This window comes from Idiotropiscis lumnitzeri, chromosome 14 (assembly GCF_059441095.1).
Source record: "Idiotropiscis lumnitzeri isolate Australia: NSW breed Sydney's pygmy pipehorse chromosome 14, RoL_Ilum_1.0, whole genome shotgun sequence".
Lineage (NCBI taxonomy): Eukaryota > Metazoa > Chordata > Actinopteri > Syngnathiformes > Syngnathidae > Idiotropiscis > Idiotropiscis lumnitzeri.
The window spans coordinates 7662592-8207138 of record NC_142404.1 but is presented as its reverse complement, the minus strand read 5'-3'; the positions used below and the strand labels follow the sequence as shown (position 1 = coordinate 8207138).

Genomic DNA, 544547 nt, shown 5'->3' with positions numbered 1-544547 from the left:
CCAAAGCTATCATTGTGAATGTTGTAGACTCAAATGATTTGACTCAGGGTCAGAAATTAGCTAATTTATCGCAGACATTAATGATTGGAAGTAATGATGCACGGATGAGTGAATCTGGGTCAGAACGGTGATTGATGACTGACACTTGGCGCATAAACATGTAGAACGGTAAACAGAACACTGGGCACACTTCTCTTAGAAATTATCAGACGTGACAAAAGAATGACTGGCAAGTTGACCAAATTAAGTGCGTTTTTGTGGGATTGTTGGTTCGCTTTTCCCTCTTCTTCTTCAGATCCACATTGACAAGAGAGTAATTAGTGGATTTTCATGGTTTTAAAAAGGGGATTGGAGTGACAGATGCGCCTGTAAGGGCTTTAACCTCCATCCTTTGTAGTTAAGACTATAAACAATAAACTTTCCAAAGCACATGTCCTTGGCTTCAATCTCAGCACCAAATGAAATAGTGGAACTTTGCATGCCGAATAAGGCTAGCAGCTGCCAGACCCCAACGCAGACACTCGCAAAGGGGGAAGCCCTGGATTTGAAAAATACCCCGTTAGCGTTTCCAGCTATGTGTTCCCGATGAAAACCTCAATCAAAAGCATTTATTTTTGCTTCTCCCACCAATAATCTCCAAAAAAGCACATGTGAGATTGGCTCAGTGAGTAGGAAACATCAGGAAACTTCTGGCCACGTGTTTTTTTTTTTGTTTTTTTTTATATATTCAAATACAGGCAAAGACTGGCTCGGACCCCCGACCCTTCCACACTTTTACCATTTGGCCTGGAAATCACATTAAAACTGTTTAGTCTTATCAATATTTCCTCAGCACAGTGATTAGATCTTGATGATCTTACTAAACCACAGGCCTGATCGCCAATCCATCACTCGGCTCCAGTCCTCACATTGTTGCTGTTTGCCTCGACCCTTGTGGCTCTCTGAACCCCCTACTGGCTGGAGACCAAATTGCTTTGGGAAATCATTTTACTGTTTTCCACACAATGTTCCCTGCCAATCTTTCAGACTAAACAGTTTTATAGGCCAGAATTTCAACAAATCCTATTGTTGTTTGCTTTAATGTACATGGTTGACTGCCTAAGTAGTAAGTCAGTCTATTAAAATTTTATTTGTCTTAGTGGAACATTTGCAGCTCCGAAAACATGTTTGGACTGAAAATAAATACATGTTTTTACGATGTTTGTGTATATATATATATATATATATATATATATATATATATATATATATATATATATGTACACACACACACAAACGGGTGTACCTATGAGAGTAAAATGAAAATAATATTAATACTATAGGGTAAATGTCATGAAATAATCTGAAAACAAGATCAAATATCATTAAAAAAAAGTCTAATTTGAAGAGAAAAAAGTGATGCGAGTATAAAAGCATGATATTGCGATTATGAACTGTAATTTTAAGAAATAAATAAAAAATAATCATAAACGTGATGTGATATGAAGCAAGTCGTAACGATGCAGGGAGAAACATGTAATGTTTAATGTGGAAAAAAAATGTTTTGAAAAAATAAACTGGTAATGAAGTCATAATTTTGCATGCATTATGTTGTGATATACTGAGGAAAAAATTGGCAGTTTCAAATGAATTCGGTGTTGATGGGCAGAGGAAGAAATCACAATGAAAAAGTTACAAATTTAAAAAAATAAAAACATTGAAAAAACGTATTATGAGGTGAAAGCAGCACTTTTTCAAAAAATTGTAACATTTCCAGATTACAGTCACGATCCAGTGCGTGAAAAAATGTTGCCTTTGTTCGTAAATTTACAAAATTTACACTCTGAAAAGTCAGTGCTTATATGTTATATGGACAACAACCAATTGGTCGTGCAATCGCGTCTTCATTCCCAGAATATTGAAACTATTTTCCTTCCATTTTTTTCAATATCTTCATTAAGGACCATCGACATCGAGCTTGCATTTTTAATAGCAACAAAAGCGCTTGCTGACCTACTTTTATTTTTCTGGCCACATCAAATTCTCTCCAGACTATCCCAGATGATCACTTAGCGTACTCATTCTAACAAAAACAAACATGGTTTGTGTTGTATGATGCTAATTAAGATGAGTCCCTTTGGTTACAATATTATGACTCTGGCAGTCTCGCTCCAAATGTTCAACCGGCTAATTCCCACTGGCTGCACTTGCAAACATCGAAATGCAATGAAGTCACCAATCAGCATGTGGCATTACCCAATAAATAAAGGCCCCCAATCTGATAAACATTGAATAATTGTCCTCTCCATCTTGTGTTTTGGTGAGTAAGCAGAGGAGGTCATTCTGTTGGCTTGAAAAAACAGCAACACCCTCAAATTGGAGACTGGAGCTTGGCTCCGAAGAGGACGTTATCGCCTGGTGATGCGTAATCCTCTGGGAAAGGGAGTCGCATAATAATGGTGAAGAAAACACACACTTACGTCAGCTTTGACCACAGATTGCCGTGATACCTTGAAGCCTCGATGCACCATAATTGCACGATTTGAGGAGTTTTTACCAAAATTTTGTTCAAAACAATGATTGTTGGTTGGAAAGGAAGAAAGACCAAATAAGTTTCTGCTGGAATTTCTACTGTTTCTTACTTATTAATTTTTTTTGTCTGTTTTCTTCATTGTTGTTGAAGTTGTTTGTTCACTTTTTGTTGTTACTTTACTGCTACTTATTTATCATCAAAGTAATACAATAAACAAGCATAATCGGTGAATGGTTGGATGGATGTTTAAGAAGGTCTATGTAAAGATGCGGAATGCTCTTGTAGCTTTTCACGCTAGCCGCCTGCTAGCTTGCTGCTGTTTGTCGTGCAGGGTTATTATTATAGTTTTGAAGTTATTTTTCATTTCGTTTTGTGTTTTACTTTATTCATTTAGTTACTTTTACTCCATTTTCAGGGTGGCTTTCTTACTTTTTACTCTTCCAAAAACAGTTTTAGCTTAGTTTTAGTATTAGTTGTAATTGTTAAAGAAATTGGTATTTTACTTGAGCGCAAGATGGGGAAAAACACCATGGTAAGTGTTCCATTGTAAAAAATTCTAATTTTTAAAACATTTTGATAACACAGGATACAGTTCAACAGTCCTCAGACTTTAAATTACAATAAGTGCAGTACTTGATACCGCTTCTAAAGTTAGACGCATGCGTGCATGCACCCTAATTAAATAAAGCTTAGATGCCTTGTTTGTCATGTTGCCAACTTCTACAGAAGATTTGTGGATTGAATTCTTGCTGAGAAATATTCATCCCAGTTGTACAGTGTACTATTTTTTTCATATATGAAACAAAATAGACAGTTAATGAATGTTTAATGATGAAAATAGTTTGAACTCGGTTAATTCAGAACTAATCAATCTCAAAGAATTGTGGTTATGCTTTGAGATACTATTGCATTTCTTGAACTTTCCTGTGTGGATTTACTCTCTTTATATTACCAAACCACCAATTAGCATCGGTGTATTTGCATCACTTGTTGCTGTATAAATTCTTCCCCACTGATTTTTATCGTGACATGGAGAAATGTAGCACAAAAAGTGTCTTTGTTGGAGTCGGTGTAGTTGTTTTAGTGGGTCACACAGGACATCTGCTATCATCCTCCAAACTAAATGAGGGTGTATAAACTTTATACCCGTGTAGTATGCTGCCCAACAAAAAAATAAATCCCCTCACATGCGTGATCGTTTAAATCAATTAAACTGAGTGAAGTTGGTAAAATCCCCCAAACCCCTCCCCCATCCACTTTTTGCCACACACACGAGGTGATGTCAAGCTAGAGTCCTCGAAGATGGGAGGTAGATAGAAGAGCCGAAACAGATGTTTTATGACCTACTCCATTTTGGGCAATGGAGTGTGAAAAACCTGCCGAGCCTTGTGCCAGCCGCAGCACAGACAGTTGAAAATAATTTAGATAGCGACGAGGCAATGACAGCTCCAGTGACCTATATTAGTTAAAACGGGACTGAGGGAATATCGGCTATAAATCCGTGGGAGTCTATTATGGAACAATCCTTGATCCAGCGGGAGATAGTCATGCCAGGGATCGCGCTCCGCAAATTTCTCTTGGCGGCCTCTGTGCTCCTTTCACACTACAAATGGCTTTGGGTATATTTTTAACAGAGCCACAGCTGCTTTCTCTCCCCCTTGTGGCGCTGCCCCATCCCTCTTGTCCTATATGTGGAAGTGGCCATATTTCCATCATCTTGACACCTTGGGATTCCAAGTTCATCCGGTAACCCTTTCCTCTCTTTTCTGTCTTCATATTTCCATCGCCATCATTTAACCGCGCTTGATCTGCGGTTTTGTTCTAGCTGCCTCAATGCTCTCTCCAAGCCATTTATCGTCTAAATGTGGGTCAGTCGTAAATAATTTCTTTGTTGTGATCGCGAACAGAGTGAAGTCATACATTGTGTTCTCGGATACTGTTTTATTTGGTTTCAGTTTTTATGTTCCTTGGGATTTATAGGATACCAGGGGACTTCAATCCTGTTCTTCAAGTGCTGCTGTCCTACCTGTTTTCCATCTCTCCCTGCATCAACACACCTGATTCAAATGATCAGGATAATCAGCAAGGTCAGTAGAGCATGGATACCTATCCTGATCATTTGAATCAGGTGTGTTGCAGCAGGAGGGAAAGACGAAGCAACCCTCAAGGAACAGGATTGAAGACCCCTAGACCATACAGTGAACTACTGCTCATTATGAGGGATATGTTCCAGACTGCTAAAGGTGAAAATCATGGTGCGCAGCGACCATTATTATTTTTATTTATTAATTAATTAATTTATTTGATAGTTTTTTCCCCCCCTCCCACAACATCCATCCATTATCTGATGCATATATTTTTTTTAAAAGAGGGTATTCTAAAATGTGGGTTACCTTGAATTAAACATGCAATGGTGTTCAGGAATGATAATTACACATTTATATTGTTTTCACCTTATTTTCCCAAATTTCTCATTTACCCTCGTAGGGTACATGGGTGCGTCAACACCACCAAGAGTTTATAGGGGGTGCATAGTTTTATAATTTTGGGAAGATCTTGTTGTTAACCTGGGATTTCCAATTTGTGTTGGGCCCTGACAGGTGTGCATGAAATTGCCATCAGATATGGTAATTAGGAGAGAGGTTGTGCCAGATCCATCAGGTATGTGGGTGTGTGGCTTATAAAGTTGTGTTTCAAAGCAAGTAGTGAGCACAGCAATACATCTTAAGGCAATGACAAGACTTTTTTTCTGGTGTCATTTTTCCATATCCTCCAGTCACTTTCATATTAAACTGAAAATGCTCAATTTTAATCAATGTAGCCTAACTATGTGCGCACCAAGCTTGTGGGAGATGCAAAAACTAGCTGGCAATGGGGAAGGGGGGGTGCACAGACGCTCTCTGAATTTTGAAGTGAATGTGCGCCTTAAAAACTTGAGAAAGGCTGTCTTTAACCAGGGATTCCCAAACTGCGGTGCACCCTCAAGTGGGCGTGTGTGATTCCAAGTTTAAGCGTTTTCACGTCTGAATAAATTGGAGAGTGGGTGAGCCAACACTTCTAAGAGGTTTAAAGAGATGTATTACCAAGGAAGCTTGGGAAATCGGCGTGTTCCAAAATGTGTGGGGGGTGAAATTAAATTAAATTAATTAATTAATTAATAAAAATTAAAAAATATTATGGCAGTCAGGTTAATAAAAAGATATTAACTGTAGCAATTAATCAATAAATTTGATATATACTCAAAGTATACATTTGAAAAGAAACATCAATTTGTGGATCGTGAGTATTTATTTTTCGGTCACGTTTTGAATACATATGCAGGATGAAACATGACGTCTTGCCTAAAAAGAGGTGCATTGCTTAAAAGTTTGGCAAAGGCTTTCGTAACATAAGACGCCCCCATCAGGTCAACCAACATTCGTTCGAGGCACTACCTGACCATTCTGACATCAGAGTTCCCCGTCTCTCTCGAAGCACAACTCCCTCATATTCAACAAATGAGTCGTTCACGGTACATATTTATTGACTGAGCTCAGCATAAGCCCTTCATATCTTCAAATCATTGCTTTAAAAAAAAAACAAACACTTCACTGCATAATGTGTTTGACTCTCAAATCAGGAGCTTGAGCCAAGAAACACACACAAAAAAACTGCCTTTCCCCACAGAGAAGAACTAGAAAAACAAGCACCAAGCTGCACACCGTGACTTGTGAGCAGGCCAACTTCTGCCAGCAAGCATTACCCGAGCCGAGCTGGGCTGCTGGCTGCTCACCTCACATCATTTTTACAACCATCAAAGTCTTCAAAGGGGCTTGAACACACAAATACAGCACGACTGCGGCGGCCCAGTACGTGGCGGAGAAAAACAGATCTGGAGTTTGTTTGTGCAACGTGAGACAGGAAAATATTCTGTTTACCATGATTGCCAATCTGCGACTCAATTATCTAATCTCCCAAGACTATGTTACGGCTTCTTTCTTTTTTCCTGCTGCAAAGACGGAGAAAAAATAAACTCCTGCAAGGAGCTCAAGCTCAAGTTTTGTTCAAACTCCCAAAAGGGAGGTAAAATGTATGTAACATTTGTGTGCCATAAAACACCGTCGTGATAATCTCCCGTGTGTGCTGTTAAAACTACAGAAGACATTTCAGTGTGTGGTCCTTATGCTTCAGCACCATATTTGACCGCACAGCTGTTGTGTCCGCAAGTGCTTTTATTAGAGTGAATCCCGTGCAACTCTGATTTTACGCGCCACCACAGAAAGTCGACGCCTCCTGTTGTGAAACTTGCAGGAACTTCATCTTGTGAGCTTGCCTTGCGAGATTAACCTTTGAACTCGCTAACCCGAGGGCGCCGCCAAGTAAAACCCGTGACGGTGACCAGCTGTGCTCATTGTTTTAGGAAAACGTGTCTCGTAAAAAAAGAAGTCTGACAGGTGAGACGCACTTCTGCAGGGATGATGCTCTTTTGACGTTTGGCAGGAGCAAATCAGAAGAATTTACAGGAGAGAGGTTTATAAATGGTAAAACATTACGATTTTTTTGGACAACAGAATCTTTCCCAGGGCAGAAACACATTTAATAATCTGAAACTCCGGAACACCAGGCTTGTACCACATGAGGCGCAAACCAAGAGATGATGACCAAAGCTTTAATCAGAGACCCCTCAAGTGATTTTCAGGTGTCACAGACAATTTGAAGCCGAACCCGGATGACTTTTGGAGAGAGGCGGGACATACACTCGAAGCAGGTTCCCGGTTCATCATCATCAGACGCAAAACATGGGCATGTCCTACCTCTACTCCTGCGTGGCGCCGAGGGACCAGACAAAACTATCCCAGCGATGAGGACCACCAGGAAGAGGACCAGAAAGCCGGGCGAGCGCTGCTGCATCCTTGTCATGTCGGTGGTGTGGAATCTTGAGACGAGCGGACCCGCGCTGGTGTCTGGAGGTTTGGATGAGGTTCTCAAGTCACGTGTGGGAGCAGGTACAGGTAACAGGTTTCTTGCTTGGATGGTCTCTGGAAAAAGGCTGGGCGACTTCTCTGAGCTGTGCAGGACTTGTGCAGCACACTTGACTGCAGGTTGGGATGCTGCTGCACCTTCTATACCTCCCTGATGGAGGGGAGGGGTCACACGGAGACAGACGCACTGGCTTACGCTCGAAAAGGAATTGTCGCCAAACCTCCCGCCCTTCTTTTCTCTTCTCTGTGTGTGTGTGTGTTTTTTTTTACTTTCCCTCCCTGCTTCGTCTGGTGAGTCCACACCAATTCTGCTTTCCATCTGCAGCAGAGGTTCTCTGACACAAGTCATTGTTTTCATTCTTCTTCCCTTGAGCTTCTCTCTGGGAATGTTTGGATGCACAGCAACGGTCACATTCACCACAGGTTAATGACAAGCGCATCTAAGATGGTATTCATATGCTTGACGTATTGATAATCTGGATGTATGCACAAAACGTGACATCTGAAACTAAAAAATTCTTGTTTTAGGTCATCTTAAGTAACCTTCTTCTGCCGCATGTCGACTTTTTCTTACTCCGCTGTGCCATTAGAAACCTCATATGTCTGGACCTTCATCAGCTCGAGGCGCCATGTACTTCATATTGTATCCTTCTCCAAGGACTTCAAGATAAAGCATCACACAACAGCCGAAAATAATTCTTTACAACAATATGTTCTATGCAGCCCAACTAATCGAAACGCAATATTCTGATTAATATTTCATTTGTGGAATATGAATTTAGCCGCAACTCTACCCTATTGTTGTTTATTCGCACGGGGCGGCCATATTGCCACTTGCTGTTGACCTCACAGCTGCTCAGGGCTCATCGAGTGACGAATGACGGCTCAGCTTGTGAATGTCACATGACCGAACTCAGAAACCAGAGGATTGGTCGTTACCCGAGCCCTGAGCAACAGTGATGTTATTTTTAGTCACGACCAAGAGGCAAAATGGCCGCCCCCACAGATGGATAAAAAATGGGTGGATTTTGCTGCTGAATTCATACTCCACAAACGCAATATAATAATAATCACAATGTTGTGTTTAGACTAGCAGGGGTGCGTAGAACATATTACTGAAAAGAATATTTGGATCTCGACTCCACCTTTTTCTCCGAGTGTCATGACAAACTGTTCGGACAAACACGTCGGGTGACTCTTAGGCCGTGCAAACGCCGCGCAGAACCTCTTAACCAACCAATCAAGACACCAACGTGCATGTGCGTGCACCCGCGCAGCTGCCAAACCAATTTGGAAGCATCCTTGTGATCCCCTTAAAAAGAGTCTGATCGTGCTTCGGCTTCCTGGTTTGGCTGCCCACGTTACCAAATAAACACACACACACACGCGCACACACACACACACACACTGAGTCAGCTTTTGGGAGTCCAGAATCGTTAAGGGCTACCATTATATTCCATGGAAACATTGTCTCTCATCATGCAGTCTATAAATATATTCTCCGGCGATGCCATGGAGACGCACCAAGGTCAAATGTAGCACAAACGTGCTTTGTGTCAGCATTACATCTTGATCTTTCTTTCAAGTACGAACCGTACAATATATCATTGTTTACAGCGACTCAGTTTACTTCTTTTTTTTTTTTTTCTTAAACATGTGTTTCTCGAAAGTTTTCATGTGCACGTTCCTTCCCCTTTTTAATGGTGGCCGGCCAAGACTTTTTTGGTGGGCCTCAAGGACACGATGTGTGTAGTAAGTGTGTGTGCATGGCGCACACATGGTCGGTAAGCACGTGCGTGTACGCGTAGTGCAGCGTCCCCGCCCTCCCAAAGTAGTTGATTATCCCACATGTCATTGCACGAGACAGGAAACGCAAGGCGTGCGCCAGCGGGGGCGTGTCCCCCGAGGAAGCAGGACTTTGCAATGGAAGCGCGCCTTTCATCACAACCAGAGAGCCCATTAAATAGAATAATGACAACAATAATAATAACGGTCTGCTTCAATGATGGACGAGCGCAGGGAGTAATCAACCTGACCTGGCCCGCTTGCTGACTGGACCTGTCGATTGAGAGGCAGTTCATGACATCACGTTATATAACAAACCCGTTTTTTTTTTTTTTTAGATCTATGACTGTTCCAACCTTGAACTACAGTGGACAAGCATTGACATTGTTTATTTTTTTTAAAGATGATATTCTAGCATTTTCTTGGAAGCGATAGAAAGCAAAACGACAGTTCTTGGACAGCTTTAGCGCCACAAACGTAAATGTTTTTGCAGCCACGGGTACATTTGATGTTTTCCAGCGTTTAAGCGGATGTTTGTTGGCAGGTGTCGGTTGCATGCGTTCAACCTGTGGAAAACAAATCAAGAGGGGGGGGTTCTGTACTTGGGGGACTTTGAATGCTAATGTTGAACAAACAAAATAGAAATGATATGACGCTTTTCTTTAAACGTGTCTTCAACTGAAAGAAACGATACTCAAAAAAGAAAGGAATATTTGGCTTTTGGTTGAAATTTTGAGATGAGCCTAAAATAGAGGAATTACGGCATTGAGAAAAAAGCTCTTGGAAAAATGTGATTTAATTAGGTTTGTTTTTTTGTAACTCATTAATGAATCAAAAAGTAATCTGATAATAATGTCCTCACTCGTGTGATGGTGTCCATCTTGTTTGCTTTCATGACAGATTAACTTTTCTTTTGCTCAGACAGTTTTTTTTCCCAGAAACAAAAGAAAACTAACATTGTCTGGAATTCTGAGCAAAAGAATCTTAAAACCAATCAAAAGCATACTTACAAGATGTAAATCTGCTCCGTCTTCTCATTTCCTCACAATGTCTCACCCAGTAAAATGTCATGTTTCAAGAAAAATAATCCGTGTCCTCAAAGTGTTGTGTTTATATTTTACATGGAAATGGAAACTAATTTGTTTAATTGCGAACCCAGTCCACCCTATTTTGTGTTTCTGTGAAAATAAGCCATGACTGCGATCCACATTTCGTCCATTATCCCAAATTATCAGCATTGAAACAACATACGGACAATCAGTTCTTGTTTTGAGCGTGTTTGCTTTTCATCAGGGGGTTCTGCGATCCAAAATGGAAGTATGTGTTAGAAGGACTGCGAGACGGATGTCAAAACAGCAATGTTGTTGAGCTACTCACGTTTTGCACTACATGCCAATTTGCAAGTCGATTTTTGTGTTAAAAGTCAAACTTGTCATAAGCGGCCGTACGAGAACAGCCACGTTTGCTTCCCTTTGCATCTCGCATTGTAAACTTGTCTTGACAATTGTTCCACGTGGTTCTTTTTTTTTTTTTTTTTTTTATATCCTCTCGGCTATTACCTTATTCCAGAAAGAGGCCCTCCGAGCTCGTGCTGCGGAATTCTGTCTGGTTTGTATCAACATGCGGAACAATCGACCTATACCATGCTCCCTCTAAATCGCTGGATCCAGTCGTAAGTCAGCCTCAAACGCTCAGATAGTTTTGATTACCATGTGTTGCGGTTCACTCATCACTGTCTTTCGCTGTAATGTTTACGCAATTTTTTTTTTTTTTAACTCTCAGTTGGACGGACTGCGCATGAAAACAAATCCAGAGTTCATGTAAAAGTTTCGATGATTATTTCTCGTCACGGCCCAAATTAAAATCCTACTTTGCTGCGTAAAACATCACATGAGGGACTTAATTTAGCATCTGGTTCGTTGTTGTTATTGTCAGGCTTGTCATACTCGAGGAATAACATTTGCTTTGGATTCACGTGGTCGGCTAATAATTTCAAAAGTTGCGGCAATTGCTTTGACAACATCACCTCTCCTTGTTTCACACCCCCCTCTCCTCTCCGCTGTTTGTCATGGCTGTAGCAAGCTAGCTCTCAGAAGCTTTTTTTTTTCCATTATGTGTCTAAACAAACATTTTTTTTCTTTCCCGTTTGACTTAACCCTCTTCACGGGTTGCCACGGTGAATCATCCTAATCCATCTCTCCCTGTCCTCGGCCTCTTCTTCTCTAACTCCAGCTGTCCGCTAGTCTTCCCTCATCACATCCATAAATCTCCTTCCTTTTTTTTTTTTATCCTCTTTGCCTCCTACCTGACGGCTCCATTTTCAGCATCCAGTTGGCAATGTATCGTCCGCAAACCCAAACCATCTCAATCTGGCCTCTCCAAACCTTTCCGTCTGTGCTGTCCCTCTGATGAGCTCATTCTTGATCCAGTCCATCTTTGTCGGTCCCCAAGTGAATGTCTGCTATCTTTTTTCATTTTAGCTCGAGCTAGTCGGTCAAAGATCACATCTCGAGTATGCGATTGGCATATTTGATTTCAATATTGTTTTATTGGTAACCACTATTGGCTGTTTTTTGTGGGTTGGTTTATGTCTGAACATGGAGGTGACCAAAATAATTGCTTCCATTTTTTTATTGTTTAAAAATAAAAGATGGTCCGTTTCATTTGTTGTGATTGGACATAATTAACTGCAGTCATTTGTTTTATTTATTAAGCTCTTTAGTGCTTTTTGTTAACGTCATCAGCTGCAGCTGTTGTCATTTTACAAGATCGCCTCTCATTGCACATTTCACTCATGAGAACTTTCAGACGACTGCGGTGCATTTGAATTCCGGGAACTTTGACGTACGTTTATTTTGTGGGTTCAAAATAAGAGGGCTTCTACTTTCAAGAGGTCCAGGAATTTGGGGGTTGGAGGTCAAACAAGTTGGATAGTCCCAAATACAACTGGATGTTACAAAATGGTTACTTATCAGTTTTACTGTTTGTCACGTTTTTCTCTGTGTGTTTGATACAATGTGTCATACTTTTTTTTTTCTTGCAGCGGCTTAGGTGCCAGTTATCATACGTGAACTCAGAAATTCCTCACCTATGCATCCAACAGTACTGGAGCCCCGCTCATAGCGTATGATAGTGGTTCCTTGGAGCATGGCCAAGAGAATTCCATCTTTTTTTTTTATATATATATATAAATGTAGCAGTTTCACTCCTTTTTACAGTGACAATTTAACCAAACTGAATTGTACTGCTTGGCGCAATGCGGGCGTATCGAATGAAGTGTCTGGGGATCTTTTAAGTGTCTTTTGCAGCCCCTGTATATGACGCGGAGGATGGAGGACAATGGGTCCTCGTTCTGCTTTTGTCATCATTCTTTTCCATCCTTTTATTGCTTTTCAGCACATCGTCAGCGTCACCCGCCTACTCGCGCCCGCCACGCAAGCACAAATCTGTGTCATGGGGAGACAAAAAAAAAAAAACTTGACAAGGTCTCGTAAAAGTAAGATGGAACAGACTCAATGAAGAAAACCTCCAGGATTTTTGTCCCCTCTCAACCGGCCACCAAAATCCCTGAAGAAAAAAAAAATCACCACTGAGTGGAAAACCATTTGCCAAAAATCCCTCCCAGTGTGACACTGCCATGTTCGGACGTGAAGCTCGTGACTTTGGAAAGGTCCGCTTGTGGGCCAAGAGCAAGAAGGTTTTTTCACAACTCAGCTTTTAAGCCTGCACTTTTTCCCTCGCTTGAACTGCTTGTGATGCAGATGATGGAAAAAAAACAAAACAAAAAAAAAGCTAATTGAGATGATTTTTCCACTCACGGATGTCTTGAACGAAGCGGCTTATTGAGTTGTCGCGTTCCAAGTTGACACAGTAAAAATGCTGGTAGCATTGAAAGTTAAATTTCAATTTGATAACCTCGCTGCTGATTGCTTGATTTTATGGATTTCCTCCATTTTTTTTTTCAACACAGTTGTGGCATGTCAAATGACAAATTTCAGCATTCAGTAGCAAGAGGAAAATATGACTGCATTGATTTTTAAACTAAACAGTGGGTTTTGTGCGTGCATGTGGTTCGGAGATCGCCGCCAAGTGTTCCCATCATTTGTGTTTCAGTACCAGAGGATATTGTTCAGAGCAAAAGTTTAATAATCTTCTTTCAAAGCCTTGGCGGAGGCAAAATTGTTACTTTTTACCTCTTATAAATACAATTAAATCCCCCAATTCACATTTCTGCGTGGAATTTATCCTCAGCTATTGTCTGAAAATCTCATCTATAAGCAAAGGTTAGAAAACAAACAAACAATCCCTGCCTAGATAAAAAAAAAAATGGTGTCTAGGAAGTATGTTAAAATATTACATCTCGACTGAGAGAAAAGTTTTGTATGTCAGGGATGAGTTCAGTTTAACCTGGGTTGTTAGTGGAGAGTTTGTTGCTGCATGTGTATGTTCACATGTTTGTGCAAGTTTTTCAAAATGAAATTGTCTTTTTTATCCGAAATGCAGCTCTCGTTTGTCTTCTTTCCCATGATTTGACATTTTTCCATTTCTGAAGAAGCTGTCCAAAGAAATTTGTTTTTTTTAATTAATTTTTCCAGCTTGTGGGTTGACCGTTTTACTACCAAATGACACGACTGAGTCTGTTCTTCCTTAATGAAATGAGATTTGATGTGTACAGAGAGACACAGGACAGAGAGGACCTCTCTGATTCTCAAATACACTCGTGATCATTAAAATATGTTTTGTTCAGTCTCTTTGGTGTCACGTGACACCCAATGGCTAAAGGACCAGCACCATGGAGAAGGCGGCTTACAGTCCTTTTCGTGCTGCACTTCACGTGCTGGGGGCGGGCACCACAGAATGAACTCTTGCTGGGCGGTCTGTCGCGACTACCAGACTAGAAAATTGACTTTTGGGTATTTTCCGATTTTTATTTTTATTTTTTTTAAATTTCATTTTTTTTTTTTCCAGGAATTAATTTCCACATTACACTCCAACCCAATATGAAATATATATTTAGTTTTTATTAGTGTTTTCTGAAGAATTATTTGTCTTGGTAAAAAAAATTCATTAAAAAATGAAATTGATGAGCGGACCCCCAAGATATCCTTGGCCCACCCAAGGAAAAAAAATCCTAGCTCCACCAGTGCTTGTAGGCAGCTCCGTCAGCCCTTCTAAATACAGGCACGATGGCAATCGGGCCGCCGTCGTCTTTCCGACCCTTTTATACTGAGCAAGTGAAGTGTGGAAAAGCGCTTTGGACAGCAAACGAGTTGAGAGTACTCAATGGGGTCGCTGCTGGCATCAAGTAAGACTTCTGCTAATTGACACTAATTTCCATAAGATTATTTAGGTGATCATTATGCCCATGTTTATTTTGCAAAACATTTTTTCGGAGTTATGAGTAAAGTAAATTGAGTTGTAAGCTTGGTCACAGAACAAATTCAACTCCAAAATCCTGGTATCAATCCAACTCTGTACGTACGCGCCCACCGCACTCTCGGTTCATCTGCAGTAATGATTAGGTTCTTTTATATTTGCATTACAGTATGATGACATGGTTCCTGGTTGTGTCCAAGTTTGTGTTGAGCGGCCTCGACAGTTGATGGAACATCGAGGCGGTACCTGGACTCTCTCTCCTCGCCAATGACGTCAACGCTGATGACTTGAACACTTGTTGCGGTTGCTGCTCTATGACTCAAGCGGCAAGCACCACTAAAGATTTTCAGGTGAACAGCATGTTCATGCATGGAATCTTTTTTTTTTGTTTTGTTTTAATTCCCTGCAAACCTTGAGTCAAAACCATCATTTCCTTGCAAACAAATCCAAATGTTTATTACCTGGGAGAAGACGTGCAGGGATGACATCGCATTGAGCCTCGATGTGGTTTTCATTTGCGTGCGCTCGTGTGGTCTTATATATCTTCCTTGTGAAAGATGGATAGCCACATTACAAGGAGGAAGATCATGGCTGACAGCAGATAGCACGCAAGGCAAATCCGCTGGCAAGAAAATGAAGTTTGGCAGTGATGTAGCTCCTCTCAAAAAGTACTTTTTACATTTAGAGCATTCACAAATCTCTAGTTAATGCTTAATTAAGCTGTTTTCCAGCAGGCAATGGAACACACCGTTTCAGTTACTTCTCTACGGAGAATATATGGCATGTCTCAAGGGAAGGCTTGTGTTTGTCAAAAAGGGCTGTAATTCATGCACACCCCAAAAAAAGGGTGTTTTTATAATTATCTCGGTTTGATTGATTGAACAACAAGGAGATGGAAAATTGAATGACTGCATACAGGAACAAACATTTAAATGACAATTATGTGTTTATCCACAAACTATAATCCCTAAACTCGTTTAAAACATTAGCATTTAAAGTAATACACAAAACTGTATAGATTTCTGCACCACAGAACTGCATCCGTTCACAGAACACAAAAGAGCTGAACAATTTTATCCATCAATAACTATTCAGCCTGCTCATCGAAAAAGACAAATGACGTACATTTTGAAATATTTTTATTTTACAGTAAATGTTTTATTTATTTATTTTTTTGGTCTTCAAGGAAACTAATGTGGTGATCATTCTGCATGACTGGGCAGCAACCCAGTGCCCTCTATTGACATTGTGGTAATATGAGAAAAGAAATGTCGCTAAATGTGGAGACTAAATTTATAATACGATGAGGGGGAAAAAAAAGTGACATTTGATGGAAAAGATAAAAATGAATGGTTGAAATAAAAAATGGCTTGATGAAGGTGGCTATTCAAAAAAACTTTGACCGTTTTATGAAAATAAAGTTAAGAGCCTAAAAAAGGAAACAAACAAAGTTGTCATATTGCATGAAATAATTTTAAATTATAACAATGAAATAAAAAACAATGGAAAAATTCTGAGAAAAGCTTGAAATTTTCCTGAAGTTGTAATATTCTTAAAATGAGAAGAAAAAAAACATTTTAGGAGGAAAAAACAAAAAACAAACAAGAGTTAATACTACAGGTGTTTACTTATGAAACATATTTGTCAAGGACTGTTTGCTTAAATTCCAGTTGCACGACCCTCAGCATTTTTTGTGTATTCATGCTATAAACTAAGCTAACTGATATCAACTCGCAGTAAAATCTCAACTATCCAATTATTGAACTGTGCCTTCTGCTAAAGCAATCACAGAAAGATTTTTGTGCACTCTGACTTTGTGGAAAGGAATTTATGATAAAAATAAATAAGTGCAACCCAATGAGGTGTGTTATTAAACAGTCGGCCATTTTGTTTTACAGTATCAAGTGCATTCTTCCTGGATTTCCAGCATTCCACCACCCCATTTAGCATCCAAATTGAAAATGCAGATGAGCATCTTTATTATACTCGCTCAATTCACATCGCAGATGTCATTTTCAGTTGGCGACACCCTGAAAAGGACTTATCTCCTGTTTGCTTTCAGATTGAATACACTTTTCGGTGAGGTTTACTAGCGGAAAGTTGGCCGGTTGGGGGGTGGTGGTGGTGAGAAAGGAGACAGCGTGGAGAGAAAACACAGCAGCCTTTCAGCGCATAAACTATTTATATGTGTTTGTAAACAGTGACCACACCGCCGCACGCTTAGCGTCTTCCCTCTCCTTGTGTCATGCTCCAAGTTGCTGTCGTACGGCCGAGAGACCGCACGTGATGACATAGTTTGTCAAAGCGCCTATGCTAAGCTCATATTTCCAAACTAAAGTTGAGTATTTAAAATAGCTCATCAATAAATGGCTAAGGCTCCACCCTGCCACCTTCAATAAGAAAAAAAAAATTCTATAATGCACATTAAAAATACGTTGATCTATTTTTAGATGATGCAGTTTGAATTTGGAAGTCTACAAAAAACACTTTGTCTAGCAAGTTAGAGAACATGCTTCCAAACAAAACAGGAGATGATTGATCATGCCATAAGACAATGACCAAAACATACTGCAACACAACAAAAACATTCTTCAAGGAGAAAGGTGGAAGGTTTTAGACTGACCAAGAACCGAAAGAGGCTGCAGTAGAAGCCTGGAAAATCTGGTGACGTCAATCGGTGGCAAGCGTGATGCAACTTTTGCAAGGGTTCTGCCAGCAAATAATAAATGTTATTCACCAGTTAATTTAATGTTGTCTGTTTCAATACTTTTGCTCACTTGAAAAATGTGTGGCTTGAAAAAAATGGTGCTCTGTTCAGAGATGCTTAACACATCTCGAGGGAAATAGGATGAAATAAAAGATGGACTTTTGACTCGTTCATCTTTTGATCTCAAATGAAATGTCTTCAGTATACAACAAAAAAAAATAATAATACTTTTGGAGTGGACAAGATACAGAGAGACAAAATACAAAGAAGACGTGTCGTCTGATTGAAGTGATTTTTTTTTCTTGGTTTTATAATGTGATTGAACTCCCCCGAAAAAAAAAAAAAAAAAGAAATCTGGTCTATGTCCGATTTCTCCGGTTGATTAACATAAATAAACGTGAAGGCTCTGACCGAGACAGAACGTTGGAGGACGGGAGAGTTTTGGACACATTTAGGACAGCCAGCTCACTAGGTGAGATGGAAAATAATCAACGGCCGCATAATTGCACACTTACAGGATGACACACTTTATCGAAAGTTATGCAACAGATGTAAAACAAAAAAAAAAAACAACAAAAAAAAATCATGCGTTTGACACAAAGAACTACTAAGGGCCACACTGGATGGGGAATGAGAGGTTTTTTTTTCAAGCCAAAAACCCATACAAGAATAAAAAACATGGACTTGCTAAAAATTGTGTGACGATAAAGTGATGCAATTAAGAAAGAAACATCGCAATCATGTGGAAGGATAATGAAAAATGAAAAGATTAAAAAAATAAATAAATAAAAAAAAAGATTGAAATTAGACAAGAATTTAGCTGGAAAAGATATTGTTAATGAAGAAAATTGGAAAAATTGGGCGGGGAAAAAAAAATAAAAATATATATATATATATAATTTTTTTTAATTAATTTCTTTTTTAAATTGGCATTTTATGAGAATTAAGTGGAAATTTCAATTTGCTTGTTAACGTCCCAACGTATTCTCGTAATTTCATGACTCCTTTCTGACTTAGCAATACAACTGCTTTTCCGTCGACGCAGCACGTGTGAGGCATTCTTCGTGGCAACGAGCGAGGCCAGGGCTGTAAGCAGCATGTTAGGCCTTGATTGTGTTTAATTGGATGCAAATGATTGCATAATTCCAACAATAGGAGTCATAACTGCTGCGTCACTTGCTCGACGTGGAGAAATGTGCTGCAGGTGTGAGAAACTGTCACTGCCTGCCTGAGACGATGGGCCAGCGTCTAATTAGGCCTGGAGAAGCGGGAAGCTTTTTTCTTTTTTTTCTATTTTTTTTTTTTTTTTTTTTTTTATGATTCCACCTCGCTGTGTTTCCCATTAAAATAGTTTCCAGTGAAAAAGCCTCAGGTAATACCAACCAGAGACTGTGCCAGAAGGTCGGCCTGAACTCCAAGCACCTCTTCTGCTATTGTATGCTCAAGCTTAAAAGAGGCATTTCATTCCTGCTTTCATCCAAAATGAAAAAAAAAAAAAAAGATCCGTTTGCACTCGGGGTCTCTTGTGGTCAAAATCAGATGAAAAAAAAAAAAGGGGGGGGACAAAGGACACTCGCTCACGTGTATCGCAATCCATACAATATGTCGAATATTCAAGCACATCTCATGCAAGTTTGAAGTCACGGAAAAGAAATGATTTGAAGGCGAGTCGAAACGTATCAACATGAACCTAGTGAAGGCGCAGAAGATGGCGATCCTCAATAACGAAACGATTGTGACACTTGCTGAGAATGGAAAAAAGCGATTTTCTGCATTTTCAATTTGAATTTATTTAGTTAGTAACTTCTGGTGGACCTTCCACCAATTCCGATCAAGGTCTGCAAAGGCTCGATTATCAAATTTGTTGAAAAAATTATCCTGAGTGGTTATCCTGCGGGGGGGCTATATGTTAAGTAGTGGAAATAAATACTACATATAATATTGCCATGCATTGACTGGGCTTCGTTAACACACCCACCAACAGCAACTGCAATCTGTTTGCGTAGAGTACGGAATGTGTGGGTTGGATAGAAAAAAAAAATTAAAAACTGCAGATTTCAGATTTCATTGCTAACAAAAGCAGCATGCTAACGATAGTTTCTGTGCAGAGGATCTTGCGTTATGTGGATACGTGCGTGTGTGTGCGTGTGTGTGCGCGTGTGCGTCTTCGAGGCACCTCTTAAATCAGCGCAGTAATAAAGATGATCGAGTTTTAATTGGAGAAGGCATTCTAATTCCTTTTCCAGTCGAGCCTGACGTGTGGCCGTGTTTTGATGTTCCACAACTAAGACGCTGAGTCGCTACTTGACATATTAGTGGAATTAAAGGTGATCTTACATTTTGTGGAGATGGTCGTTATGTACCGGGGAGTTATGCAACTCAAGAGTTATGCCGAGTGTTCAAGATGAATCTCTTGTTGAGACATCTATCGTGTTCTGGTAGATTTCGAGATGTTGTCGCTCCACGGTGCTGTGATTGGTCATTTAGTTGATTCTTTTCCAATGTATCCTTGAGGTGAATCGGGTGGGAGGTCTGCGCTCATTGGTGTCAAGTTGACATGACCACTGGTGATTATGTGATCAGCAAGAGGGAAAGGGAACAAAAACAGGAAGTAAGCCTAAAATCAGAAGCAGCGCTAAAGTTGGCTTCATGGCGACATATTGCGGAAATGTCATTGGTTATACACAAATAGTTGGGTCAGGAGCTGCAATTAACATTTATAACAACCGATTAAACAGATTTGGGGAATTGTTATAAATTCAGATTTTTTTTTTTCCTTTAACAAAAGCAACACTTTCGCTCAGTCATTCACAGATTACTGGCAGTCGTCTCATGAGCAGCGGTGGTTAACTTATTGTTTCACTTGAAGAAGAGAGTCAACATTACCGCTTAGTTACTGGAGTAAATATCATGGGTTTTAGTGATTGTTGCTTTCACATCTTCTGTTCAGCAATCTTTTTACACTTCTGAGACATTTCAAAAAGATTTCAACCTGGAATTTGTGGGGCGGGTCTGCAAATCTGCAAATCACTTTTGCAGCTCAGTTTAAATTTGCTGAGTCAAAGATCAAGTTCTTTTGCATTCCGTAAAGTTGTGAAGCTTGTCGGAGCGGTGTGACCATTTTTGTGTGTGCGTGTGCTTCTGGTCCTTGACATGATTGAGAGGCGCCGGTCTGGACGTGATTAGGCGGGCCAAAGTGCTGAAGACATGCAGGTCTAATTGTAAGCAGCTGACCGCCCGGCTCGCAGTGGACACGCTGGAAAAAATGGAATGCGTCTTTCAAATGCCACAAACTGGCTTTTCTCCATCTGGGGCCTTTTCTAATTTTCCACAACATTCCACAATCCACCTGCACACACGCGCATCCGTACTTGTATATGTATTCCCAAAAGATGGCAAGAGTCTTTGCTACATGCAAACTTTGATGCATCGTGTTCACAAAAGCTCGAATTGTTTATTGTCATTTGACAGGTTAGTGTGTACACCGCGGCCTCCTGATTACATTGACTTTGTTTGGGCAAAAGACCATCTGGTTCCCATACGACTGTCAGGAGTAACTTACCGCTGGCCGTCAGCCACAACATATCAGCGAGGAAGCCGAAGGGCCCACTCACTAATCTGTGAGATTCCCCACGCAACAATGAAGGTCTTCGTCATACACGTAAAAATCAGGACAGCTCGCGTTTTGCACCACTTAGCTTTCTACCAAGTGCATCCAATACACTGGATGGCTTTCCAGAGACGGATTCCACTTTGGAAAAAAAAAAAAAAAAAAGCTTTGTACAGCAGAATGTCCAAGTTAGTTCCATGATGCTAGTCCAATTTTATTTGGTAGATTTACAATTCAACATTTGCCATTGAGATCAATTAAATTTGCATCAATTCCGAGACTCCTAACTGTCACTAACTTCAGAACTTTTATTGACTCTTTTTATTGATTGGTGACAAAAATAAAGCCGTAAAAACAAAGTGAAAACAAAATTGATTGACAATAAAATCATACTACTGTAAACCCGCAGGGACTATTAATATTCAGTTTTCCCGGTGTCATTACAGTTGCTACTCTACTTTTTACACTGTTTGTACAATATTTGTTTTATCCGTTGCCCTTGCTCTCTCTCAATATATTTGCTTAAATATGTTTATTTTGTTCTAAAATTAAATAAAAGTTTAATTACAAAAAATAAATAAAATAAATACTACAAAAGCATGCCTTTTTATATCAGTTTCACTTATTGAGTCCTAAAATTATGAAGAACCTGAAATTATATTACAGGAATGATTGAAAATAATGAAAGTAAGAATACTGTCACAAAATTAAGAGAAAAAAAAATCAAAATATTCTTCTTGTTCCTTCTTCTTCTCTCATTCTGGTCACTCACGGCTGACTTGCAGCCTCTTCCAGCTGACTTTTGGTCGTGGCGAGGTACATCTTGGACTGATGTCCAGCAAATCACAGGACACAAAATTGTTCACAATTTAGAATTTAGAAGTTTTTGGAGGGAGGAATTCGAAGTACACAAAAAAAAAAAAAAACTCCACGAAGGAATGCCTGCAGCGAGATTTGAACCCAGAACCTCTCAGCACTGAGCCAGACCACCAAAACCATTAACACAACCAAAAATCTTTCAATTTCAACTTTTCTCTCGAACATTTCTAAAGAAAGAATTTTCTGTTTAACGACATTCCACTGGTCACTGAGCAGTGGAAATTGTCCAGCAGAGAACCCTTCAAAAACGTTACACCTTTGCAAGCTCATTATGTCCACTTTGGGCAGAAGTCTTCCCGGATTCCCACAGACGTGCTACGTCAAACTCCCAATACAGCACGTTCTGCGGATGCTTCGTGTGACTGCTGAACGTCAGCCGTTGGCTCCAAATGAAACATCACGCAGTTTGAAATGACATCCAAACAAATGAATGAAAAATGGAGGAGCTCTCATTTCAGGCTCCCTCCGGCTTTTGAGGTCACATCTCAACCAGCGTGACTGCGTCGTATGCCTCCAAATCAAATATACCACTGAAAACAATGGGAAATTTCAAATTAAAAAGTCTGCGTCTCAAACACGACTGCTATCCAAATCAAACCAACAAAGAAGCTCCGTCCAACAGTCAGTTTTCTTTAGGAAAGTGTTAAAATGGAATTCTTCCCATCCCATTTCTCTTTATAATCCTGGACGGAATCTGACTCACATCGAAATGGGAACTGGAACACTTTTTTTTTTAATCGATGATTCACCAAGAAGATCAAAGACAATTTATTTTTATGTTTGTATGAGATGAATGAAGCCAGGACATTGGTCGGGTCCTGTCTCACTGGTGAGGCATCAAACGACCGTACTTGAGCCAGTTGCTCCGAGAAAGGCTTCATCTGTCGAAACTTTACGTGCACACAAAACCACCTGCTGGCCAAGTGGATAATTACAGACAGCTGTGTCGTAATTTTTTATTTCTTTTGGCTCTTGCACTGTGAATTATGAAAAATATATGAGCAAATAATCTCTCAACAAATGATCACAAATGGGTATAGTAAAATAGCCGAGCTGGGAGAATTCTAATCGGAATAAATGGCTCCATGGAAACACGGCGATTGTTTCATGTTTTGTCTTGTTTTGCCCGAGTCCCTTTTCATGTCTTGCTCGTGAGTTGTATTTTTTCCACCCGTTCCCATCAACCCAGTCCCTTGTGTACACCAATCAACACCGTTCAGCCACTCGTGTCACGTCCAGGTGTTCCTCGTTGTCTCGTCAGTTCTCAGCTTGACCTCACCTCAAAGTGATGTGAATGCGAGTGTGAACGGTTGTTAAGTCTGAACTCTGCAACCAGTCCAGGACGTGACCCGCCTATCGACCAAAGTCAGATGAGAAATCCAGTTCCAGAAGTAAAAACTCTTCCAGAAAGTTAAACAAGCTCATTTACCGGCATCTGTGTCGAAAGCCAAACTGCAGCAGGGTTTTTACTTTCTGGACCTGGATTTTTCATCTCTGCCTGCAACCCCGATGAGGACAAGTCGTACTGTATAAGAACATACATTAAATGTCGAGAAATGCCCATCCCTAACTCTTCTCTACCTCCATGCGCTGGTTGAAATACGGCCACCTCCATTTGTAAAATCCCCCTCGGTTGAGAATTCCAACTGGACGCCAAACCGCACAAATGAGTAAGCGATGTCACAGTGGCTGCGTCCCCTCGCCAATGCTTCTCAGATGCTCTTTTATGACTTCAGGGACGAGAGGAGGAAGCACGATGTGTGTCTGACTTGCCGGATCCTCACACGTTACATAAGAGCCTCGCACACAAGGTAACACGTCGATGTGCGCGGCAGCCTCTGAACAAAATTCCCCACTTATTTTCACATGCGAAAACTGCCGACCTACCGCAGTCATGCAAATCGTGCCTGCAACACCTTGCAACAACAAAACATGTACACACACACACACACACACTGGATGGTTTGCAGATGAGCTCCCGTGAAGTTGTGCACTTTGGAATGACACCAAGGTCTCTATTTTCGTAGGAAGGCGCACGTGCGTTTGCCGTGTAAACATCTTCATGTTTGTGGGCAAGTCTAGTTTTACTTTGTTTGAACGTTTGGCACACCGTGGTACGTCTTTCTGGGCATTTCGGCGGATCCAGGGTGTTTTCTATCACACGCCTCAGGTGCAACTGACAATTTGGTAACAATAAGTAGACCACAATCTAGACGGGAGGCCTCTTTGAAGTCTCGTTTTTGACTTGGGAATTTCCTTCCCTATCCTATCTGAGTGAGCTGACCCCCGGAAGAATTTAGATAGAATCGTTCAAATTCTACACATGTGCCTGGATGCCTGACCAACCTTTATGAAAGGATATTACCCACAATACGGCTCTCGTAGTCCTAGGGGTAAGTGTTTGATCAAGAAAGCTCAATGTCACACAACACTTCTGTTGAAATGCCAAATTTAGCAGTACAATACACATGTTCTTACAGAGTTTGAGCTAAACTCTTTTTGTGAGTCTCAAAAGTGGCAAAATACCTCACATTTTGAACCTTATTTTTGGGGGGGGGAATATGCCCAAGTCAAAATACTAAAGTTGCTCAATAGTTTGCGAAAAGATTATTTTGGGGGTGGAGGTGGTAATGCATCTGAAGTCAAAAAGGCCTCAGCATTCAAATTAAGCATTGAAGGGAAAAAAATGAAGAGAAGTACATTGTTCAGACCAAATTATTTTGTTTCAAAATATGCCTTTTATGTCATGCAAAACCTGGGGGGGGGGGCCAAACAAACAAAAAAAAATTTCAGACTAAATTCTTTTGCAAAAACTCAAACCATATTGTCTTGAAAAATATACAAAAATCTCAGAAAAATTCTCAGTTCAACAACCACCCCAATTTGTTTAGATGGGGTAATTAAGAGTTGCACAAAATCTCAAGAGTTCAAATTAATCCTTTTTTAAAATTACGGATCAAATATTTTGAATGCTCCATTATTTGGTACTGGTTATTCTGTATTGTTTCATAGCTAATAAAGTTTTTTCTGAAGACATCCCTGGAATGTACCAAATGTGCTCAACGTTAGACGTTCCGCTGTAACGTGAACCCAAACCGCAAACGTTCAGGTGCAGCCTGAAGATCGCTGGAGACGTTTCGGGAATGATAATTACCGAGCGGTGTTATTCCCGGAGCGAAGAAAAAACAGGCTGACTTCCATTCATGTTAGTCTGGGATGTAGTCTCGTCCTCTGGGATCCCGAACACTGTTCTTATTACCGGCCGATGCTGAGCAGACTATTATGCAACTGCGGCGAAACGCTCACATTGCAGAAGAAACCATTTTGGCAATGACATCACTCCACGAGCTTCTTGAGAAGGAATGGCCGGCAGAAGTGAGAGAGTACAACAATGTTAGTTTATCAGCGTTTGTTTTGTTTACTGTTCACGCTGACCCTCGTGTCGTTCCGTGCCGGCAGTTTGCGGAACATAACAACAATCGCTAAGACACGGTGCCAAAGATATCGCTGATGCTTGTTGAAAAATCACCATCTGTTCTGAGCCGCTGCCAAACAAGCTGCTCCGAATCGAACCCTGATTACTCAGAGAAGCCATGTGCTTCAATGTCTGCCTCCCTGATAAAGCCCAAACCGCAACAACCTCACGGAGGGTATCACGTGTTCTGTCTCAGCACATTGCATCATTCATGTATGATTGTATGAAACCGCACATTTTTCGAGGGAAATATGTTGAAGATGCTTGAGTGAGCCAAATCACGGCTAAGAATGTTAAGTCGAGCCATTTTCAAAGTCATCGGTTATTGATCACCATGCAGAACGTAAAAAGCAAAATAATGAAACGTGACCAAACATAAAGATAAATGACAAAGAAAGTAAAGTAGACCTCACGTAAAACGAAGTTGCCCAGCAAGGTTGCATAAGTAACATCACATAACATGTCATGTATTGTAACATCTTGCAACAAAAACTCATTGAACAAACATAGAACGTAAAGTAACTAATATTTCCAGAGGAATCGAACAATGTGATGTGAGGAAACAAAATAAGGCAACTTCACGTGAACGAATGCAAAACTACAAATTAAAATAACAATAAATGCAACACAGCCGAAAGTCATGCAAAGTAGCTTTATGTAACGTAAACATTTTTAATTTTAATTAAAATTCACCCTAAAAAGTTGCATAATCTGCCAATCAAATTCATCTTCTGTAATGTAAACCAATTTAATGAAATGTATGATAAGGTAAACTAACGTGACGAACTTACTGAAAGCAAATGCACTGCTATGAAAACTGACATCACGAAGCAATTTAACGTGCATCGTAATGCATAATAACAAAAGTGAGCCAAAGAATTATGTTTAGCGTGGTGAAAACTACGGTAAGGTGATATACGATGAGATTAACAATCACGTCATTTTTGGTGTATTTTCTATGTTCCCAGCTTCTTATTACAGCTCTTTTTGAGGCTCCTCCTTCTTTTGGAATGCGCAAATAGAATCCTCTCCAAAAAAGTCAAACCAACTCCGGTTAGTTGTTTGATGATCAGTCTCGTGTCAGCCAATCTGATAAAGAAGAAATCATAACAACCTCCTGCTGGGTGTCACATGTTCATAGTTGTGCGTCTGCAGATTCTGATGGAGTTACGTTATGAAATGTGGTTGATTCCTGGAGAGCAGCGAGCCAAAGACGCCAGCACCCGATATGATTGAACCCTCCAACAAAATCATTGTTGCTTTAGCTGCGGTGTCTCGTCAAATGTCAGCACTTTCGACCCCCTTCAGGTTTTAGCTGCTTACTCGCGACGTTATTCCCGTGATTGCTCTTCGTTCAACTTTCCTTTGGTGCCAACTTTTGTAAGAATCAAAACTCCGTGAGGGCTTTTTAACTGGCCTCTGCGGGAATTCCACTTGGAAGCAGCACATTTTTGGCGCAATTGTCCTGGGAGGGATGGAAGATTCAAATTTTCAACAGCTTCTCTTTGGCCTGTTGCTGCAGACTACTGTAGTTTAAAAAACAGTGGAAATTTGCAGAAAAATGAAGAGGATTCCGCTTACTCGACACCAACGTAACCTTCTGAGATTGAAGCTGTTGTTTTGTTGTTATTTTGTACTAAGTATGAAAGTAACAATAATGTAAACTATCCAGCTATCTACTGTAAGGTCAAGTTAACTGTTGTAAACAGACCCGGATTGAGTAATATGGACCAGCGATTTCCCGGTGGGCCAGGCTGCATAATACTCTGCATGGGGGTCGCTACTCCCCTCTGTACTTTAGCTTTCTGAGCCCACAAATCCATATTTAAATCAGCAAAAATAGTGCCTCCACAATATTTGAATTCAACTATCACAAATGTAGTACATACTCCATACAAACATAGAGGCAAGCCATTATATTTACGACTGTCGGCACCACCTTGCAGGGATGGGAATTCAGTCCTAGGAGCGGAATGATTCGTCTGGCCCTAGGAAGGAGGACAGAGAAGGAGAAGTTTTTTAAAAAGTACGGCCTAGGCAAGAACGGAAATGGGTTTTGTTCGTCCCTGTAATCATCCCTAACCGGATGAAGTACCGCTTGTATAGATTTCAAATATTTGCACTCAGAGCACAATCGAATCTTGTAATGCAGTTGCATGTACTGACCCTGTAACTGAGGGTTCAACTGAGCGAAAGCGAGCCAGTGATGGCGAGCGAGAGCGCGAGACTCGAAGTCGGCAAAAACACGGAAGCGATATGTGCGGCTGCGTGAAGAAGCAAGTGAGAGCCAAAATAACCATTTAATTTGAGCATGGGATGAAGTGCGATGAATACAGTGCAACCTGCGATCAGTGAATTTGGTGAAACGCAAGATCGGAAGTGCTTTAAAAGGCAGAGAATGGACGAGGACGGAGAACAATTATTATATGAATAAGAACGGAGGGAGGGATCCGCAAAATGGGGTAAAGTACTGATCTCTGCCTATGTTACTAAAGGTGTTATACTAAGTTGGAATAATTTAATATCAAAAGTAGCAATAATTAACACATGATTAGAAACAACAGCACTAAATATATTGCAAATGATATTGACATTTTTGTAACGTCTTTGTGATACTTGATTTGAATCACAGTTTGAAAGATGAGAAAGAAAAATCCTGTAAGTTATCTCCAAATAGCAAGGTCACAGCAGGACAATCATAATTCAATTAATCTCCATTGACAGCACCGATGATCACAGTTTTGCGTGGAGACTCCTCAGTCTTCATCATGATCTTTTTACGAGGCTCCTAAACGGAAAGGCACTTTGTCATCCGTTGGACCTTTGAGTGTTTCCCTTGACCAATATGCTGGAAAGCTCCCTCATCACAGCTATTTGTTCTACAGTCTTCGCTCACTTGAGTCGTCCCAACGGCCCGGCACATCTGCGTCATATAAATCAAACTTGTCGCGACAAAGAAAACCCCTCGACTTAGCACCGCTAAAAGATAAAAGTATCACGAGCCGAAATACATCATTTGGAATTGCCAAATTTATACAAAGTGGAATCCGAGGGGGATGCACCTGGAAAAGCATCGAATTGTGTTTCAGGAAGAACTACTTGGGAGCCACTTGACAAATGAATTCCGATCTTTGGCTCTCCGCTGAACATCTGAATGGTTGCCATCGTTGTAAAACTACATTCTTCGGAATCATTCTCTCAGTGGCTGCAAAGTGAGGCCATCTGCACTTTAGCACGTGTCAGGTGACTTGTGAGAACGCTTGTGGTGGGGATATTGTTGTTTTTTTTTTTGTTTTTGTTTTTAAACACAAACATCTGCTTGACACGATGACGACAGAAACGCAAACCCAATTTAAGCATCTTGAAAGCAAAAAGAGGTTGAAAATGCTTGACGGAGGCAAAATGAACTGTAGAATTCTCTTAAAAGAGATAAGATCAATTTTCAATGATTGTCAAAGGTTTAAAAAAAAAAAAGCATTGGGCTCTTCAAGTTGTGTTCAAAAACGAATTTCCCGGTAGGAAATAATTGCAATTAAAATCAACTGTTCCAATGTCAGCCTGTAACAATTTCTTAATAATAATAATAATAATAATCTTTTTTGTGTTATGTACATATTAAAAATGTTCTAAAAATATATAAATCCCCCTCATAATCCCATCATTTATGAGAGCACAGCTGTACAAATTATATTCAGAAAAGCACTAACACACCACTAAGTGAGTGTTGGACGACCAAGCTTCTCTTGAAAGGTCCCTCTTGAAACTGGCCTCGCAAGTGTATCTGCAATTAAATCCACACTTTTCCCTCCTTTAGCCATTGTGGTGTAAAAAAAGCAAAAATATATTTTAGATTTTCGAACGGGTGCCAGTTATGACTTCTGGGTGTGTTGATTCTGCATAGCGCTGCCCCCTCGCAAGTGAGTATCCAATCACAAAACGTGTTCATCACCTTCAGCGTAAGGCCAGCAAGAGGGGCTCACTGTAACCAACTCGCGATCTGATTGGCTGTCGCAACTGTCTATCAATTCTGAAAGCCCAATGACTTTGACAGAACAGATGCCCGCACGATTGTATCAGAAGGCCTCGGAAAAAATAGTGCGCACTACTGGCATGGTGAAATCTGCCTGGCAACACAAGCTAGCGGAATTCCGATTGGATAAAAACTCTCACCAAAAATACAACACTAGAATATAATATGACATCAATGTGAAGAATATGATCATTTTTTTCGTGATTATGTTAGGCCAGCAGAGAAGGCCTTGAAGGCCTTGACCACCCACTATCCTTATAGTCAGTCAAACCAGCATTCAAACCCCAAACTAACTTGCGGTGTTTGAGGCATTTGCTGATTGTGACGAATTAAATAACTTGTGATATCACTTAAATAATAGAGATAAGAAGATAATTTTAAAATCCAGCAATTTGTAAAGTAATGAAGTTACTTTTGAAATCAAGTAATCTGTAAAATAACCAAATTACTTTTTCAATGTAACTGTGGCAACACTGAGTTTATACCAGACATTTGTAGTTCCCGTATTTCCCACCGTTAATATTTTTATAGATTTGGCTAATCAGTCTCTTCAGTCATACACATGTGCATTCTGTTTTTATCTACACTACACTCTCATAAATCACGCACGCTTTAGATGACACTTAACGAGAGCGTGCAAGAGGACGCGAGGCAGAGAGCGTCTGCATGCAGACTCATTGAGACGTCCACTGTATCCCCTGCAGGCTATCATTACTGTCAAGCGACGCGCGACCGCAAAGCCAAACCATCCCCAACCGATTCTTTATGATGCCGCATATTTTATTTCGCCCCGGTTGCCACGGATACCCGCTCTCGCATTTCAAACACGGGTGCCCTTTAAAAGCTTTTCGATGTCGAATTAAAAATGGATGGCAGGAGATTGATGAGGCCTTCAGTCAAGTTGATGCATGGGCCTCTCTTGCGGTCTCATTTTCCTCAGCCACCACCCGAGCGCCAGGAGGATTTTGGAGTATTAGCTCATTCAGTTAGCAAACAGAAAAAACAGCGCTCGCAAATGCTGATTATGCAGGTTTCAAGTGAACTTGCTTCACCTAAAAGGACTCCTCAGGGCAACATGTAGTGGACGAGTCCCTCAGGGCCCAATAGGAGAACCGCTGCAGATCTTTTCATTTGGAAGCCTCCAAGGCCTCGCTTTCATTGTGATTGCCTACCTCTCGCTCTGCGTTCCATTCCGCCCCTTTGCGGCGGAACTGCTTGTTGAAATCAATTCCTTTTCGGGACCTGTTGATTTTTGAGCGCAGGAACAAGCTCCAGATATCTTATCTGGATTATTCCTTTGCACCTGGGGGACTTTTGACCACCACTAATCAGTGCAAATCCGGATAACGGTGCGGATTACCACTCTGCCGATGGTGTGGAATTGATCGTTGGTGAATTGCGGCGACACATAATTGAGTCAAAAGGTAGTGCATTACACAGCTCCTTGCTGGCTTTGGGCATGAGGCAGGGTACTGCCTGGACTGGTATGCCTGATTGTGAAACAATACAGCTGTGGAGTGATGGGTTGATGAGGCTTTGGGGAACCTTGCGGCATAATGGGCATACTGTATTGATACTGTTGGTACTGCAGGATCTGACACTAATTACATAGAACACATTTTTTTTTATACATATTATTTGGGTTATTGTGTGTAATATTGTGTTATTGCTCTTAATTTAAATTCTAAATTTGAAATATTAACATTATTATTATTATTATTATTGTTATATTTGAAATATACAGTCCATACCTCAAGTGAAAATGTGTCATAACATGAAAAGTTTGAGTGAAAATGTTGTCTTAAAAGTTTTGTAGATAGATTTTTATTTTTAAAAAAAGTTTTCCGGTGTTTTGGCGGTCAGGTGATTCCATTTTCTCTTTGGAAAACACATTCACTCCTATGGACGCTGTCAGTTTAAATGTAATTGTTAGAATATGCAGCCAGCCAGTTAAAAAAATATAAATTCAGGCAAATGGGCGTGAGACAAACTTTAGAGACCCCAACTATAGATACAAAAATGGTTTTGAAACACGAATGTGCCATTCATTTGCCATTGTGCACACTATTTCCTGGTTGTATGATTATTATTCTGAGGCATTTGCGCTTGTTTGTCCCTCGCAACATCAACACACACGCACGCTTGAACCACATTGTCACTCATTGTATGTAGTCAACAGCGTACGCGCGTGCATACGTGCATGCGTGTGACGTAGGCCGATTTACCGGCAGCGCACACTTTTAGACACTGTCACGGCCACAGGCTTGGGCTGCTAATCCACACCCCTGACTCTAATCCGTTCTCTGGGATTAGCTGCTAATTCCTCAAGCCGGCAGAGTGCACCAAGACAAATGTCACATAGAAAGTCTGATCAGTTACAAAGCATTTTATTTTACACACATGGCTTTGGTTTGTACATGGCAATGAAGCAGCTGCACAGTATGGAAACACATGGATAGATAAAGAGTAGAAAAAGTACATAGTTACTTTATGAAACATTTGGGATAGGATATGCATCCTTAATTATAATTTCACACACACACACACATATATATATATATATATATATAAAAAATGTAGACAAGACAATGTGCTCGACTGTGCAGGAGTGAATGTTTGTCTATGGTGGCCTTTCCTTGAGATGACACATGCCCTTACAACGGAACCTCTAAAGTTGAACACAGTCCATTCATTGGCCAAAATTATGTTTGGAACCCATTGTAAAAGGAACTAGTGAATCAAATTGACGCGATAATAAATACAAAGGCGGGATCAACATTCTTAGACAACCGTTTGACTCCATTCCCTTGGTTGATTTTGGGTGAAATTAACGATTGTCCTTTGCATGATATTTTGAATGTGATGCAATGAATGGCGGGCTATCATTCAAGGCTGCACCCCATTTCTTACTCAAAGTCAGCTGGGGTAGGCTCCAGCTGAGCTGCAGGACTAATGAGAACATGCACTAAAGAAATGGAATGGGATGAGACGGTTCAATCACTAAAATGAATCAATAATTAATTCCTCACAATCATCAGAAGTTTCAATGTTTAGTGAATTGATTATTCTGCCCATCACAAGCAAAAGTGACAATAAAAAAAAAAAACTCCGCCTTAACTTTCATGACAATGCTATTAATTATTAATTATTAACACCTTGTATTCACTGGTAGCAAAATGTGAAAAACAGGAATGGCCGTTTGATTGATGGCTCATTGGTAAAAATTAAAGTAAAAATTAAGAGATTTAGAAATTGATCATCAATCAATTCCATCCAATCACCAGAATTCTCCAATAAACACAATAAATTGTCATTTAAGTGGAAAAATACATAAGAACAAAGTAAGTAGATGAAATTAAAAGGACCGTTTTTTAAAAAAATAAAATAAATTTACCACTAATAAAAAAAAAAAAAAGTAAAACAAATGTCCTTGATGGATTATAGAGGGGATTCTGGGGGGGGGGTAAAAAAATATATATTAGAACATTTTTATGCCCATACTCACTTTCAAAATATTATTCTCCAAAAGGTCAACGAATAAGCAGTCATTTCTTTTGTCCTTTTGTGAAATGCGCCGTCTCCAGTTGACGTGCTGAATTGAAATTGGGTCAAGGTCTGCATTGGACAACCTGGTTGGACTTTAGAGGTTCCACTGTAGTAAGCAAATGAGCGATTGCAAAAGGCATAGTGTTCATCAAGTCTGTGTGCGTATGCGTGCGTGCGTGTGTGCGTGTGTGTGTGTGTGTGTGTGTGTGTAGTTTTCTCAAGCGAGCTAAACATTGTAACGAAGTGGGACAGCTCCGATTTACTGCTCAGCAGGAGAACACTGATGGGGTATAACGCGTCCAAGGGTGGAATGTGAGCGAAAAACCAAAGAAAACACAATGACAGGGCCAAACTGGTAGTCGCATTAAAAAGGAATTGCTGCAAAAGTGTTTTTGTCGCGTTCCTCGTTCTTTAGCAGTGACATATGAAAGTCCACCATTTATTCAAAACATTCACCCTCGGCAAAATGTGGTTTCACTCATATCTGGATGCCGCCGCTAAACAGGATTTGCGCCCTCATCTGCCTCGCTGCGATCAAACATGTCCAAGCATCTGATTCGGGAGCTTTGAAACGTCGGGAAAAGCCTTCCACAAGAGAGAATATTTGGCTGCCTTGTCGCAAAGTACTGCATTAGACAAGAGTTTATCCCAACGTGTCGCTTTCAATGCTAGATGACTACATTTAAAACATTGATAAAACATCAACGAGCATAGCACCATCAACTAAATCGCAGCTAAGTCAGCATCACTCGACTCATTTTAAGAGTCACGAAAGGAGAAAACTGTCACCATGGTCTTCTATTAGCTACACAATGTTACCGTGGAAACATGAGCAATACTTGTTGTTCATTTTCATCCGCTTGACAATATTTGAAGTGGAAGTCCATTTTTCCATGGTGGGACATGTCCAGCAGAAGGCACCGAGGAAGGACGAGGGAGAAAGGAGAGTCTGCAAGCGCTTCTCATGCAGTGACGGATGCAGACATGGAAAGAGGTGAAGGTCTCCTGGGTGACAGTCCATGTGTACGCAGACCAGGCCTTACGGAATAAAGACGTGTTTGTTCTGTGTACAAGAAAATGCACGTCAAATTGGTTGCGTTATCCCTAGTCGGTCAGGATGATTGGTGGGTCACTCAATATTTGGTTGGGTGGTTGGTTGCTTCATCTTAGTGACTCGCTTGATTATAATTGGTTGGTTGGTGAGTTGGCTGGCTTGTTGGTTGGTTAGTTGAATAATTTTAATCACGGTTGGTTGATTAGTCATCCAGTGTGTTAGTTACTTAGAGTTAGTTGATCGGTAGGTTTGATTCATTTTCTTGGTTTCTTGGCTAATTTTGGTAAGTTGTTTAATTGCAGTTGGTTGACTGGTTCCTTAGTTAGTCGATTAGCTTTGGTTGGCTGGTTGCTTAATAATTGTTGGTTGGTTAGTTGGTTGGTTGCTTGAATAGCTTTAGTTGGGAGGTTGCTTAATTACGGTTGTTTGATCCGTCGGCCAGTTTGTTGGTTAGTTTTATTTAGTTGGTTAATTTGATTGTTTGTGTTGATTGTTGCTCACTTTGTTGTTTTGTTGGTTCGTTGGTATGATTGCTTGCTTAATTTCTTTTTGTTGGTTGGCGGTTAGCTTGTTTTAGTTGGTTGTTAGTTACTGTAGGTAGTTTGCTGGTTGGATTATGTCAGTTGATTGCTTCTTTTTGTTTGATCAGTTTTGTAGGTTAGTTTAGTTCTGTCAGATGGTTGATTTTGTTTTGTTGGTTGTGAGTCAACTTGGCAGTTTTCTGGTTGGAGTAGGTTGGTTGTTTGTTTTACTTTGATTCTTTTTTAGTTGATTAGTTTGGTTGGTTAATTAGTATTGGTTTGTTAGTATTTTTTTGTCAGTTGGTTTGTTTTGCTGGGTTGCTAGTGAGGTAGTTGGCTGGTTGGTTTTAGTTGGTTGGTTAGGTTTGTTTGGGTTAGCTGACTGTTTTAAGAACATAAGGGACATGGAAAATGGATGAATAGTTGTTTGTTAATTTACTCAAGTCTACATGCTTTTTTTGAAAGAGATTTATTTGTATGAAGCAGTCAAACGCTTTGGCAAATAAGTCAGATTGTTCCCTGGAAAAAGAAACATAATTCTTACCTATTTTTAGCAAAGTGTCTACTGTATTTGAGGAAGGGGTTTATTTGTGATCGACTCACCTGGCAAACTAATAGCAGCTATTATATGAACGGGCCACGATCTGCAGAAGTATATTTTATTAGTTTTTTTTTCTTGCGTAAGTCTGTTTTCATTGAGTCCAAATAGGGCAGTTGCTCCGTGAAGCAGTTGACATTCGTTTAAAAAAAAAGAATAGAATGTACACTGCTGGCGTGGAAGAGTATCTCCCAGAATGCCATCATTTTTCCAATCAAACGAGCCAGACCAACTTGGGATCTTTCGGCCTTGGGGAAGGTCGAATTGAGTTGTATTCACAAGAATGCAATCCGCCCGGGGGCCACAATTATTCCATTTTGTAGAGAGTCAAGAGGCACATTAATTGTCCTCGAAATGCAAAGTTGCAGCCAGAAGGCGACTAACCTTGGCACAGTTGGAGCTACAAAATCCCTTTCAGAACCGCAATCAAAACACTAGTTGACTGTCTCACAGCCAAGTGGTGGCCTGGCACATTACACCCTCTTCATTCGACAACACCACTTTCTGGCTGAGCAAACTAGATGGAGGGCATTATGTGGTGACAATACATGCTTTTCAGTGGTCCACCACCCTTTGCTTTCATATTTTCCTGTGTTTTGGTACCTTCTTCCATTCAGAGTTAGTCAGATATTTATTTTGAACTGTTTTCAGGCGAGGCACATTTACTAGGAATACCTTCTTTTTTCATGTCTGCGCAGAAGAACTTTCTCTCCGGGTATCCAGAACACTGCAGAAAAATGCACACGACTTAAACATGTGGATGCATTTGCAAGGCTTCTATAGGGAGGATGTTTGTTTACGCTTGATGTTGCCGCACGAAATCTGCAAATTGACGGTCCTTTGCGTAGAGCTCGATAATGCGTATCCTGTCTTGAATTTCCTGTCGGAAAGGAACATGACATCACATGCAGATAAAAGTGTTCAGGAGTCAGAGGCGCCATTCTGCACAGTGACTCACCTCTTTGGTCAGTTCGCTGTTCTCGTAGATGTGTCGGATCTCCTCGCTGCTGAAGTCTGTGGAGGCCTCTGCGCTGGCACTGCTGTACACAGGAGCCTCTGGGTAGCGGCGGTAATAGTGGCTGTAGCCGGTGGTGGCCTCGCTCTCGTACATGGGGTTGTACTTGGTCGCTCTCTCTAGCGACGGAATGCTCTCTGCGCGTCTGCGGAGAATCGTGACGCAGGGATTTGAATGTGGTTCTTTCAATTTGTGAATTGTTATTCATTTTCCACCCGTGATGTGGTAATAGTGCATTTGCTTGGGTCGAGCTTGGTTGTGACAGTTCAGTACTTTGGCCCAGGTACGAGCGTAATGGTTCAATTTCGTGGCCCTAGCACAGTTCAGTTGTGATGGTACACTTCCTGGTGGGACACCTCCAAGGCCCTTGCACTGTTGGAATATTACACTTTCTAGCACGGGTATAGTGATACACTTTTGATACCATTGCACGGTTGTAATGGTACACCTTCTTGACCGTAGAATTTTTGCACGGTTAAAATCGTACGGTTCTTTGACCGTTACTACATTGTTGGAACATTTACTTTGTTTGGTTTTTGGTAATCGAACTTGGTGTGGAACAATCGGTTACAAATTAAACCTAGTTTGGCTGTCTTGAGAAAAGGAAATTCAATCCAACTAGCAAATGATTGGGTTTCATTGGTCAGCTTTGACATGAACAAAATAAACTGTATTACGAACTCAATAGGCCTTGATCAGATCCTGTGACTAAATTATTTGATTTATCTTTTGTTTTTTTGTTGTTTTTATTTTTAAACAGGTGTCAACACCCCTTGGGCAAGCTATGGATGTGAAAATACCCCAAGACAAAAATAGCCCGGGAAGCAAGAGGTGAACAGAATAACCTGGAATGCATGTAGCTTTTATTCCCCTTGATAATGCAAAATAATTCCTCTAAGCCTAAAGCACCCTCCAGACTATCACAAGGACAATTGTCTTAATACTGCAAATCAACGTCGAATCCGAGCAGTAAATCGGCTGAGATTAGCAGTTTTTCTCCACAGGCAGCAACACCACACACATCACTTGTAGTTAGACGACAAAGAATGTGTCCTTTTTTTGTGGTCGTGCCAAAAAAGGATAATGAAAAAATAGTGAAGGATTGTCTGGTAGCTAAAGTTGACCAACTGCCAGTTCAGACATGAGCGCCTCCACTCATTTTGATCCCGTGAACAAAATAACCAGGCTGAGTCGCTATGAAACAAATCATGTTGTGAAAATTCTTCAATTTTTAAGCATTTCATGCACACCCACACTAGGCAAGCTGAACTCGCGCATGTTCAACCTCTAAAATGTAGGTTGTTGGACTAGTGTGTGTATATTCTACCGTACTCAAGCACGGAACATTTCCTTGGACGTAGCATGATGGCAATGTTACAATTCCCTGTCCAAAGTACAAGCGGAACAGTAAACTTCCCTTTCAAGGAACCTGCACAGTTGAAACAGAACGAGCGGCGGCCGAGATGAACAAAGATTGATCTCATCTAATTAAATGCGTCTCTGGCCATAACATTTCTTCTTCTGATCTCTTTCTTGCCTCTGTTGGCTGCTGTCATTGTGGTTCAAAGTTATGTAAAGCAAAAACCTTGCTCCACAATTTCAATGGCCGATGTAAGGTATCATCCTGAGACCTTGTAGAACTGAGCAGATGGTAATGTGGTTGAAAATGTTCCCTTACCGTATCGGGTCCTCTGACTCATCCTTATCGTACTGATCCCGCAAGGTCCTGGCGAGGAAGAAAATCACTCCAGATGCCACCAAGAGGAATCCGGCCACTGAGGCCACTGCGATGCCAACCACCAGAGGTTCTGATACATATTCCTCGCAGTGCTCTCCTCGGTACCACCAGTTTTCTCCAACACGACACCTGAGAAGGGCGGTGTACATCCATTTTGGTTTTAGACAATCAAAAATGTTTGGGAACCAAGGACTTTGATTTATAGCTTGTGTGGGCAGTTTCATGAATTTTGAGTCTGATAAGAAGCAGCACTGTGTGGGGAATATAAAACTACTCGCATGCTAGCTTCTCAGGCTAGCCACTGACTGGTTACATGCCTTTTGCTTCGTACATAAAAAAGAAAAAAAGTGTTTTATGTGTGTCAATTTACGGTATCCACCTTGGGGTTGATTTATGTTTTACTGGTGTGGCAGTAAATGTTAAAAACATGATTTGTGCCATCATTTGTTTACTTTATGGAGTACTCAAGACAACACAAAGTACATTATTTGGTGTGAAACAAAAGGTTGTGTTTGGCTTAGAGCCTCAAGCGTGTCTGCTGATAATTATTTGGGTAAAACCGCATTGAGCACAACAACATGTTCCAAATGCCCCTTTTATCAGGTTCACCTCCTGCATGGGCCTAATAAAACGACAAGAAAGCCTTGATCTAGAATGTTTTAAACATTTAGGGTTAAAAACAGACCTTAGCCACAATAGTCTTTTAAAATGTAATTATAACCCCTACAAAGAATGCTTACCAGATATTTAGATGCTACTCGTCACACTGGAAGGTAGTAAAACCATGTACAGGATGCAGGTCACACTGCAAAAACTAAACTCTATATATCTTGCATCAAGTCAAAATATGCTTGTTCTTTGCAAAGAAGGCCGTTTAGGGGTAAGAACATTTCAGCTACTTTAAGCATATTTCTTTTTAAAGGGGAACTCAAGTCAACCATTTTCTTTACAAAAATATGTTCCCATTAACACTGTATCCTGATTAATATTGCGGACTATTAATTCCACTGCAAAACGCACCTGTTTTTATCCATCTCAGGGAGATTTTGCCACTTACTGTCGACTGAAAGTGCCAAAGTGCTCACCTTTGCAATGGTCACATGACCCAATCCAGAAAAGGTGATCCGTGATTGGTCATTACCTGAGCCCTGAGCAACTGTGATGTCATTTTCAATCGACGGAAAGTGACAAAATGGCCACCTCCTGAGATGGATAAACACATTTTCCTATTCTATGTTTTTGAGTAACATTTTTCTCATTTTATTACTCTTTCTTGTTTTTTAAAGCCCAGATTTTGAAACATAATTATTTGATGTCCATGTAGGAATTTACTTACTAACTAAGGCTATTTTTTTATATGAAAGAAGCTCCACTTCATGGCATGCATGGTGTCTATTCAAGAGGTAACCACTACTTGGTGGAAAAATGGCAACTGGCTTATATTTTTTTTATTATTATTTTATTTCTAAGTATAGTCTGTATAATAAGTGTTCTATGATGGTTTAAAGCGAGTCCACAATTGTATATGTTGTCATAGCGTGTGGAAAAAGTAACACAATGTTCTGGGAACTCAAATATATTATGTTGGATATAATTTTGATACTTTCTCAGTATGAGTTGGAATATTTGGACGGAGGGACATTGGATTCGTGAGCAAATATAAAATCAGCAGGAGGTGTTCTGCTTTCCTTCCGCACGTTTCAATGCAAAAGACGAGACGTGCCTGCTGTGATTTAAGCCTCGAAATCCTGCAGACGTGCACGCCTGACCCACAGACACATGGATCATTTCCTCCTAATCTCCACCCACCTGCAGATGGCTCCTTGGCCAGGGATGATGTCACACTTGCCGTCATTGAGGCAAAAGTCGCCGCGTAGCTCGCAGATGCTCTGACAAGGCAGACCGTCCACGCTAAAGTAGCCAGCGTTGCACACGCACTCGGCCTCGCCCGACCACTTGTTCACCTTGCACTTGGCGTACTCGTTACATGCCTGGAACTTGCACGGGTCAGCCCGGTCGCCTGCAAGTCGAAGAACCGCAGGAATGTTATTGTGCAGTAAGTGTCAAAGCAGATCCAAAACACATTTAGTACACGCGGTATAAAGCAGCAACACCGTCATGTTGGAACACCTTTTGTAACGAGCTCATGTTTCTTGGTTGATCCTTGTAACGGAGCTTGCACCAAATCAGAGTTTACCAATCCAAGCCATACTGTTCATGGTGAACCAAAGTGCCACAATAGCTCGGCTTTGGGTGTCATCTATGGAAACCGCACCACCCGTAGCTCTGTTTCTGTGTTCAAGGATCCCAAAATACAGGACACTTTAGCATGCCACTTCTGAACATGCTCGTACTGCGGCAGACCAAACTGAACTGTACTGGTTGTTGGCAATGTGGCTTTCGGTGTCATAGCCATGAGGCTCACATAATGTCCAGCCAGTACAGTTCTTTGTGATTGCTCACCATAAATCACCATGAGAAATGTAGAAATATGGGCCTGATCACAGTTCACCGATATGAACCGTATCTCTTGGTGGGGATATGACTACCACACCAAGCAGAAAAGTTTGCTTCAGTTTGTTATGCTGCCCCTTGCTCTGCCTTTTAATTGTAAAAGCTCCCATAATATCTGAGCTGTACACTTCCTGTTTTTTGGAGTAGTGCAGTATGAAAATGCTAGTTGATACTAAGTCCGTACCAGCAGCAGAAACAGCAAGTTTGCATTCTTGCAATAGCTGCAACAAAACTATCAAAACTATTCTTAAGAGTTTTCATCTGTTTCAACGAGAAATGGACACATGGTCTCATATTACATAAAGACTTTTCCAGGGTGACTTCATGGGCGTGACGTTGGCCTTTGATGTTCAGTGGTGACTTAGTCGACCCACTCATGCTGATGTCATGTTTGATGTCATTACCGGAGCCCTTTGCCAAACGTTTTCAAGCCACAATACAGTTGGGGTGCCTAGCACCACAGTGTGGGAATTCCTGCTGTGGTCAAGTCTAGTTTATTTGGATAGCGCTTACTCACAAAAGGGCTTCACAAACTCATAGTTGGCAAACATGAGTGACATTTCCTAATGTAAACCAACACACTGGGAAAAAGAATTAAAAAAAACTTGGGGCGGGGATAAGACACCTCAATCTGGGACCACAGTGGAGAGAATCCTCCTTGTGTGGAGTTTGCACCTTCTCACGGTGCTTACTCCCACAAAGTGTTCATTTTAGGTTCAGTGAAGTCTCTAAAACTGTCCTTAGGTGTGAATGTGAATGCTTGTTTGTTTGGGCTGCTTGATGAATGGTAGGCAAGTCTAGCAGGTGTATCCTGCCTCGTGCTCAAAGTCAGATGGGATTCCAGCTCACACGTGAGCAAAATGAAAACAAGAGGTTTAGAAAATGGATGGATGGAGGTTGATCAATTCATTACAGTTTTAATGTCACGCACCTTATGGACAGTGCCCGAACAGCAGTTTGCGACTGACAGCACTAACACAATAAAATAACCAACCTCGTTTGCATCGCTCTTGCAGTTGAAAAAAATAACAGGTTAACATCAATGATTCCACAACCCCCAGTTTGGGAATACTTGCACAAAAACAATCTGACAGAGTTGGTACACCGCCAGACCCTGAGGAAATACCCATATTTAACCTTTCACACTAAATGTGTTGCCACACAGCCATTACACGTTCAATCGCACATGCTCCCAAAACCATGTCGCAGTAAAACACTCACCAGACTCAACATCCAGGGAGTATTTATCGATGGCCAGATTCATGGTCTGGTATGCCGTGTTGCAGAAGTCCTCCAGGATCAGATAGACGGTGGTGGTGACACCCTGAGCCACAGGCTTGCCAAACTTCATCCGACTGTTAACCACAATGCTCCCATTGCGGAAGTTTAGGATCTCCAAGTTTTCAAAGTTACTCAGGTTGGACTGGAGGTAGGGCACAAGCTGAATGACAAAATTGTACACGTGTTAGTGAAACTATAGATTATCATCAGTGATTTTTCTTTTTAAGTTTACCAGTTCTAAGAAGCGCTGCTCCAATGCTTTGTACTCCGGGGAGCTCTTGTTGAAGAGATCCTCAGAGAAAATCATGTTGGTCACCCTCAGGCTAAAGAACACCATGAGCGCTCGACCAGGGTTGGCCGGCATGGCAATGCTGGCCGGATCGGTGCCGTGTGATATGCTGAAGGGGAATCCCGTGCTGCCTTCTTCCGTGTGGTTGACCAAACCGTAATGGAAGACATCGTAAGCAAGGTCGTCGATGGGAGAATCGTTTTCATCACTGTTTTGGATCTAAGGAACAATTGTAGTTTCTTGTGAGTCAGTGTCAACCAGCGTCAACTTTCTTACCTCTTGCGCCACATTCAGGCTTACCTCCACGAGTGAAGGCATTATGATGTCAGGTTGGCCCTCGACAGCTGTGTTGACATCTGCTACACGGGTGAACGGTGACTCCTTCTCGGCGGACATTGTAGTCGGTTGGGCGGGGCTCAAAGGAATGCTGACCGATGGTTCAGGTGCATCTTTGTTGACCAGAAAAAGGTCCTCTTCTGCGATATCGTCACTTGCAATTTCGTAAGCTTCTGGAGCTTCTTCAAGAGACACCGGAGCTGAGGCTAGTGCTTCCTCAGGAGTTTGCGCTTCACTCTCTGTTGCTTCGTCAATGCCAGCTTCTTCAACATCCACAGGTTGTTTAGAATCTCCTTCCTCAGCTGCCTCACTCACTACATCAAGAACAAAGTCATTGTCTGCGGTTTCACTGGTGAAGAGGTCTTCAGTGTCGACGCCATTGTCCAGATGTTCCTCTTCCAGAACAACCACATCTTGCGCCACCGCAGTTGGATCTGGCCACAGCAGGTTGTCCAGGTCACCTGTGCCTGAGGCCTCCACCACGACTGGTGGCTCAGGCAGCGTGACACCATCTTGATCCTCGGAGGGGGGCGTCTCCTGCTGGTCTTCCTCTGCTGGTTTTTCTGCAGCGGTGGTCTGTACGGTGTTCTCCAGAAGCAGATCCTCTTCCCTGATGCCTGGAAAAAAAGAGAACTAGGTTTTAGCAGGGCCACAGATGAGGGACCAATTTAAAGAAGCCCGTTGTGATCTGTATCATACTTAACCCTTTCATGACAGACTTGCTCACGAAATTCATAACCAATGGTAAAAAAGGGGCGCTCATAAGTAAATTTGGACATTTGATGAGTTGGATATGCGACACCAGTTTGGTTCAGTTTTGTTTGCAGAGTCTGATCATCAACAGTGGAGTGATGACAGTTTGACAGTTAATGGCAAAGACCAATCTTTAATTACATGCTCCGCCCACATTTTTTAGAATAATACACAAAAGCAATGCAATTAAGCTTGCCTGACAGTCTCATAATTTTCTGGTTCAGGATAAGGCTCACTTGGGTGAATTCCTTAGTACAGCAGTTTGCTTTTTGCAGCACAGACCGACAGACATGGGCAAAGCACGGCCCAGGGGCCACATCTGGCCCGCCCACAGTCTCTGACGGGCCCTCAAAGTGACCATCAAGATAAAATAAAATAATGCAATGCTTCTGCTGACAAAGTTGTGCACATGTGGACGCTAGTACAAGCCAGGTAGCAAGCAAGTCGTCGCTTTTGTCTGCAGAGTTGCCAACATACAACGTTGTGGCTATTTCTAGCCACATTTACGACCTCTAGCAACTCCTTTTCCAAAAAGGAGAGACTAGCTAAAGGACTCACTGCCAGCTTCAGGTACATCTGTCGGAAACACAGCAGGGGAGGTTATCTCAGTACTCTCCTCCAGTACAACAATGCCGCTTTCAGATGTCTCCACCATGTCTCTTTCAGCGCTTTCAGGCAGCAATTGGTCTCTTTTGACGTCATCCATGACGTCATCAGGGATAAGAACCTCCGCTGGTTCATTCTGCATCACAAACATGATTGGTTGTTTAAATCCAACAGCCCATTGAAGGTTGTCGTCAACATTTGAAATCTGTTTTGCATTAACAAGACGTATACGTGCATCAGGTTACAAACCATTTTCAGGAAGCTGATGGAACTTCCCGGGAAAGGTCAAATTAAAAGCAATTAATGTAGCATGAAAGTTGCTGTGCGTATGAGTGTGCTCCAGTAATCCAAACCAGTGAGTTTCAACACAACGCGTCATGACAAAATGGCTTCAAAATGCTCGCTCAAGGCTTGACTGGAATTAACCACTGCAGCTTTCGTTATAATTTATTTGCAAACACATTAATAAGCGTGCAATATGTTGGCAATGTTTTAATTGGTTGTATTAAGCAAAAGTGAATGCTGACACAATTGTGGCCTCAGACGCATGAGAGTCAAAGATTTTGCCATTAATTGAAATTAATGATGATGAGCCACACCAAAACAGTTGAGAGCATGTGCCAAACACACAAGTACTCAGAAGTACAGTATTAGAAACATTGAAAAGGGGAAAAAATAGAGAGAGAGAAAAAAAGTAGATTCATTTTGAGGAAATGGGCTGTATTCTTGAAAAAATAATTCTGGGCTGGAAAAAAAGAAAAAAGAACTCTTACCAGGATCATATCAAAGAAAAAGTGCAGTTTGTCGTGTATCTATGTTTCCATCAGGGCGCCTTTTAGCGTCCCACAAAGTGAATCTGTTTTTGTGCCCTGGCCAAAGTTTATGGAACATGATGCTGGCATCAATATTGTCATGAAATGATATTTTCCAAAGAATGTCTGAAAAAGCACTGCAATCAGCTAAATCAAGGATTTGCTTTCAGCTTTTATTTACTTCCCGACATTTTTTTTTCACTTCACGGAATGATGGGTTTCAATTAAGTCAACCACCAGACGTTATTTGGAGCAGCCTGAAGGGCTCCACCGCGCCAGTAAAGTCAGACGTTAGATGCTATCACTTGACCTGAGAATAGCAGCAGATTATTACAACAATAAACAAACTAATCCGCTTCATCCCTTGCCTTGGTGCGCTCATCCTGGAGCTACAGGTTTATATGTCGCACATATTCACAAAACACAAATCACATACAGCACTTTTTTTTTTTTTATTGGGTGCATTGACATGCAAGTTGAATACGTCCCTTGACCATACTTGGAATGTAAATGAATTTAATCAATTTAAATCCACCTTCATGGTGACAGCTGCCTAAGGCGAGGTACAGACCATTGTGGGTGTATGGGAGGCTAGGTCAGGAGTTTCTCCAAAAATAAATTGATGCAGAACTCCTCTGAAGTTGGCAGCCGATGCAAAGTTACCATCAGCTATTTTTCCTGAGTTGAGTGGCCGCGCAGCAAACACAATGTAGGCACGTCGTTGAATACTGAGTGTTGCCTCTCGCAGGCCTTTTCATTTCAAAGGCAATTAGTATATGCAAAAAAATTAAAATAAAATAAAATCCCATACTTAAAGACTTAAACAATAGCACAAACTAATTATAGCCTATGCTATGCATAATACAGCAGGGGTGAAATGGAGTTTGATAGCATGGGACCTTTTAACCAGAATAAGTGATAGCAGAAATGGGCGGACCCAATAAGTGTGTAATGGGCAACGCTGACACTCTTATTGCGCTTGCGCCCACTCACCGAGGTTTCTTCTGTAGAGTGGATGGTCTCGGGGGTCTCGGGCACTAGGGAAGCAGGAGAGAACGCATCGTTGATACAAGACGAAACTTGAACTCACATCAGCGTTTACCTTCCTGACTAAACACCCGCAAATATTTGAAAAGAATATCAGCTGCTGTGCACAACGGCCGCGACAGCATCAGCACCTGTAGCTCTTGTCATCCGGGTGGGGGCGCGGGAATTGGTCACCAATCAACCGCGGGGCATGTGTGAATGGGACAAGTCCCAATCACATGTACGCGAGTCTGGTAAAAAGCGGAGCGTATTGATGCTGACTTTTGGCGAACAGCAAATTACACCTTTGATTAATCGCCAATCAATCACAAATTGTTACATTTCAGGTGCAGCAGTGGAGACTGTAACCCACTTAGTGAGCAGATGTGTACGACATCTCCACATCTTCACAAAGCCAACACAAAAGCCTGGAGCGAGTTGAGTAAAAATCTCCAGCGTCTCTCATTTCTTGCCCTCCTGGCTTTGCGGCACAGTCGGTGACAAGGACCCAAACCGCAGCGCAGTCGGGTTACACCGTCCCAAAAACCCGCCACTGTTATTTGTTCATTAAATATGGCCCACTTTTTTTTTTTTTTTTTTGCTTCTGTCCTCTCTGACGACGACAGCAGACAAATAAGAAACAGATGAGCGCTTCAGAATGTTTTCTCAAGTGGCAAAAGCATCATGTCGTCATGTCGCTGCAGCGTCTGCCGAGTGTCTCGGGTGACACGCAAATGTTTGCGTTGGACGGCGGAGCAAGCGCCTTCACAAGTAGCTGTTTGTGCCGCGAGAGTGTAGGCGCGTCTCACCACTCTCGAGGGCGCCCTTCAGGAGGTCCTCTGTCACGAAGGTCTTGAGCTCACTAATGGCGTAGACCAATGTCGGGTGCTCCTTGACCTCGCGGTATGAGTTCTCCACCTGGTTGGACTGCAGGGTAAGGTAGTCCAGTTGGTCACTGCTGATGCCCGCGTCGTCCACCACAAGGGTGACGGCGTAGTCCACCACGAGGCCGTCCAGCCTGGGAGAACAACAGCAGTTAGTAGTACCCGTAAATTCTATTTACACATCGATTCTTGTTGACATGCAGGCGGTTGCGCTCTGAGCAAGTGAAGGGAATGCCTTGTCGACAGAATTGAAGCGACATCTTTCTAGCTAGTTATTATAGTAATTGAAAACGGACGAAATAACTCAAATTAAAAGAAAAAAAAAAACTTTTTATCAAGGAAATAAGATACTAAAGTACTTTAAATTCATATCGTCATCAATCGATTTCATACATGAGCTTTTAGGTTTGATTTTAACTCATTTACTGCCATTGACGATTAAAGACGTCCCAAAAAATTACTTTTTTTTTTTTTTTCCTCGGCTGGTAGTGAATGAGTTAAATGTTTAGAACTTGGTATTACTAAAAAACTGGAACTAAAACAAATACAACTACTAAAATGAAGTACATTCTAAAAACCAATTAAAACGAACAAAATTTTAAAAAAACAAAAGAAAAATAAACCCGAAAGAAAAATCCTGAGCAACTATAACCTTGATACCCGCTTACGCCAGGTATTCCACTTCTTGGTCAAAGGTCATCCTACAGCCATTTATAAGCAACCACGTCAACATCTCAACTCAAAATAGCCCTTCCCACATTTTTTAAACCCCCTTTAACATCTTACAAGAGTTGGCACGCTACCACACCCCCGCACCCCCCACTAAAAATCCCTTCCGATTTTGCGCACCTTTTTAAGCCACATACTCCCTTCAACATTCCAAAAGAATTGATTCACCCCTTTAACACTCTAAAAAAGGCAAAATAGAAAAATTCCTTAAGTCCATGCACCACCATCAAAAGTCCAAAAGAGCTGGCGAATACTGCCCCCCCACTAAAAAATTAAATACAACAACTCCCAAACACTTGAAGCCACACACACACACCCCCTTCAACATCCCACGTGAGTTGGCACAGCACCCTGTCAGAGAAATATGCAGAAAAATCAATAGGGTTACTACAAAAACAAAGTTTGTAGTGCGTGGAATCGTAAGTTCTCTCATCTAGTGATTGAAAACGCTAAAGGCTGTTAAAAGAGTTGTTCCTTGCTCAGGCGTGACGGATGACTCGACCAATTGACTCCCGCTCGGGAGGCGCTAAAGGCCGAGTCAGCACAACGATCAATATCGTGTTAATGGCGCGGGACACGTCCAAAGAGGCCTTGGAGAGGAAAAAGTCATCTATCAGCTGAAGATGACTACTGGGAGTTGTCCACTCTGACCTACTTTGCACACAGCTGAGACGCTGGTTTACTCTTTTCAACTGCTTCTCTACAAGTCACACTGTCTTGGTGACATTGCAGTGCCGTGTAAATGTTTTCGTGTTTGATTCAAAGAAGACAACACGCTAATGGTGGTTAAAGGTGGTTGTTGCGCAAACATACGTTTGACTGAATTCACCTAATCAACATGCAATCACATTCTTTTTTTTTTTATACTCATTTCACTGGGTGAAAATTTACGGAGTCTGTGGAACCGCCGTTCACAATCTTAATTCAATATTGAAATTGCAAACGGAAACGTTGACAAAATGAAGCGGTTTTACATTGAAATGAATAGAAATGAATCCATTCCAGCCCCAGTATTAAAGGGATCATCCAACCCGGGTGGTCCGTTTTATAATGACAAGCTCAGTTTATGCATTTGTTTTAATCAGGAAAATGAATTTTATCAATTTGTTTTAGAGAAATCAATTCAAAACTAATTACCTTAAAACCACCCATAAGAAATGAGGAATATGGTCGCAGACCCTCCCATCCATGCCTTTTGTGTGTAGTTAAAAAATAAATACAGTACAATATATGAATGAGTGGAAACGCCCTTTATGGTTGAAGCAATAACACAAACGCCTACTACATATGGAAGGTGTTTTTTGTTTACCCACACCAACAATCATTTTCTTTGAGGTCTCGCTTGGCAGAATATACCAAACCAAACTGCCCTGCGAGGTCACAAACGCAACCACCATTCTCATACGGTATTAAGTTATTGTTTCCTCCTTTTTTCCAAGTAAAATGTTATGCCTTCTAATAACACTATTGCGAGCAGTTTTCAGTTTCTTTTTGCAAGCAAGCAAAATAAATAAATAAATCAATTCACCAGCAATGTGTGGAACGCAAAACAAATTCTGTTTATGCGGCAAGAGAAAAAGTACAACTAAGCCTTGCACAGCCATGCCAAGATTGTTCGTGAACCGAAGCATAGCACGTGAAAAAGGCAATAATTCGTCTGGGAAAATTTTGTGGCATTCACGCACCAAGGTTCCTCTTTATGTCAGTGCTAACATTAGCTGCTAGAACTGCTAGAACTAAGCTGCTGATCCACCTTAACAGGTGACTGAACCCTGCTAAGATCATTAGCACAAACAGAGCGCGAGACACAGGAAACACGTGCACAATCTCCCAGCTACACACACATCTACAGACGCACATTCACACGTACGCAAAGACACACACTCACACACACTCAGGAGGCTCCAGGCTTAAAGAACTATGTGTTTTTTTTTAGGCGCAGTTCAAGGTGAAAGCAGGCCTACTCACCCTTGCAGATCCTTGTAAGGCCTCCATGAAAACAAGGAAAAAGCCGTTTGAAAGGAGCATCACTTGTGTGCAGGATATATGTCAGGAAACATGAATTTGATCTGACCCAAAATGGGATGAGTTGGGATTAAGCCACGTGAGAGAAAACTCACCTGAAGTCCATCACAGACACGCTCTTGAAACCAGGAAGTTCTGACAGGGCGTCCTCAATCTATGCAAACGCATTTTGTTTATACACTGGACACTTCATTTGGTACACCACGATTAATATTATTTTGTTACGTGATACAAAATAAAATAAATGTGGGTAATACAAAGGGTTAATATGTCTAAATTGTTATTATTTACATGTACATATTGCACCTGTGTTTCCAAACAAGAAAAATCTTGAAAAAAATATCAATGCTGAAATAATGCGCTCATCTCAACTCACTTGCAAATATATTTACTTAAATCTGGACTTGATTAATTGAACTCGAAGCTGACTCATTCTGCTCTAGCTTTTGCCAGTAATGCAAGCGCATTTAATTGTTTGCACACACCTGCAGCCAAATACCTACACGGAGCCCCCCAGGGGACATCGGGAAAATATTTAAGATTGCGTTATAATGCAATACTTTGCAATATATTGCAATAGTCAAGGCAAAAAAAAAAACCGCAATACTATTGCATTATAATCTACGGAGCCCGCCAGGGGACATCGGGAAAATATTTAAGATTGCGTTATAATGCATTACTTTGCAATAATACCTCTCATTAACAGCAAATAAATGTTAGCTGTTCTAATACGCTTTTCCTCTCGATTCTATAACTCATGGTACGTGTATATGAGCGTGCACGAACGTGTATGTCTAAGACCTTTTCAGCCAGCTGTCTGCTGAGCGTCTGATAGTGTAGCGAGTAGGGGTCGCCCAAGTCATCGTGGTACATGACTCCCGTGAGGAGGATGCTCAGCTCCACCACCTGCTCCAACACGGCCGCGGGTACGGGCTCCACAGGAATGTCGTTGTCCAGCTGTGGGAAGGAAAATCAAACACATTAGCAGAAGAGGAGTCACTTGCATTTTTAGAGGGGGCGGGGAGGTCATCAGGCTTGGGCAGTGGGCTTGGTATTGGTGAACTGACCGAGAATCGAAATCACACTGTTAAATGTTAATAAGTAATAAGGTAAAATATTATGAACTCACCACCATTTCTGGCACAATGACAGCTGCTTCCTCCACTTTTTCTGTCTCACCCACATCTTCTGAATAGGTGAGATGTTCAGGAATATTAATAATATCAACACGATCATTTCAATAATAACTATAAAATGTGCATCTTTGTGGTAAGTGAACATACCTTCTTTGGCAGGCGCCTTAGTGGTGATCGTCACATCAGGAGCCGGCGTGCTATAAAAACAAAAAAATGTAAAAATACCTCAGGTATGGAAAAAATGATGAAAAAGTACTGTAGCAGTAATAGGAGCAATAATAAATATACTATATGTTATAAAGACTCTGGATTTTGTTGATGTTTTTTTAGAATAAAGTAGCTAAAGAAGCATTTATTTACTAAACTGCAACGAGTAGCTATTCAAGATGAGAGGTTTATTCCAGTGGATTTAATAACAGTTAAATCATCCATCCATCTATTTTCTGAAATGCTTATCCTCACAAGTGTGTTGGAGCCTATCCCAGCTGTAACGGGCGAGCAGTCGTGTATACACTGAAATCCCCGCCAGCTAATCACACTCAAAGGGGTCTTCAATCCTCTTCCTCGAGGGCCGCTGTCCTGCCTTGTTTTCCATCTCTCCTTGCTGCAACACACCTGATTCAAATGATCAGGATCGTTATCTAGCTTGCGATCATCTGAATTTGGTGTGACAGGTGGATAACGATTTTATTGTATTGTTTAAATGGGCCGTAAGGGGGAGCTTGGTAATGGATGGATGGATGTAATACGTATTTGCATAATGATAATTGACCTGTAACATAAAATAATTATTTATAGAGATAGGTAACCAGGTACATTTAATTATATAATGTGTTTATTTAAGGTGAGTTGTTTATTTATTCAAATGGCGATTGACTGAGGTACGGCGACTTCAATTTGAAGAACTACTGTAATGCTATAAAGTCAGGAATGGCCTTACCTGCATGTATGGTGTCCGGACCTAGTGGGTTCACTACACATTATTGGAGGGGGAGGTAATTAAAAAAATCAATTGAGTACACAAACACAATGTTTTGATGCAGATGAATAATTGAGAGGAATTACCTTTTCAAACCAGGCACTGACATTTTCTGCAAGTGTGGAGAAGAAGCAAAGGTTAGAATGGGAATTAGCCTCCTGCTGTGTTTGTTGTTGTTGCTCTTGGTTAACCTGAAGCACCGAAAGGATTGACGGAGGTCAAGGGGACCTCCAAGGAGACGTACGGTGGATGCTAATGTGCTTACGCTCGCTGCTGCTCATTTCTGCACACTCCGCCTGGATCAGTCCACTTGGGACTATTGTGTATACTCTATATTTTGTGGGAAGGAAAAAACTTTTTTTCTGAGAAAAAACGCTTATTGACAGAATAGCGGGACATTATATCCCCACTTATTGATTGCTTTAGGTTCATCTTTATTTTAAATGGAATTATGATGTCATCAATTACTCAGGTATTTTGACAACTCGTCTCTGTTTTCGTGAATAACTATTTACCACCTTATAATCACCCGCAAAGGAATTTCCTATTATGTGGTAACAGCAAACTAGTGGTCACTAAAGCAAAATGATGTGATTGTTTCAACTTCCCCATATGTAATTCTCTTTTTGCAAGTTATTCTTCAATAATGAAGTTCCATCGCATGAAAGCTACCCAGGAAAATGAAATGTAGAAAGGTTGATTATAATAAAATGAATAAATTGGCTAAACTACATGAAAACGCTTTTTTAACATCAAAACAAGTTTTGTATTTTTATTGGTGTAAAAAAAGTAACTCGAAATTCTGTCTTTGTACATTGAGTGAAAGACTCTTCTTCATGGATGATGTGACTCTTATGCCTAAAAGATCCAACAATCCAACCTGGTAGTTAAATGAATTTATATTTATCAAGTGAAGTCAAAACATCACAGTTCTTTAAATTATCATGAGCTTATTTAGGCAAATAGGTAACGTGAGATCCAAGCTAATTTGTGCTCACGAACACGCAACTTAGCTGCACCGCTGAAGTTAATTAAATACTTTGCAAATGCAAAAAAAATTAAGTTAAAATAAAACAATCAAAACTCTTGCTCATGTTTAAAATATTTGTATTTTACATGCATTTAATTTGAGAAAACTCCTTTTGATACTTAAAGCCTCAAACCCGTTTTCACACAACATTTTTGACTCTTGACGAGGGTAGAAAAATGCGCGTTCATCTCAGGGTTTGTTGAATGTCGCAAATGTTCGCCAAACGGTCGTCAGATGTTCAGCAGTTGTTCACACGTACTAATAATAATAATAATAATAATAATAATAATTTCTTGTCACAAGGACATTTGGAACATATTTAGAATTTCCTTACGACATGAAAAATCCCTAAAACCGATGTCGAACGTCTGGTGAACGTTTTGCAAACATTTGTGACATTGAACATACTCAGACGTGAACGCAACATTTGCTGCCTTCAAAAACACTGGCAATTGTCCACCGCTCAGTTCGATAGGAGCTTTAGTTAGTTCTAGAACTCTATTCGCGTTGACAGCAGAGGTGTCAAATCCAGGTCCAGAAAGTAAAACCCCTGCAACCGTTTGGCTTTAGCCACAGGTGGTTGTACTCAGGTGGCAGGTAAATGAGCTCCCTGAGAGCTTGTTAACTTGCCAGTCCAGACCTGGATTTGACAGCTCCATTTGACAGTAACAGCTGACTTTCAAATGGAATTAAATGTTTCCAAAGAAATACATCACAGAGAGACCAATGAAAAATCCAATTTGATCAAATGCTAAAAAGTTAATTGTGTCCACTTATATAGCACAATATCCACACCATAAGGTTCTAAAAGCCTCACTTTCACTTACTTAAGAACTGTCAATTGACTTGGAAAGTTTGTCTTTTTACTTAAAAACGGCATATTTTAACGAGGATCCCTCGCCGTACCATGACGAAAGGTTTTACGCAGTTTGGTCCCATGAATCTGTTCTAGTTTGCTGTGATCTGCTTCATCCTTTAAAGCTATAGCTAAGCTAGCTGGAGAGATCTTTCGGGAGCCTGAGTTGGCAAAGTCGATGTTTGCTGCTATGACGAAGCGAGAGGCTAACAGCAAAGTAACGACACAGATGGTGATACACTGATGAGATGGGCTTTATTGACGGAGTGCTTATCAGTTGAATTTAATGCTCATTAGCTGGCTTGAGGAAGCATGCTTCATCATATGAGTACACTTCCCACATACCGACGTCGCACATATTGAGCACACCAATATTCAAAGCTTATTGCTGATTTACACCTGAAAATTCAGATTTACTGATGGCTTTTCCACGCCCACTCGAATCTCAATTTAGATCACCACCGATTTGCGTAAAGCCCCAACTAGCTCATTCCTTCTTACTTAGTTGGGCCAGACTCTTCATTTGGTCAGTTAGTTTGCATCTTCTTCGTTCACTTGTTAGTTTACTCATTCTTTGCAAGTTTATTGATTTCTTTTTTGGTTCATTGGGAAGTTTGTTAGTGTTTCCATTTATTAGTTAATTTCTTAACACAACTGCACAAATGACAAAAGATTTCCCCAAAACCACTGAGAGGAGTGCACAAACCACTAAAGTTCTTAGTTGGTTAGTTCACACATTAGTTAGTTTATTCGATTCTCTGTCATTTGTTACTTAGTTTGTAATTCAATTGTAATTTAGTTATTTTATTTGTGAGGTTGTTTGTTAACACCTTCATTACTTAGTAGATTCCTCATTATTTATGATTATTCCTTCATTCTTTGTTAGACAATTTTCTATGATCGACTTGTCCACGCACCTTTTTGACCACCGCCTGATGCTCCTCTGATTGGCTGAAGTAGATGCCAATGTCTCGCGCCGTCACCTCCCCTTCCTGGCACTGGCTCATCCAGCCCTGGTACTCCTCCTGCTCGGGGAGGCGGTCCCAGAAGATTTTGAAAGCCTCCCACACCGTCTCCTGGCACACTGGAGACACATGGTGAACTCAGGAGAACCACCAAATCAAGACATAAGATTGTACAAGGAGAGCATTTGTAAAAGCTCCTTAAAGCTCGGTTTCTGCCGCCTTAGCTACCAAAACTAAAACTCCTCCTGCTCCTAAAAATCCCACATTGGGGATCGTTTGCATGCAAGAGTGGAAAATCTAGTTGCGCCTGAGAATGCACAGTTCGAAATTTGACCAATCAGGTTGAGAATTCAATTCAATTGACCACAATGCTTGATGTCAAACAAGACGTCTGCAAATCTTGCCAGATTTTTCTGCAAATCTCCAAAGAATTTGCATTACCTCAACAGGCCCGTTTTTGGTGCATCCGTGCTCTTTGGGAGGAATACCGCCCAAGACAGGATACTTTGGGATATTTTTCCACCTAAAAATTGGAACAGTTTAGCGCAAATAGAACAAGGTATGGACTTACCTCTGAGATGGAAGAAACTGAGGTGGTTTGCGACCACCTGCTTGGCACTCTCCTGCGCGCACAGTTTGACTCCGCTCGGGAACAGGATGTTGCGTTTACGTCTGGACAGAGCCACACGACTTCCCCGGGACACCGTTACTTCGGATACACGAACGACACGCTGGAAGGACGTTGCTTCTTGGCCAAGTGGCACCTCAAGTGGACCCATGGAGGATCCTTCCAGAGTGGCATCTAGTGGAAGCACAAAGAATACCTCAGGCTTGACTTTTGGAGCAAATCCGACAATAAAGCCATACATACCTGTCCTTAGATCCAAAAACACCAACACTAAAGTAAATAAAAGACATTTCCCCAAAATGGACATTTTAAATCCTTATTTTAGATCCCGAAACCAGCACTTCCCCTTGGGTATTGCAGTGATATCCGACAAGTTGGCATAGTTCAGAAGTCTCCCCGAGCAGAAGAAGGTCACAACCCTTGGAGCAAGCGACCACTTATTGTTCTCCTGTAAAGACAACAGCAATGCGGTGGCATCGTGCTCACAAGACACTTCCTGGCTCAAGGTAGGTGGGCAGATGGCCCCGGGAGAGATCTTTGAACGCACTAATCCTGTTTAATCTAAGCCTTTTAGCGGAGTTACTGGAGCAACTGGGGGAAAGGAGAAGGTGCTTAGTCCTGCTCGACGAAACGTGGACAGAGAAAACAGTTTTAGATTGAAAGGCCTCCATGCAGGAAAGGCCTGATTAGAACTAAAAAAACAGTCAGTAGAACATCTGCCTCAAAGACTAAATATTCTGTGTTTGAATCTTTGCATACGTGCACCGTACTTTTTGTAGGTTTACTCCGGTTTCATTACACATTACGATTACATGTGTGGTTTATTGAAGACTCTACCAGAGGTGTGAATGTGACTGAATGCTTGTATGGCTATGTAGGCCCTGGGATTTGCCAGCGACCAGTTCAGGATGTACTCTGCCTCTCACCTATCGTCAGAGATTGAACAAAGGCAACCTGTTACCCTAACGAGGATAAGCGCAAGAGAAAATTGATTGACGGAAAACTACGTATTCTCCCATTTTATACACACAACTTTTTTCTTGTAATATTTTCTCGTAACTTCACAGAAATTTGGTACTTTCCCACCCACTGTTTGGAACGTTTTATACCAAATAAAAATTTTAATTAAATTGGAAAAATATTCCCGTGAAATTGTGTTATTTACCTTACTTACAAAATAAAGCCTTTTCTAGTAAATTACAATTATATTCTCCCTTAACCTCACTATATGCACTTTTTTCAGTGGAAATCCACCAAATTTCTCGAAATATATATATTTTCCCCTATGATATTAGGGATTTGTTCTCGCAACACTTTCTTTTATTTCACTCTAATCTCAATACTCTTTTTCAAAACAGAAAGTGTTGTGTGTCATCATCCACACTGCTTATCCTGTAAAGAGTCACGGGGTGCTGGAGTCTATCCCAGCTGACCATGGGCGAAAGGCGCACTACACCCTGAACTGGTCGCCAGTCAGTCACAGGGCACATGCCAACACCATCACTGAGCGGGAACTGATCGCACGCTGCCCACACACAAGTCAGGTGATTGTACCACTACACCATCAGTGACCACAGAGAAAGTAGCATATTTATTTTTGATCAAACACCTTCCAAAAACAAAATAGCTTCCAGTAGCACACCACAGGTGAGTTTTGCGAGTGTTGTTGTTTCAGGAGTCAGTGTCTAAACTGGTGGAGCTAGAGTGCATGTTGTGCTCGCACATGCAAATTTTATTCAATGTAAAAATGGATGTTGATTGTTCATAAAGGAGCGTCGCAGTGGACGACTGGTTGCAACGATGGCCACACAGTGCAGCGATCATGGGTTCGTCCCGGCTCCGCCCTTCCTGTGTGGCGTTTGCATGTCCTCCCCCGTGCCTGCGTGGGTTTCCTCCGGGTACTCCGGTTTCCTCACACATTCCAAAAACATGCATGGCACATTGATTGGACACTCTAAATTGCCCCTAGGTATGGGTGTGAGTGCGGATGGTTGTTCGTCTACGTGTGCCCTGCGATTGGCTGGCAACCAGTTCAGGGTGTCCCCAGCCTACTGCCCGAATACAGCTGGGATAGGCTCCAACACCCCCTGAGACCCTTGTGAGGACAAGCGGTACAGATAATGGATGGATGGATGGATGGATTGATTGTTTATAACATGTTTCCAAGTTTCTGTTTTGCCGTTCTCCTGAGATAGCTTTGCTCCCCCCCCCACACCTCCAAGGATAAAAGTCTAGCTTCGCCACTGATTTTAGCTGTGATCCATCAGGCTTTCTTTGTCCAAGAAGGTCTGGCAACTACGTGCAGATTCCTGCGTAACTATGATTCAGCTGTTTCTAATTGTAATCTTTGATTAAGCGCAAAGACGGGAACCGTGACTCGCGCAACTTCTGCCACGTGGGCCACGGTGGCTACGTGGCACCACGCCAAAATGGGAATTACTTCGAGTCACATCGAGACGTTGGGACAGACAATAAATAAACACCTAAAGCTGACGGTGTAAACCTCTGAAAAGATTAGAATGGCTGGCATTGTAATGTAAACAAACTAGGAAGAATCAACACTATTTTGTTTATATATAGCAGACAACTGCAACCAACGCTCTTCACTTTATTACAAGAACCTTATTTTAGGATCTATTAAAGGGGGAAAAACGAGAAATGATGAGGATGCCGTCAACTCTACCAAGTTGCAATAATACAGCGGTAATATCACTAGAAGACTTGAGTGTTTTCTTTTTTTTTGTTCATTTGGGAAAAATATGTCAATGTGGCAATTATGAGAAGAAAGGTTGTACCCCTACTAATACTACCAAGTATAAACATATGCTAGTGGTAAATAATCAATATATAGTACTGCCCAGTCAGATTTTAGTTGTACATATTTCAAGAACGGGGCGAACGGTGGGACGACTGGATGGCCTCACAGTGCAGAAGTCGTGGGTTCGATTCCGGCTCCGCCCTATCTGTGTAGAGTTTGCATGTTCTCCCCGTGCCTGTGTGGGAATCCTCCGGTTTCCTTCCACATTCCAAAAACATGCATGGCAGCTTGACCGAACACTCTGAATTGCCTCAAGGTACGAACGAGAATGGGTGGATGGTTGTTCGCCTTCGTGTGTCCTGCGATTGTTCTTTTCTACCCCGCCTGGTGCCCGAAGACAGCTAGGATAGGCTCCGGCACACCTTGTGCAGAGAAGCGGAACAGATAATGGACGGATATTTCAAGAGGCTATTTGATAGTTAAGTTGAAATATCAGTGTAGTAAAACCACTCAATTATTACATTACATCCACACACACAAACACGCCCACAAAAAAATGCCATTTTATAGGCGAAAAACATACCCAACGTTTCTGCAAAAATTGGGAGTTTTCAAAGGCAGAGAATGTTGCAATCAAGTCAAGAGTTCGTTTAATGTTAATGCACGCAAAATACACTCCAACAGAGTTTGTGTTTCTTTTTTCCTTGTTGAGAAGGAATTTTGAACAGAATTTTATTTGCGACAAGAAAAAAATGCCCAGGCGAATGTCTGCAGAACGTCTGATGACCATTTGGCTAACATTGGCGCCTATGAACGCGACCTGACAAACTGTGCGTGTACGTGAGCGCAACATTCGGACTGACCAATGTTTTCGGTTTGGGAATACTGTATACATACTGCTTTAGTACTCAAATGTTTTCATTGTCATATTTTTCTAACATAAGCATTCCATGATTTCAACACCAGCACACAACGTTCATTTTTTTACAACTGTCATTGAAAGTGAAAAACGAATTATTTTTGTTGAAATATCGCAATCCTATTAATTTTTCTGTGAAACAACACAACGCAACCCTTTTTTTTAAAAAAATAAATAAATAAAACTGTAAAATTTCAGTTATGAACCTCATAAAAAGCACTTTGTCCTGTTTTGCCCAATTTTCTTTTCAGTCTGGCTTTGTGTTGTAGTGAAGAATGAGGTCAAAATAAATGACAATCTTAAATTAAGTCCTATCAGAAAAACCTAAATGTTGCACAAACCACATTTGGAAATTGTTAACAATTCTGGACACACTTTTTGTTTGACTGGTGAATTTGTGTACAAGTTAAATAAAGAGCATCATAGTTATCAAAAATAACTTGCAAATTATAGTAAAACAGTCTATAAAAAATCTCTAAGGTGAACAAAACAAAATGTACATTTCATTTAAGAAGTAGCTGGCCATCAGCTACGCCATCACTTTGGTCGAGCCAGCGAGGGTGCATGATTCAGAAGAGTTCGAGTTCAGGCTGAAATGGTTCACTCAGTATGAGCGATGCTTATTCCTGGGTGGGCCGTGTCCTTGTTGCATGACCATCACTTTTAGCTCATCTGTTGTCTGTACAGCCGCAGCACCAGCTCGCGAATTTCATCTCGCTTCCTGCGCACCAGTCGCCGTGGAAACCAGCGCCGTAGGTGGAGAGGCAGATCAAAATGCACCACGGGGTCCTGGAAGCACAAGCAAAATAATAGATCAGCTATCCCGTCCATCCACCCACCCATCTTGGGGCTGTCACAAATGATTCTTTTTACTCGATTACCCTATTGATTATGCTTATCGATTACTTGAGTCAGAGAACTGCTTTCTCAGATATCATTGTTGTTCATTTTTACATTTTGGAAATCAGTAAAGTGGACTTGGTTTTAAAATAAAATGCAATGAAAAAAACTATTTTGTTTCTCTAGTTACCTTTAATTTGTACATGTTTATTTACAGGAAAGCCATTGTTACAGTATCATTATTTCGTATCGAAATATAGTATCAAAATGGCATTTATCGCATCACGTTATATCATTCAAAAAAAGCAATAGTTGTGTTGAATCATTAGACCGTATATCGATACGTATCAAATCAGTCAAAAAAACGCATCCTCGGACCCCTAGATGATAAGGTATAAAAATGAAGGTGTTTAGTACCTTGAGGAAACTCTCCACATACTGCAGTAAGTAGAGACCACAGTCGCTGCTGTTGTCCTGAAGAGGAACCTGACAGTGGGAACTTGTCATTTGGTCGGGACCAAAGTCGCGTGTCGAGCCACGTCGTGCTTCCCATTCCGACTGGAGGTACCTGACAGGACGAAACAGTCGCGGCGTGAGTGCCTTCCGAAAACACAGGCACCCAACTACAAAGGCGGCTTACTCACTCTCGCAACACTTTAAAGATGCGTTCGTGAAGAGACAATTTGAGGGAATCCATGATGAGAATGCAAGGCCTAAAGAAATAAAAAATAAGGAGTCTGTTCAATTGCAGTAGGAAGTGTTCAAATGGCATAAGATGGCCATTTTGTGTCCACTCACCTCTTTGAAACAAGCTTTCTATGGCAGGTTTTCTCTGTGCAGTTCTATTAGGGAAGCCAAAAAAAATATTTAGGGTGAGACAAGTTCAAGTGACGTCCGCTGTAATAGACGCTTGTGCCACTATATGAGGAAGCATGGTCAAAATAAATAAATGATTGATTTTGACTCACCACTCGACTAGAAGAGGGTTTACTTGCCTCTTTTCCTACAACACATTAAATTAACTTGTTGATTTGCATTTATTCGGTTGAAATGGTTGAAACACTTCATGTAACAGACCAGATGCCGTGTCTACACTGTCGCTGTGGTTCAACTTCAGTGGCGCCGCAGTCGCATCATTTGAGTTTTCTGAGCCTTCAGGTTCCTCTTGCTCGGGTGACTCATCCGTCCCGCCGTGGTTACTTTCTGTCCAGGGCTCCAATCTGGACTCCTCCAGACCAGGAAAGCAGATGACCACCAGATACCAGTGAGCCCTATTAAAAAATAAAACAAAATTAAAAAAATCATGAATATTACCAAGTTTATTAGTATTCCAAAACAACATTCTCTTCCGCCTTGTTGTGTCGAAAATTGGAATTTTTTAAAAACTTTTTTTTCTCGTGATTAATTCAAATGTTATCTTTGCAAAATTATTTTTTCCTCAAAATATGGTGATTTTATTCTTGTAATATTTATAAAGAATTCTCAAAATGTTACTACATTATAAAAATAAAAAACGTCATCACATTATCAGTGATCTTTTATATATAATTTTATTCCGGTAGTTTGTGAATTAATTCATGCAACGTTTCTCCACTACTTTGTGCATGCATGTTAACTTACTCCTGATTGACGGGAACAAATAGGAAGTCCTTTTTGAAGATGTCCACGTGGCGCGTCCACGTCTTCACTCTCTGGTGTCGCTTCTGCCTCTGACAGCTAAATGTAGAAAAAAAAAAGAAAAGATAAACAGTAGTCCTGACAAATCCTTTTTCTTGTTGGGGTAAAAAGACTCACGATTCAGTGGCATTGCCTTCTCTGGCATTGTCTCTGCGAGTGAGCTGCTTGTAAAAGAAGCTGCTGAAAATGTGCGAGCGCTCGGCAACGTCCTGCAGCGAGTTCTGGAGGAGGTATCTGAGACGACACACGTTAACGCCAAGTGAGCAAAGCACACCAACTGAAGGCCATGGTTTATAGTCGTCGTTACACTCACTTGAGGTAAAAGTCGATGATGACGTCATTGAGGTACTGGCCGCTGTCAAGACACTGCAAGTCTTCCATTGTCACTGTGATTCCCCCTTTGAGGGGCGGTGGAGGAAACTGGATCAACCTAAACACAAGGTGAAGAAATTAAACTCGCTGGTTCCTTTATCTCAGACAGGTTGTTTATCTGACACGTTTTAGCTGAAGTCTTTTGCTTTCTTCAGAGTGTCACAGGATGGTGTGCGACTCATCATTATCAGCTGATTTACAATAGATTTATAATAAACATGACAGGTATTTAGTACAACAGAAAATATTCCTTCACATTATTTCATCCTCATTTAGACATTCCTAAGATTTACCGGCGAGCCAGACCCTGATGTTTGTATTTCACCCAAGTGGAGTCAGGTTGACACATGGTCACTGTGTATGCTCCTGTAGTTCTACGCCGACACAATGTGTAGAGCGGGGTGCCTGCCATTATGTCCTCCTGCAACACAACAGGAATACATTATTTTTCAATGCAAATTTCTTTACTAGTCCACAGGAGAATTGTTGACACTACTGGACTAGTGGCCAGTAGCACTCCACACTTTAATTCATTTTTTTGTGACTTGACAGGTGTTGCTTTTTTTGCTGAGTAATTTATGTTTGAGAATATTAGCATCAATGAACTGAGCAAGCAACTGCTGATTGTAATTGGATGTAGTGTATCAGTCATATTATTTCAAGCAATGATGGTTACGACTGTCGCTATTTTCCATGAGAGGAAAAAAATTGCCTGCCCATTTGGAGAAAGGTGCGCATATCTTTAAACGTGTCAAGAAAAATACCAACATACGCCCAAGAACAAACGTGCTGGTGTATTGTACCTCTTCATTCTCCTGATCTTCATCTAGGCTGTGTCGCGTTCCAAGATCCACCTCTGCATCCTGCTCTTGTGTGGGCGTTGTCGTATACTCAAGCTCAAGGAAAGTCTGCAGCATGGAGTGTTCCGTCTCCAGTGTCGTCTCCGTCAGTGTATCTACGTCCAAATCGGAGCATGAACTGCGTCGGTCCAGTTCGGATGTAGGGTCAGCCGTGTCCATGCCGAGCATCTGCAGTAAGAGGGGGTCTCGGCCGCTCAATTTTATCAGCGCCAAGCTTTCGTCCAAAGAAAGACCTGGACTTATGAAGTTCTTTAGCTCAAGCATATCTGCATAGCTTTCATCATTTGACAGACTGCTGAGACAGTCCAATTCCAGGAGAGAGTGCAACAGAGCCCCCTCCATGCCCTGCAGAGGGTCCTTGAGAGTCAGCACAAGGAAGGGGCTTGGGTTTCCTATGGGAACAAGAACCATCACAAACACTGAGTTGTTCTAGACAGCCAGGAATTGTTTTAATACTTTCCGATGTATTACCAGTGCTGGGTGGTACACCGTGGAGGGTATAAAGGCGGAGAAGATCCCTCTGCAAAGTCACTGCGGCACTTTGTGTCACACAAAACAAAAGCATAGTACAAGGCTGAGCAGTGGATGCCCAGCAGAGCCCTCTGGATTCCAGTTCCTCCGGCTCCCAAACGCTGTACCTCCGCAGCTCCGTACATTCCAAGGTCAACGTCACATCGAGATGGTGGCTTGAGTCTGAGGATGACATCAAAGCAGAGTCGTCTTAGCAGAACTGCCTTATATTGTTGAACGATACCCTTAATTAACCCGCCCCTCCCAAGAACTTGTAAACAATGAATTATTAAAAATTATTTTAACAGAGAACAGACATCACTGCAGTTTTAGCAATACTGTATTATTCCAAATATTGGGGCAAAGATTGTTTTTTTTTCATACAAATACACTTTTGTAGGTAATTTCTATTTCTTTTTAAGATATATTTCAATTATATGTATTACACCATTTATTTTGTGTGTATTTTTTTCAAAAATATTAAAACTGCATTACCTAAAAAGCATATTACAGTACAGTATTAGCCTAATAACTCTACAAACGTGTAAGTCATGATATACAGTATTCTAATCACAAGTGGTATGAAGGGACAACATTACCTTTCAATGGTATGACAAATTTTTGGTTGACTACCTGACGAAGGGAAAAAAAATCATTATATTACATTCCGGTCATTTCCTTAAAAAAGTGATGATAAAGTGTGTGCGTGTGTGTGTGTATCATTTACCATAAGGTGTCCATTTGCATCCCCTTGGTAACCTCCACAGAACACGGAGGTGAAGGCCACACCAAGGAATGAGGGGTCGATTTTGGGGGCGGGTGAACCTAACCCTGACTCGCCTACCACCACATGCATCACCTGCATAGAAAATGTAAACATGCCTAATTAGTTACATACACAGGACAGTACAAATATTTCATATCGCAATCACATGGCCTATGAGTGCCCAGCAGGGCAATTTCAAAAGCATGGCCAAAATCAATTGTAATTTTTTTCACACCGCAAACCCAATGTACGGGCCATTAGGCATTACATTACACATTCAATACCCTGTTGAGTTCAAAATACAGTAACGTATTTCTAATCTGTTATATGCACTGTTACGAAAGCTCCCCCTGCTGGACACCTCTAAAATAAAAACATACAAAACATACAGTATATTTCTGGCCTTTTCAGTTAAAAAGGTACCACTCTTGTTCAAGATTTTACCTTCATAGATTTCACAACAACAATGGATGACAAATGAATTGAAATTTATGTCAAGCAGAGGTATAGACCTCAATTTATTGAGGTTGTGTGGCATTTAAAATGTTTTACACTTTATTTCTCAGCGATTTGTAGATCTAGTCAGCACTTGTGCAGCAGTATTCGGGACCAGAAATATTTTGAGCAACTGTATTTTATGTCAAATCTCTCTTTTGTGGTCTTCAGTGGAGGCATCAGCACAGTTAGGGGAATAAAAGCAGGAGACTGAGGCACTCAAACGTAGTTCTGGGGGAAAAAAAGGCCTTTTATATCATGAGCAGGCGATTAGAAAAATAAATACAGAAAAAAAATTAAAAAAAATCGACCATGCGTTTCGGCCTAGCCATTTCAAAATAAAGGCTTTTTCTTCAGAACTACCTGAGTCGCCCTGTTTTTTTATTTCATGACTTGTGCTCACACAAGTGACCTTTCCATACTTGAATGGACTACACAGTGACATATTGAGCCCACCTCCACTTTTTGCAAGTCAGGGCCATCAGGTTGTTTGGACACAATTTCCGGTGTCGAATGCTGCTCACAATGCCCGGTTCCTCCATCTCCTCCCGAGAACAGCGTACGAACACATCTGACTCGACGTTGAATAACATCGCCGCTCTCTTCATCGTCACTGGACAGCACAACTGAAAACAGAGATCGAAAAGTTGATAAACCTCAAATTAAAATAAATGAATAAATAAATAAGAAAAAAGTTCAGAGCCCCTAGGGTGATGCGGAAGAAAAAAAAAAAAACCTTTGCATTCCCTCGCAATGATAGCATTTCCTTGCAGCGCAGTTTTTGCGAGGAAATGCACCTTTGGGGCTCGGGACTGAATACTCATGTCCTAAATTGTTATTAAACAAATAAAATCTACAAATGTCCATATTTTCTCAGGTCAAATTCAAAACTGAGTGAATGTCTGAATCTTGAGGTCAATTATAAAAATAGTTATCTCAATCGAGGGTCAGTGTTCGCAGGCCCAGTATTTCACGTTTTTTCTGTTGTTAAGTGATATTCATTTTGTATTTTTATAGCAGCTTCATATCAATGTCGTCACAGTTATATTGTGTTAAATGTGAAATATGCTTGTATCGTTTTCAAAATGTGTTGTCAGAACAGTTGTCGTGCGTGCACCCTGAAATGGTCGTGAAATTTTATAGTTTCCTGTTAAAATAAATGAAGCATGGTGGGAAGAAATTCACCACAGCTGGCATTTTAGTTATTATAAAGTTGTCAGAGGCCAAACCAAATTTGTGGAAACATTGTGTAATATTAGCAATGTCCCGTCAAATGCTTTCTCTGCTTGTAGACTGTCTGCCGCGGAAAGAAGCATCATTCATGCTGTGGGTACTCACTCGGCTCACTCGATTCTGGGGCAGAATCGTCCCGTGCGGCCAACCGACTGCAACCGGGAGCTCCGATGACGTCCGTCAACTCTGAATTGGGATTGCCGACTGCTAGGTCAACGGCCCTCAGAGCGAACGGGACTATGATGCGCTCCGAGCTGTCCGCATCACAGTCTTCTCCGAGTTCGACCAGACTAACCGGGACCAGTTCTGCATCTTGTCCACCTTCCCCAGTAAGGCGAAGCACGCTTTCTCGTTGGCGTTTCGGGTTGCTTTTCCCGTTGCACCTGGACAGTCTGCCTGTACATCTTTTCCTCTTCTGTTCACAGATAACAAGGAAAACCGTTGAGTGTCTTAATATTACCATCACTTGGCAATGATTAATTTATGTCAATTTTGCACACAGTTTTCTTGACACAAAAGAAACAAATTGCACTACTTGTTTGCAACCAACAGGGGCACTTTTCATTATTTTTCAAGTATCATATTTGCACTGTAAAAGGTCTTTTCACACTGCACTTGCTTTTCTTGGTGTTTGTGGCAAAGCAACATCAAAGGGTGACAGTGCTCAGGTGCAAGCTTGCCCATATTTGGAAGCGCTTGCGTAGCCACCAACCAGGAATTAACAGGGAGGCTTTTCCCACTGGATGATCTGTTATTAGCACTCTGACATCACACCAGCTTCTCTCCTATTGCATGCGCCTTCGGATGTCAAAAACGCTCACTGTGCTTTGTGCCGCTAAGTGACACAGCGTTCCGTCTTAGCACCCTCACAGCACAAACAAAATGAATGGGTTCGTCGATGGAGCACTGCAAGTGCAGCGCGAAAAGGCCTTAATAGGTCAAGCGTCTCAATTCGTTGCAGGGTGCTCCATCCACTTGAAAAACACCTCTCCTTGAATAATACGCTCACCTTTCCACCCTCAGGAGGGAAAAATGTAGTAAGTGTAATCATATCATATGATATCATATCATATCCAAGAGCAGATATATTCAGTATTTGTGACCCTCAAAGTGTTACGGCCCTTCGCAAGATCAGACAAGCTTGTGCATTCTCAGAGTTGTGTTCATAGTAACTAAGCCAATTTTTATACGGTACAAACATACAAGCCAGCTGTCACTACGCAAACAAATGTTGCAGCTGACCAAACCATTTATTGTGTCTGCGAGTCTTGCAGTTAACAGGGGGCCGGCGGCCGCACGGCAGGTTCCTCGTACTGAAAAAGGTTTTCCTTCATCATGTGTTTTGGTCAGCACAAGCAGAGAGGGACTTCTACAGATCTACCGATCAATAGAATTTCACTTCCATAATTTGACCAAATTTTCCGTATTATTTACTTGCACCGTGCAGCCATTGAATACAGTCTATACATGACAAATATTGTTTCAAAACAATATAAAACCCTACTTATAATTCCGCGCGTACCAATGCCGTCCAACTGAATGAGAGCGAAGACAGCTTTCAATATGTCACCACTTTCCTTTACTGTGATTACCGCCCACGTCCTATTTCTGTAGCAACATGTGTCTTCCTTGACTGCCACTATTAAAAAAAATCTATACAAGGCAACACATCGTATGTGAATCCTCAAAATGTGATCCAAACTGGGACAATTCACACTTCTGGAAGTCCGCACATTGTGAATGGCTAACTTGTATTTTTTTCCAGTCCAAGTTGGGCCTGAGCACTAGAGCTTCGTTATGCCACAAGCCACAACACACACATGGTCAAATTGATAACGAACACCATACATGTTGATGGAGTTAATACGCATGTGCTTGAGTTAGATAAGGCCCATTTGGCACATCTAACTAGAGTGCAGGGCTGGGGGAGAACTTGTCGACCAAGCCGACTTAAAAAAATTGGGGATGGATAATCCATTGTGCACTCAATCATGACCTTTTTCACAGTCTTTTAGCACCCTCTTTTGGTGGAAAGTTGACACTGGATTGAGTTTTTTTTTTTTTTAGGGGCATGTCTAGTAATTTCGCCAGAGTAATTATCTGTCTGTGTTTGACAGTTTTGACGCAGGATGCCCTTCTTGGTGCATCCCACTCATTTCGACATAGGCAGTGGCTTTGAATTAGGGTCTAATAAGTGAATCAGATAACAGATAGATGGATATACCTATTTGGATGTTAGTCTCATGACTGGAATTAGAGCCATCCTGTATCTTTTATTGTATTTAATTGTATTGCACTGTATTTTTTTTTAAGTCCTCGCATCTATCACTTGACCCAGTGAGAAAGAGAGCACGACGCCATTCCTTATTGTACAGTTTGTAATATGAAAATATAGTTTACATTTGACTGCTAATAGTGTGGATCTACAGAGTCTTGGTGGGCGACCAAGCGAGTATAAAGAACAGAATGAACCATTTCGGACCGATTCAAAATGTTTCCGGATCTGCAGAATAAGGCTCCACGGCTGTGTCACAATCTTCCTGGCATTCATTAAATTGTCCAACTGAGAATACGCAGTAGTTAGTTATTATATAGTGAGCATTAAAGTTCTCCCAGAATGTTTCACATGCACACATACAAACACTTCTGTTGTAACATAAAATGATTTAGCATTAAAGCACGGTTGTAGATGTGAATTTTATCGCTATTTTTTTTAATTGACAATTTTATAAATGTTAGTGGTTGTATATATTATATTTTCTTATGCTTCATTTCCACTAAACCCATAGTAATATCATTATCGAGATTTGCTGGCAAGAATGTCGACATGTGAAATACTGTTCATGTCGCTCAGCCCACATTTAAAGTGTCTCTGTTTAACCTTAAATAAAGTCCAGCTAGTTTTGTTTTGCTTTTTAGCAGAAACCTCAAAGATTTGTGCCAACACTGACTGCTATTACAAACGTTTAATGATAGTCTCTACATTGACTAGGTATTGTTTTTGTGTTTTATTGCACCATGCCATCAAGCATTTGGGAGATTTCATGTTAATTTCGCAGAATCATGCAGCAGGGCATATGTACGAAACAGCAAGTACATGCCAGAAATGCCTGCTGCGCCTTCAATGTTGCTGTTGGCCTCTTGGAAGCTTGCCTGACGATTTTTTTTTTTTGTCTTTTCATCAATTTTAGAGGGACAACCAGTTCTTGGTAATGCCACGCTTTTGTAATATTGTCTCCACTTGATGAGGAATGTCTTCACTTTGTTCCATGGAATATTTAACACCTTGGAAATTCTTTTGCACTCTCTCCTGACTGATACCTCTGAACAATGAGATTCTTCTGATGCTGTGGAAGTTTTCTGCGGACCGTGGCGTTTAGGTTTTTGTAGGCCCACAATTAAATGACTGAGACAGATCAGAGCTGGCTGGATATGTGTTGGTTTTAGCGCAGTCAGTTTCAAAAGTGATTCGAAGGGAATGGATGGTGACTGTTTTGGATCATATTCACTGCAGGACTTGCAGGTATTCATTTGTAATAACATTTACAAAGAAACAGGTGAACTGGCAAAATCAGCTGTACTGCTGGTTATCATGGACGAGCGCTAAAAGCTAGCATGCTAGCTCTACGCCTGCAACTTTTAAAGACCAAGAGTGAAGTAATTTCAGGAAATGCTAAATGAAATTAAAGTCAAGTATTTAGATATCATACAAGAAATAAAGCTCTATTATGAAGTTGATTGGTTTCTCTACCACAAAGGCTTTTAAGATTTCTGTGGGAAACTGTGGGGTCAAATGATTGGAAATGCTGTCAAAGGCGCACTATCCATAATGGGTACCATCATTATGTTGGAATGTTTGGCGGCCACTCACCGGACAATGTTTCTTTTGAGTCCCAATGTCCTTGATGGTAGTTGGGGAAAACTCATCAGCGTCTCCGGCATCCTCTGCCGGCTTCCAGCTCACTGACAAGCCGCAGTCTACAGACATAACACCACAACTACTGACAACTTGACTGCCGCAAAGAACACTGCGTTGTCAAGAAAGTAGAAAAGGAAAAATGTGCTACGTCATTGCAGATGTTTTTTGCCCAGGAAAAATAAGGTTTTGGAGCATCGTTAAACCTGCCCTGAATTTGTGATGGACGTTTGCTACCAGCTCATCCAAGTGTTATTTGAAAACAAATTAAGAATGATGCAATGAGGCGGTCATAATGTTTTTGGGACTGCTGTTGCTTTGAGGATTTATTTCAGTGAGCTGAATCACTCTTCATGTTTTGATAGCACTGTACCTAAACCAGTGAGCCTCGATTGGTGGGTCAGCCGTACAATTTGTGAGTGAACAGATTGTGGGTGGTTCACGGTGCAGCCATAAAGTATTCGCAGCACTTCACGTTTCCCACATTTTGTTACGTTACAGCCTCATCCCAAAATCCAATAAATGTTTTTTTTCATTTATGCAAGGTGACCCCTTCTTTCGGCGTGTTGAGACACCAAGCCTCAATGCATCTGTAAGGCATATTTTGTTAAATGTCCAAATTTCATACAAAAATACATAGACAAAGCAAGCTGGTGAACAAAAGTAAAATGCTGCCATCACCCCATCACAGACGGAGCAGGCCGATGTGTCTATCAAGCAGTTCCCGTTCACAACAAGAATTTTTCAGGGAGTGAATTTTAGTGCTGATGAGATCTTTACAGACAGACATACATATTACATGCGTGACAAGTGTTCAGCCCAAATCAAGATTCCTTTTTAAATACTTTCTGACAATATAAATATTGTGGATGTTTTCCCCCTCAATATCTGGCTCAGCACAAAATCACTCATCTATTGAGAATAGTGTTTTGTAATACCTACCGACAACTCTGTAATCCTCCCCATTTGAACTGACAAGGACCGTCTGCTCCACATCTTTGTTTTCTTCTCCATTGTCAATGTGATGTAACCTCTCCCTGAAGCTCGAACTGCAAAGACATAAAAGTGATTAGAATTGCCCATATTGGGAATTTGGGAGTTTAAAGTAAACCATAAATGTGCTTCAAACTATAATAGCAAAACACTGACAGCATTTGAAATGCTGACAAAATCTCGCACTATTGCCGTCCACTTAGCAATACCGTCTTACCGTGAGGCATGCAATTATACCACAGCATAAATGCAATCCCTTTGCAAAGCAAAATTCATTTCAAACCAAACTATGGTGCAACTCTCAAATCTTTGCAGTCCAGGGTTCAAAATAGACAAAAAACAAACGCAAATATGTAATACATACTTAATATATTACTACAAGTACCTTTGACCTTAAAAGCGCCTTGTCCTGGCTGACCTAACTGATTGATTGCCGGTTTTGAGGGCATGTGCTTACTCTATCGCTGGTTGTACTATTATTTTCACTCAAGACACCTATTAATAGACCTGCTAATTTGTTGCTCGGCGCTTTAACGCAGTTGCAGACAGAATTGTATCTGTGCCGTACACCAAAACACTTTTCCTGTGTTCAGCAACACAATATTAGCTTAACGATTACCATTAGCTTCTTGCGCTCTGTCAGTGTTTTAGTGACAATGATGGTTATTAGAAGTGTATTTTATTAGCAGCCATAGAGGTGAGAATTTGTGTAAAGGATTGCTCCTAGTTTGCGAGCAACAGCTTAGAGCCGATTGGTTTGCCTTTTACTGTCACAAGCAGAATGCCGCTTCTGATTGGTAAACTTGGTGGGAGAGGAGGGAGACACCGTGTGTGTGAGATTAGAGTTGATATGACAGGTTTTGCGTCATTCGGAGCTCTGTTAAAAAATAAATAAATAAATAACTTCGACAATCGTGTGATTGCATTGACTGGAATCATAATTTTGATTAAAAAAAAAAACGGTGAATGGTTCACCAGTTGCAGTGACAACACAAAGTGACGGTGGTAGGAAATTTTAGCAATGATCCACTGAACTGTTGTTACAAATTCACTGGTTTTCATTCCATGTTTGGTGCTAGTTTGGTTTCAGCTTTAATTTGAGTTTCAGTGTTATGATTTTGTACTTTAAAAACTACAAATGTGTTATCATTGGCCAGTCACTTATCCGGACTTCAGGATCATATTTACTCGATTAAAATGTCATGCTACCTTTGTGGGGATGGATGGGTGTGCTGGTGGACACATTTTGGCATTGCACTCTTGTTCGTGCCATTGCTGGGTGCCTTCTGGCCACGACTTCTGACGGATTCTTTCTTGTTTGGACGTCTCTCGCTCTGCGTTGGTGCTTTTTTGTCACAGGTGGGACCCAGTTGCTTGTCCAAAAAAGACTTGCCGATCTCCGTCTTAAACACATCGGTTAGGACCAGGCAAAGCCTCTTTCTGCGGGACAAATGGGGGGTATTAATCACAGACATTTTTTTTTATCTTGCAGTTCAGGCAGTCGCTGAAATACCATTGCAGAAGTCAAAAGAGGATTCTAAGGGAAGAGGGGAAGGCCAACAGTTGACATAGATAAATCATTTGGCTGCACCTGATAAGTTTGGTTAAAAGCAAGTTAATAAGACTGACAAAGTGCTGCTTGAGTGCTGACTAGAACAATATAAGACCAAATGATTGTTTTTATACGATTTTTAAATTATAACATTTAGAATTGAATAATCAGTTTCCTCTTAGAAAATGTGACTACCACAGTTTCAGCTTGACTAAAAAAAAAATTAATTATGTCCTATTACTAAAGTGAAAATAAACCTAAGATATATTTGACTGTTTTTGTCCTTGTATTATGTTTCCTCGTTTGCAAAGGATAATGAGATCGTAACATCTTTAATACGGGACTTGGAATAAGGTTCCATCATAACTGAAATGTCAAAATGAGAGGATAAGTTCTTCCAATAAAAGTGAAAATGATTTATGTTGGCCTGTCAGTGAGCCGTCAGGCAATGTTTTGCTTAATTTCTGGCCATGTATCCACAACTGTTACAATGACAAATTTGCTCAACTAATGAGGTTTATATCACACAATTGGTATAGCCCAAGTTGTATAAGTATATACTTTATATAAGTATAAGAAATAATGAATGCTAAAAACATTCAATTCTTTGCTTTTCCAGTGGAATGAGTTGCAAAGAAAAATGTCTGATAGTTGTTGACTTACCTGGCCATCCCCCATTTGACCATTGCGGCATGATTGTGATCAAATGCCTTGGATCCCTTTTTGAGCTTTAAATCCGATTTTTGGAGTTTACGGGCGGGAATTGCAGCCCAGGACACCTATTCACAAAAAAAAAACAAAAAAAAAAGAAAACTCAATGGGCTTTCTGGAATGAACAAGATTTGTCATCACACAACCATAGGCCATTTGCTCCTATATAATAAGCCTGGTCGCTGTCTTTCTAACATTCCATACTCTGATGAGTAACTTAACATGGGGATTCTGAGAGGCTATCCATCTGAAATTGACAGGATTTTTCTGTTACCATGATTGCATGTACAGGTGGTGTACTGATATAGTGTAAAAGTTTGGCTGACGAAATTCGTGTTTGGCTTGCAGTGTGGTCGATTTGTGGTACAGTATTGCATGCTTCAAAATGCACATGCTTCGAACTTAGGTCATTGCATTGTATTAGTTCACCACGAGATGGCATTAAATTCTATACACTGTCCCTTCGCTCTTCCGCTTAGCCAAGGTCGGGTGTCGGGAGCAGCAGCTTGAGCAGGGAAGCCCAGACTTCCCTCTCCCCAGCCACATCGTGCAGCTCCTCGTGGGGTATCCCCAGGCTGTCCAAAGCAAGCTGGGAGACATCGTCTCTCCAGCATGTCCTGGGTCGTCCTTGGGGCCTCCTCCCAGTGGAACATGCCCGGAACACTTCACCAGGGAGGCGTCTGGAAGGCATCCTAACCAGATGCGCGAGTAGCTCATCTGGCTCCTCTCAATGCGGAGGAGCAGCGGCTCGAGTCTGAGTCCCTCTCGGATGACTGAGCTTTGCACCTTATCTTTAAGGGAGAGCCCAGACACCCTGCGGAGGAAACTCATTTTGGCTGCTCGTATCTGGGATCGTATTCTTTCAGTCACGACCCACGGATCGTGACCATAGGTGAGAGTAGAAATGTAGATCGACTAGTAAATTGAAAGCTTCATATTCCGGCTAGGCGCCCACTAAACCACGACAGACCGATACAGATTCCGCATCACTGCAGACTCTGCACTGATTCGCCTGTCGGTCTCCTGCACCATTGTCCCCTCACTCATGAACAAGACCCCAAGATACTTGAACTCCTCCACCCCACCCTTTTCCAACTGAGGACCATACTTGGCCAATAAAGATGAATTTAAAATCTAGTGACAACCAGCCCAGATAAAGGTAAATAAAAAAGCTAGATAAAAAAAACGGACTTCAAAAACGAAATGTGCTCTGCAGAATAGGACAGACCAAACTTCAGGGAAAAGGCTGATGATGTCCACAGCTAAGTCCCACTTACCGGCTTATTCCTGTCATCTGTAAACTGGGTGTCCATCATGACTGCCACGTGAGTAAGGCACAGCAGCAACACTAGGATACACAACACAACATATCAGAGATGACAAGGTTGAAGCGAAAATTGACCCAGGAGCAATTTGGGCTGCCAAGCGCAACTTTTGGGAAACCATGCAGCAAATTTCTTAAGGCAACACTAATTTATTTCCTAACTGGTCGTATTACAAAGAAAGAAAGAACGCATTATTGCCACACACGAAAAGACACAAGCATGAAAACACACTGCCGGATTTTTACTTATTTTTTATTAAAAACAAGAAATGTTTTGAAAAGACTGACCTCGCGCGGACTTGACTGCATCTTGAGCGGCTCATGAGATGTCTTTGAAGTCATCGCGTTACACCAATACAAATACGTGTATCGCTTTAATATTTGTTTAGTTTTACCAAGCAATTAAAACTGAGGCTATTTTAATGTGTTCATTCGGGTTTGCGCAAACGTGACATTGTTTTTGTCTTTGCGCCTCGGCAGCGACTCTCAAAGAAAAATAAAAACCGCAGTTAGCCACTCTAACACATAAGGCTAACAGTTCCGCTAGCTCAGTCAAACAAAGATGCACAGGAACGGACACAACGAAATCTTACCATGTTCCACAGTTTGGCTTTCGCTTTACGTGAAGATATTGGAAACGTGCAAATAGCTTTATGAGAGCGAGCACTTCACTCCAAAGGCAACGAGCAAAAATGATATATGGACGTTAGTAACAACGAACTGGACGGCGATTCAAGAGTAGGACGCACACACATAAACGGTTCTCCAACGGAACATGTCCACATCCGGGTCACACCGGAAGCTACGCCATGAATAAAAAAACCGTTTTCTTTAAACTGTAGTTGTTATCTTAAAGGGGATGTCAAGTCACAAAAGTGTGGGCACTCCTGCTGAACATCATGAAATGACACAGTGGCTTAGTTTCACACATTTATTGATATCATCATTGCAAAACACATCAGACCTGCTCAGCCTCTTTGGAGCGGTTTGTGAGTTGAGTCTTCACATACTGCAGTAGACATTATCAACAATTTAGAACAGGATGCTTGAACAAGAGAACAGCGTGGTCATTACAGAATATTCACTTAAGAATATGACATATTAGCATTATATTGATGTTAGCAGCATCTGTCGCTATCATCCATCCATACATTATCTGTACTGCTTCTCCTCACAAGGGTCACGGTACACACCCTGAACTGGTTGCCAGGGCACACATAGACAACAACCATCCGCGCTTAGACTCATACCTAGCGACAATTTAGAGTGTCCAATCAACCTGCCATGCAGGTTTTTGAAAGGTGGGAGGAAACCACAGTACCCGGAGGAAACCCACGCAAGGCACAGGGAGAAGATGCAAATTCCACACAGGAAGGCCAGAGCCGGAGTTGAACACACAACCTCTGCACTGTGAGCCATTGTGCTAACCAGTCGTCCACCGTGCTGCCCTGTTTTTATCATACAAATAAAAACTAATTCATATATAGGTTATTCATGAATGACCAGTGTCGCGTTTTAGCATCAAGATCCATATTTCTGCACGGTCAAAGTCTTCTCGGAGGTCGGTTCCCCACTGATGATGTCACCGTTTTCAGACTTCATTGCAGCTTCTGGTGGCTCTCGAAGCGCTCGTGCGGCTCTCTTTTCAGCTGAATAGAACAGTAGAAAATAGAAACTCAAACAATGCATGGAAACACTTCCATTTTGTGTCTGATGGACATGTTTCGCAGCAAACGTTTACATTTACCAAGAGCACTACATGGCGTCACAATGGGCTCTTCCAGTTGCTCTCTCCTAGCAATGGCCGCCCTGATCTTCCTGACCACGTAGATGCTCGCTGTAATGCAAAACACTATTATCAGTCGTAATAGTATTATATTTCACATATAAAGTACCCGTGTTCTCGTTACACCAGACCTGACCTTCAAGTCAAATGTTTTAGTTTCTGATTAGGTAAGAATTGTGTCATAACTTCATAGTTAACACTGAAATTAGTCATTAGCAACGTTGATGGAAAACATAAAACAAGTTCTACAATTTTATCATAGTATGTACAATACTAATTAAACTGCCAAACACGTCTTGAGCGTTAAAAATTATACTTTAAAACTATTAAACTATAAACGGTAATGGTCAAGCCGTAGATTGGTTTGTACATAAAACAACTTCAAACAACAACTTCGTAAAATGTTAGGCTAAGCTAATGACACTTATGATCAAAACAACTCAAATGTACCTTTTATAATCAGTCAGACCATATTTGCAGCTTGCGTTATTCGCTGAGTTTTCCGCTTTTACGCTCTTCACAAAGCGTATACAAACAACACTCCCGGAAGCGTTGCAGAAATTTACAACCAATTAATTACGCCGAAAGACGATAAAGGCGGGACTTTAAGTGCCCAGTTCCGCTCTAACTGGCTCAGAGTGGACGCAACGTGATTACGTATTCAATCCGGAAAGAGTCCATAAATGGCGAGCTAGCGCGTCTAACTCGTCATTTATAGCGTCTTGACGAAAGCTAACGCTTGTCCGCGAATGAAGCTTGATAAAAGCGAATTGTTTTATGCTGCGAGCTTGTTTACTTCCGTTAAACCGTTTTCATATCAGTCATCTATAAACTATATAAGGTTGACTTTCGTTACGACTGACCGTCAAACATTCATCCAAACTTCCATGATTTCTAAATTACGGCGTGGTTTGATTTTGTTCATCAGCTAGGATATGACAAAAGGTGGGCAGCTCCCACCACAATAAGCGTTTTCATTCGTTCGATATTCATGGTCTGGAAGTTCATTTTCAGACAAATATCAACTATAAATGTGACATTGCTGCTATTACAGTAGATTAGTGGTGGGGGAAACAATTCAGCCACCGTATGAAGAGAAGTGTCATAAACTCACTCAAAGCAGACCTGTGCCAATATAAAACGCACTGACATCCCATAAATATTGAGAGAAATGCTGTCAATAGTTAAAACACTAAATTAAACAGTTTCAGATGGACGATTGTGTGATCAATAATTTATTCATTATTTTTCAAGTGTGCACTTCACTTTCTTATTCTTGCACAATGCATACAACTAATGGTCAAGTTATTTGAAGCAAAAACCACATTTCCAAACAAACTTTTCACATCGACTACAGTAGGTTTGTCATAGAGTTGCATTTGTATTTTCAATATATACACACATTTAACTTAAAACATTTTCACGACAAATTCAGGCATTCATTCAAAACATCACCATACATTACAAAAACTTTGTGAGACGCTTTACTAATAAGGAATGATGTGTTGTAATGTTGATATTCGCTTCCAACTACCACAGCAGCGTTGTAAACCAATTGCTGACTCACTGTTTACTTAAATGTCACAAGCACAAAGCACAAAACAAGACTAGCGGGTTCCAAGGGGATGCTGGATGGATGGATGGAGTCATTGAGGTTCAGGTTTTTAGTCCATCCTGATCTTCTGGTTCGTCATCCTGTAGATGATGCTGTCGTAGCCTGGGTCCATGTTCCACAGGTTGTAACCGACAGCAATTACTGCAAGTGCCAGCGCAATCATCAGCCACAGTATGATGTTGAAGACCACGGCGTAGTTGAAGTTGTACTTGTAAGCCAAGTTGTAAGGGCTGCCTGGGTTGCTCTGCAAAAAAAATATTTCCTTTTTAATCAATGTTTTCGGCATGTTTGCGCTTAATGGCAGAGAACTACAGCCCACGTCCTCAAAAAGCAGCCTACACTCCGTAGGTACTATTGGGGGCATTCTGATGAGGGTTGTAGCTTGCTGATTCTGAGGAACATGGACGAGCTGCACATTTTCAAATTTGAGAGCTGCTCATTAATGATTATTTTAATACACAATCTGTCAATATTTTTTTTAATGGATGAATTTGATTTAAAAAAAAAACAAGGTATATATATATATATTTTTTATTTTTTATTTTATTTATTTATTTATTTTTTTTTTTACAGCTTTTAGCTATTTCCAATTTCAAGCTATCCGTCACCAAAAACACAACACCTACAAATTGGTGTTTTCCTCCATTTACCCATCTCTGAATATTCCTGCTCTCTAAGTACCAGCTCTGCCCAATCCAAGAAAACGACATATACATATATATACACATATATATACATATACATATATAAACATACATACATATATATATATATATAAATATATATATATATACATATATAAACATACATACATATATATATATAAATATATATATATATATATATATATATATATATATATACATACACATACATACACATGTATATATACATACACATACATACATACACATACATACATACACACATATATATATGTATATATATATATATATATATATATATATATATTTATTTTTTACCAACTACAAAGATCAATGATTTTAAGTCTAAAAATGAAATTGTATGAATAAAGGCCTCTCCCACAATAAAGGCCTGATACATAACAGATGCCTGGCACTCTCTGTCGAGTAGGTAAAGGTGTTTTGCACACGATAAGGACTTACAATCTGTTTTGATTCCAAAATGGAGCGGGATTTCCTGGTGAGAGGAGCCTCAAAGTTTTTCACGGTCACGACTTCCACCACAGCACTGTTTCCATAGAGACCGTACACATCCTCTCCAAACTAGAAAATGAAAAAAAAAAAAAGTTGGGGATCCCAAAGCAATGATTGGGAAGTCTCCTCCACCTCCCCCTCTTTACCTTCTGCAAGACAGAGGAGAGAATGGCAATGGCATCGCGGTACTGAGGAGAGTCCAGTCCGTATACGCGGCTCAGTTCCTCCAGGCCCGACAGCTCCAGGGAGTAAAGGTCTGGAGAGTGGTCCTTGGCCAGATGCTTGTGCCTCTGCAACTGTAACATAAAGACGCATCGTGAAGACAGAGGAACGTTTGGAGGAGATAAAAATGATTGTAGAATTATGAATTGCATTTGCAATACAATTGCGATTTGATAAAACAATTTTTTAGGGGGAAATTACAAAAGTCTGCGATTTGTCGGGTCATTACTGTATTGAAAAGCAGAGGGGTGGGGGTGGATGGAATGTTTCAGGGAGGTTTCCGCCTCACGAGACAATGAGGCCAAGACTATGACATGCTTAATCTTTTTCACTTTGTAAGGTTTATGAAAATGAATAAAAAAAAGTTGCATCATTAGCCTTTACCTTATATATGTGTAAACATTTGTTTTTATAATAATAATAGTAATGTGTTTTTGGGTTGGTTTTTTTTTTAGATAATTTTAACAGAAACCCCCCAAAAAATAAATAGCAATTGCATTATTCTTTCAAAATCATTCAGCCCTAGAAAAACAAGTGCAGAAGTGACAACTCACCAGAGCTGTGATATCATGCAGGACTTGGAGCTCAGAGAGGAACAGCAAATCAGCCTGCGTACACGACAGGAGCGCGGTTAGACAAGATGCTCGGTGCGTGTTGTAGTAGAACAGCGGTGCTAATGGCAAGTGACCTCTGCGTTCCTGCTGAGGGAGTTGAGGGGCAGGGTGGCCAGCACGGAGCCATCTTGGGACAGGCGGCCTCGGATCTGCTGCAAGGTAACCGGCAGATCCTCAAACACGGCGTTGGCTTTGCCCAGCATGTACAGCCTCTAACGGAAGACACAAAAGGACACACAATGAGCAGCCTGGCACGTCACAACTACATCAGTGATTCTCAAACCTTTTATACCAAGTAACACCACCAAAATATTATTGGCTTTCCAAGCACCTCTACTGTGACCAACATTAAATATAGTAGTCGTGTAGTAGGTCTAAGTGTTCGTCCAATTCAAAACATTTTTTTAAATTCTTAAAAACTAAAATTAAAGTCTCCATAAAGCAGCCGTCTTCAACTTTGTACCTCTTCACTTGGTGCGAGCTGCAGCACGACAGGTGTGTCCTCAGCGAACAGGGAGTGCACCGTCTCTGCGACACTATCCAGAGTGAAGGGCACCGGCTGGGAAGGAACAAGGAAAACCTCACTATAACTTGCCAGAGATCAATTTTGTTTTGTAATCCAGGTGCAGGATGACTCACATTCTCCAATGGATATGAGGCTACACTCTGAGGCAAGGCGAGGCCATCGGCTCCTCGGACCACTACCAGAACATTAGCGCGCGGACGTTGGAACAGAGGACCAGCCTGCAGGCCGGGCCAAGACAGATCCTGAATGGATTCAAGACACACTGTAACCAAAAGGCTCATTTGACAATGCCTATGGAAAATACAGTACAACCTTCAAGTGCTTTAGTCTCATGGCGTTTGGAAATGATGACCAGCGGTCAACGAAGGAGTCATGTTCCCATTAAGCCATGTTTAGTAGTGTTAGTATTGTTTGGTTGGCCTATTTTATTCCCACTGATTTAATGAGACTATCAGCCGGAGTATTTATTGACCAGCATTTCACAATTCATTGGCATCTGATTTCGTTTTAATTTCTATGCTTACGCTTGTAGCAGTATGGTCACATACTGCTTTAGGAGATCTGACTCACAGCTATGAGATGCGGGGTTCTAACATCAGACAAAACAAAAACATTGCACTGTAGAGCAATTAGGTTTTAAAATGGTGGCATAGATTTGACTGTTTGAAGCACCTCTTGCACAGAGAAGCCCATGGTTAGGGCCACCAGGTCGGGAATCTTCTCCCCAGAGACAGGCCACTCTCCTTTCTGGAAGGAGACAAACTCTGGAGCCTGCAGCACTGTCAAACTGTCTCCACGGACATCTGCACGACAGAGGAGGTTGGAAGCAAGAAATATAAGAGACTAAATGACAGAAAAGATCACGTTATGAGCCCCATCTTAAAGGGCGAACAGAAAATTAACTTTTTAATTCATTGAACACAAATATTTGGAAAAAATGGAGTGTTAAATAATAAACCTAATTGACATGATAACCCTTCTACATTAAGTTTCTCCGCATGATCTTCTTGGCTGGGCAAAGATTCAGAGCTACTTTCAAGTGTCAACGAGACAAGTCTGTCTGAAACATTATCATACAGAAACACCCATATACCGAACGAGCCTAATGGTGCCTACACCAAAAGTTAAGTTGTTCCACATACAAACTGTGACGTGGATGAAGTGATGTCGTTCATGAGTGAAAATCCTTTTAATTACATTTTCTAACTTATTGTACTCATTATAATCAGAAGGGGACATTAGACTTTTTACTATCTTTATGAGCACTTTTTACATTAACATCAATAACCAGGCAGCCAGCTCTGCTCATGCAAATAGGAATTATTGTAATTAACGAAAGCTGAATTTGGCGCTGGTGCAGCAATATGGGTGATGTGTACAATGCTTCATTTGCATGAGCTTCTTAAAACGGGCTCATTTCAAGATAAGCAAGACGATGTGTAAAGTATGATATAATTCTTGATCCTTTTGTGGTATGTTTGACGAATGCATCTCAGACATATTAAGAAATGAAATATGAAGAAAATGCATAATGTGTCATTTGAATCAAAATGACGCAACATGTAATTTGTATTAAACGTTCAATAAAAAAAATAACATTTTCGGTAATCACACAAGCCAGAAACCCGTGACGGAAAGACTGCGGGGAACTTCCCCGTTCCGTGACCTGTCACATGACTCCCGATCTAAATAACTACTGCAAAGTATAATATATATAATAAACTTTTCCCAACCATGGTGTATTATTGCCAATTAAAACAACTATGAGACGCACTTAGGAAGGGTGAATTGTTCTTTTACTGAATACTAAGGTGATACACTTCTCGTAATAATGGAATATGGTATGTTCCATTTAGCCGATTAAGCGAGTAAAAACCAGCCAGATAAATATAATATATATACACACACATACAACATATAAAGATGGGAAACATCGCCGAGATGAATCACATAAATTTAAATAGAAAGTAGAATGAAATGAATGAGCACATCGATGACGCTATCGTCACGAGCACGGTTAGCCAAATGAGATCTGCTAACACATTGACGGCACGATTTAGTAACATTGCACTAAACCAAGAGCAAATCCGTTTAAAGTAAACAACTGATTGCTTCTGTCATCTTATAATTAGTACCGGTCATGCAGAGGACGAGGACGAACACGGCGGGGAACAAAGCCTGCATCCTCGGCCAGCTAGTTGGCGACATCTTTCCTTCTCTTTGCTTCCAGCAGAGATCACATGATCAAAAACGTCACATCTGACACGTGGTACCGAAAATCCAACGGCGCATGCGTACCAACAGCGTTTTTGGTTTGGGACGAATTTAAAATACGATAGGCCTAGTTGTTTATTCTATTTAGTCTAATATTTTCGATTATATCATATCGTGATATGTTATTAAACTCTGTATAATTAAGTAAATAAGCCTTCTGCAAATGAAGCATCAGTGTTCCTTGTTTCTCCCTCATGGAGGCTCATCAATGCACAAGAATTGTGAGAAATTTGGGCGTGTGAAATAATTTTCGGGTTACAGTCGAAGTATTCATGTTACTAACAGACTTGTCTTTGGCCCTCTTTTGTTTTGCACGTTAATATTATACTGTATGTCATACGTATTATGTACTTTCCAATTTCCTTGGATTGTTGTAGGAAGTTATAATTTTTAATGTAAATCTTGCAAAGATAGAGAAATAAAAGTGTTGCATAGTAATACTTATTTCCTACCTTCTTTAATAATTGTCGATAATTATTGCACGAAATCACTGATCAGTGTTTTCACGTATATTATTAATAATTACTTATTATTCAAACCGGTTCAGGGTGTACCCAGCCTACTGCCGGAAGATAGCTAGGATAGGCTCCAGCACCCCCCGCGACCCTTGTGAGGAGAAGCAGTACAGATAATGGATGGATAGTTATTATTCATAAACAATTGAAGAGAATTTGAGCAAATTTGTCAGCCAAGAAGTAGCTGTCAGTTTCAAAAAGGTTGGTGACCCCCTGATCTAGAAAATGCTGGTCTTAAGATATTTTGACGATAGCATGTCACAGACATATTAAGACACCAAGGTCACTTACTTGCTGTATTTTCTGTACAATGAAACTTAGGTGGCATAGCTCTAACACAATGTTGCTGTGTTAACTTTGTAAACAAACCGAAATACATTCGCACTAAATTATATATTGCTGCTATATTAAGTCAATTTCTACCCTGTGTGCTAAATTACGTTAAGTCTTATCTAGTTAATCCTCTAAATTGTGAAACGTAAAATTATCCTTGAAAAATGCTAATGCGAAGGTCGAGGCACGTTTCCATGTGTCATTAAAATCAATAAAAAGAAGTGAAGTAATCAAGAAAATAGAAGAAAACCAATTCCATTTGATTAAAAAGTGCATTGATAGAGGCGTTTTTGACACGATGCAACCGTGCGAATAGGGTGAGTCGTAACGAGTGTATCTGTATCGTGCAATTACCAGTTTTGACATTTGGCGGCGCTGCAGGTCTGCTCTAAATCGCTTGCTGTCGGCTGGGGTGGGTGCCAAGACAAAGTGCAGCTGGCGACAATACAAACGTATTCCTAAAGATGGCAATGTAGGATTGTGTCGTCGCGGACAATTTGGCTAAACGGTTTAATTTGACATTGACACCCAATTCATTTTGTTCCATTTAGTCCCTCCAACGCTAAACATAACCTCACAATTAAAGGAGCAGCACGCACATTTCATCTTGCAGTTTGTATATTTATTTTTTTAAAGCAACTTCTTTTTGTAAAATATAAATACAAATTAGGAGATATTTTAATTACAAAGTTAAAACAAAACAAAATGAACACCCAAAAAAAAGTTTGATTTACTGCAGTAGCCTCACTGTTAGATATATACACAAGCTCTTTGCCAAAGGGTGAAGATCAGTATTACAATAAAACTTTATTATACAATCAACGCTGTAGCTCCGCGTGTTAAATTACAGACTGGACAGGAAGCACAATTTCAACATTACAAAACGAAAAACAAAAAGATACAACAAAAATAATTTTACATAATGTGCTCCCTGTGAACTCAAATAGCACATTCAATAGCACACATGCACAATGTGCTGCGCTCACGTGCCGTCCGGTGATCAGAAAGAAGACAAACTTTTATGTACACACACGCACACACACCCCCCCCCCCACACACACATATGTATATGTACATACATATATTTATTTATATTTATTTGTACATATATTAATTTATAAAAAATACAACCGTCAGTTATTGAAAGTCAAGCGTATGGCTAAGCTAACACAGGCCGGGTCAGCCAGCAGGTCCAAAAGTTTCTATGTACAGTGCCAGGAGGGGAACTCCAGGCATCATACCAACTCCCAACGGACCGGAAAGCCAACCGCAGGCCGAGAGGGTGAAGAAGGTCAGTGCTTGTTGTGAGCCGGGTTAAGGATGAGGCCCACCTGGCCTGCTGCCTTGATCCTGTCCTTTAGTTTGTCCCTGGCCTGCTCCCAGCTGTCGTCCAGGCACTCCAGTGTGGAGCCCAGAAGAGCGGCCAGTTCGGCGCTGTCCTCCACCAGGTCTAACAGTTCCTTACTGTCCGGCTGGAAGCCCTCCAGCTCCTCGGGACAAGAGAAGAGCTGCGACAGTGAGGCCTGCCGGTAGAACTCAGCCTCGGACACCGTCACCACCTCCATGTGGGGGAAGGTCTGTCGGAAGCCGCGAGCTGACATGCGCAAACGGTGGAGCACATCGGACAGGAGTAACCAGTTCCTAGGCCTGAGAGGGAGGAAAGAAAGAGAACATTTATCACGGATGAGAAATGACAACTTGTAGCTATTTGTTTGACTAGTCCATATCATTTGAAAGTCATTTAATATGCAACATTTTGCATTACACTACTTCTGCACTATTTGGATTTACTTCCAACAAACAGCAGAAGGTGGCCTTCATGACCTGTGACCAAACAATAACAAATCATCATCATGATAACACTAACTATAATTTTTAAAAAATAAATTCAAACATAATTTACATTTAAAATGTATTAAACTGTGAGTTCAAATAAAAAATTTTTACTTTCTAACAATATTTGTAATGATCTTTTTTAATTTTAAAGTTAACTTAAAATTAGCATAGTTATTTTAACTTATTGCATTTAATTTTATTTATGCAAATTACATTTATAATTTACAACTTTATACAATGAAATAATTCTATTCTTAAATTCAAAATTTTTAATTGTTTTTTTCAAAGTCTGAAAATATGTTGTGATTTAAGGATTATTTTAAAAATGAAGGTCATCTTTTATTTGTGAAAAATCAATGTTTGGTCCAAAAAAGAAACAAACTTAATTTTAATGGTCACAGATTAAAATCAAAATAAAAAGTCAGTTGTGAAAAAGATCAGACTTTCAATCTTACAGCAGATGCACATAAACAGACTAATCACTGGTTATGCGTGTAATGATAAACACAATCAGAGTGACATCACAACCAATCCAAGTGCTGCGTATAATGATTGACAAGTAAACGACCCAATGTCTGCATGAACAGTGACTCATCAGCTGACCAGTGACTGTATACTCGTGCAGAACATCCCAACCGCACAAAGAATGAGCCAATTCCTGGTTGGAAACTTTTTAAAGATGTCCAAAAAGTGGAGATGTCCAACAATAAGACATCTGCTCACGACGAGATGAAATTGCATTGTAACGTGCGTTCCAAATTGTGTTTCTGCGTTACGGCAAAAAGTACTGCATTATTCCCAACACTTGGGAATGGCGGGACGCTCACCCATGAGAGACGGACACCTGGATGTTGTAGCACGGCAGCAGGGGCCGGTCGGAGAACTCAAACTCAAACACCTCCTTCTTATTATCCTCGTCATCGTCGTCAGGGCCCGGCGGGTCGGCCAGGATGTCATAGGCTCCGCCCTCCTCAACAGACTCTGAAAGTCGCAAAACGGACGTGAGCGGATGTCTTGGCGCACTTTTCCATAGAAAAGCTTCGGTGAAGGGCAGCATCACAGGCGACTCGCCTTCACATTTTACACAAAACTCAGCCAAGCAAGATATCACACACACACACGTCACAACACATGTAGATGAAAAAAAAAACAATGAAAAAAGATAAGGCCGACTTTTACAGGGATTGCGACAGGGGCTTCGGTTACAACTGTGATACTACTACAAAAGACGGGAACATGTCAGATCGACTGTGTGAGTTCAATAATAGGGAGCCAGGCCTTCTGCAGACAGCAAAAGATTAGAGGAACTGACACCCTCCCACCCATATAAAATTACCAAAAAATTCCACAAGAGGGCACTAACGCACTACCTTTTTTAGGGACGTTCATACCACTCTTTTTTCAGACCGCTACTCATTTGCGTAGTCACTGAGTATGCTGCAATAACGAGTACTGATTCCAATACCTCTCATACTTTTGATAAATAAAATTTCATTGAACACAATGACAAAAAATGTGAGCAAAGAACTTCCTTTGTGACGCAACAGATAGTTTGCTGATGTGTCAAACTGCCGCAATACTATTACCGAGGAGAACTTTATTGAATTTTTTTTGCCTTATATCGGCAGCCTTCACGAGTACCAAATACGTTAAAATAAGGCCTGGTATAGACGTGATATGATATGTGGTATCTTTACTCACTCATGCCTGACTTTTTTGGGGGGGGCTTCTGCCTGTCGAAAATAAACTCAAGTCCCTTGACATCAATCTGCCACAAGATGGCACCAAAGCAATGCTTTTCTGTTAGACAGGGTTTTAGCTATCTTGTGGCAACTTAGGGCATTTCATAAAGAGCACAAAAATAGTGAATAAAGGATGTATATAGAAAAGCAACGGTTGAAAAATGTTGGCTTTGAAGGCAACATAAATATGGCTGATGCTACAACTCTGATACTGTTCACGAAACCAGAAAATCTTTAAATTGAATTAGTCGCCCAAATTGCATGTGTGCGCTGTCTAAGAACCTCATCAGATATATACAAGCTTTGACAGCCAGTGTGAAAGGGGCTTCTGTTACTGCTGTCATTTAAGTTCCGAAGGCAGAAAATTGCCGGATCTACTCGGTCGCCCCATTTCCGCGTCAGTACAGAACAGCAGCATTAGGAAAAAGAGAGGGGGGAAATGGTCTTCCACAGGCAGCTATAAAGGGATCGTTGTGATCAGTACTCACCACACACCGCGCTGCCGTAGAATTCCCAATAAACTCCGGGGTCGTCATCTGCGCGGCCCTGAAGGTCAGCAAAATAATCTATGGAGAGAGGAGCGAAGCATGTGACTCACCAGCCGGAGCCCAGAGGGACAGGCAACGAGGCAAACAATTGCCCTTGGAGACAAGAGCGGCGAATGGATAAACGGCAGTAAAAGAGGAGGAGGGAAGAGAGGACGTGTTAGGGGAGTGTGGAGTGGTGGAGCAGAGGCGGGCGGGGAGGGGGAGGGGGGGCTAATGGTCAGGGGCCAGCAGCTTCACCACGGGGGAGGGAGCGACTGTCTCTGCTGGGTTAAAGCTGGCTCAGTTCAGAGCGGGGCTGCAGACGGCTGCCAGGAACAAGAACCACACACAGTTTTGCTGGCGCGCACACACACACACACAAACGGCGAGAGCGCTGGATAAGCACACGCGGCGAGAGCAAAGTGTGTGTTCAGCACATACACACAAACACACGCACGCACACACATTCGGCGAATCAGAGCCGGGCTTTGTGCCAGCGCTGAGGCGTGGGGCGTCTGGCGTGTGTTTGGAGGGATTAACGGCCTCCAGATGAGTGGGACCAGGTGGAGGGAGGGCGGCCATCGCTCGCTCTCCCCCTCGCTCGCTCGCTCGCTCGCTCTCACTCGCTCTACCGTGAGGCATCGATCTACGTGTCCACGCTCTTATCAAAGTTCAACACCACCTTTTTGTAGCCGCCTCTATATAAAGAGGGGTGACGAACCCGTGGCCTGCGGACCATATTTGGCCCAGAGAGAGCATTTTGATCCATTTATAAAAAGCGCCAAAACATTTAGCACACGAATGCTCAAAACAAATAAATGATGAACTTATGTTCCATTTTAACATTTATTTCTTTTGAAAGCTGATAGGAAAAAGGTTCCCTTCACCTTGATATATCGCTTCAAGTACGTACCAGCCACAGCTTCACGTTTTCTCTTGCGTTCGCCCCAATTAAATCAATTTTAATGAGTCCAACCTGACATTATGCAGCTGAGTCCCATTCTCCACATCTCAAGTTACCTGGGAGAGGCACACACGGGCCCGAACACGCACTACAAAAGCAAAGTCTCCGGGCCGGAGCGAAGCCCATTTCCTCACGTACGCTGAGCAAACACAGTTGCCGTTGCTAAGTAACCAGATAGAGGAGCTCAGAGGCAACAGCACGCACTCCTGCGGGCTCAAACTCCCTTGTCTAACAGGTGGTCGAGGGAGGGGAGAAGAGGGGGCCGCCGGAGGGGAGAGATGGGCTGACAGCGGCTGACACGTCTGCTGACGGCCGGAGGCGAGCGCGGGGTGGAAAATGTGGAGCGGGGGAGCAGCGGGTGAGGATTTGCGAAGCGGGACACGGAGCAACAGGTTGCGCAGAGGTCGAGGCGCTGAAAGAGCCGCAAACAGGAACGGGGCCTTCGGCGACTGACTGCTGCTCAACGGCTGCTTTAACTCTTGAACCCACATCACCTGCATGTACCACCCAAAACCACCCATTAACCACTCCTTACCCATTTTCTCTCCTGTCCTACCTTGACTACTATTTCACAACCAAAACTAAAATGTGTCTATAGAATTGGCTGCTTACATCGTTAGACTACTTCAATGCAAAATGGGAGTCCACATTCACCTAGTGATGATGCAGCATGTGGAAAAACTTAAGTTTCAGAATCTTGCTTATGGGGGCTCTGGATCAAACCCACAGCTTTTGGACCACTGGACCACCTGAGCCATGCCGCCCACCCTCTGTTTATGTAAATGGAGCAGATGTTACCATCCCACCTCCACACCCAGCAACGGAAACTCAAGACAGATCAGAGTTAATTGTTCCGAACTGTACTGTGGCGATCTGAAATTAACTGTACCACTTGGTAGAAATGAACATCCTGTAATATAAGTCACACGCTTCAGTGATGACGAGGGAAGAACAGCCAGGAAAAAAATAGCTTACCGGTGAGGAAGCGTTCCATGATGTCACTGTGGGTCATTTTGAGGAGGCCTCGGCCAGAGTACGTTGCCAAGGTGGGGTCGGCGCCGTAGGACAGCAGGACGCGCACCACGTCAAGGTGGTCATTCTCCACTGCGTCGTGGATGGGTCTGCAAATGCATACGCAATCATTTTAAGTAACTTGTGTATGCATCTCATTTTGGTAAAAGCAGATTAAAGTGTAGTCGCGCTGCCTAGTGGGGAAGTTGCCAAATTAAAGTTGCATCACCTCTGACAAAAGAAAATATGTTAGATTAAAATACACCATCTTTTGCCCATGATGAGATTGGAAGAAGGATCTTTTAGAAAAAAAAACAAAAAAGGGACTGGCGTTCACAGGGGAACACAGAGGAACTTCGGTTCACAACTAAAATTTCCAGATAAATATCGCTACATGAACTATGGCTTCGGGTCATTAACAAGCAGCATTCAAGTAGAACACTCAGGTTTCTCGCTTTTCCTGTATGTGAAGGGAAGTTGGTTCTGGGGCTGAAACAGATTTATTGCATTTTCGACTGATTTTTAAAACGCCGCTTCGCTTCACTAACATTTCGGATAGCGAACAAAGTCACTGAGGGAATATCATATTGCCAGCTTCAAGTTGCAACCTGCGGAGCTGGTGTGTCACAATGACGCTCTTGGCAAGAAGTGATCAAATCCATCATGCAAGTGACGCGTTAGGTGACCTGAGTAAGCCTCGACAGCCCACTGGCGCATGCTAAGGAGGCCACATGTTCGTATTGCACATTTGTTTGAGCCAGCGTCATGGGTCAGGTTTCTGCTGACGTACCTGGTGCCATCCTGCGCGCTGCAATTAATGTCGGCGCCGTAGTCCAGCAGGTGCTGGACGATGTTGAGCCAGCCGCGGGCGCAGGCCTCGTGAAGGGCGCAGTAGCCGGCGTAGTCTCGGTGGTTCACCTCGCACACTCGGTTCTCCAGGCAGTAGAGCACCACCTCCTGTAGGGAGCCAACACAAGCGCGATGGCTCAGTACGGGAGGGAAAAACAACAGAGGCGTACAAAGACAGACGGCTTCTAGCATATAAAGTTTCCTGTGGCGGCCAAATTAGGGGAAGAGGGAGGAGGGGGAAGGGGAAATGAGCGTGTTCCTGCGCCGGACTAACATAAAACTCGCACACAAACGCTCCATAATGCTGCAGCTGGCGGCGAACGAGGCCAGGAGACCGCGTATGACTCAACGACGTGTCGCCTGCCAGATTCCGAAGGCGTGCGCGCGTGCGGAGACAGTCGCAGCGGGCCCGGGCAGCGAGCGTGGCGTAATGGAAGCGGAACAAAGAGATTTGATGGAAGCACTCGAGAGCTGGAAATGTTTTCTCTGGTCTTGAGGCCGCGACAGCCGGCATCCAGCAGAAAAATAGACGGGGCTGGTTTTTATTGGACCGCCGCGGTGTCTGCTGCTACTAAACGGAGGAAATGGCGAGAAAGGGTGGGGAAGGAGGGAGAGCGTTCTGTTCTGATAAGAATGTCAGCGTCGAAATGCAAAACAACTGACGCATTTATCTGGATTTTTCTAAATGAGGGTTTTAATTATGTCACCCAGGTGCATGCATATATGCGCCTAAAAGCCGGCATTTAGGCGCTGTCCCTCTAACAGCCCGCCGCTGAGACCTCCCTCCTGTGAACCTGGGGAATGACTCCAAACTTCCATTTCTATGCTAATTCTCGCCCTCCAGCTGCTCCAAGTGTTTATCTCGCTCGCTCCCCATTTGCGCGAAAGGGCGGCTGGAGGGACGGAAGGAGAAGGGGAGGCGGAGGAGGGGGGCAGACTTGACTGGCGGGGGAATGGAGCGGGCGGAAGGAGGGCCGCGGCGGCGAAGGCAACACCCCGACAGATGACAGATTAATGAGTCTGCGGATGAGATCTGCCGGGGCCGTCCGCTGGGCCGCAGCTGACAATAACAAGAGATGAAAGGGTGGGCTTGTCGTGGGTGGCGGTCCAAAATGTGTGCGTGTGTGTGTGTGTGTGTCTGTGCTGCGATAAGAGTGATTTAAAGGACGATCCGGGCCGTGGAAGGGGGGAGGGAGAGCGATACCGAGAAAAGTGGAGAAGTGAACAAGTGTGTGCAAGAAAAAGTGTGAGAGTAAAGGGGGGAAGGTGGGGGTTTGGGGGGGGGTGCATTTGTGCGTTCGTGAGCGAGGCGGGAGTGACGCGCCAACTGGTTTTCACCCGCTGCCAGAATTCCGTTTGCCTGCTGGAGAGAGATTCAGGAGCGCTGTGCCGAAGCTCCCCTCTGGGGATTCCACGTGTGTGTGCGTGTGTGCACGTGTATACGCGCAAGTTTGACGACGACAGCGCTGATATGCAGCTTGCTTGTGTGTGTGTGTGTGTGTGTGTGTTTACGTGCTGCTGATGAGCGTGCGTTGCATGTATGTGTGGCTGTGGAGGAGGTGTAGCGCTAAACCTCTGGAGCCGTGTTTAATATCGCTGGGAGAGAGCGAGGAGCTTAGCACGAGAGCCCCGGCTTCCCGCCAGATACACGCACACACACGTCTCCGCAGTATAATGAGGCGCGCACACACACACATCCCTTCCCAGCAGCCCCCCTTCCTCCTCCACCGCCGCTTTCCCTCCGTCCTCTAATCTCCCTCTCTAGAATGCTTCCCTGCGCTCGCCTGCAATCAATGCATCACTCAGACATTTAACCCCTTGCAGCGCGGCCCTGCTACGCGCCACGCATACAAGCAGATGTTTGTGTGTGCGCGCTCTTTCGGCGACGCTAGGGTAGCTGATATTCGGTCTAAGGGAGCATGGCCACATGCCCGGAACGCTTGAATGTTTTTGCTAATAAAGTCAGAGATGGTTAATCACCTCTCCCGAGTATAATACAGATTTGCAAAAAAATACACCCCCTCTGAAAAACAACTATAATAAACAATAGAGAAACAAACTATAAAAAAATGAAGTAAAAAAAGCCTGAGGTTTGCGTATCGTTAATGTGACGATACTTGAGCAGCCAGGCTAGCAAGCTAGCGGCTAATGCGCGACAATCCCAACTGCATAAAGCTCATTAATTCAAGAGACGGTTAGCGTCATCTGTGCCCACCTCTGCATATAACATCCTCTTACATCAGCGGCCAAGGCTGCATTCCGAGTTTGCTCGGAAGAAGGACTTTGGCGCTTGCGAGTCATAGACTACTATGAAGATGGGAAAAAAATTCAACGAAGAACTGCAGCATATAAATTGAGAGGCAGCAGGTCTGGCAACAAAGCTAATCCTTTATTGGCAGCCTCGGTATTCTTTCGTATGACATTTCGAAGTTAGAATACGCGGCATAAGAAGGCACACTCAATTAATGCCTTTCATATGGTTTTCCATTTCATTACTTCATATTTATGGCCAAGTGTTTTTCAAAAAATATTTACTTTAATTATACCTTTACTATTTAATTAGTTTTGGTTAGTTATAGACGACGGTGAGTTCCGAGTTGAAAACAAATTTAGGTTACGTTGCTGCAGTAGAAACGCTACTCTATACAGAACCAAAGAACGCCTATTGATATAATTTTTTTATATGGAAAAAATTGTTTTAAATGGTCAGCACAGCTAATAAATCCCGATACATTTCTGACATGTGTACACGTCAAGCTAGCGAATCCAAACTGTAAGGGAAAAACTTTGTTTCTTTTATGTTTTTGGTATGTTTTGTTTATAGACAATGTCAATAACGAGGACCGTAAAAAATTACGTAATATGCATGTCTGGCCAGTAGTTGGCTAAGTTTCATGTTTTCATTGGATAAATGCAATAATGCTTTTCATTTTTCCGAAACTTGTCTTAGTTTTGTGTTTTTAGACTTGTGTTAAACAAAGACCTAAAGACAAAGTTCAGGCCAGTAGTTGCAAACTTTAATTCTTTTTTTTCTCTTTGACAAACGTACGTATCCATTTTTTATCATTTTTAATTTAAGTAAACGAAACGTCCCAATAGTTAACGCTTATTGCAGCATAGTATTACGCAACATGACACATCCTGCTGCGAGCGTCCTGGAAGGCTACCGCTACCGTTTAATACATCTGTGACAATTTGAGGATGGGTTAGAGAGGCCGACAACTTTGCATGAAAACTTGGTGTATTTATCTCCTCAGGCAAACAGTCCAAATCACCGCAATTCCCCAGTTTTGCCGATTATAAATGCACCGGGTACTTAAAATGCAATCCAGCTTCGCTCGTACGTCGGCTTGAGGAGAGAAAATCAGACATGATTTATGTGAGCGGAATAAATGACAGATTGCACCTTTATCTCGACTTTCAATGGGCTGACGCGAGGGGGCCTGTTGGAGGACCCGGCACGGGCAGAGATTGGGGGGGTGGGGGGGTCGGGGGGGGGGTGTTGGTCGTTGAGTTGGTTGGTGGGTTGGTTGGTTGAGGAGAGGGATGAAGACATCCGCAGCATCTCTGCTCATTACCATTTCAAATGCTCCGCCAGCGAGCGAGTGAGGCAGACGAGGGGAGAGCGAGCGAATAGAAAGGGGAGTGAGGGAGGGAAGAAGCGAGCGAGTGGGCTTTCATGTGCGCCGGCACGGAGCGCGAAACTAAACGAACATGAATATATGCGCGGTGTCGCCCGGGCATCGGGAGCGTGTGCACGCGTCTTAAATTATGTGCGTGCGTGCGTGTGCGTGTGTGCGCGTGCGCGCGTGAAAAGGTCTGCACATGCGGCTGCTTCTGTGTGTGTTTAAATGCGGGGTGTGCGTGTGTGTGTGTGTGTGTGTGTATGCGCCTAAGATGATTAGGAATTTGCATGTGCAGGTGTGTGTGGGTGTGCGATAGCGTGTTTTTTTTCCCTTCTCATTTATTTTTATAACATCAGTCATTCCGTGCGGCCTGTTCAAAAGAGCACGCCGGCGTGACTGTACGTGTGCTTATTAGGTCATAACTAGAGTCGCTCCGTGTGTCACACTAATCAGCAAATGTGAGTTGTGTGCGTGTGGGTGTGCACGCGTTTGTGTCACTGTCTCCCAGGCCCTTCTATCTCGCTGCCTGCGTGTGATAAGCCTGGAGCTTGCGGCACTAAAACACCAGTACGGGACAAGCGCTGTGCATCTACAGGCTTGTACGCTTGTGTGTTTGTGTGTGCGTGAGGAACTATGCAAAAAATGGTGTGTGCGTGTGCGTCCCTGTACGCGAGTGTGCGCGCGCGCATGCGTGTTAGTGTGTGCGTGTGTGTGTGAGTGTGGGAGCCCCAGGGGTCTGCCCCAGGCTTATCACACGCAGGCAGTGAGAGACGCGCTTCCTGAGAGGCAGCGAGAGAAAGAAAGGGAGGGAGGGATGGAGGGAAGGAGGGGAAGGCGGGGGTGTTGTTTGCGCAGCGGCCAGTGCCTTGTTTGTGTAGTCTCAGGTTTTCTCCTCCCCCCTCTCGGCACGCAGGAAGGGGAAAAAAATGCTAAAAGGGGCTGGGGGGGCGGTTGCGAGGGATGGTGGGGGTGTGGGGCATGGGGGGGGGGAGTGGAAAAAAAAAGAAAGAAGCGGGAGGGGAATAAAACGTTTGAGAGAGACACATAAATCACAGAGACGAGCCAGCTTCTCTCCCGCACGGCTGACTGCGCCCCGCTGCCGTTCACCGCCGCCGCTCGTGTTTGTGTGCGAGCGAGGAAGGAAGGAAGAACAGCCGCCGCTGCTGCTGCCACCGCCGCCGCTAACCGCAGTCACCACGGCACATTAGAGGGCCATTAGAACGCGATTATACTCCCAGCGCTTACCTCTCATTCACACTCTCGCCGCCCGCTCCCCCACTCTGACTCACACACATCATGACGCACACACTGCTAATCATCATAAATGTGTGTCTGAATGTGCGTGTGACCATAAAGCAACCGGTTAATGAGCAACGCACACACCTACTTACAGTTTGGCGAAGATGCCTCTGCTGGTGATTAAAGATATTACACACGCGAGAGTACGCATGGAAAGCGCAGAGGCAGCGGAGCGAGCGAGTGAGCGAGCGGACACGCGGCGCAGCTGAGGAGGCATTAAACTGCGCCGATCAATAAATCAATTTGGAAAATCTGTCAAGAGGAGAGGCGCACAAAGGACGGAGGAGGAGGGGAGAAGGAGAGAGACAAAGGGCCATCCGGCTTTAATTAAAAGGCAACGTGCGGACGGCACCTTCGCTCTATTTACGTCAAGTAACCGTGAAGCCACCGAGCGGTTTCGTTCAGCAAATATTTTTCCATGATCAAAATAAAAATGCAATTTGTTAAACTCCCTAATGATGCTACCTGTGTCAGCTAAGTAAAGACGGTTTAAGTGGCCAATTCAGTCAATGAAAAAGGCTACACGTAAACAAAGAGTTCATTCCATTCCCACACAATTTATTTTTCATAAGAGATTATTATTTTTTCCCTAAAGACAAGCCATCAATCGATTTATTGATTCTTTAGTGTTTGGACGATTGTGTAGCAAAATGGAGTGTAGTTCTAGGCTACAACCACCTGAGGCACTGTTGAGACACGCAATGAAATGTCATTCTTCAGCTACGGCAAGTTGAGCTACAGTACATTTGCGCTCCCGACTTTAGGTATTATACTACACAGCAATAGGCTAGAACTCAGCTATTTTGGAACCCTTCACAAAATGTGTTTGCGATAAATTGTAAAATCCTGAACTGAGCTGTACCGCTTGGTGGAAACCGGGCTCATGATCTTTTTCAGGGCCCGATTAATCAAGTAACCAGACTTCACTCACATGGTGACATGATTTAGCCCCGACCCGCAGAATCCAAGCTGCTACGTGTCAACATGTGATCGCTAAACAGCTGAATGTTGACTTCTTTTTCTGTGTTCTAGTTCCTCTACCTTGTTGTTGGTTCTGGCAAGCTCGGAATTTGCGTCACGAGCACAGCGAAAGCCGCATCGCAGCGGAGACGGCAAGCCTGCCAAAGCTGATGAGGGCGCCTCTGCGTTAAACACCACCTGGCGCCAAGCTCTTAGGTGGGAAAACCGGTCTATCTAAAAGCTTTGGAACGATGGGAGATTCTTGTCGTGCGCTGCGCTGTGGGGCGACTGCCAGAAAGCGGCGCGGTAGGGAAGAGAAGAGGTCCGGATGCACGAGAGAAAGAGAGAGAGGCAGCAAGCATCTCCGCTCTTCTCCGTATAATGATTCCGCCGGTGCCGCCTGCGCGTGAGTGCGCGCGCGAGTGTCTGTGTATGTGCGCCAGCCTCTGTGTGTGTGTGTCACACTTCGCCTCACGGAAAATTAATGAGATGTGAGAGCGGAGCGAGGCGAGAGAAGGGGGGTGGGGGGGGAGAGGAAGAGGAGGGGGGTGCTTTAGCGTGTGTGTGCGCTCGCGGGGTGCCAACGACAATCTGAGTCACAAAGAGAGGAAGAGAAAGAGCGCCGAAAGGAAAGAAGGGGGAGGGAGCGAGCGGAAACCTGAGAGAGAGAGCGAGAGAGAGAGTGAGAGAGAGAGAGAGCGAGAGAGAGAGAGAGAAAGGCAGGCAACGAGAGGAGGCAGCAAGAGGAGGGTGAAAAAAAAAAGATGGAGAGAAGAAAGCCTGCACTCTGGTGAAAAAGATGGAAGATAAATAGAGGGATGAAGATAGGAAAAGGAGGACAGACACAAGGAGAGAGACAATTTTGAAAATAGGCGTGGAGCCGCGTAGCAGACGGGAACAAAGCGGGGAGAGAAAATGAGCTCAATTTAAGCAGAGAGGAAGTGAAGACGGGAAACGAGGCGAAGTGTAAAATGCGCCGAGAGGCGCGTGGAGCCGAGCGAGAGCCCCCCCATTACCTCGTAGCCCAGACGCGCCGCTCTCTGGAGGAGCGTCTCGCCGGCATTCTTGTTCACGATCAGCCGTCGGGCTTCAGGCGGGATGGGCCGCACCACCGGGGCGTCGGCGGCGGGCATCCGGTGCGCCCCGATGACCTCTGGCGGGACGCCGCCCGCTCTGCCGTTGGCCTGGGGCTGCGGCGGGGGCGGACAGAGCGCGGCGGGGGAGCAAGGCTTGACTGGAGAGCAGGGATAATGATTAGGAGAGGCAGCTCGCTTCCTCGGAGCCTCTCGCTGCTCACTCAGCTGTGGAGAGAGAGGACGAGAGTGAGAAAGAGAGAGAAAGTGTTAATGACGGTGACACATAGACGCACACGAAACTGAAGGACACATGCAGGTGGACATGAACACACACACACACACACACACACACCCACACACACATGTAAACAATCCATTGAGAAACAAACGGATTATGCTCAAAAGTGCTGTTCATTACGTATGTCCCACGCACAATGGCGCTGTTGTGAATGTGCGTGTGTGTGCGAGGCCTTAATGTGCAACATCTGTGTTGTTTTTATGTCAGGAAGACACGCAATGTGTCACACGTGCACGCGGCGCCTCTGCACTGACGCTACAGGCTGGCACGCCACTTTTCCTTGAACCACTAAACCAACAGGCCTGCGAGCGCCTGGCGAGAGCGGCAGTTGCCTGCCTCCGTTTGTGTGCGTGTGTGTGTGTGTGTGTGTGTGTGTGTGTGCCCTCTCTGTGGAATTCCATGTCGGAGCAGCTGTCAGGCTGAGGAGGAGCAGGGGAAGAGAGCGGCGCGGACGGAAAACAACTCGCCTTTTTTTCCCTCCGCAATTTTCCCCATGCTCGTTTTTTTTCTTCCTCCCCCCGCTTTTGAAGTTCATGCGCTCGACCGTGGCTGCCACATTCCTCGCCGCACAAGCGAGGGAGGGGGGGGGGGGGGGGGAGGGAACGCAAGCGGGCCTCGTGTTCAGCGCCGCTGTATAATTGCTCCGGGGTTTTGTTGTTATGTCAGGAATGCTCACCGACACGCACCCTTTGCACACGCCGACGCGCCACAAAGGGGTGGACGAGGCGCGCTTGACAATTAAGCGCCGAGACGAGTCGGCACGCACGCAGACGCTCCGCAGGGAGGCGCCGAGGTCACGGGCGGGGAGGGGGGGGTCAAAGCGCCGGCCGCCCTCTAAACATTGTAAACACGCTTCCTTCCTCTCCCGCCCCACAAGCCGAGGTGCAGACGGGCTCGTGCGTCGCAAACAAGAGCGCTCACCTTGTCGTCCTCGGCTGTTCCCAGATCAGCCGGAAAAAGCTGGCCGGGGCTGTTCGGCGCAGCCTCTTTTCTCCTCTCACGCTCTCGCTGGCTGGTGTGTTTGGTCTTGCATGGCCGCTTGCCCTTGGGCTTGTCCGCGTCGCTATGACGACGCAGCTTGAGGGGAGGGGCGCCTCCCAGTGAGGGCTCCGTGCCCGGGGAGGGAGGGCCGCGCCGGGGCTCCTTGAGGCCACGGTCACCTGAGAAGGGGCCCAGCGGGTGCACTCTGTCCTTCAGCTGGCCGCCGGGGTGAAGGGGAGGTACAGCGACTCCTGTGGGAGAGGAAGAGGAAGAGAGGTGGGGGGGGAGAGACGGCATTAGTGTGTGGAAAGGCGGGAAGGTATTGCAAGGCCATCTCTCACCCTCTGCTGGTTTATTAATGAGCGCTGAGAGCTGTCTGCGAGCGCCGCACGCCTGCTCGATCAGGAAGAAAATACCCCCCCCTCCACACACACACCCCCACACACGCACACACACACGCAGGCACGCGCACTGCAGCAAGGACCATCTTAAACGCAGAGCGTCTTCAAGTCGCGCAAATATGCCGCTTTCCGAGAAGAAAAACGCAGGGTCCTCGAAAACCACAAGGTCAAAATGGTATTTAAGGGCTTAATGGAAACCCGTTTCCTCTGGAGGATCTTCGTGAAGCATTTTGCATAAGGCGAAGGGAACGCCGCTTGTGGTTTGATTTGTATTACGTTACAATTTTCAGAATAAACAAGCCATTAAATCATATGGCTCGGCCGGGGGCCAGTGAGGAGGAATGCGAAATTCTATGGCCTTGTGCTGCACTCCTGCATTCAGATGAACCCTGGCTGCTTGACAGTACACCAAACAAGGCAGCTTTTTCTGCTGCAACCGTCGTCACGTGACTGCTGTAACATCACTCGGTGCCAGCTTAACGGCCAGTTGAGTTCCAATTGGGGCTGGCTTGGCTAGCCGAACCCCAAACAACATTTGGTCGAACGAAAGCAATTCAGCGCGATAATCGTCACCATTTATTTGTCCGTTTTTTGTCAAATAGAAACGTAATAGGAGCCGAGGGTTTCTCTCAACTGACGCCACTGCCAACACACCAAGTTACGCATTCTTGAACTTTCAAATTTAAAACGTAGGCTTTGAAGCTGAAATTAGGAAGTATCCGCATCCCGTCGACATGCTTTGTAAAACAGATGAGCCATGTTAGACACGCAGCAGAAATGGCAGAAATATGGAGTTGGATTCCCCCTTTGAAAGCTTTCCACCTGCTTTGCGGAATGCCACTGACAGAATTGTGGTGGCGATGTCAGAGTTCTACCAGAGATGGGACAGAACCTGCGTGTAAGGGTATTTTCTGCTAAGCAATGCTGCAATCACATGGTGTGAAGTTTAACACCACCAAATAGTCGCTGACGCATTTAATGATCTCATTGTGGGATGCAGTGTCACGGTGCGAAAGCGCACACGTTTACGACAACAAACCGTAGAGCTACTGTCAGAGCGCAGACGTGAGAATATTTGCGGGATCTCTCAGCCAAAGAGGTTTCAAACACCCAATTTTTTTGTCCATAGGGCACTGGAGGTGTATTATAGTTCCTACCAAAGCTTGGCAAATTTAGGTGTTCCAAACAAAATTCATGCTAGCATGTTTTTCATGGAACTTGCTCGTATACGCCATCAGAAAAGAGCCTTTCCCAAACTGTTCCCGTTATAAGTTGTAAGCATGCAATTGTGGAAAGTGTCCGATGGTTAAGAATTAAGATTCACTCAGGACTCGCCGACTACTGATTAATTGATTGATTTGAGTGCTGTCCCAATACTTTTGTTCACATATGGCACGTTGGAGAACAAAGGACAAACTGCAGCCCTGACAGACGCAAGCTAACTGAGTGGAGGGGGGAAAAAAAAAATAATCGTTGCAGGGCTGTTGCCAAGGTGACGTTATCTGAAAAGGTGAAAGCAGGGAAGAAAAAAAAAAAATAATGAAAAGAAATCAGCGGCCAATCAAGGCCTGTGGTTTCTGCAGGGAACATAAAACCCAAATCTTCTCTGATTTATTCACTTTCTTTCATCTCCTGCCTGCTCTTTTATTTTCCTCTTCGCCATGCTCGTCCCTCCGCTTCAGTCCGGGCACGCGAAGAAGGGAGTGCATGGTTTTAATAAGTTAGCCCCCCACTCCAGTCCCCCCCCCCCCGACACACACACACTCACACACACACGCTCGCTTGCTCGCCTTTTTCCCTCTGACTGGTCTGTTGGGGGTGGGGGGGAGAATTATCACACATTAGTCACACTACACCTGCCCACGCATATCTCCACCAGCCACTTCTCTCGTGCGCGCTTTCATCGCTGTCACAGAGCACGCTGTAGGCCGGCGGAACAAAAAAAAAAAAAAGCTCAAATCACAAGGGGAGGGCGGCATTTTAGATTTGTGTCCCCCAGCTCCCATCTCTGATTCGCAGCCTTTCCCCCTTGGCAGAAGGAAGTACCCTCTACCTCATTTCCTCCGCCTGCTTCCAAAAAGGCTCCTGGGAAATCCCCCTCTAGACAGGCGGCTCAACAAGAAAGCGAAAGCCAAAGATAGATTTCCGTTACCCTGGCTGAACTCGCACGACGTGTCGCGGCGCACACTCACCGTTGAGCAGCCTTTCGCAGCCCCACTTCCTGTTGATGTCGGCTCTGTGCGCCAATGCTCGCTCGTCACGCTCTCGCTGGGTCTGTGCCGGGCCGAGCAAGCGGGGCCACGGCTGCTCTTGTTTGATCTGGGGGCAGTCGGGCGAGGCGCCCCCCTGCGCGGGCTTGCTAAGCCGCAGCCCCTTCAGCTCGATGCAGACTTTGAGCTTGCGCACCTCGTCGTCATCCTCGTCTTCTGCGTCATCGTCAGCACTGGTCTGCTCGTGCTCATCTGTGAACAAAATGTCTTGTCAAGAGCCGGAGACAAACATGTACAAAGTAGGGATGAAATGGTTTATAGTTTAAAATGGAGAATTTACAGAGTTTACAGATGGTATTCATTATTACGACAGTTTTTTGCATGGCTGGACAAACAAAAGAACGGCAATAACCGGAACCACCAAGTGAGGGCATTCTTGCAATGCTTCCGCTGCTAGTATCCCGATTTTTTTATTTTTGATTTGTTTTACAAACTTTGCGACAAGACTGACAACCAAAATTATTTTGTTCACAACAATAAGATATTTTCTTACAACTTCATCTCTTAAGAAGTCATTCATTAATCCCCTATAAAAATTTGCCGTTTACAGATTGAGAAAAGCTGTCACTAGTGAATACTTTAAGAATTCATCGATTATTCAATCGATTAATCGGACATTTGAGTAAAAAATTATTTTTGATTTTCCAAAGTCAAAGTAGATTTATGCAAATATATTATTTTGACCAAAAATAACAATCGGTCTGCTTTCATGGAGGACTACAGAAATCTGAGAATATTTTCTGATGAGCGGAAATCAGAGGATTTGGATAATTTTATGTCAAACAATGGCTCAAAATAATTAATCGATTATCGAATTAGTTGACGATTAAATTGATTATCGATTCATTGTCGAGTTATCAATTAATATTGACACACCCAATTAAGACACGGGGCAGACTTATTGATGATTGAAGAAAAAAAATCTTAGTGTCCAAGTTTATCGGGGAAAAATGAAACACTAAAAGACGAAAATTCACATGGGACCCACATTTGACTCGTCAGCTTTTGCCGAGGGAGAGTGTGGTGCCGCATGCCGGAGGGGGAGACGAAAAGGAGTAGAACCAAACAGATGAGAGGAGATGAAAAGAGAAGAAAAGAGCAGCTTTGAAAAGGGAGGTGGTGGTGGGTAAGCGGCGCAGAGGAACGGTGTTGAAAGAAGAGCGAGAATGACTGGCCCCTCTTCCTCACTCGGCGCTCAGGCTCGGCCTCAAAGACGGGATTAAACACTTGGCGTTGCTGGCTGCCGCACAGAGCGAACGACGGGACGGGACGGGGAGGGTGGGGGGAGTGTTATGAAGGCTGAGCGCAGCAGGGGGCGGGGGTTGTTTCCGAGTAATGTCGTTTAATTTTACGGCGGAATTGATTTTGGGAACTTCCGTTAATAAAGCAAGAAGAGGGGGACGCCAGCAGACATGCGGGGAAGATTTGAAGCGCGTGTGTGGGTGGCGCCGCAGAATTAAAAATTCTCACCGGCAGACATCCTGGCTCTTTTCTGAGTGTGGAACATCGTCTCGTCTTCCTCCTGCTCAGAGTCCTGCTCCACCTTGAGAACGCGCAGGCGCTTCCTCCCCGCGCCAAAGTCATGACCGAGTGCCTGCTCGGGAGACTCCCTCGCCGCCGAGGCGGGGGGAACCCCTTCGGCGTCCAACCCCAGCCTGACCAGGCTGGCGGATTCTCTCTGGGCACCACATCTCTGAAGGACTGGGACGCGGTTATTAGTGTACGCCAGCAGGACACCTGAGCATGGATGGAAAATGGGGAGCGGGGAGTTAGCGAGGGAAGATGAAAGGAAGGCGTGAAACAACGGGTGGTGGAGGTGAGAGGCGGCGTCAGCGGGAAGACGCTAGTTAAGAAGCAGGCAGCTTTTATTCCGCTTTAAAGACGGGCAGTAAAACTTTGATGGGGTAAAGACTTTTTAATCTGAAGTCAGCCGAGCCAGCGGCTTGATGGTTCACTGCCGACGCAGACACTTCCGCGGAGGCAAGACAACATCCTGTGTACTTTCGCCACTTGCCCCCCCCCACCCCCCACCCCCCAGCCTTCCTTCCTCCTTTCCGCCGCCGTGTCCTCTGTCCTCCCCCACGGCATGACCGCACCACGCCCTTCTCACATAGAGCGTGACTCTAAACCCCCTCCCTTTCCCTCGCTCCCAGATTCCCTCTCCATGCCATAATTAGGCTCACACGTCAGCCCCGGCCTCGCTCCAACACGCAGCTGGGCTCCACGCCAACCTAACTAACCCCCCAGCCCCTCCTCCTCCGCTTTCCGTCCCTCTCTCTGTTGCGCTCTCCCATCCGCTTTCACCCCCCCCCTACACTCCTCGCACACTGCTTTCACTCTCGCACAATCTCTCCCTCCTCACCCTCCCTCTCGATCATATCCCTGCATGCAGATAAGCACAAAAGGCTTCTTGAAAATAAAACTCCCGCCTTGCATCCCTCCGGCTCGCTCGCGCTTGTGCAAGAGCGTCTGCGCCGACAGAGGAAGAGCGTGTCTTTTTTTAGAGTGACCCGGTCTCGCTCGCCACAGCGTTTGCCGCATGTGCACGCCAGCGCACTTATTGTTTGTGTGTCACTCCCAAGTCCTCATTTATAGCATGCTGATGTAGGTGTGTGTGCGCATACATGATGAGCGTGCGTGCGTGCGCTCACCCTCCCTCTCCCCATGCCGGGTGGCGTATTGGCTGAGTTCCAGCGCTCGTTCTCTGCGTTGGCCGTCCGCCAGCTCCCGTCCCGCTGTTGGGGCAGACACGCACACATTGCCGCCGCCGCCGCCACCACAGCCGCCGCCCTCCTTCTCCTTCAGCTCCAGCTCCGAGAACCGCATCATCGCCCGCTGTGCACGCACATACACACACAAACAAGAAGAAATGCAGAGAAATCCCATGAAAACCACTCGTCGTCTGGCCGAGCCACACGCACTCTCCACTCTTAAGCCTCAATCTGGCCTCAAAAGCGATAAAGGCAAAACATTGAAATGTACATTACAAAAAGAAAATAAATAAATAAATAAGGAAATCACTTTTTTTTTTTTAAAGAAAATTAAAATGTTTAAATTCAAAGAAAACGGCAAGAAATTAAACCGACACACAAGACAAAAAAGGGGGTGGGGGTGGGGGGAACAAGCATCAAGACACAGGTTAGACTACTGCAGCCGCTGTGAGTCCATGCGCGCTGGGCCGAAAAAGTCCTGGCACATCTTCGCTTCCTGGAATACAAACATGGCTAGGAAACATACATCTAAGCCCCGAGGCGGATGGGAAGAGGAGGGGGGGGGGGGAGTAGGCAGTGCGAAAAAGGAGGAGTGTGCAGCGACACAAAGTATACAACAAGGAGACAGAGGCCATCAGAGGCAGATGTGATAAGAAATGTAAAGAACTGACCTCCCAGTTAGCTGCAGGTTGACTTATATTACTCCCCTCTCGTGATATGAGTTCCATCTAAGCAATTAGAATGGGGGGGTGGGCTCAATATAACTGTCCATCAATTCATTCTTGACTTTATTGTAAAGGTTTCTCCACTGTTTCTTGACACATTCACAAGGCAGTCCCACAAAATGACAAAAAGAAAAAAAAAAAAGACTCAACAGGTCAGCACAAAACTATCAAATCATTTCTGAGCAAGTTGCTGGTTCATTACGGGAAAAATTGATAGGAACTAGGCATTAGCCTTTTGTTTCCGCTAAACAAATTCAATTATCACACGTCCAGAAATTGAGTGTTTGATAGCTTTGTGCCACAGCTGCGCATTGACAAGCATGACACAGACAAAACCACAGTTCACGAGGATGCCTTCAACAACACAGACAGACATTTGGGACAAATTAACAAATCTGCCTCTGCGCCAGTGGATAACAAAGCATAGGGTTTGTTGTCTTTTTATTTCACGGAATGTTGGCTCATGGATGCAAACCGCATGACAAGTGAAGGGAAAAAATTTGAAAAAACAGTGGCTGAAATGTCTGGATGTGAGTGACAAATGTCAAGTGTGCTAATCAGGGGTGCGGAAAACCTACAGGTTGTGGATCCGCAAGAACATTTGATTCGGCCAGTCATGCAATTCTAAAAACAAATTAAAACCATGAACAGAGATAAACGGGCGCTTCAAAGACCACATGCACATGAAGCGCACACAATTTGAGAGCACCAGACGGAGGAAAATCGGACCGTCAGGACCGGCGTGATTGCTACGATACATTTGGTCCAGTCGGGCGCCAATTAATCTGTCCTTCATCACACACGAGCGCGACAAGGTCGGTCATGCGCTGACCTTTTGCGTTTGACTTCCTAGAGCTGTTTTGCGGCAAGAAACGTTTTCGCCCACACACAATGGCAAAACCTCCAAATGTTTTCAAATTTAACATTGTCCATCTGTTTGCTTCAAATTTGCCAGCAATTCAGACAAAATATCTAGAGCGGTTTTGATTGTGACGAATTCTTGAAAATTGACAAAGAACACTAAAATGGCCGTTCAAATCAAAATGGCTTCCATGGATGTTTTGTGAGTTTTGACTGATGATAGAAAATGCCTACCAACCACACGGTTTCAACAATTTGGTGAGTTTTTGTGCACCGGAGAATGGCGAGAAATGGCCCACCGGGGACTTTGTACGTGATCGGGAAAACGGTTCCCACCCCTGGTGTAATTTATGTGGACGTAATTTGATGTGTGCCAAGTGAGAGAAAGAAGGGGTGAGTTCTGTTTAGCCAAAAGGGGCACAGGAGAATTATGATCTTGGACAGCAACCAGGCAAGCAGGGCAGCACAGCGGGTTGGCGGGTAGCAACTAGGTGGAGAGGGGGAGGGAACAGCCAAACAGGAAAGCCCGGCTAGGGCAGCTGCTCCCTCTTAAGCACGCACGACAAGCCCTCCACTGCCCCTCACCTTGGGGTTAAGCATAGCCGGCGGCAGTTATGCGCCGCGAGGCCCGGCTGCAGTCGTGCTCGGGAAAAACGACGCAGCGCCAAACACGCGTTGTCGCCCTGGGGCACTCGCACAAGGACAAGCGCGTCAGGACGCACGGAGAATAACCTTTAGCAAACGCCTGCTCGCTAATCAACATACAGACATGGCAGGCCTGGTTAACCTTTGAACCGCCATCCCTGATAGAGGGCGTCGACTGGCCTTGCACGCGCTGACTAAGATGGTGATAAACTAAAAAGGAGGGGGAAGGTCAAGCCTGTTGCCAGGACAGTAGCATGACAGCAAGGGGATTAGTCTTGTGCTGTGCTGAAAAAGCAGTCTGCCAGTCACATGCAAGATGTGTTCCAGAGGGAGTACTGGGAATTTTGGCATGGGAATAAAGAGCTTGCCGGGCTTATTCCGGTGTTTTGAAGTACAGCGGAACCTCTAAAGTCCAACATACAATTGTGGATAAATACGCTGCTCAAGTTGCGCAAAAATTTGGAGTTCAAAAGAACGTGAGGAGAGAAAAAGAATATACAATGTGGAAGTTAGGCCGACTTCAAAGCAGTAAGAGTCCACGGATTCCACACATCCTCGTTAGTTATTATCAATGTGAGGCAGCCGGGAGTGTTTTATTATTAACAGAGGTTAACTTCTTTTTACACTTGTTACAAATATGAAATCCACATTTATTGAACCAATTACCTTGGCATGAAATAATCGTTGAATCTAAGTATTCTTGGGTTGGTGGTTAAAATATATATTTTTTTTATGATGCGGACAGTTTGACCTTGAAATAGATAAACGCCATTGCCTCATGAGAGGAAACCGGTTCCAAAATCCGAGTGTTGCGTTCAACCTTAGGGGTTCCACTGTATGATGGAAATGTTTGTACTGCACATATTGATTTGCACAACATATGCTGCACTGCACATACACATACACGAGCACACACACAAATGCTAATTGGCCTTACCTGCAGAGCTCTCTGCTCGCGGCTCAGCTTGCTGGAGTCAGCATACAGCTCCGTGGTGACGCACTTAAAGCGGTCGCCGACGAAGCCCGACGAGTTGGCAATTCTCTTGGCCAGACTGGAACGGCGAGAGCCTTTGGAGTTCTGGCAATCTTCGTCGTCCTCATCGTCACCCTCTCCTTGAGACTCCCCGAGGTCCACAACACTGTCTTCATTTTCAGTGTCTCGACACGTCAGCATATCCTGGTTCACCTCTTTGGCCATAAGCGTGCAATTTGGAGTGAAGTGAGCAGCTCTGCCGACTTGTGCCCCTTTGTCCTTACCGGAGCTGCGCTCACCGGACGTGCGGGCGCAACGCAAGGTGCTCTGGTCGTCGTCTGCAGGGTCCGGGCTGGGGCACTGTTCCTCCGAGGAATCTTCCTCTTCTTCTCGACAGAGCTTTCCAGGATTATTTGGGGATGTGCTCGAGGTCGCTGTAGGACAGCCGGCGTCCTGAACAGCCTTTGGCTTTCCATATGTCGTTTCCTGCTGCCTGTCTGTGGGATGGGGCTTTTGTGTGGGGCTGTGTCCAGACAGGATAGGATAAGGATGGGAAAGATGAAATTTTGGCTCATACTCCACCCTCGTTGTGTTTTGGTTGCTATGATAGCGTTCATTTTGGTCGAAAGCTAAGGATTCGCCCGAGGGTTGTTTCTGGACTGTTGAAGTCGACTCTGCGTCAGTGTCCGAGTGGACAAGGTCGATGCATTCAATCTTTTCTCGGTGCGCTACAGACGGAGATGAGGTTTTAGTTTGACTGCTATTTTGTCCTTGTGCTATTGCTTCTTTATCGGACTTTATTTGGCTCCCTTCTCTCATCTCCTTGATCATGTTCTTGTCTCTTTCTTCAAAAGAACACCTGGATTTCTCGTGTCCCCGCGGTTTCAAGCTGCCATCCCCTCTTTCTGACAGCTTGGTATCGGAGTGAGGCTGCATTAGCGGGTGGGACATCTCCTGTGAGTTATAAGCAAGGTATTCCGCTCCTGACGCAGGCGGCAGGTTGTGGTAGGGTAAAGGGGGTTTCGCTGCCAAGTGGGACGGGTAAAGGCTATTGCTGCCCAGCAACACCGGATGAGGGTAGACTGGACCTTTCCCTGCAATTGGAAGGGAGTGAAGTGCCATGCTATCAGGAATTGGGTAGTGCAGATATCTATTGGCGTAGGCCAAACTGTGGGTTAGGTAAGCGTCACTTTGAGGAAGGTAAAGGGGAGCACCTGGGTGACCGTTCTCCAACATGGGCCTTTTGTACGATGACGCCTCTGGAATAGTTTCTGCTCTCTTAACATTCTGGGAGGACTTCTCCACGCCGTCTCTGTGGAGGCCCATGACTGGTACATGTTCTGATTGAAGAGGGCTGTGTTTGGGCCAATCACCATTTGATTTGGGAGAAAGAACCCTGGATGTGATGAGAGAAGAATCCGACGAAACAGAGTTGGGCTCACTTATCCTCGGACAGGACGAGCTACGCGGCTGAGGGAGCACTCTTTCCAGATTCTTGTGTTTGATGACAGAGGGGGAGGAGCCTTTGGCTTGTGAAGATCCCAGATCTGCATTAGGTCTGGGAGATGGGGATAAGCCTGGGGTGTGCTGAGTTTGAGAGGGAGACCGGCTGGGTACTACCCAGGAGGAGTGTAAAGTGCTGATCATCTCTGGTCTCTCCGAGACCTTTGCAGAAGTGCTGTTTACCACAGAGTGAGGATGGGAGGAGGGGGAGAGGGATAGATTCTCTTTTAAGAGTTCTCCACTAGGGGGAAGCCCATAACGTGCGCCTGGAGGAATAGTGTCCATCTTAATCTGGAAACCATTAGGAAGTCCGAACTCCAGTATTCGTCCAGACAAATCCAACGGTTTCTCTGCCGATTCTTTGGTTGTTTGGGGTTGGTGAGCGGTCCTGTCAAAATTGGACTTTGAGGGTGACCGGCTGGGTCTCCTTTCAGAACCTGGCGCCCCATCCCTTGGCCGTGGCCTGGCAGGAGAGGCCTGTTCTGACGCCATGCTGCCGACAGATAAGAGATGAGAAACGGGCTGCGTGGCAGACGAAGATATCGAAGCCGAAGAGACTGGCGGTTGACCCATCCTTGCGACTGGCCTTTGCAAATCCAGTGAACTGTCCATGAGAGTTTGGGAGAGGCGAGAGGATGCATGAGGTGAGGAGTCAGTAGGTAAGCTATTATTTCCACCACTGGCAGCACTCGTGCTTGTACTACTGGTGTTATTGCTGACACTGCAGCCAGTCCTAGAGGGGGGTCTGCTTGGTCGACTGCTCCTGTTTGGTGATCGATCCCTGTCAATAGCAGACGGATGGTGCTGAGGATGCGGTGAAGGCTGGTGAAGCTGCTGCACGAATGGCGGAGCAACACCGAGGCCCTTGTCCTGGCAGTGCACAAGTGATGTGGGAGCCACTGAAACAGGAGGCATCCTCATTTGGGGAGCCACCATGGGAGAGGACATAGTAGGAGGTGGATAAGTGGGCATATAGTAGAGCCTTTCAGCAGCAGAGGTGACTGCAACGGGGTTGACATTTCCACCTTGGGGTGCACAAAGAGATGGGTAAGCCAGATGCTGGGGGAGGTAGGGGTTGGGTTGGCTAAGCAGCGACGCTTTATACAGAGCGGCATACTTGGATGAGTCCATGAAGGGATACATGCTCGCTTCTGGGTAAGGGTTGAGCCACGGCAGACGGAGGTAGCTACTGCCAGTGCTCCCTAAGCTCATTTCTGGTGCTTTTTCCCCAGGTGCCAGCCGTCGTTCCAAGCTTAAAGTCTCCGCTCCAGGAATTAGCACCGGTTTGTGGAGATTAGGAGGGATGCCCTTATAGAGGCCCAGATATCCATTAGTGAGTTTACGACTGTCCAGAGGGCCCTCCGGCTTGTAGACAAGCTCCGGTAGTCCATCCCGGTTGTAACCGAATGGGAGAACAGCCGCCTCTCTTGTCTTCTCTGTCTGTAGCGTTCTGATCCCTGGATACACAACGCCACCATGGAGGCGAAGACCATCGTGGATCAGGGCGCCTCGGTCCAGCCCCATAGCCGCCAGGGGTGTCAGCCTTGCATCCACCTGCAATAAAAACGGTGAACAGAAAATAAGATTGCTTGCTGAAAGACAAAAATGTCTCTGCCCCCCCCCCAAAGGAAATTGGGAAAATCTGTGGAAAGAATAAGCTCAGAGACTTACCATGTTTTGTGTGATGTGTTTCCCTTGTCTTAGTTCCAGATTGGTTTGTGTCTCAGCATCGACATCACGAACAGAAGTAACCCTGTGGAGACGAGCAAGTATTTAGCACTAAGTGTCTTGGCTGGGCCACAAAAACCCTGTTGTACTCCAGCTTCCCATGTTCTCGAACATATCCGCTTATGGAATTTCCAACGTCAAAGCACCATTATTCTTTACTCACTGGGGCATGAGAACCAGTCACACATATTCGGGCATTTATCCTTTGGTTCTCGCTGGTCTCGATCGCAGTAGCATTCATCACCACCTTTCTTTTTTGGAAACACGCTCAGCACAGTTGAGAGCCATGAGTTAAGCTCCTCTCCCATCCGTCAGGAACACTCAGCACCATCCAAACACATCCACCCTGCTCCCCCTGCCACTGACCCCCACCCTGACCACCCCTGTAGGCTGGACGCGCATTGCGGAGCTGCCGCCATTCAGTCACGTTCCCCACACACTGGTTTTTGCTGGCCCCTCTGACCCACGCTCTGGGCTGCCTCAGCCCACCGAGCGGGGCCAGATTATACATCAGAGACCGCTTCGGCAGGGGACCATTTACCGCCCGTCGACACTGAAACACAGATTGGCCAACGCGCACGTGTAAAAGCAGAGCATGCAAACAGAACTCTGTGCTCAAGCCATAGCAAACGAAAGCTATTTGTTGTGAAAAAAACAGAGGAAAAAAATGAATATGGATGGTGCAAACAGATTGTTTAAGCTCAAGTACATGCGAAAAAAAGGGAATTTGATTGTGTGTGAAATGACCTTTTAACCCATTATTAATTGGTCTGTTAAATTGATAAATTGCAATTATTCATTTGAATGGTTCGGGAAATTACAACTGGCTTTTCATACTAAATCCATGCATTTTATGATGATCGTTTAGACAAAAGACTTTAAGCAAGACAAATTTCAACCATTCAATTTTGTTTGCTACCAATGTCTTTCTGATAACCCCAGAACCAGAAATGTCATTTACCGCAACAAATGTGGTACCTGGGTCTTTGTCTAGATTATGGCCCAATGTTGACGGATCCAGAAATGCTGGGTTGCCCTTGTTGCTTTTAGGCAATGCTCTAATGCAATACCCAGTTTGATCGTGACGCCTTGGCAAATCGAAACAACACTAGCTTGAAACGATGCATGCTTTTAAAAGAAAACAACAAGCAAGCCGAATTTAATCCATTCTATTTCCATGGTCGCAAAATTACACCAATTTTGTTCGATGTTGCAATACAGCATTATGGAAAATAACACCTTTTGTTGATTTGGACCATAATTTCCCAAAACAAAAGTTTTTTTTTTTCTTTGGCGTGGAATGCTAAAATTGAAATAACATAATGAGGCAACATTAATTCAAGATGGCAAAATGGGGAAAATGGCAACTTACAATCACTAGGCTAGGTGCTTGTCCGCATTTACGTACACGGTGTCTCCTTATGAGGACTTTTTTTTGCAAGGCGGCCCTAATAAGGGGAGCAGGCGCAGGAAGGAGGTGGGAGGCCGAGGTGTGGGGGAAGCAAAGAGCCTTTAAATAGTAAAGAGCGAAGCCTTGCCGTGCTCAGCAGTGCTGAGAGCAGCAGAGAAAGCGCTCTCCTCTATCATCCCAGAGGAACGACGCCGAGCCTCGCTGGCACGCCACTTTTATTGCCGTGACCCGAGGCCCATTAATCAGGCTGCTGCGGGCCCCTCATCACGGTTCCTCCCTGTCCCAGTGCGCCCCCCCGACACACACACACACAACCACCCACCACCTCCCGACCGAGGCGAGCAGGCCTGCCTCGACAACATCCGCATATGACAGAATTGAAACGGCGTGCGTGCAGAGGCGCAGCGAGCGCATGCACGTGCAAGTGCGTCACTCCCGCTTCCTGTCTCACACACGCACACACGCGCACACAGCACCGCCACAGCAGCTCATCTGGCATTGAAAAAGCAATCTGCGCTCAATGAGACTGAACAAGATAACAAAAAATAAGCCTCTTATAGGAATGTAGACATTTGACGGCATGCTGCCTTGACAGACAAACGCGTAACTTAAGACGACAACGTGGTGAAATGTGGGGGATGGGAGCATGAACAGGTTTTGGCTATTGTGCAAATACACGCAAACACTCAACTAGAAATAAAAAAAGAAATAAAGAAATACAAATTGAGAAGCGCAACAATTTGCCCGTAAGGTTGTAAATTTTCTAAAAAAAATTTTTAAAAAAAAGATCATTTTTGGGAAAAAAAATGTCGCGGGGGCCATGCCGTCACACAAGATGGCCAAAAGTGTTGCGAGACTAAAGCTCAGGGAACTTCCATTGAGCAGCCTAATCGTTTTCTTTCGTCCCCACCGATGATAACCTTAGAATCAGAAATTGAATTCATCGCAACCAAAGTGTAACGTACTGGACAATGGGTCTCCGCTAAGGATGCTCGGAATGATATGGCCAAGTCCATAATAGGTTCATATAATGAGGCAACTGCACCCTTCTTTGGCTCTCTTGTGCAATTTGGCCACATGGCCGGATGTTTGCCACTAACATCTCCGCCCCTGGTACTCAGCACAATATCGCTTCATAAAAAAAAAACAATACAATCAGAATGTACATCACAAGTGGGTTGCGTGTTGTCTTTATGGAGTGGAGGGACGTGCATCCTCAAGATTAGGGTCAGAACAAAGGTTATTTTTTAATGTGTTATTTTTAATAGTGTTTAACTTCCTGCACTTGTGTAACAGTTGCAAATGTTAAAAGGTTGCTTTTAAATCACCTGAGCAACTAATAATTGCTGCTATGTGCTTAGTACACATTTTATTCATACATATTCAAAGATTTTTACACTCGTGTGGCAGTTGAGATGGTTAAATTGTTCCATTACTGCTTTCGAGGGAAGAACGTTTTGACCGACCAAGGAAGAGGTTTTTGCTTCGTCTTGTTTCCTATAGAAAAAACGGTTTCGACACAACAGCTCAAAAGGTTCCGCCGTTCCGTCTCTCCCCCGCCGCCTGCGCGCCTCCTGATTGAGTAAGCAGCCACATACACAACAACAACATGTCTACTGCCATGACACATAGCGTCTAATGAGGAGCGAGCGCGGCTGTGCATCTTTATTAATTGCCTGGCAAATGCAGGTGTGTTGACTTTGACCCGAAAAAGACAGCCTGGGTCAGACATGAGCGTTCTCTAGTACATAGTCAGGTGTTTACGTTGAAAGTTTTTCACGGGGCAAACACTGGCATTGTATAAAAAAAAATAAAAAATCATTAACAACAATAATTTGTTGCAGACTGTGACTACACCGCCAATTATCTCGCATGCACACACACACACACACACACACGCACCCACTTCCCAAACGTGCTCGTGACCGACGCGTTTCCGCCAATCCCTCATTGCAGCCTCATTGCGTGCACAAATTGCGCACAGTGGGATGAAGCGCCGCTCCATTATCCGTCGTCATTATGGGCTGAGCCGACAGCTCAGGAAAATGGGCGCATCATACTTTGCTAACATTAGAATAATTAGTCGGCATTTATACGATGCTAAATGTCCATCTAATGCTCGCACCGCTTGACGCTTCGACGATACTTGGAAGATGAATCTTGTCTTAAATATGTTTAAGAGTTAAGGACCCTATTTATTGTTGTTGGATCTACACATCGCTGGCATTGGGGGGAATTCTTGTACTTCGGAAATCTTCACTTTTCAGAAGACCCCAAAAACGCCTTGTTCAGTCATTAGCATTAGCATTGCGTCATCAAAGGGAGCAAGCTGTTTTCAACACTTTGATTGGTCAACCAATTGTAGAGGATTGTATGAGGATTGACCTGTAGTATAGATTTGTGAAAAATACTAAATTTGCCAAATTGTGACATAGGAGGCAGCGACATGCATTCTTGTATCACTAGCATAATAAACAATTAATTACAGAGTTCTTCAGCTGTCATGTGTTCTTACGCTTTCGCACAAATTAGTGCAATACACATTAAACCGCAAATGTCAGAATTGTGTAAACTGAGTACCTTTTGTCTACCAAAGTTGACATTCAAATATAAAATCGACAAAGGCTATTCAAAAGAAAGATTCGATTGGTGAAAACAAGCAGTTGCATAATTATGCATGATGCCTCATTTACAAAATGACATCGCCAACTAGTGATCTGGCATGCATATTGCACCATTTTCAAAATCCGTTTTTTTAGCTAGACTAAACAAATAATTTCATTTTTCCCAACGCCATGTTGACATAGCGCACGTGGAATGATTCGGGATGAGGAGGGAGTAGGTGGCGGTGGGACGGGGTAGAGCAGTGTGTCGACGCACGTCCCTGGCAACAAACAACTCCCGACGGCCGCCCAATCCATCACGCAAGCCGGCCGGCAGCAGGCAAGCAGACAGACAGGCAGGCTGGAGGAGGGGGGGGGGGGGGGGGGGTAGAGGAAGTGGGCGGCGGGGGGTGCAGCGGTCGTGCTGCGTTTATAAAACAGACCGCAGCAGCGGAGCCCCGACGCGCGCCATTAAACAGAAAAACCACCGGGTGTTTTTTAGCCGAGTCGCTCTGGAGTTCAGTATTGACCGCTTTTTGAAAAGAACAGGTCATATATTTAAAAAAAAAAAGAAAAAAGAAAAAAAGAAAATGGGGGAGAGGAGGGGGGCAGAGCGGACGAACGCTTGCGCCTGCCTCGTCCCGCTGATTTCCTGCCTGTGACAGCAGCGACTTGAACTCGCCGTGACCTCCATCACCGGAACAAACAACGGCGCCGCTCATCATTTCCTCCTGGGCGGAGGCCTCCTAATTCCCCGCGTTGTGGTCGCCGGGGCACAGACGGGTGGAGGGCAGCAGCCGTAGTGTGTGCGGCGCACAACAACTTGGCCAGAGTGCTTTTTATGGTCACTCGGGGGAAATTATGCACAAAAAGTCAACGACAGATTTGATGTATCTGCTGGTCTGCAGGTGCGTGGAAGGGGAAATGTGGGTCTGGTGCGCTTAGATGGTGACGGCGCCCTCCCGCTTTTTTTTTTTTGTCCCTGGAGCCCTGCCAAGCGTGCTGGAGCGCAGAGCCGCGATCAGCTCTGGGGGAGGAAGGGGGGCGCAGTGTGACGCAGGATAATCTCCACAGCGACGGGGGTGGGCGGCTCGGAGGGGAGAAGGGTGTGCGGAGGGGGGGATAAACAGGGATTAAACGGTGTGCACGCACACACACAAATCAGAGGCTTCGTCTCGCCGTCGCCGTGTGTGTGTGACAGGATTTTCAGCGCACACGCACGCGCACACGCAGACACACACGTTACACTAAAACGCTCAAATGAGCGCACGGAGGAGAAAAGCACACTTAGCGTGCACGCTCCTGTCGACAACATTAACACCTTGGCGCCATAAAAGGACGCGTGGCCGCCTTTAATTGTTATTGATCATCAAGCTGACGTGTGCCAAATGGTCCGATTGATCACCCCCTCCGCCTCCAACTCCCCCCTCCTCCGCTCTCTGTCCCTTGTCTATCCTGCTGCAAAGGCTGCGCAAAAAAGGTACACATCCACCTTGCTATTTATGTACAGTGTTTCCCTGCTAGGTTATGGTTCGTCATTAACACCTCACCTATAGCACAGATTTTGTGATCTTTTTTATGGGTTTTTACAATTAATCCAGTATTTTGCCACTGAGTATTTTCATGCGCTCTATTTGTATGAGTTGCTGATTCATAAGCGGTAAAGTAGCAGTTGTTTGAATTTTTTTTTATTACCATAACAGAGTATATGCAAATGACCTTTACCAAAAGTGTCAAAATCATTTTTGTCGCAGATAAAAGGGGACATAAAATGATGCGGCGGGCTAGATCTGGCCCCCAGCCTTCAGTTTGACACCTTACGCTTTTGACCATCTTGGGCATTAGATGTTTTTGTCTATTATACTTTGGTTTAATGAAATCATATGGTTTGATTGGACATTTTGGTGTTTAAATCCACAAGATGTTAATTGACTCTAAACTTCAACTGGGAGAGACAGCTTCAAGCAAGTGTGCTTATCTTTAAAAGAAGAGGCACCTCCGGTCATTTTCATGGTAGACATTTTCGGATATATGCTGTTTAGATTAGCATCTGATTGGTAAATATGGTTACTAAATGAGATTCAGATTTTATTATTTTTATTATTTAGCGCACATCAACATGCCGGTCATTTGGATTTCCAAATTTGGGGTTGTACGGTTAACATCATCACACTTTGACGTCACAACTAAGGCTGTTTTGTATTTTACATGCTCACTGAGCTGAACAATGCGAGATTTCACATGCGACGCTAGTTTGACCTCCATGTTTTGTTTGACTTTTGAGGAATATTTTTCCAGAAATTGGACCACTTTTGGACCTTCTGACTTCGGAGCTTCCGCTGTACATGGGGGGGGGGGACGAGGCTGGAAGCGAGACAGATCCGCGCACAGCCGAAAGGGAGCCGGCGGCGCCTCCTCAGCTGTCACATTATTAGCGAGCACGCTGTAAACAAGGGGCCCCCGCGTCCTCCAGGCCCGCTGCACAGACGCATTCAAGTCTCTGCACGGTTCAGTACCGCCACCTCCCTCCCTCGCCTCTTCTCTGCCGTCAACAACGGCGACATTGTGATTCTGCCGCCCCCTCCCTTCACTCCCCTTCCCTCCCGTGCTGACACTGGGGCCTGGGCGGCGGCCGCTGAACTGGCTCTATTCATCGCGGGCCAAATGGGAACTAAATGGCTCTTTATGTCACCAAAGAGTCCGATTGTAATGGGGATGCGCTAGGCAAGAGTCGGGCAGCATTTTACCGGAGCTTTCTTGACTTTGCTTTGAATACGCCGCCGCTGCTTTCATGCTGGATGGTCTTAATTAAAGCGCGAGTACTAAAAGGACCATCCCACCACCACCCTCCTCTAGCGCTCACTCCACCCCCTTCGGGATGAATGGTTTTGTTTAAATCGGAGCCTTAATTATTGGGAGCCTATAAAGGTAAATTGGGCTCTATGAATGTCAGTGAAGCGTTCACACCTATGACGTCACCCAGCCTAAGGGGGGGGGTGGAAATGGTGTGACATATGAGATGTTTGTGAGACATAACGCATAGTTCAGTAGCATCTCTATGGTGTAAAAGCAGTGTTGATCAACCAATAGGAAGGCTCTGTCTGTTTTATTAACCACAAAGCTGATAGGGCTGAACAATTTTAGGAAAAGATTGAATTGTGATTTTTCTGGCAGATAATTTGACTCAATGCACAATTTCAATGCAATATTCACCGATGTATAGTAACATTTTCAAAAAAGACAGACAATGACATCAAAACCTTAAAACACTCTCACTCAATACACGGACACTAAAAAGGCTGTTGGGAGGGAGGCGTTGTTTTTTTCCAAGTCTCTTTTAAAATGGTTGAATAAAGCTAGACCCTACTGCTTGCCGTCATGCATCTATAACTATGTTATTATGTGTAATAGTGTACGTAAAAACAAATAAAACTTGAGTGTAAAAATGTTAACATGCACGTGGATGACAAAGAAGTTTCCATTAGCTGCTAACAATCCGCAAAATCTGCAATGCTTTATCCGTTTACAGTTAGAAATGGTCTCGTTTTAGACGACCCCATCGAGACCCAAACGCAATGGGTGTCGTAGTAGCAATCCTACTTGTTTTTGAAGACGACAACGACGAATCACCTTTATTTGTCATGTACACACACACACACACACACAAACATATGAAATTTGACCTCTGCATTTGACCCATCGCAGTAGTGGACACTGTTAGTGGCACAAACTGGAGCAGGGGGCTACTTAAGCGCCCAGCGAGCTGTTTGTGGAATCTGAGTCTTGCTCAAGCCGTGGGGAATGTTGTGGGCGGATGGTCGTTTGTTAACGTAGGTAAGACGGTGTTGGAACGCAACATGAAATTGTTTTCTAATTGTAACCATTCTCTTATATGGCGGAGAGTCGGATTTTGTACACTACAGATCAGAGTTGTTTCCGTATTTTGAAAACAAAAAGTGTCGAACTGAACCGAACCGTACTGCGTGGTGGAAAGAAGGCTCATGCTGTTAAGTCGGCAGGAGCTTTGCACGCCGGCCAAGTCAGGTGGAAATATTCAACGAGGCGATGCACATTCCTGCTGTGCGCAGACTGCGGGCTAGTGGCCAACGCTCCGTTGTGCACAGGCAGGATTACGTCAGGAATACGGATGCCCGAGGCTCCTGCTGCTAAAATTAAAACTGGGCTCGACCAAGACAAGCCTGCAGAGAGACCGAGAGGCTCGACGGTATGTCCAATCAATGGTCCGACTATCCGGAGCAAGGACGCTTAAGACAAGCGCGCGTAATTACGGGATGTGATCTCGTAAAGCCATCCATGTGCTTGAGAGAAATCGTCTCAGAGTGAACCGCGTGCAAGCCAAGACCACAGGAACACGTGCCATCACGTGAGAGGCCCGTCTGGATCTCGGGGGGCCGCACTGGTCTCGCTCCATCCCCTGGAGGAGGGGGGGGGGGGGGTAGTGGGGGTTGGCGAGGGGGGAGGTGCGGCGGCCGTCACATCTCTGCAGGGAAGCGCTCCGAGCGCTCCAGACCGCGTCGAAACAAAAAGCTTTGTGGAGCGAGGCGAGAAAAGAGCGGGCGAGTGAGGGAGGGAGCGAGGGAGGGAGCGGGGAGGAGGAGGAGGAGGGGGAGGGCGTCCGCTCTCCCGTTTCATGGCGAGGTCCCGGGAGGCCGGCACGGAGCATAGCTTCAATCAAACCGTGACGTCTCCTCTGGGAGCTGCGCAGCGGCGCCTGGAAAACCGATCTCTCCTCGGCTTTTGTTCACACGCAGGCCGCCTCGGCTGCGGCGAGCCTGTTGTCTTCCATCCAGGCGTGACAACGGAAAAAAAAAAAGAAAAAAAGAGCCCGCGTCTCTGACTAGAGACATGAAACACAACACCGTCCTTTTCGGATTTTATTAATTTCGCCCCCCTCCGCTTCGCCTCGCTTTTCTTGCGGAGCGCTGCCAAAGCGCCCGCGTGCTTTTATTGATGTGCTCAATCAGGGGGAGCTATTCCGTGCGTGGCCCTTATTGATTCCAGATTAGAAAAGCGGACAAACAGAAGGTTAATTGCTTTAAAATGGGGGGTGAGCATGGTTGTCGCTAAACGGCGGCGCGGCAATTCCGCGCATGCACTTGACGCGCCAGAGATAATAGAATTACGCTTTTTTAAATTTTGATGACGTCATAGCCCCGCCTACAGAATTACGCTTTTGTCTCGTTGTCCCCGCCTACAGAATTACGCTTTTGTCCAAAATGGCCGCTATCCCCGCCCCTGTGTTAAAACTATCCAATCTCCAGCCACCTATTTCAAAATATTTACATATTCCCTGCCCGTTGAAGGTTTAATACCACTCCTACAGAATTACGCTTTTGTCGAAGTGGGCCCCGCCTACAGAATTACGCTTTTTGTCTCGTTGTGATGACGTTGTATGTGTGTGTGTGTGTGTGTGTGTGGGCCAAGGGCCCCGCCTACAGAATTACGCTTTTTGTCTCGTTGTGATGACGTTGTGTGTGTGATTGGGAGGGGGGCTTGGCCCCCCTCCCAAACTGTATGCTTCTTATGTTAAAAACAATGTGTTCCCTGCGTGCGTGCGTCCCCAACCCAAACTGTACTTATGTTATTCATATTTAAATATCTGAAGTATATAAAGCATCCAATGAAATGAGCTATATCTAATTAAATAATGTAGATGTATAAAATTAAATTAAACGAGTGAAATAATTCGAGTTGAGAAGAGCAGGCGTTGTTATTACCTTTGAATAATATGTTTATTTGGTTGATATTTGCCCTTTTTGCAAACATGTCTGGACATATTCCCAGCGACATAAGTTTAAACATGGTATTGTGCAGGCTTGGGGGGTTGTCCGGGCAAGACGCCGGCCATAGACACCCTCCAAGCCTGCAGCAGCCTCAAGGTGTTTCAAAAGATAGTGAGTGGCGACATCCTGTCGATCGGTGGGCAACTGTCGACATCCGGGGGACCACCCTCCTCCTTCTTACCTTTTTTGTAAAATCTGCCTAGTCATGTTTGCATGTCTGGACATGTATTTGTTGGCTACATTTGGACAGTCAAACGCCGTCATTTATCCCGCTACGGACGAGAAAAATGAAGGGTGATGTCTCCACCGCTCCCGCCCCTCGCACCCTCCTATTTCCCTGTACGTCACATCCTTCCTACTGCCGGCAGCCCCCATGTTTGTAGTCCTTTTTTGTAGTCCATACGCTGAGTAAAATAGCAACCAGCCTGGTTAAGAAATAGAATACAGCTAGGTTAAGAATATTGCACACAGCTAGGCAACCCCCATGTTTGTAGTTTATACAGGTAAGCATAGAAATATTAGATATTAGAATATTATATATTATTATAGATATATATATTATAGTATAAATATATATATATATATATATATATAGTTATATATATATATATTTATATATATAATAAATAGCATGCTGCTAAGAAACAGCTTACAGCTAAGAAATAGTATGTAGCTAGGTTAAGAAACAATATACATTTAGGTTAAGAAAATAGCATACAGCTAAGAAACAACATGCGTTTAGGTTAAGAAATAGCAGCTAAGCTAAGATATCATTAAGGTCGTTTTACCAATTATTTTACCTTTCAAGGAGGAGCATCATCTTGTCTGTAGACATCCCCAAGTCATCTTTGCAACAAGCTTTGACATGTTTTCACGTATTTCTTATCTATAGTTGGACAGACAGACGACCACCAAGTTGCGGTCGTGTGTAAGCATAAACAACACCGCCCGCCCCCCCCAGAATCACGCTTCTGTCAAAAATAAGCACATCCCCTACTATCATATCCCGACCCCAGTCTCAATACAGCCAAATCCCAAGTCACGCTCTGCACAGACAAACCAATTTTTCCGGCTGAAGAGCCAGACCTACTCTAAAAATGAAGACGCTCAGAACAAGACGCCGCATGGTCATGGACATCACACCGAGAAGGGTGACAACCATCGTTGCACCTGATCAGGTTTCTAATAACATTGCAGAGCACTCGTCAGGTAAACGATGCAACTAATCCTTAACTATATTCCTATAATCAATAGCTATATATTTAATCAAAGTATCTTTGTACTGCAGATAGCGGTGTGGATGAACCTACATGCGACCATGACATGACTATGGTTGAAAACGTTGTTGGTGTAGAAACCCTGACAACTGCAAACATGGAACAGGTTGACGCCTGTACAAATGTAGACCAGGATGGAACCCCTACAAAAACAGACGAGGACCAGGCAGGACCATCATACTCTTTATGGGTGGGCGGTACGGGAATCTTACCAACCTCTGTTGTAGCCTCGTACAACACTGGCGAGCCATCATATTCAGGGTGGAGCCGTCCCGTTTCAACAACGCCGCCGTCGACACCTCCGATGACCCCCACCTCGTCGGCAGAATCTTCACAAAACGAGAAGGCACAACAGCCCAGTTGGTCCGACCAGGCTGAATCTCCACAAATCAAGGAGGTACGAGTACCTAGTTGGTCCGAACAAGAGTTCTCAAACCGTTCGCTTGAGCCCTCTAAGGTTCAGACCGTCAACGACCCTGACCCCGGACCTGCACCTATTTCCAAGGATGATGTACAACATATGTCATGGGTTGATCCTCCTAAGGGATGGGTTGATATGGATGTCGTAATAGTTGTTAAAGCGGCGATTCTTTACATGGTCAGACGTTTTTTGATAAAGTATCACAAAAAAAGGGGTTGTTTGCATAGCTATAAATACTTAGGGCATAATTATTATCTAAGACTGCACTATGAACGCATCATGCCGATCCTTTGCGGTAAAAGGTTTTTACCCTGTATTCACTACTTGTTGGATTTGTGTTCTGTAAAAACGGATAAAGAAACAGTCAAGCGAGTTGCAGAGATCTTAATGGTGGACTTAGCACTCGTAAAGGACTTACCGGACCGCCTTAAAGTGGATGAGAGCGTATGTTGTATGATATATCGTGATCAACTTGATATTTTCGAAGAATATCTTATAGAAAATATTAACTTTGACTAAAAATGGGTAATGTGTTGAGAAAATTATCGCTTTTTGGCTATAGAAGCTACTTTGAGTCGCTCGGGTTCGATCGACACGTTTCAAAATATTTTGGAAAATTGGGAAAATGAGATAAGTGACTTAGCATACTCACGTTGTTTAACGATGTGATAAGATACCGTCTCCGTCATCAACAACCTGTGGATCTCGCGCACGAATTGAAGATGTTTGAAGACCTGTTAGAATCAAAAGTTAATCCATCTGTTTTAACCCTGACCTACAGACTTTTTACGTCTTAGAGAATCCTTATCATGTGTAACCAGACTTAACCTTGTCATATTTTTGTATTTCATTCAATTAAAAATGGATGTTTTTAAAAATATGCTTTTGCGTCTGTGTGTTTAGACAAATAACAATGTGACGTTTGTCACTCAATCATAAACCGTCATGAGCGTTAAGCGTTGGTTGAAAAAATTGTACTACGATCCCATTCAACCAGCCAGTTTTGGAGGTGCAGATCGCCTTCATTTAGCTGCGAGGGAGAAAATGGGTCAAAAAGTGACGCGTCATAAAGTCAAGGATTTTTTTATCATCGCAAGATGCATACACCTACGAAAATAGGAGCACAGAAAGGTTTAAAGGGAAGTCTCTGCTTTGAAGCTTGCCCCACAGAGTAATAAAATTGCACTTGGTAACAAATAAATTACCGCAAAAGTCGGCCAGCCAGGATGAAATAGTGAAAGACAGAGAGTTTCCAGAGTTAACAAGTATCATTAAGCGTTCACTGTATCGCGTACCATCGCTATTTAGAATTTATTGTCATTGTGCCCGCAGGTGGTCAAAAGTAAAGACGGCTGCCGCCAGCACAAACGACCCTAAAACCTTAAAATAATATTGAAGAGAGATAGAAAAAGAAATCTGCCAATATGCAAATCCACTGGTGCCGGACTACGAGTCCATCATAAAACAGAAGCATTATTCGGTAAATAAATTAAGGTTGAATGATTTAGAATAATAACATAAATTAAGCTGCTTTATATTTTGATGTAAAATCATAAGAGCTCCTTTCAGAGCGCATTCTCGCATTTAGTAAGAAGGATTGTGTACATTATTTAAGAAATGAGACATTAAGTGATAAAGACTGCGTAAACATCATTTAAGAAATAATAAAAGCCTCGTTCTTCTGAACTGTCAGTAAAACACCGGCCTTAATAGCTCTCGGGTGGTGCTTTATGTTTAGTGGAAAATACCAAAATTTGTTTCATACCATTTATGCTTGCATACTCTTACGCTGATATATTGTGTTTTCAGTAAGTCGATGTCAGATATACAGAATGGAATGGTGTTTATCTACTTCTTTGAAAAGGTAAATATTTTACGAATCCGATAAGAAATGTAGCAATTTTTGTAATGTTAGCAAAGTCGAGTAAGTTTTGCTGCAGATATGACTTGACACCGATTTGACAGTCTTTTTCATCCTTAATTTACTTTTCTTTTTTTTTAAATCTGACTTGATGATTTATTATCCTGACAAAATTCTGACTAATAGCTACTGTTAACATCTTTGGCAGCGAGACTTCAGCAAACTATTAAAACAATAACAATAATATGCTTATTCTCTTCCTTTGTTTTTTGTTTCTTTTGTAGGAGACATGACTGTGATATATTAACAAAAAAGATGGCAGGAATTTGTTCATATTCATTTTTGTTTGTCTTGGCGTGTTTAATTCTTTTTTAAAAGGAAAACAGGTAACATAAAAGATAGCCGCATTTTCGCAAATAAACCTCATTCTCATTTTCTGTATTTTGATTATTTGAAAAATATCTCTCGGGTTGTTGGGTGCGTGTCTTGAATTTCACAATGTATTATTTACCAGTGATGCACGATAATATTACCATTGTTTTTAACACGCTGGCCATCGATCATGTGGTATTGGCATTAATTTCACAGTTTGCGCCGTGACTTTTGACCGTAGGTCAGTCAAATGGTCCAGGCTGACTTTCTAGAAACTCAGCATGAACTGTAAAATAGTCCCACTTTTTCCATGCATTGTAAATGATTCACTTTGTGACTAGTGACATGTCAGAAAATAGTCAGAAATGTTTATCATTGTTTTCCAAAGTAAATGCCGGTGTTTGCCCGTCTTATTCTGAGTCACAAAGCAGAGAAAATTAACTTTCAAGAATCAAAATACTTCATATTTGATTCCAGATTAATTATAGCGGTCACTGAAGGTGTAATGGTACACTCGACCGAGTTGTGTGTTGTGCGGGCAGCGTGGGTTCAGTTTCCACTCAGTGACTTTGTCTATGTCCGTCCTGTGACTGGCCGGCAAACAGCTTAGGGTGTTGTGCGCTTTTCGCCCGTAGTCAGCTGGGATAGGCTCCAGCACCCTCCCGCGACCCTGTACAGGATAAGCGGTGTGGATAATGACATGACATTAATGATAGCCTAATCATTCAATTGTTGCACCTTTTCTTGCCTGATGACGACCGTTTTATTGCGTGCTACTTTTCAAACTTGTAACGATGCACTCTTGTATTTATTCTTCCACCTTCCCCCTGTGTTTTCCAACAGGTAAGCTGTGACCTTTCCTGTCTTTGTCACTCCATGCACTGGCAAGTACCGTGGGCAGTCCTGGCCAGGCGGAAAGGGGCAGTACTCGTAAACTGTGCTGCTTCTGGAGACCCCATGGCTGCGGGCCTACCATCTCCCTCTGCGAGCAATCGAAAGCTCACACTGGTGGAGTTGATTTTATACTACCTGTTGATCTTGCTGGTTTCTGGGCTGCAACCAACAACGGGTCAGAGGGTCTACACCAACACATGAGCTGTCCACATACCAGGAGGTCGGGAGGAAGCAGAACAAATTGCCATTAAACAACTACGGACATGTAAGTTCAACAACTCTGCTCTTAGTGTTCAGGTTTGCACAGGTGAAGGGTAAAAAACACAAAATGGAGACTTCTGCTCAATTATGCTGCTGCACAAACCAAATCAAAAACAGTTTCCATTAGTGCGTCTGCGTCTGCCTATTCAGAAAGCCCGACTTGACTTTCAAAGCAACATATTGTAAATCTGAACATATGGCCAAGGAATGACACTGTCTTCGTGCTTCAGTAATGTCTGTGTTAGATTTGAGCTTGATTTCATGTAAGAAAACGCATCACTTTTAGTTTTACCCCGTGGTTTTCAACCGCACAACCATTTTTTTTTCACTTTTTATGCATGTAGCAATGCGTTGTTCTTGACTGAATGTCAATTTTTAATTCTTAAAATGATGTAGCATTAGAGTGTATGTTAACATCAGTTAGAGATGCCTAGAATGACACATTTAATTAGTGAAGGGGGGAAAAAATCAATTGCGTTGTCTGAAAGTAGGATCTAAGTCGACTCAGGGGTGAAACACTGAGCACTGGCGAAAATGCATCAGCTATGGTCAAAAGTACAACAAAGGTTTTTCTCATCTGCTGATATTGACTTCTCGTTAAAAACCTCACATTTTTGGGATATTTGAGGCTACTCGTCTTCCTGATACTGCCCTGAGGCTTTCATTTTTTCTTTTAATTTCATTTTTTTTTTACATTGCATTTTACGAATCTTTTGTGATCAAGGGAGTGTCACTATTTAACATGCTGCATAGCAGCATTTACCTCTGGTTATACCTCATCATGGACGTTTGACAGGACATTTGACAGCCAATGTTTTTTTTCCATTAAACTACCCAAGATGTTCAGATTGACGCTTAGTTTTCGAGTTCATACTTATTGGTTGAGTCTGCAACTAGTTGGTGACACATGAATACTGGTGTACGATGCAACCCTTCATGAAAATGATCAAAGCGTTTCGGAACCTATTTTCTGTTCTGCTTGAATCCTACTTTTAATTAACTGGAGACCTTAAAAAAGGCAAACAAATGTTGCTGATGAATGATAGAAAAAAATCAAAATACAATGAAATAATAATAATAATAGTCTAATTGCCACTATTCTGCTTTGGTAACCTGTTCTGACATTTCCAGTAAAACGGTGCGGCAGCTTCCTGGGATGTTCTCTAGAGGAAAAATGACTAAATTCTTTAAATGCATGTTAACCTGGGTTTGTGTCAGATGTTTACTCAATATTTTGAAGCTGGTGCTTTTCAAGGTGGAAATATCGTAAGAAGCTGTGTCTTTTTACCGTTGGAGTAGACAACTCTGTGGTGTGTTATTTTCAGCGATTCAACTCCGCTTTTTATGAACATGTTTGCCGGTTGTGCTGAAAAGTTTAGACTTTTGGCGAAACAATTTCACGATGGAAACAACAACTGCGGCAATCGTAGTCTGTTCATTTCTCCCCATTTGGCTCTCTGGCGAGCGAGATGCAGTTTCGATTGCAACGCTGCTGTCTTTCCTTCAAACCGAAAGTCGTACTATACATTCCAAGAAGTCTCCAGAGATTAAATTCGACCTAGAGGATGCAAAAATACTGTACATCACCATTGCTAAGCAAAGCATCTATTAGTGCTTACAGCTGATATTGAGCAGAAGTCTCCATTTTGTGTTTTTTACCCTTCACCTGTGCAAACCTGAACACTAAGAGCAGAGTTGTTGAACTTACATGTCCGTAGTTGTTTAATGGCAATTTGTTCTGCTTCCTCCCGACCTCCTGGTATGTGGACAGCTCATGTGTTGGTGTAGACCCTCTGACCCGTTGTTGGTTGCAGCCCAGAAACCAGCAAGATCAACAGGTAGTATAAAATCAACTCCACCAGTGTGAGCTTTCGATTGCTCGCAGAGGGAGATGGTAGGCCCGCAGCCATGGGGTCTCCAGAAGCAGCACAGTTTACGAGTACTGCCCCTTTCCGCCTGGCCAGGACTGCCCACGGTACTTGCCAGTGCATGGAGTGACAAAGACAGGAAAGGTCACAGCTTACCTGTTGGAAAACACAGGGGGAAGGTGGAAGAATAAATACAAGAGTGCATCGTTACAAGTTTGAAAAGTAGCACGCAATAAAACGGTCGTCATCAGGCAAGAAAAGGTGCAACAATTGAATGATTAGGCTATCATTAATGTCATGTCATTATCCACACCGCTTATCCTGTACAGGGTCGCGGGAGGGTGCTGGAGCCTATCCCAGCTGACTACGGGCGAAAAGCGCACAACACCCTAAGCTGTTTGCCGGCCAGTCACAGGACGGACATAGACAAAGTCACTGAGTGGAAACTGAACCCACGCTGCCCGCACAACACACAACTCGGTCGAGTGTACCATTACACCTTCAGTGACCGCTATAATTAATCTGGAATCAAATATGAAGTATTTTGATTCTTGAAAGTTAATTTTCTCTGCTTTGTGACTCAGAATAAGACGGGCAAACACCGGCATTTACTTTGGAAAACAATGATAAACATTTCTGACTATTTTCTGACATGTCACTAGTCACAAAGTGAATCATTTACAATGCATGGAAAAAGTGGGACTATTTTACAGTTCATGCTGAGTTTCTAGAAAGTCAGCCTGGACCATTTGACTGACCTACGGTCAAAAGTCACGGCGCAAACTGTGAAATTAATGCCAATACCACATGATCGATGGCCAGCGTGTTAAAAACAATGGTAATATTATCGTGCATCACTGGTAAATAATACATTGTGAAATTCAAGACACGCACCCAACAACCCGAGAGATATTTTTCAAATAATCAAAATACAGAAAATGAGAATGAGGTTTATTTGCGAAAATGCGGCTATCTTTTATGTTACCTGTTTTCCTTTTAAAAAAGAATTAAACACGCCAAGACAAACAAAAATGAATATGAACAAATTCCTGCCATCTTTTTTGTTAATATATCACAGTCATGTCTCCTACAAAAGAAACAAAAAACAAAGGAAGAGAATAAGCATATTATTGTTATTGTTTTAATAGTTTGCTGAAGTCTCGCTGCCAAAGATGTTAACAGTAGCTATTAGTCAGAATTTTGTCAGGATAATAAATCATCAAGTCAGATTTAAAAAAAAAGAAAAGTAAATTAAGGATGAAAAAGACTGTCAAATCGGTGTCAAGTCATATCTGCAGCAAAACTTACTCGACTTTGCTAACATTACAAAAATTGCTACATTTCTTATCGGATTCGTAAAATATTTACCTTTTCAAAGAAGTAGATAAACACCATTCCATTCTGTATATCTGACATCGACTTACTGAAAACACAATATATCAGCGTAAGAGTATGCAAGCATAAATGGTATGAAACAAATTTTGGTATTTTCCACTAAACATAAAGCACCACCCGAGAGCTATTAAGGCCGGTGTTTTACTGACAGTTCAGAAGAACGAGGCTTTTATTATTTCTTAAATGATGTTTACGCAGTCTTTATCACTTAATGTCTCATTTCTTAAATAATGTACACAATCCTTCTTACTAAATGCGAGAATGCGCTCTGAAAGGAGCTCTTATGATTTTACATCAAAATATAAAGCAGCTTAATTTATGTTATTATTCTAAATCATTCAACCTTAATTTATTTACCGAATAATGCTTCTGTTTTATGATGGACTCGTAGTCCGGCACCAGTGGATTTGCATATTGGCAGATTTCTTTTTCTATCTCTCTTCAATATTATTTTAAGGTTTTAGGGTCGTTTGTGCTGGCGGCAGCCGTCTTTACTTTTGACCACCTGCGGGCACAATGACAATAAATTCTAAATAGCGATGGTACGCGATACAGTGAACGCTTAATGATACTTGTTAACTCTGGAAACTCTCTGTCTTTCACTATTTCATCCTGGCTGGCCGACTTTTGCGGTAATTTATTTGTTACCAAGTGCAATTTTATTACTCTGTGGGGCAAGCTTCAAAGCAGAGACTTCCCTTTAAACCTTTCTGTGCTCCTATTTTCGTAGGTGTATGCATCTTGCGATGATAAAAAAATCCTTGACTTTATGACGCGTCACTTTTTGACCCATTTTCTCCCTCGCAGCTAAATGAAGGCGATCTGCACCTCCAAAACTGGCTGGTTGAATGGGATCGTAGTACAATTTTTTCAACCAACGCTTAACGCTCATGACGGTTTATGATTGAGTGACAAACGTCACATTGTTATTTGTCTAAACACACAGACGCAAAAGCATATTTTTAAAAACATCCATTTTTAATTGAATGAAATACAAAAATATGACAAGGTTAAGTCTGGTTACACATGATAAGGATTCTCTAAGACGTAAAAAGTCTGTAGGTCAGGGTTAAAACAGATGGATTAACTTTTGATTCTAACAGGTCTTCAAACATCTTCAATTCGTGCGCGAGATCCACAGGTTGTTGATGACGGAGACGGTATCTTATCACATCGTTAAACAACGTGAGTATGCTAAGTCACTTATCTCATTTTCCCAATTTTCCAAAATATTTTGAAACGTGTCGATCGAACCCGAGCGACTCAAAGTAGCTTCTATAGCCAAAAAGCGATAATTTTCTCAACACATTACCCATTTTTAGTCAAAGTTAATATTTTCTATAAGATATTCTTCGAAAATATCAAGTTGATCACGATATATCATACAACATACGCTCTCATCCACTTTAAGGCGGTCCGGTAAGTCCTTTACGAGTGCTAAGTCCACCATTAAGATCTCTGCAACTCGCTTGACTGTTTCTTTATCCGTTTTTACAGAACACAAATCCAACAAGTAGTGAATACAGGGTAAAAACCTTTTACCGCAAAGGATCGGCATGATGCGTTCATAGTGCAGTCTTAGATAATAATTATGCCCTAAGTATTTATAGCTATGCAAACAACCCCTTTTTTTGTGATACTTTATCAAAAAACGTCTGACCATGTAAAGAATCGCCGCTTTAACAACTATTACGACATCCATATCAACCCATCCCTTAGGAGGATCAACCCATGACATATGTTGTACATCATCCTTGGAAATAGGTGCAGGTCCGGGGTCAGGGTCGTTGACGGTCTGAACCTTAGAGGGCTCAAGCGAACGGTTTGAGAACTCTTGTTCGGACCAACTAGGTACTCGTACCTCCTTGATTTGTGGAGATTCAGCCTGGTCGGACCAACTGGGCTGTTGTGCCTTCTCGTTTTGTGAAGATTCTGCCGACGAGGTGGGGGTCATCGGAGGTGTCGACGGCGGCGTTGTTGAAACGGGACGGCTCCACCCTGAATATGATGGCTCGCCAGTGTTGTACGAGGCTACAACAGAGGTTGGTAAGATTCCCGTACCGCCCACCCATAAAGAGTATGATGGTCCTGCCTGGTCCTCGTCTGTTTTTGTAGGGGTTCCATCCTGGTCTACATTTGTACAGGCGTCAACCTGTTCCATGTTTGCAGTTGTCAGGGTTTCTACACCAACAACGTTTTCAACCATAGTCATGTCATGGTCGCATGTAGGTTCATCCACACCGCTATCTGCAGTACAAAGATACTTTGATTAAATATATAGCTATTGATTATAGGAATATAGTTAAGGATTAGTTGCATCGTTTACCTGACGAGTGCTCTGCAATGTTATTAGAAACCTGATCAGGTGCAACGATGGTTGTCACCCTTCTCGGTGTGATGTCCATGACCATGCGGCGTCTTGTTCTGAGCGTCTTCATTTTTAGAGTAGGTCTGGCTCTTCAGCCGGAAAAATTGGTTTGTCTGTGCAGAGCGTGACTTGGGATTTGGCTGTATTGAGACTGGGGTCGGGATATGATAGTAGGGGATGTGCTTATTTTTGACAGAAGCGTGATTCTGGGGGGGGGCGGGCGGTGTTGTTTATGCTTACACACGACCGCAACTTGGTGGTCGTCTGTCTGTCCAACTATAGATAAGAAATACGTGAAAACATGTCAAAGCTTGTTGCAAAGATGACTTGGGGATGTCTACAGACAAGATGATGCTCCTCCTTGAAAGGTAAAATAATTGGTAAAACGACCTTAATGATATCTTAGCTTAGCTGCTATTTCTTAACCTAAACGCATGTTGTTTCTTAGCTGTATGCTATTTTCTTAACCTAAATGTATATTGTTTCTTAACCTAGCTACATACTATTTCTTAGCTGTAAGCTGTTTCTTAGCAGCATGCTATTTATTATATATATAAATATATATATATATAACTATATATATATATATATATATATATTTATACTATAATATATATATCTATAATAATATATAATATTCTAATATCTAATATTTCTATGCTTACCTGTATAAACTACAAACATGGGGGTTGCCTAGCTGTGTGCAATATTCTTAACCTAGCTGTATTCTATTTCTTAACCAGGCTGGTTGCTATTTTACTCAGCGTATGGACTACAAAAAAGGACTACAAACATGGGGGCTGCCGGCAGTAGGAAGGATGTGACGTACAGGGAAATAGGAGGGTGCGAGGGGCGGGAGCGGTGGAGACATCACCCTTCATTTTTCTCGTCCGTAGCGGGATAAATGACGGCGTTTGACTGTCCAAATGTAGCCAACAAATACATGTCCAGACATGCAAACATGACTAGGCAGATTTTACAAAAAAGGTAAGAAGGAGGAGGGTGGTCCCCCGGATGTCGACAGTTGCCCACCGATCGACAGGATGTCGCCACTCACTATCTTTTGAAACACCTTGAGGCTGCTGCAGGCTTGGAGGGTGTCTATGGCCGGCGTCTTGCCCGGACAACCCCCCAAGCCTGCACAATACCATGTTTAAACTTATGTCGCTGGGAATATGTCCAGACATGTTTGCAAAAAGGGCAAATATCAACCAAATAAACATATTATTCAAAGGTAATAACAACGCCTGCTCTTCTCAACTCGAATTATTTCACTCGTTTAATTTAATTTTATACATCTACATTATTTAATTAGATATAGCTCATTTCATTGGATGCTTTATATACTTCAGATATTTAAATATGAATAACATAAGTACAGTTTGGGTTGGGGACGCACGCACGCAGGGAACACATTGTTTTTAACATAAGAAGCATACAGTTTGGGAGGGGGGCCAAGCCCCCCTCCCAATCACACACACAACGTCATCACAACGAGACAAAAAGCGTAATTCTGTAGGCGGGGCCCTTGGCCCACACACACACACACACACACACATACAACGTCATCACAACGAGACAAAAAGCGTAATTCTGTAGGCGGGGCCCACTTCGACAAAAGCGTAATTCTGTAGGAGTGGTATTAAACCTTCAACGGGCAGGGAATATGTAAATATTTTGAAATAGGTGGCTGGAGATTGGATAGTTTTAACACAGGGGCGGGGATAGCGGCCATTTTGGACAAAAGCGTAATTCTGTAGGCGGGGACAACGAGACAAAAGCGTAATTCTGTAGGCGGGGCTATGACGTCATCAAAATTTAAAAAAGCGTAATTCTATTATCTCTCGCGCCTCTTTTGAAAAACACAAACTATTGCCTGATTTACATAAAAATAAAAACATTCCCAGTGTGTGGCCCCCCTCAGCCGAGTGAAAATATGCTCATTTGAATTAATGTGGAAAGATAAGGCTCAGACGCGTGATTGCATTTTTATAATTAATAGAAGTCGGTTGTGCTAATTGAATTAGTGCCTAATGAAGCTACTTTGGCTGCGAGGGGGAGGGCGTGAATCACCTGGAAAGTGCTCACTTTCTTTGACAAATAAAGGCAGCGTGACGCAATGTTTCTGAGGAAATGTGAGGTCATGTGACGTGATGGCAAGTCAATGACCCCACCCCCCCTCCCCTTCCCAACCCAACAGTGCGCCTCAGACCCCCCTTGTTCCAACACCTGGAAAACACATCAGCCCCCGCACTGGCCGCGCAGTGGAAAATGACAGTCGCACTATAAATAAGCAGTGCACAAAATGCCAAGTATTTGGGTTTGCGCGTCTGCGCTCGGTCCAGCGACCAAAAAAACATTCCGGGCCAAGCAGGCTGGGCTCAAGAGTTTGTCGGGTTATTGGAGAGAACAGACGGGATGACATTTGACAGCAGATTATTTTGGTAGCTGCAGATGACCTATACTTGTATGTATTTTGGCTCGCAACACCGCGAGGCCAAACCAAGAACGCTGAGCAAGATGGCAGCCTGCATTTGAGTCATCAGCAGCGGCGGGCCAACTGGTACAAAAGTTTGAGGGATCACGCCGACCCACACGTAAGTAAACACGTAGAATCTAGCCAGGCGGCTGGATTCTAGGGCAGACAGGTGTGTAATCTCGCATATCACATCTTTGCGCTACGTGCGCGGTTTATTTGTGGTGGAAGCAGGAAGTGACTGCAATCTTAAACAATGCCGTGCTCCCCTATCCCCCCCCCCCCCCACCCCTTAAGAGATTAGCGCGGATGCTATTTCACAATATCGATTTACCGCCACCAGAATTCACCGGGGTAGCAGCCCACGTTAACCTTGCCAAACTACACCCGCGGTTAAAACGCGGTTAACCCTTCATGGGGGGGGGGGCATTTCTGTTAACTTTAGCAGGTTCTCAAAATCAATCCTGCGTGCCTCATTTAGACGTGAGTTTGCCAGAGCAGAGGAAAATAACACAAGCTAAATTCTGGTCTAACAGAGTTTATGCTGAAGGGTGTATATGAGGCGAACCCGCATGAAGCACGTGGATAAAAGTTGTCATCTGTGGGGTGGGTTGAGTTTAAGCAACGTCAAACTGTTTCGCCATAACGTGGGCCATTTTGCAAGAATAAAACAAATTATGAACGCCTCCACTTCTCAAGTCAGTTTCCATCATTAGCTATCTTAGCGAGGGGTAGAAACGCTCACGTGAAAGCAAAAGTTTAGATTTGAGAGTAAACTATCCTGTGCAGGAAAAATTGCATAGAATTCCGAAACTTTACATGACTTTCAACATCTTTGTTGAATTGTTACGTAAAAAAGGCTTGCAGAGCGATAACACACCACCAGGCATATGTCAAGTGAACCTTTATTAGTTCGTTTAGTGAAAGTGCACTCCTCTCATGTCATAGACGCAATTATCCCATCGCGACAATTAGAAAATGTGAAAGTGTCGGTTTCCTAATCATTTATATAATTTCTTTCACAGCTGGACCTCTAGAATTGCGAAACTCTGAAAAGGAAGGAAAAAAATGAGCTCACCCCGCACAAGTACACCGCAAGCCATAAGTTAAGTTTGTCTCAAACGGTTTGGTCGGTTCGATGGTCACAGTCAGTTTGTCCTGTGCCAGGTTTTGTTGCACAATAAATTGCACAGTACCGTAACACGTGTGACTGGCTACGTCTCTGCGAGGCTCGAAGCTTTTCCTTCTCCCTCGGATTCATTGTGTAGTGGGCGAACAATGTTCAATTGCGCACAGGACTTGCAGACACTTGAAGTGGCCCTAATGACAAAACTAATGGCCTGAAATGTTATCGCCGTATACTGATAAACCTTTTAACATTTAATTCCTAAAGTGCCTACCATCTTAACGCGTTTACTTTACCTGATCAAAAGAAGCAATTTTCTAAGAAATCATGACAGCTTCTAGCAACGCTTTCCCATTTGTTAAATTCTTGCGTTAAAACGTAGTCTCGCCTCGCTTTTTACGATCTTCCCCCCGATGTCAAGGTTTGCTTTAAGCACATTTAACCTTTTATTCATGTGTCAAAGCCCCCTGACGCCTCCTCCGCCTCCTACCCCTTCCATGCCTCGATCACTTAATCCTCCCCCTCGTAAAAAGCAGAGGTCCCAACACGAGGCCCCCGGCGCTCCCAAACCTGCCCTGCTGCAGCAGACGCGTGCATTTACAGCGCTCGACGGTCCGACGTGGATTGGCTGCTTATGTGAGGGTGGGGGTAAGATGGTGGGGGGCGGCTTGCTGAAGCTTGAGCTCTTACGGCCGCCTCCCTCACTAAGCTCGTTAATGAGCTGGAGCCAGCCAATACGAGGCGCATCGATCGTCCTAAGAGAGCGTCCCCCTAATTAGTGCCCGGGTGGCTCTCGGACAGAAGGCTCGGGGAGGCGCGGGACGACGACATGACGTGGGGGGTGGGGGATTGTGTTCATCGGAGTTCAACTCGGAAGAAGAACTAGTTCACCCTGATCGCGGTGGCGGCAATCGTTGGCGCCCGCCTCGCGTGCAAAGCCAAAATAAAACCTGCGATTAATAATACAACAATGGAAGGGGATGAAAGTTGCTGAGCGCTCAAGAGGAGATTAAGTGACAAAAATAGAGGTGAGGTGTTTATTTTTTTTTGGGGGGGGGGGGGTAATAAAATCCACAGGGGGGGTGCTTTGCAATGAAGGGGAGCACGACTGGGGGGGGGGGGCAAAGTCACAAAGAACACACCTGCTAGACCTTGATCCATGCATGCGTGTGTGTTGTGTACACAATGCCACACGCACGCGCACACGCGCGCGTTTCCCTAACAGCTTCGAGGCTGACGAAAGCCGCCGATCAACGTCCACTCCTGTCCAAACAAAACACAAGCGCGCGCGCGCTCCAGTGACGCAGCCACACACTCGCACGCGCGCACACACACACACACACGCGCACACACTGCGGGGATGCCCTCCAACTGAACCTTTTTGGCAGGGCGAGGCTGGCTTCCGTAACCTTGTTTTTTTTCAGCGGCACGGGTTCCGTGTGCGCGCACGTACACGCGCAGTCCCAAACCCCTCACCATCCCCCTCCCCACCCACACATTCAAGACACTCGGTCACACGACACAGAGTGTGAAAACGCTGAATTTATTCACCGTGGCGGACCGCCTGGCACTCGCGCCCGGGGTCCGCTTGACAGGACAGCCACGGGTAGCAGAGGGGGGAGGCCAAGCTCACGGCCGGACGGACCCAAGCAACTCGCTTGTGTGTGTGTTATTTATCAAGCACATGCCATTGCCCCGCCGAGAACACACAAAGACCACCCTATGCGCTATTCTTAGAAGTGGCCCGTTCCGCTCAGTGTGTGCGCACCACCAAGCAACCACCACCATCACCACGGCAGACTTCTTGTGATTTTCGGAGCCATCACGAGGTCCCTTTAGGGGACTTTCTTTTTTTTCTCCTCTCTGTGTCTCTCTCGCTCTTTCTCTCTTTTTAGCACAGACACACACGTGTCGGACTGTCTAAAACAAAAATTAAGATCTTATAAAAGTAAAAATATGCCGCTCGTCTCACCTGGGTAATTCGGCGTCACTTCCAGCCAACTTGTGCCGTTTTTTTGTCCTCTTTTTTTCCAAGTTAAAAAAAACTAAAATTGTCGACCCGGTTATCCGCTTGAAATAAAAGAAAACTACAGGAAAGTCATCCTTTGAGAAAAGTGGAGTTTCTCGTTCGCTCGCAGAGGCGATTTTGTTCAGTTTAAAATCCTGTCGGGCTTGCTTGAAGTGTCCGCGAAAGCGCCGGTCGGTCCACCGAGTAAATGCAAGTGGCGACGTGCGAGGGGAAATTAACTCAGCTCGGCCGAAACTCGCGGCGGCAGCGGCAGCAGCAGCGCCATGTTAGCTTTGAGTGGAGCACGCCGTCCTACTCGGCTCTTGACTCCGTCACTCCATGGCTGGGGGCCGGTCGTGCGGAGCCCGTCCGTCTGTCCGTCCCTCCGTCGAGTCGTCTGCCGTAATGGGCCGGCTGGTCGGGATATAGCCAGGGGAGTGAATGGCTCTGGTCCGGAGGTAGTTCCGCCTTGTATTCACGCGGTTCCCCCTCTTTACCACGCCACCACAGAAGAATTAGAAGAAGAAGCAGGAGCCGACTAAAGACGGCGAAGAGGAGAAAGAAGCGTTGCTGGAGTAAAACACGAGCAGTCTCGCACGGAGCCGTACGTACGTACGGGGAGTGCCGCGCGGAGTGGTGCGTGAATGCTGTCGAGACCGAGCGACTCGCTCCACTCCCACTCGCGCAGACTCTACCCAGAAGGCCAGTCGGGAGACCGCAATTAGCATAAGCCTCCAAGCGCACACACACGCGCGCGCGCGCACACGCACATGCGCACGCACATCAGAGAGCCGCTGACGCACACACAGACACACAAAAACAGTCGCACACACGCGAGCTCCGCGGAAACTGGAAAACAGCAATAGGCGAGGCATTTAGCGGCGCAACATGAAAGTTGGCGTCATTAAGACGAGAAGCCAAGTAGAATCGAATGGGAAAGTGGCGGCAGAGCACACATTATATACGACTGTTGTTGTGGCTCGACTTGACCAAACTGGTTTTATAATTGCACTTAAAAAAAAACAAATAGTTGTTCTTTTCATTTTTATTGTGAATTCAAACAATATTTGTCTTATTAACTTTTAGTCTTAATAAAAAACTACTATCAAAGATATGTTTTTAAAAAATGTGTTTTCAGTGGCTGGAACAGATTAATGGTATTTTAGTTCATTTCAATGGGGATATTGATTTGAAATATTGTGTTACGAGCTTGGCCATGGAATGAATTCAACTTGTAAGTCAGGGTACCACTGTTGAACAAGTTTAACATTTACGCAAAGTTCCACACTACAGGATAATCTTTGAGAGCCTTCCAACAGTGCTGAGTTGTAGGGGTGGGAAAATGCTTTCTCTCATTTGACCAGATTGTGCATATGTGTCCAACCACTTTAAAGAGATGCCACAACAGGCCACGCAACCCAGGCTATTTCTTGGGCCCCCCTATGGCTGACTTTGGCCCAAAGCAATGACAAAACAATCGCGCTGCTGTGATGACAGGTTGTCGGGAATCCCCCTCATAGGGCCCCTTACTTACAAGCTGTTGCTTCTTGGTGGCTTGGAAGGGTCCCCTGAAGAGATGGCTGATATTGGTCCATATCAACAACGTAACGGAAATCTGCCGTAAACACTGGAATGACACCTCAGGATTTGGGAATCTACCTTGGGCCCCCTTCAAGCAGGCTTGTGGTCAAACACACAACAACAGAAATGTAAGCAAACTTAACACAGAGGAAATGCAAAACGGGGGGGGGGGGGCGATCAGAAGAAAAAGGTGATTGTTGTAAGTCGTAATGTGTACTGCTGAGAATAAATTCATTGTTCCAGTCGTCTCCACAATGAAAGCAACACAAACATACACTTATGGACACATTAAGCCATCTCTCTCCTATTATCAATTATTTTCTTTTAAAATACAGACATAAAATACAATTTATATTTCCAGTGCAGTCTAAAGTTCTGGAATAAGGTACTACAGTCTTCTATTATTATTATTATTATTATTATTACTATTATTATTATTCTGATTATTATTGTTATTACATGGTAATTAGCATGAAGGATGTTGACGTAATATGATATTAGTTTTTTCCCTCCCAGGGTGGAATTAAAAAGATGCATGACATCGGGGAGGAAGGACTGTCAGTCTGTCAGAGGAGCAGGACAGTGACAGCAGCCTGTCACTGAAGCTGCTCGCTTCATGAAGATGACGCTGCGCAGTGGATGCTGTGGATTGTCCATGATGGATAGAGTCTTGGTCTGTGTCCACCTTTGTGTCACAAATGTCGGGCTGTCCAAGTTTGCGACCATGAAACAGACCACCATTGTCCTCACTTAAGAGTGCTTCATCTTGACGGTGCCCAGCACACAACAGCCTACATCATGAAGGCAGATGTTTGGTGTTTGGTGGAGGAAAGTGGCAATTGTTGGTGGAGATATTGTCATGTTTGTGGTGTGCTTTGTTGGTTACTTGACAAGTCAGGGGTGTCGAACTCGTTTCTATTGCAGGCCACTTTGTAGTTATGAGTTCCCTCTGAGGGCCGTGAAACCAAACAAATGTTTTATTGTCTCATCATATTGTTATGTATGTGCTCCAAATTAATTGATTAATTGTTCTGAAATGAAAAATCAAGGATAATTGTTTGTTCGATTATTGTTCAAGTTACTCTATAAAACAGTATTAAAATATCCTGCTAAATCAAATTATTTAGTACACATGACATTGACATTTTGGAACAGATTTTAGCAAGGATCATGGAAATTGACACAATTTGCTAATGCGGGCCACATAAAATGATGTGGTGGGTCAGATCTGGCCCCCGGGCCTTGAGTTTGACACCAGTACACATGACATTTGCCAATGTTTCCCTTGTCATGTGAAAGGTTTCTCATGGTTTAAAAATCTATTAAGACGCTAAAAATCGGTATGCATGCTCCCACTTGAAGGGGCCAAACTATGACACAGAGCTTTCGGTGGGGGGTGTCGCAACAGTGTGATCGAGGTGTGAATCCCTCTGAAATAAAAGTTAAATTAATAATATAGCGTAAAATAATTCTATATGGTTGCCGACCCATTACTGAGGCCAGGCTATGCGGGGGGTGTGCCCATCCACCAAGATGCTGGTGTCCCACCATTAGAGGCATGGATTTCTAAAAATAAACATTTTATTATTATTATTATTATCTTATTTGATCATAGTATCTATTTTTTTTGTTGTAAAACCCTAATTTGGAGTTGGTGATGACTAATTAATTATACATTAAAAATATAAAGAAACAGTGATGTCATTTTTTGTCTGATTGATGGGCAGTCCTGTCCGCAACGGCCAATCACGGCCTCACTAAAAATAATCAATGTGTATGTATATATATATATATATATATATATATATATATATATATATATATATATATATATATATATATATATATGTATATGTATATATATATGTATACGTATATATATATACGTATACAGATCGTTTCTTTCATAGTGACATAAGCTTTGTAGTAAGTGCCTCTATGAAGAAGAAAATGCCCCAAAATTCGTAATACTTGGACTCATTCTAATATTTTCAGAGGTTGATGTGAGCATAAGTAGAGATGTCAACATCAATGTTGGTGACTATTAATCAATATTTCCACATTAGGTGATGTTTAGTTTCCTACATAATGCATTTAGACTTTTGTGGTGCGTCACTGTACGGGAATTGAGGAAGGACATATTACATTCGTGTCAGCAACTACAGGCACAATTACAACCGTTTCATAAAAGTTTTCGCGGGAGCCACAACCTCTTTGGACATCTAAAATGAAGATACATTTTTATTTCGTTTTTCTTTTAAATTCTGCAGCAGACACCCGTTGAACCGGGTGGTCGGTTCGAAGCAATATGTCAGCACAGCTGCCATATTGGATGTGGCTATTGTATTAGCCATAAAAATCAGCAAAAAATATTGGTAAAATTGAGTTGAAAAGACGTAATGCAATCAAAAGCAATAATTCAGTTTAAATTCAGTGAGTTCTCACGTGATGATACATCTTCACGGAGCACGTGAACAAGGCATCTTCACAATTTGCTTTACTTTTCCACATCCAATACTGTATCATCATATTCAACAAGCCATCATACATGTATTGCAAACGTCAATGATAATACTTGTGCGCTTTTGTCGCAAAGGGCGCCATCCAAGATGGTAGCGGCAGTGCTACGTGAATATGTTGAGAACAGTAAGTGCTGTCTGTAGGGTATTAATATTAATTACCCCACAATCATTTCATGTGCCCCCTTTTAGGCTGGGCTCTGGTGAGGGCAAATTGTTTTGCCATTGCAAAAAGCAACGGCTCAGCTGTTAAACCGAGTGCATGAATTCCAGTTTTTAACATAACTTTAAAATGCAAAGGACCCCTCACGAGGAAGGAATATATATTCGGAATATTATTATATTCAGTGTGCAGTGTGAAAGGAAGGCAGTACTGCGCACCAGCGTGTTTTAGTATGGTCTATGAGTGTAAAAAAAAAAAATCAGTCGAGGAAATTCTGAATTATGTCCCCCCTCATAAATACAGCACACCAGACACATCAATATGACAGTTTCCTCCCCCAAACCGAACGTCTGTTGAAGCACCACGCCCAACCTGAGAGAGCCAGCATGAAACAGAAAGGTGCCTGATTGGCTATCGTCTCACTTCACGTCACAGTTCCGGAATCTGTAGCTCGGCCGACGTCGGCGTTGAGCACATGCTGTGAGAATGTGCCATGGGAAACGCTGAACATATTAAACATTTTTCTGAACAGATCAGGAAGGAAATACAAGCCTTAACATACCGCACAGCACAACATAATCACTCAGGATAATCTTTTAGAGACGCAGCACATGAGTTTATTTCGGACCTTCTTTTTCTTACATCCTTAAATGTCACTGATTGACCAATGAGCAACCCGCACATGGTATCCCAAATAAACCACTTAAAAAAGCGCCCACTTTTGCTCAGGGAAAAGCGTCATTGGTGAGCAGAGCAGCGGTGAGCCAAGTAGGTACTGCACACTTTGAATAGGGGGCATAATTAGGGCCACCTGAAACATGAGCGAGCCCAGGTTCCATTCCCCTTGACTGGATTTGAAGGCACTCAAGGTTGACGTGTATAGAAGCATGAGTATAAGTTACAAAAGGGGGCTTTTTTTGTGTTTGTGTTGCTCATCACACTAATTGGGGCCGCGATGACCTAGTGGTTAAGAATATGGCCTATGACCTAAAAGGCCACGGGTTTGATTACCTGGATTGGCATTGACACTCACAACTGTACTCGTTTTATTTATTGTTTACCACTTTTTTTATTGTTTTATTGCACCATATGGACAATATTTTGTTGCATTTGAACAATGACAAGAAAGGCATTCCTTTCCAACTGAAGTGCCCCTGAGCAAGGCTCTGGCGGGGCCCTCATGTTGTGTTCATAACTTTCATGGGGACATATAATTGAAACAGGGTTTTCTCAAACTGAGCGAACAAACCCAAATGGGTCAATTTCACATCTGTGGCGTCCGTTGTCTTTAGGTTATGTGCACTATCTGTTGATTTTATAGCAAAACCTGCTGTTTATGCGAATATTTACATTTTCACGTGAAATAAAGTATCACTTTTTTTTTCTGATCTATGAGGCATGAGGCAACGGAGATGGAAGTGAGGGGGGGGTGTGGATGTGTGTGTTGTGGGGGAGTGGGGGGAGTGCGGGGTGTCCGCTCAAGGCTGGGGCACATCTGTTAAGGCTCCCATGTCAAGTGAAGAAGGAGGAGGAGGAGGAGGCTGATGCCTGAGGTGTGTGCGCATGATGTGCCTGCGTGTTGGTGGAGCGGACGGAAAGACAGACAGGCAGGCAGACAGACAGGCAGTAAGACAGGCAGTCGGGAGCAGAGTAGGAGTCGGAAAAGAGGACGACTTGGCAAACGGAGGCTCTGGCTGCTTTTCGACCACAGCTGTTGAAAGTAGGAGCTGCGGCAGGCTGGAAGCGCGGCTCTCACGTGTGCGACAACAAAAAAAAAAGGGAAAGCGGGGAGGGAAAAAAAAACAGCAAAGCTCAACTCCGACGGCAAACTGTTTTGCCGTCGGGAGTTTTTTTTTCTTTTGATGTGAGCATAGCGGGAGGACAGACGGAAGGAGACGAGAAAGGGGGTGCACACTATGGTGCAACTTCTATGAAACGCTCGAGCAAGGATGTGGTTGTGTCCAATTGAGTTTTCGCTGATAGACAGCATCGATCCGCGTTCACGCGGATCTGCTTGCCGTGCCACTAGTTGCCATTATTACTTTAGCTGTCTGCTAATTCACGAGCATAAATTAACCAGAGATAAAAAAAAAATAAACAAGGTTAGGCTTTACATTTTTAAGGTTTAGATTAAGATAACATTGAGTCACAATGATCCTCGCTTGAGACCTGAAAAATTGACTGAAAAGGCTGTGACGTAAATGCCAAACCAACAGCTGGCGATGTCACGTGACGTGTACAAATTTGGGGACTGATTGTTGAAAAATCCTTTCAAAACGCAAATATTGGCAGAATTCAGATTTTCAAAGATGAGTGTGAAAACCACAATATGCCGGGGTTATCAATTTATTTTATAATCTGAATATTTGGTCCGATAAACGCAATTGGGTTTCCTTCTTTGAACGTGGCATTGGTTTGTGTTCGGTGCATGCTCTTTCCAATCCACAAGGAATCTTGGTTTTGAAGTCCAGTAAGTACTTGTATGCGCTGTATCCTGTTTGCTCACCGAAGCGAGCCTAATTTGAATACATTGATTTCTCCACAGCGTTTTCCCATTATTTTTTGTCTCTACGGTGAAAATGACGGTTTGTATACAGACACACAACTCGCCAGAAATACACAAGCAGCGGTAAAAAAAAAAAAAAATCATGTTGAAACTCAGAGACGCAGCACAGAACACACTTTTGGAGCGAGGACGAACCCAACTGCTTTATTGCTGCGGTGAGGGACATAAATATAATGTGTTTTATTGACAGTAGAAAGTAACAAGCGGAAATTACGTCTCTTTGCGTCAGAACATAGTCCGCGCGTCGCTGGATTTTTAAATGTGCGAGCATGTAAATGGGATATTCTGAATGTTTCAGGAACCAGTATTTTGTGAACCCGTTCTGAGGAAAGGGGGTGCGCGCCATCTCAGTGACTCCCGCACGTATCACGGAGGACCTACCCACGATAGGTGAAAATCCGCAATATGGTAAAGCCTTATAAAACTAGCCAAATTTGGTGACAGACACGTTTCTATTTACGTTTATCGCACGATGGATCCGGACTCAGGAGACAAGAGCCTGAAATTGAAAATCACTTGGAAAGAAAAAAATGTCACTGCATTGAAACACCTCTTCTTATTTTTTTCCCCACACGTTTGCTCATTAATTGTCATCACAGGGAGGAAGAATAGTCACGCAGTGCGACATTTACAGTCATGGCTGTTGAGCAGCGTCTGCACAAACAAGTCATCGACAGTGTAGCCACGCAGTCAACAAGGCTGTTGTTGCTCGTCCACTGAAATACACAAGGTCGGGATTTTTAAATTTATAAACCCTGGAGGCCATTTAAAAAAAAAAGGGCTCCATTTTGTGTTGTAAATCGCTGACGTAGTCCAGATCAAGTGTTGTTTAACAGGGTCCTTACTTTTTGCTCAGGTTTATGGATGGTGACGATGAGTTTTCGCAAATGGCTCAGTCCTCAAAAATGCCCAAAAAGTTCAAGGCGACACGATGAATAACATTTTTGTATTGTCTTGGATTTTTTTTTTTCTTTTTAACTGAAGGCAAAGCAGCGCTTCAAGTGCTTCTGCCAACATTTTCAAGTTTGGCACCATCTTCACCCCTTGGCAAGGTGTCTTTGCACTCAGCCATGTTGGACCTCATCCCTGTTTCCTTCGCACTGACTTTATTTTTATTTTTTTTTTACACATGCCAGCCCTCAGTGTTAATATGTCACGGGTGTCTGCTGTCACTTTAGATGAGTGTGCTATCATTATGGTTGGAACCACGCCAACAAGCCTGGATCCTTAGGGTTGTCTGCATGATTTGGTCGCCGCGGTCCATGATGCTAACCCTTTATGATGCCACCGAAAAGGCTACAGATTGGCTTGAGCGGACTAGACTAGCTCACGTTGCGACGTGTCGCGTCAGAAGGAAGGCTCAGGATTAAGTATCCATTGTAACTAACTCCATACAACAGAACAAATGCAGCCACTGGCGTTCTCATTTTGAAAGTAACCCTCAAATGAGATACATATGAAATTATAAATATAGTTACGTATTATTGTAAAATTCAATATACTGAATGTATTCTGTATTCTCTCTATTGGTACGACTTGGCCAACCAGAAGTGTTGGTTCTTGCTTCATATACGGACACGTCATTTTTGTGGAAGCTCAAGTCATACGACATTCCATTTTTGATTGGGCCGGTACGATGGTCGACTTGTTTGCACATCTGCCGAACAGTTCAGAGGTTGTGGGTGGAAATCTGGGCTTCATCATCCCTTTGTGGCGTTTGCATGTTGTCCACATGCCTGCGTGGCTTTTCCTTCAGTTTTCTCCCACCTTCCAAGAACATGCATGGTAGGTTAATTGAAGACTGGAAATTGTTCGCCGGTGTGAATGTGCGTGTGAATGGTTGTTTGTCGATTTGTGTCGTGCAATTGGCTAGCAACCAGATGTGAGTATAACCCATCTCTTGCCAAAGACGGCTGAGATAGGCTAGGCAAGGATTCCTTTGGTACTGTTGGTGAAACCATGAAAGGGAAGACAACCAAACTGGCTCTTTGGAGTTCTTGACCACCAAGCCAGTGAACCCCCCTTTGGCATTGTGGACAGTTTTCAGGTTTTTGAAATGGACATTCTTTCACATTTCCACCCATGTTTCGGTCACGAGCCTCTCTTTTGGTTGCAGATGGTGACATTCGTTGGAAGCCTGTTGACCTTCAGTTGGAAGGGGTCCAATTGGAAGAACCCCCTTTTATAAGTAAACCCTGTACGAGAGTCTCAAGACACATGCCAATATGTCTATCTCTTTGGGGTTCTTGGCTACAATTTTAGTGATCCCTGTGATTTTAGTTGAATTCCATTTCATTATCCTGTATTTCCGAGGAGACATTGCTAAACGTTGCAAATTTGGAGGCCAGTTCACTTTCATTTAGAAGAAGTCCTTTTCCAAGGACACATCAGATAGCTGACTATCGGGTTGTATGCTTCAGGCAATGCCAACAAGTCCATCTCTTTGGGGTTCTTAGTCACTGAGCCATGCTCCTCCCCCTTTCCATATTATTGTCACCAACCTCCCTTTCTGTTGCAGGTAGTGCCCAGCGTTCCAAGTTGGGAGACACTTTGATCTGTCGTCAAAAGGGAGCAAGTTGGAAGTACCCCTGGATAGGTGGCCAGAGACGAGACAATAATTCTGTGTCTTTGGAGTTCTTGGCCTCAAAGCCAATGACCCTGACAATTTTGAACACTGGTCAGTTTCATTTTCTTTGAACTCCAGATTAAGTTCACGAGCCTCTCCTGTTTCAGGTGTGAGGAGACCCTGGAAAAGTGGTCCCTGTGCAAGGGACAGAGACAAACCAACAAGTGGGTCTCTTTGGACTCCTTGGCCACCATGATCCGTGCCTTTTCTAGGTTGAGATCAGCAGTCTCTCCTTCTGTTGCAGGTGGTTTCAAACGTTGCAAGTTGGGAGGCCAGTAGACCTCCAGTTGGGTTGACCTTTTGAAAAACGACCCTTCGAAAGATGAACCCCGTACAAGAGTCTCTGGGGAAGGGTGAATGGGGGCACCCAGTGAGGGGTCGTTATCACCCTTATTACAGTGAGAGAGGGGGGGGTCATTGCAGTTGTGAGCAGAATCTGGCTCTCAAGTCAGTTAGCTTGACTCTTTGCAAATGTGGTTTACAGGATTTGAAACCAAGAAAGTCCAAGGCCATAGTGACTTTGGCGTAGAAAATTGGCTGAAAAAAATGTTCAACAAAAAAGAACAATCCAACCAGATTCAAGGGTTCTCAAGAGATCTTTCATGTGTTACCCTCCTGGTCCTGGTTCAAGCGCTCAGGGAATACTCACTGGAAAACTGGATTCTAGAATGACTGTGGCTTTCTTCCGCGAAAGAAAAAAAACCCCACCTTTGCCGAGAGCTGGACAGAGACGCATCAACAGCTGCGCTTTTTACGACCCTGAGCGACGTCGGCGGTTTTGAAAAAGCCAGCACGTGTCTCTTTGAGTCGGAGCGCAGCGAACAGGAATGCGCTTGAAAGTCTGCCGTCCTTCCATCTCCCGCCACATGTGTCCTCCGTACGCGGATTCAGGTGCGTGCCTCGTAAAAAAAGAGCAACTTGGCGCGTATACATGCGTGGATCTAGACGGGCGCACCCCGTCGAAGGCGCGACGCCCTGGGAGGTCGCAGTGATCCTGCCATCTGCTGCCGCAATCAGACTGGAGCACTGGACTGGCTGCACATTTGCACAAAAACACCCCTTTGGTAAATATACGCATGCTGTCCTCAAAAACACACACACACAGAGCGGGCTGACACACATTCAGGAAGGGCTGCCTGCCAACACGAAACACACACACATGCGCATACGCACACACACACATTCGCAGGCTCAGATTGCAGGAAGCTCTTTGCACGCAGGTCAGGCCGCAGCAGCCGGGACTAATCAGCACGATCCACCTGCAGATTGTTATGGATCGCTTAGTGCAAGTCACACGGGCGCAAGCCAACGCACGAAAGCCCCGGCCGCGCACACGCACTGTGTATTGACGCTGGCCGGCCGGACGAGCGCAGAGACTCGTCGACGTTGCACGATCACGAGGCTCATTTGTTTTAATTCATCGCAGCTGTCTCCCTGCTGTGGCGACCATTTTTTCTCTTCTTGCACAATCCCCCTTCACGGCGACTAGTTAAGTTGACCGACGTATCCCCCTACCATGCTAATTTTGCAAACCAATATCAGAACGATCGCACGTATATTAGATTAACATCTTCCTCTCCATAGACGCTCACTACAACTTAATATTCCTTAAATAGAAATCCTGTTCATGTCTATAAACGATTGAAGCAATCGTTCTAAAATGTTCAGATTGAAGTGGGCATAAGTAGAGATAACGACCTTAATTTGGGTGCCAATTTCTAACTTTAAGCTTTCGTCTATAGCAGGGGTGCCTTGGGGGTCTTTCTATCCAGGCTGTTTTAGATGTCTCCCTCATCCAACACACCTGATTCAAATGGTCAGTTCATCAGCAAGCTTTGCAGAACCTTGACAACGATCCCGATCATTTTAATTGTGTATTGGAGGAGTGAGACATCCAAAAGAAGGCTGGATAGGAACTCTCAAGGACAGAACTTGGATATCCTCGCTCTAAAGAGATCGTCTATGGAGAGAAAATGGCTTTATGTGCATAGAATCCAAAATAGCGGAGTGATTTTTCTGACATTTTCAGAGGTTGACGTGGGCATAAGTACAGATGTCCATGTACATTTTGGGGACAACTGATAGCAGTTTGCTGACATGAAGTGACGTTAAGCCATTTTACTATTACTTTAAGACAGGGGTGGGCAAACCTTTTGATTGGCTGGCCACAATGGGTTCTAACATTTGACAGAAGGGCCGGACCGGGAGCAGATGGATGGAGTGTTTTGGTCACCTCACCTCACCGGAGAAAAAAATGCATTTAATTCAGAAAGAAAGTGAACAAAAGCATTATAACAATATATATGTCTTTGAAAAACCACAACATTTAGAAAATAAAACATTAACGTTTATTCATTTAATTTTTTTCAAGTTCGGCGGGCCGGATTAAAATGTTTAATGGGGCGCATGTGGCCCCCGGGCCGTAGTTTGCCCACGCCTGCTTTAAGAGTTTTAGACAGTACGTATTGAAGCTGTATCTCATTCCATAGCGCTCAGTGCCGCACCAGATGTGACGGCCCAACCTGGCACGACACTGAAAGCGCGCAACTCGAAATTCAGACATGCTTGTATACCGAAAAAAGACTGAATGAACTGAGCGGAAAATGTGAATCCAAATCAATCAAGTTTGTGCCTCGATAAAGGAAAATAAGAATTTCTAAAATAGTCGGAACATCGGGAGCGATGAAAAGGTTGCTAATTTCTTTGTTTTGAAGTCATTAACGGCGTCTAATTTGCTTTGCGAGGACTCAGTTTGTGGGTTCGTGAAAGGACATGCTGAAGAAAAACAACAACAGCGACCGCTTCCTCATTTTTTTTTCCTTACCAGCGCCGCACGTGCATGCATTAGCACACGCGCCCCTCCCCCCCATTTCCTCCACCCGTGTGGAGTTAACCGGTTGTTCCCCACAGGCGCACCACGCTGAGTTAGCGCGGCCTCGCCGGGGATAATTACAGGCAGGCGCGGCGGGGCGAGCCAGGCTTCCAGCCAAAGGAGAGCAAAGAGAGCGAGCGAGAGAGATGGGCCTATAGATTAAGATCTAATCGATACACCGCTATAGGTTCATCAATGCAATCAATCAAAGGAGGCCAACGCGCGATCAATCAGAGGCGCACCTCCACGCGCGAGGATCATTCGGACAGCGGCTGTTGTTCCCAAGGCGGCCGCATTTAAGTCATGAGTCAGAACTCATTAAAGTACACCTCTATTCTCGTAATTTGCGCAATTTCTGTCTTTAAAAAGACAACTTGGGGTGCAAAATATTCCGATTTTTTTGTTAAGCGTAAAATACAACTACAACTGACGTATTTCTTTTTCTGCAACACTGAGACTTTATTCTCAGAAATGTAGGACTTTTTTTCTTGTGAGATTAATTCGTTAAAAATAGGACACCATCTTGTGGCTTTATGACTTTATTCTCGTTAGCTTTTTCTCGTAACATGACGTTTTTCCCCTCATACTACGAATCATTCTCATAAAATTATGACTTTTTTTTCCACGTTAGATGATTTTATGGCCGTAACTTGACAATTTCATCCAGTGACCTTACGACTTTACTTTACAACTGTAGAAATTTTGTGTCATAATCAGGATTTTTTTCCTTGCAACATCACAGGTTTTTCTCCTAAACCGGGTACTCTTTTTTTGTTGCATTATGACTTTGTTCTGGTAAGATAAAAAAAATATATAATCACGTCTTGACATTACTTTGTCGTCCTTATAAGATGACACCCGTATTTTTATAAACGTATAACATTGTTAACTTCTTGGTAAATTACGACTCCTTTCTTGTTACGTTATTTTACCCCATAACTTTGTGACTTGCGTTAATTTTACGGTTATTCTTTTCTGTCACATGATCTTTGTCTTGTACTAATGACAACTGTTAAAAGTAGCCTGAGGGGGCAGATGTTAGCTTGTTAGCGCAGCTAGCAAAATGAACATTCACGTCAGCATTCATTCGAGGTTTGCCAAACGTTCTTTCACAGCATTAATGTTTTTTTCTTGTGAAAAGAAGAGGTGAATTCCTGGCAAACGTCTGTAGAACGTTTGTGACCTTGAATGAACCCTGACGAGAACGCAACATTCTCAACTTCGCACTAACACTCGCAAACGTTCGCCTCACCCCCACTCCCAGTGGGAATTAACCTTTTTTTTTTCTTTTTGCGAAACCTTAATACTTTGTCATGTAAAAATGCAACTTAATTCTCTGAAATTTACGAGATATTTATCGTGACAATATAAAACCTTACAATTTTAATCACAAACTTGACTTTTTGCCTCATAACATGACATTTTCGCAAAGCTTTTGACATTCCTGCCAGCATCCACGGCAATACCATTTTTCTCACAACTACAATGTCCCCATTAGCTTCGTCGCTTTCCGTGCAAAAGAAACCAAACGCAAAACCTTCAAACAATAACGCCACGCGGAGGAACGGCGGTGGTGGCGGCTCTCAGCAGCGCAGCACAAGAAACACTCTCCCCCTCCCCCTTCCCTCCGTCACGTCACCCCCCCCCCCCCTCCCTCCCCTCCCTCCCGCGCGTCTGTCGGCCTCTGTCGAGTTCCGCTCATAACCTCGCCACCCACCCTCGCAGCTCCCCGCCTCTCCCTGCTTTCCGCTGCTGGCGGGGAACACACATACACGATCAGCGCACACACATATACACACATATACACGTACACGCACACACGCACACACACGCCTCTCTTTAGCGCTCCGCTGCGCACACACAGACACGCGCACACACTCCGGCTCGCCTCTGTCGCGGCGCACACGCTATCGCGCACGCCTCTTTAGCGCTCGGCGCACGAACACATTCGCACACACGCACGCGGACCTCTTTGGCGTTGAGCCGCGCACACACAGACACACACACCCCGACACACGCACACACAGTAAGGCAGGCAGGCAGGCAGGCGGCGTCAATAAAAAGCCCAGCGATGTGAGGAGGCCGCCGGCGCTTCGCTTCGCTCCCCCTCCCGCCTCCCCCCTCACCCCCTCTCCTCCTCCACCCCCCGCCACTGCGATTAGCGGAGGCAGGCTGGCTGGGGAGAGGCGCCCCTCGGTTATCTGGGGCGGTGGCAGGCTGTGTGTGCGTGCGTGTGAGTGTGTGCGTGTGTGTGCACGCGCGCGACGAATTTAACTCTTTCCAGGACGGATGCGAGGCTGCTTTTGCCGCCGTTATCGCACAGGAAGCAGGACGCGGGGACTGACGTCACGTCACGCCGCTTGCGAGCGAGTGTACGTGGTGAGGCGCGCGCACGCAGGCCCTTACGTCATTAGAACGCTGTAAGTGTTTATCCCGATTGGTTTTATGACGTCACGCTTTACAAAACCTGTTGCTTTTCCAATCGCCATTTTGTTTTTTTTGTTTTTGTTTTTTCAAATGGGTCCATCACCTTCATTGCAATTCAGCAGATTAATTCCATAATAATATTAAATTATAATTATGGCAATTTAGATGGACATTTGATTATTTTATCGGCATATGCATCAATTATGTTTTCAGACATTAAAAATCAAAATGTTTAATGTTTGTTGATTTAAAAGATGTATAGGAGTTTGCTGCATAGTTCTTTTTCAACATTGTGGAGGATTTTTGAGGAAAAAAAAGATTTAGATCCCACTGAGCAGCAAACAACGGCAAGTGTTTTCGAATGCAGCGAATGTTGCATGCACATCAGAGTTTATCAGTGTTGGTTGAATGTTGCAAATGTTTGCAAAACATTCACCAACAGTCTTAGCGAATTTCTTGTCACAGGTTCAAAATTCCCTTGCGACAAAGTACAGTACGGCCGTTTGATGAACATTTGCGACCGTTCGCGAAGGTAGAAAAATGCGTGTTCACGTTGGTTAGTCAGGATTCATTCAAGGTTGTAGATGTTCACAAAACATTTTGCCAGACGTTCGGTTTTAATGAACATGTTCAAAATTTCCTTGCAACAAGAAAAGTACAGGCGAATTTCTGGCGACCGCTTGGCAAATATTTGCAACCTTGAACGAGCCCTGACATATCTTGACGAGAACGCAGCATTCCCCGCCTTCGAAAACCTTTGCGATTGTTTACCACTCAGTGGGATAGGGGCTGAAGATAAACCCGTCGCCATTTTTTTCTCGCAAAACAGCTATTGCTCATAAAATTATGATTTATTCTCTAGTAACATTCAAACTTTTTTTGTACCCATTAAACTTTTTTTCTTTTAACTTTTTGACTTTTTTTCTTGTGATGTTATGACTTGTTTTACAAAAAACACTTGATTTTATTCTCCAGTATTGCATTTTTCTTTTAAAATTTTTTTTCTAATAAAATTCTTGGAACCTTATGACTCGTAACATTACAACTTTCCCCCCTTAAACTTAAAGCCTTTTGCCTTTTTCATAAAAAAAAAAATAATTATCTTGGAACATTACAACGTTCCCCCTCATAGCATTATGATATTTCTCGTAACAGTCGGAACGATGTTCTCTGCAAAATCGTTTTTCTCAGAACATTACAATTTTTTTCCAGATCATAACTTTGTCCTTATAATATTGACTTTTCTTGTAACATAAAATATTCTTTCATGGAACGTATTTTTTCCCCTCAGCACTTTAAAAATATTTTTCTTGGAACATTAACATAATTCTGGTAACTTATATGAAAAATTGTTTTGTTGCAACTTTTTTTTAATCGAATTATGTTTTGATATTTTTTTGGAACAGTACTACTTTTTATGTAAACTTATTTTAAAAAATGCAACATTTTTCTGTTGCTCGTAACATTACAAACTTTCTCGTAACGTTCCGACTTTTCCTCATAACATTCCGACATTTTTCTTGCAAGATTACGACTTTCCTCTGAACACTACAGCATTTATCTCATACATTGACTTTTTTTAAAACAATGAAGACTGTTTTTTTTCTCCGAACTACTTTTTCTTGAAAGAATCTTTTTTTTCTGTGGTAACATTCTTGCAATTGTATGACTTGTAACATTACAAAATGAATTTTCTTAACGTTCCGACTCTTCTGTTGCAACATTTAAGCCCCAATCCCACTGAGGGGCAAACAATTGGGACTGTTGGCAAAGGTAGCAAAATGTGCATTTATGCATTCAAGTTTGGAAAACATTCTCCAAACGTTCACCAACAGTTTTAGCGATGTTCAAAATTCTCTTGCGACAAGAAAAGTACAGGTGAACATTTGGCGACCTTGAACGCACCCTGATGAGAACGTAACATTCGCTGCCTTCGCAAATGCTCGCACTAGTTTATTTTATTTTTTTGCTACAAATACATGATTTAACTATTGGAAATGCTGCAACGTTACGACATTAGCATAACTTGAAAGCATTTTTAAGCACGTTTTTTTTTTCGCTCGTGCTAAAAATCCTTTTTTCGAATGACATTCTTGTATCCTCAGTTCTGGTCAAATGAGTATTGTCGTTCGGCGGGCATGCTGTCATTCTTCTTCTTCTTGTTCTCGCTACTTGCGTCTAACGAGCACGCTGATGATTGGACGAGGCAAAGGGCAAACAGCCCCCAGTCAAAGCGGCTAATTGAACTATTTGATGTGAGGCGCTCCGCTTTGAAGCGCCGGTTGCGTGCGGGCTGTGATCTGGCTATTAAGCGAAAGCGTCCAGGGAGGAGGCTGTTTGATGGCTGTAGAGTAATAAACAACAGGCGGGGCTCCGGGCTGGCTGTGGAGCGCCGAGCAGCAATCGGGCCCGTGCTGAGGTGACAAAGCTCCGCCTTGTTTTCAAGAGTGTGCTGTTGCCGCTGTTCTGCCTAACTGCGCCCCCCCCCACCCTCCCTCCTCTGTGCGTCATGGCCGGACTCCAACAATGGCTCGGGTTTCTGGTGTCACGCGCGCGCGCACACACACACACACACACACACACACACAAGCACCACTCCCCCCGCACACACACGCACACACACACACACACACAGAAGCACACAAACACAGATGTGACAAATGATAGGGTGGCGAGGCGAGGCGAGCTAATAGTAGGCCGCGCGCCTGCCGACATGCCCGTGGGCCGCGGCTGTTAAATTGTATCCAATTACGAAGCATGCCACGATTCGAGGGGGAGGGGGGGGGGGGGCGAATAATAATTCTTCCCGCATGATGGGGAGATTCGCTTATTTCCTCGGCTCCAGTGGCGCGAGCCGTGAAATGTTGCAGCATCCTCCTTTCTTTTTCTGATGGGTTCCGCAAATGAAGAAAAGTCAGGATTTCTGGACGACATGGCGCCCAATTTTCTTTCATCAAAATCCAGTTAAGCAGATGTGCAGACAAGACAGGGGCCAGCAGGGTGCGACCTGTAATTAATAGCCATGATTTAAAACCATTGCGACACTGTATCTTTTGCATGAATGAAAAAGTTGCTGGAATATTAGAACCATTTCAATCAAGAACTAGCAAGGTCGGCAAAAAGCATGTTAAACTCGTCAGTCGGCATGCATTATTCTTCACGTTTCTGTTTACATTTTTACAACTTTCTTTTCTTAATGTTGAAGTTTTACTTTCATGGCAGCATAATTATTACTTCTAAAATAATTGTGGAACATTAGAACTCTGTTTATCTAACTTTTGACTCATCATGTAATTTGACTTAATTTTCCAACGTTTTTTTTTTTTTGGAACATTACAATTTAGGAACATTTATTATACCAATAAAGCCTTTTTCGTAGCGTAATATGACTTTATCTTTGTGATATTGACTTTAATCACCCACCATCACGACTATTTCTTAAACTTTTCTTTTACAAGACTTTCTTGTCGTAACATTACAATTTAATTCTTACACTGATTTTTTTTCGCATAACAAAGGACCTTGATTCTACTTGCGTTGTGATGATTTCCTGTAATTTACAAATTTCACGAAAGCACAACTTTACAACATTATAACTTTTTTGTAATAAAACGACTTAATTGTTGCCCATAATGTTGTGATATTAACATTTATACTTGCTTCTTCTTCTTCCTTTATGCCAATGTGTACTGGCTCCTCCTCTCTTACTGATTCAACCACTACTTCAGTCATCTTGAAACCACCAACAGGCCGCTAGCGGAACAGCAAGTGGCCAACTTAAGGGCGCTTTAAAGTTTGGTCGAAAGACACAGGAGATGCTATTAGAAGTGTTTCGATGTAAAATATTTTTGCTAAAAAGGAATGTTTTTTTTTAAATTTCTTTTATTTTATTGTTGTGTCTGCCTTTTTATGCACAGCACATTGTTGTTTTTTTTAAAGTGTTCCATAAATAAAGTTGAGCTGTAGTTAAGATTATTTTTGGCTAATACCACAACTTTATTCGGATAACATTGTTATTTTATCTGACCGAACATCACAGCTTTTTTCTTATGATATTACAACAATTCAAATCATCGGAGAGCCCGTTTCCGCAGGTGCTGCTGTTTTGGTGAGCAATGGAGTTGAAATGAACTCAGCAGTTCACTGTGCGTGTGAACAATAGTGTCCACGAACTGGGATAATTACAATTATTACCCGTTTAGTATTCCAGACAGGAAGGCATTTATTTGTCCTAAGTGGTTGACACTCCCGGCGTATAATAAAGAGAACATATTATGGAAAATTGACTTTTTAATGGCTTGTATACAAATAGAAATTGTCTGTCTGGAGTGCCTGCCCACCCATCAAGAGTGAAACGTAAGAACCACGTAAATGTTTTGTTTACTGCCTATTTCTGAAAACGTGTCTTAGAGTGAGCCTTCTACAGTGACGTTCTCCTGCGCCACATAAACACAGTTTAGTGTATATACTGCTGCCTCCAGGAGTTAAAATGATTTGTCATCACCAGAATTAGTTTTTTCCGTCCATAACATAAGCGCTATGCTTTCCACAGGCAAGTGGAAGGAAAGGCTCATTGCATACTTACCAGACCACTGTGACGGAATGAAATACAACTCGTAAATCAAGGTACAGCTGTACTAATATAAAATGCAGTGATTCTCCAAATATTTTCACCAAGTACAACCTAAAAAATATTTAGCTCTTCAAGTACCACCATCATGGCCTACATTCAACCCATGAGCCAATGTGTTCAATATGAGCCTGAAACGATTAATCGAATGATTTCATGCCAAAAAAAAGTGTAGATCCTAAATTTCTTCCCAAACTTCAGAGGGTTTGTTTTCCCACGCAGACTAATGTTACCCATGAATGCTTGCATCACTGTGGAGAAATAAAAAATGTACTTCATCAATAGGATACTCGAAAGACTACTCGGTTCTAAAATATTTTACAGCTCTAGCCATTTTATTAAAAAAAAAAAGTAGATTAAATATGACTGTAAGACACAGTAAAATTATGCGCACTTTGAACACTTGATTCAACGAGAAATGCATTCAACGTTTAAACACGTTAAACAGAAATACATTTACCTGCCCCCAAATTTTTAATCAAACCAGTAAAGCGTAAATGCTAGTGTATTGAACTTAAACAGGCTTGGCTAGCTAAAAGGTTTATTCTAAAATGTTCGATTTTAGTTTATATCTAAATGTACATTTTACTTCTATTTAATTCAGTGATCCTTTTGTGTACCACTAGAGGGAGCCCACATACAACTGGTGGTAATCGTAGAATCACGGATATAATGTATTACATTTATGCTCGCAAATATGCACGGTTCGGCACACTTTGCACAGCCAGCGGCGTTGAGGGATGGCGCCGTGCGGATGAAATAAACACTGAGGCGCAGTTTTGTTATGAAACGTCTCTGCTGCTCATTTATTTGATGGAGTGCAAGTCAACTCAAGCCAGCGATGGTGCTTAAAAAAAAAAAAGGATGCGAGTCAATGTGTGTACTGGAGTAAGATGGTGGCCAAGCTGCGTTAAAGTGCAAACTCAGTCGCGCGGTGGTGTCACTGACACCCGGCGGGAAAGTTCAACAGCTCGAGGGGGTGAAAAGGGGTCAAGTGTCGGGTCATTAGTTCAACTCGTCAGGAAGAGGCGTGTGACAGCGGTCACTTCACGCCGGCAGCTGCCTCAAAAAAGCAACAACAAAATGGAGGCTGAATTTAAATGATGATGCTGCCAATCACAGCTCGCCACCAGTGACACAGGCCGTGAGATGATGGACTAGCAGAGGCTGTTGCTAGGCAGCGCTCACCACGTGCCATCCTTTACCTTTTTGTTTGAATACGGACACCGTCGGGGAAAAAAAAAAAAAAAACAGGATATTTGTGTGTTTTTTTTTTTTTTAGTTGTTCGTAAGGCTTAGCAGCAAGAGCTTCGCAGACAGATACAAAAATAGAATTTACATTTGAACATACAATATTTTTACAAATGCAGTGTAACAAAGAGAAGTTGCATTTTCACATAAAAAAAAATACAAAACATTTTTAAGAAATCTATCAAAAGGTAAAACACATCTTCAAATTTTGCGTTTGCTTTTTGAATTCATTTCAGGAAGAAAAAAAAAACGTTTGTTGAAGCTCTAACCTTGGGGAGCTGAGTTATTAGAGTTTCATGTTTTATGGCGTGTCATGAGTTGATGAAGTGCCCACATACATCGCCGAAAACTCAACTTCGTTCAAATCTAGTATCTGTAGTTCAAATTTAGAAGAAATTGAAGAAAACATCTCTCGGACAAGCTGGTTTTAAGGACCCATGGGAAATGAGCCTAAAATGGCCGCTTCAAATCAAAATGGCAGTCTTTGCGTCTTTTCATGCATGATGTCGTGAGACTTTTTCTATGGGTCTTCGAATCATATCAGACGTGACTACTTCATTTCAGTTCGCTGAATGAAACTGGCTCCTAAAGGGCTGCTTCAAACCAAAACAGCAAAATTGCTGTCTTTCCTTAATACGTATGAATCGATGCCAAAAAAAAAAAAATCAACAAAACAATCGGCTGCCATTTATAAAAAATACCCTCCCGCTCCAAAACCCTCGGAAAATGACCATTATGTTTTTGACCAATCATCGTCAATAAAGGTAGGATTTTGCCGAGCCGACTTTGGGCTAAATTAGCCATCAACCTTTGAATTATGCTGATGTCGACGTCCTGTGTCGATGCGAAGGCTCCTCAACATTATAAGCTCTCTATAAATGTTAGCCATCGTTACGCTACGTTGACAAAGTGGGGTACACACATACTGATAATTTGAGCAGTTCCCGCGTTCTTCAGATCAAATTTACCAAATTCCAGATTGGGGTGTGTCAAGGAGTGAAGTTTTTCTCTCTGATCTGCTCGGAAAACAATCAGGGCTGACATTTGCAAGTGTTAAACTTGTTCAGTACTTGAACGGATTCCTTGATTGTGAAGTCATTCAACCACATTAAAATGTTAACAGGTAAGATTACTTCTTGAGTTTCTTTCTTCTTCTTTATATTTTTTTCCCCTTAGTCTGGATGCCTTGCGGCACAATGCTGCCTCTACAGGTCAGTCTTGGTACTGCGCTAAAATTGCTGAATTCTTTTCCACATCATTTGTCGTGTCCGTCACTTTTAAAACAATTGGTTCAGATGTTGTGAAAAACCATTTGGAAAGAATATTAAATAAGATATTAAAGAGAAAGTTGTGGATGAAAAGAACACACAAGAATATTTGAGGAAAGCGACAAGACAAAAAGGCAACGAAGATGAATTTTAAAGATCAGAATGTGTGTACTCCGCTTGAGAAGACTGAATGTGCTACATGACGTGCTATAAATTCGCTTTAAAGCAGAGGTCCGAGAATTCAGAGATGCCCCCCGTTCCCCATAAAATGGACTGTTTGTCAATTTTCCTCATAGTTGATCAATGAAATTTAGTCAAATTGTTCATCTCTTCAGCAAAATGAAAAATATTTAACAAAAAAAAAAAAAAAGAACAACATTAAATGGACATGCGTGTTGTTTGAGGCAAAAGGCAGAAACAAATACCGTCCAAGGCAGGAGACGTGAATGCTTATTTCCCGCTGTGCACCGGGCTCATGTATAAATAAGCGAGGAAGTCGAGGCGCTCCAAAATGCGTGAATTATGCGTGCGTGTGCCAGCGAGCGGCACGCGTCAACGTTTTAAAAAGGCCTGCTTTTCCACCTCCGCTCCTGCAGAGACGTGAAAAGGTAATTGCACCTTGTTATGATTGCCTTTCAATGTTTTTTTTTTCCTTTGCTTTTTTTCTTCCTCCTCCATCTTGGTGGTGTGCCAAAAGTGCGGATTGAGAGAGTCCTGGGGGCAGTGATGAGGAATGTTTTAAGACCTCGGGGATGCGGCGGAAGCCTTTTTAACACCGCAAGGAGATTTTTTTTTTTTTTTTGGCCCGAGGTTGTGGTATTGCAGGCGGCCCTGTTCAGTATGTGTGTGCGCGCGTCTTTAGGATATTAAATAGTAAAGGATGGGGATTAATAATGGAACCTGACAGCTCATCTCCGGCTTCTATCTGCCTGACTTTCCCCCCAATCTTGCCTTCCATTCTCTGCCTACCTCTTTGCCTCCCTCTCGCTTTCTAATCCACCGCATTTCTCTTTGTCAGGAAGCCACCCCCCTCCTTCTCCTCCCCGTGCTGCCGATCCTCGGCGCCTTTGTCTCCCTCAGGGCCCTCGGTCTTTCAGGGTCATGTTAGGCGCATAGAAGATTGTGTTGGCGTCCTCGTCGTCGCTCAGGTCGGCCAAGTCGGCTTGGGTATAGCGCACGGTCCCGGCGTGGTACTCGCCGATCCGTGTCCTGTCACACAGCCGCGACTGCAGAGCGAGCTGAGACACACACAAAGTTCACAATCATCGGCGACGGCAGGACTTGATACGTTCATATCTGACAAATCTAAGCCGAAAATACGGACAGCGAAAAAAGCTCAGTTGCCTGCAGCAAAAGGGAGACTGTGGCAACATATACGGCAGAATCTAGAGTTAAGGCCCAAAAAGAGTCACCATTGCATGACTCCTTCTTGTGACTTTCTCCAACTCTGCGCTTTGATAATTCTCCAAAACTGCATTGCTCAATAGACCAATTGATTGATATCAATAGATATGTCATGCTAACGTTTTGTTTAGGCAATTTCAAAAATGTTTACATGAGCGGATAAATTCCCCCACCACACTGTTAGCGCTGTACGTGACACTGTTCGCCGGCCTTTCAAATGCGCAATTTAAAGACACAAACTCAGTCATCATGTTTTGGCTGGAATTTTAAAGGGGAAATCTTATAAGAACATGTTCTATGCAGGCCCAGTAGTCAAAACATGGTATTTAGATTAATATTGATTGCATTTGTGGAATATGAGTTTAACAGAAAAATCCAGCCGATTTTAGCCATCTCCAGGGGCGGCCATTTTGTCACTTCTGTTGACTGAAAATGACATCACAGTTGCTCAGGGCTCAGCTAATGACCAATCATGGCTTAGTTTAAGAAAACAGATGAGGCGTGATTGGTCATCACCTTAGCCCTGAGAAACTGGGATGTCATTTTTAGTCGACAGAAGTGACAAAATGGCCATCAGATATGAATAAAAATGGGTGAATTAGCGATGCAAAATGGCGGGTTTGAAGTCAACCTGAGAATTTGATGGCTTCCCACGTCAAATGAAATGTAATGACGTCAGTGACCAAAGTGTGACGTTGAACACCCGAGAATAAGCGTCCACACCCCTTTGTGTTGAAAGCATTTGTCACTGACGCGTTGATGTCACCATACATCTAATTACTTTAATAGCGCAAGCTGCAACTGCTGTGCAAAAGCGCCCTTCAAATGCAGCGTGAAAAGGGCTCTTGATATCTAACGGTTTGAAAAGATCCACTTGAATGTTTCCCACAGCCATAGCCAGCCACAAGATCAATATTTGGGGGCATACACACACGCACACAGACACATATGAACTGATAAAGAAATTGCACAGTCACCCTAAACGACGTCATTTTCTTTAAAACTGCCGTAATAGACTAAAGCTTCTTTATAATTTTTCATCAGCTGTAAAAAGCCTTGTAAATGCGATTTAATTGTACACATAGACCCACAAATACTGTTGATGGCCATGTGCCACTTAGTCGCTGGGTGCGTCAACCACTAAACACTTCTCGAAAACACACACACACACACACATATACATATATATATATATATATATATATATATATATATATGTGTATATGTATAGGTGTGTGTGTACGCATGCATGGGCTGGTTGTCAGTTACTCTTTGCCACGAATTTAACAACAGGACATCACCCTATAGCTTTACAGACAATTTGAGTCAGGCACTTTCCTTAATGGCCCCAATTTGTGAAGTCCGCTAATGGGCGGCTACGTTTCAATCAGTGTTGATTTGTCTGACTAAATGGAAAATGTGCTCTGAACACAGTGGCAGACCCTGTGAAATTAACAATGACAGCCGGTCTTTTTTTTTTTTTTTTTAATGTATTTTTTTTACGTCATGTCAAAAGACTTTGTCCTCCAATTGTTGTGTTTAGTCAGTTTTGTGACTAAAGGATATTACAAAATTCACTTTTGGTGCAGATCCATCTGAAGTTATACATCATATTGAAATCCCCCATCCAATTTTTGGACATTCCACCCAAGTCTACCTCCAAAGTGTTCTGTACGTCCATCCAAGTCGACAATGAATGGCAACAAACAAGTATGGTTCCCCCAATTTTTTTTCCATTACTAACATTTAGATCTTGGCTCTGTTCTATTCTATTTAGTCACTGTGGGACTAACTGTAAGAGACATGACGTACTGTTTTGTTCTCTCATCATATTTAGGGGACTCCTGGAATGCTGTCCTATTATTAGAGCCTGAGCAAGCGGTGCCAAGCCCTCTTGAAACGACTCCGTGTTATTATTTCACCAAAGAAATTTCCTGTTTGAGGCTTTTTCCGATACTCAAAACTGGTGGAAACTGACATATTTCAGATACCGCAAACCCCCCAGACCTAAAAATCACCCCCCCCCAACACACAAGAAAGTTGTTAAGAATTCACCAGTTTCATCTACAGTCAAAAAACAACAGCACCCATAAAAAAAAGCCTCGATGCTATGAAACCCAAATAAAAGTCGCTCATTTTGACTTAAAGGGGCGCGTCCGGTACATCTAGGGCATTTTGTCGAAAAACCTACCGGTAAATGTTATGTTTTTATATATAGAGCTCTACACTAGTTGCAACAAAGTCAATATCTAATTAGACACTAAGATGACTTTGTAAGATGTTTATTGATTTAATGTTGGAGTTCCACAGTTGCCTCAAAGAATTCGAACAACTCAGAACAATCTCCCCAGCACGTGTTTTATCAGAGCACTGGTTCCTGTTTCGATGACTGGTGCATTAACAAAACTATGACGCCAATGAGCGATGTCGTTAAGTTGAACTTTGTCAGCAAGTCGCTTCTCTGCTCACTCACACTAAATAAAAAAAAAAACCAATATGTTGAAATAAGAAAAATAATGTGTGAATCCTTAGATGGAAAAGTGTAAAGGAGACATAAACACGACAATCAAAAAAACAACAACATGGACATCCTGTCCCTCTGTTTGGAGGTCACGGTTTGGTTCACATTGGGGAGAGTAAGGGAACACGAAAAACAAAAAAAAAGGAAGAAAGAAAGGAAATGCTTGCAAAAAAAAAAAAAAAAAAAAAAAACTCAGTGCATAAATGCCTCTCAATTAATCAAAAGAATAAATTCATTAATGAATAAATGATGTTATACGACAGCTGGAATATTTTCTTTTTAACAAATAGCGGCATCATCCGTTGGCCTTCTTGTTAGGAAATGCAACAGTAGCGGCTTGAAATATTATGCAATAAAACCACCAATGGCATTTGTTATTGCTTTGGCTCCATCTGAAGAGCCCGGGAGACGATGTTTAAATGCCACTGGAAGTTGCATATGCACTGTGCGATTTTTTTTTTTCCCGTGCTGCATCACGATATCCACATTCACATGATGCCATTTGAAATGAATTAAGCAGCTTGACGTGCTGCCTTTCGTCCACGAGCCAGAGGCTGGGCTGCCCTGTAAAACATTTTATGTATGGACTCCAGGTGTGGCTAGAGTGCCTGGTCGTCACACTTCCTACGTCGTAGTTTGTTCTGTGCGGGAACTCGGTCGGCGGCTGCACTTTATCGTAAAAACTGAAGATGAATTTATGTACCATTACCTCTCTAGTAATAACTTGAGAGTAAAAATGTTCTTCAAGCATCCTGTAGAAAGCAATAAACGGAGAAGAAAAAACACAGAAGGTTCCAGCTCAGTCCAGGTTTTTGCTTTGAAAACGTCACATCACAGTCGTTCAGTGGTTGGCTGACATTTAGACCATCAGATAAGGGCTTAATTACAAATACCCTCTGATCTTGCGCACATCAGCAACAATTTTGGATTTTGGTGCTTCGCGACCAGAGACAACAAAAGAAGGCATTTTATGCCTTCCGAGAATAGTCATGGTCCGAACGACCGCAAACACGTGGCCTACATTTGGAAGGCAACGACGGGGCCAAGACGGCTTGCGGCTGACGGTGAACCCGTCGGTGTTTCGCAATGATGTTAGTCAGCCGTGAAATGACCCAAAAGGTTGTCGCAATCGGGGCTCGCATTTGCTCCCACGCTGCTCATAAATGAAAGACACTTGAGTCGTTGTTTAGTGCGGACGAAAACAAAGAGGAAGCGCCCGCAGCCAAATGTCGTTAGAAGCGGAGGTGGTGGTTGTACAATCTGCTGTTAGAACAACAGCCCCAGAGAAATATTCTCATTTGCATACTTTCCCACATCGTAATTATACCAATTGCTTACCACATGCAACATTTCAAATCTGCATTGATTAGAACTTGAGGGATAAATGTTGTGGGGTTGTCAAGTCAACGACTTTGTCGCCACTTAAGATAGGTCGCTTTCTGAAAAAGTGACCACAAGGACGTGTTTCCATCAAGCGGGACAGTTTAGCCAGTAGCATAGGCAATTGTCAAGAGAGCTAAATTATCTGACCCTTATGAGTCAGTTTGTCAGTAATTAGGTGCTTCGTTTTGGTTCATCTGTCAAAGACTTACTGGCTTTGATTGGGAGATATCGTTCTCCAGAAGTGACATCAAAACTACAGCAACACTTTTGCCCGGTTGGATGATTATAATTTGGAAAACGGTGAAAAACGGTTCAAGTAAAAAATTTAAGGAACCAAAATGCCCACTTAAAACACTTGAGGACCACGCCTGAACTTGGATTGCAGTATCGATGTTCGATACCACTTTTTTCAGACCGATACCTGTAGAATAGGGGGATTTGGCGGGGGATAGGCGAGACGTGCCGTGGCAAGGCAGCGTTATTCCTGTAGTGCATTTCATCCACAAGGTAACTCAAAATGCGCTTCACACAATTAAAAGTACATTTAAAAAGAAATCCAAACAAAAGAGTTAAAGACATTCAAAAGCAAAGTAATGAAATCAAAAACAGCTTACTAAAAATACGCCAAGGAGTAATGTTTGCAGTTAGCCCATTTCAAAGAATGTGAAGCTGCCTGGAAAGGCGCGTGAAGGCTGAATATAGGCGGCAGAGCAAGAGTGAGGAAGGCAGAAAGAGAGCGAGCGAGAGAGCCGGCGGCTGCTGCGAAGGCTGAGAGCGTGTGCGTGCGCTGTGGTGCGTGTGTGTGTGTGTGGGGAGGGGGGTGGGGTGGCGATGAGGTGTCTGATGAAAGCGCAGATTCGTTGCGCCGAGGAAGGAATGTTTTGACGCTCTCACAAGCGCCTACCCCCGCCGTCACCACCTCCCTGTCGCCCACACCCCTCCCCCCTCCACTCCCCCTCGCCGCCGCCAATCTCGCACCTGATGTGAGGGGGGGCTGCTGGGAGTCGCATGCCAAGATGAATAACAACCGGCTGTTAGTCACGAACGCACACGGAGCCTGTCTGACTGGCACTGGCGCGTGTGTGCGTGCGGGCGGGCGGGCGCGCCGTCGCCGATTTCCGTACCCTCGTTCCCTGACACAAACATCATTTTCGCCGTGATTTACGGAGGCGCCGCGATTCCATTTCACTTGTGTTGTCTTCTTTGCCTCGCGCCCCCGCTCGCCACGCCGAAACATTGACATTTGCGTTGAAGGTCATACCGCACATTCCTCTCTTCCAGTTTGTGCTCATGGCCGCTTATCAGCCTCGCCGGCGATACCGACCGGGTGACAATGCGTGTGCGTGCGAGCGTGTGTTCGTGTGCGCTCAAAACGAAGACAAGAGACTAGTTTATCCCCCGCCTCTCGTGGTTCGATATTAGCGCTGGCTCATATCCGCAAATACTGTCAATGTTGCTAGATTGAGACAAATCAGCGGGGAGCTGTATTGATCGCGGTGTTTATTGAAGTGCAGCAGACGAAGGTACAAATGTGCCAACATCCTCTGTCATCACACGCTCCCCTAAAAGTGGGAACAAGTAACGCCGAAGGATTTAGAAACATTTTTTTTCATTAGCACAATCTACAACATAAGTGATAGTGTATGTTTCTGGAGTTGCAATGGCAAACTACTACTAAACTGGTACGATTTTGGTAGTGGAGTGAAACGCCACATCGAATGCGTCAATACGTCCTGTTTTATAAAAAAAGGACAGCAAAGTGGAGATTTAAGTTTTTACTATTGATATTTTTTTGCAAAAAAAAAAATCAGACTTCTTCAGGATAAAAATCCAAAATAGGACTTTATCAAAAACGTTTTCTTAATTAAAGATGACTCTTGAAGGGGGGGGGGAAATCAATGTTTTCTCTTAAAACAATCTTAAAAACAAAGTGAAGAATCTGATACTGCAGTGAGCGACCTGCATCAACAGCAACAGGCTAAGCCAGTGCTTCTCAAATAGTGGGGCGGACCCCCTGGGGGCCGTGGTACGATGCTGAGGGGGGCGCGTGTGACCCTGGGGAACATGCTTTTTTTCCCACCGTACCACAATAAAGTGTAATTGCACACCCACTCCAGTAGTTGCCAGTGGCGCTCTCCTTGACCATTGTGCGCAGTGAGTATTAACTTTACGATGTAGATTTGTTTTGGAATGAAAATGCTATTATTTATAGTCGCGGCACAGAGTGGGTGGTGGGGTGGGGACGTGAATTGTTTTCTTCTTGCTATGGGTGGGCGTAACGCAAGAACAGGGCTAAGCAACCGTGTGTTTCCATCCATCCATCCATTTTCTATCCTGCCGTACTGGACTTGTCGCCAGTCAATCACAGAGCACATAGAGATAGAAAACGATGTACAGTCACATTCACACCATCGCTGAGCAGGAATTGAACCCACGCTGCCTGCGCTGATGTCTGGTGCGTAACAGTGACTCATCACTGACCTAGCATGTGTTTATTTTTGTCTTATCTGGCTGCGCAACCGACAAATTTGCTCAACCAATGACGGGACAGCAGCTGCATATGTCAAAAGGGGTGGGAATTGTAGAGATATTTTGCTAGTGATACTGATAATATCACAACAGAGCAATTGTGTGATCGTAAAATAATAGATTTAACCAAAGCGAATACGTCTAATTACTTTACATACGTTGGCAAACACAACACAAGCAGTAACTTAATAGAAAGAAAGAACTAAAAAACGTTTGGTTTTGTTTGTTTCATCATCATGTGCTTCTATGCTTATTGTTTAAGCAGAATGACACTGTGGGTCGTAAACGCTTGATTAAAGACAATTTGGTTGGGCGTTTAGATGAGCAGCAATGAGAGTTGATGGATGATAATACAGGGGATTCTTGGCTTACAATCGAAGACATACACCACATTTTAAGGTTCTAATTGGCAATCACTGAACTCATTTGCACAATTGTGTAAATATAAGACATCACCTGACACAAGAAGGAACACTCAGTCACTGTCGTTCTTTACATCCATCCATCATCCATCCATCCTCTTCTCCTTATCTCCAATTTGTGTCCATAAAAATTGTTAACAGAATTTGAGACAAAATCCAGAGTCCAATCCTAATTGGAAATAAATCTGACATACAGTCCGGCAACGAGGAAAAACTCTGAAACAGGTCGTACAGGAACCAAAAAGGCCTGTATCGGGGGTTCCGGTAACCCACTCTCCCCGAGCACTCCCTATAGGACTCCCCAAGGGCCGCGGTTGAACGTCCATCCATGTCTACAAAGCGTTTGCAAACCGACTGGGCAAATTCCCTTGCACCCTCCAGAACCGTCAATGTGTGCCAATAGCAAGACGGTGCCATGCAGTGGAACAGGAGGACATAAGTGGCGGACAAACAGCGCGTTCTTGGATTGGTTTGAGTGATGCATTTTGGCATGTTTCAACAGTTCACTGCATCAAAACAAAATGTCCCGGAAAACTAATTCCTTCGGTATCCATGATTGTTAAACTAAGACAAAACAACACAAAGCAACAACAAAATACGGCCCTTATGCTTTAAAACATGAGGTTGGCGCATACCTGCATGGCGGTTGGGCTCAGTAGGCTCCACCAATCCCGATCCAGACCAAAGACGAAGGCGTTGGCCAGGCCATGTAGTGGCGCAGACAGCACGTGCAACAGGGTGAGGGAGAACGATGGCTCCAGTGGGTTGAGGGCATTATGGAGCCTGGCGGAACAAAAAAAAATGAAGTTGTTGAATCAGAGTTACCATGGCGATATAGGTTCACCAAATTTTGACATGCCTTGGGTGACGGATACTGAAAAAAACACCACAGTAATAGCGTAAAATAATATTGTGTCATTTTTGAGCCACGTATCTGAAAAGAAGAATTGCAGATCAACTCATGATACTATTTCGCCAACAATACCTATAAAATATGCCAATTGATACAAAAACAATAAGCCCACTGCAGACATTGGAGCGTCCAGTGCTAAGGCCCAGCAACAAGATGAACGTACATAAGAGAGTGTTTTTTTGTGTTTTCCAGTCAGCCATCCTGAAATGTTAAGATAAGGATGGATCCTATGAAGCCAGAAGCAGGGTAAAAAAAAAAAGGAAGGGAAAAGGCAGCGAGCATGAGGTTGACAGATCAACCGGTAGGAAGCGCGAGGAAGACGACAAGTGAGTGACAGAGCGAGAAGGAAGGGTGAAAACGAGAGGTAATGAGAGCGAGCGTCGCGGGCGGCAAAAAAGGGGAGGGAGGGGTGGTGAGTCGGAGGAAAACGGGGGAGGGCGAAAAAGAGCGGGGGCGAGCTTTATATCAGTGTTTAAGAGCCCATTAGGCAGCGCGAGACGTCTGGCCTGACACATTCTTGGCTGCCGCTTCGACAGCACGCAGCACTTTACAAGGGCGGCGAGAAGCCGAGAGGCGGAAAAGTGGCGGAGCGCTCCGTTCCTTCTCCTAACCGCCGTTTCCCGTTCGTCCCGTCCAAACCCTCGCCGTCCTCTCCTCATTTGGTTGCACACGCATTTCCCCATCAGCACGTTTCTATCGTCCATGTGGCTCTTCCCTCATTGGCTCGCGATTCGACCTGCTCAAGGTTGCTTTGCCTCGTCTGGAACAAAGTCGAAGGATGCCGGCCAGCGATTGACCCTGGATTAACCTGGTATTAGTCCTCCTCGCAGGGTTAGTGTGTCCCTAATGTTTTTCTTATTGATCTATTAGCCGGGGAATCAATGTGTATGGCGCTCACGGTGATTTCAGAGTGAGCGGGGTGAAAATAAATGGCCGCCGCGGTCAACCCCGAGCCACCTGTATGCCGGCTGGGAGGAATATACCAGCTTGGTCATCCGTGGAAAAACAATACAAGTTCTATTACGAGTCGCTGCAGCGACTCTTCATCACTGACACTTTTCCATATTTATTTGCATTACGCGCTCAAGCGGTAACCAAAATACAGTGAACTCCCATTTATCAGCCAGAATACGTTTCAAACTCGCTCGCTATCAATTTTAAACAGATTGTAAACATATTTGAATACAAAAATAGCAGGTATAAAATGTATACATTCTGTTCCAAATGATCTAAAATGTGATATTTATAGTCTGTCATCACGTTAGTGAATAATGTAAATGTTTTCAAACAAGCATCCCTATGATAATTTGCATTTAGTTCTCTCATGAAAAAAAAACTTGTCTCTCAATAACTTTCATCGGTTTTAAAGAACTGAAAATAGTCATTTGTTGAATTTGTTCCGTTTTTGGACAGATTCTCCTTTGATTTCTTTCCAGGATGTCCACATAGCTTCCCAGAGCCGCTGTTTGGATGTCAACTGCCTCCCACCCTCATAGACCTTTAGCTTCCAGATGCTTCAAAGCTTCGCAATCGGGTTGATGGGCAGACGAGGACAGGTTTCTCTCCCCTAGACGCCCTTGGCAGCCCGTGATGCAGAGAAATGCAGACGTGAAAGGGGCCGACCAACTCTCTCACCACGATTCCGGTTCCAAACATGACTCCACTACCTCCCTGCCGACCTTGCAGCATTGTCGGGACATCCACCAACCAAGCAATATTCCATCCATCTTCACCATCCAGGGGTGCACTCATCAGAGAACAATCTCATGCTGCAAGGAATACATTTTCATTGTTGGCTGCTATGGGCATAAATAGGGAGAAACTCATGAGGTTTCAAGATTTTTTTTGCCGCTAATTCAGAATTTACCCTCATTCATTCTGTTGCACATTAGATTTTCAGAATAATTATGACAATAAGAAACAGGTGGATTTTTTTTTTTCTGAAAGGCAATAACTATAAATTACAAGGCATGGTGAAATTTCTCTTGATAATGCTTTTCCTGAGCTAAAACATGGAAGCAAAAATATTAACAGATCTCAAAAACCCGATGCACTAGGAAAAAAGGAAAGACATTTATGGACACAGGGACACATAAAAAAAGATGCTGTTAATCGGCTTCATCGAAGTAAATGAAGGTTTCAGGATTTTAACCGGGAGGAGCATGCGGGCGGCAAAGAAACTGCGATATAAAACTTTACAGAATCTAGAGCTATGACAACGCAGGAGAATGAATCCAGCAGATTAAAGACAGAGAACTTTCAATTGTCAAGGATGACTGCAAAAGAGTGTCAGCACAAGTCGTAATGAGACAGGCCAAAAAAATAATGGAGGACAACGATTGTCTCCTGTATTTCATCCAAGAAAGTGAAAACTGTGGCGTATAATATTGCAGCCACCTCCTGCGTTTATTTTTCTCATTTCCATCCGTGTGTCCTCACCTAATACGTTGACAAATCTACTTGACTATTGAGCCATCAGCGGTGATTTGCGTCACTCGGGCTGAAACTGCAAAAATGATGTTGCATTAAATATATCTGTCGTCCTCAAACGTTATCATTTGAAATCTGCTCATTGAAGGACCAGAAGTGGCTTGCGTCATCCAAGTAAGATTGAAACCTGCGTTGACCATCGGATGCGGTCGAGAAATATTAACTAGAAAGTGTAACTGGTAGTACGTGCCGCTGACATTTGAAACATCAGTCCAGGAGGTCCCCGGTTTACGACGAATGGTGTGCAATGAACTGGTAAATAAAAAGCCTCTGTACGGGCCATTCGAGAATCAAAGTCACATTAGTCACATTTTGTATTCCAGGTTAGCCGTATTTATTCTTTGTTGAGTTTTCTCGTTTTTGACTGGAACCACCAAAAAAAAAAAAAACTAGACAGAATTGCAGGTGAACAAGCGCAGAAGATGATTATGTAGATTTCTTCGCAAATCTTCTTATAATCCCCTTTTATCCTCTTTTGCGGCAGAAGGTTGGAAGGTTTATTTTCTATTAATCTGTCGCCACTTACCTTCCAAAATACCTTTTGGAAAAAGTTGTGACGGGGAGAAGAGAGAATACCTACCACCCACCACGGGGTAAGCAACAGGTTGAGAATCGGCCTAGCGAGCCGAATCCGACCTGCCAACCCGAGGGCAGCCGTGTCAAGTCTTAAGGGTCTTAACGCGGCGGCTAATGAAAGCGGCGGCGGCCTGGCTGCGAGCAGAGCAGCGGCGCCCCGTGTTTTCTGGGTTAGCCTTAACCGCTGTATCTCAAGAGGAGCGGCGCAGCTGCTGCTCACATTCATTTCACTTCCCATTAAAGGTGAAATAAATCAGCAGTCCCCACACAACCTCTGCAGGACGAACACTCACACACACACACACAAACACACAAACAGGTCTGTGCGTGTGAGAGGGTCACATGCTTCAGGATGTCAGGTGGAGAAGGCAATGGATGTGCATTTGTGTGTGCGCTTCTCTGAACAGCACAGCAGTGAGAGCAAACTAGCGTGTGTGCGTGCGTGTGTGTGTGTGCGTGTGTGAGGCGGCTATTTCTGGCATCTCATTCCCCCCCCCCTCCTGCTGCCGCAAAGAAACGCGATCGGCGTCCGGGAAACGAGAGCTGGCAGCAAGCAATCATCTGCCTGCCACACACACACAGGCGCACACGCGCATTAACACGCGCGCTGGAACAGGCACGCGCGCACGCACACACTTCCACACGCACACACAAACGAGCGCAGCGCCGAGCAACATGCACCATGGCAACGGAACAGCCGCAATTAGAGGCAAAGAGCCTTTCCCCTCCATCGAGGGAGAGCGAAATGAAAGGAAGAAAGAGCGGGCGAGCAAGATCGAGGGAGAGAGAGCGAGACGGGGGCGGGGGGCGGCGGCGGCGGGGGGTTGTGGAGACGAGTGTCAGAGAAACGTCGCAGCACAGGAAGAAGGGGGACGAGGTGGTGGTGGGGGGCGGGGGGTGGTGGTGGTGGAAGGGGAAGAACACAAGAGAGGTGAGAACGTGCAAGAGCGAGGCTTCGAAAGGGGAACGGGGGCCCTCGAGAGAGAGATGGCGCTGAGCGGCCCCTGGGGGAGGTGAGAGCACGGAGCGAGGCCGAGGCGACAAGAAAAAGAAGGAGGCAGCGCGGGAGGAGCGATATCAAAAAAGACAGATTGCGAGACACGAGCGAGACAAACCGGGAGATTACGGGCGAAACGCGATAGAGGGAGGGAGGCGCGTGTGTGTGTGAGAGTGCGAGCGTGTGCGCCGGTTTCTCCCGTGAGCGCCGCGCTAATGAAAGATGAATGAGGGAGGCAGTGGTGGGAAGCGTGTCTGCAGGCGATGCCAGGCGAGGCTGATGTGTGCAGAAATGTGTGTCAACGTGCGTGTGTGTGTGCGCGCGCGCGCAGTCAAGCGTGACTCACACTTGGCTGGCAGGTGTCGGACAACGAGGACGGCGTCGCACGCGCCGGAGGTCGCTCGCCTGAGAGCCATCACCGCTTTTTAATCGCACACCGGCGTACAGGAAGTCAAATTAACGGCGTCTGGAAGGCTGTTGAAGAAGTGTTTCATCGATCATGTCAACCTCGAGCCTGTCCGCTAGATTCCGTGCAAAATCCTGCCAAAATTGCAATGAGTACCGAAAAACGGATTTGTGGTCGTACTAAAAAGAATTGTTGGGATTTTTAGTTTGGGATTTTTTTTTTAATAATTCCATTCTATCAGTTTTAATCCGTTTTTAGAGCAAGTTTGTATTTTGGGGGGAAAATGCTTAATTTGACTTATTTTCTAGTAATAAAATAAATGACACAGATAAAGACAAAAAGAAAAATCTTGAAAAAAAACATAACATTTTTATTTCATTAACAATTTTCAATTATTTCGTTAGTTTTTGTGAACCTTGGAACATAAAAATAAAGATGGCCTTTATTGGTCCCACAATGGGGACATTTTCAACATACGCCTTATGACTAAGACAGCCAATTTGTGATACCAATTTTCATGTACAATAAAATCAAATGTGAACCCAAGCCTACTAGATTTTCAAAACTGGCCAAGGGTACCAAAAAACGGATCTCACCACTTAAAATCATTGCCCGACGTACAGCTTCCGACCAAGGCATCCCATTCCCGACACTATTTCAGAGCAAAGTAAATGAGAATCCAGGTCGAGAGAATTTTCTAACTTTGTACAGGCGCAGACAGAGGTGAAAAAAGAAGTGTGTGTGTTCATGTGTGGGTGTGTAGTCAAGCGTGCCTCAAGATTGGCTGGCAGGTGCCGGACAACAACAAGGACGGTGTGGCACGCGTCAGACGCCGCGCGCTGAAGAGCCATGGCGGGTTTTCATTTGTTTTTTTTTTTGCTTCCTTGCACGCTGGCTCACAGGATGTCAAATGAAGCTACGGTGCCTCGAAGGCCACTCAAGAAACGCCTCATCGATCTTGTCAGTCTCTCGCCTGCCCTACAAATTTTATGCGAAATCCCGTTGGCTTCTTCGCTTTTAGCCTAAATTGACACCATGCCAATCTAACAATCATTCCGCCGCATGTTTCCATCAAGCTGTACAATTCTGCTCTATTTATCCCGCATTTCCATAATTCCATAAAGGATGCCCCACTTCCGACACCAATCATCACACAGAAGTAGCCTCAAACTGGGTCTACTGGTTTTGCAAAAGTTGTAAACAGTGATGGAAAAACTGAGTTGGAAAAATCTATTAAGCTTTGGTTGACAGAGTACTGCCCAGATGACAATGCAAAACGTACATCTTCAGACAAAGGAATCCTACTTCCGACAACATTTTTCATTTCAAATACAAAGCAAAACTGTTGCGTTTTCAAAAGCCGTACAAGCCCAGAAGGAGATGAAGCGAAGTGTGTGTGTTTGCGTGCATGTGTGTTGAAGCGTGCCTCACACTTGGCTGGCAGCTGTCGGACAACGAGGACGGCATCGCACATACTGGAGGTCACTCGTCTGAGAGCGATCGCCGCCTTTTAACCGCATGCTGGCTCGCGGGAAGTCAAATCGGCGGCGTCTCCAAGGCCACTCTCGCTCGCTTATTGAAGAAGCGCTTCATCGATCATGTCAGCCCCTCGCCTGCCCATCAGACTGCGTGCAAAATCCCACCCACACGGCCGCTTCTCCCCTTCTCACAAAACAGCGATCCAAGTCGTCGCTTTGTGGATGCATTAAATGCTCGTTATCCATCAAGTCTGCTCCATTTTAACCCGCATTTCCAGAAATGCAACATTAGACACAATATAATACATTCAAAGTGAATTTGAAGCTGGATCAATTGGGCTTCCAGAGGATGTAATAGTGTAAAAGAAAAAAAAAGATCTGTACTATTTTTAAGCATTGGCTGACCAATGGGAGGGTTGGATATTTGACTTTTCAAACAGGCTTGGAGTGTCCGGGTGTGAATTCAAGCTGAATTTGAAACCTGGTCTAAACTAACGGATTACGTATTGGTTAAAATGGAATTTCTCCTGCTGCTTGGAAAGAACGCAACAAACACTCAAGTAAAGTGTCAATAGCGAGCCTCGCACAACAACGAGGACGCTGTCACGCGTTCAGAAGGTCGTTTGAGAGAGATCACTGCTTTTTTTTAATTGTCAAGCCGACGAGAGCGCGGCAACATTGCGAAGGCTGCGCTCACTTATTCAAACGCTTCATATGCGCCACGATGTCAGATCCCTTGCAAAATCCCAGTCTTGGCCGCAATCTCTTGCAAAATCCCACCCTGCCAATCAGGCCGTCTCTCCCGTTCTCATTTTGTGGCCGCATCGAGTGCATCATTTTCACCAAGCAGCGCAATTTGCTTTGTATTATTATGCATTTCCAGAAACACACGTCGAAGGCATCCATCCCACTTGTGACCAGAAATGTACGAGTTACAACAAAGACATCCCATTCCTGACACTTATCTTCAAGGAGTTGGTCCTTGAACTGTATTTGAATCTGGGTTTGTTGGGTTTTGCATTCGTGAACTAGTTCTGAGTGCTTTTCAGTATTGGTTGACTCAGAATGGTCACTTCAGCTCAGCTATGCAAAAGGAAGAAACCAAAATCCATGCCATTATAAAAATACAGAGGATTTTAATACATTGTGGAATAAAAGCGGTTTTTCATTCATTTTGGACCCAAGAACAATAACCACCCCAGAGCACTTTTTGACACCTTTCCATGAGGTATGGTAATGAAAGATTGTGGGGGGGGGGGACACAGCAGTCAGCCATGATAAATCATGATGAGAATTCAAAACATTTGAGTGCTTCTCAGTGGTTTCGTCTGACGCAGCTCTTGCCATGCCGCTTGCGAGACACCGATCAGTCAAGATGAGGTTTTAGCGTTACAAATCGGACCGTGGCGAGCATGAAACAGGGCAGCGTATTTTGTGGTGTCAAACATCCGCTGAGCCGCCAATGAGCGCCCGCTCGACTGAAAGCCTCCTTTCGGAGAGTTGAAGGCGGCCAAAACAGTCATCCTGACCCTGATTGCACTTCCTCTTCTCCTCGGCTGACTCACTTCCTTTTTTTTTTCCTGCCTCTTTCACTCCAGACGAATCATACGGTTCAAAATTCCAAAAAAAAAAAGGCCCTTGTGCTGGCCACAATGCTGCTTTCACAAGACAATCCGAACCGTCTAAATGAAAGGGACTTTTCTGCTCCAACACATGACAACTCTTGACTCCTGAGTGAGGTCAGTGTGCGTTTCCAGACTTCAGCAGCTCCCTCGAAGCATGACTGCATTTAAGGCTATCTACTGAACAGCACCATGCGCTGTAATGTTCCAAGTTATTTGCCAGTTTTCTCTTAACTAGGTGTAAAAGGATCTGTGGTCAAGTTGTACACAAAGTGGGAACCTTAAAAAAAAGATCACACACGGTGCTATTCCTCCTAAAAAATAACCAGGATTCTACAATTAACACAAACACAGATGATTAGAAAAACTGGGTTTTGACTTTTTTGTTTTAATAGATTTTAAATATTGTACACCAGCATTAACGGCAACAGACAAAGAGAGACCAGAAAACTGTCTCGAACAGAATTTCCAGCCAATACCGGTTGTGTCCTATATCTTATAACAACCCCCCCACATTGTCTGGGTATTGCGGCAATGGCGGAAGACTTTCCTTACCAAGATAAACATCAAAGCCGGTTTAATTCGGAAAAAAAAGAGTAAATTCTGATTTTAGTGGAACATGCTAAGGCATTGACGGCAACCGAGCATCCCTTTTTGTACCGTGTAACAACATATTCTTATGCTGCGAACTACTTCAATGTCTGCCGTTTGAAACCTCAAATCCTCGTATGTGAAGGGGCCCATTGTACATCGAGGGACCCCCTGCACACATTTTTCAACCCAGTAGACCTGGGTTGAAAATTTTAAAATCCAAATTGAGGCGGCGACTCCCCGGAGCCAAAGAACCTAGAAGGGGACTTCACTGCTACCAGCAGGTTTTCCAACCCATTAGAACAGAATTGAGGGTACATTGCCTCGGGGTTCCTTAGCCCATGGCGGCAGAAGTTGGACACTTTAAATCAGGGGTGGGCAACACCGGTTGGCGAGTGCCAGTATCCGAGATGTTTTATAAATCTCCCTGCTCCAAATGATCAGGATCGATATCCAGCTTCTGCAGAGCTTGCTGATGAGCTGCTCATTTGAATCAGGTGTGTTGGAGCCGGGAGACATAAATCATCCACAAAACACCCCCCTACGCTTTAAATAGTGGGTTCAAGTCCAAATTGAGAAGCGTCAAAGACAGGTAACTAGCACTCAACGAAGCGACACTCTAGTTCCTCAAACACATCACCAATCGTCCGGTGAAGTCCCACCCAATTAGTTGATGGCGTTCACCGAGCGACTCCAACGTGTGTCCAGTCGATAGCACGGGCTGGCCACTTGAGTTTGTGAACGTGAGTTTTAGCCTTGCGCACGTCGTGCCACAATACGTGTGAGAGCGAGAGAAAAAGAGCGAAAAAGAGAGGGAGAGAGAGAGAGAAAGAGAGAGGGAGGGAGGTAGAGCAGATGATAGAGTAGGCTTTAGCGATTCCCCGGAGTGTGAGGCAGCGTTTACGGCACTCTCAGAGCAGCCAGAGTGATGAATATTTAAAGACGTGCCTGAAAGCGCGGCGGGGAGGTGGTGGGAGTGGGGGTGAGGGGGGGGGTATATAGCGGACAGTGTGTGTGCGTGTGTGCTTGCATCTCACAAAAAAATAAAGTGGCCACGAGCATGTGACAGAGGCTATCTCGTCTCTGCTCGTGCCTGCGTGCATACACCATGCGCACGTATCGAGCATACATATAGCATGTTTATGGCCTTGGCGTATTTGCAACGGACCAATTATCACCGCGTGTCGCCAACTTCTTATATATGCATTTTCGCATTCTGCAATGCGTGTGTGTTTGTGTGTCCAGACTGGGCACGGACAAATGCAACCACCCCGCCCCGCAGTCGCCTCCCCCCCAGGTCCCCTGCGTGTTCCTCGCTCAACCCTGCAGGCCAGTTCGGTCTCGCTAAATGGGGATGAATAGCGGAGCGTTGCCGCCGCGCAACGGGAGACGAATGGCTACAGGGCTCTCGTCTCTGGTTACACGCCGACCGCTACCCGGCACGCTACAACAAACGCACACACTCCACACCGCTTGCCGTTAAAAGGAAATCGTTGTCATTATCTAGGATGTTGATTGCGTCAATTTATGAACATTACATGGTCAGAAAACTTGATAGAAATGCATGGGCCATGCTGTGATGAGGACAACATATCGCACAGGGCATCTTTTAGCCAAATACAGTATCGGCACCAAAATGAAATCTTTTAAATGTGTACATATTTGAGCCAGCCAACCAAACAGCATCAAACTAAAAATGCGCCATTTCGACAAAAATAGAGCAAAGCCTGCACGCAAACGCTTGGCGAATGTCAAAGTAAAATTGCAGAAAGCACCATACAAGATTCACACTTCGGTGCAGTTACCGTCAACGCCGCTCAATACGAACTTAAAGCCATCACAAACTCGTCACTGGCAACATATGCCCCCCAACATGGTCGCGCCCATTGTTGCTTATTAACTCGCTGCGCTTGGATTTGGAGCTTGAAAGCGAGCGGAGAATATGATAATTGCGTGAAACAGTCCAAGAAAGATGATACCATAAAACTGGTATAGTGATGTGTCGTGCAAGTTGATTTTCAACTTTATCAAAAATATAAATCAACAAATAACAGGTTTTCCCCCAATTTGGAAATCTGGGGGGGGGGAGCTTTACGATTTAGCATTGCCGTATCTGTCGACAATATCTCATTCTGATCGGGGCTCATTTGGTCAAACTCCCAAGTATGAGTAGCTTGTTCTTAAAAGTCATCCACTTTGAGAAAACGTTTTAAACATTTCTGAATAAACACCTTTGCAATACAAAAGAAGAACCCAAAAAACAACTGTCAAGCGCTCTATGGACACGCAGTTTGATAATTACTATTTGGGAATAGGATAGTTGAAGACAAAACGAGAGAACGCAGCAGTTTTTTTTATTCATTCATGCGCAGTCAAACTATTAGAAACAAGCAGACAAAGACAGATAAGAAAACTCAGTCATGCCGAGACTGAAAAGAGGGCCTAAAGCGACAGAATAGACAACAATCCCTCGTATTGTCTGGGTATGGTGGCAGCGACTGAAGCTTTTTCTTACTAAAGCAAACATCAAAGCTTGGCTAATTGTTGCAAAACAGGAAGAAAATTTGGCTTTACTGGCATCCTCCACAGCCTCATCGTTGAAAACTTTTGAAGAGTTTGGGAAACATGAAGGAAGACCAGAGCAACACGACAAAGCAACATACGTCGACATTTTTCTCAGAAGAGTGATATTGACTTATAATGTTTAACAGCTCCAAATGTATTTTTTGATTCCCTTCGAGGCAGTAGCATAAATAGAGAGGGTCCTCATTTCACAAGAGTTGTGATCCTACGGTGGCGACGTAGCCCAAAATTGCCAGACCTTTGACGTTTTCAAGGCTTGCATACGTGTCAGGGGTTGATGGCACACGTCGGAGAGTAAAACATAACGAATTCTGACTTTGAGTGCTTTGTGATTGAGAAAAGGAGCTTTAGAATCATAATTGCGGATCAGAGTTGTCATTGGCTGAAGGAAGACAAATTGTTCTCTCACAAAGAAAATCATCTCATCAAAACTAATCTTTGCAAAACCTGCATGAAATTTTGATTTGAGAAGCGTCTCAGAGAGCGTTGTCGTCGAAAATACCGCTGATTTTAACATACGTAAGAATAACTGGGATAAATTTGAGGATTATGATTTGAAGAAGGGGGATGCCTGTTTATTGGGCGAGATATTGGTGTGCGCGCTCGTCATGTCAAGTACACTGGACACTATTATTTTGCTACCAGGCCAGGTAAAATTAATTTACTTTTTGGCGTCTATACCCGTCAATGGCAGTGAATGAGTTAGATTTTTTTTTTTAATGCGATTTTTATCCTACCCTTGTGGGATCTTTCACATTAAAACCAATTGCTAAGATGTTTAAAAAAAATCGTTATGCGTGTACCTAACCATGTCCAGAGAAAATCTGTAAAATACTTCAAAGTTCACTCCATTTTTGTCGTTGTTCTATCATACACAGTCAAATGAAAGTAAACAGACAGCGAAACAAAGATAAGTCGGGACATTTCCGCATCTGAGACGCTCGCTCGTCTCACCGACAACGTTATAGGGTGTAAAATATGAAACGTACGCCAAGCCGCACAAGTTATTCTGAGAGGCGGAAGGAAGGGAGCGTCGGAAAAGGGGGAGCAGCGAGGAGGAAAGAGAGAAAGAACACATCCTGGGATGCAAAATACAGCGCGATAAGCGTTAATGTATCCCGACCACCGCTACCACCTCCCTCCCCCGCCGACACTCTCCCTCCACCTTCCCTCCTGTTAGGCTCTCTCTTCCTTTCTTCCTCCCTCCATCCTTCCCCTCCTCCTCCTCCTCCTCTGCCGCCGCGGCGTTCTCTTTGAGGGATGAATAATAACTGCTGCTCTGAGATTTCCTTCCTCGTTTTTCAAAGCGCCGCGCGGAGATGGGGAAGGTCTGCCTGGCCCTGGCGTGTGCACACACACAAGGCGAAGCACACCCGCGCGCACACACACACACGCACACGCAAAAGCACAGACGCACGTACGCGCTGTCTTGTTCTCTCTGCTCGCCTGGAGCAGGGAAATCAGATCTCCTCCAAAGAGCGGCGGGGTGGTGAGGGGATGAAAGGGGGTGGGGGGGTTGAGGCCATACAAAACACCCCTGCTAACACATGTGGGGCGACACACACACACGAAGACGCACACACACACACGCACATAAAGGGGAAAAAAACATACATAACATCGAGGGACAACGAGGAGGCCGCCGGATGCGTCCCGCGGCGACAGGGTGAACTCAAGGTTATGCAGACACATCGGCAGTTCAAGCCCCCTGCCGCCAGGACCAATCCGTCGGCTCGGAGGCGCCCCGCGGAAAGGAGCGTAACCTCAATCGCTCACAGGCAACTAGAGCGCTTGCCTCGTGCCTCGTCTTTTGCGGAAAAGGAAAGGAGGAGGGAAGGGGGAAAAAAAAACAAATCACCTAAATTGGGGAAGCGTTTTCTTTCTGAGCGCGTGCTTTTTTTCGCTGCCTTCCTGCCAAAGCGCTTATCCTTACTCACCACAGTATGGTTTTGAACAACAAACCCCAATCAGCCGTGCATTTCCATAGCGGGGATGTTGATAAGTTATAGCTATGCGAATAGCCTGACATTAAAGGAGCGTAACCTGACACTGAACTCGACGAAGAAGAGGAACCGTGAGGAGATAACAATGACAATGGCTCAGAGCTGACCTCCGCCAAAGCTCAACAATTCCAAACCAGCCCAACTGAAAAATGCGTTTTTTTTTTGCAGAGCTGAAAAGTTAGTTTAAACATAAGGATGACAGAATACTAGATCCGCGCTCCATGCGGCAATGTGGGCTTGTGTTTTGCACATGTGCCTCAAAGTTCAGAGGGTTCAAATCCGTGCTCTGTCTTTGTCGGGCGTTTGCATGGGTTTTCTTCAGCCGTTTCCTACACTATCATGCATGTTCGGTTCATTGACTCTAAATTGTCATTTGGTGCAATTGTGAATGTCGATGGTTATATCCTGATATGTGTCCCGTCAGTGACTGGCCGCTGTATACCACCTCTTGTCATACGCCAGCTGCGACACCCTCCAGCTCACCTTGTAATATGAATGTTATTTTTCCACTGGATGGATGTATTTAATTGAATTTGATTGCAATAGAATAATAGAAATGTCATATTCCAAATCAAATTTCACAAACACAATATTAATCAGAATATGGTGTTAAGACTGGTGGGGCCGCGTAAAAAATATTTTGAAAGAAATCTTTCGAATTGCCTTTTCCTTTGACATACACCTGAAAAATTTATGATTGCACTTATTCTGCGACAATGAATGCATTGTCGCCAGTCCCAAATAAATGATAATTGGTGGGCATTTCTCGAAAATCTGTCACCATAATAAAAATTACCTTTAAAAAATTGGGTGAGATGTTAAAAATTGGTTATGCGTATGCCTCGCTTAAGGTAATGAACCAACGCTAAACAATCAAATGAAAACTATTACATACAGTATTAACTGAGTATGCTTTTTGCCATGTGAAAGCATATTCATAGTCATTGATCGTTCAAGTGCATCACACGTTTGGATTGTCAGAAACCAAGGACATCCTGTAATATTGCCTCGGCAGTAGCCAAACGTGCCAAAAGGTGCCAAAAGACGTACACAACAGATCCGTCATTGACGGTATCTGCAGGTCGGGCAAAGTGAAATTTAAAACTTTTCTTACAAACACATGGACACGTAAGATGGCATCACTGTGCATTACACAATGGTTGTGGACTCACATATTAAAGGGGAAGTCAAGCCAAACATGTTCTTTACATGTTCTATGGCATATAATCTATGCATTCCCACTGGTCTAAACCTAGCATTCTGATTAATATTGCTTTTGTGGAATACGAATTAAGATGAAAAATCCACCTATTTTCATCTAGCATAGAGGTCAGCCATTTTGTTTTGTACTGACACTTGCTGTCAAATGAAAATGGTGCAAAGTGCCTAAGGTCGTCACATGGCAGAACCTGGAAAACAGGTGAGCAGTGATGGTCACAACCTGAGCCTTAAGCACTGTGATGTCATTTTCAGCCGAAAGCCAGATAATTAGCTGTGTGATGACGCCAATGTCTGAGCCAACGACAATTGCTTTCAACACAATGGGGCACGCACAGTGAGTTCCTGGTGCTAGACTTCACACTCAGTGGCTGCCGATGTTCCGCCTATGTTACAACGTCGGCACAAAACTAGAAGCGGTCAAATTTGCAGGTCGCGTACAAACCCAACCCACCACAAAGGACAGCGAGCCGGGAGCTTCAATGGAGTGTGAAAGGGGTTCTTCTTATTTTTGTACCTTCCACAATGTTTGACAATGGAAACCAAATATAAAAAGTGTACCCTGTCAAACTAAACCAAAGTGTGAAGCTTGGTGGAAAAGGGGCTTTTGTATGATGGCGGTGAAATAACACGTGCCCGCTCGTCCGGGAGGAGCACTCACTCGTCAAGCGGCGACGTGCCACCGGAATCGTCGGCGAGGTTTCCGAGGAGAGGGCTTATTTATGCAAACAGGCGTACAGGCGCGCACAGTAGGAATCTAGACAAGCCTTGTAAACAAACACACACCCACACTAAAAAGCACACAGGGGAGGCGATGTGAGAAGCAGACTGTGAAAACTGGAGTCGGCGTGCCCGGGCAGCGCACACACCAACACGGGGAGCGAGAGAGAGGTGGAGAGAGAGAGAAAGGGAGAGCACGGGCGAGGAAGGAAAAGTAGGAGCGCTTTCCCATTTCAATTCGCAACAGCTGGTGTCGAATTAACACATTTACCAGTGTGCATTTGGAACAGATTAAAATTGCTTGTGTGGCGTGTGACTGTCTGCGCATTTTATGTGTGTGTGGCAGCAGATGAGGGCCAAAACAAGAGTGTGTTTGTGTGTGGGAGTGCCTGCGTATTAACAGGACGGATCAGGCCGGGAGAAATGGCAGAGAGAGGGGGAGAGAGGGAGCGCTCTAGCCGACAGCTTTAGCTGCTGCCCTGGGCCGTCTCTCTAAGCCCTGTTTAGGAGGCTTTGGAGCTCAGATAGAAATAATCCCCCACTCAGACACACACACACACACACACACACACACCCCCACACGCGCACGCACACGCACAAACACGCGCGCACACGCCGACACACACACAAACCAACACGCGCGCACACACTCACAAACAGGATAGAAAAGCCGTGCACGTTGGCGATCACGCACGCACGCACTCACGTCAAGCCAGACAAACAAGTGCGCACACATGGCAACAAGCGGCGACAGCACATTTGCCTTGACACGAAACCAAGCGGCCGCCTACGCACGCCAGCGGGGAGGAACAAAAAACACACACATGCGCACACACTGAGGCTGTCACCCGTGCGTTCGCTTCCACGCGGCAGCATCGGCACGGCACCGTGACAAACACTTTACACACTCCAGCCCCTGAGCTGAAGGCAGGAAGGAGGATGGAGGGAGGATATGAGCCAGGGGGAGGCAAGTAAATAGGAGGGGGAGGAGGGGGGGTGCAGGAGGGGAGGCTAACAAATTAATAGGAGCTGGGGATATATACAGCCGGCGCAGCCGAGCGGCGGGAGGAGGCGGAAGACGACAACGAGAGAGCAATTCATTCCCGTTTTATCCCCCCGTGCGCTCTCGGGAGAAAGGCAGAGAGCGGAGCGTGTTTGCTCAAGACAGGCGGAGAGAGAACGAGAGGGAGGGAGGGAGGGAGGGAGGTGCGAGGGGGTGGGGGGGTAGAGGGAGAGGGGGTGGTGAGCAGCTTTGTGTGATGGAGGAGAGGGAAAAGAGGAGACGGAAAATCGCAAATTAGGGGAAGGAGCGGCGACAAAAGACGCTTGGAAACGAGGGAGAGCGGAAGGGAAAGTGACATTTACGGAGGAAAGGAGGGGGCGGGATCATCTCCGTCAGTTGACAGCGCGGAAGGGTGGTGGTGGTGGTGGTGTGTGCGTGTGGGGGGGGGGGGTCTTATGGTGGGCTGAGGATGGAGGAATGGACAGCGAGGTTAAGGAGGGGGGATGGGAAGGACGGGGTGGGCTTTAGGAGGCGAGCGGCATTGGAGGAAAGCCTTTGAGAGACGTTGACCCTGTAATTGACCTGCGTCTCTGCCGACATCGCCGTGGCGACAAGCAGAGCCGCCGCAGCTAATCACTTAGTAACCCTGACCTGTCAATCACGCCAGCGGCTCTACGTGGATAGAGGGTGGATGGGAAGGGGGCTTTGCTGGCAGAAGACATGGCAGACGTGAGGGGGTTGGGCAAAGAAGTAATAACAGGGTCGAGGTTATCATTTACTGGACCACCCGCCCCCTCACGCCAACGCCAGCCTGACAAAGCCCCGACTTTAAAAAAAGCCAATAAAATGCTCCATGCGGTCGACACACATACACAAATATGCACGCACACAATCTTGGTTCGCTGCTACACGGAGAGCGGGGCTTCTAAGAGCTGCTGATAAGCAAGAGCGAAGGAAGGAGGCGGCAAAAAGATACGAGTGACGCCAATATGCAAATACAACAAGACTTGCGGGTGAAGGTCTACACGCGCTTGTTTTTGTGTGTGTGTGTGTGTGTGTGTGTGCCCGCATATGCCTTACCTGTTGATGAGTGGGAAGATAGAAACCAGCAGGTAAACAGACGGATACCACTTTAGAGGCTTGATCTCCTCGGCCAGGGAAACCTGCAGGAGAGAGAATGTGTCAAAGGTACCAAAACGGAATGAGGGACTGACGTCGACCAGAAAATTTGACGGCTTCAGAGGGAGAATCAGGGGTACAATGGTTGTGAAAGACATAAGTGAAACTTCAGGACTGAGATTCACTTAGCTTTTGCTTTGTCCCAGCTTGTTTAGGCTCGGTGTGAAAGGTACTGACAGGGAATGGGGAGTTGAAGCCGATCCAAAAAAAAATACCTGCCTCACAGGTGGGGGGGCTTGGTAAAAGGGAATAGGAGAACGCCGGGTTTGGGATATAAAGCCTCTCATCTCCTGCTCCTTTGTGTTGATTTTTGTTCACAATTATGTGTGAAAGGTATTAACATTAAATGGGGACTTGAAGTCAACCAACACATTTACCAGTTTCAGAGGTAGTATCAAAGTTGGGATGGCAGCTATGTGAAAGGCATCTGCGAAAATCCCGGAGTGGGGTGCAGAGTTTAACACCTTTCCAGTGTTGCAGTTCTGTGTGAAATGGATCAATATGGAATGAGGGATTGAAGTCCATCCATTCATCCATCTATCCAAAAATCCATCCATCCATCCATTTATCTGATCTTGCGTCACATGGGCAGCAGCGTAAGTAGAGAAGCCAAGACAAGGCCCTCCAAGGGTCACTTCATCCAGCTCTCCTTGGAGTTGCCAGGTGCTCCTAGGCCAGGCAAGAGTCTGTCTGGCATATTCTGGGTCTTCCCCGGTGCCTCTTTCTTCAAGTTGGACATGCCCAGAACAGCTCACCAGGGAGGAGTCAAAGAGGCTTTTTAACCAGATGGGTCCACCTTATTGGGCTCATCTCGAGGAAGAGGAACAGTGGCTCTACTCGGTGCCCCTGTCGGCTAATCAAACACTACTGCGGAGAAAACACATCCCGGCTGCTGTATGTCTTGTTCTTTCTCTTGGAACCCACAGGTTAGGCTGGTAGAGTAGATCTACCGGAAAAGCAAGAGCTTCTCCATTCTACTCAATTCCTCTCTCACAAAAACAAACCGATGCAGAGTTTGCGTCACTTTAAATGCTGCCCTAATTCGCAGGTCAATCTTCCATTCATTTCTTCTCTTCTCACTTCTATTTGGGGTTGGATTTCATTCCCCAGAGTGTGATGAGTGTGATTCCCGTAAAAAGGATCACACCACCCCAGTCCATTAATCTAGATGGACCGTGCCCGATGTCTATGCCAACCAAGACAGCCCCAAAACCTCCAGAGCTTTTAGGAATTCCGGGCAGATTTCAACTATCCCCAAGACCTTGCCACCGATGAGCTTTGTAACCACCACGACCTCAGAGCTAGGACATCCTACCTTAGACTCGCCATCTGAATGAAGACCTTTGAGTAGAAGCAAGGTCTATCGAGTATGACACCCACCAAGCCACAACGTCACGTGTTGGTACGCCTCTTCCTCATTCTGAGACGCATGATGGCGGATAAGAATTTCCATGAAGTCTGAAAATTGTTCTCTATGTCCTCTCCGAACTCCTGCCACACCCTAGTTTTTTTCCTTCGCAACTGCCAAAGTTACATGTCGCTTGGCCTGCTTCTGCAATACCAGAGTCAAAAAGGCCCGATAAGGACTCCTTTTGTCGGCCAAGGGCTCTGTGGCTTACCACAGGCACGTACTACCTAATAGTTACATCTTTAGTGGGCCACCACAACAACTGAGGCACGGAAAATGCCTATTTGGACTCAATTTTGCCAGAGTCGACTTTGCCAGACTTGCCCAGAAAATATTCACAATAGGTTTAGACCTGCCAGGTCCGACCCCCATCCGCCCTGAATAAAACAAAACACCACCAGGTAGTAATCAGTGGACATCTCTGCCCCACCCTTCACCTGAGTGCCAAAGACATTTCGCAGATTTTTTCTGGACTGCTGGTTTGTGTGAAATGGACTGGCATTAAATATCCTTGAAGTTGAACAACAAATTTGTATGCTTGAATGAGAGTTTAAAAATGTGACGAGAACAGGAAAAAGCCGTGACTGGGAAATAGAGACGCTCACTTCTCATGCACCTTTATTTTAAGAATTTCTTCCCTGCATTGCTATTCTACATGAAAGGTACCGACACGGAATGGGTGTGTGACCTGTGTGTAAGGCAATGGTGCAAAAATGGGATTGAAGTTCACCATCCGAGCCTTCACATTCTGGTACAGACACAGAGAGATTGAAGTCGACCTGGAAATTTGTCATCTTTTGAGGTCATTTTAGAGGTGTAACAGAGGCAGGATGACGGCTGTTTGTAAGATACAAGTGGAAAACCTGGACTGGAGTATTAAGATTAAAAACCCAGAGGTTCACTTCTTCCACCTCTTTGAATGAGAAACAAAATTTCATTTTTGTGTTCTCATTCCATGTAAGAGGTAACAACCTTGAATGAGGAGTTCAAATCAATCTTCAAAATTCCCGGCTTGCGAAGGTAGCGTCAGACGGTGGGACAGCATTTATGTGAAAGGGAAATGCGGAAAACCTGGACTGGGGTAAGAAGTTTAACATCCAAAGTTTTACTTCTACCGCCCGTGTGTGGGGCGTGTGCCCGATTCTTTCATGTTTCTGTTCTGTGGCGCTGACAAAGAATTTCCGTAGCAGTATGAAGTATTTCCGAGGCTGATGTGGATGCCATCTAATTATCTGATTATGAAACGCCGCTTTGGTGCATAAACGTGCTTTGGTGAGTGCTGTGTGAAAGGCACAAGATGAGAAATGTTCTCTGCGCTTCTGTTATGACCTTGACATGGCAGTTTTGCAGAACCTCCGCGAAAGGGGACACTGACCAACAGAGGCGGAGAAGGAAAGTCATTGTTTGGTATTTTCCAAACACAAACACACAAAGGCACAGAGGCGTCAGCGTCAGCGGTGGCGGCGGCGCGTTCACAAGCACAGTGGTGCGCTGAGGCAAACAACAAAGGCCAATTAAAATCTAATAAAATATTAACGTGCTGATAATATGCAATATCCACACAGTTATGGGGAGAAGCGGCGCATCCAATTAAAGCCAATTGGAAAGGGATGAATTCAATATCTGGTGGACAAGCGGACAGGCGGGCTGGGAAAGGCGGGCAAGGGTGGGGGAGGTGCGACGGCAGCGGAATCGAGGAGGCGAGTGCAGCGCCTGGCGGTGGAGGGCTTTTACAAGCTGTTATCTAATTCCCGGGAGAGGAGGACTCGTGCGTCCGGAAAGAGGCTGAGAAGCGAGGCCCCCGGATCGATTTTCTGCGCTCTGCTCGTCAAAACCTCACCCCCCGCGCTCCCTCCCTTCCCTCCTCCTCCTCTTCCCCGCAGGCTGAGGCGCAGCAGTCAAGCTGGAGCAAAGCCTCCCTCCCTCCCTCCCGCCCTTCTTCTTCCTCCGTCTCCTCGCAAACACGCAGCCAGTGGCAGGAGGCAGGCCCATGAGCTCTGGCCTCTACCCCTGCATGCTGGAAATTAATTAGTCACCAGAAAGACCCTGGGGGCGCGTGCGAGCGCCGACGCAGGCCTTCCAAACAATCCGAATGAAAATCACAAGATCCCCACAGTGGCGTTTTATCTCTGCTTGGCGTCAAGAATTTAAAGCCAAGTTTCCACAGAGCAACGTATGCGTGTTTTCGGCAATGACTGCAAGACCCCCACTGGGGGCCAACGCGAAGCTTAGGCCTATTAGTGCTGAGATTTGACAACGCCAGGCATTCACGCAAGCGCACGCACGCTTCAGCAGGAATGTCTCATCGTCCGACTGAAAGGGCAAACCACGAGGCTGACGGATTCGACGTGATGGAGGACATTGCGGGAATGTCAGCACCAGTGAGCCTCCACAGGACGGGGAGGAAGGAGTTGTGGGGGAGGGGGTGTTTTCCAGAAACGGCTCTTAAAAAGACAGCACAGCCAGAAGGGTGATATAAAATTTTAGGTGAGATGTCGTTACAAGCATTTGAGGAATTCCGGGGCGCTTACAGACAGGATGTGGAAGAGTGAAAAGGAGGGGGAGGAGGGGTAAGGGGGAGGCGAAGGAGTGCGGCTAAAGAGCCGCGTGTTTTTAATCAAAGTCCCTCCGTAGCGTGGACCCCATACGTTTGAAGAAGCGGAGGGGAACGAAAGAGCAATTATGCGAGGCGGGCGCAGCGGTCCCGGCATTAATGACACATGCTAGACTGCAGACGGGAACATGGGCGGCCCATCTGTTTTGCTAGCCTCCCGTGTCTGGGACGCGACATAAGGCTAGGTCAGGTATTTGGAAAAATATTCTAAAACAAAATGTCCACACTTCAATACAAATTTTGACTAAAAAATTTGCGCATTCTATTGAAATTGTTTATTTAAACGTGATAACAGTTCTATGGCAAAAGTATATAGCAGGTAAACTCCAGTCAACCTTTTTTAAAAAAAAATTTTAAGATAAAAAATGTTTTATTTGACTGAATAATTGTGATTTCAATTGCTAATATAATTGTGATTAATATTTTGTTCCTAATCAAGCATGCTTCTTTATATTACACACAGTACAAATGCTGTATAAAATGTTTTGAATGAATGGGTTTTTTTTTCAGTATGACAAGGAGCCCAGTGGAGGGAAATCACAAAATGAATTGCGCAGAATATTGCCAAATATATGGTTCTCATTCATTCATTGCAAAGGCAGATTTATCCAAGTTGGAAACTTTTCACCCAAGGTAAGGGCTTCCAAGCTTCAACAATTTTGCCAAGGTTCGCCTTGCACCTGTGCAACTGTAAATGAGACTGCGAGAGAGTTTGAGCATTTGCAGCATTACCACTTGGACAACATCATTTCAAAGTTGAATTTGTTTAAAAAAAAAAAAAAAAAATTATATCTGTGGAAATTGATGATATTTAATGTGGGGGGGAAACAGTTTTAAAGCATGGAATCAGAAGAAGTGGAAAAAGAAAACAAAAAGCAAAACTTGTTTTGAATAATACCATTGTCATTTGCTTTTTCGGTTAGCGTAGAGGGTAAAAAAGTGCAAAAAAAGGAAATCAGATTTTTGCTAAAAAAAACAAACAAAAATACATGGCTACAGGTTACTCCGCACATACATCTGGATATATACAGCAACATGATTTTATTTTTCCCTTATCAGTAATTATATTAATCTACCTGTGTTCCAATTCAGTTCAAAATATATTCCACCTCCCTGCAATCTGGCAGAAAGTTTTGCAGACGCTCTTATTTCTTCTCTCAGACTGTTTTCGCAGCTGCGCTCTCCAAGGTCGACTTTCAATGTCAAACATGTCCGACAACAGGGACAAAAGGGACTCTGGCGGGAAAACAACAACAACGGCGAGAAAATGGAAATTGTCCAAGCGCAAGCGCGGAAACAATAAAACGACACAGCTGAGCGAGCACTAATGCTGATTATATACTAGCTGCAGGGCTGATGCTCATAAAAGATGTGTGTTGTCAAAAGCACTCACCCTGCGCAAGCAGCCCGCAGAGACAAAGCAGGTTTGATTTTTAAACGGACCTTTTCAGACCAGACGTGAACGCGCCTCACCAAGGAGCTCTTCACAAGCAGGGCAGCGCTGAGATATTGACATCGGCCTTCAGCGCTTCGTGATGCTAAAAAAATCTAACACATTGAGCTAAGTCTGGGGAATTAATCAATTCTACAGAAACATTCAGTTTGTTTGTCAGGACAATTATTTTTCTTTTTGTTTTTTTTCAGCGGCTTCCATAGCTCAAAGCACGTCCTCACTGACTTGCACCGCTGACACTAACAACAGGGCTGCAATGACAGAAGAGGGACGAGTTTCCAAAACAAAGTCGGCGTTGAAAATGTAACGATTTGGTCGCTACAATTAGCACATTTTTACACCCGACCGGTGACTATTTTTTTTTTTTTAAAGAAAATTCATTCCTGTTAGGAAGACAATAATACAATTTTAATATATTTCAATTGCCCGCTTGGATCACACAGCACAGGAAGCTTTCTTTGCTAATTGCACAATGAACTCGCGGGCTGTTAAAGTTTCCAAAATAGGCTATTGCTGCACTATTAATATAAAAAAACAATTCAAAAAGCGTATCGTTCGATACAGCGCGAACCGTGACCAGTGTATTGAACGCTTTGATAGACTTAAATATATTGTTGAACCTTGGTCGTAAGGTACGATACAAATACTTGGATGCATATTTTGTTTGTTTTCTGTGACGAATAACTAATATTACAGACAGACCGAAAAGCTGAGACAGAGTCCATGTACAGTATACCTATATGACTGTAATTGTTTTATATTTGATGGCATAGAAGTGATTTTTATCTAAAAAAAAGAAATTCTATTAAGATTTACTACTGCATTACTCATTAAAGGTTTCAAATAAAATCCCCAAAATCCCATATATAATTTCAACCGATTTTGCTAATTTAAGTTTGCCAGCTTCCATCAACAAATATGGCAATAATAAAAATGTTTTTTTTTTTTTTCTTCATGCATAATGTGGGGGGTAAAAAGTGCTTTCTTTTGGGAAAACTCCGTCTTGGAAATAAACATGATCCTTAATAGTTGAACATTTAAAATGTAAAACTGATCGTAGTAAAATGAGCTGTCAAACAGCACGGCTTGGCCGGTCATGCCTTTTGTCGAAAAGTTAACGACGCAACTGCTCCAGCGCTTGAGCTGTTCAGGTGAGGTAGAGCAACCTTGGCAAAATAGTTGCAGCTGGGAAACACACACCTCGGGTTAAAAGCGTACAAATATCCGCCTTTCATTGTCAACATATGAATGGGCAATATGTCCTTGGAAATGTTCAAAGTACCTCAGTGATTGCCTTCCACCAGGCTCATTTATTATCATAGAATATTAAAAAGTATTCCACTTATGCTGTCTGCTTTTTTTCTAGGCAGGAATTAAATTTCATGGTTTGCCTTTTTGGAAAATAATTGTTACAGGTCTCAGAAAAGTCACCAACTTGGCAACACTGTGACACTGCATTTGGAAATTAGCTACTCTCTATTCACAGTCATGTTAGAGCAAGCGGCGCACACCAGTGTCGACGTGCTTTATATTTTCGTAAATCTATTCTTGAAAAAATGAGTGATTTATAATAGACTGTAATTATCGATAAAATCTTCTGACTTGCGCAAAAATTTGCATTACGTCGCTGCTGTTATTAACTCTCTTGCAAACGTAAACTCCTGTATGTCAATTCACTGTAAAATGTGTGGACAAAAGGCCACATTGCGCATAAAAACATGTTTTGAAGAATACCTTTCTTTAAAAGAACGCATTTGACGGGCCGAAGAGCACAGCCGACAGGCGTGGTGACGTGGTCACATTTGCGTTGCCGCTCCAGGCAAAGTCAGCGAGGATCACGGAGCAAACTCTCAGGGAGGATAACGAGCACAACAAACACGAGCAAGGACGCCTGTTTGCTCAGCCAGCTTTTCTGCAACCCGACGGGACTGCGCTGTTGTGTGTGTGACTTAAATACTCAACGCTGGATAGCCCGTCACTGACCTGTTCTGCCGCATGCGTGTGTTTGTGCGTGTGCGTGTGTGTGTGTGTGTTCCGGTGCATTCAAGCGCGACCTCCAACAAATCAGTCAAGACACACACAGATGTGTCGCGGCCGCGTGACTGACGGCCCAGATAACTGCCGACACTTGTTATGTACGTCATTGCTCTCCCGACACGCACACACACAAACACGCACACACAGAGGGAGGGGGCAACAGCTAGGCTGACTCAGAAAAACAGAAAGACGGAGGAAGACGTGTTGACGTAAACGGAAATCGCCAGAGACAGAGGTGCGCCCAGCCGGAATCACTTTCTGTCGTTTACACTTGCTGGTATACACGCGCACACGCGCGCACGCATACACGCAGAGGAACCCGCGCAAGCACACGAGAGGCCTGCCGTCTTGGCAAGCGCAATCGGCGAGGCTGTTGTTGTTGTTTTAAAGCGTCGCAGCGCGTGCATAAATTCTCATCAATATTCATGCGCATGAACCTGGCGCGCTGGTTTATTCATGCCGGGTTGCGCGTACAAGAGTGACAGAGGCGGAGGGGGGAGGGAAAAAAAAAGAGAAAGCAGTTGGGTAGGGGGGGGGGGGGGGCGGTAAGGTTGTGTTTGGTGAAGGGGGCGGGGGGGGTGGAGGGGGTTGGCGGCTTAAGAGACAAAAACCATCGCCGACTTATTTGCACTCTGCCCGGGCGTGTGTGTTGTTGACACACATTGACACACAAAACTACCCCCCCCCCACCCAACACCCACACCCACACAGCAGGGTTACACCAGTTCAGCGTGCAGTAATTACAACTGCCACTTAGGGGCAGCATTTACATAACCTTAACCCGAACCTGCCCTTCACACCTTAACCCCGCAGGCAAGGGTGCAGCCATTCAAGAGAAATGAGGGAGGAGGCAGAGCTAGCGCAACCGGCATTTGTGTTGCGCTAACCATGCGAGGCTGCGTTGGCGTTAGCATTTTAATAATGGGGCGTGATTACGTCGAGAGGCGAGAGATGTGATGATAATTAGAAAACACTGGAAACGCTTAAGGTCTAACATATTCCAGTGTGGGAAAATTTCTTTGGTTTTCCAAACATTTTTTTTCTCCAAAAGGGAGTAATGGAAATACAGTGCAACCTTGGTACACAAACAGCCCTGTTCAAGAACATTGGTTTACAAACGAAAGACAAATACTGCTTCAGTACGCAAACAGTCTTGGCATCAGATCTGACTCCCGTTGTGAATGTCGTTTGCCCGTAGTTGTCATACAGATGTGTTCAGTGAAGTTTATAAAAACATACAGCAATGACATAATTATATACAATTAAAAAGAATTTAACCGATTTTGTCACACTTTCTTCCTCACTGTGCTGCCCAATGTCTCAGCTCCTCTCTCGGTTTCTCAGTATGGCAGCAATAGACGTTCTTGCTGGATGATAAAAATATCTGCCTGTGATCACTCTTATATGGCCTGTCTACATGTGTTGCCGCACCATTTGTGTTTCCCATTGCATGTCAGCATTCAGGGAGCTGAGGCTATATGGTTGTTTTCAACGCACTATGTGTAATTCTCTTTTTTTTTTTTATAGTAACTTTCAGCTGAGTGCGGCAAATTGCTACTTGTTGAGAAGTGAGTTGAGTCAGCTGCCACCATACAGCACTCTTATCTCAATTTTGGGGTCACAAGTCATGGTAAGAAAAAAAAAGATTAAAATGGTCGATCAACGACTTGTATTTCAAAGACCTTACGACAAGACACTCATATCTCACTGTATCTTTTTGTTTTTTTTGCACAAAATGAACCCTTTGTCTTCCAAGAATGTTAAAAGTGCAAGTGATCGTGCTGTTAGGCAGCTCTGGAAAGTGTCACAGTTCTGTTGGCATCAGGTGAGATCTCGCTGGCGGGGCTGGACACTCCATGTATTATTTTTATGCAATTGTTTATTTCATGTAAATACTATCCTTTGTGTCAGACTTGGTGGATATAATAAAATTCCCAATTATGTGTCACATGGAACAGTACAAGCGTTCTACCATTCTTTCGACAGACCCATTGACATGATCGCAATCATACAAACGGCCTTGGCTTACTTCGAGGCAATGGAACTTATTTTAAATTGCGCTAAAGGGCTAAGTGATGCCTGCTATTCATGACTGGTAATGTGTTCAAATGGAGTGCAACATTGCATTTTATTATATAAAAACAGCTATTCTAGGTAATTATGGCCTTGTTTCTCAATTATTTTTCTCGATAGACACCGGCTGTAATATAAGACCCACAATTTATTGGCTTTCAACACAACAGGGCAGGAGAAGTGAGTGTCAGGTATTAAACATTCCACATCACTGTTGATAAAGAGTAAATGCGGAAAAAATGTTTGCCATTCTGATACTACGCCTGTTTGGGAAGAATTACATAGGCTGACTCCCCCCTCTGCATTCCATGTGGGTGTTGTGTATACAGAGTTGTCAAAATGTATCGATCAATTGAATTCTTTTAATAATATAGTTATCGCTTAGAGCCAAGTATTAACTTAAAATTGTCCAAATCCTCCTGACTTCAACCTCTCGACAGTAATTATTGAGTGATTTTTGTAGTTCTTCATGAAAACAGTCTGCTTTTACTTTGCAAAACAAGGACTGAACCAGTTCCTAAAAGGTTGGTGAGTACCAATACCTCTTGTGTGATATTGTAATCACTAAACAACACAAACAAACAACAATATTTTTTAATATGCAGTGCAAAATAAAATGTTATCCAATTAATTGATGGAATAAATGATAGAATAACAGATTCCAAAAATATTCTGTAGTGACAGCCCTAATGGCAATACAAACAAAAGTCAGAAAAATCCTGGCTTTTACGAATAATGAAAATGGGGAATCTGGGGCTTCAACTCAGACAGAAAACAAAATTCTGATTCGACTTTGCTCCCCCAGGACGCGTTGCAGCAGTTTATGCAGATCAACCAAACTGCTGAAACGCTGACTTGGACAGGCAGTGTGAAATGTGGTTTGGTTACAGTTCTGATGCTACCTGAGAACCTGAACATGTTGGTCGGACTTTTTCCACTATTCCGTGACAGTGCCGTCAAAAGCGGCAGGGAAAATTGACTGGCTTTTAGAAGCGCTATAAAAGGGTGTCCAGAATGAATTCCTTACATGTAACTCGCCATGCTCCCCAGCACCCTTGCTATTTCAGTAAGGTCAAAGAGATGCCGCTGACAACCTCTACCTACTACCTGCCAAGCTGGAAAATTGCCAGCCATACGTCGTCTTGATCATTCAAAGAGGAACTTCTGTCACAACTCTGATATCTCCAAAGTGGAAGACTGCAGGTTTGAGTTTGTACCCCCATTCAGTGTCGGCGGCTCTTAGATGGAAAAAAAAAAGCGACCAATCTTTGACATTTAAGAAGGAAAAGCTAAATTCAAGGTCAATTTATGTTAGAGGATAAATTAGGAAAGAAATCTGAAATTAGCAAAAATATTAGCTTTCACAGGCATTATGAAATGTAGTCCCGTTACCGCTTACAGCTGAAAAATGACAGGGATGAGTACATCCCCTCATTCTGTGTCCGTACCAATTATACATAATAGCGGCATGGAAAATTGACTGTCAAATGCTGGCTTTTATAAGCACAGTTAAACATTGGGAATGAATCCTGTTGCCTGCCATGCTCCCCCGCACCCTCTTGCGATTTCAGTAAGGTCAAAGCGAGGCCCCGGCAACCTCCGATTTAAAGGCACGTTTATGTGCACATCCGCATTCATATACATGCAAAAGCACTCGCGCAGTGAGCGAGTCAAGAGGTCAAATCACTCCCTGCTGCTTTTTGAAACCGGCGCAGCGTGACTGCAGGAACTAATCCCGCGCGCGCTCTGATCCTCACGTTCACTGTGCGTGCGTGCGTGTCGGCGGTGGGGTATGGGATGAGTGGCGGTCAGACGGGTCATTCATTACCTTTCGCCTCTCGCGCTCCGGGTTGAACGTTCCCAGCCACGACTGCATCTGTGCAGGGAGGACACAAAATGGAGGAGAGGTTTCATTTGGATGGTCCCATAAAAAAATAACCCATTTTACTTCCGTTACGGGTACTCGGACAGGAGAAGATTGATAGATCAACTTTATCCACCGTGCCCTCTCTCCCCTACTATGTATTTTTTTTTATTTTTTATACAGAACAGCAACATGGGGGAGTGGGGGGTGGTTCGAAGAAAAATCTGCAAATGGCAGCTTCAAAGCGTGAAAAGGGCTTCTGTTACGGCTCGAATATTAGCTGACAAGGCGAAAAGATTTCACACAAAATGGAGGAGCGGTTTCCATACCGGCGCCATTTATAAATATCAGCAACAAAATTGTTGCTTTTAAAAGTCGTGTGAAAGGGACATCCATTACAGCTCTTTTTGGACATTCCAAAACACTCCCCCACTTCCATGAGTGTTACGTGTATACAGAAATGTGACAGTGAAAAAGGGCACTTTGTAAGGGGCTTGATTCTGTTAGGCTTTATAAAATAAAAAATAAATAAAAAAATGGAAAATTGCTGGGTTGACGTAATTCCCCCCATACCGTCCGTGTTGGTGCAGTTTATACAGAACAGCGAGAGGGAAAAAGACCAGCGTAAAAGGGACACAACGGTCGAAGGCAGATCATTTTTGGGTGGACTTCACCTCCCCATTTTGTGACTGCCATTTTTACAGAACAGATACAGACAAAAGGCAGAAAAATGCCTACTTTTATATGTGAAAAGGGCTCCCCGAAAATTCTCAAAATTGCAGAGTTGACTTTGTCCCTCTGTTCTGTGTTGGTGCCAATAAATGCAGAACGGCGACATTGGAAAGAAAATGGCCTTTACTGGCAGTGTGACGACTGCAGCCATCCAGGAAGGACACATAATGGAAGACATCAGAAAACCGTTGCTTTTACAATATCGGTGCCGTTTACATAAAATAGCAAGACGAAACAAAAGGAAAAATGCCCGCTTTTAAGGACTGTGCAAAAGGGGGCTTCCGTTACAGCGTTGATATTACCTCCGAAGACAGATCATTTCTGGGTTAACTCAAGAGACTTCCATCATCATGTTGACTTTATGTTGTGATGTTTCGAGAGAAGAGCAATACAAATGGGCCTAAAATTGGCGTCAATGCAAAAATCCTTCTCATTAGCTCATTCATGAATAGGACGGATGGAAGCACTTCCCACCCTGCCAGCATCCAGACATGAAGTGGGAAATGATCAGCATCCTTGCTCGCGACGTGACACCAGGAAAAAGGGAATCTTTGAACATGTATTAAAGAGAGAGAAGAGGGTGGGGGGATTTTGAGCGAAAACGGCAGACGGCTTCCTCCGGAGAGAATATGGGAATACTTTCCTTTTGTCTCCTCTCTGGGGGGAATGCAGGGAAATGTCAACACACGCACGTGCACGCCCAAACACACGAGTGGGATTTGTAATGGTAGGATGGGGGAGGCGGTGGGGGAGGAAGTCAGAAGTTTTATGTAACACAAGACATCAGAGGGAAATCTTTGAGGATGGGGGGCAGTGTGACACGTGCACACAGCCACAAACACATGCACAAAAGAAAGCGGGAACCATGCGCACGGCTCCTTCGTTCGGCTATTTATTAACTTCATGTTGCCATGGTTTCCAGGCGCCCTGATCGTCATTGCAAGTGCGAGTGTGACCACGGCGTGTTTGTGCAGCGGCCCCCTCCGCCGTCCACGCCGAGCGCCGCTATCCATCAGAATCAACAAACGCCGCCGCCAAGTCTCCAACGCGCCTGCCTGACCTTTGCCGCAATTTCTCTTAAGCCACGACACGGCGAGGCGAGCACATCAGCAGATTAAGTGTCGAGATGTGATGGAGGGAAGGAATGGGCACGGACAAATCACATCCGTAAACACTTCAACCGCGTTATAGGACCACCCTGTCGGGCCTGATAATGTCTCCCTTGCTGATCCCCCCCCTCCCCCCACACAGTTTTTCACAGCATTAAAATTGCATGACAAACTAATTACTTTGACAAGACATTTTTTTTATTTTCACATAGCACCATTCCTGTTCACAAGAACCAGTTCAAGAAAAAGTCTGAACATTTTGCAAGCATGTATGCCTGACCAGTAATCGCCACATTAAGCTCACAGCATTAACATGACTTTAGCACTGGCGTGGGCAAACTACGGCCCGGGGGCCACATGTGGCCCGTTAAACGTTTTAATCCGGCCTGCCGAACTTGAAAAAAAAATATGAATAAACCATGTTAATGTTTTATTTTCTAAATACTGTGATGTGTCAAAGATATATATTTTGTTAAAATGCTTTTGTTCACTTTCGTTTAAAATTTATCTGCCCCTGGTCCGGCCCGCTGTCAAATTTTAGAACCCATTGTGGCCCGCCAATCAAAAAGTTTGCCCAGCCCTGCTTTAGCATTAACATTAGTTCACAATGTTAGTACACAGTATTAGTAGGCTACTCAAGTTGATTTTAACTATGTGAAGAACTTTGGCATTTTTAAAAAAAATAAAAAGCACTACATGAATCGTTAGCTCTGAGATCACGCCATTAATACATGATGTTAGCTCACGACGTTGGCCTCAGGATATTAGTACATGACATTAGCTTATAGCTAGTTCACAATGCTAGTTCATGACGTTAGCTCGCTACGTAAGCTCCAGAGCTGGGCAGTCCATCGCCCAGGGGCATAACGGTCTGGCCCTGCGGCCCGGCTGGACGCCTATTTCTGTGGCGGAGGGCGGGTGCCAAATTCTTTAAAAATGGTTCGATTAACAAAGGTTGGAGGTTAATTTTAGTCCAGCCCACCAATTGGCCCTCATGCATGTGATGAACCTACTTGCGAAATGGGCAAATGACAAAAATTGCCTCATAATGCGTCGAGAGATAGAGAGATAGAGAGATAGAGATAGAGTGAGTGAGTGAGTGAGTGAGTGAGTGAGTGAGTGAGTGAGTGAGTGAGTGAGTGAGTGAGTGAGTGAGTGAGTGAGTGAGTGAGTGAGTGAGTGAGTGAGAGAGTGAGTGAGTGAGTGAGTGAGTGAGTGAGAGAGAGAGAGAGAGAGAGATAGAGATAGAGAGAGAGTGAGTGAGAGAGTGAGAGAGAGAGAGAGAGTGAGAGAGAGAGCGCAGTGTGTGTTCAAGCAAATTCTGACATCACGTAACCCGCGCCTCCCACCTGCTACTGGGGCATACCCTGACAAGTGGGGTGGGCAATACCACAATCCCTATAACACCAACATTGGACACGGTCATGGAGAATTAGAAAGGCCTGGGGGGTCGAGGCCGGAACGGTGCCGAGATCGCGGTCGGAGGGCGGGGGACTGGTCGGCAGAAAAGGGTCATGTGCCCAGCTCGGGTTTGCTCAATACATTAGGTCCTGATTACGTTAGCTCCCTATGTAAGCTCACTACGTAAACTGACTATGTCAGGTCATGATGTTGGTTCACAACGACGGTTCAGGGTACATCGGGTCAAAGAGGTCAAATTATGAGATTTCTATGGTAGCGTATAACGGAATCTTTAACAATACATGTACCATTGAGCCAAATCTTAGCAGACGTTAGTTCACGACCAAGATTTAAGTTCACACTTTTATTACAAGACATTAGTTGACAAGTACAAAACAAGTACTCAAGCCACAGTGGCTCAAATATCCAAAAGGGATCAGTGCCAAAGATTCATTTGTTCATTCTTGATCTACGGAAATAAGTTGCATTACCTTGACAACTGAGAAACAAAATAATGAACAAAACCAGCAATACATGCTCAACATTTTCCAGCCTAGTTTTATATTTTTGCCATGTTGGCTTTACTTTGATTGTAAAAATAGAGAGGAAAATAAGAAAGGAAGGGCTGAGCGCCAAGAGTCGGGCCATCCCTAATAGCGATAGAGGCTCAACCACCGTAACGGCCTGATAAAAAAATTATTTCAAATGTAACCGGACAAACTCTTTCACCGTGTGTTGGTCAGAAACGTCTGCAACACAAACTGCGCAAAGAAGTGTGCAGAAAATAAAAATAAGATGCTGCAGTGCTTAATTTGTGTTTCAGTAAGTTGTTCATGTGAGTGCTAAGCTTTGTACTGATTGTGATCTGACAAGAAGGTCAGAAGAAGATGCCGTACCATTTAACGCCGCTGTGATAGTTTTAATGCAATATCTGTTGCAGACTGTCCAATTTTCCGTGGATTCAGAACGCGAAAGCCCAGAAAAAGAAAAATTAAAAAGGTTAGGTTTTCGACTTTAGTTCAAGATGGTAGCTCGCAACATGAGTTCACAACGTTGCTTTTATAATATTGGCTCGCTACAGTCGCGAGATTAGTTCACAACATTCACTCAGTGGTGGTTAACAGCATTGGTTCAGGACGTTGGTTCTCGATGTCGGTTCTCAATATTAGAAAATATGATGAGCACAGTGTGTGCTTAACGTATATGAGATGGGAGATATCCACCAAAGCCCTGAATGGGGTAAACCGTACAGAAAATGGATAGATGAACAGATGATGTGGTTGCGCAAAGTGGAGGTCAAACGTGATAAATTAACACCCAAAAAACTAATCTCAAAGGCTTTTAGTTTGGACATGGCCGAGGAACACACAGACGGAGGAATCATAAATTACATTCAATTTAGTTCTCAAGCTGCACACAGCCCTTTAGTGTTTATTTCTTTAAAGCCACGGCGTCGACAGGCTTGGAAGACTAATGAGCTACGCTGTAATTATCTCCCGCAATCTCGCTCCTTCGCTATGTGAAAACGGCTCCGTCCAGCATGCGCCGTCGCGCCTCCCTCCCTCCCCCGCTCGCTCCTTGTCTCTCCGTCGAGCGAGGCGCCACCTACCTTCCCCGCTTTCAAAGCTTTTGGAGATTCTTTCAAGTGAGACAGCCTGCAGCGGAGGGGGAGATAAAGGCGCAGCGCTTCATAAATGTGATAGAGGATGCAAAACGGCAGAGTGAAGGGCGAGACAGGTGGAGCGAGACGGGAAACGTGCTGGTGGGGGGTGGGTTGGGGGGGGGGGGCAAGACAGGTGAATAATGTGAAATGATGGCGTTTTTTTCTGTGCCATGTGGCTATATTGAGGCGTTCGCTTTGACGCGCTGGTGACAAAGAAGGTGCTCGTGTCCTGCAAAATCCGTATATCGCGATCACGCAGTCAACTAACTCAATGACGTTAACGCAGGACTGTACTTTGAATGTTAGTTCATGACTGACTGTAGACAGCATTAAAACACGCTAGTTCACGTTAGTATACATATTCACAATCTTAGCCGTCATGCAATTTCAGTACGCAATGTCATTTCATGAGGATACGATGCAATGTGAAGGCGCAAGGTTAATAGACAAATTTAATGCTCATATGTGACACGAAAATGCAATGCAAATACACAACAGTAGTTCATAACGTTTGTGCGTACTCAAAATCAGTCCACGTGAATAGTAGGCAACATTAGTACGAAATTAAGAGAATGTAAATAATCAATGTTAGTATGCGAATTACTGTCCCGAATGTTCTCTGGTTCTCAGTACACACTTTGAAGAATATAAACACTTGAATACACAACTAACAAATTTGGAAGAGAATTGAAATCAATACGGGTTAAAAAAAAAGTGTTCAATGGGCAAAAAAAAAAAAACAGATTAGAGTCACACTCACGCCGAGTGCTCACTGAACGCTCAACATTAAAGACGGCTTTTTGTTGGAGCTGGAACCTCGCTTTCAATTCTCAATAAAAAAAAATAAAATAAAAAATCCGAAACATTTAAAACTCAAGTGCACCACTGTGCTTTGTGCACAGTGCTGTCATATCGCGGGAATGTCAGCTATGCGGACCTTGTGGAATGCCGCCTCCGGGCTTTTCGACTGCGCCCTGACAATGGAAAACAACACAGCCTCTATGTGAGCCAGAGGGGAGATCGATCCAATCAAACAGCTCCTTCGTCCAAAGAGCAATACTATTTATCGAATAAAGACAATAGGCAAAACGTCACATTATAGGAGTGCGTGAGTGAACAATGGGCTGGAATAAAGTCATTTGTGTTGCTAACTCTGTTGTGAATTAAGGAATGAAGAAAATCGGAAGGAATCGGAAAGACTTTCAGTGTGCTGCCAATCATTTACAGCTCGAGCTGTATATGTAATCTCAAGTGAGTTTCGCAGTTGAAACTTCACAGTCAAATGCCAGAAGATGTACAATTTGTTCCAGAAAAATATGCTGAAAAATTTTGAAGGTCAAACCGTTGCCACATGGAATTCCAGCAAAACACATGAGACTGACTCAATTAGCATTAAAAGGATTAATGTCATGTGCTAACGTCTTGAACTAATGTCTTGAATATTGCAGACATGACGTTGTGAAGCAATGTCTTGAACAAAGACTGAACCATTTTGTCAACTAACATTGTGAACCAACGTCATGAACCGAAGTCATGAACTAATGCTGGGAAATAACATGGCGAGCTAACGTCGCATGCCAACGTCAACTGCTCACATCACGTACTAAAAATGCAAACTACCGATATGAAGGACCCACAGGCGGGGAAGCCCGTGAGCTTGTCTGCTCAGCTAGCAGCAGCTGGAGGTTGACTCCTCCAGAGTCCCCAATTGGATGCCCAATTCAATTTATTTTATGAAACGGAGGGAAGTCTAAACTCCTCGGAAGCGGTGACCATTCCGTGAACAAAAACGAATTGTGAGAGAACGCTGTTCACACACACCAGAACGAGCGAGCTCAGGCGGGGCTTTCGACACGGAGTGATTTGGATTAGCCAAATCGGCACTTATTCATATCGGCACACCCTGTTTCGATTTGCGTGATGGCGGGTTGACAGCGCGAACACTGGGAACAACGCCACGTCTGCAACTGGCGTGTTGAGACACATCGCAATTATCCAGCAACTATTTATGCTAGTTTTCAACTTCGAGCAATCTCATGAATGAATAATTTTTTTTTTTTTTTAAATATAAAAATACGGACGATACTAAATATTTTACAGAACTGGTTCTATTATACAATTTACTGGCAGTTAAGAATTTTAAAATATAAAATAAACAAAACCCAGATAGTTGCCAATTAAAATTGGATGATGCCCTCAACCAAATTCAGTGTTCAGATTATTTCCTATGAGAAAAACGTTTTTGTAATTAGAACAGCCATTTGGCCAAGTTGCTTTATCTGTTGAAAACAAGTTTGGGAGGAAGCTTGAGCTAAATGCACCTCTTATGCTTGCGTCAGACCAGATGTAAAATATTGCGTCGCCCCACGTGTCTCGCATGATTTTGTTTGCGCGGGAACTAAACAGGCGTTGCTTCAAGCGGAAAGGAGCAGGGGCTCCTGCTTCTTGTCCGACAAAAGAAAAAAAAAATGAAGGTTGGTTGACAATCTGATGTCTGGTGATTGTGTTGTTATTTTAGTTGCTAAATTCTATCTTGGTTCAGAGTTCAACAGCTGTCAACAAGTTAATAAATTCACCAAATACGCAAACTCATATCGCTGCCCGTTCTCCAAGCCGGCAACTTTTTGGCTCGGCCTCAACTATTGGATGCTGGCTATGTTGCATAACTCATGGTCCCAAAGATGGGAATGATATTGACCCATATTGTTTTTTATTTCATCATGCTGCGTGTCCGTTAATTTTATTTATTTATTTTTTATTTTGCTGCGCCTTTGTGCTTGTGCAGATGCTGCGTGTGACGTATTAAGTCCATTCTCAAAACCAATTAGCTGTTGGCGATGCAATGCCATAAAAAAGTTCACATCTGCAAACCACGGCGAAATGGGCAAAGGAGCAAAAATGTTCGCTACAAACGCCATCTTGCTTGACCGCGCGAACTACATTGACCCTATATGGAAACGGGTTGCCAGAAAATCGCCTTTGCTTTGACTCCAGCATTAGACTAAAAAGAAATGAAAAAAAAATGGCTCATTTCCATTCAAGCTTGCCTGGAAGTGCAAAAAAAAAAAAAAAGGAAGGTCATGAAAAAAAAGTATTTAAAATTTTTTAAAAAAGACTATCGGGAAAGGTTCATTGCCAAGTTCTGCGAAAGCTGCTAGCTTAGCTAGAGTCGGGTGTTGAAAGCCTCTGGGCAGGTCAGACAAACCTGTTGGGGGAGGCAACAAAGGCAAATTATCTAAAATGTCAGTTATTTATAGACGCACTTCCGGACGTCGACTGTCTGAGCTCTCGCGTTTGCCTCTGTTCAGTCAGACACACTTCCAGTCATGTGGTTTCATCTTTGACACATCTTCAAAAGGTCACAAAGCATACGGATGCGGCCTAATGGCCGCGCACACTCACCCGGTTATTGGCCACACAGATGATCCTGGCATAGCAACAGATCATCAGCAGGATGAGCGTGAAGAGAGGCACGTACCATCTGCGATAGGACATCAGAGAGGAAAAACATAAGCATCATCATTTAACACACAAAATTTGTTGCATTGTGGCGTCACTTTTTTTTTTTTGTTCATCAAATGGCCCTCTGAGGACAAATAGCTCCTGATGATTCTCCACCCCTGCTGTAATCCATCGAGCCACGTATTTGAAATTAGCTCATGAATGTGTGTGGTCTCTGCGTGTTTTTGGGGGTTCTGAAGCTGACTGAGCTGAGTCTTCTCAGCTGTCTCGGTGCAGAGGAAAATGCTTGCTTGGTCTGTGCTTTCAGTGCGGTTCACTGTGTCCCTGCTCCTCTTTCTGGGTCAAATTAAACACGTTCCAAGATTGTTCTTAGCACTGCACATCAGAGGTAAATTACATATTTAGACAAAAAGATGAAAAATGCATTCTTACTTTTAACAACATATAGACTAAGGACCAAATTTATTCAGAAACTTGGTCAGAGTTTTAGTTTGATATTACTTGACCATTTATCCATTAAATGGACATATTTGGGGTGTGGCGAAATAATATAAAAGGTTGTGCCACAGTACAGAAATCAATGAAAAATATTTGCGCTTAACATTGACAAGTCAGAGGAAACTAAATTTCAACTATTATGGCGCAACGGCAAAAAAATTATGCAGACTGGGTGAAGGATAAGTCGCGTAGCTTCTGAAAACAAACTTAAAGGACGCACACAACATTGTGAAGCCACTGCATGTCAACTGGGATGTTAATCATCGTGAGATCATCTTTAATTATGCGCACCAACCCGTTTACAATATGCGGTAAGACTCGACACTTTAATTCATCCTAAATGAATTAGTACTTCTGTAACCAAACATGGACGGACACAATATTGCGGAGCGACCACATGTCAAGGTCGCCGAACAATCATCACTGAGTAGGGAACCGATTTACAACATGAGGCAAGACTCCACTTTAAGTCATTCAATAGTAAGTGTGGCAGTATCGGAACGCGCCTTCTCGTGCCACATGACTTACACAGTGACGCAAATTTTCTCATTACGCGCATTTCATTACTTTGAAATGTCATCTGTTAGTACCTCTGTAAACCGAGTACTCCCTTTGCAAGAATAGAAAAAAAATTTGCGCGTTTACTGGTTCAAGTGGAGTTAATCATTCTTCATCATACTGTTCATACTTTAGCATCATAGACCAAGCTGATAACGACCCTACAATTGATAGACAGTATATCGTCATTGCGAGGTTTCAAACAGGATGTTCTCAGTGGGAAGTGGCCACTGAGCAACAGAGATACAGACAGACTCGGAGTGTCACAGAACGGCATAGAAGTGGATGTCCTTGTCATTTTTTTCGGTCCAGTCATTGATGAAATGTGTGTGCATTAAAAAAATATTTGTTACAATGTGTTCTAAATGACAGTTTTTGACATAAAATTCAAAGCACTTTTCAAACCTGAAAACGTATCATTACAAGTGAAGCATTTTGAAGAATTTCAAGCACTCGTGGGAACCCTGCAAACCTCTTCTGACTGACCACTCGCGCCGCACTTATTCTTCATTCACGTAAGCCATCCCGCTGGTTAATTAAGGTCGCCCAAGCTGCGCGGTCTGACGCGGTTTCAGCAAAGTCACCGGAAATACACAACGTTCCTGTGGGATGAAGCGTTGACAATCAAGGGGAGGCGCAGCATTGTGAAAAACATGTCAGGTATTTCTGACCGGATGAAAGAAAGTGAGGCAGGCAGGAGAAACGAGGCGAGGGGAGGGTGGCAGGGGGGTGATGGCTTTGTTGGAATGGCAGCTTTGTGTTATGCAACCTCTCGGGAGGTGATGTAAGCTCGGAGGTGTTTCAACCTCTCCCTGTAATCACAAAACGGGGCCTTTGTCTCGCTTTGATAGGCAGGTTCGCGGACACCGCTCGTCTGTTCTGCGCAAGTACTGCGCCCAAAAAAATACAGGCTTACCCAAGTCAGTGTGAACATTCGGCACGAGCTAAACGAAGCTTAGTGGTGAACATTATCACTAAGTAACAAATTACGCCATAAATTTAAAAGCTTAGGATACATTTGTAGAAGTTCAAGTTCAATACAGTGGAACCTCTGAAAGCAATTTGTTGAAGGACGCCAGCCGACCTCTGTTTGGAAAGAATTTCTGCAATTGGAAATAAATCAGACTCAGGGTCAAACTGTTGCCATCATAAAACTTTTATGAACGGCACGGCCAGTTTTTAACGCAACATTTTCACATTCAATAAAACAACAGACTGTGTCAACTCAAAGTCCCTATAACATGAGAATAAAGTATGACGTACCACAGAGAAGGGTGGTGAACAACCCTGCTGAATTTGAATGAATTAAAGAAAATAAAAAGTCATCAAGTACGTAAAATGAGGCTTCAAAATTATGAAAAATAAAGCAACTCACTCCACTGAATGTGGTGAAACCACACCCCGCTGTCAATCAAAAACAGCCTGGGTAAACATATGCTACTTTGTTGAGCCTCTTTCTTTTGGAACATAACATTGCTACGCTTTTCTATGTTGCGACGAGGCGCTCTAAAGTGGCCACGCTAACCTGAAGCCTTTTTTTTCCCACTTGGCCTCCAAAATTTGCCATTTTATTGCAAACTAATTTTCAAATTTCTGCATGACTCACGGCAATTTTCTCGGAACTGCATCCTTGTCCATCCTCTCACATGCCCATAAAGATGCCCTATCTTTAAGTGTATGTACATTTATAAGAGTCATATTAATGCTCAGAGTGAATGTCTAAAAAAAAAAAAAGAAAAAAAAGAAAAAAAAAAAATACAATTTATCGAACATCCTTTACTGTCATATTGCCATACATTTCTCAAAGCAAGAATCCTCCTTCTGTGACTTTTAGGCATTGGTAGCCAGCCCAAGCACAGACATGCATTGTTAGCCAGTTAGTCGCGGTTTTGCCTCCTTGACAAGATTCCATTTGCTATGCCAGACTTCTCTGTCGCATCTTAATGCTTCAAACCTGATCCATCATCCCTCCATTTTTCAGAGCCTACCACTTATCCTGTTCAGAGTCACGGTAAGATAGAGCCTATCCCAACCGACTTTGGCAAAAGGTGAATTACCTCCTCTGGTCGCCAGTCAGTTACAGGGAAAAAGGGTATCCGGAGAAAATGCTGCAAGCACGGGAAGACAAACTCTTAACAGGAAGTGTGCAAAACGGATTTGAACCATAAGCTCAGAATTGTGTGACAGACATGTTAACCTCAAGGTCAACGAGCATGCACATTAAATACTTTGAGAAGGTCTCATGACGTACGCAGAGGTCTCTCAAGATATGCTAACATTGCGGGAACTTCTTTTGGAAACTGGTCAATTTTAAGGGGGTTTGACTCAGGGATTCCACTGTCTGAATAAAACTAAAGCTGGCATTTAAAGCAACACCTACAAAAGGTAAATATACCCCTCTTGGCATTAAAATAAAAAAAAAAATGAAATTCAAACAAAACTTTTCATTGGCGGCGAGAAACCGGGATGGCCGGCTGCGCTATTTTCGCAGCGGGAATCGCGCTGCGGAGAAGCCGCACTGTTTTATATGCGTTCCCTCAAGTCTGGTAGGAAACATCAATAAACAAAGAAGAGCCTCTTTGAACGTGTCTGTGCGCGTGTGTGCGTAAGTGTGGGGGTGTGTGTGCGTGTGGGTGGGGGGGGTGGGAGTTTGTGTGTGTGGGGGGGTGCGTGTGCGTGTGGGGGGGGTGCGTGTGCGTGTGTGCGTGTACGTGTGTGCGTGTGCATGCGTGTGCGTGCACGAGTTCAATAATGGCATGGGACAATGATGAAAGCATTTCAAGGGAGGGGGTGTTAGGGGACCTCGGCGAGCATCACCTCGTGTGATTTAATAACCCGCTCTCCGGAATAAACAGCGTCCAATTACGGCAGCGTGCGTCCCATTAATGACGGAGGGACGGGGTGGGCGGATGGCGGGGAGAGGAATGGGAGGAGGTGGCATTTTTAACGATAGCGAGCGAGGGGAGGCGGCGGGCTTGGCGGCGAGGGGGAGAGAATGACGGGCGGCAGCTACAAAGTGCTCTAATTAGCATGATAATGATCTGCCATTAGAGCCCCGCTCTACAGCTGTGCGCTACCCGGAGCCGGAGCGAGACGGGAAGGAAAAGAAGCAGAGAGGCAAATAGAGGGAAGGAGAAAGGAGATTCCGAGCGGGCAAGGAATGACAGAGATGAGGACAGGAATAAAGGTGAAGATGTTGGGGGGGGGGGGGGGGCTTGGGGCGACAGGAGGATAGTAGGTCGGGAACAGAAAGAAGAGAAATTAGAAAGAGGCGCAGGGTGATTAAAAATAGAGCAAGCGTAGCGTAAAGGGTCTGACGGGAGATGAATGTCTAAAAAAAGACGGATAACAGCGGAGGCGAGGTAGCGGGTAGGACTGCGGCGAGCAAGTGGTGGTGAGAGAGAGGAAAAGGAGAGCGAGAACTGGTGTGAGAGAAGAGAGAGAGAGAAAGAGCGAGAGAGAGAGCGAGAGAGCGAGAGAGAGAGCGAGAGAGCGAGAGAGAGAGAGAAAGAGAGAGAGAGACTTGAAACTTGGGGTAAGATCTTCAGAGGCACGTGCGTAGATTGAATCCCTCCGCCTCAGCCTGCCGTTTCTCCCCCCATCCCGCCATCCTCCCTCTGAAATGAAGGACGCGGCGCGGATGAAAGGAGCCTTAATGGAGGCGCTCAGCGGAAGATGAGAGTGCAGCAGGGACCCGTCGTTCCTGGTTAGCGCTCGACTGCGGCGACTCAACTTTGACCCACTGCACCGTCAGAGATCACAATCGACCTGTTCAACCACTTGCACAAGTGCAGGGACAAACTGAGAGACAATAAAAAGAAGCATAAAAAGGAGCATGTAGGCTCCAAAGGTTGCCTCTCACCAGAATCACACGTACAAGTGGATTTTTTAAAAACAGAGCAAATTGTGTTTTAAAAAAGATCTCCGCCCAACTGCCGTCAAGCATGACGTCAAAGCCGGTGCTACAATTCCTAATCGAACAGCCAATCAGATTCCAGAATAAAGACGTTAACGGAAAAGGTAGAATGGTTTTGTTATTGTTGCTTACGTTACCTACACTCAGGTAAAAACGGTCGGGTTAAAAATAACACAATTTGGGGTCAAAAATGGACGAGCCACTAACTGGGTCAATCTGACCCACCTTCTTGCGTTATTTTGTACAAAACCACAGATTTTTTGGGGTTGTTTTCTGTAAAAACAGTTATTCATGCAAAAGGCACAACGGTGAAAATGAAAAGTACAGTGGTGCGTGCTAACAATATTCGAGAATGAAATCACCTTTCCATTATAACTCACCATATTATTTCTAATAAGTCATTTAGCTTTGCTAGCACCAAGCATTGTTCGTTTTATTTCGGTAAGGTACAGGTTTTTGGGTGTTTCGATTGCAACGTGTGCCAAATGTTAAACCTGAACAACACAACTTTTTAGCAGATGCGCGCTGTCAAACGCAAGCCAAAGCAACAGATGGTGTTGTAATCTCTAACACTAAAGCAATTTCAGACAATCAGAAGCCTGAAGAAAGCGGTAGCCGGAACAAAAGCCTGAGGAAAAGCGTTCAGAGAAAAGGCTCCAGGAGAAAAATACTGCATGCTAAACATTAGCTGCCAACAAAATATTAAAATAAACTGACACACTGTATGTCCAAATCTTATTTAAGCGTGGTGGTTAAGCATCATTTCAAGCAAGCAGTACGATTCAGATCAACTCAGTCGGGTACGTATTTTTTGTTGTTGTTGTTTTTACGGCATTGATTATTGCCGTTTATTATTACCCTTTATTTATATAATCTTTAACCACAAAGCCATTTCAACCAATCACAAGAAAGTCCATCCATCACCTGACTGACTTTGGGTGAAAGGTGCACGACACCCTGGAATGGTCACCAGTCAAAAAAAGGCAGAATGACAAGAATGATGTTCCGTGAGCACATTCAGCCTCCTTTCAACCAAGCAATTCTTATTAGAAACGACCCAAACTATTGGTCTGCAGCCCCTCAAAGTGGCATGGGAAGCGGTATCATGTGCTTTGTTCATGAAACGATTCTATCCAAACATTTCAGTTCTTCATGCATTTTTCTGTGTTTCCAATGTGAGGGTTCCCAAAATATACAAGCTGAATTTTCAGCATTCGGAACAACACGAGCAGCAGATTGGTTGATTTCTCTGGTTTGGGGAAATTGTGGACCACATTGCTGTCCAGTGATTGATCAACATGTATTCTCTCACTATGCCATTAAAGATAAGAAAAAAAAAAAGTAAACATTTACTGGATTGTGATCCATTCTTGGTAAATTAAATACTTCGTACCCTGCAATGGGAACGCAAAACAGAACTAATGATGGGAATCCAAAAACGTTGGTTCCCAGTAATTTGACATAAAGGAATTTTAGTACGATATAAAATGTCTAATGTATGACATAACCAGAGCTGCCACTCGATAAAAACTTACTTCCATAACAATTTCTCAGAATTTCCGTTGTTCAAACGGATGTTCCTAAAATTCCAAGCCTCCAACAATTCATTTACTGGTTCAATGAGAGGGATACTTGGAATCCGAATAAAAGTAACAAATCCTTAAATGAGAGCAAATGAAAATAAGCACAAAACTTAAAAAATACAATTAAATTGCATCTGAGGAAGAAAACGGCTAAATGAATGCAACAAATATTGAAAATGTCAATTCTCAGTGGGCCAGTTTAAAGAACGCAGTGGGCCTTGTCAAGCTCCACCCAAGCAGCCTTCCATAATGAAAGACTGACAAACAGCACTTCAAATCCATAGGTCTAATAACGACCATAGCTGAAGTCCCCCCTGTGGTCATTACCATTCATTTGTGTCGCACGGGGTCAACGACATGCCACCGTCGGGGACACAGGAGCGCTGACTCAGCACGACTGTGGCGCGCTGAGTCAACCGCTTGAAATTCAGCACCTCCGTCTCACGAGGCCCTGTCCTCTGTGCCTCGCTCCTGCCGAGCGTAGCCTGTCGCGTCGGCGTGCTCGGATGAGTGCTGATGAAGACACACGGCGCGGCGTGGCCAGAGACGAGGGGCCATCCATTTCTCTTAGGCTCATCTCCATTCCCGCTGCTACGCCGCCGCCAACCTCCCTCCCTCCCTCCCCTTCCCCTCCGTCTCCCGCTGAGTTATGCCCGCTCTCTCCCTCTCACGCCTTCCATCTTTCTAATTTTCACCTTTAATGCGGCAACCTTTCGCCCGGCTGCCAGCAGCGGCGCGCGCGTTTTAACGCGTGCGCTTCCTCCTTGACGGGCGCTGCCTTGGCCTCTAATCTCTCATCTGGTTTGATGTAATTAGAGCTAATGATGATTCCCTGATCCTCTGAGCGGCTCGTCCCCCTGGGCCACAACAGCGAGGAAAACTAGAAAGAGCCGGGGAGCAGAGGAGCGCTGATAAAAGAGACACAGGCTCGTTTAGCACAGCTGATAGCATGTTGTGCGTGTGCGTGTGTGCGCCTGCCTTGTGTGTGCTTATTTGTTTAGAAAGATTGATTCCCCGCTGATGCCGCGAGCAGCAACGCAATTACCTTGCCTCGTAGCAAAGCGCTGTTGTGTGTGTGCGTGCGTGTGTGCGTGCGTGCGTGCGCTTAAGAATCGTGGGTTGATTGGCGGCGTGCTCGCAGATTTAGGGCCAGCTGCGGAAAGCGTCAAAATTGAATAATCCTTCATAGCCGTCCTGAGCGTTAAATACACAAGCAGCGACTGCCCTGATCTGACACGGGGAAGTGGAAAAACACGTTTCAGCCAATCGCAGCGAGAGGCAAATAACTCGGCGCCTTTCCCAACATGTTCCCATACCAATTCAGTCAATCAGAAGCCTAAAGAAAGTTATTTTGGGAAAAGGCAAAAAAGATAGGAAATGTTCGGTATTGTGAACCCCCTTTATCACAGGGGATACGGTTTCACCCCACCTATATGTTTTAAACACTTTTTACAACACATTGCACGTGAACATAAGTTCAAACACAAAAATGTCACAAGAATAAATCATATGAAAAAATACAGGGCGCATTGTAGTGTATTTGTGTTATGTGCCTTAGAGAGGCGGGGCCTGTTGAGATCGCATGAAAAGTCAGCATGCCCTCATGTGAATGTCTGGGCTTGCGATGTGGCAGACAGACGCTCATGCAGTGAGTGCGCTCACTGCCTTGAAACGCTATACTGTTCTTGCTGCATTCAGTAAACGGCTGAAAAGGGTCTCCCCTTTCCGACATGAGAGGGCATTGTATTAAATCCGTAAACAGAAAAGGACACAAGAGAAGCATGGAACATAGAACACAAAAACTGCTTTGTGCTAACAATGTCTGCTCGGTTGTTGTAAAAAGCTCCCAAAATATAAGACTGGAACTACTTAACTTGTCGTACTTGAGGGCTGTCAAAGCCATTTGACCCAATAAGAAACCTGAACAAAGTCATTTCTGGAGGAGGCAAATGAATAATAATGAAAAGTAGAACAGTAGTCTATTCTGCGCCAACCTTATCGAAAATGAATAAATAACTCCGATGATAATCTAATGATTTCATGACTAACAGTATACAGTGACGTGCCTGAGCAGGTTTCTAACGGTTCAGTTAATTTCGACACATATTTTTCGGGGTGTCTATTGTAAAGTCTCCCAAAATATTCAATCCATTCCAAAACATTCTACTTTTTAGCACATGCAGGCTACTATTCATATCATTTTATTCATTTATTTTATCGCCTGGCTTCCACCAAGCTGTATAATATATATTTTTCAATGTTTTCATCATATCGCACATTTCTTTTTGGTCCATCTGTAATATGATATGGTTCATATGTATTTGGTGAATATGCATTTGTGAAATTAATTCATTCTGATAATTTTGTTTGTATTTTCAGCAGTAGTGCGGTTTGATTGACTTATTTAGAGTGAAGCTAAATTGTTACCAGATAATTGCATTATTTGAATTTGTTTAGTACAATTTCCACTAAAATAATACCGTTCAGTTCAGTTTGATCATCTTTTTTTAATGTTTTCAATGTAAAGTGTCCCAAAATACCAAACCACCCCACTTTTGTATAGCGCACTCTTGCTGTAGTATGGTTAGCAAGAGTTGGTTGCCGTTGCGCAGGGTGGAGCTAAAATGGTTCATTTCGGCACGGAACCCATATTTCCTTGTTCGCACTTTCACAGAGTAAAAAAATACCGTATATCTTTAACTCCACTTAATAGCTTTATCATGCTATGGTTGGCTTCTGCTGCCGTTCGACGACTGGTTGACAGAAAACTGCATTGGTTGAATTAAGTGTTCCGCCCCGCTTGCATGAACCAGTACAGTTCAGTTCAATACATTGCACATTTTACATTGTTTCTTTCCAAAAGTCTGGTATGGTTTGACGGTGTAAAGTGAAGCCAAGCAAGCTGTCGTCCAAAAATTAATCGAAAGAAAATTGCAAAATCCTAAACCGTTCCACATTTTACCAGCCTAGGAATAAACAATGATTCAGTTTGGTTTGGCATACATTATAATTTTTTTTTCCATTCGAAAGAGGTACCAAAATATTCAAATCCTTAGATTGTTCGCTTATGTAGGGTGAAGATGATCGTGCTAGACAGTGAATTTCCACTTCCATTCTAAAATGGAATGTAGGAGTGGAAAAGGAAGGAAAAAACATAAAAACAAAAAGTGCAACCCAAAAAAAAAAAAAAAAACACTTTTAGCCTCATGCTGAGGGGAGGGAAAAACAACCCGTAGGCTCCCCTCGATACGCAACCCTTCACATTTCCCCGCAGAGACACTCCACCCCTACAGCAGGCTTTGATGACGGGGCTGAAAGGGTCTACTTACATCCCAAATCTCCAGGCTACGTGATCGTCTGTGATCCAGCTGGAGGAAGAGAGAAGGAGAGAGCGGGGTTACAGAGGAGAGTGAGAGCGGAAGGGAGGCTTGTGACTGCGTATGGGGGAGGTGGACGGTCGGGGAGCGTGGAGGGGAGGGGGGGGAGGTAACGCAGCGCAGCTATTAATAAGCCAAGAGTGGAAAAAGAGAGCGCCGAGCCTGGAGATTAAGGCTCCGTCCCAATTTTCATTCCACGTCCGGATCTCCTCGAGCCCCACGTCGTCTTTTCCCCCAGCCCCTTAACGACTCTCCAAACAAACAATGATGCCTCTCGGGCTCGCCGAAGGAGCAGGCGTTTCCAAATGTTTAAAGATGAGCTGATAATTGCCCGTTTTTAAAACGGTGGGTCTTATGAGGGAAAAAGGAGCCCACCGGGAGCTGGACGGAGGCCAAAGCTCCTTGCCGACAAAACGAAAGGCGCCAGCGCTACGACGGTTGCGACTCACCACCAGGCTCCTGCTGGACCGTAGTAACCTTTGAGTAGCGGCAAGGATGACATGACCAGGGGCACCCCCCACGCAATCAGATGGTAGAACCTGATAAAGTAAAACAGAAATAAAGACAACAGTTTCATTGTGGAAGACTTGATTTTTGACGTCAAAGAAGTTAATCACTGATATTTTCTTAACCACACAGCTGATCTTGAGCTTTCTTTTCTTGTTATTAGGTTTTCATGATATTGCCGTTAAAACACACACACACACACACACATTCACAAAAAAAAAAAAATCATTATGTCCTCTAGGAAGTTATGTATTTATTGTGATTTTGAATTTGGAAATACTTAGTAAATAATTTCTGCAAAAATGAAACTATTTCTTATTGCTTGCTTTTAAAAAGGATCGGCAAACATTTCTGAACCAATTTCCGGGAAACTGAGTTTTGTTCCAACAATTTTTTTACCACGTTTATACAAACTTCTAGGATACTTGGCACATTATATTCGTTTATAAACGGGATGGTTTCTTTCATTGTTGTTTGTTAGCAAGATTAGGTATGATAATTACATTTTTTTTTATGACCCTGCTATGAAGTTAGGGTTTAAATGCATTTTTTAAGAAGGATTACAAAAAAATTGTAGCTAATTCCCGGAGGGCAGCGTTTTAAGATCTATTCACTTTAGAAAAAAAAAATAATTCAGACTCTTAAAATCGTCAGTTAGGTGCGACCCAAGCGTCATAATGATTGGGGGGGGTGGACCTTTGTGGAAACAGTGAAACATATTTTTGTGTGACCAGAGCCCCTGGGCATCACTATTTCTGCCAATAAAGAGATGCTTTCATTGCTGTTTGTTTGTTTGCAGGATTGCACAATAATTTCATGATTTCCATGTAACTGTGCACCATTAGTCACTGATGGTGTCGTGGTACACTCGCATAACTTGTGTGCGAGCAGCGCGGGATCGGTTCCCACTCAGTGACCGTGTTTGTGTGTGCCCTGCGACTGGCTGGCAACCAGTACAGGGTGTAGACTGCCTTTCGCCTAAAGTCAGCTGGGATAGGCTCTTGCTACCATGTACAGGAGGGGTGGGCAAACATTTTGATTGGCAGGCCACAATGGGTTCTAAAATTTGACAGAGGGGACCAGGAGCAGACAGTTGGAGTGTTTTGGTAAACTCATTTCATCTGAGAAAAAAGTTATTAATTTTAAATGAAAGTGAACAAAAGTATTACAACAATATCTTTGAAAAATCACATATTGATTTAATTTTTTTCAAGTTCAGCGGGCCAGATTAAAATGTTTAACGGGCCACATGTGGCCCCTGGGCCGTAGTTTGCCCACACCTGATTTACAGGATAGGCGGTGTTGACGGAGACATGACTGTGCACTATTAATTCTCGTAATGAACTTACAATTTAATTGCGGTTTGCTTTTATGTTAGCAATTATGCAAAATTCTAAACTATTTTGGCAAAGCTTTAATGAAATTAAAAGCAGAGGACGAATGGATGAATTTTCTTGCCAAAATCCAGACATATGTAGGAAATGAGATCGTGAGAATATGGTGGAAATTTTTAAATTCGGTGCCAAATATTGATTGTTCGGGAGGTCCGCAACAGAACCACAAACCGGTATTCCGTTCTCCCTTAGCAGGTGTTGCCATAATTAAATCTGAGACCTCAGCTGGGTAAACGATGAGGGAAGAATCCAGGCAAGGAAAGAATCTAGTTTTCCTTTTCTGTGCATTAATCAGCTTATCTTCATTGAAACATTCGAAGAAAGCGGAAAAGACTAAAACTGCTTAGGTGGTGAAAAAAAATCGTTGACTGCTATTAAAGAAAAAAAAAAATGTAAGCACCATATGTGCGTGTGGTAAATGTGAAGATTGTGTGTCTTTTGGGCTTGTCCATCAATACTTTATATAGCGAACAGCATCAGCCGGTCAATAGAGTGGAAGTCCTACCCTGACATCTTTCGAGCGTGGTCAATCGAGCAGATGCGACAGGGCTGACACACACTCAATCCGATTCGCTGGGTGTGTGTGCGCTTCCGCTACTCCCAATCACCACGCACACACACGCGCACGTACACGCACGCGCGCGCACACGCACAAGCTCCCTTTTTCCATTTCACTGCATTTCCCGCCTCTGCAGCCGTCTGATGGACACCAGTGTGAATATGTGGGAGGCAATGGCGAAAAAAAAAAAGTGCCGGCTGGTGGTTTAAATAGAATCGGGCGGAGAGTGTGGGAGAGGGACGCACAGATTGGGATCCAGCGAGGGAGTGTGAGAGAAAGCTGAAAAAAAAAATAAATAAAAAAATCAGACAAGAGGGAGGGGAAACAACAAAGACGGCTTTTTAACAAGCGCTTTGTTTTTGTTTGTGCTTGCCTTGTTGAAAGTTTACGGAAACGAGGACTGTATTGTCAATATCACGCAGAGAGCCTGCAAAATGGCATCAAGAACAGTGACCGCGAATCCGGAAAGTATTGGCTTTTGACTTTTAAAATTTAATTTAACTTTAAATTCATCATAACTAAAGAATGAGATTTTGGTCTATGTTGAGGCACAGACACAAAAAGAAAAATCACTTCAGGTCAAGGTTTTATGCCTTCGATCCTGATAGCAATCGCATGATTTAGCTTCACATTCTCAATTCACATCAACGCTCCACACGGCATGTTTGGTTTGCCGTGCATCTGTGCAGTGCGACGGAAAGGGGGCAGGGAGGGCAAAAGTTGGCTGCAGACTGCTCACTACGAGCTGCAGGTGATCGTTTTTTTGTGATCGGCAACGGAAGGCATTGCTCGACATATGCCGATCACATACTTTTCCACGGAAATTGGCGGAACACAACCGGTGGCCGATCAATCAGGGCACCACCAAAAATCATATAAATTTCCTAAGAATTAAAATTTGACACAGCGATTTAAAATACAGAATTTGCCTCACTGAACAACGATTTTTGCCATGAAACCTAAATGTGTGAAAACCAGCTCACATTTCTCCTCTCTGATGTTTGGACAATTCATGATCGTCGGAGTTCAAAAAATCCAAAATAATTAGGGGTGTAACGGTTCTTGTATTCGTCCCGTACCGTCTCAGTACAGGCTTCACGGTTCGGGGCACGCGGTCACACGACTAATACGTCTGTGGGGGGGAAAAAAGTAAACGCCTGAGATCACGCAACTGCCACATTTGTCATTAGAAGAAGAAATTGATCAAAACAAATGAAGAAGGAAAGTGGCGAGTGCGCGTGAAAACATGGCGCTGTAGGAGCCGTCAACCCAATACAAATCAGCCGTGTGGGAATATTTTGGTTTCCCAGTTGATTACAACAGCGACGGAGTGCGAGTGGTGGACCGAACGAGAAGAGCTGCCGGTCGGCGTTGTTCGACCTCCGTGCGGTATGTTGCAGGTAATAGTTAAAAAATGCTTACACACGTAAGACGGCATCACCCCGATAGAAAAAAGTAACCCGGCCAACACCAACAACTTATCCCCGCTGCTTTCAAGCAGTTTGGAGAAGTGAAAGCAGACAGTCAAACAAATGACGGGAACAATCGACAAATACAAAGCAACTACTATGCGCCCATCAGTCGACCCATACATGAAAGCGTGTGTACCTGTTTATTTTTTTTCATTATTATTTATGAACAACCCAAGTTGTTTTTTTTATTATATTTTGTTATTTTATAACAGGGAATGTTTTTGTTTTATAGCAAATGGAATTGTAAAACAAAATTGAAAAAAAACCCTAGTCTTAATAAAAAAAATTAATAATAATAAAAAAATAAATACATTTAAAAAAAGAGATGACGAAGGTGCAAAATAGTCATTTGTATGAAAAGTACCTGTATTTAAATATTACTGCAGAATTGAGCAAGTCCTGCCAGACTTTTAGGTTCGGGTTATCGATTATCTTTATGGCGTTATTCTGTAATACATATAGGCTATATACGCTGTTCAGGCAGTGAATTAGCATGTTCGTAACAATAATCATTTGTTGGTTCTTTAATTTTGATCATTCTCTGTATATACATGTTTTAACATAGTGTGCATTAGTATTTCTACAATTGAGTGAATTGGATAACACTCCACTCCATGTATGCAGCTAAATTTGCACCCCGTAATGTGCTGAAACGTGAATCTGTTATATGTTGAGGAGTGAGACATGCAGGCGTGCAACAGTTTCCCGTCTCCTGTGATCTCATTAATGGTCACATATATGAATATATAGTAAGTACTGTATCACAATCAGTTTAAAGTTTTAGACTGTAATTACCATGTCATTGACGTCAACATGATGCGAGAAGTCTTGTTTGTCTTTGTATTATAATATTGTGCCAGTATTATAGAAGCCTTCAACTTAGAGTAAAGAAATGAACAGTTTGCAGCAAGTACATTTTGCCTCTTACTTGAAGAATTGTCATCTGCCGAACTGCACCGAGTTGATGTTTAGGGAGGTCACTGTTAGAAAATTAGTAAAAAAGGTGGTGGAGTACTGTTGTTTTTTATGCTACACAACACTTTTTCAGTATGTGAATGTGCGTGTGTGCGCGTGTGTTTGTGTCCCTTTCAGCGTAGGTACACTTCAGAGAACCATTATTTCTCTACATTCTCTCATATTAGATTCAATTATGTTTTAAAATGCATATTTTGTGCTATTTTTATTCATTTAAAACAATTATAAAAACAGTAGTGATTTTAATTAGCACTTGGAACAGATTAACGGAAATTCAACTCATTTCAATGGGGAAAATTGATTTGATATGCGAATAAATCGTGTTCAGAGTTTGGTCACGAAATGAATTTAACTCGTAAGTCAAGGTCGCCATGTTCCACAAAAGGCTAGAAACACTGGAAAGAGAAGTGCAAGCGTCTGAAACACAATTAGCGTAGTTGCTCTAGTGGCAACGTTGGGAAATTCCTGAATAATCTGAATACGTTCCAAGTAAAACCCATGTTTTGCGCACAAACAAAGCCGGCGGCGGACAAAAGACTTTAAATCCAATGAGAAAGGGATGACAGAGTACGGCGAGAAGGCGCTCGCCAGCAGGAGGAGAGATACAAATGGTGAAATCAGCGCTGCCGTTCCCTGGCGCGACGCCTGCCGGAGGAAGGGGAGGTGAGGGAAGGAAGACGGGAGGGAGGGCGCCTTGTCAGGAAATCAATGTCGAGAGCTCGCAGACACACCGGCTGCGGCGCGCGCACACACACGCCGCTCGCTCGCAGCACAGCGAGAGGGAGCTGACGAGGTCCAGAGCGCGGCGCAACATGGGCTTAATGAGGCGCAGCAGGGCCACGACGCGTTCCGAATTACGCACACACCTGAGTGCGCGACTGCACGTGCACGCACACGCACTCACACACACAGATGCATGGCTTGCCTAGAAACCCCCCAGCTTCAGCCCTCTCACCCCCCCCCCCACGTCACCCACCCGCCCGGCACCCTCCACCTCCTCCTGCTGACATCTCTCTGCCCTCAGCCTGAATCCGCCCTTCAAACGCACATTAGCATACATGCGCACGCACACCGTCTCTCTCACTCTGTCTCTCTCTGTCTCTCTCTCTCTCACTCTCGCTCCCTCTCTCACACTCTCTCACACTCTCTCTCTCTCGCAATCTCACTCCCTCGCTCTCTTGCATGCACTTCAATCAGTCTTGGCTCATCCCGTCTCGGCTCCCCCTCTCCTCTGGCAATTTGTTCATTCATAAACCATCACAATGAGCCATCAGTGTGTGCGTTGGTGTGTGTGTGGGGGGGGGGGGGGGGGGGGCGTGTGTGGGGGAGAGAGAAAGAAGGAAGGGAGGGGGGGGAGTTTGGGTTTGGGGGCTGAAGGGTAATTGTGCATGCGTGCAAAGGCACATCCCCGCCTGACTAAACACACACAGCTTACGTATGTGCAGTCAATTCACGAAAAGCCCCTCGACGCTTGCTGCTAACACACGAGCCGATTAGCGTAGCGCCGTTCTTTTTATTCATTCTTCTTCACAGCACGCACAAAAACAAAGGCGCAACCTCCCCCGCCTCTCACTTTCGTCCTTAGCTCATTTTACATGGCCTGAAAAAGCCATGAACTTTCCCAAATTTTCACATGTCGTGTTCTGTATGAATAACATTCACACGGAACAGAGGGTCAGAGTTGGCACGCAAATTTGCCAGTTTTCGGAGGTAGTATCACCTTGGCACTTGCCCATTTAATACTGCCCATTAAAGCCGGGTATTGTCCACCTTTTTCAAGTGTTGTTGACATGGAATGGGGGTTGGAGTCGACCTGTAAATTTTCTGCGTTGGGATGTAGTATCAAAGGTGTAATACTGCCTATGTATTAGGGGTGTGAAGTTTAACACTCTGACACTAGCCACTTCTAGACTGTCTAATAAAGCCAGGGATCTTTCACCTTAATGGGAGGTTGGAGCAAACCTGCAAATGTGCCACCTTCTGAGGTAGTCTCAGAGCTGTAACAGGTGGGATGATGCCTGTGTGTACGGTGCAAGAAGTCTAACACCCTGACTAGAGTCCATTTCAGACTATTAAAGCCAGGAAATTCCAGGCTTTTCTTGCGTCGCTTACATGACCCACAAATTTGCCACCACTGGAGGGTAGCATCAGAGGTGTAACAGAGGCAGGATATTGCCTTTGCATCAGTGATGTGAGGTTTAGGACCCTGGCTAAAGCCTATTATCGGAGTTTCTATTAAAGCCAGAAAATTCACGCTAAAAATGCGTTGTGAGGTCGTGTCGGAGCTATAACAGATGCGGGAGGGATATCGCTTGTGTGTAACGGATGTGAGGTTTAACACCCTGACACAAGTCCCTTTGACACTGTCTATCAAAATCAGGAAAACGCTGTCTGCGTCAACATCCTGGAGATAAGACTCCAAAATAACAGTTGTTTTTAGAACAGGCTGACAATAAGTTCAGTCGGCCTTGAGTCTTTCACTGGAAGTCTTGATGGGCATCAACTGGCAGAATTGGAGAGCAATTCTTCAAGGTGAGCCACTGACTTCTCCACGTTGGTATCCAAAATGCTACGTGTCCCGTAAGTCACATATATTGTTCACGATTGTTCACATGTGGCCTGAGTCTGATCGTCACATACCAAGCATGACCGGCAGCTTGGCCATTTCCAATAAAGCTGATCCTGTCTTTGGTGCGAAATCAGAAAACTGACAGCTACAAAGAGCAGGACCCCAGTTATCAGAATTCCAACAATGCATACATCTTTCACAACAACAGACATACCATCTTCCACTTGTTCCAGGAATCGAGGGCATACCCAGCAGCAAACTTTTTCCTCGGTCGTTTTCAATGAATGAGGGGTTGCGCTCGAACCACAAATTTAGTGCCTTTGGAGATGGTGCCGTCTGTCGGCCATAATTTAAGCGGCGGCGGACCCACCATGTGCCTAGTGCACGTTTGTGAGAAGTAACACCCTTCCAAGCCATAAGCCAGCGTTCCTCATTTAAACCGGAAGCGCGACAACTGCGGAATGTCAAGAGCATAAACATAACATCAACTTCATTTGCACTCTTGCGACCACCAATTCAGGATGTCTGTTAAGGGGTTGCAGCTGGCACTTGCGTTGTCAGCAATTTGGGTCTTTCGCTAGCGGAAGAAGAATTCTCAACGTTGCTTGTGTGTGAGATGTGTGAAGCTTCATGCCTTGAACACCGCTGATTAGAGCTGGAAATGTTCTCATTTTCCACCGTTCCACACACAGAATGAGGTGTTGGAGTCAACTTGCAAATTGGCCACAGCCACCTTTGGAGGTATTATTTAAGGAGGAAAGGAATGGAAAGGTGCGACGCATTGTCACATTCACATTATTCGATTAAAGCCATTTATTTTTTCGCTGTGTTGCTGACACAAATATTCAAGTGGAACACCCAAAGACTCACTTCTCTAAGCCCCGTTTGTGTTGGAAAGTCGACTATTCTCGGGTCATTTGATTCAGTGGACTGTGACGTGAACGGAATGTAGCCAATCGAACAATGATGAACAAATAAGTGGCGGGAAATAAAACAGTATGTCCTTTCTGATTTTTTTTAATTTATTTTTTATATAAAACTGGTTTCCAAGTATTTTCCACAGCGAGTCCTTTCTTGACAGTTTTGCAATTTTTCAACTCTCCTCTGTGGAAACACTTTTGTAACATCAGTGCTTATACAAAAGTGTCTATTCTTTTTCATTTTGGAGAGATCATGTGTGATCACGTGAGATTTCTGCTTCTGAAGACTTAGTTTCGGGATAGATGGCGGCAGCGACTCTTAATGTGTGTGGTGCTCTGTGCTGACATTATCAAAGCACACCACACTCAATCGGACTACAACTGATTTTCTATCTTTATGCGCGCTGTCTGTTACAGCCCCAAAAAATCTTTCAAGATTTGAATAATCCTGACATGTGTACCAGTCCACACACATAGTGGCATCACACTGCTTTTGCAGGAACAAAAAAACTGCATGATTGACTTTCTTCCGCCATTCTGTGCCATTCCCACAAATACGGAACAGCAGAATTTCTGCTTTTCCAGGCAGTAAGTCTCTTTCACACAACAAAATTAGCACATCACAGCTTTTACTCCGGCATTGAACTGATTGCGTTTTTTTATATTCTGTGAAACGGGATACTGTCGCAACTGTACGAGCTTTCAAACAGCGGCACGGTGCCCCACAATCAGATAATTAGATGACCTAAGTGCCACGGTCTGCTGTGACATACAGTGACAAATGCGTTCAACACAACAGGGCCGGAGATGCTTAGTCAAAAGGTAGAAAATTCTGGGCTCAAGCCCCTCTCACTAAAAGATTCAGAAAAGCAATTGCATCAGAGATCGGCCATTGTGAGTATCTGTTGGTGCCGTTCATACAAAACACAGCGAAGCGGGATATTGCTGCACGAGGCAAGAATGACAAACTACGTTAAAGAGTGCCTCTGTTTCGATGCTGATGCTGTCTCAGGAGGAGGAAATTGCCAGGTCAACTTTGTCCCCCCATTCCGTGTCAATGAGTTAGGGTTTTGGCATTTACAAGCAGAAACCTCCTTCACAGCGAGACCCATCACAATTAGCGCATCGCAGCCTTAATAGAAGCTCTGGCATTTATCCGCCTGTGCCTTTTATACAAAACCAAGTGACTGTGTGAACTTTCACATCAGGTGCTATCAGGTAATTACTTGACATCAGTGCCAGCGTCACCGGGAGAGACGTCACATTACAAGTTCGTCGCCGACCAGACGCCGCTCAATCGTTGCGCGCTTCCGTCAAAATTTTGTCCACCGACGCCGGTCCATCGAGGGATGGGACAAGCGATTGTGAAAGTCATGTTGAGAGAGGCATAATGTACGTTTGTTCGAGACACTCCTTTTATCTTCAACATGTCTGTCGGCCCAAAATCGGGCGACATTCATATAGTTTGAGGTCGGCATGACACAAAGGTTATTGCTAAGTTTCTATATTCAAAAGCAAAAGATTACCAAGTAGATATGGAAAAAGGTGTCAAATTTTCGGCATTTATGGGCAGTCTTCTTCTTCTTCTGGTGCCATGGCTGAAACAGCCCTTGACGACTCATGATGAAAAAACTTTCAGTCTTCGGTTTCTTGCGGCGTCCCAGATAGCTCGCGAGTTTCGGAGCCCGGTGTAGTCCTTGATCTGATTTAGGTACATGAGCCTCTGTCCGCCTCTAGCTCTTTTCCCAGGTACTTTTCCGGCTAGGCATAGTTCTTCAATTTCGCCTTTACGGATGATGTGGCCGGTGAAGTTGACCTGTCTTCTTTTGATGTCTTGGAGGAGTTGGCGTTCTTTCCCAACTCGTTGGAGCACCGAGATATTGGTCTCGTGTGCGGTGTACGGGATGCGCAGCATCCGACGATAAAACCACATCTCTGCGGCTTCGATGTTCTTTGTCGTTGCTGAGGATAGGGTCCAAGATTCGCATCCGTACAGCAGAACCGACCACACGAAACATTTCAGAATTCTGACCTTGAGAGGAATAGGGAGTTTGCGATCCTTTAGAATGAACGACATTTGGTTGAAACTTGTCTTGGCCATTCCTATGCGCCTTCTAATTTCTTCCTCGCATCGACCATCTGATGAAGAAATGGGCAGTAGCCTCTTTCAGAAAGAGAAGCAGCAAAATTAGGGTGTTACAGGACGAAAACAAGAAAAAAACTATCGCAACTGTTCCAGCGCCGAGCGTGACAAAATACTTTTGCAGAGTGATGATTGCTTTCAACACAACAGGACTGGACAAGTGAAAGTTGGGTGTGAAACAACACATGCCCTTGCGGCACGAAGGATCAGCGGCTTTGACAGTGCATAAGAGGATGGTAAGTCAACATTCTCCCCTGAACGTTCCATGTGGGTGACGTTTGCACAGAAAAGCGACACGGGGAGAAAAAGGCTGAAATGTTGTGCATGACCAGGCAAAATCCACTTTCACAAAAATCTCCAACAAAATGAGCACATCACAGCCTTAACGGAAGATTTGCTTGTGTTTCATTCTACCGACCAAGCAAAACAGGATATCGATGCAATTATGCGACCGCTCGTTTATACAGAACAGCAATGCGGGAAAGAACCGTGAAAATGCCAGCAATTACAGGCGGTGTGAAAGGGGCTCTTGATAAGGATCGGTAGTGAGCCCATTCTGGACCCCCAAGCAGGCATCATCCCTGCGCTCATAAACCCGTCTCTTTCTGAGTTATACCGCCATTATATCCTCCGGCTTATTGCTAATCAATGCAGGGGAACTCCCAAGGGGAGGGCTGGCGGGGTCCAACCCAACACCCCCTCCGCCCCCATCACACGCACACAAATACAGGAGTGTAGGACAAGTGTGCACACCTAAGCACATCTACAGAATAGGAGCAGGAACAATCGACTTGGCTGGGCGAACAGAGCGGCTGCTAATTTGTTAAAGCTGCTTGTTCTTCCACCCACGGTGCGCATTCATTTTTTTAAAACGTCCTACACACGCACGCGCAAATAAATTCACACTTGCTCCGCGGAAAGCGCTCAGGGGAGTTTGAGCGACAGGGACGCCGAGCCACAAAGCGTGAAGATGTGCGCGCACACACGCAGCCACACAAGCTCGCACTTAGCGGCTGACACTCACTCCCTTTTCAATTAGAGTGGCGGCTGGCTGGAACGGAAAAGGAGGGAGGGATGGGGGAGCGGACGGGAGATGGCTGTCAGGGCGCTGCGGGGAAACACATGCTCTGGCAGGCCGAACACACACACACGTGTGCGAGCACACGCGCACTCCTGGGGAAGCGGCCATCACAAAATAAGACACATAAGTCTCTTCTTTCACGCCGAAAAAAAAAAGCGAGTCCGACCGCTATTCCGCCTCGCTTGTTTATGCAGAACTTATCAACGCCAGCAATATGGCGCCCCAGCGGGTGAATTTGAATAGCGCCTTCGCATCAGCGTTTTTAATGAGTTGCTACGCCGTTCAAGGCTGTCCCAATTACACAGACATCAGTGCCGGCGCCGTTCTAACATCGGCAGCCCCACTTCGCGTTTCTGTATGGAGCTGTGAGGCGGAAAAAAGGCAACGCGGCGTTTCAGGCCTGAACAGGAAAAAATACAATAGCACCCGGTGGAGAGCAGACCTCCTCCAAGGTCGAACTGTCAACGACAAGAAAATATATTACTAATATACCATTTTACATTATGATATATATATATATATATATATATATATATATATATATATATATATATATATATATATAAATATATATATATATAGGGGGTGTAAACCATTGAAAATCCATATAATATTATATTGAATTTAACTTCTTAAATTATGCGCATTTGTGGTGATCCGGGTCATTCGTGATGCAAAACAGAAGCATTGTGGGTAGTGTAGTATCATGGCTAAACTGCGTCCGAAAGTGGGCGCATTTCACCAAATTAACTTTATACAATGTAAATGTGAGTGGGGGTTATTATTTAAACCAAACCCTAACCAAACGTCAAACAGATAAAAACCATCTGTCAAAAATTAAAAGACGGTGGCGCTCCATGTTTTTGTTTGTTTGAGTGACCGCATTGTGACTGTTTCTGCACACACCAGCGTGTTCTTTGATTCGCGACAATGAATGGCTTTTATTTCGAAGCCACACGAAAAAGTCCCCATTGTGGTCGTGGGTGAGCTGGAGCCTATCCCAGCTGACGTTATTCCGGGGGAGGGGGAGGGGGGGTGATCCCCGAACTCGTCCCCAAACAATGACAGGGCTCATAGAGACAAACAACCATTCCCATATCCTCATATCTCATATCCACACCCATGGACAGTTTAGTCTTCGATGATCTGAATATGCACGTGTGTTGAATGCACTAGGAAGCTCGAGAAACCACAGAAAAGCTACACTAGCATGAGCAGAACATACAAATTTCACACACAGGAAAGCCAAAGTCAAGATTCAAACCCCGAACATCTTGACTGTGAGGCAAATGTGCTAAAATTGAGTCCTTGCCTATTTAATAATAATTAAATCGATGCGCAAATTCTTCAGAAATAGTTCAAAAAGTCACTGCACACGAACATCTCAAACAGACCTGTTTGGACAGAATTCATATGTATGTCCTGTATTCTACGCTGACACAGGGCAGTTCAGCCTGAAATGGAAAGGAGAATAAATCCCGGCTCTACCGTTACGCCTATTTACGGGGAAGCCAGTGTGAAAGCGGCTTAGAGGTGATGCAAGGCTTTCGGATTAGGCGGACGGGACTCTACCGCTAGCATTTTGAAGCGGGGGAAACGATTCTAACTCAAACCACAAAAACAGAAAATAAATTCTTCAATCTGCATTTTTGAGGGCTTCATGGAAATCTGTCACGCTTCGGTTTGGCCTATTACTGCTAACAACCAAACAAATAATAAACAAAACATTACCCCTCAAAAAAGTGGGGCAAGTTGAGGCGAGGGCGCAGAGGCAGGGTGTTTGTGTCTAGCAAACAATGTGACCCTTACTCACGTTTCATATGTGTTGGTGCTCATCTCCCTGACCAGGTTAAAGTACAGGTTGAGAGTGATGAGGCAAACCCAGGCGAGGGCACTCCAATCTGCAGAGGGGGGGGGGAAAACCCAACAAGGTCAGAAATGCAACACAACCCCAAAACACGCACACACAAGTGCACACACACTCACATGTATATGTGACATTTTTTGATGAATGGAAGCCCATTCTGCAGTAATATGAGGGAAACCTGTGGCTTATGGTGATGTATGAGAAGGGGGAGCTCAGAGAGAGATAATGATGAACTATGAAAAAGCGGAGCGAGATAACGGCGGCGTGGGTGCACGGGAAGGTGGTGGGGGCGCGGGGGCCTTGCACAGAGACTATGGTGGGATTCCAACATGGTGGATGTAAAGAGGCTGACACAAAAGGGAGAAGGTGAAACAAAGCGCTCGCATTGTTGTACTTCGGTTTCCAGTATTGCTTTTTTTGTGGTGTGTCCTTGTGTACGCTCGTGTGTGTTTTTCTTGACAGGACAGGCAAGGCCGCTCGTCACAATGATGAATTCCCGGAGCTGCGTGCTCAGCTTACTCGCTTTCACACAACACAACCTCGCGCACAAAAACGAAGTGGGAGCAGCGTGCGGTGACTAAGAAAGTAGGCCGGCCGGCTGTCTCTGTCATCTTTCGCAATAAATCACCGTCTCTGGGATGAGCGAAATGCATTATATGCAACCGGAACGCAATCGGATCTGTGCTTTAATTCAGCGGAGGGAAATCTACGGCCCGTGGGCCATAAACAAAGCCCGACATATATTGGAGGTCCTCAATTTATGATGCTCCCGACATGCAACATTTCAATGTTACAAACTGTGCATAGTGATAAAGAATATGAATTATGATTATTTTAGGAATAATTGAAATCACAATTATTCAGAGGATTATTTTTTTATGTATATTTGTAAAATGTATAAATGGAAACAATATTAATCCAAATCAAATTTGTTTTATCTCCAAATAAAAAAAAAGGTGCAAACATAAATTTGAGTACGTTTTCCTTGTATAAAGAAACAGGGCACTGGAGTTGATTTGCATTTATAAATTGCCATAGCACCATTTAAAAACACATGTGTATCATATAATAATATTTTTTTATGATTTTTTTTAGGATCATGCCAATTTTGTCAATGTTGAGTGTAATAATCGTAATCGAATTTTGATTAATTGGACATCCCTAGTGCAACTTTTTATCATATTTTTTACATTGAAATTAAATAACCTAAGATTTAATTATCATAAAATTATGACCTCACTGTCTCAAATGTATTTTTGGACATTTTTTCCTCTGAAGAGTTAAAAAATGTTTTACGGTAAAACATTGCATCTTTATGTAAAACCAGTCATGAAGACCAAATTATTTTTCCGCTTTTCAATCCACTAGCCAGTCACTTCTGGGGGGGTTGAGTCTAAAGCCTGAAAAAATAAAATAATAAATAAATATATACTTTGGAAAAAAAAGTTCATTTTTATTAGGAGACAATTGCATGCAAAATTGGAGAGGTTTTTTTTAAATAAAAGACAAAAAGAAACCAAGTCACTCTGTCCTCATGCTTGGTGGAGGTAGTAAAACCACAGAGGAATTGTATGAAAAAAAATCCAGCACATATTTAACCCGCAAACACTCATAATAAATCTTTTTTTTTTTTCATAAATTTTGTACGGCCCGCGCTCAACTTTATGAAAACTGAAATAGCCGATATGGAAAAAGGTTCCCGCACCCGTTTTAACGTGCACCTGCCCCCGTCTCCCAACACATTTCATAACATTTTATTGGCGTGAATTTAAAAGCAGTGCTACGGCGTGCAGCTCCCACCAGGCTCAACGCCACACAGAACAAAGTGCCTGTTCAGGTTTATGTACAGCCGTTTGTCCCCAGCGTGAGGATGCTCGTGATAAAGCGAGCTGACACGCGGCAACCCTGCAGCACTAACTCACTGCCCATTACGCCGCGGCCGCCTCAGTGTGTGTGTGTTTGCCTGTGAGAGCAATAAAAAAGAGCAGCGTCGAAGAGGCGTATTAGCACCGAGCCCTAACTAAGAATCCGAATGCTAATCGACGGGGCTAAAGTGGCCGTATAATTGCCATCAAAATGGCCAGCTTTAGTGTAAAAACAAGGCCCTCACACATCTAAATGAAATAAAAACACATTGCTGAATAACACAATTGGAATGCCAGAGCAGAGGTACGGCATCAAAACTGGATTACGATTTGTTGTCTGATAAATCTTCATGACAATAAAGAGGGGGAGAATCGCATTTTAACACAAATGCGAATAATCGTGAAAACCTCGGACAACTGATGCAAGGCGCGCACATATTGACAATCATACAAATTGTGAGCACCTTACAATCAAAGTCAGTAAAGATACTGAATCCCCAGTTGCTCTCGATGCTGCGTCATCAAGAGGGGAATAAACAGACAGTGTTAAAAGCACTTTGAGAACCTCAAAAGTAGAAAAGCGATATAAAAGTGAAAGCACAAAGTCAGCAAAGGTCCATTTGTCCAATTGTCCATGAAAGATTATCTTGACGTATGAGCCTGTTGGATGGTGTGTGCTTAAAAACAAAATATCCTCCTTGAAAAATGGTCATGTGAGGTTCCTACGAGCAACGGACTTGCATGATCTTTGACATAAAATTATAAAGCAACCTGACGTCAGCATAGCTTTTTCTCTTTTCTACGCCTGCTTTTTTCTTCTTTGCATATTTCGGAGGTCTGGATGCAATGCGGCACTTTGCTGCCTTTTACAGGTCAGTTTGTGGAGGAGACGTGTGATACAATAGTCAGTGTGGGGTGCTTGTGTTGGCCCATCTTAAACACACCAGAGATGAAGAGCAGTAAATTTTCTTCTCTTGTGCCTCTTTGAAATCTATCAGACACCCGTAAAACTTTGGGAATCACAACTTGTGGGATGTTACCGCAATATTTAAGCATCAATAAAAAGAAAATCAGTATTGTTTAAAAAAAAAAAAAAAAAAAAATCTCCGATACTTCACCGTAATTCTTCTTTGTCTTTATCTGAAGAAAAAAATTAGGTCAGCGAAATATGAACAAAACAACATAATTTCATGAATATTGAATAAAAATAAAAGACATTGTTTAGCTTTTTGTCCGTTAACAATAAACACCGAAAAACACAACCACACTCTGGATAATGAATCACTCAGGATAATCTTTTTGCGACACCCCACAATGTAGCCTTTGCCGATTTTCATCGAAAGAGAGGTAAAATTTTCAAATTCAGCCCGTTTATGTACGAGCTTATGCCACTTTAGTTGATCACATCATGACTTATGCTGTATTTCCTCCTCCCGGAGGACGACCGGGGGCAGCAAGTAGCAAATCTTGTCATTGAGCGCACAACTATTAGCGATAGTAGATGTGATGTTTATGTATAAAGACAGTCCCGTGACAGTTGATACAAAATCTTAAAGGGCCACAAATATTTTTTTTAATGAGTCGACGGTCCATTTATTGAAGTCAGTCAGGCCTTATGCAATACTAACGAAACATTCAAAAACAGTTATTTTTCCACTCAAAACAACCAAACAATAAAAAAAAAAAAATTTAATCTGTTTTTCGACACTTTAAACAATTAAATATAAAAGCATGACCTCTTCCTTGAACACAAAACCTATAAGGAGCGTTAAAAGGGTTATTAATTTTTTTTTTTTTTACATTAACACAAAGAACCATTTTGAATGCGCGTGTGCAGTTTTCTAAGAGAAAAAGCATCACCAAATACAAAAATAACCTCATAAACCCACTTAAAATTAAGTCATAGATTTTGCCGTATCATTATAGACGAAGTGCACCACTTCCGATAGCAAAGATTGAGCAATTGATATGAAGTAACTTTTACTAATTAACATCATGTACAACATGCTAATAACGCATTCTGGAGCAACAAGTAATGGGTATTGCTACCAACGCACTTCAAGTATACTTGTGTGTCACTCAATTTGTCATTGACGGACACTGCCATACGAAATTTATAAGCCCGTACACAGGCCATTGAATGATGTGCACATTCTGGTCCCAGCGTGTTGTCACTGCCCATGCACGTTAAGTGGACAGTTGGAATTAAAAAGAAAAATAAAAATAAAAAAAAAATTTAACAGATAAACATAAAAGTAATAAATGCTCAAGGCACCTAAATCATACACGTTTGCCACAACAATAAACGACTTTGGGGCCTCTTCTACAGGCTGTAGCTGCATCGTTGCCATGGAAACAAGTCCGAATCTACACATGCCAACACAACTAAAACATAGTGAAAGAAAAGCGTTTTCAATTCAGGTGTGCCAGTCACCCACCTTGCTGCCAACCTCACATACACAATGAATGAGATGACTGACAGCTCACTGCGCTGCGCCAAGTGAAGCACGACATGCGACCAAGCGACAAGCGATGAGAACGCCTCAGCTTATCAGATCTTGGAAAGGGCTGGACAGGTTCAGGGGTTACGAATAGGCCCCAGAAATATTCTGTATCATCATCATATATTTAGTCCCAACCTTCATCTGCAATGTTGAGAAAACTCATGTAACATTTTTATAGCGTTTCAAATTTTTGGGTCTGGTATGATGCAGCACTAGCCCAGGGTGTCGGCTTTTGTGATTGTAGGAAAATTATCTCTCCATAAAGGGGCGTATACTGCTCATTCCCATGTGTTAGACCATTCCCACGGGCATGGCATTCCTGGCGAGGGTGTGTGAAAAGTGCTGAACAGCCGAGCCGCATCACCACCCTAATAGCTGCTTTATAGGCTTTCTATGCAAATGCAGAGCACATATGTGCTCCTTTAGCCCGAGAACGTCAGGAGATAATGCGCCACTTGTGTGGGAAAGAAACAGACTGGGAGTAAGCAGGAGCAGATATCATTTATACAGTGAAACGTTCAAAAGTGAGCAATTTAGAGTTCAACCAAATTGTTGTGGGGAAAAAAAAATAAATCTACCTCCAAAGTCAAGCAAAACATCACTTGAGTATGTCAGCAAATATTAGGAAGATTAAAGCCACAAACTTCTTTGGCTATTGTGACGCTAACGCCGAAAGCTAGCAACGATAACTAAAAAAGCCGGAAATGGAACGTATGCAACATAGGAACGAGTTCGAGTGCTCCGCGTAACGTGCAAAGGTATTTCAGACACAAATTAATTTCACCTGCTAATCCCAATAGAATGTCGCTGAAAGCGTCATGCCTTGCGACAAGCACAACCAAAGAAGACAATTTCCACTACTGCCAATCTGCGACTCTCAGGCATCTTCACGGATGTCCATAACGTAATTTTCACAATTTCACACAAACCGATGCTAATGAAGATTTCGAGCAATTACTTCCGTTTAAATGAGAGACAGTTTAAGAATGTTAAAATATTGCCTACACAGCTAATAATGGTTTTAAAGGCGACATATTTGGAAAATTCTCTTGTATACAAACAATGTATCTGGAATGCCTGCCCACCCATCAATTGTCAATTCACACAACTAATTAAATCTTGTGATGTGACTTTTAAAAATGTGTCTGTACGCAAGCAAATCTGAAATTTCAGGCGACAACCCCAAAGTCGTCTTGCGGAAACACTATCGTGTAGGATCGTCCACAGCCCCCACAGGTTGCCAAAAGGTAAGCAGAGTTGCATTGCGTTTTGCCAAATACACAGATGAGCGTCATCGAACAGCGCTAGCTTCTGATAAGCAGCGTATATTTGATTGCTTGGTAAAATTGTCGCTGCGTTGGCGAGAATTTGTGCTGATGTGTCGTGATGTGTCCATACGCCACATACACACAGTGTAGCGTTTGAACTTCTGCGTACTCAAGGGTCTTAACAGGCGCTCGCTTTCCACACACTGCTCCCACAATTCTGCCCGAATTGCAAAGCCCAGACTCCACCAACGGTTGTCATGGTAACAAAAGCGGGACTTAGTGGCTGTGGAAGGGCCACCCCTTCAATATGGGCTAATTAAGTCAAAAGACAAAACATAGTGCGTGTGAAGTGTACAAGATCTTCAGTGTAGTTTGACAAAAGCATCTCACAAATATTTTATGAAGATACCAGGAAAGAAAATCCCCAATGGGGCAATATGAGCCGATAACAAATTGACTTTTCATGATTTCCTATGAGATTTTTTTTTATTTTTCCAAATGAGATAACAAGCCCACGACCCTCGTGAGGAGATAAGCGCCTTGGATAATGGATGGATAACCAGCTTCACAGATTGCGCTCGACTGAGCCAAGTTGAGGTTTGCGCTCTAAAAGTGCAAGTCGGCAATTAGATCATAAAACCCCAAAGCCTGTGCCCTTGCCAGAGTGATGTCAACACATGTGGTGGCAAGCGCCTTCATCATGGGAATTTTTCCCATTCCGCTTAAAGTGTGATTAGTGAGACGAATACACTCGATTGACATTTTATGCTTCTAACTTGGTGTGGGAACACTTTGGGGAAGGCCCTTTTCTGTTCCAGTATTGCTGTGGCGTAACATTGACGCTGCAGAAATTCCCAAACACGCAGGCCTAAAATTTTCCCACTCGAGTTAAACGCTGTCGTAAGTGCACAAGTGACCTGTTTTCTCCGGTCCTGTACGAGTAATGATCGGGTGTCGGGCTTCATCAAAGGTTGAGTTTTTATTTGACTGTTCATGTTCCTATGATGCTTATCCTCATTCGTGTCACGGGTGAGCTTGAGTCAATTCCAGCTGACTTTGGGCGAGAGGCGCAGGGTACACTCTGGAATAGTCATCAGTCAATTATTGTTTTACATATCATTAGCGGTTCATTTCTTTTTTCACATGTGTGACAGTTATCAATGCTACTTGTGCCAGTACAATTAGTCAAGTTTTCATTAGTCTGACTCTGGGACATATATCCATTTATGTTCCTTCCTGTGGGAAAAAAAAATGGAAGTCTACCAACTTCCTGGAGCTTTATCTTACCAAAGTATGTTAGCCACCAAGCCTGGAAGTCACACAGAGATCCCTCGGGGTGGGATTCACCCTATAAAGATTGGGGGGAAAAAAAAACATTAAAGTGCGCATAGAGGGGGGACTGATAAACAAATGTGTGTGTGTGTTTTTTATAAAAAGCAATGAGAAACTGACCATGACATATGCTAGGCTGTCAAAAAAGGCGGCGACAGTCAGGCTGAGAATCATCTTCTGTGACAAAATAAACGACAAAATGAGTCTCATGTGCACGTCGGTCGTGAGAAGCACTGTCAACACCGCTTTCCAAAGACCAATCAGAGTGAAGCTGATTACAACAATGCTTGGGGAGCCGCTTGAGTTATCAAGCCCTCAAAATAGTTACACCAAATTGGCAGAGGTAGAAAGGGGTTTCAGTCCCAGAGAATTTGGCAACGGACAAAAGGGCAATGCGGGAAATGATGGCAGACAAAAGCAAAACAGGATATTCGGTCATTCCGAGCCACGTCGAAGGAGAGTCTCCTCATTTCCCCTCCGCCGCACGCTGAAATAATTTGGTTGCGTGATTACAATAATCGACAGCTTTAAGCAGGCTCCGCACGCTCGGCTGGCGAGGACCCAGCGGAGAGTCAGGCACGCAAATAAACACGATCTTTCATCAATACGCGTCCAACGGCGACCTTCGCCAAGGCTGCCGGATGGAGATGGGGGGGGGGGGGGGACAAGCTCAGCAGGGCCAGAGAGCACTAAAGACTATTGACTGACGGATAACCTTTGCAAGGAGATGGAGGTGGGGGAGGAAGAGGAGGAGGAGGAGGAGGCGACGTGGCGACCTAGTCCGGACGTAAGAGGATCCATCCTGAGCGTGGCGTTAAGCTGTCATTTTACCTCAGATTACCAGGATGACTTTGGAGAGCGGCTCAACTTGACAAACCTGCTATTAGTGCCGCACATGGGAACCGCACGTCTATGGCAGATAAAACTGACCATATTTTCATAAATACAGGCTTTGTCTTTTGTAATCTTTTACACAAATAAACACCTCCTCTTCCATAGAGGTCTCCGGTTTTCTGGAATTCAATCGTGGATGTGCAGTACTCAGGTCCAACAGATGCGGCAGTGCCGTTAACTCCCAGCAATACTATCCAAAGTTATCGACAGCACGAAGAAAGAAGAAAAGCAAGCTAATAGTAGCTGAGCGTCATGCAACCAGCACACATTTATTCAATTAACTCAAATTAAGTTAAACTGTCCCCGTTAAATTTAAGTTACCATTAGCAGCAGACCTGTATGTAATCCGCTTATAAACGCCGCGGTTTACTTCAGTCAGACACGTTAAATTAAATTTACAATCGGGCTGTGACAATAATTCGATATCGATATGAATCACGATGGTTAGGTGCTTGATAGCAACATAAAATTGTATCGGTAAATTATCGACCAAAAAAAAAAAAAAAAAAACCAACAGAGCAGCTTCAACCTATCACGGCCCAACTCGTCGCAAACTCCCTCCCATTTAGGAAATGCAACCTGAGGCTTATGCATGCGCCGCTGAGCTAGCGTGACTCAAAACAAAAAAACAAAACAAAAAAAAAAAAAAAACTGTGGCAAAAGATCGAACAGCCCGTAGCTCCATCACACGAGAGCTCCGGAGAAGCAGTTAAGCGGCTAACAAGCACCCTCCCCCGACACGCATCACAGGGGAGGACGGCGTGCGTTTGACTTTCTAGTTCTAGTTAGATTTTCTAGTTCAATTTGAAACTTAAATGTTACATTTTAAAATAAAACAAATCAGAATTCAGCCCTTTTCCCTTTTTTATTTTCAATAGTAAAAAAAATAAAAGAATAATAATAATAATTCGATGTATATCGATATTGACCGATATGACACACTTGTGTCACGATATAGTTTTCAGCCAAATCGCCCAGCCCTAATTCACATTAAGTTAAAATGGCATCTAAGTAAAGTAAGCCGTGTTAAATCGTCATGCAAGGTTACCGCAAACATGGTGGAGAATAAATAAATAAAAAATCTAACTATTATTCGCAAAAGATCATGCAATCAGTACATAAAAATGTACTAGTATGTTCATCCAACAAGCCAGAGAAGGAACATTAAGTCATCATAGTGACGTTAACCCACAAGTTAAACTGTCTGCATTTTCACAATTGGATTAAAAAAAAATTAACAACAGCATGGTCTGATTCCCATTGTAACACACAAAAGCCTTCATCAAGTAATTGGCCACTACTTTACATTTACAGAAGCACCCAAAATAACCTTAACCTTTCGTTGTGAGCAAACATTTGAATTGCGAGCGCTACATGGTTGCAGCCAACTTCACAAACAACAGCAAATCGCGACCAATTCTTCAAAAAAAGACCAAGCGTTGGCTTCGAGATGTGTCTTGACATTCAAACATTATGCACAGATAATTAAATTATGATTAACGGTGACAAACAAAACGCTGCACATGTGCTAACGAAACAAGCATCTCTGTTTTGGTCGTCCTTTAAGCAATGGTTATTTGAAAACAAGCAGTGCAGCAACACATTTAGAAAGACAATCTAACAACACTCACAGGTTTTGACGGTATCTCCGGCGGAAATTGCTGCAGTTTACTAAGTCACTTACTGGAATTGTTTACTGTGTAAATTTCGCTGACTAAAAATTGTCATCATTTATTTCATCAAATATATTTTTCAGACAAAAATTAAAACTAAAATAAAAGCCATTCATTAATACAAGTCATTCAATGACAATCCCGTCAACAAATAAAAGACAAAACCAAAAACCACAGTCACGAAATCCAATCAGAAGAAAGAATCTTACACAGGAAGGAGAAAAGAACCACTCAGAAAATGGAACAGACGAACTAAGCGAGAAGCGAACCAATCAGAGGCCGACTGGAGCGGGAAACGGAAGCCAGTCATCCGCTTCAATCGCGCTCCCGGGAAGAAAGCAGATGTGAAATATCTGATAGTTGAAAGTGCAAGATAATGTCCACGGCTGGTAGAGAGCAACAAGGATTTGTGGGCCCATTTCACGTTGCACGATGAAGTAAAAAAAATAAAGAATGTGGAACGATCATGCGTGGGAAGAACACAAATTTGTTCTCCAAATATGCTGCCGTTGCTAACACTGTTGTCGCATTCAACTGAAAATATTTGTGAGCGCACCGTAAACGAGTAACATACAACACGAGTACTGAGCATGTAAACTCAATTTAAGGACGACGCATTGCACTTTGTTTAGATTCATGTTCAAACATGCTTACATTCATTGTGCACCTGAAGGATTCCTCTTAATTGAAAACTAATTGTTACAGTAAATTTTAATTTGGCATGAAAGTCATTTGGACATTCAACAAAGCTTAATAAAGACAGTTGTGTTAAATGTGTGCCTTGCGTGTTAATAACAGTTACAAATCGGTGTTTTGAATTTCAATGTTTAAATGAATGCAAAAGGAAAACATCAACTAAATTAATTATAAATTTAGCTGACTAAAACGGCTCTATTTTCATCAAGTGAAATTCGACTAAAACTTAAGTACAATCTGATGACTAAATTATGGCTAAAACCAATTAATTTCCGTCAAAAGATTATAACTAAATTCTTATCAAAATTAACACTAGTTGTGAAACTCTTCTTCTCGTATTATGTATGTTTGTATTATACGACCCCCCACCATCCCTCCCGCCACTTGGGAAAAAAAAAGAAAAAAAGAAAATCAATGAAGCATGATATCATTATTATGCAAAAACTACTTCATTTTTCACATCCTATTTAATTATGTTATTCCGTTTTTTTTTTTCGTTTTTACAAAGCTATTTTTCTCATTTTTAAAAGACTACAGAATCTTTTTTTTTTTGTGGTGCTGGAAAAATCAGCACTGTATGAGGAGACTCAATCAATAGCGTTTAATATACACGCATGCAAGACAAATGGAAAACATTCCATTGAGGAGAGAGCGGGTGGTATGAGGATGGCGGGGGGAGAAGGGCTACAGGTCGTTATCGCGGAACAACCACCAGTCAATTAACCCCACGCGTGTGATTAATCTCCTCATTTAACTGGGCTCAATCACGCCCAAGGATTTGTCAGGACTAATTGAGCACATCTGCTGTGGCAACGACGCCAAACACAAACGTAAATAAGGAGACAGGCCACTTCACCTGTGCCAAGGAGTGGTAGCGGCGAAGCAGCCAGATGACAAAGAGCATGAACATGCTGTGGAAAAAGGGGGGAGAAAAAAACAGAGGGACAGTGAATGAAATTGCAGCAGTAAACAAAATGTGTTAGACAGAAGCACCATGGTAACATGTTGAAAGAATGTTTTATCTAACAAATTGGTCAAATGAGACACTCCTCGGGCACAGTATTAGGTAAACCAGCAGAATATAATTCGAGACGGGCGCGTGATGTTCATGGGATTTCTCGGGATGCAAAATGCCAATGGAAAGCATGGACCACCAAATTGTTTCTTAATCTTAGATTTGAACTTTTTTTGAATTGCAGATAAAACAAAGGATGTGTAAAAAAAAAAAATGGCAATACATGATTTCACTAGACAACTAAAGCACGGCAAAATGTTTTTTATTCAAATTGATGCGTTTCGGATGTATATAATGTATACAAACAAATGTACAAAATCTACTCTTTTTTTTAATATATTGTATATATTGTTTTTTCACAAGTTGGGATATGAACCAAAAAAGGTCATCACTTTTTACCTAGCATCGCCTTTCAGGCCGAGTTAAATGTCAAGAGCAGTTTGAGCCATTCGAGCCAAAACCACCCACAAACTCGTCATTTACTGGCTCTTTTTTACTGGCTGCTGCTTGATGACGTCACTTCTGTGCGACAAACATTAAGAGGACTACAACTTCCAGACAACTCTTCAACCTTCTCTTCTTCCGGCTAACGGTCATGCAAAATAGTATCAAACACATTTAAAATGTCCCCCAAAGGCTTGTGTAATAAATTAATTGGCAAAGATGGAAACGAAGGACATTTTCGCTACAATTATAGTTTTAGTTAGTTTCAGAAACGTAAAATGTAGCTTAAGTTAATTTTTGTTTTTGAAAATCACTTTCATTTTTTATTTTAATTATTGAACAAAAATATTTGTTCAATTTTAGTTTGCTATTTTGTTAGTTTTCATTAACTAAAACAACAATTAAAAAACAACAACATATATATATATATTTTTTTTTTTTTTTTTTTTGAATGACCGCCATGGATTTAAGGATTTTATCTGTTAATCATCATGCTCAGCTATGAGGAGTTCCACTATAACTACTAAACTAAATAAAGGTCACCGAGAGGAATCATTGAGAGGTAATTTAAAGTAATATTCACCATCCCACCAATGAGAACGTTCCCGTGGCTCGTTTCACTGTTAATATCACCGCCTGGAAATGAGAAGCAATCAGTTATTATGAGGCTCTTACTATAAATAAAGTGTGCAAGCTTGCGCTGCAAGTGATCATAAGCTCAGAGGTTGCAAATGAGAAGGTTTGTCCATAACAACTAAAGAATTTGCAACAAAATGATTTTAAGCAAAGATATGTTTGAGTCTATTTCTGCCTAACTATGTATGGAAACTATGACACTTCCCGCTGAAACTAATTTAAACCTTTAAGAATCTTGCTTGATACTAAAAAGAGAATGCACAATCAAATTTGTTTTCAAGCAAACCCAGCGCGTTTACAATAAACACTAAACAATAATTTCGATTAGCATGACGATCCATATTATACTGTAAAAGATCAACAAGGTCGTGATACTAACCACCTGAAAATGTAAACACTGTTTGGTTCCATATTTTAGAACTCTATAATATATTTTTCCACAGTGTCTGTTCTATTTAGGGCAGTTTTTGATACCAGAATGACTTGATTACGCTGCACCCGTAGATTCTACGCCTACCATGCACATTCTAAGATGATAATTTCTACATTGCATTTCTGAGGTGGACCATAAATCAGCCACATTAGAATTTAAAGACATTCAAGACGAAACAGAACAGCAAAACTGGAAAAGGGAAATATCTCCCATTACTTATTAAAATCACTTATACGTAAAACATGAAAAATATTTTATATATTTGCAATTATCAAAGTGTATGAAATGCACTAGGAATGAAGCTGCCTATTTTAAACACGTCATAGAACTCAAGAACGCTGTGACACGCTACGAGCCTGCAGTTTGAACTGACCAATTACGACAAGTTTTTGAGCAGAACTACAAAATGCACGCACCATAAAACGAATCACTGGATTCACACACATTTGCAACCAGCACTAAACAAAAACTGTCTCTATGAGCCCATTTTTTTAGATGTCACGAAACCCAAGAAGGCTAGGCTACTACCCACCTGAAACTGATATGAGCAACTGATAAGGTTGTTTGTCCATATCAACTAGAAAATTCACAATAAAGGTCATCACATTTAAGCAGAACATGTTTTTGCCTCATTTACATGCTAAGGTGACCTATTTCAACAAGTCAGAAAACTGAAGAGGGCTGTGACATGCTATCAGCCTGCCAATTGATCTGACCAATTAAAAAGAGTGTTTGTGCAGATCAACTAAAGAATGCACAATAAAATGATACCTTCCATTCGGGCAAACATGTTTACCACAAACACTAAACAAACTGGGTGTAACCTTTACGTGCCTATGTAGCTTATTTTGACAAGTCATTAGTAGCAGCCTGAAACTGATCTGATAACAACCATGAGAGACAGACAAGTATGTTTGACATGCAAGCGCAGGAATGACGAGAATGAAAAACGTGCACGCCTGGCCCGGAAATGAAAGGTGCCAGCATAGCGTAGTCTTGCATTTTAAAAACACATATCTGCATGATCTCCTGTGCTATGTTGCCGCTTTGGCTTTTTCCACTGAGGCTCTATCATTTGATCTGACAATACCAAGGCTGCAAAAATGTCTCAAATTAACACTCACACGTTTGGACTGTTCGATACCATAGATGGTTGCAAAAAAAAAAAAACTGTGACATTCACATTTACACACACAAACAATTATGAGAGTTTGATGAAGGAGTGCCAGGAGAAAACTCATGCGGGAGCATGCAAACTCCACACAGAAAGGCTGCAGCTGAGATTTGAAAGTTGAACCTCAGAACTGTGAGACAGGAGTGCTAACCATGAGTCCACTATGGCACTGCTGACAAAATATTAATTATGAATTTATATATATAAAATATATATTACATATATATATTTTTTTTAACACCTAAGTTTGGTGGCTCATCTGTTGAATAGACCAACAGCCATAGATAATGCATAAGTAAACGCAGTTTTTTTGTGATGTTTTTGAATAGTGAAGCAATTCTCTTTCAAAAAGAAAATGTTATTTTAAAAATGCATGAAAAGGTGTTTTAAGGTTGCAACCAGCTTTACCAGTGCATTCACCTTGCATGAATCAACACGAGGCTCCACAGAGTGAATGATTTGTTTACCCTCCTTGAGCTGGTAAATTATTAGTCTGTGGATAACTAAAAGGGGTGCATTAGTCAATCTCTGCACTTCAAACCAGATATAATAAGCAATTCTTGGTAAAAAAAAAAAAAAAAAAAAAGGTCAACTCACGTTGCTCTACCCATGGTTGCAACTGAGGTCACGTTATCGTTTCGAGCAGATAAGGAGTTATTAGCTCTTTCCACAACAAATAAATTGCTCCCTCCATGCATGGTTGAAGCTCACGTCACCAGAGCGAAGAAGACGTGTTGTCACAGTAAAAGTTAAGCAGATAACGCTAAAAATGAAGCTATTAAAAAAAAACGAAGGCATTGTCACAGTTAACTAGCGTGCAAGTGGTGACTTGCATGGTCGTGCCACATTGCATTGCTCTTTGTGGATCAACTCCAAATATCAACCTACTAAACCAAGTCTCCATATTAATAACTGCTGTTATTAAACTGTTGTCTGTTTTGCAATTGTGAGCGAAGCCATCGATGTAGCGGCATGCTGCTAACGAGCTAAGTGTCAGAAACTGAACCGACGTGCATTACTTACGCATCGGTAGTCCTCTGAATGTGTGTGGAAAAATACACAGCGAGAGTTATTAATGGCGAACTTTATGTTCGAACTGTCCATTTCGCCTTGCTTGCGTTTATTGACAAAAAAAAATAATCAGCTTCGATTTGTTTGGGTTTTGGGCTGTGCAGACTATTTCCTGGTCTACGGCACGCGCGAAGGTAAAAAAGTACAAATAAAATAAAATGCAGACCATGTTTGTCTACGTTTTTGATCAATGATGTTAGGGTCTGTTTCGGTTATTACTCGGTACGTGTTTGCGCTTTGTCGCAACAGATGAAAAAACACCCAGAGCCTGTCTATAAATAGAAGTACTTCCAATAACAACATGATGTTTCTTTCAAATGCCAGGTAGTTAAAAGTTGGCCGGCCTCTGCAACCTCTTTCCGGGGCACTCCCCCTTCCAGTCACGATGGCGCTATCAGCACATGCCGAAGATTCAAAACAAGTCAGCTCATTCAGAGTCAAATGTTGCAATGCATATGACCTTTGTCCAAAACGGTGGCATCTGTGAGTGAAAAACATTGAGAATCAGAGAAGAAAATGAAATGTCACCCTCGGGGTGTGTTCGAGGGAAATGTCTCAGGGCTATTTGCCCACTTTTTTTTTTTTTGGGGGGGGGGGGGCAATTTGTTTTTAAAAACGTGTTTGTATGCATGCTTCGCTCTTGATGGTGTTGCTCGAGAATGGCAATGGGTGTGTTGCAGAATGCAACACAGCAGCACAATGTATGTGTCAAGAAATTCATTAGCCCAAAAATAAAGTTGAACACATTTTCTTCCCATAGGAAGTAATGTCTTTTCGCATAAATCTGTATCCTAAAATCTTTATGAACTGCAGTCTTTTAATGTAACAAACACTTTTAACAGTCGTACGTGTTGTGTTCAAAAACAAATGTCACCTAGTGTGTTAATTAAGCAATTGTGCTCACCCTTCAAAGGATGTCTACTCCGTGTGTCTTATATATTCCTTTTTTTTTAATAATTCACAGTCTGAGTAAAACTACTTAACCTTTGATGCTTAATGGAGGTATTGCATTAAGCGGAACGGGAGACTTGCTGTAAGGCCGTCGGCTTCATGCGTCGAGCTTTTTGCGCTGTAAACTGTCCTATAAATGTAAAAATAAGTTAATCACAGTGAGATGACATTAAAATAAAGTAAAACCGCTCTTCCTTTGAGGACACTTGACGAAGGTGAAGCATTAAGGCAGTTAATGAATCACACTTTTTAGTTGTAGTAACTGTCACACACGTGGAAAAAAACGAGTTCATCACTGTCAAATAAAACTAACCCATTTTTTTCCATGTTATTCAGAGTACATAAAACTAAAGCCAAAATAGATTGAAGACTCACTCCGAAAGGATGGAGGCAAGTACCTGGTAGGTGAGTCTCTTCACAATGTTAAACAGACTTGGCGGTGTGCATTGCTTTCTTCTATTATAATAAATATTGACTTACGGTCACTTTAGCCATATGGTTCTGAGTAGGGAGGACAGAGACATGTAATAACCCATTGTGGGTGAAAAAAAGGACCAACCTTAGTTGGGTCAAATTGATCCAAACAGTGGTTGAGTCCCTTGTCCCAAATTGGGTTATGTTTGACCCGACTGTTTTTGGAGTATAGATCGCAATAATCTTCTTGGGTTATCATCACTCTTGATCAAAGACATCTGGAGAGTCAATGGTTGAGGTGCTCAGTTAACTGAATTTGACGCTTTTTGGAGAAATTGGAGTTGGATTAGAAATTGTACAACCTGGGATGATGGTTGTTCCAATCTACAGGCAAAGCTGACGAGCCGTATTTAAATACACAAAGAAAAAAAAACACCACACACCACTACAAACAAGCTATCTAAAAAGTTGCCAGGGATAAAAAGCTGCCCGAGATTAACGTTAGACAATGGCGATCTGCACCAACGGAACTCACAGGATGAACAAAAGGATCTGACACAGATTGAAAGAAACCAATTAACCAGGTACAACAAGACTAATGGCACACAACAAAGACACGGGTTGGGAGAACACAAGGGATGGCAGGGAGTCGATTGGACGGGAGACAAGAAGGCCAACAGGCCTGATTAGACTGATGAGGAACGGGGCAAAACGCGAATGCACGCCGGGGGAATGATCAGAGGTGGGGAGAGTCATCAAAATTGTACTCTGGTAAGAATTGTGTGGCTCCCGTGAAAATAAGGAATCCTTCAAATAATTACTTTAGTAAGCATTCAGCGAAAAAGTAACTGAGTAACTTTTTTTTAACACAAATTTAAAATACTAATGTTCAAGTATTGCCCAACTGTATCACTTTCAAACGTTTTTTTTTTTGGGGGGGGGGGGACTAAATAAAGCAAATTTAGCCACAAGAAATTGTCATAAACTTTCTTTGTTGAAAAAGTGTTGACCAGGCAGAGATGATTTACTTCAGTTTTATATCATTTGATTACAGTTAACTTCAACAAGTAGATTCACCCACATTTATCACCAATGCTGACAATCTGTTTAATTATTCAAAAACATTTTTATTTTCAGACCTAAACATACAGTGCAGCATTGCTTTTTTTTTCTCTGCTCCTTTTGAATGTGCACAACAGCTTCAACACCAACAGGTTCAGAGGAATTTCAATTTGCATTTACATGCAGTGAAAATCATGCTGGGATTATTTTGCAAACGCAGACCAAGTCAGCCTTTTGTGTGTTTCTGAAGTTCCAAGTGGCGTTTTTGAATGCTGAAATGCTGACATTTTGGGCAGACACAGATGACAGCGCATTGCTCTTTTTTTCAAAGTCCATCCATCCATTTCCTAAATCATTGGAGCCGCGCTGTCAGCCAATGGCAGGGCACACACATACGAACAACCATTCCCGCTCACACCTTGGGCCAATTTAGAGTGTCCAATCAACCTACCATGCATGTTTTTGATATGTGGGAGGAAACCGGAGTACCCAGAGAAAATCCACGCAGGCATGGGGAGAACATGCAAACTCCGCACAGAAAGGCCAGAGCCAGAATCAAACCCTGCACCTCTGAACTGTGAGGCGGACATGCTCACCAGTCTTCCACTGTGCCACCCATAAAAAATGCACGTCGATAAACACCCCCCCACGATCCCCCACCCAGACCCCCCCAAAAATGCCAAAATGGGGAAAAGAGGCCTGGAAAAAAATAAAAATGGAAAAAAAAATATAGGGGAAAATCGAAGGTCGCCGGTAGTTGTAGTATGTTGAAATATCACCAATTACCACTAGATGGCAGATGTGCCTTGGTTTCACTTACCCTGAGTTTTATACGGCCCAATACTTCTTGAGTTGGCGTTAATTGACATTTTGAATGATATACATGACAAACATAGCCCCACAATAATATAATAGGTGATTTTTGGGAGAAAAAAAAAATAAAAAATGAGTCGCAGTTACTGTTGGTCAGCAGTTTTGTGCAATCCTTGAATGGTAATTATTATAAAACAGAGCCCTTTGCTCTGGGGGGAAAATAAAGTCCAGTATGTGGTTATTTTGTTGTTTGCTTCCAACCCTTTGTTGTCGGGTTAGGATAGTGGATCTTTTGTACATGCATTGAAAAATGTATTACAACAGTAAAATGATTAAGAACACATATTTTGCATCCATTTAAAATAGCTTTTAATTTAATTTCAATTTTGTGGCCCCCTCCAGTATTTAAGTTGGCCATCTCTGGTTTAGGTGGTTCGAGGAGTTGCTGTGTGAAGTGGAAAATATTGTGCACAGGTTTTAGAATGCACTCGTCCGGTCGGGCAGGCTTTTCATGGGTATAATTATGACGTGAAAATGAGTGAGGTAATGATCCAGAGTCGTTTGAGGCTGTCGGCGTGTTAACAATGAGCGCGATAAAAACATATTCTGCCGCTACTGTAGAAAGACGACAGAAATGGAACGACAAAGTGGCTAACGACACGGATAAGACGTCGCTGAATGGCTGTCATTTCAAGTGATTAATAATTCAAAGCAGTAGGGACGTAACCGACGCAGCGCTCCCAAAAACAAAAACATGTTTTTATTTTGTCTGTTTAGTCTCATGCATAACTGGAATATGACATCCCAAAAGACTTCTCAACTGCTTTCAGATTTATTCTGAACAATTTTTCCCACAGGAAATGATTCGGAACGAAGAAATAATCAGTTCCTGGTTCAAACTGTCATCATCCTAAAACCTTTAACCGCGCAAACAATGCATTGAATAAAATTTTAATCATTAGAGTAATTCAAAATATGTTATGTATTGTAAAATTTAAAAACAATGAGCTAATGTCAATGAAAGACAAAAGCGTAAAAAGAGTTGTGCTGCAGATGCAAGTGTAAAAGAAAGTTAACCACCTTAGAAACACTAAATTGACAAAACGGTGTACCTTAACTTTGCCAAGTGGCGATGCGTTTGTGACTGCAATTGATATTTTCCTTTCCTTCTGCTAAAGTTTTTTTTTTTTGCAGTAAGATTTGCAAAAAAAACAAAAAAAAGGCCACATAAAGGGGAAAAAAAAAATCACACTGAATGAATCATTTGATGCTCACTAAATTGAGGTTTATTGAAGTAGGCTGAAGTCTGGTGCAATACGATGAAATTTCATGGAACACCACGACACTTGTGTTCTGTGTCCTTTGTGCTAAGCTAAATTTGCAAATGCTAGTATGAACAACAGATCTTCTGCCAACATTAGTGTTAGAATTAATGATTGTATGTGCTAATAAATCCAAACTGAAATCCAAATTAGTCAGCATTCTAACAAGCAATTCTTTTATAGCACACTTTATGCTAAGATAACTGATTGCTGGTGCCAATATCGAATCTGCTGTGTACTTTGTGCTGGTTAAAAGGATAGTATGATCCTAACATATGAACAGTCAAAAATGCATTACAAATGTAATTAGTTCATACAAAACTTTATTTTACATATCAAATATCAGTAGAAAAAGTGTGCAAAGAACGCATCTTTTAGGCACATATCCAGTTAGATTGTTGACATATAAAAGTGATCTCATGGAATCCGTCATTGTTCTCAAAGCAGAACTATCAGTTGATTCCAGTACATTGACCAAAGTTTAAAATGAGGAAGTCACAGGCAGCACATGCCTCCTTCCTTTTTTTTTTTTTTTTTTTTAATTTTAATTTTAAGACATCAGTGCGGAAGTTGCATGATCATACGCACACAATCATCTTGAAATGGGCGATTCATACCACACACACACATCCACTCGGGCTCTTTGAACAAAACATTCACACGCCCTGAGGTAATAAATTACACATTAAATAAGTTTTAAATATGTTTCACCTGCGAATCAAAGGAAAATCTCAACGCCCATGAGTGCAAAAAGAATTGTTAAAGCATTGAGTCACATTCACTTTCAACACATCGTACGATCCAGTAGGCCACCACCCAAGGTACTTGTAAAAGTCGTGAGGCAGCCATCTTTTCCTCCATCGTCCCTTAGTGGGTTAGTCATTTTAAACTTCACTTCAGCCAGTTTCAAAGTTAAAATATAACAATACGGATGGGTCTTTAGGTGTTGCAAGTTTCAAACCCTCAGAGGAAAGCCCCGCAAAACATTTAACCCACAAACGCTCAAGATTAGTAACAAACACCTGTTCCATCATAACTTTAGTGGCCCTCAAAGGACTTGAAATGGCCTCTGTTAACAGAAACTGTCTGCTTCTAGAGTCCAATCGACTGCTTGTAGCGCTTGGTGAGGGAGTTGGCCTGCGTGGTGAGCTTGCCCAGAACCCCTTGGAGCCCGGCGAGGTGGTACTGGAACTGCTTCTGCAGGTCCTCCTCCTCCTCCTCATACTCGTCGTCTTCTGACGAAGCTGACGACAGTGACGAGGCGAAGGACGCCGACGAGGCCGTGGAGTTGGTGCGGGTGAGCCGTGGCGGCGTCTCCTTGACGACCGGGGAGACCCTCAATCCCCACTCGATGTCCCGCCGGATGGACTTCAGCAGCTGGTAGTAGCTGTACATGTCCACGTCGCCCTCGTCCAGGTCCGACTTGTGGCCGCAGAGCTCGGCGTCCTCGCCCAGCGGCACGTCCCGCAGCAGACTGGGCACCATGACGGTCTGGTCCATGTTGTTCACCGCCCCGAGGAAGCGATTCATGGCGTTGAAAAGGGAGTTTTTCTGAGCGGGCGTCTCGGGGAGCTGTCGCATCATTTTCGCTGCTGAGCTTTCGCTTGTACTTCCGACAATAGTTGAAGGGGCGGTTAATTTCCGGGTTGTGTATCCGATTAAGGATCGCTGTTGGCCGCGCACGTTTGCTTGGTTTCCCGCTTGGTTGCCGTTTGTCGTCTAACTTTCCGCTCACTCCTTAAATAGTGGATGTCCTGTGGCTTTAAATAGAGATGAGTGAGCGCTTAACGGTTCGACCTGTTTGTCCGGTTCTTCGGCTTCAATTGTAACAGGACCCGTGCAACCGTGAAGCTTCAGAACTAAGTGAGGAGGGGCTCCGAAGTGACAGCCGAGTCGTAAAAAAAAGTACGGGGAAATCCAAGGAAAAACAACACACGCTCACGTCGCTTCTTCCTATGTTCCAAAGCTACCTTTCCTTGAAATGTTTCGGTTCTATTTGCGACAAGTCAATAATGGCGTAAACTCAGCCTACCTTCTCCAAACAAGACTGAGGCGTGCGTGGGAGAAATGCCAAGCGAGATATTAATATTCATGAGCGAGCCATCAGGCCACCTGCTTTGCAAATCCCCTGTGGCCAATCAGACCCCACGACTCTCTCTGTCCAATAGAAAGGCGGGATGAATAAGTGACGGACCAATGAAAAGGCAGCAGGGACGTTCCTATATGCAAAACAAAACTTTAGCACGGACGTGTCGAAACTTCTTGTAATGCTAATACAATAACTACAAAAAAAGTTTCTGAAACAAGATGCTGATTCATATGATGTAAGCACTTCCGAAAGAGCTTATGGCCAAATCTGCTCTTATGATTTCATTAAAACTCGTCCCATATGATTGAAGGGTGGGTGAGGCTTGATGAGTGATGCAAGAAAGAACGCTGCCAATTTGTCGAAGGCGCAGTTTCTGTTTTGGTATTTTCAACATGATAAAAGTGACTATGTAGAAATCCTACAGTGGAGTCGTGCCTAAAGTCAGCCATGATAGGCTCCAACTCACACACCCGTTAACAGAAAGATAAAATAGATGGATACTAATGTATATGAATCCACAAACAAAAATCAGCCATATGAAAGTATTTTTTCCAACCTTGGCAGAAGTCGGTGCTAGTGGTTAAATCAATTAGAAGATTGGAGAGATTTTTTTTAGTCTTGGGGAGGTCTGCACTCTACTGAATGGCATTCAAGTCATCCCAGCCAACATGTTTTATATTTTACTATATTTCTGTATGGATGTGCACAACAAACAAAATTGTTGCAAATCCATGCATAGTGGTTGCATGTGACAGGTGAAATTCCATGAGGGTCCATTTAAAGGTATAGATATTTTTCAATTGCAAGTGATGAAATTGTGTTACTTTTTCCATCCCTTCTTAGCAAATCTTGAACGACAACGACCAAATTAAGAAATAAGCGTAACAAAGTGAGTGCGTTATCGCGACACTTTGCCTACAACATTGACAACATCTTAATGCCGTGATTTCGCAGGAATGGATATGTTGAAATCAAAACCTGATGTAATGATATTGTACCCCGAGAAATAATGACACCACACCACACAATCTGATGTATTAATAAACTGTCCAACCTTGGATCCCTCCCATTATTGCCAGCCTTGGCGTAGGTCTGTGCTCTACTCGAAGCCATTTGAGTTAATTTTATGTAGCGCATACAAGTTATACGAATTAGGCCGGTTTTAAGCAACACTATATAACCAGCTCATCTTATTACCACATGAATAGTGTCTCTTTCAATTGCACACTGCAGACTAGAAGTTGTGGTATCATTTGTGGGTGGACAGGGCCTATGACGGGTGGGCAACCTCCGGTCTGTGGCCCTGTGCACGTCGCTCAAGTTTTTTTCAAATGAAGATTCCTCTGTGTTACACTCTCACGTGTGGGACTCACTTCCACTGCACTGCCAGTACACATTGGCAATACCGTCAACTAATTGGCAGGAACATAATCTCATATTTTGAGTGATGAATGAGCAACATACCTAAGATGTGTTGAGAACAGTAATTTGTGCACCAGCACACTAATGATACATTTACACAGCAAGAGCCTTGTTAAAAAAATGTATAGGGATATTTTTTTCTTTGCATACAGATAATATCATCAAAAGTATCTCAGCTCACATGACCCATTAAAAACAGTACATGCATTTTATTTGAAGATTTTTGTCATTAAAAAAAAATTTAAAATATTGATTTTTAAAATATCCATTTAATATATTTAAGATATATAAATTAGGTGCTTATGCTGCTAGTTTTAGTGGTGCAATCTACTTTGCTGGAGGTGCGTTTTTAAAAGTCATTATATTGACAAACAAATGTTAAGACATGTACAATACATTGTCCTTTTTCCGTTCGTGAAGCGAAGTAGGACAGGAAATGGACGCATGGATGTAAACGCTGATGGTGTTGTTTTAAAAACCGTGCACTTTGCACACCTGCAAATGTTTTTATGCTTAAATTTCTGTTGTTGTATACTGTAAATAAATTACCAAAATGGAAGTTTTTACTTGATGTCGATCTTGCGTTGTTTGTCAACAGAAAGTGTAAATGTTCATGCATGTTCATCAGGCAACACTCACGTCAAAACGCAAACAGTATAAATTTAAAAAATCTGCACTTTGAAACGCATTGTTAAATGTTTGAATTTGCATTGCTGTCGCCAAAAACGCCTTGCTGTTGCATTGATGCAGCCTCTTGCAGATGCTGAGAAAGCAAAGCAACATTTGGTGGAGAAAAAAAAGATAAAATTGGGATGTTGTGTGAAAAATCTTTTGTAAAAGATGTTTTTTTTTTTAACAATACCCTCCATTACAGTTGACTTTACCATCATATTTTAAAATGTGACAAACCACACACATGCCAAAGGAAAAAAGAAAATCAATGCATAAGTGTGTTTTTACTGCTCTTATATTGACACGCACAGCACACCACACACAATCACAAATCCTCAGCCCCAAAACAGATGTGAAACAACAACACAGCCAGCTGCTCCTCTCTTTGTGTCAAACAATCACGGAGTCTGTGGCTCAGCCAAACGAGGTGTTGACCACACACCAAAGGATTTTTCATCACAAATATCAAACAGGTCTGACATTAACGATTGTTGACCCAGATTTTCAAAGCCGATCAGGCAGTAAAAATCCGTTTTAACGCACCCTCAAATTCAAAAAATCAATTTTGATTATCTTTCAGAGTCATTTGCGAATCAGGCCCTGTCTGACTTTGATCAGAAGGGGGGAATGTGGTTTAATTTAGGCCCAATTATCGGCATGTGTGTACCCACGGCTGTGCATTTGGTGCCTGGGCCTTCAGTGAGGACTTACCCGACTTAATCCACCTCTTAATACCAACACTATCAACACTGTAATTAATACAAAAACGCATTATCACAGTGTGCCACTGTGCCACAAACAGTATCTGGAGCAGTTTAAAATCAATATTTATCGAGTAACGTGACAAAATACATCATACTCACCAGAGATGCTGATTACGAAACGTATTTGAGTGCAGAGTGTGTTTTTCAAGTTGCAATGAGATGCAACAGCTGTTGCGCTGACCAGCCAATCAGAGGAAGGAAAAATATGGACGTCAAGGGACTGGTCACTGGCCTTGTGAGAACAAATTGAAATCTGGTTGTTAAACAGTCAAATTTTTAACATTGTTTAAATTACATCAGCACTAGTGAGTCGGAAAACCATGCCCAGATTAGATTGACGTGCATGGCAACACATAGGCTGAAATCTGATTGGACAAAATCTACCATCCAAAAAGAAACGCTACAGACAGACTGGTGGGAAAGGATTAATATGATTTCATAGAACAAATATGGGGCGGCACGGTGGCCCGACTGGTTAGCACGATGGCCTCACAGTGAGAGACAGCATCGGGCGTGGGTTCGATCCCGGCTCCGGCCATCCTGTGTGGAGTTTGCATGTTCTCCCCGTACTTGTGTGGGTTTCCTCCGGGTACTCCGGTTTCCTCCCACATTCCCAAAAACATGCATGGCAGGCCGATTGAAGACTCGAAATTGCCCCGAGGTATGAGTGTGAGTGCGGATGGTTGTTCGTCTCTGTGTGCCCTGCAATTGGCTGGCAATCAGTTCAGGGTGTCCCCCGCCTACTGCCCGAAGATAGTTGAGTTGTTGAGTTAGACTCCAGCACCCCCCGCGACCCAAGTGAGGAGAAGCGGGACAGAAGATGGATGGATGGATCGAAAAAATATTAGAATTTAGGTGACAAATGTAGGTCAGTTCTCCTGATAGCCTTGCTGACCATGACCTATGAACTGTTTGTACCCCACTGTAGCTAATTTATAGCTTCTGGTAAACAAGTGGATGCTTTACTAGAAACGCTCCACAATTAGCAAAAGCATAAAGTACATGTTTGAAATCTGAGCTGTTGTCCACAACATAAAAACATGTTTTTCACTGTGTGTGTGTGTGTGGGGGGGGCATCTTCTTGTGAATGAAGTTTAAAATAGCGCTGTATGTCGGCTGTTACATAAACGCAGAGCAGGGAGGGCATAGCGCAGACGGCGCGGTCGATACGACAATCCCATAGCAGAAAGATGGGCACAGCATGTTCCAGATACTCGCGAGTGAATCAGCTCGGCAAAATTGTTGCTGAGCAAGAAAAGGGAGAATGTCAATCGAACTTGCTGGGCGAGTTTCTCCTCTGAGTACACTTTCTCAGAAGTCTTTTCTCAGCATTTGTCACTTCTCTCAAATCAAATCAGATTACCTAATTTTTGTGGGTCAACGAGGTCACAAGAATGAGCAGAGTATAATATTGGTTGATTATTTTTATTACTTGAGACATTTTAGTCGGTTAGTTTCAACTGCTGCCCAGTTGGATTGCAACTATTATTACAATGACTAGTCAACAGTGAGGAATGGAATGTATTACCCTACATCCGATTTTTATTGTTTTGTGTGTATTTTTAATAGTCAGGGGAGGTTCTTGCTACCTTGGCAGTCTTGCTGAAAATGACAGGTGTCTAAATAGTTTCATTGTGAGCCATAAATGAAATCTAAATCAGAACTTGAATATAACATACTCAAGTACAGGTCAACATTCCCATCTGATGAAAAAAATAGCGTCAAACATTTGCTAAATTCCCCTTATCACTACAACAACAATGCTTCTTTGAGAAGTCTAATCCGTTCCGTGATCATGCTAGTAATGCAAAACACCCGTATCTCAAATCATCTGTGCCGACTGAAATGAAAAGAAAGACCTGTTTAAGCCAAAAAAGATATGGTATGTTTTTTTTAATAAGGAAAATACCACTCTAGAATATTCTATTCAAACCGACATACAAACTAATTGTGCGACATTTTTTTGGGAAGGGGGTTGAATTCAATTGACATTGTGCTGCTTGGCCAATTTTCCAGGGGGCACCACTGAGTGAGTTTGTGCAGCAGTGTTCCTGACCCCATTTTCTTTTTAACCACGATACATGTGCTTGCTAAAATGTCAGCGTTTTTTGGCCATGTTGACAGTACCAAAAATGTAATTCATTCTAAAGAATCATAATAATAAACTCCAATTTGTCTAAATTGGGATCGAGGTCTGAATTCAAGTATCTGAAGGTACTGCTTCTTTACAATTCTCCCAGTAGTGGATGCCATTAAATCTCTTCATCACACACAAGACATTTAGACAAGATGTGACCTTGTGGAGGTGATTTATTAAGTATTTACTGGCAAGTCATCAAACTTGTCTGCCACTCTGCCCACATGCAATGATTGCGTTGACTATATGTCTCTACCGGACATGGTTCAAATTTGGTAGCAATCAAACAAAATGTCCCAGACTTGCTCTTTTTTCAAGCAGCACTGAGAAACTCTCTAATGGCCACTTCAAACCAAAATGGCAGACTTCCTGTGTCTTTTTCAGGCATGACTTGTCAGACTTTTTGTGAGTTTCTTCATGCTTACCAAATGTCATGTTGCTAAGGAAACTGGCTTCTGGGGAGTTTTCAGAGATTATTAGGGAATCGTATTAAGTCAGTTTATGGGTGAGAGGTCACACATCCAATTGATGGTCAACAATTCCATACATTGTGGGGGATTGATTGTTGATTAACACTTCGTCAAGCAATAGAGGCCAAATGAGTGCACTACTAGCTGCAACCAGCGGAGGAGCTGTAGAGTCACTTTAACCACTTAAATATGTTCAAGGACAACACGTGGTTTGCTAGAAGTGTTACTCTGCACTACACAACATTGGCATGGAAAGAGGAGTTCAGAACATTGCTAAAATAACAGCAGACTAATTGAGCATTGATTTTCCCCAATGAAAATGTACCATCTGGTGGGGCACTGCCATAAATGTCAATAATTTATATTTTAAAGTTGTTCCAGCTTAAATGATTGTTCTCGCCCAAATTTACGAGTTGTGTTTTTGACAGGGTTAGGTAAATGATAAAGCGTTTCAAAACCTAATCAATATTTACAATCAATAAATCTCTACATGTGTGGTCAACATCGTAATCAGCCAATTCCAGTAATCGTGATTGTGATGTGAAAATGCAAGGATGATCAATTTTGTGGTCATCATGCGTGAGATCTCTCACACATCGTAAAAATTGGTCAAGGTAAAAATCCATACGTGTTGGGCTGAACAATTAATCAAATTCAAATTGACATTGCAATGCAGTGGACTGCATTTATCAGATCACTGCTTCATCTCGGCATCGGCTAATGAGCCACATGCTGCTTCACCAAGACATCGTGGTCAGCACATAAGGAGCATCCCGCTGTGTTAAATTTCCATTACAGCCGGCAAACGTCGTCTGCAACGCCTCTCATCCAGTCTCGTGGTCTTGAACTGCACCTGAGCCGAGAGCCCATCAACACACGAGCCGTGCTCTCCTGTCAACAGGGCTGTCAATCAAAACCCCACCTCGCTGACATCCACCCCCCTCTCCGTTGAGCCTTTGCACTTGTCACGGGGGGGATGCGACACCGCCGAACCCGGCACATGCGTTTCGAAGGCTTTCTCACTAAGCGTGTCGCGTCGTGCCGCGATTACGCCGGGTGTCATCATCATCATCCCTCAGGCTTCAAAGAGGCGGGCGGGAAGGAGGAAGCGGCAGAGGTGGCGCAGACGAGAAGCCGCGATCGGTGAAAAGTGTTTCGTGAAGGGGGGAGGCCGGAGGCGCGAGCGTCAATTAGAGGCAACGACAACAACATGAACACAAAGAGACGCCGCTACATCACTTTGGACGTCGCTAAACGACACGTAATGGCGGCGTTAAATAATGAAGACGTCGTCTGCACAACATCAGCCTCTTCGAGCTGTCGCACACTTAGGGAAAACGGAATCAAATGAGGCTTTTTTGCCACCATTTTCGCATTAAGGGGAAAGTTGAGCAGTAACCCATCAAATTCAGCACATGGTACTGTGGCGAAAAAACAAAACATTTTCTGACAGAGAATTGATTCGCAACCATTGTGGAGTTAGAGATCAACAGGTGTGGAGTGCCAAACTATACCGTATCACTTAAATGGTCCAAAGATTTGGCTTTCATTGATTTGACAATTTGCATTTTTTCGTTCATTTTTATTCTATCCTTTGTTATTTGTTGAATAACTCCCTCATTCGCTGTTTTTGTGAGTTAGTACAGAAGTTTGGAATTGCAATGTGGAGTAAATATTTTTGACTGGTATATATGTCTGATTGTATTTGAAAATACATTCGTATGTAGTTATAAGCTAAATGCAAAAAGCGTTGCATTTTTTGCCCAGAATGTCACAGGATATTGATGTACACATGCGCAATTGTTTTTTTATTTATTTATTTTTTTAATTTGGCCCACTTTATACAAATATGTTTGAAATTAGTACATTTTGTTTATTTTTTTAATCTTATTTATTAATCTTTCTGCAATGCAAGATTTTCATTCTGCATCTTTTCCATTATGCTATGGGGTATATGCAAAAACTGTGTCAATATGGGGGGGAGGGGATGCAGCACAGAATCATGCATTGCAGAAATAATAAAGTCATAACAATTACGAATAAACAATATTTACTAATTTAACTTTCGAAGATAATGGATGGTATAATGTAAGCCAAATGCTAAAGACATAGCATTTTTACTTTTGCCTGCACAAGTCAAAATCCTGTGGCATTATGAGGAAAAAAGCTAGATTTTAGCATTCAGTGGCCAAGTATGTTCAAACATATTTACGAGTACATCCAAATGTATTTGTGAGTCAAAAACAAACCAAAAAAAAAACCACAGCAACTTTTTAAGTGTAGTGAATAAGAAATATAGCACTCTATGATCCTGTACTTAAGAAAAATATGGAGAAATAACAATTAAATAGAATGGTAAGAATTAAAAAGTACTGCAATCCATTTAATTGTACTGCTTCTTAGGCGTGCCTGCCTTGGCCACTGGGGGCAGTATAAAACAATCATGCAGAAAGAAATGCTGAATAGTTTCACAACTACCGTAAAAGTCTTAGTATAAAAATTAGTCGACCACGACTATTGATGCTAATTGTTAACATATCAGTGATACTTTCCATTGTATAGCTGGCGGAGCCTTTTTTTTTAGGGGGGGCAGTTGCTTAGTTGATTTTACGTGTAATTCTTGTTTTCAGTTTAGTTTGACAGTACTTCTGTTAGAGGCATTTAACAGCTTTGAAGCCTCTTTTTTGATGAACAGTTCACTGTTTGCCAAACTGCTGCCTATTGGGAAGTATGTTTTCCATCAACTAACAGGAAAGGTAACACAAAGTATGCAAATAGGTGAAATACTACATGACGAGAAAACATTGAAGTTGTTAGCCTAAATGGCGTCCCTCGCTAATGAGACAAACGTAGTTGAACACTCACCCTTTTTCCCCATAAATGCTCACCAGCATATACTGAAATTAACCGTACATTTGTTTCATTGTAATGCTGGTGCTGATTAAAACTGGCCGCTGCGCTGGCGTGTGCGCGCGTGAGACATTAAAAGACAGACTAATAGCGCTTCCCCGGTGGATGTCTCCCTCTGGCCTCTATCAGGCGGGGGTGGGGTGAGGGGAGGGGGGGGGGCGATAAGGGAAGGGAAGGGCGGGGGCGGCGGTTGGGGGGCTGGGGGGCGGAAGCCAGCGGCACTCACGCTCCATTAGCGGACCCACTGCCGCGCCGCTCCGCCGGTAATTTGTGTAACGAGGTTGCAGCGAACCCGAGCAGCCCGGGCTTCGCCGAGTAATAGCCTCTCCTTCCCATCATCTCGCCGCTTTGCCGACCTTATTACGGATGCAGGCCGCGTCGCGCAGAGTCTCCTTCGCTCGCTTGCTCGCTTCCTCTCCGCTGTTCGCTGTCACTTGGACGTTACGTTTTCCCCTGAAGCCGCAGCGCCTCCAAGCGCACGGCTGCGGTACTACATGCAATCGGCTGCTTCGCTTTGATTCCCAATGACACGTGTCGAACTGCAGGCCCGGGGGCCCTACATCCGTCCTGCCGCAATTTTCTTTTTTTCTTTGTTTGGGTGAGGGAGGGGGGGAGGTGAGTCTATAAATATTTCAATACCATCCATTCATTCCATCCACAGTTTGCCGAAATAAAATGCAAAATAGGAACAAGTAAGCTTGGTATATGTGTGCATTTTATTTCATGAAACCATGACTGTGGATGGTATGATATACAATGACTTTTGCAAGCAAAACAGTGGTCACTCGCAATAGAGTGAAAGTAATGATTTTTGATTGACTTTGTAAGAATTCAACGTTCTTTTCATAATACACATTATTATAAAGTTTGTATTTAGATCAATTGTATATCGATGATACAAGCCGCTTGTACTCGAGGGTAGATGGCATGTTGGAACCTCAATTCTAAATTGTTACTTTAAATATACAGGCAATATAACTTGCAGCAGAGTATCAAGGGGTCTAAAAATACTGCATCCATGTGTAATGGCCAGAAAAATCACAACAAAAATTCCCCAACGAGTGGGTGGCCATGGTCCATGTAGCACCGCCCCTGAATGAAGCAGCCATGAATGTAAAGTCACTTAACATTACCCGTGCAGTTTTTTTGTTTTTTTTCAAATTGGATGCTGTATAAAATACACATTTGAATATATTTTGAAAAACATCTTTTGACACATATTTGCATTCTATATATTAGTTTATTAGTATACAATTTAAAATGATGGGAAAATACACAATAAAACAATGCATATAACTTTCATATATATATATATATATATATAATATATATATATATATTATATATATATATATAATTCATATATAATTTTCTTCCTAGGACATACCAGCAATCTTACATATTAAAGTTTTCAAATTTAAATTAGATGTAATAAATATTGTCAGTCTTATCCCCCCAAATAAATAATCACATTATTCAAGCAATGACCAAGCTTTAACAAAGAAATATTCCATTTTGTCAGTTTATTGATAAGACCACTGATGGTGACGTTTTTGATATTAGACAGTATGGTGTTTTTGAGTGTGCGTGTGTCTGTGTGTGTGGTGAACCCATGTGCAAGCTGGATGGCATTACAGTTTTTTTTTTTGTTTAGTATCTACAAGATAAAACAACATACATGTACTCAAAGCAATGTACAACGACAAATAGTTAAAAACAAAAGCCACCATTAAATTCCAAATAGAACACAACAACCACTGAATAAAAAGGAAAACAGAGGTGAAAGGTTTCGGAGAAGTTAAAAAAAATTATCACTTTTTGAAGCTGTAATGCCAAACCTCACTAAAAGTCTACGGTACATTAGAACATCAGCCACTACTAGTTCCTAGTCAGTGCAAACAAATACTTTACAGCTAAACAGCAGATTAAACACAGTCAATTAGCATATTAAAATAAAACATTACATCATCATTATTATTATAAATTACATTTACAGTACATATCTACAGATATGATGATGATAATGAAAGCGGCAGCCTGTTGATGCGCCACACACAACAATGTCACTTTGAGGATCAAACTTCTATTGAAATGTCGTGTTACATTGCAAGCAACAAGGTCTTCACGTTAGAAGGATAAAGTCAGTAGACTCCAAGAAAAATATGTCATTTCATGAGGACAAATTATTATCCCGTACTAGAACACAGTTACAATATTGGGAGAAAATCTGAATTTTTCTTTGACAAAAGTGAAAAATGTATGTCTATTATTACAAAATAAAGTCAAAATGTTCAGAAAATGAAATGGTGTGATTTTTTAAACAAGACTAAATATCAACTATTATGAAAATATTCATTTTCAAAGAAAGTCAGATTAATATGAGGAAAAAAAACAATTGTTCAGACAATAATTTTCTAATGTTAGGGGAGGTGGGTTTGAAGATTACATTTTGACAAAAAACAAAGAGGTAATTGAAGAGAAAAGTGATGATTTTTATGAAAATTAAGTTTAGTTATTTAAAAAGGTTGTAAATTGTATCAAATCTACAGATTAAAAAAAACAGTTAATATGACAATAAAAAGTAAGGTGAGTTAAAGTTCAATGTAAATTCATAGTATTAGAAGGAAAAGGGAAGTCATAATTTTGAGAAGAAAACTAATATTCATTTAAGAAATAATCATGAGAACATTTTCATGATACAAGTTATGTGAGAAAAGTAGTAATTTTTCAAAAATAAAGTCAGAACATGGGATTTTATATTTTCAAAGATTATTATGAGAAAGGAAATTTAAATTTTCCTATTTATTCATATTTTATGAAAATGAAGTCTCAAAACTAGGAGAAAAATTACAATTACAAGAAAAAAAATCCCCAATACATGAAAGTCATAATTAAAACCAAAAGTCTTTCCAAGAATAAAATTTAAATGACAATAAAAAGTGTTACTCATTTCTTTATCCAAAATGTAAAAGGTAGCTTCAAAAGTATTTTTCCTCCTTTACAACTGTATGATTTTCTTCTAGGTGTGGTCCTAATACCCCAGTACAACTCCTGCGAAAATCCCGTGTCCTCACAAATTGAGCTAGAAAAAAAAAGACCGCAGTGCAACAGCACCCCCTAGTGCCCGACAGCAGATTAAATAAGTGTCTAATTCTGTCTCCTTGAAAATGAAGTCCCGTACCCGTATTAATGGTGACGTCTAAAACAAATTGCCTACATCTATTAAAGCACTGGGGCGTTAATGCAGTGTCAATGTGTGCAAAAAGCAAGCCTTTAGTGCAGTCAGTGCCAGCGTGACAATGTGTTGTGTGGCACACAGAGCGGTGAGTGGGAATGATGCTTACGTGATCCGAAATGTTGTACATGACGTACACATTACAGGAAGAGAGATGGAGGGAGGAAAAAAATGAACGCTTTTAACGTGACTCAACAAAAGAAAGTACTCCCGGTGTCTTTTTTTTTTTGTGATCTTCTCTTTTTCTCACTGAAAAGACAACAGAATTGCTTTCATTGATTTATTTTGTTTTTATAAAAGTCCCCACCACCATTCGCACCTGTCATGTGTCAGTTACACCATCTCATACTGGTTCGCTGTGATGATCCTGGAAAGACAGCAGGCCAGCAACATGCCAATAAGCTGAAACAGACAAAAACAAAAAAGAAAGTTCAAGTAAAACACACAAAAGAAAAGAATGTAAAAGAATGAATATGTTTTCCGAAAAAAAAAAAAGTGAAATGAGTTCTAATAAAAAACGAGGTAATCAATATGCACGTTTTTATATAAAAGTAAATACACATTTTGAATGATTAATTTAAGTAAATACTGAATTATAGTTGCTACATAAATTAGCTAAACCTGTAAATAAAAGAAAATTAAAGAATAAATACCTACAAATTTATGAAACAAGATCAAGGGAAATATAAATAGACAAAAACATAAGGCAGATAAGTTTTCCCCAAAAATATTTTCTTCAATAAATGGCGGTGTATCGGCAATAGGTTCTAATAGCGGCGGTTAACTGTACTTAAAATGAAATGGGATCAAAAAATATTATTTTATCCCATATATAATTTTTAAATTAATCGTGTGATTAATCGGTTATCATAATATTATTCTGACAAATATCTGGATAGGCATTTTAAAAAATCCTCATCAATCGCCCCCTTTTATGTGCAATCAAATAATACATCCCATTTCTCAAACGCTTAAAAAAAAACGGGGGTATTTATTAACGTCCTCTTTATTTTGTCCATGTTACCTGTGAGAAGGCGATGCCAAAGGTGACGCCTGCGATGATGGCCATGTTGGTCTCCATGAACGAAGTGACGAGCTCATAGCAGCCCTGCGCACGCACACACACGACAACAGTGAAACATCCCATGCAGTGTGTGTGTGTGAAACTCAAACGCAGCGCTGACCTGGTGATAAACTTTGTTGGGGGCCACGGTTGCATTGCGGAGGTCGAGCGGGTTGCAGTCCGAGGAGTTCACGCAGCAGCTGGCTGGAATGCCGTTGGATGGATAATACACGCTGCCGAACCAACTGGTGTAGTTGTACACGCCGCAGCAGCGCAGCTACAATTGCACGTACGCACCAAATGCATTAAAGTCGGAAAATGCGTATTGGCCATCTTTTCTTGTTTTGTTTTGAGTTTTGTCATTTTTTTTCAACTGATTCAAATGATCAGCTCATCAGCAAGCTCTGAGAAATGAAAACGATCCTGATCATTTGAATCAGGTCTGTTGGAGGAGTTAGACATCTAAAACATGATGGATAAGGGCCCTCAAGGACCGCGGTTGGACGCACCTGTCCAACGCAGTGCGTAATTCTTGAATATACAAAGTGTTTAGTGCGTATTTATGTAAGCATCTGCTCATTTAACTTAATTTGCGGTAAATTGATTTACTCGTAAGCAAGCACGATGAGTTGATCTTCAAATTAAAATCAAGTAAAACTATGAAGCCTTTCGAAAACACCTGACTGGTTTTTTGTATGTGAGGCTTACTCTGTTCTGCAGGTTGTCAACAGCGCGGCTTGCCTCGTCTTCAGCGTTGTAGTTGAGGACGGCGTCGGTGTATGTCCTGTGGAACGTTCCCTTGATCTGCGACACGTCATCACAACATGAATGGCTCTGGATTGACACTTTTAGGCAATGGCGCTGAAATGAAATGTACGCTGACCTCGTGGCGAAAGACAAATCCGCTAATCCCAGCCACCAATTCGGCGAGGAAGACCAGCGACAGAAACATGGCATACTGCACGGAGGGAGAAAGAACACGACTGAGAAACACTTGCTGGACAGCAACATAATGACAGTTCTGAGAGCTTCTGGGCAATTGGGTGAGATGGTTCAGTGACGTCAAAATACTGCAAACAGTTCTTTAGGATGACGCAGTGCCATTCTCCACCACTGAAAATGAGAAATTCTATAATAATTTATTTTATTTTTTTGGTCCAGTTTGTCACTATTATTTCCGCCATCAAATCTATTTTGGGTGTAATTCCAATGTCAACCACTAGATGGTGGCACACAATTTTGGTGTGAATCTGAAAGCAGAGGAAGGAAAACCCTAAGTATTTCAGCTCGTTTTTGTTGACATTTAACGTCAACTCTTTATCAGTCCTAACTACAAAGGGCGACGGCAGCATAATGTACAGCTTTAGACGATTAATGATGCATATTGTGAGACAAGTTTGTTCGCGTGGAAAGACTATTTTCCGATTTTCCAAGATCCTATTTTTTGCAAGAAATGGGCATCGGCCTTAAAATATGAATATTGGTCAAAATATGAATATATAAATATACATAAAACAGTACATAATACATATAATAAATTGCCAATCTCATTCAACACACCTGATTCATATGACCAGTCCTGTTGTTGATCATTTGAATCAGGTGTGTTGGAAAAGAGAAACATCTACAACATCCTGAATGGTAGCACTCGAGTGCTACAACTTTTTTTTTTTTACACCTACGCACTCGCAGCAATATATAGTAACTTCCCAGTCAAAAAACAATCCAAAATGGCGAACTCACGCTAACGCGCTGCGTTTGGTGAGTTGGGTGCTTCTTACCAGCTTCAGCATCCATGGGCTTCCTCTGCATGTGGCGAAGCATCCAAACAAGCCAAAAACCACGATAACCGTCCCGGTGCCGATGAGCACGTACGGAGCATTGGTGGAGTTATCGGCGATGAGCGAGATGTACGGGCCAAGCATCAATTTGCCCCATACTCCCACCGCCAGCAGGATTGCGCCGGTGATCTGTTGTGTGGGATACGAAGAGGCGTTCAGAGTGGACATCCATTTTACATTAAACATATAACACAGAGTACAGCAACAAACCAAAACAGTTTACTCATGTGTGACATCATCTTTTTTACGCGAGTATGCTAGCCAATATTATTGGCGCCTCATGTGAAGGTGGTTTGGTTGTGTTGAATAATTTAACTACTAAATGTGGTTGTTTACGTTACATAGGTTCATGGCCGTGTACATTCTAGATGTATGGTGTTGATGCTTTACGATAATGTTTTGTCTATATATAATTCCAAATTATTTTTGTATATTCAGCTGAGCTCGGTCCCCATCCCGATTGAATAGCGAGGGTTCACTGGTTCTGTCATCCGATAAAAGAGCATTTAAAAGTTGTATCTGATGATTTGATACCAATAAAGTAGTTTGAATGTATTGGTAAAATGTAGACTAAATGCTACAAATAGTTTTTTTTCCCCATTATGCCACAGGTTAACGTTCAAATTTATCAAGATGTTCGAACACCTCTGCTAAGTTTGAAAGAAAGTCCAGTCAAAACTGTTGACACCACATTGGCAGTTCCACACTTCCGTACAAATCTTTTTAATAAAAACAGATTTGTTAAACCCCTAATCACGGCAGATTAGTGTGCCGCAGTACCTTGGTTGGGAATCAGTGTGTAAAATGATGGCGTGAGCAGGAAAGGGAAGACCCCCCCCCCCCCCACCCCCCAACTCCCTCTAGACGGGCAGCATGGAGGCGGATCAAGGTGGAACAAGAAAGGGGGGCAATTAGAGACGGGGAATGCGTTTATGCTGCGTGCAGGATAGCGATCACCTGCCTCGTGAATAACGGAGAAAGAGAATGGCGGCGCATCAAAGGCGTCGCTTTGATCCGCCGCGAGACGCTTCCGCCTGTTGCACCGCTCTTAGCATTTCAAATGAAGGCAGCGGATAAAAGAACGCCGTTGTGCGAGGCAGCTGAATGAAGCGGCGGCGTGCGTGTCTCGGCTGGGAACGTCTTTCCCGGCACAGGGCAGGGGGAGGTGGGGTGGCGGTTGTCGAGGGGTGGGAGGGGCGGAGGGCCCGCTGACGACGGCGATGATCCACCCCCGGGCGACGGCGGGCCGTCATCCAAAACCTTGCAAGAGCAGGCAGCTTGCCTTCCCGCTGTCAACGCAACTTGACAGCGAGACGTCTGTACAAAATGTCTCCCTCAAACCTCGGCGAGAGGGAGAGAGAGAAAAAAAAAAAACGAGCTCGGCTCTGACGGAAAATGATTCAGCGAGACTGGAACAGTGGCAGCTCCTTTCCTGAGAATGGTTCCCCTCTTGGCTATCGGTCAACCTGGTCTTTAAAGCCGCAAAAATAGAGAGAAACATCCAAAATGACACAAATTTAAAAAAAAAGGGTTCGATTAACAAAGGGGGAGGTTGATTTAAGTCCGGCCGACGAATCGGCCCTCGTGCGTGTGATGAACCTTCTCACGAAACGGGCAAACGACAAAAATTGCCTCGGATCTCGTCAAAGGCGCCATTACCAACTAATTGTGTATGAGGCGACATGAGACAGCAGCGAGCGTTCAAGCGTGCCAGTATTTTCTTATTCTGACATCATCTAAGCCCCGCCTCCCACCTGCGACTGGGGCATACCATTACAAAGGGGGGTGGTGGCAATACCAAAATCCTTTTATTGTGTAATCTTTTCATTTTGCTAACTTTTATTACTTTACAATAAATCCACAATTTAATTTTGGGGTATATTTTAAAACATTAATACAAGTGGATCAATTGTTTTAATTAAAATTATTTTAGGAGAAAAAAAACAGCCAAATGAAAGTAAGAATTACTACAGGACGTTTGATAATGTAAATGCCCCGTGTTCTAGTAAAGTAAGTGTCAGGGAGTATGTGTCACTGAATTGTAGTCTCACAACATTTGCTTTTGGGGCCGTTTGGCTTCGCAGGGGCCGCTGTACTTCATTTCCATCCAAACTAGTTTGTGCAGGTCGCTGACACCGGTTACACTGTTGCTCCGCTGGCAGAGCGCGAGCTCAAAATCATACGACGCCGGAGGTTGTTTTCAACGCCAGCCTTCCGGCCTGCATGTTGAGAATCTGGCTGAACGACCCCCCCCAAAAAAAGGGATCATTGCACTTCAATCTCAGAGGGTCAGGGGTGAGAATAACAAGCGTTTATACAGCTGTTTAACAGCCACGCATGCATGTTTTCTTATCGACACATGAGCGCAGACAAGGGCGAAGGCTTCTAGATGAGTGTTGACATGATAAGACGATTAAGGCTGTCGCCAGACAAAGCAAAGTGCAACTATACGATCAAAACACAGCAAATACTTGTGTATTAGTGCAACAGTTCCAGTATTTTACACATTGCTATTAATTAGTACTGAGGCGTTCATAGTATATTAAACAACATTGGCCGATTAATTACAAAACTAGATAAGAAAATAAAATCTAATTTGGTCTTCATTAGAATGCTTACAACAGTTAACATATTAATTACAATATTTCTGCCTTTAGTGTTTAACTTTACAAGAGAGAGAAAAATCAGACAAATTTTAGCTTCATTTCTTTAGAGGGGCGTATTTGAATGTCATTATCTTTGTCTTATGTTGTGCTGTGTAAATGTGTAGAAATAAAAAAATAAAAAATTACAAAAAATGTAATAGCGCTAATATAATAGCCTATTAAAAATGCACTCTGCAGGATTTTGCCCCAAAATGTCTTTAGAATAGCATTTTCATTTTGACCGTTTATGACTCACACGTCTTATAAATAGCAGATTAACACTGTCGCTGTACACAATGGGTATTGTTGCTTTGGAAAATAATTTTCAGACGACATACGGGATTGAATTTCCTGCACACTTTCTGCAGACATGTCAATCAGGTGACCATGCTTTTTTTTTTTTTTTTTTTTACTTGTGGAAAAAAATAGAGGCATCTTTGAGCAGAAGTGCACCTAATGAGTAATTGCGTCTATTTAAGAAAACTCTGTAGCGACCAGTTACAATAATGTGATACGCGATTCTGGTGGATTTGATCGAGGTGCAGGCAGACACATTCTGAGCTCCACTGTGCATGTTATCATATTGCATTCATAAATATGACAACACCGCGCATCGAATTTTCAGAATCGATTGAAAATCAATTTAACACAATATTAATATTTTTCTTTATTATATTTTTTAATTCCCGCTGGTGGTGGCAAGGGGAGTCACACAGAGACGATCAGGGTGGAAGGCGGTCACTACTGGTTGAGGTTCCTACATACCCGCCGCTCTTTGATCTTCTGCATCAGTTTCTCTGCGGATCCTGCACTGAATTTAAAGAGAATAAGGAGCCGCTTCCATTGACTAGAGAAGCAAGTTGGCTGTGTTCACTCCTACAACGGCGCAAACGCCTGTTTTTGACGGCATGTACTGCGAAAATATCAAAAGAAAGAAAATTCCACTCACGTGAGCAGCTAGACCGCGCTTTGCGCTACACTTGCGCTGGGTGCAAAAGTGGGGCTCACTATTTATATTTTTTTCTGCCAGTAAAAATCAATAAAATCAACAATTGATGAATTATTCATCAAATGAACGTTTCCGATTGCCCATTCCTTTGCTTTGATGGTGAAGTGCTACGAGAGGCAATGGAAAATCTCAAGTTAACAAGAGGCGTGGCTGCTCGCGGATGTGTTGTCTCGCTATATAACAAGTTTCATCTATAAATGGTGATTCTCTGAGAGGGCGAATCGTCTCTCTTGATGATGCTGCTTTCGCTGTTCTGTTTATGGCCTTGGTGATTGCAGATAAATTGTTTCCTGCTTCCTGTCCGCGCTGCACACAAGTGGCTTGTTGGGAACGTTCATTTTCAAGGCCCAACGGGAAATCAAGTCCAAGAGGATACGAGGGCTTCTCAACTTGTTATGTTGGCTTGTGAATTCCAAACAGCTTGGGAGCCGCACACTTCCCCCCGCCCCCCCCCCATCTCTCTGCCCAACCCCCACTGCACTTTTGTTTGAAATTCAACACCACGCTGGCCATCTCGGTCAGAGAGTTTAAAGGAGGTCAGCTTTCTTCCCTCCTAATAAAGAAAGCAGGAGGTGCGATGACAAAATGTGCTGGCGAGGACACGACGCACCACCTGCTCCATCTGTGCGAGACGTACAACAAGCCAAGCTATTCACACTCGACACATTATTTGCGAGCCGATGACAGTGAAAAGCGAGGCCCGGCGTCGGGGGCCTCAAGAGCTCGGCCAGCCTCGACCTCCGTGGCTCAGAAAAACGAGCCACTGACAGCGATCTCTCTACGCATGCGAAATCCGAAGCCGCCGACGTCTCGGAGTGCGAATGTCCGATCCGACTAAATATAAAAGCTTGGTGACATGGACACATGGCTGCATGGAGGCCAGCACGTCTCAGCCATACTATTCGGAACACTAAGTCACCATAGTGGTTGTCACCGCTGGTAAAAGTCTTGCATTGACTTCATTGCTTGCGCTTACATCATACTTGCATGGCACAAGCGGCCAGAAGAGAATTGCAACTACTAAAATTTTTATCAGCTTGAAAATGAAAAAATAAAAAAGGTTGTGTGGAGTTCCATGTGTTAAATCCAACAATATGTGGTCACACAACGTGGTTTAAAATCATAATATTGTCAATAAATGTTTTATCTTCATTGTATTAATAGTTAATTATTATTTTAAAAAGCAATAAAGCTGGTTATTATTCACATTATTTATTCATATACATGTGCACTTTTCGTACACAGATGTGAATCTCAAAGAGCTGTATTAAATAATCAGATGTACACGCGTCATGCGAGTAAATGCAGAAATATATCGTCTTTATCCAGCATGTGTTTTTTTTATCCGAACAACGACAATTTCTTCATGTTTGATGCTTTATCGAAGGCTGGCCAGGCATACAAAAAAGTCAAATGCCAAGTAAGATCAAGATCATATCCAAACTATTTTTTTTAAATGTTGTGACCCAAAAGTTTGGAATTGAAGGGGGGGCCAGTGGGTGAAATTTAGAGCTGGGTGACCAAACATTATAAGTGGGGACGTGGCTGTGTTCAGAATTAACCAATCACGTTAAAACATTTGTAAAATGCAAGTCAGCAGACTGCCACCATTTGCAATGCCTCTGATTAACTCAAAATAAAGTTCTCCTAGCTGTCTTATTTGGCTATTACTGATATTTTTGCAGTCACATCTTACGGCACAGGCCATGATCGACATAGAGCTTCCAGAGCATCACAGGGATCATTTTGTTTAAAAGTATCAGTCAGGGGGAAGGTACAAAAGATTTTCTAAAGGATTAAAGATGCCACAGAACACAAAGAGTCATCATCAAATGCAGAAAATATGGCAAATGAGTGAGGCCCGACAGTAACATTGAAAAAGCTGAAATAATTTCTGGATAGTTGTTTAGTACACGTGGCACCAATCACCTATCAATGAAGTTTGGCGCAAAACAACACTTCTCTGAACACCACTATACCGAAGTGGAGTATGGTGGTGGCTGCATCAAGCTTTGGGGCTATTTTTCCCCTAGAATTTCACTTTTTCAATGACACTTTACTGGTTACAGGCCATCTCAGGAGCAAATGATTTATCATGTCTCTCTTTTTTTTTTTTTCATAAAATCTGCCATTTAAACACAGCATGTAGACTTTTTATATCCATGTTAATAGTTGCCTCATACATTATTGTCATACATGCATCAAATCTTACAAATATATCCACAGTAACGCGGACTTTCTTCACTTATCTACTCATGTTGCATAAAACACGGCATACGTGCATTTATATCTATTTTTGCACACGTCACACGTATCGAGTCACGTGCATTTTGTACATGCATCTACACTTGCTCGCATGCATATTATGCATACATATGTGCTTCATACATATGATCTAGTCTTTCATGCATGTCATATCCAGTCACACTTACAGCATTAATAGTAACATACGTGCTCCATGCGTGTATCTATGGCAACACGCACGACACAGGGGCAAGCTCGCATGATAATTGGTGCGTCTAAGAGTACAGTGTGTGCATCGTATTTATACATGCACACACCATTTTGACCAGGCACCGAAAGTGCGGCTGAGGTTTCGCGCACCAGGCCTGGCCCGTCACCAACGTCATTTGTTGACTTGAACGGTGATGACGTTTGTCGTCCGCGAGGTCGAGGGCCCGCTTGACGCCAAAATAATGACGAGCTTCGCAGCAAGTTCGTCATTCATTCACGTGTCAGGCGAACGACGGCGGATCATTTCGACATCCGAACAATCGGTGATGCTGCAGCTATTAGCCGCCCCATCACCATCATCATCATCATCATTTCCACCATCCTCATCACCACCACGCACATAAAAAAAAATCCAACAGCCGCACACGTCAACGGACTTTTGAATAGAGGACTGACTTACCCAAAAGACGAAGGAATAGACGATGAGGAGGGTCTTGAGGCAGGTGATAACTGGTTTGGTCTCCATGATGTCGCTACTGACGGCGGCGGAAACAAACACGACTGCAGCACGCACAGCGTCACGGGTGCACTTCATCACCTCGGCCACAAGGGGGAGTCCGCAGCCACACTAAGATTCACTGCACAACTGAAAGGCTCATTAACGTCCTGTTTTCTGTGAGCTGCGCTAACGCAAATTATGTTTGCACTATGAATTCCCAAATGGGTGGTTTTATCATTTCCAACATTAGATCGTTAAATATGTCAACGTTCACGTCAGATTTTACTTTTATGAATGGGGCTATAATCTTTCTATCAGCGCTATTGTGGGCGATACAAATGTATGACAAAAAATGCACGTCTGTTTTTAATGAAACCAATGAGCATCTCAGTATTATATTTCATGCTAGGTTCATGTATAAAATCCAGCCTTTAACAACAAGGGGTTTGAACCATCAAAAAAAAAAAAAAAAAAAAAAAAAAAAAAAGAAAACTTTTTTTTTTTCCCCACTGCAAAGGTCTCTGTATAAAAATTACAATTCAAGGACAGCACAAAACTGCAGAAGTGCAAACCAACGTTAAGTGCAATCCCCTGTCATTTTTGGTTTTGGGATACGTCCATTAAATGTTTTGCTACTGATTAATAAAGATTATTATTACAGCCTCAATTAATATCATCAGGCTGTTGAGGGTTCTAAATAGTTTTTAAATGTCACCTATCATACTGCTAATTAGAGTAACTTCAATTGTTTCTCATTATCTAACACTAAGAGACGCTTAGGAGGAGCCCCGTTAATGAGAAAGTTGATTTGTGTTTGGTTGCATTTATGTTCACATAATGTAGATTTTCACTTTTTGTCATTTTATTGAATTTTTTTATTACAAGAAAGAAGCTATGTGAGAATTAAGTTGGTTTACTTTATAGTTTGCCATAAAGATTTTTTTAAGTCCTTCAAAATAGATTAAAATGCTCCTTAAATGATACTCATACACCCACGAAATAGTTGGTACCTCTACATTTGGCCATTTTACAAGACTAAATCAAGAGCACAAACTCGCGAAACGGACCCGGACAAAAATTATGGTAGCCTTTTGCCCCATCCCATTGAGCTGCGAACAATCGCAAGTGTTTTTGAAGGCAGCAAATATTGCGTTCACGTCAGAGTACATTCAACATCGCAAATGCTCGCAAAACGTTCTGCAACACTTGAGAGATTTTTCTCATTACAAGGATTTTTTATTTTAAGCAAAAGGTTTCGCTGACCATTGCACAGGAGGGACAGCAGAACTCAAACAGGATTTGAAGAGGAAATTGCGCATAAGTAGAGGGTGTAATAAACACAAAGCCAGATTTGACATGGAATGCCCACAATTTATCTTAGCACCACCCAGACTATTCATGTAAATGACCAATTAAGTAGATGGGCATAGCCACACAGCCAGAAAGTGAGTCACTGCATGCCTTTTCAGATTTAGGCACATGGGAGAATATATATATATCAAGACAAAGTACATTTTTATGATAATCAAGATGTAATGAGAGGTTATTTTAAGAGACAAAGCAGTAATCCTACGAAAATTAAGTTTTAAGTTTGTTAGTGCAATGTGATTTTTTTTTTCTTAGAATAAAGTCTCAGTATTGGTAAAGATGTACACATCAACAAAGGTTGCACACAAAAAGCCCCAATGAGAAATACGTTTCAATTTTATTAAAATATAATTGTGATTTTACAAGAAAATGTTTTTCAGTTTTGTCAATGGTTCTAATTGTATGCATCAGAATTATACCTGCATCAAGTAGTGCCACGTTACAATTTAGTATTGCCAAGTAGTACATCACTAAAAAAAGGATTTAATTGCCACCATCCATTTTCTTACATAAAGTGACGTGACAAGACAATTTAATAAGAAATTCAATAAAAGTGCTTCACCTTGGAGTCACCGAGTGAAAAAAAAACACAATTGTATACAAGTCGTGGGATAGAAATCTTAAAGGTTTGCGTGTACAAATGCATCATGCAATACCGTGACATTGACAGTGGACCGACGCCATGTAGAAGTCGAGTTCCTCTTATTTTTTTTTTGGGGGGGGGGGGGGTAGCGGCTTCTTAGATGCCGACCCTTTGCTTGTAGCAGCTGGTTAGAGAGTTGGCTTGCACGGTGAGCTTGGACAGCACCCCCTGGAGGCCGGTGAGGTGGTACTGGAACTGCTTCTCTAAGTTGTCGTTTTCATCCTCCTCATCCTCTTCGGATGATGACATCAATGATGATGATGATGATGATGATGATGTAGAAGACAAGGAGTTGGCTCGGGTAAGCCTCTTGTCCTCGGCAGCCTTTACACCCCACTCCATGTCGCCTCGCAGGGACTTGAGTAGGTGGTAGTAGGTGTACAAATCGCCCTCGTCCAAGTCTGACTTGAATTGGCTCATCTCCGTGTGTTGGTCCAGCGGGATGTCCCTCAGCAAGCTGGGCACCATGATGGTCTGGTCCATGTTGTTCACTGCACCAATGAAGCCGTTCATGTAGCTCAAGAGGGAGTTTTTCTTCGGCAGCATCATGATTGACAGCGTTCAGGCTAAAAATGGAGTGTCAATTTTGGTTGTCCTTCACTTAGAAAGCGACTTTGCTTTCACATGGACTCCAGGTACAATCAAAGTGTAGAAAACGTATTAAGTTGTTCTCAGTGGTTACGTCGAAGTTGAAGCCGACCCCAAGCGACCTAAAATGTCCAAGAAAGGAATGAATGGGAATCACAAGAAAAGCTTGTAATGAATACATAATGAAAACAATACTCATCTTGATCCCATGAGACTATGTAGGAATTGGGAGACTAAAACTTAAACGCGCGTCTTAAAAGCCTATAAAATAAAATCATTTTCGGCACTTTTCCAAATTAGTTTGATGACGGCATGAGTGTAAAATTCAAATCATTAATTGATTTACATGGCACCATCATTTGCAAACCAATTTTTAAGACATTTTTAATTCCAGTCACTATGTGAAAGAATCGCTAAATCTAGGGGTGACTAAAATCGGAACTTGAAAACTACAACGAATACTAAATTGAAACTTAAGATAATCTGAAGGACCCCTTTTAGCAAAATAATATAACGTACATGTTTTAAGAATGTAAACTTAGATTATGATTATTATTCCTGTGAATTGTCTATTTTTTTATAATACATGCCATGGATAGAAAAAAATATTACTAGGTGAGAATTAACACACGGCCAAAAAAAAAAAAAAAAAAATCACAGTAGGCATTTGCAGTTTTTAAAATCGATTACATTTGGCATTGCAAACGATGGAAAACATGAGCCACAATAGCCTGTCACAAAATAACGTCACACAGGACCTGGGAAACTGCCCGCCACACAAAAATAAAATAAATGCAAAGCTTGTGTGTATGCCAAACAATTTACTTCAAATTTGGTGGAACAATATATCAGAAATATTGACAGTGATTTGAACAATAGCCATCTGTTTTTGGAGTAGTTTGTCAACAACACATTTGGGAAATGTAGACTAAGTTTTATAGAGTGTACTTAATCTTTTGTGAAATTGCAAACTAGGACCACATATTTCTATGGAATCATGACATGAAAAACCACAAGTGAAGTGAAACACGGAAAACAGCGGTACCGCCGTCACACTCAAAATGCATCATCATCAGCGGAACTCATCGACCAACTACTTTCAAGTGCCATTCAGCGGCAGGTACAGTTTTGCACTGATTAGCCTGCAGTGTTGCCATGTGTGAAAATAAGAATAAAAAGTCAAGTCATTTCCACATGACACAAAATTCTGGATCAGAATTAGAAGACGTTTTAAAAAAAAAAAAAAAAAAAAAAAAAAAAAGGGTAGAACAGTGACAAGACATTTTTGTAATTTGACAGAAAAAAAATGCCAGAAACTAAAACGCTAAATGAAAGTTAGCTTCCCGGACTCAATTTGTTCTGAGAGACTGTTTGTGAATTGGCCTAATGCAATTTTTGCCCACTTTTCCCCCAAAGTTTTTACCATTTGTTTTCTTAAAAGGGCATGTAGGAATCCTTTATTGCTTAGATGTTTGTTTAAAGAGAGCGAGCAACTTTATAAACTTTAGATCGATCTATTATTTGTACCAATGTTGCACACAAAATTGGACTAATCAATAGTTGAGATTTGCCAAATTTGACATCTGAGGTATGGGCTCAATGCCAGAGTAAGTGCCTGTTTTTGGCTTTGATGATTTTCATGCTATATTTTAATAATTCCACTCACACTAGGTGTGATAACTAATTTATGTGGAAAGACAGTTGTCATCTTTGTGTCAACTTAATGCACATCATTTTTAAGTATCTGGGGACATGCAGACTAAATTTCATCAACATTTCTATAATGTAGAGGAAAATTATACAGAGCAGTAAAATTCAGTAAAATTTGTATCGCCTAACCTTGAAGGAAAAAGGAATCCTGAACTAAAATATGAATACATTAAGGAACAAAGTATTCAGACTTCATCTCCCACCACTGAATGTGCATCACAACTATAATATTGTAATACGATTATGGTATTTTGTATGCTTTTGCAGTCGCTAGTTGAAGTCTAAATAGTAGTACTTACTAGTATACATATAACGCACAACTAGAGCAAATTCAGTCTTCTGTACACAATCGAAGCACTTTTGTGCAAATAATAAAAGCAAATTAAACTTTTCATAAAAGGTGCCTTTAGCAATTTATTAGCACACCAGAGGTAAGGGTCTATTTTTTTCGATAAGCATGGCTATTGTTAACGTCTTATGATCAACTTTGGCGTCATACGCTTACACACCTGACTCAAATCAGCCAATTATGATGGCATCCATGCTGACTTGATTTTTTTTTAAAAAATACGATCACACACGGTCATTTAATATTTAACCGGTAGATACTCCCATAGCTAAACTGTTCTAGTAAGTCAACCCACATTTTGTGCACCACTAAGCTATTTAGTGAATGTATTAACCAACCTGGTCGCCAAGGTGACGGAAAAAAACCGCACCTTGGTCACTCGAGGTCGGTTCAGTCCATTTCGGGAAAATGACAAGTGACTCACCGTGAAAACGTTGATATTTCGCGTAGGGGGCTACGTTTTACTGACGTTCGCTGCACCAACGCCGTTTAGTGTTCATATTCTAAAGGCACGTTATATCAAGGAGGACGTTCAAAGTTAGTAGAGCGAACGTTTTAAACAGTACTGAGCATGCGCACCTGCGAGCACCGTCCGGCTGCTGACGAGTCGTGAGGTTCAATTTAAGTACACACTGAGTGTAATTTGGAAAACAAACGGAAAAGAGAAATATTGACATCATATCATAAAACATGCTCTTTGAAAATAATAAACTATCAATGTTGTAGGCGTATTTGATTTTTTTTTTAGCACTAGCAATTTTGCTAGTTGGTTCCCAAACACTAAATACATCAAAATGACAAAGTTAACATAAAGTTACTAATTAGGACTGTCAATCAAAAACGAAAATTTATTTTTATTCCCCGAAACGATATATACGTATATTTTTATTGCAATCACCGCAGTCATATTATTCACAGGGCTCAAAATACTGTGACTCACTTCAAAACGTATTGCACGTCAAAGTTCGTTAGTTACTTTTGTTAAACCATAAATGCATTTTTATGTTCTTAAGTTTAATACAAATAGCATTAACTTGGAAATGTAGTGTACTTGAAAAGTACCCCCCCAAAAAAGTAAAAAAAATCTACTGAACCGGATTCAAAGAACAAAGACACAACAAAGGCTGTACCCATTGAAAAAAAGCTTCATTCCTGATTCTTTTTTATTATATTTCATTTTATAAATGTAGGTTTTATTTGTATTTAATTCAAAGATTCTTTCACATACTATCTAAGTGAGCCCATGAATTATAGTACTTGACTTGTACCACAACAAGAGAGTCAGTGCATCAAACTAAAAGGTGGGTTTGGAAGTATAATGAGACGTTTTTTTTTTTTTTTGTGACATTCAAAGAGAATAGTTCAAATCAAAAGTTACAGGAACATTAAGATAAGTTAGGTTAAGATAGTATGTATGTTTGAACATATTCTCTACATTTTCCACATTTTGAAATCTTCAGATACAGGAATTTAATTGACAACACAAAAACTTAGGCAAGTGTGACAATTAGGGTAATCAAGGGCATCGATTCATTTATTTGATTTCAGCACACCTCAAAAATATAGTATAAATTCCTACAGCACAGGAATAGGGTCGACTTAGATCACAGGCATTAATAAGTAAATTGTCAGACCTTGGTCCTGGCTTTGAGGGTTCCCTGACACAGGCAACATCCTGACATTGTTTCAGTTCTGTTGAAACCTCGAAAGGAGGTAAATGGCAGCCCCATTTTTGGTGAGGTTTGCATAGAAGAGCGACAGAGAAACACAGGGCGAGGTTGTTTGCATTCTGCAATTAATATTTTTTAAATGCGTGATTTTATTGTGATTGTTAATCATCCCAAAAGTCAAAACCCCATCCATACTTGACAACAAAAGCAGGTGAGTCTGCTTGAAGACATCTCGCTCTCATCATTTAAAAAAAGTATTAAATGAATGGATTGTGCCTCACGTAGAAATGCTTGAAACACTGTTACGTATTTATCAGGCATGCTAGACATCAGGCTTCAAGGTTAGTCAACCATTATCGAATTATTCCCCCCTACGCAAAAAGTCTTTCACCCCGAACCAAATTCGGACATCCAGGCTTTGTATCTTTCGAGGTCTGCAGCTGAGACAGACTTTGAGATCTTCTTGAGTGTGAGCGTGAAGTCCTCCATCATCACGGGCATCTGCAGCTCTTCTTTGGATAGGGCTCGGATCTCCTCTGGGCTCAGGCCTTGGATTCGCCGCCGCATGGCCATCATGGAAGCATCCCTGAGAGAAACGATTAGAAAGATGGTGGAGTTTCTCAAAAGGAATTTCTCTTTGTTCTCCGACAAACATACTGTGGACAAACCTGCAGACGTTGGTGACGTCGGCTCCGGAGTAGCCCTCGGTCTTCTCAGCGATTAGGTCCAGGTTCACATCGGCCGCCAACTCCACTTCCCGCAAGTTGATCTTTAGAAGCTCCACGCGACCCACAGCTACAAGGTATTTATAAAAAATTCCAACATTAAGATGGCAAACATAAGGAAATTAGATGACACATTTGGAGCCTCTTTCACACAGTACATGAAATCAGGCATTTTTCTGCCTTTTTCCTTTCAACTATCACGTAAACTAAACACAGAATAGGGGGACAAAGTCGACTTCTTCCTTTTGACAGTGCAGTGAAGGAAGCACTTTCCATATTACTTGTAGAAGTTGGTACTTTTCCATATTTCTGTGTCGCTATTCTATATAAACTTCAAAAACACTGAATTTGGGGAAAGAGTTGACCGGGCAATTTTCCACATTTGGAGATGTAATGTAAGCTGCTTTTCTCAAACTGATAAAAAGCATTTTTTTAACCATTCTTCTTTGATGCTGCTGATGTAATGTTCAGCCCTCCATTGGAGGACAGTGAAAGGAATTTATGTTGTTTGTGTTATTTAGAAATAATGTTAGCAGCACTGTACAGTACATGCTCTAAGGGTGTCATATTTCTGATGCAGCTATCAACATCAAATGTCGCGTAACATTCGGTGTAAACACAACAAGCCTAATCAAGGTTTACCATCCAACTGTACTTATTTACCATCTGAAATGTTCTTAATCTAGTGAAGAACATTGTACAGAGGTCACTTTGTAAAAACAAGGAACAGTATTCCAAAATTATTTATTTTTTAATTTTTCTTTAGAAGAACTCTGTATCCTATGTGACATTTAAACATTGGCAACTGAGAGGTCACCTGTTGGCAGAGGGATGTAGATCCGCTTCTCCAGACGTCGCCGCAACGCCTCGTCAATGTCCCATGGGAAATTTGTTGCGGCGAGGACCATGACCATCTTGGAAGGGTCATCATTGTCCTGGGCGCCACCCACACCTGGCGGGGGGAAAAAGCAATGAAAAGAGAAGATAATGTAATGATAAGATAATGAAATGTAGAAGATATGAGTAATGAAGATAATGAAATGTACGGATGTCCTGATCTGATCATGTTATCACAAATCTTGAGCCGATCAAGCAGCTTTCAGAGTGGGGCAAAAAGTTTGTTTTTCTTCATTTTCTGATATTTTATAGGTCACAAAGTAACCAAATTATCTAATGCTGTAAATATATAGTCAAATGGTGCACTACTTGCTTAAATTTGTATTACACAAACTGATGTGTTTTTTTTTTTTTGGGGGGGGGGGGCAGCTGTGTGGACTTCTTATTTTAGCCTACACGCCCAATAAATAAGCATTCAAATGGATTGTTTTGCCATTGGATAAATCAAATGCACCCAAACTGCTTATACGTATGGGCCATTCCACAAATTGGTCGCATTTGGGTTCCCCCCATCCCAAATAAAGAAATAAATAATAAAATAAATAGAATACATAGAATAAATGTTTAAAAAAATAATAAAATAATAAAATAAAATAAACACATACATACAATGACATCCCTCCTAAAAACATAATTATTTACCATCCATTTGAATCAGAAGCTCAGATTTGACCCTGCGACTGGCTTCATGTTCATTGGACGTTCCTCTTCTGCTACAGATGGAGTCGATCTCATCTATGAAGATGGTCGTCGGCGCGTAGAAGCGGGCCTGTATGAATCACACAAATCATGGCTTTGAATTGGATTCTAGTTAATCAGGAGTTGTCACAAGAAATATTACACGTAATATTGTACCATTTCAAAGAGTAGACGGACAAGTTTCTCCGACTCGCCTCTGTATTTGGAGGTGAGGGTGGAGGAGGACATGTTGAAGAAAGTCGTCCCGCATTCGGTCGCTACTGCTTTGGCTAACATGGTCTTGCCTGTGCCTGGTGGGCCGACCATTAGCACACCCTGTTGACAAAGGAAATTCTGTAGATTAAGCTACATATGTTACTGTACAATCACGTATGTCAAATTGTAGCATTCAATGAAAAAGTCGTACATTTAGGAAAAAAAAATCTCTAAATGCAACTATGTTGAACTGGGTGGAGGAGCTTCATTGCATCCTTCTCTTAAAGAAAAAAAGTGTTTTTCCACCGTGGTGTGGCATTGATAGGCAGTAGCAAACCTTTTTGGGTAGGCGTCAGTGACTGGCGCATTTTTGCAATTCACAGTGGCTATATCCCCCATGAGTAATTTGAATTCACTAAAATGGAGGTATGGATGTGTGTGTGTGTGTCTATACGTTACCTTCCATGGCCGCCGAATGCCCTTGAAGAAGTCAGGCATCCACATGGGCAGCACCACAGCTTCTCTTAGCAGCTTCTTAGCGTCTTCCAGATCGGCAATGTCATTCCTTCTCAAAGAATTCAGTTGTGAGCAATTAAAGGGGAAAATAACACTGCAGTGAGTATGTGTGCGTTCTCATACCAGTGTACATTCAGGTTGCGGGACACAATGTCTCGCTCTAGTGACTCCACCAGGTCGCTGTCATGTCCTGCACCATCAAACTTTTTCTGCTCTTTTTCACCTTTCTTTCCCTTATGATTGAAAAAAAAAAAGACAGTCGTTAGCATAATGAAAACAGTTTGTGACCTTGCGAATGCCAGATTGCTCCGACAAATACCTAGAAACTAACCTCGTCGTTAGATTTCATGTTGCGGGCGTCTCTGGCTCCCGACCGTTCTGCTTTCGGTTTGGCCTGCCCGCGACTTTCTTGTCCTTCCCCTCGATGATGCGGACCAGGCGATTCTTTCTTCTGCTGCTTCACTCCACTGCTGGGTCGCTTCATTGCGACAGGATTCCTACATAGCGGAAGTAAATGTTTATTACATGTCAGCACAGTCTTGTCCTAACGTGTCTGCTGATAAAATTTAATTTGTTATTGGAAGTCGTAGAGGGTGTTTGATTGGACAATTTGGAATCGGACCACAAAACTTGAGAAAAATTCCCTTCTAAAGTGATACAAAGCTTTCGAACCGTCGTCATGTAAGAGTTTGTGAGATGTCAACATCGCACAGCTAACATTATAGGATTGACGCTGCAGTCATGCTTTTTCTTTTTTTTTAACTCAAAACATTTTTTAAAAAGTAGCCTCAATCATAGAAGTGTCCGTCATTTGACCTTGTTCTTTATCTCTTTTGTCAGGGCCCTTGTCTCCCATATAATCGACTGCCTGCCATTCCTCGAATTTTCCCAACCTTCATCTTTGTTGTGTGGCATTGATCTCATTGTACTTAGTTAATTGGTTTCTTTCAATCAGTGTCAGCTCCTTTTGTCTATCTTGTGAGTTTTGTTGAACACATCGCCATTGTGAGTTAAATTCTAGGAACCGACTTTATGCAAGGCAGCTTTTTCTTTTTTTTCCGTCAGTCCTCCAGCATTAACTCCTGTTATTGAATTCTATGAAAAATAAAACCTCAAAAGTGCAATTTCCTGAAGGTTGTACTATGTGTAAAACATTTTCGTGACTAATATGCCTCAAAAGTTGCATCACACAAGACCTTATATACAAATATCCATCCATCCATTATACAAACCGCTTCTCCTCTCAAGTGTCGCGGGGGTGCTGGAGCTTATCCCAGCTGCCTTCCAGCAGTAGGCAGGGGACACCCTGAACTGGTTGCCAGCCAATCGCAGAGCACACAAAGACAAACAACTACACACGCTTACACAAATGCCTAGGGACAATTAAAAGTACTCAATCAACCTACCATGCATGTCTTTGGAATGTGGGAGGAAACCGGAGTAAGGAATGCTGGAGCCATTTACATGGCCATGATAATATTGCAATTGTGTCACTTGAGTGTAAGTGTAAATCCATTCTTTGAGCAGACATCATATCACACCATCTAACATGACTAAAACAACAAATGGTGCATGGCGCAAGACTTTTGCACAATATTGTATGTTCACCTGTGTTCCGCAGGCGTGGGGGGAGGCCATGCTGCCGGGTCATCTGCGCTTCTTCCCGATTGAGGAACGGGCACGGTCACTGGCTTCTCAGTCTTGAAGGCTTCGAGCACAGACACGATACTCTTAATCTGCTCCCACTCCTCGGTCAGCTCCTGTTTCACCTGACCAAACGTAAAACTCTGATTAACTGTTTTGAAATGACAGCATGAAACAACGGTCCCACCTGCTGCCACCGGACTTTAAGCGCCGGGTCCTTGAGGGTCTGGCAGTGCTTGTTGATCTGCTGCAGCACGCCTTGGTAGTACACGCAGGATGAGTCGTAGTTGCCGAGCAAAGCATACTCGCGACCCTTTTTGGCGTTGTCATAGATCTCAGACAAATTCATGGTGCATGGCAGCTAGGAGACAAAGACAAGAAGAACATTGATTCATTGGTCAGTATAAGCAATGAGGACAATAATTGTTGTATTGCTACTAATTAATCAAGTATTGAAGGATCTTAGGTTAACAAATAGCATCAGTTGTGTTGATTCCCTCACTTCTGGTCAAATTGTATGGTTGTATGTTTCTAAAAGATTATCCTTCCTGAGTAATGCTATGCTGTTGGATATGTTAAGAGCGATGTTTACTCACTGATATGCTTGGAAAACATTCAGGGTCAGCAATTGTAACTCTTAAACATGTTCATTATTTACAAAAGCTAAACATTATATGTGTATTCAACACAGATTTCTAGGACTGTGATTGTGACATGAATGCAACCTGCAGCTCACGCCATTGACTGACTTCATAAACAAAGCATCTGGTTGTGCTGAGTGTTTGTATCACATGTCTCACAAGTCATTCACCCCAATAATGAAGGAGAACAAACCAAATAAATTAACAGGTAGCTGAAATTCCATCATTTTTCCCCTAATCACTTTCTCCTTTGTAATTGCAATTGCAGTCTGTATGCCCTGTGGCACCATGCTGCCTCTTACAGGTCACTGCTGGTACTATATGTGTGACGTGCTGTGTTGGTTATCCAAACTTCCATAAGCGCACACAGTACACTACAAGTGCAGTAATCACACATCTTTTGCCCCGGCCATGTGTTTTGTACAATTGGTTAAAATGTTAAAAATCGGTATGTGTGTACCCCACTTAGAGAACACTCCAAGATGTCAATTATGGCGAGCAAACAGTTTTGACTGACAATTCTAAGGGCCCATTACTAAGAGGAGCACTACAAAATGTATTTAAATGTAATTTTTAAAAATGAATGCAACATAAGAGCCACAAATTAATATAAACATGTTCATATCTCTTGTTTTAAAGAAGAGTTCATGCGCATGTACACATTTTATAAAATGATTTTTGTGTGCCCTGGGCAGGAATTACTTACTAACTCTAAACCAAATCAGACAACATGGATGAGTGAAACAATTAAGCCGTTATTAACTATTATATTTATCCAGTTCAATGAAAAAAATAGGCTACATATATTTTAAAGTGTTTTTCCTTCTACTTCATTTCTATTTTATAATATCGTAAGTGCAGGGGCGGCGACCGAGCGCCATCTATTGGCCAGACGCCACTGGCATCTACTCCTTCCCCTAGGGTAAATTCAAGAGTTGCATTTAGAAAGAAAATCTGCCTTTACAGATATAATGCTAACTTTTGTTGTTTATGATGGTGGTTTGTAGTGGTTGTAGTGGTGCATATATTTTCAGGCCCGATAACGTAGCCAAAGGATTTTAACACCACATGCATGCACCTGTTCGCCCTCATCAATCCGATCGCTTTATATCCACTTCATTTAGTCCACAACCATTGTAATCTGGCTAGTGGGTGCTAAGAGCATCGCTCGCTTCCAGGCCACGAAGACAACAGCAACCGGGTGGCGATAAATAATAAAAAAGACATTCGTCGTCGTTTGTTAGTAAGAACGAACAACACCAACAATAGAGAGTGTGGGGCTCCTGTTGGTATTGTTGACAAGAAAAACATGAAATTAATCGTCATACCAGCGTTAAAAGCATATGATTGCAGCGTCCTTTTGAATCGGGGTCCACTATGAAGTGTTACCATGGCCGCGGAGACGCCTGGCGAAGAATACAGATGGCGCGATTACAGTGCTGCATTCAAGTACTATGTTAATGTGCGTAAATGTAACTACTATGACTAAACTCCCAGATTGCAGATTAAAACTCGAAACAAATTTGTTTTTGTATTATATTCACCAACGGATATCATGTTAAACGTCTATTTTTTCAATGCTAAATTTGAACAATTTCATTTAGCACACTAAGATATGAAATTATAAAGAATTTTACTTACACTATTCATTTCCTGCCTTCGTTAGGGATGCAAATCTAACATGGGCGTTTTCTATTTACTATTATTCCATGTTTATGGTAAAATTATATCGTCAAATGACAAACTAAACCGACTAGTAATCAAAACTGTTTTGAAATTGTGCGTGCCAAAAACTCCGAGTCAAGTGAACGCAACATTAAGACTATCAGTTCTGCGTATGCAGTACCAGATGCTCAATATTATCGAAACGGTTTATTTTAGTTAAAAGTATCAGCAGAAAATGTATTATTGTGTTAAAAAAACAAGTTAGAAAAGTATTTATGAAACTGTGGTCATCCAGCATGCAGTATTTATCTACAAAATTCCAGATTTCTTTTTCGGTTGATGTATTGTAATGCCCGTCCCAGTGTTCAATGATGCACACGGTCAGCAATGGAAAGTGTTCGCTTTAATCAAAAACAACAACGAAATAAACAAATGTAAACAGGAGCTGCTAATGGCAACAACCGACGCCCGCACACTCTACATTCAGACTAACTGCCCGAGCCTATCTTCCCCAACCTGGCTGGTCCCCTCTCAATGACGTCACCCACCACTCAACTGACACCGCCCTCACATACACCAAACAATGAACAGATATTACAGTATTGAACGTGATAAAATACAAGAACAAAAGCGAGAATAGCTTATGAATTAATGTTTAGCGATATTGTTTACAACTTATAGTAAAAAGGTGGAAATATTATTAAGAAACAGAAAATCAGATAAGTGCAAATGACATAAGTTTGGCCTGTTGTTAACATCCATTAAAAAGTGGCAATATATATTTTACATATACAGAATGTTGCAAGAAAAAAACAGTCTGGCAAATTTAAAGTACTATCAACTTTAAACATTTTGAATTAAATGTAATAAACAAAACAAGCTCAACTTTGTCCATTAAACCTCGTTTATTTTGCTGATTCACACAAAAAGAACAAAATCCCTTTCAAAGTGCACTTCTGTGGCATGTGACTAAACTCAAGGTGGCCCAGAGAGGAATGACTGCATTTCAAGGCTAGATTGTATGAAAAAGAAACGTGATTTTTTTAATTATTATTATCATCATTACCATTGCATTTAATTGCATTTAAGTCAGAGTAGCTGAGCCATAGCTGCTCAATTTATTTTATATATATTTATTTTATATATATATATGTATTTATTTTATATATATATATATATATATATATATATATATATATATATATATATATATATATATATATATAAATATAACTTTTCCTAGCAATGTAAATGTCCCTTTAAAACCTTTTTTTTTTTTTTTAAGGATTGCACCATTTTCCCTTTAAGTATACACAAGTATGTTATGAGTGTCGCTACATAGCTGATTGCTGATCACTCAATTATCCATAGGTCTGAAAGTGAGTGTGAATGGTTGTGTGTGACTGACTGGAGACCAGTCCATGGTGCATCCCCGCCTCTCATCCAAAGTCAGCTGGGATAGTCTCAAAGCTGTAATGTAATAATAATGTTAAAATATCACTAAAAACACTGTCTGTACAGCAAATTATGCTTTGGTGGGAAACAAATGATCAAAATTAAAATTTGCTCAACTTTGGAGGTTCCACAGTAAAAATAAAGTGCACCCAATTCTACCGTTGTAAGCTAAAAAATATTTGCTGCATGACCTATATATTTTTGCATGCATTTCATAGAAATATAGTGCAAACCTGTCCCTCTGCATTGTCTGTGAAGTGCACAAGAGCAGGCAGATGAGGGTATTAAGTCACAGAAAGCGTGTGGCGGGAGGCTAACTATCAGCACTGACAGGTTACAGCTTCCTGCTCTCTGGTTTTCCAAAGATGCCTAACGTCACTCTCAGAGGGCGGCTTCAGTCTCAGAGGTTTGTGGCTCTTGAGCCTATAGGCCAGCGTCAGGAAAATGGCATCCACATGCTCCTTCTCTGCGGGGTCCTTGGCTGAGGTCTCGAACAGGGGCATGCTGTGCCCGTCGGCGAGGCACTGCGCCGCCGACGTGGGCACTACACGGCGGTCACGCAGGTCGCACTTGTTTCCCACCACTACGCGAGGCACCAGTGGCCCCACAGCATGACGGCCGCACTCCTCAATCCAGTCGGGTATGCTCTGGAAGGTGGTCAGGCTGGTGACATCGTACACGAAGATGACGGCATGCGCGCTGCGGTAATAGTGTTCCACCATGCTCTTCCTGAAACGCTCCTGGCCTGCTGTGTCCCAGATCTGCAACTGGCCCCAAAGGAACAAATATTGAAACCACTACAACAAATGACATTAACTAAGGCCTGACATCTGGATTTTCTTTGTTGTTGTTTTGCACTGTAGGAATGCTCCCTGCTACATTATTTTGCCCAACACCATCCTAGCCATGAGCTTCGACTGGCTAGCTTTCACAGCTAATCACAGTGGAAGGCAATCATGTAGGCCGCTCCTGCCCATGAGGTGGCCATTATCTATTTCTCATGGAGTTGGCAAACCAAGTTGTAAATACACGTTAACGAAAACGTATTAATGATCTGAAAAAAACAGTGATTGTTGCCTCCTATCGGTGAGGCATGTCATGACGTCACCTTCCACTGCAATACATCGACCATTTTATTTTTTGCTAAAAATGCTATTTTTCTTAAATACTACCACTCATTCACGAATAAAGCATTAACTTGGTGGTGTTTTTTGTAACATCAGGGCTACGTTTTAGGTGACAGCCTGCAGTGTGTCAATGACAGTCGTGGACTTACCTTAATAACTTCTCCATCGAGTTCCAGAGTTCTCTCCCGAAAATCAACGCCGATGGTCGCCTCGGGGTTCTTCAGGAAAGAGCCGCCGCAGAATCTGTACGTCAAACACGTCTTACCCACGTTGGTGTCTCCTATGACGATAATTTTAAACACGCGACACGGCGACGAGTTGCCATCATATTGCGACGACGAAGACGACAGTTCCAGGGAGTCGAAAAACACCGAGTGAAATTCTTCACCGCCGTATTTGTTTTCTATTGCCATCGTTCATTGTCTCGCAGTGTCCTGTTCGTGGAGTTTGGAAATCTCGCGAGAGCGGAGTGGGACTTAGCGAGACCCTATTAAACCCACATTAAAATAGTTGCTTTTTTTGTTTCATTTAATTTTTTTACTTTTGTAATTATATATATATATATATTACAAAAATGTACCTCTCAATTTGATTCATCCGTCCTATTTTTAAATGCCCGTTGAAATTGAACAAATATAGACATATATTAAATTAATAAATTTTGCTCTGCTTTGCTTTTGAATGGTGTTAACTATTGTTTTTAAAACCTTATAATTGTTGTATTTGTGTGAAGCACACTGAGTTGCCGAGTGTATGAAGTGTTCTATTTAAAAAGTGCTTTGTCAATTGAAAAATAGTCAAATAATAAGAAAATACATATTTACTGAATTCCAAATACATTTTTAAAATTTGAATATATATTTTCATTACGAATACCAATCATTTTTCAATGAACCGTTTCATTTAGGATTTGAATTTTTTTTAGCCTAATTTATGACAATACAATTTACAACATCCCAATTCTGTTTAAATGTTAATTTACTTTTGAAATTCTCCTGGTTGTTTGTATATTATTACAACATTTTATTAACACCTTAAATGACGCAGTGACATTACACCACAGAGAACTCCAAGTATAGCAATTTGATAAAGCAGTTGAAGCTCACTGTTATCATACGCATGTATTGAATCTTGTGAGTTTAAAACATTAATGTTATAATACTAATGCACTTAAAGAAGCGTTAAGTGAGGATAAAAAAAATCACATTACAAAAGGATATTTTTAGGACTTCTTTTAGTATATATTTCATATTCAATTTTGGTGGGACTCTACATAAAACAACAAAAACAAAGCCCTGTTAAATAATCACACGGTTTATTGACAGGTACGATAAAACTGCCATTTTATTCCAGTTTCTTTGTTTCGTGCACACACACACACATCAAAAATATATATTACAATTGCATTTACTCACCATAAAAAACACACACATTTTCAAATAACTACTATGATATAATGTCTATAATACTTGGAGCGGAACAGCTACTGTTGAAGTTGTACTGCAGGTTTGTGTTAACAACTAGATTAGATGGGCACAATACCTATTAATCGGTAAACATTGGAAAATAAGCGTGGGGGTAAAATAGCTGACCTAAAAATGATGGCGAAAACAGACTTGTTGAAATATCATCAAAAACTAACACTGATAAAAACCCACATACCAATGTCATATTCATTTTGTTAGAAGGTACAAAAAAACCTGAGTTAGCATAATGCATTGGCCATGTCATTCGGTAGAATAACTGCATCCAAAATGAGCAAATTAGATTTTTAAAAAGATAACGGAGCTCATTTTTCACTGACTAGGTTTACATGCAGTCAATAACCCTTTCAAAACCTGAATAGATATTTGGGCTTTGAAAGGCCATGTAAACATGCGCTAATACCCAAACAAAACCCCTGGGTTTCCCCTTTTCTAACTTTGATATTTGGTCATATAAATACGATCGGAATACCTACACTGAAATTGACATTGGTTTGTGTTCTCTATTTGAAAGAAATGTTGGTCCTAAGAGAATAGGAAGTACTTGGATGCGCGTCGATGCCACATAAACAGCAAAGCAAGAAGTAAAGCCACCGGCGGGCATCTTAAGTTGCCACTCACTTTATGTTATTTTCTGTCTCTACAGAGAAAATGGCAGTGTGTACATCGACACAATGTGTATATTAGTTTGTGCATCGACAAGAAAAGGTGAGCAAATGCGGCGAAACGCAGACGCAGCACAGATGCACTATAGTAACGAGGAGTAAACCAACTGCTTTATTCCTGTGGTTAGTGACATGAACGTGTGATGATAGAAAGTGAAATTTGACGGTCTGACGCTATCCGTACATCGGCTATTTAGGTCGGGAAAGTTCATGTACAGTATATACTATATATTAATAAATACAATGGAGAAAGGGACTCTGTACGCATGTAAATGGGTTATGACGAATGTTTCAGAAACTGGAATTTTGAACTTAACCCAAATATTGACTGCATGTAAACATAGTCACTGACACACTACTGTAACAATATGTATTGTATGTTCGTAATGTAATTAATATCTTAGAAACAGCTCTCAGTATGAAGTGCAGTTCTAATTATCACAATGATAAACTGACAGTATTGTTCAATTCATACGTTTGCAAAATGCTTTGGCCCAGTGAATGTTGTGAATGATGTTTAGTTCAATACAAATCGCATATATGACACCCAGAAACAAAATGGCCACTTTACACAAAGCGCAAGAAAATATGCTTTGCATTTGGTGTCACCCGCATCGATCGTCTATTTGTTTTGAGCTTGACACGCTTTGATCCCTGAATAAACACTGTAAAACCACACTAGCTTTGCAGAGCTTTGTTGGGCCGTTTTTGCAATTTCACAAATTGGAAATTAAGCATGTAAAAACAACCTGACATGACCGTTTGTCTAAAGTTAATTCTAAGGATTATTTTGATCCTAAGAATGTGGACTAGTCCAGCGTGTACCCCATTTTTCAGTATCAGACACCAGGACAGCAAGGCAGTAAAAAAAAAAAAAGGCAAGACAGGCTTTAGCTTTGTCACCTAAAATGTGTGCAGAGTCTGTTTTTATTGGGTCACTGATGCTATACTATTGATCATGAAGCAAGTAGACAATTTCTTGGCAAATGACTTTGATCCCTGTGATTGATTAGTAACCAGTCCAAGGTGTACACAGCCTCTTGCCCAAAGTTAACGGGGATAGTCTCCAGCTCACCCTCGACGCTAATGAGGACAAGCACTATGGAAAATGGATGAATGACTTTTTGAATCCTCTTCATAGTCATTCAATGCGATGTATTAAATGCACATCATCTGTGTTCTTAATTATTAGTTTCTGTACAATAGAAGTCAATTTTGTTTCAATATATGATGTATTTTAGTAAGTAGGGGTTCTGGGAAGGAACCAAAAGCTTAGGGAAGTATGCCCTAAAGAATAAATTCCCGCTTCCCTGTGAACGAAAATGGATCTTTTTAGCTGCAGTAACCCTGTAAAAGTCTGGCTACCAGTTCTCATCCGAGAATGAGCTGGAGCTGGCTGAGTCGGAATCTGCGTCCGTCAAGCCATCCAGGTCCCAGTCGGCACTGGATCCGCTGTCGTCGTCCTCCTCAGTTGAAAAGCTATGCGCTGATCCGAGGCACGCCGGGTAGACGCGTGTGGAAACGCACACGGGCCCCAGCGTGGACACGTAGACCGCCATGACGCTCTTCCAGCTCTCTCGCATGGGCTCGTACTCGTGCATGAGGACGCGGTTCTTGTTGTGCTGCAACAGTGTCTGTGTGAGGAGCAGCAGCTTTCCGCCGTGCTGGATCACCTGGTAGTTCAGGGCGCGGCTGTCAATGGGGATATCGGCCAGCCGCCGCCACTCGCCCCGTGCCGGGCTGTAGGCCTTCACTACGGGGATGTCGCATACACAGATGATCTGGTCCTGGTACACACATGCCTTGTGCAGCTTGTCCCGCCGCAGCGAGCCGCAGTGGCGCCAGCGGTTGCGGCGTGGGTCGTAGCACAGCATGCGCCGCTTGTTCACCACGTACAGGTGGTCATTCAAGGCCACCACCTGCATCTTACTGAAAGAGTGTGGCAGAGGAGCCACAAAGGTCCACTGGTTCCTCTGGACGCTGTAGCACTCCACCTCTTTCAATCGGGCATCCGTCACGGGGTTCCTTCCCCCCAGGAGGTACACGTGACCATTGAGGTAGCCCATCCCGGAGTGAATCCTCCCGAGCGGCCTCTCTGCTAGCTCCTGCCAGCTGTTGAGCACCGGATTGTACTGCCAGAAGTGTTTGGAGAGGTGAGAAGCTAGATAAAGATTGTTTTCTGGGCTTGAACAGGCAATGAGGGACTCCATGGTGGAGCGTTTGTAATCCTGGTTGCTAAGATCCATGAGAGGAGGCGTCACAAAATAGAGGTCGTCAGAGTACGGGTCGCAGCACATGATGTTGTCATTGGGAAGACCGAAGAACATGATCATTTCTTTGGCACTCACGCCTATCCTATGCTTGGGAACGTCCAGAGATGCAGCCACGGCGCAGGGCCTGTTGAAGAAGGACTCGAGGTACCTCTCAATGAAGGGCCTCGACATCAGCCCTTCAAGGTAGCGCTTGTCCCTCTCAGTGAACAAGTTCCAGCGCACGCACCTCAGCGCCCGTAGCGTGTCCTCCTTCTTGGGTGGCGCGTTGGCCTCGATCCAGCGCAGGGCGGCCGAGCATACTTCGCGCTCGCAACCGACGTCCAGTGTGTCCAGGGAAAGCAGTTCCTCCAACTGGTGCAGGTCCAGCTCGCAGAGCTCCCCCGCGATGCACAGCTGGCCGAAGTTCCTGGCGATGAAGGCCCGAGCACTCCCCTTTAGCTCAGGGTTGTCATAGGTGTCAGCAAACTTCAGAACCCCCACGCAGTTGGCAAGGTCCAGCCTGCGGCTCATAAAGCCAGAGCAGGCCTTCCTGATGTACTCCAGTTGGAGCATGTTGGCGGCAGTGTACAGCCTCTGCACATTGCCCTCTGTAATGGTCACCTTACCCGTGTAGCAGTACTCAACGATGACCGACATGGACTCCGCGTCCACCCCACGGATGGCCACCCTCTCCTGGACGCTCTCAGTCAAACCACCAGTAAACATGCTCTTGAAGTAAGGACTGGCAGCAGCGAGGACATTGCGGCTGCAATGGAACAGCTGGACGAGGTCGTCACCCGAGGGCCCCCCTTTCTCGCCACCTCCGCCAGGCTCCAAGGCTTCTCCGTCGGGGTCTACCTCGATGGTAACGTCCGAGAGGAGGCGGCTGTCGTACAACGCCTTCAATTCCCCCATCAACCCTTGAGCGTGACTTACATCCTCCAACACCTCGGGTCCATTGAAGCAGCCTAGCACCGAAGCCATTTTGGGGTCTAGTTTTTATCTCACGTCGCGGAAGCTTTCTGATAAGACACCGCCTCGCGTTCCACCTCCACCGCTAGCCGACAAGGACACATCCGCTCACGAGAAAACGTCAAACATATGGATAAACGAAAACAAAAAAACAACAACCACCTAGCGCTTTGGGTGGACGTCCGTGTGCCTCACAGTTGGTTTTATCCACCAAATAACCATAATGTCCAATTGAAGTCCACCGTAAACGTGTTGGTTTTCTTCCTCTAACTCCGTGTGTTAATACCATAGAAAGAAACAGACAGACCACGGAAGACGGGGGGGGGGGGGGGTTGGTTTCAGTGGTTAAAAAAGTGTCAAAATAAAAAGCAATGTAAGTCTATGTGTGTTAAAATGTTTGAAAAAAATATTTAAAATTTCTGAAATAAAGAAATTGACACTTATATATTAAACTGGTCATGTTTTCTAGGTCTTATTTGACATTTAGCGCCAAATGATAAGAAGTTTTCTCTTGTTCTGAAGGCAACACACAGCATTTCCGCTCTCCCCCGCCTCAAACTCATGTATTGTTTACGTCAGAGCGAAAGGACGTCTGCGATTGGCTGTCATAACTGGGTCAATTTCATATGGACTAATAGCATTATTTGAAAGTCTATAATGAAATGACTGGTTTTAACTCCAGCAGATTTACACCCATTCATCTAACACAGGCGTGAGCAAACTACCGCCCGGGGGCAACATGCAGCCCATCAAACGTTTTAATCTGGCCCTCCGAATTTGAAAAAAATTAAATGAATAAACCTGGTTTATGATTTAATTTCTAAATAATGTGGTTTTTCAACGACATATATATTGTTGTAATGCTTTTGTTCACTTTTATTTAAAATTAAATGGATTTTTTTTCTCCAATGAGGTGTCAAATTTTAGAACGCATTGTGGCCCGACAATCAAAAAGTTTGCCCACCCCTAGTCTAACATGTACTTGATTCATTCGAATACAAAAAACAAAAACAATAGAAACCCATATGATTTTTAATTATTCAATTAAAAACTTGCATACTGCATAGTTGTTTTTCCCTCCAGTTTGCAGCAGTTATCAGGTGTATTTGCACTTGAGGTCATGTTCAGCCCATCCTGATACTGGTCTTGTGGATGGTGATGGTGATGAGGAAGAAAAAGGCAAAGGGCAGAGGGCAGCACCACCCCACTGCTCAGCTTCTGGTGGCCTGAATGGAGGCAGCTTAGCCGCTCAAACTGGTTCAGCCGGTCCGACCGCTCCAGTCTGTCTTGCAGTAGCTGTGTGTTGTTGGGCTTATCCCATGACTTTTTATACCTATGTGGAGTAGCATGGATAAAAGGGGTGGAGAATTTCGAGCAATTATTTTATTTATTTATTTATTTTTTTGTCATCACGGCATGATGTGAAGACATGTTGACAACACTCTTACAGATCTCAATAGCTCAAATTTGAAAATGATTTCATATTTAGTTTTTGATTTATTTTAGTTAATTTTATTTAATATGCTAATTAATAAAATATTTCATAAACGAGTGACTTAGGAATTAGTGGTGCAATTGCCTGAAATCTGTGCGTCAGCGATGGTTCACATCTCACTCAGTAGTAATGTGCATTCTTTTAAGATTGAATCGCTGTCTGTCTCTACATGTGTCAAATGATTGAATGGCATCCAATCCAGGATGCAGTCTGCTTTTTGTCCAAAGTGATAATTCCGGGGTCACCAACCTTTTTGAAAGTGAGCGTTATATTCACGTTAGACTAATTAATGCGAAGGGCTACCGGTTTCATATACTCATCTGAAATAAAAAATCTGCTAAAATTACATTTAATTATATGTGAATAATTAATGATAAATATGTGAAGACACATATCATGTTCACAATTTCTCACAATAATTATGTAACATGGTAGGAAACCTATAAATACTCATATGGAAACATGTAAATACAAATATGCCACACTTTGTTTAGAACAGGTCCACAGGCTACTCATGTGGTTCTTTCAGGCACCAAATTGATGACCCCTGCGATAAGGAGTATATAAAATGTAAGGACGGCATTCATAAAATATTTTAATTGTACATTTTTCAATCTAATCATAGTCAAAAATGTAAGACATTATTAAGAAATCATTAATAAAATAAAAAAAGAAAGAAATGTCAACAAAATTCAAATAATAATGATCTAAACTATTATAGTTCCTTTAGTTAAATGGAAGAAACATAATATATTCAAAACATTTTATTTCACTTTAAAAATTCGCCGTCTTCTTAAACTCCTCATCATACACATGGTAAAACTCATCAGAGATGATAATGTGCAATATCAATGCAGCGGCCGGTTACACTGAGGAAAGTATCTTTAAAAACAAAACTCAATTAAAAAAAAAAAAAAAACACACCGAAAATCTACATCAAAAACTGTCATCATTCAAGCAACCCAAAACAAACAAATAAAAATGTTTAAAGTGTTATTCACATAATTTAGATAAAAGTGCTGGAAGATGAGGCCATTAAATACAAGTAATATGAATAAGATGAATGTGACACCACCTCCAAACAGGCACAGGATGTAGCCAAACATTTTTCATCATTTTTACACCACAGTGACAAAGGTTTGTGAGATATTTAAAAAACACATGTACAAAAGCGTGACTTTTTTATTTTTCAGCTTGCAGACAACCAATCAACACACACACTTACAGTAGTAAAGAGTTCACATTTAACAACTGGTTAGCGGAATATTGCAAGTGTCTAGAGCAGGGATGGAGAACCTTTTTTCTATCAGAGGCCTTTTTTAGTTTTTATAAAGTCCTTACTAAATCTATGAGAAAATATGATTGGACCTTCAAACAAATGTTCATTGTGATATATTACGGGATTTGTAGTTTTTTACTTCCTCATCACTTTCTCTGAGGTTTTCTTTGTTTTTGGTCTGGCTCAAATGCTCTGGTGGGCCATATCTGGCCCAGGGGCCGCAGGTTCTCCATCCCTGCTTTATTCATACAATCCAGCCTGCTGGATCCATTGACTTTATTCTTCAGAGAGGGAAAAAAACAGTCATTCTTTCTTAGTTGGCAGCTCAACAAATGCTGTTACGGTCAGTAATGCAGCGTGACCCTGTTTATTACAAGTAGTATTATTATCAATGTTTTTGCGATACCTGTGGAATGTTAATAGCAGCCATCTTTCCAGCTGGTATCCCTCAGGGTACTTAGGGAGGTTAAGCTCTTTGGGGGTGTCAGCAAACTGCAAAGGAGAGTAAGAAAAAGAATAATCAATGACTCATCTGCACTCATTCATTCATTTTAAATTTTTAAACCATAAAAAGGTGCAAGAACAATATCACAATATGCGTCAGTTCAAGCAGATATGAATGCAATGGCACAGTATTGATTTTCCAGATATGAAATATAACAATCATCAAAGAAACAATGACAAAAGCAAGAAATTAAAAAAAAAATAATGAAAGATGTGTTAAGAATAAAATGGAAAAAACAAAACAAAATCATACTTCAAATACTATTTTGAGATAAAAATGTTAACTCCTAGATTCATTTTGGAAAATAGCTTTCCTCTGATTGGTAGTTGCCAATATGTGGGCATCTTGTGGCCACCATTTCTGTAAACATTGTGTTGGCTCAGCTAAAATTCAGCAGGCCGTTGGTATAATTGTGGCCGGTCATGGTGCACACCCAGGTGGCCATGACACCACCACCTGGTCCCCTTGGAGGAAAATTTGTCCTCCTTGTTTTTTCTCCTCCATGGTGACAAATGGCGGCCGCCCATAGAGCACTCTGGCAAACAAATATATTTACTAAAAAAATGGGCATCTGAGTAGCTTGTGAATCTTACCTGCGCGTGGGTTGTATAATTTTGCTCGAACGTGGCGCTCCACCAAGGCCCACAAAGGAAGCGGGGCGAGGGAGCGAGCTGCGGGGGACACCGGACTGGGCGGCTGCAGCTGGGGTCTTTATGGGCTGCGGGACCAAGCTGGCGGTGGACTTGAGGGGCTGAGGCAGTGGCGTGCTGCCGGGGATAGAGTGCAGGCTGGTGGAGGAGGACAAGGCAGAGGGGCCCTGCAGGACTGTGGGGCTGACGTAGGCAGTGGCTTTGAGCGGTTGACGAGGGGTAGCGAGGAAATTGCCAACGCTCTGCACACGTTGACTCAACTGGCCCGGAGAAGGAACTGTGGCACACAAGGCAGCTGTTCTTGTAAAATCGAGGTGAAATATGCTAAAATGAAATATGCTTATTTAAGAAAATGAAATGCGATGCAAAATATGAAAGAACAAGATCGCCCGAACTAAGCGATATGTGTTAAGCAAAGCTAAAAGGGACGTTAAATTAAGATAAAATGTCTCTGAATAACGTATGGCAATAAAACAAAAGTTGAGGAAAATTAAGCCAAGCTAACATAAGATACACTAGAATAAGAACCATTAAACATGGATGTGGGTGGACATTGGACGTCACGTGATGACAGCAACGCACAAAGAGGAGGCCTTACTGGAGGACTGGAGACGTGCGAGGCTGCTTGACGAGTCAAAGCTGAGGCTGCTGCGCAGGGAGGACATGGTTGGTAGGGAGGAGGGGCCATGGGACGGGGGGTTGACGGGGGAAGCCAGGCATTGCATACTGGGAACGCTCGGGATACTGGGAACACTCGGCATGCTGGGGGCTCGCATCAGGTTGGGCATGCTTCTCCGCAGCCTAATGTCTATACAACCGTGGCAAAACAAAACAACATAACATAAGCTAAAGTGTGCTGGAATAACCTGAACTGTGCTATATGCTTAGATAAGTTAAAATAACATCACTAAATTCTCACAAAACAAATCTAAGATAGGATTAGACAAAACAACGGGTTAGATGTAATAAGTTCATCAAGGCTACAATACGTTACTTAAAAACAAATTTTAACAAAACAAACCAACCAGATAATTACGAGGTGTTTTTCAGTTTTGAAAAAAATATATATTCATGTCCACATTGATTTTTCTTTTTATAAACAGAATATTGTGATTTTTTTAATTTGAAAAAAAAAAACTTTTTTGAAAGCTTTGCTGTCAAAAGCAAAGGAATAAAGCAGAGGCTACCTGCACTGTTCCTGTACGAGGGTGGCGTTTCTCCGCTCAGGCCGGCGGCCCCCGTGTAGGGCGCCAGCCCCCCGAGCGAGAAGGTTGAGGTGGTGGAGCTGCGCCTGCAGTCTCTGAAGCTAGAGAAGGTATGAGAGTGGGTCAGGCCGCCCCGCTGCACTGAGCCCGTGCGGAAAAGTCGAGGCTGGGGAGGAGGGAGTTGGTCGTAACCCTCATCCTCGTCCTCCTCATCGTCCTCCTCCAGATCCACTTCGCTGCGACGCAACGAGTTCAAAGAGAAGCTGGAGCATCGACGACTGACCGTCGCTGAGGTAGACGCGTAGTCCTGACGCAGACCTACCACCAGGAATTTGGGATTTTAATTCAAGTAAAACCTCGGTTTGGTTTTCAGTGTGAACAGTGGACTCACTCTCCTCCTGAAGGCGGGCCATGACCTCCACGTCCGTCATGTCCTGCAGTTTGTACCCCATGGAGATGGAGTCGTCCTCCACCTCCGAAATCCCCGCCTCGCTATCCAGGGAAGACTGAGGGCTGATGGCTGCATGCCGCCGGCCAACATCTAAAATGCACCAGAGGTAGCACATTTGACTTTTGGAACCACTGGACCCGACACAGTGTCTACCATTTGTCATGTTATCAGAAATCACGCAACTAATCCATCCTGGGGTTGATTAACTTCACAAGCAATGATTTAAAGGGGATATATGAAGGACATTGACTTTGGAATCAATGTTATGTGAATGGTTGTGCCCTGCACATCATCAAGTGGGAAATTACAAAACGAACGGCACTACTTTTACGCAATAATAAGGCTAATTTACATACTGCTCACACAATCAGTTCCTGCATCCATGACTTGGAATCTCAAAGATCCGGAGACACTTTCCTGAAAAATTCTATAGTGATTTAAGTTATTTGTTCCCCCCCCAGGACAGACTACCCACCTCTGCCAAAAGTATGCACAATGATTTTGAATGGTCAAATTGTGTCCAATACCTCCACTGATTCAAACCAAGAGATGAAAAGATGTGAATATATTGCTGACTAGAAAATGGCATTTTGAGAGTAGTTAGTTGTTCACTGATTTATCCAAAACAGATTAACTCATTCACTACCAGCCAAGTAAAAAAAAAAAAAAATATATCTTTGACGTCTTTAGCCGTCAATGGCAGTTAATGAGTTAATAAAATTGAAGCTAATATCATTTTCATGGTCAAAAATACATAAAGACAATTTTTGATGATGATGATGATCCCTTTCAAGTATTGGAAAAAAACGGTTGTCACTTTTACGTTAAGCGGGCTAGTCGATATGTGTTGAATTCTACTAATAAAATTACTTTGAATAAAACTCAGCTTCTTTTGGAGTCATATAACCTCGAAAGTAACTAACTTACTTTTTCAAGATAATTCTGGCAAATATCTGAATGTCTTACTGTGCAGGGTGGCGTTAGACAGAAAGGTGGGGGCCCTGTCCAGGCTGAGGCTGGGCCTTAGCGGGAAGGCGGGGCCAGACGATGATGGCGATGGCGGCAGAGCTTGGAGAGGAAAAGGATAACAGAGATTTTAATCCCACTGAGGATAACATGCAAATCCAAAGTGCGCTGGCACGCCACTTTATACGTGTGCAGTACAACACGAAAATGTGGATTCAATTCTAACATTTTTATATTATTCATAATTGAACTTTTTCTGACCATCTAATCCGCTCACTGGAGAAAAAGTGCACTACTCTGCTGTGGCCAGTTGATGCGCTGTTGATTCACTCTCAAATAGGTTGCTGTTTTCAGAAATCAACAAGATGTCAGCTATTTGAAGTTAAGATACATGGGCAGAATTAGTCTGCCATTATGCATTACTTGTCGACTCAGTTAGCCTAGCAGATTAAAAAAATAAAAATACATTTCTTTATTTTTGACAAGCGACACTGATGTCATGTGGCGCCCTCCAAAGGGAGCATCCTAATTTCATAACCAATTGACTTTATGAGGCGTTCAAGGCACATTACGTGATTATATAGTGTTTGTGCCTGAAATAAAGGTATTGATAACCTTAAATCGTAAAGTTAAGAGGCCTTCAGAGCATGTGTCTGTTTGCATGTTACCCAAAGACTCTGGTAGCTAAACAGCTTTATTTATTTCTTATTTTTTTCTCAAACTGCTGAACCTTCCCTTTAGTACTGTAGTACTTCCGAAGGGAAGCATCCAGTTTTATAAGCAAGGTTAGCGTAGCGTAGGAGGCATTCAAAGCATGTCATGTGCTTACAAGTGTCTGCACAAACATGTATTTTTCTCGAGTCTTCTCAAGTTACTCGGTCTTAATATCGTGTATGTGCGTTACCTGTCGTCTCGGTTATTGCAGCAGGTTTGGAGTAAGGCAGGACGGGGCAGCTCAGCGTGGACAGACCGTCTATGCAGCTGTACGGTCGGGCTGGGGAGACTCCTCGCCACCGCTTGGCTGGACATACAAACACAGCAAAAGAGGGCGTCAGCAGTCACATGGCAGATTGATAAGACTGTCAGCAGTCAGCGCAAATATTAATCTTCCGCTATTGATGTTGTACATGCGTCGAGATAAGCATTAGATTTCAATAACAGATTGCTGGATTTTTTTTTTTTCTGGAGGGATATTACGATAAGCAGGGATTGCAAACGTATGTGGGTTCCATCCCATTCCCCAAAACGCAAGCAAGCCCACACAAATGTACATTTATGTATTACACACGCTGTTGCCATTTCATTAGCTTTATAAAGCATTATTGGTCATTTGGAATTTAATCCAAATCCAGAGGCTTTGCAGTGCCTCTCAGGACAGCGTCAAAAGTTTGGAATGAGATACAAAGAGACAAGCTGGAATTTGATAGTTAAGTCTTCACAATCATTTTTACTGCATATTGTGTGCCAGAATGTTTATTGATTCAACTGCTGAGCGGACCAGGCAGCCTTCATTGGTGTAAATGAAAATTGGGGCTAATACTGTGGGGTTTCTTTCTCCAAAAAGTGACAGGGGTCTTTATCTACTCTCCAGAGTAGCAGACATCTATCAAGATTAACGTGTTTATGAAGAGAGAGGCCTTCATTTTGAAGCACATTTTACATACAATCAGCTGAAAGAATGGCCGGAAGTGATTAATCACCAGCAGAGAGACTGGGCAAAATATTTTTGAGATAATAATACAATCAGAGTTTAGGTATGTATGAGGAGACATTTATTTATGGACTACTCATGTTGTCCTTCGGGGCAACCAACTCGTACCCACCGGCACCATTTTTTTTTTTTAAAAGACAACGCATGTTATCAACAGAGCAAAACTGCATCCATGTTTGCATCTTTTTTTTCTTCATTTGTTTTCGCTTTATGAATTACTGAAAATGAATTAAACTCTGGACTCATGGCACCACGGTACGGTATTTTCTTAAATAATGACCTGCTTTTTTTATTGATGTATCTATGAGGGTTGAAACGAGTCCTTGAGTACTTTGGGTACCTCAGGTTAAAAAAAAAAAAATGCGAGAGACATTTTTTTCTGTCTCGCGCAACAAGATATTCGTTGTTGCACGTGTATGATACGGAGCAACGTGTCGCAGCTTAGCCTCACATGTTCACAGCCACAGCTGTCCACATGTGGCCGTTAATCCGAGGGTTAGGGCGGTGCTCGCGCAGGTTACCTTGGTCCAATCTGTGGCACAGTGTCATCCTCGCCAGTTCCACTTCTGGTCCCGGGTGGTCCAGGACCTGCCTGCACCACTGGAGAGGGCTGAGGCCGCCGCCGCTGTCGCGCAGCTTGGCTTTGCTGCTCACGTAAAGCCTAAGACACACACACACACCCACACACACACAAGCAGCAGTTTTATTGCTGACACTGACAATGTCTCTTACTGTTGCTTGAAATGTCAACGCTTTTTACAGAGCAACCTTTTAAACAGCATATAAATGCGGGGAGCCTTTACGTTTACGGGGTCATCCTCCCTAGCGTCTTGTTAATGTCACTTTTAATTGATTGGCATGAGGTTCTATTCCTAAAATGGATTTACAAAATAAGACATCAGAATAATAAATAACACATCTTATTATCTTTACAAGGAAAATATATTGATGTTTAATATATGCAGCTGAAATAAAGTCTGAGAAAAGCTAAAATGCTCATAAAGTGTCTGACGTTTTTTTATTGAGAACCAAGTGTTGATTTGTCTTTTTTTTGCAAAATAGTGAATTTTTCATACGGTATATGATATAGTAAATTATTCAATTAAGGGTAATTGATTCGAGACCTCTGTTCATATGTAGCAATCTTTTTATTTTTAACGTATTTCCATATATGTCGGTGCCAAACCGGTTTTCATTCACTCAACTGAAAAAGCAACCAGGGTGCCAGGGGTAAAAACTGTATCTGCTTATATCGTTGTCATGGGCATTTATTTACTCAACTGCAATGTGTTAATTGGAGAGGGGCTGCTTCAAATAAGGGATTATTTAATAAAAAAGTAATACAAAAAAATACTCATTGTGGGTCTTTTTATTTTCAACTGCAGAAAGTACTGTATGTTTATTGGGGGAGGCCTTTATTTTTTTAATACATTGCTTAAAATAATCATGTATTTCTTCATATAATGGTAGGTTGCATTTATTTACTGAACGGTAAGGGTGAAAGCATTTGTTGGGTGAAGGCCTTCATTTAAGTGGATTTTTAAAACTGTGACAATTGCTATTTTATATTTTTTATGCCTTCCTGCCAGCAGCGTACACTAACTATTACATCAACCTGAGAAGCAAAAGTCTGTGTCCTATTTGTAAAAGTAGCGGAGTAAAACAAACGGTGTCTACATTTGGCCTATATATCGGTGGCATCAGGACGAAATCTCCTGTCACAGTTTGGTAAAATTCAAATTTTTTTCACAAATCGATACTCTTGGTCAATACACATATGTGGCGATTATTTATTTGTTATCGTTTTATTTTTTTTAATATTTTTTTTTTTACAAATTATCAATACCCTGATCTGACTATAACACCAATAGGCGGAGTTCAATGAGAGTGCATCTCAACTGACGACGACCCACTATAATAGCATCTAGGTCACAGTCAGACGCCTACACGAGGGCATCGCTTGTCTTCTAAATGGAGGATGGCGACAAGGGAAGCAGCTCAATGTTGCCTCCTGTCATGGCTGCATCCATCCGTGTGCTCCACTTTCCACATCATCACATCACACATGAGCAACAGTCTGCGTTGTCATCGCGGATACAAAAAAAAACGGCCTGCTTCCAAATCCATAAGATTGCTCGCATGCCTGCAAGTGCACACTGGAAAGGATCTCTTTAAGTATTAGGAGGAAAAAAAGTGCACTCAACGCCCTCTACACATTACATAACATCTCTCATTCTGGGCAGGGAATATGTTTATCAGCCGCACTTAAGTTTATCAGAGAGACTGTATATGCGCTTCATCAGGACAGCTGCTTTGGTTCGTAGCAGAGTTCAAATGGGCTGGCTCATTCTTGAATCCATGTGTAAATAACAACATCTATCAACTGCGATACCACATTTTAGAAATAATAGCATGTTTCCTCATATATTAACCCAAGTTCCTTATTTACTCAATGCTACCAAGTGCCCATGAGGGGTAAGGCATTTATTAAGGAGCATGCCTTTAACTGTACTCTTACAATAACATACAGTATTTTCTAAAATAGGTGCCAGAGATATTTATGATTAATTGACGGGGTTCATACACAACCAGGAATCTTTTTCAGGTAAGGCATTCATTAGGGGAGGGGGATGCCTTTAATAATATCTCTTTGGTTGGAAGCATTCAACTGCAGGGAATACAAGGCATTTACAATCAGCGGCCTTGTGCAAATAAATTTGGTATCATTCAATGCATCAGAACATAAAATATGTAGTTGGCTCATGAATTTACATATTTTTATGATTTTTTTGATGACTGAACAGGGACCACCTAGTTTTATTTATTGTGTTGCTTTGTTTAATAAATGTGCTATTCTGCAATGCCACAAAGTGTCATTTGAATCCCAATAAAAAATAATATCAATGTGTTTTGCACATTGTACAAATTCTACCTGGGCATGTAATCTTTGGAGCACAATTGTATTATAAGAAAAATAACATAATAGGGCAGCGTAACATAGTAGTGGTTTGAAGTTTGTAATCGCACATATTGATGAATATTTGATTAATATAGTGAAATTGGCCTCATTTGAGGCCTTTTGTTTGAATATGGGTAATGTTTAACGTCATCTTCAGGGGGAAAACATGGTTTCTGCGTTCTTCAAATCAAAAACATGAAAACACAAGGAGATATGATCATAACTAATAGTTAAATAAAACGCGTATTACCAGCTATCCGGTTCCGAGACCGTGAGGACGGTGTTAAGGTCCAATACATCAACCTCATCCAGAACCGTCGTGCCTCCATCCTCCTCCACGTCCTCCTCCTCCTCGGCAGTATCGGGAGACGACGAGCTGGGCTGAAAATAGGCAAAGAGCTCCCGGGGGGACTGGCTCTCACACTTAGCCGGGAAAGGCTCCCTGGCGACGGGCAGGCAAGCGGTCGGGGGCCCCGTCTGGAGATGGAGGTGGTTGTGGTGCGGATGGTGATGGCGGGAGGCGACCGGACAATTGTTCACCGCGTTAGCTCTGCTCCGCAGCTGCTCGTTTTGCTTCTCCAGTTTGCGGACGAGCTCCTGCAGCTTGAGCACCTCCAGTTCGGCGTTGGCCAGCTTATTGTTGCCGTTCACGTCCGCCATCACGGGGGGGCCCAGTAGCACCTCGGCGTCCATTTGCCGCTGCCGAGCACATGGAGAGACGGCCGCGTTCGCGTCAAGCTTTTCGACGCTGTAGCCCTTATGAGTCCCTCCTGGTTTAATTCGGATGGAGGCGGCCCACGTCCACGGTTTGAACACGCAACATGCACTCACATGCACACGCATTCACTCGCGTTCACACACACATGCGCGGAGGATGCTGATGCTGGCATGACTTACAAGCTGTCTCCTGGTTGGTCAGCAGCTTCCTGGAAGCCACATGGCCAGGAAGTGTTTTTCTCTTTTTTTTTTTTTTTGGTGTGCGCGTTTTCAATGAGTCTTAAACATTATATGATGTATCATATTGGACAAGGGGTCACCAACATGGTGTCCTCAGGCACCGAGTAGCTCTCAAGGAACACGAGAGGAGCCTCATAGTTTGTAAACGGTTTACAAACAGAAGTCAGGTATACGGCCCGCGGGCCGGATCAGGTCCACAAAGTGGTTTAATCTGGCCCGCGAGATTTGGTCGAGTAGAAAACAAGCAAGTAGATTTGGTAGAGTGGAAAAACGGCCCGACTAAACAAACAGCTTACCCACTTCGCCAAATGGCCAATGTTAGTTGAATATGAGTAATATATATGTGTACCATAATAAACACACTCTCACGCTCTAATTTAAACTTTACATTTTTATATACAATTTCAATTAAATGATTAAGACGTAAGCAAATGCGCTTTTATTGATATTTACAAACCATGCTCAGATGAGTATTGCATAATTGAACAAGGGACTGGCCTCAATTTCACTATTTAACACAAATTTAAGTCACGTTTGAAAAATCATCATGCTACATAAATGACCATGAATGTACAATGTAACACATTCTGCTACTGGTAACATAAATTCATATGACAAAGATAAACGTCCTATAACTTCATCAATTAGAGGCATATTGCAGCAGACAATGCATTCTTCGTTGAGCGAACTAGCTCTGAGGGCAAAGTTGTCACCTTCCGTGTTCGTGAACGTCACAAAAACAAGCTATTTCAATGCATATGAATTCATTTTGATCAGCGACATCAATGTGTGTGAGCTGGACCTCCCCTCATTATGGCAAATGAACCACTCTTCAATTTGTACCAAGCTAATAAGTGTGACGGTTGCTGTCGTGATCGAAAGTCGGGAACAACACTGGCGTTCGCATTAGCATTGAGCTTCATCACTTAGCGCAGGTAAAAGCCTTCGATCGCCGCAAAAAGATTCACACTGGGCGGGGGTAACAATGTAGGCCAGCAGCGGACATTCGGCTCCGTCTTATAGTGTTTTTTTTAAAATTAATTAGCTTTTCTTTTCTTATTTTTAGTTTATCTTAGTTTAGCACACAGCGATCCAACATTCGACGTGACGTAATTTCTTCTTCGTGAATTTTTCTTCTGTCCAAGGCACTTCCAGTACGTCATTACGTGCGTGCCACCTAGTGTTCAGACTGAGTTATCACAGTTGAATGAAACGTTCGCTTAACAAGATTTGAAGACGAACTTGTGTTGACAAAACTAAAATGGTAAATGGGAGGTATTTCGAAATGTTACTTAAAGCTTTCCTGGATTCAATTCAATTCTTAGCATTTCAACTTGTCCAACCACATATTTTGATTGGGACATTTCCCTGCCACTGGATATCTGAGCTTCATTGTATTTATTTATTTATTTATTTTTTAATTTGATTTTTAAATAGATTGCAAGATAGCAAATAATCTGCATATTTACATTTTGTGGGCGATTCCTTTTTTTTTCTAGATGATAAATTTACTGTTTCTGCCCACTTGGTAATTTTCCTCCATGTGGCCCCTAAGCTATAATGAGTTTGACACCGCAGATGTAAACATTGGCGGGGATTTAAAAGGGATCAAATGTTGCATATTGTCGTTTCCTGACTGATAAATCATTAATTGTCAGTGTCCTCACATTAATGTAATGAATATAATTAAATATTAATAATAACTTGACTTTTCATCATGATTGTTGCAGTGTCCATCCATCCATCCATCTCAGCTCTCTTCGGGCGGTAGGCGGGGTACACGCTGAACTGGTTGCCAGCCAATCGCAACAAAGACAAACAACCATCCGCTCTCACAATCAAACCTCGGGACAATTCAGTTCAATCAAACTACCGTGCATGTCTTTGGAATGTGGGAGGAACCCGGAGGACCTGGAGAAAACAGGCACGGGGAAAACTTGCCAACTCCACACACGGAGTCCGTGCACGGGCTCGAACTCTGCACTTCTCAACTGTGAGGCGGACGTGCTCACCAATAGGTCATCCTGCCAACCCTTATTTCGTGGTATGTTCATATTTTGAATTTACAGATGATCTCACCAATCAAATAATCACGTAAAAATAGATGTTTCACCGTCGAATACAATAACAATAACTATTGTGCAAGTGAGCTGCAGGTATTACTTTTTCCACTTGGGGTCGCCATCCTCACATTATGTCATTGGCTATTGTCACAACAGCGATACTATTTTCAGATATATCGGCCCCATCCCAATACTAACACTTGTACCCTTGTGCCCTTCAATTGGGCGTTCCCGTCGAGGCTGCGAGTGTGTAGGGTAGGGGTACTCAACCCTGTTCCTCGAGGACCGGTGTCCTACAGGTGTTTCATGTCTCCCTGCTGCAACACAGCTGATTCAAATGATCAGATAATCAGCAAGGTATGCAAAAGCGAGATAACAATCGTTCAGGTGTGTTGCATCAGGGAGAGGTGGAAAACGGGCAGGACATGACTCTCGAGGAACAGGATTGAAGACCTCTGGTGTACGGTGTCCCAAATTAATTCTCAGAAGTTCCCCGTCGCCCTGATCCTTTTGCTTTTAGGTCGCCTGTGTGTTTAGTGACTGGGTATCAGTAATTTGTGGCCATGGCAGCAAGGGTATGAATGTGCTCGTTTTATTTTTGGTACTGTTGTTGGGTCAAGCGATTGAAAGTGGACCGACAGCCCTGTCAAATCTTAACAATCCTTGTGGAGGCATTCATATATGTTTGGTGTGTATTTGTTTGTCGCTACGCAGGGTTGACTATACGAATAATGAGACAATACCTTGATTTCAATACAGTGACTGCTTTTATTGCACACAGGAATAAAAACCCCGGCCATTCACATCACAGTATTGTTATTACATTACAAACAAAGAGTCCCTTTAAAGCCTTCTGAGAATATTAGAGTGGATATAATGAACATATCTGTTGCAAGTGTCTGTTATAATATGTGACACGCAGGTCTGTCCATCTTTCATGATCATCCAAAACACCTGAATTAGTACAAATATAAATGCAACAGAACCCATATGACCCTCCTCACAATTTCTTTTTAAAATTTATTGAATCACTTGCTTTTCTTCACCATGGAAGTGGAGGTGCTAAGTCAGTGGCGCCATTTCTCTGCAGGATGAGATAATGATTTGATTTGTTGCTCATTCACCTTTTCCTCGTATTAAAAGCTTCAAGATGTGTTTCTTACCTCTGGTCACGTCAAAGCAATTCTCGCAGTGCACCATGTGGTTGTATACCCACATGCAATCGCCTGCTTTCAGGTGGCTCAGCGTGCCATTGCACACCTCACACTGCGTACAATGAAAGGACACTTATTAGGGCGGAACGTCATGTTGTCTATGTTTAAATTGAAACCTGTGAAAACTAACATGCATTATTACATTTTTTAAATTCCTTCTTCTTTGCTGGGTGTAATCTAATACTCTGGATAAAATCAGATTCACCAATTTAAATCTTAGTTTTCTGTGTTCTTAAATAAATAAAAACACATGTACATGAGATTGAAACATTTTGCATGAATAAATAAATATATACTGTATCATCAAAAATGTAAAAATATGTTTTATTTTTATTTCTCTCTATCTCAATTAATTTTGCATTATTGTCATTGCACCTCAAGGTAGAACAAAATTGAATAGCAGCGCCAATGTGTGGGAAAAAAAACATTTCCAATATAAAAAATATTAAGCATTAGGTCAACCAATGATCAATCCGTCTTCTGAAACAGCTCATCGCACATGCAAGTGCAAATTGTTGTGATGTGAAGTATTTTTGACCAAAGGGAAGGAAAGAAGACTGCACTGTATGTCCAATTTGCATGTACTGTTTTCCCTAAGGAGAATGTTGCATGGTCACATTTGTATTTTTTTTTAAATATTTCTTTTTCTGCTAATGCAGCGCTGTTTTTTTCCCCCTTTTTGTATCTCAATGAGTGGGTTTGTCAACAAACTACAGTGCAAACAGAAAAAGTAAAACGTGAATCTTATCCAATCTCTTGCAGTCAATCTTCCACATGGACAAAAGTGTAATATTCAAATTAGATTGCTGCATTAGTTATGAAAAATTAAGCGCAAAATTTACATCAGAACATCCCTGCAGAGTTAACGGTTTTATTGACAACAATGACATAAAAATGTGTTATTCTGATGGCACTGACATGTTCAATAACAAATATTTACTTTTGAGAGATATACTAAGGATGAAAATGGCTTATGTAGGGGAACTATGATGTTTGGTTATTTGTACGAATTGTTTTAAGAAATGCTCTTAACGTTTTGCAAATTTCAATTCTGATCTGAGAAATATACCAAAGCGACAGATAAAAACTCTAAAAGGTGGGGCTTAGCATGTTGAGGGTTGTAGGAGAACAAATAATTTCCACGTGAAGTGGTGTGTGAGTCTACAGTAACAATAGTATGTGTGGAAAAATGTGAAGCTTCGAGGCGGTGATTACCTTGAAGCAGAAAGAATGGCAGTTGATCTTCATGTCATCCAGGATCATTTTGGCCTCGCCATTGAAGGGCTTATGGCAGTAGGTGCAAAGGTCTCGCTCCATAGTTGTCCTACGTTTACGACATTGTAATATACAGTAAGTACTAGTGAAGTTCATTTTGACGTATGAAAAGCATTGCAATCTCATCCACTTTTCACTTTTCTAACCTATCAGAACTGTTGTAGACGGTCTTGACGGATGTCATGGGACTCGACAGCATGTTGTCAGACCTGCTGGTGCTGCTGTAAGAATAGCAGAATTATTATAATTGCTCGTCTTTTCAAATGGAAAGGTTAGCATTCATGTTCATCTGTCATGCAAGTACCTCCTGTAGGTAGTGGAGCTGTATTCAGTGGGGCCGCTGATACTGTTGTATTCATAGGTGGGCTTGGATGTGGAGGAGGAGGAGGAGTAGTAGTAGCTGCCGCTTTTGCTGCCGTAGTCGTCACTGTGGTGGGCAGAAACACAAAATAAAAGTGAACAAATATAAAGCGTGATTGTGTGTGCGTGGGTGCGTGTACCTGGGCAGGTTGCTGCTGATAGAGTAAGAGGTAACACGGGCACTGGGAATTTCATCAGTGTATGAGCGGCTGCGTGTCAAAGAGGAAAATATGGGAAAGTCATTTATTGTTTAAAACAAGTCGACGGAATTTGAATGAGATGTATAGAACATCAGCACTCATGTGTGTATACCTAGAATATGAATGTTTAGTAGCTTTGATGTGACATATCAAATGTGGCTAAAAGTCATCAAAAAATATTATTATATTAAATAATACAACACAAAAATATCAAGCGTCTAGTGTTTTTTATTTTTTTATTTACCAAGCGTCTAGTGTTTTTTTAATTTTTTATTTACCTGGTGGAGCGCAGGGTGGATGATGAAGAAAGTGGCGCTACGCTGCTCTCCACTGTCACTATCTCTCTCTTTGTCACACTCGAGGTGCTGGAATAAAAACCAGAGAACGTTGCGAAGCCATCGATTATGGGATGCGGGCTTATCTGTCAAGCATGGATGTCGCCTCACCTGTAAGATGAAGACTGAGCGGAGGAGATGCTCTTTGGCAGCAGGGTGTCATACAAGTCATCTTCAGCCCTGACAACACATGTACATGACTCACAAAAACAGTACAGTTTAATATTCATTCCATTGGTTGAACACAAGACTTACCCATTAATGCTTCTTGTCACAGTCATCCTCTCGCTGCTGGAGAGACTTGTTCTGCTGTCGGGGAAAAAAAGGACATTTTTACGCCATTTGTCACAACTTGTAACAAATAAAACCCCTAAAACTAAATAGCCATTTCTTAAATGTGACTAATGGATGAATGTCTCACCTGTCTCCAGTTTCATCTTTGATAGCATTGGGGATGAGCGTATCATACAGTTTGTCCTCAGCACTGAGGACAAACAGAAAACAACAACAAAATCTTTGTCATTTGCTGGACGGCGTTACAATTGTTAGATATGTTGTTTTGACCTCTCTCTCTCTCTCTAGTAGGTGACGTGGGGTTGCCAAACCAATGAGGGCAAATTATTTGATGGGGTTGCTTTTTCAAAGTGCCATTTGGTTAAAGGTGGAAAAGTATTTAGTTACTTTTGTGACCTCATTAAACCACCACAACCACGAGTACTACAAAGGCGCCTTGGGGTTGCTATACCAACAAGGGGGTTGCGTTAAAACTGACGTTGAGTTAAACTTGTATTTAGTTCAGTCACTTTTGTTATGTTTTATTTGGAATGTTTTTGATCGCACACTGTTCAGAATTCTTACCACCTTGATTAAGGCCCCGGTTTGAATATAAGAAAAACAGACCCAAAGCCTGACGCTGCCACCAGCATGCTTTACCGTTGGTTTGGTGTTCTTTTGGTGATGTGCAATGTTGTGTTTGGCCGAATAACCCTTTTGTAACTATGATTTCATCTGACAAAATCACCCAAACACATTGGAGAAAATCTGCTACGAGTGTGTTATTATTATTAAATTGTTTCTATAGTTACTAGAGATAAATTAATAAAAAAATGAATGAATACAATTTAATGACCAATTTTAGGGAGGAAAAGGCAAAACTAAGGCAAGAAATTTTGCAGGACTATTGAAAATGTTATTGCTCAGTGAGCTGACTGAAAGAAGATTTTTATGCCTGTGCACTGTAAACAGTTGCACTGTGGAACATAATACTTTGTATTTCCATTTTCTTACTATGGGAAAAACAGTTTCCAAATCGTTTCCATACCAAAAACGTTGTTAAAACAATTATTTAAAAAAATATATATATTTTTGATTTTTTATACACAACAAACATATTTGTCAACCTTTCAATAGCTTTTACCCTTTGCTGAATGATTGCACCCGCTCGCTGAATGTTGCAGTCTTGGGACTTTTTCTGCAAATTAAAAACAACAGGAAAAAAAAAAAAACATTGCCGTAATCTAACTCATGACAATGCCGTAACATGAAGGGGCCATTCTTTACCGAAGACTCTGGCTGGTGGTGAACGTGGTTTCGGAGATGGTTTTGCCATCCTTGCTCAATGTGGTGGTGGTGCTGAAGACGGAAAACCAAGTTTCAAAAAGACATTTTTGAGTGTGATTTTTAGATGGCGTTGATGCTTAAATGAGTACTGCTGTTGCACCTTGAATTCGGATCATCGGTTCTCCGGTAGGAGGGCGAGCTGGAGGAGACATGTTCACATTTGTAATTTTCATAAGGGGGCTGGCAACAAATGCTCAATATTTCAATATTTGCAGCTGCTTCACTTCTTTTAAAGAAAACTTGCTTGATTTATTTTTTAGGAAAATCTACCTCTGAGTGTAGGAGACTCGGGACTTGGTGTAGGAGCTGCGTGACACAAAGTAGAAAGGCAATAGTTAAAAGGCCTTGCGGTGCTTTTCGAGAACATTTTTTTGAATAAATTTGACACAAACCTTGTTGGCAGCTCGTCCTGACTCCCGCTGAATCTACGACAGCAAAAATGACAATCCGTGGTTCATATCAACGTCCTTACGCTACAATTTCATTTTGTTAGTTTGGCTAATTTAATTCTGTTTTATTTAGTGTTTCCTGCTCTCAGTGTTAGACCAATCCCATTTCCTTTCTCTGTGTTCCTCGCATGTTGATTAAATGGCAACAAAATCCCTGCAAACGCCGGAAAATGCTCAATTATGACCAGGACCAGACTTTTACCTCTTGCTGAGAGCCTGTACAGATGTTGACCTGCTCATTTGTTTATTTTCCGACACAGGGCTGTAAGCAACATGCAAAACAGATAATTTAGTAGGAAATTGAATAAAAAATGTGAGTAATTCAAATTATTAAGACCAACACAAAAAAAAAAAGGGGGGAACTCATAAAAGTGAGTCATGACACAACATATGATGATATTATTGTTGTTATTACACGTTTTACACTTGAAGTGTTTTTGTCCATCACATCCATCCGTTATCGGAGCCGCATAACCTCTCAAGGGTTGTGGGTGTGCTGGAGGCTATCTTAGTTTTCGACATGGCACACCCGTAATTGGTTGTCCGTTATTCACAGGGAACACACAGACAAACATTCACACTCACAATCACACCTACGGACAATTTAGAGTGCTCAATATACCGACCATGAGTGTTTTTGGAATGTGGGAGGAAACCAGATAAAACTACTCAGATAAAACTACTCTGATAAAACGGGCAGAAAAGGCCAACTCAACACAGGAAGGTCCGGGCCAAATTCAAACCCACAACCAAAGGGGGCCATGCTAACAGGTTGACCACCGCGCTCCAACTTTTTTATTGCCATAAAAATACCTCAAAAGTCAAACAAAATAAGTGTCATCCTGCTCGTGGTCAACAAAAGTCGAGAAGGTTCACCTTGGCCAGCATCGGCAGTAAATGTTTAAAGGGGAAGTCAACCCAAAAATGGTCTATTCTACAATATGTTCAAGGCAGCCCCGTTAGTTTAAACATGGCATTCTGATTAATAATGCATTCGTGGAATATGAGTTTAGTGGCAACATCTTTTTGTCCAATTTATTTATTTATGCAGTCAATAAACGTTTGTGATGGCAACAGTAATTCATGTCACATTATTTCCTGTGTTACTGGGATTAGAACAGCTTGGAAGTCAACCAAATGCACAGAACAGACTGAGTTCAATTTTGGATGTTCCGCTGAAATAAAAAAAAAGTCAAGCTCTATTCCAGCCCTAATTGTGCATATATTCACACTGGGCTGTTTTTGAGCAACAGTAGCGGCACCCAGCTTGTCTTGGCTGTACAATGAAAAGTATGTATTTACAAATTCTGAGGGTTTTATTTTTCCGCAGAGAAAAAGTAACATTTTACCTGTTTAAACTATCGGTGGATCTGTAGTGGCTGAGAACAGATGAAGCAAAGTTCGGATCTCGGCTGTAGAAGAAGAAGAATAGGAAACAAATTAAGGTAAACGTAGCTCATGAAATCACATCAGTCTGCTTCCTTTGAATGCGCCTTTCTTTTTCACTCCCCACCTGTTTGTGTTATGTAATGTAACAGTATAATTGTACTTACTCAACAGCTTCGTACTCATCATCGTCTTTTCTGATCCAGCTGTCGTCTTTCAGCAGAGAGGAAGAAGACATGGTGCTGACACTCTTGGCTTTAAAAAAGATAATAATGCTCACGTTTTATATGACAACCTCAAAATGGTATTGAACAAGAATTATTATATTTATGATATAATGACATTGTAGAGTACAATTTCACGGTATCCCGTGTTCTAATATTTTTGTTAGTTTTGTTCCATGCATGTCAAAATATAGACAAAGGTCTGAGTATGCAAAAATGTAATTCCAATGGTGAATAATTTAATCTAATAACAATGTTATTTCGACCCTCACACTCACATTCCAATAATTATTTTCTATATTTCATATATTAACATTCCTACAAATACAATTAAAGTGTATGAAATGTACACATAAAGTAGTTTTCAAACTTTAAATTACACAATTTCACAAATCCTACATCACTATACATTAACTATATTATACAATACAATTAATTAATAATATATATTTTTAAATAAAGACTTTATAATCAAGTCAATTGTTCTTGAACCATTCCAATTACTGTTTGAATGATTAGATATTATGCAAAATTGTACATATTAGCATACTTTAAATACAAACATTTATGACCATACATTATTGTCATTGTCACAAAATTCTCTATTAATAATAATAAAAATAATCATACTATTTTAACACGGATATGAATACTCACATTTGATAGCTCAAGTTATTTTCAGCTGTATATGTTGAAAAAAGGACGTTTAAAAACCTGACACATGCACTACCGCATTACGGCCACTAGATGTCACTGTGGGATGAGCTGCTCAATGGCTCTCCTACTTCACGGTATAATGCCTCGCCTGGTATCAACTGAGATGTGTGTTGAAAAGAAAGGGCTTCCTCTTTAAAACTGGTTAATCTGGATCCCAGCCACACACGAACACGTTCCATCCAACACACACCCTCGCTAGATACATAGAAATACATAGTAGAACATAGGAGCGACATGAGTCATTTGTGACACTTTCCTGACCGCTTTCTGCATATTTTTAAGGCTGCGTGCCAAAGTTAAGTTTTTCTACACTAATGGAATGGGTTGAGCTCCAGTGCATCCATCACAAAACTAAATAAAACTCATTTTGAGTTTTTACATCTGAATGTACTGAAAATTCAAAAGTGCTAATAACAGTATTTGAAATTAGATTCCATTTGTGAATATTTTACATGATCAAGACGCGAGCATTTGCATATTTTGTTTCAGGGGTGTGCAACCTGCGGCTTGTGGTGTATCTGCAAATGTTAGCAACATCTTGAATGAGGCTACACTGAAAAGGGGGTTTTGGTGCGCTCAGTTAAATTTGTGAAGTGATTGCACAAATCAAAATTATCTGTATTGAGATCATTTTTTTTAAATAGATTAAATGTGTCGAGATCCAGATGATTTTGTTTCGTGCAACCACCTGACGAAATATAATTGGGTAATTTCAACACGCCATTTTTTCAGTGTACTTTTTTAATAAATTGTATTATATAGTATCTCATAAAAAATCATGAATTTAGTATAGCTCTCGGTTGCTTCCTGCTCATGTTAAAGCTTCTCATTGACTCTAATGAATTGGCAGGCATCTTAATAGCACAGACGCTCTATGCAATGTGTGCTAATGACTAACACAAGCAAATCAATGAGGCACGGATTTCATTACTCAATATTTGTTCTCAATTACTGCATTATAATCACGCAAGCCAGTTAAGGTAGTTCGACTTAATATTGTTGTGTTTCACTAATCAAGTGTGGAGTCTGTTGACATAAAACACTAAGTCAATATTTGATATTTTTGGAGTGCATAGTACTCAAAGTAAAGGAAATGGCATACCTCTGTGGAACACTGTGAATTCCAAGTAGGGCGGAAACGAAATGGAGCTCTAAATCCTGCCTAAACACCTGTATATTTCACTGCAGTGTGCAATTACACCCTCGTCAAAGCACTTTTAACCTGTGGGGCGGGGAGTGCAAGGTCACCCTGGAGCAGGCGGGGCCATACTAAAGAAGAAAAGTGAGTGTGCTGTAAGCTTGCAGTCAGCATGGAGCAAGTTTAGCGGCCGTGCCCGCTGAGACGCGGGTGGAATTAAGGTGGAGCGCTTTGAAGGACCTGCATGTCAACTTTGGCGTCAGAAAGGCTCCCACTGGGTGTGGGACTGCATGTCAACACGTCACTAAAAATGTGTAAAATGCAGATATATCTTTTCAAATCAAATTGTTTTCTTATAAGATTTACTCTGCATAACATGACTGTTCCTTTAATAAATCTCACGGGGACTTTGCACTTTACAACAGTGGCAGCTCACAAGGCAAGTCCAGTGAATCTTCTCTGAGCAACGTCAATGTGTACACTGCAGGCCACAATATTGGGTTCACGTGCACTAAATCAATGATTCCCCAACACTGTGCCGGGGCACATTAGTGCTTTCGGAGAGCTCATCAGGTGTGGGAAATTTTACTTAGTTGGACAGAAATAAATATATTCTTTACTACAAATGCCAGACTTACAGGGACAGGCACAATCTGCACAAAATGTTTTCTAATATAAAACATGTGCCTTGGTTCAATAAAGGTTAGGAAACACTGATCTAACCCCGCCCCTCAAAAAAAGAAACGTTTTACTTTGTAATTTTGTCATAAATGGACATCTAAAGTGTCATTCACAAAGAATATTTACTGTAGAATCTCCAATTCAAATGTGAAAATCACTTGCCGGCTCACCTGTTTTCTGAGTTTGGTCATGTGACGATTACAAGCAGAGCCATGACTGCCCGTTACCTGAACACTGGTGAGGTCATTTGCAGTCGACAGCCTGTGGCAAAATGGCCGCCTGCTTAGCTGGATAAACACAAGTGGACATTAATCAGAATACCGTATTTAGACTAGTGGGCCGCTTAGAACATATTATTGTCAAGAAAATGTTTGACTTGACTTCCTCTTTAAAGAAGAAGAGGAATACACACTGGACGAATAGCTAGCAGCCCGACTCCAGCTCACATTGCAATGAGAGTTAATGATGTTGAATAGTGAATTTTCAAAATTGTTTAACCAATTAATAAAGGTTCTATGATAGAGGTAGTTCACCCATGGTCATAATTATTGTCTTACGATTAATGTTTGCTTTGCCAGATTGCATGGGTGTACCAAATGAAATAAATATGTGAAATGTGCTATATAAATAAAGTTGAATTGTATTGTATGGTAGACTGCCTACCTAAGATAGACTTCCGCGCACCCGCGTCCCTCGTGACGACAACTGGCTCAGATAAATGATGTTTATTACCGAAGTTGGGTAATAGTGGCTTACATATTTATGCCAAAATAAATATCAAGGTTAGACACGATTAGATAATCAAAGGTTTACTGGCACTGGAGCAGACTCCAGATTCAGAGTCGAACCTTTGGATGAAACTTGGAGGGGAATAAAAAAATCGAATATATCTGTTGTGCCACCTTAAGGCTTGAAAAATGTCCTAATTTTTTAATCTTGAAGTTTTACAACGGGAACACCACCAACATGTTACTGTCCAAGTTTGTGATCTAGAGCGTCTTTTGCTGCTAAAGAGCTGCCACTGCTTGAAAGATCAAAAGTACGAACGGCTCATAGCATGCTAGGGTGTGACAACGTGACGCTGATAGGCAAGCCTCGGTTGCGATGACAGGAATGCAGACTGCCCAGCAATGAGCTTGCTATTGTGTTTTGTTATGCTCAGTCAAGCCATTAAAATAGTAATCAGAGAGGAAATCATGAAGCACGTACACGTTTGTCAAAAACAAAATCCAACACACATCCATGACTCATTTTCTCACTGAGATCAAAGCTGTACTGTCCTTTTGACAGCTGATAAAATATAATCGGTCTAAATAATTGCCATTTCTGATTAGGAAATGTCCGACTATAGATCTTAACAAATGGAAGAGAGCTCCACCCAATGTATGGTTTATGTTACAGCTGCTCTCAATGAACAACTTGGTAATTACCCAAACATTTTTTTTATTTTGGGGTAGTTTTTATATTTTAGTTTGTGTAATGCCCCTCCTTAAGCCGTCACTTTATCATGGAGGAGTGAAGTCGCTGGGGTTTTACACTCCTGGTAGAATAACCCAGAACCGAAAAGGTCCTCGGTGAGGGAGGAACCTGAGCTGTTGTGCAAGGTTGTGAGGCTCCAACTAAATGTAGTGACAGCACACAACTTGTGTTATGGAACCAGTCCTCTTGAGAGGGGTTGGACTCGCTTCCACTGCGGAGTTACACAAAGTGAGAGGCGCCGGGTCAGTTTTCCGATACTCTAAAATGCACTGCGAACCAGTAAACAGAGGCCAAGATTGGGGTGATGTGCTCCGTCTTCTGCGCTCCAGTTAAAAGATGAGCAGCAGCATTTTGGACTGCTTGAGGGAGGACTGGCTGATTCCAAAGTAAAGTGCATTACAGTAATCTAGCCTAGATGTAAAATAAAATCTCACTGACGCTGCCACATCAGGTATGATATTTCTAATGCAAATAAATCCCCAAAACATTATCATTTATCTCTACAATTTCTAACATACTGTTTTGCAAAGAATTAAAAAATAGGCAAGCACAGTATTTCTTGATTAAGATGTCAAATTCAAGTTTTTTTAAGTTTACTTGTTCCCTGAACTTTCTTATTCCTGTTCAAAATGCCAAAATGAGGAGAGCTCACTGAAATTGAAACATGTCATGATGCTGGGTGGTTTTCTTGTTTTTGTGGTGTGGTCTAATAAATTTGTTCAGTACTATATTATGTATTCAGCTCAACAAAACACAAATAGGACATTCTATAGCCACCCGGAATGCACAAATGACGTACACTAGGAGGTGCTAGTGCTACATCATAAAAGTGTCTGCGTAACACCAAAAAAATTAACACGCAATTAAATTGTTGGAGCAAACGTCTTAAAATCGGGTGTTAAAAGGACCTTTTCTGGAAGGATATGCCTCAAAAGGTGATCCAAACTCGCAGTTCAAAACATTACTACGTGCAAAGTCAGTAAATCTCATAAAAAAAAAAAATATATATCGTGGTGGGCAGACATGGGCATGTCTTATGGATACGATAAACTTACTATAATACACTTGTTAAACACAACACCTAATAATTCCAAACATTAAACTTCCACTAAGGTAACAAGATCGCCCTAAAACCCCCATTAGTTTATAGTGAGTAGTTTTACTTTATTTTAGTTTTATTTTAACGTAGCTAATGCCTCGTTACGTGTGTACAGCACTTCCATCCAATCATTTTCTGTATCGGTTATCCCCATTAGAGTTCCAGGTGAGCTAGAGCCTACTGAATTTTCAAATATTAAAAAAATGCTGCAGGGCTCCAGATTTCTGCATAGCGCCATCCCTGCAACGCCACCTAACAGTAAATCAAGTTACCAATTATTTTTAATGAGGTATATGAATAAAAACTAATAAAAACAAGAAATAAATTTTAATTTGCCAATTTAGAAGGAAGAAATGGGAATATAACTGCTAAATTAAACTACAGTTCCCGATGTTCCCCGAGTGGGCCAGATAAGAACAGAAGAGATCATTATGTGGCCTGCGGGCCATATTTTGCTCACCCTTGGTCCAAATGATATTTTTTGGGAAAAAAAATAAGAGACAGCTGCAAGATCAACGCCTCACATTCCGCTCTTTAACGAAGAATATTTTAGCCAAATTTACATTTTTGTTTTTAATTCCATTAACAACTGAAAATATACGTGACTTTTTTTTTTTTTGCCTCTTATATTTACCACAATAGACACATAAAACAGCTTGAAATTAGAATGTCTATCATAGGTAAAAACTGGCAGGGTTTTGCTCTAATTGTTCTAAAGGAATTATTTTTACCATTTATCTACAAGCATGCTACATAGTTAAAATATCAATGGATGATGATAATGTTCCTGAAGGCTACTAATAATTCCAATAAAGAAAGTGTTCGGGCGGCGTGCGGGTGAAGCGGCGCTGCACACGGTGCGAGGGAAGGGAGGGGTGAGGATGATGGAGCTAAGATGGCAGACCGTCTGAGGGTGCAGCCGCTCGGGGGTCAACGCAATTCCGAGGGACAAATGGCAACGAAACCCAAACACAACGAATGTTACTGATATTTTAGACATTTTATCGGAAATGTTCTCGTAGCTAGAGGAAGAGACGCGCAGGAGGAGCAGGAGGAGGAGGAGGAGGAGGAGGAGAAGAGGAGGAGGACCTCGGTCGCTGAATTAGCCCTGATAACAAACGCCGATCCCGGATACAATTTGTGCCATTTTCCGCAACGTTAAAAAGGACACGTTATAGGCGGGCGGTGGATTTAACAATACCCAGATTGTACCCGATGGCGGGGCGTGATCTAGGTGCTTTCTGTTTTGTGTGATTCATTTATGCATTGTGCTGCTAAACGATGATGTGTGCCGCTGCGGCAGCGGCCGCCGCCTGTGGGGGGATTCTGCCCTCTTCGTCGCAGTCGATGGGGCTGGGAGTCCGGGTCATTTACGGACTAGGAGCCGATATCTCCACCATTGGGCCGGGCATGGGTCCCTGTCCGACACCCGGAGCCCAGTCTGACTGTCGGACTCGGTACCAGCTTCTACTCTCAGGGAGAGCCCTGGCGGAAAGATACCGGAGGATTTACACGACTGCCATCAACGATAAAGAGCAAGGACTAAATCCAGGAAGGTGAGTGGGGCTATTTGGCTGTTCATGGCAAAGGCTGGCTTGTCATTCGCAGGGCTAGCTTGGAGCTAACTTTAGCGCAACGTCATATCCCCGGCTCGACCAGGCGATCGTAAACGAAATGTCATTTATGCCTCGCGAGCGAGGCTAGCTCTGATGGTTCATGCCGCTGTCGCGTTAGCTTTCTAAATAATTAAATAAATAAACCCAAGAGGTGTGCTGTTTTGTGGAGGGGTGGGGGCACTCCTGGTGGGGTCAGTTTGCGAAAGTAGCATTTGGTCCTCAGACTTCCTTAGCCTTTCGCAGCCCCGTGTAGCCCCTGTTAGCTTCGTCCATCATGCACAAGAGGAGCTTTATTCGCCTATGTGTTTTAAAAGCTTTACAGCGTAAGACTTGTCATTTAAATAACACTACCCGCTCGGACGGTACGAATTAAATGGGACGCACATTAAAGCCCAAGCTATGCAGATAAGCTCAGCTGTCATGAGAGCAATTTTAGATTTTTTTTCCCCCAGTAGACGTTACCATCACAACGTTAACTGACTAAATGTGAACAATCATATCACAAACTATCCAGGGTGTACATTGTTACTTTAGTCGTGGCCATTCGTGAGTGTTTGGGCCCAACGGCGTCACTATTTCAATTGCTAGCTAGTTAGCTTGCTACCTAGCTGGACGTTAACTAACAACATAGGAGCGTTAGGCTTTCCTCGTCTCGAGTATTTTTTTCAGGAGACGCACAATAATGACAGTGACACGATAAAGTGTCTGCGTGTTTTCTTGTGCGTGGAGGAGGAGGTGGGTGATCTCAAGTGGCCTTTTTTTTTTGGCCTAAGCGTGTAATAGAGTTACGTCATTTATTGTCAGTCAGGTTGGAGAGGAGCTGGGTCATTGCAGCATCCTCCCTCACTCTCTGCTCTTGTGTTGTTGTCAGCAGCCCACAATGTCAGTTTGCAATGAGGACACTCTACGAAATGATTTGACAATGAAACGCTATTACAATTTCGAAAAATATTGTACAGAGTGGGTCAAAAGATGGTATGCACTTTTTAACCAACCTTATATTTTTGCAGGTACTGTAATGCCAAACGATTTCAAGTCAATAAGAAAAACTATATTTAAAAGGAGAACTACACTGGTAACAAAGGAGGGCAGAAAAAGTAGCTTTAAACGCGCAAGGGAGAATGTGTTAGTGTTGTTACACATGATGCAGAGACGTATCGTTATCGGGATTAGTCAGTAATCATCTCAAGTTCACATTTTCATTGACTAAAGCAGATGCAACCTGTGTAAAACATCAAATAAGATTTGGATTTGGAACGGTGGCAGCGAGTGACTCAATTAGAAAGTGAAGTCATTATTTGTCCCATAGCCACCACAATTTTCATTTACTTCAGATTGGGGATGTGTGGTTGATTCTAATAATTTGGTCGCCTCTGGCCAAAAGGAAGCATACATTCATCGATATTTGTAACCCCCCCTAAATGAAAGCTTATTTAATGGTGCATGCCATCTAAAAAATAGCATAGCAAACATCAAACAAGTTGAGAGTAAATTGACAGTGCCTCTTGTCCTTACAATCACAACAATCAATTTCCCTCAGATTTTTGTTTTTATGATGTTAAGGGACTAATGGACAATTATGCCCCTCCCAGCTTGCAATACATCATTGCAGTTTGATGTGCGATAGGTGATTAAGTTGTGCATTTGACATAATGAACAATTAATTATTTAAGATGGTTTTATGTAGTCAAGTCTTTTTTCAGTGTATTGACATCTACTTCCTCTTCCTATTTTAATGCCACAAAAACTTGCCTTTGTCAAAATGTGGAAGATGCAACGTGGTGAGAACACTGCAAATGACAAGTCCCGATGTTTTGGGTTATTTATGTCTTTTTAATTAGCAAACATCATCTTTTTTTGTCAGCTACCATTTGTTTCCAAGGCAGAGAGTTTACTGTTATTGTTCAATATTGCTGCCATTAATGCACAAAGCATTAGACTCACTGGCACCACAAACAAAGCATAATCGCATCCCGTTTTATGAAGAACATTACAATACAGTTTACACAGCCCTTTAACGGGTGTTGTTTACAATCAAGCGTCTATGAATATACCTTGTAAGGGGCAATTTCAGTTTCGTAAATTCTTCCATGGGCCTGACTAAATGTGTCAAAATGTAAGAAGTCTTTGTGGGCTATAGGTCTGTAGTCTTGTTTAAACATTTGTATTATATTTTTCATCCAAGTTTTAGAATTGTATAGCGGTCGGATCAAATGCTCTCACTGGCTGTATACGGTCCTCCTTCTGTAGGTTTCTCATTACTGCTTGATGGATATTTCTTGTGATGGCTGATTCTTTGCTTTCAGGGGAAAGAAAGCCTTGAACAAGAAGAAGCTGAAAAGGCGACAAAAGGTGAAGTCCAAAGTGAAATCGAGGACAAAGGTAACAGATGCTTGTCAATATTACAAAATTATGTCATCATTGTAAAATAAACCCTCGGAATTCATATAATCATGTGGAGTCGTACTGATAAAAATAAATAAATAAATAATGTTTGGCGCCGGACTCCATTTCATCCCCAACGCTGCCAGGGGAGTGCCAAGAAGCACAATAAGAAATATACCAGAGGGGGGGCTTGTGTGGCTCATCCGTGTTCGTGACGGCCTGTTGCCAAGCGACCCGATGTGTTCCGCATCGCCACGGCAACAGTTGCCTGGCTCCAACTCCTCCATCCTAAGGGGACACCTTGTCTGTATTGGATGAGGATGGGGGGTCAGTTTGCTGCCTCACTTTGTAGACTGACTGAATATTTGTTTTTGAGTGCTCTGTTGGTGTTTTTTTTTCCCCTCAAAGTCAAACAATCTAGTTGACCTCGTTTGCTCCGATTTTGAAACTTTATTCCCCCTTGGCATTTAGTGGAAATAGGAACCATGTGTTTTTGGGTCAAACCTAAAGTTGAAGATTTTAATGTGGTGACAGAGCATATTTTTAAATTTGCGTTCTGTCCACATAAATACAGTGTAGTGTACGGCGTGCTGTAGCTTCTAGTGACAATGCTTTTATTTATTATAATTTTGGAAACTCACTTTGTTTTCACACTCAACACTTTCCTTCCACAAAGAGTAGTTGCCTGCTTACATTTTCACTCTCCCAACTTGCCACTTGCTGTCATAGTATCAAAAGTCTCACCCATGGCCCCAACTGTTTCAACACCGGGGTGTTCAGTTGCTCACTTGCACGACAAAGGCGCGCTCTCTCAAACGGGCTAATTTAAGCAAGACAAGATATCATATTATTTTTTTTATGCCGAGTGTATTTTTAACAAAGCATGTCACTGACACCTGGCGACCACTTTAAATTGTGAAAAATAAATCCACAGTCTGTGTTTGACACAGCGACACAGTATCCCACTATTTTGACCTCAGCTGCATGTTAAAGTCTTTCACACAGTACAGCCACGCGTGGGAAAATGCAGGCTTCGACAGCCTGACAGAAAGGGGCGAAAGAAATTGAGTTAAAGTAGAGATGAAAAAAACCCAAAACAAAAAAAAAAACTATATTTGTACAAGGATGCATGCATGTGTAAATATTGGTGCATTTTCAGGGGTGTTTAGGCCCCAAAAGGTCGACTCATTTGTCCAAATGATATTATTAAAAGCGATTTACAGAGGGTCTCTTGGTGCCCGGGTCCTAATGATACAAATAAATGATTGTTGAGTTTCCATTTAATATAATTAATCAGGGAGATGTAGTCAGGCAATGGCAGAGTTGCTATTCTTGCCAAGGTTGCCATCAGGGTATCGTGGAGAAAGTCCAATATTTTGAAATGTTTGTGAACATTATACTTGTTTTAAAAACAATTCATTGTTGTTTGCTGATCTACCGTAGTTTGAAATCTTATAGAACCTATAGAACTGTCTATCAAATATTTAGTTCATATATATATATATATATATATATATGAAACAGTTATTTTCTCACATTAACTTATTTTTTACAGTGCATGACAGTTAACAATCTTACTTACAATAATGTTACTTAAAAGTTGCATATTGCTAATGAAGGTTTTATGATATGCCAATTTGACCCGGGAATGGACTATTTCTGCTTCCATGATTTTTTTTTCCTAGGAGGGAAACTGTGGTTGATGAAGCATTTCAAACATTATTTGCAAACTTGGAGGTTCCGCTCCATTCAGTATCTTTTCTATCCTTGAAAGACCCATTTCCAAATCTGATTCTTAAGCATTCTGTGCTCTTTTATGGAACGGGGGTCCAAAAGCCTTGTCCTCTTTAAATGTACTCTAAGTGCTACAGGCACAACAGCAGCAGAGATTCTGCTTGATGTAACTAATATCCCCCCTGTTACTTTGAGCTGAGTATGAATGAACGCATCCAAACAAAGTCTCTTGCCTCCCCCCTCCCTAACAGATGACATCACCTCCTGTGACGGGTATGCCCAAAGGGCAATGTGAGGCAGTGGTGATCGATCATTGAGCTTCCTCCTCCCTGGGGTTTGTGGCTTAAAATGCCGCCTCAATGGAGAAAGCCAATCATTCAGTGCACTCATCCTGATTATTATTTGATGACGCTTCTTTTACACTTCGCTGCCTCATATTTCTAGCCTCTAAATCAATAGGGGGAGCATTTTTTTTGAGGGGGGGTGGGATATTGCGACGTGCGGAGACCAAAATGAGCAGCACAATTTAAGTAGAGTTTTTAACGTTATTTCGATTCATTTCAATGGGGAAATATGATTTGACATACGGGCATCAGTGAATGAATTAAAATTGTATCTCAAAGCACCACTGTAGAATAAATTCATACAATCTGAATTTAATTTATATGCAAATTTTGTCTTTATTGACTAAAATCCAGAAGGACAGATTAAGGGTGAGATCAGTTGGTGCTACTGTTCAGGTTGGTAACAAAGTTCTAAGGGGTGTTGATACTAAATTAAAGTGAGAATTAGGGCCAGGAAAATGTCCATAAATAAAAGAAAAACATTTTAAAAATAATTTTTCCTCATATTCTTATAGAAAATTAAATAAAATGAATAAGAATGTGCGCTTCTTGTTTTATACCAACCATTGATTGTATTTTTCCTGATACCACACAATCATTGAAACTATGCAGCAATTTTTTTTATTATCTTTATTTTTTTAATAACATAGTGAACTGTCAAACTCCATCGCTCAACTTATCAGTACTGTGACTATTTTTCACTTCGCAAAAAGATAGCTTTTTCTTTCTTTTTTTTTTTTAACCCCTTGATTTGTACGGGTCTCATTTTTTTATACCACAAAAACTTTGTATTTGAACAGTGGTGTGTTGAGTTCCCTCATCTGTTTGCTGCCTGGAAGCACATACTGTACTTTGGGTCACAAGTTTTCAACTTGGCAGTTAATCGTCACTTTTGTAACGTAAATGGGTGACAAAGTGATGGCAAAGTTCTGCAAGATTGACTATTCGAATGCCTTTCTTGTCACTCGCAAAACAATGTCAAAGCAATACCCCTCATGTCTGTTACATTGTATCAGTTTAAGTCACAAGTCAGGTTTTTGAAAAACAGTCGCGAGAAAGGAAGTTGTTGGCAACGATGACAGTGCTTTGGTGTCTATTCAGTGTCAAGCATGGGTGTCCAAACTATGGCTTGGGGGCCATTTGCAGCCCGCTGTCCATTTTTCAGTTAATGAGACTACCACCACTGCTAATGCATTCCTTTTATATTCTGGAGGGCTTTTCTAGATATTCAAAGATATAATTTATTTATTTAAAAGTAAATCGGTGACATAAAAGATAAATTCATAAAACTGTGGTGAATAATTGATCATTCATTTGAGATGCAATTCTGTTTTCGTCTTCCTTTGCTCCTTTGTAACAAATGTATAAACAATATGAAATTGCTTGTTTGACTAATTTTCGGTGTTTAAAAAATAAAACTCTTAAAATTTAGAAGTGGGGAAGAAAAAGTTTGCGCATCCCAGGTGTAAGGATTCCACGTCAGCGAGGAGGTGCTTTGACCTACGGGCAAATAAACTCAATTGCCCAGCCTTAGAGAAAGTGTTACTGCCACAAATATCAATACGGACGAAGTGTTCCTGACTTGACTGACCTCTTCTACTTTCTCACTTTGGCTCCCCCCAGACGGAGACTTTCGATGGCGCCCTGTGCGTGCCCGACATCAAGCTGCACAGCAACCCGTCCGCATTCAACGTCTACTGCAACGTGCGCCACTGCGTGCTGGAGTGGCAGCAGAGGGAGGCCTCGTTGGCGTTGGCCTCCAGGAGCTCCGTGCAAAGCGGCGACTCAGACAGTGAGGAGGAGGAGGAGTACCGTGAGCCAGCTATCAAGCTGCCAAAGGTAAGGATGCTGGTTTATCATTATGAAGTGAGCTCCCCATAGGCCTTTCCTTTTTTTTCTTCCCAGAATATATATAGAAATATATTGTATGATTGAGTCGACGATGGTGTAGTGGTACATATTCCTGACTTGTGTGCGGGCAGCGTGGGTTCGGTTCCCACTCGGTGACGGTGTCTATGTCTGCCCTGTGACTGGCAGAGTGTGGTGCACCTTTTCGCCCGTAGTCTGCTGGGATAGGCTCCCTCCCGCGACCCTGTACAGGATAAGCTGTGTGGATGATAACATGACATATAGCATGATTTGATGTCATCTTCCCAGACTGTTCTAATCCCTATCAGGAGGGTTAACAATGTTGCCTGTCCCACGTTTCCTTTTGACTGATTTTAATTTCCATTTACAAGGAGCTACCAATCTTAACATGGGGGTGGAGATACTGTTAAAAATAATTGTGTCATCAGCCCACTAAATCTAACTCCTGCACACATGTGCAATGTTCCTGTCGTGTATATGATCACAGAGCCATTAATTTGTTTCCTGACTGATTATTATATTTTATCAAAAGATGGCTTTGGTAAAATTCCACTGTATTTGGTTGCTTGAAAGCACAGAGAAAGAGAACATGCTTATACTCTATTTAAGACGAGCGTTCTTCATTCATTTCTCTAAGTTTGCAAGTGGGAGCGCTATACAAATTTGTAATGGTATTTGCATAAGTACACTAAAGTTTATAGGATGGTGACCTAAGGGGTAAAATAAAAGCCTCTTTTTAAATACTGCGATAGGGAATTTAAGTTCAGACAGAGTTAAGTCACAATTTAAAAATGCACAATAGCAGTACCACTAGTTTATATCTCAGCTCTGAAATCTCTGTGTCCGTAGATCATCGGCATCGGCCTGTGTGGGGTATTTGAACTGATAAAGGAGACACGCTTCTCGCACCCTTCGCTGTGCCTGCGCAGTCTGCAAGCCTTGTTGGACATGCTGCAGGGGCAACAGCCCGAGGGCTTCCAGACTGAGCCTCCCGACGTGCTGGGTGAGGAATGTGCACGCAAATCGTTCTCATTGATGTTGGAGAAATAATGAGGGAAATGTTTCAGATTGAAATATAGTATGGTCAATACTGTGTTGTACTTGTATGTTACTGAGGAACCTGGACTGTATCTGCACATTCATAGTCTGACACTGTACTTTTTTTTAAAGCAAATTTTGTGATATATTATAGTCCTATGCTGTGATTCAATACAGTGAATGGTAATCAGTTTTCTCCTCCTGAATGTCTAACAATTGAATACGTGTTGTCCTTCAGAGTCCCTTTACCAGCTGCTGCTGGAGACCACTGTCCGAAGCACGGGCCCCAACGACCCGACGGGACAGGCTATCACTGCCCTGTCCTGCGCTTGCCTCTTCAGCCTGGTGGTCTCCTGGGGCGACACCGGCAAGATTCTGCAGGCCGTCTCCGCCATCCTCACCAACAATGGCAGCCACGCTTGCCAGACGATACAGGTGACTGACTAATGTTGTAATAATAATACAGCGATTTCTTGACAGACAGTTTAATTTATTCTGTGACCATGCTATTTACTTAAAAACACTTGTATGTCAAATGATCTTCCGCCATTGAAATGAATAGAGGCTATAATGTATAGAAAGATAGTAACTAAATTCCGAGTAGTAACATAATTAAACAGTTTTGTTCATCTTGATTAAATGCTGCAATCCAATTCATTGTACTGTTTGATCTGGTGTGCCCGTCATTGCAAGGCAGTATAATACAGCCATGAAGAAGCACAGTCCGTCTACTACTATTACTACGCCAAGTGACTCCGTGAGATGATGTAATATTAATAATTTTTAATGCAAGATGAAGAATATATTCCTGCAAGTATTTTTATATGATCTGTCTACATGTATTGCTCCACAGTTTGTATTCAAATATCTGTTGCTTCTCAATCCTGGACTATTGATGCTCAATGTTAGCCTGTCAAAGGCGTTTTGCCCTTCGTTTTTTGTTAGCATGAGGCTAAGCGGACTTTAGTTAGGCAAATCTATGTGGTTGTTTTAGATACATATGTAAATTCTCTTTGGTTAATGCATAGATTGTCAGTAAAGCATCTGGGAGTGGCATTTAACAGCTTGAAATCTCTTTTTTTGAAGTCTTAAATTTTGTCCAGACTTTTGCTTTTTGTCAAGTGATATGAATTGAGTTCACTGCCACCATACAGTTTGCACTTGTAAGTCAAAAGGAAATAAAAACAGCTGTAGGACAGCTCGTATCTCAATATTCCCAAGTGGGGTTCCTCATAACTTAAGGCACTACTGTAGTTTGGATATGCGTATTTCGTTAACCGGCTAGTGAGGGAGTGTTGGTTTGTATTATACAGGAAACATCCAAGTGAACCTCCTTTGTGCATTTCTTTTAAGCAATGTGGACAGTCCAAATTGAGTTTGGCAAAATGTCATCTGGCTTGCAGTCTCCACACTAATCAGTTTACCCTTGCTGATGACTTTTCTTTTCTGCCAAGTCACTGGTCCACTCTCTCACCTGATTGCCTTCAATAGTTGCAGACCCTCTCCCTGGCTTCTTCCCACATTCTAAAAACATGCATGCTAGGTTGATTGAAGACTATAAATTGTTCACAAGTGTGAGTATGGTGAATGGTTGCTCGTGGATATGTGCCCCTCAAATGACCGGCAACAAGTCCGTCTTGTAACCCTGGTCCTCGACCAAAGTCAGCTGGGATTGGCTAGCCATCGCTTGAGAAAAAGGGTGAATGCATTCGCAATGACTTTTTCCATCTGCAGTTGAATAAATACACACCACCTCCCAGTAAAAGCAGTATTCACACCCACTTGCTTTAACATTAGGTACATCTGAATTTACCCAAATCTGCTCCAGTAAAACTGTGTTTAGAAAAAAAGGAGTATAATGGCACTAAGTAGAGCACAGACAGGATTTTAAGATTAATACTGTCGTTGTAATTTAGTCATGTAGCTAATTAATTTACCAGAATAGCTTATTAATTTAAAATTCCCAGTATCTCACGTTAAGCAACAAATGAGTTAATGAATAGCTGTGTATTCTGATGGTGTCAATCAAATTTGAGCATTATTTTATTATTAAAGACAGATTACATTTTTTTGTTCTTGTATTGGTCCCAATTAGATTGTGTAGGTTTACCTAATAAAGTGCTTCTTTGGAGCCCATAGACTGCAAGACATATTTTTCTGCTTTGTTCTTGACTTAAAAGCCTTGACGAGACTTGAGTCATCACAGAAGCAGGCTGGCGGGAAGTGTGTTTCTTTGTGTGCACGTGCGCGTTGGTGTGCGTGCATTGGTGCGTGTGTGTGTGTGAGATATAACCGCCGTGGTAATGTGATGTTGAGCTCAATGAGACGAGGCAAAACTCTCAATGCAGGTCGTAATACTTTTTAAACGAGTCATCAGCGGCGCCAGGAGCATCATTTGCTTCCCATAATAACCCCCCCGTAATGTCACTAAAGGGCCAATGTATTGCGTTCTATAAGCTTTACTCACATATGTGATTCTTTTAGGTGCCCACCATATTGAACGCTTTGCAGAGGAGCGTGCAGGCGGTTTTGGTGGGAAAGATCCAAATCCAAGACTGGTTTGGGAACGGCATCAAACGTGCGGCATTGATGAACAAATGGGTGCTGAAAGGCGTGACCATCGATGTGGACGAGCGCTGCCTACTGCAGACGGACGGCTCCTTTCTCTATCTGCTCTGCAAGGATGGACTTTACAAAGTGGGCTCGGGGTACAGCGGCACTGTCAGGGTATGTGACACAGAAAAGAAGTTGCGCAGTTGAACCACTGAAGTTAAAAAAGAAAAAAATTCTCTGGGACACTAATTGAACTAAATAACCACTTGATGATAAAAGCATTGACAAAATCAATGAAATCTCTGAAAGTTATATTTTAGAGAACATGTACGAGATCATTACATTTCATGAAATATTTTGCGAAGGTCAATTTCAAGGTCAAGTTATAGGTCATAAAGTAAAGTTAATCAAATAAACACCAATCTTCTACAAGGAGATTTTGAATCGCTGCCTAGACAGAGACAACTGTAACACCCAAAAAAGCTAAACCGAAACACGTTAAATGCATTCATATGTCACAGTAAGCTATGTTTCCTGTTCTGTGGTGGCATCCGAAAAACACACAAAAGGCCAACAATAAAGCAAACATTTTGTTAATCATTTTGATGATTACCAAGTTAAAATCTAGTGATAATTGTAACAATAATTATCCGTCATTACAGGTACGATTCGGTTTACATTGCACAAAAAGCTAAAGTGCAGTTTATCCTTTTGTAGTTCACAGAGCTGTGATCTTACAAGATTTGCTTTTATTCTAGTTTTCGCCATATTGTATTGACCAGCCAGGACAGAAATATGTATAACCGTTCTTCTTCACAATAAGTTCCATGTCCTGTTAAGTGGTTGTCACCACATTTTTTTCTCCTTGCCATCACTATACCCGACTTTAGCAGTATCACAAAAAAACCCAACAAAAAAAAACAAGACTTTATCCTTAAGATGCTCAGTGAGCTGAAACCTCCCATAATATGCCGCTATGCTGTGAAACTTATTATTTGCAAGTTCAGATGCATTCATTCAACTTTACAAGTTCCATCATACTTAAAACTGTCTGAGATTTAAATGTAGTTTTTCCCTTTTTATGTGTTAAATGCTAGCCAGTGTGTGGGCTTTTTTTTTTTTTGCTGATTTGTTATCCATCTTTTCCTCAGGGTCATGTTTACAACTCCACATCCCGCATCAGGAATCGAACAGAGAAGAGGTCATGGCTGGGCTTTGCACAGGTAATTTCAGCACATGCTTTTGACTCAGCAACTGCATATTGGACTGTAAATTGTTTTCAGCTGAACCGCGTCAAAAATGTGCAGTAAGCCTACCTCGAGGATAATTGTTCTGGGCGTACAGATGAGCAGCCTGTTTGTCTTGTACCCTTAGGGCTACTTGCTGTACCGGGACACGGGTAACCACAGTATGTCAGCCATCAAGATCAATCCTGAGACACTGGAGCCCGAGGGGGCTGTCACCATGCCAGGTGCTGACATCAAGTTTAACTGTCTTTGTTTTTATGTTAGATTTTTACTTTAAGTACAGCACTTTTTATGCGGATATGTTTTTTTTTTTAAATGGTCTATGAATAAAGTTATGTTGAGTTTATTTGATGTCAGTCCTCCATCTATTATACGTTAAGTGTTTTTTCCTCTCACTGAAGCAAGACGACAATTGATTTTGTAATCATCGACGCAAAGATGAAATTCACACCAGCGATAAATAATGAGTACTGAAAGTCACGTTCTTTTCTCCAGGCCAACACTCGGATGGACAGAACATACTCTTCACTGACGGAGAGCATATCAACCAAATTGCAGCCTGCAAAGATGTGAGTCTTATGCTCCTCCAAGTTATTTACAAATGAATTCCTCATCATATATAATGAATTCCAGACATACCCAAGGACGCAACTTTATTATGAATTACACTTAATTATTTTAAAATGTTCCACAAGTCAAAAACTCTTTACATTTGTACAAAGCCTCTTGTCGTGTTTTGCTGTCATTTACTGTCGTGTGAGAGCTCTGCTGTCATGTAGCGCAGCATGGCAACAAGGGCCATACCTGCGTATTCGGCAGAGTTGAATGTCACAAGCTATCTGCATAAGCACATAAACATTGCACTGCGACGTAGGTTGGGGGAGGGGACCATGCGAAATCCATATAACTGCCATTGCAGTAGTGCTTTCAATGAGAGCAGCTTTCAAGAGTGCTGCTGCGCATATGGTGAATCATTCTTTTTTTTATAACTCTTACTGCCAATTGATGATGGTCTGCCAAGATTTATTGCCATTAGTACAGATACAGAGCTGTGTTTTATTGTTTAGATTTAGAAAAATAGAGTAAGGATTGGGCACAAAGTTTTAAATGACACAGATTTCAAAGAACAAACACATATTCCAGATTGTGTAAAATAATAATTATTGTCAAATTTTCCCTCTTATGACCACATTTAATTTCATATTTTTGACAGTGTACAGTCATTATGTGACTAATATACTGTAAAAAAAAGTTATTATAAAAGATAACATGCACATTAATTCCAGCAGTACCTATAAAATGTATCACTGACATGCTTCTCTTGTATTCGGTGTCTTCAAAGCACGAGTAGTTTTACTTTATTTTAGTTATATTATTTTGATAATACAGCAGTTACCGTCTCTTAGGTTAGGGACATCAAAATAGTACTTAAAGCATACAGTAAGTGCTCAGTTGCCTTACGACTGTCAACATTCAAATATCAGTAAATAACAGTAATTATCAACGTTTTTGTGTTGTCCTCATAGCAGGATGGTTTTGTGGTGCGCATCTACACTCTGAGCTCCGACCCGAGCCTGCAGCAGGAACTGCAGCTGAAACTGGCGAGAAAGTGTCTGCACGCCTGCGGCATCTCCCTCTTTGACCTCGAGAAGGATCTGCACATCATCAGTGAGTGATGCTAAACGGACATGATGGTGTTTTCCAAATACAGTAAACCTTATAGTCATATACGGCAGTCGCTGGAGGGGAAGGATGTTGAGTTGCTCAACTGCAGAAAATACTAGATGTTTATTGTCTTTTCAAATGCACTTTTAGAATAATATGAAACAATATTACTGGTAAATTATTTATGATATTTAGCAGTGGACACACACAACATTGTGGAGCGATCATACATTAAAACGCTAATTGTATAAAATTCTGTACAGTAAGTTCATCCTTATAGTAATCAGGCCCCAACCGATTAATTGGTCAGCCGACTTAATCCATTACCTATATATATGTAATTTTTAAATTTGTCAATTATCGGGTTTTGCTTTTGTTTTTACAACTGAAAACATAAGACTAAATAAAAAAATTAAAAAACGTAACGGTAAAACAAAAAACTTGTAGCCAAAGTATTGTAAAACAATCAAATGTTCCGCATGAAATTCATATCTTTCCTGTTGTAAGAGTTCAAAAGTGATAAAAAAAAAAATATTATTATCATTATGTATTTTTTTTTATTTACCGTCTGATTAATCTGTTATCAGTATTTTATTCTGACAAATAGCGGATTTGGTATCGTCCTGAACAAAGATCCGTATCGGTTGGGCCTTATTAAAAAAAAAAAAAGAAAAAAGAATGCTATAAATGATAATAATTATAAGAATAACAATAATTAATAATGACAATAATAAATCAGATTTCTGTGCTGCACAGGGATCTTGTTTATAATAGAGGGTAACACTCCATGCTATAATTAATCCGAAAGCCTATTTACGTGCCCCTTGCTACGTGCTGCTGTTTTGGTTAGCTGCAGATTTCAACTCGACTTAGCATTCATTTTATTACGGTAATATCTGTGTGTGAACAATAGCGACTATTAACTGAGATAACTACATTCCGAATCAAGTGTTTTTGCTGATGCGAAAAAGAAGACATCTCTTTGAAGGAGTTTATTCGGTTACTCGACAAATAAGTAATGATGATTTATTGAAGTAATATATTACATTAATGATAAGAGTCTATTTGAGGGTTGGGACGTTTAATCAAGCAAAAGGACATACGTGGATATTTTTTATGCTCGCCATTGATTAGAGTAGAGGACACTATTTAAGGAAATGCCACACTGTTTAGTTGTAGTATGCGTCAGAAGGTATCCTGGCCCCATGAGGTGATAACTTCAAACGCTGTGTTGATCTCACAGGTACAGGCTTTGATGAGGAGGCGGCGTTGCTTGGAGCTGGCAGGGAATTTGCGCTGATGAAAACTGCCTCTGGGAAGGTGAGAGTGAATATTCTGCATTATTTACGTCACACACTCGCTGACCACATCATTCAGTATATTCACAGTATTTAAGAGTGATCGATTGAGTTGATCACCACACTAAATAGTAGCGAAGACTAATCCTTATGTTGGTTCTTATTTAGGCATTTGATTAGATGCGTGTGTCCCTAATGCTGTTAAGCAGCAGGGGATAAAGTGGCTTATAAACACGCTTTCTTCATACAAACAGCAGTCAATGCCAAATATGTTGTTAGGCAGGGGTGTGTGCAGGGCGTAGTTGGTTGCTTCTGTGCAAGTGGGTGTGACAGTGTGAGGCCTTGCCAGATAACAAGAGGAGGCCAGTTTTTGTTTGTTGATCATTCCTTTGGACCTGGTTGGGCTAGTGTTTGCTCATCTAGCAACACTGCTAAGTACCTACCTATAGGCACATACCCTGTGCTCACACCTCTGGTATTACAGTATTTTGGTCACAGAGAGAAACTCAAGGCCTGAATACATTTTTTTAGTGCATGGAATAATGCTTCAGTTCATCACTTGTCTTCCTTCATCCTCCCATGTCAGATCTACTACACTGGAAAATATCAAAGCCTTGGCATAAAGCAGGGGGGCCCTTCCGCTGGCAAATGGGTGGAACTTCCTGTCACCAAATCACCAAAGATCCTTCAGTTCTCCGTCGGCCACGACGGCTCCCACGCCCTTTTAGTGGCTGAAGATGGAAGCGTTTTCTTTACCGGCTCTGCAAGCAAAGGAGAAGATGGAGAGTCCAGTATGATGATGTCCACATTTATGTCATTATGGCTCAGATTGCACGATAACAGCATTAACGTGATGTATCATTTCCCCTGCCACCCTGTGCAGCTAAAAGCCGGCGACAACCAAAACCCTACAAGCCTAAGAAGATGATCAAATTAGAGACCAAGATGGCAGTGTATACGGCGTGCAACAACGGCAGTAGCAGCATCGTCACCAAAGACGGCGAGCTGTACATGTTCGGAAAGGATGCTATTTACAGCGACAGCACTTGTGAGTTTATCTGTAAATAAAAAGAAAAAAGTGGAACCTACAAAGTCAAATGTCAGTAAAGTGTAATAATTTGAAGTACAAACTGAATTTTTCTGGGAAAATAGTTTTGTGATGCCACCATGAAAGGGTTCCAGTGATGACAAAGAGGAAAATGTGATAAATGGCCCACAGGAGCTTGAGTCAAAGATCATGACATCACTCACTTGCTCACACACTCGAAAGGCTCACGTCAATACGAATACTACAGTGTGTTCATGCGTGCGTGTCTGTGTGTGTGTTGGAGACTTAATTATACTTTTCAAAACCCTTTTTGTATTCTCTTATTATATTTTAATATTTTTTATTTTGATAACAATACAGTGTTGTTTTCTTTACCTTGTTTAATGTTTCTGGAGGGCTAGAATGGATTGATGGCTTTTCAATTAATTGCAATAGGGAAAATTGATTTCATAAACGAGTAAATAGTTACGAGTCAGGTCACACGATGAATTCAACTCGTGCGCCGAGGTACATTGTGCTTCTCGACACTTGTATCACAATATAACTCGAAACAAAGACTACAGTTTTTAAAGGTTTGTGACGCGTTTTGTCTTGAATGAATTAATTGACGTTAATACCGATGAGAAATTTTCTTTTAAACTGAAGTCGTCCAGCATTGTGTGTCTGGAGGTTCCACTGTTCTCACTGTTCTGTTTTTATCCATTACTGTGTCTTACGATCATCGCTGTCTGCTCCCCACAGGCCAGGTGTCCGACCTGAAAGGCCACATTGTGACCCAAGTTGCGATGGGAAAGGCCCACACGTGCGTCCTGACCAAGAACGGGGAAGTGTGGACGTTCGGGGTGAACAACAAGGGCCAGTGTGGCAGAGACACAGGGGCCATGAGCCAGGCTGGGAAAGGTGGGGAAGATAAAACAACAAACCAGTTATTTGTTTCAACTCAGAGGCCGATGATTGGATTTGATTCGGATTCCAATGCATCACTGCTGGCATGTCTGTTACAGCGTTCGGTGTGGAGAACATGGCTACGGCTATGGACGAAGACCTGGAGGATGAGCTGGAAGAGAAGGAAGAGAAGAGCATGATGTGTCAGTCCGGCATGCACAAGTGGAAGCTGGACCAGTGCATGGTTTGCACTGTGTGTGGCGACTGCACGGGCTATGGTGCCAGCTGTGTCAGCAGTGGGCGGCCTGATAGAGTACCAGGAGGGTAAGAGGACATAGATTACTCATATTGCTCATCTTTCAATTTACATTCAGTCTGTAACTGTTTTTTGTTTTTTTTTAAACCAGCATCTGTGGCTGTGGGTCCGGAGAGTCTGGCTGCTCTGCGTGTGGCTGCTGCAAGGCATGTGCCCGGGAGCTGGATGGTCAGGAAGCTCGGCAGAGAGGCATCTTTGACGCAGTCAAAGAGATGATCCCATTGGATCTCCTTCTAGGTAATGCCTTTTCCTCACCTTGTAACACTTGAGCCTCTATAATACAGTGATCCAAGAAATTTCATGTGGTAGATCTAACATTCAGGCAACATTGCTGCAACTGTGTGAACTTTCACACACACACGGCATCCCACAATCATCTACTGTGATGACGCCATCGCCAGTTTCTATTGTGACTTGAAATAGGCTGGAATAGCGAATGCGAGGTGTTAAAATTTACATCCCAGCCCTAGCATTGCAGCAATCCCTGACACAGAGCCATCTTACCATCTTGACTCTGTTCTGCTGCGGTCAAATCATGTGACAAAAAGCCAACATTAAATTTGAAATTTATGAGAAATTCGCCGGGCGGAATATTAAGTGTTGCATTGCACACTTGACACTTGTGTCACGGCATTACAGAATCCACAGATACACACTTGCCGCTTCTGTTGCGGCTCTGATACTACGTCAGAAGGAGGAAAATAGCCAGATCGACTTTGTCCATCCATTGCATGTTGCTGCCCTTTATGCAGAACGCATAAAAGGAGCGTTTCATACAGACAGTGTAAAAGAGGATTTGTTGTCTTATCATTCACTCACAAGATGTCCCTATTCACAAGTACTTTCACTTACATACCCGATAAACATGGTTAACTCTCATGCATCTACTTGTTACATAAAGGTGTGTACAGATGATTTTATTTTCTTTCTTTCAAGAGTGTGCAGGTTGATGCAATCAAGTCAGGCTTTGCAGGAAACATTGAACAAGGCCGATAGAAAACTGTATATGTTACATATTTCTGAGTCTGTTCCGCACACACTGCCCTGCCTGTTGCTTTTCTGCTGCATTCCATGTGCCCGTGTCACCCATTTTGCTCTCTTGTTGAGCTGAGTCAATGCTAGTCCATTGCATCTCTCCATCATCATTCATTCATTGATGTGTGTCTTGTTTTGTTCTGCTCTGCTCCTTCTCCTCCCGTCCTGCATCTGTCTGGCCTGGCTGCACCCCCCATCCTTTTTTTGTTATCAGCTGTGCCTGTTCCCCCCCCTCCAGGAGTGAACATCGAGGAGCACATTCAGATCCGTCAAGAGGAGAAACGGCAAAGGATCAACCGCCGACACAGGCTGGAGGAGGGACGAGGTAGGAATCAGGTCAAGACAGATGGGGACCATACGTTTGTGTTAGTCATCAAATCTGGCTCAATTTTCTTTGAAGAAACTATGGCAGTTAATCAGGGATCTTTTTGATTTTTATGAAGTATGTGCAGATTGGCCCTGCATCAAAAAGTATTAGTGTGTGGGCCACACTGAAAAATAAAAAGGTAATATTATATTGAGAACCAATGTGTAGACACAAAATAGTTTGTTTTTTTTTAATTGAAGAATTAAGTAAATATCAAGGAAAAAAATATCTGGGCTTAGAATTGTTCGTGGTTTAGTGTGATTTTTTTTTTTATTTAATGAAAGATAGAATTGTTATATTTTAAAAAAAAACAAGATGCTAAATGCACAAAATTCACCTAGAAAAAAATAGTTCAACTAGAAGAGTTTTTGCATATTTTTTTTTCACAACAAATTTGGATTTTTATGGCAGACAAAATTTGCATGAATCAAGTTGTATTTTTTTTAATGATTTCATTAATTTAAGGAAGAAGGATAATTATTTAATCAAAAGAAAGTCATTTTGCAAAATAAAAATTGCAAGACTAAAGTAAGTTGTTATATTACAGGAAAAAAAGAACCAGATGAAAGTCTACATTGTAAAATTTGCCTCAAAGTGGAGTTTTACCAGAATAAATTCCTAATATCAGAAAATGTTGGTCACAAGGAATAAATGAGCAATTAGTCAGAATGCTCCTAGAATAAAGTAATTTTACCAAATTTAAATTTGAGAGAAAGTTGTTGTATTAGAACAAACACTCACAGTTTTTTTATGACATTGTATTTTACAAAAATAACTTGTGATATTGAAAGTACAGCGCAGTCATAATTTGCAAGATGACTTTATTCTGCATTTCCCCCTTCACTATTTTTTTTCCAGTGTGGCCAATACTATCTTGTACAACACCACATAACCACTGAACTCCTGGTTACACGTACAAACGCACAGCTCCATCACAAACACAATTCAAAAAACAAAATACCTGACATGTAACTATTTGTTCGTAGTTGAACTGGTTGTGGTTTCAATCACACCATCCATCCCTATTAAGTGTAACAACTTTCCAAACTCCAAGGTACGGCTGCATTTGCCACATGTGGCTGGAAATGTGGCAGCCCAGGGGCAAATTTGGACTAAAATACAGTTCTAAGAGCTTTCTCGTCTGTTAACACAGAGTCAGGGAGCTTTAGGAATGTTGTGAATGGCATGAGTCAATCAATGCGTTCATCCCCTTTCATTTCAAATATCTTTAAGGTGCTGCGCTATCTTGGGTGCCTTGGTGACTTCCCCCATGCTTTTTTTATTTTTATTTCTGTGCTCATGCATGGTCGTGGCGTAGCAGTATTTATCCTGTGCTGTTTCCCATTGATTTGTGAGCGTTGTTGCATGCATGTGAAAGTTTCTTTCTCTCCCAGGCCCCATTGTTTTCCCCGGTACCATTTTAATGAACCAGCGTGAGCAAGCCCTAGCCAGAATAAGACCCCTTCAAGCGCTAAGGCATAAACGGGACAAGCACAAAGGTACTATGGTCTAACACTACCTCAATGAGCACGGAGATGCTCCCCCCCTTTTTTTGACTAATTTCCCCCATCTGGCTGTCCCGCCCACTTCCTTTCTCACTCTCTGATGGGGGTCATTCAGGTGTCTTAAGGTTTAGGTTTTGTGGCAGTACTTACTCACTTGTTTTTTTTTTCTTTTTTTTTTTTTTTTCTTTTTTCCAATAGCAGTTCCCCTAAGGTTTGATTTGCTTTTTGAATCGCATGGTGTGGGCAGGAGCAAATGATGAGGGTGGACTTTTTGCCGACACAGTGCTTTTTATTGTGACATAATGCCAGGGAGAAGGAAATCCATTCACCATTTCTGTTTAATAAAATATACACTGGACCCTCGGAAATGGAAGACAAGCTGCTTTCTTGGAGGCTTTTTGATTTCATACTTGAATGGCGATTTTAATCTTGTCAAAATGCTTCTTTAAAACATCACCTGTACAGTTAATTAAAGTTCCATGATGCCACAGTTTGTTTGATGCAGTAAAAAGTTCTGAGGGTCCACTGTGCATACACTTGATAAATGACCACACTTTGGCATCCTTCCTAAACAAGAGGAGGCTTTCCCTCATTGTAGTCTTCTGTGCGTTTTTCCCTTTGACCCCCAACAGCTTTGAGCACCGGTCACTGACACTCTTGCGCATGTCTGTTTTATTTGTGCTTAACTTTCAGGGCTGCCTGTTAAGTGAGTTCGGCCATGAGCCAATCAATATTTAGTTTGATAGTCATTGCCAACCGGTGTCCTCTGATCTGGTTTATGTCAACCACAAACAGTTGTCTGTCATTGTGTTCAGAGTGATTTATGGAAGTTGATGCAGCTTTTTCAACTCCCATGCCTCAAGTCAGATGTTTGAAACAAGCATCTCTCACTTTAGTTAAAAAAATACTAATACAAAAACACAGTCTATAGTATCTCATGCGAAAGTCCTTTTTTCATTTAATTTTATTTTATTTTGCCATAAACTTCTGTCTACCCTCTTTCTTTCTCAGCATGTCTCCTTTTCTCCTTTTCCCTCCAGTGTAGTTTCTCCTCGAGCTGTAGACACAAGCCCTCTGGAAGATGGAGCTGAGCAGTTTTCGCCACCCTCGATTGCCCTCAAAACAGGACCAATTTATTATATTTTTCTTCATCTTTTTCTTCTCTTTTAGATGGCAGCAGTGAGCGTGGTGAGAAAGATGCCAGTAAAATCACCACCTACCCGCCCGGGGCCGTCAGGTTTGACTGTGAAATGCGGGCTGTGCAAGTCAGCTGCGGTTTTCATCACTCCGGTAGTTTGCCTCTCGTAATCATAATCCTATATTGTAAGATGAAGTATGTGATCTTTCGGGGTTCCAATCATGTCAAATTTGTTATTGTGATGAGCCACTGCTTTTCATTATTGGTTGAGCGGATTCAATATTATTGATATCATTAGTTATATTAGGATACTAAAATTAACCAAGGTTATCTGACCCTGTGGCTGTGTGTTAGCTCTGGATGCTGCAGTGCAATACGCCACAGTCTCCATTTTGTAATTTCCTTGGATAAAATTCAATAATAAGTCTAATGCTGCGCTCAGACCGAACGCGAACTGAGCGTTTCTGCCGCCACAGTTCCATATATAGTCAGTGGAGTTCGTGCGGTCAGGTGCGAACGGTTGCTGGGCGGCACGAATGAAGCGTTAGAAGCGAAGGTTTTGCTTCTTCGCCCATTAACTTGGGGTTTGCAAATGTGGCGTCTTGTCGTCGACAGTCTGCCTTTTGCAATGTTGTGTAATGTGCAAAAAAATGAAAAAAAAATCCTGGTGCCAGCGGTACTAGCTCCCAAGGAAGACAACAAGACTAGCCTACGGGTCTGTTCTAGAAATCGCTCACTTATGAGTGACTGTGATTAAAATAAAAGTAGAAAGTTAATGCTTTCTTTCTTTTTTTTTCTTTCTGTCTTTCTTTCCCCTCTCTCTCTTTCTCTCGCTCTTTCTATACTTCTTGCTATATATGTTATGTATATGGACTATTTGTCCTGTGGTTTTTATGGCGGCCTTGTCTTTCAGTGGTGCTGATGGAGAATGGAGACGTCTACACATTTGGTTACGGACAACATGGGCAGCTTGGACACGGCGACGTAAACTCCAGGTACTGTTTTGGTCATCTTTACAAAGATACAGGGGTCCTCGGTTTACGACAAAGTTGTGTTTGCATGGTGGCGATGTCAACGGAATTTATAGTCAAATTCAAGTCTGAGCGCATCGTAGTCTCTCACTAATGGAGTAGTGGAGTTATAATTACTTTAAATATTTGCATGGAAAACACTTCTAGGCCCTGAATATCAAATAATCAAAACAAAAACAGTGCAATTTAGGTTATTCCTAGTCAGGCATAACCTTGAACTTTCTTAATTATTGTAAATAATGGTATGAACACTCCTCGGTCATAAATACCACTTATAAAGTTAAAAACAGTAAGTGCGATGTTAACTTTGTGTATGCTCTTGTGCTGTATGATGTCATTATTCTTGTGTGCTGTTCTGATATGAGCGTATTTCCGGACCTTTGTGAAACTAGAATGCACTTCAAAGGTATATCCTTAAACTACAGCTCGTCTTTCTACATTGTAGGGGATCTCCAACGCTGATTCAGGCTCTCCCAGGTCCAAGTGTCCAAGTGACGGCAGGCAGCAACCACACTGTTGTGCTTCTAGTGGACGGGCAGGTCTTCACTTTTGGTAGTTTCTCGGTAAGAAAAAAAACATTTTAACAATTAACTCAACAGATGAGTCACGTTGAACCCCCAAAACTCACAATTGATCTCTCAGAAAGGACAGCTTGGGAGGCCTATACTTGACATGCCCTACTGGAACGCCAAGCCATCTCCCATGCCCAACATCGGTGCCAAATACGGTCGAAAGGCCACCTGGATCGGCGCCAGTGGAGATCAAACGTTCCTGCGCATCGACGAGGCGCTCATCAACTCTCACGTGCTGGCCACTTCCGAGATCTTTGCCAGCAAACACATCATTGGTCTTGTGCCCTCCTCTGTGTCCGAGCCACCTCCGTTCAAATGCTTACTCATCAACAAAATGGACGGGAGCTGCCGCACCTTCAATGATTCTGAGCAGGAGGACCTGCAAGGTTTTGGACTCTGCCTGGACCCTGTTTATGATGTCATATGGAGGTCAGTCTCGGCACTCAATATGCTATCATTTTCATTTATAAACCTTTAAATTAAGCATAATGCATGTGTTCTTTATTTCCCCAATTTATTTATCTCATGAAATAATTTGTTAATTGTTTTTTTTGTGAATAAAACAAATAGAAATATATGGAACTATGAATATTAATAAAATAAATAAATACTACATTTTTAAATGAGATTGCAGTATTTATTATTAAATTATTACAATTAAATTTTACATACCCATTTTCACTTTTTTTTTTCAAAATGACCTGGCCCATCTGTTTGTTATAAAAATCAAATGTGGCCATTGAGCTCAAACATTTGTCTACCTTTTATTTACAGGCAGCAAACATATGGCAGCTAGCCAGTTCACATATTCATTCCATGCTCCTTCAAAAAAACGTTCATGATTAATCGGCAATGTTGTTAACCGTGTTCATCTGTATCCCATTAGGTTCTTACCAGTTTCAAGAGAGATGTGGTGCTACAATGCTGTGATAGCAGACGCAAGGATGCCCTCCGCCACAGACCTACAGGCCCGCTGTAGCATCCTCAGCCCAGAACTCGCCCTGCCTGCGGGGTCGCACGCCACCACCACACGCTCACATGGCGCCCTACATATCCTTGGTAATGTAAAAGCTTCCTTTCTGCTTTGTTCTTAGCCTTTACCAGAATGCGAGAAGGTTTTATGCTAAGGGGAAATCTGCTGTTGTCGACAGGTTGCCTGGACACGCTGGCGGCCATGCAGGAGTTGAAGATGGGTGTGACCAGCGCGGAGGAAGAGACACAGGCGGTGATGAAGGTCTACTCCAAGGAGGACTACAGCGTGGTGAACCGCTTTGAAAGTAAGCGTGTACTTGGAAATAGAAATCAGTCCCCTTGGAGCTGTGATTTATGATTTATGTTATAGGTCACGGTGGCGGTTGGGGCTACTCAGCCCACTCTGTTGAGGCCATTCGCTTTTGTGCTGACGCTGACATCTTGCTGGGGGGGCTGGGGCTGTTTGGTGGAAGAGGAGAATATACCGCTAAGATCAAGGTAGACAACCTTTCTTTCAGATTCACACTGCATTTAGTCGCACCTTTTTCACAATTAATTTAATCTTTTCATAATATTTTAACAGCTTTTTGAACTGGGGCCTGATGGAGGCGACCATGAGACAGATGGAGATCTGCTTGCAGAGACTGATGTACTGGCCTATGACTGTGCTGCCAGGTACAGCTAATTTAGATTTTGTATTAAATATTACTTAAGTACTCGCCTAATCCATTTGAGTAAATAAACGCCTGGCCTAAGTAGACGCTGCCCTTCTTCGTGGCAGGAAAAAATAAAAAATAAACGTTTGTGCTACTGCACGGCTATAATTACCTACTGACACCATCAGTTCTGGTGGCCGTCATCTTTACTGCAACACACACCGCCTGCAAGGGAGGCATTGCAATGCTGTATTGCTACAATACTGACTCGTATTATTGAATATTTTTATCATAATATATATTATTTTTCAAGTAAGAGTATTTATATGTGGAAAGAAATAACACAATTTCTAAAAATGCATTTGTACAAATAAAGTATCAACACCACATACCTTACTTCTAATAGATACCGGTGACTGTCTGCAGGTGAAAAAATACATTGTAATATACATGTACGTACTGACTATTAAATAAATACATTGTTTTATATTCTAATACAATAGATACCATTTTATGTGGGTTAGGTTTATGATATAAAATACATAACTAAAGTATGATTACTTATTTATGGAAAATGATCCCTCTTAAATGTTATAATTAACTGAAATAAAACTGAAATAAATCTCATTTGTGGAAAAAATTATTCAAAACATTTTTTTGCATGCGCGCAAAAAAAGCCCTCTGTAATACATATCTCGTCATTAATAAGATGCAGAAACTACTACTAATTCATTATTTGTACACTTATTAAATTAAAACTGTTTTTTTTTTTTAATCATTTCTAGGGAGAAATACGCCATGATGTTTGATGAGCCAGTGTTGCTGCAGTCAGGCTGGTGGTATGTGGCCTGGGCCCGAGTGTCTGGTCCCAGCAGTGACTGTGGATCCCACGGCCAAGCTACCATCACCACTGATGATGGGTACGACACACTTTATTTCACTTACCTTGCAATATATGTAACAAACCTGTGAAGACATATTTAATTTTTGTTTCTCCTTAGTGTGGTATTCCAGTTCAAAAGCTCTAAGAAGTCAAACAATGGTACAGATGTCAATGCGGGTCAAATACCTCAGCTACTTTACAGGCAAGTAATATGCTTTTAACAGTGATGTATGCTTCTTTTTAAGTTGTCAATTGAATGTAAACATATCCAATATTATTTCACATTAGGTTGCCTTCAAATGATGGGAATGCATCGAAAGGCAAACAGCAGACCAGTGAGCCAGTTCACATCCTTAAGCGCTCTTTTGCTCGGACAGTGTCTGTGGTAACTACCATTACAATAAATTGCGTTACGTTACTTAGCTTGGTGGTTACACATGTTTTTCATTCCCGTAGGAGTGCTTTGAGTCTCTGCTCAGCATCCTCCACTGGAGCTGGACCACCTTAGTTCTGGGTGTGGAGGAGCTGCGAGGCCTGAAGGGCTTCCAGTACACAGCCACCTTGCTTGATTTAGAGAGGTTGCGTTTTGTGGGTACATGCTGCCTCCGTCTGCTGCGGGTGTACATCTGCGAGATCTTCCCAATTGCTGGTAAGATCACAAGTCCTCTGAGGTTTTTTTTTATTTTTTTATTTGCTTAGAGATCAAATGTTCACACAGGACCTTTCATGGTTCATGGACATCCGCCATTTCATAATAGTAGAGATTTGAATTCAGGAGAGTTTTCTCACCTTTACTGTATGGTCCGGCTCCTAGCCAGCACCAAAGCTGTGGTGGAAGAGTCGAGCAAGCTGGCTGAGTGCGTGGGGAAGACGCGCAGCCTGCTGAAGAAAATCCTGTCGGAGAGCACAGACAACTGCTTGACCAAGCTGGACAATGACCCACAAGGCTACCTGTCCCAGCCCCTCACTCTGTTGGAGGCCGTGCTGCAGGAGTGCCACAACACCTTCACCGCCTGCTTCCACTCATTCTACCCGACGCCGGCGCTGCAGTGGGCCTGCCTTTGCGACCTGCTCAATTGCCTGGATCAGGTTCGTCATCATTTTGCTGTGTTAAGTTATTTATTTTATTCCGCGAGCTGTTTTTTTTCTGAAACCAATTCTTATTGGGATCAATTATGTTTAGAATAATTGACTCAGCAGTTGGTGTTATAAAACCTTTATTAAGCAAAAGTGCCAATATAAACAGGCTAATATTAATTGTTAGTAGAATCAATTCATCATTACTTAAACACTCGTAAATGTGAATGTGTGATAGACACCATAAAATTCTGAACTTTTAATGCAATTTAAAACCTCAGATGCATAACACTAACAGTTAAACAACAGGTCTGACGCAGGGCTAATTTGCTGCCTGCTCCATATCTTTTATTGAGCCGCCACATGTTCTGATATTGAAATTTGAACATGACTTGCATCAAATAGGTATCTCGAAAACATTTAATCACAAGCTATATTATTTTGTATTTAACAAAGTTGACAAGACAATTTTTTTCAGCCAATTTGGAAATCACGCTAAATTGTTTTGCATTCTCACAAAAACACCAAGCTCTTTATTTCTTCAAATATGTTCATCCCCTTAATGTATGCATAAATACAGTATATTGAATCCTATATAGGGTACATGTGTCTTACTTAATTGTAACTTCTTCTCTACTAATTTATTCTTTACTTCCCACAGTCTTTCTTTTGGAAAAAAAAATATTTTTTTTGTTGTTTGTGGTTGCTGGCTAAAATGAGTTTTCTTGTGCTTTTGATTGCATTTTGAAATGACATTTAAGGCATGTTTTTACTGGAAATGCTGTCCAGGTTTTATGAGAAATTATTTAAAGAAACACAGCGCCTCATAAGACCACTGCCGTGTGTTTAAATGACTACCCGAAGAGAATAAAGAGCACTAAAAGCACTTCTCCCATTTTGTTGTTGTTGTTTCCAGGATATTGCTGAGGCCAACTTTCGTACATCCAGCAGCCGTCTGCTGGCGGCGGTGATGTCTGCTTTGTGCAACACCTCGGTCAAGCTGACGTCCATTCTCCCTATCGCGTACGACGGCGAAGTCCTGTTACGCTCGCTTGTCAAGCAAGTCAGCACTGAGAACGACTCAGCCCTCGCTCACCGCTTCCCCCTGCTTGTGGCCCATATGGAGAAGCTAAGCCATGTGCGCGTCATGTGCACGTTGGAAACCATTTTAATTAAGGAAATTGTTGAAAGGATTAAATTGTCATTATCGTCCACCTTAGACTGAGGAGAACCTGATGGGAATGACCAGCTTCCGGGAGGTCCTGGAGAAAATGCTGGTGATTGTGGTGCTTCCGGTGAGGAAGAGCCTTAGAAAAGAGGTGGAGCTCTTCTCTCCACACCTGGTGTCCAACACCTGTGGCTTGCTGGCCTCCATTGTCTCTGAGCTCACCGCCTCCGCCCTGGGCTCTGAGGTAAAGAATGTGACCAATTTTCACAGTGGTAGAACTTCAACATGGTAAAGCTATTTCTGTGGTTGAAAGAAATTACTGGAAGCTGAAGTGGGTATTGTGTTCTGTTCGTATGGTTTGCTGAATCATGAAATACTCACTCTCTTTGTTTTCATCACCTTCCCTCCACACCATCATGATCCAAAGTCAGGACTCAGCTGTCACCATAGTAACCACCTCTCAACAGCAGCTCTTAGCATCAGCAATTTGTCACCGCTTGTTAATGAGACATGCCTTGTCCTTGAAGAAACTGCATCGTATGAAAAACAATGAGCAGCCTCCTGACGGTCATTATAAAACTCACGGATTTAAACAAATAATTTGGACACAATGATAAATTGACTTTCTATTAGGCTGTAGTCAAATTGTTGGGTCTCTAGTGGGCCTGCCCACCTATCAAGTTTAACAAAGTAAATCTTATGTTGAATACCTATTTCCAAAAATTCAGGGTCTGAAAATGACATTGCGGTTTCTCAGGGCGACAATCACTGCTCAGCTTGCGAATGTCACATGACCAAACTCAGAAACGTGTGATTGGTCGTTAGCTGAGCCCTTAGCAACTGTGATGTCATTTTCAGTCCTCAGCAGGTGGCAAAATGGCTGCCCCCATGAGATGGATACAAACGAGTGGCTTTTGCTGCTTTATTTTGTATTCCGCAAACACAATATTAATTAATATCCTGTATTTAGACTAGTGAGGAAACATAGAAGTTATTATTGTGAAGATTTTCTGTTAGTTGACTTCCTTTAACACACCTGCACATTTGGTTATATTGCTATAGCTATTTATACCGTCAATGCAACCATTTCTGTCGTGACGTCCCAAAAATGCAAACCTCAAAGAAACTGAGAGACACAGATGTAGAATTCATTCTTTTTTCTTTTTTTTTGTCTCTTCCCTGTTAGGTTGATGGTCTGAACTCACTCCACTCTGTGAAGGCCTCTCCCAATCGTTTCACCAAGACGAGCCAGGGCCGCAGCTGGAACACGGGGAACGGTTCCCCGGATGCCATCTGCATGACCGTGGACAAGCCAGGCGTCGTCTTGGTGGGCGTTTGCGTGTACGGAGGCGGAGGCATCCACGAGTATGAGCTGGAGGTGCTCGCTGACGATGTAAGAAAGAGCATTCTGGTGCATTTGTTTTTCATTGTGCATCATTTCAAACATTTGTGTTTTCACACAGGCACAGACTGAGCACTCAGGGGATTCTGCGCATTCTCATCGGTGGACATCCCTTGAGTTGGTAAAAGGAACTTACAGCACTGATGATTCGCCCAGTGATATTGCGGAGATTCGCCTGGATAAGGCAGTGCCGCTTAAGGTACTTGAATATGTTATTTGTCAAGGATGTTTTACGGTTTCGGACTAAAAATTTAAAAAAATTACAAATATGGAAGTGTGTTTTTCACGGGACAGTGACTGATTAATTAATTAATGGTATTTATTTATGTTAAGACATTGATCATGTTAATAATTTCTCACAATATTTCAGAAAATGGTCGATATCAAGATGCAACACTATTTCTATAGAGCTCTGCCTGTGTCTACATATTTAAATGATCACTTCTAAAATCTACCGAGAAAATCACAGTCCGATCATAGGTGAGCTATTTTTTTGGGGCAGGCCTACAGGCTACTCACGTGGTCCTTGGAGGCTCCATGTTGATGACCCCCGGTGTAGATTTTCACTGAGCTCTCATGAAATTTGGTGACACCTTGCATGATGGTTTGTGCTCCAAGGTTTGTTTAACTTTTGGGACATCCCACTGTCAAACTGAGATGTATTGTCATGTAGGAAGGGGTGAAGTATGCTGTGCGATTGCGCAACTACGGAAGCCGCACTGCGAACGGGGATGGCGGCATGACCACGGTGCAGTGCTCAGACGGTGTGTCCTTCACCTTCAGCACTTGTAGCTTGAGCAGCAATGGCACCAACCAGACACGAGGACAGATTCCTCAGATTCTCTATTACAGGTAAACAAAGCTAAGACTACCTTTTTGACATGACATCAAATATTTACTTTTTTTTTTTTTTTTTTGCCTTGACGTTTGTCTCTTGACCTATTTAAGGAGTGAATATGATGGTGATCTGCAATCCCAGCTGCTGAGCAAAGCCAATGAAGAGGACAAAAACTGCAGCCGGGCGCTGTCAGTGGTCAGTGCAGTGGTCAGAGCAGCCAAGGACTTGCTTCATAGGGCTTTTGCTGTCGATGGTAAGCCGTGTAGTCAGACACCTCATTTGCAAACACAACTTCAAGGCCCTGGAATAGATTTTTTTCTGTTGCATGTAATCTAATTTGCTCAGCCTCCTCTCATCTTTATCAATATCCATTTTCTCTTTAGTGGATGACATTCCTGAGCTGTTAAGCTCCTCCAGCCTATTCTCCATGCTGCTTCCCCTTATCCTGGCCTACATCGGCCCTGTGGCTGCATCTGTACCAAAGGTACGCTTTCAGGCAACTTAACTAGCATACTATTGTCCCCCTTAATTTGGTTGGTGTTGAAAGGCTCCTTGTCATCACCCAGGCTGCCGTTGAGGTTTTCGGGCTGGTCCAAGAATTGCTTCCCGCCGTCTCAGCCCTTAACCAAAAGTACGCCCCGCCCACATTTAACCCCAACCAATCGACAGACAGCACAACTGGCAACCAGCTGGAGCAAGGACTGTCGGCTTGCACAACCTCCAATCACTACTCAGTGATAGAAAGTGACCACCCCTATAAACAGGCTGGGGTCACACAATACAAGGTACGATATTCTTCAAGTGCCAGCCAATGAATGTTTTTTGTCACATTCCATAAAACTGGAGAATCTTTGAAATCTGACTCGCATTTCCTATTCAGGGCAAGTCTATGTAGTTTGATGTCACATAAAATGACTACGCCCACATAGATGCACTGAAAGACGATATAAACTATATGCATCTATATTTCTTGGTGATTCTTGATATTATCACACAACCAGCTTTGCATGGAAAATGTCTTGATGATATCTATTTAAGGAATGTTAAACTTGATTTTCCTTTTTAAATGAAGGCCTTCGTTATCTGTTTTTTGTTTTTTTAAAGAAAAATTTAAGATTCATCCTTAAACCCACCTGTCTAACCATCTGACAAGAACACAATGGATTAAATGTTCTAGTTTGTCGAGTATTAATGAGATAAATGACAACAAAAATCTTATATAATGTCTCAAAAATAAAATAATTGAATGAAAATAATTGAATACTTAAAATTCGTAAAATATTGCAACATGATATTGAGCAAATATTGCCCTCTTCAGGTGGTTACATTAAGTGAATGAGGTCTTAGATGGTCATGGCCTGAAAAAGTCATGTATTTGACTTCCTTAAGATGTGTGTTTCCAAGGGGAGCGGGCGTGTATATTTTGTCAGGGTTTATTCAGTGTTGCTCGGACATTCAGTTTTCAAATTTCTTGGTGACAAAAAGAACTGTTTGCAACCATTAAACTGTTGGGGAACTTCTGGTCTTTGTGATTGTTTGCAACCTTGAACGAACTGTAACGAAAATTCAGCATCTACTACTCTCTCAAACACTCGCAAATTTGCATCCTCTCAGCATGAAATTATTTAGTAAAATTAAAGTCTCTTTGAAAAAAAAAAAAAACATTAAGTTTCATTTGACTGGCTGAATTTGATGTTGCAGCCCCTAGGTTGCCAAGTGGCATATTTCAAAATTCTCGAGTCTTAAATGCTTCATTTTCGCTTAAATTTGCATCAAGTATCTTTCCTGTTTAACCTCGATATTATCTCACTTGCCTTCAGGTGTCGTTTCCCGAATGTGTGCGGTGGACGAGTATCGAGTTTGACCAGCAATGCGGCACCGCTCAGCCAGAGGACGTCCTCCGACTGCTCATCCCAAGCCGCACCCTGCACCTGTCCTGCTTGGGCGGCAAACCTCTGGTCCATGACACCATCAACACCTGGACCGAGCTCAGGAAATTCTCAGGCTCAACGGGCTGGCCGACCACAGTGCTCGTGCTACCGGGTGAGAAGATTTTGTTTTTCCACCTCTGGAATGGTTTTGCCTTACTTAATTCATTAAGGATATTATTATATTCAATCTGACTTCCTCTACAGGAAATGAAGTCCTGTTTTCACTGGAAACTGCCTCAGATTATGTGAAGGATGAGAAGGCATCCTTTTACGGTTTTAAGTGTGTTGCTGTGGGGTATGAATTCAACCCAGGCCCTGATGAGGTAATTTTTTTCTTAATTTTTTTCCCATGAAACTCTTTTTTTGCTCAGAATAAAAGCTGAATGTCACAGTATCTATCTGACAAAGTCCATTTGGAAATTTCAGGGGATCATTCAGCTGGAGAAAGAGTTGGCGTACTTGGGTAGCGTCTGTGCTGCCGCTCTGATGAAGAAAGACCTGGCGCTCCCTATAGGTATGTAGGGAAAAATGTATGCAAAATGTATTATATTGCTAGTTACTGTCATTTTAAAAATAACAAAATCAAATATTATTTAATTATAGATTAAAATAATCAGATTTCACTTTCGTTCCTCCTTTTCAGCCGCCTTCTGTCAGATACTATATTGTGGCCAAATAATCCGAATTCTGACCCTACATTATGAAATAAAAAAATTTAAAAAAGGCAAACCATATTTTTGACAACTAACCGTAATTTAACGGTCGTATAGTGTCTAGAAATATTGACATTCCTTAAAATGTCACTCTTGCTATTTAGGCAATGAGCTAGAAGAGGACCTAGAGATTCTAGAGGAGGCCTCTCTCCAGGTAAGTTGTTAAATGTACACCCCCCCCCCCTAATTTCATGCTGTCTTTATTGAGCCCTTTGCCCCCCGTTTAGGTGTGTAAAGCCCATGCAGGGATCCTAGGGAAGGGTCTGGCACTCTCCCACCCCCCGATCATCCTCGAGGCACTGGAGGGGAACCTGCCTTTGCACCTCCAAACCAACGAGCACTCCTTCCTTGAGGACTTCATCACGTGTGTGCAGAACTCAAGCGGAGGACGTCTTGCGAGGTATGAATCAATGTTGTTGCATTTCGTTTCTATTTTCTGCTACATTGGATGTGCTTTGCTTTACTTGCTATTGAAGCTTTTCCATTGGCAAAATGAGGTACCGCAATGTACTATTTCTCCCTGGTCAGCCAGGATTCCAAGTGTGCCGAGCACCCACCAAATGGATGACGTAAACCACTACTGGTTGCTCATTGGTTGAGCAGAATGGTCATTGTGTCATTTGAGAATGAACAACTACAAGTGACCAAAATAAACATGCTCGTGATCTTAGCTTTAACTTAATTCCAATGATCTGTATTATTTTCTGTGCTTAATCGCCTCTTCTACGAAGTACATCTTACATCTCACGTCACTCTCAGGAGACCATTTTTCTCTGTTACTTTTTTTTGTAATTCCAATGTTTTCAATTTGTCAGTTTTGATTTTGAAGTGCAAAACAAAGAATTAAACCCAGCCAAAGCAGCATTAGATGACCCCACAGTGAGACATACGAATTGTGCTTTTTGAAGAAGTAACCCCATGCTTTGATTACGCCTTGTGATCTCTTCCTTCAAGGTGGCTGCAACCAGACTCCTATGCCGACCCCCAGAAGACATCTCTGATCCTAAATAAAGACGACATACGCTGCGGGTGGCCAGCTACTATCGTTGTGCAGACCAAAGATCAATACGGGGATGTGGTGCATGTTCCGAACATGAAGGTTAGGAAAATTGTTCACTCACATTTATCGAAAACTGAACTGGTAGCGATTTCACATTGGACTAACTTTCTTCATCTGTTTCATGACCAGGTGGAAGTAAAGGCTGTGCCTGTTTCTCAAAAGAAGTCACTGCAGCCTGAAAATATGAAAAAACTGCAGCGACTAACCGGAAGCCCCTCCCCAGCGTCTTCAGGTCCCGACCTCACCTTTGGGGGTCTGCCAGCGCCCAAGCTGGAGGCCACGTACGAGCCCATGATTGTAAAAGAAGCTCGCTACATCGCCATCACCATGATGAAGGTAAGCCCCATGCATGGACTGGAACACCTTTCCTCTAGCTCACCTAATGTGATAACTTATTTAAGCTTCTCATATATATTCACAGGCGTATGAAAGCTACTCTTTTGAGGAGCTTCGCTTTGCTTCCCCGACTCCAAAGAGGTACGTGACATCACGAGAGTTGCATTCAAGTATATTGGAGCCTCATCCTTAATGGTGCAGACATTGTTTAGTAACACATTATTGTCAAGTTATCCGCTGTAAAACTTGACTAAAATATAACTGCTCACCCTTTGAAGACTCCTGGCAGATTTAATGCAGCCGTTCGTGTATATTTTTTGCTGGAATTAATCAAGCTGTGGTGTATGGTTAGTTTGATTTAATTAATGAGTTTATTAGCCTGCTAAAATTAATTTGCGTATGTCATTGATGTCAATTTGATTATATTGCTCATCGTACTTAGCAACCAGAACTTTTCCTGTCCTGTTTCCTGTAATCAGTACCATGGTCGTCACGTTTGCCTTTTCAGGCCCAGTGAAAACATGCTGATACGTGCCAACACTGACGGAACCTACAGCGCCAACTGGACCCCGGGAGCAATCGGTCTCTACACCATCCACGTCACCATTGATGGAATTGAAATAGGTGTGTTGTCATGCCTTATGCCGGACTTAAAACGTGGCTTGTTTTCATTAGGGCACCCCAGTGGGGCAATGTTTGGTATGCACTGCGGCCAGTCTTTGTATGCTTTTGGGGGTAGTTTGTGGTCATCTACCGCCAGGCCATGTTGAAATTAAATTGAAACAAAGTACCTGGCTTTTACAGATGCGGGTTTGGAGGTCGAAGTCAAAGACCCACCCAAAGGCATGATACCACCAGGGACGCAGATGGTCAAACCCAAGGCAGAGCCTCAGCCAAGCAAGGTTGGCTTTTATTTTAAATTACCTTACTTGTAAACACATTCATGCTTGCAATCTCGTTAGGGAAAGCCCAGGTGATCTTCCTGCATCAAACACATGCTAATAATCCCTTTATTCAGTTTGTCTGACATTTTAACCCATTTCTGGTGGACTGTACCTTGACTTTTGTCAAGATATCAGATGAAATTTACAGGAATTAATGTGAATGCACAGAAATTTGGAGGGATTGTTCTTTTCTGTTAATTGGTCAAAGTGTTCTACTCAGACTGAGACTGAGGATCATTCTCAATCAAGCTACTACTAATCTGCTACTTTGCTTTCATGTGTGCTCATCACAACTCAAAATCTCATGTATTCATTTTTCATTAAAAGCATTATATACCTGTCTCTTATCTTTTACCTCAAATCACAAATGTATTCTTATAAATTTCCACATAATTTGAATTTTTACCAATATGTAAAGTTCCAAAATTCCCCCGGCTAAACCTCCATGAAATCTTCTGAAATGTTCCCAGAAATTTACTGGAAATGTCCCAATTCCTTTGCAAACCTTGTAAGACAAATGTGAAAGCAGCACCTTAAAGTGATTTGTGATCATATATGTATAAACCTTAAGTGTGATGTCCTTCCTGTGTACATAAGACAGAATGCACTGAGACCTTGGGTGTATTGCTTTAAGATAAGATCAAAGTTTTATTTTTTAATTGCAAGGAATGCATCAAGGTAGTGTTGGACCTGTTGGCAATCATCGTGTGACAGGGTTCTTCATTTGGTAAATGTGGAAACAAGCAACAATTGGCATTGGGCACGGTCTATTTTATCTGTGTATTTGACCTCTTGTGTGTTTGTCAAAATGAAAGAAAGCAGGACTGAAGCAGACCTCAGCCAGCTGATGTTTGTCCTTCTTCAGTGCATGCGTCCTTGCTTTCTTTCCCTCTTGCTCTGCTTCCGTGACTGTCCGTCTTCTTTCCTGGGTTGTCTTCTTCTTTTTCTGCTGTGGCTCACACACAGTCTCCCCTCTGCTTCTCTCAGGTCCGCAAATTTGCATCCAAGGATAGCGCAGGCCTGCGTGTGCGCAGTCACCCCTCCCTGCAGAGCGAACAAATAGGCATAGTGCATGTCAATGGCACCATCACTTTCATTGACGAGGTAATTAAGCCCGAAAAAGATGATTAATTGTATTAATTTTTTATAAGCCGATGAAGACACAGAGGTATACAAATGCAGCGGTACCTTAAAATCTAAAGTCATACAATTTTGGAAGTCAGATTTATTGTGAAATCCCATTTGTGCTTTTACATCTCTGATATGGCATCTAAAGTTGACAAATTCGCAGTTAGTTCCCCACCCGTCAACTCCGTGTCTGCCTCAAAATTTGGAGGTTTGAGGAGGTTGTGGTTTACCAAGTTTTCTGCAGCGACTCTGGCTTCCACACATATTCTAAACAAATTCTTAGGCAATTGAAGACTCTTGATTGTCCAATGTAAATGGTTGTTTTATATCGGTGGCATCGGGTTTTCTTTTTTTATATATATATATATTTTTTATATATAATATTCGTCACTCCACAGTCCACACACATCGGTGTTACTTTAGCAAATTACTGACTAATGTGAAGTTTTGAAATACAAGGTTTTGGCCTGTTGCCACTTATATGTGCCCTCTCATTGGCTGGTGACCAGTCCAAGGTGTACCCCACCTCACACTCAAAGTCAACTGGATAGGTTGGAGCTCACCTGCGACTATATTAAAAACAAATGCTATAGAAAGTGGAAAGCTTTCAACCCATCTCGCAGTACCTTAAACAGAGGAAAGGTCAAACATTTTCTTTTCAATCACACTAGTCTAAACATGGTAGTGAGATTAATATTGCATTTGCGAAATAAGAATTAAGCATATGAAGCCATTTTCATCGATGTCAAGGCACTGCCCTCTGCTATCGACTGAAGTTGATTCCAAAGTCCCTATTTGAGATGACTGTTTGAGAACAAATTCAAGTTCAATTAGATTCGGAAAAAATTTAATTTTGGTCAGCTTTTGAGCTTTCTCTGTACAGTACGTATGTTCATATATCTTCTCCAATTAGTTATTGGGAATCTTCTTTTGCTTCTAAATGTTGTGGTGATTACCTTTTGTCCAAAATATTTACACTTTTCTTTTACATATTTCTGCTTTCAAAGCATCCTGAGGCTGCAAAAATAAGTCACAGCATACAATCTACATTAATAAAATAATGTTTTGATCAGTATACAATGTACAGCATGTAAACTCCTCTTAAAAAGTTTAGGGAACAAAAAAATCACAGTAACCTGAACTGGTGAACTTAATTTGACCTTCTTTAAGCCTTTAAATGCCCCTGTCCAATCGCAGAACTTTTTGTTCTCGAACAATTAGCTCTGCAGCAAAATTCACAGCTGTATTTGATCCATAATAACTTACTAGGAATGTCCTCCGCTATGCCTTTATGTTGTCAGCGGAAGCCATAGAAAACAGTCTCTCTGTATTTCACTCACTACCTGCTGATGACACTTTGTGATACTCTCAGCTCAATGACCACTTTTCTCTGAGAGCATCCTCTTTGAAGCCTTGCAATGCCGAGCTACTGTTGATAATTGTTAGGTGTTTGGAGTCAAAATGTGAACATCATTACAACGAGGACTGTTTTAAATGATTCTATTGGTAGACTCTTGCATTAAACACTTAAGGGAATTTTGCCATTTAGTTCCTTGTCAGGGGCCAGCAAGTTTTGCAAGATGTACTAAAAAAAAAACATCATTTGAATCTGTTCTTTGCACTTATATAAGGCAGGCAAATTATGTTCACCGGTAAATCTTATGAGTACAATCTCGGTTAAGCCTGAAATTGAACTCTAAAAGATGAATTTCCCTCCATTTTCAAGACATTCTTGCCGCCTCAGCGTTGTGTGTGTGTGTGTGTTTTTCGATCACCTCCTGTTTCCATAGTAACGGGGCGACATGGCTGTGCTCTGCTCTGTTGCTTGTTTCCCATCACCCCCCATACTCTAGATCCACAATGACGATGGCGTGTGGCTCAAGCTCAATGACGAAACCGTAAAGAAGTATGTGCCCAGCATGAATGGGTACACCGAGGCCTGGTGCCTCTCTTTTAATCAACATCTGGGCAGAAGCCTTCTGGTCCCCGCTGACGTAAGTAAGAAGGAGGCCGTCTGACCAAGGATGTTCATTTCGGGGAAACTGCTTTTCGAGGTTCATGTTTTGGCGCCCCCTCGCCAAATATGCACAAAGCATGTTTAATTGGACCAAATGCAGGGGGACGCTCTTGCATGTTGTATTATTTTCCAATAAGAATTTCTACTGAGGCACAGCAAAGGAAAAGTGTGCATGTAGGTAAGATATATACGTAAGGTGGTTAAAGTTTTACCAAAATGTAGCTCATTTCCTCACATAGTGACCCAGCAGTTTTATTTACTTGTACTGCAGTGATTACGTAAGTGACTTATACATTACATATATATTTTTAAACACAGGATTTTTCCTAGCTAATATTAAACATATAAAATAATTATAATATAAAAAAATCTGTATATATTTTTTATTTAGTAATTTTGATTATTTCTTATGTAATATACTAAATTGTGATGGTTAATTTAGAGTTTTTTTGGTTTGCTGTAAGTTATAAAAGTTTTAATGATCAATTAACAAATACATTTTTGAAAAATTGACTGCGTGAGTTGTAAATCCAGTTATATTTAAACTTTTTCACTCCAACTACTGAAAAAAATAACAATTTCCAATATATTCCAAATTCCAATTGATCGATTACCGCGATCCGCTGCAATCACTATTTGAGGAGCGATGGTTCATGTTGAAATTGAAGCAACTCTTAAGTGCTCATGCACTCCCATAGCAGACTTTTAAGTGCATTGACTAACATGGACAATAAGATGCAAATTTAATCCTGCGGTAAATTAGCTGAGTGGGCTCTTTCTTCATTCCCTCACAGTCTATTAACACTGATGCATTACAGCATGCCGCAATGAAGGTTCTTTTTTTTCCCTCTTGCTTTTTGCTGTTCCATGTCATGACCAGCAACACAAGTCATGATGAATGCAACGCTCCTTAATTGTTTGAGTACCATGGGAGAGGAAAAATGAGATCCATATGGTCATGAAGCTTTTGAGTGGTATAGTTGCACCTCCACAGTTGCACCTTTGCATCGGGTCGCATTTGGGGCTTCAAGGCTTTCAGTGCAAGGTCTCTGTCTGAACAGCATGACGCACCGTATCATCCAAGTGGGGGAATTTTTTTGGAAGTGCTTTCCATTCTTTCTTTTTAATTTTCTGCTCTCTCTTCTGATTCTCTCAAAGAGCCAAATCGACGAGAAACATGTTCTTCTTCCAAAAAAATATTTCAGCGCCCCTTCCCTCGTTCCTCCATCCTGTTTTTCCTTTCCTTTCTCTGCTGTGTGTCTTGACTTTCTCACGATCTGTTGCTCAGAGTGTCTTTAACGCTAGCCATGGAGTCAGGGATATCGGCTTTTTGTCGTGGACTCCCTTAACTATATTCCCACCGCAGGTGAGTTGTATTAAGGATAGGGTTGAATTTCTTGCCTGTCTACTCCCACCCCCAACACCACCCCTACACACCACCTACCGCATCTCATTTATTTCTCCCACTGTCTCTGTAGTTGTGTCAAAAGAGGTGGAGCCAAAGTTGCATGGATGTCTTGTTTTCTTATTGTATCTCTTAGTCGGCCAAAGGTATTCGTAATGTCGCCACAGCATCCGGAAGTGATTAGTGTTCTTTTTAATTGCATGGAATGCTAGACTTCTATACCAGTCGGTTGCACGTCATGTTTATGTGTCCAAGCATGCACCCTGTCGGCCTGTATGAAAATGACTGGGTAATCGTGTCGGTATTTCAAATTGAGTCTACAAGTGTTAGCTAGAATTACGTAATTCCTATGCACTGATTATGTGTAATTTCAGTTTAAATGGTTTGAAAACAACTGGGCAAAATTATTGAGACACTCATCTTAATGGATTCATCAAGAGACTTTCTAGTTCTCTCTGAATCTCGGCACACCCTTGGAATAGGGACTTTTAATCACATTTCCTCAATCATTAATGTGGAAAATAACTGATAAATTAATTGCTAGTTTTAATGGCATAGTTTCAGGAGCATTTCTCTGAATGTTCTGAACTCCTGTTTTGATGTCAGGTTCCTACTGAAAAAAATTGAGGCGTCCATGGTTGCCTAGTGTGGGGGAGAGATTGGGTAACATTGCAACATTTCCATTTAGGGGTCCCAATACTTTTGTCCATTGTTGTTTATAATAAAATATTCCAAATGTATGTACTGTTAAGATTTTGAAACGTGCTTTTTTTTGCTGTTGAAATCTATCTTATTTCCTCACATAATGGCCTTCATGCCAAGCAACCGCAGAGTATAATGCATATTTCTAATAATTACAATGTTGGATTTTTTACATTTTGACTATGCAATTAAAATGATTTTTTCTTTAATAAAATTTGCATACCGGTGACCCTTGTGAGGATTAGCAGTATTGAAGATAGGTGGATGTATATAATGCATACAACAGTTCAGGTTTTTATCAATAAATGTTATATATTATTATTTTATGATTATGTTTCTAGTCATTGTTATTAACCAACCAATATTGTTCATTCTGCGATTGGCTGGTCTTGCCCAAAGTCAGCTGGGATTGGCTCCAGATCACCCACCACCCTAGTGAGGATAAGCAGTACAAAAAAAAGGCAGGGATGAATATTTTATTTAGATCCAAGGCCCGTTGCTCACTGCAGGGTAGATTCTGATACTTTCCAATCAGTTTTCCCAGTCACTGCTCTATCGTGACTGACCAGGATGGACGAAATCACCTCCCGAGCAGGAACACTTCCTTTTTAAGAAGCATATTCTCCCCTTTTTCTCCCAAATTACTTTTTAAAGAATCCGAGAAAAGTTATTTTATCAAGATACCATGCTCATAACTGAACGCTCCTGAGACTGTCAATTGACAGTTAACAAGGTTGCCAAGCAACGCAATGCGCAACGGTATTGTTTATGATTGGCGCTTCAATTCCAAGCCACATCAGCATGTGGAGTGAAATTGACGCACTTAAATCGACAGGAGAACCTGTGGAGCCCAAAAAAGCCTTTTCGGTTTTAAGCACTCGGGAGAATTAAAGCTGCTACCATAAATGTCAGCTTTACAGCTACCACATCGATTATGCAGTTGGCGTGTGTTGTTGTAAAGATGTGCACTATTACACAGTGGATAGAGTAATTAAAACCTATTGAGTTGAAAAAATGCGTTGGTTTATTCATTTGGCGAAGCAGCCTGCTATTTTAGAGCAAAGGCCACTGTTTGAGGGAATATGGCATGTAGATCTATGGGGAAATGTTCTGGGAATAAAAAAAACTGGCGTTGATTTTCTTCTACTTTGTAAGGAGATTGCATTTGGTAACCCGTCACACTAGGTGTGCTTTCCCACTCATCCTAATTCCTTCTCTTACCTCTTGCAGGAGGTCAGGGGCCAGACGGAGGACGGCACAAAGGAGGTGAGCAGCTGCCCTTCCCATGAAGCTCCCACTCGGGTGCAGGGCGGGGCAGGGCAGGGCGGCGGACCGGGGCTTTATAAGGTAGTGAAGACCGGCCCGTCTGGTCACAACATCAGAAGCTGCCCAAACCTTAGGGGTATCCCCATTGGAATGTTAGTACTTGGCAACATGGTCAAGGCCATAGGCGAGGTACGCACTCATCCCAAAATGCAATCAATGTCTTAATGATGGGTAGGCTTGATGGAATTTTGTTTCGTAAGGAACAGCATTGATCAAATAACGCTCCTCCCCACGCAAACAAATCTCCTGAAACTTAATACTAATTATGGGTGTAACGTGGGTGTCTTGTGGGCACATCCTCTTTATCTTTCACACTGTGCCTGTGCAATTTCTTACTATTTTCCACTTTGTTCAGGTTATCAATTGCGCTGCGGCAGGAATCTCTTCCACGTTGATACTTGAAATGTTCACTTTTGTTGAACGAAGTGTCTTCTCTTTTTTTGGTTTTTGCTGCTGTGGTGTGTCATGCTGTTCACTAGGCTGCACTAGAATGGCCCGTCCAGACCCGAGAGGTGCAGCCTGTACTTACTAATACTTCCCATCTGTGTTCTGTTTCCCCCCTTCAAATAATAGAGTGTTTCAGGGAGTTGAGTGCATTAAACTTTCAATAAGCAACCTCTCAATGAGTAAGTTTTGCTCGAGCCACATTGGTTTTGTTCCATAGTGTGGCGTGCTGAAAACAACAAAATTAACAAATCCTTGTATTCGAATATTGTGCATTGTGTATTTTTATTGATTGATTTCATGTTGCATGTTTAGCCCAATTTGTGTCATAGTCTGTGCAGTGATTACACGGGGTTGGAAAAATAAAAAACAAAATTTGAAGGGTCCATAGATTGTATAAAATGTGGATGTACCCACTGAGACTGGGTTTGAGTGTTTCAAACATCCAGTATTTTTAAAAGGGTGTGGCATTCAGCTACAAATATCAAATGTAGTGAAACCTTACAGATGGAAAACAATCCCTTTGTATTTCAAAACAAACTTTCCCCATAGGAGAGTAGAGAAAATGCTCCAAAAATTGTTGGCCATTGAAATTTATTGGAGTGCGAATGGTTGTTTGTCTCTTTGTGCCCTGCGCTTGGATAGGGTCCACTTTAGGGTGTAAAATAGTATAATATCAAATTAGAATCAGTGAAGAAATGAATCAGCGCGTGGCGAACCACGAGTATGCAGAGGTCTGCTCCGAATCAAATGAATCTGGTCCAGAGTCAACTTCTCAACATTTAAAACGTTTTCTAAACTCAAAAACTTCAAAAGTAACGCCTTCTTAACATATAATCCTGAATGCATACAAATGGAAAAATAACTTAACAGCTGTTACAATTTTAAGTATAAACAATAAAACACTCACTTATAGGCTGTCTTTTGGCATTCCATTTGCACGGCAGCGACGTCAGCCAATTTTCTACTTTTGTCTAATTGAAGCGTTCAACTCACTTCAGTTTGTTTCCTTTGCACGAAGATGCCACCAGTGGGTGTCCAAGCAATACTGTTATTTATGAATATGCAGGGGTTTACTGTCAATATTTTTTTATGAAAAACACCAATATGTACGCCAGCAACTGAACATGCAGTTTATTGCCCACCATTTAATGTCGTTATCATATTAAACCGAATACACTTTTTAGCTTGTTCCTTCCAGATCCAAAGGCTACATCCACTTTCATACAGTCCATGTTTCGATTGGAATAAATAAGAATTAAGACAAGAGCGTGTGTTGGTTAGAGAGTTTGGATAAAGTTTGTTATGTGTGTACCAGGTGGTCAACTCAGAGGGAACGTGGGTGCAGCTGGACAAAAACAGCGTTGTGGAGTTTTGTGAGAGCGATGAGGGAGAGGCCTGGTCGCTGGCCAGAGACCGCGGAGGAAACCAATACCTTCGTCATGATGAGGGTAAGCCACATCCTCCATCATTGTGACTGTACAACAAATGCACTCACTTCATGGATAACAAGATTATATTTGCTCTCGCAGAACAAGCGCTGCTTGAGCACGGCGCCCAGACCCCGCCGCCGAGCCCTTTCTCAGTGCAGGCTTTCAACAGAGCTGCAGCGGCCAATGGCGCTCAGGGCTTTGATTATGGAATCACCAACAACAAAGGTCAGCTTAGGGACGGAATAGTTATCAACACAAACAACTCTTATGATCCATCACCAACATTATGGAACACATTTTGACAGCTGTTCTACCGTGTCTGATATTCAGTCGATATTCACCTGCCTCTAATTTAGGTACACCTGCACTGACAGTACCACGATTTAGCTACAATAAGGGGGAAAACATTTTCAGACTGATATGGTGCATTTTGAAGACTCCTGCAAACGCTTAACCCCAGTAATAAATTGAATTCCAACAAACGGAGTAATTACTTTTGCAAAGTCTGAATGTATGATGCAGCTCTTGTATTTGATCTCATTACTTGGTGCAGGTGTACCTAATGAACACTCGCCTTAAATTTCACTTAACTCACTTGATCCTCATTAAATTTGATTTTCCGCTCTTTCTATAGTCAATCCTTTTAATAGAGATCCATGTGGAGTTTCTTTCCCCAAGATTTTTGACTTAGCCTGTTTTTCTCAGGTTTCATTTTGCACTTGACCATTCAAATATCACCAATTCATTAGAATGTGACTTTTTCATTTGTTTATGCATGTTTCAACTGTTCTTTAGGTTAGCGATGCCTACCACCTCTGCAATGCCAGGCATCATGGCTGTTTTTTTTTTTTTTCTCCATCGGTCAACATGTTGTAGTTTTGCTGGCCCACACCACTTCATACATATGTCACACATTAAAATGAAGATTGAACTACCCTCACCCTCAATTGTGGTGTCCCTCCCCTGTCTCGCTCATCCCCTTTAGTTGAAGCTGTAGTTTCTCCACCTCCTCTGTCTCCGTGTTTGCAGGTGACCGGCTGGGCGCCATACTGAATTCCATTCAGTCTGGGCCCTTCGTCTCAGCAGTTCCCTCCTCAATGTTTGAGCAAGCCGCACAACCTCCCTCCTCTTCTTCCTCTTCCTCTTCCTCCTCCTCCTCCTCCTCTTCCTCTTCTTCTTCCTCCTCCTCCCTTGTCCACAGTCCATTTGTGTTTGGACAGTCCCCCTCCCAACTGTCTCAGCCGCAACCACAGCTTCTGAGTAAGTGTGTCCAGCGATTAGTCAGCTCCCAATCAAAATTGTTGCTTTTTTTTTTTTTTTTAACCTCCCTTGTTCCCCTCCTTCACCCAGAATGTGTTGTAAGGCATCACATGCACTTATGTGTTGGTCCTTCAGCGGGAATACCTTTTAACAAGTTTACCAGTCTATCATTGAATTATTGTTGTTTTAAAAAGTCCCAGGTGACATTGGTTTAAAGTACATGTACCGCATTTCCTCAACAGTGGCCTCTACTCTAAAAAACTTCACCCCGCAAATAGATGAACGCCGCAAAAAAAAAGAAAAAAAAAGACACATAATACAAGGAGTGGTATTTACCTTCACTTGGCCGAATTGCAACATGTGTCTTGGTTTTTCTTCGCCACAATAAATATGGCAGACGTCTAGTATTGACAACTATAAAATATTATATATTATGTATTATCAAATGCATTTGTACAATGAGAGGCCTCCGACTTGAATAAATACCTTTCACCTAATAGTGCTCTGCAGTTGAGGAAATATGGTGGTCACCTTTTTAAAACAAGAATTAGAATCTCAATTTTAGACTAAAAACCTTGTTAAAATTCCATTTTCATGGGCATGTGCCGTGTTGTAATTTCAGGGGCTGAGTTACTTTGTTTATTTTTTTAGCTTGCTCTGATTATTGAGACTTTTTCCCTCATTGTGCATCAGTTTTCCTTCTCCATTTCCATTCTTTGGGACTTTTCATTAGCCGCCCCAACCAACCATGGGCGTCGACACCCTTGCACACAAAAGTTCTTTTAACTATTGTCTCCGATGACGTCCTTAAGCACATTTTTTCCAGCTTTGAATATCATTACAAGAGCTGTCTGTGTGAAATTAGCATTTGAGTTAACCCAAATAGGCCGCCCTTTTTTTTTTGTCTGATAGTTTTTTTTGTGTCATCGTTTTTAAAGGAGACGTCAACCCAAAATAATTTTTTGCAATAAAATGTCTATGCACCTTCACTCGTCTAAACGTGGCATTCTGATTAATATTGCCTTTGTAGGATATGAGTTAAGCAGTAAAATCCCCCAATTTTTAGCCATCTCAGGGAGCGTCTGTTTTGTCAATCTGTCAACTGAAAATGACATCACCGTTGCTCAGGGCTGTTGTTGCTCTTTACTGAAGCTGAGCCATGAGTGCTTGTTAGCTGAGCCCTGAGCAACTGTGATGTCATTTTCAGTCGACAGAAGTAACAAAATGGCCGGCCCCTGAAATGGCTAAAAATGAAATGATTTTACTGCTTAACTGACCTGCATAGAACATAATCTTGTCAAGAAAATTTTGGGGTTGATTGCCCCTTATAAACAAATTCCTCTGTCAGCTTCTCCTTAGAACTTTACTGCATTGCTTCTTTCATCTTGATTGAAGTTGAACCCATTCCCTCTTCTGTGCTCTCTCTCTTCCTCTGTCTCATTTCTGGCTCTGGTGGCATCCTTGCATTCCATGCCTTGTTTGTTTACCTTGCCACTTGTTTTCCGCTGTAGATGATTCACCACGCAACCTTGCTTCTCGCGAACGTGCGCGCAAAAGCGGCGTGGCCGCGACCGGGCATGCCACTGCTCTCTCATCTCTTGCTCTGAGGCAAAAGGGTGGGTAGTCAAATCACGCATGGCCTCCTTCAGACCGAACAGAGGTTGGGTAGAAATCAAATTTTCTGTGCTTGTATTTTATAAGCTTGTCATTAACATTTTCTGATCGGCGTCTGCCACCCTAAAAAAGGAGGTCTTAATGTAATGATGAACCACTCAGTACATACTCGTGCTCATTCACCTTTGTTTTGACCTTTCATATCAGTTTAATGCATCTTTTTTTTTGTCACGTCAGATTATGTTGTAGCTGAATGAATTCAAGGGGATTTATCATGTTTGCCATTATTTCTCAATAATACGGTTTTACAATGCTGCCTGCTCATATTGCAGATTCACACAATGGAGTCATGTCAAAAAAAAAAAAAAATGACAATCAAGCTTAAAATCAACAGGACCCCATGTTCAACTGCCTTCCAAAGCTGGCAATATTTCCTGTGACACTGTCCTGTACAAATTGTACTGGCATGGAAGAGGGAGACTAAGTCCGCACGTCAACTTTCGGCATTTTGTACAATACAATTTTGTAGGGCCAATGAGAGCTGCAACTGAAGCGAGTGTCAAATTTCGAGACAAAAGCAAAGGAAGATCTAACACAATTTCTTTTAAATCTTTTTAAGAGGCTGTTCACCGCCGGTAATATTTTCTTTGTTCTGGAAATGCCATGACTTCACATACAGTGCTTAATATTGAATGCAGCCTGTCTTTCCATAGTACACATGATCAGTTAAATTGCTGTCAAAATAGAATTGATTAGTTATATAATGCTCGTCCGTTCAAAACAAATCTGAGAGTGAACATCATAGGTCCCCTTTAAATGTGTATATTTTTTCTGGAGTTTTCTGTTTTTATGTAACTGAGTTTTTGACATTTAGGTGAACGAGGCAACCTGATGGCCGGTGCACGGTCCATGTCCCCGGCCTCGAAACACCGCCAGGAGAACCGTTCGCTCAAACAAGAAGGTCGAGGGAGCCGCACATCGGAACATGGCAGAGTCAAGACGGGTCAAGAGGGGTCGCTCTCGGCCAGCGAGGCTCTCATACTGCGCTCCGATACGGCCAAACTGCGCTCTGACTCTCATAGCCGTTCTCATTCACCGAATCACAACACTCTGCAGGCCCTCAAGTCGGACATCAGATCATCAGGACACAGGTCTGAGTCTCCCAACCCTGGCTCCCGCTCCTCCTCGCCTAAACAAAAAGGAGTGTCCTCTTCTGGCAGGTCCAGTCCTTCCAGCACCTCCTCTCTGCATTCATCTTCAACACACCACGACAAGAACACCCCAGCTAAAGTTAGCCCCTCATCCAAAGCCCGGCTAGAACCGCCCAGAGAGAGATCCAAGTCAGATTCCTACACTCTGGACCCCGACACTCTTCGGAAGAAGAAGATTCCTCTTACAGAGCCATTAAGAGGTAGATCTACCTCGCCGAAACCAAAACTGTCTCCCAAAGATCCAAACCAAGATGTTGTCGGTAACACAGAGAACCGTGTTCCTTCCCCACACGTGACCCAAGAAAACCTGCACAGCGAGGTGGTGGAGGTGTGTTCCTCAAGCACTCTTCTTTCAAACGAGGATGCAAATGATGAAAATGTGGAGGTGCAGGACTCTGAGGAGGCCTCGTGCAAGGTGCACTTTAGCATTGGCAAGGCGCCAGTCAAGGAGGAGCTGGAGAGCCGCTCTTCGCCCAAAGTCAGCCGCAAAACCTCCAGTCGGCACGCCCGGCCAAAGAAGGACAAATCCGGACCTCTTTTCAAAGGTGAAAGCGTGCAGAAGATAAGCGAGCCTGCCAAGCAGGCCATGTCCCCATCTGTGGCGGAATGCTCCCGGGCGGTCTTTGCAGCGTTCCTGTGGCATGAAGGTATTGTCCACGACGCCATGGCCTGTTCGTCCTTCCTCAAGTTCAACCCGGATTTAACCAAAGAGCACGCGCCTATACGCAACTCGCTGGGCGGGCAGGGCTCCGAGGAGAAGGAGAGCAAACTGAAGAACCGCCACTCCCTTGAGATTTCCTCCGCACTTAACATGTTTAACATTGCTCCGCATGGTCCAGACATCTCCAAAATGGGAAGCATCAACAAAAACAAAGTCCTCTCCATGTTAAAGGAACCACCATTGCCAGAAAAGTGCGAGGACAGCAAAGGGGACGGTGTTTCCTATGAGATGACGTCCCATCCCTCCATGAGAGCAAAATCCATTCTGCCTCTGACGCTGCAGCACTTGGTCGCATTCTGGGAGGATATCTCCTTGGCCACCATCAAGGCAGCGACTCAGAACATGATCTTCCCCAGTCCGGGGTCGAGTGCCATCCTAAAGAAGAAGGAGAATGAAAAGGACAGCAAAAAGGCCAAGAAGGAGAAGAAGAAGCGAGAAAAGGCTGATGTCCGGCCGAGGGGCAATCTATTTGGAGAAATGGCACAGCTTGCAATGGGCGGACCGGAGAAGGACACAATCTGTGAGCTTTGTGGGGAATCTCATCCTTACCCTGTTACCTACCATATGAGACAGGCTCACCCAGGTACAGCGAGAGCAGCTCTAATTATAGAGTTGATACAGATATTGACTCATTTCTAAAAGGAATAAGTATCCTTAACTCTCATTCGTTCCTCAGGTTGTGGCCGCTATGCTGGAGGACAAGGCTACAACAGCATTGGTCACTTCTGCGGTGGCTGGGCTGGCAACTGTGGAGATGGAGGCATTGGAGGCAGCACCTGGTATCTAGTTTGTGATCGCTGCAGGGAGAAATACCTGAGGGAGAAGCAGACTGCAGCCAGGGAGAAGGTAACTTTCTACTGTAGACCAACATTTGTGCACCCTCCATCAATTTCTTTTGCGCTAATCTGGATGCGGACTGTGTGGGCACGCTTGGAACTAAGAATACTCAGGCTTGACATCTTTCTTCACACTACCTCCTCTGGTCCGGGGGGTTCCGGGATTACAAAACTCACTAATGTGAGTAATAACTTTTACAAAGCAAAAGAAAAAGCTCATCCTGGATAGACTTGGGCTGTCTCAGCTGACTACAGTCTGGATTTGTGATTGGGTTATTGAGTCGAAAGTGATTCCAAACTAACCGCATGATTGTGGACAAAAATGTGTTTGAACAATTGAATTTCATTTGATCAAGTGGCCAGCTGAGATAGACTCCAGCTAACTCAACTGACTACCACTACTGGGAGGATGTGAATGGTTTATTGAGTGGGAACTGATCCCACGCCAGCCGTGCGACTATACATAATCAACCCTTTTGAATCACTTCACTTCAAGTAGCATTGAAAATGAATTAAAAGGCTAGATGAAAAAGACTGAATATTCAATAAGGTCTGGGAGAGTTTTCCATGTGATGGGACTGGTCTTGAAAGGGGATCCCTTGGGTCCCTAAGCCAAGTCCTTAATGCTTGGTAAAGGACTGAGCCATGGCTACAATGCTGGTCTCCAACCATTTGTGTCCACGAAATTGTCCAATGAATGTGTTTCTACTTGCCATCTTGCACGACTTACTCAAATATTGATTCCTTGCCAGGTGAAGCAGTCCAGGAAGAAGCCACTGCAGGTGAAGACCCCGAGAGCCCTGCCTACCATGGAGGCCCACCAGGTGATCCGGGCCAACGCTTTGTTCCTGCTGTCGCTCAGCAGCGCCGCTGAGCCCAGCATGTTGTGCCACCACCCTCCCCGGCCGCTTCATTCCCAGCTGCTCCCCAGCCTCAAGGAGGGTGTGTCGGCCGAGCTTCCCAATAAAATGAGCTGCCTCTACCTACAGACACTCGCCAGGTAGCTAACCAACTCAAACAATTTAGCTTATGTGTATATGTAACAATTATTACACGTTTATCTTTAAGGCAACACACGGAGAACTTTGGCGGCTACCAAGATGATAATCTCTTCCAAGATGAGATGAGGTATTTGCGATCCACGTCGGTTCCTGCTCCATACATTTCGGTTACTCCCGACGCCTGCCCTAATGTTTTTGAGGAACCGGAGAGCAACATGAAGTCAATGCCTCCCAGGTAAATATATTCATGCGATTAGTTAATAATCACAAAATTTTATCCTGCTTAAAAAAGTCATCAGTGTCACACATTTGTGAGACTCAGGAGCCATATTGATTCATGCAAACATTACTTTTTTGTTATTTTTTCACACAGTAGTTGGCAGCACGGTGCGTTAGTGGTTGGCACATCTACCTCACAGTTCTGAGTTGGGTTCATTGAGAACTAAATTGTCCATAGTTATGATTTTGTTCATCTGTGCCTTGCACTCTGTTGGTGATCAGTTTGAGGTGTACTTGGCCAATGCAGCACGGATAAGGCCCAGTTCAACCATGATGTCGACAAGCGCTATTAAAAATAGCTTCATGTAGCTTTTGTCAATAATATAGACTCAAATTATTATATTATATTGCCCATTGTGGAACTTATAAAGGCCATCTTTATCTTTATATATCTCATCTATCATGTGCTGTCTTTCAGTCTCGAGACCAGCCCGATCACAGACAGCGACACAGCCAAGCGCACAGTTTTCCAGAGGTCTTACTCCGTAGTTGCCTCAGAGTACGACAAACAGCACTCACCCTCTCCGGCCAGAGTCAAAGCCGTGCCCAGACGCAGAGTCCACAGCGGTGATGCGGGTAATTCAGCTTGACGCGTTGAACATTTGCATATGTTGTGCGAGCAGCATTTCTTATCACTTTTTTCTTGTCCTCTTCACAGAGGTGGGTTCTTCCCTCTTGCGGCACCCTTCTCCCGAACTGTCCAGGTTGATCTCCGCCCACGGCTCCCTCAGCAAAGGGGAGAGGAACTTCCAGTGGCCTGTGCTGGCATTTGTCATCCAGCATCACGATCTGGAGGGCCTGGAAGTGGCCATGAGGCACGCACTGAGGAAGTCTGCTTGCCGGGTTTTTGCCATGGAGGTACAGCAGTTACCACTTCAATCTCCAGTTTTATTTAATCTTGAAAGATGTAGCAACATTTTGATACCAATCTGACAAGCATGCACAAAAATATTTGGACACCTGGTTATTATTCCTTGGGTAAGATAATATGGAAGGGAAACAAGGAGTGGAAGCACTAATTTGTTCTTGCTGTCCCTTCAGGCATTCAACTGGCTTCTGTGCAATGTGATCCAGACCACTTCCCTGCATGACATCCTGTGGCATTTTGTAGCATCTCTCACTCCATCACCCTTTGAACCGGAGGACGAGGAAGATGACGAGAACAAGGGCAAACAAGAAAACCTTGAACAGGTGTCGAGTTGTTCAAAAGTTTTGCTTTTGTTAGAGGGAGTCTGCATTTTCTTATTGTGGGTCATCGTCACACCCCACAGGAACGAGACCTCGGCGTTTGTGAGCACCCTCTGTCCGACATTGTTATCGCAGGGGAGGCGGCCCATCCGCTCCCACACACTTTCCACCGCCTCCTTCAAACCATCTCCGACCTCATGATGTCACTTCCTAGTGGCAGCTCGCTTCAGCAAATGGCACTGAGGTATCATGTCCCCTTTTTTGTTTTTAAAAGTAATTATACTCTTTTTGCAGCTTTGAAAGGTCTCTCACTCTCGTAGGTGTTGGAGTCTCAAGTTCAAGCAGTCTGATCACCAATTCCTACACCAGAGCAACGTCTTTCACCACATCAACAACATACTCTCCAAGTCGGACGACGGCGACAGCGAGGAAAGCTTCAACATCAGTGTTCAGTCAGGCTATGAAGCCATTAGCCAGGCAAGAAACCCATCACTCCGGTGCTGCTGCTGAAATATTCGCAACATGCGCTGACATGAATGCATCTTCGCCCAATAGGATCTCTGTCTGGTGACCTGCCTGAAAGACCTAACCAGCGTGGTGGACATCAAGACATCCAGTCGTCCTGCCATGATTGGCAGTCTGACGGACGGCTCCACTGAGACCTTCTGGGAGTCCGGGGATGAGGACAAAAACAAAACCAAAAGCGTAACCATCAGCTGTGTGAAAGGCATCAATGCCTCCAATGTTTCTGTTCATGTGGACAACTCCAGAGACCTTGGGGTAAGAAATAACATTGTGTGTTCAATGGACCTGGGATGTTTACTGATCTTTATTCTTTACCTTAATTTATAGAACAAAGTGACCTCAGTGACGTTCCTGTGTGGAAAGGCTATCGAAGACCTTTGTAGGATAAAGCAGGTGAGACAATAAGAAAATGTCTGTATAGTCAGTGGCTGGTTAAGCAGATTTGTAACATAATAATTCCTCATAGTTCTGACTCATAGGGAGAACCCTAAATGTAAACATTTTCCATCTCAGGTCGACCTCGACTCGCGTCATATGGGTTGGGTGACGAGTGAGCTCCCTGGGGGAGATCATCACGTGATTAAGGTGGAGCTGAAAGGGCCCGAGAACACATTGAGGGTGCGCCAGGTGAAGGTGCTGGGCTGGAAGGATGGCGACAGCATCAAGATCGTTGGTCAGATCTCAGCCAGTATGGCGCAGCAGAAGAATTGTGAGGGTGAAACATTGCGTGTGTTTCGCCTCATCACATCACAGGTAAACATAAATGCTGATCATAAGATGTGAAAAGAAAACACATTTTCTGTCAATATATGATAATGATGTCAATGATTTGTTTCAATGAGATCTGAACTTAGAATATAAATGCAGTACACAAGATGCGTAGGTGGAAAAAAAAAATATAGCCGATCAATGTACGAACACCAAACAAGTTGTTAAAATAGTAATGAATAAATAGAGTATAGCACAGAGACATTTGTTGTCGATAGGATTCATGAAATGTGATTTGGAACTAGTGACAGTAAGTATATATGCGGTTGGTGTTACTTCAATTCATGTTAACAGAATTCTCTGTTTTGACTTGGCTTCCATCGCCTACCCACTTGAAGGCTTCCAAACAGAGCACACACAGCTGGTCTGCGACGGACAGCTTGTTTGTCGTACAAACCCTTGAAGAACTAAGCCTATACACTCGGAAAACAAGGAGAATATTGAACTATTTAAAAAAAAAATTATTGAAGCTGGGTTCAATTGATATGAGATGCTGCTCATTGTTCCGTTAACTCATTCACTGAAATGTGGTTGCGTTCGGATGAAATGTAGTTGCACATGTAAACACCATCTTGGAATAGATCCCGTCACAAACTGTTGAACATCTGAATGATTTTAATTTAGGATGACAAATGTCTGAATGTAAACCCGGCTAATTACCACTCCAAGTCAATAGAATTCAATCGTGTTTGACCTTGAGAGATTAAAATTTGTATTAAATTCAATGAAATTACAATAACAATAGTTATAAATAATAAAATATTTAAGCAAATATCCATATTTTTACCAGACCAATGTAGCATTTAAAAATGTTTTAAGCATTATCGTTATAATTCAGTTATAACAAAGGTATATCTGTTGTAATTAATTTTGACACTACCTTCTATTTATTTGGAAGGAAACAAGGCTCACAATGTTCTACTACCTTAACTGAGACGTCTTTTTTTTGTGTACTCCAAGGTGTTTGGGAAGCTTATTTGTGGAGATGCCGAGCCAACCCCTGAGCAGGAGGAGAAAAATCTGCTTTCGTCTCCAGAAGGAGAAGAAAAGGTCCGCACTGAGAAGTACAACTGTATACTTGTCAACTTTTTTTGGACGGCTCACTTAATTTAGTGTCATTTTCAAATAGGTACCGTCCGACGCAGACCTCAAAGAGCACATGGTCGGAATTATTTTCAGCAGGAGCAAACTTACCAACCTGCAGAAACAGGTCAGGTTATAGACGCAATAAGCACATGATTAAATTCAACTGCAAAAGACAATGTATCTTTGTTTTTCTTTCCAGGTGTGTGCACACATCGTGCAGGCCATCCGCATGGAAGCGACGCGCGTGAGAGAGGAGTGGGAGCACGCTATCTCCAGTAAGGAGAATGCCAACTCGCAGCCCAGTGATGACGATGCCTCATCGGATGCCTACTGCTTTGAGCTTCTCTCTATGGTGCTGGCTTTGAGCGGCTCCAATGTGGGGCGCCAGTACCTCGCGCAGCAGCTGACGCTTATGCAGGACCTGTTCTCACTGCTGCACACCGCCTCGCCACGAGTACAGAGACAGGTGAGCGAGGCTGTGGAGTTAAAAGGGCTTGTACGGTGCTCGTGAGAGTACTTCTTGTCCAAAGAACTGAGTCCCAGCCTTTTATACAATCTCTCAATTCACCTCATGACAGCTTTGGAAACACTGGTTTACAGATGGCCAACATATACACTGTTGAAAGTCCTCTGGGCAGCACTGGTTCAAGTAAAAATTAAATACAATTCCCAGGGTTACATGCCTTGCCATGTGTGTGCCTTGTCCCAGGTGACGTCGTTGCTCCGACGGGTCCTTCCGGAGGTGACGCCAGTGCGACTCGCTAGCATCATTGGGGTGAAGTCTCTGCCGCCGGCGGACATCAGCGACATCATCCACTCGACCGAGAAGGGCGACTGGAACAAGCTAGGCATCCTGGACATGTTCTTGGGCTGCATCGCCAAAGCGCTCACTGTGCAGCTGAAGGCCAAAGGGACCGCCATCTCTGGCACTGCCGGCATGGCCGCCGGCAAAGGGGTGACCACTGTCACTCTGCCAATGATCTTTAACTCCAGGTGGGCTGGCTCCCTGTGGTACAAAGACTGTGAGTCTTGCTGCCTTGACTATTGTCATCAATTAGTGAAAGCATGCCTTATTGGGTTGATACCAAGCCCATAATTTAGCCATTGAAAAATTCTCCATTTGACATGCCATTTCATATGTGAAGGCAGCATGACAAACACCTAACAGCAAGGGAATGGTTGATGTGTAATAGAGGCCTGGCAGAGCATATTCTATAGCCAAATGCTACGATAAAGCATCTGGCAATATCAACTCAAATTATTTTTGAAGGCGGATTAGATCTCAACCCAACAGAGTATGCTTTTTACTTACTAAAGACGAAAGTGAATGCAGCAAGACCGACGATCAATCAGCAAGTCAAGGTTAGGCTATCTCCATTACTCTCTGGTCACATTTTTCAAGGTAAAGACCTTGAATGTGCTTCACAATCTATAAGACAGGTGGATAGCAGCTATAAACATAGTATTATAGCAACTGAAGACTTTGAGTTGGTCACCTGAACTTCACCCAATAGAACAAGCTTTTCGTTTTAGTGAGTTTGTGTCTTGCTGGATACAAACATGGAGCAAGCAAAGGTGGTTCGGGTGACACCCTTTCTATAATCTTTAATTAATTCCCTTACTTGTTTTTGTTTGTATTTGTGTTCAGCTACATCCGGCGAGGGGAGAGTCACTGGTGGATGAAAGGTTCCACTCCTCCTCAGATTGCAGAGATCATCATTAAACTGGTCAAAGACATGGCAGGAGTAAGCACCTTACTTTGTAATTGTGTGCAATCATTTGCCATGAATGCATTTCTAGAAGCTGGCCATTATTGTTTACAGGGTCACCTTTCAGACGCGTGGTCACGGGTCACGAAAAACGCAATAGCTGAGACTATCATAGCACTCACCAAAATGGAGGAGGAGTACCGGTCACCTGTGCGCTGCATTGCCACCACAAGAGTATGTTGTTTTCTAGGCTTCAATCAAAGACTTGTTTTTGGTCGTCTTTTGTATGAATGGATCATGGTTTATTTCCTTATGTGTCTGCTAGCTGTGGCTGGCACTAGCTTCCCTGTGTGTGCTGGACCAAGACCATGTGGACAGGCTCTCTTCTGGACGATGGATGGGAAAAGATGGACAGCAGAAGCAGATGGTAAGAGTTACATGATGAGAAAAAACTTTGCAGACATTTTTCAGATGAGGTTTTGGTGGGTTGGGGGGGTAAAAAATATCTCCTGTAATATCTATAACAATGTGGAATAACTTAATTTTGTCTCTTCACAGCCAATGTGCGACAACCACGATGACGGCGAGACAGCGGCCATCATCCTTTGCAACATATGCGGCAACCTTTGCACTGATTGCGACCGCTTCCTCCACCTGCACCGACGCACGCGCTCTCACCAGAGACAAGTCAGCTTTTGGCAGTTTTTTTTTTTTAAGTCCACTGTGACATGAGAATCGGTGTTCACCGCTTTTTCTGTGGCGGTTGTCAGGTGTTCAAGGAGGAAGAAGAGGCCATCAAGGTGGACCTCCACGAAGGCTGCGGCAGGACCAAGCTCTTCTGGCTCATGGCACTGGCCGACTCCAAAACAATGAAGGCTATGGTGGAGTTTAGAGAACACACAGGTAAATTGACACGCTTCACACAAGACACCGCAGGGATACTTTTTCCTCTAACCTTCTTGGGTATGTTGTTCCAGGTAAGCCTGCGTCCAGCAGCTCGGATGCATGCAGATTCTGCGGAACAAGGAATGGAACTGAGCTGTCGGCGGTTGGAAGTGTCTGCTCTGACCCCGACTGTCAGGTAAAACATTTTCAAGATTAAAATCGAATCTTACAGTGACAGCATAGAGTAGCATCCCTCGAACATGTTTCGTCTCCTTTGTAAGCTCATTTGTCACAGGCAAGGCAATAATAATGAAAGTGAAAATACATAATATGCTGTTGAGGAGGAGCACAGGTTGAATGGTTTTCTGTGTTGGAGCCAAATAGAGGTTGATGCAACCACAAAAAGTGGCATTTGACAAGTTGTACGGGTTAACGCTCTGATTCATGGTGAACAATTCAGGCCAAATGTCTCATAGAAATGTAAACTGCTCTCACGGGAAGGGGCATATTTGTGAAATTGGGCGGGTATTGGTCCAGCCAGTAAATTATTCTGTGAATATTCTGAAAAGCTTCTTGCAGTATATTTGTTTTTGATGGAGAACAAGGCGGCGGGGTCCAGTTTAACAGCCCACACTAATAGTTTAGTGTTGCGTGTGCTAAGACGCTCTCCACCAGAAATATTTGTTTTTATATAGCAGCCATTATACGGACTCAATCGTCTTAATTTTAGTGTGCTTTGGGTCTCCTGAATAAAGTTTTCTGATTATCCGCTGCATTGTATTGACGGCCTCAACTACAGATGCAGCTCAATCAATGAAAATATGTTCAGAAATTTTAGGTGTTTGATTTCCAAAGTGAAACTCACATTATACGGATTTATTCAACACATGGGAAAATTCTTTTGAGAATCCATTTTCTACCTTAGTTCAGGTTAAAAATTTATTTAGATGTACGTTCAGAATTTCTATTTGATGTGATAGTCTTCAAAATTATAGAATAGAAAACCATACAATAGTTTATACTGCATAGTCACTCTATATAAAATGACTTTCACTTTTTGAATTTAAATACTGAAATAACTGATTTGTCAGTGCATTCTACTGAGTGCACGTTAGGTAGTTGGTTCTAAGGTTACTCGGTGTCTTTCATCCAGCATGTTTACCCAAGGATATATGTTGTAGTGTCTTCCTCTCCACCAGGGAGTACAATTCATATTCAAAACATGTCATTTTTCCCTTCTCATTTGCTTTTTTTTGCCCACAGGAATATTCCAAACTGGCATGCAGCAAGACGCACCCGTGCGGGCATCCGTGTGGCGGAGTCAAAAACGAGGAGTCGTGCCTCCCGTGTTTGCATGGCTGTGACAAGAACTCAGGCTGCTTGAAGCAAGACGCCGATGACATGTGCATGATCTGCTTCACTGAGGCGCTTTCTGCTGCCCCCGCTGTACAGGTATGTCCTCCCACCATGGATTTCATCAAGGAAACCCCACAATGAGATTGTAATAATTGTTTAGTTCCTTATGAGAACAGGAAGATGCATATTTATGGGGTGGAGTTTTGTTTTTTTGTGTATAATGTTCCTAGTGACTAATTGAGAAATAGCAAGTCTTATCGTTTGTTGCAAGCGAGTCACTCCACAATGTTCTGTGCATGTTTATGTGAAGTTTTTTTTTTTCATTTGAGACAAAATCTAAAATATGGCAAACATTGTTTTATATAATTCAAACAAAATCTTACAAATAAAGGCCTCCCCGTTAGTAAAACAACTCCCACAATCTGCAGTTGAGTAAATTCCCACAGCCACTGTAGAAAGTAATATATTGCATAAAATAATTTTTTTAAATGTCAGTTTTGTAAATGACGACGACCTGTCTGAAAACTTGCACTGTGTGCTGCTCTCCCATGATTTATTTTTTCTTTTTTATCCCCAGTTGGACTGCACTCATGTGTTCCACCTGCAGTGCACTCGCCGTGTTCTGGAGAACCGCTGGCTTGGCCCTCGCATCACATTTGGCTTTATGTTGTGTCCAATTTGCAAGGTAAGATGTCCTCGGCGTTTTTTTTCTGTAACAAAGTGGGGAGACATTTAATCCAAAGCCTATGTGAGCCATTGTTTTCCCTCATCCGCGTGCGACACCTCCTTTTTCAAATGTTTTGTCCTTTAGAATAAGATCAACCATTCGGTGATCAAGGACCTGCTGGACCCCATCAAGGAGCTCTATGAGGACGTGAGGAGGAAGGCGTTGATGAGGTTAGAGTACGAGGGCCTTCACAAGAGCGAGGCCATAACCACACCTGGTGCGCGCTTCCACAATGACCCGGCGGGCTTTGCCATGAACAGATACGCCTACTACGTCTGCTACAAGTGCAAGAAGGTACCCTTAAAACTGGCCAGCATTGAAATTGTGGCACTTTGAGCTAATGTGTTTATTTTCAGGCCTATTTCGGGGGAGAGGCCCGCTGCGATGCCGAGGCAGGGCAAGGCGACGACTATGACCCCAGCGAGCTGATTTGTGGAGCCTGCTCTGATGTCTCCAGGGCTCAGGTGGGTAAACGATACCTGCACCACGCTCCAGATGTCATCCAGTACGTCATGTTGGAAACATGTGACTGGGAGAACAACACTTTTTTTGTGGGAATTCTTTTATCCACACAACAACAGTCAAAGAATCTTTCATTTTCATGAAGTTGTGACTTGTTTTTTTTTTCTTTAGCAAAGTTCCAAGGTAATCCCCCAAGCCAATTTTAAAGGGTTAAACGTTTCAAGTAAATTATGCCTAAAATGTCCGAATTTTCTTCTCTCTAAATGAAAACCTTCTGACTTTCTTGCAATATTTATCCCAGTCTTGCGAGGGAAAAAAGACAAGTAAAAAAATTTTCTTTACTGTACTGCGTGACGGAAATGTCACTGTACCATTAAGCACAGTTTAAACATTATAGGACAAAAGAAGCAGGATGAGTGTGTGTTCTGTAGGTCTGAAGAGTGGACTTTGTGTGCCACTAGAGGGAGCCATCATACTACTGTCCTCAACGTGACAATAGTCAGTCTTTGAGCATCTTTCTGTCAACTGTTCTACTGAACATAACAGTCGATGTTGCTTTAGGTGTGTGGAAATGTTGAAATTGCTGAGGTCTGTTGTGGATGTTCTCCCACCAGATGTGCTCCAAGCACGGCACGGACTTCCTAGAGTACAAATGTCGCTACTGCTGCTCGGTGGCCGTGTTCTTCTGCTTTGGCACCACGCACTTCTGCAACGCCTGCCACGACGACTTCCAGAGGATGACCAGCGTCCCCAAAGAGGAGTTGCCGCATTGCCCCGCAGGTATGCAGGAGTTAAGATACTTGACATGTTACTCAAACATTGCCTGTAGGGTTACTCAAAGTTTTGTGATGGTGACAGTTTGACTATGGAGATGATTTCTACTTCTATTATAGGAAAGTTGTTGTTTAACAACAGGGTCGTCAGTTTATTGTGTTCCTATGGTGTAACCCAAGTCAGAATGTGGCACAGTCTGCCACTAACCTTCACATTACAATAAACGGAAAACATTACTCGTCCATATATATAGAATAAATAAAATGGAAAAACTACGGTGGTAGCTGAGTGTGCCTTCTTGTATCCCTTGGAAACATTTTCTGATGCTGCTGCACAAACTAGACCATTGCGTGCCGTTCATAACCTTGAAATGTCATGATTAAAGTACATTCCTGGATGAAGAATACTTCCAGGCCTCAAATATAAAAGAAATTAAGAACACAAAATACAGTGATAAATGAGCGTGCATTTTTGTGCTGCGTGCGTCACATGTTTTTACACCGCGTGGCATTCGTACCTCAAAATGTTGTTGATTGCCTGTATATTTGTCGTTGTAACCTTCTGCTCATCTTTGTCACAGGACCCAAAGGCAAGCAGCTGGAGGGAACCGAATGTCCCCTGCATGTGGTCCACCCGCCAACGGGGGAGGAGTTTGCCTTGGGCTGCGGTGTGTGCAGAAACGCGCACACCTTTTGAACAAGAGTTCCGCCATTGGGAGCTGTTATTGTCCACTGTGATCTCTGGCCTGCTGGCTGGCTGGTTGGCTGCTGAATCGCATTCAGCATGTGAAGCTTGGCTCCTCCCTGCAGGAAATGTTTGCAGATTCCCAGGCTAGCCGAGAGCCCTAAGGTCTGCTGTTCTACCAACCCAGTCAGTATCCAGGCTCCGTTTTGGATCCTTTGGGATATCTGAGCGGAAAAGACGAACAATGATTAAAAAAGATATCTATGTATACATAACAAAAGAAGAAAATAACCTGTGGCGTGTTTGCATGCGGCCGTCGTATTCCCTCGGCTTCTCACCACGTTGCACACCTCCTGATCACCCAGATGAACGAAATTCATCTGGATTATTTAAAAAATGAAAAAAAAAAGAAAGTTCAGGCTGTATTTCCAGCTTCCCAATTATTATACATTAAAAATATTGTTGTATGTAAAACACTTTTCGTAATCTTGTACAGTATTCTCCAACTGTCAAATGCATACAAAAAGGTTGTCGGGTAAGACTGTTATAAGAATATTGTTTGGAAGGAAAATAGTGTACAATTTATCTAATCTTGTATATAATGCTACTCTTCAAATTAGCTGTATTCCGAAAGTTGCTACTTTTCACTTAACTTTTCTTTGATATATTCTGGGTTATGTTTTGAGCCAGAACTTTAAACGAAGTGCAATACTGGGCGTGCCTCCTGTTTTGCAGCTGTTAAAAAAACAAAAAAACTATGGAATGTATGTCAATAAAGCCACTGTACATTTTTATACAGTTGACGGCCCTTCTCTTCTAATTGTCACGTCTCATCTAAATTTTTTAACTAATTAATCACAAAAAATGTCCATGATTAATTGCGATTAATCACATTTTTCAACTTCTATTTTTTGTGAGGCTTGCAACAAATATTTACTTGAAAAATACCTTGGAATTAATGCAGAATCACCAAATATGATGTATATTTAATTTAAAGACTGTTTTAATGGCTTTCTTTGATCCTTGAAAACGATTTGAGATATCTTGACAGGCATTTTTCTTAGAAACATTTGCCAAAACTGCCCACAAGCACCACATTGCCGCAGTGTTGGTTTGCAAGTGGTAACTTGAGCAGGGTGTTTTGTTCACATGATGTGCTAAATATAGTTAACTGGATTAAAATATTTAACTGAGTTAAAAAAAATAGATTCATCTCCAGAGTTAACACTTCAATTTTGACAGCCCTATACAATATTTGTAGTTCATATATATATTATATATTCATATATATATATTATATAAGATATATATTCATATATATATATATATATATATATATATATATATATATAATATATATATTATATATATATAATATATTATTTTACAAACTTTGGGTAAAATCTTAGAATGCAAACGAGCTCGCCTAATGTCCAAATTAAACGTGAATTTGATTAAATAAGTGATCTGTCTTGACGCATGTTGAACGGGCCGCCATTTTGCTTTCATCCCATAATGCAGCGCGGCTTTGAAAACAACACTTCGCCATTTCAGGCTCTGGGGGGCTGAGCTCGAACTCCTGTGAGCGAGGGAATTAGGCCAACTGACGCCGAGGTGCCACTGTGGCCCTTTTTTTTTTTTGCTCCCAAACGCCGTTTAGTTTAATTGTTACCGCTTGGATAAAGGCCTGCTATCGGTACTCAGATGCTTGTTATTTTCCTGGGCCGAATGATCTTTTCCAGCGTGGGCCCGGGCCGAGCTGTCATCTCGGTTGTCACAGTTTCTTGCTAGCAAGCTAGCTGAGTGTAAACAAGGTGGGTAAGCGTTGCCGGAACCCGGCTCCAAAACAGCATTTTGCTGGAATTATCAGTACTTCGGCAAATTAGTTGAACTGTTGACTGTTAAGTGCGTTTAACATGACCCCAGGGCAGTGTCGTATCACTAAGCGATCTTAGGTATAGTCTACCACCGTGGTGCAGTTACGCTCGCAAACTTGGAGTTAGCTCATGTAAGCGTCGATTGAATTCTTCGCCTGTACGCCCATTTTTCCCATTAAAAGCTCCCGTAATGTTTGTTATATTTTAATGTTTGAGGATATACGCCCAGCCCTGTTTCCTTTCGGGTTAAAATTAAGACTGTCGTCAATTTGTGTAAAATCATGTTTCGAAATGTCGAAAAATAAAATAAATCCATGCCAGCATGAGCTGCATTTGTTGTTTAAGTGAGTGCTTCTGTAATGCGTGTCACAGTGTACTCTATGCTGTAGCGCTAACTTTTACAAACTAGTGCAGTCTCCTTTTGGATAAAATTGACATAAATTTTAATTTAATTAATATGGCTACAATTGAAAAGCATAAACGCACATGCACACATGCAATGTTGTGCTCTATAAACTCCACTGCAACACTCCATTATTTAGTTCACTGTGTCTTTCATAGATACATGTCTAGAAATTAAAAACAATAAACATGTCACTGAAAAAAATGACAACTGTTACCGCTTCCTATTGAAAAAAGAAAGGGGTACGCATGTGTTGTGCCTTTGTTTTGGTGCTGCAGTATGAAATTATTGCTTCAGTTTCCACTTTGCTGCGGCTCTCCATTTTCAGAATGCCCCCAGTCACCAATTGAATGGTTCTCCTCCATTGATATTTATTAGAATGTCTTGTTTTGACTAATTTGCATTGTGGCCTGTTTTGTTTACATGTAACTGTAATGTTTCAGGATGAAGAGGATAAAAGGCACCAAGGAGGAAGGCTGTGGCTCCCCCAGTAAGAGTCCACCTCAGGCTCACAAAAAAGTTCGGAAACAGTCGAGCCCGGCGTCGGAGGCCGACGGCTCGCTGGATGCCAACTGGACTCGTCTGCCTCAGGAGCTTTTGCTGCACATCTTCCAGTATCTCCCTCTGCTGGACCGGGCCTTCGCTTCACAGGTGTGCCGCGGTTGGAACCAGGCGTTCCACATGCCTGAGTTGTGGCGCTGCTTTGAGTTTGAGCTCAACCAGCCTGCCAGCTCTTACCTGAAAGCCACGCACCCGGACCTGATCAAGCAGATCATCAAGAGGCACTCCAACCACTTGCAATATGTCAGCTTCAAGGTGCAAGGGGAAACCCTGGCGATGGGTTAAAATATTTACAAGGCAAAAAAAAAAAAAAAACTCAAAACAACTTTTTACGTGGTATTTACCAGGTGGACAGCAGCACTGAGTCTGCAGAGGCGGCCTGTGACATTCTTTCACAGTTGGTGAACTGCTCACTCAAGACCTTGGGGCTCATCTCAACAGCCAGGCCCAGTTTCATGGAGGTCCCAAAGGTATGATCAACACGCAAATTTCCATTGCCTACTGTTGGAAAAGAAGTATGTTTTGAGATTTTCAGAAGGAAAAAATAAGAATTGGCTTTTGTTTCTTTTGTCGTCCATCCAGTCTCACTTCATCTCAGCGCTGACGGTGGTGTTCGTCAACTCCAAGTCGCTGTCGTCGCTGAAGATCGACGACACGCCGGTGGACGACCCATCGCTGAAGGTGCTGGTGGCCAACAACAGCGACACGCTCAAGCTGCTAAAAATGAACAGCTGCCCTCACGTCTCGCCGGCTGGTATGTGACCGAAACCAAAATGCATCGTCTTATTCAACCAGGCAAATGTTCAGCCTTTTGCGAGGAATAGTAAAGCCAAACAGAAGCCCCTTTCACACAGGCCCTCCAGTAAATTTGCATATCAGGTCTTAACGGTAGCGGCGGCATTCATTTACCTGTCCTTTATTGCCGAGTGAATGTTCACGCAGCTGTTACGGTGCCATGAAATAAGACAATTAGATGCATGGGCACAAATTACCGTATTTTCATGACCATAAGGCGCATTGAAAAGTCTTAAATTTACTCCCAAATGGATGGGGCGCCTTATAATGTGGCATGCCTTTTGTGTGCACGACTTCCAAAATCTGTAAATGTTGTTGTGACTTTGATGAGCGCTCTGCTTGACTGACTGGGAGCATTTCCTGCTGATTCGCTGCTTCTATAGGGAAAATGCAAACGTTGAAGGGGGATGGATTTGCATGAGCGACGGCGCTAAAGGCTTGCCCTTAGTATAAAGGGTATACTGTATGAAGCAAATGAACTCGGTGCTTGCCATCATTCCAACTGTGGACATTAGTGGAAACAGGGTGCTCAAAATTAATTGGCCATTGGTACTTGTGGACCCGGCTTAAATTGAAAATGTCATCTCTGATACTTAGTATGTTCGTCGTGTGCCGATTCACCACCTGAGAGTCACCAGGTTGTGTTGAAAGCAATTGTCACTCTCCAACATGTAGTTTATCTATCCCACCAGTCACTGGTACGGATGTCATATAATTATGTGATTGTGGCATGCAGTGTCGCTGTGTGAAAATCCATATCAAAATGTCATTATCAATGCCAGCTTTTTGTGGCCGGTCGCCATCCTTATCCTAAGATATGTTGGGAAGTTTTTGGTTTAAAACAGCCACAGGGTTGGCCTTCATTTTGAAAATTCATTGTTTTTCAGGGATCCTGTGTGTGGCGGACCAGTGCCACGGACTGCGCGAGCTGGCGTTGAACTACCACCTCTTGAGCGACGAGCTCCTGCTGTCCTTGTCTTCTGAGAAGCATGTGCACCTGGAGCACCTGCGCATCGACGTGGTCAGCGAGAACCCGGGGCAGCACTTCCACAGCATCAAGAAGAGCAGCTGGGACGCCATGGTGCGCCACTCACCCAAGTTCAACCTGGTCATGTACTTCTTCCTGTACGAGGACGAGTTTGGGCCTTTCTTCAACGATGAGATCCCCGTCACGCACCTCTACTTTGGCCGCTCCGTCAGCAAAGAGGTGCTGGGCCGAGTGGGGCTGCATTGCCCGCGCCTGGTGGAGCTGGTGGTGTGCGCCAACGGGCTGCGCCCGCTGGATGAGGAACTGATACGCATCGCCAAGCGCTGCACGCAGCTGTCGGCCATCGGCCTGGGAGAATGCGAAGTTTCCTGCAGTGCTTTTGTGGAGTTCGTCAAGATGTGTGGACACCGCCTGTCGCAGCTCTCCATCATGGAGGAGGTGCTCATCCCTGACCACAAGTACTCTCTGGACGAGATCCACTGGGAGGTCTCCAAGCACCTAGGCCGGGTTTGGTTCCCGGACATGATGCCCACCTGGTAGGAGGACGACAATGACTACTGCGGTGCAACCTGAAGTCACAAAAGACACTAAAATGTTTTCCCGCGACCGGGACAAACCCGCTGACGCCTTCTCTGACTTTTTGGGCGCTGCACTGCCGAAGGTAAATTTTTCCAAAAGGAGATCAGCGCACAATTGCACTAGCACTAAAATGTTCAACATGGCATCAAGGTGGGAGGGCTTTTGGAATGAATTTTGTGAAGATGGCTGCCGTAGATGGAATCCGAATGGCCTTGACTGAGAGAGGAATGTGAATATGCGTCTGTATTTGTCACGTGAAGTGTACGGCGTCCATCGACGGTGGACTTTTTCATTTTCTTGCTCGTTCCCATTATTGTGGTTTTTCTTTGGCTTTTGCGCAGGTTAATTTTCCCCTAAGCACCTTACGTCAATACCAAATGATCTTAGTAGGTGGAGCGGTGGTAAATACATGTATAGAAATATATGGCGTAGTCGTTTCTAACCCGCCAATAGTCGACTGGTCGGCTTTTAGCTGCTCTAACTTGGCCGCGCGCTTTCGTGGTCGCTCAGGTGCATTTCAGAACTTCTTGTTAACTGTACATTGTGCTTTTCCCCGTTCACGCCCCCTCCTACACTTTGGTCGAGGTGGGGTTAGAAAATGTTGCAAGTTCATATGAGCGAAACTTTTTTTTTCCCTATTTAAGAAGGACGTCAAAAGCATTTGTGTATAAAACGCTGTGTTTGATTGCAATGACATCGCTTTTATTTCACCCTGTCAGGATTCTGTCGCTGTTGATTATACTGCATTTCCACTGAGCAGTACCAGCCTTTAGTTTGGGGGAAAAATGTCCTTTTTAAAGTAATCACTCGGAAAAACAACGGAGGTCTCCTGTGCTTTATCAAGGAGGAGACTGTGGGCAAAGAGAAAGCAGAGAGCTGCAGCAAAGTGGAGGCCGGAGTATAAGGGTGCATCTCAATAAATTAGGATATTGTGGAAAATTCCATTTATTTCAGCAGATTTCCAAACATGAAACTCATTCATTCATGACGCACTGAGGGAATATTATAAAAAGAGTTTCACCTTTTGAATTGAACTACTGAAATAAAACAGAAATAAGATTTCCACCACATTTAATTGAGGGTTTTCCAACACTTAATGAGTCCTGGCACATAATTTCCGCTTTCCGCTTGGAAAAAAAACCCAGAACAAGGCACACTACCAAACAAAAAGTATTCTCTCTGTTTAATGCAATAAAGGTGATTTAATCATAATTTTCACTAATCTATTGGAAGAGCATTTGTGTAATCACTCTGTCTGTCACTGTGCATTGCTGGCAAAGATAAACTAAGATTATTTGTCGTAAATATTTTGTGGACCAATATAGTTCAATTTCCCGAAAGCATAACCGAGGATCTCAGGTCTCTGGTTGTTAATCGCAGCTGTAATTTATTGAGCTGCACCTGTAATAGAACTGCAGCATCCTGAGCTAAGCTAACACTAGCATATGTGTTCAAGTTTGGCGTTTTCCAGCATTCACACATACAGCCTGAACTCAGCATGCTTGCAAATTGGAACCTCAGTTTACCAAGTACGGAAGCTAGAAGCTTGAAAAGAGTCTATATTGCTTAGCTGCCGTGCAGTGGAAAAGGCAAATTAGTAGACTGATCTTTACAGTTCTGTCATCACCAGTCAATTGTTAACTTATTGACATAAAGTTTGTATTTTGGAATGTCCCAATAATGCAGTTACAGCGACAATTTTTTTTTGTGGGTGTCGGAACATCTTTTAAAAATAAAAGACTGTGCCCTGTCCGTGCACCATATATCAATTCAAGGTGGGTCCTCGATTTATGGTAGTGTCACTCAGATTTCACTCATCTAAGTCACTCCGGAGTACAGCTTGCACCATTCAATAAAATGTACCATGAAGAAGAACAAAAAAACAGAAGTTGCTCTGGATTATAAATTGTATTTTGGGGCATTTATTTTTACAAAAGCAAGAACAGTAGAGCTCTGATGGGCACCCAAAATCACTTCATGCTGATAGCACGGAACAAGTACCGGTTTAATTAGAAAGTTCCACTTCAATGAACAGAAAAGTTAAATTTTTTAGTTTAAAATGGCTAACTTTAACTAGAATCCCATGTCACATTGTGCTAGAAACCTGGTCAGTTATTGTGCATTTTGCTGCAAAAAATAATAAATCCTTGTGGCAGAATCCACAGGCTAAACTCGTAACACATCATACGTTAGTTGCCATGGCTACCACTGCTTCCATTTAATTTTCTACTTAGTTTTGGAATTTGGCAAATACTGTAGTTTCATTACAGCCACATTCTTTACTGTGCAACATCTGCATGTTGCAGAACCATGGAGTCTACCTTTGGCCACAACGCAATGTCTACTTAAGGTAAGCCATTCTAAAAGTTTCCTTCGAGACGGAAGTTTCTAATCCAAGTGGAACACGTTCGCTGCTCTCAGTACGAACAGCGAACGGGGATTTTGGGTCACAGTCCGAGCTCTAATTTTAATATATCTATAGCTATCTGGCAGAATTCTCATATTGTCAAAATGACAATTTTTCAGGAACTCGAAAAAATATTTTGCTTGAGTTCCCTGACACTGCTTTGTTTGAGTTGTGGTATACCTTTAATTGCTGGCTTATACCATTGCGCTCACATCAACACACCACCCCTCAAAAGAACATATTTAATCATTCATTCAAGATTCTAAAAAAGATGTCAATGACTAAAATAGTACAGACACGGAGTCCACGGTGGTGTCGAGCTCGTACCTTTCAATAAGCTTTTTAGCTTGTCGCAAAAGCAAACGCCTATCCCATGTCATCTACACAAACTCTTTCCTAAAGGTCTTAAACTATGAGCGATGTTTTATTTATTTTTTTGCAATCATCTAACTAACCCAGTGTATTAAGTGGATATTAATATGCAATTAAGACTCATGGGATCCTTTTACAATATGAGACATTACAGTGATTGGTTTTAACAAAACAAGCCAACTTAAATCTATCTAACTCTACTATTTGCACTTGTTATTGTCTAAAAAAAATCCAGTTGTTCAATGCAGGTGAAAATTGGGGCGGGGGGGGGGGTTATCTATTTGACCATATGTGGTGAATGCTGGACGGCACGGAAATACAAGTCGCACCTTAGTATAAGTCCCAGGACCACTATGAAGAAAAAAGTGCAACTTACAGTCCAAAAAAAACGGTAAATATTTTTATGAAAACCACTTTTAGACCATTAATATAAAACAAATGAAAAACGTTGAGTATGGTAGTAACTGATTGTGCCTTCTGTTCCGGCAGCATTTTTTTTTTTTTTTTAAATCAGAAATCTAATTTACAATCATCAAGAAGTAAACAAGATATATGTTGTTCGGGGTAAAACATTGACAAGGAATAACATAATAAAGCTTTATTATTTTCTCACTAAAAATGGTTAGTAATGTAGAAACCTTCTGGACAAACCAATATGCGAGATAGGGTAAATGAAAGCCATTCAATGTCATTTCGAAGTGGTATGAGTGAAACAGGCGATGCAAAATAACAGTAACGCACTATGACGGTACAGAAAGAAAGGTGAAAGACTGGACAGCAGCTTTCATTTGCTGTTTTTAAGTAGTATACTTTTTTTTCTTCTAATATGTCGCAAAAAAAGTATGTTTTGTAATGCTGACAAGTTGATCCAGTGAGTTGCTTTTGAGGGTTGACTGACTGTCCTTTGCTTTAACCGCTCACCTAGCTTGAGATTTGAACATGACTTTTAGACATGTGGTCTACTGCTAATAAACATTTGTGAATGGACGCTTCGCTTCTGACATTTCATTCCTCCGCACATATATTTAATGCATACATTTGTGTAAAAAATAAAAATAAATAAATAAAACTCACCTGCTTTAGCTCCTTGCATTGAAAACTGGGGATTCTTGAGTTAAAACCACGGCAGCTTTTTTGGTTTCGATATGAAATAACCATCCCAGTCATTTTGAATATTAATAGGAATTTAAGAGGGTGAAAAATGTTAAGGTTTACGTTCCAGATTTTTGTGAATAATGTGTGACTAATAGACAAGTCCACCTCAGATAAATTCAAAACTTCATCTTACGATATGAGAACATCAAACTTTTGACAAAACTGTTATCAATTTGAAGGCAAAGGCACCTCCTCGTACTGGATGCGCACATAAGGAGGCTTCATTGGCAGCCTCCAGTACTCAAAGTTGTAGTAGAAGTAGAAGCTTTTATCCATCACCACTATCTTGTAAGCCTCCAGCATGCTCAGGGCAAACTCTGCCAGAGACTGGTGGGGTTGGAAATTGTGGTAAAAGTCCCGAATGTCCGTCGCTAGGTTCTTGAGCGCCGGCTGGCCGAAGATGGCGCTGTCGTTGCCCAGGTAGACCGGCTCACCGCTGTACAGGTAGATCTTGGTGTAGTTGGTCTGGGAGCGGCTGGACAGTTTGGCTCCCAATGCGTTCAGCTTGCGGTAAGTGCGGTGCACAAACTGCGAGCAGTCGTACGATTCGAACCACATGGTGGCGTTGGGACCAGCGTGCGAAAGCACCGTCCACGTCTCATAGTAGATCCCCGTTGCATTGTCGTCAACCACCCACTGAGCCAGATCGTTAAACTGATTACCTGAACAATAAGGATAAGACCATGAATCACATTCCCTGATAGTACTAATATGCAAACAGCAATAAAAAAAAAATTGCCGTCTTTTATGGCATAGTATCAATATTCTTGCATCAAATCCTGATAGATGGATGGATTTTTTTTTTTTGAAGGTCAAAATCAAAACACTTATATCATAATGAAAGATACTGTTAGCTTTTACATTACAGTGCTGACATATCAGCATCAAAAATCGTTAATGGAATGAATCATGCCAGTAAACGGGTATCAAATCCAGATATGAAAAAAAAAAATGAGCTGTTTCTCAATTTACATTCTAGTCCATTCTCACGTCCTTCTGATTATCGGGAAACTTCCTCAGTTGCGGCCTTACTCCTGTTCCGATGCTTTGTCTAAATCAAGAACACGCGAAATACCAGGATGTTGTTCTTGTCTGCTATCTTAAACCAAGAATTCATCGGTTGGTGACTTATGAAGAATTGGCTGGGAAACAATCCGAACATGTCTTTTTAACCGCGCTACCATTAACGATAAATTACAGTTCATCACCGCTAGTTTCGGACTGTCAAATCATCTTCTCTGGCGCGTTTGTGACACACATTAATGACATGTCATCTTTCCATCCTTTTTTTTTTTTTTGGACAGAATCAATATACAGGGATGAAATAATTACACTGCTAGCCTTTAAGGCACGGCATCAAAAATCTATAATGAAATGAAGTATATGGTATGTATTTAGTTTTTTCTGTACAGAAAAAAAAAATATTGTTACCATCTTGAAAGATATGGTTATCGCTTATGGTAAAGTTACAGTATACTGAGATCAAATATCGACAACGTAAATCACATTTGTATTTTTTTGTACTGCGACATCAATATTAATAAGTATCATTTTACGGACTGGATCAGAGGCGCAATCTTCTCAAATCAATGTATTGGCAACCTGAAACTATTCTGTGCTACGTTGCACTACTTTGCATTATATCACATCACAATGTATGATTCATCATATTGTATCACATAATATCGTATTGTAATCGTATCGCTATCCTATAAAAAGTCTTACCTCTGATTTCTGCTATTTTCTCCAAGGTGCCGTTCTGTGCCCAGTGGAAATCGTCAATGCCGTCAAAGAAGCATGCAGCGCCTTGGTTACACCAGAAGGGGGTGAACACATCCGGTCTTAGGTGTGGGAAGGTGCAGTTTCCAAGCTGGAAGAGTTCGTACCACTCCATGGTGTAGTTGGCCCCCGTCTCCGTGCTGCTGAAGCCAACAGCGTCGTGCATGATGTGCTAATAAACAAAGCAGGAACATTCTGTGAATCGTTGCTCATTTTCACACCAGTCATCTGCTAGTTTCCTGTCAAATTGCACTCACCAGTTTTCCCAGGATGTTTCCGTACTTGAATTCCCACACGGGAGTCTGCAGACGATACACTGAAATGACGTCAGTGTCCTTCATGTAGGGAATGCGGCCATCTTGGTCTCCGGTGGGACAGAAGGGGTAAAGTGCTTGACAATAAGCGTCCACTTGGGGACGGCGGTCGAAGCGTCTGTTCAGCACACGTTTTAATGACAGTGTCAACTTCCACGGTTCATTCTTAAAATCTACTTCCTACGTGTCTCAAATAGCAATTCCACTCATCTTCTGCATAATCATCTTAATGTATTCTTTCTGGGTCACTTTTTTCTCATAACATTTGCCTAATTTTCCCACGTATAATCTTGACTTTTGCCATCATAGTAGGAGAACGTTTCACAATTAGGACTTTATGCCTGCAAAACTTTGGTTAGGATCTCTTCATGAAGTCTTTATGAGTCTAACCCAAACCCTACAAAAAAATGGTGGCGAGAAAGTTGCTTAATCCCCCACATTTTAAGTGAATTATCACATTAAAATCGTTGAAATTCCAGCTGAGGTAGCAATTCCAGAAATTCTGTGAGAATGAATGCGCTTGTAAAGAAAACAGTGATCGCTATAGAATTGACTCAACACTGCCTCATTGTTTTGTGTTAAACAACATTGTTTTGTAGCAGGTAACTCGGAGTGACTGAGGAGTGATAGGAATATCTTAAAGGAGGACAAGACCCAAAATGGCCCAATTTTCACTGACAAGCTCAGTTTATAAATGTTTTTATCAGGAAGCTGAAATTAGTTGTCATTTTTGTTTATATTAATTAATTTTGGAGAAATTAGAAAATATGTGACGACTTGAAAAACGGCTACTTCTAATGAGGAATATGGCCACGCCCCCCTCCTCCACTCTCCTCGTGGTACTGCAATTGTCAGTAAAGGGGCCGATTAGAAACGCTCCATCAGATATCTTTGTACTTTCATTGCTTATAACGTCCAAAAGCGGTGGTCATTGGCACCAGAATTCATGTGGACATCCCTACCAATGACCACTTCAACATATCAAAAGGATTAACCTCTCCGTGGCTGATTTATATGAGAATGATGAAATGTGGAAGTGAGCAGAGGTACATAGATGATGCCGTTAGGGCGCGGTACGCTGCTTCTTTGCTAATCACGGTGATGATGCACGGCATATTTTATTCTTTGGAACGTAACAAATCCGAGCTACGCATGCACCACTCAATGGATTGTTCCAAATGCGGTGTGAACATCGATGCCTGGTTGTCTCCTCACACTTAACAAAAGATTAGCGCAGCTAGACGTCTGAAATATAACCAGTCAGGGTTCGTGTGCACATTCTTGCTCTTGTCTGCTTCATCCTGTGAAAGTGGAGAATAGATTGGCACTGTATTTTTGATTTCATGGAGGTGATCACAAGAGCTCACGTTTGATGCCAATAAATCCAAACTATTGGGCAGAACGCTTTTCTACTTTCACAGGTTGAAGTGGAAAATAGCAGTAATGTGCATTTGCATTTTTTGGTGGCGATCAGTCGCCGTTTTAGACAACAGGAGGGACAATTAGAGCAATATTGCCTCCCTGCTGCGACGTTGACGCTGAAATCGAATAAAAATAACAAACCGACCTCCAAAAGGGGGCGTGCCAAATTGTCGTAAATCTCATTGAAAAAAAAAAATAATAAATAAATAAAAAAAAACTAAATCACTACAGTCTTTTAGGGGTGTGAATTTTAGTACTGGTGTCATTTTTACCTGCAAACATATTATATAAGTGCCAATGAGGTATCCCTTTAAAGTGGATTCCAACCATAAGCATGGATATATTGTTAAATGAATACTTATGTGATAGCGTCAATCACGGGAGTGCATTATTATTTTGATTATTATTGTAAAGCCGTTAGTAGTGTGTTTAATTATGTGGCCAGTCAAAGTGTAGCAAGCTTTCTCCTTTCAACTATCAAATTTACAATAAATACATAAAACATAAGCGAGTTTCCAGTGCGCGCGTTGCATAAATTATTCTGCTGTAAACAGTATTTGTTGATTCAATTAAAAGTTCACCAAGCGCGAGTTCCGCATTTGTGTCACATGACCTGAGTTTACGAACTTTGGCGTTTTCTTACCTGTAAGGTACCGGCCACGTTTGTTTCTTGAAAGCGTTGGCGACGTGAAGAAACACCAACGAGACGAAGAAACAGACATAAATCTCCGAGCGAGACATATTCGAAGCTCTAAACGTGGACAAAAAGTGGCCTCTGTCTCTCATTCCTCTCTCTTACTGCTCGACGAGATGTGCTCGTCTAACTGAATTCCGTAGTTACGGACTACTTGTCATGTGGTTTTGTTTACTCGTTCAACTCAGCGATAAAGAAAACGCCGACGGCAGATTCGACACAAAACGTTACTAATCAATAATAATAAAAAAATAAATCATCTGAAATATGGAAAATAACAAATAACAACTTGGATGAGTACTGATAACAATCCACGGAGAAATACAACATTGTTTGCTTCACCACTAATTCATTAAATACATGCACAATTAATAAAATACAGAAATAATTCATTAAATACAGAAATAATTACATATATTTTTTTTACATCGAATCATTGGTAATTTAATTAATTCATGAAACATTTCTTTATTTAATTCCATATTTAATTAATAAATCAAACATTTAATTAATTAATGACAATTTTAATTAAACATTTCACTGTGTATTTAGGGTAATTTTGGCACTTTCAGTCCCCCATAAAAAATGGCGTGTTATTTTTATTTATCTATTTTTTTACATTTCTTCTAGCACATTAACTTGTGAGTAGTGTAACGTAACGCAATGATCAAGAACAATCCTGAGGGGTCGCTGTTCGTCCAACCTGGTGGATGAATGACCGAAGAAGAAGCTCGTCCCGTCCTCCAGTCGGTTTGTCTATCAGGCGCCATGATTAGTCTACTTCAAGTGTGCGGACGAAACTTCCTCACTCGTAGCCCCGTCCAAGTGGCGAATACTTTCTTCTATTCCGCACAGATGAGCAAACGCGTGGCCGTGGTTTTGGCAGGCTGTGGCGTCTACGACGGCAGCGAGATCCATGAAGCTTCCGCCATTTTGGTGCATTTGAGCCGTGGTGGCGCAAGTGTGGGTGAAGAGTGAAAGTAACATCCACCTGTGACATGGACTTTGCGCGTGCGTGACGTCGTGTCTTGGTTCCAGGTGAACATGTTTGCTCCCAACGTGGAACAGATGCACGTCGTGGACCATGCAAAAGGCCAGCCCACGCAAGAGAAGAGGAACGTGCTGGTGGAGAGTGCCAGGCTGGCCCGTGGCAACATCCAGGACCTTTCCAAACTCAGCGTCAAAGAACACGACGCCATCATCTTCCCAGGTGACGTCACGCTATCTGCTTCCAGTCTGATTTTTTTTTTTTTTGCAATACAAATAATTGCAGTATTAAAATTTGCTGAAATCGAAGTCATTTTCTCACTTTCTGAGAAATTGACAAACTTAAAGCAATATTGCGGTAATTTTATTGCAATATTGCGATCCCCCCCCCCATCGTATACATTATCAGTCTTGCACAATTGCAACTTTTTTTATATAATGTGACTATTCGTCTCTAATCTGTCTATGTTCGAACTTTTTACAATTAAATTTGCATTCGCAATTTTTTTATACAAAATTACGACTTGTTGAGGTATTCCGACAGTATTATTGCATGATCATGATTGTTTTTCTCTTAAATGAGGTTTATGATCAAATACTCTGAATACATTATATTACTTTTTCTGAATCAGTATGATTACTTAGATTTGAGTACTTGGTAACATTATGTCCTGCAATTTTTATGAAAATGTGTTGTATTTTAATGAAATATTGGTCAAAAAAACGTTTTCTTCCCCACGGCTGTAACTTTCCTGGTTCTAAGTTCATGGTAATATTTGAAGTGATATGCCATTCTACATGGTGGGAAAATGAAAATGTATGTTATTTACTAAAAATGGCACGTTTTCTTAGGTTATTGTGTTAGGTATTGTTTTCTGCAAGGTTATGGACGGAGGAACAACTATACAATGCGGATATCCCTAATGATTGTGGCCAATTTTGGGCAGGTGGTTTTGGAGCGGCAAAGAATCTGTGCACATGGGCGGTACAGGGCAAGGACTGCTCAGTCAATGACGAGGTCAAGGCGGTGCTGGAGGCGTTCCACGGCGACGGTAAACCCATTGGCCTCTGCTGCATCTCGCCCGTGCTGGCTGCAAAAGTATTTCCTGGATGCGAAGTCACCGTAGGCCTGGAGAATGACGACAAGTACATATAAACCTCTCCAACCTCACACACCAGAAAACCACCAAAAAGTTAACGTGAGCCTCTTGTCCCTCCCCTTTTAGGTACCCAAACACAGCAGACACGGCAGCCGCCATCACTCAGCTGGGCTGCAAGCACGTCAACACGGGTGTGAGCCAGAGCCACATTGACCACAAGAACAAGCTGGTGACCACCTGCGCCTTCATGTGTGACGCGCCCATCCACGAGGTCTTCGACGGAATCGGCTCCATGGTTCAGGGCGTGCTCAAGCTTGCTTGAATCGAAAAATTTATTTTAGCCAGCCTTGCTAATGCTAAATTGTGTCAAAAGTGTGGACGGAAACAAAAAAGCACTACATGCAATATGCAGCGTTTAGCTTGACTGCTTTGATTTAATTATATAGGCTTTGTTCTCGGAAATATTCTAATGATGCATAGTGGCCCTAACCCAATTTCTCACAGGGTGTTTTTTTTAGCATAGTGTGGGAGCTCAGTGGCTTTATTTTTATTGACATCAACATGGCACAACTAATACATTTTGTGATTGGAATACAGTGAGAGGGGTGGGGTGGGTGTTGTCTTGTTTAGCAGTGAAGATGTAAATCTGTCCACTGTCTAATTGAGTGTTATTGTACAGAGGAAAATGTAATAAATGTATCAGACTTAAATGTGTCCAGGTTATTTGAATTTTGGTGGTCTATCACATACTCATGGTTCTGCACCTGTGCACTCGCATAATCTTAGATGATTTTTAAATATATTTTCGCTTCTTATTCCTCACTGTATCTTCTTGGGGCGACGTGCATACATACTGAATGTTTGGCACCGTATTTTGAAGAATTTAATTAAAAAAAAATCCCAATGCCTTTTAATTGGTGTCAATAATAGGTGCCGATTTTTGCCATTCGCGGGTGGTCCTGATCTGTAACCCTGTTAGATTAGCTCTCTTTGACATCTTTGATGAGCCAGGCAGTTAGTTTGCTGTGACCTTTCTTTTGCTTTCACTTGGCTTCCCTTCTCCGTGACATACTTGACCCTTGGTATCAGTTAAGGCCATAGATTCACACTTGTCACATGAACTAGAGTCGCCCCCTGGTGGGTGGGTGCCATAGAGTATAATTTTAGGAATCCTCGGGGAAGGGGTTAGACCTGCCATAATCTAGTAGAGAAGAGCTGTATGTTAATCTTTCTTGCACCCATTCAGTCGTTGCTGAGAATATAAAGACTTCTTGTAGTTATTAGCATAATGGACAGTAAAGATAAAAGAACCGGCCAGAAGGTTCCCGCAGAACTTTTCAACAACCTTTGTAACAAAATGTTTTCAGGGGAAAACTAAGTATCAATAAGCTTTAGTTTTAAAGATTAGTCATCATTTTTTTCCCAAATCATGTTCTTGCATTGTACATTGTTTTAGTAATTTTAGTAAATTACTTTTTATTTCTTTACTTTGCAATACATTTCTTTAATTCCTGCTTGTAGATGCTTTTTAATGTCGTACTTTTTGTGACACACATTGAGTTAACTTGTATATGAAAGGCGCTATACAGTATGAAGACAGCTGCCTTGCCTTTTCCCAATTTTATTTATTAAATTTGGACATGCATGCGTTTTATTGACAATGACAATAAATTATGCATAGTTCTTTCATGTGAATTTAAAAAACAATCAGGAAAAATATTCTTTTTCTATTAAAAATACTACAAAATCCATCAATACATGCTTTATGGATGACAAAAATATCTTTTGGTCCTCAAAAATAATTAAAAAAAACAACAAACATTCTCTTCAAGTTTTAAATGATCTTATTTGGATTTTTAAAAATTTATTTAAAAAACAGAAATAATATGCAGTGCATTCTATTTGAAAATATGATTTCATGTTCATTGTTTTTATCTGAAACGAAAAAAACATTTTGGATTAAGATAACATATTCTCGTTTGTTGTGTTTTGTTGATACAGTGTTTGATAGTTATGGAGGTGCAACAATATTTGCAGTGCCAGTGTTTTCTTGGAATGTAAAATCATTGCCTTGTTTGGCTCATCCACTTTGAGACAAAGCCCTGAAATCATTGCGGCAGTCACGTTCCTCAGTCGTCATTCTCATGTATGAATGCAACACGGTGCATTCTGTCTCCACCTCCATGTTTCTGACGGTGTCCAGCACCCCTTCGGCTCCCTCTGGGCTCAACACTACGGAAGCATTGGCCATGAACTTGTCCACCAGGTCCTCCTGCCTCAGCGGCTTCCTCCAATGTCCGTAGAATGTATCACACCTTGCCGAAAAGCTCTCACCTTGATAGGTTTCTATGGCGACCTCACTGTACATCGTGTCAAAGTTGGCCCGGTTATCCCCGGGAACATGCAACTCTACTTTGCCCAGGAGCTCCTTGAGATCAGGACGCTCCCTTTTAGCTCTGCGGAATGAGCCCACCGACACGCCGCCGTCCAAGATGGCGGAGCAGGCGTTGAACTGGAAGGAATGTCTGGCTTGGTGCTCCGTGGTGGCAAAAGGGGAGTCGGTGTACTTGGGAGGTGGAACTTGCAAAGTGATGCGTTTAATCTGACCCACATCCAAGTTTGGGATCTTAGCGCGAGCCGTCAATGCGGCATCCACCACCCAGTGCATTCCCAAATGAGCTGGCACACGTTTGAAGGCAACGTCTTGCTCCTCGAGGACCCAACGTGAACCACCGACACCGGGGAGCGTCATCGCAGATGGTTTGTAGTCTTCGTAGTAGACCCCGAAGCCGCACTCCACATCGAGGATGGCCGGGTTGCCCTCCAGGCCCGTCTGTGCCAGCCGAGCGGCCTCCAGGCCCCTCTGGGCGGCGTAGCCCATATGAAGGGGTTTGCTTTGTGTGGCGGCGTTGGCAAGCGGTGCCCCGGCCGAGCAGGCCGCGATGGCCAGAGCGTTTGCGCATTGCCGAGAGGATAAGCCCAAAAGTTTGGCAGAGGCGGCCGCGCTGCCCATCACGCCAACCACGCTGGTTGGGTGGAATCTGAATAGAGACACTTAATTAGGGACAATGGCGTCATCCAATGCAAGAGCTCCACCCAGGATGCATGAGACCACTTGAGAGTACAGCAGAACATTTGGAGATAAAAGCCTTTGATTAGACACCGAAAATTGATAGATATTTTTTTTAAACAACAACAAAAAATCAGCCAAACACCACCAACGACTTAGTGCCTTTTTAAAAAAAACTAGATGATTTTTACTAGACAGAAAATAAATATTTGAGTATACATGTTTTTCATTGAACATGTTTTTTTTTCCACAGTAATGATGTCAGCTATTTTTTTCAACAAAAAAGACTCCTTTGCTGTTTTTCAGATAATTAAAAACACAACACATAAGAGACATGCTCTTTGTTGAACATACAATATGTTGTGATGATTTGGATTTTTTTAGTCTTATTTTCAGAAGAAAGAAACAAATGACTTCCATGCTCTTGTTTGGTAATTACAAAAAAAATATTTGGAAATACACATATACGCATTCCAGTGGACAGCGACAATGTGTTTGTTTTCTTTTGGCCATAAAAAAATCTGAAAAACAATTAAAGGTAACTGTACTAATGTTATTTTGGAAAATAATATCGACTGAATTTGAAGATGCATAAATTACATTCATTGGTCAACATTGACGCAATACGTCAATAGTCTTGTTAAACTAAATCAGAAAAGCAACATAAATGATGAACGTGCGCTTTTTGGTTAACCACAAAACTGTTGATGCATAATTTCCATTGCACAGTATCAATTAGTTAAGTTTACTTTCTTATTTGTGGCACCAAATTGAATTCTTTTCCATACATTGAAACAAAGGGATTGCTTGCTTTTTCATTGGACATCAGTGATAGAAATTGTTTTATGTATCATGCACTTTTGCATTTTATTCATACAAAACGGCATTTTTTTAATTAAAAATTTGGAGGTAGAGTACATACTGTATTTTTATTTTTTTTTTTCAAAAAAACCCTCACGAATTAATGACACCAAGTATGATCCAATCTGTAATCCATCACAATTTTGGATGAAGTTCCCCAGTTGAACCACCAGAGGGAAGTGTTGTTCTTTCATGACTACTATATAAACGTTTGATCTGACGTTTGACCCATACACGTCACAGTGGATATCATTAAAAATACAACCACAAAGACCAAACTTCCCACTTCATTATGTGAGATGTTGTTCTAATCTTGTTATGTGTAAGTGTATGTAAAGATGTGTCTGTACCTTTTAGGGAAGCTGTAGGCCTCCCTGGAGAACCTCAAGAGTCTGCCCTGCACCTCAATACCAACATTGAAGGCCAGCAGCAGGTCCAGGCCGGAGGGCCTCGTGGGCGTGGTCTCCGCCAAGGCCAGCAGTGCGGCCAGCACCGCCCCCGAAGGATGAGTGGCGGGATACCACGTGTCGTCAAAATCCATGGAGTGAACCTGGAACCACAAAGCCAATGTTTAAAACAGATGGCAAGTGATTGTCGAGCTCGACATGTCATGTGACTGAATTTACCGCTACGCCGTTGACAAATGCGGCGAAGTGCGGAGGGGCAGTTATGTCTGATTTGCCCCAAACGCTGCTCTTCTCCTCTGACTGGAACAGCTGACATCATCCACATGAAAATAAATCAATAAATAGTTACTAGTTACTCAACTAAGAATGATGTCTGCTTTACTTGCAATGTGACTAAATTGACTTATATTTTAAAATTATATATTTTATATTTATACTAATATTTTTATATTCATGAAATACATTTTAAATTTTATGAAAAGATATATTGTTAATTTGAGGTACCCAAAAATGGTCATTAGTCCAAACTTTACCAACACCTTGACAAGCGAGTAAGAGGAGAAAAATTAACAACCATAAAATAAGATCAATTATTAATTATTATTATTAATATTTTTTTAATTAAATCATTGAGTCAGAAAATATGTCAGCAGCAAATAGATGTGATATGTAGATACACCTATCAATTATAAATAATTACTAAATAAATATCATACAATGTGTTTTTTCCTAAATGAATTACATTTGTAATCTGTAGGCTATATTGTTACCCTCCAAATTATATCATTATTGTTATTATAAAAATTTAAATGTGACTTGTGGATGTGCAATAATATCTAAACATATCACGTAATTAAATTGTTTAAGTAAATAAAGACGATAATTACATATACAAAATGTACAGTATACAGTAAGATGTAAGATATACATAATATTGGTCCATTTGGATAGTTGTCTTTTAATGGATTGTTTGTTTATTGCGTGTATGTAAGTTATTGTAAACATCTGGATTCAATTACCGTACAAAGAAGTGTACATGAGGTGGAGTGTACCTGGCTATACGTGAGAGCTTTGTTGAAGACATCCGTCCTGGATCCGAGCAGGCCCACGCCGAGGGTGTCCAGCATCATCCGTTTACTGCGTCTAATCACGCCATCTGTCAGCTGGCCGGCGCCCAGGGCGCGGATGGCAGCTCCGAAGCTCTCCGTGACACCCTGTGATAGAAAAAAGCCAACACACACAGTCAAAAAACACTCAGCACCATCACCCAGGTTGTGCTTCAGATCCACTCAGAAGACAATTTGCTACCTTACGCAGCATCGCTTGTGTCTCGTTTGAATGTGAAAGTCCTAAAGGGAAGCTGCTTTTTATTAGGAACGGTCATGCTGCCCAATGGCAGAACATCAAAATTTCCCAAGAGGCTGATGATGGTCAACCTGATGGGGACTTTCGCAATGACTGAATATTGTGTCTAGACAAGGTTTCACTTTCATGTATGGTACTAAAAACTTAAAAAAAAAAAAGTCAAGGCAAGCCAAAGAATGACATTTTATGTTGGGCAATTCATTTATATTTCCCACATTTCGCAACAAAGAAATAAGAGAAGGAACTGATCTAATTATCTCACCCTTGTGTTGCACCCAAACTTAAAGATAGAATTAAAACAACTCAGCATAAGGATTTCTTGTTGTGCCAACAAACATTGTTGCCATGAATGGCAATAAGTCCCATTTGAAGTTGCACCAATTTAAATGACTGTTCTAGGCCTAAAAATTATTATTATTATTTTTTAAGTGTACTTAGTGGACTTTTTCCTGCTGTGTATACTGTCGGGAAGAAAAACTGACAAATTAACCACATGCATGTACGTTTGTCATGTGTTTCACAATTGAGTTTTTTTTTTAGAGTGGGTAGAGAGACGTTTCAGGAGGAAATGACATAATCCTTGGCCGAAACAGCCAAGTCAAGAACTCATGTGACAACTCTCTGGGAAAGTCTGAAGATCCATTCAGGAAGAAAAACAACAAAAAAAAGTTTACATTGAGGTCTTAGCTTGTTAGTACAGCACAAAATGCCAGCAAAAAGTTTTTCATCTAAACCAAACCAAAAATATAGTTGCTGTCCGTGTTAAAAGTTGAATTGCTTCTATTTTGAATGCAGTCTGAGTAAAAGTTGAAGTCGATGTGTGGAGAATTTAAAGGACTCTCACTCTCTTTCTTCAATGTGACATTTAAAAGATTTTTTTTTTCATTGAGAACAAAAATGGTGAAATGTGGACATTTGACTGTTTTGTTGCACATGCTGAATGAGCAGCGACAACAACAAACTCGAGAGTACTGAAAAGATCAAGATTGTGATGTTGCTTGATTTCCATGTTGCTCGCACTTTCTGTTTGTTTTATTTTCCTTTCGTAAAATAATTGTTGAGTCAATTTGTCAGTCCCAAAGTCAAACTGTAACTTACATTAAATCTTGATGTAGCTTAAATAAAATACTTTTTGTCATTTGTGTTAAAAGTGTCAACGTGACCAGACAGCAGTAAATCAGTTAAATGAGTTGAACCCTGAACCAGAGAACTCGAAGTAAACGTGCTAACGTGCCTACCATGCTTCCCGATTTTTGCATGATAAAATTCATTATTGGAATTAGTTTGAATATAATTGTACTAAAAGCCAGATGCTTGCCCGTGGTACAGTAAGTTGCATTTTTGATTCAATGCTTATCACCAGACTTTTCATCCATTGTCATCACTGGTACCTTTCAGTATTGATCTGTTGGCTGTGCACTCCCCGTCTAAGGTTCCCTTCACGCTTTGGTTCACATTTGCTACACTCAGGGAACATAAAAACGACTTCTTTTTATAAGTAGGTACAGAATTAATGACATTTAAAATGAAATGTCACCTCACCAGCAGCACGGCAGGTGGAAGTGGGGCTGTGGCCCCTCCCTCTGCAAGCAACAGGTAAGAAGCTTAGTTGCTTAGTTGGGTTTGTCAATCGATTAGTTTGTGAGGGCGTAGCACGAAGCAGGGGTGTGATGTAAACAGAGCTGAGGCCGTGTGAAATTTGCAAAGAAAAAAAACCCATTTAGACTTTAGTTTAGAATTTAGGTTTATGTCAGGTCTAGTTGAAATGGTACCCTGTATCCCTCAATGCCCACTCTGCACAGAGGAGCGACTCCGCAAGGGGGCGCAAATTACACGTTAAAAACGTGACTCATGTCATTAAGAAAGCTGGGATAGGCTCCAGCCTCCCTGGTGAGGAGAAGCGGTTCAGAAAATGGATGAATGGATGGATCGAAACCGTTTTTTGCTGCATTTTGTATTGAATTAGATGAGGACATCGTCACTAAGCCTTTGTTTAGAATAAATCCCATAGGTTCAGACTATTTCATCTTTGTACTCGCTCACGAATGACGCACACACACGCACGCACACGCGCACACAAATTAATACATTAAGTTCAAAGTGTCCAACATGTAAACGTTTTCAAAGACAGGATAACGCCCACTTTGTAGATTTCCTTTTACTCTAGAAAGACTACATTTAAAAAATACACTTGGAAGAGAGTAAAATATTCGGAGTCAATTTTACACAAAGTATTTTTTCTGTACAGGAGAGAATTTGGTTAGTCCATCTATTTGGGTTGAGCATCAGAATATAATGATCATTTCGAGAACTTTATGAAACTTAAAATCCATGTCAAGTGAAAAAAAAATGTCTTGTAAACTTGACATCACAAGTGTTGTTAACACCCCTACCAAGTTTCGATGATTAAAAAAAAAGAACAAGTCCAAAGTGAAATTGGTCGATGAATTTTTACCGGGTCATAACAATTTCCCTCGGACTGATTTGTATTTAAACATTTTAGTTGACGCGAACCTCGTCTTGCGTATCGAACAGGTGTACCCAATGAAGTGACCGTCTATGCTCTGCTGCCTGTAGTTCCACCGTAGTAGCGATGGGTGTCAGTATTACCACATTTACAACCCCAAGTGTCACACTATATACGTGTTCATTTTAACTTACACTGAGCATTAAAATAATTTCACATTGTAACTTTTTTCCTCCCCTTTTTTCCTTAGCATTCATTGACAGGTCATTAAATCCAAGTAGTGTAGATTAATGGTTAACCACACAACAACCCCCCGGCCCCCCTTCCTTCCCCGGTTCCACGCTTCATAAGCCGTGAGCAGCCTCTTGAGACTCAGTCAGCCAGCCCACCGACACAGACACGAACACGCACACGATGGCTCTGGCTGAGGCGTCCAAACGCGACGACTCCCACTTCCCGGAAATTGTCGAGTTGAACGTCGGGGGCCAGGTGTACGTCACCCGGCTCCAAACTCTCGTCGCGGTGCCTGACTCGCTCCTGTGGCACATGTTCAGCCGCCGGACCCCCAAGGAGCTGGCCAGGGACACCAAGGGTCGCTTCTTCCTGGACCGAGACGGCTTCTTGTTCCGTTACGTCCTCGACTACCTCCGCGACCTGACCTTGGTGCTGCCGGACTACTTCCCGGAGAGGAGCCGACTGCGGAGGGAGGCGGACTTCTTCCAGCTTCGGGAGCTGGCCAAGCGGCTCTGTCCACAGGTGAGCAAGGACAACTCCATCAGCGAGGAGATCAGCCACAGCGATACTGAGGACGGCTCGCTCCAAGGCGGCCAGCCGCCGTGCGCGTCGGTCGGAGGGGTAGAGTATGCGTTACGCACCAGCACGGCCGTGCGCTCCCCGTCTATGGACTGCAGGAAGTCGGGCTACATCACCGTTGGCTACCGGGGCTCGTACACGATCGGCCGGGACATCCAGACTGACGCCAAATTCCGCAGGGTGGCGCGCATCACCGTTTGTGGGAAGACGTCCCTGGCCAAAGAGGTGTTCGGAGACACGCTGAATGAGAGCCGAGACCCGGACCGTCCGCCGGAGAGGTACACGTCGCGCTACTACCTCAAGTATAATTTCCTGGAGCAGGCCTTTGACAAGCTCACCGAAGTGGGCTTCCACATGGTGGCATGCAGCTCCACAGGCACCTGCGCCTACACCAGCAACGACCCCGGCGAGGACAAAATCTGGACGAGTTACACTGAATATGTCTTCTGTCGAGAACAGTAGCCACACAACTTTTAAAATGGAAATAAATAAGCCCCTTTATTCTAATACGTCCTTGGAATATTAATTATGACCATATAACATTCTGAGATGAGAATGCACCCCAGAAAAAATTGAACTGTGAGGTTGTAGACCAGTGTTTTATGAATCTTTATTGAGCTATGTGCACATTTACAACCAAACAAAATCTCTTATCTTTCTCTCTCTCTCTCTCTCTCTCTCTCTCTCTCTCTCTCTCTCTCCCTTTCTCTCTCTCTCTCTCTCTCTCTATCTCTCTCTCCCACTCCCTCTCCCTACAACCCCCGCCAAATTGTAGATTAATTTTTGCTGCAAAACGATTTGCCGTTTTTGTGCTCAACTGGTGCCAAGGAATTTTTAAAATGAGTTAATGAGCTTCATTTAGACAAAAGTAGTCATTTGCTGCTATCTTGTGGCCTTTTTAAGGGGTGTTGTCAATTAGAGATTTTCACCTTTAGCGGCAGGGCTCTGTCGCAATCCCGGGTTGGATATCTGAGGGAATTAAAGTATTGTGAAGAACATACAGAATTTAAATGCCATCTAATTTAAACTATAACCTGTGTTGTGAAAGAAATGTATGTGATGACAGACGATATCTGATTTACTGCAAAGCGGTACAATACATTTAAACGTTAGTCTAGTTAGTGGTCCAACATCTGATTTTCAACTCCCTGCTATATTAATTAGGAGGACATTGTGAATTCCTTGTTACAAAAAACCCTAACCCACTGACAATGGGACTTCCAGATCAGTCCTGCTCGTCACTGTATATAAAAAGTTCTTTAGTCCTTTTGCATATTGTCCCTGTCCAATAAAAAGCATGTATTTCTATTTTTGGGTGATTTTTTTTTTCTTTTGATCAGAAACAAGAAGATTGACTAAGAAAGTCTGTGGGTGGGATGGCAATAGCTGCTTCAGCTAAAAGTAACTCACTCACTCACTCCTGTGGTGGTTTTGTGTATGAATAAACTCATAATACCAATCATGGTGTTTTGGGAGTATTTTTTGTTGTTGTGTGTCAGTATGTTCCTGCCATCTCTTCTACATGTATTGACACTTATGACAATCTTGAAAATGTCATTTCTGCTTCAGTGCACATCCAACAGGATATTAATGTATTTGCATATCAACAAAATAGCGGGACAAATTTGAGTATTTTTCCTCACTTAGAATCAAAGGCAGCAAAAAGCAGATTAATGGAGGTTTGTAAATTGTCCTGAGCAAATATCTTGATTTACTGATTTGACCGGTACCACATTTCTTTTTTGTATTTTATCAAGCCTCAGTATTGGTACTGCAACAAATATCTGGTTTAAGGCAGGAGACTTACGATTGACAGTGGAGATATTGTTGCGTGTGTAGTGCCGTGTTGGTGGTCTTGAGAATACTACACGATGGAAGAGCAGTCTGTATTTAATGTTAAAAAAAGCTTTGTATGTGTGCATCCAGCTTGAGCTATTTTAACAACCCTGCCAGCAACCATATATTTCTGTACATAGGACATTTCCATAGTAAACTGTTTTTCTCCCACCCTTTGCCAGCTCCGCCCCCGCCTCCTTGACGTCCGCTGACCTTTTTAAACAACAGGCAATCAAAAAGGCGGCCTCATCAGAACCCAGACGAGTCATGTGGCTATTAAACGGCTTGGGCAGTAGTAAATATCGCGGGGGGTTCTTTCACACCAATTGAAACGCATAACATGCTAATCGTGCAGCTGTGCACACACGCTATCATTGTCAATCACAAGTGTGAGAGGGTCCAGCTGCCAACACGAGAGACAAGCCTATTTGGACCACCTTGCTCATTCATATCAAAGAAGGGACTTTGCATTCAGAAAACTGAGTGATTATTGAATATTATTTTCAAAACAGGTGGTTGAGATGGGCCCTGCAGGGGATCTAGAACACGTCCCTGAGGGATCCCCTTGAGATGAAACTATAATAAATTAGAAAGATTTGTTGTTATGTTGCTTTAGCCGTGATGAATCTCCATTTATCAATCCATTTTGATTAGTTGGGTTCTCATCGGGGTCATGAGTGGGTGTAGGAAACAAGAACTGGCTCCAATTGAGGAAATTGTATACCTCCATTGTTACTGATTTTTCTTCCCGATGCTTCTATGTCGAAGTTCTGCAGTATCTCAGCCGTGTGGGCCAGTTGACCTGTCATCAATGTATTTCTTGTGACGTCTTGTGGTTGCAAGAATGATATGTCCAATCGGGTGCATCATTTGTACAAAATGCAGACGTATGTGAGTGAGTGTGCACGTGAAGTGCAAAGGTGCGCTGCTGTGTGTTTTGTGTAGATATACAGATGGAGACTGAAAATTCACAGAAAGTACAAATGACAAAGGCCCATCTCCAAAGAGTATTGGAGCTCCGGAGAAAGCGTCTCCCCCGCGTCTTCCGACCACGGTCAGGTGACCGATTTCAGGAAAGGTTAACATGGTATTAGCACAGCTGACTCCATTCAATTTAATGAGGCTCATTACGATGCCGTTTGACAAACAATATGCCTCTTCTCCAAAATGTAACATTTTTAAATGAGAAGACGAAATTGCAATTGCCTTTAAAGGATTTACAAAAACAATATCCGTTTTTGTTTTTTAAAGTGCCTTAACTACTAAACGGTGTCTGCATATTATTTAAACGATGTGTTATGTAAATTGTTGCATGCAGGGCTCACAGATTTTAACTTCTTAAATCTTAACCATGTTTACAAGACACTTTATTTCATTCAGTGATTTGAAATCATAAATACTGATGTTTATCACTCACAATTATTGACTGGATCACTTTCTGAGCAGCTAGGTGAGGAAAAATCACTGCTAACACACCCATGACAATAATGCGATCAGCCTGGATAATCTTGTTTTGTAGACATCGGGTCTAACGTGACATATTTCATTGATAAATATGTCAACAGCGGCTATCAAACCGTCTGATTCATTTTCATTGTCTGAATCCTGATATCATTCCACTGGACGGCACTGCAGGGGTCTCTAAGCACACACTTTATGGTGCAGATGTGCATCGCGTTTAACTGGAATAAAAGGAGACGCTTTGATTGTCCATGACTGAAGTTGACTGTGACCACTCCCACAGAAAAGCAGCCCTCCTTTTGAAGATCCACCGGTCTGTGTATTTCTGCAAAACTGAAAATCCGATCTAACCGCTGTCTCACAGTGTTATGCCATGCAGGATTGTCGCCAGTCACAAAAATGGAGCCTTCAGTCTCAAAGTTGCTTGAAGTATCTGTGGCCAGTTGCGTACCAGTAGTTTCTCTTCTTGTTTTTGATGTTGGAAGAAAAACACAGTTTTTTTAAGGTTATTAATCGATTTGTCTCCAACTGAACTTCGCCGAGATTAATAACGAACCTCATGATGTTCACCGGCTGTGGAAATAATTCTAAGAATGGATTGTTTCAACGCTGGCATCAGCTGAGTGGTCTTATCGCATCGACTTGTGAAATTGATTACTCGTTTGAATGCAACCATAGCTGCAAGCACACCGAAGCTAATGAAGTGCAAATGGCTACTGAGTCTAAATACAGCTGAACATGGCATATTCAAAATGATTGAAAAGCTATTTTTATTCATCTATCTATTTTAATTTGTACATATTTAATTTCTAATTATTTTTTATTTTTTATTTTTTATTTTTTATTTGTTATTTTTTATTTTTTATTTTTTATTTTTTTATTTTTTACAATTTTGACACTGATTTCTTTCGTCATTTTTAGCACTGCTTATCCTCTACAAGGTCGAGGGGAGTGCTGGAGCCTATCCCAGCTGACTTTGGGCAAAAGTGGTTCACCCTGAACTGGTCACCAGTCAGTCATCGTTGCAAGTAAATGAGCTCTTGAGGAGAAGCACCTGTGGCTAAAGACAAACTGAGGCGGGGTTTTAATTCTGGACCTGCTTTTTACACCTCTGTCAGAAAAAAGGATTTGCAATTTGGCTATCGATATACAGCAGTGGTTAAAGGTGATACAGTAATCCTTCATCACTTTGCGGTTCAAGTTTTGCGGCTTCAGTGAAGTGCACGTTTTCAAAAAGCAAATATCAAAAATCAAAAAGGAAAAAATATAGGTATCCTTACTGCAGAAGGACACGTTTCAAAGAGGCGCATCATCATAAAAGGTGCTTGATTGGTTGCTGGCGTAAGATCGACCAATATGAGCACGAGTGGATTCATCCTGTGAGCTGATTGGCTGCCATCACCCAACATCCCCCTCCTTGTTATGTCTTGCCGGTCCCATCCACATTAATTAACGAATGGCACTTTTGAATAACGTTCTATCAGGAAACTCATAATGTGCCGTTCAATTAGTCAGAGTCGAGCCAGGCAAGCAGATAGCAAACAGTTGTGTTCAGAAACTGAAAGTGCAGCTCGCTCAGCACGGGGTTGCATCTTTGCTTGTGTGAAGCACATGAATTGTGCTACATGAATAAGGCTGCCTTGCTTATAGAGCAGTACCTTACTAAAATTTTTAATGCAACCCAAGCTGTTGGCGGGAAATATGCCTTAAATGTTATATGCTGGTGCTGGCCACTTGATTCGTGCTACGATGAAGTGCAACCCATATAATTCACATTGGTTGTGATGATGATGGCATTAAGCAGCACAAGACAATGAGCACCAAAGGTCAGACAAAAACAATGTGAAACAATGTTGAGTTGTTTCCTACATCATATACGTGCGTCAATCGCTCAGCACAACTGCTATTTGACTCCCTCATATGGAGCCAGGATGCTCCTCAGCTTTCTGATTTATTTGAGATCAAAGCAGCTTTCATTTGCACATCACAACGGTGACTCCCAACCAAAGGCCTCATGATTATTCAAATTGAACCGCGAGTCACAAACACAACCTCTCAATTTGAGGACATCTTCAAATGTTGTATTATTAAGAGTTTTGTTTGCCCCCTTTCCCCAATTTAATTGACTTTGAAGCAGGTTTTCATCTTCATAGCAGTATGAAAATGATACCTTTTGAATATTGATGTGTTTTATAGAAAAGTTTGTACCATATTTATTTTGTATGACACGTTAGCCCAAAATCAAAATCTTTGCATCACCAGTTTTTTTGACATTTCCAAAAGGTCACCCCTCCTCAGAAGTCTAATTTTGAGCGCAAAACCAAATCAAGATGGCCGCCTTTGATGAGAGTGTGGTTTCCACATGAATTTCAAAGCAGGCATCCCTCTGGCATCGGGTTTTGGTTTTGGGAGGGGAATTCCTATGCAAGTCACAATTGCAGGGTGCAAAAACGTTCTCGACATTAACCACACGCCATGAACGTGGAAGCCGTTGGGAATGACAGCAAGTCAGCCATGAAGTCGAATGGGTTTCCATGGCCGAGCAGCTGCTCTCAAGCCGTACATTACCAAGTGCAATTCAAAGTGTTGGACGTAAAGCACACGCAACCACTGGACCACTGGACTCTCGGGCCGTGGAGATGCGTTCTCTGGAGTAATGCATCGCGCTTCTCCAATGGATGAGCCTGACTGCATTGTGCCAAGTTTAAGTTTGCTAATCCACAGATAGGGGGCGGTGCTCTTTAAAGTCTATTTAAGATAGTGTAATAATTTGTTCAATGAAAATATTTCTACGATGATGCAGAGAGACTGACAAATGATGTTGTCATATTTCTGAATGAAATACAAAACATCCAGAGAACGTAGGATTTGTCTGCTTGCACCAAATTTACACCACTAGCGCCACAACTTAGACCTCCTTTTCGCTGATCAAAATTCGAGTCTACTTTGTCAACAAATTGTCAGGTGTGCAAGAGATTGCCACATGAAATCTTACTGTGAAATATATGCAATACCGCACCGGATTTTTTTGTTTGTTTGTTTTAACGTGCGACAATGGAATCATACATCTAAGTTCTACAAGTATTTTGTTACTGTACCTAAGTAGCCAAGTATTTGCAATTTGTTACTGCAATTACATTTTCAGGTGTGTGTACTTAAAATGACTTTGTATTTTTAATGTCTACATTTATAAACAGATCAGTACTTTCTACTCCTTACTTTGTCTAAATAGACTTGCTACTTTTTTCAACTTCCGCTTCCCACCATTTACATTTTATTACGTATTCCAAAATAGATTAAAAGTAGTACTTTGCTACTTTGAAAATAACCATTTCTATTTCTAAGCGTGTCCATCATTGGTCCCCTTCTGTGGACCCATTACAAAAACCACGACGAAAAAGAAAAACAGCCTTGGGCAGGGAATAGATTTTTGCTGAGCCATAAAGTCTTGATGCCATGCATGATGCTTTAAAGATTTGTTTTTCCACAATATGTTGGTTGTACTTCAATTTGTTTGACCTTAGAGGTTCACTGTGTTAGGAGAAGGATGACATCATGTGCTCGCTGTCATGTTCAGACCAAATGCATTAGCTCCATTTTGCACAAGTGATTTTAAATAGCATTTCAATAAATGCTCGAGGAGTTTATAGCCCCTGCAGTTATTATGCAACGCACTGCAGTATGTCAATAAACGTCATCTGGGACTCAGTGCAGGTTCCGCTGTGCCTCTTTTAGCGGCAACAGTTCCATGTAAGGAGCTTCAGTCTCAACAGGAAGGAGGGTTTTATCTTGAGAGGGGAACTAAATAAAAAGCGTAGGCTGCAGCGGAAGTCAAATGTTGAAGAAAAAGCAATGTTAAATACATGCCTTACACACACACACACACACACCCACCCCCACACACGCGCACGCACACATGCCACATAAAGCAGTAGAGGCCAGAGCGAATTTGATCCAAATTATGAGTTTGCATTTTTAGGATATATTTACAAAGTACAGTTATGTATGAATACATAATGAAATATTTTAATTGGATCATCTTTTCATTTTAAAATTAAGAATTATGAAAAAAAAAACACATTACAACCATGTGTAAGCATATTATTAATATTACTACTGAAAATATTTTGTTTCTTTTCAAATGGGGTCATTACTCTATATCAGGTGTGGGCAAACTATGGCCCGAGGGCCACATACGGCCCGTTAGACGTTTTAATCCGGCCCACCGAACTTGAAAAAAATGAAATGAATAAACCTTGTTAATGTTTTATTTTCTAAATACTGTGGTTTGTGAAAGACATATATTATGTTGTAATGCTTTTGTTCATTTTCATTTAAAATTAAATGTATTTTTTTTCTCCAATGAGGTCAGGTTACCAAAACACTCCATCCATCTGCTGCTGGGCCGGCCCCTCTGTCAAATTTTAGAACCCATTGTAGCCCGCCAATCAAAAAGTTTGACCACCCCAGCACTATATGAAGGATTTATTTATTTATTTATTTATTTATTTATTTTTAATACAATTTCCAAAAGTCTTTTTAAATGTTATTGTGAAATAAGTGTTTTAAAATTCAACTAATAACCAAGTGACCCATAACTACAATGTATAACACTTCATTAGATTGTTGCATCATATTAGATCATAAAGTCAAGTCGTCCTCAGAGGAACTGAAATTGTTCCTTATATGAAAACATATTGACATCTGCTCCAGTCTTTCTCTAACAGATGTCTGCCTCCTCTGCTTGTTTACAGGTTAAAGCACGACTGGATAACTGGGTCAAAAAAAAAAAAAAGACTTCATTTAATTTTTCTTACATGACACCTGGCGTGTTAGCTATCTACATAAAGTATCTAATTAACACATCAGTATTTAAAGGAGCTACACTTTAGTTCCATGTCACATATTTGAGAGTAGAAATGAAAGAGCAGAAAAAGGCAGCCACCCGCAGGCAAAGCTTACCACTCTTGCGTGTTCCGGCAAACATCAATAGTGCTATTTTGATGCTAGACCAGAGGAAACATTTCCCAACGTATATTTGGAAGGCACTGTATGCTTAACTGCAGGGCCGCAAAAAAAAAAAACCCCGAAGCTTGCATGTTCTGCTTCTTTTATTATGTGTTGTTTGCCTTCATACATCATGCTAAAAATAGGCTCAAGCAAACATTTGGAAAAGCAACTCTGCTGAGCAAAATCCATCCATCCATTTTCCATACATATTAAATTATAACAAGAGACTGAAGGGAGTACTGGAGTGCTATTAGTGCATGACACTAATGCCGGGTCTCGTGGTGTTACAACTGCAGTGCAGTAGTTTATGATAGTAGTCATTTTTAATTGAACCCAGTAGGCCAATAGTGACAATAGTTATGGGAAAAAACATTAGTAGAGAGACACAGTCATTCTACTACTGGGCTGAATTGTCCGACTATTGAGGTTGAGTATACAAGTAAGTGGACTTAAAGTTGATACAAACAATATGGAAAAAAGCTAAAAAACAAAGAGCAACATTTCAATGTTGTTCATCATGCAAGCGTAAAATTAAGTTAACCATTGTTTTAATATATAACAATATAAAAAGCCAGAGAAAAAGCAAACCACTCATGCATTGCATCCCTTTTATCCTAACTTCTTTTTACACTTGTATTACTGCTCGGAATTTAAGACAGAAAAACAATACAATGACATCTGTGAGGTACATCTGCAAATCAAATCATCTTCACACCACTCCTTGGCAAGGTTATTATAGTCAGTGAAAATTAACAAAATAACTCAAACTAAACGTGATAAAAAAAATTGTGAACGAAATAAAAAAATGCTTATAAGAAACTACATATTGCGTTAAGTTAACTAAAACTAACAATATATTGCAAAGATGTCCTTTCTTTTCATCTTTGACAATTAAAATACATGATTAATTTTAAATGTATTTATTTCTTTAGAAGGAAGGTTCATCAGTTGTTTGAGAGTTGTAGTTTACTTTCTTACACCATTTACTTTGTATGCCGAGGTATTTGTGACCGTTTCTTTGAAAAAATACTATAAAATAAAACAAATACTACTTATATTTAAAACAACAATCTAAAACTAATACAAAAGCCAATAAAATATTTTCACAAAGATAAACTAATAAAAACTAGCTCTAAATCCTAATTAAAACTAACAGAACTAAAGAAAAAAGAACAATTTTATATATTTATTTTTATAATTTTTATAACCGGCTCCTTGGTAATTAAAGTCAGTGCTGAAATATTCCGCCGTGAAATCCATATTGACACTTGAGTTACATATTAACAATGCTTAATTTAATTTCACATTTGGATTATGTTTCTGGAATGGTGAATGTGTGTTTTTTTTGTGCTTCTCATAATTCATACGGTGAATTTAGCCTCCCAGAACAGTTTGTGTTCAACCTTTAGGGTTCCACTTCACATTTTCACAATCAAGCGATAAGTCAAGCACGCGTTGCAGGGATATTTAACAGCACTTCCATTCTGAGGCTTATTTTTAAAATCACCGTCACGTCAAGACTTGGGCACTCACTTCGCATCAGAATGCACTTAGAAAGGCCATTAAGCCTCCCACCTACTGGAACAAACTTGATCTTTCCACAGCCATCCTTGTTCAATACTGCAGTTTACTGCTCTTTGTGTTGCTCGTTAATGTGCAGGCCGAGCTGTAAAGCCAACTTTATATCATTTTTCACTCCGTTTCAAGGTTTGATTGACATTTTTTCCATTAATGTATTTGTGATACAGCTGGCGCCAAAGAGCAGCACCACTTCAAATTTGACATTTTTAGATTTTAAAGCCAGTAATCATTCCTTGCAAATCTCAATTTAAAGCTCATTTAATCGACTCTTAATGTTTCTTTGTCATTACAAGAACTTGATTCATTTTAAGGCTGTTTGTGTTGGACTTAATGTTGTTTGTTTTGACAATTTTTATGATTTTCACCATTTTTGCCAACATACCTGCAGAGAGGCACCAGAGGCAACCTGGTTGATGCTGCCAGAATCATATCTTGGAAATCTCAGAGATCCATGCAAAGCGAAGTTCATACAATCAGCAAATGGCTCATCTAATCAGCGGCTATGATTACTTGGACACTGCAAATGCATACATAATTGTGCATAGAGTTCAGTCATTTAATCCATGGTTATTAATTTCATGTGAGGTTGAAATATGCAGTTATGTCATTTACTTGTTTGCATTTATATTTAAACGTAATAGTTGAAGTTATGATTGTCTATCTATCGATAACTTACAAATGAAGTGACACAGGATTAGCTTGAGTTTACGTTTGTTCTTGCGTGCATTGTGTCACGTTATTTCATGTGGATTTCGTTTCTTGGTTGTTTATTTCCTTTTTTTTTTTTTAGTTCAGACATAGAAGGACGTTGCATGACTGCCTTGACCTTGCGGTCACTTCAGCCAATTTACTCTAGTTGTTATTTGAGAAAGGAGGACGGCATTAAAAGTGACCTCATGAGTTCAATACAGATCAATTCCCTCTTTCACCGCAGCAGCCAACGAGATATTTTTTCGTTTTGGATATTGTTTTCACTTTCTGAAATTATTCGCTACTTGTGTAGCCACGTGTTTTATGGCGTTTGTATTTACGTAACTAATCTAAATTGTATTATTAATTTTGTACAGTTTTCTCGGTGCGTAGGAGATCTGATGGCTTTATTAAACCCGTATCAAGAAACTATTTGTGCTTATCGTGCCTGCAGGGGGATTTACCGACACATTTTTTTCGGATAAAACACCTGAATCAAAATGCTGCATATATATGTACATATATATATATATATATATATTAATTACATTACACCTGATACTTTATATTCGAATATCACACTGGTGCATAATCAGTGATCTGAAAGCATCACGAGAGTAGCAGTTGTTGCTGCCCTAAAAAGTGTCCCTCTGCATTGTCACCCCCGCGGTGAGTGGCTGCACACCAGCTGCGCCTCCTTGTTTATTGTGAAATGGACTCCTCCACTTGATTGTGGGTCATTGTCATTCAAATGCTGAATCGGAAAAGAAAAAACATTTCAACCCTGCGCTCGATGTGTTCTCACACTGCCTCTCAGGGGAGATTGCGTGTGCATGCTAGTGCATATTTGCGTGTGACCGCCAGTGGCGAGAGCTCTCTCACTGGCTAACCACTTTTGTTGTTTGTGCGGATGCCGAGTGAATGTGAAGACCGTCCACAGCGTGAGGTGCCGTCTGCGTCCCGGCGCCAGTGGCGTAGTGTGAGTTGTCAGCGAATATTTGTGCTCACTTACCCCTGAAGCTAAAGTGCATAAACGAATGTGGCTCTCCTTTCCCAAAACTGAAGGCATCACAGCATCCATTAAAAACAATTGCTATATGTGAACAATCAACCGTGTTACAACAGGAGAACTCATTTTTTCCCCCTTCTGGATGATAACTCATGACTATTTGTTGCAAAACACTTTTTTTTACTTGCAGCCAAAATGCCATTCTCCATCTAAGGTGCTTCATATCAGCTGAAGTAGCAAGCGTTGGTCACGAACTGATAGACAAGAGCATGGAAGATTCCAGTTAAGGTTCAACAGGCAAGCGAGATTCCTGTGAAAGCAGGCTGGCAAACATCTCAAGATGATGGAGAAAAATGTTTGGCTGACTATTTGCAGAGGCGGATGTTAACATCTGATCAGCTGGTCACGGCAAGCTGCTCAACTTAAGGTACTGTAAGTGTCTGTTGTTATAAATGAATTGACAAAATGTGAGTGTCTATAGCAGATGTGGTCAAACTACAGCTCGGGGGGGCCACATGCGGACCCGTTAAATGTTTAAATCCTTCCCGCCGAACTTGGAAAAAATTAAATGAATAAACCTTTTTCATGTTTTCTTTTCTAAATACTGTGGTTTTTCAAAGACATACATTGTTTTAATGCTTTCACTTTCGTTTAAATTTAAACATACTTTTTTTTTTATCTCCGATGAGGTGAGGTTACCAAAACACTCCATCCATCTGCTCCAGGTCCGGCCCCCCTCTGTCAAATTTTAGAACCCATTGTGGCCTGACAATCAAAGTTTGACCACCACTAGTCAAAAACATAAAATAATTATAGAAATATAGTAGTTATGAGGTGCAACAAAGCCATGTGCATCCCCCCTCCACATTAAATATGTAAGTCATTTATTTGAAAGAGTGCTGATGATTTAGAAACCGCTCTTTCTTCGTGAAATTTTTGTTTTTAAAAACCAGACCCAAAATGAATATCCATTTCTTGCAGACAGACACTGATATATATTTTGTGACTAAAACTTAAAATGAATGCTGGTTTGTATTGGCCATGAAGTCAATTGGATTTGTAGGAAGCGGACTACCGGCCTCCGCTTCCTCATGATTCATCTTTTTTTTTTCTTTCTTTCATTGGTGTCGCACATACCATTTTAGTCATCCTGCGAAGAACTCAACATTTCCTCTCCTTTTCGAGGTGTCTCGCTCTCACAGTACAGGATATCTTTTCAGCTGGTCTTACGTGTTCTACCATGAAAATATTCATTTGTGATCATTCTCACACTTTGACATTTTGAAATGCAAGTGTTTCATCACTGTGACTTGATCACCAAAAGCCGCTCTCCATTTCTGCGAAAGAGCTTATACACTTTAATATTTGACTCCCTGAAAAGTGATGTAACGCAGATAAATACTCCAAACATTTCATTGTCCAAATAAACACACTAGCAATTAGAAAAAAAAAAGATAAATCCCTTAAAGACTGAAAGCACATTGAATGGGACATGTAGTGGTTGACCTTGGCAATTTTCTTTTCGATGTGATTCCAAATCAATAGTATGATTGCTTCGGAGAAGAAAATCAATCCATAAAGGTTCGAAAGAACGGTCAAAAAGTGCACTCAGCAAAGCGTTGACATGGAAACTATAACTATGCACATTTGGCTTTGGCTACCTCATCTCTGCTCGGCCTGAAAGACGTTGAAATCATTTGGGTTCTTGCTGCAATAAAGAGCAACAATCCCAAAAGGTTTGAAATTGTTTGGGTAAAATATCCCCCATTATACAGATTCCCAGTTATCTAAACTAAATAATGTTCTTGCTTTAACTTAGTTGGGAAATAGATTAAAAGATATTAGGAATATACACAAAGTAATGAAACAACATACTGGTGCCTTCAGATCCAAGCTGAATTTGTTTCATGGCTACGATTTCACATCATCATTTTCCATTTTAAAATAATTGAAATCCCATTAATTCACTTTAGCCCCCCCGCCCTCAAAAGAACAACAACTTTTTGTAATGTGATTTTTTAATTAGCACTCTAAAATATTGTACACCATAAAGACACAATTAAATCAAATGTAAAGGATTTGCCACCGTTTTTGCTTCAGTTCAATGTCCAATTTACTGATCCTTCTGCTGTGTGAGCATTTGGCCACCTGGAGGCACTTTCATATAGACGCAGAGACAAACGTGAAGAGGTGTTTTCATTACTGTGAGTATTGGTTTATTGTTTGTCTCTGTGTTGCTCCACCTTTTGTGCTCAAATATCCATTTGCTTAAAAGGTTATAACACTGTAACAGTGACGCTGTTCATGTGCACGGACTTTATGTATGCAAAGCTGTTGTTTTATATACACGTGTATGTTTAATTTGACAATAAACTATGAATGGCAGAAACAATGTACATCTTAAACACTATTTACTATCTGCCAGACTGCTGCTTGTGAAGTTGATTGAGTTCACTTCAAGTGTAAAGCAAAAAAAAAAAAATGGTAGAATGACAGCTCGTATTTCCAAAGAATTGAAGTGTTTTAAAAAGTTCAGTGGTAACACCATCCCAAAAAGTTTTGACATGGTGTCTATGTAGCACAGATTTGCACCTTTTACTGGAACTAGAAGAGTGGTTCTAGAAACTTTTACACCCAGTTCCACCTGAAAAATGACTTCGGGCTTCAAGTATCAACATAATGACCAACAATAAAATACAGTAGCATACTAAGCACAAGTGTTCATCAAAAATTGAGGTGGTCGTTTTGTTAAAAAGTAGATTTTATCTTAAGCTACTGCAACATGCACACTGCCTTTAGATATCGGGAAATTCAAAAACTGTGCTTAAATAATGATCCCACTAAAATTAATTCAGCATAACATTTAAATAAAAAAAAAAATACTTTCCTGTTCTGTAATATGCACATTAGTGGTACATGTATGACACCTTCCAAGATCAAAAGGAGCATGTTCAGTACCTGTCAGCATTTGGCTTTCGCCCCTGGTCAGATATTATTTAAAACCAATCGGGTTCTCATTTCACTGATGAAATATAACCTCAAATGTTACATTTTTTTTTAAATTATTTTGCCCATTTGGAAACTCTCGCCATAAAAAATAGGCTTGCTGCCTATTGATTTACTCCCCCTGGTGTTATCACGATGACTGATCATCATGTTGAGCGCACCCTGTTCCCCGCTGGTCCCCTGACATCCAGGTTTAGAATCTGCTGCTTTTCTCTCAGCACCCCGCCAGCTCTTTACAAGGCTGACATCCACCCCCTTCCACCTCCCCCAATAACATCCTGAGGCCAAGAAAGGTCACATGGTTTAACATATTAGCGCTATCGATCACATAATCATTTTCAGTAGGGGGGAGTTTCGGGGAGGGGGGGGTGGGGTTCAACAACACCCTTAACTTTTCTTTTTTTTCTTATACAGGCTATTTCAAAGATTCTGACGGAGAAGCTCACCTGTCACTATTTGGGATTCATGACGTATGTCGCGTCCCCCTGAGGACACAGAGTATCGGCCCACCAGAGCGTGAAATTAAGCTTAGAGACAAATGGAAGCCAGTGATGTGATAAAGTGAAGCAAACATCAGCAAGTTAACAAGGCAAACAGTCTAATTAGCTCGTGGCTTCCCTTTTTTTTCGCTTTGCTTACTACATCGTGGCTTTAATGACGAACATGGGGAACGGCTGGACGAGGGCGGTCGGGTGAGGCTCTCACGACTGTGACTGTTTGCACTCCATTATAGTTCTCCAAAGTGCACTAAAGAGTTGCTAAGTGATCCAGAATCGGCAGGAATTTGACCTGAGATAAACTCTAAGCCGAAAAAACAGGCATATTCAAGTGTATTGTATAAAAAAAAAAATTAAAAAAAAAAAATTGTTTTAGGAATGAATTTGAAGTGAATATTGTGTTCTTATTCCTCATTCCAAACGTAAAAATAGAGGATTTCAGTATGTGCGGTAGTCCTCATGGGTGTATGTACTGTCATTCGGTGTCATCGGTGGTTCATGAGCGTGGCCTCGTCAGTGACATCAGGAGCTGGAGTTGGGTTTGCTTAATTGGTTGGATTTGTTGTCAATTGCGGCATTTATTTTCTCCTACTTGGGAAGCATCGTATCTGAAGCTCACTCTGAACTTTGGCTCGCAACACAAAACTAAATTTTTCATAAAGTTCATCATTACATATGAAAGCCTTCTGTAGTGGCCTCACAAAAACAAAATAAAGTCAAACACTTGGCTCGTGATTTGCAGACATCTCACTTGAGTTCAACTGCTCTTAATGAAATCAACTTTAGGTATGGTTTTATTTTAAGGCGAACATAAGACTCCAACAATATTATTTCCTACTCTGATAAATGAATGTCCTTCTCATAAATTATTATTATGATTAAAAATGCAATAGCCATCCGAGAGGAGATACTGTTATGTTTTAATATTGGATTAGCAAGGATATGAGAAGCCAAGTTGTGGGAATTCCATTTCCCATCTCCTCAAAGAGCCTTGAATGTGTCAATTAGAAAACGAGGGCATTCAAGCAAAACAAGCAGTCACCCAGGAGTCAGAAATGTGGACGAACCCTGGAGGGCTCGCCAGCACGTTCCCTCTGGAACAAGACAACAGATGGCTCATCTTCCCCCGGGACTTCGGAGGAGGAAGTCACCCTGATAAAGCCTGGAGTCGAACATACAGTATTGAACCTCCATGCATGGAATTCAAGTTTTTTTTCCCTCCGTCCAGTCACAGTTGGTTGATGAGAGCTTGCTGATTTGCCAAAGAAAGAGCTGTGGCGCTTTACTATGAGAACATTTTAGCCAACCCGAGGTCGGAAGAAAGTCATTTCAAAGGGAGCGAGAAGCGACACTTGCTGACTCAAATACTGATTGGGCAGCTCCATCCACGCAAAACCTTCTCATTATGCACAGAAACAAAAAGTTCATTATAGGAAGCCCAAAAAAATCCACAAAGAGGCGAATTTGTGAATGAGGATTCACTTTATATATATAAAAAACAAAAAAACAAAAAATTAATAAATCATTTATTTTCCCTGTATAGTGGAACAAAGAAAAGTAGTGGTGCTCTTGTACATGACTCCGGAATTTTTGCGCTGTCCTTATCGAGCCCAGTGACACCACCAATCCATTCAATATGTACGTTCAAAACTTCATATCCATAAATTGACACAAGCCGAGTGCTCCCACGTCGGCGCAAACAAAATGAGCCGCTTAACAATGCAGCAAATAACGAGCCACCGAAGACTTTTTGTGCTACACTAGTGTAATTACAGCGCTGAGGGAGATAATGACGCTGAATAGAGCGCGTACAAAAGAGCGGACCCAAGGCTTTTATGCGCTCGAGAGAAATATCGCAAGGTCGACACAATGAAGCCGTATGGGCTGCCATCTTTATTTTCTTGCCCCGTGTGGTTGCTTCTCCACAGTCAAGGCAACACAATCAATTCTGGGAGTCAGGACACTATTTGACATTGAATAGTTGAATTTTTTCATTTGTTCAGAAAATGGCGGTTCGTAGGAAAGAAATGAAAAAAAAATCAGTTATTTAACATAAAGAAGACACAATAAATATTTTTTTTGTAAAGACCTAAAAGTGATGCCACCTGAAAGTGATTGGATGATCAAGTGGACATTTTTAAAGCTCCCGAAGAAGACGACAGTTGCACGTTGAAACGAGTAGAGGTAAATATAGCCTCCATTGTCTGAACAAATGAAAAAAAAACAACAACTATTTAACATAAATAATTGATTATAATGATGATTTTTTGGACTATATTTTAGACAATATGACTATTTTCAGTTGGATTTAAAGCTATATTAATTAGTAGTGTATATATATTGCAAAGGGCAGTTAAAGGGAATGACTGACTGGCAACTCGGCTTTCTTGAAATGATCATGAGTTGTTGTTTTTTTTTGCTCTAATATCAAGGAGGTTTTCAGAATTATTGCATAAAATACTGCAATTTTATGCTAGTTGTATTTGTTGACGTATAACTCCATGTTGTCAAACTAGTAGCTTGTTGGATATTTTATTGGCCTTACATTTAGTACCACAAAAGGGCCACAAATATTTGAAATACCCTAGCTTGCATTCAAGCAAAATAAGAATATCTCTGATATTTGAATCATTTTCTTATCATGTTTGTAATGTTGTGGTGACCTGTGTCCTTGAGGATTGTCGGAGATGATGAAGGTCAGGAGCTCCAGGCAGCAATAAGCTGTAGTCATGCACAGTCACTTCTCACTTCATCTCTTCTTCTGTGAATAATTCAAACGTCTCCCCGTCTCCTTCAACCGACATAATCATGTATTGACCTCCCCCCAAAAAAGAAAAGTGTACTGAAGCTGTGCAAAATCTGACTGCAGTGTACTGAATTATTACTGTGGGCTTTCTAGCGGTGAAAAAAAAAACATGTAGAGAAAAAGCTAGATTTTTTTTTTTTTTTTTTTGGGAATTCACGAATATGAAGTATGGCATGCAATCGTACATTGCATGCGTTGCAGTTCATCCAGTCATATTTCTGTGATACTTTTTGGGAGGCCTACGTGATTGTCACAACAGCTCGATTTAAAAATCTGATAAAAAAATAGGAGCAGGCTCTTAAAAGCAAATTGATCATTTTATTTGGCATATGACTTGACCACGCATTTCAGTATCAAGCAGGACAAAACGTTCTCGTGTTTCCCCTCATGAAGCGCATCATTTTTTATATGATTAAGAACATGATATCAGGTCATTGTAAACGTGCTTGATTTTGCTGCAGGCAACATGGCATGGTTGTGTCAACTTAACTCAACTTTATTTATATAAGACAATAAAAATCATAACAACAGCTCAAACAAAGTGTAGTACATCATTTCCAATATAGAAAAATTAAACACCGCTTTCTGTCTATACGAGCTTGGCGATTACTCCGTGGCCAGTGCAGGATGGCGTCAACCATTTACTCTAAATTCATTTGTGCGTGGTTGGGAAAACATTCTTTTCATTTCGGTTGTCACTGATACAGTTCAAATAGTAGGACTGTCTTGCATGTTTACTTGTCTTGTTATAGCTGTTCACAGAAAAATTTGGTTGTGGATTGTTGGGTTACTTTTTCTCAATTTCTGTTCTTTTACGTGATCTTTCCACTGTAGTTGTATGATTGTCTCATTTTTTTTTCTTTTGCCAGGGAAGGGCTACAAATGATTCAAATAGAGTTGAGCAGCACAGATTTGGAGATAGTGGTCATTTTCAATGCGCTGCAGCATCGGGACATAAAAGACTATTAAATGATTCATTCAGGAAACAAGTCATGAAACAAATTAAAATGTCCCTGATTAATTCCGTACACCTTTGATTCAATTGGAAAAATATATTACATTAGTGAAATTTAATCAGCGAAACATAAATTCCAGGAAAATAAAACAGGGGACAAAAACAATGTATTCAAATCTGTCATAAGAAAATGATTAAAGGGGTTTATTATAATTCAAGCATCACTTAAGTGCGAAACAAAAAAACAGTGAAACACTTTTACATTACATAAACAAATAAACATTTCACAAAACAAATGGCGATAAAAAACAACATTTAGAAAACAAAATAATAAAAGCCGAAACACATTACCATAAACTGAAACAAAACACAATGAACACAAATCGGAAAGGGAATAGCATATACTGACAGGAAGAGAGCGGAAGTGTTGTTTGCGACCCGCGATTAAACAGACGGAAGGACGACGTTTAACGCAGCAGCGTGTCAACTATTTTAATGAGGGCCACTCATCCGCTGTCATCCTGGACATGATGTCACGTTTACACGACGTTGAGATCAGTTTGAGGTCTTTGAAAAGCAAAGCGCAAACATCTTATGATTGGACACGCCCCCCTATGGTTACGTCATATATAGTACACATTTAATTCGGAGATTCTACACAAAATGCAAGAGGGCCCCCACGTCACACGTTGTGAATCACCGATGAAATAAGACTATATAATACATTTACTTGCATTATATGAAATTTAATTACAATTTGAAGAGAATATTTTGAACATATATTACATGAGCCTAATGATATGGAGAGCTGTTTCTCCACCTCCGTTTCTTCCAACAAATGGGAGCTTTTAAGGTCACGTAGCAAACAGCTGCGGCGTCTTGCTACAGCTAAAACAAAGCTCCTCCTTAACATCCTATTTCTGGGGTAGCGCCAGCGGTGGCCTGTTTTGTTTCTGACAACAAACATGTCATAAAACGCATGAGGCAGAACAAAGACGAGGGATTGTCTCCAGGAGGAGATGTTTTATTATTTCTTCTTTAAGTGCTTAGCAGCCTGCAGTGATCACATGACCCCCCCCCTTTGTCTCGTTTGTAGCGTTGCCCTTTAACGCGTCCGGGATTAGCGTGAGGGGCCTCCGTTCGTGACTGATCGGATGTGTGCTGATCAGTAAAAGGTCACAGATCAATATCTCAAGAGGGGAGTGATTATAGGTTGATTAGCAATCGCACTTGATGATTGCACATGACGTCTCCTTGAGGAGACCAAGCTGCAAATAAACTGAAAATGCCACCTGTTCTTTGAGCGGAGGGACAGCTCCAGATGTCTAAATTATGCAAAGGTGTGAATGGAAGTGCGAATGCTTGTCTATAGGTGCCCTGTGATTGGCTGGTGACCAGCCCAAGCTGAAGCTCTCCCTTGCCAAATGTCAACTGCGATAAACTGCAGCTCCTCCGTGAACCTAATAAGGATACTTGCAGTGGAAAATGGATGGCTCGACATCACATTCGCATTCTCTATGGCCAAACAAGTACGCTATTGATTTTGAGCAAAGACTGGTGATGTTGAAAATCATAGCCTATTGATTTTGAACATTCAAGATGAAAGTGAATGTAGCCAGTTGACGTGGTTCCAGGGTATCAAATCAAGCCCAATTTAGTTCCAAGGTGCACATATGATTTCTTATTAATAAATAATTGTGTCTCTGAAGTGCCTACCCATCCATCAAGTGTAAAAACAACCTAAATATGTGGTTCTCTTCCCGCTACAGAGCAGTGGGGTTAATTTACATAATAACCACCCCCATGCAAGGATTTTCTTGCCATGACATTGTCAGCTAGGTTGGAGCGACGATCCAAGGTCCTATTAGCTCAGCAAATTGCAGTCTGCATGCAGAGGTGGAGATTTTTTTTTTTTTTTTTTTAATCAAAGGCATGGTTAAAAGTGCGTGTTTGCGCCGTTGTGGGAATGAACACAGCTAACTCGATTCAGAGCAGAAGAGTCGAAGTCACTGCAGTCTGTGCCGGATGATCGGCACATTCAAAATGAATGGAACTGCAAGATCGCCACTTGCGGGTAATGTTGGACACCGCGCCTTCCATCCTCGATTGTGAGTCTTTGTGCAATCAGATGATCACAGGGTCTCATATTGCAAGTCAGAGGTGGGTAATTCATTTCACTAATGGGTAATAGAACTCAATTGTGTTATATATGAAATTAAAGGGGAAGTCAAGCCAAAATGCTCTTTGCAACATTATGCTCTATGCAGCTCCACTAGTCCGAACATTCTAGGTGATCGACAGAACAGCATCCATGTGGCGGTGTGACAGCCCTTTAAGCAAAAGATATTTGAACACAAACGGTGGAGCATCACAAGTAGACTGACGATCACGTATTCTTTTTAGTCTCCCAAGAATGAACAACTATTGCTGTTCTTTAAGAAGTATTGTAAGACCTTCACCATGTACATTAAGTTCATATATTTGTGTTATACTGCCCCCATGTGGTCAATAAGGAGCAGCACCATGTCAATTGGAGCAAATTAATTTAATTTGTCAACATTTTATTTATTTACATCTTTACTGTATGTTTTAATGAAGGGACAGAAAATTGAGGCATGTTTTGCCACTAAAAAGCAAATTAGAAACATGTTTCGGGGGAGCTTCGAACTGATTAATGGCATTTTCTTTGATTTCAATGGGGAAAGATGATTTCTGTTGTTGTGAGCATTTTCACGGAATGGATGAAACCTGTATCTCAAGGCACCACATGTATATTGACTTGAATGAGGCCCATATTGAATTAGTACCAGTTCATCTTGAGTGCTGCACCAAATACAAACACGGCTACGTTTATATGGACACATTGATTCGGATTAAAAGCCTGATCAAAATATTCCGACCTGATCAAGCCCATTCTGATCAAGATTTTATTCCGAAGGTGAAGGGTTGTTTATGTCGATTCGGAATCTGATTGACGTGCATGAAAAGACGTATTTCAAAATGTTATTTCAATGTCTGTGATGTCAGTACACACGTTTTTGTTACTCCCGGAAGAAGCAGCAAAAGATGCGATGTTTGGATAACTTAATTTGTATCTCTGGTAGAAAGTGTTGACTCAATGTATCAGCCTAAACGGTGAAAAATATGTAGTAATGGACAAATCACCATTTTGTTGACATGGAAGTTGTACACGTTTCCAAATGACTTTGACCAAACCTTCAGGGTTTATCCTGCAAGATGACTATCCGCTTGAAATCACATGTTCCACCAAGTTAGAAAGCACAAGTCGAATTAATATTCTAAAAACCTCAAGGGGGAAAGTCAAGAATTCTATTGATTTTCGAGTAGAATGTTCAACTTGTGATATTACAGTTACGGTAGTTGTGTGTGGGTCTTGTGTTCATGATCCGATTATTTCATGCTCGATGCCAAATACGTCGGACTGAGTTGTTCCAAAAAACTCAATTTTATTCCATCTGACCACATCTCTGAGTCATTTCACAAGTTATTAGATGTTCACATTCTCAGGCACTGGAGTTGGGCTTGTACAGGTCCTGTGCCATTTTAAGCACGGGGACCTTGTGGGCACTGCAAGAGTTCTGCGTCACCAACTGTTTTCTTCTTCACTTGCCATCAGATGATTAAAATGTTTACGTCGGGAACTTGCGGGTCATCGTCACTCAGAGATTTCAGGTTTGTGCAGGTGTGCATTCTTGTCCCTGGCATGTCTTGACAGCACTTTGGTCTTGCCCACGGTGGGATAAAGACTGGACGGTAACACATTGATTCCTCCAACAGGCGCACTCGTAAACAGATGGGTAAACATTCCGCGGTTCTCCGGAGAGAGTGGCATTTACAGGCTGACCTAAGGTGGTCTTTTTTTTCCCCCTTCAAATATTTCCACGGTCGATTGATTTTATGATGGTCACGCTCGCATGGTAACAGGTCACATGACTAATTATCAACGCATCAGGTGCATTAAGGCAATATAATGAAGTCAGCCAATTAAGAGGATTCGCAGCGACATAGCAAATGTGTCCCTCAAATGGATTGAATGCTTCTTTTAGTCATTTTGTGTTTGTAACACCCTTTTGCTCGATGTGCCCGATGCATGAAGTTCAACACAAGGCATTTGAAATTGCCGTACAAACAAAAATGTTTCCCTCTAAAAATAGCCACAAAAAAGCATTCTACTGCGAAAAGTGTGACGTGACAAGAAGGTAAACCCGCTCATGGGGATAAAAAAATATATTTTCAGTGCCCAGGCCCAAGAATGTAGAAAAATGTACCAAAAATTTCCATTCCTCCAAAGCAGTTGACATGATAGAGCTCCATATTTCGGTAAGTGCATTTCGCTCAGAATTGACATGTTCATATTCTCCGGACATGTAGGAACACTTGGCATTTTCTGACTTAAGACCACAGACTGACTTGGTGAGTTCAAGCTACAGCAAGAAAAAGCCTCCACAAACATCTCCACTGTGGGGTGTTCAATGAATGATTACAATAGACTCAAGATTTGGATTAAAATCTGAAAAACACTTCTCCTTTAAAGATTCATGATCGTTTAGGACCGAAAATTTATCAGGTAAAAGAAATGTTGTACCACTGTAGAGCATCTGATGTTTTGAATTTGTCAGATGCTGTCTTTGGGATAAACCACATTTTCCGAAAGGTTGGTAAAAATCAACTTCATAGCATTCCAATGACATAGTAGAGGGGGGAACGTGTCCTTTTCGGGATCATGTTCCTCATCCAGGACACAATTGAGGTCGAGTTTGTTTTCCAAATAGTCTGATTTAAAATCTTTCCCGCTGCGGAGTGCCAAGAAAAATCCAAAGTGGAGGATGGAAAATTTTGAGATGTCTTTAGAGTGAGACTGACTGAGCCAATTCCCCGCCGCCTCCCTTCTGACTCATTTCCATTCCAGTCGTCCTCTCAATTATGCAACAACAAGGGCAATTTCCAACCTCTTTGTCGAGGAAGCAAGAGAGGCAGGGTATGAATATTCAATAAACGCTCATTGCAAATTCGATCTCGTGTAACAGCTCCGGTGACGGGATTATTACGATTTGTGGGGATGACTTGTCAAAATGTCATAGAATGACGCTGCTGGAAATCAAATGGGCGTGACAAATTGCCTCATTGAAATTCCACCCAAACACCTGGAATCAGACACCACAATCACACGATTCCAAGATAAGCGTTCAAGTCTTTATTTACAAATCTCTGTGCCATCATCACATATCAGATATTCTTCACAACCTGTGTAATATTCCATCTTATTAAATACAGTTTGGAAAATGATAATATTAATAATCCTAATGACTTCTCTCTGTTGCAGACGTAAAGGCACGTAAGTAGGCGGATGAACACTGAACACCACTATGGGGAAGACGCATTATTTTTCATAAAAATAATAATAAAAGCAAGATGCCGTAATAAGATTGAGGAGCTTTTTTCCTCCATACTACATTTATGAAAAAATACGATATTTATTATGGTAGAATTAACGTTCACCTTGGCCGTATATGAACCCACAGGCCTTGGGTTTTCCCACTCCTGCAGTAACCAAACGTTGTATGCAGAAGAAGAACCCTTTGTACAGCTATAATACTTCACATCTTGCACATAAAACACACACCAGTCTTACCCACTTTAAAAAAAAAATAGCACAAATGATTCAAATCTCAGGAAAGAAGATGCTGTACTCGGCTATTTGGCGCCGAGGGAGAGGGCATCACGGGTTGTTGTCGCTCGTGGTCTCCTCGTCGATCTTCTGGAGGACCCTCAAGTCACATCGGGGTGGGCTGGCTAGCTGGAAGAGACAAGAAGCAAAACTAGTCAATTGTAGCTCACAGACAGGTGCAGCAATGTCACATGTGAGCCTGGGCGCTTGTTGCTTGGCAGCATTCACAGGGTTGAAGAAAAGTCCATTCAGAACCATGTAACAACCTGTTAATTATTGTGTCCTATTTTATAATCACGACACACTAACCAACCATTTTAATAAGTAGCTTTTTTACTGACGGACAAATAGGTGAATAACTAAATGATCCTAACCTGTTATTTAGCTCGCTAACCAAAACACGGACTGACTACCATCCATCCATCCATTACCTGAAGTGAATCTCCTTATGGGTGTGATGACTGTTGTATATAAAAGAATAAGTGCAACCGAAATTATGAATTGCCATAAAAGAACAGAAGATGGGCAAGAGGACTTTGCTTTACTTTTGAATCGCATGTAGCAGGAGTTACAGTAGAGCTGTTTGTTTCGGATTCGGACTTCCGCCCCGGCTTCCGATCCCCCGAGGGCCGACTTGCAGTCGATGCACTGGAAACAAACACAAACTTGATTGTTCAAACATTGGTACACTTTGGGAAGAAATCTGTAGTTTAGATTTTTTTTTGGTTAACAATCCCAATCAACAACTAACGAACATCTTTACTGGCCATCTAACTAACTAGCTTATTCACTCACTGACTAACCAATTTACTATTTAACTTAATAACTAGCTACCAAACTGACTGACCAACTAAAATACCTGCTAGCCACCTAACTAATTGACTAACCAACCCACTAGTTAAGTAACTAACTAACCAGTGAGTTAGTAAGTTACTTATCTGCTAGCTACTTAACTGACTACCTAACGAAGGAACTGATTCTGTCATTTACCTCACCAGCTAAATAACTTTATAACAAAAAAAACAGCTGACCAACCGACTAATTAGAAAAGAAAATGCCTAACCAATGACCCAACCAGATATCTAAGCAACAATCAGGCTGACTAAGCAATTGATTGGCCGACTGATCGACCAGCTGAGTCATTAGCTGACTAACTACATAACTGATTAGTTATCTAAATAGTTAATTATCTTACCCAACTATCTAGACAACTATCTAGCTGACTAATCAAACAACTAACTGTCAGACTGACTAACTAAAGAACTAACCAACTAATGTATTGAGTAACTGAGTTTGGGGTCACATAAAATCTGCTGTTATTTTAGCAGTGACAGAATGATAATGAAAAGCAAGAAAGGCAACAAGCTCATCCATCCAGCATCCAAAATACAGACATAAAAAAATGACAACGCAAATGGGTTGATTTTTGACCATTTGAGGAGGAAAGAAATATTTGTTCAATGAAAATAAGGCTGATCATTGACGTCAATAAAGTGGAGAGTGCAATCAATACCAAAGGTTGAAATGTACTTTATCTCAGACTTTCAAGATAAAGAGAAGGGTGAAATAGTCAGAAGGTGTGATGATCTCACCTTAAAACAAGTCAAATGATAACAGAGCCCGAGGGACTCGATGATCATGGCCGCTCCTTTTCCCAGCGCCGTGTCACACAATGTACACACTTTCTTACCGCTCACCGACCTGCATCACACAACGCATAACTTGGACGTATGGAAGCACACACAGTCATTGGCACTTGCACAAAAAACGGCCATATGGATGAGATTTCAACTGCACAAATGGAGTGAACTTGTCTTTTGAACACATTCAAAAAGACAAAAGTGCATGGCATGATAACGTTTTGTTTTGTTTTTTTTCCCTCCCAATAAAAGACATGAACATCAACTGGTTGGTGGTTTGTGTGGAAACTGATCCCTTTAATGTTAAACATTTTGTCTTTGCGTAAAAATAAAATGACCATGTTTGTGCAGACAGTAAAGCAAAAATATTTTGCAACATTAGCCAGCATTCCCATTCAAGCCGCTACATCACCTCCGTTCAGACCCAGTAGACCAGCAAAGCCCAGTTTACCTGCTGCGCTGCTGCCGACCACCTGCGTCAGAACCAGGTTCTGGAGAGGTGGTGGGAGACAGAGAAGATGGCGAAGGGGACGACGACTGTCGGGACCAGGGGGTCGTTCCGGCTGCCGGGCCGCGAAAGGAAGGGGGCAGGGTGCTCGAGCCGGTATGCCCTCCCGGCGGCCCCCCGCCGTAAAAGTGGGCGCTGCCAGAGAGGCCGGAGTGAGGCCGGGAGTAGTTTGGAATATACGAGTCGCTCCTGGGTGTCCACGACGAACGCCAGGAGTTGAGGGGCTTGTCCAGGTGGTCAAGCGAGCCGCCCCTACAAAGCCAAGCCAGCGCCCAATTTTGCTAGTTAGCCCCAGCGCTGAAACCCACAACCTGCGCACTTCCGTGTTAGCGAGCCCACACCAGCAGCACCAGCACCAGGCTGCTTGGACGTACCTGCGCGTTGATGGCAGGTCGTTGCGGCCAGGGGGGGTGGCGGAGCGTTGGCGGATCCAGCTGCTGTCCGTCAGCAAGTTCGTCTTTTTCTTCATGTCGTTCAGAAGCTGCTGGCGTTGGAGCTCCGCCTGCGATAGCGGCTGCACGTCCATCGCGTCGACCACATCACTGCCCGTCACTGCCATCACAGAGGGGGAAGGCAGACATGACAGATGAGGATTAAAACCTCAAAGGGGCCAACTCATAAAAACGAGTTTGGAAGAAAAGCAAACAAAATGACAATACTTTGCATTTGATGCATCAGATTCAAGCATTCACGTGTATCTTAAAAGGGACAGTGTGTAAAATGCACAGGCGAGTGGTAAAATAGTGGAACGCAACAACCTAAATTGGGAGCAAATGCACTACAATGCCTCAGAGAGAACACCTACCAGCAATTTCATCAGCGAAGATGCGGACAAAATCATCACAAACAATCTCTCAAGTGACGAAGGAACTGGATTGCATTTGTTACACATGCTGTAGTCACTCATTCAGCAGATTTGTGATCGAGTGATTTCTCTTCTTTGGTTATCCGGAGCAGAAAGATGGCGACGAGGAATGATCCATGTAATATAATTAGCGATTACTCAACCGATGATTATTTAAAAAAAAAAGTACGCTGATGTGACAAAACATTTTTTTTTTGCATAAAAAGTGTTGTTTTTTTTTTTTAAATAAATGAAAATTGAAAAATCTAAGGTGGTACAGTGGACTACTGGTTAGTACGATGGCCTCACAGTGCAGAGGTCGTGAGTTCGAGTCTGGCTCCAACCTTCCTGTGTGGAGTTTGCAAGTTCTCCCCGTGCCAGCGTGGGTTTCCTCCGGGTACTCCGGTTTTCCTCCCACATTCCAAAAACATGCATGGCAGGTTGATTGGACACTCTAAATTGCCCCTAGGTACGAGTGTGAGCGCAGAAGGTTGTTCGTCTACGTGTGCCCTGCAATTGGCTGGCAACCAGTTCAGGGTGTCTCCCGCCTACTGCCCGAAGGTAGCTGGGATAGGCTCCAGCACCCCCGCGCGACCCTTAGTGAGGAGAAGCGTTACAGATAATGGATGAAAAAGCTAAAACCTATACTCTCTGTCTCTTTAATCCTTTCATGCACAAATAACAAGAAAGTAGATCAGGATTGTTACATTTGTTCGAAATGATTCATTCATATAGGTGGAAGCAACTTTTGAATAGACGTTCACAGTAGTGACCACTTTCGCCGAATGGGCTAATCTGATTCCAGTGCAGCCAAAAGACATTCAAAGATGATGAATGGAGATACTGAGATTTACAAGTCAGATTTAATCAAAGCCATCAATTTTGATTTGAACTGTCTGATTGGTATGCTGATTGGAACGTTTTGATTCAGAAGCAACGAATGTGGGGACGCGAGCCGACCTCTCTCAGGCTCCCTGTATCTCATGGCATTGAGGATGTTCCTCCTCTCCTTCTCCAGCTCGCTTGCGGCCATGTGATCGTGTGCCACTTTGTCACGCGTGCTCTTGGCCTGCGCCTCCAGCAGCCAGTGGGCCATGCCGCCCCCATGCGAAAACACACCTACAGCGGCGGCGCACAGTTGACGTTTATGTGTGCCTCACTGCTTCAGTGGATTTCATTAAAGGGTCACTCGATTAGGTATAATCGCCGAGTGTATTTTAACACCGAGTCACTGACCTGTGCTTGGAAGTCTTTCTTCATTCTCCATCGACTTCGCCCTGTATAAAACAAACAAACAAAAACCGACACAATTCAAATTTGATTTATTTGCAAAATGAGATGACCTAGGGAGGGTATGTTTTATTGTTTGGTGTTGCTTTTAATGGCTTGTAGCAAATAGTGTCGTGTTACTTTGGGCGATGATATTTACGAGTTCATAAACACAACACTTGTTGCATGGTCGTTTTGTTACAGCTGAAGGTGTTGTATTTGACTTTTTGTTTGCAAATTACTCTTATGTACCGTGTGAGTGTATTTTGCTTGTCAGTTTTCAAAGAATTGACTTTTATCTGTGTGTGATTTGTAAACAACAGTGCCCAAGTAACAAAAATAATGACCGTTGCTCCTCAAAGGCGCGCTCCTTGTCTCGCTGCTGCTGGTCGTCCGCGGCCGCCAGCCTCCTCCTCAACTCTTCCTTCTCTGCCTCTCTCCTCCTCTCCCACAGAAGCTGTTCCTCTTCCCTCCGCCTCCTCTCCTCCTCCTCCCTGCTCCTCCTCCTCCTCTCCTCTTCCACCTGCCTTTGGCGCTCCTCCTCCACTTCCCTTTTCCTCCTCTCCTCTTCCAGCTTCAGGCGTTTCAACTCCTCCTCCCTTGTCTTCCTCTCCTCCTCCTGCTGCCTTTGACGCTCCAGCTCCTCCTCTCTCCTCCTCATCTCCTGCCGTTGACGCTCCAGTTCCTGCTCCTGCTCCCTCCTTTTTCTCTCTATTTCTTCTCTCTCTCGCTCTAGTTCCTCCTCCCGCCTCCTCATCTCCTGCCTTTGGCGCTCAAACTCCTGCTCTCGTTGCTTCCTCTCCACCTCCAACTTCATGCGCGCCTGCTCTTCTTCCTCCTCCCTCCTCTTCCTCTCTTGCTCCAGCTTCTCTCGCTCCTGCTCCAGCTCCCGGTAGGCGAGGATTGGGCTCACAGACTGCAGTAGACAACAAAAAGAGGCGTGACTGAGCACATGACATTATCTCCTGAAGGGCAAGAGGAACTACATCAAAGTAGTTTTTTACTTCCTGTGAGGTGAAAATTAGATTGTGGAACAAACCTAACCTCAAAGGGGAATTTTGTTGGGTAGTGTGTTTTTTGGAGAGGTCCACATTGTTATCATGGGGTTCATTCCGAGGAAGGCTAAAACTTTAACGTTGCAATCACTTTCGAAACATCACAGATTAAACCCCGTGGATACTTGCCAGTCACGGTGTTCACTCACGCGTGTACGTGAAACAAAAACTAATAATTAACAAATAATAAAATACAGGATCAAGACGCACAGCAAACAACTGGACATTCTAAAATACATTAGAAAGAGGGACTACATTGTTTACAGCATTAAGTGAAGCATTTTGAGACTTGATAATAGAGCATTCTGAGAGAGAAACATCATGTATGCGCTAGGTCATTTTTCAACCACATGAAAACTAACAATAGAAGAAGGAGACAGATTTTAATTTTCAAGATGGAAATCCAATCACTATTTAGAGTTTGTGTCAGCTAGAGAAAAAAATGCAACTGCTGTGTTGACAAAGTGTTATTTTGCTTCAAAAATGCTGCCACTACGTCAAAAAAAAAAAAAAAAAAAAAAGCATCTGCCTAAAGAAAATCCAGATCGGTCGGGCACGCAAGTATTTATTCATTGGATTTAAAAAAAAAATTTAAATTATACATGATATTGAATTTTTTATTTTCTTAATTTGCTAAAATGCAAAAAAAGATTTGATTTATTCTACGGCAATGATGTACATGTAAGGATACTGAATAGGTTAATGTACAGTATCAATGTTACCGTCTGATAAAAAAAAATCGATTACTTTATGCAATTAATTTTCTATTATTAAATTTTTTTCTCCACGCCCACAAGTTTCTTTTTCTAAGAAAAAGAAAAAACACAGTTAAGAGATTTGACTGAAATGACATACATAGATAATAATTACATGTAAGGCAAGTACATCATTTTATGTATGAATTGTTACTATATTATACTTGTCTTTTCTTCAGCCAATTTTTAATCTTTTGTTCCTATCAAAAAAAGCCTCTCAAAATATGATGATTGGATAGTGCAAATATAATGAGAATAGTCTTAGCATATAATTTACTCTAGCAGTTAAAATATATGTTGTGCTACCTTGGGTTGTGGAAAACTGCTCGAGAGCTCCTGCTGGGCCTTTGTCCACTCCTCCTGCAGTTTCTCCTGGTCACGCTTATATTTCTCCTGCATGACAAAACAAAAACAAAAACAAAAACATTGACATTTTGACACCTTAATTCATTTGTCGTCCAAGTTTAAATGTACTTGTAGTTGGCGCTCCTGCTCCTTCTGCCACTTCTCCTGTCTTTTGCGCTCCTCTTCTGGATCCCAAGACCAGCGGGTCGAAGACGCAGTGATTGGAGGAACAGGGATCTGAGGAAGGAGGGGAGAAAAAGCTACATCATAATACACAAAATTAGGTACATACAGTATCAAAGGAGAGAACTAATTTAAGGGCTGTATTCAACATTGAGCTGTTCCTAATATTTGGTTTTTTTTTGTGCCACTAAATAAGGTAACAAAAATATTATAATTATTATAAATCACTTGAGTAAGGGATTTTTTTCCTATTCAAAACAAGGGAGGAAAAACTTTATGTAGCCTTATGCAATTGAAAAAATCACATTTTACTGTATAGACAACAACATATCTATACCCAAAGCACAAAATAAATTCTAAATTATGTACTTCAAATTCTAAAGCACGTTACCCTCACATGACGCAATACAGTAAAGTATGTAATATAAAAAATTAGCAAAGATGTACAACTAATTAATCGCACCAATGATTCAATCCCTCAGTGGAGGTAAAATTATTTTATTTATAGACCCTTCTTGTTTGTGTTTTTCACTGCAATGTTAGCTTTACAGATGACACGCCCGCTGCAATTTGTGATGAAGATGTCTACCACAACACATGGCGCTATCAGTCTTCATAAAGGACATTCATGCCCTCACCTTTGCAATTCATTGGGTTTATAGTGTCCAATAGTGCAAAGGTCACTTTTTGAGGTAATAGAATAATGTTAACTGCACTGATGTTGGTACTTACATCTGGGATGGCAGAATCTGCTGCTCCTTAAAAAAAGACAAAATCATCCAGTCAGTAATTGTCATGCACCATGGAAGATTAATTCAAGGCACACAGTCGGCTATCTTGCAAATGAACAAGCTGCTGACAGGCTTATTTACTTTTTATTGCCAGGTCAAGCACCAATTGATCATGGAAAGTGACAATGTGAATAACAAGCCATGAGAAACAAACAAATGATACGTTCAACCCATTCGGACTTATTGATTGTCTCCACTCAACATCAGTCGATATTTATCAAATGTTGAGGGCCATTGGTGGGAATGGGGAAAATTAACAAGCACATCATCAGCATGCAGAAGAGGAAGTGAAGAAGGTTGAACATGCTGTGAGTGTGGTGATAATATGCTTTTAAAGAGTATTGTAAATTATCAACAAAAATTAAAAAAAGTGTGCATTTTCTATATAAATATGAATGTGGGGGGAATAAAACACACCGCAAGGATGAAAGGATTTGCTTTTTGGGCCAGACATACTGTTCAGCCATTTTTTGCACCCAAATTGTAAAATGTTGTCATCAATAACAGTTTTAATTTTCTTCACAATGGAAAATATTGCCATTTAAAGTGTTTTTTTTTTCTCAGTGGAAATTTCAAACATTTATTTATCTACTTTGCTCAATTACTATCAATTTAAAATATTGATTTCTTTAAAAATATTTATCTTCATTTTAGACTCAAATGTATCATTTTCATTTCATGAAGTGCAAATTTATAAAAATATGTTAAAAGGCATTCCCACTCGGAAAAATGAAAACTTTTATTTTTTGTAAACGTTTAAATTTTACCTTCATTGCAAATGTCTAACATTGCTTTAAATCACTTTTTAAAGGAATTTTTCATTCAATTTTTTTGTAATAAAGGGAAAATCATTTTGAGGACCTTCCCTTCAGTTGCTCTAAATGTGAAAGGCTTGAACAGTATGGCCTCAGTGTAGTGCTGCAGAGGTCAAGGCTCTGCTTTCCACAGAGGAAGACCACCGCATTGACCCTTGCCCCCGAGATGCCTGAAGAAGGAAAGAAAGACCACCGGAACCAGAAAGGAAAAAATGGGCGCCCATAACACATCCTGGTCGGACTCCATTTTGTTCCAGTTATATTTCAACTGATCATAAAGCGTGCAAAGCAAATCACCCCAAGTCTGAGAAATAGTTGCCTGAGATAAAAGCATAAAAAAAACATGAAGTGAGCCCCAACAATCTCTTAAAACACACATTTGTTACCTTTCTCAAAAAACTCTGACCTCCGTTTTAAGTTTATCATAGAAATGGGCTCTGATTCTACACAGGAGATGGGAGAAATAAGGTTCAATCAGGGGAAAAAAACAAAATGGAATCTACTATTAGTACATCACCAATACTTCATTGGCTGCATGTCCTTACCTTTAGTCATCATGGACACTTTAGGGTAACCACCATGCACGCCGTTGGAGGCTACATCCTGCACAAAAAGGGACACTCTGAGGAAAAGTCTGGCAGAAAAACAGCCGTGAGGATTTGGCGTCCACTTACCACTACGGAGTGGGTGGCGGCCTTGGCAGACGTGTCAGTGAGTGAAGTGAAATCCAGCAAATTGGCGGCACCGGCATCAGGGAAACCTACAAGTATGGGATGATCCGTACTGGTCAGATTGATGGTCTTATGGCCTTTGAATAGCGGGGAAGACGGATCTCTGTCCCAGTCTGCATGCAGACAATATAACAACATGTTTTTGTGTGTTTGTTTTTTGTTTTGTTTTTTTAAATCGGCATTTGTTTTAATGGCAAAAATGAAGCCAAAGGCCGAAGAATTCTTCAGAGTGAAGCAAGGGACGAGTGTCATAGAAAGCAGCAGAGGGGAACGGGACAGAGAAACCACCTTCCTCAGCCATGAAGCCTATGACAGCTCTCATTCACCCACATAGAGGTTGGAACAGGACACGCAGTCGACAAATACCATATTGAGTGTTTAAAAACAACGATCTTCAGTGGGTGTAGAAGTTTTAAAGTGGGTTTGTACGTTGGCACATTTGTTTGTTCTTTTAAGCATAATGCAGTGAAAAAGTATTTGCCCTCTTCTCAAATTCTTAGTTTTTATTTGCATATAGTTTCCTCACTTTAATGTTTAAAGGGGAAGTCCACCCCCCCCCCCCCAAAAATCCTTGCTCCTTCACTCATCTAAACATGGCCTTCGGATTATTATTACGTCTGTGGAATATGACTTAAGCAGCAAATTTTTAGCAATCTCAGGGGCGGCCATTTTGTCACTTCGGTCGACTAAAAATGACATCACAGTTGCTCTGGGCTCAGGTAATGAACAATCACAGCTCACCTGTTTTCTGAAGCTGAGCCATGATGGGTCGTTACCTGAACCCTGAGCAACTGCGATGTCATTTTCAGTCGACAGAAGTGACAAAATAGCCGACCCCTGAGAAGAATAAAAACTTTACTGCTCAACTCACATTCCACAAACGCAATATTAATCTGAATGTTATGTTTAGACGAGGCCTGCCTAGAACATATCCTCGTGAAGAACATTTTTGGGTTGTCTTACCCTCCTTCAATGTTTTAAAAATGTTAATGAGAACATTGTTTCAGGCTTAAATGAAACAAATGACAAAGCTAACACCAACGTTTTTATAAAAACAGAGAACAAAAGTTGGCCTTAATGTGCTTCTCTATGATTTTATCCAGCAAGCACACGGTATTATTGTTTGTTTGTTAACAGGTTTTTGAGATACCAACATAACTAAGATAATCCACAGAACAAAAAGCACAAATTGTTTCAGAAACTCCCAATAAAAATGCAAAAGGAGGAATTTCGCTTTCAGCAAAATTCTGATGTTTGTTTGTCATTTTCTGTGAAACAGGAAGAAACTAACTAACCATACATTTTCCTCATTTCCTCTTTTTCACTGTTTAACTCATGATGGAAGCCTTCCCCCCAACTTCAATATCAAAAATTGTGAATTCCTGTCAAGTTGATCTAATTCTCTTTTTGCCCACGGTGTCAGGATAGAACCGTTTGGTCTTGTCATCCTACGCGGAATTCATTTTCTTTTTCCTGTTTTGACTTAGAACAGAAAGGTCTCTCCCTGAATATTAATAAAGTTAAAAAAATATCTACCAATCATTTGACAGCATTATCTCTGGACCAGGAAATATCCTGAAAAATATATGTATTTTTTCTACACCAACGTTGCAACAATTAATTAATTTATTATTTTTTTTTTGCTTCAGTGCACTACATGTTATGATTTTGGTTATTGAGAGGATTGTTGTTTAGGTTAACTAATTATGCAATTATGTTTTGGCTTCCCAATAAATTTGATTCATTGCCATCTACGTTCTCATTCTCGTCAAAGTGGATACAGACGATTGCATCAATTGAAACGGATGCCCACCATGACGCGGTCAGACACTTTTGATTTTACTTCATAAGATCAAACATGGTCGAGGTCCGCCTTCCAGTGTGACCACACTCATTTCACTTTCACAATTTCTCAAGTCATGTCACCTTAGCGTACCACTGCGCTTGCCAGACCAAGTCTGTAGGGGGTGGGGGGTGGTAAAAAGTGGACCCGAGTTGAGTTGCTACCACCACAGAGGAAACAGAATGCTGATAACACAGAAAAAGGACCACAAAAATAAAGAAACTACCGAGTGCAACAATGCAAGAAAATATCCACAGAGAAACCAAAAGTAGAAATGAAAATCATGGATGGTCAAACCAATAACAGACATAGTGAAATGAGCGGAGGCACCACACTTCTCCTCCCACAGGGCTGTCATGGGATCATTCACGCATGATTCAACAAACACTTTATGGGCCAATTTCGAGTGTCACAATCGTTTAGCAACGTGAGGAGCACAAGCGACAATGTCAGTCCAGGAATGCAACCGCCTTAATGCCTCTCATTAACTGACACACACTCATGCACATGCACACACATACACAATTGGGCCCAATAAGGTGGCCAAGAACAAACAGCATTTTTGATATTACAGTGTGGAAATTCAGAGTATCCATTAAGATGTCACACAGAAACGGACTATGAATTTAAAAATGTTTTGCGGTTTGAATGTCTGCTATGGATGACCATTGTCTACTTATAAATAAGCCACACAAATCAATCAGCTCTATTTGTTCCCATGAAATCGTATTTAGTCGCGTAATTAAGACATTTTGGACAATTCCATCTCCACGGAAATCATTTGGGGAAGGACCAAGCAATGGCAAGCCTGGAAACGTTTGGAGTGGAAATGTTGAGTCAAACACAATCCTCTGGATAAATGGACAAAAATTCCCTTCGCACAATTAGTGGAAGCCGCTATAACTGCCAAGGTGGGCAGGAAGTTCTTACTTACATTTTCAATTCCTGTAGCGTCCCCAATACCTTTGTCCTTTCAGTTTAGGTATTGATTAAATGTGGTCTAAATCGGGTAGACACACACGCGCGCACACACGCTCACAAACACACTGCGCAGATGACTCACTGCTCTTTCCAAAACGCCTGATGTCCATCACCAAACTGCCCTCTTGCAGAGCCTGGTCCATGCTGGCCTTCCAATCTAGGTAGCTCATGTTCGCCACCCGGTGGCCGTTCACCGTCAGCACCTCATCCCCTGCCTCCAACTGGAACATTTCAGCTGGGCTGCCTGTACCAGACAACACAACCAGACAGGGTCAGAGCCAGACAGGATATAAATTGAACTTAAAACTCATGTATGAAGCCAAATTGATAAACATTGTTGAGATGAGTCGAGAAGGGAAGCTCAGGCTCGGGAGAGCTGTCCCAGAAAGATCCTGCCCTACATGGGTCTTAACTGCAGTGGACTAAAAAAACATGCATACGGATTATCTCAACATGGCCGTAGTCGGATGCTTCTCAATAATGTTCAGTTTCACCGTCTATAAATTAACTTATATATAATAATAATGGGAATTATGTAACACGTTTTGTAACACTACTGCACTACCACAGTTCAAACATATCATTAATTTTGCACAAATTGTTGGAGGGTCTCCAATGTTTCTGCCGATACCTGGTTGGATGGATTTGACATGAGCCCCGCTAGAGTCCCATGCCACATCAAAGCCGAAGTCGCGACTGCTGTTGGGCTTCTGGTTGAGGCTGATCCGCATCTCGCAAGTACTTTCCTGGAAAGCAGAGCCAGATATGAGAGAGTCATGATAAATAACAAAAAATAGGTTTGAGGTATCGTAACCGTAGCAGCCACGCAGGAAACCAGACAGCAATCCCAGTACTCAATCAAATGTCAAATCAAGAAACATTTCTGTAGTTATCGTAAAATTGTCGAATTACAAAGCAGGACTGATTTTGACACGAAATCAGGGTAGCGCAGGAATACCTTGCTAGATTCATTGGCTGGAACTTCTCTGTTGACTTGAACTGTGTGGGATGAGATGCTTGACGTGGAGGTGACACTTTTCCACGCGGTCTCTTCTTGCGCGTCGTCGTCGTCATCCTCACTGCTGTGGGCCGGGCTCGACTGCGCCTGGGCCTCGTCTTCAGCGGTCATGAACTGCCGATAGCGGCTCGGCACTGACGGGATTTTGGAAACGGCGGCGTTGCCGTTGATGCGACTGTTGGAGTCGTCCAGCTGTAGGACAAAGATATGTCGACAAAGATTGAACATTTGGATCTTGTGCCTCTTACGCAATTCTGTGACTGGCTGCCAGGATGGCCGAGTGGTCTAAGGCGCCGCGTTCCGGACCCAGTCTCCCCAGGAGGCCTGGGTTCGAATCTCGTGGCTGCCAGGATGGCCGAGTGGTCTAAGGCGCCGCGTTCAGGACCCAGTCTCCCCAGGAGGCCTGGGTTTGAATCTCGAATTTCCCCATTGTGGGACTAATAAAGGCATTATTATTATTATTATTATTATTATTATGAACACAAATTGTGACGAACAATAAATGACACATGAACTACAGTGGCCCCACCAAGTTTTAACACCCCCAAGGTTGCACAATTTGGAGTAGCAGATTGTGTTTGGATGTAAGGTACCACTGTATTTTGATGGGAGTATCTGTAAGGGTGCTGGACTCACCGTGGCGGCCCGGGTAAGTGAGCCTACGCGAGATGGTTGGGTCCCAAAAGGTCTCGGAGTGATGACTGATGATAGTCGCACACTATCTGATCTCTGGTAGCTCCTAGGCAGTGAGGCAGATACGCGAGAGGCTGCTGCAACGTTGGCTTCGGTCTTGCTTTGCAGCGATGGTCTGTACATGGAACTCGAAGATGGGGGCTGCACCTTGACTGGGCTCCATGGCTCCGGCACCTTTTGTGAGGCTTTCGGCAGCTGTGAGATCTCCTCTGTTTTGGTTGTTCTTTCAAAGACTGAACTCCTGATCGAGGATGTAGTTTCAGAAGGTTTGGCTTTGCGGAATGCGCTGCGAGTGCTGGTCGCGCTAGGAGCATCTACGGCATACTGCTTCGTTGACCTGAGCGGGACATCTGTGGGTTTATCTTCTTTCTGAGCAGCCTCAGATGAGCCGGAGGAGTGATAAGGAGTGTCAACAGTGTAGCTCCTGCTCATGCTGCCTCGGGTACGGGGCTTTGGTTGCTCAAATACGTCGCTGTCGTTGTCGAAGCTGAGCGTCCCGATGCGGCTGCCGATGCTATTGCTTCGCCTGTTCTCCCTGTTGGCGCAAGAGACGATGAGAAGGTAGTGAAGGACAAGTAGATTACATTTGCCAAGCAGCCAACCCAATATTGTGGCCCGAGTGTGTATTGCCCTCATACCTTTCATCTTGCATCTCCTTGTAGGTCTTGGACCTTCTGGTGCTGCCACTGCTCGTAATCTGCTCAACCTTCTCCCGGTCTTCTTTCTTTTTAACAATGTCAGAGTTGACGCTCTTGCGCCGGTTTTTCCATTTGCTCAGATCCTGCCAAAAAGAAGGCAAGTTCAAAAGAGCCACCTTAACAGGCTTGACGTTCACGCGAGGGAACAGTGTTCTATTTGTGTGTTTTAGGCTCCTCCCGCCTGGCTGGTCACCCCTGGGGATTCGTGGGCTGTGTGACCCATATGCTGCGTAAAGGCTCCATTATTTCTCGATGCACCAATAAGACTGTAGACATAAAGTACATCGTGCAGCGCTTTCTCAGTCTTGACTCCATACAGTACTTGGATAACCTACTATATAAAAAAAACTAGCGTGAATTATGTTGGATCACCTTATAAAATTCAATTTTCAATTTAAATTTTAATTCATGTTTGAATGAACACTTTATAGAACAGTCATGGAAATACTTTGAAACGCAATACAAAACAACTTAAATTAAATTAATAATTGAAACGTTTTTAATTTTACAGCACATTATATATTATAGTTAATTATTAAAATAGTATATAAAATTAAAATAAATTGTATGTAAAAATAATCAGTGATTGCAGTTTATTTTACTACAAGTTAAAGCTTAGTCAAAGCACTACAATATGTGATACCATTACAAAGATGCTAATTATTCACACATTCTATATGGCTGTTTGAACTTTGGTTTTGTCTGTTCTTATGTCACTGGTATTTTATATTATATATGTACATGTAACATCCCTAGCCATTTATTTTTGTCATTATTATTTTTTTTTTAGGGTTTTGCTGGGTTCATCAATTTGTCGACTATGTTGTTCTTCATGCACTCAAATGAATAAAGCCGGATGGCGACCCGAGTGAGGACCAGCGGTTCAGGTAATGGATGAATGGCTTGGATGTGGTGTCCCTGTGAAGCCTGCAGACTTTAAATAACCCACAGGAAGTTCCCAAAAAGGTCCTCTCATTGATTTTATGTATTGCTGACATTTAAAAAAGGGTTATGTTGTAAAAAAAAAAAATAATAAAAAAAAAAAAAGAGTTCATATAATTATCTGATTGTTGTGCTGCGCATTTTCCGCCTCTTGTTTCTTTCCATTTGGGTGTCAAACTCACATCCTGCCACTTATCGTCGCTCTGCTTGACCTGCTCGCGGTATTTCTCGAGAGCTTCATATTGAGACTGTCGTCTGACCAACACAGGTTCTTCAGCGATGTCACTTGTTGACTTGCTCCTAGGGGAAAAAAAGAGAATCAAAGAAAAAGAAATCAGAATTAAAAGCAAAAATGGGACAAAACTGGAATCCCAACTCCAGTTACAAGGGGATGCTCAGTTATAGATCTGTCTGTCAAATATTACACTGCCACAGAACCATATCGTTTATCATTGTTTTGTTTTCATAATAATCCTGTTAATGATAATTAACAGGTTTCTTGCATGGTCGGAGAGAAACACCTTTATTGTACATTTTGAAGACTTTTCTTATTTTGATGCACTGAATGTAATATAATTCTATGGTAACATCATATTGTGACAGTTTGCATCCCATGACTCAAAACAGTCAATTCAACAATATATCACACCCATCAGAATGTTAACACCTTTGTCCTGCGGCCACACGTTAGATTGCACACTTACACTGGATGACCACTCGGGGGCGCAATAAGCTCAGCTGGTTAGTCAACAGCCCCAGCCCACAAAGACAAACAGCATGAAAAATACTGTACACACGCACACAAACTCACCTGAGGAAAAAAAAACAGTCTTGTATTTATGTGCCAAGTATTAGAGCGCTTAGACTTGTGATCTATTGTTATGTAGCTAAATCTCCCAACAATAGATCTTTGGGGACCTTTTGGGAGAGCCCGGCAGCGCTCACCATGGCCGCCGCATTGTGTCAAGTGTTAAGCATTTAGCAGCAGCAGCCACAAAAGCGTGAAACGAGCGAAATGTGCCACATTCCTGGCAGCCCGTGTCAACTCACCCTTCGAAACTGTCTGATGCTTGCCGTTGTCTAGGAAACCAAAAAAGGGAAGGGGGGGAGCGACAGACAAGAGTGTCACATATTGTCACATGGGACGTGATGCTGTCCGCTTGTGACCATCCCAAAAGTTTTACACCAGTGTGTGGGTGTGCGTGCGTGGGTGTTTGTGTGCAGATGGATGACATCATTATTTCACTTTTACAAGACTCTCTCTGGAAACTTAACAAATAACGGTGAAGTGCTGTACACCCACGCAGTGGGGCTGAAACAGTTGCTTTGTGTACTTGTAGATTGATGATGTGGTTGCCACAGAGATCATGCAAGTTGCAACCTCCGTCGGCGCTATGAGGAATTTCTGAAGACTTTGGCTACCAATCGCAACACTTGAGTGTGTTAAGTGGGTTCCGCAACTCGCACGGAAGGTGCATTCCATGCAGAACAACATAATAACATTCAGTATACTGTATATCATTTTTTTTTATTTATTCAATATTTTCTTTTAATTCCACAAGAAATCTGAAGTGAAAACCCTACAAAAATGCATTCAACTATTATATTTCCTCACACAGTGGCCAGGTGCATTTGCTCAACTGAGGAGAGTAACAGGCATCTTGACATCTATTAGTGGTAAGGTATCTATTTGGTGCAGGCAAATTCGCAATTTCACAATAATGTAGAGGGGCGAGAAGCATTATTTGCTCAACTACAAACAGAGGTAGCTTATTAGTGGTAAGACATCTATTAGGGAGAGGCGTTTATATGGTGTTATTTTAAAACATTTCACATTTAGGCCAGAGGTGTGTATTTAATCAACGGCCGGGTGTACCTACTGTAATAAGTGTTACTTTATTATAATAAATACCACATTGTAATAAATAATATTACATAATTGCGGTAGAAAAATACTAATTGTAATTGGATGGTGATTCCCCGTCCCACTCCATGATACTTTATGGATGCCGTGTTTGCACTGCAGGCAATGTCAGTTATGGAGAAGACATCTAGCGCAAAACCCGGCGAGTCTCATCACTTTAAGGGACACTACTCAGTTTTGTTTACATCCAACTTCCCTTTCAACTCCAACTGATGCCACATTTGCGCTTCTGTGTGCTGTGGTAAAAGACAACACAGAGTAGTAACAGTCATAGGACGAAGGCCATTATTTGAGGAAGAAGGGCGTTCATAAAATTGGTTCATAAAAAACACACTTCAGAAATAATAACCTAACATGCAGCGGTTCCTTTGTACAATTGTAGCATTGTAAATGTATCAATTAGCCAGTCAATAAGAATCTATAAGAAAATATCTGATTTGAGAAAAAAAAAACCTCCAATCCAAAGCAAGAAAAAACACTAAATGCAAGAAAATTCCCAGTGATTTTGCAGCGAATGCAGCAGACCTAAACAAAACTTTTTAAAAACAAATCCCGACCAAGCTGAATATTTCAAAATCTGTAACGGCAATGCCTTCCTACAACTTGAGAGTGGTTAGCAGCTCCACCATGAGCCTCTTCTTGTGTCTCCGCTGACTAGCTTCCCTGATGGCTTGCCACTTCTCCACATCTCCCTCACTACAAGAAGTTGGCACAGAGGGCCTCGCCTGAGTGGCTGACACCGTGTTGTGCTGTGCAGTAATCTTTCGGACCAACATGTCGTCCGTTTCGGGACACGGCTCCTTTCTGACACAATTGGATTTGTTTGCCGATGACTCCTGGGTGAGGGGGCAGGGAGGGCACAGGAGCCTGGTTTTGAGTTCGGGAGGGAGGTCCCAGGGCTCAGGGATGGCCATTGGCGAGAAGTTGTCAGGGGCACCTGACAGGGGGCGCTGTTGTTGCCCGTCTTTCTCTCTACGTTGAACAACGTCATCCTGCTCGATGTCGGGAAATTCCTCCTCTTCCTCCTTATGAAGCTGCGTCACGATATTGATCTGTTCCGCCGATGTCCAAAGGCAGCGCTTTGCAGAAAGCGGGGTCTTCACTGTGGCGAGCTCGCTGTTAGACTGGAAGGCGAGGGTCCGCCTCGCAAACATGTCATCGTTCTCCAAATCAGGGATGATGCTCTCGTAATCGATAGGATCTGGAGGCTCCCGGGGGTCTTGGCGCCCTAACAGGGGCCAGCGCTGACATTTGACCAGTCTGGGACCGGAGGTGGGGTCCACTGGGGCAAACACCAGAGGCGGGGTCTCTAATAGGGTGGTCTTGGGTAGGTGTGGGGGGCTCAGAGCGTGCATAGGAGGACTGCAGGAGGAGGAGCAAGTATAAGAGAAAAGGACAGAAAGCTGATGAGTGCATGCGCATGGACTGGACTAAAGACAAAGAAAAGAAGGGATATTGATAGTGGTAATGCAATATATGGACAAAAGTAATTGGACGACTCTCTTAATCAATCAGTTCAGATCCAGGGTAGACCTGGGGTGGGCACACTTTGGTGCTTAAGGTTTTTTCTTTTTTAAATGATTCCTAAAATAGCCATAATCGTATTTTCATTTGACAATAAATGGCAAAATGGCCGCCCCCTAGGATTCATAAAAACAAGTTGCTTTTGCTGGTTAATTCATATTCCACATACGTCATATGAATCAGAGTTCCGTGTTTAGACTACCCGGGCGCATGGACCGTATTATTAAAAATAACATTTTGGAGTTGACGTCCCCTTTAATTATTCATCTAAGTCACGCATTATTCTTCCAAGTTTGTGTGAACAGTTGGGAGAAAGCCAAGTGGTGTTTCATAAAAGCATGTTTGACTATACAGCGTGTGGAAGAATGCATTTAGAATAAACCGGAACGAAGTGGTGAGCCGTCAGGCCTTCTCTCAAGGTCAACAATGTGTCAAAGGTCTTCTAGGAGAGTAAAAGCAGTTAGAGATGTGCTTTTTCTTGCAGTTTCACTTGCTGTGGTGTGGAAAGACACGTCCAAAAACCTTTGTCCACATTGTGTATTTTTTTTATTCCATTAAGTGCTGTGTGGTAGGAAAATATAGTTAGAAACAGGCAGCCAATTGATAAAATGTGTATATAAAGTGACAAATTTTGTCATTGTTTCGTGTAGAACGGCGGAATATTCTAATTTAAAACATCTCTACATGGTGCAACTGTATGGACCTTTTGCCCCCAACGACGGCGCTATGAGCCGTGGAGGAGCGAGGGGAGGAGGGGCTCGAGGGAAGTGGAGGAGCGACATCAGGCTCGGAATCATCCGACGAGGAGCCCGACTTCTCATGGCTGAGGCCGAGAGTGGAAGGAAAGACAGGGAAGGGGGAGGGACACAAAAAATGCGGGACAGCGACAGGGAAAAAAGAAAGAAACGTTAGTGGGGGGAAAAAAATTAAGTGGAAATGCAAAGAATCATGCACAAATGTTCAGGAAAATGACATGCTTGGAAGAAAAGTGGGAGAGTTCAGCAGGCAGAAAGAAACCGGACACTTCATTGCGAACACCGACAAAATCTAATGAGATCCAAAATAAGAGCTGAAACACATTCCTCACTTATTCATTTAACCGAGTCTATTACTTTGCAATTGCAGTTTAAGGAGGAGTACATCTGGTGTACACCACATCATCCACTGAATTACATTTCCTTCACTTACTCAACTGGAGTTAATATAACTGAAGAACTGACGCAGACTGAACTGCTCAAACTCATTAGTCTTGGATACACAGCACTGTGGAGCGGTCACATGTCAGCATCTACTGCACCGAAATCATCAATTTCAATTGATCTGAGAGGCTGCAGATAGGCCTTGACAATTAAGGTGCCGTTGTTTTTGTTAGCAACAAAGCTCAAATGGGCTTTGCAGAAAACAGTTTATTTGAAATTTGTACATAAAAGATACATTTGTAAAGGAAGGATTTTTGATGCAGCTCTTGTTTTAGATCCCATTAAATGTTGGAGGTGTACCTTATGAAGTATCGTATGTTTCTTCTGACTAGGGCCTGGTTTACTAAAGCAAAAACGGATGCCAGCATGTCTGTACGCATGCAAACAGATGTGAACGCGGATCTACTAACTGGCTGCAACCAGGATTGTGTCTGCCAAACGAACTAAATATAAGTTTTATTTTAAATAGCATGTCTGAGAGGCTGAGGCAAACCAGCACAACAGCTATTCAGAAATGCAATTTGGGAGCTTCGAAATGATCTAAGAAGTGACTTGGAGCCACTTACAAGAAGGAGCCACACCATATAACCAAGGAAAAAAAATCCCTTCAATTCTGCATAGCTGTCATTTTAAAGCACAGTGACAATTGGCGCTGGAATCTCCTCAAGAAGTTTTCTGGGTGTGCTGTCATCAGGTTAAATACACCGCTACGCCGGATGGGCACATATCTGAAATTCCATTTGCCACCGATTGGGTTAAATCGAACAAAGCACGGCTTATATGCGGTTGGTAGCTGTGCCAAATCAGAGCCATCAATTTATTTTTGTCTTGCGCAAACACTTCCAATTCATTTCATGCTCAGGGGTGCTCTACCAAATTTTCCATGCAGTCTATTTTAAGCGCAAAGCCATATTTTAAATTCTGCAGTCTCCAGCACTTATACACCTAATGCAAACAGTGTGCGCAGTCTAGTGAGTGATCACGCAATTTAGCATTTGCGATTTGGGATTTTAGTAAATCACACACAACACATCCACCACTGCTTGCATAATATGTTAGCGCAAACACGCAATTTAGCATAGCTAGTTGAGATTTTAGTAAATCAGGCCCTAAATCGATGTCGAATGCTGTACTCCTCACACACCTGAAACCTTGTATCTTCCTGTACCACGGCCTCCTCTGAGAGCCCAGCTTGATCTTCTGGATGTGAACGTCCTCCTCCGGCATCCACAACTTGGGTAAGAACTTGTGGTATGAGGCATCGCCTGCCATCAAGGGTTTGGCTCCCACCTTGCGGGCGTAGAGGTCGTCTTGCACGGGGTCTGCGTAGCCTACCTCGTCATCCTCGTCCTCGGAGTCGCCATATAGATCACTGAAAATGCTGTCAGTGGACACGGGAGGGCGGCGCACGGCCCTTTGTTCCTCACCGTCGCCGCTGCTTCGAGAGAGATGGCGCAATCACGTTTGTGAAAGCATTTGGTTTGTTAGGCAAGCACTGCACACCAAAAGTAGATGGAGGGGCGGAATGATCCTCATCAGCTCCACACAAGCTTAAAATCAAACTTCAGTCAAAAGTGCATCAAAATAACCAGGCAGGGCAAATGAGCAAATGAAGTCGTGCAGCTGAAACTCAACCTGACTCAAAACAGGAAAAAAAAAAAAAAACAGCCAACAGCGCTGTTAGCATGAGCAAATCCAAAGATATCATCCAATGTTACAACGAACAAACTGAATGCATAAGGAAAGCGTCCATGTTTGCGCTCTTGCCACAACACAGTCACACCACTGCTTCTCTGACCTGCGAGCAACACCGGGGCTCACAGTCACCCTTGGCCATTGCCCCACGGGCGCCATACCCAAAACCGGCAGGTTGATAGGTACAGAAAAGTTGGCAGGGGGCGCCGGTGAGGGGCTGTGGAAGCGTCGGCTGGCCAGGTCATCCATAACGACATCGGGGTCCGGACGTTCTGAGTCAGAGTCGCTGCCGCTTTCGTACTCAAAAGCCCACTCTTTGTGAGCACTTTGGGATATGGGACTTTTGTCAGTAGGCAGCCTGGCGTCACTGAATGAGCCGTTGCAGGAAGGAAACGCAACACCGGTACCAACATGGACCATCGGACCACATACAAAGATCAGCAGCATTGGAAGAAAATGAGTCACAATGGAAAATTCCAAAGACAGGGACTGTGTTTGGAATCATTCACTCATCCCATACTCAGTATACATCGGAATGTACTTTTACTGCTACTTACGCCACATCAGCTAAGTTGCTGCCATGTGAGTAATCAGAACCTCTGTGACCACTCGTAATGACGTCACATGGGAGGAGTGGCCCATAATATCAGGAATGTTATTTGTCCTATTTTACAACAGAATCCTGAGTTCTGATTGGTACTTTGGTGCAAAACATTTTTCTCAAAATTACATTTTAGTAGATTTTTTTTTCTTTCTTTCTTCAATTTAGCTTGTTCAAAGGACCGAAAAGACGCGACTCATTCAGAACTACTACGTTTAAACTGAAATTTACATTTGTTTGAAATTGCCCCACTGAAAATGTTTTTAGACAAGAAAATACAGTTTGCTGCTACGCACAATGTTAATTTAAGAAATAAAAACTGTTACTCTTACATAAAACGGTTAAAACAATTGTTCGATCATTCGTTATATCATCTTATTTTTATTGTTTAGGAAAACCCTTCCTTCGGGTCTCCGGGATTAACCTGCAAAAAAATTCCTCCTCAAAATTATAAAGTTACTCCTCAAACAAAGTCATTAATTAGCACAACTGCTTCGCAAAGCTAAAAGGTTATTTCACGCCTTATATATTCCAATATATATATTATATATTCCTTTTCTGAATGTATTATACAAAATTAACACAATAAAGCATATCGACCATCCAAAATATATTGAAGCCACAACTCATAAACAGCCCAATAGACGTTGAGATACCGTATAATGCTTCTAGTGACCATTGGTTGCACCAACACTTTTCTTGATGCATTCTGAGTTGCATGCAGGGCACTATAAACGGGATAACCTATACTTCCTACTGAATGGACCAAAAATTGCGACACAAACCTTTGAAATGGCAGAACCACTTGCACCTATTTCACCTCACACAATTGTCTTCTCTTCTGATTTCATAACCATTCATCCATTAGTTTTTTCTGTCTATGTAATTAAACCATGACAACAACTTTTGGCCTGCACCAAAAATGTGTTTGACACCTCTGAATATAGTGGGTAGGGAGTGATTCCGAACACAGCTGAAGTTCTAGTCTCTGGTTCAGGTTCAGTACAGTACCTGGTGATCGGTAAGTCTTCCTCGCCCATGTAAACTGGGTTGGCCCAGCTGCGACGGTTGTCGTCGTTGCGGTCAGACCGTTTCTTCCTCAGAGGAGCGGGAACATATGCCGGAGCCTTGTCTTTAGTTGGCAGGAACTGGTTGAACTGTGTGGTGACCTTCGGTGTGAGGGTGACCGAGCGGCGGTAAGCAAGAGACTCTTTGTTGTCCGCCATCCTGAAAGCTGCGTCGGCCTCGGCGTCGCTGCAACACCCTGGAGGGTGGAAGAAGATAAAGAACTGCAGTTTGATCTAGTTCTACTGGAAACTGAGAAAAAGCTTGCTGCATTGAACACAGCAGTCTGTCTCTATCCCATTTTAAGGGATTCTGAAGCAACTCTACAGTAAATCCAAGCACCCCCCCAAATTTGAGTGGTCTTAATTTTTTTTTTGGTGTACGCGTGTTTATGCATCTTTTTGAGTTGTTAAATGTGAAAACCAAACCCACTAAATTTCTGATCCTAGAATCGGACTGTGTCTAGAAATGTCGCGCTCAAATTAGCAGATAAAATTCTGCGGTGCAGGTCTAAGAGGTAAAACACACAGAGCTCACTGAAATTATAAAGCACATCACAAAACTGGATTGTTCCTTTTTGTTTTTCTGAACAGTTGTCTAATGACAGTATGACACACATTTTCATAAAATGTACATGAGCTGTATATATAATTAAAAGCATATCTTAAAAATATATTTGTATGCGGTAATTGTTTTCCCAACAGGGAATATTAACAAAAATATACATAAGGATTGGTCAAAATGAGTTTTATGCTTATTATAACAATATAAAAACAATGTGAACATTTGTAGCATTAGTTGTTAGAATTCGTTTTACACTCACTCTGGGGATATAAAACATATGTTATCCTATATGGCCAAATTTGTAAAAAAAAAAATTAACAGCTAAGTAGGCCCTTCCAAAAACAGCATAATATAATTTCTGGGTTGCGTTGACTTGAAGAGGCAAATAGTAATGGCTGGAAAACAAGACACGGGATGTGAGAATAAAAGGGGGGCAGTAAGTTCTGGCAAGAATATGGAGCCTTTTTTCCCCGTCGTTTGGAATCTGGCCCATTTACAAATCAGTGTAGAGCACAGTGGAATGTTTCACTGCTCCGATTTTTAATGCAAGCATATTCATCATTCGCTAAAATCGCCAGTGAACTTTCAACAAAAACATTGCCTTTCTGAAACAAGCCACTAGAGGGCGGCAGATGTTTGTTTAAACAAAGTCAACTTCACGGTTTGCCGCCCCGCAAATATTTGACAATCCAAGATGAGGTTAAATATTTATGGTAGACTTGGAAAAAGCGAGTAACATGGTCAGGGCTGTCAGATTGTCCTACCCTCGCTGCTGCCTTTAAGTGTGGCGTTCGATGAGAGGCTAAGCGGCTGGGAGCCCAGAGAGTCCAAACTGTCCAAGGAGTCGTCTCTCCTGTGTCCACCTCCTCTTCCTCTTAACTGATGAGCCTCCTCTCGCTCTGAATACCAGTTATCACCCAATCCGCTGTCTTGTAAGCTGTTGTCTTTCTGACTGGACAATTCTTGGAGCGCCTTTCAACACACACACATGCAGATTGTGAGGAAAAAACAAAACATTTTTACAAGCAGTTATAATATTTTGTTTCTAGAATGTGTGGGTGTGCATGAGAGCACTCCCTTGTGGGGTATGACCTCGCTTGGCCAAGGGACTCTCGCTTTTGCAGTTATACAAAACCTCAGTGTCCAACAAGTACAGTTCAGTTCAGTTCAGTATGGTTTTTATGGAAGGCACAAATAACTGTGTATATTTAACTTTTTGCCACCTCACTGTTAGGGTAGGGAAGGTTAATAAATTCCTTGATCTGCACCATTGTCCTCTATAAAGTATATTCTTTCTAGCTCACGGACCAACACACCGCAATCAAAGCGTATGCCGTTTTCCCACACATACTTTGCAAAGACGACACATGCAATAATAAACACAATGTCAATTCTTCATAACTAATGGACAAAGTAATTAACAAACTTGCAAAATAACCACTTGACGAGCTAGCTCGCGAAATAAATACAAAAGCAGACTAACTTAGCAGGCTGACTAGCTAACACAAAAACAAATTCGCTCATTAAACTAGAGGTGAACAAGGTCGTGCATCTGGTAGCCCCCAAGTACCACGTGACACTGGCAGAGATTTATTGAAATACTGTTTCCGAATGATTGTAAGAAATCAAGATCACTGTATCATGATTATCATTCATTCTTAATAATCACAATGAAATTTGTTATTTCAGAAGTATGTTTCAAAACTCGCAGCCATTGACATTAATCACAAGCCAGCAAATTGCTCTCAGTTTCCAAAAGGTCAGTGACCACTGAATTAAACAAAAATAAACAAAAATGGATGCCACTATTAAACATCAGTAAAGAAGTTAATTTACAGTCAAACAGGCATCGCACACTTGCAGTGCAGCCAATCCCAGTTTGATGAGCATTACAATAATACTGCTGCATGCACAAAATGTGCCCAAACCAGTTCAGTCACATGTTGACGAGAGTGAGCAAGGTGGTAAACAAGACTTAAATAACCTAGTCAAGCCATGGGGTCATACAAAATCTTATTTAACATAGATATGCCTTTAGCTTGGACTCCCCCATGCGGCATGTATGCCATGTTATCCACCTGCATATACCAAGGAGGCCTACAGGAATGCAATGTGCAGTGGCTGTGAAAGGGGGATTGCGATAATATTCATACAGTATTAAGTGCTTGATTGAATCTACTGATGCGGGGTGTTACCTTGTGAAGTGCTGTGCCAAGTAATCCCTCAAATGCCTTGAAATTCAGGTAAGGCCCATCATAGGAACGCTCACCCTGCGCTTTTCGACCAAGCCAGTAAAGTGTGATCAGCACCTGCAGCATACAAAAATACAGGCAATAGCTGAGGCTTTGTAGCATTCGCAAAAAAAAGAAAAGGAAGAAAAGATATCTCACTGATTTACTTACTGAACAATTCACTGCCTGACTAGTTGATTTTTGCAAGAAGCAATTTAAAATCTAATATAAAACATGCTGTTCTCCAGGTGTGACCAAAGTCATTTGCATCCCACAAATGTGTGTGTACTGGCATGTTGGACACAAATACAAACAGAAGATGAGCGCTTTGCATAATGGATGGATTGATGGATGAATATTAAGTTTGCAATGTGGGCTTATAAATAACTACTTAGCATATTTTTTAGCGTGTTTAAAAACAACCAGGAAAACCTTTTGAAATGATGATGAGGGTGCTGACTACCTAAACTGCATTCTGACGAACAAACAAATCTCAACTCACATTTTTTAGTCTCCGGTCAGTCTCTTCGTCCCTGTGAGAGTGAATAGTTAGAAAAGAGAGGTCACTGTGTATGTACGTACAGTACATGCATTTGTGTTTGTGCTTGTGTGTGTGTGTGCTTGTGCGTGCGTGTGTGCCAGAGTCTGTGGGTGTGTGTGAGTGGACAATAAAATATGGGCATTGAAAGAGCTAGAAAGTGAGAGCACAGGCCAGACAACAGTGCCCGCCCTTCACACGACAAAACAAAAGGCTGAGAAAACATCGCACACAAATGCATCCACACACACGCACGTTCCTGAAAATACCATCATGTTAGGATTCATTGGGACGTGCTGATTTATTTGTTGGGCCCTGTTTTTTTTTTTAAAGGTTTACACAAATAATCCAATAATTGGGAAGAAACTAACATGAATTTAAGCCTGAACCACACTGTCTGCTTCCCATGCTTATCGCCAACCAACAGGCTAACCATTTTTTTGTGAACAAAAGACTTTGATGTAATCTTGTGACTGTTGTGGTGACAATGCGCGGCATTGATGAAGATGTAGCCTGCCTCGCTAGCTAGCTGGAGATGAAACTTGCTTGTACTCCCTGTCTTTTGTAGACTTTGACAAAAAAGGAACCCAGAATGAAGATGTAGACTGTTATGTTAGCTTCCCGTGTTAACGGCCAACTTGGAGCTTGTCACTAGTTAAACAGGTTCCTACTTCCTGTCTTTGTGCTATTTGTCAGAAATGAGCACAGTGTGACGCTACAGACTTCTACTTTGGCTTCTAGCGATACAAAACTGGTTGATGACATGTTTGTCACTTGCGAAGCAGGTTTCTGCTTCATGTCTTTGATCTCATTCCCTTTGCTTGACAGTATTCTCAGCCGAAGCAGGTAGTGGAGCGTTGAGTAAAAATATAGGCTGCTACGTTAGATTTGCGCTAGCTACCTAACAGCTCTCTGTAATATGCTAGTTAAAAGTGATCAAAAGGTAGAGTGTTGAGAATTATGTTTGAATGTTTTCCATTGGATTTGTTGTTGGCAAATTATACTTGTGTGACAGTCAATGTTACACAATTAAAAATTTCCACCCCTCTTCATTCATAATAGACTGGTTTTCTTTAGCACATAAGGCTTTGCTGTGGAGCATTAAATTTTTTTTTTTTTTTTTTAAAAACGTTAAATTTCATCTGTGTCACCTAACGAAGCTGACAGTATCCATTTGAGGAGTGAAAACTTCTATCTATAAGCACGTATTGCAGATTGGGACACTCGCCTTGTCTTGTTCCTATTCAAAGAGGCTCATAAACAGTGATAATGGCCCAACCAGTAGACCAGTGGCGAGGTACTGTAAATGTACACTCACGCATTTGTGCCGTCACGCGTGAACGCAACATGTGCCCTCCCCGCGTTCCATGCCTTCCTTGCATGCAGCCTGACTGATAAACTTGCGATGGTGTGGGTGGGGCATAAAACAAGGACATAAAACAGTAATAATAACATGAATGAATTTGATAATGAATGCTAGAGTTGGAACTACACACATTCCTTTTTTGTGTTGCGCACAACCTTGGCAATAAACTCGGGCACAACTTTACAAATTCAAGTGGTGAGTGATGATGGTGTGCGATAACTGCAAGATTTGCTATCAATCAGATACTAACAAACACAGAGTCAGTATCACAGATATGATACTTTGTGATGTTTACTGTGGAGGCATGATAAAATTGCAAACGTGAACTGAATATTCATGACCTTTAGTTGACTTTTGATTTTTTCCCTTTGGATTATTGATGTGCTATATGGGGAACATCACGTGACCAAACCTGGAAAACAGGTTAGCAGGTTTGTTTATATTCCGTGCTAACAACAGGTTGATTTGACAGAACTTGCAAAATGTTGTTTAGTCAATGGTCGGTGTCTTCGGACAAAAGTGACTTACAAGCAATCAACATATATAAATACTTAAACTTGAGATAGGGATCTAGTCAGCCTGCAAATTTATTTTAATAATTAATGCACCCCTAACGGCGATATAATTTGTGATCTCAAATAAAGTTGTAATTGCCGATATTAATTGAGTTTAGAACACAAATAAACCACAAACTGAGATCATTAATCACTTTAAGCATGTCATACACTTTAAATATTGCTGGACTCTTAAATATGAAATAAATATGAAATACTACACAGTACTGAAAACAGCTCAAGGCAAATCACACATCTATTGCAAGTCTCTGCTTTGTTTGTTCAATGTTGTCATGTCGCCACCTCCGACCCTCCACTTACGTACTTCCGGTAATGTGTTAGAAAAATAAGAGCTTTCAAAAACTAACTTCCTCCTCAACTTCTGCAAGCACATTGACAAACCTGTATGGTGGATGTCGTCGTATTTAATTCAAGAATATGACCATAGCATTGAACCCTCTCAATTATTGTTGAAATCAATTCACACATGCACATGTACTATAAGGGTGGAAGACAATCTCCAAGTGGCAATTTTACAGAAGTGATCTGTGGTAACTTCACATCATCCGCCTGTGGAGGTCCACTTGCAATTTCTTATAAATGTCCCAGGTCCACATCAACCCCTTTGCATGAACTCCTGCAAATCAGTTTCTGCTTCAGCCTTGTCAAGGACTAAGTGCCTCTTGCGCACTGACTTTAGAAGCAAAGAGAGGAACCGCTTTGATTTGCTGTGAAGCAAGTTGGTTGGGTTCACACCCACAACGGCGCAAACTGGCCATTTCTACCTTCGCCAAGCTGCGTGCGTGGTGTAACCCGCTCCTTTGCACAGTTAGAGCACGCTACACGCAAGACTTGCGCTACACATGAATATAGAGCCCACTGAAACTGCGTTACTTTGTGTGATACTGTTACTGTATGTTATATTATATAAGAGGTTTTAGCCAGCCATTCTGTTCCTTTGTGCAGAGCGGTGACTTTCTGAGTATGTTTGAACGCATTGCTGTTGACGCTTATGTGTCAAGAGCTGAGAAGACAGGGAGAGACTTGTGTTTGCTAGCAAGCTGAGAGTGTTTTTATGGAATCGCCATTTTAACAAATAACTCCAGTACTGTTCTTCCAAAGTGCATACCATTAAACATACTCGACCGGGGATTCTTAATTGGAGGGTTCTAGACGAGTAGGAAAATATATAGGGACTCCTTTCTTGGTTTATGATGGTACCAACATACGACTCACTGCTTTTGTTTCACATTCATGTTTTTTTATTTTATTTTTTAAACAAATGTTGTATTCACCGTAATTGTGATTTTAATGCTGTGTTAGTGTGTTTATAATGTGATATACATATTTTCATAGTAAATTTGTTTGGCATTATTTGGTGTTTTCTGCTGATAAAGGCGGGTTACGCAGCCCCCCCCCCAAAAAAAAAAAATCCTGCACCGTTAAATCAACGTCAATGTTAGTGTTGGGATCCACATCAATATTGTGATCAATCCGCCCACCACTAGTTTTGGTGTACCTAAAAATGCTTTTACTGAGAATACCGCACACAAAATATTTCATGAGGAGAGAAAGCTCAACTCCCAAAACAGGAAGTTCCATTTCACACCCACTTATCAGAATCTGAATCAGCTTTATAGGCCAAACACATTTTCACCAAGCTAATTTTTCAAATGCATCCAGCCATGTAATTATTCAGAAATACTGTATGCTGCTTCTTCTAAAAGGCCTCGTGGTGGTTATTTTCAAGTGGACTAGACTAAAAATAAATGGACTCTCAATAACTATTTCAGTGGGTCCAGATCCTGAGGCTGTTGCTGTTTTACCAGCTGACAGTCAGTGTGATCCAGTTGTGTAGTTAGTGAGATTCCTATTCTCTTCTATTTTGTGTAAGTATGTAAGGGAAAAAGGTTGTACAAGTGAAAGCAAATGTTTGCAAAGCCTTCTTACTGGCAGCTCCCGCAGGAAGCCCTGCAGCTCTACACATGCTCATCCCTTCACTTGTGCAAACTTCTCGTTCAAACACACCAATGACGCAGACAGGGCTCAGAGATCAACAAAATGTTAGCATATGTACAGGTGGTAATAGTAAGACAGTGGCCTATGCTACACTCAGTAAATTGACCAATAAGTACAATTTAGAGAGCGATGGCATGTGGCCAATAGAAAGCCTACCGTATCTCCAATGTTTCTGAGCCCTGACCGAAACACAAAGTAATGAATATTGTTGTCTTTTTTCAGTAATATTTTATTGAAACTAAACAGCACATGCTTTTAGCATAGTTGATTTTTTCCGATACTGCCCTTTATTACAACTTATAGCTCTAATAATTTAGAAATTTGGAATGATATGCAGGACAAACCTAGGACCATAATAACATGACAATTTTGAGTGAGAAGGTGTGCACAGAATGAGTTCTTGTTTCGTGTGGTCTTGAATAGTTATTTTTATACACATGGGCATTTTGCACTGGAAAAAATATCACATTGTTTATGTTGTGATTGTTCAAACCCAATGCCCAGCGAGGTGCAACGCGGTCAACTAGACTTGCCCGGCATGAAAATGAAGATGCGCCTGTTTTTATGCTGCGTTCACAGGCGCCTCCCTACAACAATAGGTACCATGGAGGCGTATCGATGTTGGGGATGAAAAAGTGCTTTTCCACGGGCAATTACTTATTTACAGATTTTTTCCAAAACTGATTAATAACATTGAAAAGGAATCCCAGTTTCATTTCCCTGAGCAAAAAATACATATAGTGAACGTGTAACAACAGAATGTCATGACAACCTAAGTCCTTTAACATGCTGGCTGGTAGCTAGTAAGATAATGTCAATGCTTTCACAAGCAACAAACTACTTCTACTTTCACCTCATCTGAAACGTCACTCAAGGCATTACTGCCACAGCTGCGGAGCAGAATCACACGGGCGCGCTCTCTCTCTCTCTCTCTCTCTCATGCATGCACACACACTCACACACAACACAATGCAACCCTTGAACAGAGGAGGCATCCCGTGCCAGGCATTGTATTGTGTCATAAAGTGTAAAAAAGAGGGAGTGAATGAGGTCTGGTGGTTAACCACCAATAATCCCACCCTCAATTATGTTTATGGTGTGTTCACCATCACCAATGCCGCACTTCCAAGTGACGCCATGTAGGAAAGCATGAAGCTGCCACACCCGACACACACGCACACTCTCGCACACGCACACACACACACATGCACGCAGAGGTTTCTTGTCTATGTCATTTCCATTCACATAGGAGCATTAGTGGGTGTGCTGTACTGCTTGGGATGATAATACACATTCCTTCTGGAACATTACCCGTTTGATCCACAGTCAACGATTTTAAAAATGACTAAATGTAATGTATCTGCTCATTTATATCCTTCAGAGGGAGTTTTGGATGACTATGTGAACCAAAACTGGGTATTCCAAGCTGCTGCACCCCCGACGCAACTGACAATTTGGTCACAGAAAGTAGACTGTGTTTGGCGTAAAAACGGGAGCATCTTCATTTTTGGCCCAGGGCAAGTCCAATCGAGTATAATTGTGAATTTGGTCGACCACCTTGCGCATCACGAAGCATTCCGACGGCCGTTTTCTAATACCCGACACACCTGACAGTTAGATGAGAAACAGTAGACATAATTTTAGACTACCGCTACCTAAAATCAGGTCTTCTAACTTGTGATGCATGTGGTGTAATGCAATTTGGGTGCATTTGATGAATGCACCGGCAGCCGTATACTTATTAGATGCGTGTGGTTGATGTCATTGTACATGACAACATTGTGGGACGATCCCTCTGAATCATTGTAGAAATCAATTCATTGAACAAACTATTATTGTTATCTTGAAAACATTTTAATAGCAACCCTTGACAGCACGGTAAAACTATTGGGGTTAGCAGGTTTGAAGATATGTTCCATCCCACAATGGCGCAAAAATAGGGACCGATGTCAAGAATTTTCTTTCTTGGATGAATACTCACACACTCATTCACTCACCCTATTTTGGATGATTTTTTTTTAAACATTTTATTCCCTATACACTACTATAAGCTACCATTTAAAAGATACTAAAAAAGCTACAATCTAGTACAAGTTATTAGATACTTGATGTAAGCTAAAGTTAAGTGCATGCACCTACACTAATTTCAAGCTATTGGAAGTGGCACAATTCATGAACCAAGGTAGAGGCTACTAGGTAGCATTTAGTCAGCTACAAGTAAATACAAGCTACTAGCTACTAACTACAAGTAACTAGCTAGTAAACCATAAGCGAGCACGAGTTAAAAGGTAGTAGCTATAAACTACAAAATACTAGCTTGTAAGCTACAATGTAGCACAAGCTACGATCTAGTTGAAGCTACACTCTCCTGAAGGCTGCTCTCCAGGCTGTAGTTCCATGGTGAAGTGAAATAGTTTCCATGATTCATCTGGAACACTTTAATTTCCCTGTCAGCTGAATAGAAAAAAAAAAAAAGGACAGATTTGGCGTTAAGACGGTGGTGAATCAAAACCTCCAGTCTGATGAATCAGGTCTGGTCAAAAGTCATCTTTTAAGTTACAGAGCAAAATGCTCTTCTTATCACTGGAATTTCTGCCACAACACTCACTATTGCTATATGACACTTTTGATATTGTCTGTATTTTACGTCACTGATAACAGCTCTTCTACCAGAGGGCAGCTTGCACAAGGATGAGGCAATAGAATCGCAACAAAGCTCAAAGGTCAACACAAACACATCTGATAATACTTTTATGGTTGCTACATCATGGCACAAGTTCATACACGTTACACATGTTCATCCGGACAATTGCAACAATCATTACCCAGGTCTGAAGTTTTGTAATATTTTAAAGTAGCTCATGCACAAGCCAGTATTATTGTTTGACATACTGCTGCAACACATTCCGTTTCGATGGCAAACCAGTCGAGCAGCATTAGAATTCTCTAAATATTTTGGATGTGGGTTCAAACATTTCTTTCTTTTGACTTCCTATGTGCCTTTGACGTGTTTTATGCTACTTGTTCCTGTGCTAATAGTTGCTGGTGGGATTGAAGGGGAAGAGGTATTTCTTTAAGGTTGAATCAACACATTATTGAAATAATATTAAACGACATTACAGCAATATCATTACATACATCAAGTGGAATTTATACAACAAAATACAAAATATTATTATGCTAGAACCGAGACAGACTGGAAGGAACTTAACGCATGAGTCCCTCCGAACAAAAGCCCTGCCAGCTACTTGTAGTATACAACACACTAGTGCAAGCCACAAACAATAAAGTATGGGATAGCAATGTACACTCCAACACAAGGTACCACCAAGCTACCACCAACAACGGAGCAAGCAACTTCTTAGTAAGTTAAAGTTAGTAGAGCTAATGTCATCACTTGCACATTGTGCGTGAGTCTCACGCATTCTGTGAGATCTCATGCTTTAATTTTATTTCTCTTGCTCAGAAAAAATAGGTCTTGAAAAAAAAAAAATCGAGTGGAACCAGAAGTCACATTCCTGAGCGCGGGTGCGCCGCAGCTTGTCAGGGATCCTGCGGGGGCATTTGTGTGCCCGTTTCCACCACCCGCTCCCCACTGGAATCCACCAAAAAATAAACAAACAATTACCAATAACAATTGCACCCAACAATACACACTTTGAATGACTAATAAGAAGGAAGTGTGTGGCTGTGCATTGGCCACTTGGTTGCTTTATAAGACAGACAGACAGACGGCTCATTGAGGCATTATGAAACCCACTTGGCTTCTAGGCTGTCATTGCCTCTTTGTAGCATCTAATCATTTTGTTGGGGGGCGTGTCCTGACTTAGACGGTGAAGTGGGATCCATAATAACGTCTCATCTCTCTGATTTCAATGGCCACACACTATTATTAGTCATTCTATGCATAGAATGAAGAATATATCTCATTACTGTTCCATTGTCAGAATACTTGTATCAAGGGCAGTTGTTTTCACAAAGCATTATTCTCTTTGTTTTATGTTTAGTTTGACAATAAACATCTATAAAGTGGTGATATAGTTCATTTTATTTGTACGGGTAGATGAAATGAAAGGCGTGCATGCCTCGAGCTCAACGGCAGTGCTTCAGAGGGATTTAAAAAGAGAAATTCAGGCTGAGAATATCACAGGTCACAATGGCTTCACAGGGGTGGAGGACTTTGGACACACGGGAAAGAAAGCTGCTCTTACCGCCCTCTGATCAAGTTAAATAAAGACGCTAGACATTATCACCTCCCAGTGTTCCCACCTGCTGTTTTATTTGTTACTCTAGCGCAACTCAGAATTTCCTGTGACGGGAAACACAATTTTACACCCCCAAAATTCAAGCACACACTGTTGATGTCTCTTCTGAATAAAACACACATTGGTGTAAAGATCACCCCCATATGCATTGCAGAATGGAATGGGAGGGATGAGCGGAAGCTATTTAAAGCTCCTCTACAGAGTTACGATACCATTCCAACCAATCTCGACAATCTTGTCTGTCCAACCAACCCTCCCGGATAGCCTAATAATAGGACAGGGGTTCCACCTCATCTCCCCTTCTCTCACATGGTGGCAAAGAAAACTGCAAAACAAGTGCGACAGCAGAAAGTTCATTGGCGTGAATGCACTCAACTGTTTTCCGTCATATAGAGGCGGGTGGAGAAGCTGGTATCAACTGCAGAGTAATACGTATTATATTTGATTATTGCCTGAAAAGGAAATTATTTAACTTGGTCAAAATAATAATAGTATATAGTATATCAGAATAAATGACAACTATTTATGGGTGGAGGCCTTTATTACATTTTTAGAAGAATATTATTTTTCTTTTATAAATTAACAATGATAGTTCATTAAACAATACAGCATATTACCATCCATTACATGTCAGGCATATATTAGGCATACGTTGTAATTTTATTTATGTAATTTCTCTTGATAATGATATTAAATAGGATAACTTTTTTTCCCCAAATGAATAATAATGGTTGATTAAAATAACTTAGTATAAAGATCCATTTGGGGAAAGGCATTTATTTTAACAAACACGATTTTATGAACATTTATTATAACTTATTTTCTATATTTAAATAAAGATGCTTTGTTAAACTTAAATATATCCCCAAAGGATAGGTGTAGAAATACGTTTGTACAAATATTATGAAACAGACTTTATTACAGGGGCGGACACTATTTGAGTAAATACTTTAAGGTAAATATCCAACAATATGGAGCTTTTTTAATAGAATACAAGTTTCATGTCTTTCTTGTCCTATCAGCGTACTACTTTCCTCTTAGATCCGTCTCCCCAAAACATAAAACAATAAATACCTCCGTCACAACGAACACCTTTGATGTACAGTATTGTGCACTTATTATCAAAGAAAGTAAGACATGCAACATAAACGGCAATGGCGGAAGTGGCCAAGAAGATAAACGGCAGGTTTATGACTCATTTCAAAGCTCCATAAAGAAATGTTTGACGCACTGATATCATATTGTATCATAGGGCACCATTGTTGGCTTGGAGGGTGTGACTCGATAACGTGGTGGCAGATTTGTTTGTTTAGTGTGCGTACAGTTGATCTCTGTGTCTTATGTGCTTTCAACATCACTTTTGGCATCAAACAGGCATGGCTAATCCAGCCCAGAATGGATCATGGGGGGGGGGGGGGGGGGGGCGGAGCTGGGTTTGCAGGAAAGTGCCTGTGGCAAAGAGTTCAGTGACAGAATGAGCACCATTACAATACACCAAGGCCACAAGGTCATAGGTGTTTTTTAAGACTAAGTTTTACTTCCACACAAAACTAAAAAGAAATCTGCCCACAACATTAGAACTGGGGAAATAACAGCCCCATTAAATTCACAAATACTAAAAAGCATGCAGGCGCTGTTGTACCACTGAATTTAAATGGTATTCAATCCAGTCCAATCAGTAGTGGCAGAAAGTTATCGTTGGGGAAAGGCTGCAATAACATCAAAGGTATATTGTGAAAAATGATATATGCAGAAGTTTTTTTTATTTATTTGTACATGTGTGTATGTATATTATCTCTCTCCTCTCATCTGACACGTTCTGTTGTGTCTGCAAACTAGCTCTAGTTAGCACACTCACACACAGCAGTTACGCTCTGTGCTTGACGTACACAAACGTCTTTTTTGCTACATTCGCATATTGTAGCATCTAATATGGATGAAGGAGGCATTTGGCAGCAAACTCACGTTTTTCACAACCAAAACAGTGTGTGAATGCCGTGTTTGACATTCAAGCTGAACGATGTCTCGCAAACTGAGTGATACGTTGATGAACTGGGAAATTTCAGTACTCAAAGTAACAAAAAGAGACATATTTTGCACAAACCCTCATTGGCATCACATAACAATAAAACACATAATTAAGTTTGCTAGAATAGATTATGTTATAGTACAAACAAAAACTACTCACTAAACTGATTTCACTACCGTCTAGAAAGAAATGCTTGGTGTCAAAGAAGAGTGAAATTTGTTAACAAGTATTTATAGATAGTTGCATTGGATTGGTGCAACTCCGCCGAGTGTATAGTTTTGATTTCATTTTAAAACATACGATACAATTGCAGCCAAAACTCAAGCCCTTCAATTTATACTGCACCATCATTTATGAACATCTCAGAACTACAGGCAGAAGCATCACAGTTTAATCAAAGTTGAATGTTGTATCATCTCACGAATTTGTCCATACATAAAGAATCAAGATGTCAACAAATTATGGTTTTATAAGAGTAGTTGCTTGCTAGTGCAACATGCCGCAATTTACATTCGATCCGATTAGTCGACTAATCGCAAATACTGTTGTTTAGTCGACTACCAAAAAAATTGTTTGTGGCAGTCCTACTGTACATATCTATAAAGAGAAACACATATACAGCATTTACATAAATACAAGGCATTGGCTGTATGATGCTATCAAGCAAACCAAATTGTTAATAATGCTTGTTCAGCACTTGTACCATACACCTCTCAAAAGCATGCCCAACCTAGTCAGCTCAATCCTGCACGCTCACCAGGGTGCAAAAAGCGAACAGGTTGTTCAACATGCCGCTCCGCTGGCCACACAACCGAAACTACAACAAACAGTGTCGAAATGTCATCCACTTGCCAATATTACTGTACATTATCTACAACACAGGTGAAGGCCTCATTTTTATTCCTCTCAACTGAATTACGTCCAACCAAAGGGAGTGACAGAATCAAAACACGCCAGAAACTGCATCAATGATTCATACTTCATCGAAAACACATAGTTTCAACATGAAAATACATGTCAAACTACAATGGCACTCCGTCAAAGCCAAACAACCTCAATTTGGAGCAGCACCAAATTGTTTGTATTCAAACAGATGCATCATAAGCCTTTTTTTTTTTTGTCATTAAAATATTTTTGTGATTTTCAATCAGAAATTAATATTCAGGTTTGTTTCATATGAGGGAAAAAAATATTCAATTGGGTATTCCTGGGCCCACACAATTATATGCATTACAGCGCAGATCAAGGTCAAACAATTATTATTTGGAATGAAGGAAAACGCTGGAAAAAGTCTTGCGATGTAAACAAATCTTGGCAGAGCAAAATCAAAAAATCAGTATTCCAGGTTAGTATTTTTTTCCAAATACTTCTGCCAAAAACTTAGAAAAATATTGATTAAAAAAACGATATTACTATTATTGTATTAATTATTACATTTAAGGCCAATTAAGAACATTCTTGCAAAGTTATAAATATGGGGACAAATATTGCAGGATCATAGGCAAATTGCAATTTTTTTCTTTCCCGCGCTAAAGTGGCTTACCATCCATCCTTTATCCATTAGCTTCTCCTCACGAGGGTCGCTGGAGTGCTGGAGCTTATCCCAGCTGTCTTTGGGCAGTAGGCAATGTACACCCTGAACTGGTTGCCAGCCAATCGCAGGGCACACAAAGACAAACAACCATCCGCTCTCACTCTCACACCTGGGGCCAATTTAAAGTGTTTGATCAACCGACCATGCATGTTTTTGGAGTGTGGGAGGAAACCGGATTACCCGGAGAAAACCCAGGCAGGTACGGGGAGAACTTCCATACAGGAAGGATCCCACGACCTCTGCACTTAAAGGCCATAGTGCTAACCAGTCAACCACTGTGGGTTAGCAGTTAAGGATTTTTTTGCTATGTAAAAAATAACTGCAAAATTAGACTCACCTCCTGAATATGCCATCATTCACTTGATTCTTAATTTAAGATTCATGTAGTTCACCAACAAATTTGAAAAATAATAATAAAAAAATCATAATAATCTGGATTTGCTCCTTTATCTGAGTAATCTGAGATGCACCAAACCCTCAGTAACATTTATAGGAAATTGCTTTCTTTGTTTTTAATAACCCTTCCATGCCCCATTGCTAAGGAGTTGTTTTAACATTATCTTGCGAACAAATAACAACATATTAAGTATGTTTTGCTAGAATTTTGAGATTTTTGCACAACTAAATAATTGGCCACACAAATAGTAGATTTTAAAAAATAGTGGAACAATAATTGGGTTCCTCCTGTTAAGATGTTTGCGGAAAATGGTTAAGTAATTTTAAGGCTATTCTTCCAAGAGCCAAAGGGCAATGACGCCAGTTGTAATGAATAACATGAACATGTGCTGCGAGAGTCCAACAGTGTGGAACTACATTCAAAAAGTCTCATTCATACACGAAGCAAAACAAAACAAAAAAAAAACAATAAAGATACAAGCAGAAGTGAGCCACCTACTTGACTGTGACTCTTGACGACAAGTCTTGGAGGTCTCCGGGGTGGAAGAGCTGTGCCTCCTTGAGTCCGATCTTGAGGCAGGCTTTGAGGAAGACGTTAATGTTGTCCTGGATGGATGAGAACAAGAGAGCACAGATGAGGGCTGTCCACCACCACCAAGCAAAAAAAAAAAAAAAGAATCACTTAAGAACACTCAAGCAGCACTGGCGACGCAGCCTGCGACTCTTTGCTTCCAAAGTTCATATCGCGCAGGCAGGCAGGCAGGGAGGAGCGTGTGTGCGCGTGCAAGCGCGTGCAAGCGCGTGTGAGTGTGTGTGCATAACAAGCATGCAGCGGAGTTGAGGGAGGGGTGGCAGCGTGTGACATGAGCTGACTGACAGCACGAACGCCACCTGTGGGCAAGGCTGGGGTGTGGCTAGAAATGCTAAAATGAGGAAGTGTGACGTCACAAGCTCTATGTTTGGTCTCCTCCTCCTCCTCACACCCTTGCTGTGGAATCTGAGGGGCAGCGGCCTATTTTTGGGCATGGTTGCTAGGAGATGTGAGTTGATAGAAACTCACCTAATACCACTGTGACATTCGATCAACTTTGGGGAATTGTTCTAATAATGTTAAGGAATGAAATGATTGATTATCATTAAAAAGAAAGATATTATCGCTCTATTATTATTTTAATATAATGGTTTTTTTAAATTTATTTAATCTGTGGTGGTGTAGGAGAATGTTTTGAATTTGTTTTTGTTTTAAAAGTACCTAATTAAAACACATAAATAAATGAAAAAAAATAAAATACATAAATAAATAAATAACATTTCATTATGTTGTTAATATCACTTTTTGATTGATTTAAATTATATTGTTGGTTGTATGGAAGCTTTTCTCTCTTAGTGTTCTGAACTCCTTCGGGACAACCAGACTTACACACCTGTGGAATTTGAGGCGGCGACTTGTTTTGGAGATGGTAACCACAACATACGAGTGGATATATTAGCATTAGTGAGGCTCGTCAGTGATTTGACATGGAAATGTGCAATATTATACAATTCCCACAGACCAAAAGTGACTTCCAAGTGAGGACGTGGATGACATCATCATGGTCGGGTATAATTGCTGGGTAGTTTCTATATTTTAAAACATGCTGGATCCACAAGCCCCAGTGCTTGCCCACATGCCAATTACCTAACCATTCTGTCTGTGTAATAATTATGCTACCCAATTATTAATACCTAAAATTAAAGGATACCAACAAAATAAAGATCTCGACATTTGCCTTTAACACAGGGGTGGTATACCATTTGAGTTTGGTACTCGAAGGGCCATATTAAATTTATGATGCGATGATCAAACATATCTATTATGACATTTATGGACTTTATGTCTTGCATTAGTTTGGGATTTTTTTTCATCCATTCATTTTCTATAGTGCATGTCCAAAACCTCACTTCTCAGAGCCTTCAAAGAGTGCGCTGGCTGCTGAATTAGAAGCCTGAGTGATGTGGGTTGGATGACGCAGAAAACCATATTATTGGTACCGGAACCCGGATTGGGAGAAAGGTTTTCAGGGTGTGGGTGTAGGTGCCCCCTTGTGCTCCGCTCATGTACGTTATTATAACCTCACTCTTTGAAACCGTCAAAGAGTGTGCTGGCCACTGAGTGAACAAGCCCAAACTTTTAGGTTGACGGTCAGAGCATGTGACTTCAAAGTCGGTGGTGCGGTGAGTGAGCGGCGTGGGCTGGACATCGCAAGAACACCACAATACACAGGAAACGAACATGTATGCTTTTGGAAAGTGGGAGGAAGCCGGAGCACCCACAGAAAAGCCAGGCAAGCATGGGAAGGACATGCAAACTGAAAACAGGAAGGCCTGAGCACACATTTGAACCTTGGACCGCTCGACTTTGTGGCACACTTCAGAGCAACAGTGTAAGTAAATGTTCATGTTTGTTTATTTTTGTCATATCAACGACCGTATCAGTCGGAAAGAGACATTCTAACGAAGACAACAATGGAAGGAAATGGGTGACTGCTTTATTTACTTCTTAGTAAGAAGACACATATTATCCAAGAGGAGATTGAGGGCAGCTAGAAAACAGAGTGCTGCAGCAAAGTGTGGCAAGCAATAATGCATTCTCCGAGCAACAGGGGAAGCTAACATACTTGTGTGTGTTTATTATAGTCTCCATTTTTGTTGTTAGAATTGCACGGCCTGTTGTGGGCCGTGTGTGGCCCACGGGCCGTAGGTTTACTACTCCTGCTTCATATCAAACATAGTTCACATGCACAAACTAATTAAGGTGTTTTTTCACCTCGCCTTCTTCAGCTCATCTCCAGAATGTTGCCTGACTGATTAACTGAAATGACTGCCCGGACAGCGCCCGAGTGCAAGTATGTCGCAGGTTTGATTCCTGGGTTGTGTGAGGAGCGCAAAAAAAGATCCTCAGTGAACATAGACAGAAAACTGAAGCAGTTTGCTGTCAAGGATTCAGAAAAATTGACCTTATTACCAATACATTTATCTAGTTTTTTTTTTTTTTGTTTAACGAGGTAAGGTAATAGTTTGTCATTTACAAGGCAATTTCGGGTTCAGTCCCAAGGACATTTTGACAGCGGACAGCAAGAGATTCAAACTGCCTTGCCATCAAGGTTTAGAATGAATTAATAATTGATAATTAACATTAGTCAATGTATCATTACTGCAATGTCACTTTTTTTATTATTCTAATTTGTTGTTTTATTTGTTTATGTATTTTCTTTTTCTATGTCGGTTTTATTGTATTACTGTATATTGTCAAATTTTTCTTGTTGTGAAGTAAAGTGAGTTTATGTTGCTGCAAACAGCTAAGCGCTCACATTTTTCTCGGACGTTAAAGCAAAAAAATTAGTCAGAGCGTATCTCATATCTCTCACATCTCAAACATCTCGTAACTTGGATCTCTCGTAAGTCAATGTGTCATTTTACAACATTTATTTAATGCCGTTTCTCCAACAGCACATTATTGGCTCAAATAGCTTACCAATACCATGCCGAATTTTCTGTAGTTTTCCTAAATGGCCTTTAATTGTTTTGCAATTTTCACAGACATTGTAATTGTCCACATTCGTTATTCGAACTGTAGTTAATGAACGCAACAGAGAATAACAGAGAATTTCATTACTGGCACACTGGCAGCTTTGCAATAACGCCGTCTTCGGAATGCCACACTGCCACGTGCCTGCTTTTAATCCTGATAAATATGCCGTGTCCATCCGACGGCCTCTAAATCCTTTTCACGCAGACTTGAAGTGGCCTTTTTTTAGTGACATGCAGAATTTGCAGACCGATTGTGTTGGGTCCATTACAAAATGCATTGGTCACATTGTGGTTGACTTTCTCTTTTCTCCAGCAGCAGTTTTGGGTCAAAGATGGCCATACGCTGCAATTACCCTCAAGTGAACTCAAGCCTTCAATGCTATTAAAATAGCAGCCTGCATAGTTCAGATTCTTTAAATATTCTCTCTGCATGAGAACATGCTGTGGTCAGGTGTCTGTCGTTGACACAAGTAATGGCTTCAATGACGGTTAAATGTTTGTGTTCGACAAGGAGGCCGGAATGCATCAAGCACAATCATCCAGTTCCAGTTTCTGTTTTGATTCTTACCAATGAAAAAAATCGCAAGTGAATTCAACTAGGGAACTGACTCTGTCTAACTTAATTATAGTAGCATTACAATAATCTTGTGTTTCTCTTCTGCGGTGATGAAAGGAACAGACCAATCCAGATTTGTTTTTCAGCATTTGATTAGTCAATTTGTATAAGGATTAAAAATGCAAACATCAATGCCATTTATTCTTCTGAAAAATGGTGTAAGCCAATTAAGTATGCATACATTATACTGTTAATTTCGAACATGTTTACTAATCTGTCGTGCTATAAAAATGCCGTCTGGCCTCATCAAGTATTCCCATAATTGAGATATTACTGCAACCGGTAAGTTTCTTGTTCTTCCTAGGAGAACGAGGACACGGGAAAGAAACATTAACAGCGCAATGGCTGGCAATGCAGTCAGCCTGCGTGCCTCCAATGCGAGACGTCTATCACAACTCTACGCTCGTAAAACATAAACAATTATCACCAAATTTATACGTGCAAGTGTAGACATGTGATAATCGCTCTCGGAGAATATTCCAATAAAACTTGCAATATTTTGGATGATAGTCATGTCGTAAGGTTGCCTGTCCAGATTTGCCTTGCAGAGGGGCAACATTCACTCGTTGAAAAAAAATTGCGAATGATTGTCACCAAAATTTATGTACGCCAACACCACTCATCGGAAAATTTGTTCTAATGTCATTTTTACGTACATACACACTGACTAATCAAATTTTGGAAAATACATTTTGACCAGTTTGTTCCTTTAATTATGATGGTGCATGTTTCCATGACAGCGATTCAACGTAAACAGTTCATTTCCACAGCAATGACGCAGCATCCGGACCAAATGAGGGTTTGTGGATGATTTGGACGGGATGGAGGGGAAATTGGGGATCAAACCTGGAATCTGGAATCCATCATATTCAATCCGAGCTGGTCCATCCCTTCACCAAGCAAATCTAAACACGGGCCCGCTTCACAACGGTACCGCAGCCCAAGCCACAGCTCACTGTTTCTTCAGCAACAACAACACCCGACAGCTGACTTGGGAAGATTTCCCAAAAGAAAACCAAAGGAATTTGTCTCAGCGGCCAATGTTGCTAAATTTTCTGCAAAACCAGAGTTTTTTTTTCTTTTACTCTTTCCTTTATGGAGGTTTTTGTTCTTCCAACACTGCAGCACGAATTTCATCTAGACGAGAAGAACTTTCACGAAACACAAAGATGATAGTATGTCATCATCTTAGTTGTTGTATTTATTTACTTAATTTGGGGGAATTGAACTGCGATCCAAAAATGTTTATTTTGAGCATCACTGTGTTGATTATTTTTTTATTTTTTCTGTTTAAATGGGACATTAAAAAAAACACAACAACACTTTCCTTTTTTTGGTGTTTATTTTGGTTATTGTGGAATTTAATTCCCAGCCAGCCAAAATTTTTTTGTGTATGAATTTGTTGTTGTTGCTGTTATAGAAGCAGGGTATTTCAACAAAATTGTCTTTTTCTTGCATATTCTTTTTTTAGGAAATAAATATACAGACCCCCCCAAAAAAGTTTTTTTCCTTTTTAAGTAAGTTATATTTTTTTAAAGAAGAGGGGGGGGAAATAAAAAATATACACAATCTTTTTCTCTTGTATTTTGGAAAGTATTATTATGCTACCATATTTTTTTTCTTCACTGTGATCTTTTTTTTAAGAGGGGGCAAAAAATTACAAGATTGTCATTGTTCTTTTCTTATATGTTCTTAATTTTTTTTTTATTTAATTTGCAGCCCCTATTTGTTCTGGTTTCATTATGATGATGATTTTTTTTAAAGAATTGCAAGAAAATCACATAATTTCAGTATTTTGAATTTTAGATCAGTGAATGCTGTGAATTTTTGCAAACTGCACCACAGTTTGGGACTTGTGAACCATTTTTTCTGCAAGTCTCCCCCTGCGGGCCATTAAAAGCAATGCAGGTCTCAGCTCTCGGAGAGTATGTCAGAACTTTTGTACCTTGTCTACCTTTCTCATACTTAAAAAAACACAGACTTAGTGCATCCATAGTCCTCCTAAGGATGCTATTCTGCCAGCAGAGTGTGGGTGAGTGAGTCATGTTTGCTTGGAAGGACACTGGTCTTTTCTCTGTGTGGTTAGCGGTAAGCAATAGCTGCCGGACAGGCGGGAGTTTTCCTGTGCATTCACTGCACAATTTATGACCGGGTAGATTTCAAATGTTTTGTGGTCCAAGTCTCGGAAAATACCGTAGCGGATCCAGCAGGATACTTTGCCTCAGATGGCGTGGCCTGTGTGGGAAAGGTGCAGGAAATGCTTTTTCATAATTGTCAGAATGGTGCAGATACACTTAAGTGTAAAATTTTGTTAAAATTACTCAGCTTTTGATGATGTGTTAATTAACTGTGATTATCAATATGTAAAACATGAGGGCTAAAAGTTGTTTTAATATGGATGAAATCTAGTTTAACAACATTCAAGCAATCATTTAACAAGCACAACATATTAGTGGAGATCATTCTGATGCTTACTGAACTCAACTCTCGAGAGATTTACTGGAGTAACAAAGTGGCAGTTTGAACTTCTGGTTCTACGGTTATCGTCACAATTTCTTTTCAATTTGCCTTTACCGGTACTCTTGTGGTAGCAGCACAAAAAAAAGCCACATGAAAAGGAAAGTCCCCTATCCGATGTTCACTGAGTTGAAATCGAACAGGTTTGACTGAAATCTCTCTTCAATTTGTGGTCTAATTTACTCTTCGTATCCAGTGTGTTGCTTGCACTGCCCAACATGTTGATTGACTCGGATCACGTGAATTTGTGTTTGTGTGGGTGCTTATGTGCGTGTATGTGCGCGTGTGTTGGGGGATCTCTAAAATTGTACTAAGCAGCTGGATTCAATTAATCCCACAAGAGAGAGCTTTGTAACGGGTGGGTTTAAGGCACCTTTCCAGCCTCTATTTCCATGAACTTGTATGCAGACACTCCTCAAAATACCAGCCAAGCCACTCTCTAGAAGCAGATCACATCTATACATTGTCAAGCCGAGAAAGGTTTACTCTTGAGGAGAAATTGAGCAAAATGTTAACAAACATAACATCTTTTTAAAATTTTGTGTTTAACATTTTTTGCTGATTTGGGAACCTATCTTCCATTATTTGCCAAAAAATGTACCTATTCACCGTTTTTGTGCTCAGTAGAAAAATATTTCTGCGGCAGCCTTTTGTGGCCTTTTGGTGTTGAGTTGAAAGGTGGCTCATTATTTAGTCAAACCATAGCCTTGTCTAATAGAAAAAAAAGTGCTTTACCGCCATCTTGTGGTATATTTAGGCTAATTACAGACCTTTTTGGATGGGTGAAAATTTTTTGATAATTTTTTACAAATTTGTCTCTCCTGCTCACAAATAGCAGGTGTTCACTACAATATGAAAAACGGACCTTTTAACTGCTTGTAAACACATAGTTGTGTCTATGGGTCTTTTGCGAATCAATCTAGAATAAAATAGCATGCAGATGACTTCATCTCAGGCCAATCAATGATACCAGGCAAGGACAAGTTACATTTTTACCGCCACTATGTGTTTATGTGCATGTTGACAGGGTTACTGATAACAGATTGCAACAAAATTTTCAAGAGCTGTTGGACAGATACAGAAACAAACCATTTCATATTGCAAATTCTGATATTGCTGGCACTCTATTATGTCAAGTTATATTATATTGTTATTATTATTATGATTATTATTATATTATACACTATATATATTGTAAGACACAATACCTGGTTGTATACACTATCGAAATGGTTCAGCATTGCCGCAGTAACGACAACACTTTTTTGTATGTTAGTGTATTTTTGATTGGCTAATACGTCTGTTATTTTGTGACACTGTAGACCAGCAATTAAAATCTTGAATTCCAGCTAAACCAGTGCAAGACGGTCGACCTCTGATGAAAACTAGTAGCCGAACTCAGCACACTGTGTGATACTTGAGATGGTTTCTCTGTGTGCAGCGAACATACAAAAAAAGTGATGCAACAAAACAACGCCATGTTTAAGTGGTTTCTGTTGCACCAGTTATACTACCTTCCATCATTTTAATCACGCTTTTTGGTGTTAGTGCCATTTACACAGAACCGCAAAAAGCAAGAAAACTTGTCAGAGGCTTCTGTTATGGGTCTGAGGTAAGGATATTGCTATATTTTACCTCTGGGCCACATTTTTTCAGCAGTTCACACAAACAAAAAGCAGAGAATGCCACAAAGAAAAATGGCATCTATTCAAAGCAGTGTGAAAGGCCTTCCTTTACAACATGGAATTAAAGGTGAAGAAATCATGGGGCAATTTTATCACCCTTTCCGTTTCTGTGCCGTTTCATACGGAACAACAACATAGAACGAAAAAAAGCAGAAAAGTGGTCGCTTTTTTGAGCAGCGAGAAAGGGGCTTCTGTAAGAGCAACAATGCTACTTCCAAAGGTGAACAAATGCTGGCTATTATAATTAGCGCACTCTGCAGCTCTATAATTAACTGTGACCTTTCCTCTGTCACATTCAGACAAAACAAGCAAACGAGTCTTACCAGACCAGCGATTGGCGTTGGCAGCCTGTTGACCCTCTTGATGATGCCTGGCTTGATCTTGTTGATCACGCTGGAAGAGAGAGAACGACACACAAGTCATCTGCTAGTCTACTCCAAGTTACAGTGAATTAACAAAAAGCTTTGCAAATCCCCGCTGTGTTTACGACAATGTTTAATGGTGGCCACCTGGATATGGTTTAGTCAGTGGCAGTTCTGCAACACCATGTAAACAAGCTGGACCTGCTACACAGCACTCGGAGAAAAATGACTTACAGAGTAGGCCCTTCGTAGCTTTATAATGTTTTACTTTTGCATGAGATTCCAGCAGATCGCGTGAGACTAAGGCTAAAAGTAAAAATGCCATTTCACACTCAGTTGACCTCCAAAGCCGAACAAAGATTCCAGTCAGTTTTCTTGCTGTTGTTTTTTATTTCAGCTCAGTGAGGCTCTCAAACAGGGATTTCCAATGGGCCTCCAACAGCCCTGTTCTGTAATATGGCCCACCATGAATTTATATTGCTGCGAGTACTGGAGTTTTTGTTGCATTAGTTATTATTTAATATTTATATTTTTATTATATTTAATATTATTTAGGTACTATGTTTGTCCTCTATGTCATTCTAAATCAGCAAAAAATTATTAGGCCTACTAATATTGTAATATAGGGCAGCATAAGACCTGGTGCAAGAGCGAAGACATGACTGCCATCAAGTGGTGAATGGTGATTTTACAACTTGAAACAATGATGCAATGGAACCCTGCTACTCGCAGAGGATAGAGAAAGGGCTGGTCCGTGAATAATGAAAACCTGTGTATAATTAACATTAAAAAAGATTCCAACCCCCAGAAAAGACCCCCCACTACCCCCACCCCTGCCCATTAAAAAAAAAAAAAAACATTTTTTAAATCTTGAAAAAATTTTCATGAAAAAGTGAATTTGTTGTTGCCGAAACATGAGTATTCGGGGGTCCGATGCTTAAAAGCTTCTCCTCCCAAAATTTTTTTATTTTATTTTATTTTTTTTTCTAATTAATCAAGGGCACACTCAGTGCCACTGCTGGCAACCGGCGGCCCCCAAAGGCCTATGGGCTGTCAGTTGCCCATCCCTGCCCTAAGAAAAAGAGTCTCACTCTGTGTTGTTGAATGCGCCAGCATCACGTATGCGCAAGAATGAGGAATGTGGCTTGAAGTTTGTCATACAATAGAAAGTTGATGCCATTTGGATCAGATAACAAAGTGGAAGCTGAGTAGGAAACAATCGTGTTGGTGAGCCCTTTTCCTTCGATAACCAGCAGCACACAATAGAAGCAGTTGAGGAGGTTTATTTTTTTTTTTGTGAGTGTGAAAGTGATTTAACCTTCATCCTCCCTTTTCCTCATGCTGACAAAACACAGCACGGGTGTCTTTGATGGATTGTTCTTTGAGCTAAAACTGCTAAAAGACCGCAGCATTGAACAATAAAAAATTACGACTTAAAAGGAATAAAATCCAGAACAATTTCCCTAAAATGTGTTCAGATTTTATATATTTATCGATACAACTTGTGTAGTACTGAATTTTTCTCATTAAAATGAATGTATTACAAAGTCAGAAATGAAGGAAAATATTTAGCAATATACAATATTGTGTCATGGATTTTTTTCTGAATATTCTAGTTTATTTTGTTCACGTACTCAGAAGACTTTTCTTGAAATAATTTTTTTTTGTTTTCTTTTTTTTTTTTTTTAAATGGACATCATTCATTTAATATTGCAATTAATTACCATACTATTATGCTATATTCTACAAAATCCGTTTTCTAATGATATAAGAGTAAATGTCACGCAACTTGAGATTTTACTCTCATATTATGCCTCATGGACAAACAAGAGGTTAGATATACTTGTTTTTCTTTAGATAGTGTCATATTGTATATTATGACTTTATTATTATTATGACATTTTTTTCAATTGATGTGATGAAATTATTTGTTTTTATCCTCAAAATGCTGTCACGGTTTCCAGAAATGTTCTCCTGCAACATTATGGGCCCTATTTTTACTCCGAGCAGAAGTTTACCACAAAGCGCCGCCAAACTGTGCGAATGGGTGTACTTTTCTTTCGTTCTTTGGGGATTTTGTTAAACTGCACAGGCATAATTGGGCATAACATGGCATTTGCACCTTCAATCCAATGCCAATCCAAGTGCCATCCTTCGTTAACATTAAAATCCTCCTGGAGACAGTACGCCAGAGTATGCTGTGCGTGACACTGTGAAAACAGAAGTCCGCGCACGATGTTGCAAGGTAAACTGCAAAACCTGCCTTGTGGATGATGTAGTTGGCCGTGAATGTCACGTGGACAATTGGAGGACCCCTTGCACACCCGATCGTCCGTCTCTTGTTAACCTTCCACATCACGGTGACAAGGGTGCTATTAAAATATTTTCAAGATGATATGGTTTATAATTCCTTCAATTAATTGATTTCTACAATGATTCAGAAGGAATGTCGCAGGCTGTTGTCATATTTATAAATGAAATCCAACGACATCCACCATTCTCATTTGCGGTGTATCCTTGCCTTAATGATTTAGATGAGATTGTAATTTATTTTATGGTAATATTCAGACGTTTTACAGATAAAAACGAAGAAGACAACCAGAAAAGTTGTCGATGCGTAGTTTTTTTTTCATGAAGTGTTATTATTGGATTTCAGTGGACTATGCAAATCTTGAAATGACCAACTGTATATGTATATAGGCCACCAGCAATATGCCAGTGCAATCTGCATGAATAGTTTTTCTTTTTTTTTCTCGATTTTACAATATGAAAACTAAAAGACAGTTCTATGACTTCACACAGCAGAAGGTTAGTGTTAAAACCTATGACAGAAAAAAAAGCAACAACATGGAATAAGGCCACTGCGCATCCTCTGTTGTGCACCCTTGAAGCAGAGGTTTGCTGGTTGGAAGGTGAGTAACGAGAGAGGAGTCGGTAGATGTGGAGTAGCAAGGGGTCCGTCTGGGAAACATCAGTCACACCAGATACCCGAGAGAGGAGAAACGAAAAAGACTCGTACTTACTCGCACAGCAGAACTCCATTCTCCAGAGCCGATCGGAAGTCTTTGCCCTTAAATGTTTTCTTGGTGACTGCCTGGGAAAAAAAGGAAGAGAAACAAGTTAGGAGTGTACAAGTGCAGGCTGGGAAGAGGAGGTGCTGGTATGCGGCCACGATGGGAGTGACGGTGGGGGGAAAAGAAAGGTAGGATGTGGAGAACAGTAGGAGAGGAAGCCCGAGGTATTTCCTCCGGCGTTCCTACACAGCGGCTTTGGAGCAGAGCGGAGCAACTTCAGGTGCTCCTCGAGGTGCTCTCAATCCTCCTCACAACCAGACTGTTAATTCCCAGGCCGCAAGTAAACGGAATGTCTGGAATGCTGCATGAACACGGCAAAGGGTGCATCATGTTGTTACATCCAACCATTTCTATACCATTTATCCTGTCCAGGGTCACAGAGACCCCCCTAAAAATATATCAAATATCTATTTCAGGTTTGTATCATAACATTTTGACTTTTGCTTGTAATGTTGACATAGCACAACTTTATTCTTGCAACATTGGGACTTTATTCGCGGCACATGATGACTCCGTTCATGCAACATCCATCCATCGATTTTTCAAATCATCTATCCTGTTGAGGGTCGCAGGATGCTGGAGCCTATCCCAGATGACGTGAGCAGCCAATCAGATCCGACACTATTTTGCATACTGTGATTAATGGCCCACTCATTTCAATCATATTGAAAACACGTACAAATCTCTTAAATTCTCCCGCTGACGTTCATTGGATTGGTTTGCAGACTAAATTGTAAATGGATTAATGAGCTGCTCCCTCAAAATTGTGTGCTGGTCACTTGGGGTACAATGGAGGAAAATAAGAATTAAAGACCAAAAGACAAGATAAGCAAGACTTCATTCATAAAACATTATGGGCCCTATTTTTGTAGACAGGCGTATGTGTAAAAACTGCTGCATCTACATTTTCATGCGGGGGTATTTGGGAATTTGTCAGATTGCGCTGCACCTCGCTTGGCGTTCCGGTGGAGTGAGGGTGATTTCTCGTACACACACACTTGATCGTTTGGTTTAGACTTTTATACCAGACAAAATCAGGCCACAGAGACACAAAATTGAGGGTTGAAGACTGTTTTTAAGGTCCCACTCTACAGCGGACAACTTTACATCATCCACAAGATATTCTTGGAGATCGTTATAAACACTCCTTCATGAACTCCAATGCGGAGTCCGTTATGCTTTCGCCATGTAGGACGAGTCCCTCTCCTGAATTTAAGCAGAATGAGAACAGCCACTTCCATTGGATGGAAATCAAGTCGGCTGCAAACGGAAACAGTTCAACTTTTCGGGGTGACATTTTTCTAAATATTCATCCGCATCACTTGATCCTCCAACGTCTCTCTTGACAGTAAAAGAAAAGCCAACCAGGTTGTAAACTGACTCTGCTTGGCTCAGGAAGTGCAGTGCGGTTGCCATTGTCATCATATTTTTAGGAGACTACTTTTCTTTTTTTATCTTTACGATATATAATAACAGCTACGAGATGACTGCTTATTTTTTTTAAAGCCATTCTAATTTTATAGAGTGACAGGAAGTAACAGGCAGATGAGGTCAAATTAAAAATGGACGAATTTTCAATTGAGGTTAACATACAGTATATTCACCGCCATAAAGCAAAGAGGCGTGGCAGGTGACTAAACAAGTTGAACGGGTCGTGCCGACCACACTGGTTGGTTTTGATGATTCCTCGTATTACGGCTTTTGTGTCCCATTCCCTCACAAGGATACAAAAGCGTTAATGATGGTCCAATCTACCGCCTTTCTTGTTTGAAGAGCGTGCAAATTACCTGGGGATCCGATTTCTGTACACCGTGCCGATTTTCAAACAAAACAAAAAAAATGCGTTGTTACACCTCCAAACACACCCTCTGTAACTTGAACTCTCATAAACATAGTTCCAAGCAACATGGTGCAGGCTTTGACAGATGAAGATGAGAAAAGCAAATGCTGAAATGACTAAATAGACACAAATATTAGCACAGACAATTAAATGTGCATTTGTGCGCGCGTGTATGAGTGCACGCTTGTACGTGTGTTTTGTGTGGTGTGGGACATTTGAAATCCTGCCCCCTACTGTTTAATGTCAGCGAAAGCAGAATCTGCTTTTAACTCAACTTAAACTAATGTTGACTTTATGAGGAGGATGAGAAACTTAGTGAGAATTTAGTCTCATTGTTCGGGGGGAAAAAAATGACAAATTTTAAAATTAATTCAGATCATTACAAAAATATGTGAATTTGACAAGCAGAAAGTTGGAATATTACGAGAAAAAAAACTGGAAGGTTTCGAGAATAAAGACAATTTTCAAAGAAAGAAGAAGTAGTTTAACATGGATTAGGTGGCAATATTAGTGGCAAAAATAGGATAAAAAGAAATAATAAAAAGTCAAAAACTCACAATAACATTTTAATGCAATTCAAGGCCAATTACAAGAAGAAGAAAAAATTTAAAAAAAAATTACAACTAAAATTTCAGGTTAGGAGAATAAAGTTGTAAAGTTAGTTCAAGTTAGAGCTACATCCAAAATAGCATGAGAAAAAAAAAACTGATGATGAATCAATACAAGTTATAATTAAAAGAAAGAACTAATAAAATATATGTTAAAATATGTAGATTACCTTTGTATACATACATTTTTCACATGACGCAAAACAGGTTTGCGTATCAATTTTGTAAAAATATTTTAGTGTACATTACGACCACACCCGATTACTGTGTTTGCTCCTCCCGTGTAAAGTACACTCCTTTCTGCAGCATTGCCTGATGAAACGTCATCAAAAGGTTAACTGGGCTGAATCAGGAGGGCCGGAGGGCTCACCCAAACTCTTAATCTTTGTGCACACTAATTGTCATCATTAGAGACATTTAACATCCACTCCAGCTTAGCTGTCAGTGTCAGGTGTGTGAGATAAAAACTCTCAACTGCATCAACACGGCGCAGCTCTGATTTAACGGGGGTGGTGAAAGAGCAGCAGCAGAGATTTTGAAATCCTAGCGGCAAAACATCCAAAGCCCGCGCTCCCCTCAAGAATGTGCTGAATGAGTCTCGTGATGACTTTTTCCTCCCCTATGCCCACGACATGTTGAAGATGAAGCTTGGTGGATTTCTACAAGTAACAGCAACAATTGTTCTCCATCAGGGCTCTCACTGAAAATGTCAAATGTAATTTAGTGTTAAAAGGCTGGGTACAAATGCAAAGTTGTAAAATTTGAATTTGTCAAACGGAGACCCAATGACTGTTTCTTAGCTTTGTAAGGAAGTAATAATTTGTAGATCACTGATCCGATCAAGAGATGAGTCAATATATTTAACGTAATATCGTGTTATATCCAAGCATGGATTTTGCATTTAATGCAAAATATTTGTCGATCAGACCAGTGTAAAGCCTAACGCCATGTCTCCATTTTGTTTCAGCGGCTATTCTTGGTGCCTTTTTTTTTTTTTTTTTAATGACAATAATATTGGGCGGCACGACTGGTTATCACTTCCACCTCACAGTTCGGAGGTGCAGTTTATGAATATTTTATTTGTAGTTGTAATATTTGACAATAAAGTCCGAATATTGCGAGAAAAAAGTTGAATATTTACGAGACATAATAAGAAAACCGTCAAGTACTAAGTCAAAAGATATAAAAGTTTTAATAAAGAATAAAGTTGTAATATTAGACAAAAACAGTTCCAAATTCACAGGAGAAAGAATGGCATTCTATCATTTGACAATACTACACACACCGAAAACTGTCTTACCGTATCACAGTGGTATAATTCTGTGACATACTCCACAGTGTTCACTTTGCTTCAACGCCCGTTTTCTTGCTGTCCTCAGTCTCCTCTTGGACAAAATGTCTCCTTACCAAGGAGTCACTTCAGCAGAGTGTCGCTCACCTCCATTGTTGTTTGAAAGCGTGTCTAGCTCTAACTGATGCGGTCAATACAGCACGGCTTTCCCAGATTCCAGCGGAACTCGGAAACCGACTGCCCCCGGCATCCAAACAAGCCCGTACTGTGCAGTGGAAAAGTGCCATTGAAGCAACACTAGTTAGGTTCCATCTTGCCACATTAACTCCAATGACAACTACCTAAAGCAAATGAATACTAAATAAAAGTGATTCTACGCAATAGAAAGCTTTCTCTCTCCACTAGATGTCGGTACATGCGACACGCTGGTCCTTGTATTCCATCAGCGAGTCAATAAGGTTATGTGGGCTGAGCACAAATAATCGCAGGAATCGAGTCTGTGACCACAGTTAATGTTTATTCATGCGGGCCACTGAGGCGCACCACACCCCCACCATCCACTGTCCACAGTCATGGTTCGTCACTGTCCAACTCGGGCATTATCCGAATCCAGTCCAGTCCAATATTACACGGCTCTACGTACATGTTGCTAAAACATCAACATGTAAAAGCAGCGAGTAGCCTTGTGTGAGGTCCTCATGCGCCTAATTGCGCTGGGCCACAAGTTGAATGCCGCCACGTTGAGTCCACTAATGACTAATCTGTATGACAAACAATAAGACAGCGTGGGTCACGCAAGGCGATTCGTCGGGGGCCACAAATTACAAAGAGGTGAGGAGGGTTTGTTTTGGTGGAACAAATTAAAGGGCTGCCAAAAACCATATTTTCATCCACTGTTGGAGATGTTTTGACAATGCATTTGCCGGTTAATGGAATGTTTAATGTCTTGCAAGTCTTAAAAAGATACATTATGTAATATACTCATTACCCACACTATTAGCATCGCTTTGTACCTCGTGTGGTTAGTATGACACAGAGCAGTTTTACACTCATTTTTGTGGGTCATGTGGGGGCACACATCAAAACTCGACTGATCTCATCTTTACTGGTTTAACCTTCAATCAGCTCAGGGCTTTTTTTTCGGGGTTTGGGGCTATTTGGGAAATATACATTTTAAACAGAATTAACAGTGGTCAAAAAATGACATAATTACACTTTAAAAAATATCATATTAATTTAATGCGCCAACTGCCAACAGACGTACGTTGTCAGGGCACCCAGAAAAATATCTAAGCGTTAAGTATAATATTATTGACAGTGATGTATGATGATATCATGATGACTTGTAATTTGTACTGTATATCAAATTGTACATTTTTATACAGTATTATCAGGCCAAATCTTCTTGACCCTCTCCCCTCCACAAATATGGCAAAAACATCGAGAACTTGGCAACACTTCAGATACGAGAGGTAGCACTTGCTTGCTGCCTTGCTTGTACTAGCGTCCTAGTAAAATTTTCAAAATAAAAGCACCAAGTAACGTATACTTTGATGGTCACTATGAGGGCCGGTCAGAGACTCTGGGTAGGCCAGATGGGGCCCCAGGGCCGTACCTTGCCTACCATCTGCTGTAGTAAGTCAAATCATATTCCACTAGAAGTGTGAGGGCAGTTACAATATATACCACACACTGTAATAACATTGTAAAACAAACTTCCAGAAAGCTATCAAAGGTATTTTAACCGCTACTTTCACCACATTGTTTTCTTTCTTTCTATTTTCTACGCGATCGTATGCAGCTTGCTATTCTTGGCATACGCCTTTATTGACATGAAGGCTCAACTCTCCAGCCAGACCAGTCAATAGCTGGCTGGTGATTATCCGTTCAATAACCTTAAACAGGGGCCCCCAACAACCGTGCATTGCCACACAGAGACTGAGCAAAAATATTTCAGTGAGCTGACCAAACAACCGCTATTTGCTGGCAACCAGTCCAGGGCATACGTCAATTTGTTTCAACGCTGGTCCATCAAAATATGTCTTTGTGAAACCAGCGCGTGTGTAAAAAAAGGTTGGCGATGGTCACAGTAGGGATACCCCAGTATTTAGTGATAGGCGTCCAAACATGCATGGAGTCATAGCAGTACCCCGATTAAAGTACTTTTATTTGATTATTTACATATCCAGAAAAAAAAAAACATGGACTCTCCTTTGAAGTGTAAACTGGAGTAATCCGTATGTTCTGACTGGCCAACTACACATAAGGTACAGAATCTTCAAATTGTGCTTTTTCATGGATTTAAATGACACTCACAAGTGTTCCACACAGCCTCAGCTGTTAATGAATCATGTGACTCAATGAATCACAAGAGGAAGACGAGTTGCAAGTCTTTAACAACCAACATGAAGACATTAGACACGTTACTGTGCTATGGAACATGTTTTTCACTTCAGACTAAAGATGAAAAATGAGACTAAAGTAATGAGAGCGTATGCAAAGAATGAAGGAAAACATTGTAGCTGAGTTGGGCAACACTTCCAATCTGTTGAGTAATTTCTGTGGTCTTCTTTTTTTATGTAAAATATATTTTAAAAATGCCAGAAAAATGTCATTTGTGGCCAGATTGTGGTGTAGTGGCATCTTTCAACACATTATTTGCACTCTTGCTATTCCCTCATGGTTCGTTTTGTCAGGATGCCATGCTGGGGGCCACTAATGCAGGAATGGCATCCATGTGACAAGCTGAAGCGCATTTAAGAATAACTTTTTAACATTGCCGCCATCATTACTAACCACAACACTCAAACCTCTGTTTCAAGTTGAGGGAAGCCGAGCAGCTTGTTAATCATTCAGCAGCCAATGGACCCAAAAATATTCGTACCCACCAGCCCTCTCACGTTAAAGCCGCAATCATTGTCCATTGGCTTTTTGCCTGCTACCTGCACAAGCTGGTGGTCTTGCTTTTTAGCATCTTGGTGCCCGCCAGCTACAATGGGCCAGTGTGTGCGACACTGATGTCACACTGAAACCATTCACATTCCCCCCACCTCGTGAAATTGGAACAATATTTGTTGAGTTTAAAGCTGTGCACAAGCAGCGTGACACCCTGCTGAGAGGAGAATATGTGTGATGACTGAGGAGACATCTTTTCAGCGACATAAAACAGCCAACTGGTGAAGCGACATTAAAACACACTACTATATGCCATGTTGTAACAGACTTCCAATACACGGAAACGATTGAGGTTGAGGTTATAAATGTCATATTAATTTTGAACTTTTAATGAATAAATTGGAATGATATACAATATCGACTAATGCACAGAACAATGGCAAAAGTCCAAAGACCTAAATGACAATCTAAGAAGGACAGCAGGAGCTTGACCAAGTTGGAAAAGTCTTTTGGAGCCATTTCAAAACAAGTGCCGCCACCAAGATAACTACTTCAAACAATTGGACATAATTACAAGTTGTCATACAACTGGGAGGAGACCTAAACCTAACCCACACAGAAATGGCACTTGGTTAGTAGGTTCAGGAACCCACATTCTGTGCCTTATACAGTAGGTTGTACACAACAAGTGAGTGTGCTGCTGACATTTGACAGGTGTCAAGCTAATAACATGGCTGGTACACAGGGAACAGTAATGCAAGAAACTGTGGAAAAATGTGTCACATTGCACAGACCTGTAGGAGTGAGACAAACAATAGCAATAAAGAACAAGAATTTCTAATAATTACTTATTAAGTTCGATTTATCAAAAAGGTCAGCAAAAAACTAACAAATAAAAAAACGAAGCGCTGCCGCAAATTGGAGACTGAGGAGTATATACAGTAAACAGCTAACGCAGCGTCCACAGCAACAGGCTAAATTAATCTCAGCATCCGCCAATATGTTATCAACTCAAAATAATAATCCACCCACAAATTATTAAAAACTAAGAGCAATCAGATTAATTTTTGAAAAACAAATATGCAAAATGCCGGATCACCTTTATCCATCCACAAATAATTAATATCATTATAAAATGAACCTGAAGGAATAGATGATCTGTTGCTATTAAATGATGCTGCATTAAATATATAAATAAATTGCTCAAGATATGTGGCCAAGACTTACAGTCAACACAAAAACACCAAAAATATTTAAAAAAAATACAAAAATTGAGGCTCTCTTGAATAAATCTAAAATTAACTGTAAATGATTAAATAATTAAACAATAATTAAAAACAGCAATGTGAGTCTTTTGTTGCAATGCTTTGAAGCTATATAAAAAAATAAATAATATGCATTTTTTTTTATCTTGAATCTCTTGAACCCAAAACTAAGATTTGCGTTCTGTTCCAGAGATGCATTATACAAATAAAATGTGAATTTCAATGACTCATCAACATGTGACACTTTGCTCTAGTTTTACTTTTAAGATTGTAACTCGCCAAACAAGTGTGAAATGTTTCCTTTTCTTGATGAAGACAACATCTCTGACCACATGTAATTAACATCGATGACAGAATAACCAAAAGAAAAACGCGTGCACTCACTTCGATCCATCTCTGAGCCTCCACGTACGCGTCCTGGCAGCTCGCCGTGGTTTGTTCTCGCCACTCCATCACACCAAAACGTCTCGTTCTTCTTTCAACTGAACCGAGCCTCAATCGGTTGAACTCGCGGTTACACGTCCAAAGACGTGGACATTATTGTACTGAACTCCCTTCACTTCTCCTCGACGATTGAAACTCGCCGAGTGAACCAACCAGGTGATACTTGCTAATCTCGCTGTGAACAACAACAAAAAAGAAACAGTTAAACGCATTCTATTGTGCGTGTGCAAGGTGGAACAGTCACGCATTCTTTTACATCACATCACGTGATCACACGGCTCGAGACAGGCACACCTGTACACCAAGTACTGTACTGGATTATCATTACCTTTTTCTTGTTCTCCCACGCAGCAGTCACGTCAAAGTCACGGACCATATTCAACGGATTCTGTTAAAGGGTCTTAAATGGGTGAGTTCTGTGATCAACTAATACGCCTTCACAAATAGTTTAAAAGAAAAGTTCGAGTCTCCCTTGCAGAGATTTTTTTTCTTTTAAAAGAAACAGGCACACAATTTATCCCTGCAGCGACACTCTGTGGAAGCTGAAGCGTATTGAATGATGTCAAACTCGAGTCAAGTTTAACAAGGGGGATCCATTTTGGAAAATGCATTTTTAATGTCTACAGAATACTAAGTGTAGTTGGATCTCTGGAGTGCCTATCAGTCCGTCAATTCTTATTAATATTCGCTGAATTTTTAAAATGTGTCGATGAGCAAACCTTTCTCCTCTCTCCCTCTGTTACAAAGTGAGACAGCGCTGTAACGCCCACACTGAGAACGTGGACAAATCAAAGCACAGTGTTGTCAAAACCAAAAGGTAAGCAGAGCTGCACTCTTGCACGCAATAGTATTCATTATCATCATCATTATAGAGTTAGCAGCTTCTGATTTTGCCTAACAAATGTTGAGCTAAGCTGTAACACCGCACTGCTAGGTGTTTAAAATTAACATATTAATAATCAGGCATTGCTTGATAATTCTGGTCTGACATAATTATAATCATAAAAAAAGCTAATGATACTAAAAATGTGGTACTCTGATTAAATGTCTGATTTTCATTATTTTTTTCAATATTTTTCTAAATGTATAACCACCTTCAGCCATTGAAGTTATTTAAGTGGCCATTGTATGTACCAACAAACTAGCTTGACAGTCAAAATATATATGAAGATGCATGCGTTTTATTGGACAGAGAGGACTGCCAACTAGCATGATTGGTGGATGGATAGTTTGACTTGATTTTCTTTCTTGCAGTTGTTAGGACTTGTGAAAATCCCAGTTTTAAACTAAACAGTTTGGATTGACAAAATGTCATTTTTACATTTTTAATCAACAAACTTCTTGATAGTCACTATTGTGCCAATTTTATTTTCTGCCAAAACATCTCATGGTAAATATTAATGGTATATATCATACAGTATTGACAAAAAGGTTGGGACATTCAACTTTTTGGTGATATTTCAGAATTACCCTAAAATGCACTGTAAGTTTTACAGAGGAACTTTTTGACTTTCTGTAAACATTTAAACGTACATGTCTAATTGTTCATTTCAGTACTTGATGCAAAACCTGATGGTCTCTAAAATTCACAAGTGTTTGACCATTGAATGGACCAATACATTCTATAATGACGTCCAATTGCAATTGGTATTTACACAGTCCTATCCATCATGCTGTTCACATTTTGCCATCATAAGAGCAAAACATCCCCAAACGATTACTAGTACAACAGTCCCTCGCCATTGTGGGTGTGTCATAGCAATTTGCAACAAGGCAAGTGACACTGGAAGTGTCATTCGATATCCTTGGCAATGTATCGGTCCATTCATAGATCAAACATTGAGAATTGTACCTTTCAGCTGCAGGTTAGAGAACAGCAAGTCATACACAATTAAGTTCACTTGTAAAGGTTACAGTGCATTTTAGGTTAATTCAGGATTTTCCAAATAATGAATCTTAATATCATAGCAGAGAGAGAGTTGGGGATAGAGACAGGCCTGCCACGAATCACAAAACTCTGCGTAGAAGTGATTGTTGTTGTTCAATGAAATGTATTGGTGAAGAAAAACAATAAACAAACAAAAAAAACTAAGTAAAACACTGGTAAAAATTCAATATACAGGTTCCATGAAAAATGGGGGCAAATGTCAGTGGGGGTCAACTGTAACCAGTAGAAAGTTATTCAAGATTTAGGGTATTCTGGTTTCCTTTGCATTACTTCTACATGCTTGTTTAAAGTGACTCCAAATTTCATCAAGAGAAACGTTAAAACACAGACATGTCATTCATTTCAGCGTTTAATTGAGAAGTGTTTTTCATGATTACAAAAAAACAAAACAGGCACCGTTCACATGGACACGAAGTCTTGATTTGTCCTGGCGTCCAGGTGGAGACATGCCTGATTAGTAAGCGCTTCATAACGCCGTCTTCGGTGGCCGAAACCGCCGCCAACACTGTGAAAAATGTGGTGAATTTTGTAAACATTTTAGAGCGGTAACAAGCTAGCACTTGAATTATCTCCCAAAGAATCTCATCCAACTTCGGCAAAGTAATTAATGGAAGTTTTTTTCGTGTTTTAATGGAAAAATGTTCATTAGCTTCCTGCGAATCGTTATCTGAGCTATGTTGAAGTTGCAGATAAAGCCAGCACTTGAGAATTTGTTTTGGCAGTAAAAATGTTCCCTCCGCTCGTGGGATCGCCTCAGTAAGAATCTTTGGAGAGTGCGATGATGGTGAAGCGGACCTCCTCCGGGTCGCGGGCCATGAAGGTCTTACAAACCTCCGAAGCGTCCTGCAATGAAGAAGAGTTGGGCTTGGACGTTTTTCTCTTTACGACACTTTTTCTTTTTTTGGGCCTCATTCTACCTCAAGGAGAGTATCATCCGTTGTTTTCCCGTGAAGAATTGGAAAGGGTTTACGACCATCTAGATGAAAAATAAAAACAGTTGAGTAAATTTGACAAAAATCAAGCCCTTGGGAATTATGGAAAAAGAAAATAACAAAATCTCAGAATATCTAACCATAAACTGTTAAACAGGTGTTAAGGATTTTAAAACACTCAGCTTTATTGAAAAAGTAAAACATGCGAGAAAATGTCACAGTGTAAAAGCCTCGTGCTCATTTCTTTTACTCTTTCCGTGTAAATGTAAATTACTCACTGTAAACTGTAAAAAGTGATTTGTTAAAATGTATTTTCCATACAGAAATAAGCTGTCTGCATCTAAATCCTTTCTTAATTTCCAATCTTTTTTCACTTTGAAAATTGTTAACATTCTTACTGGTGCACAAGTAAAAATAAATTCAACACAAGTAAACATGTAAACCGCAGTTTATAAAAACAATCCTATATAAATTTGACGATATGTTAATGGTGACCCTAAAGTCTTTTAAGCGAGTCCGCTTACGTCACATAACTCCCCTGCGCATATTCATCATCGTCCGTTAACAAAAACTCTGTTAAAGATGTTCCTTCTTTTGGAATATGTGCCGCAATAAATACATATTTTCAAAGAAAAAAAAATCACGTGGCAAAAGTTATCTTTGGATGATCAACACGCTTAAGTCAAATTTTGTGAGAGGTTAAAGGTATATTTTATTTCTTTTCTTTTTTTTTATGGAACTGTTGGTCAATTAGCATCTTGTATAAGTTAAGGGGCGTTGGATCGACACTGCAGTTACCTTACCTAATTCATACAATTGCCCTCCGACGTTCACAAAAGCTATAAAGTGAAGGTTGACTTTCTCATCTATGCTTGGTGCCTGCAAAAGACAAAAAATAAATAAATAAACCAAAACAACAACACAAGACGCTTTCAATCAAATCCAATTCATTACCAAAACCAAAAACACACCTCAGTCTGTCCCTCCTGTGCACTGGATTCATGTGTGACACGTATACTCTGCCGACAAACAGAAGGAGTACCTGTTAGCGGATGCCATTGATGAAAATACATGCGAGCATGTTCCTGTCGGGAGTACCTCATCTGTCTCCAAGAAGACAGCTCTTTCCTGCGGACTCATTTTACAGGTGAGATCGACAAACTTCTTCAGAACTGAGTTTGAATCTAAAAAGAAAAATGGAAAAAAAAATGTGTAGGCAACATGGTGAAGTACTGATGTCTACCTCATCATTTGCAATGCCAATCTGGCTGCAGATCATTTGCGGAAAACTATATCCTTTAATATCAGACTGTACTCCCATCAAGGCGTTTCCAAATGGGTTTTGCTCATTTAATGTTTAGTAATCAAGAATAAATAAAATGACTAAGACAATGTGGTCCTGGAATTAGGAAATAAAATCAATGCCCCCCCTCCCCTACTTAGGCGTAGCAACATTCTCCCCATGTTGCTATGTTTACAATCGGCACTGACACATTGTCTAAATTCAGTCTCCTGAGGTAATATTGGAGTCGTGAAAGGAGGCAAGAGAAAGGAGCAGTGGTTGAAAACCAATGCCAGACACTGACATGTAGTTAGTATTACATCTCCAGCACTGCAATTTTGCAGGTTCGCTGTCCGAAAGAGGCCTATGTTGCCATTTTTAATTATTGTCTTGGACCAATGACAACTCACCAAATTCCAGGTGTGACAGGTTGTTGGCTACTGCGTGAATTAGTCCTATCGTGCCGCAGGCGTTGCCGATCGTTTGCCTCATGAAATATACATCGGAGGACACTTCCTGCCGCTGTGCCTTCAGTCTCTCTTCCTCTTCTTGCTTGAATGTTTCATACTGGTTCACAGGCAAAAAAATATAAATTAAATCTTTTCTAGAACATGCTTAAACCAACTAAATTGCTCCAGTATCTATTTGGCACCCATATATTAGATCAGGGGTGGGTAAATCCGGTCCTCAAGGGCCGCTATCTTGCTTGTTTTATATTTTTCCCTCCACCAACACTCTTGAATCAATTGATCGGCTCATCAACAAGCTCTTCATAAGCCTGATAATGATCCTGATCATTTGAATCAAGTGTGTCGGAGGAGGAAAACCTGCCCTCGAGGACCACTGCATTAGACTGTGCAAGTCTAAAAGTGTGTGGGTACTTTACCTTCTCAGTGATGGGGAAGAGGAGCAGCACAGCGCAAACAGGCCTTGGCACCATGCTGAGCATTTCTGGATCCAATCCATATACGTCTCCAAACTGCCAGCTTTGCTTCATGCCCAATGAGCTGACGAACTAGGTACAAAATACTAACTTTTAATTCATGTTACGTCATTCAATGGATGCCAACTAACAAATCAAGTCACTCTTTGAACGCAGCATCGTTGTTTAAGGCCTCTTATTTCACATTCCAGGTGGCTTTTGAACTTGTTTGTCAACACATTAATTTAGTAAAAGCCACACTCACCTTCGTCATGACCTACAAAGACAAAAAAGACACATACACATTAGCTAAGCATTCGTAAACATGACCACAACAACTGTAATGCCATTAGCTTTTCTGCGGGTTCCTAGCACTAGGTAGCCAGCCCGCACATGTCTTGTGTCTTCTTGTCAGACAAATGTGTCTCAAATTTTAGCATTAAACCAACATCAACACGTACTTCGGGATTAGCCTCCAGAGGCAACCAAGTTGGGGCGCTCATTTTGAAAGCAAATTCAGTCAGTTTCCTTGCAAGAATGAGAGAAGAAACTAGATTCTCCCAAGCGAGTTTGACAGCCGGGCACTACTTCCGGATCGGTAAACCTCATTCAACATTTAACAATATCGAGAGGGGAGTCAGCTTCTGTTATACATGAAATTGCAGAAATAATTACACATTTAATCGCATTAAGTACATTTTTTAAATTAATTAAGTAATTTCCCGTTGAGTAATTAAATAATTACTTTCTTTAAACAAAATAATTCATTTTCCCCCTACCATTTAAAACACACAACACCACTCACAGAATGAAACAGTCCAGAAATGAGGGCTGGCTTTCGGTGCAGTTTTGCTTTCACGTCCGAATAACATGCCTTGCAGACATAAATTGACGCGAAATAGTCATATTAAGAAATATAGATATTTTTTAAGTTTTCTTAAAAAAAATCGTTTTTGAATAATCACACGTGTAGCAATCTAAGATTCTTTGTGTATTGCATTTTTGCACAGACGTCAGACAGGGGCGCCATTCAATTCAATCTGGGCAAAAAAGACTTGTTAGAGATATTCTATAAAATGAGATCAAATTGTCCTAAACTGTTGATTTTGGAAGTAGATTGCATTTTAGAACGTCTTTATGGTTGGGCACATACAGAGTAAGTAACCTTATGTCGTTTATTGCTTCACAATGTATTTTTTACGAGTTTACTGATTCGCGTGTCAACCCGGAAGTGGTTTACATCGATGTTTGTCACATCATTGACACTCGGAGAACATTTCTGAGCAAAACTGAACTTCCAGGATGCCGTCCGTTGAACACTCTCTTGGTCTGTCAAATAATTATTCCTTTATAAATACGTGAATTAATAGTTTTCGTTTTCGCCTAAAAGTGACCTGCCGTGTTTGTGTTTACATATAATGTTTCTGGCAACTTCCTGTATCGCGTTATCTTAGCAACATAACCAGGGGGACTGGCGAGCTAGCTATATGGTGTAACTTAATGTTTGATGGTACATGGAAATGTCAATGGTAACTGTGTTTTCATTGCTCTACTCGTAAGGGACGGACATCGTTGTGGAGAACATCTGCAGACTAAATCCGGATTTATTGGCAGAACACGTGAGTACATATGATACCAGAAATGTTCCGACATTCCTAAAGAAATCGGTTTTAGCAGACTTGAATCAGAATGTGTTGTCGCACTTTTACATATTATTTTTTTTTATTATCTCCAGTGTCAGCACATCCTGAGTTATCTGCAAGGGCAGAAAAAGGGAGTTGATTCTGCAGAAATTTGTGATGTGAGAAAATACACTAACCGGAGTATGTGCTGAAATGCAGTATCTCCTTTTTGTGACAGAGTACTATACATATTATTATGCTATTCCCAGATATTTCAGAGAGCCGGAGTCACACTTGGCCATGAATCTCTACAGAGCATCATCAGATTCCTCTTGATAACATTCAGGTACTGCTCAGGGTAGTGTCACAGTTGTCTAAATACGTAAAGGATCTTAAAGACAATATTTTATAATTGGCAGGTCTGCTGGGAAGAGCAAACAGTCTGCAGACGATCTTGTGTCAAAGCTAGAACAAGGCAGCAAAAAGTGGTCCAAAGCTTCACTCCAGGTTCTATGTCTTTTATCGACCTTAGAAAAGAGAAGCAGTCATTTGGCTAATATACTCAAACTTAGATCACTTTTAGTTGGCAGAATTTAAACTGAATAAGAAACCATCTGGCAGATTAGTTTTTTCAGTAAAAACTAAGACCCTACGTTAAACACACAATACTAGCCAAATAAAAACAAAAACATCTAAAAAAAAAAAAAAAAGTGAATCAGAAAGGCTCGGTCAAGCAAAAATAAAACATGGCAATCATACAAAACTAGATGCAGTGTATTAGAAATGAAATAAAACTGGATTAGAATTTGTGTCTTTCCAAATTATGGTCTCCTACAAAAAGAAGCCAGTTAATACAATACGATACGATTTGATACAACTTTATTTATATTGGTCATTTCATAACAGCTGGAGCTGTAACAAAGTGCTTTCCATATGGTGTAATAAATAAATAAATAAAATACTTAGAAATTAGCAGGAAATTATAACACAAACCAAAATGCATGCACAATAGACACCAGAAGAACAACAGAACAGAGCCAGTTTCATGTTGAATCAAAAAGATGAATAAATAATTTCCTCAACTATATGCCTCTTTTTTCCCATCACAAAACAACAGTAAGTGTAAATAACTAATTTCTTGAACTAATTTTCTTCCACACATGGAGTACATATAAGAATTAACTTCAGTGTCCATTTGGACTACAATAGGTTGGTAACAACATTGCTGTCATCTGTTGCTGGTAATTAAGGCGCCTTAGTTTACCTCACTTGCTTTCAAGATGCCTTCACTTTTTTTCCCTCAATACCAATGTCTGTTCCTTACTTCAGGTGCTCCGCAGATTGTGGGGTGAACATGGAGAATCTGTGCAAGGCCGGCAAGCCACCCAAGACTTTCTCAGCGTCGGTCGGGTAACGTCTACACGCTCATTTTAACCAAGTGCAACTCGTGAACTTGCATGTTTACATTGTTGTTGTTGTTGCTTGTAGCTCGTGGACATACAATGGAAGCTGGGCATGACGGTGAGCTCTGACACCTGCCGTGCTCTAAACTCGCCCTTTGTGACCATTCTGCTAAAAATCGCTGAGCCCTCAGGCCAGATCAGCCAGAAGGTTCTTGAGATGACCGTCCCGCAGTTTCAAGTATGCACCAGCATGTTCAGTATCATTTTATTCCGCTATGATTGTATGACAAACTTTTCTTTCTTCACAGAACTTACACAAGCAGATGAGGGAGCTGGCAGCTGCCATGGAGACTATATGATGGCATGTGACTCCACATGCCAGTGTTTACCGTTGACTCGCATTTTGTTCTGTTGAGTCGCTTTATAAACCATAAATGCCATTCCGTATCATCACATTTCTGACATTTCATAAAAAGACCTTACAAATAGTCAAAAAAAAAAATCCAATATGATGTTAAAATGAAGCAACATCCATTGAAATTGATTGCCAGTCATCTGCACAAAACAAAGGTTCTCAGTATTTTCTTTATTAAGACAAAGACACAGTGTGTTCAGTCTTTGTTCATCTTAAAAACAGGCCAAAGGATGGAGGTGTGGCTTGAAGCTCAAGTGCATGTTTTAAGGTCATTTCAGGCGGGGAATGGAGATACAATGTAGAGTGACGAAAATAAATTTACATAGCTGTGCAGTTTAATTAAAAGTACATGCACAACAATATGGATGATTCAATTGGTTTTAGTGGACAGATGGTTTTCCACTGGACAGCAATATATATCATTTGTGGTTATAAAATGAAATCCCTTTATTTCTTGTATACATAAATCAACATGACCTTTTTCAGTCTTCTGTGCTGTCTGCTTATGTTTTAATGACGGTTACGGTGAAGTGAGTGTCAGGTGTTCATCTTCACATCGACAGTATGTGCCGGTGTTGTGGAATACACGTAAGCACAAGTGCAGGCTAGTCGACCTGATCTTTCCAATTCTGCCTCAGAAAGTAGGTGGGGTTTGTGCACCCGTTTCATGTCACCTATTGGCACACCTGTCGTGCCATTTTCGCCAGGGTTGCAATTGTAATTTTTTGGGGAGTGGTAAATTAGCATCGTTGACGTACTGGTTAGTATAGAAAGTACCCGAAAATGATGGAAAGCACTACTTTTTATTAGTTTATGACCCTCCTACTTTGCTGGATGGTCTTGATATACTTTCCCTTGAGATGGAATCTGAGGAATGTTGCTCTCATTCCTCAAAATCAGCAGTGAAATATTGCTGACCTTGCATTTGGATGGTTACTGTTTTAGTTTGATCCCATAAGTGAAAGCTTGCCATCAGTTGATGTGTAAATAAGAAACTACTGTACTTACTTAAAATAAAAGTCTACTTTTTAAAGTGATAAGACCTAGACTAATCTCAGAAAGTTTTTAAGCCTCTTGTTTCTTCCTCGTCTCGTGTAGATGAGAAATTCAAAACAACACTATTTATGGCATTTTTTTTTTTTTTTAGGAAAATGCTCATAGTTTCTGAACCTTTGTATTTGTATGAAATGATGTATAGTGGGGGGACAACCAGGCTATTCTCCTCCCCTAAAACAGATGTCTGTTGTAGCACTAAAACTGACCTGTGGGAGGCAGCGTGAGGCCACTGGGCATCCAGACTACAACATGAAGAATGAAGCATGAGAAGAACTAAAGAACCTACATTAACTGAAAGGGAACATTGCGGTTGGAATCTCTTCAGATTATTACTGTGAATGCCTTGGTAACACAAACAAAACAATCAGCTGCTCCTCTGATTGTGTACGGCTACAACAAAGGTTTTATATCGCTCAAATCTGGCCTGATGTCGATATGTGCATACTTCACAATTCCTGGGGTAGGAAGCATCCTTGCATTTTCTAGAAATCAATTCAACAGAAAGACGTTGGCTTTCAAGGGTAATTTTCTAAAATGACTTGATCAGAGTTTGTGGAGCATTTAGGGTCAAACTATTATTAAGGGGAATTCTGAATATTTTTAGGGGTGGGTGTCAATTCTTTGCCATTTGTGAACAGTAGGGGTTCATTAATCCTGCTTTGGGCTATTAAAAACAGTGAAGAGTAAACGCCTGATCTTTTGTTATGGCAATATTTGCGAAGCATAAAGAAGCGGGCAGGCAGTTGGGTAAGCACGAGTAATCTCATGTCTTGGCTGATAAGGTTGCAGCTGCTATTTTTAGGGAGCCTTGGATTCATGGCACATGGTAGACAGGCAGTGGGGGTCTCCCCCATCGAACATCATTGATACTATTATTGTCAATTTGGGAGGAGGTAGAAATAGAGTATTTTGGGGTAATGAGGTGAGGGTTTTCTATCTCATTTCATAGAGACGTCACTTAAGATGACGTCACGTCACTGACGTCTATGTGGCTACAACTATCACCACAAATGTCCACTTTATGCTTCATGTTAAAACTGGAATTAAATTCAAGTTGACTTTAAAGCCAATGTCGTTATTCAAAATCACTTACAATCAAACAGTCAACATCCCGCCCAAGCAGTCTGTGTATCCGCCGACGCGGAGCACATGTGATGTCTCGGTCCGATTCATTCGGACCAGACTGCGGTCACATTGCAAACAATCCGATACATGTCCGATCTAGGATCACATATCAAAGCGACCCAGGTTGGATTTCAAGAAATTGTAATTGAGCGGTTTAGACCGTCATAAAAAAATCAGGTGCAGGTCGCATACAGGAAAAATCCCCTGATTTTCCTGCAGTGTGATTCTAAATTGGCAGATGAGACTCTGCATCGTAAAGTCGAAACGGCGTGGGTTGAGTACCGCATAACCTGAGAAATGCCTAAGTAGTCCTCCAATTATTTAATGATCTCCAAATGGAGTTGAACAATATGACTAACCTTAACATAGTCACTCACAAAAAAAAAAAATTCAGGTCCCTAGAAAGGCGCCCTGTTGGACACCCTGGCACGGAAGGGAACTCACTCCCTCAAGTGGAAAAGGTACTCCCTGTCGAGTTTCTGCGCTGTCACGTTTCTCCACACGGAGGCCCCACCCACAGCTTGCACATGTGCTGTGGATGGGCGGGTCCTCGTGGCGCATGGGCCGCTCCACCTCCCTTCTGAAAGACGCTGCGTGGAAAGAAAGCGAGACAAGAGGAAAGACGGCCCTTCAAACTACGTTTCAGATGTCTTTTAAGGGGAATCGGCATGTACTTGCTGCTGGTTCTGTTCGTGTGCAGGCGGGATGTGGGGAGTCTGACGCGCCCCTGGAGAAAGTAAGCACAGTCTTGTGTTTACATTGGCCCACTCCAGAGCCACGTTTCTAGCTTGCTTGTCAGGACAAAAACAAGAAGACGAGGAAGACAGGAAAACTAAAATGTGCGTTTTTGTTTGATAATTTTATTCCATGACAATTCGCCACATTTGCGCCTTTGGGGAGTGGCAACATTTTTATTTTATTTTTTGCCCGAAAGTTTTAAATGTCACAGCTGTCCAGCATGGAGACCCCCTCAGTCGAGAAGGACGGCAGCCTCATGCCGGAGAAGAGGTTCCCGCTGACCTACATCGGTTGGTCGGTACTGGACCGCCGCACCACGCTGCCCATGCTGCCGTGGCTGGTGGCCGAGATCCGGCGGAGGTGCGAGCGGGGCGACTGCGGTCCCGCCATGCAGCCGCGGGAGGTGCAGCTAGTGCTCCACAGCCCTTTCCTCCGCTGCGTGCCGTGCTCCTCTTCCTCGTCCTCCTCCTCCAATAACAACTATTCGGTTTTTATCTTCGAGCACAAGGCGCAGCACATCTCCCGTTTCATGCACAACAGCAACGACCTCACCTACTTTGCCTATCTGCTGCGGGCCCACCCCGACAACCCCGAAGCAGAGATGTCCTGTCACGTGTTCAAGGCTAGTGACCCCAATCAGGTACCATGCACTCACATGCGCCTCTGACACCCACCCTGCTTAGCCCCAACCCACCCACACAGCACCCTAGTCAGAATGAACACGATTATCAGAGCATACACTGCATGTGGGTAGCTCAGTGGATGAGCGGTTTACATGTTTTCCACGTTTGCCTCACAAATTTGAGGTTTGGCTTTCGAATTTCTACTCTAACCTTCATGTGAGGACTGTATTTATTCTCCCGGTGCACAGGCTTCCTCCCACACTAAAAGAGCATGCAAGTTAGATGAACTGAATACCGAACTCCAAATAAGGACCGTCAAACTCAACTTTCTCTGTTGTTCTGGTTTTCCCTGCTGCTATGACTGTGAAGCCCATATAAATGTCTAATTGGTGACATCATATTGCCTGTGCATTGCCCCTGCATTTCATTGTTGTTGTTATTATTAGCAGAACTTGACTTTGACATTAGAAGTCCTGTAAAATAGTGCCAGCCAAATGTTCAAGTGCACAACTATTATTCAAATAGTTTCTGTTAGAGGTATTTTGTGAGAAAAATGGTTATTTGCACAAAATAAAGGGAAAATGCATTTTTGCCACAAACCTTCTGACAAATGTAAAGAAAAAATATATTTCTCAAGAACCAAGGTAGACACTATATTTTCTTCAGTGTGCAGCAACAATTGATGTGGCAGGCCAGGTCTGAGCCCAGTTTTTTAATTTGTCCATATATGTCAGTGTTTGGCCTCTTTAGAGTCTCCTTTTTGCTTATGAACTTACACTTCCGAGCCACATGACCAGGAAGTACTTGAAGGTTAGGTCATTCTTGTTAGAATTCTAAAGATGCTCAGTAAAGGTGCCTCGATGGACTTTTTTGCGCTGTATCTTCCATTTTCTTTTTCTTCAGTGCTCTCCCACTGTAGCAGTACATAAACTTACACCCCTGTTGCAAATAGCTGCTACTTCACGGTGTGTGTCAACCTAACTTGGCGTGGCTCTATTCCAGACACATAGATTGGCTATTTGTGTTTGTCTGTCAAAACTTGGACAGATACACATTATGAAACTGTTGTCTCGTATCTTCGAATGAAAACGTTATTTCGCAAACCTGTTTATTGTTTTATCACCTAGCTCCAAAATACATATTTTAATAGGCCATCATAGCAAGACAGAACTGCCCATGAGCGCTGCCTCTCTTTCATGGCCTCTCTTCACTCGCGACTTGACTCAAACTAAGAAATGCTTAAATGTACAAATCAGTTCGATGAATCCACTTAATACGTTAACATGGAGCAACAGTTGAGTTTCGTTCAAGACGTACTAATGCACATTGATTTTGGTGCGCAATCCAAATTTTCTGTGTGTCTGTGCACTGATTCAAAATTTCCGTGCACTTTTGTATTTTACCCTCAATTCTTACAGCAGCAATATGCAACAGGCCTCAATTTTAAACATTTTCAGACTACACGAAGATACCCAAGAGTGACACGCTAGAGACTTTAAAAATAATATATATATTTCGTTACTTTTTTAATTTTTCTAAAAAAAAAGTCAGCTACAGCTCACCCATGACCCCGAAGGCTCAAGTAGAGATGTTTTATTTGCGACTTTAATTTATGCACAGCTCTATATTTTTAAATACATTTTTTGTTAGTGCTCTTTAAATAAAGTGGAGATGAGGGTTGAGTGTCAAACAAATTTCCGCCACACCGTAGTTCTGTTTTTTCCTCAGTGGTCCACTATTATGGTGAAAACCATATATATTTAATGTATAAGTCACTCATCATATTGTGTTTGCACAATTGCACGCATAATTATTCTACATTCTATTTTGCTAACAATGTGAACTACAAATAGCATATGCATCTAAATATAGAACTTTTGGTCAAAACAAAGACGATATTAAAAAAATAAGTATTTCCAAAGTCAAGAAAAGTTTTGATTGCCGTGTGGCGTTTCTTCCAAGATGAAAAAGGCAAATCCATTTAGCAGAAATCATGACAGAGGTGTTTTTTTTGTTGTTTTTTTTTATACTGAAGCGGACCACAAAGTTATGTGGCAGCAAGCGGTAGGTTTGACTCTAGCGTGCCACAGAAAATGGATTATGGACATTGTATATGAACGCTGGTTCGTTAAATCACATCACATCATAGCATAGCATAGCAATCCTATCTTTGACATCAGAGCACTCAAAGTTAAGTGCTTTGACCTTTCAAAATATGACATCTATTACCCTTTCTCATTCCTCCGCACCCACACTGCAAATTAATTGCATTTGCGAGTCTCTCGCCTATCTGCTCTGCGTAGAAGCATTTAATAAGTCATTTTTCATAATACGGTATATTCCCTTTAAAGATACTCACAAAAATCTCTATAGTGGTTAAAGTTGCAATCGCGTCTTCTAGTCTTATGTTTTTGCGTTTTATTGTAAAGCAGAAGTAACAATTGTCAATCAATGGATGGCTAGCTCCAACTCACACAAGTAAATTTTCTGCACTACAGCGACCAGTAACCCTCAAATGCAAGTCAAGATATTTAGGAGCCTTTTTATTCAGGGAGCGCTCGCTAAGCTGAATCATCCTACTTGGTGTCAACAGATTCACAATGTCTGTATTCACTTTTGATGCTTTTTCCACTGGCAAAAGCAAACACTATTTCAGGTAACTCGCCATCCAGGGCTCCAGGATTTAAAACCGCTGCAGTCGCTCAACGTGGCACGTTTTTTTTTGTTTTGTTTGTTTTTGTCAGTTTCCCACGATACTGCTTTAACCCGACCACCCCGAGCCAGAGGTGGTACGCAGTGGAAAAGTGTCACAAGTAAAGACAGACATATGTTCAGCCCCACTCAACATGAGCGAACTGCGACCAAATGAAAGTGGGCCAAGAAGTAGGACGGTACCTTGTGGCAATTTTGGAACCCTTTCGCAATATAAACGCTGTAAATTCTCACTGAACCAAGCGTTAGATTATGACTCCGCAAATTACAAGCCACTTGAGAGGCACTAGAATTGAATGACTTTCATATGTGGCATCTATTGTGTATTGTTTTGTGATCTCACAATAAGGAAATACGGCACAGAGCAGGATTAACTTTGTCTCAAAATCCAATGTGCTAGCTTTGTCATCTGGTGCCCTAAATACTTGATGGCAAAAGACATTTTAGACAAGACCATTAATCTACTGTATGTGATTAAAAGGCGCTTTAAATGACACGCTTGTCAGCCGTCATCAAGGATCTTTGTGTTTGTGTTTAGTCAGGGTCGTACAAATGTAGGTGGAAGGACATAGCGTACGAATATAGATGCAAACATCCTGAAAACCTGACACCTTGCAAACCCTTAGAGATGCGTCCTGATTTTAATAATCATCTTGGACTTTTGAGACTAGCTGGATTTCGGAGCAGGCAATGTTCAATGGTGCTTCTGCTGGCATGTACAACAAGAAGTTAAAATGTCTGGTGCTCGTGAACGTTAGCATTGACATTCTCTCAACAATTAAAACAAGTGTTTCCATAAATCTCTTATAGCATAAAGAAATTGTAAGCAAATATGCAATTGTGGACCGAAACATTCTAATGATCATAGCACTTACTCAAAATGATTGATCTGATTTTATCAAACTTTGATTTAAACTGCCTAGTAAAAATAAATAAAACATGGCGGAAATAACAGTAATTTTGCAAGTTATTTTAGATACATTTTTTTTAGCGGGGGGGGCGGGTTTGTTGCGATTCAGATGACACTGCGTTTCACAAGATGTTTTTTTTTTTTTCATGTTGTAACATGAACCATCAAGTTCCTGCCCGTTTCTCCTTGGAAACGGGGAAACTTCACCAGTTCCCGCCCCCACACCCCACCCACCCCGCCGCCCGACTCTCCTCAAATCACATCGCGTTGTCACGTTTTGTGCTGCCTTCCAATGTTCTTGCGCTCTATCACGTTTCTTGTGGAATTCGTTGAAGTGTGTGAGCCACGGATGGCCGAGAGCAACACAGCCATGGCAGATATAAGACATGGGCGCTTTCCAGGAGTCTCACCTATCATTTCCTAGTATTGCTGCACGTACCTCTATCGGAGCGATATTACGCAAGATAAACTGGTTTGGCAGTCAGTGGCTGGGTGGACCGCTTGGAATGCACTTCCCATTCCACTCGTGCACTTTTCACATGTACAGGATTTAATTGGTGCCTTAACTGTTCCTGATAGTGTGCTTCTTATTGTGTTGGCCTGCTTATTTTAAGGGTGACGTGCATGATTCCAGACCTATTATTAGCCTTAAACCTGAGACGAGAGCATGTCTGAGCAGTTTGTTTGCTTGTATGGAGCTCATTATATATCACAACATTTGTGGAGGGGGTTGAATAACCTAATGTTTAACTGGAGGGGGAATCTGAACACATTGTAATCACAAGATGTGCTTGTGCCTTGCTCGACAGGGTTGGCTGCTTTGCTGGACTTGAAAGACAACCTCATGCGAGGGTTTGTTGTTGCAATATGTAGTCCACGTGGGACTCACAGAACGCCATTAAAAGTTGCTGTAGTTAGATATTAACAGATGCCTTTTGTAGAGAATTTTTCATCATCGTGAATGAATAAAGCAGCGACATCTAAGAAGCCATTCGGAGTTACCCGGACTCTTAACCTTTTACCCAATTTCGGAATCTGGCACAATATTACAGCTTTGCTGAGACAAATTTAACACAGACAACTGTATTGTTCTATTGCCAGGCCATTCTGATAGCTTTGAATACCGTCCAGTAGAGTACAGACCTCCACGAAGGCAGTTTGTTCCTAATTTGAATTGGAACTAATTGTACACATCCATAAAAAAAAAAAAAAGCTGTAGTTTGCAAATTTGAGTAGAAAATCCAATATCTGCATCTTTATTTGTATCTCATCAAGGAGTGTTATGGCCACAGCAAACAGAATAGAGAATAAATGTGTGATACAATGAAAGGTAAAAATAATAATCTCACTATACTAATAGTAATATATCGTGCATAGTAAAAGTGAAACTCTTCTTTGAATACAATTGATTTTGACAAATAAATGCAGGAAATAATTACATTTTTTTTCAGTAAATTGCAACTTTTTTTCTTAAATTGCAACTCCCCCTCTGAAAATAAGATTGCTGTAGTGTTTAATTAATTCATTTATATTTCAATATACATTTTTTGCACCTAGGTGTTACTTCTTCGTGGCGCAGACAGATACATTTTTCCAACCCAATGAGCTGTATTATCTTTGTAAAGGCAATACTACTTTTGATACAACTTTTATATTGGATATCAATCTTTTCTGCAGCTGTACTAAATGTTGTTTGGGGCCTCTTAATCATATTTGCCATCCTGCATTGCTTAAAGGTGACATAATGTCTTGTTTTGTTTTAAAATGGGACATGAACTCAAGGTCACTTTTGCCCTCATCAGGGCGATGGAAAAGCAGTGGAAAGATTCCATAAGTGTCGTGCAAACACATGATTGCATTCAAGTGCCTTGAGAGCGCCAGTCGTTCCTCCTCCAACCCAGCAAAGGCGGGGTTCAGAAACTATTTCCCGGTATGATGTTTTAAGTCTGAAACATTCATAAACGTTAATGATTTAAAAACATTTATCCTGCATTAAGGCAGTCTTTCTTTACCCTTCACTTGTTGCTGTTACACTAGAAGAAGTCTAATTGGACCTAATCTCCATGACGTGTTGCACCTTGCTGTGATTACAAGTGGTTTGGCTTTATGGTGCTGATAAAACATCAACCTGTGCCATTATTTGACTAGTTGTAGTAGGTGGGAATCAAAGAGACAGGGAATTTACTTTTCAGTACCTTTGACAAAAAATGTCCATGTTTGGCTGTCACATATTGATTGCAGATGACCATTTGCCATTATTGATTTTTGCAGTGCTCGAGAGTGCATCAATCATAGTGTTTGCTTTTCTAAGCCATAAAGCGACACTAAGGCACCAGTGTTCACATTGGGAAAGAATTATACTCACCGTCATGAGTCATACAAGGTGCCCCAAAAGTTTCCATACGTTACGTTTTCAATAGGGCTGTAAACTGTACTGTAAAAATATTCGATATGGGTGATGCTTCTAAAAAAAAAAAAAAAGAAATATTTATTATCTAATGGAAGTGGGTCCCCCTTGTCATGGGCTCACTACCTGTGGGAGGTGCCTAGGGACTTGGGTACAGTGTAAGCTTGGCGGCAGCCAAAGGCCGGGGGGGGGCCTTTGGCGGTCCAATCCTCGTTACTGAAGCGGACTCTAAGGATGTGGAATGTCACCTCTTAGGCAGGGAATGAGCCGGAGTTGGTGTGCGAGGTTGAGAAGTTCAGACTCGATATAGTCAGGTTCGCCTCCACACACGACTCTTTCGCTTCTTCTTTGGAGTTGTGAGAGGCGCCGAGCAGGTGTGGGCTTACTAATTGTTTCCCCGGCTTGACGCCTGTACGTTGGTGTTCAACACGGTGGACAATTACTCGAGTAATCCAATCTTATTTTTAAGTGAGGGAAGGATGGAACTCGACAGGTTCATATTTACCGGTTGATTGTCGTTGAACAGAACAAGATCCCTGATACAAGCGGCAGAAATTGGTTTCCTCCCTTAGAGATAGGGTGAGAAGCTTGGTCATCATTTTTTTGGGCAGAGTTGAGCCGCTGCTTTTCCACATTGAGAGGTGCAAGATGAGGTTGGCTCGAGCATCTATTAAGGTCGCCTCCCTGTTGATGTGTGCAGGGTATGTTATACCTGGTGGAGACCCCAGGGAAGATCCAGGACATGCTGGAGAGTTGCATTTAGAGTTGCCTCTGATTGGCCCGATTCAGATCCAGACATACAATTCCATATGAAAGTATTATTTTATCACACATCTTTGCGGTACGCATTTGCATGTGCCATTATTGCAAAGATGATATTTTCTTCTATATATTGTGCAGACCTAGTTTTTAACATTTTATTTTTAGATTTCAGATACAACACACACACATTTTTTTAATAGAGTGCAACAGAATTGCAATCTTACTGAGGAAGCAGTCCCATGCTTGCAATTATGTTATCGTTTTGCAGGAAATATTTTTTCATCCTTGATAAACAAGGAGCGTAACTTCAGGCTTTAATTTCACTAGATCTCATGATGGTATTTTCACGTGTCAGTGGTTAGATTAGAAGTTCCCAGCCAGATGCTTGGATTGGTCAGCGTGGTCCATTGGGGTCATTTCAGAGATTACCCCATTTTTTTTTCCAATTTGAAGACAATGGTGTATTAGGCAAAAATGTCAAATATAGCCGTTAAATTAAATGAATTCAACTATGAATGCAATATGAGGCGTGATACCATCGTCCATGAATGAAAAAGACCTCAAACTGCATTTTGAGGTACATCCACTTCCTTTAAACATGGAGTGTGACTTCGAACCTAGCCTATGTCCACATCATTGATAAAGCAAAGAAAAAAAGCAAAGCACACCTGATTTTATAATTTAGCATTATCTTTTGTGAATGGGCTATCGGAATTGTTTCTCTCTGTCGTCCACTCAGTCACCACTTCTGGCAATACATGCGCCAGATTTGTGTGTTTGTCGATGTGGCGTGTCTGCAGCATGAAACTTCCTCGTCTCTCTCCGCTGTGATGTCATTTCGGTACCTCTTGAGGTCCACACGTTTGTCGTGAGTGCAAAAGAGGGCACCCGGGTTAATTTGTCTGCATTTTTTTGTTTTATCTTGCCGCCAAAGATTCGATTGGGCTCGATCATCTCACTCAAGTGGGTGCACGATAGGATTTCATAATGTGGCTCAAACACATTCAGCCCCCGTTTAACCCCCTCGTTTTGCATGCGGCTGCCGAACCATGACGCGTGATCTGTACGATCAGAAATCAAAGACGATCCGTTGCGCCACGATAGTTCGGTCTATTTCATCTCTTGTGTGTTACATCACTCATTCATTAGTAAGTACAGCTCGCAGTTGTAAACCGTATACTCAGTTTACACATCAATAATCACACACTCTAATTGTGTCGTCAATAGTGACTTTGTACAATAACTAGCTCCACTGAACTTTTTGTGGCAACTTCTTTATGGCTGATTGTCCCGCAAGAGTGGCTGAGTGACCTTGGAAGTGTGGATAAAAGTGCTATTGAAAATCGTTGTGTGCCGCCAGTCGTGGTTTGTCTGCTGTACATAGAACAAAAATGTACTTTTTTCACTGGGGTTCCACCAATTTGCTTGCATAGATTCTCTCTTTTCTTTCTGACTTGTTCACGCACGCAAGTCATCAGCTGTATTTTTACTTTTGCGGCACCACTTTGCAACCAAAACCGACAGAACAGGAACTGTCTTAGCGTCCCTGAAAGGCTGTGATTTGTTGCTGCCTGTTGCGACTTCTGTCCTGGGAAAGCGTGGGCGTTCCCTGGCTGCTTTCCTGCGTGCCTGCGTGCGTGCGTGTCATCTTCACCAGTGCACTTCTTGGTCTTTGTTGTTTTCAAGGCTGCATTAACTCTTATCTGCCGTCATTTCGAACCCTGGATTACTAAGAGTGGTAACAATAATACAATATAATATTGTACAACTTTATTTATATAGCGCATTTCACAACAGCTGGAGTTGTAACAGAGCGTTTTCCATATGGTGTAATAGAAATTGACTGGAAATTAGAACACAAATTAAGTCCATTTCACGTTAATTTAAAAAAAAATTGATAATAATTCACCTATTCACGTTCTTTTTAAAACCCACCTACAGTTGTTGTACTCTTCCTGAAACACCATATGATTAGTGATGAACCAATGCTTTTTTTTTTCTGATTACAGATTACTAGTAGTCATGGAGGCCAGTAAGCGATATTTGAAGCTGATCGTCATTTGTCGAAAGAAGGGATAAATCGGTGTCAAAATTTTGAAAAATAAATATTCCGAGACTTGCATGTTTATTACAGTTTACATTTTTTTCCTGTTAAAACTTTTTTTTTTTTTTTTTTTTTAGATCTTAGACTTTTCAAACAAAGTGGCCATTTTCCGACAAAAAGTGCAGGGAACTCCCAGGCTCATCTGCATGCCTTATAGTTCAATGAAAACAAACATCTCCTCAAAGTTTCCTGCAGCTAATAGTTTTCTAGAAATCCACGATAACTAAAATGTTTTTTCCACACATCTTTGTTTTTAAATTCCAAAAAAGAAAAGAACATCTGAAAGGCAGCGACTCGCCCAGAAAAATGAACATCATGCATGCTAGTGTATTTTTTAGCGTTAGGGTATGTCTTGACATACTTGTGCCCAATAGTACAGTGCGCCCTATGTTCGTGAATATATGTTTCTTTCTTTTAATTTAAAAATTCTTCCATGGTCTCGCCCCACAATATCTGTCCGACGTGCTCCAGCCCTACACACTGGCATGCCTCCTCAAGTCGACTGATCAGCGTTGGCTAGTTGTCCCATAAACCAAGAGAGAAACTAGAAAGGGCTACGCCTTTTTAGTTACTGCCTCAAAATTGTGGAATGAGTTATCTCTGCTCTTCAGACAGTCCCATTCACTTTCTTTTTTGAAAGTCCTAACGTAAAACGCACTTTTCCTTCCTTTGCCTGAAATCATTTTCTTTTTTTTTTTTATTTTCTTGTTTTTTTTTTTAATTGTTATTCTGCATTTGTCTTATAATTGCCTTATATCCTGGGTGTTTTATCAAGAATAATTCCATGTATCGTCCCATGCTGGTTTTTTACTTTATTTGTTTATTGTTATCATGGTATCTTATGCTATGTTAAGTACTTCAGTCAACTGTGTTATTCTTAAAGCGGCCTATAAATAAAGTTGGATCGGATTAGATTCGATTAGATATGCATGTACAAATGCATTTCAAGTGCATGTTTCAATATGACAGCCAGAACGAGCCTAATCTTGAACTATAGGTAACATAGATGTGATGATGATGATGACATTAATATTCATAAGAACCCATTCAGTCACATTGTGTTGAACCAGTAACTCTGAAGAGTGCCGTTTAGCCAGAGTGATAGCAGACGTACTTGTATTAACATATTTGGAAAATGAAAGCATTTGTGGAAATTTGCTCCTTGAAGTGATTTTTCGCCTAATATCCTGCATTTGTCACAAGCATTCAAACCAGATTATAAGATTAACCGATTCACCCCCTGCCCCCTCCCGTCCTTATCTCTTTTGTAGTGGTTGTTGTATAATCATGTTCCATTGTTGTTTCCGAAAGGTGCCCGAGGTGATCAGCAGTATTCGCCAAGTGTCCAAATCGGCCCTCAAGGAAGACACCAAACCAAAACAGGAAGCTGACGAGGCCTTCTACAATTCTCAGAAGTTTGAAGTGCTGTATTGTGGCAAGGTGGGAACCGGATGCAAAATGAATATCCATTGTGCCAACTGCCATCCTTTGCCTGACCGTTAACGTGCATATAAAACTGCAGGTGACGGTGGGCCACAAAAAAGCTCCGTCCACTCTCATCGATGACTGCATCGATAAGTTTCACCAACATGAGGTGAAGCGTAAACGCCTTCTCAATGGCCAACGGGGGTCCGTGGACAAGGTCCCTGTAGAGTTCACTATTGGGGTGGGAGGAGATCCACTTTCGTCGGCTCTGAATGAGAAGAATGAAAGCGCCGAAGGTCTTGCTGGGGATGACATGGCTGGTAAGAGGTGCAGATACAGGAGATACACCAATAAATCTGAGCGACCCTACACATGATGAATTAAAAAGAAATTGTTTCCTGTGTGTATCTTGCACTCAGGATGACCAACACAGCACACTATACACACGCTCGGCTACAAGGCCATCGTCAGGCTTCCTGATTGGCTATTGTTCAGTTTCACAGGAAAATCAGAGTTTGTGGCTTGACTGACTTTTCTGTTAACCGCGCACATCAAACAGGTTTTTGATTGTTGTCACTAACCGTTTTATGAGTAGGTTATTTGTTTAGATTTTTAATTCAGTTTTTATTTCAGTACAAACTGAAGACCTTTTCCATATAAGGTTCTTAGGGCGACACTGAATAGAAAAAGAAATACGCAAGTGAAGTTATGCAACTGTAAAAAAAAAAAGTTGTATTTAGTCAGGGATTTATTTTCGCCACGATTTACACATACAGTACAGACATAGGAGTGGCAAAAGCTCAAGTATTATCCGAGTAAACTGCCTTCTTTGTCATTTGGCCAAGGCAGAGTGATTGAGCAAACTCGGTCAATGGCTTGAATGACAATTTTAGCCTTCTTCTCTACCAACAATAATTAGAAATGGAATGAGGAATTTTAGATCATTGAAGGACTATAGCTAATGAATAGACTTTTTTTGGCTGTTTTGGGTTCATCGGGGGCATTGTGTAAGGTTTCACTGTATTTGATTAATTTAGTGTCGCTGTTCAAAATGTGTCCAATGTTACAGTGGCTTAAAGTAGTTTTTTATTTTTTTATTTTTAAATCAAATCCATCATCACTTTTCACGTTCATTATATAATCTCTGTTCAGTTGTATTTAACTCTAAATTATATTTCCATTAAATCTTTAAAAAAAATATTTGATTATCATTTTTGTTCAATTTTTGTGTGCAATAAATTTAATTTTTTTACAATTTAAACAGTGTTATTGTTTAGTTATCAAACTTTTTAGTATGTTATAGTGGCTTAAAATAATATGAAATACTTTTAAGGAAATAAACCTCTACCTTGTTTTTTGACAATTAATTAGGTTTGCTACATTATTGTGCATTAATGTTGGTCATGAATGGTGGGACTTGGAGAGCTATTTTTTGTAGGTGGTACTTGATGTAGAAAGTTAGAAAACAAATCAACTTGATAAAAATTCTGTCTTGACAGAGTGTGTTGCAGGGTCCGGCATGTCCAGCGGCGGCAGTCAGAGCAGCTTGAGAGGAGCGTTCCCGGAGTGCATCCTGGAAGACTCTGGCTTCCAGGAACCGCACGAGTTCCGCACGCGCTGCAGCAGCCTGGCAGGAAGTCTTCAGAGGAAAGCCGGGGAAGGCGTCGCGATGGACCCCGCACGACGCAGACACGCTAGCGCTCCCAACCATGTTCAGCCATCCGATTCGGACAAAAACAGAACCATGCTTTTCCAGGTAGGCCTGTAATAGCTTGCTTTAAATCTATTGAATGTACTGTAGCCTACATCCATTTCATAGTTTAGCTGCCGAATGCATTGATGCACCACAGCACTGTTGATTAGTATGCAAACTAAAGCTTTGCAGGATGAGTTGCATTTGAAAGAGTCCTTTTTACACACCACAGCAGTGCAAACACAGGTGTTGGAAAAACAGAGGATGTTAAAGTGAAACCACCCGATACAGCTAGACTTAGTTTAATAAAAAATTCACGATACATTTTTTTGTCATACAGTTTTGCTAGGGGAAACACTGAATACATTTATGTCCTAGTATGTGTTTGGAAGATAATAAGATGAAAATTGAATAGCAAAGGACATTGGCACGAAATAGGGACAGGGCTGACCATAAAAAGTATGGTGTGATGTGAATTTCTTCATTTATTTTATTTTTTTGTAAAAGTCAGAGTTTATGTAAAGAATAAAATAAAATGGAAAATCGATCCGCCTGTCTGTCTTTCAAAATACCGTTAATATCCTTTTAAAAAAACTTTTTTTTTCAACAAAAATCACCTTTTATTTCCCAGTTCATATTTTTGATAGGAACGTGACAATTTGTTATAGATACCACACATTTTGGATTTACCCAGAAGTGGTACTTTCTTGAAGGTTCTACAGAAAAATATACCCACTGTGCAAAATAAAATCCTCTTTGATATTTAGTTGGCAGGCAGTAGTAACAGTCGTTTCCCAGTTGTTTTGCAACTCCTCAGTGTTGCTGTGAAAATATGATGCTGCTCGCTTCTACTGTTTTTGTCTTTGTTTTTATTTATTTATTTTTATTCCTCTTATTTTTTTCAAATACAAAAAGCAGTGTGAGCCAGCTGCTGTCCCTCACACTACATTTCCACACGTAGCTAATTATAGCCAGCCACTCAATATGTGACACCGCAATACACTGACATTGATTTTCAGCATGTGCAACTGCAGTCTGCTCGTATTTTTGGACCTCACTCATACTGTTTGGTTATTTCCAATGGTGTGACTCAGCCTGACTAACTTTAGTTTTTTTTTCTTTTTTTTCTTTAAACAGGTTGGACGTTTTGAAGTAAACCTCATAAGTCCAGACAGTAAAACAGTGGTGCTGGAAAAAAACTTCAAAGACATTTCATCTTGCTGTCAGGTTGGTTTGCCCACCGCGTCAAATGACACAAAAAATATCGGTATATTTTATGCTAATAATTTGATTGACATCAATGTCATCATTATCACTTTCAACACACCAGTGATTTTCAAAGTTGTACTGATAATTGCAGTCTGAGAGCATGAACCCCATTGATGTTACTATAGCATAACATTTATGCATATCAAGCGCAAGATATTGAAATATAACTCTCTGAGTAACTTTGTGTCCTTGAATTACTAATTTAAAAAGGTTTGATGAGAGCTTGCATGATGAGCTGAAGTTTGAATGTCAACAAACAACTCCAGTTTTGCAACCATAAATATAATTAATTTTCAATGCCGTAACACAGAACGGCATCCGGAAAATATCTAAGTGTCCTTGAGCAAGACACTGAATCCCTAGTTGGAAAAGTGCCGTACAAATGAAAGACCAGTTACACTTTAGCAATTCAATAAGGGAAAGCATGTAATATTGATTCCAGATCGGGATCCGTCATTATGGTCCTAAATAGACGTTATGAGTCAATGTTGTGCGTTGCAAATTGATTTTTGACCTCGTTACTCAAGAAACCCAACCTAGGGCTGTTGAATTGTATTCAATGCAAAGCCGATTTGTCCTCAGTCTTGCTTTTTCAACATTTCCACTGACAGGCTGCACATTTAAATATCTCATTGATCTTTTACTTATTTACAGGCTATCAAGCAAACGGACCATTTTGGATTCATCTGCCGCGACCATTCAGAATCCGGTCCCAGCCAATACGTGTGCTTTGTTTTCCAATGTGCCAGCGAGTCTCTGGTGAGTCTTTTGCAGGGCATAATTTAGCAAAAACCACACTATTGGATAATTATTATTATGTGCGAAGGTGGATGAGGTGATGCTGACCCTGAAGCAGGCCTTCAGCACAGCTGCCTCCTTACAAAGCAATAAGACATTGGTGCAGTTATGTGAAGCTTGCCCCATGCACGACCTGCACAAGCTCTGTGAACGCATTGAAGGTACAGTAGGAAGCTCTTTTCCTGTTATGTATTTATATTTAGTACAGAATAGTGATTTGATGAAGTGAATGTATATAATTTTATTTTATTTATTTTGTATTTTATTATATTTTATTTTTTCATTTTTATTTTATTTTTTATATTTTTTTTTATTTTTTATTTTTCATATTTTATATTATTTTATTTTATTTTATTTTATTTTATTTTATTTTATTCTATTTTATTTTATTTTATTCTATTTTATTCTATTCTATTTTATTTTATTCTAGGCCTTTACCCACCCCGAGCTAAACTGGCCATCCAGAAATATCTCTCCCAGCTGCCTGACAATGAGCAAGTGGAGATATTCGAGCGAGTGCAGGTCGGGCTGACTTCCTTCCCTGCGGACTATGCTAATAGGCTAGTTTGGCTGAGTTATTCTTAACGGTTTTATCTCATCTGACATGGGATTTAAATCTGCAGAAACTGAAGCCCAGTTCAGACCAAGAGGAGAATGAGCTGGTGATTCTGTATCTCAGGCAGCTCTGTGAAAGCAAGCAGAAGACCCACCTGCACATTGGAGAGGCCCCTCAGGTAGCTGCATTCCCACCTTCGAGTACCAAGAAATTGATGACAATGAAACACTATGATATTTAATGTCATGGTTGTGACGAAAATAATCATTTTCACAAAATTAAAGTGTCCGTCCTTTTTCATTGGAAGTTGCATGTCAAAGTCAAAATATTAGGTGCATTTGCATATTCAAACAAGTGCCAAAGCGATAGTGCTGAAAATATCACTCAATTTTAATTGTTAATGTTGTGCATAAATATTGGGGAAAAATAATAATGTTGTGGAAAAAATGCAAAAGCATTTAAACAAATAACGAATAATACTTAACTGTGTGTTTGTGAGTCTAAAAATGCGAAAATGTAATTTTTTTTATGTATTATGAAAAAAAAAATGTCTAACGATACACAAATCTTTTAAAAATAATACAATATGAGACAAAAACAGATAGGTCTGCAATGGAATTTTATTCACTGCTTTTATATCAAAATAATTTTTTCAAACTGTGCCTGCCTTTTCATATATATTTGATTTGCAACACAGAATTGATCATTTCCTTCCTGTTTCTTTTTGGCAGAACGCAAGCAACTCCTCAGGGGATGGCGCGGCCACGGGCAGCCGCTTCAAACTGGACATCCTGAAGAACAAAGCTCGCTCATCCCTCACCAGCTCTCTGGAGAACATCCTAGCCCGGGTAGCTCTTCTTGCCTGCCCGCCTTGTTGCGTCATCGCGCTCCCTGGGGATTTAAATTGACCTATATTTTTATTCAGAATAATACCTCAGTCTTCACAACCTGACTGATCTGATGTCTGACTACGCTGCCATCTGTTATTTTGTCGGCGACGCAAAGGCCGAACTGCTTTATTTCTTATGGGGCAAAGCAAAAAAACATGTATATATATTAAAAAGCCAAGAAATTCTTCCCAAAACACATATAAGCAATCAATATGTTTGCTATGGAGGATGGTGATTTATTTATTTATTTATTTAGTTAGTTTTTATATTAAAAAAAAAAAAACGAAATTCCAAGGAGTTTTTTTCCACATTTCCCCGCCCTCCATAGGGATCATGTAATTTTTGGGGTTTTGTAAAAAATACAAAACAGACACCCTAAGATATCCTTGGCCCCACCTCATGAAGGGAAAAAAAAATCCTAGCTCCATATTGCGACCACCACTAATAGAAATGTATTTTGTGTCACTGAGAGCGTATATAAATTTTTTCGGGTGCTGATTTTTGTGTGCATCTCTGTTCATGTTTTATTTAGCAAATGTTGGCATTTTCCCTTAATGTATCATTGATTCATGCAACAAATGTAATAATCGTTATTTTATCATTAACTTTTCACTGTAAAATATCTTTAAAAAAATTGAACAGCAACAATTTGATAACTTAGGTTTTGATTCATTTGAAATGTCTCATTAATTAATTCACACTGTTTGTAATCTCCAGGGAGCCAGCCGGATGCGCGGCCGTTTGGGAAGCATGGGAAGCATAGGCAGCTTTGACAAAGTAAGTGTCCTTTCAGAGGGACCACAAAATTCCCCTAGGAAGGATTCTAGGCACTGTCACCCATCCCCCACCCCTCCTTTTTTTTTTAACCCACTGGCAGTGAAAAACTTGTGATAAACGACACAAATCTAAATGGCGGCGGTCTTGCAGTCACGTTGAGGCACTGTACTTCTCCACGCTCACGTGGTACAGAGGAAGCCAACTGACAATTGTGCTCTGGTGTCACTGTTGTGCAGAATGTTGAATGAGAGTACGATGCAGTCCCTCTGACTGCTTGACAGAAATATAATACTTTGCTTTTTGTTTCCCGCGTTTCTCCAGAATCAGAATCTTGGGTCTATATGCAAACACACACACACATACACACACTCATTACTCTTTCAGGTCATGTTCCAAAATGTAATTTTTATGATAATTTCCCATGATTTCTATACAAAATCCTACGAAATGTTCAGTGATGTCAGGCTCTTCCAATGGAAGCAAGGAATACTTGATGCATTTAAACGTTAGTTTTAAAGCTGTCACTATCGAATAATAATCAAATTCTAGCAATTATTACATGACGTTTACAAGTGTCTTGTTTTGATTAAACACAAAAGTTAATTATTCTCCTTTCATGAAGGACAACGGAAATCAGAATAACAGTTAAGAGGCTGAAATCGGAAGATTTGGACAATTTTAAATCTTGAATAATTATCGATTAATATGATGATCGATTAGTTGTCGATTAATCGATTAATTTTGACATCTTCAGTTTGTTTAAGACATTTTATTTTCATGATATTCATTAATTGCTGCATGTGGGCTCTTGTTTGGCTTGTATGCCTCACAATCAATAGCTCATGCAAGTTCATTGAGGACTCAAAATCGGTGTGAATGTGAGTGGGAATGTTTGCTTGTCTATACACGGCTTGTGATTGGCTGGTATTTGGTCGAGGTTGTGCCCGATCATGCTACCATCATCAGGACAAGCGCTGTAAAAACATTTTAAAAAATGGATGGATCTCAAAAATCATCTTCTGTTTCCATTCGTTACAGCAAAAATTACAATATCTCTTGATTGTAAGTTATTGCAATAACAGGACGCAGGAAACTTTTCTCAAGGTTTTCAAATGCTTATATGAGTCTGTAATTTCATGAAATCAATTCTTGGGACACAAAGTGAGATTTTTGTATTTCCGGGCTAATGGCATTTTGTATAAAATCTTGCTAAATTGTTTCGACAACCAGCTCAATCTGAGTAGGATTGGAATAGCGTAATAGATAATTATGTATTATTCAGAATTATGTCATGATGTTGGTCTTATGCAATGCTTAACAAATGCCGTAAAAAGAGCATCCAGCATCATGAAGTGCTTCCACGCGGACACGTCCAGTTTCAGGGAGCACTGTGCGTGTTATCCTTTGAAACAGAAATTCAAATTTTTAAAACCAAGTTTGAGTAATCCAGATGACACTCAACCACTAAATCACATTGTTGTATGATAGGAATGCAAGTAAATATAATTTGACATCTAAACAGGAAATATTAATGAACTTTTGTATTCCTCCTCCCCCATTCTTTTTGTAAATAGTACATTTGAACAGCAGAACCATTTGCTGGCATCAGGATGCCAGTCAGGAACTCCCAAGTCAGGATTTCCACTTCTGCTGAGTCGATCTTGTGTGTTGACTTCCTCTTATTTTTATTTTTCTACCCCCCCAGATCATTGCGCACGCAATGACCTTGTGTGTACTGACCTGTCAGCCGCAATCAAGTACACATTGAACAGACACTCAATATTTGGTAGCCCTCGTTCGTGGCAAAAAGAAGAACGAGATGCTGCCTCAGTCGAACATGTCAGCGCCACGAGGTTGGGAGGGGGTCGCAGCAACAAAGTCACATGACACTGCTCATTAGAATACAATGGATGAGGGAGTTGCACCAGCAGAAGTGTGGACGTGAAGTCCACGAGTGGACACAAATGAGTGTCGTCGTGGAGGTTTGTTGACGAGGTGAGTGCTGAATTTGACGTCGAAATATTAGCGGACTTTGGTTTTACACACTTTTGACCAACTGTATTTTACGCGAATAGCGCTTAATGCTGTTTTTTTTACTCAAGGAGGATGTTTATCAGATATTGAATTTACGTCAAGAGAGAAATCAAGCGACAGAGAAATTGTTTGTGTTTACTGCAACGCTAAAGATGTCTTGTCCACATAGTGTACGATCATTTTTAACAATCGGCAGTGACTGTTTACATTCCTTGGTTGGTGTTGCTGTATTGGTTAGCAAGAGAGATCAGATGGGTTCAGTGTTTAGAAATGAGACAATAATAGTGTCTATGAACTGAGGTAGTTGAGAATTTCAGTATTTGTTTCTTTCAATTATAGTCTTTTATTGGAGGAAGGTGTTTATTTTCCAAAAATGGATGACCCGTTGAGCCCTAATTGGGGGCATGTTGTCTCGGTACTTTAAGGGATGGCTACTACTTGAAGGACAATGTATTTTAATTGATCACAGAATGTGTTTGTTTTTGATAGGTGCTGCTGTTTTGGTTTGCATTGGGGGTTAAATGATCTGAGCAGTCTTTCCGTGTGAACAATTGTGTCTGTAAAGTGAGATTACTGTGAATACACATTTTTTTCTGATAAAGAAAATGTCGTGTTTGTGGAAGGCATTTTTAAGTGATTGATGCACTACTAATTGGGGCACAGTAGCATTTTGAAAAGGACAAAGATGAAATAATAAAGTTTTTTTTTCTGGCTGCAGGGGTCTGATGTTTACATTCCTTTGTAGGTGCTGCTGTTTTGGTGAGCAACTGTTGAACTGCTTAAACTATTTTGAAGAGGTCGATGCACCCTGTGCCAAACAAGGCGCATCGTCTATTAGAGGGCAAATGATTATTCAAGGACATACAATACTCAACACTTGAATTCAACTGACAGAATGTGTATGCTACGGTTGCTGCTGCTGTTTTGGTTAGCCACATCTTCAATTAGGCTCATCTCTTTGTTTCTGTGTGAACAATAGTCTCAATAACAAAAATATATAATTTAGCAAGAAACACGACTCGCTCAAACGAGTATTAAATTCTCCGGCATCTATTCTTCCCCAGCAGGATGAGGAACCCACTGGTGTCTCTCCGCCGGCTTCCCCGCCCCCTTTCCCAGATGACGACCCGGAAGCAAGCCAACAGTTCCGCCGGCGCGCTCACACCTTCAGCCACCCGCCCGTGAAGAAGCGCATTTCCTTTGAAGGCCAGACGGGCAACTTGGCCAAGCCGCCACCTCTGCGCAGGCAACATTCGGCCACCTTGGAAGCATTGCAAAGCAGGTAGCGTGACGTGCATGCTGACTGGTTGCCACTGCTGTCAACACAAACATGACCTCATTGGAATTTAATCGGAAAGTTAGTTGTAAGTTGTGGTGTTTGGAAACGCTGCTGCTTCTTCGGTTGAGGTTGCTCAGAATGGCTAACGTTTCGGTGTTTACTGACCTGAAACCACTGGATCCACCCACTGATCAATGAAGTGACTATCATAGACTGAGCGCTGTTTTGACGAGCTGTTGTTGGAAACTCAACTGGTTTTGATGCCTTGTTTAGTCCTAGTCTGGCAACGGTGTTTGGAGCCAAAAGCGTCCGCAACAGACATGAATTTTCTCTCTCCATCATATTAAGCTTGTTTCGCTGACTGTCCATCCCAAGTTTTTTAACGTCTGGTGTTAGATTTGTGATTTGGTGAGTGAGTTCAGGGCTGGGAAATTGAGGCAGAACTACTGCCATCACAGCATACAACTATTTGATATTTATGTGTGCTTATGGCTAACAGTAGCCGTTTGTAGGGTTCATTAAATATTATAACGTGCCACATAAGTGAAATTATTATTTTCTAGCTTTTTTTGGTTTATTTTTGACAAAGTTACGGATGGGGTCCAGGAATAACGGAGAACAGAAAATAAAATCAGTAAATGCGTAAATTTGCAAATGCCATCCTGCTTATGTGTGTCATTTTAAGGGCTTTTTAATCTAATATATTTATATTATTACATAAGACACAGGAATATTCTTTTCATAACGAGGACTTTTTAAAACTTGCTTCCTCAGGCGATGCCTCACATGTTATTTTTCTACAAATTCTAGTGCTTCATTTTTGTATGAAATTATACTTAGAAATTGAACGTGAGTGAATAAAACTGAATATATAAAAATTCCAACATAAACAGGGTGGCACTATTTAGCCGCACACAAATGAAACAGACTTGTCTTTTTAAATCTCATAAAATAAATTCAACTTTTCTAGGGAAAATTTATTTCATAAATGAATTAACGCTTCCACATATAACCCCTGAAATATGTTAATTTTTCTATGAATTGTTCATACAAAAAAATCCTATCCTACAAAATAACATACATAATTTAGGAAGAATCATAATTGTTTTAAAACTAAATAAAAACATTTGATTAAAAAAAATCATAACTTAACTTTTTTAAATTATAATTATTATAAATATGTAAATTATTTTAAATGTATTAAAATTTAAATAAGGTTTGTTCTTATTATAGTGCAGTTTTTTGTTAAGAAATTCTACAAATGTAGAATTTAAAACAAATGAAAAGCAAAGAAATACTGAGTCTTGGGCAAAATCTAACTCTAAAGGAGCTAATTTTTGTTTAAATTTTTTTTGTTTCTATACCACAATGGTAGTAGTTGACATTTGATGAAGGCTTACGCACGCATTGTTCTCCATTTGCAGCACTTTGATCCCCCCCGCCCTAAACAATGGCCTCGCACGTTTCCGAGCGTCCGCCCCTCCTCTTCCCTTCCAAAAGTGTGTAACGTGTTTGTTTTCCATGTGCGGGGGGCTCGCGCAGTCCCGTGGCCGTGTCGAGAACGCGCAGTTTATCGGAGAGCCAGTCCTTCAGCCTCCCCTCCTCCTCCTCCTTCTCCGCTCCCACTTTCCTCAAGAGTATTTACCAGGGCTCGCTGGGCTCCTTGAGCTCGCTGACGGACAGTGGGAGCATCAAGAGGTGACAGGATGATCATTTTTTTTTATTTATTGATTTATTTATTTTTTTTGCTGGGATGACAGTAAATGTTTACGTGTTGGCTGTCCAAACCTTTTAACACCCAGCTTTATTTTTTTTTTTTCTTCTCTTCCTGCCTATCAGCAGTGAGAACCCTCACACTCTCTTCCTGTTTCGTTCCAAAGTTGAAGGGGACGCTGTTGTGCTTGCATGTGGATGTGGAGCTCCTCCCTGCATGGCCAAACTAAACGTGTAACCCGATTTGGAGCTTTTTGTAATTGTGACACATTTGTAATTCAAGCTGGCGCATCATTGAGCGTGGCGGCGCTCAAGTGAAGCGTGGTCGTCTGCATTGGCGGAACGCAAAGGTTAACGTTTACATTATTAATAGGATTCGTTGGCGCACACCCTTGTGAAATGTCACTTCCACTGTGAGGATCATCCTTGTTATTTCATTGAATAAATCATGATTTTTTTTTTTTATGCCCCCTTATTTTACCTTTCACAGAATACATTTCAGGAACTGAGTCAATATCGGGACTCATAAATTAGTTGTAACTTTGCAAAAATAAAGTCTGTAATTGAAAATACTGTTTTGTTGCAAAATTAAAATTGTGAACTCTGTACACTTGTTTTATTTTTTTAAAGAAAAAAATGGTTTTCTCACAATGTTCCAATAAAAAAAATAATTGGTCGTATATTATGAATAAAAGTGTTGTTTTCCTAGAAATGTAATGAGCTGTCATTACATTTTCTCATAAAGGGTAGATTCTAAAATAATATTTGGAAAACATTTTAATTTCACAAGAAACTTCAAAAGTAACAGATTTGCTCAAAATACCTTCAGTCATATGTCATTATTACTTCATTAATACAATTAATTATATTTATCTATGTAAAAACATGGTAATGATTTCTCGCATAATTAACAAATAATAATGCAGCAAGGTAGGAAACCCATAAATAAAAAAAATACATCTATCTCTACAGGTGTTTTTCAAATGATAACTTCTACAACATTCCTAGGAAATCACAATGTCCCATTACCGGTGAGCTATTTTTAGAGCAGGCTTCCGGGCAACTCATGTCGCTCCCCCGTAGACCATGTTGGTGACCCCTCCACTAGAATATAACTTTTACAAAACATCAACAACTTTATTCTCCTCGCATCGCGACATTATTTTTGTAACATTGTAACTTCATTCTCCTAATATCACTGCTTTAGAAAATAATACCATGAAAAATGTCATATAGCAGTGAGACTTTTTTTTTAAACTTTTAAAGGCTCAGAAATTTACATACTTATTCCCACAGAGGTTTGAGGTTTCTTGTTACATTCCAAATTTATTATGAGACCTTTTTCCACTAAAAATCTTCTTTCATAAAGCATGATTATTGTTGTATCAATAAATCATTTTTATGTATTAATACATTATTCTCATAATAATTGGACTTTTAGTCAATAAAAGAAGACTTTTTTTCTGATAATGCTGCATCCTTTTTCTCGTAATAATTTATTCTCGTGAAATTATTGGTGGCTCGCCCCAAATAATTTTCTCACCCACAAAAACTAGTCAACCTCTACTCCTACTAAGGACAACATTTTAAATTAATTTAATTGGTTGTCAAAAGGCGAAAGAGGACCTGGTGAAGGAAGTGAAAGTAAAGCTGCATTAAATGAGTAAATCTGTGCAGGAGTGAATTGAAACAGGCGAGGGTGTGCTTGGATATGCATTACCCGTAATCATCTTATAATAATAGATTAAATAATAACTTGAAAGGATTCATTGAATTGATGAATGCTTTCTTTTTCCGAACCCTTCGACTGTCTCAAAGTTAGTTTTTCCTAGCCGTGGCTGTTTGCTTCATTAACATCAAATAGCTGCCACATGTTTTTGGTATGTCTATCATTCAGCATTGTATTAACGCCTGTAGTTCTTCTAAGGTTTCATCTGTCGTGTGCGTGTCCATTTACTGACGCCCTTGTAATATGACACTAATTATGCGTTTGTGTGCGGCAGTAATGGCGAAGGCAGGAAAAGGACACTGTCAGTCTGCAGCAGCGACTCAGTGAGCGGACCGCCCCCCAGTCCGCGCAGGGTCTCGTGGAGACAGAAGATCTTCCTGAGGGTCGCCTCGCCCATGGGCAAGACCTCCATGCACCATTCAGGTCTCCGCAATCACTCTGAGACACTTAAAAAAAAAAATGCGACAAAAGATGCAGTTGACCTAGCTGTTGATTAAAGTGAATGTTTGCGATTGTAGTGAATATTGGGTTTTGGTCAGTCTTCGTAAAAGGTTGTAAAGACGGTCTTTACAAATTCACAGATGGTTAGTATGACAAAAACAAGAACATACACCCTGAACTGGTTGCCAGCCAATCGCAGGGCACACAGAAACGGACAACCATCCGCGGTCACACTCATACCTAGGGGCAATTTAGAGTGTCCAATCAACCTGCCATGGATGTTTTTGGAATGTGGGAGGAAATCTGAGTACCCGTAGAAAACCCACGCAGGCACGGGGAGAACATGCAAACTCCACCGGAATCAAACCCACGACCTCTGCACTGCGAGGCCATCGTGCTAACCAGTTGTCCACCATTAATGGCCTGATTTATTTTATTTTTTTTCAAATATAATATCAATACGAATAATGGTGACTCTCAAGAACGTGGAATTGGAAAACTAATAATTGATCACCGTTTCGTTGTGAAATGAAAATATCCAAAATTTGGAACGGTATACTCTTTAGACCTTCAAAATACTCCAATCCAAATTCTTGACTTATAATTGCATAAAATAGCTATTGTTTTTTTTTTGCTTGATACTTTTAGACAAGTCAGATGCCAGGGAGCTGTTGCCGCTCTCCCCTCGCAGCCCACATTCGAGCGTGGACCCTCTAAAAGGAGGAGGGGGTCGGCCCAAGAGGACGGCGGCAGACTACCGGACGCTGTGGAAAACCGCCATCCGCCAGCAGATCCTGCTGCTGCGTATGGAGAAGGAGAACCTGAGGCTGGAGGGTGAATATTTACGTCGCTCATCTTCTCTCCGTTGTATTTTACAAACTGCAGGTGACATTAATGGTGGTAAATAGTTTGAAATGATTTTTTTTTTTTTATATCACAACAGCCCGGCATTTAAACAGGGATGCATAAACTTTTTAATCAACCCTGTATGTTTATCCGCTGTGTGTTGAATGGAACGTCCTCCCTCAGCAATCGCCGTTGTGTGAAATAGCACAAGTTGTGATGTCAACTGCCGTTTGTGAATAGGTCGACCTCCTGCTGTGCGTGTGTGTTGGCGTGTTCACACCCGTTTGACACAAACATGCAACATAGTTTTAAGTGCATGGTATCACGTGCCCGCTTGGGGACATCCCCACAGTAGTTACCTCAAGGGAAATATTTTGTTCCATATTTTGCCTGATAATGACCAGCATTATTCAGCAACATACAGTGGACAATTGATTATCAGATTACGTTGCGGGGCTTCTGCACCAGCTTTTCAGCCATTTCTAATGTGTGAGGCAAGCCACAACTTGAGAAAAACTGAGCTGTTTTCTTGATTGTTTTTGAATAATTCTGCTAAACAAACAAAAAAAAACACAACAAAAAATATAATAAAAAAACAACAGATGATGCTGTTCGGTGGCTGTACATAAAGTACTTTATGACTAATAATGCTGGAGCCTATCCCAGATGTCTTCGGGCAGTAGGCGGGGTACACCCTGAACTGGTTGCCAGCCAATCGCATGGCACACACCGACAAACAACCAAGACCTACGGGCAATTTCAAGTGTTCAATCAATCTACCAATGTGGAACGGGGTCGGGGCTGACAATTAAAACAAGGTCATAGGGTCGAGGTGGTATGGGTACCGAGATAGCGGACAGAAGGCGGGGGACTGAGCGGCCAAAAAGGGTCAAGTGCCCGGCTCTGAAAATGACTTACATTACTGACCCCTAAAATATACCTGGTACTCTCTGTAGTTGACTACATAAACACCGCCGGTCACTTTATAAAAAAATACTCTTCTGAAAAACTGTTCATACAGTTAAACTCTTCCCATGCAATAAATGCCAATGCTTGAGTAAATACACACCTGGTGCTTCCAGAAACTTCTCTCGTAAGTAATCCTGGCACTATTTTACGAAATACAGTTTTAAATGAATATAGACACACGCAAAAGGATCAAATATATTTTCATTCTGTGTATATTGCTCTGTGTATGTAAAACACCAACATGGCTTTCTTTGTTTTTGACACCAATGCTGTGAATAACGTTTCAATAGAAGGTAAGCAGCCTCAACAAAGTTCTCAGGGGTGAAAAAAAGTTTCTTGTTTCTTTTTTTTGTTTTTGTTTTTTTTGCATGGTTTTGGGTTCATTATTGTTCGCTTGAGCTCTTCTGTTTTGTTTCGGTTATCTCAAGGTCTCAAGCACTTCAGCTGAAGGTGTTCTTGTGGTTATTAACTGTATTGTGGCTTTTCTTGTCCAAAGGGGATTCCATTGGTGATTCATGTTGAAACCTGTCAGGGATGGCATCCATGTTCACACAGTGGAAGCTCTATGGCTCAGGGATTTTATATTTCAATATAATCCAATTAGGAAATGATATAGGCAGCTATAGAAATCATCCATTTCAGGGTGCAACTTGTGTCATCAGAAACCATACAAGCAAATTCTAAAGAGTATTGTTGCGATTTTTTTTTCTCTCCCCTTTTTGGCATTCTTTTCTGTCATTCTGAAATTCTTGACAAAATGGTGTCGTTTACCAAATTAAAGTTGTGATATTAACACATTTTATTAGCGTAAAGTTGTTGAGTATGAGAAAAAGTTTGATGATCATAACATTTGAATGTCATTGATATTATTGAAACATCGTTGTGGAGTAAAAAACAAGTTTCAATATATTGGTGAAATGTTGTAAGTTTCAGTTTTGCACCTTCCCTGAAATGTGGGTCAATTTCTGACTTTAGAGGTTCCACTGAATGCGTTTGTTGGGCATTTGGTCAGTGTCAGTGTTCTTTTATTTTCTGGTGTGCATAAATATGGCCTCAAATATTTTAAACGCTACGTCACGTGAATAGCAAATGTGATTTTACGTCTAGTGTTTGTTTCTGCTCAGCGAGTCGTGATGAGCTGCACATCCGCAAGATGAAGCTGAGCTACCAGGAAGTGGGCCCCGACTCCCAGGAGGTGCAGGCATTGTGGGAAAAAAAACTGACGGCACCGGGCAGAACCACGATGAGGCAGGATCAGGAGAATCTGTACCGCGCACTCTGTCAAGGTGAGCCATCATAAATTATGTCATGAAATAACTACCGTATTATTAGAACATCGCAAAAATTGCCCTGGGAATTTTAAGGAAAAAAAAATACTTAAATTAAGCAAAATGATCTGCCACAGAACAAGATTTTACTAAGATTGTGAAAAATAAGAAACTAATACTTGGCCTATATCAACCTTCACGGTTTCAAAATTAATATTTTTATACTAAAAACAATTAATATTATCATTTTTCAAACTTTAATATTTAGAACTACTGTCTTAAAATAAACTTCACTCAGAGTTCCTCGGAGCAGGCTGAACTGTTTGTTACTTTTATTCCTACATCTTTTATGATCATAAATGCAAATATGTACATAGATTAGTGTGTACTGTGCTGAAACTGTTGGCCATACTCATTTTAAATATGGCTTGAAAAAAATGTTTTTCAGCTAAAATCTCATTTTTTTTACAGGAAATGCTCAGAATTTATGCTCGACGTTTTTCGGGAAAACATTTTCAATGTCTATTATATCGGATCAGTAAGTTTCCTTATTCCTCCCTTTGAATTGGCAAAACAAAGTCAACTTACTTATTCGAAAGAACTCAATTCAGTTAACTCAACTCAACTTTATTCATATCACAGCAGCCACCGCTGCAGGAAACATAAAATTATTTATACATATACTGTATAGATAGATAGAAGTCATAATTAAGTACCATTAAGCCATAATTCAATGCCAACATCTTGAGATGGCACGCGTCCTTTCCCTTTCACCACCTGAAAAAAATATCAATAGACCAGTTAAACAATATAGAGGAAGAAATTCTCATATTGAGCCTTTTTGGAGAAAGAATGTATTTGTTATAGCTGATCTTCTTTACAGTCCTCTAGCTTACTCACACACGCCTGTTTTTAAGGTCAAATCTTTGTTTTGGTGAGCGAATGCTCATAATCAACATTTATGAGCAAAATCTAATTGTCATTAGACTTTTTTTTTTTTTTTCTTTTTAATTTATGCATTTAAATGTTATCGTGGACAGGAGTTCCAAAAAGTCGGCGCGGGGAGGTGTGGCTGCTGCTTTGCCACCAGTACCGCTTGTGTCGCAGACATCCTCAGCGCCAGCCAGCTAATGACACACCATATAGGGATCTGTTGAAGCAGCTCACCGCGCAGCAGCACGCCATTCTGGTGGATTTAGGTGCGTAACGGACATGACGGTCGCACATTGCAGAAGAAATGTAGGATTCTAATGCAGTTTCTTGTCTCAGGTCGGACCTTTCCCAACCTCGAGTACTTCTCAGCCCAGCTGGGTGCTGGGCAGCTTTCCCTTTACAACCTGCTCAAAGCCTACTCTCTGCTGGACACGGAGGTACGTTTGAAAAAAAAAAAAATTTATCAACTCACCCCAGGGCTAGCGCAGCTTTGGTAGATAATAAAGAAATTACTTTCTAAATAATTATTTTGTTACTCAATTTTTATAAACTACATTTTATTAGAGGCTATGTTTTCTTATTAAAAAACACAAACACATTTTTTTTATTGGGGTGCGGCTAGAATGGATTAATGACATTTCTATTAATTTGATTGGCGAAAGATGATAGGAGATAAGAGTATTTTGAGTTGCAAATGTGGACACGGAACAATTGAAACTTAATTGATTGACTATATAATACAAATTAATTTAACATAATATATAGAGCTGAAACTGATGATTATTTTGATAATAAATTATTCTGTCAAGTATATTGCGGATTAATCGATGAATCATATTTAGAATAACAAATCATACCCAATCCTACATCATAAAACATATCATTTTAATTTTATTGATTTATTAATATTAATTATGAGATTGAGTTTCATGTTAGGTACATAGCATGTCAAAAATGAGCATAATTGTTGATGATAGTTTCCCAAAGTAAAAGCAAATGATTGCAAATTGCTATTATTTTTTTTTCATTTACCACAAAAATGATCAGTCTGCTTTCAGGAATGACAAAAGAATGAGAGAATATTTGCTGTTTAGAGGCAAATTGTCTCAATTGTCAATACATTTGGACAATTGTAAATTAGAGCTCTAGATCACCATGATCTCTAAACGATTAATCAATAATCAAAATTATTAATAATATTAATAATTAATTAATTTGATGAATATTTGTCGATTTAATGTTGCACTGTATAATATGTGAATGAATGAATGTGATTTGATGTTGTTTGTGCATGCAGGTGGGCTACTGTCAGGGAGTCAGCTTTGTGGCCGGCGTGCTGCTGCTGCACATGAGCGAGGAGCAGGCCTTCGACATGCTCAAGTTCCTCATGTACGACCTCGGCATCAGACGCCAGTACAAGCCCGACATGGTCTCTCTGCAGGTGAGCGCACCACAAATTTCTAATTTATCAACAGGTCACCACAGGTTGATTTACGAAATCGTTACCATGGAAACGTGTATGTAATCAGCGGAAGCGAAACGAAGTGTGTTTGACCCATTGCACCTTATGCAGTAATGGACTCGTTTCAAACTCGCTCTTTTCATTACCGTACTTAGTTTAAAAGAGAATGTTTTCTGAGGTAACTTGGATGGAGTCAATCAAAGTTTATAATCATTCACATACAGACTATAGCAGAAAAACAATAATAAAATACATTTTTAAACTTTTTAAAGCTTAATCATTTTCGAGCTTACGTCATAAAGCACAGACAAAAAAGACAAAACATTAGCGGCAGTTTTAGATAATCGATCAATAAACATACTGAGAATACATTTAATAATTAACTTAAGGTAGAAAAAAATAAATAAATACTAAACACATTATTTTCTAGTAAATAAATAGTTAAGAAATAAAAGAATATAACATATATAGAACATGTTTTTCATGTATATTTATTTTTGCTTATACAAATAAAATGAACCCAAAACCACCCAAAAAAATACTAAAATATACTGTATATTTTTCTATTAAGAGAATATGTTTGATGCTGAAAATATTAGTGCTCATATTACACAGCCTCTTAAACTAAGCACAACAGTACATAATAATCAGCAAATAAAACTGGGGTTAAAATAATAAAAAAAACAATCAAAATAATTTACAGTATTCTTGTTTTTGCTAATTTGCATCATAAAAACAAAGCAAGATGTGTTTTACTTTTAATATTGTTGCTCTTTTTACTCCTATCAATATTATGCAATCAAGTCTTGAAGGACGCACAGGCAGACCATCCATCCATCCGTTCTCTGTACTGCTTATCATCATTGAGGTCCGAGCAATACAAAACAATACACTTGACAAAAACATTTAATCGATATGCTTAGATGTGATTATAAAAACAGGCATTAAAAAACACATAATTATAAAATCTATTATAAGTATAATGACGGTATTAACCACTGATGAAATGTTTTTTTTTTTTTTTTTTGCATGATCAAGTTTGTCGGCAAAAAATGAATAATTTAAAAGTCAAGTGTCTAAAAAGTAAAGCTCCCCTTGCTTTTTCTGACGGTAGTCGCTCTGTTGTAGTTTACAGTATGTGCGTATCTTGCCCTATCCCACTAGGCTGCAAACATTTGTTCACCTTTCTATGGACGACCGCACCTTCCAGCTGGCTAGTTAGCCGCCTCGTTTAAACATCAGCTGACATTTTCTGGGTGCAGTTAAAACATCAGCAGGCGCGCTAATGTTTAACGCCACCTCAACTTCCTGTTTGACGTCTGTGAGGACACAAACCACCTGTGTGCTCCGGTAAAGGGACTTTTCATACCTTTCTCGTATGTTTTTACCGTCATTCCTGTTTGACGTCTGTGAGGACACAAACCACCTGTGTGCTCCGGTAAAGGGACTTTTCATACCTTTCTCGTATGTTTTTACCGTCAGGGAGACTTTTTCTAATCCAGTGAGAGCGAACACGGCGCATGCCTCAGCAAGCCTCTCCTGCTTGGAATCGTTCAGCAGCGACAATAGCACGCATTGTTCCCTTTAATCTGCCCTTTACAAATCCAAATATCGTTTATTTTTCTGTGTTGCAGCATGTTTTATAATGTGTGTGCGCGTGTGTGGGGGCGTGTGTTGTGCGTAGATCCAGATGTACCAGCTCTCCAGACTGCTGCATGACTACCACCGCGACTTGTACAATCACCTGGAGGAGCACGAAATCTCCCCAAGCCTGTACGCGGCGCCGTGGTTCCTCACGCTCTTTGCCTCGCAGTTCCCCCTCGGCTTCGTCTCGCGCGTCTTTGGTACGTTATTTCAATTGCCAATCTACTTGTAGCTTCACGTTGTGATTTTTTTTTTTTACTTTTACTTAATTTCAAGTGCTGGATCATGTATTCATATTTTGCCAGACACGTTTTTTCCCCCGTATGAGGTTTTGTACTTAAGTACAGTGTGAGTACTCGTGACACCTCTTATGTAGTTGTTTTTTAATTTTTTATTTTTTTTTTTGGTCAGACTTTTTATTTGTCCAGGGCTTGGAAGTCATCTTCAAAGTAGCACTGTGCCTTCTGAGCAGCCACCAGGGGGAGATAGTGGAGTGCGATAGCTTCGAGAGCATTGTGGACTACCTGAAGACCACCCTTCCCAGCCTCACTCAAGCTCAGATGGAGGAGACCATTACTAAGGTGAGGACGTCTTGGGGTGTCATCTCCTCCTCTTTGCTTCATTTCAGTTTTCTTGCAAAGTTAAAATGGTCACAATCAATCACAAACTCCCAGAGCATTCCTTGGACCGCGGTGAGCAACATCAGACATGTACATGCCAGTTCCACATGTCCAAAACCTGAGATAATATCAAATTACATGATGTAGAAAAAAAATCACAGTAGAACACACTGAATAGAGTTTAATGACACAAATAAAGACGTAGTTTTTTTTACTTTTATTTTAGCACGCAAGGCATTTTAAACAGAATTAATCAAGTCTCTGTATAAATATAGTTCCACATTATCCACTCATAAATAATGGAAATCATGCCATTTAATAAATCACAAAAAAATTCTAGCCCACTGACCTCTGAAATGCACAAAAGAGCCGAATTTAAGGGCCCATGTTTAGACTTCTTGAATGCAGCGGTCCTCATGTCGACTGCAGCGTCTTGTCAGTGGTGAGTGTGAGTGTATATGTGTGTCAGTGCTTGCTTCCAACTAGAGTAGAACAGCTGAGTGTGCACCTTCACTACTGAAACTGCCAGGGAAGTGGGAATGGTGTGGTGTTCTTTTTGTAGATTCTACTGGGATGGGAATGAAAGAATGAGTGTGTGTGCGTCGCAGTGTGTGCTGAATGGGTGAGAGCAGTGAAAAATTGTCCACTGGCGCATTTTAGAGGGAACATTGGTCAAAAAGTGTTTAATGAATTCAGATTTTATTTTTTGGTTATAAGGCCACCGTCATAAAACCTGTATTAACTGTGCAAGCAATGTTTAAGCCACATTTTAATTATATCAATCGGTTTACGCATGTAGAAAAGAAGTGTGAAAATTTAAATCAAATAAATTGTATGATATGATGACAACTTCAAATCATCTGTTCCAGTGTCAGACTGCACCATCGTAAATCAGGTAACCCCTTATGATCGAAAAATAGTAGAACACAAGTGTTAAGATCGAAACCAATAAAATGCTCTAGTCTGAAAAAGAGAGTCTTGTGACTGGTACCTTTTTTTTTTTTGTCCCAGAGTCTTATATTTGACAATTCAACCATAAATAAAAACACTCTGTCCTAAATTCTTGTTTAACCACCACTGAATGTGCAGTGCTGTTGAGTGTCTCACAGTAACACATTGCTACATTGCTGGCCACCAGGTGACGGAGATGGACATCTCCAAGCAGCTGCATGCGTACGAGGTGGAGTATCACGTGCTGCAGGATGAGGTGGCCGAAGGCGGCGCCTCACCCGATGACTCGGACCGCCTGGATAAGTTGGAGAAGACCAACGTGCAGCTTAAGAAGCAGAACATGGAGCTGTTGGAGAAACTTCAGGTAAACAGCACATTAAGGTGGCTGTGGCTGTCTTGGTGTAATGTCTCCGATTCCCTGTAGGCGGCAGTATAACAAAATTTTAAAAAATTGCTTGTTCAGAGCAATAATTGGTCATCAGCGGTTGCACGTCTGTCTCATAGTTGACAGGTTCTGGGTTCCACTCCCCCTAAAATGAATTTTTTGACTATGTCAATGATTATTGCACCAAACTGTTTTATTTGCCTTGAGTTTAGGATTGTTTCATTTGTAGTCTGGAATATTTATTACAGTCGACATTAGACTGGCAAGTGAGAGATATTCACGATAACTGGTAAATAACATATATAGTCTAATTATGCTATAGCGGGGAAACAGAAACACAGTTATTGATTGTTGTTGATTATTGTGTTTGAAATGATTGAAATTCAGATGCATAATATTTTATGTTCAGTCATGGCGGCAATACCTTTAAATATGTACAGTATTAGATTAGTATGGATGAGGCTCGTCCAGTGGAAGTAAGGAGTACTTAATTTTTGTATTTTTGTTTAAGACATTTAATTTCCGTTCTATACATTATGGGCATCAATGTCTACAGTGGTTTGCATGTGTTCTTGATAATCCTGATCTTGACAAAAGTCAGCTTGGATGGTTCCGAAAAATTGATGGCTGAATGGAAATATTCAATAAAACTATCCTACTGTGATGATTTAACCAGGCGGCCCGGCAGAAGATCCAAACCCTGGAAACCAACGTGGAGAACTTCCTGTCTCGCGAGAGCAAAATGAAGCACATGATCCGCACGCTGGAGCAGGAGAGGTCGGCCCACCAGAAGACTATCGAGCGCATGCGGTCTTCCCTCCCGCCTGATGTACTCTCTGACGTGGAGATGACCCACATCAAGGCGCCGGCGACGGCACCTGACGTGAAAGCCAAAGCCGGCGCCAAGAAGCCTTGATGGCGAGAAAAAGTGTGCAGGGACACGCAGAGGGGTGGAGTAGGACTCCAATTCTGGTTCATGCTACACGAGTTTATCACATTGGTTTGATTATTGGGACTGTTCAGTGGAATCTCTAAGGTGCGTACCCACTGGAAAATATGGAACTAAAAATAACCCCGTAAATTAACATTTATTTAGTATCCAAGGCAATTACTTTCAATTTTAATTTTTCATTTTGTATTCCTTTGAATTTAGTGGTTCCGCCGTCTTTGTACCTTTCACTTAGCCCCAAAATGGTACAGCCAAAGGGTTAAAAAAAACACAAAAAAAACTCTTGTACCCCATTGACAAGCCATTGTACATCTTTTCCAATAATGAACATGTAAGTAGCATTGACTGTTGTGTAAAATCAAGAAGCACATCCTTGAGTGGAATTTTTGAAGTAACACTCTTTTCTTATGAATGCCTTTGCTTTTTACTCACTTGAAGCTTTTGTTGTTGAATGTATTTTTCGTCCAAAGAGATTTTATTTTTTTTTTGTTGCTTCCAGAAAAGCGACTTGAACTTTTCACAGCGTCGTCTTCTCCTCTATAGGAGGAAGTGTTTCTTTGAAAAGCTCAGACTGGATGTGAGGTCGTCTGCCTTGTTGGTTTCCTGTGTGACTGACCGCAGTGTCGCCTCCACGTCAGAACTCAATCAAGTAAAACATTTGAGGTGGAGGATTTGAAGCTGAATGTCTTCTTTTTGCTGCTTTTGCCAAACCAAAACTTCTTTCAGACTGCACTTGCAAAGGATGAGCGAAATAACTCTTATTAAGAACTTGGTCAATTGTGTCCAGTTGATTGTTGATTTCTTGAAGCAATTTGGTCAAACTACAGCGCACTACTTGGCTGTTATATGCAGAGGCACTATTGATTCACTCTCAACCAGTTTGCTGTCGAAAGAAGTCCAACGTGATGTCAGCCACACTGTGACAAATGCATTCTTGAAAAAAATCGCTGAACAACTTGTTCCTTGTTACATAAAGAATTATTTCTAAAATAATGATGTATTTTTTCTTTACCCTGATATCCTGACTTTCCCTATAAGAATCGATATATTTTTTGTTGTAATATTACAGTTTTATTGCCATATCTGTTTATTGCTCAGGCACACCTCAGCCGTGTCTCCACGGGTGGTCTTTAACCGGGGTCCTCGCGTTACGCTAAATTTCCGCACATTTGCAACTGCCTGTTTGCCAATGACTGTTGGAGCTTCTGATTGGCTCTTATGGCCATTGGCATGCATTTGACATCATGCTATTACATTTTTATGATTTAAAACAATAAATATATTTATTCTTTTTAAAATTGGAGATTATTATGGCAACTGCGAAGTCTGGGGTTATTTTTACCGCAAGAGTAGCAGGTGGTCCTTTGGAAGATTTAATCTCCTTTTTTGAGGGTTTTTACACGCTTGTAAAGTCACACATTTTAGTAAGCATGGAGCTTGTTTAAAATGTACAGTATGTATTTGTCGAAGCCCTGAGCACAACCCCTCAAAATTCACTCAGTGACACCCCCTTGGAAATAGAGGGGAAAGAAATAATCCGACCACCAGTTTCGCTGCTAATCACATAATTGTTGGACTCTCATTATGTGGACCCACAAAAAAAATAAAAAAAACGTCTCATGCCCAAAATTGAACAGGAAGTCAGCCATTTTGGTTTGAAGCAGTCAATATTGAGGAGGGATTTAATGAATTTGCCTTAACAAGCTTCAATTGCGAAGCTTTTTGCCTGCATCATTGAAGCATGCCGTCCAAGTTTTATGATCATTTTGAGTATTCACCTTGAAAAAAGAAGTGTGAGAAAATCTCCATCGTCTTTTTTTAAAGACATGGACACAGCCGAAAAAGGCTCGCCATTAGTGTTAAATTCATGTGAATGACGACCGGCTGTATTTAGACAAGGTGCTGTCCCTCAAAAGATTTTACAGTTTTTTTTTTTCCTGGACATTTTAAAGATTCACTCCATGTCAAAATCAAGACTACAATAGAACGAAGACTTGCAAATTCACTAAACCTCACCTCGCTTGGTCCCGATGCCCTTACTATATAATAACATGCTCACTTTACTCTTCTATAATTCAGCACTTTACCATGGTAGCGTAACACTAAAAGGCTCTCTGTGTGGAGACGTATGATTGTGCGAAAGAGCAGTGGCTACTTTACCTTGCAAGTCTATTTTAACATTCTTCTTGACATGTACTTTTCTTAAAGGTAAGGCATTGAGATGGGTCTACACTGTAGGAATGTTGCTCGATAAACCGTATCGTGAATCATTGTAACTTCATTGACATTAGAAAATAATTTGAAAAATGGAGTTAAGCGGCCTAACACTCATACTGATTGTTAAGGTTGCTTGCAATGCTTCGTTTCCGGCACCATATTTGAGCGGATGAACGCAAAAAGAAAACACAAAGAAGCCTTATCCATTTTTAGCGTTATCTGTCTACTTATGTGTAGTTGGATGAAAAAGGTCCCTTTGAGGACATTTGTACATTACATCATCTCATTGGAACCAGTTGTTTGAAGACGATATGTAGAAAAACAGGGAGGGAACGATTGGTTGGTTTGAGGAAAAGATGACGGGAAACCGCCCACTCCTCAGATAAACTTTCAAAATCAGAATGAAATTGTGACTGGAAGGTTTAAGAATGTTGGCTGATTTCAACAATCCCATACGACCTTATTTATAAAGCACATTTCACAACCAGTGTAGTAGTATTAAAATAGAACTTTACATATAACACAAAATAACAATAAAACAACAACCAAGACAAGGTGATCAGAGCATATCCTTCCTTATAGGTTGTGATGTTGTAAAGTTGTCACGTTGAAGATTAGATTTCATCTTTCACACACCTACTTAGTTTTTTCCCTTTAGTATAAAATCACTGACGGTATCACAAATTAAGATTTTTAATTTATTTACAGTTGACCGATTTGAGCGGGCATGCTCAGCTCCAGTCCTCGAAGGCCGCTACTGTACCTGTTTTAGATGTGTCCCCCCCCCTACAACACACCTGATTTGAATGATCAGCTCATCAGGAAGTTTTGAAATACCTGAAAGCAAACCTGAACAGTTGCAGGAGGGGCGCTTCGAAAACATGCAGGGCAGCGGCCCTTGAGAAGCGAGTATGGACACCACTGGATGAGAGTAACCGTAAAGAGCACAGGTGTTCACCATTGTTATGAACACCTAACGGATTTAGTGACTATTTTGATTCTCGACCTTGATTTCACTTGACTGCCTGCCCTCAGGCATGGAATCTTTACAAATGACATTCAGATGTGACGTCACACCGTAAGGCTGTATAATGGCCCATGAGAAGAACAACATATAAAGTGTAATTATAAAAGAAGAAAAATGTTCTGTTCGAAATCACTCCCAATCCGCTGCAGTATAGTGCCCTATAGAGTGAGTAGGCCATTTTGTAATGCCTAGCTGGTATATAAGGCCCTTAATTTTATCCCCCGTAATTTAAATTTATATGCAATGAACAATATATTTTCAAAAATATTGCGTGATTCTATTTTACTTATTCAATATTTATTACAGTAGGCCCACAAGCTGACGTTTTTATTTTGTAATTATGCAACATCTATGACGTCAAATAATCAGATGTGAGGTACGCCCACACTCTCTCCACACTGGCCCTCGATTAATTTCTGAAAATAAAAATATTTACTGTTGTTGAGCCATTGAAAGATGTAACACCAGTATTACCCACACGAGGGCAGACCCCGCTCACCAGCGCCTCCAGCCCCGTAATTGGATTTGTGAAGAAGAGCGAGCCATGGCCACCACAGCATCGACTTCAAAATGGGCTGTCACTTGTATAGCGCGTATGTATTTTATTTTTCACAGCGTTGACAGTTAGTTTGAATTCCACGAAGATGCAGTAAAATTGCGTCCTCCAAAGACACGAATATATTCAACGTTTAAGAGGGTTTCAAATGTGTATGGTGGCTGAGTTGGACAAGTGGCGTTGTGATTGACGTGCAGAAGGAGACACATCCAGTTTACTGCCCGATACTGGCACAATTTTCTGAGGTGAGTTATTAATTGTTTGTTAATTTGGGAATTTGAATGATGTGCAGGAAAACCTAATGGCCGGGCAGTATAAATTATTTTAAGTTGAGTTGAGTTTTGTGAAAACGTGTTCATAATAAGTTCCTGCTTAACTGATGTTAACATCGGCACTTATATCATAGGTTTGCATGTAAAAATAACATCAGTACTAAATTCCACCCCCTTAAAAGACTCTGTAGTGATTTAAGATTTTTTTGTGATGAGATTTACGACAAATTGTTGAACCCCTTTTTGGAGCTCGGCATGTTTTTGTATTTTATTGTATTTTATATTTTTCCCGGTTTTAGCGTCTACTTCACAGCAGGGAGGCAAGTGAGGTCATATTGCTTTAATTTTCAGTTCTATGTACCTCTGCTCACTTCCACAGTTCCTCATTCTCGTATAAATCAGCCATGGAGAGGTTAATCATTTTGATATGTTGAAGTGGTCATAGGTAGGGATGTCCACATGAATTTCCGTGCCAGTTGATCACCGTTTTTGGACATTATATGCAATGAAAGTCGAATGATTTCCAATGGAGAGTTTGTAATCTGTTCCTTTTGTGGTACTTGCAGTACCATAGAGAAAGCGGAGGAGGGTGCGGCCATATTCCTCATTAAAAGTAGGCGGTTTTCAAGTCGTCACTTATATATTAATTTCTCCCAAATTAATAAATAAAAAAAGAAAATGATAACTAATTTCAGTTTTCTGATAAAATAAAACATAGAACCTGCACTTGTTAGTGAAAAATGGGCCGTCTTGTCCTCCTTTAAAGTTGCTGTCCCCCCCCCCCAATTTAAGTTGCTCATCCTTGAGCTAGATGCTCCGTTGGAATTGTAAGATTTCTTAAAACATTGTAAGTTTAAACCAATAGCCATTTAAATTTGCATATCATAGTGAACACAGTGAACAATCTGACTTTTTCCTCATCTTAAAATTGTAACTTTAGAGTACAACTTTTTCTTTGGGAAACTCTGACGACTCTTTTTAGAGTTGTGACTGTTCTCATAACATTACAATTTACTTCTGGGTAGGGGAAATGCATCTTGGAAAGAGAAACATACTTGTTTTTCCCAGATTGCATGTATCTTTAGCTTCCGTTCGTGTGTGGATGTAAAGCATGTTGACTAGGTTGAATCTGTCAGTTAACACCCCGCCTCTATAGGAGGGTCTGACCGCTAAAGCGTGGCCGGCCGTCAGCCTCTGCCAAGCCTGGAGCTCGTCACGCATCCAGATGACCGCCAACCGGCAGCCTATCGCACACTAAAAACAAAGGAGGCCACATTCCTTGCGTATTCCCATACGAGCGCACATCCTGGAGCAGGGGAAGAGCGGGACACCGGGGTGGAGGAGAGGGGGCCGGCGGGGGGTCCGATGGGGATTGACTGGGAACGACACTTCCTCTGCCGAGCGTCTTATCAGCTCTGTTCGTGCTGTTTTTTCCAAATCCTCACCCTTTCTATCCATCGCCTGCTTGATCTCGAATCTTGTTAGGACGCTCACCCGGGAAGATGAAGTTGTTGTTTTTGTTTTATTAATGTTTTTTTTTATTATTGTACAGTGAACCTTCTATTCATGGGCCATAGGGACTCAGCCCTGCCGCGAAAAGCAAAGTAAAGACAAGCACGTATGTGACGTCTCCCCCACTGAAAAGGTTTACGATTAGAAGATGGTAGTAAATCACTTTTTTTTCTTATAATGAAACTCTTCAAGTCACCATCATTTCTTGACACTAAAATGCCACAAGATGGTGGCAAAGCACTATATTTGTCTAAATGAAGGTCATCAACTCACTTAAACTTAGTTCCTTGACATCACAATACCAGATGATGGCGTCTCAGCCTGAGCACAAAAACACTGAAAGGCAAGTTTTTCCAGGAGAGTAACATAAGCTAAGACATTCAAAAGCAAAGCAGAGAAAAAAAAGTATCTTACCAAGATTAGTAAATGATCAAATATCAACAACATTGAACCACCTTAACAAAAAAGCCAAATCTATTTAAAATAATGTAGCTTTCTAAAATTACGAGAAAAAAAAAGCAAACAGTTAAATTGGTTTCATCAAAGAATGGGGAAAAAAGCATAGTTTTTAATCTGGATTTAAATGCAGTTTTACAACATGTGTTAGTGGTGGAACTATTTTATTTTAAACAAGTTCCTTATATGGTCTCCATCGTGCATATTTTCACTTTCTGCATTTGAATTTCAAAAGCATCCCCACTGATAAAACCTACCAACTCCATTGTATTACATTTGTGTGTATATGTCACAAGGGGCTTCGGAGGTTGGTAGCAGCAGACTGAGGGGAAAAGTTGATGATGTAAGCCAGCTGTGAGAGAGCTGAGCAGCTTGAAGAGTGTCCTCGTGCCTTATATGGGAATTTTATCTGTTCCGCTCCTGGTGCACTCCCAAAACATTGTTCTAGTGGACCACAACCACTGTTATGAGTTGAACAGGCTTGTCGTTTGCTTCCCAGCATCAATAAGTGCGTGTTAAATGTGCAGATGGAGATTCAATTTTTTTTTTTTTTTTTAAATGCAGGGTGGAGACAACAAGTACGGGAATGGGAGGGGGAAAAAACATCTGGAAGGGCTGGGAGACCCAGGTGGGCTACGTTGGGTCCGAAGAGAGAATATGGCTCCCTTGAGACCTCATTCGCACACATGCATAGATTCAGTAGTGTGACCTTGGGGATGACGATTATGGAAAAAAAATAATAATTACAGCTATTTTGATTGATGATTATTTGATTATTGAAACGATTAGTCATTGATTTGAAAACTTTTTTGTATTTATTCAAGCACTAAAACTCCACTACTCAAAACTGCCACCATAGCTTCATGGCGATTCATTCCTGCATTTATTCTCAAACACTCTCTTCGTTTTGCCGTGTACAAAATAACCCTGTAAATATCACGTGTAATTCAAGCCTCTTGCATTTTTATTTTGCAACATGTACACCTTTCATGCCTTGCATTTTACACACATTAAAGCCTTGAATAAGCATTGCCCTTTATCATATTGAATTTATTCTTATGTTATTCACACAAGTCTTGGGACTTACTGGGCTTACCTGGGATCACCGGTATTTTATTCTGTGCCATTTCTTGTGGAAATGTGTGTTGGTATGTGAAGAAAAATCCCATGGATCTTTGTATCCTTGAATTTTGAGGAAAGGAAAATCTTTGGAAATTCACCTTTAAATATAACCTGAATGGACAATGACAAAATAAGAAAGTGAAATAAGAATATAATAAAATAATAGCTATAAAAAAAAAAAAAAATAGCTGAGATTCAACTCTTTTAATAAAAGTCGTTTTTCACACAAGGGGAGGAATTTGTGCCTTTGAGTAATGTCATCTTGTGTGTATACGATTCCACAATGTTTGTGTGTGAATATTCGTTATTTGAAGGCGTATCACTTGGAAATTTATGCTAATTTCTAGTTAGCATTTCAATGGGATTTTACACTGACATTAACGCTAGCGATATTTTAAAAAACAAAGCATGTTTTGTATTTAAATATACAATGTGTGTAATTTGTTTTATTGTGTATTTTCCTTTAAACTCCAGCTGGGTGTCATTGTACATATTAAAGCACGCTCAGGGCAGAATCACATATGCTACAAGCTTGCTTTGCAAGAAACCTGGTGCATTCAGAGTACTTTCATGTCTGACACACCGTTCTTCACATTAATAATTTTTCTTCGATTATAATCTTTTAAGGATGGAGAGAAGCCAAACTCTAAATCAGGGGTGTCAAACTCGTTTTTGTGGATGGGCCACATCGTAGTTGTGGTTTCCCTCAGCAGGCCGTTATGACTGTGAATCCATATAAAGGAATGATCATATTATGTTATCACATATCCACAACAAACTGATGGAAAGCCACTTATGAAATCAGAAGCCGGTAAGTAATTGTTTGTTCAACAATTTTTCAATGTATTTTAAAAAGGCGAGGATTGGTAACAAATAAATGGCAATATCTCATATATCAATGTTGTTAAAAGTAAAGAAAATGTGCTAGAAACAGTAAGTTGATGCACATGTTTTGCCCTTTGCGGACCACTTAAATTGCGGTTGCGGACCAGATCTGGCCCCCGGGCATTGAGTTTGACCCCGGTGCTCTAAATCATGATTAATCAACTAGCTCTAGTATAACCCCTGTGATGGTGGGCACATCCTGTCACTAATAGGTGGCTCAGTGACTGTGAGTAATGTAACACCATGGATCTCATGGATGTGATCTCATGGAGTTGAGTTATTAGGGTCACTTGTCTGTCTTGTACACCGGGCCCACGTTTCAGGGCATTTGGGCGAATTTTCTAGAACAGGGGTCCTCTTTCCTTTTCCTCGAGGGCTGGTTGTCCTGCCCGTTTACCATCTCTCCTGCTGCAACACAACTCATTCAAATGATCAGGATCGTTATCGAGCTTCTGCAGACCTTGCTGATTATCTCATCAACAGAATTGAAGACCTCTGCTCTAGAAAGTGTAAAAGTTTACGACCGTCCCATTTTCCCACAAATGTCAGCTTCAAACCATAATTCCCTGTTCATTTTCAGAGACGGGATCATGACGGCGATGCGATATCCAGGTCCAGAAAATGAAAATCCTGTCACAGTTTGGCTTCAGCCACGGGTGCTTCTACTGAATCCGACAGGTAAACAATGACTGAGTGAAAAACATCTTGCTCAGTAGCAATTTTGCAACGCAGCTCCAATGTCAATTAACAAGCTATAAAGGCAAGGAATACAATTCAATACAATACAAATGTATTTATATAGTGCATTTCACAACAGCTGGACCTGTAACAAAGTGCTTTCCATATGGTGTCATATAAATTTGCGGGTAATTAGAACACAAATTAAAACACATAAACACTTATACAATAGGTACCAGAAGAACGGCAGAACAGTGACAGTGTCTCGATGATATGATTATAAAAACCGCAAAGCCTAAAATGTCAAATGATGTTGATGATGATGTCCTCACATCGGTCTGAGCGACAATACAAAATGAAAAAATAAAGTTTGTGTCTTTTGAGTCACCTTTATGGTTTTCGTGACCTTATCGTTTTCTCTCATGACAGTACACACCATTGTCATATGACATTCACCATTTTTGGCCAAGAAAGTAATTTTAATGTATTTGAACTTGCTTCAAAAAGTGTAATTTTATATATAATGATCCATTTTTAATGTAATGTCTCAATATATATATTTTTTATTTCAACCCAAGAAAATCAGTCTCAAACATTTTTATCAACCTACTCAATATATTTCATTTGCATTGTATATGAGATTTTTTTATATTAATATTGTCTCTTTTGTTGATTTAATTAGCTCTCATATATCGTGAGTGTATATGCCCTGGATTTACACACTCAATTTAAAGAATCTATGCGTTTGAATGCAAACACTTGAGTAACAAGGGGAGGCTCAGTCACCATTCATAACGAGCTGCCACTAAAGAGTTCTTGACAAGTATGACTGAAGTCCCAGGTGATCGGAATGATCAGAGCTTCGGAGTCGGGGCCCCTGAGTCCTTTGTGCCTCATCACCTGGCCTCACATCACCTCCGTTATGACTCAGACACGAGACAGGCGAAGGAAGATGAGCGAGAGACGCAGAAGATGCTGGCAGTCTCAAAGGAGGGGGTGGTCAGACGAACCAGGAATGAGTCAGACGTCCTCCTACATGTCGCTCAATTCAATCAAAGGACAAACACAACATCCAGGTTGCTTTATCTGTAACTTTTCTTATAAAATTGATATTTTTTTTGGGGGGGGGTGTTGATGGCACTACCGTATTTTCTGGACTATAAGGTGCACCCGCATATAAGCCGCAGCACCACAGCAAAAAAAATTATAAATAAAAATAAAAAATAAAAAAAATATACAAGCCGCACCAGGCTATAAGCCGCAGTTTTCTTTGTTGAAAAAAAAAAAAAAAGAGTTGTCTACTGCATGTACAGAACGAGTTTGTACTGTGAATGCACACAAAAGTACATACACATTCTTAAAACAGTGCCTTTTAACATGGCAACAATTTTGCTAATTCAAACAGAACAGACCCAAGAGAAAAAAAAATCTAGATTTCATCCATCCATCCATCTTCTGTACCGCTTCTCCTCACTTGGGTCGCGGAGCCTATCCCAGCTATCTTCGGGCAGTAGGTGGGGGACACCCTGAACTGGTTGCCAGCCAATTGCAGGGCACACAGAGACGAACAACCATCCGCACTCACACTCATACCTAGGGGCAATTTAGAGTCTTCAATCGGCCTGCCATGCATGTCTTTGGAATGTGGGAGAAAACCGGAGTACCCGGAGGAAACCCACGCAAGCGCGGGGAGAACATGCAAACTCCACACAGGAAGGCCGGAGCCGGGATCGAAGCCACGCCTGATGCTGTCTCTCACTGTGAGGCCATCGTGCTCACCAGTCGGCCACCGTGCCGCCAACATCTAGATTTATTTAGCATATTTTCTGAACTATTAGAGCGCCCCTACCGGCCAAATAAAAATCCACAGAAAAGCCGCACCGTTGTATTAGCCGCATGGTTCAAAATCTAGAAAAATAGTAGCTGCTTATAGTCTGGAAAATTTGGTAGGGAAATTAATCTTTTTAGAATCGATTATCCTTTTGATTATTCTATCGAATGCTGGTGCTCGACTTTTTTCCCAGTCCTAGATGATACATTTACTACTGCGTTCCATCCCAGGGTCGAAACCCCCATCTCTGCTCACTTTTCCCGCTATGTTTTGCTGAAAGCAATCCACTGGCACTGACAACACGAAAATATCTGAGCATGAAATGCCATGTTTCTTTGTGAAAGCTCACTCATTTGTGGAAATATCCTGCTTCACTGAGTTTTGTTTGAAAGGCTGGGTCTTGTGGTACGGTTTTGCTAATTTTGAGGTGTCTGGTTGAAAATGCTCAAAATGGAACAGATGCAGGCCAACGCCTGTGTTTAAGGGGATGAAGGAAAAGCCGGACAGAAGTGTGGTGTGTGAAACTTAGTTCTCCCACCATGTTGCGTTGAAAGCAACTGTCGCAAAAGCTGATGTGCCAACAGAAGCAGAATAATGCTGGTGCGTGAGGAAATGCGGTGCTGCTGTGTGAAAATGTTTACAGGATCTCTGTGTGAAAAAGGCTTTTGTACGAGGTTAAACTCTGGATGACCCAGTCACATGATCGCACGAACAAGGCGTGGCCTCACGAGAAGCGTTGACATCATGCGGCGTGTACTTCCTTTTCACAAGACCACGGGGGTGATGTGGTGGGCGAGGCTGCACACGCGTGACTCACGCACGACGTGACGTCAACATCTGAGAAACTAAATGGCAACATTTTCATTTTTTTTTTTTCTTCTTTTTTTTTTTTCCTGCACAACCTCCCTTAACCTTTGCTCTTGAGTTTACTCGGGGAAAAAAATCCACAAGATAAGAGTCTGCGATACGCATTCCTTTTCCACAGCCTTTGGCCTTGGCTTTTTTTCCTCGCTAAGCCACCCAGCTGTTCTAGTGAGCGCGAACGGACACACTGGATGTTATTGTGCAGATCCGACAGTGCCCGAGCAGGGAGGGGAGACAGCTGTACTCGTGTGGCCCACGGCGGCCCCTTCATTAGTGCCAGCCATCGCTCCCTTGTTCTGCTTGGTCCCTAAGCACCACACCCTGTAGAACATCCGCTGACCTGATTTCTGGCTGCCCTTCCACCTGACCACTCTCTTCAATGTACCTGGGCCGTCTTAGTTCCATGTGAATCAATAAAAACTATTGCTGGTGATTCGTCATTATTGTAACATTTGAGAAAACATATGACTTGCATGCTAATGTTACCGCACGCTGTTTACGTGCCTTCGGCCGGGTATACACAAAGACAATTCTCCCTGATTTTGACTCTTCCCGACCAAGGATCTCAAACGCCACACCATTGTGTCTTATAAGATTGTCCAATAAGATTATCCTTTTGTTCTTGGATCGGGTCGGGCCGGCAATCTTAAATATTAAATGCAAGGCCAGCTTGGTCATTAAGCAAGATCGGCAGATGGGCTCTAGGCGGCGCTAAAATCGGGTGGAAATTGATCTTCAATATGATTATTTTCAAGCAAAAGGTTGACATCTCAGTTCGTCAGTCATTCTTCTGGCGCTATTTCTGGCTCGCACAGTCCATCATCATCTGTAACAACCAATCGGCATCGAGAACCTACTTACTACACAACAACAGACAGACAAAGCATAGTGAATGGTATCTGATCTGTTATCTATTGTTTGTCTTTTAATTTTTGTGCTAATTTCCCTAATTTATATTACACTATGTGGAAAGTGATTTGTTACAGCTTCAGCTGTTGTGAAATGCGCTTTATAAATAAAGTTGTAGTGTATTTTATTGTGTTGAATTGTATTGATTGGGGAAATAAAAACAATTCTGGACAATGTCATTGCGGATTGTGGAATCTCACAGTTTTTTTTTTTCTTCTTCTTTTTTTTTAGTCAAAAGAAAAAAAAGAG

The 544547-nt window shown here is 41.8% G+C and overlaps 26 protein-coding genes and 3 long non-coding RNA genes across 74 annotated transcripts in view; 9 read left to right on the top strand and 20 right to left on the bottom strand.

Moving 5' to 3' along the window:
* The window catches only part of abi3bpa (ABI family member 3 binding protein a), a 27538-nt gene extending 19900 nt beyond the window's left edge, over positions 1-7638 (bottom strand). For 2 of the 4 annotated variants that reach the window (XM_088315411.1, XM_088315412.1), the window contains exon 1: positions 7306-7637. In XM_088315411.1, the coding sequence (XP_088171537.1) occupies positions 7306-7411 (106 nt within the window). In that variant the 5' untranslated portion in view covers positions 7412-7637. Of the gene's footprint in view, positions 1-7305 lie in introns of all 4 variants that reach the window. The other 2 variants (XM_088315413.1, XM_088315414.1) reach the window with 2 other exon arrangements.
* Positions 7639-31716: 24078 nt separating this feature from the next.
* impg2a (interphotoreceptor matrix proteoglycan 2a) lies at positions 31717-55147 on the bottom strand. Its single transcript, XM_088315787.1, has 22 exons — positions 54900-55147; positions 54600-54830; positions 53981-54147; positions 51264-51289; positions 51139-51171; positions 50346-50395; positions 50192-50250; positions 49864-50019; positions 49158-49216; positions 49006-49026; positions 46234-46442; positions 45392-45435; positions 43539-43722; positions 42192-42844; positions 41835-42110; positions 41543-41762; positions 39617-39827; positions 37748-37936; positions 36013-36214; positions 35855-35934; positions 35730-35781; positions 31717-33944 (listed from the first exon to the last, which is right to left on the bottom strand). The coding sequence occupies exons 1-21, from the start codon at positions 54961-54963 to the stop codon at positions 35739-35741; spliced, it is 3177 nt and encodes a 1058-aa protein (XP_088171913.1). The 5' UTR covers positions 54964-55147; the 3' UTR covers positions 31717-33944; positions 35730-35738.
* A 2816-nt stretch (positions 55148-57963) lies between these two features.
* Positions 57964-74364, bottom strand: senp7 (SUMO specific peptidase 7). The gene is made up of 22 exons (XM_088315772.1): positions 74176-74364; positions 73536-73606; positions 72211-72326; positions 71205-71435; positions 69945-70051; positions 68958-69064; positions 65192-65501; positions 64310-64479; positions 63320-63451; positions 63192-63225; positions 62554-62775; positions 62026-62474; positions 61516-61643; positions 61164-61280; positions 60968-61084; positions 60794-60889; positions 60251-60444; positions 60142-60176; positions 59972-60015; positions 59818-59886; positions 59591-59741; positions 57964-59122 (listed from the first exon to the last, which is right to left on the bottom strand). Exons 2-22 carry the CDS (start codon positions 73572-73574, stop codon positions 58997-58999), a joined length of 2994 nt encoding a protein of 997 aa, XP_088171898.1. The 5' UTR covers positions 73575-73606; positions 74176-74364; the 3' UTR covers positions 57964-58996.
* Positions 74365-74499: 135 nt separating this feature from the next.
* On the bottom strand, positions 74500-75934 carry LOC148323297 (uncharacterized). The gene is made up of 3 exons (XR_015846526.1): positions 75819-75934; positions 75330-75419; positions 74500-75231 (listed from the first exon to the last, which is right to left on the bottom strand). It is a non-coding gene; the product is annotated as an uncharacterized LOC148323297 (long non-coding RNA).
* A 653-nt stretch (positions 75935-76587) lies between these two features.
* On the bottom strand, positions 76588-81807 carry atp6ap2 (ATPase H+ transporting accessory protein 2). Its single transcript, XM_088314237.1, has 9 exons — positions 81659-81807; positions 80196-80326; positions 79637-79765; positions 79461-79556; positions 79072-79209; positions 78938-78991; positions 78308-78457; positions 78111-78230; positions 76588-77227 (listed from the first exon to the last, which is right to left on the bottom strand). Exons 1-9 carry the CDS (start codon positions 81729-81731, stop codon positions 77033-77035), a joined length of 1086 nt encoding a protein of 361 aa, XP_088170363.1. The 5' UTR covers positions 81732-81807; the 3' UTR covers positions 76588-77032.
* Positions 81808-83253: 1446 nt separating this feature from the next.
* Positions 83254-135798, bottom strand: bcor (BCL6 corepressor). Its single transcript, XM_088315248.1, has 14 exons — positions 135741-135798; positions 109575-109656; positions 106365-109457; positions 103868-103924; positions 103137-103320; positions 101956-102222; positions 100408-100677; positions 97755-98065; positions 96476-96760; positions 89516-89682; positions 88690-88835; positions 86712-86789; positions 85309-85462; positions 83254-84292 (listed from the first exon to the last, which is right to left on the bottom strand). The coding sequence occupies exons 2-14, from the start codon at positions 109575-109577 to the stop codon at positions 83938-83940; spliced, it is 5370 nt and encodes a 1789-aa protein (XP_088171374.1). The 5' UTR covers positions 109578-109656; positions 135741-135798; the 3' UTR covers positions 83254-83937.
* Positions 120458-122000, top strand: LOC148323295 (uncharacterized). The gene is made up of 2 exons (XM_088315332.1): positions 120458-120658; positions 120738-122000. Exons 1-2 carry the CDS (start codon positions 120547-120549, stop codon positions 121664-121666), a joined length of 1041 nt encoding a protein of 346 aa, XP_088171458.1. The 5' UTR covers positions 120458-120546; the 3' UTR covers positions 121667-122000.
* LOC148323294 (uncharacterized) lies at positions 128783-130325 on the bottom strand. Its single transcript, XM_088315331.1, has 2 exons — positions 130125-130325; positions 128783-130045 (listed from the first exon to the last, which is right to left on the bottom strand). The coding sequence occupies exons 1-2, from the start codon at positions 130234-130236 to the stop codon at positions 129117-129119; spliced, it is 1041 nt and encodes a 346-aa protein (XP_088171457.1). The 5' UTR covers positions 130237-130325; the 3' UTR covers positions 128783-129116.
* Positions 135799-157887: 22089 nt separating the features above from the next.
* On the bottom strand, positions 157888-242205 carry LOC148323292 (cyclic AMP receptor-like protein A). 4 transcript variants are annotated; one of them, XM_088315802.1, is made up of 13 exons: positions 241910-242205; positions 239227-239279; positions 238041-238095; positions 234042-234098; positions 233877-233937; positions 226899-226986; positions 213915-214004; positions 213418-213456; positions 203474-203552; positions 195131-195178; positions 183619-183701; positions 166574-166721; positions 157888-158917 (listed from the first exon to the last, which is right to left on the bottom strand). In XM_088315802.1, exons 1-13 carry the CDS (start codon positions 241988-241990, stop codon positions 158756-158758), a joined length of 1044 nt encoding a protein of 347 aa, XP_088171928.1. In that variant the 5' UTR covers positions 241991-242205; the 3' UTR covers positions 157888-158755. The 4 variants fall into 4 exon arrangements, with proteins under 4 accessions (XP_088171928.1, XP_088171931.1, XP_088171929.1 ...); XM_088315805.1 differs by lacking the exons at positions 233877-233937; positions 234042-234098; XM_088315803.1 differs by lacking the exons at positions 238041-238095; positions 239227-239279.
* A 4620-nt stretch (positions 242206-246825) lies between these two features.
* On the bottom strand, positions 246826-248592 carry LOC148323291 (mid1-interacting protein 1-B-like). The gene has a single exon (XM_088315663.1). It carries the CDS (start codon positions 248101-248103, stop codon positions 247612-247614), a length of 492 nt encoding a protein of 163 aa, XP_088171789.1. The 5' UTR covers positions 248104-248592; the 3' UTR covers positions 246826-247611.
* A 9899-nt stretch (positions 248593-258491) lies between these two features.
* On the bottom strand, positions 258492-269838 carry tspan7 (tetraspanin 7). Its single transcript, XM_088315623.1, has 8 exons — positions 269691-269838; positions 263063-263251; positions 262165-262239; positions 261990-262085; positions 261403-261558; positions 261243-261326; positions 260538-260620; positions 258492-260467 (listed from the first exon to the last, which is right to left on the bottom strand). Exons 1-7 carry the CDS (start codon positions 269823-269825, stop codon positions 260552-260554), a joined length of 804 nt encoding a protein of 267 aa, XP_088171749.1. The 5' UTR covers positions 269826-269838; the 3' UTR covers positions 258492-260467; positions 260538-260551.
* A 1577-nt stretch (positions 269839-271415) lies between these two features.
* Positions 271416-274982, bottom strand: LOC148323289 (mid1-interacting protein 1A-like). 2 transcript variants are annotated; one of them, XM_088315104.1, is made up of 2 exons: positions 274726-274982; positions 271416-272450 (listed from the first exon to the last, which is right to left on the bottom strand). In XM_088315104.1, the coding sequence occupies exon 2, from the start codon at positions 272287-272289 to the stop codon at positions 271837-271839; it is 453 nt and encodes a 150-aa protein (XP_088171230.1). In that variant the 5' UTR covers positions 272290-272450; positions 274726-274982; the 3' UTR covers positions 271416-271836. The 2 variants fall into 2 exon arrangements, with proteins under 2 accessions (XP_088171230.1, XP_088171229.1); XM_088315103.1 differs by having other exon boundaries at positions 274812-274982.
* Positions 274983-276379: 1397 nt separating this feature from the next.
* Positions 276380-282813, bottom strand: katnal1 (katanin p60 subunit A-like 1). The gene is made up of 11 exons (XM_088315217.1): positions 282703-282813; positions 280921-281094; positions 280698-280858; positions 279421-279586; positions 279213-279322; positions 279033-279138; positions 278535-278693; positions 278322-278448; positions 277600-277734; positions 276726-276852; positions 276380-276643 (listed from the first exon to the last, which is right to left on the bottom strand). The coding sequence occupies exons 1-11, from the start codon at positions 282715-282717 to the stop codon at positions 276445-276447; spliced, it is 1479 nt and encodes a 492-aa protein (XP_088171343.1). The 5' UTR covers positions 282718-282813; the 3' UTR covers positions 276380-276444.
* A 607-nt stretch (positions 282814-283420) lies between these two features.
* On the bottom strand, positions 283421-286075 carry LOC148323287 (ras-related protein Rab-33B). Of its 2 annotated transcripts, none has more exons than XM_088314773.1 (2): positions 285771-286075; positions 283421-285261 (listed from the first exon to the last, which is right to left on the bottom strand). In XM_088314773.1, the coding sequence occupies exons 1-2, from the start codon at positions 286032-286034 to the stop codon at positions 284815-284817; spliced, it is 711 nt and encodes a 236-aa protein (XP_088170899.1). In that variant the 5' UTR covers positions 286035-286075; the 3' UTR covers positions 283421-284814. The 2 variants fall into 2 exon arrangements, with proteins under 2 accessions (XP_088170899.1, XP_088170900.1); XM_088314774.1 differs by having other exon boundaries at positions 283421-285255.
* Positions 286076-286947: 872 nt separating this feature from the next.
* On the bottom strand, positions 286948-291287 carry kbtbd7 (kelch repeat and BTB (POZ) domain containing 7). The gene has a single exon (XM_088314772.1). The coding sequence runs from the start codon at positions 291004-291006 to the stop codon at positions 289132-289134; it is 1875 nt and encodes a 624-aa protein (XP_088170898.1). The 5' UTR covers positions 291007-291287; the 3' UTR covers positions 286948-289131.
* A 2370-nt stretch (positions 291288-293657) lies between these two features.
* slain1a (SLAIN family member 1a) lies at positions 293658-303097 on the bottom strand. 2 transcript variants are annotated; one of them, XM_088314769.1, is made up of 9 exons: positions 302466-303097; positions 299778-299917; positions 298450-298566; positions 297546-297647; positions 296520-296669; positions 296111-296446; positions 295522-295731; positions 294867-295200; positions 293658-294260 (listed from the first exon to the last, which is right to left on the bottom strand). In XM_088314769.1, exons 1-9 carry the CDS (start codon positions 303056-303058, stop codon positions 294185-294187), a joined length of 2058 nt encoding a protein of 685 aa, XP_088170895.1. In that variant the 5' UTR covers positions 303059-303097; the 3' UTR covers positions 293658-294184. The 2 variants fall into 2 exon arrangements, with proteins under 2 accessions (XP_088170895.1, XP_088170896.1); XM_088314770.1 differs by lacking the exon at positions 295522-295731.
* A 2882-nt stretch (positions 303098-305979) lies between these two features.
* scel (sciellin) lies at positions 305980-314283 on the bottom strand. 6 transcript variants are annotated; one of them, XM_088315478.1, is made up of 19 exons: positions 314118-314283; positions 312242-312329; positions 312038-312100; positions 310891-310950; positions 310632-310664; positions 310510-310545; positions 310340-310378; positions 310180-310251; positions 310037-310090; positions 309041-309103; positions 308875-308928; positions 308731-308799; positions 308563-308649; positions 308225-308293; positions 308029-308151; positions 307871-307945; positions 307665-307773; positions 306399-306501; positions 305980-306319 (listed from the first exon to the last, which is right to left on the bottom strand). In XM_088315478.1, the coding sequence occupies exons 2-19, from the start codon at positions 312310-312312 to the stop codon at positions 306303-306305; spliced, it is 1197 nt and encodes a 398-aa protein (XP_088171604.1). In that variant the 5' UTR covers positions 312313-312329; positions 314118-314283; the 3' UTR covers positions 305980-306302. The 6 variants fall into 6 exon arrangements, with proteins under 6 accessions (XP_088171604.1, XP_088171606.1, XP_088171605.1 ...); XM_088315480.1 differs by having other exon boundaries at positions 307871-307942; XM_088315479.1 differs by having other exon boundaries at positions 308875-308925.
* Positions 314284-318297: 4014 nt separating this feature from the next.
* On the top strand, positions 318298-379373 carry mycbp2 (MYC binding protein 2). Of its 19 annotated transcripts, none has more exons than XM_088314373.1 (86): positions 318298-318968; positions 321335-321410; positions 325115-325330; positions 326210-326363; positions 326637-326833; positions 328883-329125; positions 330103-330174; positions 330326-330422; positions 330694-330767; positions 331728-331866; positions 333107-333183; positions 333748-333952; positions 334045-334209; positions 334951-335109; positions 335214-335418; positions 335502-335647; positions 336660-336770; positions 338207-338311; positions 339488-339607; positions 340369-340450; positions 340932-341049; positions 341129-341487; positions 341945-342117; positions 342210-342335; positions 342401-342528; positions 342614-342705; positions 343472-343606; positions 343688-343771; positions 343858-343954; positions 344026-344218; positions 344384-344658; positions 345563-345784; positions 345867-346058; positions 347001-347207; positions 347278-347415; positions 347890-348068; positions 348165-348307; positions 348438-348538; positions 348621-348839; positions 349875-350097; positions 350190-350308; positions 350412-350499; positions 350803-350852; positions 350926-351098; positions 351653-351797; positions 351888-352094; positions 352180-352235; positions 352603-352718; positions 352899-352996; positions 354026-354142; positions 356020-356160; positions 357472-357549; positions 359521-359745; positions 360096-360128; positions 361379-361511; positions 361593-361718; positions 362523-362753; positions 364265-364369; positions 365242-366882; positions 366976-367145; positions 367888-368135; positions 368204-368371; positions 368834-368991; positions 369074-369273; positions 369457-369606; positions 369687-369847; positions 369924-370080; positions 370159-370383; positions 370456-370521; positions 370642-370881; positions 371857-371946; positions 372026-372106; positions 372182-372448; positions 372692-372975; positions 373631-373727; positions 373806-373925; positions 374017-374118; positions 374250-374378; positions 374462-374594; positions 374669-374772; positions 375840-376028; positions 376510-376617; positions 376744-376953; positions 377016-377123; positions 377736-377901; positions 378476-379373. In XM_088314373.1, the coding sequence occupies exons 1-86, from the start codon at positions 318694-318696 to the stop codon at positions 378589-378591; spliced, it is 14451 nt and encodes a 4816-aa protein (XP_088170499.1). In that variant the 5' UTR covers positions 318298-318693; the 3' UTR covers positions 378592-379373. The 19 variants fall into 19 exon arrangements, with proteins under 19 accessions (XP_088170499.1, XP_088170500.1, XP_088170498.1 ...); XM_088314374.1 differs by having other exon boundaries at positions 331725-331866; positions 336684-336770; XM_088314372.1 differs by having other exon boundaries at positions 331725-331866.
* A 709-nt stretch (positions 379374-380082) lies between these two features.
* Positions 380083-385493, top strand: fbxl3a (F-box and leucine-rich repeat protein 3a). Its single transcript, XM_088315084.1, has 5 exons — positions 380083-380393; positions 381303-381675; positions 381768-381890; positions 382003-382174; positions 383103-385493. Exons 2-5 carry the CDS (start codon positions 381304-381306, stop codon positions 383741-383743), a joined length of 1308 nt encoding a protein of 435 aa, XP_088171210.1. The 5' UTR covers positions 380083-380393; position 381303; the 3' UTR covers positions 383744-385493.
* Positions 385494-385601: 108 nt separating this feature from the next.
* Positions 385602-392108, bottom strand: cln5 (CLN5 lysosomal BMP synthase). The gene is made up of 4 exons (XM_088315086.1): positions 391875-392108; positions 389753-389927; positions 389442-389667; positions 385602-388378 (listed from the first exon to the last, which is right to left on the bottom strand). Exons 1-4 carry the CDS (start codon positions 392015-392017, stop codon positions 387885-387887), a joined length of 1038 nt encoding a protein of 345 aa, XP_088171212.1. The 5' UTR covers positions 392018-392108; the 3' UTR covers positions 385602-387884.
* A 513-nt stretch (positions 392109-392621) lies between these two features.
* On the top strand, positions 392622-394722 carry LOC148323280 (glutamine amidotransferase-like class 1 domain-containing protein 3, mitochondrial). Its single transcript, XM_088315972.1, has 4 exons — positions 392622-392888; positions 392964-393135; positions 393860-394058; positions 394139-394722. The coding sequence occupies exons 1-4, from the start codon at positions 392640-392642 to the stop codon at positions 394332-394334; spliced, it is 816 nt and encodes a 271-aa protein (XP_088172098.1). The 5' UTR covers positions 392622-392639; the 3' UTR covers positions 394335-394722.
* An 895-nt stretch (positions 394723-395617) lies between these two features.
* On the bottom strand, positions 395618-399862 carry acod1 (aconitate decarboxylase 1). The gene is made up of 5 exons (XM_088315338.1): positions 399659-399862; positions 399403-399564; positions 398570-398659; positions 398294-398493; positions 395618-397053 (listed from the first exon to the last, which is right to left on the bottom strand). The coding sequence occupies exons 1-5, from the start codon at positions 399668-399670 to the stop codon at positions 396093-396095; spliced, it is 1425 nt and encodes a 474-aa protein (XP_088171464.1). The 5' UTR covers positions 399671-399862; the 3' UTR covers positions 395618-396092.
* A 2680-nt stretch (positions 399863-402542) lies between these two features.
* kctd12.1 (potassium channel tetramerisation domain containing 12.1) lies at positions 402543-404455 on the top strand. The gene has a single exon (XM_088315339.1). It carries the CDS (start codon positions 402597-402599, stop codon positions 403455-403457), a length of 861 nt encoding a protein of 286 aa, XP_088171465.1. The 5' UTR covers positions 402543-402596; the 3' UTR covers positions 403458-404455.
* Positions 404456-427046: 22591 nt separating this feature from the next.
* On the bottom strand, positions 427047-486852 carry lmo7a (LIM domain 7a). 10 transcript variants are annotated; one of them, XM_088315125.1, is made up of 29 exons: positions 486706-486852; positions 486318-486552; positions 477984-478054; positions 474922-474991; positions 466710-466816; positions 453952-453982; positions 453414-453527; positions 451983-452190; positions 450601-450853; positions 443697-443726; positions 442829-442946; positions 441645-441787; positions 440950-441541; positions 440254-440505; positions 439927-440041; positions 439378-439539; positions 436415-436584; positions 436286-436343; positions 436127-436183; positions 434867-434892; positions 434081-434188; positions 433913-433999; positions 432144-432712; positions 431764-431804; positions 430058-430235; positions 429627-429935; positions 429128-429236; positions 428081-428183; positions 427047-427664 (listed from the first exon to the last, which is right to left on the bottom strand). In XM_088315125.1, the coding sequence occupies exons 2-29, from the start codon at positions 486384-486386 to the stop codon at positions 427642-427644; spliced, it is 4173 nt and encodes a 1390-aa protein (XP_088171251.1). In that variant the 5' UTR covers positions 486387-486552; positions 486706-486852; the 3' UTR covers positions 427047-427641. The 10 variants fall into 10 exon arrangements, 9 of the variants coding, with proteins under 9 accessions (XP_088171251.1, XP_088171254.1, XP_088171255.1 ...); XM_088315128.1 differs by having other exon boundaries at positions 436415-436500; XM_088315129.1 differs by lacking the exon at positions 429627-429935.
* Positions 486617-490403, top strand: LOC148323276 (uncharacterized). Its single transcript, XR_015846487.1, has 3 exons — positions 486617-486786; positions 487125-487194; positions 490291-490403. It is a non-coding gene; the product is annotated as an uncharacterized LOC148323276 (long non-coding RNA).
* Positions 488657-492058, bottom strand: uchl3 (ubiquitin carboxyl-terminal esterase L3 (ubiquitin thiolesterase)). The gene is made up of 9 exons (XM_088315139.1): positions 491923-492058; positions 491727-491738; positions 491426-491554; positions 490950-491106; positions 490356-490441; positions 490229-490276; positions 490061-490136; positions 489243-489301; positions 488657-489168 (listed from the first exon to the last, which is right to left on the bottom strand). The coding sequence occupies exons 1-9, from the start codon at positions 491962-491964 to the stop codon at positions 489079-489081; spliced, it is 699 nt and encodes a 232-aa protein (XP_088171265.1). The 5' UTR covers positions 491965-492058; the 3' UTR covers positions 488657-489078.
* Positions 492059-492295: 237 nt separating this feature from the next.
* commd6 (COMM domain containing 6) lies at positions 492296-495962 on the top strand. Of its 2 annotated transcripts, none has more exons than XM_088314245.1 (8): positions 492296-492617; positions 493022-493080; positions 493197-493262; positions 493353-493429; positions 493503-493590; positions 494413-494493; positions 494572-494724; positions 494795-495962. In XM_088314245.1, the coding sequence occupies exons 1-8, from the start codon at positions 492599-492601 to the stop codon at positions 494843-494845; spliced, it is 594 nt and encodes a 197-aa protein (XP_088170371.1). In that variant the 5' UTR covers positions 492296-492598; the 3' UTR covers positions 494846-495962. The 2 variants fall into 2 exon arrangements, with proteins under 2 accessions (XP_088170371.1, XP_088170369.1); XM_088314243.1 differs by lacking the exon at positions 492296-492617 and adding an exon at positions 492666-492788.
* Positions 495963-497571: 1609 nt separating this feature from the next.
* Positions 497572-532962, top strand: tbc1d4 (TBC1 domain family, member 4). 4 transcript variants are annotated; one of them, XM_088315134.1, is made up of 24 exons: positions 497573-497921; positions 498017-498460; positions 508650-508778; positions 508861-509083; positions 510263-510519; positions 511594-511683; positions 512380-512484; positions 512552-512684; positions 512954-513045; positions 513147-513257; positions 513811-513927; positions 514687-514746; positions 517845-518062; positions 519602-519757; positions 521776-521924; positions 522591-522776; positions 524882-525043; positions 526066-526224; positions 526295-526395; positions 527256-527399; positions 529105-529264; positions 529476-529645; positions 530823-530999; positions 531697-532962. In XM_088315134.1, the coding sequence occupies exons 2-24, from the start codon at positions 498023-498025 to the stop codon at positions 531934-531936; spliced, it is 3777 nt and encodes a 1258-aa protein (XP_088171260.1). In that variant the 5' UTR covers positions 497573-497921; positions 498017-498022; the 3' UTR covers positions 531937-532962. The 4 variants fall into 4 exon arrangements, with proteins under 4 accessions (XP_088171261.1, XP_088171260.1, XP_088171263.1 ...); XM_088315135.1 differs by having other exon boundaries at positions 497572-498460; positions 517848-518062; XM_088315137.1 differs by lacking the exon at positions 519602-519757 and having other exon boundaries at positions 497574-498460; positions 517848-518062.
* A 2823-nt stretch (positions 532963-535785) lies between these two features.
* Positions 535786-541795, top strand: LOC148323272 (uncharacterized). The gene is made up of 3 exons (XR_015846438.1): positions 535786-536014; positions 540597-540694; positions 541626-541795. It is a non-coding gene; the product is annotated as an uncharacterized LOC148323272 (long non-coding RNA).
* Positions 541796-544547: the final 2752 nt, after the last annotated feature.

Bases quoted from the DNA above. Each gene is read 5' to 3' on its own strand.
- impg2a (XM_088315787.1), bottom strand. From the start codon at position 54,963: ATGTCCATTTTGGGGAAATGTCTTTTATTTACTTTAGTGTTGGTGTTT. The intron at 54,831-54,899 runs GTATGTATGGCT...TGCTTCCACTAG, and splicing joins GTTTTTGGATCTAAGGACAG to ATGCCACTCTGGAAGGATCC. The intron at 49,027-49,157 runs GTGAGTTTTCTC...GTTTTCATGGAG, and splicing joins GTGTCTGTGATGGACTTCAG to GCCTTACAAGGATCTGCAAG.
- senp7 (XM_088315772.1), bottom strand. From the start codon at position 73,574: ATGATGGACACCCAGTTTACAGATGACAGGAATAAGCCG. The intron at 65,502-68,957 runs GTGAGTGGCCGC...ATCTGTGAACAG, and splicing joins CTCAAAAGAAACATTGTCCG to AAGAGGAAAAGATGTACAGG. The intron at 59,742-59,817 runs GTGAGTAAGCCG...TCGTCCTGTCAG, and splicing joins ATCTTTAAAGTGTTGCGAGA to GTACCTCCAGTCGGAATGGG.
- atp6ap2 (XM_088314237.1), bottom strand. From the start codon at position 81,731: ATGTCGCCAACTAGCTGGCCGAGGATGCAGGCTTTGTTCCCCGCCGTG. The intron at 79,210-79,460 runs GTACAAAGTTGA...GTCTTCCGTTAG, and splicing joins AGCTCGCACCAAGTGAAGAG to AGGCTGTACATGCTGGGCAA. The intron at 78,231-78,307 runs GTAAAGAGGGGG...TTCATTTTCTAG, and splicing joins TCTCCTCTGTCTTGCAGAAG to TTTGGAGAGGATGTGTACGG.
- bcor (XM_088315248.1), bottom strand. The intron at 103,925-106,364 runs GTAAGGCCAATT...CTAATTGCTTAG, and splicing joins GCGAGCAGAGAGCTCTGCAG to ATGGAACTCATATCACGAGA. The intron at 100,678-101,955 runs GTGAGAATTTTT...TTTTGTTCACAG, and splicing joins AAGAGCCAGGATGTCTGCCG to ATGAGCACGAGCAGACCAGT.
- LOC148323295 (XM_088315332.1), top strand. From the start codon at position 120,547: ATGAAGACGCTCAGAACAAGACGCCGCATGGTCATGGACATCACACCG. The intron at 120,659-120,737 runs GTAAACGATGCA...TTTGTACTGCAG, and splicing joins CATTGCAGAGCACTCGTCAG to ATAGCGGTGTGGATGAACCT.
- LOC148323294 (XM_088315331.1), bottom strand. From the start codon at position 130,236: ATGAAGACGCTCAGAACAAGACGCCGCATGGTCATGGACATCACACCG. The intron at 130,046-130,124 runs GTAAACGATGCA...TTTGTACTGCAG, and splicing joins CATTGCAGAGCACTCGTCAG to ATAGCGGTGTGGATGAACCT.
- LOC148323292 (XM_088315802.1), bottom strand. From the start codon at position 241,990: ATGGACAGTTCGAACATAAAGTTCGCCATTAATAACTCTCGCTGTGTA. The intron at 213,457-213,914 runs GTGAGTCGCAAC...CTCTTCCTCCAG, and splicing joins GGTCCAGCAGGAGCCTGGTG to CTGGATCACAGACGATCACG. The intron at 203,553-213,417 runs GTAAGTAGACCC...GTCCTATCGCAG, and splicing joins GTAGCCTGGAGATTTGGGAT to ATGGTACGTGCCTCTCTTCA.
- LOC148323291 (XM_088315663.1), bottom strand. From the start codon at position 248,103: ATGATGCGACAGCTCCCCGAGACGCCCGCTCAGAAAAACTCCCTTTTC.
- tspan7 (XM_088315623.1), bottom strand. From the start codon at position 269,825: ATGAAGTGCACCCGTGACGCTGTGCGTGCTGCAGTCGTGTTTGTTTCC. The intron at 261,559-261,989 runs GTAAGCCTCACA...GTGCAATTGTAG, and splicing joins TTGACAACCTGCAGAACAGA to CTGCGCTGCTGCGGCGTGTA. The intron at 261,327-261,402 runs GTCAGCGCTGCG...GTGCGTGCGCAG, and splicing joins CCAACAAAGTTTATCACCAG to GGCTGCTATGAGCTCGTCAC.
- LOC148323289 (XM_088315104.1), bottom strand. From the start codon at position 272,289: ATGATGCTGCCGAAGAAAAACTCCCTCTTGAGCTACATGAACGGCTTC.
- katnal1 (XM_088315217.1), bottom strand. The intron at 278,449-278,534 runs GTACAATATTAC...TGATTCATACAG, and splicing joins TCCGTCTACTCTTTGAAATG to GCCCGCTTCTACGCGCCGAC. The intron at 276,853-277,599 runs GTGACCTCTCAG...AATACCTTGTAG, and splicing joins CTACATCCCTCTGCCAACAG to CTGTGGGTCGCGTGGAGCTT.
- LOC148323287 (XM_088314773.1), bottom strand. From the start codon at position 286,034: ATGGCAATAGAAAACAAATACGGCGGTGAAGAATTTCACTCGGTGTTT. The intron at 285,262-285,770 runs GTAAGTCCACGA...CTTTGGGGCCAG, and splicing joins TCGATGGAGAAGTTATTAAG to TTGCAGATCTGGGACACAGC.
- kbtbd7 (XM_088314772.1), bottom strand. From the start codon at position 291,006: ATGGCTTCGGTGCTAGGCTGCTTCAATGGACCCGAGGTGTTGGAGGAT.
- slain1a (XM_088314769.1), bottom strand. From the start codon at position 303,058: ATGCGTGTGCATGTGAGTGCATGTTGCGTGTTCAAACCGTGGACGTGG. The intron at 297,648-298,449 runs GTAACGCACATA...TTCCTCTCCAAG, and splicing joins TGCAATAACCGAGACGACAG to CTCTGCCGCCATCGCCATCA. The intron at 295,732-296,110 runs GTAGCCTCTGCT...ACGGTTGTATAG, and splicing joins CTCGTACAGGAACAGTGCAG to ACATTAGGCTGCGGAGAAGC.
- scel (XM_088315478.1), bottom strand. From the start codon at position 312,312: ATGTCTTCTTCCTCTCTGCTGAAAGACGACAGCTGGATCAGAAAAGAC. The intron at 310,379-310,509 runs GTAGATTTTCCT...TGTCTCCTCCAG, and splicing joins CGAGTCTCCTACACTCAGAG to CTCGCCCTCCTACCGGAGAA. The intron at 307,774-307,870 runs GTTAGAAAAGTG...TCGTAAACGTAG, and splicing joins GTCTACAACAGTTCTGATAG to GACAACTATGGAGCGAGACC.
- mycbp2 (XM_088314372.1), top strand. From the start codon at position 318,694: ATGATGTGTGCCGCTGCGGCAGCGGCCGCCGCCTGTGGGGGGATTCTG. The intron at 333,184-333,747 runs GTGAGAGTGAAT...CTCCCATGTCAG, and splicing joins TGAAAACTGCCTCTGGGAAG to ATCTACTACACTGGAAAATA. The intron at 362,754-364,264 runs GTAAGTGTGTCC...TTTCCGCTGTAG, and splicing joins GCCGCAACCACAGCTTCTGA to ATGATTCACCACGCAACCTT.
- fbxl3a (XM_088315084.1), top strand. From the start codon at position 381,304: ATGAAGAGGATAAAAGGCACCAAGGAGGAAGGCTGTGGCTCCCCCAGT. The intron at 381,676-381,767 runs GTGCAAGGGGAA...GGTATTTACCAG, and splicing joins TGCAATATGTCAGCTTCAAG to GTGGACAGCAGCACTGAGTC. The intron at 381,891-382,002 runs GTATGATCAACA...TCGTCCATCCAG, and splicing joins GTTTCATGGAGGTCCCAAAG to TCTCACTTCATCTCAGCGCT.
- cln5 (XM_088315086.1), bottom strand. From the start codon at position 392,017: ATGAGAGACAGAGGCCACTTTTTGTCCACGTTTAGAGCTTCGAATATG. The intron at 389,928-391,874 runs GTAAGAAAACGC...TGTGCTGAACAG, and splicing joins ACGTGGCCGGTACCTTACAG to ACGCTTCGACCGCCGTCCCC. The intron at 388,379-389,441 runs GTAAGACTTTTT...CTTATTGTTCAG, and splicing joins GAAAATAGCAGAAATCAGAG to GTAATCAGTTTAACGATCTG.
- LOC148323280 (XM_088315972.1), top strand. From the start codon at position 392,640: ATGACCGAAGAAGAAGCTCGTCCCGTCCTCCAGTCGGTTTGTCTATCA. The intron at 393,136-393,859 runs GTGACGTCACGC...AATTTTGGGCAG, and splicing joins CGACGCCATCATCTTCCCAG to GTGGTTTTGGAGCGGCAAAG. The intron at 394,059-394,138 runs GTACATATAAAC...CTCCCCTTTTAG, and splicing joins GGCCTGGAGAATGACGACAA to GTACCCAAACACAGCAGACA.
- acod1 (XM_088315338.1), bottom strand. The intron at 398,494-398,569 runs GTAAATTCAGTC...TTGTGGTTCCAG, and splicing joins CATTTGTCAACGGCGTAGCG to GTTCACTCCATGGATTTTGA. The intron at 397,054-398,293 runs GTACAGACACAT...GTCTCTATTCAG, and splicing joins GCCTACAGCTTCCCTAAAAG to ATTCCACCCAACCAGCGTGG.
- kctd12.1 (XM_088315339.1), top strand. From the start codon at position 402,597: ATGGCTCTGGCTGAGGCGTCCAAACGCGACGACTCCCACTTCCCGGAA.
- lmo7a (XM_088315125.1), bottom strand. From the start codon at position 486,386: ATGGAGTGGCGAGAACAAACCACGGCGAGCTGCCAGGACGCGTACGTG. The intron at 453,528-453,951 runs GTGAGTTGAGAT...TGTATGCTGCAG, and splicing joins CTGACCGGAGACTAAAAAAT to GTGCTGATCACACTTTACTG. The intron at 436,184-436,285 runs GTAAGGACATGC...TCTCCTGTGTAG, and splicing joins AGTGTCCATGATGACTAAAG to AATCAGAGCCCATTTCTATG.
- uchl3 (XM_088315139.1), bottom strand. From the start codon at position 491,964: ATGAGCGCCCCAACTTGGTTGCCTCTGGAGGCTAATCCCGAA. The intron at 490,442-490,949 runs GTGAGTTGTCAT...TTTTCTTTTTAG, and splicing joins CCTGTCACACCTGGAATTTG to ATTCAAACTCAGTTCTGAAG. The intron at 489,302-490,060 runs GTAAGGTAACTG...TTTTTCATCTAG, and splicing joins AGGGCAATTGTATGAATTAG to ATGGTCGTAAACCCTTTCCA.
- commd6 (XM_088314243.1), top strand. From the start codon at position 492,764: ATGCCGTCCGTTGAACACTCTCTTG. The intron at 493,081-493,196 runs GTGAGTACATAT...TATTATCTCCAG, and splicing joins CGGATTTATTGGCAGAACAC to TGTCAGCACATCCTGAGTTA. The intron at 494,725-494,794 runs GTATGCACCAGC...CTTTCTTCACAG, and splicing joins TGACCGTCCCGCAGTTTCAA to AACTTACACAAGCAGATGAG.
- tbc1d4 (XM_088315134.1), top strand. From the start codon at position 498,023: ATGTCACAGCTGTCCAGCATGGAGACCCCCTCAGTCGAGAAGGACGGC. The intron at 512,485-512,551 runs GTGAGTCTTTTG...TTATGTGCGAAG, and splicing joins AATGTGCCAGCGAGTCTCTG to GTGGATGAGGTGATGCTGAC. The intron at 529,265-529,475 runs GTACGTTATTTC...TTTTTTGGTCAG, and splicing joins CTTCGTCTCGCGCGTCTTTG to ACTTTTTATTTGTCCAGGGC.